This window comes from Rhinatrema bivittatum, chromosome 1 (assembly GCF_901001135.1).
Source record: "Rhinatrema bivittatum chromosome 1, aRhiBiv1.1, whole genome shotgun sequence".
NCBI lineage: Eukaryota > Metazoa > Chordata > Amphibia > Gymnophiona > Rhinatrematidae > Rhinatrema > Rhinatrema bivittatum.
In genome coordinates this window covers 496,002,090-496,578,805 of record NC_042615.1, presented here as the reverse complement: position 1 = coordinate 496,578,805, position 576,716 = coordinate 496,002,090, and the positions used below count along the sequence as shown (strand labels likewise).

Genomic DNA, 576,716 nt, shown 5'->3' with positions numbered 1-576,716 from the left:
GTATGGCTCTCATGGAATTACATTTTAAAATATGTGGCGTTCATGGCTCTCTCAGCCAAAAAGGTTCCTGACCCCTGCTCTAAGGTATCGGATTGGATCTTTGTTACTAGCGATTAGGGGTGTGCATTTGTTTGCAACATATTGGCAATCCGTAACGTATATGCCATATTCGTTGTATTTGTGGGGGTCACGAAACATATGGCGAACCCCCACGAATACAATGTATCACTAATGAATAACCCCCCCCTCCTGACCCCCCCCCCCCCCAAGACTTGCCAAAAGTCCCTGGTGGTCCAGCGGGTGTCCTGCATTAGGGCCGTCGGCTGCTGGTATTCAAAATGGCGCCAATAGCCTTTGCCTTTACTATGTCACAGGGGGTCACGAGGGTGGGGGGGGGGGGGGGTCAGGAGGGTGGGGGGTTGTAGTTAATTAAATTTAAAGGGTTGGGATGGGGGTTTTTTTGGAAATGAATACCTATGTAACTAATGAATGGATCGGGGTTCCCCGAGAACAGATGCAACGGATTTGGGTCCCGACGAATACTAATACCGAATGGGATGAATCCGTCCCTGCTGCACATCCCTACTACCAATGCCAGTCTGTCTGGTTGGGGGGCAGTTTGCCAGCTTCAGTCAGCTCAGGGTGTGTGGTCGCCGGAAGAGCGCTCCTGGGCTATCAAACGCTTGGAGAACAGGGTGGTGTGATTAACATTGCTGGCCTTTCTACCAATGGTCCAAGATAATTCAGTCAGAATTCTGTCGGACAATGCGACGACTATGGCTTATATTAATCGACAAGGTGGTACCAAGAGCCGGATGGTAGCTCAAGAGGCTCAGGAGTTAATGATCTGGGCGGAGGCACACTTGACCCAGATAGCAGCCTCTCATATTGCGGGCAACGAGAATGTCCAGGTAGATTTTCTAAGTCACAGTCTTCTAGATCTGGGCAAATGGGAGCTGTCAGAGTCAGTGATGCAGCTCATTCGCAAGAAATGGGGTTGTCCACATGTAGATCTGATAGCATCTAGCCACAATGCAAAAGTCCCACAATTTTTCTGCCACAGACGAGACTATGGAGCCGAGGGTGTCGACACTCTAGTGATTCCTTGGCCTCAGGGAGTTCTACTTTATGTGTTTCCTCTGATGGCAAGGTTTTGCGCAGAATAGAGAAACATCTGGGGGATGTTGTATTGGTGGCTCCGGAGTGGCCACGTCGCCCGTGGTTTGCGGATCTTGTCAACTTGGCCGTGATGAATGGTCCAATACGGTTTAGTCATCTCTCTCATCTGCTCCATCAAGGTCCCATATTTTTCGATCAGGCAGATCGCTTCTGTCTAGTGGCTTGGCTTTTGAGAGGTGACGTTTAAGGCACAGTGGGTACCCAGAGTCGGTTATTACTACCCCTCTGCATGCAAGGCGCATATCTACCTCATTGTCTTACGTCCGAGTCTGGAAGGTTTTTGAGGCTTGGTGTGTGGCCAAAGGTGTTGCTGCTTTGTGGGCTTCGGTGTCCCAGATTTTATCCTTCCTGCAAGATGGCTTGTGCAAAGGCTTGGCATTTAACTCTCTCCGAGTTCAGTAGCAGCTCTGACCTCTTTGTGAGGGACAATTGTCCTCTCATCCTGATGTTGTACAGTTTCTTCGAGGGCTCAAGAATTTACGTCCTCCGGTACAGAAGGTCTGTCCATTTTGGAAACTTAATCTGGTCCTTCGAGCTTTGTGTGAACCACCTTTTGAGCCTCTTCATAGGATGACTCTTAAGGGTTTGACCTTGAAGGTTGTTTTCCTGGTAGCCATTTGTTCGGCACGGAGAATATCCGAGTTGTGGGCTTTATCTTGTAGGGATCCGTTCCTACAGGTTTCGGATTTGGGGGTGTCCTTATGGATGGTTCCATCTTTCCTTCCCAAGGTGGTCTCAGCTTTTCATGTTAATCAGACGGTCGAACTTCCAGATTTTCCCCAATTTGGATGCTTCTTCTCCTCATGCGAGGGAACTCAGGCATTTGGACTTACGGAGGGCCTTACTGAGATATCTGGAGGTGACCAATGCCTTTTGGAGATCTGATCACCTATTTGTTTTGTGGAGCGGCACAAAGAAAGGGCTCCAGGCTTCCAAAGCTACCATTGCGAGGTGGCTCAAGGAGGCTATTGGGTCAGCCTTTATTCTTAAGGGCTGCCAGCTGTTATGGTTTGTGGGTAAGTGGACTCTTGGCCTGAGATGTGAGTTGTTACCACCTGTGGGGAAGAGCCCCACAGGTCCACTATGTCGGGAGGTGAGGTCAGGGACAGCAGGGAGCTCTGGGTGAGGCTGTGGTGAAGTCCCAAGGAGCCAGGAGGGATTCCCACAGTGGGTAGACAGGTTGGAGATAATACCTGAGCAGAGACCCCGAGGGGGCAGATGCTGGGCAGGCCGCAGAGCGGGAGGTACGAGACTGGCCGTTCAGGAGGTATTCCGGAGAGGCACCCCGAGGGGTGGAGCTGCGCAGCGAAGGAGGTGCTGATACAATGATGTAGACCAACCCGCAGAGTGGGGAAGCCCGCATCAGGTCTACAGTGATGACATATGCTCAACCCAGAGGAGCAGGGAAGTGCTGACAGTCTCTTCTACAGCAGGTAGGCGCAACCCCGAGGAGCGGAGAAGCGCTAAGGTAGAACTCCTGAGTAGCAAAGGCGTTCCAGGGCCATCCCAAGCAGTGGGGAGCCTTGCAGGGTGGGACTTCAGGAGGCACAGGGCCAGCCCGAGGAGCGGGATAGGCCAGGAGACCAGTCCCCATAGAGAGCATACCAGACAGAGTCCAAGTCCATGTAGTCCGATAGAGTAGCCACAGGAACACGGAGACAGGAGCTTTTAGAGGCGTATGGAACTTGTTGCCAAGTTGGCTTGCTGGAGGCGAAGGTGGAGCTTAAGTACCATGGTCCAATGTCATCATCAATCAGGGGTGCCCCCAAGGTTCCCGCCTAAGAGGCTTGAAAGGAGGGCCCAGTTGCGCGCGCGCCTAGGAAGGCCCGAAGTCGACGTGGGTGGCAGCGTCGTCTCGGCCACCACAAGGAGCCATGGAGAACGCGGCAGTAGAGACTAGCCTGCACTGCGAGCAGACCCGGGGAAGGCAGGAGAATGGTGCAGGATGTAAGTAAGCACAGTCACAGCCGTCTGCGACCAATGGGCTAACAGGGGAGGACCCCACCATGGGAAAATCCCTCACATGCTAGAAACTAGGTAAATTTATAGCAGATGCTATACCTGCAACCCACTCAGATTTCCACTGACCTCTGGCCTACAGCTTTCCTGTTGGTAGCACAGGTTTGCTGCCTCCTCCAGAGGCCTGTGCAGGACTGAGAAAACACCACCCTTCTGCTGGCTATATGCATTTATGCCACCTGCAGTTTCCGTTATTATGATTGAGCATATGTATCGCTCTTAAGCATGGCTGCTGTAAAACAACAGCATCCAACTTAGCATGCTTTATACCCTTCTCTCTTCTCAAGGCTTCTTAAAAAAACCTCACTGTGGAAATACAATCAATGGGTGTTACATTGCGCTCCTCTCTAAATTTAATGTCCCTAGAATAGGTACAATAATAGAATCTTCCAGGCCCATAGGGGAATAGAGATTCCTATTGAGAGATTTTTAAAAGTGCTAAGAGAAAGCCTTTGGGGAAGAGATAACAGAAAGAGTTCCTTTGCTCAAATAAAAAAAGTTCTGAGTTCTAGAGGATCAAAAAGAAGAAAATCATCCCATTGTGAATAGAGGGGTTTTCTACAGCAGCGATTCTCAACCGGTATGTCGTCAAGCACCGGCAGGTATGTCACGGCTCCTGGTGTCCCACTGCCCCACTTGTGCTTTTCTTCTCCCCAGGGGCAGGGCCAAACAGCGGAGAAATGCTGCGCACCACCGTCAAAGGCCAGGTCGGCGGGGCCGAAGATCGGAGAGATGCATTGCACCGCTGCCAAAGTCCAGGCCAGCGGGGCCAAAGAGTGAAGAGAACTGTGTGCCACTGCCAGAGGCCAGGCCGGCGGGGCCGAAGAGTGGAGAAACCCTGCGCTCTGCTGGAGGCCAGGCAGCTAGCGGCTGGAGAGATGTTGCGCGCCGCCAGAGGCCAGGCCAGCGGCGGCTGATAAGCGGAGCCCAGGGTTATTGGGCCAATGAGAAGAGGCTCCATGTGAGCTTGTGTGTGTATGAGCGGCAGCTTTGTGTGCCTCTGGTAGAATGGGTGCATGAGTAGCAGCTTTGTGTGTGACTGTGGTAGAATGGATGCCTGGGTGCATGAGTGAGAGATTGTGTGTGTGTGTATGTAAGAATGGGTGCCTGGGTGTGTGAGTGGCAGCTTTGTGTGTGTCTGTGTGTGTGTGTTAGAATGGGTGCCTGGGTGCGTGAGTGGCGTCTTTTTGTGTGTGTGGTAGAATGGGAGCAAGAGCATTTGTGTGTGTGATTGAGAGCTTGTATGTAAGTGAGAGAGCATGTGTGTGATTGAAAGAGAGACTGCTCAGAGGTGATGTGTTTCTGTGAGAGACAGACTGTTCAGAAAGATGACTGGTATGTGTGTATGTGTGAGAGAGAGAGACAGAGACTGCTCAGGGGGGTGACTGGTGCCTGTTTGAGAGAGACAGAGACTGGTCTGCGAGGTGACTGGTGTGTGTGAGTTTGTGAGAGACAGAGACTGGTCAGCGAGGTGACTGGTGTGTGTGAGTTTGTGAGAGACAGAGACTGGTCAGCGAGGTGACTGGTGTGGGTGTGAGAGAGACAGAGACTGGTCAGGGAGGTGACTGGTGTGTGTGTGGGAGAGACAGAGACTGGTCAGGGAAGTGACTGGTGTGTGTGGGAGAGACAGAGATTGGTCAGGGAAGTGACTGGTGTGTGTGTGTGTGAGGGACAGACTGGTCAGGAAGGTGACTGGTGTGTGAGAGAGACAGAGACTGGACAGGGAAGTGACTGGTGTGTGTGTGTGTGAGAGAGAGAGAGACAGACTGGACAGGGAGGTGACTGGTGTGTGTGTGCGAGAGAGACAGAGACTGGTCAGGGAGGTGACTGGTGTGTGTGTATGTGTGTGTGAGAGAGAGATAGAGACTGGACAGGGAGGTGACTGGTCTGTGTGTGAGAGAGACAGAGACTGTACAGGGAGGTGACTGGTGTATGTGTGAGGAAGAGAGACTGGTTAGGGAGGTTACTGGTCTGTGTGAGACAGAGGCTGTGTGTGTGAGTGTCTCGTTGTGGTCCCTAAGGAAGAGGACCGTGAGGACAGAGCTTCAGCAGCCACTGCTGCTTCTGGTGTGTGCTGTTGGCCTGCAAGGGAAAGGATTAGGAGAGTTTCTGGAGAGGGTAAGTAAAGGTGACTTTTAAAGTTTATTTTTCTTGATTGACTGCCATTTTAATTATTGGGTATTATATGATGTGTCTGCTGTTTTGAAATATTTTATTGATATTTGGACTATGTTTAATAATTTTTATGAGTTTTTAATTGTTGGATGTTATTCTGTTCATCAGCTGTTTTGTAACATTTATTAGTATAGTTTTACAATTATTTCTGAGTGGGTATCTATCTATAGCAACTTTGCTTGCTCTGTTTTCCTAAAAGGAGGTGTATTAGTGTTTAGAGCCTGGTTAAATATTTGTAGGGTTGCCTTTTCATAGATAGCATTGTTATGTTTGTTCCATAATACAGGTTTAACTTTGTGCAGATTAGTTTGTGTGCATTATTATGTTAAGTGCTGTTATGACTTGTAGGTATGTGGGCCCTGGGCCGAGGTGAGAGATGATACCACCCACAAGGAGGAGCCCAGTGAGCGTCACTGTTGGTAGGGGTGCAGGAGAAAGAGACAGGTCTGAGAAGGGGAATACCCAAAGAGAATAACTCAGATGTGGTATCCAGTGATGGTCCTCGGAGCGGGATACACCGCGGCAGTCTCTCTGAAGTGAGGAGATGGTAGTGGCCTGCAGCGCAGGGTACACTGCGTTATACTTCACACAGAGATGGTATTCGTAGTAACCGGCAAGGAACCTGTAGTGATGATGTGGCAATGACCTGCAGCACAGGGTACACCGAGGTGGTTCCTTAGTAGAGCTGGCACGGTCCGAGACTCAGAGTATACTGGAGAGGATATTGTAGAAAAGATGTGGCAATGGCCTGCAGCGCAGGGTACACCAAGGTGGTTCCTCACGAGAGTTGGTACGGTAGTGGCCCGAGATATGTGGGGTACACCGGAGAGGATCCCTCAAAGCTTGTTCAATAGATCCATGTAGTCAGGTTAGGTTACTCACATAGTGAAGGTTCCAGGAGCGGTCCCGGGGAACGGGAACAGAGTGCAGTCCAAGGCACAAGGCCCTCCGAGGAGCAGATAGCCAGAGACGAAGAAGGGCCCCCATGGAGCAGGTACCCAGAGCGTCTCACACTGAAGTGCAGGAACTGGAACAGGAAGTCCATACGAGAGAAGCGGATTCAGCAATGAGGGAACTCCTTGCTAACTCGTCAAATGGCAGGGCCAGTTAGCTTAAGTACAGCAGTGTGTAGACGTCATCCGGAAGGGACGCCCCCGTGGTTCCCACCATGACACGTTCAATACTGGCCCATGCGTGCACGCCTAAGTGATCTCAGGAGCAAGATGGCGGTCGGCAGTGACCACACTGTCCCGGGGACACCAGGGAAGTCGGCGATAGCTGGCCGATGCCGCCATTTTCCCCAATGGTGTCAAGGCTGAGAAAAAAGAGGTGAGCATTAGTGGTCACAGCCGTCTGCGACCGACGGGTGTAAAAGTACCCCCCCTTCTTAGGGCTGCTCTCCAGGCGTTTTGGTTTCTGAGGATGTGAAGTATGGAACTATTTGATTAAATCCTTGTTGATGATGTTGGCTGCGGGCTCCCAACTATTCTCCTCGGGGCCAAATCCCTCCTATGAGATAAAGTATTCCCAATGCCTTCCATGCTACCTTTTGTCAAGATTGTCTTCTACCTGCTAGGTGATATCCTCTTCAGCCGAAAGAGGTTGGGGCTCAGGTGGTTTCTTAGAAAACTCCGATAGGATGAGTGGTTTTAAAAAAGAGATATGGAAGGCATTGAGGATCCGAAGAGAAGTAGGTAATTGGAGAGTGTAAGTAACTGGACCCAAGCAGCGAAGCACCAGAAACGGCCCGATGTATATGGGCACAGAGCGAGCTGAGGGTAGTTTTAGGCGGATGAAGTGGGTACTGAGCCACACTTTGTCTCCAGGATTCAACTGTGGAACTGCCCGATGATGAGCATCATAGAACTTCTTGGCCTTTTGACCGGCTTGTTGGAGAAGTTGTTTAGTATACTCCCAAAGTTGGAATTCTTGTGCCGAGGCCTGGGCAGCAGGAGATGATACACACAGAGGCACTGGAAGAGGAGGCAGAGGCTGGCATCCATAGACAATCTGAAAGAGCGACGATCCAGTAGAAGCATACTGGTGAGAGTTTAAAGAAAACTCGGCCCAGGGAAGTAAGTCGGACCAGTCACTTTGCCTTGAGTTTACATATGCCCGGAGAAACTGTTTTAACGTGTGGTTCATCCTCTCTGTCTGTCTATTGGCCTGTGGATGATAGGCTGATGTGAGGTACAGGGCTATGTCAAATTTGTTCCATAATGACCTCCAAAATTTAGCCGTAAATTGTACGCCTCTATTCAAGAGGATATGTCTTGGGAGGCCATGGAAGCGAAAAATGTGGCTGATGAATAGTTTCGCTAATTCGGGAGCTGAAGGTAGACCAGGTAATGCCACAAAATGAGCCATCTTTGAAAAGCGGTTCACGGTGACTCAGATTTATTTATTTAAAATCTTTTATATACCGTCGTTTAGTAATGCACCATCACAACGGATTACATATAGGCACATATATTTAGTTCGGTTACAAAGGTATCTACAAAAGTGCCATTACAATGTCGGTACATGTTTATATAAAATAAGGTATAAGATAGGTGGCATGGATCTAGTCCACATATATGATTAATAGGGTAACCATACAAGAGTTGTGTTTAAACTGGAGTTCTCTAACATAAATATTGAGTTTAAAATGAAAAAATGTGGTGTTGCCACAGGAAAGAGGGAGATCAACAATTAAATCCGTGGCTATGTGTAACCATGGTTCGCTGGGTGCAGGAAGGGTTGAAGAAAACCCCAAGGGCGGCCTGCCGGCAGCTTTTGACAGGCGCAGGTAGGCCACAATTCCACGTAGGCATGGACGTCTTTCTTCATAGTTGGCCACCAGTTGAACCTCTGTAATGTGGAAAGTATTCTAGCTTGTCCGGGGTGACCTGCGAGCAGAGAATCATGCGCCCATCTGAGGATCTTCCTCCGGAGTGGTCGAGGGACCACAGTCTTCCCAGATGGGACCATGTCAGTTGCAGAGAGGAGCACTCTCATAGGGTCAATGATGTGGCATGGCATATCAGGAACATCTTCTGAAGTAAATGATCAGGAGATGCATCGGCTCAAGTATTTTTATCAGCTGGCCAGTATCGCAAGAGGAAATTGAACTGGGTAAAAAATAATGACCAGCGGGCCTGTCTGTGGTTCAGGCGTTGAGCATGATGTAAGTACTCAAGGTTCTTGTGATCGGTGTAAACCGTGATTTTGTGTTGTGCTTCCTTGAGCCATGGATGCCACTCTTCGAAAGCCAATTTAATCGGCAGCAATTCCTTGTCCCCTATTCCGTAATTACGCTCCACAGGAGAGAAGCGTTGAGAAAAGAATGAGCAGGGGTGCAAGGTGTGATTGGCTGAGTGTTGGCTGAGGACAGCACCAATGCCAACGTCCGAAGCGTCCACCTCAACAATGAAGAGTCATCGAGGATCCGGGTGGCATAAACATGGCTCTTGTATGTACTCCATCATTGCTTTGGTCTCCGTCAGAGAAAGTGGGTACACCCTTCTTTTGGGAGGTTCAGTGTTAGGTAGTATGTTTATGGTGCAATCAAAAGAACGAAGGAGTGGTAGAGTGTCTGTCGCCTTTTTGGAGAATACATCGCTGAAAGAGGAATACTGCCAGGGAAGTCCCAGGAGAGATGTGGCAGTCGTCAGACAAGGCAAAGCAGTTACCATCTCTAAGCATCTCCCATGGTAGGATTTGCCCATCTAGACAATTGCAGGGTGGTCCAGTGAAACCGTGTTGTGTGCGTTTGTAACCGTGGCAGTCCAAGCACCACAGAATGTATGGCCTTATCTAAGACCAAAAAAGAAATGGTCTCCGTGTGTAGTGAACTGGTGCAAAGTTGAATTGGTGTAGTGGAGAAAGTAACTTCGTCTGGTAACTGCTCACCGTGAATTGAAGATAGGAGCAAGGGCGTGGGTGTCCGCACGGTGGGGAATCGTAGGTGTTCCATGAGTTGTCTGAGTATAAAGTTCTTACCATCCCCAGAGTCGACCAGAGCTAGGGTATGAAACTCTAAGGCTTCTGAGTTAATGGAGACAGGTAGTGTGAGTAGAGGAGCTAGTGCGGTCAGGCCTAGGAGGACTCCTCCGACGGTTCCTAGGCCAGGGAGTTTCCCGGACAGAGAGGACAGGAGGGTACTGCTTGTCCAGGCTGATGACAATACATGCAAAGACCTGATCTTTGCTGATGGTGCCTTTCTTTCACGGAGAGATGACTGCGGCCCATTTGCATGGGTTCCTCTTCTTCGGTGTTGGGTGAAGGAGTCGTCGTGACGGGAGGTGTAGAGCGAATGCGTGGAGCACTTGATGAAATCCTCTTGGATCCTCTAGCCTCATATAATTGCTCACACAGACGACGATCTATGCGACCGGCCAGGTCAATCAGGGAATCCAATGCCTCAGGTAGTTCATGTGCTGCTAATTTGTCTCTGATGCGTGAACGTAGTCCTTCCAGGAATATGGCACGCAGACAGCCCAGGTGCCAGTGTAATTTGGAGGAAAGAGTTCTAAATTCAATGACATATTCAGTCAGTGACCGGGCTCCTTGATGCAGATGCAGGAGTGCAGATGCAGCGATGGTCCTGCAAGCAGGGTCATCAAAAACAGAGTGAAACAGGGCAATAAAGCCTGGCAGGGAGAGGAAGTGACGTCATCGGGGTTGATGGAAGCCTGAAAAGGTGCTCCTCTCGCCGGCAAGCAAACATCCCAAACCTTCGTAATATTAAGACTGAAATCTTGCTGGAAAATTACCAATACCTTAGATAAAGCACAGCTGATGACAACTAAAAGAAAATCGCTCGGTTTTAGGCAATACTCATACCAGAAAAATGAGCCAATACATGAGGTCCTGGAGAACAAAATGGCGGAACTAGATGAGGAGGATGACCACGGCCCTACTCCCGATCTGGCGAGCGAAGAGACGCTGTCAGCTGCTCTCATACCGACGAGAGATGAATTTAGGGAGTGGTTTTGCGAGTTAAGGCTCGATATTAAGAATCATAAGAGAGACATCAATGAGGTGAAAGAAGAGATGGCGGATATAGGGCGCCAATTAGATGAAACGGAGACCCGGATGGAAGCACAGGCCAAGGATATTAAAATCTTAGAAAACGACATGAAGGGTATGCAGCAAACTTGCGAAGATCTTTCCCTTAAGCTTGAAGATATTGAAACTGGACCAGACGAAGCAATCTCTGGTTCCAGAGGATACCAGAATCGTTGAAAACCAGAACTACACTGAGGTAGTACAACAGATTTGTGCCAGTATACTTCTAGAATCTGGCACCCCATCTACGGAGGAAATGAGCCTAGTCAAAATCGATAGAGCACATAGGGTGCTGGGTCAGCGGCAATCGAGTCAACATTGTGACATTATTGTATTCACAATTATCAGTAAAAAGAGAATATCTACCGTATCATTCATCAATAGCTCTCTATACAGTGGAAGGACCAAACTATCACAGTGTTCATGGACCTGGCAACAATCACTCTCCACAAACAGCAAGAAGTTTGAGCCATTACCACGTGTTAAGGAGGGAAAACCTGAAATATAGATGGCTCTATCCTTTCGGGCTGTAATTCTCGAGACAAGGTGCGACTTACAGAATAAAATCTTTGGCTGAAGTGGCGAAAGTATTGCTGGAAGCTGGTTACTCAGACCAGGACGTTAAAAATTCGACGCCAGTCCCGGCCGCTTGAAGATCAGAGCAACCATGATGGCAGAGAGTGGAAAAAGGGGGGTGTAGACTCAAAAGAAATTCCCCGAGTCCACCAACATCTAAGGACGCTACCTGAGAGCTTAGAGCTGAGACATAGTTCACCCTCAGGTCCTGTTCTGAATGACTAAGCTTTATGGTACTTGCGGGTTGCAGTTTAACCCATGAGTAGGCATAAAAAAGCCTACGGTTATCTCATAGGAGGTGTTCAAGAATATAGAATTAAGCAAGTTGATTCTGTTAAAAGTTACATTTTTGAGTTCGATCGGATGTTCACTTGCTGAGCAGGGGAGGTTATGGCACCCTGTTGATTATCCTCTCATGTCTCCTACTGACCCTCCCTTCGGGGACGGTTGTCTAGTGAGTAAAGGGGAGTTGGATTGGGGAGGGGGGGGGGGTCTTGCTCTATTAAGATAAGCAAGCCACTGGGTTTAATAATGCTTTTCATGCCATATGTTCCCATTTTCTTTTATGCATGCCCTCTGTTCTTGTTTACAATACGGAATCATGGTCGGCTTATGAACTGGGGGTACAATCTCTTCTCAGGGTTAAATTGGCTTATGATACCTGGCCATACTTATAGATGTCTCATTGTACCCAATGGCTGATTTTAAAAAATTATCAATGAACGTTAAAGGGTTAAAGTCCTTTCGAAAGCGAAGACTGTTTTATAATGACTTACAGAAACAGAATGTGGTTATAGCTATGGTTCAAGAGTCTCACCTTACCAGTAGATATGTGAGCTTAATAAGATCATCCCAATACCCTCAACAGTATTGGGCTGCGGCCACCAAAGATTCCAATTACACAGGTGTCGGTATTCTTTTTAGAAAAGATTTTATTTTTGATGAAGTCGATTGCATAAGGGACCCAAAAGGGAGGTACTTGATTTTGGTAATTTCAATTGGGGGATATAAGTACAGTTTAGTCACTGTATATGCTCCCAATACTGACCAGGGTAAATTTTTTCAATCACTATCGGAAGTCTTGCTAAATAGGAGTGAGTGACCACTTATAATTGGGGGAGACTTTAACATGACTCTTAATCCCTCGTTAGATAATTCACAAGGCTCTTCTGTGGTGTCTCTTAAGGACCGTGCGATTCTTAAGGGGGTGATGGCAAGGCTGAATGTGGTGGATGTTTGGAGAACCAGATACCCTAAATCAAAGAATTAGTTTCTACTCACGATCTCATTCCATGTACTCTCAGATTGATCTTTTTTTGGTGGATAAGGGGCTGCTCAATGGTATATCACGCTCTGAAATAGAACACATTACCTGGTCCGATCATGCCCCAATATGGTTTAATATATCTTTCCATTCTCTAGATAGAGGACAGTTATATTGGAAGCTTAATGATTCTCTGCTTGATGACCCTGATTTTGTCACTGCTTTAGATGAGACTACACAACACTATTAATGACAATAGGGAGGTATCACCGGCAGTAGTATGGTAGGGCTTGAAAGCAGTAATCCGGGGACATCTGATAGGCCATGCTTCTTATGTTAAAAAACAGAAAACAAAAGAGAGAACCTTGATGATAAATCAGCTAGGAGCTGCAGAACTGCTCCATAAGCGAACTCCCTCTAAACACAATTGGCGATAGCTTCAAGTCTTACAGGATAAATTGGCCAATATGGATGCAGCATATATAGTCTTTCAATTGGATAAGGCTAACCAAACATTCTTCGAAGGAGGGAACAAGGCAGGCAAACTGTTAATGCAAAAGTTGAAAAAGCTCAGGACACAAAATAATGTGATTAAAATTAAAGATGAAAACGGAAACACAGAGGTCACGTGGGGGTGATGTGCTGACACGGACGGGTTCCCTGTCAGCTCCGGGCATGTGCTCCCAAAATCCACTGGCATCTCCCGATAACGTCATCTTACCTGGCTGCAAATATATGGGCTGCCAGCAGCTTATGTCGATTGTTCATTTCATGCAGCGATCTCCCCAGCCAATGACGTCCAGAACCAGCAAAAAGGAAAAAGAAAACAGGAGAGTTGCCGATACTAAAATGGCAGCGACCACGAGTGAGGCGGTAATGGCTCCCACGACTCCCCTAACAGTAGCGATCCTCAAGGAAACACTTGTGGAGGCATTGGATGAAAAGCTGGCTTCCATATCCTCCCAGCTTTCAGAGGTAAAAGCAGCGATTGACGAATTTCCTCCCCGTATTGAACAGTTAGAGGGAAGGGTGTCAGTTGCAGAGCATGACATCACAGCTGCAGCAGCACACTTCTCTGCACATGATAAAGTCTTGAAAGACTGTCAGGAAAAAATAGATGACTTGAAGAACAGGTCTAGGCGGGAGAACTTACGATTTTTAGGCCTGCCCGAGGGCATAGAAGACCGTAATATGGGTGCTGTTTTGTAGAAGTGGCTCCCTGAAGCAGTAGGCCTGGAAGCCTTGCAGGGCTTGCTATTTACTGAACGGGCCTACCGGCTGGGATCGTGGGGGTCAGCCGATTCCCGCCCGCAAATCACCATTGCAAAAATCCTCAACTACAACCACAAACAACAGATATGGATGGCATACCGTAAAAAACCAGATCTCATGTTCCAAGGACACACAGTTAGAATTACGTAGGACTATTCGGCTAGGGTGACTCAACAACGTCGGGAGTTTTCCCAGATCTGTTCCCAGCTGATTCACAGGCAACAAAAATTTGCTCTTCAATTCCCTGCCATACTTAAAATATGGCGAGAGGGAAAGGTTTTCATGTTTCAGAGCCCGGAGGAAGCTCAGAAGTTTGTGGCGCAACAGCAGGTTAAACGAGAAAATCACTTTCAGACAGATAAGATATGTGCCATTTGCATCAGCAGGGATGGTAGTTTTTTACTGCAGAGGACCAACCCTTTGAGAGGATACAACACAGCAGGATGACCCAACCAGAGTGGGTGATAAGGAAAAAAGACATAAGTTGTTGGACTTGAACTGCGTGTTCTCACTGCTGGTTAGCAATTAACCTCACAAGTTGCTTTATGACCAATACATATTCAGGTTTTCCGTTTCTTGATTGTTTAATGCACTTGTTTCTAGCTCTGCAAAAGGTATATGTTAATATAGGGTATAAAAGGACATATGATCTCTTAATATTTGGGAGCGGGGAGCCTAGTCACCCAGTTTGCAGTGCGTGACCCTACTCTTCTCCAGGATGGAGAAAGAGTTTTTATGCTGTTTTGGGGGGTTCTAAGTCTGTTTTTGGAAATTGGGGACATTTCAGGGGGGGGGGGGAAGAAGGGTAGGGGCTTTGGGAGGGTGGGGAGGGAAAGCATTGATTTACTATTCTCAGTTTAAAGCATTAAGATGTTTGTATATGATATGGTGTTGGTATAAGTGTGAAATTGCTTCTTGTTTCTATTTGGTGGATCCCCTTTACCTACCTTATGCATCTTTACAGGCTTACCGAGTATAGATCTAATGGGTAACATGTGGAGTAGCAGGCCAGGAAGAGAGAAAGGGGGAGGCCAGGCTGGGAGCCTCCTCCTTTAAGGAAACTAGTATTAGCTATAATGATTTGATCTTCCTAGTGAGTAATGGATAAATTAATATCTTGGAATGTAAATGGATTAGGCACTCCAGTGAAGCGAAAAAAAATATTGTCTCATTTAAAGCACTTACATGCCAATGTGGCGTGCATTCAAGAAACCCACTTTACGGACCTTGAGAGTCAAAAAACTTAAATGGGAATGGGTGGGAACCTGTGTATATGCTGCAGCGGCCCACCAAAAGGGGGGGGGGGGGGGGCGATTTTGATCAATAAGTCCACCAACTTTCAAATTCTTAACTCTATACCTGATCCTGAAGGCCGTTACATTATTTTAATAGGTGTGTGTGGAACAACAAACCGATCACCATATGCAATCTTTATGCTCCAAATACATATAATCACACATTTTTTAGACAACTGACCAACCTACTCCATATACTCTCCCAGGGAAATCTTTATGTTTTAGGAGATTTCAACTTTGTCCACTTGATAAAACCCCCTCGCAAAGGCCTACTACTGGGAAAATAAAGAAAGAAATAACTTACCTGTGTCATCATTTAGGCCTTATGGATGTGTGGCGCACTTTACACCCCAATGAAAAAGATTATACTCACGTTTCGAGGGCCCGTGGTTGAATGTCCCGTATCGATTATATCTTAACCTCGCAAGACCAATTTTTTAATATTGCATCTGCAACCATTGAATCCCAGGCTGTCTCAGACCACTCACTGGTTTCCGTCTAACTTAATTCTTTAACACATGCTTCTAAAGCTCGCCTTTGGCGATTCCTGGTTTACCTCAAAGACGATGTTCAATTTAAGGCCTTTCTGTGAGAAAAATGGAAGGATTTTGCCCAAAATAACAGACAACATGTAGATATGCCCCACTTATTCTGGGATACCGGGAAGACGGTGCTTCGGGGTGAAATTCTTGCTTATGTTCACTTTCGTAACAAACAATTAAACAGGGATATACTACATTTAGAAGCAATGTTACACCGAGCGAAAAAGACTCTAATATGGCACAATTCTCCTAGCAATAGAACAGAGTTTTATAGTGTTCTCGGCCATTTGAACACACTTTTAGATCATAGAACACAAGCTTACTTACAGAAAGGGCAGAAAATCTTTTCCAATTTGGAAACAAACCAGGCCGCTTACTGGCAAACCTAACAAAAACACAGAGACAGAAATCTTTCATCCCCACCTTGAAAACAAATTCAGGGGAAGTTACAACTAAGGAACAAAAAATAAGTGAACTCTTTTGTCAATTTTATACCACGCTTTATACAGCTGACTCGAGAGGGGGTCCAGCGGAAGAAGACGCCTTCTTTCAGGATCTACCTCTTCCCACGCTCACAGCTTCCCAACGCACCTTCTTGAATCAGCCCATACAGACATATGAGGTATCCTAAGTCATCACCGCTGCTCAACCCGGAAAATCCCCTGGTCCTGATGGTCTTCCTTATGACTTTTATAAGATACTCCTTTATAGTATCACCACCCCATTGACAAATTACTTTACGGATGGGCTGACTCAAAAATGTTTCCCTGCTTCTTTCAAGGAGGCGCATATCACCGTTTTGCTAAAACCGGGAAAACACCCATTATGCCCATCATCCTACAGGCCCATATCGTTGCTTAACTGTGACTTAAAGATTTTAACAAATGTTTTAGCCAAAAGGTTGAATGTCCTGTTACCACGGCTGATATCCCCTTACCAAGCAGGCATCCTTCGTGGACGAAAACCAAATGCGAATATTATTAAACTTCTCACAGCCATGACCATTTGCCAACACGAAAATATCCCGGCCTTAGCTATTGCACTCGACTCGGAAAAGGCATTTGACCGAGTAGCATGGCCTTATCTCTTTTCGGTCCTACAAAAATTTGGTATTCAAGGCGAATTTCTCCAGTATGTCTCACTGTTATATGATAATCCGACCTCGCGAATTTTAGCAAATAATTGTCTATCAGGGGAAGTCAAGATCCAAAGAGGGGTCCGGCAAGGCTGCCCTCTACCCCCGTCTATGGATATCCTATCCATAGACCCTCTCCTCCAGAAAATTGACGCCTGCAAGGAGGTGAAAGGCTTTGGTGGGCCTGCCCAAATTTTTAAGATAGCTGCATTTGCAGATGTTTTATTGGTTTTTCTTACGCAGCCCATGCAATCACTTCCTGCAGTTTTAGACATTCAGTGCCAATTTGGGCTTTTTGCAGGCCTTAAAATCAACTTTGATAAATCTGAGGCCATAGATATCACGGGACGCCTACACGAAACCTGGCATGGAGTTTTCCCGCTCCGATGGGTATCAGAATCCCAGTCCAAGTGATCAAATTATATAGAGTAAATATACAACCCCTCCTGAATCAAACGATAGCGTTCCTGAGAAGGTGGACGACCTTACCGCTATCATTAATAGGCCGCGTACACCTTTTCAAGATGGTAATGTTGCCCAAGTGGCTATACACCCTTCAGATGGCCCCTCTTTGGATTACCAAAAAGGATCACAGCAATGTTCGTCAGCCCTCTGTTCATTCTTATGGTGAGGAAAACAGGCCCATTTAACCATAGACATACTAACCAGATCAGTAGAGAGGGGCGGGCTAGGTTGCCCAGACTTGGTAGTGTACAACCTAGCTTGCAGCATGTGACATATAAAAGATTGGATTTTTTCCACCTCAACGATTACCCCGTATAAGCATCTTTTAGAATGGTACGGAGTAGCATTCTATAACCCTTTATTGCAACTTGATGCTCCGCTACTCCCTTCCCACATTAAAACCCAAGAGCTCCTTTGTACATGACTGAAAGCCTGGCTCATGTTTTGTAGGAAAGGACATGTGGAAAAACGCATAACCCCCTTGATCACCATTACTGCTCATGACTTATTCCCTCTGGGGAGAGGGAAAGGCAGCTTTCATTGATGGAATCAAATAGGACTTACTTTTATATCTGACTTATATGATAGTGTATCTGGGGCTATACTCCCCTTTCAAACTCTACAACAAAGATTTGCGATACCCTCATCCAACTATTTTGTGTATCTCCAGGTTATTCATTTTATAAAGGCCTTGCAACCTCAGCTGATGGAGACCCCGGATGTCCAAAAATTAAGGGATATTATCCAAATGGGGAAAAACAATAAACCTACTATCTCTTATTACTATAAAGAAGTGTTGAACCTTGAAGACACGCAAATATTGGATTTTGCATATACTAAGTGGACGTCCTGGGCACTCTTTTCACTGACACTTGCTGAATTTAAGAAATGCTTTAAAGAATTACCTGCGATATCAGAGAATGCTCTTTTGTGGGAAATCCAATACAAATTTCTTTGGCAAAGCTATATCACCCCTATCCGAGCCAAACAAATGAAAATTACGCAAACTGCTCTCTGCCCCAAGTGTGCAAGTGCAGATAGCAATTATTTCCACTGTTTCTGGGACTGTGGGGTAATTTCTCAATATTGGAAGCAGCTAAGTTACGCCTGCTCAACCTTTCTACATAAGATTTTACCTCTTAACCCTAATCTTTGGCTGTTTGGCTTAGACATACCACCCCAATTGCACTTAGCTTCTTATGAGGTTTTTATTTCTAAAAAAAAAGCAGGCTTGGTGGGGAAACAGATAATACTAGCTGGCTGGCTGACCTCCAACAGTCCCAACTATGACCATTGGTTTCAGAAAATGCTGAGTCTTTGCTCCATGGAACATGCCCTTTCAACAAAAGCTAAGCCAAAGAGGTTTGTGGATACACCCCTAATCTGGGCTGGCTTTACCGCTCATCTTGCTCCTAAAGTCAGACTCACATGGGATCCTTGGTGCCCTGCAATGGATGTTGACCCCAGCAAGACAAATACCCCTGATGATGCATGATTATCGTTGCTGTGGGAAATACAGCTGTGATCCGCCACAGGACTTAACCAACACCACCTATTGACTTTCTATACTACTATAAACAAGGGGGGGGGGGGGAGAGGGGAGAAGAGGAGGAAAGGAAGGGGGGATTGGTGAGAGAACAAATTACAAACAAACCAAATGAAAATGTAATCATTGTCGTTTGATGCAATGTTATATTTTGTTCATTTGAATAATCATAGTTTCAAAAAAAAAAAAAAAAAAAGAAAACGGAAACACAAAGGACATAAGACAGCAGTTTCTAAATTTTTATGCTTCTTTGTATAGTGCAGAGGCCAATATTGGTGAATCAGACAGATGCATTCTTGTCCACTATAGATCTACCAGTGTTGGCTGATCCAGGATGTCTCTATCTGGACAAGGAAATCACACAACTGGAAGTCCATGCCTCCATTCGGCACTTAAAGTTGGGGAAATCTCCAGGATTAGATGGTTATACCGCAAATTTTTATCAAACTTTTGCAAAGGTAGTGGTTACACCTCTTGCTAATTGTTATAGTTTCAAGGTATTTGGTGGATTCTTAGGGGCAACAGTGTAGTGACTCCCATGGGGTGGAGCCCAGTGGGGAACTGTAGCACCAGGCTAGACTCAGTAGCACAAACACAGAGATTATATCTTTATTATGCAGCTTGTAGAATTCACCAGAGGTGGCAGTAGAGAGTAAGTCCTTGCAGCAACAGTCTGGGATCCTCAGCTGAGGAGACCCATCCCACAATGATGGCATAAGGCTCCAATGCAGGTATTCAGTGAGGAGCTGTAGGTGAGACAGACTGGAAGAAGTTATTACTCACCTCTAGTAGCTGTAAAGGTAGAGTTCCCAGCAGGCAGAAGAATTGGTAGCAGGCACCAGGATAGACAACACAGGCCCTCAAGGAGTGAGTACCTGAATTCAGGATAGGCACCTGAAAATAAGCAAAGGGACCCCGAGGAGCAGGTACCCAGGTTAGTAGAACCTTGGAGGGTGTAGAGAGCTTCCAGCAGCAGCAAGAAGCAGCAGAGAAGGTTAGAACGGACAAATCCAATCCTTGCTAACTCAATGAAGATTAGCAAATGGGCAGGCTAAATAGTTGGAAGCAGTGACGTCACTCGAGGGGGACACCCCCGAGGTTCGCGCCAACATTACAATAAAGACGTGGGGCGCACGTGCATGCCCTAGGAGGCCCTCAGCTAGAACATGGCGGGTAGGGATGTGCAGGCAAAAAGTTTTCGTTGCGTATGCGATACGTATTCGTGGGGGGTCAATTCCGTTTCATGCCGAAGTATGGAGAATTCAATAAGTTGTCGATCTGTAAATAAGTTGCTACTAAATTAACTACAACCCCCCACCCTCCTGACCCCCCCAAGACTTACCAAAACTCCCTGGTGGTCCAGCGGTGGGGTCCAGGAACTCACTCAGACCCTCGGTGCTAGTTTCATCATGGCGCCGATAGCCTTTGTCACAGGGGCTACCGGTGCCATTGGTCAGCCCCTGTCACATGGCTATCGGCGCCATTTTGAGACTCAAAATCGCTGTCCCGCCAATACTCAAAATGGCGCCGATCGCCTTTGCCCTCACTATGATGGCGATCGGCGCCATTTTGAGACTCAAAATCGCCATCCCGCCAATACTCACAATGGCGCCGATCACCATCATAGTGAGGGCAAAGGCGATCGGCGCCATTTTGAGTATTGGGATCGGACGGCCGGCGTGAAAGGAGGTCGATCCCGGACCCCCGCTGGACTTTTGGCAAGTCTTGTGGGGGTCAGGAGGCCCCCCCAAGCTGGCCAAAAGTCCCTATGGGTCCAACGGGGGTCCCGGAGCGACCTGCCGTCCGACACCAGGACTCAAAATGGCGCCGATAGCCTTTGCCCATACTATGTCACAGGGGCTACCGGTGCCATTGGTCAGCCCCTGTCACATGGTAGGAGCACAAGATGGCGCCGATGGCCATGTGACAGGGGCTGACCAATGGCACCGGTAGCCCCTGTGACAAAGGCTATCGGCGCCATGATGAAACTAGCACCGAGGGTCTAGGTGAGTTCCCGGACTCCACCGCTGGACCACCAGGGAATTTTGGTAAGTCTCGGTGGGGTCAGGAGGGTGGGGGGGTTTAAATTTTTATTTAGGCCGAATAAAACAGAAATCTGTTTAATATGTGGGGAGTTGCGATGCGTTTCGCCTCCCCACGTATTTAACATATAGCAAAAAATAAGTTGCGGATTACAAATACGTGGAAAACGGATGCACACCTCTAATGGCAGGACGCCGCGCCATAGCCGGTCTGGGGATCCCGGAGGGTGCGGCAAGCAGACGCTATGGATGCCATTCTCCCGAGGCTGGTGGAGAAAGCAGAAATAGAGGTGAGGCATGTAGGACGAAACCGTCTGAGACCGACGGACGCAACACTAATATGTTTAATTCATTAAGGGAACTAGGATCGATTCCACAAACCTCTACTACAGCTGGAATTACAATTATAGCTAAGCCAGGTCATGACCACACTATGCAGCTCTTACCACCCGATATCCCTCATAAATATAGATCTAAAAATACTAGCCAGAATACTGGCGGATAGGCTGAAGGGAGTGGTAGGGGACTTCATTTTCCCAGATCAATCAATTTCCCAGGATGGCTTCTGATAACATCAGGAAAGCTATTGATTTTATATGGTGGGCACAACATCAGGAGACTCAGGCAGTACTTTTAACTATAGATGCTGAAAAAGCGTTTGACCTGGTTAACTGGCCATATGTGTTTAAACTGTTGAAGCGTATGAAATTTGGGTCTCTATTTGTCCAGTGGATCTCCAAATTGTACGATTCTCCTCTGGCCTGAATAAAAATAAATGGGGGATATTCCACTACATTTGCAGTGCAAAGAGGAACGCACCAAGGTTGCCCCCTTTCTCCATTATTGTTCGTGCTATTTCTAGAGCCCCTTGCTAATCAAATTGTTATAATTCTCAGATAAAAGGTATTGAATTAGGGGGCTTTACATCTAAACTTGCTCTTTTTGCAGACGACATTTTGTTTTCGGTTACTGAACCTCATACCTCTTTGCCAGAGATTGTGGTGGAAATATACGGATTCAGCTCTGTATGTGGATTTAAAATCAACTGGGATAAATCAGAGATCTTTAATATCAATGTCCCTCCCAGACAGGCAGCTGAACTAAGGGTAGTATATAAGTTTAAATGGCCCTCCCAAAAGATAAAATATCTAGGGGTGTATCTTGGCAACACAGATGATTTATTCCACTTGAACCTCACTTCCCTACTAACAAAAATATATAAAAGAACTCTCTTTGTCCAATATACTAGCCATAGGTTCCCACGAGTTATTTTCTGGTCCATAGCCCTCCCATGACAGGTGGCATTCCCAAACTCTGCCTCTCTTCCATACATCAAGTATAGCATCAACTTTGTACTCAATGTCCTCTTCTGCATCAACAGGAGGGGTATCTGGTGTCTTGGTGCTGAATTTGTTGAGAATGAACGGTTTCAGTAATGAGACATGAACGCGTTATGGATCTTCATTGCTGGGGGAAGTCTGAGACTGTAGGAGAGATTGCCCAGACTTCAGAGGATGGAGAATGGTCCGACATAGAGTGGCGCGAAGCGAGCAGATAGCGACTTGAGTCTAAGGTGCTTTATAGACAGCCAGACTTTATCACCAGGCTTAAATTTAGGAGCCTTGCCATGATGAGTGTCATAATCTCTTTTAGCTTGGATTCCAGCTTTGATGAGCATCTCCTTGGTCTTCTTCCAAAGTTGTTGAACCTCTTCGGCAGAAGCTTGTGCTGCCGGGGGCGACACTGACAGCTGAAGTGGCAAAGGTGGTGAAGGTAGTCGTCCATAAACCACTTCGAATGGTGTTGATCCAGTAGATGTAGCTGGATGAGAGTTGATGGAAAACGCGGCCCACAGAAGTAGTTCAGCCCAGTCATTCTGACGTGAAGAGACATAGGCACAGAGGAACTGCTTGAAGTACAGTTAATCCTCTCCATTTGGCCATTAGATTGAGGATGGTAAGATGAAGTGAAGTCGAGAGTGATATCAAATTTCTTGGATAGAGCCTTCCAGAATTTGGCTGTGAATTGTACACCTCTATCTGAGATGATGTGCTTTGGTATTCCATGCAGGCAGAATATGTGGCTGATGAAAAGCTTTGCAAGTTCACTGACAGATGGTAAGCCAGGAAGCGCCACAAAGTGTGCCATCTTTGAGAACCTATCCACGGTTACCCAGATTGTGTTATTGCCTCCTGAGAGTGGGAAGTCCACCTCGAAGTCCATGGCGATGTGAGTCCAGGGCTCATCTGGTACTGGCAAGGGTTGAAGCTGACCCCAAGGATGTTAGGTTGAAGAGCAAAATGGCGGAGGTTTCTGTCTAGCACAGTTGGTACAGGCCGCTACATAATCAAAAGTGTCCTCTTTCATAGACAGCCACCAGTAGTATTTCTGTATCTTCGCCAGGGTTCTCCATTGACCGGGATGTCCAGCCACTTTAGAGTCATGGTCCCATGCTAGTATTTTCTTCTGGAGGTTGTTAGGCACAATAGTTTTGCCTGCAGGCACTGGGTGAGTAGCAGATAGAATGACTCTCTCTGGGTCTATGATGTGTTGCAGAGCGTCAGGCACATCTTCAGATATGAAGGAGTGAGATAGGGCATCCACTCTGATGTTTTTATCTCCAGGTCGGTATTTCAAGACAAAATCAAACCTGTTAAAGAACAGGGACCATCTCGCCTGTCTATGGTTGAGGTTCTGGGCATGATGAAGGTATTCTAGGTTTTTATGGTCTGTAAAAACCGTAATCTGATGTTGAGCACCTTCAAGCCAGGGTCTCCACTCCTTGAAAGCCATCTTTATTGCCAACAATTCTTTATCTCCGATTCCGTAATTCCTTTCTGCTGGTGTGAATCGTCTGGAGAAAAAGGAACATGGCCGCAGGATCTTGGAGTCACTGGTTTGACTTAACATAGCCCCTACGCCAACATCAGAGGTGTCCACCTCTATGATGAAGGGGCGTGCAGAATCTGGGTGATGGAGACATGGCTTACTAGAGAAAGCATCCTTCAGCTTTTGGAAGGCGGTGACAGTTTCTATAGACCAATTGGCAACATTGGCACCTTTCTTTGTCAGAGCTGTTAATGGCACAGTTAGTGAAGAGTAATTCTTAATGAAGGTTCTATAATAATTTGTAAATCACAGAAACCTTCTGAGAGCCTTTAGACCAGCAGGTTGCGATCATCTCTGAATGCTCTCCAGCTTTTGTGGATTCATCTGGAACCGCTTGTTAGACACTATGTACCGCAAGAAAGGTACAGATTCCTTGTGGAATTTGCATTTGGACAGCTTAGCGTAGAGATGGTTCTCCCACAGTCTCTGTAACACTCTCTTGACATCCTCCGTGTGGGTATTCAGATCTTGAGAGAAGATCAGGATGTCATCCAAGTATACAACCACACATTGGTAGAGTAGGTCACGCAGGATGTCGTTCATCATGTTTTGGAAGACAGCAGGGGCATTGCATAAGCCGAAGGGCATCACCAAATACTCAAAGTGCCCGTCCCTGGTGTTAAAAGCTGTCTTCCATTCGTCGCCTGAACAAATACTAACAAGGTTATATGCTCCTTTAAGATCCAGCTTCGAGAAGATCTTGGCCCCCCTCTTTTCGGTCAAACAGCTTTGAAATGAGGGGTAAGGGGTAGCGGTCCTTGAAGGTGATCTTGTTAGACCACGATAATCAATGCGTGGACGTAGGGTTCCGTCCTTCTTCCCCACAAAGAAAAACCCTGCTCCTGCAGGAGACTTGGATGGTCTTATGAAACCTTTTTGAAGATTTTCTTGGATGTATTCAGACATCGCCTTATTTTCTACCACAGAGAGGGGGTAGACCCTTCCCTTGGATGGTTCAGTATTCAGTTTCAAATTGATAGCGCAGTCATAAGATCTATGTGGAGGCAGTATATCAGCAGCTTCTTTAGCAAACACATCTTGAAATGATGTGTATTGAGGTGGCAACCCGGGCATCAACGGAATTGTAGGCATTAGGGATGTGAATCGTTTTTTGTCGATTTAAAATATCGTCCGAAATATTTTAAATCGTCAAAAATCGTTAGAGGCGGGATACAATAGGAATTCCCCCGATTTATCTTCAAAAATCGTAAATCGGGGGAAGGGGGAGGGGAAGGGGGAGGGCGGGAAAACCGGCACACTAAAACAACCCTAAAACCCACCCCGACCCTTTAAAATAAATCCCCCACCCTCCCGAACCCCCCCCCCAAATGTTTTAAATTACCTGGGGTCCAGTGGGGGGGTCCCGGTGTGATCTTCCACTCTCGGGCCACGGGTGCGTTAATAGAAATGGCGCTACATTTGCCCTGTCATATGACAAGGCAAAGGTAGCGCCGGCGCCATTTTGGTTCCTGTCCCCCGACATCACGAGCGCAGGAGATCGCTCCCGGACCCCTGCTGGACCCCCAGGGACTTTTGGCCAGCTTGGGGGGGCCTCCTGACCCCCACAAGACTTGCCAAAAGTCCAGCGGGGGTCCGGGAGCGACCTCCTGCCGTATTGCCGTATTGCAAAATGGCGCCGGCCGTATGGCCGTATGGCCGGCGCCATTTTGCAATACGGCACTACGGCCGGCGCCATTTTGCAATACGGCAATACAGCAGGAGGTCGCTCCCGGACCCCCGCTGGCCAAAAGTCCCGTCGGGGGACCCAAGGGAAGGGTCTACCCCCTCTCTGTGGTAGAAAATAAGGCGATGTCTGAATACATCCAAGAAAATCTTCAAAAAGGTTTCATAAGACCATCCAAGTCTCCTGCAGGAGCAGGGTCCAGCGGGGTCCGGGAGCGATCTCCTGCGCTTGTGACGTCGGGGGACAGGAACCAAAATGGCGCCGGCGCTACCTTTGCCCTGTCATATGACAGGGCAAAGGTAGCGCCGGCGCCATATCTATTAACGCACCCGTGGCCCGAGAGTGGAAGATCACACCGGGACCCCCCCACTGGACCCCAGGTAATTTAAAACATTTGGGGGGGGTTCGGGAGGGTGGGGGATTTATTTTAAAGGGTCAGGGTGGGTTTTAGGGTTGTTTTAGTGTGCCGGTTTTCCCGCCCTCCCCCGATTTACGATTTACACGATTTAAAAAAAAACAAAACCGCGACGATCCGATTCCCTCCCCCCCCAGCCAAAATCGATCGTTAAGCCGATCGATCACATGATTCACATCTCTAGTAGGCAATGAGATACAGGGTAAAGGTGAAACTTCCTTCAGGCACTTGCCATTACAATCTGGACCCCAACGTGAAAGCTCCAGAGTAGCCCAGTTGAATTGAGGCATGTGCTTTTGTAGCCACAGTAATCCGAGTACTAGGGGGTGCATAGCCTTCTCTAGTACAAAGAAGAAAATAGTTTCTGTGTGAAGCACTCCTGTCCTTAAACTTACTGGTTCCATAAGTAGGGTTACTTCACCCGGTAAGGGCTCCCCATGGATAGAGGGTAATAGAAGCGGAGGCTTCATGGTAGTAGCGGGGATCTGCAGATGTTCCACTAGACGACTTAGTATAAAGTTCCCTCCTGCCCCAGAGTCCACTAGGGCAAGAGTCTGGAATTCGAGTGGGCTGCTTATCAAGGAGACTGGAAGAGAAAGTGGAGGAGAAGGTGCAGTTAGACCTAAGAAGAGTCCTCCCACAGGACTTAGGTATGTCCGTTTCCCGGACAGATGGGGCATGTTTGTACCGCATGGCCAGCTTGTCCACAATACATGCAGAGGCCTAATCTTCTCCGCGTTCTTTTCTCTTTAGAAGTCAGGTGACTGCGGCCTAGTTGCATAGATTCTTCTTCACCAGCAACCAAATTAGACTGAATAGGCTTAGGTATAGTTTTGACTTGGATTTCTCCCTGGCTAGATCTCCTGGAGCATTTGACCTCTTGAACTTTATCCCAAAGTCGGTGGTCAATCCTTGTGGATAACTTCATCAGGTCCTCCAAGGTCTCAGGCATTTCTCGAGCTGCCAGTTCGTCTTTCAGCCGGGAGTTCAGGCCTTCAAAGAAAAGGGTCTTCAGGCATCTTGATTCCCAATTTAACTCTGAAGCCAAAGTCTTAAACTCGATGGAAAAGTCTGGTAAAGGTTTATACTTTGCTTCAGGTGAACCATTGTAGATCCTGTGGTTGTGAATCGAGTGGGGTCGTCAAATACGGATTTGAACAGTCCCAAAAACCCGGCAAGATCCTTTAGGATGGTGTCATCACGCTCCCTCAGCAGAGAAGCCCAAGCTAGTGCTCTTCCATCCAGATAAGACAGGATATATGTAGTCTTGGCATAAGCTGTGGGAAAATGGTTAGGTTGAAGAGCAAAATGCATACAGCATTGGTTGATGAATCCTCTACATCTCCAGGCTTCCCCTGAAAAGTGTGTAGGAGTAGAGAGAGGTACAACAGTCTTAACCATAGTATTGGGCAGATGGCAACGTCGATTGCTGCAGTTTTTCTGGGGTGGCAAGCCGCCCCGTGTTTCAAGGAAAATACTGTACTTATCCAAAGGGCAGGGAGGTCTAGGTGTACCCAACCTACATTGGTACCACGTAGCAGCATATTTGCGGGCTATACTAGATTGGCATAAAACCCCGGTGGTTTAGATATGGATAAAAATGGAACAATCACAGTTAATCACAAAAATGTGCAGGAAGAATTCGATGTCCAACAGGATTCAATAATAAGGTCGGGGGACCCGCTTTTGCACCTGAAATTGCTGTAATACACACTGTGGAGTTGCCATCTAAAATGAATACACCTTATTATTGAATCCTGTGTGGACATTGAATTCTTCCTGCACATTTCTGGGATTAACTGTGATTATTCGCATGCAGTAGTGCTCCTATCTGTTGTTTAAAAATGGAACAAGCAATGGTGGGGAATATACCCTTGCAAGCACTTATTTGGCAACCTAAAAAGACCTGGCCAAAGTTTTGGATGATTCCCTCTCCATTACAAGCTACCATGTGGATCTGGGTACAGTGGAGGAAACAATTTATGGGTATAAAAATATTCTCCACATAAACTTATATTTTCTATAATGCAGCCTTCACGCCTGGAATTCCACCTTTAGCCTTTTCTGAATGGAAAAAGTGAGGTATAACGCTTGTCGAATATATTTGGAGTCCCCAGGGGATTATTACCTTTGAAGAGATCTGTGCCAGGTTCAAGTTACCTAATTTTAATAGATATCACTATCTCCAACTCCGACACTTTCTGACCAATTCCCAGATCTCGGAAAGCCTGTTGAAAGGTGTGACGTTCTTTGAAGGGCTTTGCAGAGGGGCAAATAAAATTATGAAAGTTATCTCCAAATTATATGGGTTTTTGAACTCGGATGTTCAAGATAAACCACACTTTGTCAGAGCTTGGGAAGGGGACCTAGACAAGGTATTAGAAAAAGAAGACTGGAGGGCAGTATATAGAGATGTAGGTAAGGGGTTGATAGCATCCTCGATCATTGAAAATTGTTATAAATACCGCTGGCATTATAGCCCAAAGTATTTACATAAAATTTACCGTATGTCATCTAAGAAATGTTGGAAGGTACATTTTTTCACTTATGGTGGACCTGTCCCTACATACAAAAGTTTTGGCAACAGACTCTTCAATGGGTCTCAAAGCTATGCAATACGAGCTCAGTGTATTCAGCCGCACAAGTGCTATTAATGTATCAGGGACTATAGAGGCCCAGCAGGTTCAAAGATTGGCATACTATGTCTTTGTAGCTGCGAGATGTATTCTTGCCAAATACTGGAGGTCGCCCAGAATTCCACAATTGATTGAGGTACAGCAAAAAGTTTCCACTTTATATAGGCTGGGGAAGATTACTGCTTGCAAAAATAAGACCCTTCCTATGTTTATGAAGACCTGGGCACCATACGAAAGCTGGCAACTCTCTGGGTAAGGGAAGGGTAATCTTTCAGATGTTAATATTTTTGTACTAATTGCATTTTATGATACATCATGCATGTTATTTTAGAGGAGGGAAATGACAGAGCTTATAGAAAGACTTATTAATGTGTGCATATATGATACGGGGGTAGAATATTAATGTAGTGGCAAATGAAACCAGTAGAGTGGCTTACTACAGGACGATAGAGCGAGGGGGGTGGAGAGGGGAGAGGATGGGGAGGGTTAAAAATATGGGAGTTATTAATAATAAAGAGACTGATTCCGGCATGATTTATGTTCACTGTTTATTGTCACTAAGAATGTTACATGGCTGTACGATAACATGTGTTATGTACTTGTTGGACATATTTTGCAAGATAACTTGCTGATTGTGTTATGTTATGGCTGTATACTCGGAAGTGATAGTGTTATTTACATTTGCTATACTCCCAATAAACATTAAAATGGAAAAAAAAAAGAAAGCCTGGCAGGTTGTTGAGGATTGGATCCATACGTTCCCAAAGGGTTGATGCCCAGGCCAGGGCTTTTCTGTCCAGGAGGCATAAGATAATATACGTAGTTTTGGACACTACATCAGGAAAATATGCAGGCTGCAAAGAAAAGTGAATGCTGCACTGGTTTAGAAAGCCCCTGCATAGCAAAGGGTCACCGGCAAAACAAGGGGATGCCGGCAAGGGCACAGGAGGCAGAAATGGCGGTGCAGGTGAAGCAGGGCTCGGCTTGGCAGGCATCAAGGCAGAATCCAGCCGAGTGCATAATTGATTGATGGCGTTAGCCAATGTCTCTAGTACCTTTTGCTGTTCCGAGATTCATTGGGCCAGGCCAGGGATGGCCTGAATTGCTGAGACTGTGCTGGGTCCCTGGAGTTTGCAATCTGTTATGACTTGTAGGTGTGTGGGCCCTGGGCCGAGGTGAGAGATGGTACCACCCACAGGGAGCAGCCCAGTGAGCGTCACCGTCGGTAGGCTTGGTCTCAGCGACGTCAGACACAGCTGTGGAATAGAGTCTTTATTATAAGTTAGAAAAGGCACAGCCCTCGGAGCGAGGGGTGCAGGAGAAAGAGACAGGTCTGAGAAGGGGAATACCCAAAGAGAATAGCTCAGACGTGGGTATCTAGTGATGTTCCTCGGAGTGGGATACACCGCAGCAGTCTCTCTGAAGTGAGGAGGCAGTAGTGGCCTCCAGCGTAGGGTACATAGCGGGATACTTCACACAAAGATGATATTCGTAGTAATCCAGGATACGGGTAACCAGCAAGGAGCCTGTAGTGATGAGTGACAATGACCTGCAGCGCAGGGTACACCGAGGTGGTTCCTTAGTAGAGCTGGCATGGTAGTGAGTGTGACCCGAGACCCAGAGTACATTGGAGAGGATATTGTAGCAAAGATGTAGCAATGGCCTGCAGCGCAGGGTACACTGAGGTGGTTCCTCACGAGAGTTGGTACGGTAGTGGCCCGAGGTACGGGGTACACCAGAGAGAATCCCACGAAGCTGGTTCAATAGAAACATAGAAACATAGAAATGACGGCAGAAGAAGACCAAATGGCCCATCCAGTCTGCCCAGCAAGCTTCCCTCATTTCGTGTAGTCAGGTTACTCACAGAGTGAAGGTTCCAGGAGCGGTCCCAGAGAGCGGGAACAGAGTGCAGTCCAAGGCAGAAGGCCCTCCAAGGAGCGGATAGCCAGAGACTAAGAAGGGCCCCCGTGGAGCAGGTACCCAGAGCGTCTCACACCGAAGTGCAGGAACTGGAACAGGAAATCCGTATGAGAGAAGCGGATTCAGCAATGAGGGAACTCCTTGCTAACTCGTCAAAAGGCAGGGCCAGTCAGCTTAAGTACAGCAGTGTGTAGACGTCATCCGGAAGGGACGCCCCCATGGTGCCCGCCAAGACACGTTCAATACTGGCCCATGCGCGCGCGTGCCTAAGTGATCTCAGGAGCAAGATGGCAGTTAGCAGTGCCCACACTGTCCCGGGGACGCCAGGGAGGTCGGCAATAGCTGGCGGAGGCCGCCACTTTCCCCAATGGTGTCAAGGCTGAGAAAAAAGAGGTGAGCATTAGTGGTCACAGCCATCTGTGACCGACGGGTGTAACAAGTGCTATATTTCTCTTTCCATTTCTCTAGGTTTGCAGTGCATACAGAGTGGCTTTTTTGGCTTTCCATTCCAGTTTGCTCCATATTTATAATTTGTGGTCTTTCTGTACTTGGTGAAGGTCAGTTCTGGGTATGTGACAAGTATTTTACTAGCATGAAGGCATTTATATCAATCTTATTTGTTGAGTTTTCTCAATAGGACACACATTAGTAGCAAATTACTGTCTTTTCATAAGGAAGGATATTGTGCCTGTCAGTAAAGCGAATTTGTTTTGCTTTTACTGAGATGTCATCAGAACCAGAATATCTTTTTTTGTATGGTGAGTTGTACATGTAATGCCCTAGTTCTACTCTGCACTCATTGTTGGGGGTCAAGGAGATTCCTGAGGATGCAGAATGTATATTTACATTTTGCATGTTCAGTGTGTCACACATGTGAGAACCATCTGTCAGGTGTGTCCCAGCCGAAAAAAGGTTGAGAACCACTGCTCTACAGGAGATCCAAAGAGTTTCTAGTATCTGAGAGCAACATCCAGTTGTGTACCAATTGTAATCCCCCTTTCGTCTGGGGTCACCTTCCCAGCCCTGGAGAGCTCTAGCTTTGCTGAACCTGTTGCGGAGGTGGACTCCTGACCTGAGGTTGTGTTGGTGCCACCCAGGGGGAAACCCCCACGGGTCCCTACCGTTGGGAGGTGAGGCCAAGCAGGAAGCGAAGGCCGACTGGAGCTTTGCCAATACCAGCCCTCGTTACCCGCAGGTTGAACCCTTGGGTACCGGGGCCAGCTGGACTTAGGTGGGCCTCCATATGGTTGATCACGAAGAAGATGTCCAGAGGCAGAGTGCTGAGTGGCAGCGAAGACTAAGGGTTCCAGTAGAATGAGGCAAGAACCGAGGTCGGGTCCAGGCAGAGGGTCGAGGCCGGTGGCTAAAGGTGAGGTCAGGTCCAAGCAAAGGGTCAAGGACAGGTGGCTGAAGGCGAGGTCAAGTCAGAGCGAAAGGTCAAAGCCAAGGATGTCCATCAGAAGGAAAGCAGGAACAGGAGCTGGAGCAGGAACTGGAGCTGGAACAGGTACTGGAACTGGAACTGGAACTGGGACAGGTACTGAATCAGGAACTGGAACTGGAGCTGCAACAAAGCACACGACAGGGAAGTATGGAGACCTGTTGCCAAGGCAGACTCTGAACGTCTGAGCCTGCCTTAAATAGTGGAGCTGGTTGATGTCATCACCTGGGGTCGAGGGAGGCTTTCCCACTGCGGCCCCTTTAAATCCCAGAGGGGCGCGTGCCCGTGCACCTAAGGCCAACAGGCTGGAGAGGAGGAAGTGGCAACATCTCCCCATGCTGCATGTGGGGAGGTCTGGTTGGCCCCAGAGGAACTCGCAGCAGCATAAGAGGGTCCCAGGAACATGGAGAGAGCAACTGCCCACCACCGCCAAGCAGGTCAGGCCAGCTTCGGGGGTCCAGCATCAGGGCTGAGTGAGCCCAGCCACGGGCCTGCCACGGCCGGGGAGCGCAACAGAACCGGGGTGGGGAATATACACTCTAGGTCCTGTAGATTGGAGACAGCCTATCCTGCTAGGCCAATCAAGCAGAGATTTTCTCGAAAAATAAACACAGTCCACACAGTAGTTGGTGTTCCAAACAAGAAAACATAATCAGTTCAGCAGAAAAAAAATAAATTCAAAGTTCATGGCAGAAACAGCAAGAAAAGATGTTCAGAAACTAAACAAAAATCACAGTTCTAAACTTCTTCCTTCCACTTAATCTCCAAAATTCAGACTTTATACACTCCCAAAGTTAGCTTTCTGCTCCTTTGTCCAAGGCCTTCTGTAGTCCCAGGAAGCCAGTAGAAACGCCTCTCTTAAAAATCACAATTTACTCACAACAGTTGCAGAAATGGCCCTAAGACAACTTCTCTCCTCTCTTAGGTAGATGAAGTTTCCCAGACCCTGCACTGAAGCTCCAAGACAAGATCCAGCCTCTTGCTGTGCTTCTGGCCCCCAGCACAGTTCCTGCTCACTGACTTCGTTCCAGTCTCCTTCAAAGACTTTACTGAATGCCCATGAGAGCACCCAACTCCAAAGATTTTCAAAATCTCCCAATAACTCAAACATTCCTTCAGAACTCCAATCTCATCCCTTCCAGAAACTCCTCCTGAATGCCCCATGTGATGGTTGTAGTCTGTGGGTTGCCCCAGAAGTGAGCAGCTTAGTCCCAGGAGAGTTGAATCCCTGCCACCAATGATAGATGGACTTCTGCCTAGGCCAGCCACCTTCCCTTCAGTTTAAGACGTCCAATGCTGGTAGCAGGGGTGGTTCTATAATGAGGAAGGGTGTTGCAGTGTAAACAGTAGAATGAGTGGTGGTATATTACATCATAGAACACACAAGCACTACTTGTAAAAGCAAATACTTGGTTTACTAAATATGTAAATATTATAGGTATCAGCAAAGGCAAAATAGTATTGCAGCAAACATTGCATAAATCAGTACAGGTAAATATTAGTGCAGTTTTAAAGCTTTGCATAAATATTTGTACAAAGATACTTCCTTCATAGCCTCCCTTGTATAAGTCAATATATCTGGAAATACTGAGAGACAAACAGGCCTGGAGAAATACCATAAGATGGTTAAAGGTGCTGTCTTTCTGAGGAGTTCCCTTATTCTCTCATTTCTGGCTCTAGTCCAGGTTGTGCAAGTTTCAGTTATTCTATTTAGAATTTCAGCATATTTATGCCCTAAGCTGTGGTTTAGCTAAGAGACATCCTATTGATGCATGACTCCCAGACAGACATTAAGAACATAAGAAAATGCCATACTGGGTCAGACCAAGGGTCTATCAAGCCCAGCATCCTGTTTCCAACAGTGGCCAATCCAGGCCAAAAGAACCTGGCAAGTACCCAAAAACTAAGTCTATTCCATGTTACCATTGCTAATGGCAGTGGCTATTCTCTAAGTGAACTTAATAGCAGGTAATGGACTTCTCCTCCAAGAACTTATCCAATCCTTTTTTAAACACAGCTATACTAACTGCACTAACCACATCCTCTGGCAACAAATTCCAGACTTTAATTGTGCGTTGAGTAAAAAAGAACTTTCTCCGATTAGTTTTAAATGTGCCCCATGCTAACTTCATGGAGTGCCCCCTAGTCTTTCTACTATCCGAAAGAGTAAACAACTGATTCACATCTACCCGTTCTAGACCTCTCATGATTTTAAACACCTCTATCATATCCCCCCTCAGTCGTCTCTTCTCCAAGCTGAAAAGTCCTAACCTCTTTAGTCTTTCCTTATAGGGGAGTTGTTCCATTCCCCTTTTCATTTTGGTAGCCCTTCTCTGTACCTTCTCCATCGCAATCATATCTTTTTTGAGATGCGGCGACCAGAATTGTACACAGTATTCAAGGTGCGGTCTAACCATGGAGCGATACAGAGGCATTATGATATTTTCCGTTTTATTCACCATTCCCTTTCTAATAATTCCCAACATTCTGTTTGCTTTTTTGACTGCCGCAGCACACTGAACCGACGATTTCAATGTGTTATCCACTATGACACTTAGATCTCTTTCTTGGGTTGTAGCACCTAATATGGAACCCAACATTGTGTAATTATAGCATGGGTTATTTTTCCCTATAACCATCACCTTGCACTTATCCACATTAAATTTCATCTGCCATTTGGATGCCCAATTTTCCAGTCTCACAAGGTCTTCCTGCAATTTATTACAATCTGCTTGTGATTTAACTACTCTGAAGAATTTTGTGTCATCTGCAAATTTGATTATCTCACTCATCGTATTTCTTTCCAGATCATTTATAAATATATTGTAAAGTAAGGGTCCCAATACAGATCCCTGAGGCACTCCACTGTCCACTCCCTTCCACTGAGAAAATTGTCCATTTAATCCTACTCTCTGTTTCCTGTCTTTTAGCCAGTTTGCAATCTACGAAAGGACATCACCACCTATCCCATGACTTTTTACTTTTCCTAGAAGCCTCTCATGAGGAACTTTGTCAAACGCCTTCTGAAAATCCAAGTATACTATATCTACCGGTTCACCTTTATCCACATGTTTATTAACTCCTTCAAAAAAGTGAAGCAGATTTGTGAGGCAAGACTTGCCCTGGGTAAAGCCATGCTGACTTTGTTCCATTAAACCATGTATTTCTATATGTTCTGTGATTTTGATGTTTAGAACACTTTCCACTATTTTTCCTGGCACTGAAGTCAGGCTAACCGGTCTGTAGTTTCCCGGATCACCCCTGGAGCCCTTTTTAATTATTGGAGTTACATTTGCTATCCTCCAGTCTTCAGGTACAATGGATGATTTTAATGATAAGTTACAAATTTTTACTAATAGGTCTGAAATGTCATTTTTTAGTTCCTTCAGAACTCTGGGGTGTATACCATCTGGTCCGGGTGATTTACTACTCTTCAGTTTGTCAATCAGGCCTACCACATCTTCTAGGTTCACCGTGATTTGATTCAGTCCATCTGAATCATTACCCATGAAAACCTTCTCCATTACGGTACCTCCCCAACATCCTCTTCAGTAAACACCGAAGCAAAGAAATCATTTAATCTTATCAGACTGCCTGAGATTTTGTATGTATGCAAAATGCTCCTATCTCTCAGAGAACGAGTCTGATCTCGGGAGGCTAGAGTGGCAGACCCAGAAAAGCTGAGGCAGACAGAGAGGTATATAGATGAGACCTTCAGGGACATAGTAGCCAAGTCCCAATTCCAGTCTGGCAGCCTTGGTGCTGCCTTGGTGGAGGAAGGACTCTTGGTCGGAAAGCATCAACCTAGTGCAGCAAAAAATGATCTTCTAGCAAGGACCTACTCTCCATGTGATACATTGTCCTCTTGCACCAAGAATACATCTTCCAGGGTTACTGCCCAGGAGGGAAGGAATAGGTCAGCCATCATAGTTGGTGATTTGATTATTAGGAATGTAGACAGCTGGGTGGCTGGTGGGCATGAGGATTGCCTGGTAACATGCCTACCTGGGGTGAAGGTGTCACCTACATAGGATTTTAGACCGTACTGGGGAGGAGCCAGCTGTCATGGTACATGTGGGCACCAAAGGCATAGGAAAATGTGGGAGGGAGGTAATGGAAGCCTAATTGAGGCTCTTGGGTAGAAAGCTGAAATCCAGAATCTCCAGTGTAGCATTTCTCTAAAATGCTCCTTGTTCCACACGCACACTCTTTGCATAGGTAGTTAGTGCACATTGTGATAAAATGTATATTAGCATAAATCATGCCCCTTTTGCTATCACATGCGATACTTATTGCATTTTAGGCCTAAATTAGGAAATTTATATTACCCTTTATTACCTCAAACATTCTGAAAGCATTAGGTAGGAACAGTTAATATTACATTACATTGAACATTTTAACCCTTAAATGAGGTTTACACAGGAGCTGCTTCAGGGATAGACTCTGGCAAGACATTAATTCTATCTTTTATACATTTTTCTAGCTGTTGTGGTTGAAAAAAAGTATAGGTTAAATCTCAAAATTTTATAAGACACTTACAGGGAAGTCTGATAAGACACTTACAGGGAAGTCTTGCCTAACAAATCTGCTTCATTTTTTTGAAGGGGTTAATAAACATGTGGATAAAGGTGAACCGGTAGATGTAGTGTATTTGGATTTTCAGAAGGCGTTTGACAAAGTCCCTCATGAGAGGCTTCTATGAAAACTAAAAAGTCATGGGATAGGAGGCGATGTCCTTTCGTGGTTACAAGCTGGTTAAAAGACAGGAAACAGAGAGTAGGATTAAATGATCAATTTTCTCAGTGGAAAAGGGTAAACAGTGGAGGGCCTCAGGTATCTGTACTGGACCGGTGCTTTTCAATATATATATAAATGATCTGGAAAGGAATACGACGAGTGAGGTTATCAAATTTGCGGATGATACAAAATTATTCAGAGTAATTAAATCACAAGCAGTCTGTGATACATTACAGGAGGACCTTGCAAGACTTGAAGATTGGGCATCCAAATGGCAGATGAAATTTAATGTGGACAAGTGTAAGGTGTTGCATATAGGGAAAAATAACCGTTGCTGTAGTTACACGATGTTAGGTTCCATATTAGGAGCTACCACCCAGGAAAAAGATCTAGGCATCATAGTGGATAATACTTTAAAATCATCAGCTCAGTGTGCTGCAGCAGCCAAAAAAGCAAATAGAATGTTAGGAATTATTAGGAAGGGAATGGTTAATAGAACGGAAAATGTCATAATGCCTCTGTATCACTCCATGGTGAGACCACACCTTGAATACTGTGTACAATTCTGGTCGCCGCATCTCAAAAAAGATATAGTTGCGATGGAGAAGGTACAGAGAAGGGCAACCAAAATGATAAAGGGGATGGAACAGCTCCCCTATAAGGAAAGGCTGAAGAGGTTAGGGCTGTTCAGCTTGGAGAAGAGACGGCTGAGGGGGGATATGATAGAGGTCTTTAAGATCATGAGAGGTCTTGAACGAGTAGATGAGACTCGGTTATTTTCACTTTCGAATAATAGAAGGACTAGGGGGCATTCCATGAAGTTAGCAAGTAGCATATTTAAGACTAATCGGAGAAAATTCTTTTTCACTCAACGCACAATTAAACTCTGGAATTTGTTGCCAGAGGATGTGGTTAGTGCAGTTAGTGTAGCTGGGTTCAAAAAAGGTTTGGATAAGTTCTTGGAGGAGAAGTCTATTAATGACTATTAATCAATTTTACTTAGGGAATAGCCACTGCTATTAATTGCATCAGTAGCATGGGATCTTCTTAGTGTTTGGGTAATTGCCAGATTTTTGTGGCCTGGTTTGGCCTCTGTTGGAAACAGGATGCTGGGCTTGATGGACCCTTGGTCTGACCCAGCATGGCAATTTCTTATGTTCTTATGTTTAAAAAAAATTGGGCTCCCAATTGGACCACCCCCTCTCTTAATTCAAGAAAATTGTTTTCTCCTGGTCTGTTTCTCCTTTGAGTAATCTGGAAAAATTAATACTTTCAATCCACAAAACAATTCCATTTTATTACGAAAATATTGCCTAAGGACTCAGTCCTTGTCTGTGTCTATCAGAAAAGTAATTATTAGTGTTGCTGGCTGGGCTTCTTCCTGCAACGATAACTCCAGAATCGCCGATATATTCAAAGGAGATAGTTGTTGCAATTCTGTTCCTTCTATTTGAGTCTTTTTCCTTGTAGGGAGGTAATATATTTTTGATAATGGGGGTAAAGCTGCTTGAGGTATTTTCAAAGTCTATATAGCAAACTTTGTCCACATTTCTGTTGGTGTTACCGAGATTTTTTTAGGAAAATTAATCATTCTCATATTTTTACTTCTTTGTTGATTTTCCATATTTTCTATTTTCCTCATTATATACAAATAATCTTTAATTATGCCTTGATTTAACTTTTTCATTTCCCCCATTTCAGATTTTAATTGTGAAACTTCCCTTTTATTTTCTGAGATTTTCTCCTTTATTTTTTGCAATTGTAACTCAGACTGTGCAATTTTCCTTACTATAAGTATAAATTGTACATTCATATTATTATTCATTGCTTCAATTGCCATCCATATGGATTCAAGCGAAAAAGTTTCTGGTCTTACCAGTGGTGTTTACACAGGGCTAAGATCCTGCTTATCTTCATCTCTGAGTTCAGGAACTTGCCAAAAAGCTATCTCATCAAGCGCTTGCTTCTCTCCTCCATCAGGTGTTAAACCCTCTGGTCCTGCGGTTCCTGGAAGAGCCATCCTCCTGTAGCTGTCTCTAGCTCCGGCTCTCGGCATCTCCTCCTCACCGGTACAACCCGGAAGAAATTCCGGGTGTTCGAGGGTAGCTGTCTGACTGGCCGCAGGATTTCCGGGGGCTGTTCTTTCGTCCAGGGAGAGAGATAGTAATGAGTCAAGCAGGACGCCGGCTGTATCATCGTCTCCACGGCGTTCCCGCAGCGACTCCTCACCCGGTGTTACCGCTCCTCTAAGGAGGTGAGCGTCCATCGGCCCCTGTATCGCTCCAACAGAAGACTCTAAAATCAGCCTTTCTCTGGTCCTTCTTTTTCGACCAGAGTGGGGCATGAGGAAATTTTTCAGATGCCAAACAAATCGAAACAGGAGAAAGAGATGTTACACATCCTTCCTCTAATGCGCCATCTTGGATCTCCCCAAGTGCCTTCATTTTAATCCACTGTCTCTCGCCTGCAATGGGCCCCAGGCAGTATCAGCCTTGGCGGCACTGTAAATTGTAATCATATACCGTCACACTCATAAAATATTATTTTATTTTTACATTTGAAACAATTTTTTGTAAAAAGACATACTTTATTCCATAAACTACTCACTATCCAAACTAAAAAAACTGCAAAAATACTTAGCTCATGCAATCCAGCGTGCAGTAATTTTGCCATTCAAATAATTCCCATTCCCGGCGTTCAATAAATTTTATTGTTCTGTGGTTGTGAATTACATTTAAAGAGCCATTCAAAATTTAAAAACTGGCATAGCAAAAAGAAAAGTTGAGCGGGAGTCAGGGCTCACCCCCGGCTCAACCTGAGGTCACCACTCAAGGCAGCCCCATTTCCTCAAAGTAACAAAAAAGTTTCTTGTTTATGCACAGCAGTGGCTCCCCCACCCCTAAATTCATTGGGTTTCAGGGTAATCACCCACTCCTTTAGTCAAATAAACTCATTGGGGTATAGTGCACCCCCTCGGACACTCCCCCACTATACTCATTGGGGTATAGTGCACCCCCTCGGACACTCCCCCAAAATGTAATAAAAATGTCATTGGGGTTCAGTTGAGGTACCCCTGTCCATTCCCCCTCCCCCAAATGTATCAAAAAAGTCATTGGGGTTTAGGGCGCCCCCTGCACCCCCCAGCCCCTGACCCCTCCTATACCCCCTAATCTTTAAAATTAGAAGAAGGTCCCTCGATGGGACCAGTACCCCACCCCCTATCACCTGACTCTGCCCTTGTCATGTAACTGGGGCAAGCTCCAGAGATTGGATGTAGGCCACATGGCCGCATGCTCTGCCCCTTCTGTGTGACAGATGTGAGCCCTTGGGCTGTGGGGTGGTTGATGCAACCTAACAGGCGAACCCGCTAGATCCACACTGACAGCTGGTGGACTCACTCTTACTGGGACTGGAGCTGGATCATCAACTGTACCATCCTGTGCTCTGCAGGTTGAACCCTTGGTTTCCAGGGACCATCAGGGCTTAGGAATTGCATTTTTTTATTCTTTATTAATTTTCATTAAAAACATTTTTAACAAAAATTCATGTAATTGAGAAAGCAGAATAAACAGATCTCCTCTTTTACACAATACAAACAAATAATCAAACCATTACTGCTCCCAAAACCCATATATGGGGGAAAATCAGGTAACATATGAAATATGAACATATAAAGTTCCAGACGGAATCTTATTACTGAGGAATGAGGAGAATTATTTACTGTTCTTGGTCATCTATTCTTTCACCTCCCAAGGTCTTATCTACCAAAAATGTCTCTAAATGGATTGGGTCAGAGAAACTATATCGTTTTCCCTGAAAGATTATATAACACATACAAGGGTATTTAAGTAAAAATTTGCCCCCAGGGCCAGTAATCTATCTTTCAGGGAAAGGGATTGACTCCTTCTAGTCTGAGTGGCTCTGGAGACATCTGTGCCCACAAAAAGATACCTCTCTAAACTGAAAATAATTCCTAAAACATTTTTCTTTATCTGTTTCAAGTTGAAAGGAAACAAACGACGTATTTCTGTTCTCAATAATATCTATGGATTCTTCAAGAAATGTGGTTATCCCCATAGTAGTTATTCCATCTACATTTTCACCCTGATTAACATCTCTCCTTACCCTCTTTTTAGGGAAATAAAAAACTTGATATCACTGGTAGATCCTCTTCATTATATAATAAAATTTCCCTCAGATATTTTTTAAACATTTCTATCGGCGATAATAATCTTGTTTGGGGAAAGTAAAGCACTAGAAGATTTTTTATACATATCAAATTTTCAATATTTTCTATTTCTTTATGAATTATTAAATTATCATTAATGTCTGTTACTTCTGTAGCCTGTATTGTTGCGCTCCTCCCATGGCTGGAGCCACGGGAGGCACTTACCTGCACGGCCTGGAAGCCGCAGAAGCCAGGGCCTCGCCTGGAACCATGGACCAGCCTCCCCCCGCAGTATAGCTGCCATCTTGCCGGTGCGGCTCCAGCTGCAGGAGGCTGCCAACATTCCGTGCTCCCTCCAGGGGGAGGGGCCCTCGTCCCCGGTCCTTCCTTCGGCAGGGGAGCCGCTCCCGGAGACCTTGTGGCTTGGACGCCGCCGCTCCCTCGTTGGGCCTGCCCTGAGGCCTGCTCCATCTTCTATCTTCACAGCGGCATCATGGCCGCTGTCCATGGTCCTGCCCCTTCCTTCCTAAGGGGCGGGCCCTTGCCTTCCTTCTACATTTAAAGGGCCAGCCAGGTGTAGTCCATCTGAACTCCTCCCAGGGAGTTGCCTTCTTCCAGCTCTATAAAAGGGCTCTTCAGTCAGTCCGTCTTTTCTTCGGCAAGGGTCTAGTCCTCCCAAGGATTCCAGCTCCTAATCAGGCATCCATATCTTCATCCATGGACTTCCTATATCTTCTTGGTCTCCGTCCTGATGTTCCGTGATGTCCTGATCTTCATGATGATCCGTAATGTCCAAAATTCCGTAATGTATCCGGTCCTAATGCTCCAGGTTCTGTAGGACCCATACCTCTGGAGATTCCCTGCTTTTATCTGAGCTTCCAAGTTCCAAGTTTTATCTTCCAAGTTCCAAGTCCCGACTCCGGAGGATCCAAGGGGTTACTGCATCCTGCACTAAGAGACTTCCTGAGCCTGCCCCGCTCTTCCTCGTGGTCTGCGACCAGCCCTCCGACTATGTAGGGCGCGAAGGGGACAGTGCGGTCAGCGACTATCCCCACGTGCTGTGTAGGGTGCCTGAGGATCTTGCTCATCTCTCTCTATTTCCTGTCTTTGTCTCAGCTTCTCATCAGTGACTTCGTTCCAAGATCCACGTCTACGTTCCAAGCTTCACATCTACGTTCCAAGCTCCACGTCTACGATCCACACTCCTGACTCCCAGACTTGGAAGGTTCACACCACAAGGGCATACCTTCTCCTTGTACCATGCTGGAGAGTTCCCAGTTGCGCTCCGTTCCATCGTCAATGCAACAGGATTGCCAAGCCTTGAGTGTCCTGAGCTCAAGGTTGACGCAAGCTCCAACATGTATCATCTGAACTTTAGATGTCAATACCTCTAGATCTTGTTTAATACTTGTATATTTCTTTACTTGATCATCAATATTCTATTATTATTAACAGTAGTCATTAGAGATGCATTCATTTGAGAGACATTTAAGTCTAATTTTGACATCATTTTCCATAAATCTACTAGAGTGATATTGTTAGGAGGATTGATAGGCATTAATTTTTGCCTATTCATCCCTCCACTACCCAATTCATCTCCCATAACAGACACCTGATTAGTTGTTAATATACCAGTTAAAGAAAAACATTTATCTTTCTCAATATCTACATTGCCTACTGATAAGGGGGCGGATTTTCAGAGCCCTGCTCGCCTAAATCCGCCCAAAACCGGGCGGATTTAGGCGAGCAGGGCCCTGCGCGCCGGGAAGCCTATTTTACATAGGCCTACCGGCGCGCGCAGAGCCCCGGGACTCGCGTAAGTCCCGGGGTTCTCCGAGGGGGGCGTGTCAGGGGCGTGTCGGGAGGCGGTCCCAGTCGTCGCGGCGTTTTCGGGGCATGTCGGCAGCGTTTTGGGGGTGGGTACGGGGGCGTGGCTATGGCCTGGGGCGGTCCGGGGGCGTGGCCGCGCCCTCCGTACCCGCCCCCAGGTCGCGTCCCGGCGCGCAGGAGGCCCGCTGGCGCGCGGGGATTTACGCCTCCCAGAGGGAGGCGTAAATCCCCCAACAAAGGTAAGGGGGGGTGTAGACAGGGCCGGGCGGGTGGGTTAGGTAGAGGAAGGGAGGGGAAGGTGAGGGGAGGGCGTTAGAGGATTCCCTCCGAGGCCGCTCCGATTTCAGAGCGGCCTTGGAGGGAACGGGGGTAGGCTGCGCGGCTCGGCGCGCACCGGCTATACAAAATCCATAGCCTTGCGCGCGCCGATCCAGGTTTTTAGCAGATACGCGCGGCTCCGCACATATCTACTAAAATCCAGCGTACTTTTGTTTGCGCCTGGAGCGCAAACAAAAGTAGGCTATTCGCGCTCCTTTTAAAATCCGCCCCAAGGTGTCTTGTTTCTAATTCTCTACTATTGAAGATGAAGTCAACGGTTGGGGAGGTGATGATGGCCCTTCACCGGGACTCAGGGAAGCAACCAAAGACGCCCCCACACTGTCCTCAATTGGTGATTCCACCATGCATAATACTTGATTGTCCATTGGGCCTCTATACGTTTTTGGTGGGGATAGAATTATCTTAACTTTCCTCTTTCTTCCCATCTATTCCGTAGAGAAAGAGAGAGGCTTGGAAAACTTCTATCATAATTAGTCCAGTCTACCAGTCTCGCTGGTCTAAGCCGGTCAAAGGACTAGGGGGCATTCCATGAAGTTAGCAAGTAACACATTTAAGACTAATCGGAGAAAATTCTTTTTCACTCAACGCACAATAAAGCTCTGGAATTTGTTGCCAGAGAAGGTAGTGAGTGCAGTTAGTGTAGCTGGGTTCAAAAAAGGTTTGGATAAGTTCTTGGAGGAGAAGTCCATTAACGCTATTAATCAAGTTTACTTAGGGAATAGCCACTGCTATTAATTGCATCAGTAGCATGGGATCTTCTTAGTGTTTGGGTAATTGGCAGGTTCTTGTGGTCTGGTTTTTGGCCTCTGTTGGAAACAGGATGCTGGGCTTGATGAACCCTTGGTCTGACCCAGCATGGCAATTTCTTATGTTCTTATGTTCTTATGTTCTTAAAGCTGCGCACCCCTTTGGAGTGCGTGGCTTAGGTTGCGTGCCGGCGGGGGCGGTGTGTCGCACTGCCGCAAGTTTTAAACTGGCAGCCTGTCACTTCTCTCTGACGTCAGTCGGCTCACCTTCGATCTGCTTCAGCTAGATAGGCAGGAACTGCAGATATTGCCACAAGCTGTGCAGGCTCTAGGTAAGCTGGACGGCCCTCCTCTCCTCGTCCTCCTGCTTCCCCCAGGAGTTGCATTTTTTTAATTAAATGTCTTTCTGTACTATCTCGTCTCTTTGGAGGCAAGGGTGATTAATCCATCCTTCCTGCTTCTTGCTTGATTTTTCCTCTTTTTTGGTTAAAGACTATTTTTTGCTCGACTGGAAACTGATGGCCCTTGGCACCTGGGACTCAGTAACCAAACCATTGGGAGAGAGAGGTCTTTCATTCTGAAAGAATCAGAAGTGAGGAGAAATTCATTTGAAGGAAAAGATCCTGTCCAATGGTACTAAGGGAAGGAAACTAGAGGATACAAAGGTGCTGCATAAAGAATTCAAGGGGACCTAGGAAATATATTACACTTGGGACTAAGTTCAGATAAAATATTGGGACTGTATTCTAATTTCTAACCACCTTCAGTGGGAAGAGCTGAGAGAGTAATTGGGGAGACTGAGAGTCAGGAAAGGAATTGGCAAAAAGGATCCATCCCCATTTTCTTTTTCTATGTGCCCTTGGGTTCCAGCTAAAGGATCCATCCTTCCAGATGAATCATGTAAGGGATTCTCAGACTCAGAGGGTATTGAACTTTAAGCTAGTAGCTTAAGAGGATTTGGGGAGTCTAATTATTAGCATGCTATCCTCCAGTGAGCAGACACAGGAGGTAGAAAGTGATACTTCTGGGGCAAAGAGACCCCCCCCCCCTCCGAGGAAGATCAGGTACTGGAGAGTATGAGATGCCTCTCACCTTTTTCCACCTGGTCGACCCTCAGTCACTATGGCCACATTATGGGACTTAATGGTGGGGGTAGCAACCACGGTAAACAATTTGAGTCTGAAAGTAGAGAGTTTGGCGTCCCAAAACGCTCTTACTTCTTATGATGCTCAAAGGAAAATTGAACAGATTACAATGAAAGTGATGACTTTGGAGGAGAAGGAGCGAGAGAACTTAGAATTTAAAGCTGCTGTTGTAAAAGATAAAGAATTTCTTGTCAGAAGAGTGGAAGAGCTTGAAAATGCTTCTAGATATTTAAATATCAGAATCTTAAATTGTCCTTGTGTATTGGGTAAAACTCCCTATGTTTCTTTGAAAAGATATCTTTATGAGGTTCTTGGTTTTGAAAAAATTAATTTACCGGCAATAAATAAATGCTATTTCCTCCCTAAAGCTGTTTCTACAACAAATAGAATTAACCTTCAAGATAACTTGACTGAAATATTAGAAAGTTCAACAAAAGAAGTATTAGAGGTACTCTACTGGTTTCACTTATATCTTTGGCAGATGTTCAAACTATAATGAAAAATTATTTTAGAAAGTTCCCGACCTCTTTTCTCAATGAAAATGTAAACATTTTTCCAGACCTTTCTTCTATAACACAAGAGAGACGCAGGGCCTTCTTAACCCTGCGCCAAGAAACAATTTCGTTGGGGTATTCCTTCAAGTTAAAATTTCCTTGTAAATGTGTATTAAAGAAAGGTGCTGATGTAAATGTATTTTTCACAGTTGAACAATTTAAAACCTTTCTGCAATTAAAAACCCCTATCACTTTATCTCCCATAAATATGTAAAGAATGAGAAATAGCTGACAGATGTGCAGTAATTATCTTTATTTTAAATTTTGATGTTACTTATAAGTATTTCTCTATATTTTCGGATCCAAAGTAAAATATACTATATTGATTTATGGATTAAGAAAAGAAGGAATGTTTAAATTGGTTTACTTTTGGAAAATGTAAGTGAAGAGAAAATTACATCTCCTCTTTCTGTTTTTTTCTGTACTTGCAAAATTTGGGTTTTGTAATGTTAAAAACTGATAAAGAATTTAAAAAAAAATTAGGAGCACACATGCACGTGCTAAGCTTATTTTAAATATTACGTGCGCACTTGTATAGATGTTTTTAAATTTCAGCGTATATGTACTGACGCCCATAGAGGCACTTATGTAGGTGCACATGCGCTTTTAAAGTTACCGTCCCTTTGTGCAGATAATATTTGGACTGGGGGAAATAGTCAGGTACTGACTGGTGACAATGATGCAAACTAAAATCCATGCTCTCTTTTCTCTGTAAATAGTTTCTCTTGATGTAGTTCAAAGTTAAATGGGTACTAATGGATATGTAATACTGCTCTATTCGTATTAGCATTATTTCCAGGACTATTTATCAAATGCTCTCTTCTTCCCTCTCCATTGCTCCAAAGCTTAAATTTGGGCTAGCTGGAAGTTCAGATGAGAAGGGGAGATGAAAGCTTTCTGTAACTTTTTACATTTTACAAAACAAGGCTAAAATTTCTAAACTAATAATACCAAAATAATTCCAAGACGTAGGTTTGGATTGTAACCTTATTCAATGAGACAAACATCCATCCTACTACAGCACCGATGTTGGACCAATTAAGGCTTTTATGATACACAGTTTCAAATCTTCAGAAATATAAATACATTTCCTATAGCAACCCATTTCCACAAAGCGATTTATAAATTATATAAATCAATGTAATGCCAATTAAAAGCATTTGGTACACTAAAGCAACAAAAAAACCTAACAAAGGGCCATATTGTTTTCTAAGATGCTATGATGGATAACAGAAATAATCAAAATAGCTTATTTTTTAAATAGGAATCTAAGAGGCATGAATAATATTGCAGAAACCTGATTGATGCTTTTCAGAGGTTTCTCCTCCTGAAAGGGCACCACCCATGATGGAGATTGGAGAATCCTTGCCCAAGATTGTATGAGGTTGGCATTGATCAGGATCACCGAGTGCAGAGGAGGGTAGGCAGCACTTCCAACTGAAATAATTAACCAATGTCCAGGGGCTTTCATCGGACAACCAATCCATCATATCCATGATTGCACATATGAAATAGAGCAGAAGAAGAAATAAGAAGTCATAACTTTAATAGCGATGAAATGGGCCTCCAGATTGGGGTTAGAGAAAACCATAGTGTTGCCTTTCATTTGCCTGTGTAATTTTTATATACCAGCTTCAATCCACCTGCAGCTATGTTTGGTGAGAGAACTTTGATTGAGTTGTTGGGATGTTTCTTGCACAAATCCCAGGCTAATGTGCAATTGGTGAGAATGCTGCTGTTTGGAGAGAAATCTGTAGTGTAACTGTGTTGGTATTTCCTGCAGAATCCCCAGGCTGTGGGAAAGCTGATGACCAAGGATACCAGTATGGAACCCAGGAGCAGCCAGGGCACTTTCCTGGGATCTTCAGTTTCAGAAAGATGAAGAGAGGATGGCTGAAGTTGGAAATCTTGGTACAATAGAAGACAGAAAGCCAGCATGCAAACCAGAAGCTAGAAAGTTCTAGAAATACCCATGTAAAGAATAATGTGTTAGGAGATTCTGTTTGAGTAGTGAAGTCTGGATAAACTGCAAATATGATCTTCTCCAGCATTATTTCCCATTGAAAGCAGAATCTAGCTGCACCGAGACTGGTCAGAATGATGTCAATTGAATTCAGACGTCTGGTCTTCACCCATTCAGTGCCATTCACAGCCACAATGAAGGCATTGATCACACTCCCTAGCACTGTAAAAGCAGCAATGGTGATCAGTGTGACAGTCTGAATTGGGGGCGACAACTGTCCCCTGATATAATAACTGTCAGTGTCCATAGCTCAGCTTGCAGTGTAATGCCAGAGAAAATAGCCTGGAGGATCCAATCTCAAAGTCCCACTTTCCTACTTGTTTTGGACAGACAGATCCTGCACTCTCTGACTTATTCCTTCTACCCTAGAATCTATAGAGGATGAGCACAGGAATAGGACAGGTGCAAGACGTTTATGTTTTACTCTTAAATAGGAATACGCAAGAACAGGGATGCAAATGTGAAAAAGATTCTATTACCAACTGCTGTATCACAAACAAATCCTGTCATTTTCCTTTTAAAATGGTATTAAACTTTGTACAGGTAGGTGGAAGGGGTGTAATTTTTTTAAAGATTAAAAATAAGGGGGGGACAGTTATTTTCAGACATTTCTACTGGTAAATCAGTTTTACCCATTGAAATGACCTGTTATTAAATTACCTGCCTGACAATACAGGTAAATATACGTGTGTATATCCTATATGTGTGTAAATTTACTCAAAGTCGATGTTTCCAGGTGTGGGGTTGAGGAATTGTTTGTACATACATGCATACTTTAGCATTTTCAAAAATATGTGCATGAAATTTCCTAAAACATTTCCATGTACACATAGAAGGTGTAATTGTGTGTGGGTCGTTTTAGTTGGTTAATTTTCAAAACTAAATTATTAGGGATATGTATTTATTTGAAACGAATGCTAATCTGAAATGAAACAAGCCATTTTCATTTTGCTTTATTTAAAATGAATCAAATGAACAGTAATTCTGAAAATACAAAAAATCTTTCTTGCATTAATTTTCAGATGCTATTAAAGTCTTTGTGACAAGCAAAACTGCAGGGTATTTTTTCTACTCAAGGCAAGCCATTGAAATCAGACAGAATAGAGCTGGGATGGGAAGGGACAAGAAAGGAGCAAGACTAATTGTTAAGATTCTGTAATATCAGTTGGCATGCGATCCGTGGGCCAAAGTGAGAGGTGGTACCTCCCACAGGGAGGAGCCCCATGAGCCTCACTGTCGGGAAGCTAGGTCTCAGTTGAGGATAGACACAGAAGCAGTACAGAGTCTTTATTAGAGAGATAGAAGCACTACCCATGGAAAGGGGGGTGCCAGAGAGAAGGTCACACAGACCCAGAGACACAGAGTCAGTAGAATAGGAAGTGCCCAGAGGGAATACCTCCGTAGCTTTGGTAGAAGTCCGTGGAGCGGGTACACCAAGGAGGTCTCCTGTAGAGATGGTAGTAGCCCGCGGGGCGGGGTACACCAATAGTACCCTGCTAGAGATGATAATAACCCACAGAGCAGGGTGTGCTGGTGGGGGCCTCTGTGAAGAGGCCGCAGAGTGAAGTGCACAGTCGAGGCCCTAGGTGGAAGTGGCAATAGCCCGCAGAGCGGAATACACCGGTGAGGGTCCTTGATAGAGTTGGTAGCGATCTGCAAGGCGGCATGCGCCTGTGATATCCTCGATAGCATGATAACGATCCATAGAGCGGGTATCTCTGAAGGAGTCCTCTGTAGCGATGGAAATGGCCCGCAGCACGGGGTACACCAGAGAGGTGCTTGATACAGCAGAAAGTGATAAGCAGGGTGGAGTACTCACGAAGAGCAGTGTTGGTTCCAGGGAAGACCCAGGGAATGGGAGATACAGAGTTCCAGGCACCAGGCCCTCCGAGGAGCGGATAGCCAGGACGAGAGGGAGCCCCCCGAGGAGAGGGTACCTGAGACATCCATATCGGAACAGGAACTGGAACGCAGGGTCCTCAGGAAGCGAGGCGAAGTTAGCAAGGATGAGACTCTTTGCCAAATCGTCTTAGGGTAGGACCAGCAGGTTTAAATATCCAAAGATGATGACGTCATCTGGAGGGGACACCCCCGAGGTTCCCGCCATGATGTGGATAAGACTGGCCTGTGTGCGCGCGTACCTAGAGGGACCTGATGGCAAGATGGCGGTCAGCAGCGTCCGTGCCAACCCAGGAGGCCTGGGAGCAGTAGGCAGGTCGTCTGTAGCTAGCAGAGGCTGCCAATCTACCCCATGGAGTCAGAGAAGCAAAGAAGGAGGTGAGCAGTAGTGGTCGCAGCCATCTGCAACCAACGAGCGTAATACTAATCAAGATTACTAAGTACTAGGGATAAGCATTTGTTGGGTTTTCTTTTTTAGGCCATTCTTTTCATTTGTTTCAGACCATGTGCACGTATCTTCTGATCGGAACGTACATGCACAAAATCACTGGTATGTACACCTGTGGTGGACTAACCAAATGTGCACGTACAATCAGTTTTGCGCGTGTACCTTCCGATTAGGAGCTGTGCACACAGGGCTGAAAGAAATAAAACAAATGGTCCAATGAATGCACATCCCTACTAACTACAGTGGAGGAGTAGCTTAGTGGTTAAAGCAGCAGACGACAAGTGTGGTGATCCCTTGAGCCTTGTTCCTAAACCTTATATGAGCTAGGAGTAAGAAATAAGTAGTAGAGGGAGTGATGCACTATTTCAGAACAGCATTTCCACAGAGATTATTGGAATGGCTAGACCCTCTGCTGGTATAAAAGTAACTTATGTCATAGCTCTATGCGGCATTTTTAGTTAGCAGTGAAAGGAGAGCTGTTTTTTTCTCACTTGATTTTTTTTTCCCTGTTTTTTGTATGCTAGACCTTGTGGCTTGGATCTTAAACTGAAAACGAAGGGGAAAATTGCCTGACTGGTATACTGCCTGTCCAGTAAAGATGTTCCAAGATGTTTAAGGGATTTTTGGTATTGTTTAGAGAATTGTTTTCTGAGATTGCTTCTACGTGGCCAGGATTAGAATATTTTTGGCAAGTCCTTTTGCATAGGAAGCCCAGGAGTAGAGGATATGCTGCTGCTCTCTATCATACACAATGTGGATGGAAAGGGGTTCCAGTTTTTCCCTTTTTGTGTACATACATTTTGTGTTCTGGGAGGAAGTTTTGCTGCCCTTGAACTGCTGCACCTTTAAGGGTTGACTGAAATGTGACATGATCCTGCTGCTAGGGAAGGGGCCCTGAGACAAATGCGAGAGGGCACATTCCCTCGAGTCTCTCTCCCCCATAGCTACCCTCTGGACTATTCAATTTAATTAAAAGGATTCCTGTATACTCATAGCCAAGTGATGATTTCACTCATACAGGGATCTGGGACTTTTAAGAGAACATCGTAACTGTAAAACCTAACTTTAAATTTTTGTCTGCAAATTTCTATTTCTAGTTTGTGATCCCCTATCTGTATTTGGTGAGGGTCTGTGTTCTGTGTGTGTTACTAAGGTGATTATTCTGTTATCATGTAGGTTCTGTATAGGGATCTGAGCAGCTCACCTTGTTCTGTTTTCCCAAAAGGAGGTGTATTGGCTTTTTAGAACCCAATAAAATATTTGCAGGGCTACCTTTTTAATAGGGTTATTGCTGTTTGAGTTCTGAGGGTTTGTGCTGTTTTGGTATGGTGGGTTTGCTATCTAGGTTCTGACTGCATCTGTTTTCATAGGCATTGGAACGGTGTGGCCCATCCCAGAACTGTCACAGATGCCTCAGAGGAGTAGCAAGAAGACAAGCTGTACAGTTGCTATGACTCTCAGTTGGTACCGGCGGTGATTGAATGGGTGCACACCTGGGGGACTGTATTTGTGTCTGTGAGAGAGAATGGGTGCCTGCCTGAGGGTGCTGACTGGGGGTCTGTCTGTGTGGATGTTTGAGAAAAATGGGTGCCTTCCTGGAGAGTGTGTTTGTGTGTGTGTGTGTGTGTTATTATGAATGGGTGCCTGCCTAGGGTTCTGCCTGTGTGTTTGTATGCATGAGAGAATCGGTGCCTGCGCGCGCGCGTGTGTGTGTGTGTGTGTGTGTATGTGTGTGAGAGAGAGAGAGAGAGAATGGGTGCCTTCCTCCAGGTCTGGGTGTATGTGTCTGTGAGAGAGAATGGGGGTCTGCCTAGGGGTCTACCTGTGTGTGAGAGAACATATGCCTGTCTGGGGTGTTTCTGACTGTGTGTGAAAGAGAATGGATGCCAGCCTTGGGGGGACCTGTCTGTGTGTGTGAAAGCATGGGTGCCTGCATCAGGATCTGTGCATGTGTGTGTGTGATTATGAATGGTTGATTGGATGGCGTCTTTCTGTGTGTGTGTGTGTGTGTGTGTGCGCGCGTGTATGTGAAAATGTGTGCCTGTCTGAGGGTTTCTGTATGTATGTGTGAGGGAATGGGAGCTTGCCTGGGGGTCTGTCTGTGTTTGTGTGAGAATGGGTGCTTGCCTCAGGGTCTGTGCGTGTGTGTGAGTTTGTGTGTGCATGTGATTATGAATGGGTGATTGAATAGCGTGTGTGTGTGTGTGTTAAAATGGGTGCCTCTCTGAGGGTTTGTTTGTGGGTGTGTGGGTGTGACGGTGGGGACCTGCAGGGCTCTTCCCTGCAGGTTGCACCAACTCCTCCTCGGGCCAAGGGGCCAAACCTTCAATACTTCTCCAGTCACCTTCCCAGTCACTTGAAATCCAGGGATGATCTCGAGCTTCTTCCCTTCCCACTAAATCACTGAGCATGTTCCAGGGGATATAATACCCCAGAAGACTTTCCCCCAAAAAGGTAGGGTTATGGCAAGGGGAAGAATTCCCAAATATCAAAAAACCCCTCCCTTGGGGTTTCATTGCTGAAAAAATGACATGGGAGCAAATGTTAGTGACTGGCAAAGCCCAATCAGATATGCACACTATTTTCCATGGAAGAAGAACCCACACCAAATGGGGGTACAAAAATCTTTGAAAATTTGTGCAAAGTTTGCACGTAAAAATTACCCACAGTCCTTCTCCCGACCAGAAGGTTTGAAATAGTTTTCTGACAGGCTACTTTTAAAATGAGCATGCATGAGTCCATACACACGTGTACTGGTGCATGAGCAGAGATAAACTGCAATATTCAATCGTGCACGCACTTCCACATATATTTTAAATTACGCCTCTCACGTGTAAATATGGGCCCCCATCTTAAGAGATTGCTCAAGAAAACATAATTCATGTTTCTTTCCTCGGACATTGCCGGCTTTTATCCACGTACGTAGGCAGATTTTAAAACATGCTTGTGCAAGGGACAACCATTTTGAAAATTAGTCTCCAGTTTGCCCAGTTAATATTGAGGTCTTCAAGACCCCTCTGGTTCTTCATCTTCCAAGCCCCCCCCCCAGTTGACCAAGTTCCCTCATCCTGTCCCATAAGCCCTAAAGCTTGAGGTCTCCAGACAGGTTCCTCCTATTCTGGAGCAGCAGTAAAGTTATGCAGATAACAAGCTGACATGTTTTAAAGTATGGAGTTATGCGCATAACTGTAGGCCCTGCCCCAGAATGCACAGGCTCTGCCCATGCCCCAACCCTTTTATGCCCTCTTATTGTTGATGTGTACATAAGAACATGCCATACTGGGTCAGACCAAGGGTCCATCAAGCCCAGCATCCTCTTTCCAACAGTGGCCAATCCAGGCTATAAGTACCTGGCAAGTAACCAAAAACTAAGTCTATTCCATACTACTTATGCTAGAAATAGCAATGGCTATTTTCTAAGTCAACTTAATTAATAGCAGGTAATGGGCTTCTCCTCCAAGAACTTATCCAATCCTTTTTTAAACAGAGCTACACTAACTGCACTAACAACATCCTCTGGCAACAAATTCCAGAGTTTAATTGTGTGTTGAGTGAAAAAGAACTTTTTCTGATTTGTTTTAAATGTGCTACATGCTAACTTCATGGAATGCCTCCTAGTCCGTCATCCAAAAGAGTAAATAACTGATTCACATCTACCCATTCTAGACCTCTCATGATTTTAAACACCTCTATCATATCCCCCCTCAGCCGTCTCTTCTCCAAGCTGAACAGTCCTAACCTCATGTTTTTCCTCATAGGGGAGCTGTTCCATCCCCTTTATCATTTTGGTTGCCCTTCTCTGTACCTTCTCCATCGTAAAAGAGAGCGGAAACAAGTTTTGATTTCCCCATTTCTGCAGATAAAACTACTTTCATTATAGTCCTTGATAGGTTTAAACTTTCTTGAACTCAACATATATTTTTTTAGGTGCCCCACATCCACACACACAAATACACATGTACAAAATCTAAAAATACTTTAAAGAGAAAATGACAGAATTTGTTTATGATACAGTACTTTGTAACAGAATCCATCTGACATTTGCATCCCTGTTCATGCTTTGTCCCTTCCTGAGTAAAACATAAAAATCTTCCTCCTGTCCTATCGCTGAGCTCACCCTCTGCAGATTCTAAGACTGAAGCAATAAGTCAGAGTGCAGGGTCTGTCTGTCAGTCCAGCACGAGCAAAGCAGTGGGACTTTGACTGCTTCAGGCTGCTTCCTCTGGTATTAATCGGTGAGCTGAATTATGACCAGTGATTCTAGCGGAAGAAGGATGTTATCCATAGTTGAGACTGTCACATTGATCATTGTTGCTGCTTTTACAGCGCTAGGGAGTGTGGTCAATGGATTCATTGTGGCTGTGAATGGCATTGACTGGGTAAAGAGCAGACATCTGAATTCAATTGATGTCATTCTGACCTGCCTTGCTGCAGCTAGATTCTGCTTCCAATGGGGAATAATGCTGGAGAATATCTTATTTGCAGTTTATCCAGACTCATCTAATGAAACAGAATTTTCTAACATTTTATTATTTACCTGGGTATTTCTAGAAATTTCTAGCTTCTGGTTTGCATGCTGTCTTTCCGTCTTCTATTGTACCAAGATTGCCAGTTTCAGCCACCCCCTCTTCACGTTTCTGAAATTGAAGATCCCTGGGATAGTGCGCTGGATGCTCCTGGGCTCCGTGCTGGCATCCATAGTCACCAGCATTCCCACAGCCTGGGAATACTACAAGGAAAACCACAGCAACTCCACCACTGGTCTCTCCCCAAACGACAGCAATCTCATCAATTGTACATTAGTCTGGGATTTATGCAAGGAACATCAATACAATTTCACCAAGAGAATCACACCAAATGCAGGTGGATTGAATGTGGTATTTAATTACAATTATTTGGTTCCCATATTATTTCTTGGATATTCTCTGCCCTTCTTCATATTCTGTGTGGCTGCTCTTCTATTGATTGGATCCCTCTGGAGTCACACCTGGCGAATGAAAAACAGCTCCATGGCTTTCTCTAACCCAAGTCTGGAGGCCCATTTCACTGCCATTAAAGTCATGACTACTTTTTTCCTGTTTAGTACTTTCTGTTTCATATGCAGAATCTTAGATATAATAATGGATCTGTCCACCAAAAACCCATGGACATTGCTTATTTCATTTGGAATTGCTGCCTACCCCTCTCTGCACTCTGTGATCCTGATCCTCAGCAATTCCAAACTCAGAAAATCCTGGGCAAGGATTCTCCATCATGGAAGGTGCCCTTCAGGAAGAGAAACCCCCAAACCATCAATCAGGATTCTGAACAGTGATCACTGCAAAATAATGAATTCCTCTTAGGCTACACTGTTTTATATAATTTATATTTGCTTTGTGTCTGTAGAACATATATTTTATATTTCTTAGTACTGAAATTGCAAATCATGATAATAAAAGTCTGAACTGGTCCATCATCAGTGCTTTAGTAATACATAACATTGTGGGTGTGTATGTCATTGACAGACTGATATAGAATGGTGTGTTCAGTTGAATGCACAGCTTTATGCTTATTTAAATGCACATTTTGAGAGCTTAAAACTTACTACCAATGCAGTAGGTAGTTTTACACTCACAAAATGTGCGTTACAAAATGTGAATACTCCTTAGCGCCCTAACATGGAAATCGCATGCAAATGAGGACATTACACAGTACTCCTCGGTGCAGAGAGGTGCGCTGGGCTTAACTCTGGACAGAGGTCGAGTAAAGTTTCCTGCATTGCTATGCTTGCACTTAAAAACAGAGGGGCAGGCGAAAAAAGAAGTTTATGAAAGCCTGAAAAAAGAAGTTTCAATTTCTAACCATGGCCAAATAGCTAGATAAGGCCATATTTATCCAATTATGTGGCGGTGGATAACCACAGCAAGATAGCTAGATAAGTGCACAGTTTAGCTGGATGTGTAGTTTCTCTCTCCAGTTTTAAGGGACTCCCTCATCCCTTGTGAGGAAACATTTGCGTTCGGCCTTTGCTGAATGCACATTTTCCAGTCAATGATCTTTTTCTAACTCTTGATACATTTGCATAATATTAGCTTACTGCTTCAGGAATTTAAAAATGTTTAATGTGTGTGTTAAATCTGTGCGCTGAAATCTAGCAGATGTTTTCTTATTGCACAAATTATTGAATCGGCTGTGAATGAGGCCATCATCAAAAGTGCATCCCTGGAGTTATTGGTGACTCTACTCTAGACATTTTAGCCTTGTGTCTGTAAAATGTAGAAGTTCACTCAGTTCCAGTGTTCAGACCACGTTTACCTGCATTCACATCCACGCATTCCCCCATGCTGTTCCAGTGTATCACGAAGCTCACCCTTACCCCCACGCACCCTGTTCCAGAGACTCCTTCCAGCCAGATCCCAGCACCACAGACTCCTTCCAGCCAGCACCCGGTATAAGAGACACCTCCAGCAGCACCAGAGATTCCTCTCCAGCCATTGTCAGAGACTTTACTGTGACTCCTGTTCTCTCTATCCTGAGTCACTCCTGCAGGTGGTGTTCACCACACCTGGCAATCGCCCAATCGTAACACCATAATTCTTTTCCGCCAGAAGGAATCGTCTGGAAAAGAAAGAGCAGGGATGTAGAGTCCCAGTGGAAGAGTGCTAACTTAAGACAGCCCCCTCTCCCTTGGAGAAGGTGTCCATCTCCACAATGAAGGGTCTTAGGTGGTCTGGGTGTCAGAGGCAGGGCTCACTGAGGAACGCTGTTTTCAGACGATGGAAGGCCAACCGGGCGGTGGGCGGCCATTTCCTGGGGTTAGCTCCTTTATGAGTCAGGGCCGTCAGGGGTGCCATCAAGGTCGAGTAGTTGGGTATGAAATTTCAATAATAATTGGCGAAGCCTAGGAATCTTTGTAGGGCCTTGAGACCGACCAGCTGGGGCCACTTCAGGATGCTAGAGAGTTTTTCTGGGTCCATTCGGAACCCGTGATGGGAGACAATGTAGCCCAGGAAGGGCAGGCTCTCCCTCTCGAAGGTGCACTTCTCTAGCTTAGCGAATAATTGATGGTCCCGGAGGCACTGAAGGACTCGAAGAACATCCCGGTGATGGGTCTGAAGGTCACGTGAGAAGATCAAAATATCGTCGAGATAAATGACCACGCAGTCATAGAGCATATCTCGGAACACCTCATTCATCATGTTCTGGAAGACGGCGGGCGCATTACAGAGTCCGAAAGGCATGACTAAATACTCGTAATGGCCATCTCTGGTGTTAAAGGCGATTTTCCATTCGTCGCCTTCTTTGATATGGATCAAATTATACGCCCCTCAGAGATCCAGTTTCGAGAATATATGGGCTCCCTGAAGGCGGTCAAAAAGCTCCGAGATGAGGGGCAGCAGGTATCAGTCTGGTCTCTTGTCAGTTCCTCGTCCAAATCTTTGGAGTACTCACCTTGTCCAAGTCTTCAATCAAGTTCGTGATGTTCCTATCTTTGTTTCAAGTTCTGCTTTCCAGCTCCTTTCTCATCATTCCTCCAGGCATGTCAGCATCGTGGTCCGTGACCAATCCATGGGGGGCTGTGTAGGGTGCTTCCTGGCACAAGGCCTGCTTCCAAGTCTAGTGGAGTTTGATAAGCTAGCGAATCTCCTTGTTCCTCATTCCAAGCCATTTTCCTCGTTCCAAGCCATGTTCCTCACTCCAAAGGATGTCTTGGCTACCACCCTCATCTGAGTCTCAGTCCAGAGCCTATCTTGCACTTGGCATGGTCTGTGACCAACATGTGGCAGGTTGTGTAGGGCACGCAGCAGGACAGTGTGGTCCAAGACCAGCCCATGGTGGGCTGTGTAGGGCATGCTATGGTGGAGTGCCCATGGAAGCTGAATTCTAACCCAAACCAGAGCTTTCATCCATGTTCCTCGTCTCCTGAGCCTTCATCCATGTTCCTCATCTGCAGAGCCTTTGTCCAAGCTCCAAGTCTTCATCCAAGTTCCAAGCCTTCAGTGTTTTCATCCATGTTCCTCATCATGCCATGTCCTGTCCTCAGCCTTCATCTCTCCTGACGTTCTCACCATTCCAAGCGGCAGTTCCAAAAGGGCTATCGAGTGGCTGGAGGGCTACTCGTGAGACCAGAATTGCGTTGTTGTGTGTGCATACAGGTTCCGCCCTGAGGTTGTGCCGTGATCCAAGGGCTCACTCTCTCTCAAGCAAGCGACTGCACCCCACGCTTGCAACAAATTCTAAAAGAAAGGAAAGTGTAGTCAAAATATCATAGAACTGTCCACTGTACATAATGGAGGCAAATTACTTTATTTTGAAAAACTGATCTTCAAAACATCAATGACAGAGAAAGATTGCCAGTTGCCACAGGAAATTGAGTCCCAAGCCCAACACGAGCCGTGTTTCACTTTATTGCTGTTTCAAGAGGGCCAAACATCTAGCAATAAACAAAACAATAATATTAACTATAACATCGAAATATAAATGGACAATATATATAGGCATCAAGGGCCCGATATTCAGCTACAGAATAACTAGTTAAGTTAGCCTGACATATCTATCCAGCTAACTTAATGGGGATATTCAGAGGCACAGCTGCACCGCTGAATATCCCCAGCTATCTTAAATTTAGCCGGTTATGGAGGACGTGACATCACATTGCAAAATGGATGTCTGAGCCCTTTCCTCCATCCCCTCCACGCGGTATTTAATGATTAAGTATAACAGCCTTACACAAAACCTACTTCAATCGGCTGAAATCGCTGCATCTCAGCGTACATATCATGTCCGGAAAGAAAAAACCGGTGGACTTAGCTCATTTTTCCTATGATGCCGGGGGATCCCGCTTTGTGGCCCTTGTGGCCGAATCGGGTGCTGGAGGCCTGGTGCAGCAGTCGGCGGTAGGAACAGAGGGAGTTCCGGATTCAGCACTTAATGCAGAAACAGTGACCAAATCCGATTTTATAAACTGGTTTGATGGGCTCCGGGGCAATATTCGATCCCTCCGTGAAGAAATGCAGGCTACCATGGAAGGCCTCCAAGCTGACCTGCGGAACCTCAGGAACCGAGTGGAGGAGGTGGAGGGAGCTATAGAGACCCACATCAGGCAGCTTACCGCACATACCGCCGAATTTGCCAGCATACAGAAGTGGCAAGAGAAAGCAGCCCTTAAAATGGAGGATCTAGAGAATAGATCCAAGCGGGCTAACATCCGGATCCGAGGGCTGCCAGAGACCCCGGAATATGCTGATACAATGGCGGTGGTTCAAAATCTGCAGGACCCTCCTGAGCTCGGAAGATTATTTTTGTATAAATGAGGGGGAGGAGGCCGCACCTGTGTCGCAGTGGGAGGGCATGAAAGTGGTATTCCACAGCCACCTGATAGGCTTAGGCACCTATCATAAAAAACAAATGAATCAAAAGCGGGAGATTGTAATGGCTGATTTAGAGAGATTGGAAAGCAGACATAAACAAAACCCAGGAGCCTGCAGGTGGGGGTTCTGAGTAAGTTGCGGGAGGAGATTGAGAGTTTAGTACTGCGGCAATTGCTTACAGATTGGACCTTCTTAAACAACACTATTATAAATTTGGGGATAAACAGGGCAGGCTCTTAGCATGCAGGCTGCATACCAAATGGCTTAAAGAATTGATATATCATATAAAAGTTAGTTCCGGGGAGATGCTTACTGATCCTGTGGACATCAGACATAGGTTTCAATCATATTATGAGGAACTTTATACTCCGGAGGTCAGGGCAACAGAGGAGGACATTTCCTCCTACCGGCTGGGACCGACCTCCCTCATCTGTCTATCGGTGACCAGGCTGTTTTGGGGAAACCCATTTTGGTGCTAGAAGTGGATTGAGCTATCAAGGCTCTAAAACCTGGGACAGCTCCGGGAGTGGACGGGTTTACCCCCCTTTTCTATAAAAAGTACAGGACTATCATAAGGGGCCCTTTAGTGCAAATGTTTAACTGTCTTAGAGAAGGGGGCATTTGTTACCATATGGAAATGTGGCAGGCATTACCATCCTCCCTATACCAGGGAAAGAACCCACCCAATGTTCTTCCTACAGGACTATATCGTTAATCAATATAGATCTCAAGTTATTGGCCAAAATTTTAGCTTTTCGTCTGCAAGGAAGTATTGGGGAATTAATCCTTGTGGACCAAGCCGGATTCATCCCTGGCCGTACGACAGTGGATAATATCCGGAAATTAATAAATCTGATATATAGTTCACAACAAGCGGGAACACCTGCGGTCTTCTTATTATAGACGCTGAAAAGGCTTTTGACCGCGTCTACTGGCCTTTTCTCTTTGCGGTACTAAACAAGATGGGCCTCGAGGGAACTTTCTCTATGTGGATTAGGGAACTTTATAGAGAACCTTTAGCTTGCCTAAAAATCAATAGCGGCTACACCCAGCATTTCCCAATCCACCGAGGGACAAGGTAGGGGTGCCCTTTATCCCCACTCCTTTTTGCTCTCAGCCTAGAACCCCTAGCAGCGATTGTTCTTCAGGCCCCAGATATTCACGGAATCCCAGTGGGCCCGCATCAATACAAACTTTCCTTATACGCAGATGATATGATTTTCTCCTTATCTCAACCTTTGTCCTCTCTGTAAGGTGCGTGGCATAGACTGGAGACTTATGGATGTCTCTCTGGGTTTCGAGTAAACCCTGATAAATCTGAAATTCTACCTGTCAATTTTACTAGTGACATGGAAACTGAGGGGAAACGTTTGTTTCCCTTCCGTTGGACAAAGGGCCCCATTCGATATTTGGGAATTAATCTGGAGCTGGACCTGGATGATCTAGCTAAACTAAATTATCAACCTTTTGTGAGCAGTCTTCTAGGGGATCTGGATAAATGGACCAGACTACACCTTTCTTGGTTTGGGAGGATTCATACTATAAAAATTAATGTTATGCCACGGTTGGGATACTTTTTTCAGGCTCTTCCGTGTCTACTCCCTACACAGGTTTTGAAGCCGTTACAACGAAAGATGTTTTTCTTTATCTGGAATCAGAGATCGCCTAGGGTAGCCAGGGAGGTATTGTATCGAAGCCGGGGGGATGGGGGGGGTCGGACTGCCCTCTTTAGTACAATACTATGTAGCATCCCAACTTAAGCACGTGATTGACAGTCACAATTTAGACAATACAAAACAATGGGTGGCGATAGAGCAGGCCCTAGCAGGTGGCCCTCCTTTATATACCTTGTTCTGGTTGGGGAGCCTTGCAGTGCGAGACCTTAAGGCCCTTCCGCTCCCCTTCCAAAGTACATATACTATTTGGAAACGTTGGCGAAATTACCTAGTGGAGGGTCGGCAGTACTCAGTCATCACCTCCCTTCGGTATCTTAGAGCATTTGATACAGGGCACTCTAACCCGATATTTCGCCATTGGGAAATGAAAGATCTGGATAACCTGGGGCAGGTATGGCAAAATGGCATGTGCCCTTTGCGCACTTGCAGCGTACTTACGGCCTCCCTGAGATGGACTTTTTAGCCTATGCCCAGTTGAGACATTTTATTGTTAAGAGCAGGGCTGCTTTAGATCTAGCAGGTGGTCGATCTCCATTTGTGGGGTATTGTATATTAGCAGGAACAATACGGAAAACAATTTCTAAGATATATTAGTTATTGGTGAGCCCAGCAAATGCTGCGGCGGCACACTTAACAGCCTGGGAATGAGACCTAGGAGATATTTGTGACAAGGGTAAATGGGAGAAGTTTTTCCATAATCTAGGGCAGACCTCCATGTCAGCGGCTATGATGGATAATCGCTATAAACTTTAGTATCATTAGCACCACTCTCCAGCCCAAATAGTCCGATGGTTGCCGGGTCGTTCTCCCATGTGCTGGCGACAGTGCTCACATATAGGCTCATTTATACACATGTGGTGGCAATGCCCACAGATTCATATATTCTGGAGAGACTGCCAGGAATTGATGAAGAATGTTACAGGGGTACAGGTCCCACCCTTTGCAGAACTTGGTTATTGGGGATCCATTGTGAGGCCCTTACGGACGACTAGCAGTCATTATTTATGTATGTGATCACTGCTGTGCGTTTATTGGTGGCTATCCATTGGAAATCCTCCGTGATCCCGACCCGACAGCAGCTCCTTGCTAAGTTGAATATTATTTATTTGATGGAACACTTGATAGCTGTTTGGAGGGACTCATTCCCCAAATTCCATAGGATCTGGTCTTGCTTAAAGCCACTCCTTCAGAATTAAACTGTCCTAGAGAAGTTATCCCACTTGAGATTGGCATGGGATGCTGGGTAGCGATAGGGGGAAGGGACAAAGTAGGGACGGAAAAGGGGGAGAGGGATAGGCTTCCTGTGCGGGGAGAGAAGCGTTCATGGGGAGGTAGATTCTGGATGTGTAGAATCAATTGTATGTATCTATTAGCATTCTTAATTATGAATACCTGGAATTGGTGCTTCCTCATGTAACAATATGATCAATTGACACTGTTGGTTGAACATGTTTCTTTAATAAAATTTGTCGATAATAAAAAAAAAATAAAAAAAAAAAATTTGCCGGTTATGTTTAACCCACTATTTTTAGGACAGTCCTATGGGCTGACCAGAGTTATCTCCATTGGTTATGTGGCTATTATAACTTTCCTCGGTTCCATGTAAAGCTCCGCCCTCTGTTGAGCAGTTCTTCTTTTTATGTAAACCGGATTGATTTGTAGTCCCTACAAGAACTTCGGTATATAAAAATTAAAAATAAATAAATAAATAAATTATGCGACTAACTCTGGCCTGCCCCAAAATGCCTCCTGCCAGCTCCTGCATAGTCATATAAGTTATAACCAGCTAAGTTTAGACCTGTTGTATGACATGTCTAACTTAGACACATAACTTAGCCATATAACTTATGTGGCTATGACTGAATATTGCTAGTTAGCCACATAACTAATATGGCTAACTCGCCTGATCCACCCACTACACGCCCATAACTTATGCAGCTAAGCGGCAACCATTGAATGTAGGCGCATATTCAGTGGCCGCTACTTAACCGCATAAGCTATATTTATGTGGCTAAATAGCACCAAATGCTTTTTGAATATCAACCTCTGTCTGTGCATGAGCCATAAAATCATCGTGGGAAGAACATAGTTGGCGAAGATGGAAAAACTGACCAACCAGAATATTCGGTCTAATAGACTGAGGATGGGGGGTATCATAATGAAGCAGAGTGTTTTTGTCTGTTGGGTTTTTAAAGATGGAAGTCAAGAAATGGTTATCCTTAATAGAAATCAAAATATCCAAAAAGGAAATTTTAGAAAGGTCATACTGATAAAAAAAAAAATGTAATTGCAGGAATTTCACCATTCAAAAAATAGAAAGAATTGAATAATAGTTCCTGACCATACTAGAAACACATTATTAATTTCTTGACATGTGAAGGAGCATGCCTAAGAAACCTTCCAAAACAGTGTAAAGGACTGGTCCTATCCATCTGGTCCCAGTCCACCTTAAGGCCCACAGAGCCTTATCTGTACTGGGTGGATCTCAGAGCAGGATACATAAACTAGACTCAGGGAAAGCCCAGGGAACCTGAAAGGAAGTCAGTAACTGTGAATAGAAAGGGGAGGCAGCCCCTGGAAAGCAAGAATATTAAATGTCTTTGTTTATCAAATGTTATAGGAAACATTGAAGATTAGAAGCACTGTAAATAAAAGCACTAAGAAAAAATCCTTGACTGCTCATGTGTTGTGCCACATATGGTGCCAGCTTGGGGATTTTCTGTGCTAAACAAGATACAGCCAAAGATCCATGCCTCAGGCATGGAAACCTGGTTGCTCTAAACATTGTACAGAGTAGAGACTGGGCAATGTAGCATCAGAGCAGTACTCAAGCCTCCAAAGGAAGAAGAAAGAAAGAAAGATTTTTTTCCCACTGTTTGGGAACTGTTTTTTCCTAAAGAAGACATAGAGCCTGACTTGTGCAAGGGAGGCACAGAGAGAAGGAAAACAGTAGAGAAAATTTTCCTGGGCCTAGCTGAAGAAGTAGTCTAAAGGTAAATGGTTTCAGGAACAGTTTAATAGGTTTACAAAGTAATAGGCCAAGGAGAATAGCTCTGCCTGAGGGATAAAAAAAAACCAAATAAAAGTAAGTAAGTGTTGGACAAGCAGGTTTTTATTTGTTTTGCCTTTTTCCCTATCTGAAAAAAAGAGCCCTTGAAAGAAGTTTCTTCTCCCAGAGTGTCTCCTAAAAAATGAGAGAAAAGTGGAACTGCACTAGGGTGTGGTCCTTGAAAGAAAGTTTTGCTGCTGGAGTGCCACCTTGAAGGAAAAGGGAAAATTGTGATAGTGAATAAAGGCAGGAATGCCCAGAAAGCCTCTTCCAGGATCCAGGAAGGAATGGAAGCCTGGGGTCAAAATTTGGTAAAGAGGTAACTGCGGCAGCAGTGGCAGCTGGAAAGCCCAGCACTAACAGAAGCAAAAGCTGATCCAGACCCTCGGAGAAGAGCAATGTTATGATTTTGTAAGAATGTGAACCCTGGACCGAGATGAGAGATGTCTCCGCCCACAGGGAGGAGCCCTGTGAGCCTCACCGTCAGCCATTGCCTCAGCCAATGTGTGTAGACTGCTTTCAGCCATCGCGCACTGCACTGAAAAGGCCCTGCCCTTTCTAGCGATAAGTTTTGACGCAGAAAAGACCTTTGACAGGGTAGAATGGCAGTACATGTTTGCAGTTTTACAACATATGCACACATAGACGGCCTCTTTCTCGATAGGGTTCGCCTTCTGTATGCCTCGCCCTTGGCAGCAATATTGATAAATGGTACCACGTCCCAAGATTTTCGAAAACACAGGGGTACACGGCAGGGCTGCTCCCTGTCACCCTTGTTATTTTTATTGGCACTAGAACCACTGCTTTGGTGATCCAGACTTCTGACCAAATACGGGGGTTGCAGATGGGCCACTTTCCTTTCAAATACGCCACATTCGTGGATGACTTGATGATCTTCTTGTGGGACCTGGAACTCTCGTTAACACCCCTGCTACAGCTTATGCAAAAGTATGGGGCTTTGTCTGGCTTCCGTTTGAATAAGGAAAAATCAGAGGCTTTGGCCTTTCCTGATGAGATGAAGGGTAAATGGCAGGGCACCTTCCCCCTCAGATGGACAGAGGGCTCCTTCCGGTACTTAGGGGTGCTAATAATAGCTTTAGATCTAACCAAACTTTACAAGTTGAATGGTAGCACTGCTACTCTGTCATTCTCAAGATAAACTACTTATGTGGAAGCCCTTACCGTTATCTTTGGGAGGGCGCATTAATGCCTATAAGATGATTTTATTCCCCAAGTGGTTGTATCTTTTACAGACATTTCCATTACACCTGAGAATCACAGACCTCCATGCCCTGGATAGAACCCTGTTACCGTACCTGTGGGCTGGGAAAAAAGCTAGAATACCCCTACGCAGATTAAAAGAGCCTCGGGATTGTGGGGGCTTAGGCCTCCCTGATCTGCAACTGTACAATTTGGCCTGTCTTTTACGCATTGTCCGTGATTGGCTTTATAACGGATCCACTTATACTAACAAGGAGTGTGACCGCACTCTTTTTCATAATCTCAATCTTAGATATTTGTTACAGGCAGCATCTCCGGTGCTGCCCTCATGGATGCGCATCCACCCATTGCTAGCGCCTCTACACCAGGCCTGGAGGGTTTTGTTAACTGATCTACGGCTCTCTAGTCACTGTTCTCCTTACTTACCCATCCAAGGGAATTTGGCCTTTACTCCGGGGATTACTTCGAGGGCATTTCGGGAGTGGAGGAGCAAGGGGCAGACCCAATTACAGCAACTATTAACACCCGAGGGCATCATTCTCCCTTTTGCAGTTCTGCAATGACAGTATGACATTGGCACTCTAGATCTGTTTCCATACCTGCAATTGAAGCATTATGTTGCTTCTTTGCCGTGGGAGGCCCTATCCTCACAAATGGTTGATAAGCTAGATGATTTTTTTCAGATGGGGTGCCAACGGCTTTCATTGTCCCACTACAAGAAGACATTGCAGATAATCAGACCGAAATGGGCGCTTGATTCGCTCCTAGCTAGATGGCAGGGGGATGGGTGGATCCCTGTTTCTCTGACGGGGCTATCTAATTGCTTCGAAGAGATTAACTCTGTCTCCTCCCATGGTTATCTCCAGGAGATGCAATATAAATTCCTACACCGTCATATATATCCCAGGTGGTCGTCCATAAGGCCCGCCTGACGGAGGACCCCAATTGCCCCCGATGCCAGGAAGCTAAAGGTACTCTATCCCACTCATTTTGGTTTTGTTCAGTTGTTATTTCATTTTGGCAGCGGGCTAATAATTATATAGGGCAACTGCTTAATTGTTGCCTCCCCTTGCGCCCTGAGCTCTTACTTTTCTATATGGACCTCAAGACTCACATATCGGGGAGGAATCGATGGTGCTTGGCCCGCAAATTGCTAGCTCAGACCAAGCATTCTCTCTTACTGGGTTGAAGATCGAAGGAGTCCCCCTCTTTTTGGCAATGGTGCAATGCGGTTCATGAGATGTTGCAGATGGAAGCATTAGCAGCGTGAAACTCCCCTCACACGAGAACCCACTTCCTCCAAGTGTGGGACCCGTATCTGCACAACCTACCCCATAGAGCACAGAGTCTGATATTAAATACTTTGTAAGCTGTATCACCGATAACCCTTTAGGATTTGGATATAGCGCAGGTCCTGTATTCATATAGAGGGGGGTGGGTGGGAGTAGGGAATATGGGTGAGGGTTTAGAAGTTCATCCAAATTTGGCTATTAGGGGAATAGCATATCAGACAACAACGTCATCTTTGACATGTAGAGATTCTTTTGAATTTTTTGAATTCCATTTTGGACGTCTGTGGGGGGGGGGAGAGGGATGCGGATTGCCTCCCGAATAATACACATAGAAAAAAAAAAAGAAAATCGGATGCAATGTTCTGTTTGCTTTGTATTTTATTGGTTGTTTAATAAACAAATTGTACATAAAGTCAATCTAATTTATCTGCAGGCAAATTTCCTTTTATAATGTAGAACCTTCATACCTCTGTATTGAGGCATTTGTTTGAAAAAAACAACCCCACTGTCCAGGGTCATGCATATGTTGCACAGGAGGTGGACCCTTGGGCCGAGGTGGGGTTGGTGCTACCCGCAGAACAACCATACGGGTCCCCACCGTCGGCAGGCGGAGCTGGCTGACTGACGGAGGCCGGCTGGAGCTTCGCCAATACCAGTCCTCGTTCCCCGCAGGTTGAGCCCTTGGGTATCGGGGCCGGCTGGACTTAGGTTGACCTCCGTCCGAAGTCTTCTCTGGGACGATGAAGTCAGCCAGGGACCAGCAGTGGTAGTAAGAGTTGGTAGTTGGATCTGGAAGTAGCGGAGCCCCGGAGGCCCGGGCACCAAGGAGTACAGGAGGAAGGCAGGGGGTGCTCGAGTAAGAACAGGCCGAAGCCTGAAAAGCCAAGTCCAGAATGAAGATGAGTGCAAGTACCGTGTAGTCATTCTTGATTTCAAATGTTATACACTTCATATATATATATATAGATCTAAGTTGTTATGTTTTTGCATAGATGTTCAGGGTAGGTTCTTGCAATATCTTTTGAATTAATGAAATGATTATGTATGGGATTTCTGTAAGTTGCTACCATTATTTGACAGATAAGCTTTTCCAAAAGATGTTTTTATTTTGCCATGTCCACATACACGTTTTTTTATGTCACTCCTATCATTGAGCTTTTATAAAGTGTTTTTCAAGTTAAACAAATATTATAAATTCAATCGATTGTGCAATATCAGTTAGCTTTTTTATATTTTTTTTTATTGTATATTTTTTGATTGTAAACTCGCTTTTTTAGCTACTTCCAGATGTAATTTTTAAGCTCCTCCCATTATTTGATTGACAAGTTTCTTAAGTGGTTTTTTAATTAATATTAAGTTACACAAACATCACAGTTTTGGCCTTCTATGTTGTTAAAATTCAATCTTTTGTGCCATATTAGTTCTATATTTTTTTTCTCATTGTTAAGCTAATAATCACAATTTTTAGCCACTCCCACGATCTGATTGACAGGCGTTTTCAGCGCGGTTTGTAAGCTATTTAAAAGCCCCACTGATGAAACATTTGTGGTCAATACCTGAGCGGAGACTACGCGTGAAAGCGATTCCATTTGAGTAAGTAACAGAAATGGTTCAGTGTATTACAGTTTATTCTCTACCGGCAAGTGCCGCCATAATTTTTATTCATTAAAGCAAACATATGCGACCTAAATGTTAACAGACTTGAACCAGCATGCGTTTTTTGCCAGCAAGTGCCGTTCTGATTCAGTGCATTATAGCTTATTCTCTACCGGCAAGTGCCGACATAATTTTTATTTATTAAAGCAGATACATGCGACCTAAATGCTAACAGATTCAAACCGGCATGCTGATACTTTGCCGGCAAGTGCCGTTCTGGCGTTTATTCTCTGAAACAATAATATACTAAATTATTGGTTTGTTTTAGCTGTATTTTTTAAGTCTGAGTCTGTGCATTTTTCCGTCGCTGGTAAGTGCCACCATGTTTTTTTAACATGCAGATTCAGGCGGGGTATACAGTTGCCAATTTTAATTCAATCCGTTTAAAAGAGTAAGAAAGCTTTTTCAGATTTTCATTATTATAGTTACTTCGGGCAAGCGCTAGTTTTCTTTAAGAGTGGAATTTTAAACAAGCTTTTTACTTAATGCATCTATTGACTACTTAATATTTTTAGCACATATTTTATGTGCTAATTCTCTCTCATGTAAGAACATCAGTTAAAGAATAATTGGGAATAAGACCGTGATATTTTATACATTGAATTTTAACTACATATATTGGCTTTCATGCTTTACATTTATGGCAATTCAATAGTTTTAGATACTGATAGAATTTTTGGGTGGTATATATATATTTTTATATTGTCCTATATTTTCTATTGTGGTAGCAATTAATCAGATGTTCACATATTCAGAAACATCGCAGAATTTTTTATGACACAGTACTGCACTCCTAGTAGGTGTATATTTTAACAACTAAGGGGGTCATTTTCAAAGGAGTTACCGCGCGCGATACGGCCTTAGCGCATGCGATAAATTTGCAAACCGCGATAAAAACAGTTATCGCGGCTCGCGAATGCAAATTTACAATTAAGTATTCAGGGGGCGGAGTTGGGGCGGGGTAAATGTAAAGTAGGGAGTAGCTATCGCGTACCGCGAAAGGGCAGCGGTGTTAGCGCGGCTCCTAACGCGGCCAATAACTACACCTCTTTCAAATGCAATACACTGTTTCGCAGCGCATAGCACGCACCGCGATAGTATTGCGGTGAACGAAAAATGTGGAAAACCAATCCCCACAGACCTACAAAGGTACAGCTGGCCAATAAAAAGGCCTGTTCTTAGTAGGTCTATCTTCACCATACCATCTACACATTCACAGTGTATGGGGCAGATGCACTCCATGGCTGAGCAGGCCCGACGCAGACGCCGGGATGTCGGTCGCCCTCGCCACGGGTACAGGGAGCGGATCTATCTTCCACGAACCTCATTGCTGGGAATGCCAGAGGATGTTGTGATCACCAGATATCGCCTCAGCAGTCGTGCCATCCTGGAAATATATGAAGACATACGAGGTGCCCTTGAGTCCGAACTCGAAAGAGCCGTGCCGTCCCCGGCCTGACCAAACTCTTGGCCGGCCTGCACTTCCCAGCAAGTGGCTCCTTCCAATCCACGGTAGCTGTTGTGGGTGGGATGTCACAGAGTACCTTTTCCCGGTGTCTGCACCAGGTCATTGAAGCTGTTATGGACCGCATGCCTCGCTACATAGCAGTCCCACGTAACAGACAGGACCTGATGGACCTCAAGCGTGGGTTTTATGACATTGCCCGCTTTCCGAATGTAATCGGAGCTATTGACTGCACTCATGTGGCTATCGTTCCACCCCGTGAGACGGAGGCAGCCTACCGCAACAGGAAGCAGTTCCACTCCCTCAACGTGCAAGTGGTGTGTGATGCTGGAATGCGGATCCTCTCGGTGATGTCCAGCTTTCCGGGATCAGCGCACGATTCCTTCATACTCAGGCAATCAGCTCTGTTCCGCAAATTTGAAGGTGGCCTGTATGGCGATGGTTGGCTTGTAGGTAAGATAGACATTAACATACATCTAACATATTGGGAACGTGCATCTCTGTAATGCCACACAAATGTGATGTAGATGCCTGTCGGGATGGAGCCATATGTCCCCATCACAACAGACCTGAGTGACTCATAGTGTGACCTTAAGTGCTGGAATGGCTCATGCACCCAACCACTTGCTATTGGCTGCCAAGCAGGAGGTACACAGAAGCCCCTGTATGGCTTGTATGTGCCATGGCTTGTTCACCTCACTGCACTAGTGGACAGCCTACACATATTTGGCGTAGCCATGGCTACTGGCAGTGTCCCAGGTGAGTTTAGACCTGTCATGTAAGGGCAGCTCACATCCACAGGTGATTGTGAGGTCCTTACGTTCCTGAGACTGCACATGCTCACTTCCTGACATTTGTGCCACAGAGAGGGGCAGCCTGTGTACACCATGTATGTTATTGGGTATGCATACCTACATAAAAGGTGCAGATGAGCAGATATGTCTGTACAGAATGACTGCAGTGCATGATGCATATGATCTGAACACAGGGATGTGATCTGTAAGGACAGTGATGTAACGCACCGACTGCATACACACTGCTGATAAATACCTCACTGTCTAGGGGCCCTTCTCGTGCTATACCGCCTAATAGACACACACCAGCTGTGTGGCCAAGCAATCCGGAAGCCACACACATAGGGCGTGGGCCAACTGGAATGGGCTGCCTCGTGCCATCCGGTTCTACTGCATGTATTGAGCACATACACCCATGTGACACAAACATCATAATTTGTAATGGTTTGCCTATCTCATTGCTACAGGAGACGCAGCCTATGGATGCAGGCCCTGGCTTATGACCCCAATCCTCCAGCCTGCCACGGCGCGACAGCTGGCCTATAATGCGGCTTTAAGTGCTACACGCTCAGTCATTGAACGTACCTTTGGCCTTTTGAAGAGCCGCTTCCGATGTTTGGACAAGAGTGGGGGAGCGTTACTGTATGCCCCACGCAAGGTTGCTAGGATAATCCTGCTTTGCTGTGTGTTCCATAATGTGGCTCTTCGGCATGGAATTCCTGTGGCTATAGATCCCGACCTCAGACCTGATCCCCCATGTGCACGTGCCCGACGGCATGAAAACACAGTCAGTGGCAGCCAGGTTCGCCAACACCTTATACAGACACACTTTTAAGGTTGGCATGGGACAGAACCATGGCCCAGTAGGGCAGTTTGCCCACTGATGGTGTAGGATATAATGTAATGTGCAGACCTCTTTTTCAGTCTGCTGCGTGCCTCACCTGCTACGTCTGTCTACCCAACAACTGTTTGGGGGTGGTGCCGTACCTCAGAGTGTATAGCCCATAATAGGGTGGCTAAGGGCTGGCTCCCGGCTCTGCTCAGGTGCTGTATGTGTGTTACGTATTTGGTGCCATTGGACTAAGCACTTGCTTCATAATGACATCCCAGCAAGGATGACAGTACTGTACACACTTGTCCCCATGAGACACAACACACTCACACTCCTCCCCTGAATTGCTACCACCATTCAATAATTGTACCTGTAATGGCCCACACCTCTGTCAGTGCATAATGCCATCACGGTAACATGCGTATCGGTGCGTCATTGATGGCCATTGGGAGTAATGAACCCTACCTACGTCACTCTAACCCTGTTTCCCAGTCCTCAATATTCTAGTCATATGCATCTTGTGGCAACTCTAACGACCCTTCAGTAGACAAGTGGTATCAGTGAGGGCCTAGGCAGCAGAGCCTCAATACACAGCAGGGAACACATAGGACCCCTACAACCCCCTGACGCCTCATGAATGGGTGTGTGAGACGACAGCACATCTGGCACTGACCACACTGATCTGAAGGTCCCTTTTCACTGTAGCATCCCACATCAACACACCTCTGGGGTCATTGCAGCTGTCTGAAAGGACAGGCAGCTATCTGGTTGCAGGCACATGGTTGTGGGGGATGTATTCTGGTACAAGGTATCGCAGTGACGGAAAGGAGACGCATGTACAGTTCGCCCCCCCACACAGCTATGGCAGTATGTAGGCCACTGTGCTGTCATGGGCCCACCAATACTGTGTATCTGCCTCCATAAAGGCATGTCGTACAGACATGAAGGATCTGTCACAGTAGTTATAAACACTCAGAATAGCTGAAAAACAGAAACTTTCAAAATACTCAAAGATCCAGCTATATGTGGAACTCAAATATGACTTGCTTTTGCAACCGTCATACGTAGCCTCAGTAGAATAATGGCTTATAGTGTCAAGCCCGTGAAGCACTGGGCTTGAATAATCATAGGTTGCGGCAAGTGTTTGAGAGCAAATACTGTGTAAATACTACAAATATTTGCACTTATCGGTTTCCACCAGAAGGCAGGTAATGATTCACATCCTGAAGTACACGCTCCAACACAGCAGTGTTTCGGAGTGTTCGACTCCTTCCTTCAGCTGGATCTTTGAGTATTTTGAAAGGATCTGTCACAGTGGCAGCTCCCATGGGTCGGTGGTTCAGTTTTACACACACCCTCCACTGGGCTCCCTGTCACTGACTATGCATGTACATGTGTTCTGGCCTACATATCCATGCAGTACCACTTGAAACCTATGGCTGCTCATATCACGTCTCTGGCTGTGAAACCAGTGATGGCGGCTCAATGGGCAGCCGCGCATTGCTGCCACAACAGGGCAGTGTAGGCAGCAAAAGGTGCAGCCACCGTGTGTCTTGTGTAAGGAATGTCAATCCTGAGGTGCTCATGTGCACATTGTGTAATGTACATGTATATGGTCTGTGAATACTAGTACAGTATGGAACGCCCTGGCCATCATGTCCCCATCCACATTATGAACTGCTTAGTCACAGTACAACTACTGATGGAATAGCAGCAGTGCTCAGGGTTGGTGTCCACAGCACACCTGCTGTCCAAGGGGTACCGCGCACCTGTGTCATGCATGATATGGCACACATAATGTGATGCAGTTAGTGATGAACACAGTGTGCCTGACAAGCATGGTAAAAGCCACCTGGCCATGCATGCTCATGGCACGAGCACACACAGGCTGTCAGACTCTTCTTGATATAGCTGTCCCCTGTTGGGACCCACAGCCACCATTTCATGCAGCCCGTACATACCCCTGTCATAACATGTCAGTTTTAAACATTGTCATCAGTGCTGTCTGCACTGAGCTGCTACATGGGGGTACCCACCCACATGTCACATATGTTGCAACAATGGTGACTGTTGGCAGCCACCTTGCAGACAGGACAGCAGCAGCAGCACAGCTGATCGGCCAGGCTGGCAGAGGGAGGATGCATGCATGCGTATACTGCTCCATTGTGTGATCGATGGCCATTACTGAGGGTTCAGTCCTCACAAGAGGACTGACAGGTGGATGTGACAAGGATGCAGTCCCCCTCAATCTGCTGTCAAGTGCCCTTCCAATGTGTATAGGGTGCCGAAAGTAGCAGGCCGCAATGTTTGCAAACATGGAGAAGTGTGCAAAATGCCAAAGAGGCTCCCAGGACAGTAACAGAGTGCCTCTTCGGACATGGCCGCAACAGATGGGCAGCGCAAGCGCCCACAAAAGGGTCACAGCGGCACAAGGCTAGGATCTGGGTGTGGCTGTTACCACGTTAGCCACAGCAGTTGGTTCTATAGCTCAGAAGCCATTTTGTGGACTGTGGACGCACCGCTGACCAGCCATGTGTACCCCTACAGCATGCTCCTGGTGAGCAGACAAACAGTCAATGATGCTCGTGCAAACACAGCCCATCATAACCGTGTTGGCTCTACCAACGCCCTCATCTTAGCAGCCTTACTGCTGAGTAGGATGAGTAACTAATGTCACTATTGACAGATGACCACACAGCAGTCCAGCACAGGTCCAGATGTGCACATAGAGGAAGTAAATACCCACATGCAAACAGTCCATACAGGGCAACCCTTTCGCTGAACCCACATTACCTATGTGTCACCCATATGGAGGTGGCAGACTACTAAAGGAGGCTGCACCGGGTGAAATGTATGCATGAAGGGGGCCAGATATACGGCTAGGCAGGTGATGATGGTGATAGATGTACAGGTCATTCCCGTTTCCTAACATGAGTACTACCCCTGTGTGGCAAGTCACCTGGTTGTGGCATGGGAAGGATCGGTGATCAATGAGCGGGACCAATGAATGTGTGCTAGGTGTCCGAAACAGGTGAATAGACTTTCAGCACACAACCTATGCACACCATATTCCAGAGCTGTTTGGAACACCAGCACATGCATGGGTGTGAGGGATAATCCACTAGCTGACACACATTAGTGTCCTGCAACAGCCGTCTCCTTGCTTGCTACTTGCAGTGATGAGGATGACAGGGGTTCAGACAGGGTGAGGAACTAATATCGGCCTCTATCATATGAGTCCACACATTTTTGGATCGTAATGTATGTAGGATTCACTGCACTGTCACCCTCATACGGTACAGTACAATGGTACGCTGGGCAGGAAGGTGAACAGGTGGGATGATGTCCGGTCTGCACTCTGACCACAACCCTATCTCCACCCAGTCTGCCCACAATACATGCATGCACATGCCACGCAACTAGTGTAAATGGCACGTGTCGGTGTGTGGGTGGCTACTGCACCAGCCCATAGCAGGATGGCATCTCAGTGTACAGGTGGTACCCAGCCTCTGCGTAACACACCCTCCCTCTGCAGCAAACGCTCTCACGTTTGCCCCTCAACCATGATACCATGCAGAATTACACATAGAGCCACCATGTACCGTACCTGATAAGGGTGCCCCCTTCTGGCAGCACGCCACCACGATGCACCCGGAGATGTCCTCCTCACGGATATATAGGGAGGGCCAACGTTGCCATGAGCTGATTCCATGCCCTGCTACAGTGTTGTGAAACCTCACACCTGGCCAAGCACATGTGCATCCTAACAATTATGCTCCAAGCTGCGCCACAGTTCTGTGGTCCAGGAGTTCCACTAACTGGATGGACAGATGTTAAACAGGCTGAACACTACATGCTGTATCCTCACACATGGCTACCTGTCACTCATGAGGTGGAAAGTGGCCGGGAAGCACTATGTGCCTAAGGGTGCTGACAAATAGCATGGCAGTGTTCAGTGTTGCACCTGGCCCGTCAACCACTACATACACAGGCCACACCCTGGTGTGGACATGAAGGCAACACCTTACACCCTGTATGGCAATAGGTCGACGGCTCAGAGCTTCAACATGTCCACCTGCAGGGGCAGCCCATCAGTCAGGGATTCACACCTCCATGGCTGCACAAACCGAGTCATACTTAATTACTGAATTTGGTGTGACACCCAGTGATACATATATTCTTTATATGTTACTGACCTTTACCAGAACCACTATCATTTAGATGCTGCAGAACCTCAATGGAGTCATCTACCTACAGGTGTACTGTTCAGAGGTTTACAGGTAACCACTGTTGCTCACACATCATTGTCACCAGAATATTAGTGTTGGCACATACTGTATGACCTGTGGCAATGCCTGACAGGCCATAGGTGAAGAGGACCCCTTTATCTCGCTGCCCAAGTATGTAGTCCACAAGTGCTGGCGGTCAGTGGTTCTCCCTGTTACAGGGAGCAAAGCAGTGTGCAGGAATAGAGGGAATATGGGCCACTCATGGGCCTACATGGCCCTCCGAGTGACATAGATGCACCCATATCGCTACGTTGGGAGGGTATACGTCCCATCCACATAATGTCCCTGAATAAAGGCTTACATGTACAGGAGGTGCAAGACAGAGTATGTAGACGTACAGGGATGAGGTGGGTATATTACGTGATGGTGACACGTCACACAGTATGTGGAAAAGGACATACCCTGCTGATAATTATGTGAGAGCTACATTGCTTACCTGTAACATTAGCAACTGCATACCTGTCAGGAGGAAAGTCCACAGGGTGTCTGTAGAATGTTACTGATAGTGGTTCTGTGAAGAGTTAGTAACGTATACCAAGTATACCATCAACACTGACAGATACTGGTCACTGGACTGTACTGGTATCCAAAGAACATGCGCCATCAACAATGACAGTTAACCGTGTACAGTGGCATGTATGTGTGTGTGGCGAGGTGAACTATTTTAAGACAGTGTAGGACTGTGACCCACACAGTGTTGGCTGTGAGACAGTGTTCACATGGTGGACGAGCCCCACATTCTAAAGGGTCCATGCACACCCCACAGCTGGGCGATGGCACCGGAGGCATGTGGATCACTACGGATGGTGACGCCTTCCTGCAAACCTTGCGCTCCTCAGACCCCCCTATTTCCCATATGGGTGATTAACGGTGACTGCACACCAGCAGTCACCACATCTGTGTCCACATGGCCACTCGCTAAACACACTTAAGGCCTGTTGAGCATGGCCTACACCGCTTGCACCCTGTAAACAGGTATGACAGATTTGCAATAATATTGTGCCCTCTCCATACGACTAACAGCCCACTTAGCTGGCTGCTGACAGTCTGTGCAACTCTTTTGATACACGGCATGCAGATAGCAACATTAACCTTCCCATGGCTCACGTTTCAGTGGCCCACAACCTTAATGCTAAGAGAGTAACTATTGGACGCCGTCCCTGGCACACAGCCATGCTGCCATGGTGGGGAGGAACACTGTTATCTGAGTTTCACAGGGTACATGCTTAGCATGTACAGCTGGACAGGGCTACACAGTATTGTATGCCAATGGTGCCTGGAAAGTAAGAGTGTGCATGCGCCACCACTATCATGGATGTCGGGCATGGCACGAGAGGTTGGCAACCTCTCGGTCAGTCACCCAGCAGTGGTGGAAGGCATTTTCCGTTTACCTGCACAGGTGAGAGACAAATCTAGGAAGCAGAGTCGGTTAGTACCTTAGCATCAGTTAGCCTCACATACGTGGTGTTTGTCATGCATAGATGTCTACGATACTGAACCCAGGTAGGACATACGTGTCTGGACTCCTCACCGCCAACAGTGCATGACATCAGCACTGCTGTAGCAAAAGACAGCTGCCCACCCCTTCCCCTTTCCACATAGATCAGGAGAGCTGCCATATATCAGCACGCTCCCTTACTGTGCATTCCCTGTACTGAGGAACAATACCTCTTCTACTGTCAGGGGCATGTCAGGTACTCCCCTATGTCTTACACTGTAAGGTATGTGAAAGACAGGTGGAGATGTTGCTATACAGAACCTCAGGCAGGGGCCAGTTTGATAACTCAGCATTGGTGCAATGTGGGATATAGCATGCACAGAGTGTGTGTGTGTGTGGGGGGGGGGGGGGGGGGTGTACACCAAGGGCACCTTAGGAACATAACGAGGACACAAAAGGTGGCAGGTTAAACAGGATTTTTATTTCTGGCAACATTCTGCAGGGTATGGGCAATCATTAGGTCAGCAGTTACAGCGTACATTTCATGTTCCTAGGTATTCATTATCTGCAAGTACTAGATAGCTAATAGATCCAAAGTGGACCAATTCTGGACTACATCACTCCACCATCAGCAGTATATACACATATGCAGGCAGTGGGTGTTATCAGTACTGGCAAACCATGATTACCTAGGAACGGAGAAACAGGAAGTGGCACCCCAATAGCTTGGATTCTGCAATACATAGATTACCGCTGGTCAGTATGCAATGTGTAGACAGGCATAGGCCCCAGGCGGTCCATGTTGAAAGAGTGCACTGAAAGAGGACAGCCTGAGAGGCCAGCCAGCAGACAAGGTATCCAGCGGTTCAGCATGTAGGCAGCAGGCAAAAACATGAAGGGTCTGGCTACAGCAGTGAAGGGTCAGGACCAAACAGCGGCGGCATGGCAGCAGGAGGAGGCCCAGGATGACACAGCAGCTGAAGCAGCAGGAGGAGACCCAGGATGACACAGCAGCAGCAGCAGCAGCAGCAGCAGCAGGAGGAGGCCCAGGATGACACAGCAGCAGCAGGGGGAGGCCCAGGATGACACAGCAGCAGCAGCAGCAGCAGCAGCAGGAGGAGGCCCAGGATGACACAGCAGCAGAAGCAGCAGGAGGAGGCCCAGGATGACACAGCAGCAGAAGCAGCAGGGGGAGGCCCAGGATGACACAGCAGCAGCAGCAGCAGCAGCAGCAGCAGCAGGGGGAGGCCCAGGATGACACAGCAGCAGAAGCAGCAGCAGCAGCAGCAGCAGCAGGGGGAGGCCCAGGATGACACAGCAGCAGCAGCAGCAGCAGCAGCAGGGGGAGGCCCAGGATGACACAGCAGCAGAAGCAGCAGGGGGAGGCCCAGGATGACACAGCAGCAGCAGAAGCAGCAGGAGGAGGCCCAGGATGACACAGCAGCACATGGCTTTTGGAGACATGAGGCACAGAACGCACCACACAACCAGCATTAACAGGCCTTCCGCAGACCAGTCATCCTACAGCACACTGCCAGAATTTGCAGCCCTTGCAACAGAAGGTGGCAGACAGCAGAGTGGTGCAGCGGGTGCCGGTGGCAGACAGCAGAGTGGCGCAGCGGATGGCGGTGAGCCAGGTGAGCAGGTGGGTAGGAGGAGCTTTGCATGGTGCTTCCCCCTCCATCTCGACGGCACTGCCCCTCTGTAGGGAGCAGGCAGCGGGACATCCTCTTCCATCTCGACGGCACTGCCCCTCTGTAGGGAGCAGGCAGCGGGACATCCTCTTCCTTCTCGACGGCACTGCCCCTCTGTAGGGAGCAGGCAGCGGGACATCCTCTTCCATCTCGACGGCACTGCCCCTCTGTGGGGTGTGCATCCCACTGGTGGTTGGGTGTACCTGCCCATACCCCGTTTATGGGGCAAGTTGGTACCCTCAGGGCCCCTTGCCACGTCGCGATGGTCCGCTGGGTGGTGGCAGTTTCTTTGGGGGAAGGCCCCTGCGGCCTCAGGACACTGAGGGACTTGGCTGGGGTGTTGATGTTGCGGATGACGAGGCCTACATGTCTGCCATCTGCTGCAGGATTTGCAGCAAAATGTTGTTGTGCGTGCCTATCCCTGCTGCAATGCTGTTGCCTGCATTTGTGACTGCTGCCGTCAGTAGCTGGAAGTCTCGCCTCTGCAGCCTCCTTGCTCGCCTCAGGGCACGCATTTCCATCAGTACCTGTTGTAACAGTGCGGCAGGCACTGTTTCCGGCTGTGGTTGGACAGGTGGCGCTGCTGGTGGTTCCTCATGTCCTGGGGGATATCCCATGGGCATTGCTGCCCCAGCTGCTGGTGCAGGGCTGCATGGGGACATCACCGGTGTGGCTAGGGTGGGCGGGGTACCCACTAAGCTCCCCGGGGTGCCTGCCCGCAGAGGAGTGGGGGGGGGGGGCCCCACTCAAATTCCTCCAGGGCCTCGGTCAGGGTATAGGGGCTGACTGTGGGTGCCATTGAGGGCCGCACCTCCTCCTCCGAGTCCGACCACTGTGTTGTTGCGTCCATGTGGAATGGCCTGGTCATCATCGGTGGCCGCCTAAGCCCTGGTGGATCCCTGCTCGTGCCTGGGCCCTCCCAGCTGGCATCAGAGGTCTGCTGCCTGGGACCAGATTGCTCTGTGGGGAGATTGGGGAGAAAGAGGATATACTGCATCAGTAACACAGCTTTTCTGTTAAATTAGTGTAACGTCAAACAGGGACAGCTAATGTTTAACCAACATGTCATTCTGCGTTTACAGTACAGTTAGGTCCTTTACATGTTCCTCATGGCATGGGTGGTGGGGCTGAGGGCTGGGCCCAGAAGCCTGGCCTGTGCACAGGCCAGCTCCTAACTGACAGCCCGATCCAGTAAAGTCCGTGGGAGAGCGGACGAACGCCCGCTCTCCCGGCGCGCGCACCGGCCCCTTGCCGGTGCGAGCGATCCAGTATTTAAATGAGGCGACGCGGTGCAAACGAGGAAAAGGAGGCGCTAGGGACACTAGCGCGTCCCTAGCGCCTCCTTTTGGCCTGGAGCGGCGGCTGTCAGCGGGTTTGACAGCCGACGCTCAATTTTGCCGGCGTCGGTTCTCGAGCCCACTGACAGCCACGGGCTCGGAAACCGGACACCGGCAAAATTGAGCGTCCGGTTTTCGGCCCGACAGCCGCGGGCCGAATTCAAAAATTTTTTTTTTTTTTTTTTTACTTTTTTTACTTTTGGGGACCTCCGACTTAATATCGCTATGATATTAAGTCGGAGGGTGCACAGAAAAGCAGTTTTTACTGCTTTTCTGTGCACTTCCCTGGCGCCGGAAGAAATTAGCGCCGACCTTTGGGCGGCGCTAATTTCTTAGAGTAAAATGTGCGGCTTGGCTGCACATTTTACTTACTGGATCGCTCGGGCATACCTAATAGGGCCATCAACATGCATTTGCATGTTGAGGGCGCTATTAGGTGCCGCGGGTGGGCCGCGTGTTTTCCTCCCCTTACTGAATAAGGGGTAAGGGAAAACACGCGTCCAGAGCAGGGTGACAGTGCGCTCCGACGGAGCACACTTTACTGGATCGACCTGTGAGACAGTGAGCTGTTGCCAGCATGCCTTGCACCCTGCTGCCTGCCCCTTGCTGACTGGGGGAGGGGGGGCCACTACTGTTCTGCGGAGCACATGGGGAACAGAAACTTAACACTGTACTACACATTGTGTTACGACCTTTCACAGGACACGGGGGGGGGGGGGGGGGGGGGGGGGGCGAGAGGGCAACTTACCATCTTCGAGGTGGGAAGTATCTAGGCGGGGATCCAATCCCTCAAAGACATCTGGTCCCAGACGCTGCATCAGTTGCCGCTCCATGTTGCTGAACCTGATGGGGCATGGGGACCTTCCTCCTGTGTCCCTCATGTACTGGTTCCTGTCTGCAATCTTCATTTTGAGCTGGGCTTTTATGTCTCGGTAGCGGTGGGCCACCTGCTCCCCGGTCCGAGGGATGTCACTATTCCTCTGTATGTCCCCAGCTATGCTGGACAGATCTCTGCCTTCGCTGCCTTGGTGGTCCTCACAGACAGGTTCCCAAACAGGTGCGCATAGTGACGCAGGACCCCCTGTATCAGCCGGTCATTATCCTGTGCACTGAACCGAATGGCACGCTGCCTGACCCTGGCCTGGCTGCCTGGTTGGGGTGCCACTTCCGGAGGGGTCTCCTCCCTACACTCTCTCTCCAACCCCCCAGGTTCCCCACTCTCTTCCTCCCCCCCCCCCCCCCACCTGACCCTGCACTTCCTGCTCCCTTCCCCTCTGCCCTGCCTGTCTAGCCCTACCTCTTCCCACCATTCTCTCCTGCCTCACCCTCTCCCCCTCCCTCACCCTCCTATCACTTTCCTCCTGCCTATCTCTCCCACTACCTGTCCCTGCTCCTACTCCTCATTCCCCTACCACTAGGTCCCGCTTCCTCCTCCTCCCTCCCCCTCTCCATCCTTCTCCCCCTCCCCATACTCTCAACTCCCCTCTTCTCTCCTCTCCTACCACTCCTCTCACGCTCCATCCTCCTCCTCCTCACCACCACCAACACCACATTCCTCCTCCTCCTCCTCACCACCACCAACACCACACTCCTCCTCCTCCTCACCACCACCAACACCACACTCCTCCTCCTCCACACAGATAGACAAATGGACCCCCAGGACAGGGTTGGGGATCACTGCAGTAGAGGGTATACTAGGATCCCAGAGAGCTTCCAGAGATTTTTTTAAATCTTGGATGACTGAGAGAGCCACCAGGAGTAAGGATGCCTGATGAATCAGAAGATCAGATAGCTTGAAACCTTCATCACCTCATCTTTTCAGGATCCTCAAATGGGAACTATAAGTAGCAGGCATATGAGCATTGGCAATCCTGTGGTGCCAGTGTACATGCTCTAGTGGGACAAGGGAATAGTGTTGTGCAGGGGTAAACAAAAATGTGTTTTGTTTTCAAGAGGGGGTTCTCAAGAATTTTATTTCTTTTAATGTTTGTTTTGTTTCTTTAGTTAAAAAAAAAGAAAGAAAAAGAAAGAAACAGCCTTCAGCCACCACCACCCAAACCTTCCACTCAGAAAAATGAGTACATTGCAAAGCAAGAAACAATCCTCTGCTCCCTAATGCAGCTCCTCCTCTCTTCTTATTTTCTATTCCTCCTTCTGCAGAGAACAGGAAGGAAGGGGTGGGGATACACTAGCATGGATAGCAAAACAAAGAATAATTTCAAGTTTTGTCTGACAGATACAAAAAGGGGTTGAATTAGCACAAATCTGAAACTTGTGAGCAGTGTTACCAATTGTCATGGCTTCAGATTATTCACACATATATGACAGAATTCAAACACTTTTTAAAAAATCTATCTAAAGTGGAGAGTAACAAGAGATACACTTTCGACTAGGGGGCATTCCATGAAGTTAGCAAGTAGCACATTTAAGACTAATCGGAGAAAATTCTTTTTCACTCAATGCACAATAAACTCTGGAATTTGTTGCCAGAGGATGTGGTTAGTGCAGTTAGTGTACCTGGGTTCAAAAAAGGACTGGCTAAGTTCTTGGAGGAGAAGTCCATTAACGGCTAATAATCAAGTTTACTTAGGGAATAGCCACTGCTATTAATTGCAACAGTAGCATGGGATCTTCTTAGTGTTTGGATAATTGCCAGGTTCTTGTGGCATGGTTTGGCCTCTGTTGGAAACAGGATGCTGGGCTTGATGGACCCTTAGTCTGACCCAACATGGTAATTTCTTATGTTCTTATTCACTTACCTCATGTTATGATCATGGATCCCTGGGCCGAGGGGGAGATAGCACTACCTGTGGGGAGGAGCCCCACTGGTCCCCACCTTCGGCTGGCGAGGCCGGGGAGAGCCTGAGACCCTGCTGGGGCTTCACCACTACCAACCCTCGTTCACCGCAGGTTGAGCCCTTGGGTACCAGGGCTAGCTGGATTTACGTGGGGTCTCAGATGTGGAGCGTTTTGAGGTCCTGGCTGTAGCGTGGGTCAGGGCCAGGTGGCGAATCTCGTAGTCCGTGGTCCAGGTGCAGGTCAGGGCAGGTGGTGAATCTCATAATCCGTAGTCCAAGCGTGGGTCAGGGCAGGCGGTGAATCTCGTAATCCGTAGTCCAAGTGTGGGTCAGGGCAGGTGGTGAATCTCGTAATCCGTAGTCCAAGCGTGGGTCAGGGCAGGCGGCAAATCTCATAATCCGTAGTCCAAGCATGAGTCAGGGCAAGCGGCAAATCTTGTAATCCGTAGTCCAAGCTTTGGTCAAGGGTCCAAGCAATGTTCAAGGGTTCAAGCAAGGTTCGAGGATGCAATGGGTCAGGAACTTGGAACTGGAACAGGGCACTCCAAGCAGGAGCAGGATCCAGGAAGCCAAGGCAAGGTCTGGAATCAGGCCTTGCCTAGATATAGGCCAAGCTCAAGGTGGTGGAGCCAGGGCATCTCCTGCCGAGATCCTTTTAAATGGAAATAAGTGGTGCATGTGCACGCACCTAAGGCTGCCAGGAGGCAGCGGAAGCTGGTTGGCCCCGGCCGTGCTGGGAAGGCTGCACCAGTGGCGGAAGTTCGGCGCGGGGCAGGGTGCGTCCGCCGCAGCCAGTAGCCACCACCAGAATCCCTGGACCAACCAGGACACCGGCACAAGGCCGGTGAGTGAAGGGGGCAGGCCGCGGGCCTCCGCGGCTGATTCCCATAACAGTACACCTCCTTTAAGCCCCCTTCCAGAGGGTTGGGGTTTGTCAGGGTGATCCACGTGGAATTGAATGATTAGGCTTTTGTCAAGGATATTGGTCAAGGGCTCTCAGGAATTCTCCTCTGGACCGAATCCTTCCCTCGATAACAAGTATTCCCATCTTCAGCCTCTTCTCCTGACGCTCAAGATTTCACGGATTTGATACGTAGTCTCTTCTTCCACGGAGACTGCAGGAGTCTTGGGCGGCTTCCGGGAGCGCCATGACAACACCAGAGACTTTAGTAGAGATGCATGGAAGGAGTTATGAACTTTCAGAGAGGGTAGTAAGCGAAGCTGGTACGTGACAGGTCCTAATTGTTGGAGAATGGGAAAGGGCCCAATGAAGCACAGAGCCAATTTCATGGACAGAACCCTCAGTCGAATGTGATGGGTGCTGAGCCATATTTTCTCTCCTGGGCGGAACTGTGGTGCCGGTCGGCATTGACAATTGGTGAATTTCTTGGCCAATTGGGTAGCCTCTTGCTGGGTGTGGGTCCAAAGCTTTTTAAATTTTCCCGCCATCATTTGGACAGATGGAGAAGGGACGGCCAGAGGTAGAGGCAAGGTCGGAAGTGGCTGCTTTCCATAGACTATTTGAAAGGGTGAAGCCTCGGTTGTGGTGCAAGGGTGTAAGTTATTTATTTATTTATTTATTTATTTTTAAATTTTTTATACGACATTCATGTGAAAAATTACATATCATATCGGTTTACAGTGGAACACAATATTGCAGACAGCATTACATAGAACAGGGGTTACATAGAACTTGGACCCAGGGGATAAAACTCGGTATAGTATTAGCAGCTGTTAAAATGTGAGACACATGTGGAACGGGGTGTCGATTAAGCAAAAAAACAAAAAACCAAAAGAAACAAATGAGAAAAAAATATATATATACAATAATAAGCCTGTATAAGATAGTAAGATAGTATGTCCAGTCCAGACCAAACCAGATAGAAGTCCAGTCCGAACAAGATAGGGGAACATGTGATCTGTAGAGAGGGAGATCGTACTTCTTTAAGTGTGTAAACAGAATCTTTTAGAGAGCCGAGATAGAACATTCCTGAGTTTGAGGAGGGTTCGTCTGGTTATGGATAAGCTTGTTTGAATAGCCAGGTTTTGAGTTGTTTTTTTTAAAGTAAGTGGGCATGGTTCTTGCCGGAGATCTGGGGGAAAAGCATTCCATTGTGAGGGACCCACGTGGATAGGGCCCATTTCCTTAAGGCTGTCTTTATTGGGGGGGCGTAGCGAGTGCCCTTGTAAGCAGATCTAATAGGTCTGGAGGATTCATAGAGACGAAGAGGTAAGTTAAGATCAAGAGGTGTTAGATTGTGCGTGGCTTTGTGAATTATCGTAAGGACTTTGTAGAGAATTCTGAATTTGATGGGTAGTCAATGTAGGTTACGAAGTATGGGCATGATGTGCTCTCTTCTGTTGGTGTTGGTCAGGATCCTAGCGGCGGAGTTCTGTACCATCTGCAGGGGTCTGATTGTGTTAGCTGGGAGTCCTAGAAGGAGTGAATTGCAGTAGTCAATTTTTGAAAAAATGATGGATTGAAGCACTGTGCGAAAGTCATGGAAATAGAGGAGGGGTCTCAGCTTTTTCAGGACTTGTAATTTGAAGAAACAGTCTTTTGTGGTCGTATTGACACATTTTTTTAGGTTGAACTGGTTGTCAAGAATGAGGCCAAGGTCTCTGACATGTGGGGAGATATTTAATTGAGAAGTGATTGGTATGCTGGTTAGTCCATTATTGTCGTCATGTGAGATGACAAGGATCTCTGTCTTATTGGTGTTAAGGACTAGGTTAAGGCTGGTGAGAAGGTGGTTGATTGATTGAAGGCAATTGTTCCAGAAGCTGAGGGTTTTAGAAAGGGAGTCCTTGATAGGGATGAGTACCTGCACGTCGTCAGCGTAGATGTAGTGGGTTAGCTTAAAATTTGCAAGTAGTAGGGATGTGAATCGTTTTTTGACGATTTAAAATATCGTCTGATATATTTTAAATCGTCAAAAATCGTTAGGGCCACGATACAATACCAATTCCCCCGATTTATCGTCAAAAAATCGTAAATCAGGGGAAGTGGGAGGGCAGGAAAACCGGCACACTAAAACCCCCTAAAACCCACCCCCGACCCTTTAAATTAAATCCCCCACCCTCCCGAACCCCCCCCAAATGCCTTAAATTACCTGGGGGTCCAGCGGCACACTAAAACACGGCACACTAAAACCCCCTAAAACCCACCCCGACCCTTTAAATTAAATCCCCCACCCTCCCGAACCCCCCCCAAAACGCCTTAAATTACCTGGGGGTCCGTAGCGGCGGTCCGTAGCTTAAATTACCTCCGTAGCCTTAAATTACCTCCGTAGCGGCGGTCCGTAGCTAAATCGGGGGAAGGGGGAGAGCAGGAAACCGGCACACTAAATTGTGTAGTCTTCAGCCGGCGCCATTTTGCAAAATGGCCGCCGCAAAATGGCGGCGGCCATAGACCAAAATGATTCGACGCAGGAGGTCGTTCCGGACCCCCGCTGGACTTTTGGCAAGTCTTGTGGGGGTCAGGAGGCCCCCCCAAGCTGGCCAAAAGTTCCTGGGGGTCCAGCAGGGGTCCGGGAGCGATCTCCTGCCACGAATCGTTTTCCGTACGGAAAATGGCGCTGGCAGGAGATCGACTGCAGGAGGTCGTTCAGCGAGGGTTCCGGACCCCCGCTGAACGACCTCCTGCAGTCGATCTCCTGCCGGCGCCATTTTCTGTACGGAAAACGATTCGCGGCAGGAGATCACTCCCGGACCCCCGCTGGACCCCCAGGAACTTTTGGCCAGCTTGGGGGGGCCTCCTGACCCCCCAAGACTTGCCAAAAGTCCAGCGGGGGTCCGGAACGACTTCCTGCGTCGAATCGTTTTGGTCTATGGCCGCCGCCATTTTGCGGTGGCCATTTTGCAAAATGGCGCCGGCTGAAGACTACACGATTTAGTGTGCAGGTTTCCTGCTTTCCCCCTTCCCCCGATTTAGCTACGGACCGCCGCTATGGAGGTAATTTAAGGCTACGGAGGTAATTTAAGCTACGGACCGCCGCTACGGACCCCCAGGTAATTTAAGGCGTTTTGGGGGGGGGTTCGGGAGGGTGGGGGATTTAATTTAAAGGGTCGGGGTGGATTTTAGGGGCTTTTAGTGTGCCGTGTTTTAGTGTGCCGCTGGACCCCCAGGTAATTTAAGGCATTTGGGGGGGGGGTTCGGGAGGGTGGGGGATTTAATTTAAAGGGTCGGGGGTGGGTTTTAGGGTGTTTTAGTGTGCCGGCTCACGATTTTAATGATTTTCACGATACTTTACACACCCAAACGGCAACAATACGATTCCCTCCCCCTCCCAGCTGAAATCGATCGTTAAGACGATCGAGGACACGATTCACATCTCTAGCAAGTAGCTGGCAGAGCGGAAGGAAGAAAATGTTGGAGAGAGAGAAGAACCTTGGGGGACTCCCATGGAGGAGCTGACAGGGTGGGATTCTTTGTTGTTCATTTTGACCTTAAAGCATCTATTACTAAGGAAAGACTTGAACCATCTGTGTGCCGTACCAGTAATACCAACGTCCATGAGACGATCTAATAGTACTGCGTGGTTCACTGTGTCGAATGCCGCGGATAAATCAAGAAGAGCGAGAAGGTATGGTTGGTTTTTTTCTAGGCTGAGGATGATAGAGTCTGAGAGTGAGATTAATAGGGATTCCGTATTTAGTGATTTGCGGAATCCGAACTGAGCTGGGGCTAGTATCTTGTGCAAGACTACGTATTCTGAAAGTTGCTTGTTGACGATTTTTTCCAGTAGTTTCACAATAAACGGTAAGTTAGCTATCGGACGGAAGTTGGTGGGATCAGCTGGTGACAAATTTGTTTTTTTTAGCAGCGGTTTGAGTATCGCGATCTTTAGAGTGTCTGGTACTAGACCTTGTACAAGAGAGCAATTAATGATTTCTGAAATAGGCTTCGCAACGATTTTTGGGATGGAGATGAGGAGATTTGACAGAATTGGATCCGATGGATGAGAGGATGGCTTGAGCTTCTTGAGCAAGATTTCAATCTCCATTGAGAACGTGGGCTCGAAAGTTTCGAGACTGGATTTTTGCTGAGTAGTGGTGTTATAAGGGAGATGTGATTGGTTATTGTTGGAAATAAGCGGCGCTACCAAATTGGAGATTTTTTTATCAAAGTAAGTAGCTAATTCTGTAGCTTTGGTTAAAGCTTGGTCATCGGGAATAGTTGGTGGGGGAGTTTTTGTAAGAGATAAGACATACGAGAACAGGACTTTAGAGTCAAACATGAAGTGATTAATTTTTTGGGCGAAGAAATTTCTCTTTGTTTGGAGGATCATGTTCCTGTAACAGTGCATGGTATCTTTGTAGGCAGCCTGCATCTTTGTGGAAGGGTTTTTACGCCATCTGTGTTCTTTGCTTCTTAGATCTTATTTGAGGGATTTCAATTCTTTTGTGAACCAAGGTTTTCTGTTATCCGTGTTCAGGTGTAGTACTTTAGTAGTTGTAGGGAAGGTAAGATCTGCTACTTTATTGGTTATATTGAACCATGAGGTGGTGGCTGCCTCTGCATCTGAGAGATCAAGATGATCTAATTCTTTGGAGAGGTGGGAGTGAGATTATCTAAGGAGCACTGTTTCCTGAATTGGATTGTGGACTTGGGAGATGGCTGGGGTGTGGTTTTGGTGATATCTAGGATCGTAGTAATCAATTGGTGGACTGACCAAGGGATGGGTGTGCAGATCAGTTTAGAAGATAAGGTAAGGCATTCGTTTAGGAATATTAGGTCCAGCATGTGTCCAGCTTTATGAGTGGGTCTGTCTATTATTTGTTTGAAACCCAAGTATTTAAGTGAGGAGAATAAAGTTTTGCAGTTAGGGGATTGAGGAGAAGCGTCAACGTGTAGGTTGAAGTCTCCCAATATTATAGCTGGGGTATCGTAGTTAATATGTTTGGCGATGCGTTCAATTAGATGGGAGGGGTCTGATTCTAGGAGCTCGGGGGGGGGGGGGGGCATAAATTAGACATATATGAAGCTGGGTGAATTTGAAGACTGCGAATTCCAGATTTGCTACTGATTCTGTGAATTGGAGTGTACATCTTAGATCTTTTTTTGCCATTAGGAGTAGGCCGCTGCCTCTTTTTAGAGTCTAGGGATTGAAAAGATGTCGTACATCTGAGTAGGAAGTTGATTGGTTAGCACTGTGTCAGTGGGTTTCATCCATGTTTCTGTAATTGCGCATATGTCGGGTTTGGCATCCAATAGATAGTCGTTGATGATGTGGGTTTTTTTCGTGAGAGATTGGGCATTGAAAAGGGTTAGTGAGAACAAAGAGAGGCCCAGTGGTTGAGTGAGGGGGGAGATCGTGATGGGGATCAGCCTCTTGAGATGAGTGTAAGGGAAAGTAGTGGGTTTGGTGTTGTATCTGAAGTGGTTGAAGATGATGGGGTTTGGGAAGGTACGCATCTTAGCTGGTGAAGGTCGGTAAGTCTGCTGAGTGAGTCTGCTGAGTGTCCGTCTGCTGAGTGAGTCTGCTGAGTGAGTCCGTTGATTGTCCATCTGCTGAGTGAGTCTGTTGAGTGAGTCTGCTGAGTGAGTCCACTGATTGGCCGTCTGCTGAGTGAGTCAGCTTGAGTGAGTCCACTGGGAGTCTGTCTGATGAGTGAGTCCGCTGAGTGATTCTGCTGAGTGAATCCACTGAGTGTCCGTCTGCTAAGTGAGTCTGCTGAGTGCGTCCGCTGAGTGAGTCTGTTGAGTGAGTTCACTGAGTGAGTCCGCTGAGTGAGTCCGCTGAGTGAGTCTGCTGAGTGCATCTGCTGGGTGAGTCTGCTGAGTGAGTCCGTTGAGTGTCCATCTGCTGAGTGAGTCCGCTAGGTGTCTGTCTGTTGAGTGAGTCTGTTGAATGTCGGTCTACTGAGTGAGGAGGATGGAAGAATGAGGGAAGAGTGTTTGTAGAAGAGATATGGAATTAGTGCCGTCGAGCCCTTTAAAGGGCTCTGGGGTGTCTAGCTGACGTCAGCTCTGAACGCCTGGCTGACGTCGGGCGGGGTGGGTGGGCTTACCGCGCTGATTTTTCTGTTTTCTTAGAATCTTACTGGATCGGGGCGTTCTGGCGTTCAGGCGCATTGTGGTGTGAGGTGGCCGCCTTCCCTGCCTCAGGTCCACCTCCTGAGGAGAATTCTGCCCAGGGGAGCAGCGAGGCCCAATCATCCTGGCGAGCATTGATGTAAACTCTCAAGAATTGTTTCAGATCTCGATTAGTGCGCTTCGCTTGGCCGTTCACTTGGGGATGATATGCGGTAGTGTAGTCAAGGAAGACATGGAACTTCTGCCAATACTTAGCGGTGAACTGAGGTCCATAGTCCGAGGTGATGTGCAGGGGAAGACCATGGAGCCGAGATGTGTTGGACGAACAACTGTGCCAGTTCAACTGCTGAGGGAAGGCCGGCTAGGGCTGTAAAGTGAGCCATTTTGGAAAAACGGTCTACCACTACCCATATGACCGTGTTGCCTCTAGAGGCGGGCAGGTCCACAAGGAAGTCCATAGATACGTGTGTCTACGGTTCTTTGGGCACAGGAAGAGGCTGCAGTAAGCCCCAGGGTTTCCCCACCGGTGCCTTCTTCTGGGCGCAAACGGGGCAGGAGTCCACGTGTGCGTACACGTCTTGGCACATCCCCGGCCACCAGTAATATTGTTGCAGCAAGGACAAGGTCCGGGCCCGTTCAGGGTGTCCCGCAGTTCAGGAGTCATGGCCCCATTTTAGGATCCTGTTAAGGAGTCTTCAAGGGATGATAGTCATGCTGGGAGGTACCGCCTGGGTAGCCACGATGATGACCCGAGCAGGGTCTATGATATGTTGCGGTGGTTCTTTGTGGTCCTATGGGGAGAACAAGTGGGATAGTGCATCCGCTCTGAGGTTTTTAGCCACGGGCCGGTAGCGGAGTTCGAAGTCGAATCGTGTGAAGAACAGGACCCAGCGGACTTGGCGAGGGTTAAGACGCTGGGCTTGCTGTAGGTGCTCGAGGTTCTTGTGGTCTGTGTAGACCATGATTTGATGCTGCGCACCTTCCAGCCACTGGCACCATTTCTTGAAGGACAGTTTTATTGCCAGAAGTTCCTTATCACCGATTGCGTAGTTATGCTGAGCTTGGTTAAACTTCCTGGAGAAGAAGGAGCAAGGATGCAGGGTCCTAGATGAGTCGTGTTGGCTGAGCACCGCCCCTACCCCTTCAGAGGAGACGTCCACCTCGAGTATGAATGGAGCTCTGGGGTCTGGGTGTCGAAGACAGGGCTTGCACAGAAAGGCCTCCTTAAGTGCCCAGAAAGCTTCTAAAGTGTTGACTGGCAAGTCTTGGATGTTGGCCCCTTGCGTGTCAGGGCCGTGAGGGGCGCGGCCAACCTGGAGTCATTTTTGATGAAGCTGCGATAATAGTTTGCGAAGCCCAGGAATCGTTGAAGGGCTCATAACCCCCTGGGTCACGGCCATTTCTGGATGCTACTTAGTTTGGTTGCATCCATGAGGAAGCCCCGCTGGACACAATATAACCGAGAAAGGGAAGAGAGTCCCTTTCAAAGAAGCATTTCTCAGGCTTAGCATAGAGATGGTTCTCGCAAAGTCACTGTAGAACCCGGCACACATTCTGTGGTGAGCCTCTAAGGTCTGGGAGTAAAACAGGATGTCATCTAGGTATATGACCATGCAGCTGTAGAGGAGGTCACGGAAGATCTCGTTCATGAGATTTTGGAAGACAGCAGGTGCATTACTGAGGCCGAAGGGCATTACTAGGTATTCGTAATGGCCATCCCGAGTGCTGAATGCTGTCTTCCATTCATCTCCCTCCTTAATCCGAACAAGGTTGTAGACTCCCCGGAGATCCAATTTGTAAAAGATCTTAGCTCCTTGGAGCCGGTCGAAGAGTTCTGCTACCAATGGAAGTGGGTAGCGGTTCTTCACCATGATGGCATTTAAGCCACGGTAATCGATGCCATCCTTCTTGCCTACAAAGAAAAAGCCGGCTCCAGCCGAGGAGCGGATAAAGCCTTTCTGCAGGTTCTCCCGAATGTATTCAGTCATGGCACGAGTTTCAAGGAGGGATAGAGCATACTTTCTTCCCCAAGGAGGCGTCATGCCAGCTGGCAGATTGATAGAGCAGTCGAACTTCCAATGAGGAGGTAGGGTGTCCGCAGCCTCCTGGGAGAAAACATCTGTGAATTGAGTGTAGTGAGGAGGTACTCCTTTAGGAAGTGTGGAAGTGGAACAGCAGATGGACTTCGTGGTTTTGCTCATACAGGTCTGTGGACACGATGGACCCCAGCGGACGAGCTTCAATGAAGTCCAGTCACATTGGATTGTGCTGTTGCAACCATGGCATTCCAAGGACCATGGGATGAATAGCCATTTGAATCACATAAAATGAGAGGTGTTCATGGTGGTCAGGCTCAACATGGCACAGCAAGGGAACGGTCATGCGTGTAATCCCCCCCGGGAGGGATCTCCATGGATGGAGGAGAGCTGAGTGGAACGGGACAGAAGCATGTGGAAATCAGCAACTGGTCGACTATCTCTTGTAAGAGGAAGTTCCCACTTGCCCCGGAGTCCACAAGGGCAGGTGTGGGGAAGCCACAACCTTCTATGGAGAGGGTTATCGGCAGGGTTAAAGGGGGAGTTGGGGCAGTCAGGCCTAGAGTCACTCCCCCAGTGAGACCTAGGCCCAGGAGTTTACCGGCCGGACTGGGCATTGGGCGATGAGGTGTCTTGCGGCCCCGCAGTAGAGATAGAGACTGCCCCGCCGATGTCTTTGGCACTCCTCGGGAGACAGAGGCCCATGACCCAAGTGCATGGGCTCCTCAGGAGGGCCCTTTGTAGGAGGAGGCGGTTGCGAACCAGGAGAGGCCTGCCGGGGGCATCTGGGCGTGGCTGCACGTCACTTGGAACTGGATAACTCCAGTGTTCTCTCCTGGAGGCGGCGGTCGATCCGGCCCGCTAAGTCGATTAATGCGTCCAGAGAAGCAGGAAGGTCACGGAGGGCCAACTCGTCCTTAATCCTAGGTGAAAGTCCATCCAAAAAAATGAATCTCGGGCAGGGTTCTTCCCAGTGGAGTTCGGTCGCCAGGGTCCTGAACTCAATGGTGTAGTCTAGCAAAGGGCGACCACCCTGACGAATGTGCAGGAGTTCGGTGCTGGTCGTGGCCCATCGTCTGGGGTTCTCGAAAACAGAGCGGAACAGCTGCAGGAAGCCAGGGAGGTCCAGAAGGATAGGGTCTGACCGCTCCCACAAGGGTGACGCCCAGGCCAAGGCCTTACCCTCGAGCAGGTACAGGATGTAGGTCGTCTTAGTGAGGTTGTCCGGAAATAGTGCCGCCTGAAGACAAAAGTGCATATTGCACTGGTTGAGGAACCCGTGACACTGCTGGGGATCACCCGCATAGCTGGGAGGAGCCGGCAGGGAAATGACCGGTCAGGGCAGTGAAGCCATCCCTGAGGCACTCGGGGCGGGTGAAGACGTAGAACCCCTGAGGCGTCTGAGTCCAGGCAGGCATTAAGATGCTCCATGGAGGCGGCAAGCGACTCTAGGACCTTTTGTTGCTCCAGTATCTTTTGTGCTAGTCCAGGTATGGTCTGCAGTGCTGAAGCCTCTAATCCTTGGCTTGCTGTTATGATCTTGGGACCCTGGGCCAAGGGGGAATTGGCGAAGCCAGGGAGAGCCTGAGACCCCGCTGGGGCTTCACAACTACTAGCCTCCATTCCCCGCAGGTTGAGCCCTTGGGTACCAGGGCTGGCTGGACTTACGTGGGGTCTCAGGTGCGGAGCATTTTGTGGTCCCGATGGTAGTGTGGGTCAGGGCCAGGCGGTGAATCTCATAGTCCATGGTCCAGGCATGGGTCAGGGCAGGCGGCGAATCTCGTAATCCGTAGTCCAAGCATGGGTCAGGGCAGGCGGCGAATCTCGTAATCCGTAGTCCAAGCATGAGTCAAGGATCCAAGCAAGGTTCAAGGGTCCAAGAAAGGTTCGAGGATCCAATGGGTCAGGAACTCGGAACTGGAACAGGGCACTCCAAGCAGGAGCAGGATCCAGGAAGCCAAGGCAAGGTCTGGAAGCAGGCCTTGCCTAGATATAGGCCGAAGCAAGGGAGTGGAGCCGGGGTACCTTCCTTTAAATGGAAATGAGTGGCGCGTGCCTAAGGATGCCAGAAGGCAACAGAAGCCGGATGGCCTTGGCCATGCTGGGAATGCCACGCCGGCGGCGGAAGCCCGGCACGGGGCAGGGCACGTCCACCACGGCCCACAGCCGCCACCAGAATCTATGGGCTGACCAGGACGCCGGCGCGAGGCCAGTGAGTGAAGGGAGCTGGCTGTGGGCCTCCACGGCTGGTTCCCATAACACCTCATGCCTGGCTCAGAAATAGCTGGGCAGCATGAAGACTGAAACTTTTAAGGGCAAGGAATGGGTGTAGGAGAAAGAGAGGAATGCAGGGGAAGAGAAAAGGGGGTGCTGAGCAAAGGGTGCAGGAAGAAAAAGAGGGAGATACTGGGCAGGAGGGGAAAGAGAGGGGGTACTTTACTGGAGCAACCTCCACCAGATGGCCAGCCTTGCCTTCGCCACCAAAAGAGACAGAGGTGTGCTGGAGCAGCACTGGTGAAATCCCTGATTCTCCTTCTACTCAGTAGATATTATCAGCTTTGATTCAAGACATTTGAAGCCTCAAGTTTCCTGGAATCAGTCCAGCGGAAACCTGAATCTTTGCTGAGTGCCCCTAGCAGAATCCCCCCTTCTCTCCATCCAGGAATTATAAGACATGCATCTCTGAGGGATCAAACCTTCTCACTGCTTTCTCTGTCCACTCCAACTTTGCTCCCTCCCTTTCACTGCAGAACAAGACAAGGAAGGGGAAGAACAACAGAAGAAAGTTCTGAGGCTGCCAGAGGAGGGGCGAGAGCAGGAACTTGAGAGATCTGAGACTAAAGGCTGGCAGGCACCCTGCAGTTTCTTTCTGAAGACTGAATTAAGAGGTCTGAGTGCTTTTAGGTATGTTGATTCCATGGCAGATTGTAAAATATGCTAATTTATGTGGTTTCACCCACAGCTTCACAATCTGGGAAGACTAGTGGCACTGGCTACAGGCAAGAATAAAATTGTTAATCACCATAAGTTAGAGCACCATGAAAAACTTTTTAGACATTTAAACTTGGTGTTTTTAAACATCTCTAAAATTGCTCAGTGACCCCAGTGGAGGCGTTTAAGAAATATCTGATAGACATTCTTAAAATCTCATTCAAAACTATGCCCCCAGTTAAAAGAATCTTCTAATTGCTAATGGTTAAGTATGGAAGCAATTAAATGGGAGTTTAGGGAGAAGCTCAATTGTGTGAGGACAGTTTGGACTTAACTGGACTTCTGAAGAGGTCAATACAGAAAGAATTGTTAAAGTTATTATACACGTAAAATATGCAAGCTTATGTTTATAAAACTGTTAAAGTCTGCATGTTGTTGAATTACAAATATATGCATGCACTGCAACAGATATATGTATGTTAGGCAGATATGCGTGGTATTTTCTTAAACTGTGCAGCTCCTGCCATACAGTTTATAAAATATTGGCATAAATCTCTGCACATCCACTTATGCTTGTAGAGTACTACGGACAGTTTTGAAAATTGGGCTGTATGTGTTACTTTCCCTGGAAAAATTATCTATACAAAAAGGAGGGGGAAAAGTTTAGAAATGAAAATGCATACATAAATTCTTTTTGAAAATTAATATAATATCCATGGGTAAAAAGTAACTGCAAGTTTTTTCCAGAGTGGACAGTTTGAAAGCTGCCCTTAGCAAGGGTTAAACACCAACCATAACTTCATGCAGTGAGAAAACAACCCCTGCTCTATATACTGGCAAACTGCTAAAAAATCACCGACAGCTTGCTGCCAAGACTTATTAAATGGAAATTCATATCAGCCTGTTGGCTCTCAGCTATCTGATCTGGAGTCTGGGCTCTGTCATCCTGTCAGCCGATACAAGACTCTTACCATTCTACATAAAGAAATTTACAAATGCAACAATTCTTCCCTGGACAATATGATTGCAATTCACAAATCACCCCGTTCTACAAGAACTACTGACAAATTGCAATTAATTATTCCCCCCCTATCATCTGTGAAACTATCCATAACTAGAAACAGAGCCTTCTCAATAGCTGGTCCCAAAGAATGGAACTCTATTCCACTTTACCTAAGTTCTACCAGAGAACCCAAATCATTCAAAAAAGATCTAAAAACATGGTTGTTTAGACAATCATTCCCAGACTAACTGAACTGCCTTAGTCTTTACTTTATATATCATACCTTCCTCACTAAGAATCTCCTAAAATGATTTGTAAATTGTTGTCTGCAAATATGTTATACTCTGCCTTTGCCGAGATGTTAGCTACCACTTAGTTATACTTGAATTATAATATGTTTCATGTATGATGTTGTTTTTTTTCTCTGTAAACCGGGGTGAAGGCACTCAGCTATACTTCAGTATAAAAAAGAATCTAAATAAATAAAATAAAAAAAAATATTGCGTCGAAGTACAGAAAAGCAGCACTTTTTGGGCTCCTCAAAAATGAATGCCTGGTCGTGGCAGGCATTAATTCTGGCAAGTAAAAATATGACTGTTAAGCGCATATTTTGTTTTTGTATTGGGGGAATAGATAATAGCCTCATCGACATGTGGTGAGCACTATTATCTATGCGCGCGATTGGACTTGCTAATCCCCATTTTGCATTGTGGGTTATGGTCGCATATCCAAAATGCGCGTCCAATCGCGCATTGCGGCCAGTGCACGGTATTGCATCGGCCTGTATGTTTGGCAATAATTTTCAGAAGAGCTGGAAGGTGTTGCAACATTTTTTCTCTCTCTTTCCCTTTCCATTGCTTTCAAGCTTAAAGTTTGGCTAGCTGTAAGTGCAGGCAGGGAAGGAGATGGGATCTTACTGTGAACTTCTAAATTTGACAACACAAAGCTAAAATGGCTAGAATAGTGATACCAATAACTCTAGGGATAAGTTTTAGATGATGGCTTCATTCAAAGAGACACCTACCCACAGTGTTATGTATTACTACAGCACTTACAATGAAGCAGTTAAGACTTTTATTAAGATGATGTACAGTTTCAGTACTCAGAAATATAAAATATATTTCATACAACAGCAAAGCAATTATAAATTATATAAATCAGTGTAATGTCAACTGAAAATAATTTTTACAACTGAAGCATCAAAACATCCTAGCAAAGAGTCATATTGTTTTCTCAGATTTTATGATGGATAATAGAAACAATCAAATCAACCTGACATTTATTTAATAGGAATCTGAGAGGAATTAATTATTTTGCAGTGATCAGAAACCTGATTGATGATTTTCGGAGGTTTCTCCTCCTAAAGGACACCTTCCATGATGGAAAATCCTTGCCCAGGATTGTCTGAGCTTGGAATTGCTCAGGATCAGGATCACAGAGTGCAGAGAGGGGAAGGCAGCAGTTCCAATTGAAATAAAAAATGTCCAGGGACTTTCGCTGGACAACCAAAACATTATCTCCAAGATTCTGCATATGAAATAGAAAGCACATAAAAGGAAAAAAGAAGTCATGACTTTAATGGCAGTGAAATGGGCCTCCAGACTGGGGTTAGAGAAAGCCATGGAGTTGCTTTTCATTTGCCAGGTGTGACTCCAGAGGGATCTAATCAATAGAACAGTTGCCAAACAAAATAAGAAGAAGGGCGGGAAGTATCCAAGGCATAATACAAGAATCAAAGAAATGTAATTTTTATATATCACTTCCAGTCTACCTGCATTTGGTGTGATCCTTTTTGTGAAATTGTATTGGTGTTCCTTGCATAAATCCCAGGCTAATGTACAATTAGTGAGATTGCTGTTGTTTGGGGAGAGACCAGTGGTGGAGTTGCTGTGGTATTCCTTGTAGTATCCCCAGGCTGAGGGAATGCTGGTGACTATGGATGCCAGCACGGAGCCCAGGAGCACCCAGGGCACTATCCCAGGGATCTTTAATTTCAGAAACATGAAGAGGGGATGGCTGAAGTTAGCAATCTTGACACAATAGAAGACACAAAGCCAGCAAGAAAACCAAAAGCTTGCAAGTTCTAGACATGCCCAGGTATAGAATAAGGTGTTAGTAGATTTTATATCAGTAATGAAGTCTGGATAAACTGCAAATAAAATCTTGACCAGCATTATTTCCCATTGAAAGCAGAATCTAGCTGCACCGAGACTGATCAGAATGACATCAATTGAATTCAGATGTCTGCTCTTCACCCAGTCAATGCCATTTACAGCCACAATGAATCCATTGACCACACTCCCTAGCGCTGTAAAAGCAGCGAGGATGATCAGTGTGACAGTCTGAACTGTGGGTAACATCCTTCTCCCGCTAGAATCACTGGTTACAATTCAGTCAAAGCAGTCAAAGTTCCACTGCTCTGCTCATGCTGGACTGACAGACAGACCCTGCACTCTCTGACTTATTGCTTCAGTCTTAGAATCTGCAGAGGGTGAGCTCAGCGATAGGACAGGAGGAAGATTTTTATGTTTTACTCAGGAAGGGACAAAGCATGAACAGGGATGCAAATGTCAGATGGATTCTGTTACCAAGTACTGTATCATAAACAAATTTTGTCATTTCCTGTTTAAAGTATTTTTAGACTTTGTTCATGTATTTGGGTTCAGGGTATCTAAAGAAATATTTGTTGAGTTTGAGAAAGATTAACTCTAACGAGAGCTATAATAAAAGTGTTTTACCTGCTGAAATGGGAAAATCAAAACTTGTTTCCACCCCTTTTTACTGCGTGTAAAAGTACCCATGCTGCTCATGGCGTGGGGAGTTTTATCTAGTGCAGAAAAAGGGAAGGGTTAGTTTGGGAGAGAGAAAGTACACATGGGAATTTCTATGCATACTTTCCAGAGATATATTTATACCAGCTGCAAAGCACCTGATTCCCACTGTACTGCATTTTCAAAGGGAAACTCTCTGGGGAGATTCCCTTTGAAAATGTGTTTATAATCCTGCAGATATGATGTGCCCATGGGACAGCAAGCCCTATGTTGTTTATTTCTTGCCCTCTCGCAGGCCGATACAGTAAAGTGCGGCCGCGGTTACCCTGCTTCTAACCCGCTTTCTACTCATAATGTGGCCGCGTTAGCCCAACCTGTTACGGCTATGGCTGCTGTGCAACCGCCTCACCACCAGGGGTCCCTCTAGAGCTGGCTCTCCTGACAGGCCCAGTCTATCTCCCTTCTCCTCTCTATGTTCTGGGCTTGCCCTTATAACCCTGCCTGACAGTTCCCTCAGGGCTTCGGCATCGAGCTCGCCTGGGCTCCCTGCTCTAGCCTGCCTTCCTTGCTTGCTGTGCGTGTGGTCCTTTGACCTTGCTTTGCCTAGCCTTGCGTGGCCTTCGGGCCTTCTACCTTGTCTTGCCTTGCGTGGCCTTCGGGCCTTCTACCTTGTCTTGCCTTGCCTTGCGTGGCCTTTGGGCCTTCTGTCTTGCCTTGCCTTGCCTTGCGCGGCCTTCGGGCCTTCTGTCTTGCCTTGCCTTGCCTTGCGCGGCCTTCGGGCCTTCTGTCTTGCCTTGCCTTGCCTTGCGCGGCCTTCGGGCCTTCTGTCTTGCCTTGCCTTGCTTTGCCTTGCGCGGCCTTCGGGCCTTCTGTCTTGCCTTGCCTTGCCTTGCCTTGCGCGGCCTTCGGGCCTTCTGTCTTGCCTTGCCTTGCCTTGCGCGGCCTTCGGGCCTTCTGTCTTGCCTTGCCTTGCCTTGCGCGGCCTTCGGGCCTTCTGTCTTGCCTTGCCTTGCCTTGCGCGGCCTTCGGGCCTTCTACCTTGTGCTGTGTATGGTCTTCGGACCTTCTGCCCTGCCCTGCCTTGCTTACTGTGCGTGTGGTCCTACGGGCCCTCTGCTCTACTGTCTGTGTGTGTTTGGCCTACGGGCTCTCTGCCCTGCTTACTGTGTGTGGCCTACGGGCCTTCTGACCTGCCTTGCCCCGCTTACGGTGTGTGGCCTACGGGCCTTCTGTGCGTGTGTGGCCTACGGGCCTTCTGACCTGCCTTGCCCCGCTTACGGTGTGTGGCCTACGGGCCTTCTGTGCGTGTGTGGCCTACGGGCCTTCTGACCTGCCTTGCCCCGCTTACGGTGTGTGGCCTACGGGCCTTCTGTGTGTGTGTGGCCTACGGGCCTTCTGACCTGCCTTGCCCCGCTTACGGTGTGTGGCCTACGGGCCTTCTGTGTGTGTGTGGCCTACGGGCCTTCTGACCTGCCCTGCCCCGCTTACGGTGTGTGGCCTACGGGCCTTCTGACCTGCCTTGCCCCGCTTACGGTGTCTGGCCTACGGGCCTTCTGTGTGTGTGTGGCCTACGGGCCTTCTGACCTGCCTTGCTCTGCCTCCTGCCCTGACCCAGCCTGAACCTAGACACTGCTATCTGCCTCCTGCCCTGACCCAGCCTGGACCCAGACCCTGCTAACTGCCGCCTGCCCTGACCCAGCCTAGACCCAGACACTGCTACTTGCTGTCTGCCCTGACCCAGCCGGGCCCCAGACACGGTTTCCATCCATCCCTGTCTCTCTCCACCTGGAGCCACCCTTTTGGGTGGTGTTCACTACCCCTGAACTCAGCCCAAGCGTAACACAACCCGCGATTCACTATCCCTTTTAACCCATCCTTACCGCTTCTTAAAATCAACGGGTACCCCTTTCCGCCCGCGGCATGTATATGAGATGTAAACGATCGGATTAGCTATACCCCCCCATTCAGTAACGCACGCCCCGACTATCGCCTTTTTAACCTGCAGTTTAGCCGCACGTTTAACCTGCTAATTTACTGCTTACCCCTACCCCTGCGTTAGAGGCAGGGGTAAGGGTAGACGGCAAACTTTCCCCCAAAAGAAAACCTAAAAACCCCTCCTCCCTAAGCGACTCGACATGTAAAATATGTAAAACCTAAAATTCCCTCCTCCCGAAGCGACTCGACATGTAAAATATGTGAATAAGTGTAACCAACTTACTTTTTGTTTCTTTTCCAGCCCTTTCATCCTTCTCTGCCATCCTCCGGAGGGGGCAGCCAGTGGCGAAAGTGGCTTCCAGCGGCCCCCGCCGGCGAAGACGGACGAACGCACGCCCGTACTGCACGGGCGCTCAAGCCAGCGAAAGCACATGGACGGGCGTGCGTGACATCACGCACGCCCGTCCATGTGCTTTCGCTGGCTTGAGCGCCTGTCAATATGGGCGCTCTAGCCAGCGAAGCGCATGACGTCACGGCATACGCTTCGCTGGCTAGAGCGCCCAAATTGACGGGTGCTCAAGCCAATGAAAGCACATGAACGCGCATGCGTGACGTCACGGCGTACGTCACGCACGCCCGTCCATGTGCTTTCGCTGTCTTGAACACCCATGCACTACGGGCGTGCGTTCGTCCGTCTTCGCCGGCGGGGGCCGCTGGAAGCTGCTTTCGCCGCCGGCTGCCCCCTCCAGTACCTGTCATTTCAAATGTCATTTGAAATGACAGGTACCAGCGCACCCAGGATACTGTATAGGCGCTGTATAAAGTGCCTATACAGTAAAATGGATTGCGCTTCATGGACGCGCGTTGGACACGTCGGCTTGAATTTCCATTCGATTTTAATACAGTATCGAGCGGTAGGTGAGCCAGACTGTGCGTGCGGCAAACGCGGGTGCGTCCGGCACTAACGCAGCTCTTCCTACCGCTCCTTACTGTACGGCCCGAGAGAGAGCTGTCCGGTTGGCAAAAGTCTGCGCAAATGTTTTACCTGCAAACTTTGCTCCAATTTTCAAAAGGATAATACACATGAACTTCCACTTTAAAATTCATTGTAGGTACAAAGTACCTACAATGAATTTTGTACCCCATTATATGTCCAAAGAAAATAATGTGCATAGATTTGAAAATGCAATCTGTCATGGCATCTGCCATTCACTTTCAGAAGACACTGAAGGCAGTTTTTTTACTGTTAACATCGGTGTTTAACAACTACCTGGCTCTGCAAGTTTCTCCCAGTAATTTCTTTCTTTACGTCCAGGTTCATTCCCTTTCAAGGGAATGAACCTGGACTAAGCAGAGTCAAGGGACTCTGCTTAGTCAAATGGTGATGGAACCCACAAGGGGAGGAATGCTATTGAACCTTGTCTCACAAATGGAGATAGTATCTCTAATGTCCAGGTAGGTGCCCATCTGAGCACCAGTGATCATCAGACAGTATGGTTTGATAAGGCGACTAAGATGGAGAGAAGTCACACGAAGATAAACGTCATAGATTTTAGAAAAACAATCTTGAGGAGCATCTAGAAGGGAAAATGGAATATCAATGGGCTAAATTAAAAGGAGATATAACGAAGATAACAAATCTTTATATAAGAAAAGGGAATAAAAGTAAGAGGAAATGGAAACCGGTTCTCTAAAGAGGTGGCTGAAAAAATAAAGGCAAAAAGATCAGCATTCAAAAAGTACAAAGGAACACAAAAAGAGGCATATAGGGAAGAATATCTGGTGAAGCTGAAAGAGATGAAGAAAGAAATCAAGATGGCAACAGCTCAAGTGAAAGCAAGGATCACCAAAGAGGTAAAGTGAAATGGCAAACATTTTTCCAGGTATATCAAAGAAAGAAGGAAGGCCAGAGGTGGCATTTTACGATTGAAAGGTGACAAGGGTCATTGTGTGGAGAAAGATGAGAAAAAAGCAGGAACATTAAACAAACACTTTATTTTGGTGTTCCTTAAAAAAAGACCACTGCTGGTCTATAAGAGCATGGATGGGAGTGAGGCAGATACCACTCTGTTTATGAGAGAGTTCAGGTGGAACTAGTGAAAATGAAAGTGGACAAAGCCATGGGACCGATGGTATACATCCCAGGATACTGAGGGAGCTCGGAGAGGTGCTGGTGGCTCCGCTGAAAGACCTGTTCAGTAGCTCATTGGAAACAGGACTGGTGCCACAAGACTGGAGAAAGGCACTTGTGATGCCACGTCACAAAAATGGTAACAGGGAGGAGCCTGGAAACTATATGCTGGTTAGCCTTACTTCTGTAGTAGTAAATCTAATGGAGACACTTCTAAAGGAAAGGATAGTGAACTATGCAATGCACTGAGTTGCATGATCCGAGGCAACATGGTTTTACCAGGGGAAGATTGTGCTAGATAAATCTGATTAACTTTTTTGAAGGAAGAACACTTGTTGCGATTTATCTGGATTTCAGCAAAGCTTTTGATATGGACCCCGCATCGGAGGCTCCTGAACAAATTGAAAAACCTGGGAATGGGGCCCATGATGGTGGAATGGATCAGAAATTAGTTGACTGACAGATGACAGTAAGTAGTTGTAAATGTAACCTACTCTGAGGGGGTAGAATGGTAAGTGGAGTGCCTCAGGGATCGGTTCTGTTCATTATATTTGTGAGCGATATTGTAGAAGGGTTAAAAGGAAAAGTTTATCTTTTTGCAGATGACACCAGCATCTACAACTGAGTGGCCATGCCTGAAGGAGTACAGAAACTGAAATGTGATCTAAGAAAACTTGAAGACCGGTGAAATTTTTGGCAGCTGGGATTCAGTACCAAGAAGTGCAGAGTCATGTATTTGGGGTGCAGAAAGTCTGATGTGCATGGACTAGAAGAGAGACCTCAGGGTGATAATGTTTGACAATGGGTAGGTGGGGAAGCAATGTGATAAGGCAGTGGCTAAGGCTAGAAGGATATTGCGCTGCATAGAGATCCATGGGCTGCGCACACATGCATGCCGGATTTTTAAATCCGTGCACACATGTGCGGGCGGTGTGCACGGGGGGAATTTTAGTAAGTTATGTGTGGCGATGCAATCGGGCTTTCCCCCGTTCCTTCCCAGTCCGCTCCAATTAAGCAGTTTGGAACAGAGGCAGTGCAGCTAAGCTTGCACATGAAGCTTGCACATGAAGCACACACAAGTAAAGCAGCTGCAAAATGTCCCCACTCCTCCCCACCCCCTAAACCTGTCCCAGCAACTTACGAGTTTTCGGTTTAACTACTTACTGCTTCCCTGGAGCAGAAGTTTGTGTGCGCTGGCTGACTGCCAGCACACGCTTCCCTGGGACAGCGACTAATGGCCGCTGTCCCGGCCAGTCTCCGTCCCAACCTGCCCCCGTCCCGCCCCTTTTACAGGGCTCGGCAATTGTGCGCATATCAGCACGTATGCGCGTGGCTAGGCTTTTTTGAAAATGCGCGCAGGGCCCAGCCACATGCATAAATGCCGATATTTGTGTGCGTGGCCCTTTTAAAATCCACTCGATATAGTGGCAGTTTGGGGACTTTTTTTCCTCTACACTTGGCATAGAGAGAAACCCAAGTCTCCAGGGGAGGAAAAGAAAGTAGAGAGTGTGGTTGCAAAAGAAGCAGTGTAGCTAAGCTTGCACATGAAGACACACAAGTAAAGTAGCTGCAAAATGTTTCTGTTGGAACACAGAGAGTTGAGCAAGAGGACCTGTGGCTCTAAACAAGGTATAGAGCACAGGAGTGTACAGAGTACTGAGGACTGTTAAAGACTGTGACTCAGGGAGGAGAACAAAGGCAAACAGTTTTAAAATTTTCTTCAATACAGAGAGCTGCATCTTAGGGCCTGAAGGAAAAATAAAAATTTTTAAATGTTTGTTTGTAATTAAGGGGATAAGCTCTGCTTGCCTAGTCAGGGTTATAAGTGAGTTAATGGCTGGAGAACCAGGATTCCCCCCCCCCCCCCCTTTTTTTAATACCTTTACACAGGGCTCGGGAGGAGAGAAAGGACTGTGATCAGAAGAAGGTTTCTCTTCTTGCACCGGGCCCTGTCTAGTACAGGGCCAACGGAGACCAAAACGCTGAACCCTGACCCCGCCCAGTGATGTCAGAGATCGGGGTCCAGAGGGGCTTTAAAAACTGCTCTGCTGCGGCGCGACAGACGCCGCCGGCGCGTTGCCTAAGCTGTGCGTGCCAAAGGGGCATGCGGCTTTGTCCGGAAAAAATTCAATAAGACCTTTGTTAACACCTTAACGGACTCGGAGTATAGATTGACCTCCTACCCAGATCAGCACTTCATCTCATTGGAAAAAGAAGAAAGGAAGGAGAACACGGTGAGCTGCTGTAATTGCTCTGTCCGGGGTAAGACTTTTTGACTATTTCTGTGTTAGATATGCCCCCGAAGAGAAAAGGGAAAGTTAGAGTTTGTCCCTCTTCTCAAACGATCCCTCCAGGACAGCGTACAATTCCACAATACACAGCACTCCAACCACAAATGGAAGGGGCGAATACCCCCATTGATGTGATGGTTGAAGGAGCCTCTGTCTCATCCGAGGAAGTCGCGCTGAGCCCCCCAGCCCTGAGAAAACATTTGTCAACAAACTTGCAAGAATCTTCTGAGGTTGTTTAGCTAACTCATGAGCCAGTGAGCTCTTTTAGCATCTCGGAGGGAACATCAGAGGCTTCGGAGAGTTTAAAATCTGTGACAAATCAAGAGCTTAGGGTCACTGCAGTACATGATGAGATTCCTCAATCTTCAGTTTTCGAAAATCTTTATTCTAAACCACCTGTAGTGACCTTAGACTCCCTATGGGAGCTAATGGTACAACAAGGAATGGAAGTTAAAAAATGTTCCCAGCAAATTTCTGAATGTGCACAAAAAGTGGATATCCATATTCAAGATTCTTAAATTAAAGTAGATGAACAGCAAAAACGTATTCAAGGGCTTGAAGATGGGGCAAAAAAAGGGCTAGAGATACAATCTACAAAAATTCAAGAACAACTAGCATTAAATAGAAAGATTGAATTTATGGAAAATCGTCTGAGACGTCTTATTTATTTATTTATTTATTTATTTAAAATCTTTTCTATACCGTCGTTCAGTATATTACCGTCACAACGGTTTACATATAGACACATGTAGTAAATTGTACATGCAACTGTTCCTATTATTAGTAACGGAGGTGCCTGATGATCTCGGTATCATCGTTTCATAGTATTGGCTAAGGGCCAGATTTTAAAAAGCATTTACATGCGTAAATCTGGGTTTTACGCATGTAAATGCACTTTACTCGAGTAAGTGGGCTTTTGAAAATTGCTACAATATATGCCATTGAATCGTCCATAGGATTTATTCGCATAAGTGCACTTTACGTGAGTAAATGGTTTTTGAAAATTGCTACAATAGTAGTTACATTTATGCGCGTAACTCCTTTGAAAATTACCCCCTAAATGTTCAGTGATTATTAATCTGACCTGTGACTAAGATAAAGACTGTTAAATTATACATTTAATTTAAAAGGTGCAATAGACAAACCATGAAGTACATACATATAATGTGCTAGTGCTGTATGAAGATTTTATGTGTACAGCTTTGAGCGTTTCTCTCTTTCTTGCTCTCTTTGTGGAAAGGCTTCTCTAAAGAGCCATGTCTTTAAGCTCTTTTTGAAAGTCTTGAACTCTCTCTGTAGTCTTATCTCTGTGGGCATGGTGTTCCATATTATCGGCCCGGCCAATGATAGTGCTCTTTCTCTGACTTGTGTTAGTTTTGCAGTTTTTACTGAGGGGATGGTTAGGAGGACTTTGTTGGCAGATCTCAGGTTTCTGTGTGGGACGTGGACGCGGAGTGCTGTGTTTAGCCATTCAGCTTTTTCGTCATGGATTAGTTTATGTATAGTGCAAAGGGTTTTATATTTTATCCTGTATTCAATTGGCAGCCAGTGTAGTTCAGCTAGTGTTTCAGTTATATGATCTCTTTTTCTTTTTCCTGTCAAAACTCTTGCGGCTGAGTTTTGGAGTATTTGGAGTGGTCTTAATGTCGTGTACGGTAATCCTAATAGTAAGGCATTACAGTAGTCAGTGCTGGCAAATATTAAAGCTTGTAGGACAGTTCGGAAGTTAGTTTGATTTAGTAATGGTTTAAGTTTCCTGAGGACCATTAGTTTGGCATATCCTTCTTTGACTTTTAATCTCAGACTCTTGAATTTTCCTAGAATCATAGGGGAACAGGCCAGGGTGACATTAAGGAGATACTTAATAGAGGTCCTGAAGGTACCATTGGATAAATTACCCTCATTTAATAGGGTCTATTTTCTTCCTTTTCGAAATGTGAGAGGTAGAGAAGCTCAAAATTACCAATTGGATTTATAAAATCTTACACAGTTTCTAGAATCTTCCACAATAGAAATTGTGGAGAGAGCTACCCTGTTAGTTTCATTTCTTTATGAAACAGACCTTAGTTTTATAATGCGTATGTATTTTCAGAATCCAAAAGTAAATTTTCATGGCCAATGTATCAAATATTTCCCGATCTTGCCAAAACCACACAGGAGAGAAGGAAAGGCTTCCTGTCTTTACGACAAGAGGCTCAAACATTGGGGGCAACATTCCAATTGAAGTTTCCCTGTAAATGCACTTTGAAATTGAATAATGAGGTGTATGTTTATTTTTTTCCTGAACAATTAAAAATGTTTATAGATTCTCGAAAATGAATGCTCTCTCCCTCCTCTCCTCAAGTAAGCCGTACAACTCAGGCATGAAGAATTACGTTAGAGTTAGCCATCGTAATTGATTGGTTTTAATAATATTTCTTCAAATAGCTCCTATATGTATTAGATTGTTCTTCTGCTTCCACTCCCAGCGTATAGTGGTCTAGGTAAACAATGACTTTATTTCAATTGTAATGGAATAAATTTCTTGAGTATGTTGTTTCTGTTTTTCTGTGCAAAGTCTGTACTTTGTAATTATTTGAGAAAACTGATAAATAAATAAAAATAAAAAAATAAAAACCTTTTCACAGAAAAAAAAGAGAAAAAAAGGTGTGCAGAGAGACTGTGTTTAAAAAGGCCAGGCCCTATAAGTGAAGGTGCCAGAGTTGGCTGTGTGTGTGTGAATACAGCATCTCCTTCCAGCAGCAAGCCTGCTACTCTGCTATAGAGAAAGCATAACTGAGCAAGATATGCAAGCCCCTTTTCAAAGTCTCCAGGAAGAACAGAGGCAGCAGCAAGAAAGTGGCATAAAACACCAGACTGCTTGGGTGTATGCCTGGAAGAAATAGGAAGCAAGAGGTATGCTTTTAACTACCAGCCAGTCAGAAGTAAGCCCAGGCAAGGGCTCACTGCAGCTAGAAGCAGAGAAAGCACGGCAGCTTCAAGAATCACATGACTGGGTCTTTACCCTGCAGATGGACAAAAGTTTAGAGGAAGTTAAAAACAGCAAGGGTGTTAAAGCCAGAGAAAAGTCTGTGGATGGTGTGACAAGGAAACCTGGGATAGAATCAGGGATTGCAGCACTGAAGCAGGTGGCAGAAGAGACTTACAAAGACAGACACAGCTGAGTCCCAGAAAAGAGAATGAGAATCAGTTGACTTAACTTGTAGTGACTGTGACTTGTATGCAGGAGAGCTCATAGTGGAGCTTTAAAGAGTGGCCTGAAGGAGGCAAACCAGATTGCCCTGAAGAAGGTAGTATAGAGTGGCCTGTTGGAAGTCTACAGCTTGTTTCCCCCCACTGCGGCCATCTAGTCTCTACTACTTATCTCTTTCTCCAAACCCTCCTGCAGAGTATGATTAAATAGATCCATGCCAATATCTGACAAATGGACCCCATCCCCACTAAAGAAACCTGCTTCTCCCTGCCACGCTCACGCATGCCTAATCCAAAAAAAACCTTTCCACCCCATCCACTTTCTCATTTGCCTATTTATCTTCTTAACCCTGTTCTTCCAGATGGTCTCCTCGCTATGGCGTAGTCTGATAATAATGTCGGACCACCCAACTTTCACTGAAGGCTACCGTACCATAATTTGGGCAATATCTTTCTTAATGCAGGTCAATAGCTCCCGACAGGTCTTCTTACCCACATCATTACCCCCCAGATGCACAACTAGTATGTCTGGTACTCCCCACATGTCAATTCTGTCGCTCAGGAACGGAAGGAACTCGTCCCACTCCATGCCCCTGCAACTAAACCACGCCAATTGCCACCCTAGGCGCTCCAATTCCAGTTGTTCTCCATAGAGGCGCTTCATGGCTTGGCGTTGCACTCGGTGGATATAGGAATGGCCCACGATCCAGGCGCATCCCTTCGCGCTCCTCCTCCCCCAGGCTTTTGAAAGAAAAGAATGCATTAATATCTGCGTCCAACTACCCCCCTCCCCTCCCTTCCTCCCTCCGAGTTTTCTCCCTTGCACTTTCCCCCTTCTTTTTTTTTTTTTTTTTATTCGGCTCCCGCATCCCTTCGTATGTATTCCTTGAAAATCCTTGACTTCCATCGCCTTATACTTTTAATCCCTGCCTCTGATAAACCCGCCTTGGCCACCGACGTCGCTGCACCTATCTGAAAGGAATGTGCGCTATACCTCGTAACGTCCCTCCCGTCTTCGTATACCACCTTCCTCAGCACCTGAACAAACTGATACTTAGTCAATACCTCCCCACTCTCGTGCACTAGAAATGTCCCTCTGGTCGTCGGCCTTATCCAGCTGTACCGCCATGCAGTGTGAACTGGACAAAACGAAGGTATCTCAGCAGGCTCCAAGTTAATCGCAAAACCCTTGTTTTTTCGATCGGTTTTGGATTTCAGGAGGAAGAGCATCACTAATTGAGGCGGTATTGAAACACATTCTGCTGTAATCCCTGTGTTGCCTTTACTGCAGCTTGACTGAGCCACCAACTTGCTCACTCACATGGCTCCAAAGAATGCCCACGAGAAGGCTACGCTGAACAAAATTACCTCAAACCGCGACCAACAAACCTGCGGCAGCAACCCCGTGAACCTTATCAAGTCCTGATACCGTATTGGCAACCTCTGGTCTCTCTGTTTGCCTGATCATTTCTGTCACCCTCCTAGAACCTTGCGTACTCGAAAACTACTCAAGGGGTTGCCCCAACCTTTTAACTTTTGAAAGAAGGAAAAACCAACTAAATGCAACCTCGCTGTGGCCATCGACCAGCCACTACTCTTGGCCATAAGATAAAGTCCACCAGTCGCTACTCCTCCACGGGCCTTCCCTCCCAACCCCTGAACTTCATAAAATGTGCCACGACTTCATGGCCTTTCGAATATGACGTCCAGGTGCTCGGGGCCACTGAGTCCTGAATGAGGTCCCATTCTTTTTCATGCCTGTCCATTGGGAAAACGTCTTCGTCGGTTCCACGCTGATGGCCCGTGTCATCTGGCAGAAAAACAATGTAACTACCCATGATCTCGCATCTCCGCCCTACATACATACTCGAACCACCTGATCATTGTTAACTTCGTTAAATGTGGCCTATGTCTGTTCCAGCATTGTAACTGTTTTGCTTGGTTTTTTTTTTGTTTTTTTTGCCCTATCTCAGTCACCTCACCCTCCCTTATTAACTCCCTCAACCCACTTTACACCCTCGGGAAGGCCCGCACGGGGGGCCTTGCTCTCCCTCACCTTCTCCCCATTACGTTTTGATGACTTTTGGTATTACCTTACCGCTTGTCTAGGTGCATTTGGAACTTGGGTATGCCCCGTTGCAAGTGTCACATGCGTGCCAAAACTTACATTCGGGTATAGTGGCTCCTTCCTCCATCGCTCTTCACTTTATGAAGTGCCCGGCCTATCCATACTCCTGGGATCTGCAAATGACAACAGACTGGCACCAGTATCTGTCCTGTACATAGCTTGTTGTCCCGTATCCATCACGTCCCTAATCTGTCGCCCTGCTCTCTCCTCTCCCCTGAACGGACTATCACTCACCAACTCTGTCTGGGCTCTACTCCCCTGTCCCATCGCCCAGCTATCTCCCTGTTCGCCCTGCTTCCAAGCTGGCCAGCCTCCGAAGCCTCTCCTCCCACCATCCCCGTATTCCCCACCCACTCTCCCATACCCATGGTTTCCCCGTCGTTCCCACCCCCCGTCCTGTTCCAAACGCATGCGACCGCACTCACCGCACGCGTGCTCATGTCCAAAACCTCTGGCCTCTGTATCGCTCCTGCCGCTTGCTGCCACCGCGCCTCTGGCTCTCATCCGTCCTCGCCCCTCGCCGGAAAGAATTCTCCGCTCCGCCAACGAGACTGGCCTGCCTCCCCTGGTGCCGCTGGGGCTGGGAACCCATCTTCCTCCGACGCTCGGCCTCATCTTTAGGCCTCTCCCTCTGCTGGCGCCCTGATGCGCCTGTCCCCGCGCCTTGACTAATTTTCCGGCCTCCGCAGGGGCTGAGGGCTACTCGTCCTCCGCCCTTCCTTCTGCCTCTTCGACCTGCCCTTTGGGTTCAGCTCTACCTAGGACAGGGCTCATGTGTGGGCTCGGCCTGTCTTTCTGAGCTCCCATCATCACGGGGGAGCTGTGTTGGGAAAGCGGAACGCTCTCCGAGGGAAGGGCTGACACGGGGCGCTCCTCCAGTTCCGCTTTGGGCCCGCTCTCCCCGGAGCTAACTACCACTCGCTCCTGCTCCCTTTGGGGGGGGGGGGGGGGGGAAGGCTCGGGAGGGCTTTAGAGGATTCCTGACTGGCTGCCCTGCGACCCCTTTTAGTGCCTGCCCTTCCGTGACTCATCGGCAGGCTTTTCCATTCTCCACTCCTCCTCATATTTCAAGTTGCTAAAGTGCTACGTACACTATTACTATCCATGCTGCTGACCAGAAACGCAAAGTTCCCCACAAAGTTCTCCGCTCCTACCTCCCTGCTTCCTTCGCCAAACTGACCCGTTGCTCCCCTGATGTCACCCTACTCTATCCAATCCTCTCCCCTTGTTTGAATCTCCTGCACCTTCCACACCCTCCCCCTACCCTGCGCCCTCCTAACTTCCTGCCTCTCTACTTCTACTCTTCCCCTCCCCCTACTCTGGCTGCCAATCCTCGCGCGCTTTCCCCCTGTTACTGCCGCCATGCTGTAAACCAGCACGGCTTGCTTATATAGGTAACCAATTCCGTAACACCCCCCCCCCCCCCCCAGTGCAACCGATATAGAATAATAGGAGTCGAAGGAGTACACAAGTGGGACAGAATAATTGAGATGCAAAATAGGCTTGGTAAGCAGACAATGAGACAATTGAGAATAACATGGATTGAATAAGATGAGCATGGGATTGTGTTTGCATTGCTTACCGTTTGGCTTCTTGTGATTTTCAGTTGTTTTTGTCTGCACATTTCAGTTTATATTTTATGATCTCTTTGTTGTATATTTGGTGAGAGTCTATATGTGTTCTGCTTATGTGACTGAGGCTTTAGGTATTCTGCTAGCATGTAATTTCTGTGTAGGGATTTACAACAACCTGGCTTTAATTTGTTTTCCTAATAGGAGGTGTATTGGTGTTTAGGGCCTGATGTAATATTTGCAGTATGACTTTTTCATAGGTTGAGTGCTGGCAATTATGATATGGAAGGCTTACTATATTGGAATTGTAGTTCAGTTTATTCCTGGCTTTCTGTGGGCCAAGTCCACACCCAGTGTACTTTATCATAGGCCTAATACCATATGGGTTCCAGTAAATCACCTTGATTACTATGAGAAAGGTATTGTATTAAGTCTATTAAACTATTATCATTGAAAGTGTGGTTTGTTTGCACTGTATGCCTATGTAATATATATGTTGTAATATTTTTGCTTTAGAAGATTATAATTTGAATGTCTACTTTCGATATGCAATCTGTCTTTTTAGGATAGGGTGTAACCGTCTCTAAAAGTCAGAAAGGAGGCCCAGACAACTGATCCGTAAAGATAGACTTTTATTGCCAGCAAGATGCAGCTAAGACAATGGCTTAGTACAACTGCATGCCCCTCCCCCTCGGGAGCAGGCTCTTATACATTCTACAATTCTTATCTTTTACACATGCGTTCTGCGCGATGCTGAGCAAGCATATTCCAGCTGAGGATTTCAAGCAGGTGTAGCTTATAATCAGACTATTGTTTCGTCATTTAATTGACGGGATAGGTTAGACATTTTATAGCATCTATCGTATTAATACAATACAAATTATTATTTCAAAATGGAGGTGCGTTCCACTGAATGTCAGTACGTAACTACGTTACTACGTAATGCATGCCATTGCGTTCCAAATGTTAGTACATTCAATATGGCTGTGCGTTTCACTGCTGGCATAGTTAATCAGAAGTTTTCAGTTGTCTCATTCAACGGTCGTCCATAAAATTGAACTCCTTCATTCCCCCCTTTGATACTTCAACTTCCGTAGAAGGCGGAAGTATCACTTTCATCTGTGAGGTAGCTGAAAAGACAAACAATAATTAGTATTACATTCACTTGGTGTGGGCCCTAATATATTTGTTAGGTCGTTGGTTTCTTCACCGGGGTTGAGACGAGGGGTCCCTATTGGAACACCCCCCCCCCCCCTTTGTGGCCAGACTTGACCCTAACAAACATGGTGGCCCGTACGTATTAGTCACATTAATTGCATTAAAGGTTAGTGTCATAGCATTCAGAGTATTCATCTTCTGATTCATCTTCTGAGCCTGATGAGTCATATAAAGGGAATGATGAGATAGAAGCGTACTGGTTCATAATCATGATTTGGGCTGCTGCTCTACGATCAGCAATCTTCTCCATCATGGTAGGCAAATTCCTGAGTAGGAGAGGGAAACATAAAGGAAAGATAGCACAGGAGAGTAGGAAAAACATTAAGGGAAATAAAAGGTCCTTGAGTCCGGGAATAGATGAAATCCAAGAAGGCAGTGAGGCTGTCCAGTCAAGAGCCCCGGACCAGGTCTGCACAGGAACATGTGCTAGGCGTATCATACGATCAGTGATTTCTTCGATGACCTTGCTTTTATCATCGATCTGCAAGCAACAATTGGAAAGATTAAATTTCCCACACACACCACCCTCCTGAGCTAGGAGATAATCCAGGGCTAACCGGTTTTGGTATACAGCAGTGATTAGTTTTGTGTTTTGCTTGGCTAAAATATTAAGAGCCAGTGCAGAATCATTAGTAAGAAATTCAAGTACTGCTTGGAGTCTGATAATACGATTTATCATATAGACTGGTGTTCTGTATCCATATGAACCATCTTCTGCCCAGGTAGCTGGTCCATAATAGTCTATAATACGTTCTGGTGGCCACTCTTGATCAGACCAATCTCCAATTGCAACTGTAGATCCTCTTCGTCGTCTGTTTGGTTTCATGGGGCTGTAAACAGGTACACCTAGAGTTTCGCCTGCTGTAACTGGTAACAGGAAGAAACTAGGGCGTATTGTTGCTAAGAAACATGTGCCATACCACTTAGAAGGTAATTGTTCATAAGCTCGTCGTCTGCATACAAAATAATATCCATCAGGGGCTGTGAATTGGGTCGAAGATTTCCCAACCGCTTTCCAGGTGGCATTCAGACAAGGTTCAGTCCAAAATGTAGCGGGTATAGTCTGATTCTCCGTTTGCCACCATGTATAATTGTTTGGTGTGATGGTAAGGACTCCTGTGCATGGTGAATTTCCAATTGGTACAGTATACAATTTGGAGAATTGTCGGGATATGCATTGTCTTCCAATGACATCAGTCTGGAGAGCCCATTCATAAGGATTGTTCTTTCGGTTATATGTTGTAGTGGTATTCATAGCGTCTAGGTCAGACTGGAAGATTTCTTTAGCTTCCCATGGCCATTGTTCCCCAATGTTTGTACCACCACAGATGAAGCAATTTTTCACCTCTAAAGATAAGGCGATATTCTCGGCTAGATTGACAAACATGTTCTTTGCTTGATGAGAAATGGCATGCTTCTTGAGTTCCTCGTCGAGTTGAGAGATTTCGTCAAAGAATGATTGGTATCCAACTACAGTGGTTTGGTGGATAATTGGGCGTGGTTTATCTCGTCGCTGGGTGATGGTAATATATGTCATGGGATCTCCTCCTGTTCCGTCAATTCCAAACCCCCAAGAATCCTGCCAAGGAGATCCTTCAGCCCTGATTGGCCATTCCAAAGTGACAATATTTCCAGTTCCTTTCTTTAGCCTGCCCACTCCTGGACAGCCTGAGTACCCTCCTCCAGTGTAGTCACACACCAGGTTCCATCCAGAAAGTTTTCTATCTCCGGCACATGGTAGCCAATTGGAGGGGTTATTGGCTCGATCATATGGACAAAGATACTTGTGGTTGAATGTGGACCGACCGCTGCTATTGGTCGGTCTCAGTGACATGGAGAGGGCAAAGGGCCGTCGGCGCCATTTTGTTTACTGGCAGCCGACGGCCCACGCCCAGGAGATCGTTCCTGGACCCCCGCTGGACCACCAGGGACGTTTGGCAGGTCTTGGGGGGGTCAGGAGGGTGGGGGGTTGTAGTAAATTAAGTCGGCAGGTCTTGGGGGGGTCAGGAGGGTGGGGGGTTGTAGTAAATTAAGTCGGCAGGTCTTGGGGGGGGTCAGGAGGGTGGGGGGTTGTAGTAAATTAAGTCGGCAGGTCTTGGGGGGGTCAGGAGGGTGGGGGGTTGTAGTAAATTAAGTCGGCAGGTCTTGGGGGCGTCAGGAGGGTGGGGGGTTGCAGTAAATTAAGTCGGTAAGTCTTGGGGGGGTCAGGAGGGTGGGGGGTTGCAGTAAATTAAGTCGGCAGGTCTTGGGGGGGTCAGGAGGGTGGGGGGTTGTAGTAAATTAAGTCGGCAGGTCTTGGGGGGGTCAGGAGGGTGGGGGTTGTTAATTTAAAGGGTTGGGATGGTGTTTTTTTTGGGGGGGAGGGGTTCCCAGAGAAAGAAAAGTTTTCTGATCTGGGGAGTGGACCGAAATGGCCCTCCCCAGACCCGAAAACAAAATGGGGAGAAAAAAAAAAAACTATGCACTCCCCTAATTTGCTCCATAAGACGCCCAGACGCAGAGCCGGCTTAGCACAAATTTTTTTTTTTTTATTTTCCCCTCTGAATCCTAGGTGCGTCTTATAGTCAGGTGTGTCTTATGGAGCGAAAAATACGGTATGTCACAGTTCCGCCTTTCGTGGTCTTTTTTCAGGGGTCCCCAACCACCGGTCCGAGGACCGGGACCGGGCCGTGGGAGTTTTTTGCCGGTCCGCGGCGCACGCTCCCGGTCTCTCCCGCTGCCGTTGCCGCTGGGCTGTCAGTACATTCAAGCCCAGTGGTAACGGCAGCGGTGTTAGAAGTTGTGGCACCCGTGGCTGGCCTTTTCTTCTTCCCGCGCCTGCACCCCCCCTCCCGTGACCCGGAACAGGAAGTGATACACGGAGCGGTGCGCGGGAAGGAGAAAGAGCCGTGCCGCGTCGGCTGCAGCATCGGTCCCCGAGCAATTGAAGCAGCCGGTAATCGAGAAAGGAGTCAGCAGCATGAGCCTCCTGTGGCCGATGGGATTCTTCTTTCTTGGCCTGCGGGGGCTGCTGCAGCTCCCATTTGTGCTCGGGGGGGGGGGGGGGGGGAAGAGGAAGTGAGTAAGAGAGAGTGAGAAGCAGCCAGCCAGCCTGTGTGTGATTGACTGGTCAGAGAGCTGATGTGTGGTGTGTGTATGTGAGAGACAATGAAAGTGATTGCTCAGGGAGATGACTGATGTGTATGTGAGAGTGTGAGACATTAGTCAGGGAGGTGACTGATGTGTGTGTGTGTGTGAGAGAGAAAAAGCATGGAAGTGAGAAGTCTGGGTATGTGGGAAAGCATGAGCGAAGGAAGCCTGGAGTTGTGGGAGTGAGAAACCTGGGTGAGTGTGCATGCATGAGAGAGAGAGACTGCTTGGTAAGGTGACTGTGTGTGTGAGAGAAAAAGACTGGTGTGTGTGAATGTGAGAGAATGTGATTCAGGGAATGAGAAGCCTGTGCACGTGGAGAGTGAGCATGGAAATGAGAGAGACTGGTGTGTGTGTAACAGAGAGAAAGTGATTATGGGAATGAGAAGCCTGTGCATGTGAAGAGAGTGAGCATGAGAGTGAGAAACCTGGGTGTGTGTGAGACACAGCATGGGAGGGAGAAGCCTGTATATCTGAAAGAGAACTTGGGAGTGGGAAGTCTGTGTGTGTGTGTATGCATGAGTGAGATCAGGTGACTGGTGTGTGTGTGTGTGAGAGAGAGAAATAAAGTGATTATGGGAATGAGAAGCCTGTGCATGTGAAGAGTGAGCATGGGAGTGAGAAACCTGGGTATGAGACACATCATGGGAGGGAGAAGCCTGTATATCTGAAAGAGAACATGGGAGTGAGAGACTGGTGTGTGTGTGAGAGAGAGAAAGAAAGTGATTATGGGAATGAGAAGCCTGTGCATGTGGAGAGAACAAGCATGGGAGTGAGAGACTGGTGAGTGAGTGTGTGTGTGTGAGAGAGAGAGAGAGAGACAGAGAAAGTGATTATGAGAGTGAGAAGACCATATATGTAAGTAGAACACGGGAGTGGGAAGCCTGTGTGTGTGTGTGTGTGTGTATGGCATGAGAGAAACTGTTCAGGAAGGTGACTGGTGTGTGTGTGCCAAAGACTGTTTGGGAGATGATTGGTGTGTGAGAGACAGAAACTGGTCATGGGGGCATGACTAGTATGGTGTGTGTGTGAGAGACATGGGCACTAAGGAAGAGGACCATAAGTATAGAGCTTAGCTTCTACTGCTGCTTCTGGTGTGTGCCACGGCCTGCAGGGAAGGGGAGTAGGAGAGCTGCTGGAGGGGGTCAGTAAAGGTGGCTTTAAGTTTATTTTTCTTGACTGCCATTTTAGTATAAACAATTTTTATTGCGTTTTAGACAGAGAAAAACAAGAACAGGCCCATCAGACAGAGGTACACTGCAGTGTCTGACAGGCAGTAAAACTAAGAAAACGCAGTTACATGCCCCAACAGGAATAAGAACCATAGCTCCCCCTCCCCCCCCCACAAGCATCCCCAACAGTCATACTGTGATGCAAAAGGAAAACATAATGACCCATAATATCGTAGTTCAGAACAGTAGCCTTCAATCATTCAAAATCAAGCTGCGTGCTCGATGTGGTAATTCTTGAATATACGGCTCCCAGATGGTCAAGAATTGACTGCCATTTTAATTGTGTGATGTCTGCTTTTTTGAAATATTTTATTGGTGTTTGGAGAATGTTTAATAGTTTTTATGAGTTTTTAATTGTTGGATGTTATTCTGTTCATAGCTGTTTTGAAACATTTATTCTGCTTATTAGTATAGTTTTACAATTATTTCTGTGTGGGGATCTATAGTGCTTGCTAGTTCTGTTTTCCTAATAAGAGGTGTATTGGTTTTTAGGACCTGATTTAATATTTGTAGTGTTGCCTTTTCATAGATAGGGTTGCTCCTGTTTGAGTGTATTCCATAATACAGGTGTAACTGTGTGCGGATTAGTTTATGTGCATTACTACAGATCCTGGGAGTATGTTAGGTCGGTTCTGTGTCTGTTACCGAGATGAGATATTTTGCTAGCATGTAAGCGTTTGTATCGGTCTTATTTGTTGTGTTTTCTCAGAGGACATGATTGGTGGTAAACTGCTGTCTTTTCATAAGTAGGGCTATTGAGAACTGAGTTAATTATATTACTCCGGCCCTCTAAAACCATCCCAATTTCTCATGCGGCCCCATGGGAAAATTAATTGCCTACCTCTGCTCTAGGGCATCAATACCATTGTATCAGCCCTAAGAGAGAGTGTGTCTCACACATAGACTCCCATCATTCACCAACCTCTCACACTCCTAGGGGGCAGATCCTGGAGAAGGGTGGAAGGCAGGCATTAGGGAATGAAGTTCTATTTCTTGCTCCAGGAGGAGGGGCAGCCAACCACCCCATTAAACATTTCTGTGGTGCCCCCTAATGCAGCAGCCAAAGACTGAGAACAAAATACAATAACTGGCCCAAAAACTGAGTGGTTAGAGCAGTGGGCTGCAAACAAGGGAAGCCAAAGTTCAAATCCTATTCCCATTCCTTGTGACCTTGGGCAAGTCACTTCACCTCCATTGCCTTTCCCCTGCCCTGGCCCTCTGGGCGGGGGAGGCACCATTTCATCCTTTCCCTCAGGCAGCAGATGGCCTTGATCCGCCCCTCTCTATCTCATTCACAGTTCTAAAAGCTCCATTTTATTAAAAAAAGAGTCACCAGATCTAGCTTCGAAATCACTAAACTGGCAAGACCTGGCCCCGCCAACTGCTGTTCCTGCTCGTAAATTTCACTTTCATGCTAATCCGAACTTTTTCTGCGCGCCCTCCTCACACACACTGCACTGCCACCGCCTCTTGGCGGGGTTTGTTTGTTACAGAAACTGGATTTTACGTCATTGTCGCTCGGTCGATTTTTAACTCTCCACTTGGGCTGTTCTTCCAAGCCTCAGCTTCGCGTACGCATGCTCAGGGCGCGCCATTTCATGACGTGAGGTGACGGTGGCGGGGGAGAGAAGTGGGTTCGGATTTTTGGCGGTTGCGGCCGTGTTCTCGGCGAGAGCGCGGATGAGAGGCGCGAGCCGGGTGCGGTGTTCTAATTGATTCGTCCCGGCGCGCGAGGGACGTGAGCGCGGCTGCGTTTGGCAGTTTCCTGGGATGGCGTCCACGGCTTTCCATGCTCGGGTCGACTAGTCGCCAACAGCTGCCGGAGGAGGTGGCGGCAGGATGAGCGGGATGGCGGCGGCCGCAGCCGCTTTCCAGCCGTGGCACAAGGATCATCTCTGGCTGTACTTACAGGCGCTGGGTTTCGAAGCCGGGGCCGTCGCCGCTGCCGCTGGCAAGCTTGTCACCCACATTACGCTGGGAGTGTGAGTGAGAGCCGTCGACACACACAATTTTTCTCTTTCACCATTAGAAACGTTACCAAATTATTGTTTAATAATGTAGTGCAAAGTTGTCTTGCTCCTGGATTCCCCAGGTTTGGATAGGGTACGGTTTTGTTGAACTAGTGTCGAAAAATTATCTCGGCAGGTTTTGATACCACATTGGTCCAGTTCTCCCCTTGGTTTATGGTCTAGAAAGCGTATGTTTTACTTCTGCAACTTTGTAGTTAATAATGGGACAAGTCGGCATGGCGTGTGGGATGAGGGTACCGGGAGTTGTTTTGAGGGCCATTTGCAGCTCGGTTATGGGAAGGAGTTCGTTCAGTTGAAATGTTGCATTGCAACTTTAACAGTACAATGGGGGGGGGATGCCTATTAAAAGCTTCTTAAAACGAGAGCCCTACGCGTTTATAGGGTTGTTGATCACACTAGCCTGGCTTATATCAGGAGAGTATAGTTGCACATAAGCTGTGTATTGTCAGTATTTGCTCGAGATGACAGTATTTTCAATATTTAGAACTTAAAATGTATTAAAATGTTTATGGATTACCGGGTGCTCTGGGTGCTTCACAATAAGAGAGGTACATAATCATGTTAAAAAATCCACAAAAATAACAGTAAATAGACAAAACGAACAAATGCAATCAGCTTGATTTGGATCCCTTTCGAAGTATATTAATTGGGTGACTTGCTGGAAGGTATTAAATCTTTATCATAGTTCTGAAAGGATTAGCCCCACTTTTGTTAAAACTCTGCTGGCCTGCCCTGAAGAAAAATTCATGTAAGCCAATGTATTTCAGTGAAGTGTTAATGGTAAACAAAAATATTTAGGTGCTTTGTCTTTTGGAGGAAAATTAAGATCTTTACCTCATCTCCTTGTTTGGATGATTTTTTTCACTTCTGAGGAGATTGTTTGTTTGAAGTTGCTAAAGATGCTGCCTATTTACAGATTAGCATTCATTTTGATTAGTATATACTAAAAGTATACAGAAACATATGAAGAGGAAAATGAAAAATGTTTTGGCTGTATACCTCTACTACTTAAGTAGATCTACCAGTAATGAATCCAGCTCTCTGGGCCTGATTTTAAATGCTCTGCGCGCGTAAATCCGGCCGGAATTACGCGCGCAGGGCCCTCGCACGCTGGCGCACCTATTTTGCATAGGCCGCCGGCGCGCACAGAGCCCTGGGACGTGCGTAAGTCCCAGGGCTTCGTAAAAGGGGCGTGTCGGGGGCGTTCGTAAATGACGTGGCGTTTCGGGGGCGTGGTCGAGGCCTCCGGACCAGCCCCCGGGTCGGGTGATGGCGCGCCAGCAGCCCGCTGGCACGCGCAGATTTACGTCTGCTTTCAGCAGGTGTAAATCTGCCAACAAAGGTAAAGGGGGGGGGGGGGTTTAGATAGGGCCGGGGGGGGGGGGGGGGTTAGGGAGGGAAAGGTGGGGGGAGGACGAAGGAAAGTTCCCTCGGAATCGGAGCGGCCTCGGAGGGAACAGGCAGCGCGCGCTGGGCTCGGCGCGCGTAGGTTGCACAAATGTGCACCCCCTTGTGCGCGCCGACCCCGGCTTTTATAAGATACGCGCGGCTACACGCGTATGTTAAAATCCAGCGTACTTTTGTTCGTGCTCGCGCAAAATTATAAAATCTACCCGTTTGAGTGCCGCCTTGCTTATTCAGACATCAGAACCTTATTCATGTATCACACCAATACATGAAAAACATAACTAATATGAACAGCTGAAAAGTACACTGAAAGACAAATGTTTTTAAATGGATGTTATAAAAGTTGCATACTTAAAAAGTTGCAGCTGATCTTACTTATTTTTATCAGAGGTAAACACTAAATGCAAGCTCAAGTGATGCTTTGGAGGATATCTAGTGCTACTGCTTTGATATGCACTTCTTTTGCACCACACATGCGTCATGCTGACAGTAATGCTATTTACTGCTACTAAATATTTCTATAGTGCTACTTGACGTATGCAGCACTGTACAAACACAACATTTCTTGCTTGATAGAGCTTGCAGTCTAATCAAGATAGACATACAGGTCACGAGTCAGTGGTTAAAATTTAGTTAATGAGGCTGAGGGTGGACTATCGGGCTTAAGAGTTAAAAGCAGTTTCAAAAAAGTGAGTTTTAGATGAGATTTAAACAAGGTGAGAGATTATGCACCGGTTTAGGAAATCTGTTCCAAGTTCATGGTACAGCCAGGTTGAAAGCACAGAGTCAGGAATTGGTAGAGGAAGGGCCTATAGGAATGACTTGACTAATGAGCAGAGTACCCATAAGCATGCTGATGCAATATCTGTGCGTTAAAGGGATGCTCATGATTGAGTGCCCGCTCTCTTATCGTGTACCAATCCACCTCTTCGGGGTGCCCAATGAAAAATGTGAATGGGCTGCTGCAGTAAAAAGGAAGCGCCAGGAGAAATTGCGTGCCCTTAGTGCCTCTTTGGCAGTGGGTCCCCGAGAGAGGTGGCTGTCAGCTTCTTAACCTGACCGCTGGCACTTTTCTAAAATTTATTTTTTTGGGACATTTCTCATTTTTTAGTTCCTCAGACTTAATATCGCCATGGTATTAAGTTGGAGGAAGTACAGAAAAGCAAAAAACACTTTTTGGGCTTCTCCAAAATTAATGCCTGCTCTGGAGAAGGTGTTAATTTTGGTGAGTAAAAATGTGTGCCTCAGGTGCACTTTTTTTTTTTGCATAGGGGGGAATAGATAATAGCCTCATCAATAGCATGATGAGTGCTATTACCTACGTGTGCGATTGGATGCACATTTTGGATGCGCTAACCCCCATTTTGCATTGGGGGTTATAGCACAATCACGGGATAGACCGTGTGCTGCAGCTGGTGCATGGTATAGCATTTGTCTGAATGGATGTAAAGAGAGAGAAGAGATGAGATAATGAGGAGGAGTAGCAGAGTGAAGGCTCTTGTAGGCAAGAGGAGCATGAACTGTACAGGATAGAGAGCGAAGTAGTGACCTCAGAAGAGGGTGTTATGGGTGTAGCAACTTTGGTGAAAAGTTGTGTAGCTGAATTTGTTAGCTTGTAGTGGAATGAGATGGTTCGTTGGGAGATCTGTGAGGAGCAGCTTCTCTGTTCAGTGTCAGCTGTGCTATGCAAACCTTCCAATTTGCTGGTTCAGTCATGAGATTAATTTGTTTGCAAGGGAGGGTCTTTTTTTCAAATTTTTGATGAATGCAATTCCCTATTTTAAATAAGGGCTATGTCATTTTATCCTATGGTAGTGAATTTAGCTTGGCCTTCAGAGCCACTTTGGAAGATTTTAAGAGTTTTGTTGAAGATATGCTTTTCTTAGAGTTATATATGAGCTAAGTTGTTTCCCTGAATGCCAGGAACAGAGAGAAACTGCTGTAAAATGTAGGTGCTGGAACGTGCATGTGTGATGGATGGAGGGTGATAAGCCTCCACATGCTGGTTGGTTTTAAGGCCTGTAATGCACATTTTGTCCATGTAAACTTCCAAACTAGGCCCATTCTTTACTGAGGATGTTGCATTCATACCCATACCAGAAATATTTTTTTTTCAAATGATGATGACACTGAGTGACTTTTTTTTTTTTTTTAATTTAAAATATTTATTACCCACTTATCAATTCTAGATGGGTTACAAAAAGATCATACTTTTGCAAGCCACTGTATTGTTTTTATGTATTTGTATTTGGCCCTCTAAACAGTCAGCAGATTTGTGTGGATTACAAGTGACATAGATTGTTTTATTGTAAACCATTATGCTCTTAAAGTAAATTTTCAGTCAGTTCATTAATCCTCTGCATTTTTTTTTTGTAAAATAAAATTAAAAACGTAAAAATGCTGCTTGCATAAGTATTCAAGTCCTTCAGACCAGGACTTGGTAGAACCAACTTTTATTTCAAAAATAGCTTTGTCTGTTGGGGTTTTCTACCAGCTTCACACCCTGGAGGTGAGTTTTGCCCATTCTTCCTAGCAGATTTGCTCCAGGTTGGTTGGATGATGCTTATGGACTGCAATTTTCAAATAGTGCCACAGAATCTCGATTGGATTGAGATCTGGACTTTAACTTGGCCATTGTAGAACATTCACCTTTTTTTGTTCAACCACTCCTTTGTTACTTTGGGCATATGCTAGGGATCATTGTCCTGCTGAAAGGTGAACTTTCTCCCAAGTTTTAGTTTTTTAGCAGACCGAAGCACTTGTCTTGCAATATCTCCCTGTATGTTGCTCCATCTATCTATCCTATCAATTGTAACAAGATGCCCAGTCCCCACTGAGGAAAAACATCCCTACATCATAATGCTGCCATTCTCATACTTTACTGTTGGGATGATATTTTCTGAGGAATGGGCAGTGTTAGGTTTGCACTACACACAGCTTTTTGAATTATGGCCAAAAAAGTTCCTTTGTTTTTATCTCAGCTGACCGCAAAACCTTATCCACCATTCTAGTTGGTTCACTCTAATGCTTTCTGGCAAACTCCAGACGTGCCTTGATATAGTTTTTCTTCAGTAATTGCTTTTTTTTCTAGCCACTCTCCCATGCAGTCCGGTTGTATGCAGAGCTCTTGATATGGTTGTCTGGTGCAGTCTGTCACTGAACTCTAGCTCTTTCAAAGTGATTGGCTTCTCTGTGGCTTCCCTCACAAGTCTCTTTGCTCTGACACTGAGTTTTGAGTGGTAGCCTTGTCTAGGCAGTGTCTGGGTGGTATGATGCAGCTTCCATTTTCTCACAATTGATCCAATGGTGCTCACTGGGATATCAAAGCATTTGGATATTATTTTATAGCCTTTTCCTATCTTGAGCATGTTTATAACTTTAATTTTCTTAGAATGCTCTTTGGTCTTCGTTTTCACAGCTGTCCTTCAGATTCTCAGTCTGAACAATGGTACTGGAATTGGGTCTGTTATCCAGAAAAGCTGACCTTTTTAATGATTCACAGGTAGAGGTCAATTGTTACGGCAGTATCTTTCATCTGTGAAACTTGAAACATCCACAGCTCAGGGTTGAATACTTATGCAAGCAGCACGTTCTCTCCTTTTTTTTTTTTTGCAAAAAATGCAAAAAAATGATGAATTGTGTCTTTGAAAGTTTACTTTGGGGCCGACGTAATACAGTGTGCTCAGCTGAGCGTACTGTATAACCCGCAGTTGGACGCGGGTTATATTGGTGCTAATTAATCTCCTTAATTAATAAGGGGATTAGTGCCTCTACAAACTGTGTCTAATGCGGAGTGAATCTAATAGCACTCATCACATGCAAATGCATGTGAATGAGGCTATTAGGCCTTCGCTCCGATGCAAAAAAAAAAGTGCGTCTAGGATGCACAGTTAGCGATCAGAAATTGACGTCACTTCCCATGCTGGTTCACTAAAATGGAGCACCTCGTCTTCCAGGGCTTTTTCTGGGGAAACGGCGCGGCAATCTGAGCACATTGGAACAAGACAGTACGATTTCGGAAGTGGAGCTCACAGGGCACATGGCGCCAAAAAAAAAGACGGTAGATTTCAAGAAATTCTCATATAATAAAGGCAGGGAAGACTCTGACACCGATATGCACAAAATCGTGGCGGAGGAAGAAACAGAGGAGATGGGGAACGAAGGCGGAGATACGAGGAGATCGGATACGGAGCCCCCCTCCCGCGCGGAACTGCGCTCCTGGTTTTTGGAGATACGCCAGGATATAAAATCTTTTAAAGCTGAGATCGCTGCCACTGTACAGGAAATGTGCGATGACCACGCAGAGCCGCAGACTTGATGAAGCAGACAGGCTCGACGAACATGAGGACAGGTGGTCTAAGCAGCAAAAAGATCTGACAACATTGTAATCCACTAAGTCTGACCTAGCTGATAAACTTGAAGATCTGGAGAACAGACCAGATGTTGCAACTTACGCTTTAAAGGCATACCCGAGAGGGAGGAATATACTAACTGCACATTGGTAATTCAGAAAATCTGTAGTATGATATTGGGAGAGACGGATGCTGACAGTGTGGGATCTCAAGCCAATACGTAGATTGAGAGAGCACATGGATCACTGGGACCCAAGACAGAGAATAAGCCCCGTGACATTGTTTGCTTTCTTTCGTTTGCATACAAAGAAAAGATAGCATCTGCAGCGAGACAGCACCGATTAATTGGCGTTGGGAGGAGAACGAAATCACAATCTATGCAGATTTAGCTATTACCACATTGCGAAAATGCCTGGCTTTCAAACCCGTCACCACCACTTTGACATCTGCGAAAGTTTGCTACCGCTGGCTTTTCCCCTTTGGACTGAGGTTCCAGATAGTAGGGAAGTCACACAAGGCCCATACATTGGACGAAGCAGCACAAGCCTTGAAGGAAGCTGGATTATCAGTGGAGATTCCTGCCCCCAGTGTCACCGCTCCTACGGGTTTCAGATCCGAGACACCGTGATGGCAATGCATCACCAAAGGCGATCGTAGACTCCGGAGGAATACCAATGAAGACCTGCGGGATGAAGCTCTCACCTGAACTGCCTTGCATGTCAGGGTTCCTTTCGTGAGCTCCAGGTTTATTTTTCTGATCATGGGAGAAGGTCACAATATGGATCTTGTGAGATTAAGCAGTCAGTAGAAACAGAACATAATCTGTTCTTTGGGTAATCACTAGCAGAGTTTACATCAGTATCCTATGGTAGTTCATTTTTAGCTGCTCCGGGGACGGGAGGTTCAGTCTACTCGCATGGGTTCTTCCTCCAGTAGGTACTGGGAACGATGGAATCTTTCCCAGGTGTTCCAGAGGGATTGGCGGGGGTATCTAGCCTCAACATATGTACACATATTTCAAAAGCGGGGAAATGCTGGAGCACTGTCACATGAGCCAGTTTCTACCATGGGCAACCAGGCCCAGTTACTTGTATAACTGTTGGCTTTGGAGCTTTTATGGTCTACGTCTACTGTGGTGGGCACAACCGATTGAGCATCATGAGCAAAGGCAGGGGTGTTATAAGGTTCATGTCTACAGTTAAATTCGTTTCCCTTAATGTTAAGGGTTTAAATTCGGGCCGCAAAAGAAGGCTTCTGTTTCAAGAGATGGGCCGCTTAAATGCTGATGTGATTTACCTTCAAGAAACACATCTTTGAAAATGCTACGAATATCCACACCAATTTTGGGCATTGTAGTCAAAAACTGCTAAATACTCTGGGATGGGAATTTTAATCCATAAGGATTTGCATTTTGAACTAGTGAGCTCGCATCATGACCCACAGATCCGCTACCTCCTACTGAATGTGAAATTAGGGGGGGGGGGGGGAGTCTTTAACACTTTGTACCGTATATGTCCCAACCTCCCAAAAAGAGGCCTTCTATGCCACCCTTTACATCATCATAGCAGAAAAGGCAGAAGGGAGCGTGATCCTAGGTGGAGATTTTAATGTAACGTTTAACACCCATATTGATAACTTCACGGGGAACAGCTCGGACTCTGCTCTCTCTAGAAAGGCCCTCAAAAACATACTCACACTTATTGCTGGGATAAATATCTGGCGGTCTTGTTTTCCAACATCCAGATGTTATTCATTCTACTCACATCCTCACAATAGTTACTCCCGTTTAGACATGTTTCTGATAGATAAAACAAGAATAAATACGGTTCGTGCGGTGGAAATTGAACCAATAGTTTGGTCAGACTGTGCACCAGTCTGGTTTCAATTACAATTATGAAATTATGATACCGGTCAGCGGTATTGGAGATTTAACGATTCATTGTTGGCGGATAGTGAGTTCCAGAGACAGCCAGGGAAATACATGAATATTTGTGCTTCAATCCAGGGAATATGTGGGACTGTTTGAAAAGCGTGTTGCGGGGATCTTTCATTGCTAGGGGCACCTTTGTTTAAAAAAAAAAAAGAGAGAGAGAGGGAAGGACATCGCCTGTTGACTAACTTACAACAATTAGTGACCGCTCATATGAATACTACTCGACATCACATACGACAGGATATTCAGGAGATAACCTGACAAAATAGTAGCGCTTGACTCGGCGCTAATTGTGCACCAGATGGAGCTAGTGTAGCAAACATTTTTCGAAGGGGGGAATAAAGCTGGGAGGTATTTAGTTCAAGCGTAGGCAAGCACAAGCCACCAACCCTAAAATTAAAAATTCAGAGGGCAACCTCCTAACTGATAATACCTCCATCACACAAAGATTTCATTAGTTTTATGCTCAGCTTTATAGCAGGGACCCAACTATTCAGGCGGGAGCCATTACTGAATACCTGTCAGATATATCACTCCCGGAGCTGACTACTTCCCAGCGGCAAGTTTTAGAAAGATATTACGTTGGGGGAAATCCACGAAGCCATTAAGACACTAAAACCTGGTAAATCTCCGGGCCTCGTTGGATACACACCAAGGTTTTACAAACAATTCTCAAATGTGCTGTCACCAGTACTCTTGAAATTTTTTAATTCTTTGAGAATGGGAACCAACCTATCGCCACAAGATAATACGGCGGGGATCACTATTCTTCTGGTAAAACCAGGTAGGGATCCGGCACTTTGCGGATCATACCGGCCCATATCTCTCCTGAATATCGATGTTAAACTATTGGCGAAAATTCTTGCAAATCGTTTGAATTGTTTTATAGCTGAGTTGGTCCATTCAGACCAGGCGGGATTTATCCCTGGGAGAACAATGGCTGATAATGTCCACAAAATCCTTGACAATATTTGGTATGCAAAAAAACACAATATACCCACTATAGCACTGTCCATCGATGCCGAAAAGGCATTCGATATGGTGCATTGGCCTTACCTTTTTCATACTATGGAAAGGATGGGATTTGGGGCCCCTTATCTCCAATGGCTATGTCAGCTATACAGTGCACCTAAGGTGTGTCTTAAGATTAATGGTGGCTATTCACCTACTTTCACGGTGGGCAGGGGGACTAGGCAGGGTTGCCCCTTATCACCGTTACTGTTTGCCCTCTTCCTCGAACCCTTTGCAATTAACATTCAACGTAACGATGTCACCGGGTTGACCATAGGATAGATCTCCACCAAACTTTACCTGTATGCAGACGATATTTTACTCACGCTTACTAACCCTGAACTCTCCCTTATGCATTTGACTAGGGAAATGGAGGCCTTTAGTAGTGTATCGGGGTTCCGAGTTAACTGGGAGAAATCCAAGATACTTAATATTACCATCCCACCTGAGAAGGATGGTAATAATTTAAGTGGGCAAAAGCGCAGATAAAGTATTTGGGAGTACAGCTCAATGCCACCCAGGACTTGTTCTCCATAAACTATACACCCTTGTGGACTAAATTATCTAAAGACATGGAGGAATGGAGCCGGTACCACATTTCTTGGATGGGTTGAATGGCGGTCTTCAAAATGACAATTCTACCAAAACTTCTATACCTTTTTCAGAAACTACCTGTTAAGATCCCAGCACCACTTTTAACGCAATGGCAGAGGAAATGTATGACCTTTATTTGGGCAGGGCGGAGCCAAGGGTGGCTTGGCGGGTGCTTTTCCAACCTAAAACTCAGGGGGGACTTAATGTTCCAGATTCTACTGGGCTGCCCAATTTAAGAGGCTGGTTGACTGGCACAACACACAGCAGCCCAAACAATGGGTGCAAACAACTCAGGAAATGCTTGGGCATGTTCAACTTTGTAGTCTTTTGTGGCAGCCCAGAGGGACCTGGCTTGTTGAGCCGGGAACCAAACTTCCCCCATCTACCCTCCTTTCTCTAGACTTACGGCATCGGTATGGGACTCGTCTGTTGGGACAGAGGGCATAGCATGCTAGCACCAGTTTGTATGCAAATAAAGCGTTTACACCTGGTTTTGAGAATGTGGCTTTCTAAGTGTGGAAGCAGCAGGGAATTTGGACCTGGGAGCATGTTTGGGGACCACAGAAAATGTCTTTTTTTTTTTTTTTAGACTTACAACCAGCATTTGCATTACCTGAGACAGCAGCTTACCCTTATGCGCAACTAGCCTATTTTGCACGAGCTAGTGTGATTTATAAACACCTCAACTTAGGCATGTCTGAATTTGAAAAGGTTTGTAGAAAAGCAAATAGTTTCAAAAAGGTACTTTCCATGCTATATCAGTTATTGGCATCGTGGGACGAGCCCACACCAGCCTTTCAGAAGGCCTGGGAGAGGGATCTACAGCTAGAATGGTCACCTGGGGAATGGGAAGAGGGTACATTGCCACTTCCCTCTTAGAAAACTCTAACAAACTCTTATACTGCTGGTATTTATGCCCTCTCAAATTACATAAATTCACACCATACGTCTCAGATAAATGTTGGCGGGCTTGTGCAACTGTGGGTACTTTTTTTCCATATGTGGTGGGATTGCCCAATTATTCAAGATGTGTGGCAGGGGATGTTCCAATGGATGGGGGAAATGATTCCGGGGTTGGTCGCACCCACGCCAGCCCAGGCGTTACTAGATATTAAAATCCCAGGGATCACGGTCGATCATAATAGACTAGCTCATTATGGGGTAGATTTTCAGAAAGCGCGATTTGGCGTACTTTTGTTGGCGCATCAGGCGCCAACAAAAGTACGCTGGATTTTAGTAAATACGCGCGTAGCCGCTAAAATCCTGGATCGGCGTGCGCAAGGCTACTGATTCTGTATAGCCGGCGCGCGCCGAGCCGCGCAGCCTACCTCCGTTCCCTCCGAGGCCGCTCCGAAATCGGAGCGGCCTCGGAGGGAATTCTCTAACTCCCTCCCCTCACCTTCCCCTCCCTTCCTCTACCTAACCCACCCGCCCGGCCCTGTCTAAACCCCCCCCCTTACCTTTGTTGGGGGATTTACGCCTCCCGGAGGGAGACGTAAATCCCCGTGCGCCAGCGGACCGCTACCGCGCCGGGACGCAAACTGGCGGCGGGTCCGGAGGGCGCGGCCACGCCCCCGGACCGCCCCGGGCCGTAACCATGCCCCCGGGTCCGCCCTCGAAACGCTCCCGACACGCCCCGAAAACGCTGCACGGATCGGGCCCGCCCCCGACACGCCCCCCTCTGAAAACCCTGGGACTTACGCGAGTCCCGGGGCTCTGCGCGCGCCGGTAGGCCTATGTAAAATAGGCGCACCGGCGCGCAGGGCGCTGCTCGCCTAAATCCGCCTGGATTTAGGCGGATTTAGGTGAGCAGGGCTCTTAAAATCCGCCCCTATATTTTGACAGCTAGCCGCTGTGAAATAGCAAAACACTGGAAGTCTTCGAGGGTACCAATAAAAGCAGTCAAAAGGTGGATAAAATATTTTTTTTATCTAAAATCAAGGCCTACAAACACACAAGTATCCATAAATTTGAAAAGACATGGCAACCTTATTAGCTATGGAAGTCCTCTCAGGACTCATGCACCCCAGCACTGCCGGCAGCCTTAACTAACAATTAGTTTCATTATGCCAGAGGGCTAGGCATATGGTATGGTCCAAGACTCTTAGTTTTCTCCAGTAATTGCTATTTGTAAACAGATATATGTGGTATGTAAGGGAGGCAGGGGGGAGGGGTCGGGGAAACAATAAATTGTTTTGGATAAAGCTTAAGAGAGTGAATCATTACATAGCTTTTGATTCTGCTACTACATGTATAGGTTGATACCCTAATCAAGACGGCTGTTATGTTTCTTTGACATTGTATTGTACTTACTCTGTTGCATCAGTATTGTACCTTGTACGGTTCACTGTTTGACCTGTTTTGACTAATAAAAAAAACTTTAATTACAAAAAAAAAAGAAATTAACGCCTGTCTGGAACAGGCGTTAATAGCAGAGTGCTCTTAAAACTAGTACAGAAAAGCAGAAAAAAACCTGCTTTTCTGTACTGCCTCCTACGTAATATCGTTACGATATTAAGAAGGAGGAAAAACAAAACTAAAAGTAAAAAAAAAACCAAACCAAAAAAAACCCAAAACCAAACAAACAAAAAACAAAACAAAACGGCAGTCGGGTGCAGGAAACGGACGCTCAACTGACAAGCGGTAATAGCAGCCAGGTGTCAGTTAATATTGAGAAATTGGTTGGCCGATGCGACCTCCAAGGCTAACTTTTATGTAGTTGCCCTTTAAAGGCTCGCCCTTGTCTGGGAGCAAGTTGGAGAAAATGGCCAATAAGTGGGGCAAGTTCCTGGTTCCTTGGTTGCCAAAGGATAAGAAGCAGATGCCATGCTTCTTTAGGATGAGAGGTTGTGCTAGGGGTTCCCAGTGTATCCAGGAACACAAGGCTGGATAACTTTAGTCCTGCAGTGAGGCAATCCTAAAGTTGTCCAGATGACTTAGAAACAACTGAAAATTGGCTAAGTTAGACCCACCTGGAATGCTTTTTTTTTTTTTTTTAATCTGTTAGATTTTATTTTATTTTTATGCAATTTAAAAATATATACATACAAGAATCTCTTGCATGGAATAATAAGATATATAGAAATAATAAAAATAAATCATTTACTCATAAAAGATAGAAAAGGATGAAACAAGTACTTCTACCTCCATATAATGTGTAAAAAAAAAAAAAAAAAAGGGGGGGGGGGGGGACGGGACAAGGAAAGGAGCAAGAGCAGGAAACAAAGAGAGAGGAAATACTGAGAAATAAAGCCAGATACTAACTTTGCTGGTACATTCAGGATAGAGAGTCAAGAAGCACCCTTAGTTGAGATTGCTAAAAAAAAAAAAAAAAAAAAAAGGTAATTGACATCAGTTTTTACAGAACATTTATACGGATAACAAAGATATAACCTCTGGATGTAAGGCAGGAAATGTCTTTCGGCAAAGTTGTGACCCTGGTTAAATCAGGGAACATCCACAGCTTCTGACCATAAAACAGCAATGATCGATTATGCAGGAAAAGATGCAAGGTAATATCACGATCTGCAGGAAAAGCAAAGGTCGCCAGTAAAGTTCCACACTGTTTGATCTCCATTGTAAAGAATCTTGAAGAAAATTAGTTAAATCTAATGACAATTCCAAGAATGGATCATCTCTATAACATCTTCAGGTTGAACTTGAGGCAAAAAATATGCCTTAGTAATTACAGGCATTAGTGAACTTGGAACCTTGAGAGTCTGAAAGATGTAATTCAGAAATAATTCTATTGGAGCAATTTTTTTTTACTATGGGAAAATTAAGAACTCTCAAATTAAGTGAGCGCAATCCATTCTCAATGTTCTCAACCTTCTTAGAAGAAATTATTACAAATTGTACTAGTTGTGTTTGTACCTTTTCCATTGTGTCCAAACGAGACTCCAGCTTCAGTATCTTTGACTCTTGTACCAGTATTTTGTTAGAGCTATTCTGGAGACATTTATTAGTGTCCATAACTACGGAGGTTAAACTAATAATCGAAGATTCCAAATTAACCAGTGCATTCCAGAGAACGTCCAGCGTTATAACAGGGGGTCTTATAAGGTGAAATTTACCAACCTGGGTTTTAATGACCTTTCCTCTAGGCACTACTCCACCTGAGCCATCGGAAATGGCCTTTACCAAGGCCGAAGGAAGAGTAACTAACAGCACCAACAGTCTTCCATTTCGGGCACCCTATATGCCCTGGCTGCAACCTCATCTCCCGCATTTCGCGGAGTGAGGGACTCAGCCTCTTCCAGTCGATGTGCTCAGGACTTCATGTAGTTTCTCCGGTCGATCCAACGCATTTGCGAGGCCATAACGAGGAGGAGATGGTGTTGCCGGCACTCCCGGGCTTAGAGAAATCTCGTTGGCCAGCAGTGGAGACTTCCGCTCCACATCTACCGCTGTGACGGCCATCACTGCGGGAGTTAAAACTGGCATCGCACCGAAGAACTCTTCAATCCGCAGTTAGGCCAGGTAAGGGAGAACTGGTTATATTCTCCCTTAGTCTGGCTTTCTGCTTATTGTGGGGCATTTTCCTTAAGGAAATTTTAGCCAGATAAATGCCCCAGTATTCAAAAAGTTGACATTTAGCTGGATAACTTCCGAGTTATCCAGCTAAATGGCTTTGAGTATTAACTCCAGAATGAATAGCATTATATGAGGCTATATACTATGGGCAGTTCAAATATGTGATGGAAGGAGGACAACCAATAAGACACTGATACCAGGGTATACATTTATATTAATGTATTGTAGCTGATCAGATTTGTAGAGGGGCAGCACTATATATATACAAAGGATGGCATAGAATCGCAATTGTTAAAAATCCTGCAGGAAAGAAATTGCACAATGGAATCCTTATGAATAGAAATTCCATTTGTGACGGGCAAGAGTATAGCAATGAGTGTATACTACTGTCCACCTGGCCAAGATTAAGAAGCAGACTATCAATTGCTAGCTGAAATTAGAAAGGCAAATACATTTGGCACACAATAATAGATTTATTACCCCATTAATTGGCTCAATGTCTCATTGGGAAATGCTAGAGAGGTTAAGTTTCTAGATGTCCTAAATGGCTGCTTCATGAAGCAGCTGGTTCTAGAACCAAGGTGAGGGGCAAGTATTTTTGGTGGTGACCTCCATGGAATTCACAACCTGGTGCAGGGAATACTATGGTGGGGCCACTAAGCAATAGTGATCGTAATGCATTCAAATTTGATGACATCACTGGAGGGAGGACATTAACCACTGCTGTAGGATACAACTTTTAAAAAGGGAGATTGATAGAACGAAATTAGAAAAAAACTAAAAATTGGTTGCAAATGTTTGCATGAGGTGTGGGTACTGTTTAAAAATACCACCTTGGAAGCCCAGATAAAATGTATTCCATGCATTAAAAAAGGTTGAAGGGAAGACCAAAGGACTGCTACCACGGTAAGGCCTTTAAAGTCTAAAGAGCATTGTTCAAAAAATGGAAAGTGAACCCACATGGAAAAAACAGGTAAGAACATAAGCACTGGCAAGTTGGATTTTAAACAGTAGTAAGGTAGGCCTAGAGAATGAGAAGAAACTTGTCATAGAAACAAAAACTAATAATAATTGAAGCAAAAAAACCTGTGAGGGAGTCATTTGGACTGCTAGATGACTGGGTAAAAGGGGGTCCTAAGGGAGGATAAGTAAATAGCAGAAAAACTGAATTCTTTCTCTCTCTTTACTGAGGAGGATTTTGGGAACATACCTACACCTGAAACATTCTTTAATGGTGGTGATTCTGAATAACTAAAACCAGTCTGTTATAATGGTGGATGTAATGGATCAAACTGACGAACTAAAGAGTAAACACATCACCCCAGATTTCTGAACATCTCAAACATGAAATTGCAAACTTATTGCTATTAATGTTACCTATCTTCTAATATAGCCACAGTAGCTAAAGTCTGGAAGGTGGTCTATGTGACGCCACTCTTTTTTTTTTTTTTTTTTTTTTAAAAAGGCTTCAGTGAGCCTGACATTGGTGCTGTTTAAAATTTTAGAAGTTCTTTTTAAAATCTAAATCCATGCTCATATCGATACATGAGTTATTGGGGAAGAGTCAACATACTTTTAGCAAATGGAAGTCTTGCCTTACCAAATCTTTTTTTTAGATTTCTTTTTTGAAGGTGTAAATAAGCATAGAGAGAGAAGTAATCCAGTTGATGTATATTTAGATTTTCAGAAGGCATTTGACAAAGTTCCCATGAGGCTTAGGAAATTAAAGTTATGAGATAGGAAACTGCCCTATTGTGGATTGATAACTGGTTAAAAGACAGGACACAGAGAATAACACTAAATGCTCCTTTTCCCAAATGGAGAAAAGTAGGTAGTGGAATACCACAGGGATCGATACCGGGAATTGTGCTGTTTAGCATATTCATAAATTTGGTAAAGGGAAATAAGTGAGGTGATCAGATTTGCAGATATAAAGTTGTTAAAACAGTGGATTGCAAGGATCTGTAGAAGGACCTTGTAAGGCTAGGGTACTTGACATCTGAATGGCAGATGAAATTTAAAAGTGCAAAGTGATGTTCACAGAGAAAAACTCAACTATAGGTATACAATGCTGGGTTTTATATTAGAAGTTGACATCCAGGTAAAAGACCTTGGAGTCCTTATAGACACTTTCCTGTACGTACCCGGATCAGTCCAGACAGTGGGTTGAGCCTCCTTTTCCAGCAGGTGGAGACAGACTAAAACTTGCAGGATGCCCTATATCAGGACAGAGCCTATCCTTTCACCCTTCAGTATTCGTCTGTCTCCCAGCAGGTGCAGCATCTCCCCTTTGGTTCTCTGCTGTATTTTTATTTATTTTATTTAGTGATTTTTTTATATACCGTGGCACGTTAAAAACATCACCTCGGTTTACAATAAACAATAATTCAGCAACAGGTTTTACAGACAAATTGAAATAAAGTGGACATGATATATATCAAAATAACAAAATAAAAACAAATACAATAAACCAATGGTGATCATATTCCCTAGTTAATGGCAAGTCTAATAATAAAAAATGGTAGTTCAGAGGCCAATAAAGTCAAAATTAGCAGTGAGAAGGATAAAATCGGCGTGTAGCAATGATTCAGGGAGAACAGGAAAAGTAATCGGCATTTCAGAAGAGGAGAGGATCATTGAGTGTAAGCTTGTTCGAACAGCCAATGTTTTGAGGTTTTGCTTAAATTTCTTATGGCAGGGTTCGAGACGCAGGTCTGTGGGCATTTTGTTCCAGATGTTGGTCCCGGCAATAGTGAATGTGCAGTCTCTTGTAGCGACGTGCTTGATATGTTTAATTGTAGAAGAGGTGAGTTTGGCTTGGTGCATTTTTCTTATTGGTCTGTTTGGCGGAAAATAAAATGATCGGAGAACCATTGCATATCTTGGTTATGGATCGATTTATGTATGAGGGAGAGAACTTTGAATAAGATTCTAGATGCTACAGGAAGCCAGTGAAGGAACATGAGAACAGGTGTAATGTGTTCATGGCGGTGAGAATTAGTGAGTAGGCGTGCAGCAGCATTTTGTAGCATCTGTAATGGTTGTATTGTGTTTTTGGGGAGACCTAGTAGTATGGCATTACAGTAGTCCAGTTTTGACAATATTGTAGCTTGTAACACTGTCCGGAAGTCATGTGGATGAAGAAGCGGTTTAATTCTTTTTAGAGTATGTAGCTTGAAGAAACCGTTTTTGATTGTGGCCGTGATGAAATTCTTTAAGGAGAAGTGATTATCAATGATAACGCCAAGGCTGCGGACTTGCTGTAAATTGAGGGAGTCCGATGGTGAAGGTAGCGTAGGGTTAGCGGAGATGTTGTTGTGAGGTGAGATGAAGAGGAGCTCTGTCTTCGTAGTGTTGATTGCTAGGAAGTTCTCAGTAAGTAGTTTTTTTATTTCTAGAAGAGCCACATCCCAAATTTTTAGAGCGTTAGATAGGGAATTGTTGATGGGGATGAGGATCTGTACATCATCTGCGTATATGCTGTAGGCTAGTCAGCCTCTTTATTCTCTTTAGGTTCAAGCAAGTGCTTCTTTTGGTTCTTGTTTTTTAAAAATTATAGAAAGTGAATCTCTGAAGGAATTTTTGCCTTCTTTAGTGCCTTTTTGTGTGGGAGACGTCAGTCTCCCAGCTCTTGCCCGGCTCAGGGGGGCTTGTTCCCTTTTGCAGGAGGGGGTTCCCTGCTTAGTCCTGAGTCCGTGTACGCTTCCAGGTGTGGGGACCGACACTCTCTGGGCCTCGTTCCCCCTCTGGCTGCCGAGAGGGTTTTGAACCCAATGCTGCAGATGCCACCCCCTAGAGGGGGATGACCCCAGAGCCCTTCGTCTTTTTCGTAAGGAGGAGCTAGAGCCCCTACTCCCTTTTTGTTTTGGAGGAGCTGGGTCTGGAGAGTCCCTCCGTGGATAATCTCATGGCCTCACTTCCTAAGGATATGAACCCTGTTTTGGGAGGGCTCCGGCCTTGGCCTTTCCCTTCCACCCCATGCTTAAGCTCCTTATCCTACGGGAATAGGAGGCTCCTGAGGGTTCGCTCCGGGTGGGGCGTGCGATGGATAAACTCTATCCCCTCCCGGAAGAGGGCTTGGAGCTGTTGCGATATCCATCAGTGGATTCGTATGTTTCTGCAGTGGCCAAGCACACCACGATCCCGGTGGAAGGTTCCACGGCCCTAAAGGATTCGCAAGATCGTAAGCTGGAGGCTCACCTGAAGCGCATCTTCGACGTCCTGGCCCTCTGGGTTCGGGCGTCTTGCTGTAGCAGCCTCATGATGCGGGCAGGCCTCCAGAGGGTCCAACAGTTATTCTGCACCTGGGAGCTTCCGCCAGATGAGGCAGAACAGGCCGAACGTCTGGAGGCGGTAATCGCTTACGTGTCGACACCCTCTACGATTTGGTCCGTGTCCAGGCAAAGGCGATGGTTTCAGCAGTGGCTGCCCGGAGGCTCCTTTGGCTTCGCCACAGGTCGGCTGATCAGTCCTCGAAGACCCGGCTGGGCACGCTTCCCTTCAAAGGTAAGATGCTCTTTGGCGAGGACCTCGACAAGCTTATGGACTCCTTGGCTGACGACAAGGTCCATAAACTTCCAGAGGACCGCCCTAAGGCTTCTGGGTCCTTCGCGGCCTGTCGCTTTCGCTTCAGGGGTCAGCGTCGCTTCGCTTCTCGAGGGCGGGGCGGTACTCCTAGGGGGTCTCTCGTGCGCAGTCCTGGTCGCAGTCCTTTCGTGGCAGGCAGCCCTTTTGTGAGGGCCAGCCCATGCGTACCACCACTAAACCTGCCACACAATGAAGTTCAGCCGGCCCATCCCTCTGTCCCTTACCTCGGCTGATGCCTCTCCCTGTTTTTCGAGGAATGGGTCAAAATCACTTCGGATCAGTGGGTCCTCGACATTTTCAGAGACGGGTACATTTTCGACCTCGTCAGGGAACTTCCAGATCTCTTTCTGTTCTCACCTTGCGATCGGGCCAAGAGGGACGCGGTGGTCCAGACTCTTTCCAAGCTTCTGGATCTGGGGGCGGTGGTCCCAGTCCCAGAAAGGGAAATTGGCGCCGGCCAGTATTCTATTTACTTCACCGTGCCCAAAAAGGACTGTTCCTTCCGCCCAATCCTGGACCTCGAGGGTCAATCGGGCCCTCAAGATCCCCCACTTTCGCATGGAAACCCTGCGGGCGGTCATTGCGGCGGTCCGTCCAGGAGAGTTCCTTGCTTCTCGCGACCGCTCCTCACACCTTCACGAAGTTAATGGTAGTAGTGGCTGCGGCCTTGCGCCGGGAAGGGATTCTCGTCCATCCCTATCTGGACAATTAGCTCATCAGGGCCAAGTCGGAGACCTCTTGCCGGCGGGGGGTGGATCGAGTCCTGGAACTACTTGCCTCTCTCGGGTGGATAGTGAACTTTTCCAAGAGCAAGCTTTAGCCCTCCCAGGAGTTGGAATTTCTGGGAGCACACTTCGACACCCGAGTAGGCAAGGTTTTCTTACCTCGGGCGTGAGCCCTCAAACTGATCGGTCAGGTTCAGGATTTGATTGCGCTATCTTCACCGACGGCCCGGGATTATCTCCAAGTCCTGGGCTCCATGGCTTCTACCATCGATCTGGTCCCCTGGGCTTTTGCTCATATGCGTCCATTACAGAAAGCTTTGCTGTCTCGTTGGCAACCAGTGTCTGAGCAGTTCCACGTAGTCCTTCCCTTCTTGGAGTCTATTGCCGACGAATTACAGTGGTGGCTGTCCCTTCCTCATCTCCTACCTGGGATGCCTCTTCAAGCTCCACAGTGGACGATGGTAACCACGGACGCCAGCTTGTTGGGCTGGGGTGCGGTCTGCCTATCTCAGTCCACCCAGGGGACATGGTCCCAGACTCAGTCGCGCTGGCACATCAATCGGCTGGAAACTTTGGCGGTCCGCCTGGCCCTTCAGGAGTTCCTTCCTCTGATCCGTGGCAAGGCGGTACGAGTCCTGTCCGACAACTCCACCACAGTCGCCTACATCAATCGCCAAGGGGGCACTCGCAGTCCCCTGGTAGCCTTAGAAGCCAGCCGCCTACTCGCTTGGGCGGAGCGTCACCTACAATGCCTTGTGGCCTCTCACATCGCCGGAAAAGACAATTTTCAAGCCGACTTCCTCAGCTGGCAGTCGCTCGATCCGGGAGAATGGGAACTCATGAATGCGGCCATGGCTCTGATAGTGGACAGGTGGGGTCCTCCTCAACTCGACCTCATGGCGACTCTGCGCAATGCCAAAGCCAATCGGTTCTTCAGCCGCTGGAGGGAACACGGCGCAGAGGGCGTGGACACTCTGGCTCTCCCTCGGCCGGCGGACGTGCTTCTGTAAGTGTTCCCCCCCCCCCCCCCCCCCGTGGCCTCTGGTAGGGAAAGTTCTCAGGAGAATCGAACTCCACCGGGGTCTGGTGATTCTCGTTTCTCCCGAATGGCTGCGAAGGCCGTGGTTCGCGGATCTCATCAATCTAGCGGTGGACGGGCCCCTGTGCCTCAGTCATCTCCCTCGTCTCCTCCGGCAGGGGCCTGTATTTTTTGACCAGGCCGATCGCTTCTGTCTAGTGGCCTGGCTTTTGAACTGCATCGCCTGAGACGCAGAGGTTATAGGGAGGAGGTCATCTCCACCTTGCTGCGAGCCCGGAAGCAGTCGACTTCTCTGGCCTATGTGCGCATCTGAAAGGTCTTTGAGTCCGCATGTACGGAGGCGGGCGTCCCGGCGTGCTCCGCCTCAATTCCTTTGGTTCTTTCTTTCCTTCAGAAGGGTCTCTCTAGGGGTCTCTCCTTCAGTTCCTTACGCGTTCAAGTCTCTGCGCTTGGCTCTCTCCTGGGTCGGGTGGATGGTCATGCCTTGGCTGCTCACCCGGACGTCATTTGTTTCCTGAGGGGCGTTAGACACCTCCGCCCTCCCTCTCGGGCCACGTGTCCATCTTGTAGTCTCAACCTCGTCCTTCTTGGTCTCTGTGCGGCTCCCTTTGAGCCTCTTCGCCACTCTACACTCAAGGATCTTACTCTTAAGACTGGCTTTCTAGTCTCTATCTCCTCTTCTTGTCGTATTTCCGAGCTTCAGGCGCTGTCTTGTTGGGAGCCCTTCTTGCGTTTTTCTGATTCCGGGGTCTCTCTCAGGACGGTTCCTTCCTTCTTGCCTAAGGTTGTCTCCGCTTTTCACGTCAGCCAGTCGGTGGAACGCCCCACGTTCTCTCCGGAGGAGATTGCGGGTACGGCTGGGGGCAACCTCCGTCGACTGGATGTCAAGCGAGGCTTGCTTAGTTATCTTCAAGTCACCAATGACTTTCACGTTTCGGACCATCTCTTCGTCCTTTGGAGTGGTCCCAACCGGGGTAAACAGGCTTCTAAGACCACGATTGCGCGGTGGTTGAAGGAAGCCATTTCCTCGGCATATCTTTGTCAGGGTCGTCCACTTCCTGAGGGTCTGAAAGCCCAATTCTCTGCGTTCTCAGGCTACTTCTTGGGCGGAGAGTCAGTCTGTCTCTCCACAGGAGATTTGCAGGGCTGCCACTTGAACGTCTCTGCACACTTTTGCTCGGCACTACCGTCTGGATGTACACGCTCCGGTGTTCGGTTCCTTTGGGCGGCAAGTGCTTCGAGCGGGACTGTCTCGGTCCCACCCAGTTTAGGGAAGCTTTGGTACATCCCACTGTCTGGACTGATCCAGGTACGTACAGGAAAGGAAAATTAGTTCTTACCTGTTAATTTTCGTTCCTGTAGTACCACGGATCAGGGCAGAAGCCCTTCCCTGTCTGTCTTCTGTCCTCTCGAAGCTTGTTTTCTTGCAGGTCTGCAGATTTCATATTTTCCTTGGTGCAAGATTACTGAGCATTTACACTGGAAGCCTTGGTGGTTATTTTATACCAAGTTTATGCAAGAGCGTATAGGTATACTATGCTTCTACATTATTCTATGGTTGCTCCATTGAGCTTTTGGTTACTTGCTTGATCCTATTCTTGGTTTTATTGTTTTCTGCTTTGACGTACGTTATACTGAAGGGTGAAAGGATAGGCTCTGTCCTGATATAGGTCATCCTGCAAGTTTTAGTCTGTCTCCACCTGCTGGAAAGGAGGCTCAACCCACTATCTGGACTGATCTGTGGTACTACAGGAACAAAAATTAACAGGTAAGAACTAATTTTCCTATTGCAGCCATGTAGTAGAACTGTTGAGGTTTCTTATTTTCAAAACTGGAAGCAGCAATACTGAAAAATCTAAATGCAGTTATTGGTTTAGTGTTTAAATATAGTATGTTACTTGAACACTACTTTTTATTTACAAAAGAGTATCTTTTGAAAATGTTTTTGTCACTGATTCTTATATGTTTAGCAATGTTTTCTTAAACTTTTAGAGTACTTCTGGGTTAAATTGATTGGAAGACCGTATTCTTACTGACTTATTGTTGTATATGTTTCAAAATTAGGAATATGTTTGACAAGCCAAACAAGGATGCTTTCTCCATGATTGCACACTTCTTGTTTTCAAAACTGGATAATTCACGGTGTAAAGAGACTTTCAGGTAAGGACTTATTTGGCAATAAATACTGGTCTGTAACATATGCCCTTTGTTTTAGATATCTAGCACTAAAATATGGTCTGTATAAATTATTCAGCTAATCCTGTATCTTGCTCTGATCCTTGTGATAAATACACATCCTTGTAATAAATAAATTAGCAGTATTGTCTCTTTGATGCTTTCTAGATTCAAGACATTGTATCACCTAGTCTGCATTTTCTTTACTTTTGGGAGAAGAAAGATTTTGAAGGAGATGGCATGTGGTGTAAGAATGGAAATAGCACAATAATTAGCAAATAGAACTGAGTTGCCAAAGGTTGTGGAGGTTTTTATGGGCTTAACTTAAACTAAGATAAACTAAACCTCTTAGTAAAGTTTTCCAGAGATCAAGTTTTAGTATTGCTTGATTTATTTGTAATTGTTAATTTGGATAGTATCTTCATTTCTGAAAGCTTGGTTGAATAGACTAGTTATAGATGATTTGTAAAGTATATTGCTTATTGTGAGCTTGATTTATCTAGAGTATCTTCCCCAATAAATGCCTCTGGGGAAACTTGATCATTTCCCCAGAGGCATTTTCAGAAAGTCAGCCAGTTCTGCTGGCAGGCCTTCTGCCATGGCAGGAACGGTGGCTATTTTGGATGTGCAGGGAAGAATCGGCATGGAGGTGGGGCTTCTCTAGCTTCCTGCAGCAGTAGAAGCTGCATTAAGACTTCAGGCTCAAGTGGTACTGTGATGGGCAAGTTGGGGGAGTGGTTGGTGCTGTGTCCAGAGATTTTAAAATCTCTGCAACAGGCATTTTGTATGGGGTAGACTGCTGACCCTGGAGCCCCTATCTCCTCTTCTGCTCAATTGCCTCCAGCTGGGCACTTGGAGAAGAGACTGAGGAAGTGAGTTTTGGAGGTTGTCTCATGAGGTGAGTTCTCTGATTCTGGAGCTTCAGAATCAGCCTATGGACAGCAAGGAGCATTTGGGGGATTATACTCCTTGAGGAGGAGAGTGACTCACTGATAGTGAGCCTTTTCCATAAAGAGGAATTAGGTTTGATCTCCCAGTCTTTGTGGAGGACAAGAGAAGGAGAGGTACTAGATTTGGAGGAAGATCTGATCATGGAGGGTTTGAGGAAACCCTCCCAATCATTTCTGCTGCACAGGTTCATTAGGTAGTTAATTTCTGGTGAATGGAATTCTCTGGCTAATTTTAAAGAGGTCAAGGCTAATTCTAAACTATACCCCTTAAATGTGCTGGGACGGAGAGGCTGAGTGTGTGAAGGATGATGTGCTTGCTTGTACTGTGATCAGGATGACCCTGATCCCAGTGGATAGAGGTGCATCCCTCAAAGATGGAGAAGACAGTAGGATTGGCTTGGTTCTCAAACATGCTTTTGAAGCTTCTAGTTTTGCTGTTTGTCTGTCTGTAGTGGCGTTCTGGCTAGAGCTGGGTTTTGGCTCAGCACATTCAGGAAGCAGCTCTGGAAGGGGTTGCCATGAAAGATGGAGCCATGGGCGACCTACTTGGCAGATGCTGCTTATGACTTGGTGGGAGCTGCTATACTTGCTCTGTCCTCCATTGTGGTGGCGAGGTGTTTCTTTTGGTTTTGTAATTGGTCTGTGACTCATTTTTTAAGACTTGGTTTATTTTATTTAAATTTCTAAATCACCTATAATGGCACATGCTAAGTGGATTACAAGCATAAAAACAAATAAATTAAACAAAAACAAAGTTATGACATTGCATTCTCTTAAATATTCTCACAAATTACATATTCCAATTTAGTAAACGTTCACACGGTTAATGAGACTCCAACATTGCTCTGTTTCAACGGCAAGAGCAAATGTATATCAATTGTATATAAGACTTCTATCCCATTTCTTTCTCTCATACCCAGCTTTTCTCTTTTCCAATTGTTTTATAAAATTCATTCTATTTATTTATAGACTTATAAATTCAGTGAGATAACAATTTGCTTTGTACCACTATTTATTTTTCCCTTTCATTGTTCCACTGTTCTCTCCCCTCCCCCCCCTTAACAAGTTTATTGTAAAGCACTATTGCATATGTTCGTTCTAGTTGGCACAGCTGCAATGTTTCTGTTAATTGTGAACCGATGTGAGGTATATAAAAACTGCAAATAAATAAATAAAAACTGCAAATAAATGTGGAAAAGAGGATTTGCATCAGGCAACAACCAACATTGCTCTATGCTTCAATGGCAAGAGGAAATGTGGGAAAGAGGATTTGCCTTCAGGCAATAACCAACAAGGTAGCACAGTCTGAGTAAACTAATAAGCATGGGAGTAGCTTGCTTGTTGTGGCAGTTACTACCCCGAACCAATTTAAACCTGTTACTTCACTTTGAATGCATATCCAGCGCAGCTCACTGCTTCAACGGCAGGGGGAATGAAGAAATAGGAGTTACATACAGCGAACATCTAACAAGGCATTGATCTGAGCAGTATGAGTATACAAACATCGGGGTAACTTGCTCGACATGATGGTTGCTACCCTCAAACATTAAGCCTTATACTTCACTTTTGATGCAGCTCCAACACTGCTCTCTGCATCAATGGCGGGGTGGAAGGAAATTACAATCAAAAAGCTACCAATAAGGGCCCTGAACTCAGCGGTCAGAGTAGCAAGCCTTCCCCTAACCTAGGCCTGCTTCAACTATGCCACAGAAGCATATTCTAAGGTCCTGTATTCAGTACACGCCATCGCTGACATTGTAGTTGTTTTTCTATAGTTACCGAGTTACCTTTCTACTTCTGGCTTCTTCGTCTCCCCAGTTCCATTACCCCTGTTTTATTGTAACTTTTTTGCATCTTCGTCTATGTTAAGGTTAATGTTATAACCCCCTGTTCCTTGTAAACTGATATGATATGATCTTTTCCCGTCGATAGCAGGGCTGAATTAGCCATGCTGTCATGGGATCTGTCCATCAGGTCCGGGAGGCGGAGCTTTATAAAGCAGAGGTTGGTTTTTGTATCCTCTGCAGCTGCGCGTGTGTTCCCGCACAGGAAGTATCGATTCTCCTCAGTCTGTTTCTTCCGCGCGCGGAGCCCACTTCTCCTCATGTCTAAGTCAGGATTCAAATGCTGCCGCTGCAATTGGGTGATGTCGGTCACGGTTGGCCATGACCGGTATTACCGTTGCCTCGGTAGCGCACATGATGTCCCAAATTGCGAACACTGTTCAAAAATGTCGCCTAGAGCCAAAAGACAGAGGGCCTACCGTCTGCGTGAGCTACTCAGCACTCCTGAACCGTCGGAGGCCCACTCTTCACCGGGACCGGTGAAGAGGTTAAAATGCTCGGCACCAAAGGCTCTATCAGACAGCCAGGTAACAGGGGAGCAGGGCCCTGCAACCCTAGGTCTCCGAAAATCATCAAGTCAATCCACTTCAAGCCGAGACTTGAGGCGAGGAAGATCGCCTCATCGGTCACATGAACACAAACAGAGTAAGTCGGCACCGTCCGCTGCGCCATACGAGGCGGGACATACAAAACCGCCAAAGGAAAGGTCGCGCCACACGGCGCCAAGACCGCTAGTAACACCGCGCCCTATGCCTCGGGAGTTGGCGGGGCAGGAGCCGCAAGAATTGCGCCATAACGCACCAAAACCACCACACCATACGGCGCTGAAATCGCCGAGCTGTTCGGCGCCGAAACATCATAAGCCGGCGCCGGAACCTCTGCGCCATGTGGCGCCGAAACCAACGAGCCAGTCAGCGCCGGAGCCACTGCATCCCACGGCGCCGCATACTCCACCTCGATCAACATCAGGACCACAGCTGCAGGCAGAGCGGGAAACACCGCGCCATTCGGCCCCGAAAGCACCGCGCCATCCGGCGCCAGACCCCTCGGGCGTGCAAACGTCCAAAAGGAAAATAACACCACATACACAAAAGGAACTACTGCCTACAACAGGTTCATTTGTGACGGTCCCTACGAAGGGAAGTTCAGAGTTATATTCAGTGTCAGGACTGAGAGCTTCAGTCCCACAGGAGGTTAGTCACAAACGCAAGCGAACGGATACCCACAGATCTACTTCACAGACTTCTAAACACAGAAAAACAAGTTCGTCTTCCCACAGTTCTAGGAGAACTCATAGTCCATCCGACTCTCATACTCGTCTCCATAAAAGGAAACAAATTCAAAACCCACACAATGAACCGGCAATTAAACCTCACAAGGCCACGGACATTAGTCCTTCTACGTCTAGGTCAGGGGTCAGGAACCTTTTTGGCTGAGAGAGCCATAAACGCCACATATTTTAAAATGTAATTCCATGAGAGCCATACAATATGTTTAAAACTAAATACAAGTAAATGTGTGCATTTTATGTAAGATCACACTTTTAAAGTACAATAAGTCTCTGAAAATATTACACCAGGCCTTAAGACACCAATACATCTCCTATTAGGAAAACGGACCAAGTCAGTCTGCTATAGAGTCCTACACAGAAACTACACGCCAGCAGAAAACCTCACCTGAATCACGTGCTGTCCCTCACCTAACATAGAATAAAGAGACCAAAACGCATAACAAGAAGCATGCAGACAAAAACTGAATTGGAAACTGCAACAAGCCAGAGTCTCTGTATGCAGTGTAACAAAGGAAAAAAGAAACATCACACATCCTTATAAAACAAATCAAGAAATATAAAATCATCAGCAGTAAAACTGTACTAACAAAAAGAACATATTTCGAAACAGCTGATGAGTGGAATATCCAATAATTAAAAACTCATATAAAACATTTCCAGATACCAACAAAATATTTCAAAATAGCAGACACAAAGATCCAGTAATGAAAAATAATAAGGATACAAAAATTTTTTTGCTCTGCATACCTGGGAACGTTTGATATCCAGGTGTCCTGAGATTGTTCTGAATTAGCAGGAGGTGGGGTGGTTTGCTTGGAACTTTCTCCTCTCTCAGTCACATACAGCGCTCTCTCTCACACTGGCTCTCAATGACACACCTATACACACATGCTCTCAGTCACATATACAAATGTTTTTTCTCTCTCACTTATATAGGCTCTTAATTACACATTTACACACATGCTGTCTATCTTTTCACGCTTACACACACACAGGCTTTCAATCACATAAATACATGCTGTCTTTTTCTCTCACACACAGACTCTCATTCACATGCTTACAAACATGTCCTCTCTTTCTCTCATTTACACACAGGCTCTCAATCACATACTCACATGCTCCCTCACCTAAATCAACTCTCAATCACACACATACACACATGGTCTCTCTCTCTCATTTAAACACAGGCTCTCAATCACATACTCACATGCTCCCTCACCTAAATCAGCTCTCAATCACACAGACACACATGGTCTCTCTCTCTCATTTAAACACAGGCTCTCAATCACATACTCACATGCTCCATCACCTAAACCAGCTGTCAATCAGACACAGACACACATGATCTCTCTCTTACTTATACACACAGGCTCTTAATCATACATACACATGATCTCTCTCACACACAAAGGATCTCAATCATACACACATACTCTTTCAAACAAACAGGTTTTCAATTACAAACTTACACATACAGGTTCCCAATGGTAAACTTACATTCATGCTCTCTCTCTCACAGGCAGGATCTCAATCACAGACATACTCTCTTTCACATATACAGGCTCTCAATCATTCACATACATGCAATCTCTCACTCACACACACAGGATCTCAAACACACATGCTTGCTCGCTCATTCATTCACTCTCTCTCTCCCCCCCGGGAACTCGCGGCAGCAGCAGCCACCTCCCAACGCTAACCTCCTTCATTTTCAGCCCTCGCGGAGGCGAAGGCGGAGTCCCATCGGCCGCGGTTGAAGATTTTCATTTTCCTCCGAGCCGCGCTGCAGTCTTCTTCCCATCGGACACTAGCGTGCCTGCGCGGGTCTTCCCGCGCAGGCACCCGATGCTCTCCACTTCCTCTTCCGGGCCGCGGGAAGAAGGAACCGGACCCCAGAGCTGAAACATTGGGGTTGTTAAAGATTTTTGATGTTCCAGGAGAGCCTACGACACTTCCACCTCACAAATTACTTCACCGTTTACTCTTGAAATCGTGGGAGACTCCTCAAAAAATACAGGCAGTATCCAGGAAATCGGATATCAAGTTTAGAATCAAAAAAGAGACCCCGTATGCATTCCCACAACTACAACATGAATCAGTAGTTGTAGAGTCTGCTATGCAACGGTTTAAGAAAACTAAACTACATGCAACCTATCCACCAAATAAAGACCATAAATTCCTGGATGAGGTAGGAAGGAAAATCTACCAAAATGCTATGCTCACCACACGCATCATGCACCACCAATTTTATATGGTGCAATACCTATATGATTGCATTCAAGCAACTAAAGGCTTGCTTTCTACCACTGGAGAACAACTGCCTCAAACCCTACATGACATGGAAGAGTGCTCCAGGCCCCTCCTCCGCTCCGTCTATGAGGGCATGGAGACCTCCTCAAGAGCTTCCGCGACGGCCATAGCAGCACGCAGGACAGCATGGCACCGTTCCAGTTCCATCAGGGAAGATGTCCATGAAAAACTTGCCAATCTACCCTGTACGGGGGACAACCTGTTTGGAACAAAACTACAGGAAACAGTCGGTAAACTCAAGGATGAGGCATTAGCGGTACAATCATTGCACACACAAGCAACTTACCATCCAACAAAACGATTCTACCCCTACCAGCGTAAATTGTCTTACGGACGACGTCCTTTCAGACCATACCAGGGATACCGCTCTCAGACGTACCAAATGTACCAACCTTATCAAAGACAATAGCCTCACCAACAATCGTCTCATCTCCCTCGAAGGGGCAAACCGCGTTCCCAACGTCAGCAAACGCAACAGCAATCGACTACCCCTAAACCCACACCATCTTTTTGAGCATAAAGCCACCATCACTCCACTTCCCACCGCCAGGGAGAATCCAATCGTGCTTTTCAGTTTGGAAGCAAATAACATCAGATCAATGGGTACTGGACATTGTGAGTCAGGGTTACTGTCTTCAATTTCAAACAAAACCACAACTTCCGCAGTTTCCTTCCATCAGGACTACGCGGGATCATCCGCAACTCCAACAGGAGATCTTACACCTATGTCAGGAGAAAGCCATCGTACAACTAACCACGAAAAACTACAATCGAGGATTTTATTCCCCGTACTTCCTAATTCCCAAGAAATCAGAAGGCCTAAGACCCATTTTAGATCTCAGGGAACTCAACAAATTCCTGATCAAGGAAAAATTCAAGATGGTATCCCTGAAGTCAATCCTACCCTTACTACAACCCAACGACTGGATGTGTTCCATCGACCTGAAGGATGCATATACTCACATTCCAATCCATCCTTCTTCTTGGCGGTACCTTTGCTTTCGCTACAAACACCAACATTACCAGTACAGAGTACTTCCCTTTGGCCTATCAGCGGCACCCAGAGTGTTCACCAAGTGCATGGTAGTGGTGGTGGCTCATCTCAGACAACAGGGAATGACAATCTTCCCTAATCTGGACGACTGGCTAGTTGTGGCTCCATCACAGGATCGCCTTCTCTATCATCTCCATCAAATTCTTCAATGTTTACACCACTTAGGGTTAGTGGTCAACTTCCGGAAGTCTCACCTACAACCGACACAACAGCTGCAATTCATAGGCGCTTTTCTGGATACCACCCAATCCAGGGCATATCTACCACAGGACAGGCGAGCACAAATGCGACGTCTACTGAACGACCTGTTACCGAGACCATCCACGACCGCCAGACAAGTCCTAGTCGTTCTAGGCCACATGGCAGCGGCCAATTTTCTGGTGCCAAATACCAAGTTACACATGAGACGGCTACAGTGGGGACTCAAACGACAATGGAGTCAACATTCCCAACCACTCGCACAATCAATTACCCTCACCGCAGAAATGAAGAAGGACATAGCTTGGTGGCTCCTTCCGTCCACACTGGCGAAAGGAGCCTTATTCAGACAGCCCATGCACAACTCCGTTCTAACAGATGCCTCGCGAAAGGGCTGGGGGGCGCATCTAGAGATTCACGAGACGCAGGGTCTCTGGTCCTTAACAGAGCAAATGATGCAAATCAATTTACTGGAACTTCAAGCAATTCGCAACGCTCTCCAAGCTTTTCAGCAATTTCTAAAAGGACGGAGTCATGGTCTACACGGACAATCAAGTGGCAATGTTCTACATCAACAAGCAAGGGGGATCGGGCTCTTGGACCCTATGCAAGGAAGCATTACTCATATTCCAGTTTGCACATCAACACTGCATACATCTCCAAGCCACTTACTTACCAGGCATAGCAAACACGAGAGCGGACAGATTAAGCCGCATCTTCCATCCCCACGAATGGTCCCTCAATCCGGAGGTGGTACTCAGTATCTTCGCCAGAATGGGAACACCATCGATGGACTTATTTGCGACAGAACTCAATGCACAACTTCCCAAATTCTGTTCCATTCGCCCAAGCAAGTTCCGAACGGCGCAGGATGCCTTCCTCATTCCGTGGTCGTCGGGTCTGCTATACACGTTTCCTCCCATTCCCCTGATCACCAGAACAATTCAGAAATGCATAACGGACAATGCTCAAATGATTCTCATCGCACCAGCCTGGCCACGACAGCCATGGTACAGTTACCTCCTGCATCTCTCCAGCGACACACCAATGCGACTTCCACATTGACCGGATCTCCTGTTGCAGGACCAGGGAGCTCTTTTACATCCACTGCATTCATCCCTCCACTTAACAGCGTGGAGATTGACAGGTGGTTGCTAACAGAACAAAACGTATCCCGTAACGCTCAACGTATCCTACTAGAATTTAGGAAACCCTCCACCCGACGCAATTACCATTACAAATGGAAAAGGTATACCACATGGTGTGTAGCCCAGCACGTATCACCTATAGATTGTTCACCGCAACAATTGTTGGACTATCTTCATACCTTATTCGAAACAGGCTTAGCCACGGCTTCGATTAGAGTTCACCTCTGTGCCATCGCGGCCTACCACAAGCCATATAATCAGGGCACTATTGCAGCTCATCCTTTGCTTGCACGTTTCCTCAAAGGACTACTACACATTAGACCCCCCACTGCCAAACCAGCGGTTCCTTGGAATATCAATAAGGTTTTAGAACAACTCATGCTTTCCCATTTTGAACCGATGGAATCGGCGCATATGAAATTCCTTACATGGAAAGTTGTATTCCTAGTAGCAGTCACCTCAGCTAGACGGGTCAGTGAACTGCAAGCTCTGGTACACTATGAACCATACTTACAATTCTTTCATCAAAAGGTGGTACTTAGAACGCACCCTTCCTTCTTACCGAAGGTCATTTCTCAATTTCACCTTAACCAAACTATAGAACTACCGATGTTTTTTCCAAAACCCCATACAACCCCTAGGGAAGCGTTGCTCCACACCCTGGACTGTAAAAGGGCGCTAGCTTACTACAGAAATAGGACAACCTCTTCAACACGTCCATCGCAACTGTTTCTATCCTTCGATCCTAAGGCACCAGGACTACCAGTCTCGAAACGTACCATATCCAGCTGGATAGTCCAATGTATTCAATTCTGTTACGACAAACAAAATAAGCCTCTCTCGCACAAGCCAAAGGCTCATCAGGTTCGTGCCCTGACGACGTCATGGGCTCACCTCAAGAACATACAACCCATAGACATTTGTAGGGCGGCTACTTGGACTTCCTTACATACATTTACTATGCATTATTGCCTAGATCAACAAACTTCAGCAGATGCAAGTTTAGGTCAAACAGTACTGCAATCTGCAACAGAGCAGACCAAGTGATTGCCACACTCTGTCATCACGTTTATATATAAAAAAAAAAAAAAAAGATTAATAATAATACTAAACGTGATTGGGAGCTTGTGACTCCCATGACAGCATGGCTAATTCAGCCCTGCTATCGACGGGAAAAGACAAGTTTGCTTACCGTAAACGTTGTTTCCGTAGATAGCAGGATGAATTAGCCATGCTGACCCACCCTCCTCCCTGGCAATCACATACTACTTCATACCATTACTGCTTAATCACAGACTGAGGAGAATCGATACTTCCTGCGCGGGAACACCCGCGCAGCCGCAGAGGATACAAAAACCAACCTCTGCTTTATAAAGCTCCGCCTCCCGGACCTGATGGACAGATCCCATGACAGCATGGCTAATTCATCCTGCTATCTACGGAAACAACGTTTACGGTAAGCAAACTTGTCTGTATAAAAAAAGTACTATCACCCCATCTTAAACCTCCCCTTCATCTCAAAAATTCTTGAAAAAACGATCAATAAGCAACTCACTGAATGCATTGAAGACTCGCACCTACTCTCTCCATTTCAGTACGGATTTCAGAAATTCCATAGTACTGAAACCCTCCTCCTTTCCTTGTCAGACCAACTCATTAAAGACCTAGATAAAGGTCAATCATATATTCTAGCCTTCTTATACATATCCTGCGCATTTGACGCAATCAGCCACAATATCCTCCTACAACATCTTCACGAAATTAGAATCACAGGTGCTGCTCATAATTGGTTTAAATCATATCTCAGTAATCGAAACTACAAAGTCAAAATTGGAAACCACGAGTCCAAACCCATACCCCTTGTCCAAGGAGTCCCACAAGGCCCCTCGCTATCCTCCACTCTTTTCAACATTTATCTCCTACCACTCTGTCACCTCCTATCTGACCGCAAACTTCCCCACTATATCTATGCTGATGTTCAGATTCTTATCCCAATATCTGACACCCTTCCTAAAGCTATGAACATCTGGGAATCAACCCTCCTAGCCATTAACCAACTCCTATCCAACATTCACATTGCCCTTAACACGGCAAAAACCGAGATAATGCTCATCTCCCCACAAAATCAGCCTACTAACCTCACCCTACTTCGCCCCCAATCTCTACCATTCCCGTTCTCCCAACAGGTATGAGATCTAGGTGTCATGCTAGACAGCCAATTCAACCTCAAGAAATTCATTAACACCACCCTGAAAGAATGCTTCTTTAAATTACACACCCTAAAGAAACTGAAACCTCTACTCCACCAACCAGACTTTCGTACAGTACTACAAACCACTATATTTTCTAAAATAGATTATTGTAATTTACTTCTCCTAGGCCTACCCAAAAACTCCATACACCCTCTACAAATTCTACAAAACATAGCTGCACGGATACTTACCAACACACACAGAAACGAACACATTTCACCTGTACTTAAAGAACTGCACTGGCTCACCATCGCATCCCAAATCCAGTACAAAACCCTTTCCATCATACACAAGGCACTCCACAACCCTGAAATGAACTGGTTCAACGATTCCTTAGTATTCCATGAACCCTCTAAACCAACCAGGAACCAATATCTTGCTTCCATGCGCATACCCTCCCCTAGAAACAACAACCTGGCATCTACCAGAGCACGTGCTCTCTCCATAGCTGGCCCTGCCCTATGGAACAAAATGCCCGTAGACCTTCGCCAGGAAGACTGCCTAAACATTCCAAAAAAAACCTAAAGACTTGGTTGTTCGCACAAGCGTACACCTAATCCTACACCCCTACACTCCCAGCACGCTTCCCCCGGCTTTAATCATTTAAGATGTCCACATGTTGAATAGCATTGTAATTGATTGTAAATAACCCTACTACTCTGTACATGTTTCCTTTATTTCCAACTACACTGTCCCATACATATATCATTAGACATTTAGGCATGTTCTCTGTTAAGTTCATCTTATTTACCTGTTCTGTTGTTATTTGTCAAGCGCATATTATGTGCAGTTTAACGTTTACTGTAAACCGATGTGATATCCCTGATGAATGTTGGTATATGAAAACCCTAAATAAATAAAATAAAAATAATAAATAACAGATAAGTATGAGAAAATAAATGTGAAAGCTTGCTGGGCAGACTGGATGGGCCTATTGGTCGTCTTCTGCTGTCATTTCTATGTTTCTATGTTGTAACTCTGTGAACAATAAAAATAAAACATTTAAAATAAGTCAATCCATTATAACAGAAAAGGCTTCCTTGGAGAGAACAGCTTTTACATTTTTTTGAAAGGCCTTCGTATTTTATTTATTTTTATTTTTTAAACATTTCTATACCGTTTTACCAGTAATGTTACTGTTCAAAGCGGTTTACAATAATAACATAAAATAGAAGTAAAGTTAAGTAATAATAAAAACCAAAGACCAGAAATCAAAAGTTACGCAAAAATAAAACAAGAATACCATAAAGAATAAAAATTACAATGGGGGAAGTTATCAATATGTATCTTTTATAGACCTGAGTTCATCTGGGAGAGTATTCCATAATTTTGGATCAATTATGGATATAGCATGATCATGAGGTCTTGAACGAGTAGATGTGAATCAGTTATTTACACTTTCGGATAATAGGAAGACTAGGGGGCATTCCATGAAGTTAGCAAGTAGCACATTTAAGACTAATTGGAGAAAATGTTTCACTCAACGCACAAAGCTCTGGATTTGTTGCCAGAGGATGTGGCTAGTGCAGTTAGTGTAGCTGGGTTCAAAAAAGGTTTGGATAAGTTCTTGGCAGAGAAGTCCATTAACGGCTATTAATCAAGTTTAGTTAGGGAATAGCCACTGCTATTAATTGCATCAGTAGCATGGGATCTTCTTAGTGTTTGGGTAATTGCTAGGTTCTTGTGGCCTGGTTTGGCCTCTGTTGGAAACAGGATGCTGGGTTTGATGGACCCTTGGTCTGACCCAGCATGGCAAGATCTTATGTTCTTATGGACTTCTTCTAAATGATCCTCCTTCACACTGGGTAATGTGAGAAGAGATTGAGAAGCCAAATGTAAACAGCGGACCGGAACATATTTCCTAAATAAAGTAGGGGCATTATCTTAAAGATTTCATTATTAGCATAATGACTTTGAACTTTAGCCATTGAGAAATTGGCAACCAATGCAAATTTTGTAAGATGTGGTTATATATATTCAAATTTATTTGTAATCGTAATTAATTGGGTGGCAGAATTTTGAAGATATTGCAAGACTCTGATCCATATTTTAGTTAATATTATGTAAAAGAAATCTATTGTGATTAAAATAAGTTTGTACAACTGTTCTAAAATCATTCTGCTGTAGGAATAGTCTCAAGTGACATTGTTTTAACTGAAAGTATCCTTTAGCTAAAACAGATCTAATTTATGGAATGCAATTCAATTGCTCATCAAGGAGAAAACCTAGGTTACAAACTTGAGTAGCACGTTTCAATTCTGGAGAACTTAAGAGTTAATGCATTGTTAAGACATCCAACTGTCATCTGGCTATATGCTGTTCATTCTTCAAAAAATTGTCATCTACTAAGAAATAAAGCTAGATGTCATCCGCATTGAACTTGGAATAAGAAGCCAAGCCTTCCCAGATCCCTCTGATACTTTTTAGATTAACACCGCCTAAGACTTACGAACTTGGTCCTCATCTTAAGTCCTATACAAGCGCTAGTTTCTACTCAAATTAACTAGTACTAACCATATTATCATGCTGATATTATATTTCTAACTTCCTAGGCCTTTCTTTTTTCTGCTGCCTAAGCCTCCAAGTTTACCACCCCTGTTGAATGTAACTTTGGATTCTTCATGTATATAAAAAGTTTGGTTTCCGTCACAGTTTTTCCCCTGTTTGATGTAAACCGATCTGATATGGTATTTAACCATGAAGGTCGGTATAGAAAAATTCTAAATAAATAAATAAATAAGAACATGCCATACTGGGTCAGACCAAGGGTCCATCATCCTGCTTCCAACAGTAGCAAATCCAGGCCATAAGAACCTGGCAAGTACCCAAAAACTAAGTCTATTCCATGTTACTGTTGCTAGTAATAGCAGTGGCTACTTTCTAAGTCAACTTAATTAATTGCAGGTAATGGACTTCTCCTCCAAGAACTTATCCAGTCCTTTTTTAACACAGCTACACTAACTGTACTAATCACATCCTCTGGCAACAAATTCCAGAGCTTTGTGCGTTGAGTGAAAAATAACTTTCTCCAATTAGTTTTAAATGTGCCACATGCTACCTTCATGGAGTGCCCCCCCCCCTAATCTTTCTATTATCCAAAAGAGTAAATAACCAATTCACATTTACCTGTTCTAGACCTCTCATGATTTTAAACATCTCTATCATATCCCCCCTCAGCCGTCTCTTCTCCAAGCTGAAAAGTCCTAACCTCTTTAGTCTTTCCTCATAGGGGAGCTGTTCCCTCCCCTTTATCATTTTGGTTGCCCTTCTCTGTACCTTCTCCATTGCAACTATATCTTTTTTGAGATGTGGCAACCAGAATTGTACACAGTATTCAAGGTGTGGTCTCACCATGGAGGGATACAGAGGCATTATGACATTTTCCGTTTTATTCACCATTCCCTTTCTAATAATTCCCAACATTCTGTTTGCTTTTTTGACTGCCGCAGCACACTGAACTGATGATTTCAGTGTGTTTTCCACTGATGCCTAGATCTTTCTTGGGTGGTAGCTCCTAATATGGAACCTAACATTCGCTCCATAAGACACACCTAGGATTCAGAGCGGGGAAAATAAAAAAATAATAATAAAAAGGTACGCTAAACCCGCTCTGTTCCCGGGTATCTGTGCGTCTTATGGAGCAAATTAGGGTAGGGCATAAAATGTTTTTTTTGTCCCCATCCCAACCCTTTAAATTTAATTAACTACAACCCCCCCCCCCACCCAAGACTTGCTAAAAGTCCCTGGTGGTCCAGCAGGGGTCCGGAGTGATCTGCACTTGGGCCGTCGGCTGCCAGTATTCAAAATGGTGCCGATGGCCTTTGCCCTTACTATGTCACAGGGGCTACCGGTGCCATTGGTCGGCCCCTGTCGCATGGTAGGAGCACAAGATGGCGCCGGCCGTCCATTGCTTCTTCCATGTGACAGGGGCCAACCAATGGCACCGGTGCTGTACAGGTCAGAGAATTAGTTTGCAATTTTCACTTGTTCGCAGCTTAAAAGATAAGAATCAAACTGTAGCAACACTGTGCCAGATATACAAATGTGGGGTTTTTTTTAACCCCTCAATAGCAGAATTTTGTGGTTGACTAAATCAAAATCGGAAGCTACATCCAATTAAAATGACTATAGCAGCTTTTCCTGTGTCAACAGTACAGAGAAGAAAATCATTCTTAAGAACATAAGACTTGCCAACTGGGTCAGACCAAGGTCCATCAATCCTAATATTCTGTTTCCAACAGTGGTCAAACGAGGTCACAACTGATTCCAAGGTATAGATTGATTCCAAGCTGTTTATCCCAAGAATAAGCAATGGATATCTGCAATTCTATCTTAATGGTTAATGGACTTTTCCTTCAGGAATTTGTCCAAATCTTTTTTTAAATGCAGCTACACTATAGCTTTCATCACATCCTCTGGCAGTGAATTCCAGAGTTTAACTATGCATTCAGTAAAAACAAAAATATTTTCTCTTATTAGTTTTAAATGTATTACCTAATAACTTCATTGTGTGTCCCCTGGTCTTTGTACTTTTCAAGAGTAACTGTTTACTCGTTCTGTTCCACTCATTTTATAGACCTCTATATCTCCCCTCCCTCAGCTGTCTCTTCTTCAAGCTGGAGTACTAAATTCTTTATATTCAAACTTGTTTATTAGTTTTCAAAGCAATGAGATACAACACCAAAGAAAATTTTAGATGCAGAGACTTCTAAAGTAGAATAAGAAACATGGTATATATAGGTAGCCTCCATAAAGAAAACAAGTACATAGAAGTCCCTTAGTTGTACTCAAGGCTTCTTTTCTCCATTTTCTCCCCCCCACACCCCTTACCCTTCATTTAAATCCTTATCCAGTCACAATTCTTGATCTGATTATATTTAACTTGCCTTCACAGAAAATAGAATATTCAGAAGCAAAATGTTTTTTCATTTCAGCTTTTCAAATATTGTCATACGTAATTATAAGTATGTGTGAATACAATATTATAAGTTGAGTATTACATTACATACTGAGGGTGAGAGAGAGTCTTTGAAATTTTGCCATATTTCCATTTTCCCGCAGATAAGCAGGCTGAATTTACCATGCTGTCTGGGATGTCCCTCTGGGGCGGCTAGGCGGAGCTTCTTCAAGATGGCAGAGCTTTGCTCTGTGTGTGGCTGCACGTTCTTTCCTGCGCGGCTCCATTTTCTCCTCAGTCTGTTCTTTCTGCGTTGCAGACTGCACATGGAGATTTTTTTCCTTCTCAGAGAGCACTCTTTTTTTTTCTTTTTTCGTTAAAACGCCTTCAAGACTGTCTGGCTTAAAGTTCTGCCAGTGCAGGAAGATTATGTCCAACACAGATAGGCATAATTATTGTTACCTATGCCTGGGCTTGGACCACGACCAGGCTTCCTGCAGGGACTGTGGCCACATGCCCCCCTGGGCCCAGTACAAAGGCACCACCAAGATCACCCGGCTGCAAGAAGGCAACTTGGGGTCTTATGCCTCCAGCTTGGAGCGCCTGTCTGCCCACTCATCTCTGGGGCCACTCTTGGACCGCCCTAAAAAAAAAAAAAATCCAAAAAGGCCTCCTCCGTGGGACCACTGCACAAGTGGCAGGGACAGGTGGGCTAGTCCCCCTCCATCCCTCAGCACCCCCAACCTACCGAGGTGCGTGGAGTGGAGGAGGATGCTCCGGCTCAACCACCAATGGAATCGGTGGCATCTGGTGTTGAAGCTTCAACGCAGCTGGCCAGAGTGCTGCGCCATACAGACACACTGAGATGTGCCATCAATGCATGCGTCGACAATGAAGCAGGAGTCGCCGCCACTCGACGCATTATTGCCGGGTGTCGTCAGGTTCGACGTGGAAGAGCCCTTTGACGCAGATGCTGAAACAAGGGCACGTTGCGTTGAACACCTCCGCCGTCAGTCACTGGGGAACTGGCTTCAGTCCCTCAGCTGGGAAGTCCTCCCAGAAGCCTCTTCCTGCTATGGGTCTTTGCCCCTGACAAGTTGGTGGAACTCGGATTCTCTGATGTGGAGCCGGCATCTAAATATGCATCCATGGGTCCTCAGTGCGCATCTACTCGGATTTTTCTTCAGTATCCAGACGGAAGAGGTCTTCACGACAATTTCAGGAACCCCTCTGAAAGCAGCACAAGTGTTTTTTTTCTGCAAAGGAATGGTCACAAGTCCAACCCAGAGGTCCCGCCTCTGACATCCTGCTAGTAGTGCTGCCGCCCAAAATTTCTTTGGCGGATAGCTTGTCATCTCATCCTGGCAGTGGGGCTTGGCCTCACAAGCGGTATTGCAAATTTCCAGGATTTTGATTCAGTTCCTGTCCTCAGAGGATCAGGAAGGTAGCAATATTCTCCCTATCCCACAAGAGGACTCCTCCCCCCCCCACGGCAGACCACCTTCGCCTCCACAAGGGGACAATAGTCCGGAGCCTTAGCCCAGCAGCACAGCCCCTCAGCATTCTCCACAACCTGTCTCCTCGCAGTTCTCACCACCTAGGTCACCGGGTTCCTCGATGGGGTACCCATCTGACCCGCCGGAGAAGTAGCCTGAACTGGCCTCATCACCGGAGCACTTCTCCTATTTGAAATTTGTGGAGAAGGTGGGCTCTTGGCTTAACATTGATACATAAAAGATGCCAGTCCTTCATGCTGAGGTGCTGGGGATCCTGAAGTTTTTTTCGAAGCGCCAGCTGAGCCAATCGCTTTGCCATCCCACACCATGCTAGACTCAGTCATGACGAAAGCTTGGGAGTCCCCCTTTTCAGGTCAGGCGACCTCATGGAAGATAGATCTCAAATTCCGGATGCATCAATCTCTGTTCTACAACATGGTCCAACTCCTGCACGCCTCTGTGGTGGTCAAGTCGGCCATGAAGAGAGTCACAAAATCATGCATCCATTCGAATACTCCTCTGGAGCGGGACTGTAGGTACCTGGATGACTTTGGCAGAAGAACATTCCAAGCAGGTATGCTGAATGCAAAGATCCAGCAGTACCAATTCTAAATTACCCAAGTCCTTTGGTAGTTCAAGAACTTTTCCTTCCATACTGCTCTTGACCTGACATCATATCCATTAAAGAGAGGTTGGCCCCTTGCCCCCTCTTCTGTATATAGTATTTATTCTATTTTATTTCATTTTATTTATATATTTATTGCTCCGTTCACCCCTTCTTTATTTTCCTACTCCAAGTTAAGGCTTCCTTGTTATAATGTAACTGTATGCTCCGTATCTCTTGTTGATTGGTTAACTGTATATTCTGCTTAGTTCATTGTAAACCGAATTGATTTGATTTGTATCAAGAAAGTCGGTATATAAAAGCCTTTAATAAATAAAATAAATCATTCCCTTTGGATCAGATATTTGTTTTTCCCACTACTTATTCAGTTTTATTATATATTTACTGTCCGTTCCTCCCCAGGTCTGTCTCTCTAAGGGCAACCTGAAGTCCCTGTCTCCCCGTTTTTTGTACCATAGTTATGTTTATACACATTTGTCCTATGTAATGTGCCTTAGCGAAGTTAAGTTCACTGTTACTCAGACTGTTCTATGTAATGCTCCCATGCGAAGTTATGTTCTCTGTAAACCGGTGTGATTTGTATATTATACAAGAATATTGGTATATAAAAAATTAAAATAATAATAATTACGCAGTACCTATATGAGTGCCTGCAGTTGCTAAAGCCCCACTTTGCCATTGCTACGCCGGATGAGGCCCCACCACAACAATTTCACAACCTAGAGGAGGGCCTAAGACATCCGTTGTGGACAATATATGAAGCCTTCAAGACGTCTGCACATACTACAGCAAGAGCCATAATTGCTCGGAGGATGGCGTGGCTTCGGGCCAGCGCCATTCGGGAAGACATGAAAAATTGGCTGACCTCCTCTGTCTCCCGGTCAACTTCTTTGGAGACAAGCTGTGTGAAACTGTAGCCCAGTTAAAGGAGTAGAACATAGCGGCCTGTCACTGGTGTCTCCCACTGACCAGCAGTCCTCAGGCAAGAAGTATTACCCATTCTACAGGAAGGCCTATTACCTGCAGTGGCTTTACAGGCCATATTCATCCTACCGTCCGTCTCCTTAACCGCAAACTCAGCCACAGTTACCACAGCAACAACAAGTCAGGCAGCAGAACTATAGGGAAGTCTTGCCTAACAAATCTGCTTCATTTTTTTGAAGGGGTTAATAAACATGTGGATAAAGGTGAACCGGTAGATGTAGTGTATTTGGATTTTCAGAAGGCGTTTGACAAAGTCCCTCATGAGAGGCTTCTATGAAAACTAAAAAGTCATGGGATAGGAGGCGATGTCCTTTCGTGGATTACAAACTGGTTAAAAGACAGGAAACAGAGAGTAGGATTAAATGGTCAATATTCTCAGTGGAAAAGGGTAAATAGTGGAGTACCTCAGGGATCTGTATTGGGACCGGTGCTTTTCAATATATATATATAAATGATCTGGAAAGGAATACGACGAGTGAGGTTATCAAATTTGCGGATGATACAAAATTATTCAGAGTAGTTAAATCACAGGCAGACTGTGATACATTACAGGAGGACCTTGCAAGACTGGAAGATTGGACATCCAAATGGCAGATGAAATTTAATGTGGACAAGTGCATGGTGATGCACATAGGGAAAAATAACCCTTGCTGTAGTTACACGGTTAGGTTCCATGTTAGGAGCTACCACCCAGGAAAAAGATCTAGGCATCATAGTGGATAATACTTTAAAATCGTCGGCTCAGTGTGCTGCAGCAGTCAAAAAAGCAAATAGAATGTTAGGAATTATTAGGAAGGGAATGGTTAATAGAACGGAAAATGTCATAATGCCTCTGTATCGCTCCATGGTGAGACCGCACCTTGAATACTGTGTACAATGGTCGCCGTATCTCAAAAAAGATATAGTTGCGATGGAGAAGGTACAGAGAAGGGCAACCAAAATGATAAAGGGGATGGAACAGCTCCCCTATGAGGAAAGGCTGAAGAGGTTAGGGCTGTTCAGCTTGGAGAAGAGACGGCTGAGGGGGGATATGATAGAGGTCTTTAAGTTCATGAGAGGTCTTGAACGAGTAGATGTGACTCTGTTATTTACACTTTCGAATAATAGAAGGACTAGGGGGCATTCCATGAAGTTAGCAAGTAACACATTTAAGACTAATTGGAGAAAATTCTTTTTCACTCAACGCACAATAAAGCTCTGGAATTTGTTGCCAGAGAAGGTAGTTAGTGTAGCTGGGTTCAAAAAAGGTTTGGATAAGTTCTTGGAGGAGAAGTCCATTAATGGCTATTAATCAATTATACTTAGGGAATAGCCACTACTATTAATTGCATCAGTAGCATGGGTTCTTCTTAGTGTTTGGGTAATTGCCATGTTCTTGTGGCCTGGTTTTTGGCCTTTGTTGGAAACAGGATGCTGGGCTTGATGGACCCTTGGTCTGTCCCAGCATGGCAATTTCTTATGTTCTTATAACAACGTCCGCCCCTGAAAAACAGCACCATGTCTCCTCGCATGGTTTTTGAGCTATATAGGCCACCCTTACCGCTAAAAGTATGGGGGAGACTTTCCCTTTTCTACTATTCTTGGGAAGCGATCATCTCCAACTGTTGGGTGCTGAGCATTATTAGAGAGGTGTGTACCCTTTGTGCGCTTGCAATGGCGAGAACATAGAAACATAGAAATGACGGCAGAAGAAGACCAAATGGCCCATCAAGTCTGCCCAGCAAGCTACGCACTTTATCCATTTTTTTTTCCCTTTTTCTCTCTCCCACCTGTTACTATTGGCTTCCAGTACCCTCCAGCCCTAATTCCCCTCCATAACCTGATGGAAAATTCTTAATTGCAGTTCCTTAAGACAAACAGTGTTAGACACCTGAGAAATCGAGGTGTAGCATTCCCTTAGCATGACTTCATAAAATTCCTCCTTAGTATCTGCCCTCCATTTTTGAATAAGCTATTCAGATTGGGCAAGATTTAATTTGTTGCAAAAAAAGCATATAGGAGGCATCAGAGAACCCAGCTTAGGTGCGAACAATGCAGAATAAGAATTGTCCAGGGCTCTTGATTCCGCAGTGTTAATTTTCTGAAAGTGCACCCTAATTTGCCATACAAAAGAAAGTGTCCATTCTGAAGTCCCAATCTATCCTTGCATCCCTCAAAAGAATGTAAGTTCCCAGAGCTGAGGTTTATAAAATCCTGGAAAACCCACTCTGAGAAGGATCGCTGAACCTGTGGCTGGGGCAGCTCTAAGAAGGGAAATCGCGGGTTCCCTCTTAGGGAAATTGATGTGACATACGAATTGCCAAGGATAAAAATTTTCGAACCAAAGCTCAGATACGATGTACAACCGATACTAATCTGAAAACATGCTGTAACCTCTTCAATTCTTCCGATCTGGCATGTAAAACAAATTTAGGGCTTAGAGGAGCGCATAGGGTGGTCACCAAGGAGTAATCAGTATAATGGAACTTTGCAAATATCCAGTCCCTCAGAAATCATAAATTTGCTGCCCAGGCATATAATTTAAAATCCGGACCCCCGAGGCCTCCCTTCGCTTTTGGGGCTATTAAAGTCGCATAAGATAAATGTGGCTTTTTTTTTTTTTTGCCTCGCCAGAGAAATAAGCGTAGCATCTTTTGTAGGGCCTGCTGTTCTCTCAAATGTAAATAACCAGGAATCATCTGAAGAAGGTATAGCAGTTTAGGAGGTATGGTCATTTTTATAACCACTATATGCCCCTGTAACGAGAGTGGGAGCACTTGCCAACTGCTCAATTGCTGGCTCTTCAGTAAGCAGTGGGTTATTGATAGATTATCACTGAGTTGGACTTTGATGTATACGGATGCCCAGGTATTTAATGGAATTTCCCACCCACTTGACCAGGAAGTCTTCCCAGCTCATTTGCAAGGTGCCTGTGACGTCAAACGCCTCCATTTTTTTTTACAAATTTAACTTAAATCCCGAGAAGGCTTGATACTGAGAAAAAAGATGAAGCGCCATCGGGAGTGCCACTTTAGTCTTGGATAATAGCAGAATGTCATCTGCAAACAATAAGGACTTGACATGGAACTTCCCGAATGAAATCCCAGTTACCCCTCTATGCTGGTGCAACTTAAGAACAAGAGGCTGTACCGTCAGAATAAACAGAGGAGATAAGGGGTATTCTTGCCTTGTTCCCTGCCTGAGAGGGAATGCCTCAGACAATTTACCATTAATTAAAATTCTGGTGGATGGATTAGAATATAGTAAGGAAAAATACTGATATTTGGCCCTCAAAGCCAAATTCTTGTAGAACTTGGAAAAGGAACAGCCAAGCAACTCTATTAAAAGCCTTTTCGGGAGACGTGATGACGTCACCAGCGAGGGAGATGTGATGACGTCACCAGCGAGCATGGCGGCTTAAGCGAACGCTCCCGGCTCGACCCTGTACTTTTTTGCCTTAAAACGCGGCGCTCATAACTTTTTCACTTCGCTCTTTGCCGCTCTCGACCCCCCCCCGAGGTTTCGCGATGGCGGGGAAGAGAAAAGCTGTTAATTTAAAGCAATTCTCCTATGAAAAAACGGAGACTGAGGCCGGCGCACCAGCAGAGGAGCAGGCCATTGAGGGGGACATGGCGTCTGAGCCCGACCATGCGCTTCCACAGACGCTTGATGACTTACCCTCGCACTCGGAGCTCCAGGAGTGGTTTGTGGAGCTCCGAGCAGATATGAAACAACACAAACACGAACTGCAGTCCCTCATAACGGATGTTAAAGAGGATTTGGCGGCCCTGGGTCGTCGGGTCGACAATTTGGATAACCGGATGGACAGGCAGGAGGAACTCATGCGGTGCACAGGAGAGAATCTAAAAACTAGCAGCGTGGAGCGGATGAACCTGGAGGAAAAGCTGGAAGACCTAGAAAACAGGTCACGACGCAATAATTTGCGCCTACGGGGCATTCCAGAGACGCCAGAATTTTCTGACTGTAGGGAGGTAGCCACACGCTTGCTTCGCTTTTTCATGCAATCGGCGTCCCCTGCCAGTTCTGAGGGGGAACAATCCTCCTTTACTTATAATATTGAACGAGCACACCGCGTGCAGGGACCCCGCACAGGAGACCGGCCTAGAGATATACTGCTTTGCATGCAAGTCTTCCGGGAGAAGGACAAAATCTATTTAGAGTCCAGGAAACAGCGAGAGTGGGTGTGGGAAGGCCATAAGGTGAGCATTTATGCGGACCTGGCGGCCTCCACCCTTCGTAAGCGGTACGAGCTGAGAGCTGCAACATCAGTGCTGCAGGGGAAGTCGATTCGCTATAGGTGGACTTTTCCCTTTGGGCTTCTCTTTAATGTAGCCGGAGTCTCCTACCGGATCAAGAATCTTGCAGAAGCAAAGGAGGCGTTCACTAAAGCTAACATCTCTAACGATCTTCCTACCAGCCGGCCGGAGGAAATGCCGTTTCGAATGAATGCCACACCGGGATGGCAGAGAGTGGGCAACAACAAGCGCCTGGCGCGACAGAACTCTAATCTCGCTCACCACTCTCGAGAGCCAGTGCCTGACTCATGACTCCACAGTGGCTGGTTACTGCATACTGTCGGATCGATACTGTAAAACCGCGGGAGAGCGGACGAACGCCCGCTCTCCCGGCGCACGCACCGGCCCTTGGCCGGTGCGAGCGATCCAGTATTCAAATGAGGTGACGCGGTGCGAACGGGGAAAAGGAGGCGCTAGGGACACTAGCGCGTCCCTAGCGCCTCCTTTTTGTCAGGAGCGGCGGCTGTCAGCGGGTTTGACAGCCGACGCTCAATTTTGCCGGCGTCGGTTCTCGAGCCCCCTGACAGCCACGGGCTCGGAAACCGGACGCCGGCAAAATTGAGCGTCCGGTTTTCGGCCCGACAGCCGCGGGCCGAATTCAAATTTTATTTTTATTTTTTTTTTACTTTTTTTTACTTTTGGGGACCTCCGACTTAATATCGCTATGATATTAAGTCGGAGGGTGCACAGAAAAGCAGTTTTTACTGCTTTTCTGTGCACTTTCCTGGCGCCGGAAGAAATTAGCGCCGACCTTTGGGTCGGCGCTAATTTCTTAGAGTAAAATGTGCGGCTTGGCTGCACATTTTACTTACTGTATCCCGCGCGCATACCTAATAGGGCCATCAACATGCATTTGCATGTTGAGGGCGCTATTAGGTGCCGCGGGTGGGCCGCGTGTTTTCCTCCCCTTACTGAATAAGGGGTAAGGGAAAACACGCGTCCAGAGCAGGCTGACAGTGCGCTCCGACGGAGCACACTTTACTGTATCGACCTGTGTATTAAGAATATGAGTTGCCTGATTTTTCTTCAGTACAGGTTGTTTTATCTCAGAGCGCATTTACCAGGCTGGCTTTGTTCTGTTACCGATGCCTTTTTTCTTAGCCTAATGTAGGCCCAGCCTGGGCAGTGCGCGAATCTTTGTTCATTACTTAGCCGGATGAGCTTTCTGCTCTATGGTGCGATCACGTTCTCAGCTTACAGGTATCCAGGGAGTGGATACAAATGGTTTGGGGGGATTGGGAAGGGTGGGTTCTTATTCCATGAGTTCACAATGTTCTTTGCTGATTGGAATCCAGGTGCCAGTATCTTGGAGAGATTGGAGGGCACATGCTGTTTTGGCCTGGGGGTGGGGAAGGGAAAATTATGAATGGCTCTGAGGGTATGGTCCCTTAATGTTAAGGGCCTTAATTCTCCCAAAAAGCGACAACTCCTGCAGAGAGATTTACAACAACAAAATGTTTCAGTGGCTCTAATTCAGGAAACTCCTATGCGCAAGCGCCATGAAAGGTTATTACAATTCGCTGGATACCCTCATGTATACCTGGCAGCCAGCACTTGAGGCAGTAAATATGCTGGGGTGGGTATTTTGATTGCCAGGTCCGTCACGTACGACTATATTTCTCATTTCGCAGATCCTGGTGGAAGGTATATTTTGTTAAAGGTAAAGGTGGCCCAGCATATATATACGATTATTAATCTTTATGCACCAAACAAGGATCAGGGGCCTTTCCTCCGATCCCTCGCTGACAAGCTGCATCCCTTTGTTGAAGGGCGGATTAGCTGGGGGGGGGGTGATCATAGCCTGGTGCGCAATGCGCGGCTAGACACTTCCCACCGTACGAAAACTGGAAGCTGGACTGCCTCATCTGAGTTATCTACTATATTGTCTACATGGGGGTTGGTAGATATTTGGAGATCTCGCAATCCCTTCTCCAGAGTGTATACCTTTTTTTCTCACCCCCACACCTCGTATTCGAGGATTGACTTCTTCTTAGTTGATAAGGGATTACAGAACCAGGTCCTGGATGTGGGTATTGGTGATATTACCTGGACAGATCACGCCCCTGTGTGGGTGACAATGACACTCGCCCCTGTAGATAATGGGTTTCGCTTCTGGAGACTTTGAGAGGGGGATGCAGAGCGGTGCAAACTGGTTAATGAATACCTCCGGGAGTACTTTCACCAGAATGAAGGTTCGGTGTCAGACGCCGGATCACTCTGGGAATGCTCTAAGGTGGTCATCCGCGGTAAACTCATAGCGTTAGCTACAGCGGAGAAAAAGCAAAGGGAACACCGTAGAGCAGAACTACTCGGCCAACTGCACCGGCTGGCCCGCCAACATGCACTATCCCTGAATGCTGATACACTAAGACAGTTGGGGGCTGTTCGGACAGAACTTAATCTGCTCGATGCTGCGTGGGTTGCCCATGCTCTGGAACGCACAAACCAGAGATTCTTTGAGGGTTCCAATAAAGCAGGGCGCATTCTAGCTCGGCAGTTAAAGCAACGAGCTCTGCAGAATAACATAGCCCAGATTAAAAACTCAGAGGGGCAGTATGTTACCTCTAATACAGAGATTAGGGAGTGTTTTACTAAATTTTACGAAACCCTCTATAAAAGGGATGACACCATTCAAGATCAATCTGTTGAGCAATACCTTCAGGCTTTGGTGCTCCCTGACCTAACAGTGGACCAACAGGGCATTTTAGATGACCCGATTAATTTGGCAGAGGTTCAGATGGCTATTCGGGACCTAAAGGCCGGTAAAGCACCAGGCCTTGATGGCTTCTCGGGGGCGTACTATAAGAAATGCAGTACAACCCTTCTCACTCCTCTAGTGAATTTTTTTAATAGCTTGCGTGAGGGCGCTCACTTACCACCACACACTAACACAGCGGGCATAACGGTGCTGGCCAAGCCTGGTAGGGACCCCACCCACTGTAGTTCCTACCGCCCAATCTCACTTATTAACCTCGACCTCAAGATACTGGCGCGGGTTCTAGCGGCCTGTCTTAACTTAGTTTTGCCGGGGTTGGTGCACAGGGATCAGGTTGGGTTTATCCCGCAAAGAATGGCGGCTGATAATGTTCGCAAAGTTACTGATATTATGTGGTGGGCCAGGAAGCAGGACATCCCGTTGTTGTTATTGGCCATCGACGCAGAAAAAGCGTTTGACCTTGTGCATTGGGACTTCTTATTCGCTACTCTGCAGAAAATGCATTTCGGGCCCATGTTCATAAAATGGATAAGGGTACTTTACCACCTGCCCGCAGCACGCATAAAGGTCAATGGGGGTTATGGGGGTACGTTCCCAGTGCAGCGGGGAACTAGACAGGGGTGCCTGTTGTCGCCCTTGCTATTTGCCCTTTTCCTGGAGCCTTTTGCGGAGCAAGTGCGTACCTCCACGCAAATTACGGGTGTTCAATTGGGGGATTTACACCTGAAACTCTCGCTTTTTGCGGACGATATACTCATGACTATTACCAACCCCACCACCTCTCTGCGGGCCATTACAACTGAGATTCAATCCTTTAGTGCGGTGTCTGGTTTTAAGATTAACCTTGATAAGTCCGAACTCCTTAATGTATCGGTTGATGCCGGCACAGTCAGGGAGCTACAACAGCTGTATCCGTTTCGCTTAGCTACCACCTCTATTAAATATTTAGGGGTTCACTTAGGGGCCGACATCAATGCCCTCTATAATCTCAACTATATTCCCCTGCTAGGGAAAATAAGGAAGGATTTACAGGTTTGGGATAGAGGTCGGCACTCTTGGATGGGGCGTGTAGCCATTGTAAAAATGAATATTTTGCCCAGATTTTTATACCTGTTCATTACTCTGTCTATATATATCTCAGCTCCGCTCTCTTGAGGTCTTGGCAAAAGATCTTATTCGATTTTATTTGGCGCAAGCGACCCCCGCGAATTTCTCGTCGACTATTATACTTGCCCAGGGATCGGGGAGGCCTTGGAATGCCAAATCTAGAAATGTATTATGTGGCGGCTCAACTTTTGGTTATCCTGGATAGTCACCGGGTGTCCACTGCCAAACAGTGGGTAGCGCTTGCTGACCACGTTTTGGGAGGGATGCCACTATCGGCCCTGTTTTGGCAGCCCCGTTTCACGTGGTTGAAAGCAGACCACCTCACCCCATCCACACATACCACCATGAGATTATGGGCTAAGTGGAAGAAGCTTGTGGTAGGAGCACGCCAATATTTTTACTCTACCCATGTCTCTCATCTGATTAACTTCCCAGCTGGGCATCATACCCCTGCCTTTCGGAATTGGTACACCCGAGGTCTTACCAGGATTGAACACTTTCTAGGGGGTGAAGCGGCTTTAACCTGGCCTCAACTTCAGAGTACGTATCAGTTGCCTGCTACGGACTTCCTAGCCGGCTATCAGATCGCTCACTTCCTAAATAGTGCGACTGTATCTCCCTCCATAGCACAGGGTAAAACTTTAATGGAACACTATTGTGCAGACGTTGATAAAAAGCGGGGAGTGGTTTCCAAGCTATATATTCTTCTATCCGGGGGTGATGCGAGGCCTTTTCCTCACACGCAGGCCTGGGAGAGGGATCTAGCGAGGGTCATTACGGTTGAGGAGTGGCTACAAGTATACACTACTGTCAAAAAATGCTCTATATCTGTGAATGTTCAGAAGAATTGTTTTAAGATGGTTACCAGGTGGTACCTGACCCCTCTTACCTTGCATAAACGTTACCCTAATCTTAGTGCTATGTGTTGGCGTAATTGTGGGTCTCACGGCGACTACCTACATATGTGGTGGACCTGTCCCTTGGTACAATCTCTGTGGTCCCAAGTGGCTCATTGGGTGGAACATATCTTGCAGGTCACGGAGCTCCACAATGCTGGATTCATGTTAATCAATTTACCACACAAAGAACTGACCAAGCCACAAGCTTCATTGTGTCAACAGGTATTTATTGCAACCAGGATGGTACTTGCACAACATTGGAAGCAGTCGATAATTCCTGCCCTTCCACGTATTCAACAAAAGGTTCATTACTTGTGTCGAATGGCGGCGATTACTGCGGAGATTCATCACACTATGTCTACTTTTAAAGCCACATGGACACCGTTCCTGGACTGGGAAAAGACTGTTTCTGATTAGCCTTGATCTACACCGGGACTATGACTCTCTTTTCCTTCTGGCCTTGGCAGACTAAGTCTATCCTTGACTATGGGAGTCCAATCTGTGATAAGTCTTTCTCACTATTCCTAATTACGAACTCATGGAAGAGGGTGGGGATCCAGGGGTAGGGGGATAGGGGGGGAAGAGGTTCTGGGTGACGTTTCTAATGTTTGTAAATGTTGAAAGACAACAGGTCTGCCATTTTGTTGTTATGTTGGTCTTGACTGTTTGTTTTTCTTTCAACTTAATAAAATATAAATTTAAAAAAAAAAAAGCCTTTTCAGTATCAGAGCTAACTGGGAGAGGCTCTTGGACAGAATTGTGGACACACTCCTTGAGTATCACATGTACCTTGTGTATGTTAGTAGTGGAGTGTCTGCCAAAAACAAATACCATTTGATCAGGCGAGATCAAAGTGGGCATAAGATATTTCAAGCAGTTGACCAGGACTTTAGCATATAACTTAATATCTAGATTTAGGAGTGGTATAGGTCTATAAGAAGATGGGGTGGGATACTCAGCTCCTGGCTTAGATATAACCACAATAGTAGCTTCCCTAATTGCAGCAGACATTGTACCTGCATCACACATGGCTTCAAACACCTTACACAAAGGTTCAGGAAGATCATTAATCAAAGATTTGTAGAACAAGGTATCTAAGCCATCAGGTCCTGGAGCTTTCAGGGAAGGAAGGGACTGTACAGCCTCCCGAATTTTCTACATTGCTATGGGTTGATTCAACCTTTGATTCCCCTTCACTAAGCTGAGGGAAGTCCAAGCCTTTTAAGAAATGCAACATCTCCTGTAAAGCATTAAGATCAGCTCCATTTTTGAACAAGCTGTTCAAAGATTGGGCAAGATTTAATTTGTTGCAAAAAAGCATATAGGCGGGGTCAGAGAACAATGCAGAATAAGAATTGTCCAGGGCTCTTGATTTGCAGCGTTAATTTTCTGAAAGTGCACCCTAATTTGCCATACAAAGAAAATATCCATTCTGAAGTCCCAATCTATCCTTGCATCCCTCACAAGAATGTAAGTTGATAGTAATCGCTAAATACTTTAGCTACAGCATAAATTGAGGTCAATACCGTGCCTAACTGTTTTTTGTTTTATAGAGGAAATACATTTAGGTGGGTCTTGGCTTCTTAACAAATTGGCCAATAAGCGCCCCGATTTATTCCCAAACTGAAATAAATGGTATTTCATATATTGTATCGAATCTACAGCCCTGGAATGCAAAGGTGTTCAATGTAGTCTGAGTAGACTTAAATTCATCCAGAAGGGCCGCGGATGAATCATGAAGCAGTTTGGTCTTGTGGGCTCTCAACCTTTTTCTAGGGCTGCGATGTCTGTGTTTTTGCTTTTTGAGTATAGCTAACATAGCTAATTTATGTCTCCTCTAAGGACTGTCTTAGTCTCCCAAAATAATACAGGTTGATCCAGATGTTTCCCATTAAATTCCACAAACTCCTTCCGTTTATGTTGGAGAAAGGGGGGGGGGGGGGGGGGGAAACTCAGGATCTTTCATCAGTTATACAGGATGTGCCACTGACCTGAACCTCTGGAGTCCCCTACCCTTGGGCTCCGTAGAACTGGGCAATGATCAGAAATAAGCAGGTCTTCTATAAACGCCTTAAGAAAATGGGGGAACAAAGGTTCTCACACTAATAGGTAATCAAGCCTGGTTCTAGTGGAGTGGGCCCCAGCAATATGTGTGAAGTCCTGTTCTCCTGGATGTAGGAGGTGCCAAAGAGCAAGTAAATTTACATTTTTACACAGAAATCGGGGCTCTTTGTTTTTGCTAAGAGGATCCCCCCCCTTTAGCTGGCTGCCTGTCAAGATCTGGGTTAATTACACAATTTAAATCTTCCCCCAAGATCACCAGATAGTTACCCAGCTTAGAGATTTGGGCTAAGAGGGTCACAAAGAAAGAATGCTCATGCTTATTTGGGACATATGCGGATACTAGAAGAACAGTGGAGCCCATTAACTTCCCCAATACAGTAATGGACCTGCCTGCAAGATTGACTACACTTTTTAATAATTGAAAGGACACCACTTTATGAACAAGAATAGTGACCCTGCAACTTTTAGTGGTCCCTGCAGCATGAAAAACTTTTGTGCCACCCACTTTTCTAAATTTAGTGGCTTCTGTGGAACTTAAGTGGGTTTCCTGTAAGAGCGCTATTTTGACTTGTAGTTTGTTTAGGCAGCTCAGCACCTTCTTTTGCTTCACCAGGGTACTGAGCTCTGCTATGTTCCAAGTAACTAAATTAATCGCCATGAGAGCAAGAGCAGCCCCAAAAAAAAGTCACATAATGGATACAGACCTCCACACTGGTCCGCTAGGCCAGGCAAGTGCAATACCCCAAAGATGAATGGGCATAAATATTCTCACTACAAGGGAAGGCTCTCTTGAATGAATGTGAAAACCAGAGAGTATAATGCTTCCTTCTCCCCCCCCCCCCCCCACCATAACCCTCCAATAACAAACATAAACTGTGGGAATCCCCCCACCCTCCACCAACACCCCATACCCAATATCTACTCTCCAACGGTCTCTACTAGAGAGACTGGAGGTCACACTAGATGGTAGATGTGCTCAGCCACCACCCCTGCAGTAGATCTACCGTCAGCATAGAAATTTAACAGATCATATGCATCCATTGATATCACAGCAACAGCAAGCTGATTAATAATAATAATAATAAAAAAAAGCATTGAAAATAGGCCCCCATATGGAATGAACTGAGAAAAGTTAAAGAACATTAACAGTGGAGAAATTGGCATACGGTTCCTCTTTATAACGAGGAAACGGGCTGCTTTTTAGACCACCATAAAAACCTGGACAAGCAGTCATTGTTTAAATTCACCCAACTCATGAGCCTGCAGTCATCGGGCTTCAGATGACTGTTGCCTCAGCGGCTGTCAGTTTTCACAAATGCCGCCACCTGTTGCACTTGTTCAAAAAGCTTGGCGCTCCCCTGATGCCACACATACAGCTTTGCAGGGTATATTAAAGAGAACTGCACATTTTTGGAAACCAACGCTGAGCAAACCGAAGTGAATTCCTTCCGGAGATTGGAGACCCTTAATGAGAAGTCCTGAAATACCAAACTCTGTTATCAAATTGCAGTGTTTTGTTTTTCCGGTAATGTTGTAAGATTTCCACTTTCTGTGTATAGTGCCGAAACTTGGAAATGATGACTCGCAGCTTCTGGGTAGCAGCAGGCTTGAGGCCCAACCTGTGAGCATGCTCAATCAGACCTGTAGAAGCAGGCGCAAGAGAGACTACCACTGTGGTCATCCATTTTTCTATAGACTGTGCCAGATCTCGATATGGAATGTTATTAGGTAGGCCTATAAACAGAAGGTTATTTCGGCATGACCGATTCTCCAGGCCGTTTTGTCGTCCCTGATGTGGGCTGCTTTTTTCTAGGGCCTCTGCCTTCCATTCAAGCGTGCCCACATCCTCTTCTAACACTGCGACCCTGCCTTCCACATGGTCCATACGGTTGCTGACCTCTGCAATGGAAGTTTTCATCTCGGCGATTTGCTCTGAAATTTTGGTTCAGCCTGGCATATAGAGCAGACACAACCACCGCAGTAACTTTTCCTTCGAGCCACTCTTCTTCCAGGGCCGCAAGTGAGTTTGGTTTAACGGCGTCTATTTTCAGCTCCAAGGCCTTTGCCCTCTCTGTCTTTTTTTTTTTTTTTTAATTGCCTTGGTAACCATAAAAGGAGCTCTGGTGCTCGTAAGGATCGTGTAAGACGTTCAGGGATGCAGAGCATAAACACTGGCCAGAGATGAGCAGAGTAAATGCAGGTAAAATGCAGACATTTTAGGGTGGTGGCTGGAGTTTGGTCTTCTCATATCTTACCAAGCCCACCACATCACATTTACCTCCTCTCTATTTTTTTTAATACTAAAAAAAAAAAGGAACATTTTGGATTTAAAAGGGTAACTGAGCTCTAAAGGTGTCTTGTTTCTAGGTGGAGACCATAAGGTCCATCATGATAGTGGTGAGGTACTTCTGCTTGGATGCTGCCTGATTCAGGAATTGCTGGAGTGGAGCCTTATGTATATGTTTCCTCTGTGACTGTTGGTGGGCAGAGTGGTACAGAAAATATCTGAGCATCGAGGCCTGGTTTAATTTCTTTAATATCTCATGAGGTACTTTGTCAAGCATTTTCTTAAAATCCTGATACACTATATTAATGGGCTTACTTTTATCCAGATTTGTTCATGCCTTCAGCAATATGTAGCAGATTGACTCAAGACTTCCCTTGGATTAATCAGTTAACTTTTCCCCATTAAACTGACTATATGTTTAGTAATTTTATTCCTTATAATAGTTTAAACCATTTTCCTGGGACTGATATCAGGCTCACAGATCTATAGTTTCCTTAATCACTCCAGAACCCTTTTTAAAAACTGCTGTTGCATTGGCCATCCTCCAATCTTCAGCTACCATAGCTGATTTTAATGGTAGATTACATATACTAATAGTAGGTCTGAAATTTCATTTTTCAGTTGTTTCAGGGCTCTGGGATGTATATCAACTGGTCCAGGTAATTTTCTATGCTTTCGTTTTTCATTTTGCTCTATTACATCTTCCAGATTCACTGAGATTTTAGTTCCTTTGAATATCACTTTTTAAATATTGCTTCTGGCATGGATATCTACTTTACATCTTCCTCAGTAAAGACCAAAGCAAATAACTTTTATTTATGTTGTGGCCCTGTACCCACTTCGTCTTTTTGCTTTGAATGTACCTGATAGTTTTTATTATGAGTTTAAATAATCTGGAAAGGGGAGCGACGAGTAAGGTGATCATATTTGCAGAGACAGAATTATTCAGAGTTGTTAAATCACAAGCAGATTGTGAAAAATTGAAGGAGGATCTTGAGACTGTAAGACTGGGCATCTAAATGGCAGATGAAATTTAAAGTGAACAAGTGCAAGTTTATGCACATGAGGGAAAAGTAACCCACACTGCCCAGGAAATGAACTTGAGTGAAATAGTGGACAATAGTTTGAAATCCTCAGTTCATTGTGTGGTGCCGGTCAAATAAGCAAACAATGTTAGGAATTATTAGGAATGAAGACTGAAATGGTGAATATCATAATGCCTCTGTATCACTCTGTAGTGAGGCTACACCTGAAGTATTGTGTGCAGTTCTGGTCATTATATCACAAAAAATATATAGTTGCTTTAGAAAAAGTGCAGAGAAGCGTGACCAAAATAACAGGGATAGAACAGTTAGAGGTTAGGTCTGTTTACCCTGGAGAAGAAATTGCTGAGGGAGGATTTAATAGAGGTCTATAAAATCATGAGTGGAATAGAATGGGTAAATGTAAATCCAGTTGTTTTTCCCCGTCAATAATCAGGTTAAATTAGCCATACTGTCTAGAGACATCCTCTGGGTGGAGCTTCTATCCAAGAATACAGAGCTTTGACTCTGTACGCCTGTGCGGCTGTCCCATGCGATTGCTTATCCTCCTCTGTTCTTTTTCTTCCGTGCATCTCGTCAGATGTGCGGAACTACTTCTTATTTTCTCATCTCAAGTTTTCTCATACTTCACCTAGATTGAAACCCCCAACAGCACTTTTAAGTCCTACCATGGTGTCCAAGTTACTGGGCTTTCAAGTACTGCCCATGTGGAAAAGTTATGTCCATAACTGGACATAACTATTGCTATATATGCTTGGTCCCTAAGCATAACCAGTCGACCTGTAAGAATTGTGGCAGGATGTTTCCCAGAGATCAGACAGTGGGCCCAAAAAATTGCCAGGTTAAGGAACGAGGATAGCACATCCACGGGTTTGTATGCTCCAACATCAGAGCGTCTACTCTCATTCTTCTTTAGGGCATAAAACCCACCATGCTGCGTAGGTAAAGTGAGCATACTCTTTGGGCCCACATTAGTCATCTAGTGGTCAGAATAAGCAGAGCCAAGTGGGACACGTTCCCAGAGTATTCGAGCTGCACCACGCCTCTAAGAAATAGCAGGTATCAGATCCTAAGTTAGAGGTGTTGGGAGTATTGAAGATCTTCGATGTTCCCTCTGAGGCCACAGACTTGCTATCACACAGTTGTTGATGCTTTATTGAATAAAATCTGGGAGTCCTCCCTTTCTCGGGGCCATCAATGTATCGAAAAACTGACCTCAAATTCTGCATGAGGAAGTTGTCACATTATGGGGCAATGCTTCCCCATGTGTCTGTAGTCATTCAATCAGCGATGAAAAAGTAAGTCATGGCTACATTCTAATACTCCTCCAGGTAAAGATAACAGATACTTGGATGAATTCAGACGCAAGACCTTCCAGGCGGCAATGCTTAATGCAAAAATTCAACACCATCAGTTTTACATCACAATATTTGTATGAGTGTTTGCAATCCCTCAAGCCACACATTTCACTAACAGCAGTAGGCCCACACTCTTCCTCTGTCATTCACAGATTTACAGGAAGGCTTATGCCACCTCCTTTGGACGATTTACAAGACCTTTGAAGCCTCAGCCTGTACGTCAGCTAAATCCGCAAGGTGCCCATTCTGGAGAAGGTTTTCATGGGTAATGATTCAGATGAATTGAACCAAATCACAGTAAACCTAGAAGATATGGTAGACCTGATTGACAAACTGAAGAGTAGTAAATCACCTGGACCGGATGGTATACACCCCAGAGTTCTGAAGGAACTAAAAAATGAAATTTCAGATCTAATAGTAAAAATTTGTAACCTATCATTAAAATCATCCATTGTACCTGAAGACTGGAGGGTGGCTAATGTAACCTCAATATTTAAAAAGGGCTCCAAGGACAATCTGGGAAACTACGGACCAGTTAGCCTGACTTCAATGCCAGGAAAAATAGTGGAAAGTGTTCTAAAGATCAAAATCACAGAACCTATAAAAAGGCATGGTTTAATCGAACAGAGTCAGCATGGCTTTACACAAGGCAAGTCTTGCCTCACAAATCTGCTTCACTTTTTTGAAGGGGTTAGTGAACTGGTAGATGTAGTGTATTTGGATTTTCAGAAGGCATTTGACAAAGTTCCTCTTGAGAGGCTTCTAGGAAAAGTAAAAAAGTCATAGGATAGGTGGCTAAGTCCTTTTGTGGATAGTGAAGTGTCTCAGGGATCTGTACTGGGACTCGTGCTTTTCACTATATTTATAAATGATCTGGAAAGGAATACAAGTGAGGTAATCAGATTTGCAAATGATACAAAATTATTCAGAGTAATTAAATCACAAGCGGATTGTGATAAATTGTAGGAGGGACCTTGTGAGACTGGAAAATTGGGCATCCAAATGGCAGATGAAATTTAATGTGGTTAAGTGCAAGGTGATGCATATAGGGAAAAATAACCCATGCTATAGTTACGATGTTAGGTTTCATATTAGGAGCTACCACCCAGGAAGGAGATTTAGGCATCATAGTGGATAATGCATTGAAATTGTCTGCTCAGTATGCTGCGGCAGTCAAAAAAACAAACAATGTTAGGAATTATGAGGAAGGGAATGGTGAATAAAATGTCATAATGCCTCTTTATTGCTCCATGGTGAGACCGCACCTTGAATACAGTGTACAGTTCTGGTCGCCACATCTCAAAAAAGATATAGTTGCGATGGAGAAGTTACAGAGATGGTTGACCAAAAGGATAAAGGGGATGGAACCGCTCCCCTATGAGGAACGACTAAAGAGGTTAGGACTGTTCCGCTTGAGGGGGGGATATGATAGAGGTGTTTAAAATCATGAGATGTCTAGAACAGGTAAATTTGAATTGGTTATTTACTCTTTTGGATAATAGAAGGACTTGGGGCACTCTGTGAAATTAGCATGTAGCACATTTAAAACTAATCGGAGAAAGTTCTTTTTCACTCAATGCACAATTAAACTCTGGAATTTGTTGCTAGAGGATGTGGTTAGTGTAGCTGGGTTTAAAAAAGGTTTGGATAAGTTCTTGGAGGAGAAGTCCATTCATTACCTGCCTTTAATCAAGTTGACTTAGAAAATAGCCACTGCTATTACTAGCAGCAGTAGCATGAGATAGACTTAATTTTGGGGTACTTGCCAGGTACTTATAACCTGGATTGGCCACTGTTGGAAACAGGATGCTGGACTTGATGGACCCTTGGTTTTGACCCAGTATGGCATGTTCTTATGATTACTCCCATATCCGAATGCACCACTTTTAATGGTGTTACCTGTGTTTCCAGGTCAATGCTCAGCACTAGCAATACAAGGTTCTCCCTTTTGGACTCTCGTCGTCCCTGAGGGTTTTCACAAAGTGTCTAGCAGTAGCTGTGATCCACTTGAGGAGAAATGGAATTCAGGTTTTCCTTATTTGGACGACTAGATTCTAATCTACTCACAAGTGCAGACTCTACAAGCACTTATTAGACACGATAAGTTGTTTGGAGGACACCTGAGCTTCATGAATAATTACAAGAAGTCCAACATTCAGTTCACTCAGGTTTTCCAATTCATAGGAGCAATCCTATGCATGGCCTTTCTTCCCACTGACAGCACCAACATTTCACACTCCCATGGTACAGTTGAAACAGTGTGTGTGCCCCCTCAGCGCGTCAAGTCCTTACCCTGCTGGTATACCTAGTTCCGCGCACTCATTTACGTATGTGCCACCTACAATGAGGTCTCAAGACACAATGGTCCCAATTCATTTAGCCAGTGTCCAAGAAGGTGGCTATCAAAATGATAAGGGGAATGGAACAGCTCCCCTATGAGGAAAGACTAAAGAGGTTAGGACTTTTCAGCTTGGAGAAGAGACGGCTGAGGGGGGATATGATAGAGGTGTTTAAAATCATGAGAGGTCTAGAATGGGTAGATGTGAATCTGTTATTTACTTTGACCCAGTATGGCATTTTCTTATGTTCTTACAAGAAGCACTTATGCTTTCATCCTTTAAGCCAATGGATAATCCCCACATGAAATATGTAACTTGGAAGGTGGTCTTTCTAATCACAGTGAATTCATCAAGACAAGTTCGGTGAGCTTTCAGGCCTCTGTTCACTATCCCCCATTCTTACAGTTTTACCATGACAGCCGCTTTACAAACACATCCGACCTTCCTACCAAAGGTTGTTTCACTTTTCCACCTGAATCGAATGATCACATTACCTACCTTTTTCCCGAAACTGCATAAAAATGAGGGAGCAACTCCTTCACACTTTAGACTGCAAGAGGGCTTTACCCTATTACAAGAGAAGAACTCATGCAGCTAACAGTTTCACAACTTTGTGTCCTCCAAATGCTCCAGATCTGCTAGTAACAAAGAGGACTTTGACTATTTGGATAACTCAGTGCAATCAATTCTGTTATTCGAAACGCTCAACCGAGTTGACCACCTCCGTCAAAGCACATCAGATGAGAGCCATGGCTGCTTCAATTGCACATCTCCACAAAGTACCGTTACTGGATATTTGTAAAGCAGCCACTTGGTTGTTTCTACATACTTTCATGTTGCACTACTGTCTTGACCAGCAAGCAACTTCAGATGCCGCTTTCAGATCAGCAGTGTTACATTATACGACAGGCGCTTGAGACTGTCCATGGAATTTGCGGGTTGAGTACACGACTAACACGTAATTCTGCAATGGTATCGGCATCCCCCTGCCTCAGCATAGCATCAGTGTGCATAAATCAAATCTAAACTGGGTGGGGGGGGGTTCTTTGACAGGGAAGATGGGAAGATCCATTGTGCTGATGAAGACTTGCTTGTGAAGAAGCATATGTCCTACTGATAAACTGATCCATACACCTGTATAATTGTGTTCATGAAAGGATTCCTTTACAATAAACTTATTTCATTGCATATATAACTGTTTTCAAGTTAGAATGTTGATGCATTGATAGAGGGTATTGTGTTTTAGATATCAGGACATGGTTGAAATGCCCCAAGTTTTTTTGTGTATGAATGAATTATGAATGGGGGTTGTTTGGGGGTTTTAGAAAGGAAGTTAGTATGTAATAGGGATGTGCAATCGTTTCTCCTGAATTAGGCAATGGCAACGAAATTGCCTAATTTGGAATGGTTCAGCACAACCGAAAAAAGATTGATTTTTTTTCTGAAATTTCGGAAAAAATTCGTTTTTGAGTTAGTGCGCGCTAACCTGAAAATCGGGACCCCTGAAAAAAAATAATCCTGAACCACGGGAAAAACGAAATTCCCACGGGGGGCCGAAACGAAGCCAGACAATTTTTACCCGAAGCACATACCTAGTATGTAATAGAGTATTTATATATAGATGAGAAATTTTTGTGTAATTACGGTTACTACATGTCATGAGAGTATTACTATGCATTGGGCATTTGAGCATGTTTATGCATTTAGGAGAAATTGTTTCATTTCTCTAAAATTATTGTAATAAAATTGATGTATTTTTGTAATATATTTGTATTTTTCTCTCATTTGTTATGTTCATTTTTTAATTGACATGCAATTTCATCTGCTCATTTTATATACTTTGACAAAAACATTAATCAACTTTTTTTTTTTTTTAATGTTTTTGGAATGTAAAGACATTGTTGGCCTTCACTAGATAAAAAGAGAGATGCTGAATTCAGGAAACTATGCTGCGAGTGGTTAAGAAAAATTTCGGTAAGTATTCTAAGTCATGTTTAGACTGGTGGTTAGATAGCAAGTTTAAAATAAGAATATTTCTTGAAAACATTTCTGTTTCAAGGTTTTCCCTTTCACACAGTCCCCTTTCCCTTCAGTAGTGATTTAAATACAGATCTCATACACCTAACATTCACACATTCACTAGCCCCCCCCCCCCTCCCTAACTCCTAACCTCCCTCCTCCCTTCTCCCCCCCACCCCTATTTCCTTCCCACCCCCTAACCACCCCTTTCCACCTTGCCTAACAATTAGCTTTCTACTGTGCTTCCCGGAAAGCAAATTTATCAAGACAGCTTTCTGTAAATAAGAACATTTTTACTCACAAATGTGTATATATTCCCTGACAACCATTGTATATACAAATTTATACCTCCTACAAATGTTGATATCAATCATATCTAGCAGAATCTCCCTGCCTCTCTTTTGAATAACCACTATCATGTATCCCACTTAGTTAATTATTACTTGTGTAATCTTCCATATTATTCGTATGTTATTGTTTTTGTTGTTGTTGTTATTTCTACTGTTCCTATTATAATCATGTGACAAATGTAAAGCCTGTTGCTAAGTTCTGTTCCCTGTAAACTGATGAGATGTTCCCAACGTTCGTCGGTATATAAAAGATATTAAATAAATAAAATAAGATCACTTATGTTCAAGATGAATTAGATGCTGACTCGACAGCGGCCGTGTTTCGCAGCCTTGCGGCTGCTTCTTCAGGAGTCAAATAATCTTAATGCGAAATCTATTCATAACAGGACATGTAGTCTTGATGAAATCCTATACGACAATGCTGGGCTAGAGACCTCTCAACCCTACCATGTCAAACGGACCATTTTTTGCGATATTGAAAGGACAATGATGATCTATCCTGCTAGAGAATAGTGCTTGAGGCTATTGCACTTTTGGACTATATCACTAGAATTCCTTTGAGAAAGTATGATGTGAATACACAAGTTGTACATACTTACACACAAATGCAAGCAACACCGGAGGGTGTGCAAGCAACACCGGAGGGTGTGTTTTCCAACATACAGGCTGCAAATGATTGAAAAGACCGGACGGCTCTGTGTGGTTTCACTGAGCACGTCGACAATGGCTTGCTGATGCAGTCCTGTTTTCTCTCAAAATATTTATCCGTTTGTTGGACTTCGCTAAGATATTAGTTTGAAAAATATAATTGATTTGGCAAACGGTGACAATTATATATGGTTGTGTTTAGCGATACCTTTTGTGTTTATGCACTCAAATGGAACAACCCTACCTATAAAAAGGCAACATTACAAATATTAAACCAGGTCCTAAACACCAATACACCTCCGATTAGGAAAACAGAAAAAGCTAAGTTGTGTTAGATTCCCACATAGAAATAATTGTAAACTATATGAAAAAATGTTTCAAAACAGCTGATGAACAGAACATCCTCTAACAGTTAAAAACTATTAAAAATTCTTCAAACACCAATAAAATATTTCAAAACAGCAGACACATCACATAATACCCAATAATTAAAATGGCAGTCAATCAAGAAAAATGAACTTAAAAAGCCACCTTTACTTTACCCACTCCAACAGTTCTCCTACTCCTTTCCCTTGCAGGCCACACCAGAAGCAGCAGTAGCTGCTGAAACTGTCCTCACAGTTCTCTTCTTTAGGGGCCACAACCAGTCTTTTCTCTCTCTCTCACACACCACACCACACTGAGGACCAATTTATGTCTCTCACACACTAATCATCTCCCCAATCAGTCTCTGTCTCTGTCTCTCTCTCTCTTTCACGCACCAGCCGTCTCCCCGATCACACTGTCTCTCTCTCTCTCTCTCTCTCACGCACCAGCTGTCTCCCCGATCACACTGTCTCTCTCTCACGCACGCACCAGCCGTCTCCCCGATCACACACTCAATCACACAATGCTCACGCTCTCTCACAGCCAGCTAAAAACATGCTCCAACTCTCTCGCACACACACATTGACACACACAAGTACCCTCCCTGTCTCACGTACACACAATGCATGCGCATGCCCCCTCCCTGTCGCGTACACTCTACGCACACACAAAGGCCCCCAGCTGAACAGCTAGTCTTTGGCAGCAGCAGTCAGTGGCTCCGATCTTCGGCAACACACCGGTTGAGAGTCGCTGCTCTACTTGTTCTGCATTTGTGATAGGGTGCTCTTTGTGAGGATTTGGACCAGTTGGTGAAAAATCTGGGAGACCCTAGTCCCCAATGACTGAGGATAATGGTCTGTCTTTTTATAGGGCTGGCAGGAGTCTGGGGCAGTTTAGAGCTTCCAGGCGTTACACGCCAGATCAGTACCGTATTTTTCGCTCCATAAGACGCACCTAGGATTCAGAGGGGGAAAATTAAAAATAAATAAATAAATTTGTGCTAAACCGGCTCTGGTCTGGGCGTCTTATGGAGCAAATTAGGGGAGTGCATAGCTTTTTTTTTTCTCCCCATTTTGTTTTCGGGTCTGGGGAGGGCCATTTCGGTCCACTCCCCAGATCAGAAAACTTTTCTTTCTCTGGGAACCCCTCCCTCCCCAAAAAAACCCCATCCCCACCCTCCTGACCCCCCCCCCAAGACCTGCCGACTTAATTTACTGCAACCCCCCACCCTCCTGACCCCCCCAAGACCTGCCGACTTAATTTACTGCAACCCCCCACCCTCCTGACCCCCCCAAGACCTGCCGACTCAATTTACTGCAACCCCCCACCCTCCTGACCCCCCCCAAGACCTGCCGATTTAATTTACTGCAACCCCCCACCCTCCTGACCCCCCCAAGACCTGCCGACTTAATTTACTGCAACCCCCCACCCTCCTGACCCCCCCCAAGACCCGAGACCAACCAATAGCAGCGGTCGGTCCCAGTGACATAGTGAGGGCAAAGGGCCGTCGGCGCCATTTTGATTACTGGCAGCCGACGGCCCACGCTCAGGAGATCGTTCCCGGACCGCTCCTGGACCCCCGCTGGACCACCAGGGACGTTTGGCAGGTCTTGGGGGGGTCAGGAGGGTGGGGGGTTGCAGTAAATTAAATCGGCAGGTCTTGGGGGAGTCAGGAGGGTGGGGGTTTGTTAGATTTTTGTGTTTTTTTTTAAATATTCGCTCCATAAGACGCACATACATTTTCCTCCCACCAGCTAAGTTACGGCTCGTCATTTTAAATTTGTCATGTACAGAACAGTTTTACTTCAAAGCAGCTATCACGTAGCAACACTACGCTGATTAGATCAAGTCTATTAGATTGAGAATACATCGGCACTGAAGGCACAATCAATACAATTTTTCCGCATTGATCAAATCAAGTCCTGGTAAAATGAATTGCCCCTGAGGCAGCTCTGTGCAAGGGAGCGAAACTCGGCCAGAGTCGGGCATTTTAATAAAGGGCTTGTTATCATCCGATTCCTATTGTCATCACCATTTTTAGGGGACAGCACATTTTATTTTCAGTTTTGTGACTGTATTAGGGCTTGTTTCATAAGTGTGCATCTAGGAATATAAACTCATAAATGTTTTTTATTTTTAAAGGGAAATAATGGTTGTGTCATTTTGATCAGTTACTTTGTAGAAAGAACATTTAATAAAATAGAATTTCATTTCCATAGGATGAATGTGGAAGCAGCTTTCCTCAGGTTGTTGCCTCTTTGTTTCTTTCTCCTGGTGGTGCCAAGTTTGTTCAACTTATGTACCATTTTGCAAGATATGTTGTGTTACAGCACGTTAAGAGAGATGTAGAAGGTAAGTTGAAATTGAATGTAAATTGAGCATGCCTCTTCTCTAAGATGGACCCCTGAATATTCTCAGTTTGTGGTACTATCAATGACTGCTATTAAATGGAGGAAGAATTCCTTTAGAGTTTTAAATATATTTGAAAAATGATATGCATTTCAAAGTTCTAAACTCGAATTCTCAAACTCCAAAACCACTGCTTTGGGCATTTGCCTTAAGGATTGAAACAACCTGTTGTCAGTGTGTTCAAGGGAGTCACAGTGTGTAAGTCTTTCAAATCTAGGTTGCTGGTTCAAATCCAGCTCAGTTCAGGAGGGACTTAAAACGATGGTCTGTCTGAAATGAGATGGCAGTCTATCTAGTTCCAGGGGCCATAGCAGAAACTTTCAAACCATGGCCTGTGTCAGACTCCTAGGAATCTGAATTGTGATGCATACCTGATCTCTAATTTCAAAAGCAAACCCAAAGAGAAGAAATACGCTTCTTATCTACTAGCATATGGAGATAATCTAAGCAGTGTGTGTGTGTGGGTTTTTTTTTTTTTTTTTTTTTTACACATTTATTTATTTTACTTATTTAAGGTTTTTATATACCGGCATTCATGAAACGATCACATCATGCTGGTTTACATATAAACAGGGGTGCAGTAAATACATCAAAAACAGAAATAATGTGTCGAAGAAAAGCAGTTACAATTAACAAGGGCTATTGAACTGGGAGCAGAGGAAATAAAGTTAGTTTAGTAGAGACTAAATTATATACAAGGAGATGAAGTACAGCTGCTGTGTTGGATATGTTGATGGCGAGGTGCATTAATTTAAGTCCGGGAAAGCTTGGATAAACAGCCAAGTCTTGAGTCTTTCTCTAAAGGTTAGGAGACAGGGCTCCTGTCTGAGATCGGGAGAGATGGAGTTCCATAACGGTGGGCCAGCTGTGGAGAGGGCTCGATCTCTTAAGGTAATGTGTCTAGTGGTTTTAGTAGGGGGTACATGGAGGGATCCTCTGTATGCGTCTCTGGTAGGTCTTGTGGAGTTGTGTAAGCGGAGAGGAAATTGTAGGTCAATTGTGGTGTGGTGATGGATGATTTTGTATATAAAGGAGATGGATTTGTAGATGATTCAGAAGTGGATTGGTAACCAATGAAGGTCTTTTAGAATTGGGGAAATATGGTCTCTTTTCCTGGTGTTTGTTAGTAAATGGGCTGCTGCATTTTGTACCATTTGGAGCGGTTTTGTGTAGGAGGAAGGGAGACCAAGTAAGATAGCGTTGCAGTAATCTAACTTTGAGAAAATAATTGCTTGGAGGATCGTTCTGAAATCTTGGGCGTGGAAGAGAGGCCTTATCCTTTTTAAAACTTGGAGTTTGTGGAAGCAGTCTTTGGTCGTTCTGTTGATGGAGGCTTTGAAGTTCAACCTGTTGTCAATTATCACTCCTAAATCTCTCACTTGAGTGGTTGATGGGTTGGTTAGATAAGAAGCGGTGAGATTGCTGTTCTCTGGAGATATGAGTAGTAGTTCGGTCTTGGAGGAGTTTAGTACTAGATTTAGGCTATTGAGGAGACGTTTGATTTCTTGGTGGCAGGATTCCCAGTAGTCGAGGGTTTTTGAGTATGAGCCTTTGATGGGGATCAGGATCTGGATATCGTCTGCGTAGAGAAAGTGTTTTAGGTTGAGGTTGGTGAGGAGTTGGCAAAGTGGTAGAAGGTAGATGTTAGAGTGTCGGGGATAGAGAGGAGCCTTGTGGGACTCCTACGGATGAGTCATGGCGTGAAGATTCTTTGTTCTGGATTTTGACCTTGTAACCTCTGTTGCTGAGAAACTATTTGAACCAAGATAGAGCAGATCCGGAAATTCCTATGGCAGCTAACTGGGTGATGAGGATGGAGTGGTTGATGGTATCGAAGGCTGACGAAAGGTCCAGAAGGACCAGCAGAAAAGATTGACCTTTGTCGAGACCCAGGATGAGGAAGTCTGTTAGGGAAGTAAGGAGGGATTCTGTGCCTAGGTTTTTACGGAATCCATATTGCGAGGCGGAAAGGAGTTTATTATCTTCAATGTAGTCCGATAGTTGAGAGTTCACAAGCCTTGCCATAATCTTAGCAATGAAGGGGAGATTGGCTATTGGGCGAAAATTGCTAGGATCTTTTGGGCCCAAATTTTGTTTTTTTTAGGAGTGGTTTGAGTGACGCCAGTTTGAGGTCGTCTGGGAAAGAACCGTGGGAGAGAGAGCAGTTAATGATGTCTGCCAGTGTTTTGGAGATAGTCTGGGATTGTGAGAAGAAGTTTCGTGGGGATATGATCCGCCGGGTGAGAGGAGGGTTTCATTCTTCTTAGAACAACTTGAATCTCAGAGGAGGAAATGGGTTCGAAAGCTTCGAGGTGGATATTTTTGATGGGAGGCTGCAAAGCCGATGGTAGGGGGGCGATCTTGGGAGGGTAGTTGGGTAAGAAGGCTGATTTTGTTTTGGAAAAACAATGCGAGTTCTTCGGCTTTGGATTGTGCTTGGTTACTGGGAAATTCTGGGGGGGCGACCTTAGTGAGGCTAGATACATAGGCAAATAGGGCTTTAGCGTCAAAGACCAGGTTATGAATTTTGGACGCATAAAAATCCCTTTTTGATTTGGAGGTGGAGGACGTGTACAGGTGTAGCGTAAATTTGTAGGCGGAGAGCGTGCTAGCGCATGGTGTTTTACGCCACTTGGCTTCTTTCTGTCTTAAACTTTGTTTAAGCCTTCTCAGGTCGTTAGTGAACCAGGGTTGTCTTTTAGAGGCATTTGAGTGGGATTTTTTTATTGCTAGAGGACAGAGCTTGTTAGCTGTGGATTCTGTGATGACATTCCAAGAACGGAGAGCAGTGTTAGGGTCGGTGAGGTATATGGAGGGAAGGTGTGGAACCAAGTGACTGTTGAGGTCTTCAGAGGAGCATGATCTCCTGTAAGGAAAGGAAGGTGAGGGTATGTGAGGGGCGATGGTTTGTTCCAGCGAGAAAGAAGTTGAGATCAGGGAGTGTTCCCTGTACGTACCTGGATCAGTCCAGACAGTGGGTTATATCCCCCGACCAGCAGATGGAGTCAGAACAGAGTTTGAGAGCGTCAGCATATAGAGTAGTGCACCCTCTGCTGGAGCTCAGTATTCTTCTGACTCCAGCAGATGTGAGTGGGGGGATCCACTAGCTCCCCCAGATTGACAGGGTTTCTTCATTTTTGGTTATTTCTTTCTTTTTCTCCACAGTATTTCCCTGTCTTATGTTTCTCTTCATTTTGGATCCTTAAAATTAAAAAAAAAAAAAAAAGACTTCAATTTTTGAGGAGGCGTGTGTCTGTGGCTCTGCCTTCTCTATTCTGTACTCCTTTCCTCTTCCGTTGGGGTAAGTGGAAGTTTTTTGAGTTTCTTTCTCTACAGGTTTGCTTCTTTTTAGTGGTGCCCCGTGGATGCCGGTGGTTCCGGCCGCTCCACGCGTCGTTTGTGGGTCCCGTGTTTCGCAAGCTCCGCCCGCGGGTGTGTGCTCAACTGAAACGGGGGTTTTCCCCCGCAGTTCCTGGACCCCTTCGGCAGGTTGTTAGGGCCATTCCAGGCCCCCCGCGGCACTAGCTCGTTTTTGGCCCCCCCCCCCCGAGGCTTTTTTCCCGGTGCTGACATGCCGCGGTCCTCGAGGTGTGAGGCCTGCGACGAACCGGGGAATCAATTTCTGAGGGAGGGGCTTTGTGAGCGGTGCTTCCCCGACGGGGAAGGCACCCTGCAGTCCTCCGGTGCGATTTCGGACCTGCCTCCTCCTCAGCCCGGGCGGTGCGGGCCAGCCACGACGTCGCCTTTGGCGGGAACGGCGGCCATTTTAGGGGGACAGCGTGAGACGGACTCGCTCCCAGATGCAGACAGGATTGGTTGCACTGGCTCTCAACAGGCTTTGCCCCCGGCGGGGGATTTGCCCGACTGGGGCTCCCAGGACGGTCCCCCCCCAGGGATTCCAATCAGCTCTCCGTTTTTCTCACCTGATTTTATTCTGGCAATGCACATGGCTTATTTGCAGGGTATGGGAGCGCAGGCGCCGAATCCCCTGGGGGCCCCTCCCCCCAAGGTTCCTAAACTTGCTGTTGGTCTCACCGCCTCGCCCGTTATGCCTGGATCCCTGCCGGGTCCCTCTCCCGTGCCACCCCGGCATACCACGGGGGCGGCTTCGCCGGTGAGAGACGACTCCCCGGAACCCCCGGAGACGCATCCGGATGGACATGCGGAGGGGGATGACCCTCGAGCCCTACGGATTTTTCAAAAAGAAGAGCTGGATGAACTCATCCACCATATTATTCAGGAGCTGGACCTCGACCCACCTCCAGATCCGCCGATCCCTGTGGCTCCTGCCGTTGCCACCTCTTCTCGCAAAGGGGATCCAGTACTTGCCACCCTCTGTCCTAGGGCAAGGGCTTTCCCTATCCATGAGTCCTTCCTACAGCTTCTCACCAGGGAGTGGGACATTCCCGAGGTGTCCTTGAAAGTCACACGCGCCATGGAAAAGCTATACCCGCTCCCTGAGGATTTTTTGGATCTTATCAAGGTGCCCAAGGTGGATTCAGCGGTGTCGGCAGTGACCAAGAGGACGACCATCCCGGTCACGGGTGGAACGGCCCTGCGGGATACGCAGGACCGTAAACTAGAAACCTTCCTCAAGAGGGTCTTCGAATTCTCCGCCCTAGGTATGGGCGCCGTGATGTGCAGTTCGCTCGCGCAAAGGGCCAGCTTACTCTGGGTATAGCAGCTTCTCACCTCTCAGGAGTTGCCCCCCGAAGAGGCCGCCCAGGCGGACCGTCTGGAATCTGCCATGGCATACGGGGCGGGCGCCTTGTATGATCTCTTTCGCGTAATGGTTTCGGTTGTAGCAGCCCGACGGCTCTTGTGGCTTCGCAACTGGGCGGCGGATGCTTCCTCCAAGTCTAGCCTTGGCTCCCTCCCCTTTCGGGGGAAGTTTTTATTTGGAGAGGACCTGGATCAGATCATCAAGTCACTGGGGGAAAATTCGGTGCATTGGCTGCCGGAGGATAGACAGCGTTCCTTCAGGACATTTTCTTCCGGTAGAACCAGGGCCAGCCAGGGCACAGCGACGTTATAGGTCTTACCAGCAGTCCGGTTCCCGGACACAGCCGACAAGATCCCAGCCTTGGTCTCGTTCCTTTCGTGGGCGGTGGCCCGTGAGAGAGGGTCCAGGGCAGGGAAATCCGCCCACAAAGTCCTGCCAATGATGCCATAGGAGCCCACTTCTCACCTCCCCGGATCGGAGGCCGCCTCATGGACTTCTACGAGGAGTGGGCAGTTATCTCCACGGACCAGTGGGTGCTGGACACCATAAGAGACTGTTACGCCTTGGAGTTTGTCCGCCCCCCGAGGGACCGGTTCTTCTCCCCCTGCGGTTCGGATCTCAAGAGGATAGCGGTTCAACAAACACTAGACCGACTGCAGGAAATAGGGGCCATCGTTCCCGTCCCCTTCGAGGTGGGCTTGGGCCACTATTCCATTTACTTCATCGTTCCCAAAAAGGACGGTTCCTTTTGGCCCATCCTGGACTTGAAGGAGGTAAACAAGGCCCTCAGGGTCAGCCGGTTCTGCATGGAGACTCTTCGATCAGTGATTGCCTCAGTGCACAAGGGAGAATTCCTCGCTTCACTGGATCTCTCGGAAGCATACTTGCACATTCCCATCCTGCCGGCTCACCGGCGGTATCTTCGCTTCAAGATTCTCGGTCAACACTTTCAGTTCAAGGCGCTTCCCTTTGGTTTGGCGACCGCACCTCGGACCTTCACAAAGATCATGGTAGTGGTGGCGGCGGCCCTCCGCAAGGAGGGTATCCTAGTACATCCGTACCTAGACGACTGGCTGATTCGAGCGAAGTCCTTCTCACATGGTCAGACCTCAGTGGCCAGAGTAGTACAATTCCTACGCTCTCTGGGCTGGGTGGTGAACCTTCCAAAGAGTTCCCTTGTGCCCTCGCAACACCTGGATTTCTTAGGAGCGAGCTTCAATACCCGGCGGGGTATGGTGTTCCTGCGCCAGGACAAGGTGCAAGCCCTGAGGGAGCACGTGTCTCGGTTTTCGGCTTTGGAAGAACCAACCGCCTGGAATTATCTGCAGCTCCTGGGAGTAATGCCCTCCACCATCGACATGGTACCCTGGGCGTTTGCACACCTGCGTCCACTGCAGGCGTCCCTGCTATCCCGTTGGAAACCAGTCTCCCAGGAGTATCAGGTGATCCTGCCGCTTCCACCATTAGCCAGGAAAAGCCTGGATTGGTGGCTTGTCCCCTCGCATCTGGCTCGGGGAGTCTCGCTCGAGGTTCCCAATTGGGTGGTGGTGACCACCAATGCCAGCCTCGCGGGATGGGGTGCCGTCTGCGAAAGAAGCGCCACGCAGGGGACTTGGACGCCAGAGGAGGCAAAGTGGCCGATCAATCGCCTGGAAACGAGAGCCGTGCGTTTCGCTCTCCAGCATTTTCTTCCCCTGGTGCGACACAGAGAGGTGAGGATCCTCTCGGACAACGCCACCACCGTGGCCTACATCAATCGGCCTCTCGCTTTCGCTTCAGGGGTCAGCATCGCTTCACTTCTCGAGGGCGGGGCGGTAATCCTAGGGGGTCTTCTCGTGCGCAGTCCTGGTCGCAGTCCTTTCGTGGCAGGCGGCCCTTTCGCGAGGGCCAGCCCATGCGTACCACCGCTAAACCTGCCACACAATGAAGTTCAGCCGGCCCATCCCTCGGTCCCTTACCTCGGCGGACGCCTCTCCCTGTTTTTCGAGGAATGGGTCAAAATCACTTTGGATCAGTGGGTCCTCGACATTATCAGGGACGGGTACGCTTTCGACCATGTCAGGGAACTTCCAGATGTCTTTCTGTTCTCACCTTGCGGCCGGGCCAAGAGGGACGCGGTGGTCCAGGCTCTCTCCAAGCTTCTGGATCTGGGGGCGGTGGTCCCAGTCCCAGAAAGGGAAATTGGCGCCGGCCAGAATTCTATTTACTTCACCGTGCCCAAAAAGGACTGTTCCTTCCGCCCAATCCTGGACCTCAAGAGGGTCAATCAAGCCCTCAAGATCCCCCACTTTCGCATGGAAACCCTGCGGGCGGTCATTGCGGCGGTCCGTCCAGGAGAGTTCCTTGTTTCCCTCGATCTCGCAGAAGCATATTTTCATATCCCCATCCACCGCAACTACCAGAAGTTTCTCAGATTCCACATTCTCAACCAGGACTTCCAGTTTCGAGCTCTCCCCTTCGGTCTTGCGACCGCTCCTCGCACCTTCACGAAGGTAATGGTAGTAGTGGCTGCGGCCTTGCGCCGGGAAGGGATTCTCGTCCATCCCTATCTGGACGATTGGCTCATCAGGGCCAAGTCGGAGACCTCTTGCCGGCGGGCGGTGGATCAAGTCCTGGAGCTCCTTGCCTCTCTCGGGTGGATAGTGAACTTTTCCAAGAGCAAGCTTCAGCCCTCCCAGGAGATGGATTTTCTTGGAGCACACTTCGACACCCGAGTAGGCAAGGTTTTCTTACCTTGGGCGCGAGCCCTCAAACTGATCGGTCAGGTTCAGGATTTGATTGTGCTCTCTTCACCGACGGCCCGGGATTATCTCCAAGTCCTGGGCTCCATGGCTTCCACCATCGATCTGGTCCCCTGGGCTTTTGCTCATATGCGTCCATTACAGAAAGCTTTGCTGTCTCGGCAACCAGTGTCTGAGCAGTTCCACGTAGTCCTTCCCTTCTTGGAGTCTACTACCGACGAATTACAGTGGTGGCTGTCCCTTCCTCATCTCCTACAAGGGATGCCTCTTCAAGCTCCACAGTGGACGATAGTAACCACGGATGCTAGCTTGTTGGGCTGGGGGTGCGGTCTGCCTATCTCAGTCCACCCAGGGGACATGGTCCCAGACTCAGTCGCGCTGGCACATCAATCGGCTGGAAACTTTGGCGGTCCGCCTGGCCCTTCAGGAGTTCCTTCCTCTGATCCGCGACAAGGCGGTACGAGTCCTGTCCGACAACTCCACCACAGTCGCCTACATCAGTCGCCAAGGGGGCACTCACAGTCCCCTGGTAGCCTTAGAAGCCAGCCGCCTACTCGCTTGGGCGGAGCGTCACCTACAGTGCCTTGCGGCCTCTCACATCGCCAGAAAAGACAATGTTCAAGTCGACTTCCTCAGCCGGCAGTTGCTCGATCCGGGAGAATGGGAACTCTCGGATGCGGCCATGGCTCTGATAGTGGACAGGTGGGGTGGTCCTCATTTCGACCTCATGGCAACTCTTCGCAATGCCAAAGCCAATCAGTTCTTCAGCCGCTGGAGGGAACACGGCGCAGAGGGCGTGGACACTCTGGCTCTCCCTTGGCCGGCGGACGTGCTTCTGTACGTGTTCACCCCTGTGGCCTCTGCTAGGGAAAGTTCTCAGGAGAATCTAAGTCCACCGGGGTCCGGTGATTCTCGTCGCTCCCGAGAGGCCGCGAAGGCCGTGGTTTGCGGATCTCATCAATCTAGTGGTGGACGGGCTCCTGCGCCTCAGTCAATCTCCCTCGTCTCCTCCAGCAGTGGCCTGTATTTTTCGACCAGGCCGATCGCTTCTGTCTAGCGGCCTGGCTTTTGAACGGCGTCGCCCGAGGCGCAAAGGTTATAGGGAGGAGGTCATCTCCACCCTGCTGCGAGCCTGGAAGCAGTCGACTTCTCTGGCCTATGTGCGCATCTGGAAGGTCTTTGAGTCCGCATGTATGGAGGCGGGCGTCCCGGCGCGCTCCGCCTCGATTCCTTTGGTTCTTTCTTTCCTTCAGAAGGGTCTCTTTAAGGGTCTCTCCTTCAGTTCTTTACGCGTTCAAGTCTCTGCGCTTGGCTCTCTCCTGGGTCGGGTGGATGGTCATGCCTTGGCTGCTCACCCGGACATCATTCGTTTCCTGAGGGGCGTTAGACACCTCCGCCCTCCCTCTCGGGCCACGTGTCCATCTTGGAGTCTCAACCTCGTCCTTCGTGCTCTCTGTGCGGCTCCCTTTGAGCCTCTTCGCCACTCTACGCTCAAGGATCTTACTCTTAAGACTGGCTTTCTAGTCTCTATCTCCTCTGCACGTTGTATTTCCAAGCTTCAGGCGCTGTCCTGTCGGGAGCCCTTCTTGCGTTTTTCTGATTCCGGGGTCTCTCTCAGGACGGTTCCTTCCTTCTTGCCTAAGGTTGTCTCCGCTTTTCACGTTAACCAGTTGGTGGAACTCCTCGCGTTCTCTCCGGAGGAGATTGCGGGTACGGCTGGGTGCGACCTCCGTCGACTGGATGTCAAGCGAGTCTTGCTAAGTTATCTTCAAGTCACCAATGACTTTCACGTTTCGGACCATCTCTTCGTCCTTTGGAGTGGTCCCAACCGGGGTAAACAGGCTTCTAAGACCACGATTGCGCGGTGGTTGAAGGAAGCCATTTCCTCGGCATATCTTTGTCAGGGTCGTCCACTTCCTGAGGGTCTGAAAGCCCATTCTCTGCCGTTCTCAGGCTACTTCTTGGGCGGAGAGTCAGTCTGTGTCTCCACAGGAGATTTGCAGGGCTGCCACTTGGACGTCTCTGCACACTTTTGCTCGGCACTACCGTCTGGATGTACACGCTCCAGTGTTCGGTTCTTTTGGGCAGCAAGTGCTTCGAGCGGGACTGTCTCGGTCCCACCCAGTTTAGGGAAGCTTTGGTACATCCCACTGTCTGGACTGATCCGGGTACGTACAGGAAAGGAAAATTAGTTCTTACCTGTTAATTTTCGTTCCTGTAGTACCATGGATCAGTCCAGACGCCCTTCCCTGTCTGTCTTCTGTCCTCTCGAAGCTTGTTTTCTTGCAGGTCTGCAGATTTCATATTTTCCTTGGTGCAAGATTACTGAGCGTTTACACTGGAAGCCTTGGTGGTTATTTTATACCAAGTTTATGCAAGAGCTTATAGGTATGCTATGCTTCTACATTAATCTATGGCTGCTCCGTTGAGCTTTTGGTTTCTTGCTTGATCCTATTCTTGGCTTTATTGTTTTCTGCTTTGACATAAGTTATACTGAAGGGTGAGAGGATAGGCTCTGTCCTGATATAGGGCATCCTGCAAGTTCTAGTCTGTCTCCACCTGCTGGAAAGGAGGCTCAACCCACTGTCTGGACTGATCCGTGGTACTACAGGAATGAAAATTAACAGGTAAGAACTAATTTTCCTTTTTGCTTCAGGTCTGTGGCTTCAGCTATAGCATGGAGATTGTGGCTTAGGCATTGGTTGGCAGATTCTGGGTCCAAAGCCCAGCTTAGCTAGTTTCTCTTTGAGGTTAATTAGTTTTGGATGTTAGTCAAGGGCTTAGGGAAAGCTCAGAAACTTTTAGAGGATAGAGCTCGTTCATTTTCCTGAGCCAGTGGAGGTCATGCTTTATTTTCAAGAGGCCAGAAGGTACAAACCAGGAAAGAAATATGCTTCTCAAGCTAACATGTTTAAGAGTCAGTTTTTTTGGGAGGCCAAAAAGCCAAAGAATCTCTTCCAAGCCCAACCGCACAGCCCAAGGAAGGTCAATGGCTCTCCTCTTTGGTAGTGCCAGTGGGTAGCCAGCTTCAAGGATATTATCAGGTCTGCACACGTTAGTCCAGTGGGTCTTGGATGAGATACAGGTTGACTGTGCTTTGAATTGTGCCTTTTTTCTCTTTTTTTCAACAAGAGGTTTGTGGTAGTCTATTCTGGATGACCTTAGTGGTATTTGTTTCGCCCGAAGGTTATGGTCGGTATTTCTTTTACTTTGTGATTCTATTTAAACTTATTCTCAATCTGAAAGGAGCCAACTGAGACCTTTATATATCCCCTACCTGTATGGAATCTCTGGCCCCTATCTCTACCCGTAAGGAAGAGCAAGTACCACCTTCTCTGGCTATTTTAGAGGCTTATTTTCATATGCCCATCAAGGACGAGCATTAGGGTACCTTCGCTTCTGTATCCTTGGCAAGCTTTTCTGGTTCACTTGGTTCTAGGTGTCTTGTGAAACTTTTTCCTATGTGGTAGTACTGATTGTGACTGGCTTTTGGAAAGAAGATTTATGGTCTCTTTTTGTATCTCGACAATTAGTTGAAAAGGGACTGGTCTTCTGAGAATACCAGATGAAGGGTGGTGCAGGTCTTGGAGGCCTGGGCTGGGTGGTGAAGTTTGCACAAGAACAAGCTTGTTCCTGCTCAGTCCTTCGAGTATCTTCTTGATACCAAATCTAGCTAAGTTCACTTGTTTCAGGGAAGAAGAGCCAAAATATCAATGCAGGTGCAGTCTCTTCTTTCTCAGAACATAAGAAATTGCCATGCTGGGTCAGACCAAGGGTCCATCAAGCCCAGCATCCTGTTTCCAAAAGAGGCCAAACCAGGCCACAAGAACCTGGCAATTATCCAAACACTAAGAAGATCCCATGCTACTGATGCAATTAATAGCAGTGGCTATTTTCTAAGTCAGCTTAATAGCAGGTAATGGACTTATCCAAACCTTTTTTGAACCCAGCTACACTAACTGCACTAATCACATCCTCTGGCAACAAATTCCAGAGCTTAATTGTGCATTGAATGAAAAAGAATGTTCTCAGATTAGGCTTAAATGTGCTACTTGCTAACTTTATGGAGTGCCCTCTAGTCCTTCTGTTATCGGAAAGAGTAAATAACTGATTCACATCTACTCATTCAAGACCTCTCATGATTTTAAAGACCTCTATCATATATCCCCGCTCAGCCATCTCTTCTCCAAGCTGAACAACCCTAACCTCTTCAGCCTTTCCTCATAGGGGAGCTGTTCCATCCCCTTTATCATTTTGGTTGCTCTTCTCTGTACCTTCTCCATTGCAACTATATCTTTTTTGTGATGCGACCAGAATTGTACCCAGTATTTAAGGAGCAGTCTCACCATGGAGCGATACAGAGGTATGACATTTTCCATTTTACTAACCATTCCCTTCCAAATAATTCCTAACATTCTATTTGCTTTTTTGACTGCTGCAGCACACTGAGCTGACGATTACAAAGTATTATCCACTATGATGCCTAGATCTTTTTCCTGGATGGTAGCTCCTAATATGGAACCTAACATCTTGTAACTACTCCCTATAATGCAATACCTTGCACTTGTCCACATTAAATTTCATCTGCCATTTGGATGCCCAATTTTCCAGTCTCTCACAAGGTCCTCCTGTAATGTATCACAATCCGCTTGTGATTTAACTAATCTGAATAATTTTGTATCATCTGCAAATTTGATAACCTCACCCGTCTTATTCCTTTCCAGATCATTTTATAAATATATTAAAAAGCACCGGTCTAAGTACAGATCCCTGAGGCACTCCACTTTTTACCCTTTTCCACTGAGAAAATTGACCATTTAATCCTACTCTCTGTTTCCTGTCTTTTAACCAGTTTGTAATCCACGAAAGGGCATTGCCTCCTATCCCATGACTTTTTAGCTTTCTTAGAAGCCTTTCATTGAGGGACTTTGTCAAACGCCTTCTGAAAATCCAAATATACTACATCTACCAGTTCACCTTTATCCACATGTTTATTATCCCCTTCCAAAAAACTGAAGCAGATTTGTTAGACAAGACTTCCCTTGGGTGACTGTGTTCCATTAAACCATGTCTTTCTACATGCTCTATGATTTTGATCTTCTGAATAGTTTCCGCTATTTTTCCTGGCACTGAAGTCAGGCTCACTGGTCTATAGTTTCCCGGATCGCCCCTGGAGCCCTTTTTAAATATTGGGGTTACATTGGCCACCCTCCAGTCTTCAGGTGCAATGGATGATTTAATGGTAGGTTACAAATTTTAACTAATAGATCAGAAATTTCATTTTTTTAGTTCTTTTAGTACCTTGGGGTGCATACCATCCTGTCCAGGTGATTTGCTATTTTTTAGTTTGCCAATCTGGCCTACTACATCTTCCAGGTTCACAGTGATTTGGTTCAGTTCATCTGACTCATCGCTCTTGAAAACCATCTCTGGAACTGGTATCTCCCCATCATCGTCATTAGTAAACACGTAAGCAAAGAATTCATTTAGTCCCCCAAAAGGGAGACCCCAAAAGCTTGGGATTACTTTCAGTTCCTATGGTCCCTGGCAGCCACCTTTGATTTGGATCTATGGACCAGGGCCTAATTATGGCCAGTGAAGGTGTCTGTCCTGTCTCGCTGATCTCCACCGTCCTCAGGCCGCAAAGTTATTCTTCCCCTTCTGGTATCATTGATAAGAAGCTAGACTTACATAAGACCAGTAAAATTGCCAGAGTGGGTCAGACCAAGGGTCCATCAAGCCCAGTATCCTATTTCCAACAGTGGACAATCCAGGTTACAAGTATCTGGCAGGATCCCAAACAGTATATATAGATCCCATGCTACTTTTCTCAAGTCCATCTGCTTAATAACAGTTTGACTCTCTAAGCACTTGTCCAAACTTTTTTATTTTTTTTTTTTTAAACACAGATATGCCAGCTTATTTTACCACATCTTCCGGTGATGATTTCCAGAGCTTAATTGTGTTTGTTTAAAATCATTTATATCCTCCAGTTGTGTAAGATAGAATTTTCTCTGCTTTTTGTTTTACATTTTGTACTTTCTAACTTCATGAATTGTCCCCTAATTTTTGAATTTGAAAAGTAACATGTATTTACATATACCCATTCTATTTCACTCATGATTTTATGGATCTCTTATCCTCCCTCAGGTCCCTTCTCCAAACTGAACAGCCCTAGCCTCTTTAGCCTGTCCTCATTTAAGGAGCCATTTTCCTAGGACAAGCAGGATGGTAGTCCTCACATGTGGGTGACATCATCTGATGGAGCCCGACACGGAAAACTTTGACTGGCAGACTGAGCATGCCCAGTCTGCTGCTATATGCGTGAGGTCCCCCTTCAGTCTCTTCTTTTCCGCGGTGCAGTAGCCTCAGGGTGTTGGAGCTCCAACTCCTTGAAATTGTTTTCAACCTTTTCGGGGTTTTTTCGCTTCGGGTCCCCCTTTGCGTTTGGTTTTTCCATTCAGTAGGTACTATTAATTTTGCCTTTCATTCTTCGCGGTCGATTCCCGACCTTTTTGCACCATGGTGCCAGTCTGTCGTCTGACTGCGTGCCGGCCTCTCTCTCTCTTTTTTTTTTTTTTTTCCTGTGGCGTCAGGTTTTCGGTGCCCCCATTGCCCACTGTTCCAGAGCGCTATTGGCAGCTCCCGAGCCGCCATCGATGCGACACCAGTCACTGGAGGCCCCATCCTCTGGTGCCCTGGTAGCACAAGGCGTTCCACACCAGCAATGGTGCAGGGTGCCATGCCACCTCGTGATCTTTCAGAGGATGTGCCTGCCACGCCTTGTCCCCCTCCATCAGACCTAACCAGCCAGGACTTTCAGGAGGAGCTGAACCACAGGGTGCAATCGGCGGTGCTAAAAGCACTACAAAGCGTTGGGCTCCTGGTGCTACTGGCCCCCAAACAGTGCCCAAGCCTCCGCCATTGATGCTCGTACCCCTGCTGGAGCCGTCTGGATGTCCTTCTCAGCGCCCTACGATGCAACTGGTGCCGAGAGGCCTTCGATGCCTTTTCGGCCAGCGACGCCCTCCACCAGAGCGAACCCGGGTCCTCAGAGGAGGATGAGGCCTCGCGGACCGGGAACCCTTGCTCGCATTTCCCCGTGGTGCCGGCGGTTTCCCCAGGCGTACCACGGCTGATGCCCCCTCGATGCTGGGGGTTTTCATCGATGCTGTCTGTGCCCCCGAGGCCTTTGGTGCCCTTGGGGTCTAGGCCCCAGTGAGGAGGAGGGTGCTTATGAATCGTGGGGCAATGACTCTTCAAACTCATCATCTGAGTATTCTGATGACCCCCTCTCGGAGCCTTCCCTCCGGAGGAGTGGCATCTGTCCCCACCCGATGACCTGTTATTTGCCAGCTTTGTAAGGGCGATGGCAGAGGCCATTCCCTTCCAGCTTCTGTCTGAGGAGGATACCCATACTAAGATGCTGGAGGTCCTCCAGTTCATTGATGCTCCCAAGGAAATCGAGGCGGTGCCGGTCCATGACATCTTTAAAGAGCTCCTCCTCCACATGTGGGGAACACCCGATTTCCCTGTACGTACCAGGATCAGTCCAGACTGTGGGTTATGCTCCCAGTCCAGCAGGTGGAGTCAGAAGCAAAAGCTTGAGGGGAGGTCCTATATGATTTCACCCCCTGTGCCTCAATCCTCAGTATCTTCTGACTCCAGCAGGTGTGAGCAGGGGACTGACCAGTCCCCAGCACAGGTTTTTAGGGTTTAGGCCTTTTTCCTGTAATTTTGAGGGATCAAGAAAAAAATTTTTTTTTAATATATATATATATATATATATATATATAAAAATTGGTTTCAGACACTTCGGTCTGGGACTGGGTTGAGAGGAACTTGTTGACTGGCTATTTTCTGTTCCTTTCCCCTGTTCTTTATCCCTGTTTCTGTTTATTGGGGTAAGTGTTTCATTTTTACTTACAGCTAACGTCATTTTCACCTCTTGCCGGTTCGTTCGGCACTGGAGGGCGGCGATATTGGTTAAGATTCCTGTCAGGTTTGCTGTCTACTCCCTCCGAACCCCCCCCTCCCGGGCCCGTCGTGGGATACCGACCCGCGGCCCCGCGACGTGCCATTCCCCGGGGCCGCCGGCTTCTGGGAGGTCCTTTCCCTGGCAGCTCTCACGGTCGGTAGGAGGGGGGCGGGTGATTGAGCGTTGTTCACGCAAATCACCATTGGTTTATTGTATTTGTATTTATTTTGTTGTTATTTTGATATATATCATGTCCACGTTATTTCAATTTGTCTGTAAAGCCTGTTGCTGAATTATTTATTGTAAACCGAGGTGATGTTTTTAACGTGCCGCGGTATATAAAAAAATCACTAAATAAATAAATAAATCGCCAGGGCCATTTTCAGGTCTCTGCCACGCCGCCTGGTTCCTGCCTCCCCGAGGGGGGGATCTCCTTCCTCATGTCGCGGGCGTCGACTTGTGCGGCTTGCGGGCGCTTGGGGAGCCGCCTCTCTAGCGAGGGGCTGCGCTCCAGCTGCAGACCTACGGAAAAGGTAGGCGCGCCATCGGGGGACGGCACAGGACACCAAGGGGAGGAGGGTACATCTCGTCAGCGGCAGGCCCCGTTCCTGCTAAGCGCGGGAACGGCGGCCATTTTGTTTTGGGGGGGGGAAGGCTGATGTGCACGGAGCAGGAGAGAGACCTTGGGGTGATGGTGTCTAATGATATGAAGTCTGCGAAACAATGCGACAAGGCGATAGCAAAAGCCAGAAGAATGCTGGGATGCATAGAGAGAGGAATATCGAGTAAGAAAAGGGAAGTGATTATCCCCTTGTACAGATCCTTGGTGAGGCCACACCTGGAGTACTGTGTTCAGTTCTGGAGACCGTATCTACAAAGAGACAAGGACAAGATGGAAGCGGTACAGAGAAGGGTGACCAGGAAGGTGGAGGGTCTTCATAGGATGACATACGAGGAGAGATTGAAGAATCTAAATATGTACTCCCTGGAGGAAAGGAGGAGCAGGGGTGATATGATTCAGACTTTCAGATACTTGAAAAACTTTAATGATCCAAAGACAACGACAAACCTTTTCCGTCAGAAAAAAATCAGCAGAACCAGAGGTCACAAGCTGAGGCTCCAGGGAGGAAGACTAAGAACCAATGTCAGGAAGTATTTCTTCACGGAAAGGGTGGTGGATGCCTGGAATGCCCTTCTGGAGGAAGTGGTGAAGTCTAAAACTGTGAACGACTTCAAAGGGGCGTGGGATAAACACTGTGGATCCATCAAGTCTAGAGGGCGTTAATAAAGTGGAGGCATTCAAACACTGCCCGGAGCGGCAGTAGCCACAGCGGCATTCAAACACTGCACGGAGCGGCAGTAGCCACAGGCATTCACGGAGCGGGATGCCAGTGGCCAGTAGTTGGTGTTCCACCTTCACGGAGCGGAAGGATGGAGGGCTGCTATTTCCAAAAAAAAAAAATAAAACAAAACAAAAAAATAAAAACAGGGGTGGGTAAGAGAATGGGGCAAGGGGGTGGCCTGCTTGTTACAGCGGTCGCTACCCCTAATTGAGCTGGATGTCACTTGGATGCAGATACAGAGCTGCTCTCTAAATTGGGTGGAGGGGAATTAGGGCTGGAGGGTACTGGAAGCCAATAGTAACAGGTGGGAGAGAGAAAAAGGGAAAAAAAATGGATAAAGTGCGTAGCTTGCTGGGCAGACTTGATGGGCCGTTTGGTCTTCTTCTGCCGTCATTTCTATGTTTCTATGTTTCTATGTAAGAAGAGGCTGGCGTTTCAGATTATGAGGAACCGGGGGACCCGATTCCTCGGCAACCTGCCGTTTTGACACCCCCAGTTGTTCAAGGAGAGCAGCTTATAGTCGGGGAACCCCCGGGGGGCCCTCCCCCGGGGCTGCCAGGATTTTCCCCGGAGTTTGTAGTGCTAATGCATCGCACTTTTTTACAGAGCAGCGGCCAGCCTCTGGGATCGCCCTGGGTTCCTTCCCCAGCCAAGATACCACGTCTGGATCCCTCACTAGGGGGACCTTCGACACAAGGCTTGGGCCAGCCCCTAGGTTCGACACAGATGCCCTCCAGGCCTCCCGCGGGCCCGCCACGGGGCTCTCCGGTAATCCCAGAGGGGGATGTGAGTCAGGACCCAGCCGGGGACGATCCTACTCTCTTGGTACAGGTTGAGGGAGACGATCCGAAGGTACTCCGCATCTTCCAAGCGGAGTAGTTGGAGGGTCTCATTCCACATATCCTCCAGGAGATGGACATTGATCCCCCACCCCCCCCGGATCCAACGCCTTCAGATCCCAAGGTGAGAAAGGGAGACCCCCTCCTTGCGGGGCTTCAGCCCTTGGCCAAGGCGTTCCCTACGCACCCCAGTATTTTACAGTTGATTTCGAGGGAATGGGATTCTCCAGAGGCCTCCCTCAGGGTCAGTAGAGCCATGGAGAAACTATATCCTCTTCCGGTGGACTTCCTGGACCTCTTAAAGGTACCGGCAATGGATTCTGTGGTCTCGGCGGTTACTAAGAGCACCACCATCCTGGTCACAGGCGGAACGGCCTTGAAGGACCTACAGGATAGGAAGTTGGAGGTCTATCTGAAGAGAATTTTCGAAGTGTTGGCCCTCGGAGTGCGGGCAGCCATCTGTACCACCCTTGCGCAGAGGGCTGGCTTACGTTGGGTTCAACAACTACTCACCTCGCAAGATCTCCCTACTTACGAGGCTCAACAGGCAGATAGGTTAGAGTCCGTGATGGCCTACGGTGCGGACGCGCTGTATGACCTTCTCAGGGTTCTCTCTCGGTCGATGGTTGCGGCGGTGTCGGCCCGCCGCCTCCTGTGGCTCCGCAACTGGTCGGCGGACTCCTCGTCCAAGACGCGCCTGGGTTCATTGCCTTATAAGGGCAAGTTCCTCTTTGGTGAGGATTTGGACCAGATAATCAAGTCCCTGAATGAGAACGCGGTGCACAAGCTTCCGGAGGACAGGCCTCGCTCAGCTAGATCGTTCAGTTTCTCCAGAAACCGGTCCCGGAACCAGCGGCGCGCTCGGACAAACAGGCAACAACCATCATACCGCTCACAAGGCTGGAATCTGTCCTTTCGTGGACGGCGGGCGGGCAAGGAAGCTACAGCACCTCGCTCAGCCTCTAAACCAGTGCAATGATGCCAGGTTAGCCCACGAGCTGACCCCGCAGGTGGGGGGCCGGCTCACTCTCTTTTACGGGGAGTGGGTCCGAATCACGTCGGACCAGTGGGTCTTGGACATCCTAAGAAAAGGTTACGCATTGGATTTTGTCCGCGCCCCCAGAGACAGATTTCTTTCTCCCCCTGCGGATCTCTTCACAAGCAGCAGGCCGTTCGCCAGACTCTCCAACGGTTGCATGCCTTAGGAGCAATAAGACCGGTCTCCGTCACCGAGCTGGGACGAGGTCACTACTCTATCTACTTTGTGGTACCCAAGAAAGAGGGCACGTTCCGGCCCATTCTGGATCTCAAGACCGTCAACAGGGCGCTCCGGGTACCACGCTTCCGCATGGGAAACGCTCAGGTCGGTGTTAGCGGCGGTCCATCGAGGGGAATTTCTCGCTTCCTTGGACCTGACGGAGGCGTACCTCCATATCCCGATCCATCCGGATTTCCAACGATATCTCCGCTTCAAGATCCTGGGACAGCATTTCCAGTTCAAGGCGCTGCCTTTTGGTCTAGCAACAGCTCCTCGAGTGTTTACGAAAGTAATGGTCGTAGTCGCAGCGGCCCTTCGCCGGGAAGGGATCCTGGTTCACCCATACCTCGACGACTGGCTCATTCGGGCAAAGTCCCGAAGCCAGGGGGTCCATGCTGTGGACTGGGTAGTGTCCCTGCTTCAATCGCTGGGCTGGATAATCAACTACGACAAGAGCCACCTTACGCCCTCCCAGTCGTTGGATTTTCTGGGTACTCACTTCGACATGAGAGAAGGAAAAGTGTTCTTACGTCCAGAGCGAGCGCAGGCATTGAGAGAGCAGGTCCACCGGTTCTCGACACTCCAGGTTCCGACAGCCTGGGATTACTTGCAGGTATTGGGGACTATGGCCTCCACGATCGACCTTGTTCCGTGGGCCTTTGCGCACCTTCGACCCCTACAGAAGGCACTGCTTTCCAGGTGGAAGTCGGTATCACGAGATTACAGTGCGGTCCTGCCAATTCCGCCGGCAGCTCGGCTCAGTCTCCGTTGGTGGTTGGATCCCCGGGGTCTGGCCCAGGGAGTGTCATTGGAGACGCCGGACTGGTTGGTGGTCACCACGGATGCCAGCCTCACAGGATGGGGGGCGATATGCCAGTCGAGCTCCATCCAAGGCATTTGGACGAAGGAACAGAGACAGTGGCCCATCAACCGGTTGGAGACAGGGCAGTCCGCCTCGCTCTCCAGGGGTTCCTTCCGCTGGTTCGTCGAAGAGCGGTCGGGATCCTCTCGGACAACGCAACCACGGTATCGTACATCAACCGGCAGGGAGGCACGAGGAGTCGCCTGGTCGCGTGGGAAGCGGAAAAGCTAATGCAGTGGGCGGAGCGACACTTGCTCCGGTTAGCGGCCTCTCACATAGCAGGTGTAGACAACGTGCAGGCAGATTTTCTCAGCCGACAACGTCTGGATCCGGGAGAGTGGGACTCTCCAGGGAAGCGATGGGTCTGATAGAAAAGCGTTGGGGACTCCCCCACGTGGACCTCATGGCCACAGCCGAAAACGCAAAGGCCCCTCGCTTCTTCAGTCGCAGGCGGGAGCACGGGGCGGAGGGGGTAGATGCCCTGGTCCTCCCGTGGCCCAGGCAGGTCCTTCTGTATGACTTTCCCCCGTGGCCCCTGGTGGGGAAGGTGCTCCGTCGGATAGAGGATCACCCAGGACCGGTAATTCTGGTAGCTCCAGAGTGGCCGAGGAGACCATGGTTCGCGGACCTACTTCATCTAGCTCACGAGGGGCTGATTCGCCTCGGTCACCTTCCTCGACTTCTCAAACAGGGTCCCATATTTTTCGAGGAGGCAGATCGCTTCTGTCTTGCGGCCTGGCTTTTGAGAGGCGCAAGTTGAGACGTCAAGGATATCCGGAAGCAGTTATTTCCACCTTATTGCGGGCTAGAAAGGCATCCACCTCAGTTACGTACGTGAGGGTGTGGAAGGTCTTTGAAGATTGGTGTGTAGTCCGTTCCATTGTGCCGGGTCGCGCCTCGGTGGTTCAGGTCTTAGCTTTCCTACAGGCTGGGCTGGAGATGGGGCTTGCGTATAACTCCCTTCGGGTACAGGTGGAGGCGTTGGGAGCCTTGTTGCAGACTGGGACTCTCTCGCCGCTAGCCTCTCACCCGGATATCCTCCGGTTTCTCAGGGGTGTACGGCAGCTGAAGCCTCCTTCCAGATCACCCTGTCCGTCTTGGAGTCTCAATTTGGTGCTCGAGGCTCTCTGAGGACCTCCGTTTGAGCCCTTACGCGCGGCCACCATCAAAGACCTCACCCTAAAGACTATTTTTCTGGTGGCCATAAGTTCAGCTCGACGTATCTCAGAACTCCAAGCTTTGTCCTGCCGAGAACCTTACCTCCGTTTTTCTGAGGACGGTGTTTCCATACGGACGGTACCCTCCTTTCTCCCAAAGGTGGTTTCTTTCCACTTGAACCAGTCGGTGGAACTCCCTTCCTTCTCGGCGTCAGATCCCAGACATCTCTGGAGTCTGGATGTAAAGAGATGTCTGATGCAGTACTTGGCATCCACCAATGACTTCCGTCTCTCGGATCATCTTTTTGTTCTATGGTCTGGCCCCAGGAGGGGTCACATGGCTTCTAAGACAACCATCGCTCGATGGCTGAAGGGTGCGATTGCTGCTGCATATATAGGGAAGGGGCGCCAACCTCCGCTGGGAGTTAAGGCACACTCCCTTCGGACGCAAGCTGCATCGTGGGCAGAAAGTCCGTTGGTGTCCTCTCAAGAAATTTGCAGAGCGGCCACCTGGAAATCGCTACATACTTTCTCTAGGCACTATCGGTTAGATGTTCGGGCTCCGGTTTTCGGGTCCTTCGGAGATGGTGTTTTGAGATCAGGGCTGTTATCGGCCCACCCGGAGTAGGGAAGCTTTGGTACATCCCACAGTCTGGACTGATCTTGGTACGTACAGGGAAAAGAAAATTATTTCTTACCTGCTAATTTTCGTTCCTGTAGTACCAAGGATCAGTCCAGACACCCTCCCTGGCTATTAGGGATTGTAAGGGGATAAGCCTCTGCTCGTTACGCCTACTCATTTTCTGCTTCTTATAATCTCGCCCTGGGGCTCCAGGGCTCACTGTTTACACAGTTCGGTTTACAAGTTCTGTTGTGAGTTGTTTTTACCAGTTTTAATCTTCGTTCATGATTGTTGAACAGGTTTCATTCTTGATCCCTCCGTCTCTTCTCTTTGGCTTTGTAAGTCTAGTTACTGAGGATTGAGGCACAGGGGGGGTGAGGTCATATAGGACCTCCCCTCAATCTTTTGCTTCTGACTCCACCTGCTGGACTGGGAGCATAACCCACAGTCTGGACTGATCCTTGGTACTACAGGAACGAAAATTAGCAGGTAAGAAATCATTTTCTTGTCTATGTCCCCAGTGAACAGGAAGGCTGATGCTACCTATCTGGTGCAACAGGCCGTGGGCTTTGAACAGCGGCACCTCCCCCACCAGTCGGCAGTTGTGGAGCCCATGCTCAAGAAGGCTAGACGCTCCCAAACACACGCTTCTGCCCCTTCGAGGCACGAACACAGGGATCTCGATGGCATAGGAAGGAAAATGTTCTGGCGTCTATGCTGGTGGCACGCATTGCAGCCCACCAGCTGTACATGACCCAATACAACCACAATCTGTGGAAACAGGTTCAAGATTTTGCGGACAGTTTTCTCCAGCAGCAGCAGGAATCTTTTGTAGCTATTGCCACGTTGGGGCCTTGAGGCGGGTAGACATGAAGTGCGGTCTACCTATGATGTGTTCGAGACCGCAGCCCACCTGGCTGCTGGGGGCGTTGGTGCCAGATGCTTGGCTCCAAGCCTCAGTACTACGGCCAGAAGTCCAAGACAGGCTCGCAGATCTTCCCTGTACAGGCGAGAGCCTGTTTGGGGATAATGTGAAAGAGGTCATGGCGCAGCTGAAAGATCAGCATGATACTCTTCAGCAATTCTCCGCCAGCCCCTCCAAAGGCCCTTCCTCCGCTAGGAAGTCCTCCAGGCCGGGCTTTCGCAAGCCCTTTTATCAGCTGAGGAAATGCTATCCTCCAGCCACCCGTGCCCGCCCGCTTCGGACCAGTCCCAGAGGTCGTGGCCAACAGCAATGGGTTCAGAGGACACAACCAGCCCCCCAGCAGGCCCCTTCTACAGGCTTTTGACTGGTGGCGAGGGGGCACGAACCAAACACCGGTTCCCCTGGCGGTTGATCCCCCGGTCAGTGGCAGGCTCCTTTGCTTAGTCTGCCATTGGGAAACGATCATTGTCCGCCAGGGTTACCGCCTGAATTTCAGCAGGCTCCCAGAGACTGGTCCCTCATGCCCATCGTGGGGGTCATCCTTCAATCTGAACTTTCCGCCCTTCTAGCGGCGGGCGCAGTGGAAACGGTCCCCCGCAAGCAGCGGGGCCATGGCTTCTACTCGAGGTACTTTCTCATTCCAAAGAGGAATGGCGGCTTGAGCCCCATTCTGGACCTTGGGGCGTTAAACAGGTTTCTCATAAGACAGAAATTCAAAATGGTCTTCCTGGGCACGCTGATCCCGCTCCTCCGAAGAGGAGACTGGCTTTGTTCCCTCGACTTAGAGAAGGCTTACTCCCATATTGCAATTGGCCCCGACCACAGGAAGTACCTCCGCTTTCTGGTGGGGACAGCACATTTTCAGCACAAAGTACTGCTCTTTGGGCTGGCATCAGCCCCACGTGTCTTCACAAAATGCTTGGCGGTGGTGGCTGCCTACCTCAGGCGTCACTCAGTCCATGTCTTTCCATACCTGAACGATTGGCTGATCCGCAGCAACTCCCACTCCGGGGCCTTGAATGCACCGGCCCTGACGATTCAGACCTTGCAGACGTTGATTTGTCATAAAATTCCCCAAGTCGCAACTCTGCTCTTCTCCACGGCTGGCTTTATTGGTGCTAGGTTGGACACTGCACAGGCAAAGACTTTCCTGCCCAAGGACCGGGCGATAGCCCTCTCCTCGCTGGCCGCCCTCATTCGCAACAGAACGAAGGTGCTGTTTACTACTCCGCCTGCTGGGCCACATGGCCTCTGTCCACGTGACCCCCTTGGCCCGCCTTCGCATGAGGACCCCTCAGTGGGCCTTGCGGTTCCAATGGCGGCAGGCAACCCAGAACCTGGAGGGTGCCGGTTATCGTCACAGATCTTCTCTGCCTCTCCTTGGTCTGGTGGGAGCCCTTCCCAATTTGGAAACCAGGCTCCCGTTTCAGCCCGCACCACCGCAGATAACCCTCACCACTGATGCCTCCTCTCAGGGGTGGGGGCCCACACGGACAGCCTGCATACCCTGGGCCTTTGGACTGCGGCCGAAGCCTGCTGCCTGATAAACTTTCTGGAGCTTCGGGTGATCTGGTATGCCTTTTGGGCCTTCTAAGACAGGCTGTCCTCCTCATCAGGACGATCAACCAGGTGGCGATGTGGTACATCAACAAGCAGGGCAGCATGGCTCCTTCCTCCTCTACCAGGAGGTGATGCAGGTCTGGGATTGGGCCCTTTCCAGAGGGATGTATCTATGGGTCACCTACCTGCCGGGTCACCTGAACACACTGGCGGACCAACTCAGTCAGTCCTTCCAGTCATACGAATGGTCCCTGAACCCTGTGGTGACAGCCAACTTGTTCCTTCGCTGGAGGACGCCGGACATGGACTTGTTCGGCTCTCCCCACAATCCCAAGGTGAACACGTTCTACTCCCTGATTCCAAGGAAGGGATATCTGGCCTGCGGCGCTTTCTCCCTTCACTGGGGACACAGGGTCTCATGTACGCATACCTGATCCTAGTGGCACCCTCCTGGCCAACGCAGGTGTGGTTTCCTCTTCTCCAGGACCTGTCATGAATGCACAGGTCCCGCTGAGGATGGCTCCCGACCTCATTGCAGAACCAGGGCACCCTGAGCCACCCAAACCTCCGGGCTCTGGCCCTCACGGCGTGAATGTTGAGCGCATGATCTTTCAGCTTTTGCAGTTCTCGGATAGTGTCTCCAGGGTCTTGAGTCCCAGAAATCTTCCACCTTGAAAATCCTACAGTTTGAAGTGGAAGTGTTTCTCCATATGGTGCGGTGGTCACGGACTGGACCCGTTCTCCTGTCCGCTTCCCTGTTTGCTGGCTTATCTCTGGCATCTGTCAGTCTGGCCTCGAAACCAGCTCAGTCCGAGTACACCTCATTGCCCTCAGCGCCTACCACCAGGGTGCTGCTGGGTGCCTGTTTCAGTCCAGCCTCTTGTTGGGCACTTCATGCGGGGACGTGTTCAGTTGAAGCCCCTGCTTCGGCCGCCAGCCACCCTGTAGGATCTCCATGTTGTCCTGGCAAGATTAATGCGGCCTCCGTTCGAGCCTCTCAAGTCCTGTGACCTGAAGTTCCTCACCTGGAAAGTCACGTTCCTGGTGGCAGTCACTTCCTCTCGCAGGGTCAATGAGATTCAATCCCTGGTCATGTACGTTCCCTACACAAAATTCTTCCATGATCGTGTGGTGCTGCGTACACATCCAAAATTTCTGCCTAAGGTGGTGACTGCTTTCCACATCAACCAGTCAATCATCCTTCCCACGTTCTTCCCGCGGCCTCGTTCCCACTCGGCGGAATGTACTCTCCACACCCTGCACTGCAAGCGGGTGCTCGCCTTCTATTTGGATCGGACAGTGACCCATAGGCAGTTCTCCCAGCTCTTCGTGTCATTTGACCCCCAACAGACATTGGGAGTAGTGGTGGGAAAGTAAATCTTATCCAACTGGCTAGTGAGCAGGCAGGCCTTTAGCTGGCTGGAAGGGTGAAAGCTCACTCTGTGCAGGCTATGGCGGTGTCAGTGACCCATCTGCGTGTGGTCCCTGTCGCTGAAATTTGTAGGGCTGCGACCTGGAGTTCTCTCACACGTTCGTGGTTCACTACTATCTTGACAAGGATAGTCGCCAGGACAACGCTTTTGGCCAGTCTGTCCTTCACAATCTATTCCGGTCCTGAACCCAATTGTCTCGTCGTGTGGTCTGTGGGACCAGACCGCCCCTGCTTTCCCCACAGCGCTGCAGTTGTGTTGTGCCCGTTGGCACCTTGTTCGGCTACTGTGGGTCTCTCTCTGGTCTAAAGGGGCAGTCTGGAGCTCTGTAATCACCCACATGTGAGGACTACCATCCTGCTTGTCCTAGGAGAAAGCGCAGTTGCTTACCTGTAACAGGTATTCTCCTAGGACAGCAGTATGTTAGTCCTTAGGAATCCCGGCTGCCTCCCCACGAGGTTGGATTTACTTTCAGTTTGTTGTGGTGTTTTTCTCGCTCGTATTTTTGCTATGTTACAAGACTGAAGGGGGACCACGCGTGAATGTGCAGATAGCAGCAGGCTGCACATGCTCAGTCTGCCAGTCAGTTTCTAGAAACTTTGACAAGTTTTCCGTGCTGGGCTCCATCGGATGATGTCACCCACATGTGAAAACTAACATCCTACTGTCCTAGGAGAACACCTATTACAGGTAAGCAACTGCGCTTTCCATCCCTTTTATCATTTTAGTCACTCTTCTCTGTACCTTTTCCACTTCAGCTGTATCATTTTTGAGATGGTGATCAGAACTGTACTTAGTTCTTGAGGTGTGGTCTCACCATGGAGCGATAGAGGCATTATGACATTCTTTGTTTTATTCTCCATTCTGTTTCTAATAAAACGTGGCCCCATGCCGCTGCCCGGAGCCTGTAGCTAGCTGGGTAAGGTGTGCGTGGTTGCTGCTTTGCTTCCCCCCCCCCCTTTCTACTCTTACTGCATAGATGAGCCTGTCCTTGGTGCTGCCAGGCCTCTTCTCCCTAGTGACGACGGAGGGCGCAATGACACAGCTGCAGGTACATGACTGGAGGGAGGGGAGACGCTTAACTGATGATGTTACCAGGGTGTTTTTAGGCTGCATTGTGGCCTACCAGCCCCCCTTTTTCACCAAGTCAGTATCTGAGCAGCATCATCCGGGCATCGGATGATGCCCGGAGGAAAACATGACTTCATCTTCCTATCTTGCATTGGTGAGTAGTTCAGCGTGGGTACCTGAGCTGGCTGCATTGGCAGCATGTGGCTAGCTGGGTAGTAGACAGGAATCGCTGGTGCAGACGGGGAGAGCAGCAACAACCAGATAATGTTTTGCGCACATGTGGAGGGAAAGCAATCCTGAATTGCGGCAGCCCGAAAATTGGAAGTAGCAACCAGAGAAGCAGCAGCCCAGAACCAATTGGAAGTAGCAACCAGAGAAGCAGCAGCCCAGAACCTCTGCAGCCTGAGGAGTGACAGAAGCGACAGCACCAGACAGCGGCAGGTGAGAGACTGAAGCAGCAGATGGAAAAACAGCCCTGAATTGTGGCAGCTCAGGATTGTAGCACATGCTAACTGTTTAGTACAGTCTGCAGAGACACTTCCTATAGTGGTGGGGGGAGCTTGAATAGGGACAGAACCAGCAACAGGAATCGCAGCAGCCTGAGAGACGGAAGCAGCAACCTGAAGGATATAAAAAAAAAATTACATATGGCTTCCAAGAATCAATCGGGCAGCACCTACACCACATCAAATGGGTAAGATGGGGGAACAATATCAAAGGTGATGTCCAAGCCAAAGCAGGGACGTAAAATAAAGAAACCGCCACAGAAGGGTATGGTCCAATATACACTTCAACCATTGGCCGAAATACAACAGACCATAAGTGAACTGGGACCAGAAGGGTAGCCACATGTGAGGTAGGAGACAAGCGATACATTATTCTAGAGACCCATCCTACCTCCAGCCAAAGGGGATTTGTATAGGGAGGCAGCGAACAAGCAAGCTACAGCCTCAATGATGGGGACTTGGCATCCTATATCCAAGGGGGACTGGTGAGGTGGATGGGACCATGGCATGGGTAGCAGGCGGGCGCCTACTATGGCAGCAAGCAATGGCCAATGGGGCCAGAGTGGGATCTTGGTGGTCTGTCTCAGTGCAACTTCTGCCACCACAAGGGCCTCGGCCATGATCAGCAAGGAGAAGCGGCCTCACGGGCGACTATTGCTCGCTGGATCAAAGAAGTCATCAAGGCGGCCTACGTAGAAGCGGGAAAACCACCACCTCTACGGGTCAAGGCTCATTCTACCAGAGCACTAGCGGCCTCCTGGGCAGAAACTAGGATGCTGTCGCCTGCAGAGATATGTAGAGCGGCAATGTGGTCCTCCATCCATACCTTCTCCAGATTCTACCTTCTGGACGTCCAGGCCAGGGAGGACACAGCATTTGTAAGGGCAATCCTAAACGGACCTCGGGCAGCCTCCCACCCAGTCCGGGAGTAGCTTTTGTACATCCCATTTGTTCTGAGTCCATCTGCTACACGCTGGGAAATGTAGAGATTACTTACCTGATAATCTTGTTTTCCTTAGTGTAGGCAGATGGACTCAACATCCTGCCTGGCTGCCGATATACATGGGGTTTCACCGATTCAAGGTAAGCCATGTTTTCTTACATAGGGCATCCACCCTGCTGGGTGTCGTCGCCTTCCGATTGAGAACACTGGCGGTCTCCAGCTACTATCAATCGGTCAGGTCGATCATGTTCAGTTAATCAATCAGTCAGTCACACATATATCCATAATGCTTTTGCAAGGAAGATTACTGAGCTTCTGCACGTCCTGCAGGGGTATATGTACTACGTGCTGACGTCAGATCTGTCTCCAACTGCTAGCACGAGCACACTATACCCATTTGTTCTGAGTCCATCTGCCTACACTAAGGAAAACGAGATTATCAGGTAAGTAATCTCTACACTATTCCATGTTACCGTTGCTAGTAATAGCAGTGGCTAATTTCTAAGTCAACTTATTTAATAGCAGGTAATGGACTTCTCCTTCAAGAACTTATCCAATCCTTTTTTAAACACAGCTTTTCTAACTGCACTAACCACATCCTCTGGCAACAAATTCCAGAGTTTGTGTGTTGAGTGAAAAAGAACTTTCTCCGATTAGTTTTAAATGTGCCACATGCTAACTTCATGGAGGGTAGGGAGGTTAAACTGAAAGGGTATGATAGAACCATACACACCCTGTTCTTTATACACTTCCTCTCCTTGTAAGTTTTTCTCACATATACATGCAATGGCTGTATTTAGAAATCTATTCATAAGTGTTATAACATTCTATACTTGTATGGGATTAATATGTGTCACTGGTGTGCAGTAACTTATTAAAATCTGCTGAGAAATCCATCATATTATTCCTGGTTTGGTCACAAATGTCCTGTAGTATGTATGGCCCAGGAGAAAAGCAGCTTATCCCAGGACAAGCAGGATGCTAGTCCTCACATATGGGTGACGTCACTCACGGAGCCCTAATGCGGGAAAACTTCTGGCAAAGTTTCTAGAAGCTTTTGACTGGCAGCCTGGGGCTACTGAGCATGCCCGGCATGCCATGATATTCCCTGCCACAGGGGTCTCACTTCAGTCTTCTTTTTTCCGTGCTGCCATTGACATCGCGGTCACAGGAGCCCTGTGAGGTTTTTCCTCACAAGTTGACAAAAAAAGTCAATATTTTCTTAAAACTTTTGCCCCATTTCGGGTCTCATAGTGATTGTCACCGGATGGTGACAAAGAAATTAGCTTCCGCTAATAAATTTAGCATTTTTTCATCGGACGTCGAGTCACGATGGCATCAGGCTTCAAAAAGTGCCCAGCCTGTAACCGAACAATGTCCATAACGGACATGCATGTAGAATGCGTTCGGTGCCTCAGAGGACAGCATGACATCGCTTCCTGTCCAGCATGCCAGGAGATGACTGCAAAAGGCAGAAAACTTCGCCAAGAAAAAATGGCACAGATTTTTCAAATCCAATCGGGGCCTTCACCGATAACTTTCACAAAATCATCGCCGGTAGGCCTAACTAAAAAGATTCTTCTCAAGAAACGACTTCCAGAGGGTTCGGGCGATGCCTCTTCACCAACACCTTTTACTTCATCGACGAGGTCGGTATCTGAACCGAGATTGAAGCATAAGCACTGACGGCATCGATCTATCCCGCTGCTTCCGCCGCCGGATGAACCGAGCGCTAAGAAGCAAAAATAGTCTTCATCTACAGTGACTTCCGTTCCCTCGGTTCCAACATCGATACCATCGACCTTACAGCAGTCATCGACTTCGATTCCTGACTTGACTGTGTTAATCAGGCAAATTGTCACCGATGCCTTAAAGCAACAAATTCCGGCGCCATCGCCGATGCCGACACCCATGTCGATGCCGGCGGGATCGCCGATGTCAGTTTCTTCGATACCGGCTTTACAGCCGATGCCGACGGTTCAGTCTATGCCGGCGTATACGCCGATGCCAGCAGTATCTTCAATGCCTTCGATTCCGCTAATGTCTACCTCGATGCAAATGACAACATCGATGACGGAGCCTGTTCAGGCATTCATCCCATCGATACCACCGGTGCCTTTACCATTCTCGATGCCAACCCGACCTATAACATCGATGATTCCTATCTCAATGTTTTCCTTTACGACATCATCGATGCCATCTGTTACACAGCCGATGTCTCTCTATAAAATGGCACCATCCAAACCTCCTTTGCAAAGGAAAACCACTTCCATGCAAAAGTCATCGGGGAAATTCAAGCATTCTTTGCCAAAACCTTCTACTACAGCTTCAGACACTTCCAATTCTGAAGCAGCATTACACAGCCTGCTCACTAAGAGATATCAGGACCTTCTAGCTTCATTGCCTATTATGCCTGGGCAAGAAGAGGAGGAACAAGAAACTTCACCTGATCCACAAGATCCATTACAAGGCCCTTCTGGGATACCTCCACCTCAAAGGCCTATGCCTGCTCCATATCAAACACCAACTTCTGATACCTGGTCAGATACCGCATCTGAGCCCTCATCAGAAGACTTTGTCTGATCCCTCTCCACCTCAGTCCCAAAAAGTCACCTCCAGAGGACCTTTCATTTTCCTCTTTTATCCAAGAGATGTCTGAGTCCATACCCTTTCAACTACAAGCGGAAAAAGATGAGGCAACAGACACTGGAAATTCTACAGTTTGTAGATCCTCCTAAGCACAATCTGGCCATCCCTATCCATGAAGTGCTACTACAACTCCAGCAGAGGATTTGGGAACACCCCTGTACAACTCCTGCTGTTAATAAAAGGGTAGATTCTACCTATCTCGTTCAATCTGCACCAGGATTTGAGAAAACTCAACTTCCTCACAATTCACTTGTAGTTGAATCTGCTCAAAAGAAATCTCGCAGGACCAGAACTCATGCCTCAATCCCTCCAGGAAAGGACAACAGATTTTTGGATCAGATGGGAAGAAAAATCTATCAAGGGGCCATGCTCAACTCAAAGATTGCAGCATACCAACTTTACATGACTCAACACCAGAGAAATCTCTGGAAACAGATTGAAGAATTTGTACCTTCTCTGCCTCAACACAAAGAGGCAGCTCAAAACATAATTCAAAAAGGCTTGGATGCAGGAAAGCACGAGGTCAGCCGCCTATGATGCTTTTGAAACATCTTCCAGAACAGCAGCATCAGGCATTAGCGCCAGAAGGTGGGCCTGGCTAAAGGCTTCTGATTTACAGCCAGAAGTCCAGGACAAACTGGTGGACCTTCCCTGTCAGGGAGATAATTTATTTGGCACCAAAGTTCAGGGCGCTGTGGCTCAGCTTCGAGAGCACTCGGAGACTCTAAAGCAACTCTCCATGCTACCTCATGACCCTGCAACGCACACAAGTCGCAGACCACTGCGTAGGGAGACAAAACGCCCTTTCTATAGGCCAAAAAGGTACTATCCTCCCACTTCTAGGTCAAGACCTCCAAGGTCTCAACAAAGACCTCAACAGAGACAACAGCGGTCTGCGAGGCCCCAACCAGCTCCTCAAACAGGCCCTGCCTCGGGTTTTTGAAACGAAATTCAGAGAACAAGGCCTATATTCCAATCCCCAAACCACCTTGCCAGTTGGAGGAAGAATAACCCATTTCTACAAGGAGTGGACATCAATAACATCCGATCATTGGGTCCTTTCGATAATTCATCAAGGCTACCGCCTTGACTTCACATCACCTCCTCAGGAGTTTCCACCACACAATTCCCATCTCAATCACAATCACATACTTCAATTACAAACAGAATTATCAGCTCTTCTGCAATCAAGAGCTGTGGAACAAGTACCACACAGTCAGAAGGGCAGAGGATTCTATTCCTGGTATTTCCTCATCCCAAAGAAAACCGGAGGACTACGACCCATTCTAGATCTCAGAAATCTCAACAAATTCTTAAAAAAAGAAAAGTTCAGGATGGTTTCTCTAGGCACCATGCTTCCACTTCTACACAAGGGAGATTGGCTTTGTTCTCTGGATCTTCAAGATGCTTATACACAATTCCTATATTCCCGCTTCATCGCAAGTATCTGCAATTCACAGTAGGCCATCAGCATTTCCAATACCGAGTGTTACCATTCGGCCTGGCTTCAGCTCCCAGAGTATTCACCAAATGCCTAGCAGTGATAGCAGCACACTTACACAAACAAGGTGTTCATGTTTTTCCTTATCTCGACGATTGGCTCATCAAAAGTCAATCACAACAAGGAGCAATAACTTCACTGAATCGCACAATAGCTATACTTCACAGACTGGGATTCCTCATCAATTATCAGAAATCCCACATGAACCCTTCTCATCTACTACAATTCATAGGAGCAGAATTAAACACAGACATTGCACAGGCTTTTCTACCAGAAGATCGTGCAGACACACTGTCCCTGTTGGCGCACTCAATTTCCTTACAACAACAAGCGACAGCCCATCAGTTTCTTACCTTACTAGGCCACATGGCCTCAACTGTTCAAGTCACTCCTATGGCACGACTCGCCATGAGAGTAACCCAATGGACTCTATGATCACAATGGATCCAAGTCATTCAGCCATTACACTATCCAATCCAAGTAACCCACCAACTACGTTCATCACTACGATGGTGGACAACCAAGGACAATTTACGCAAGGGCCTACCCTTCCAGAAACCAGTCCCTCAGATAACATTAACTACAGATTCTTCCACCTTGGGGTGGGGAGCTCACATAAACTCTCTTCAAACTCAAGGAACTTGGACAAAACTCGAAGCCACATATCAGATCAATTTTCTGGAACTTCGAGCTATACATTATGCGCTTCATGCGTTCAAGGACTGCCTTTCACACAAGACTGTTCTGATCCAAACAGACAAATCAGTAGCTATGTGGTACATCAACAAACAGGGAGGTACGGGCTCGTATCTCCTTTGTCAAGAAGCTGCACAAATTTGGGGCTGGGCCTTGAACCACTCAATGTTCCTACAGACCACTTATCTAGCAGGAATTCAGAATGTGCTAGCAGATCGACTCAGTCGTCAGTTCCAACCACACGAATGGTCCCTGAATCCCTCAGTAGCGACCAAGATATTCCAACGTTGGGGACAACCAACAACAGACCTCTTTGTGTCGCATCTGAATCACAAAGTGGACAACTTCTGTTCTCTACACAAACAGAAGAACCAGCCAGCCAAGGACGCTTTTGCTCGCCCTTGGAACTCAGGCCTACTATACGCGTATCCGCCAATACCGCTTATAACGAAAACTCTAGTGAAACTACAGCAAGACAAGGGGACCATGATACTCTTAGCCCCATACTGGTCTCGACAAGTATGGTTTCCCACACTGCTAGACCTTTCAGTCAGGGATCCAATACGCCTGGGAGTTGCTCCCAATCTCATAACTCAGGATCAGGGTCGGCTGCGCCATCCCAACCTTCAATCCCTATCCCTGACGGCATGGATGTTGAAAGCTTAATCTTACAACCACTCAATCTGTCAACAAATGTTTCTCAAGTGCTTATAGCTTCACGCAAACCTTCCACTAGGAAGAATTATTCTTTCAAATGGAAGAGGTTCACTCTGTGGTGCAGACAGAACCATATTGATCCTTTCAGTTGCCCCACTACTTCTCTTTTAGACTATTTATACCATCTTTCAAACTCTGGTCTTCAGACTTCATCTATCAGAGTACATTTGAGTGCAATCTCAGTTTATCATAACAAACTGGGGGATGCACCTTTATCCACACAACCTCTTGTCAGTAGGTTTATGAGAGGTCTAACTCACCTTAAACCACCAATTCGGCCTCCAGTCACAGAATGGGATCTGAATCTGGTTTTAACAGCATTAATGCGTTCTCCTTTTGAACCCATACATTCTTGTGATCTCAAATTTCTCACATTGAAGACTATCTTCCTCATAGCCATCACATCAGCTAGAAGAGTTAGTGAGTTACAAGCACTTGTCACATATGAACCTTATACAAGGTTTCTACATGACAGAGTGGTTCTCCGGACACACCCAAAATTCCTTCCTAAGGTAGTTACGGAATTCCACTTAAATCAAACCATAGTTCTACCCACATTCTTTCCAAGGCCTCACTCTCACCAAGGGGAAAGAGCTTTACACACTTTGGACTGTAAACTTGCATTGTCTTTTTATTTAAATCGCACTACATCCCTCAGAAACTCCAATCAACTTTTTGTTTCTTATGATCCAAATAAGTCAGGTTCAGCAGTGGGCAAACATACTCTATCAAACTGGTTAGCAGATTGCATATAGTTTTGCTATGAAGAAGCAGGCCTTCCTCTTCAAGGGCGAGTAAAAGCACATTCAGTATGAGCAATGTCAACTTCAGTAGCACATTTTCGTTCACTGCCAATCATTGACATATGTAAAGCAGCAACATGGAGTTCTCTTCACACCTTTGCAGCTCATTACTGTCTGGATAAACAAGGACGACAAGATTCAGCCTATGGGCAATCTGTTTTAAAGAACTTGTTTCCAGTTTAATCCCAACTCCTTCTACAACCATTCTGCTATGATCTTCGGCTGACTCATTTTCTCAACAACGCATCACTGCTAACTTCATGGACAATGACTCAGCCTCTATCTTGCTAATCACCCATATGTGAGGACTAGCATCCTGCTTGTCCTGGGATAAAGCAAAATTGCTTACCTTGTAATATGTGTTATCCCAGGACAGCAGGATGTAGTCCTCACAGAACCCACCCGCCACCCTGCGGAGTTGGGCCTCAGACTTTTATTTTATTTTGCTAACGCTTATTGCTACATACGAGACTGAAGTGAGACCCCTGTGGCAGGGAATATCATGGCATGCCGGGCATGCTCAGTAGCCCCAGGCTGCCAGTCAAAAGCTTCTAGAAACTTTGCCAGAAGTTTTCCCGCATTAGGGCTCCGTGAGTGACGTCACCCATATGTGAGGACTACATCCTGCTGTCCTGGGATAACACCCATTACAAGGTAAGCAATTTTGCTTTTTCTTGAGTCAAATGTTTATCAGAAAGTGCCTGGGTTAGGTGATCTGGGCATTTCCAGTAAACTTTTTTTCAAATTAAAAAATCTAATATTTTAAAATTTAAAAATGTATAGTACTAGTAGTGTTTTTTGTTTTGATTCTTGGTGAGAATGAATTATTAAACACGTAACCAAAACACTGCTTAAGTGGCTATCACCAGGCTAGCGAGTCCTCTCTTTCCCCAACCCCTGCCTTGCATAACATTTTTCTATGGGGGAGCTTGTGCAAGAGGAAAAGGTTTGAATTTGTCCCTGGGTATTTTCTTCCTTCTCTAGGGCTAGAAAGGCTATGGCATTACTTTAACTGAAATTGTATGGGATAATTGGACAAAAGCATTTTCAAAACTGAACATAAACAATGTTTTTACCATCTAGTTAAACTAGTCCTATGTTTTGGCAGGTGCCAATTCCTATTTCTATGATTCTTTGAATTCAAAGCCTCAAGATGTGCAGAAGGCACTTACAAGAAATAAGAGAGCGCACAACAGATTTTTGCAGATCATACAAAAAGAAGATATTGTTGTTCAAGAGTATCAGCATAAAGCACAGTAAGTAGCATTTATTGTGGATACTGGAAAAATGGTATTGTGTGAATTACACTTCAAAAATGTCTGTTTAGCATGAAAACTTCATTATTGTGGCATTACAATACCAGGAATGTGTGTAGGCAGTCTGATACCTTTTTATTATCATCTAAGTTCAAATACTTTTTTATAACATTCTGTGTCAATTTTCTTATAAAACACAAGTTAAAAGTGCTTTAATATGCCCCAGTACAGTAGCTTTACCAGTATTACATATCCTTTGAGTACAATATTTGACTGTGATTTGAAAACAAATACTACCTAGATAACTGGATGAATATTGATTGTATTTGGGTGGTAGGGAAGAGGACAAATGAAATGCCCAAAGAAATCCTATAATGCTATTTCTATAACCACCCAGAGACCGGCAAGCAGCCAAGGAAATCTGAAAATTACCCTTAACTTTATTATTATTATTATGTTATACCACATCTCTTTATATTCTCAGTATTTATACTCGGGAAATCAAAATTTTACAAATCATTTAATGAGTACAAATATTGTATTGATTTGTGGTGTTTATGCATTTGGGTTTTCATAATTCTACAATAAATGTTCTCATTGAGTGGGGGGAGGTAGGTTAGATTTTTGGCAGTTGAACTGAGTTGTAGCATCAGCATAAGGTTATCCCAGGACAAGCAGGATGCTAGTCCTCACATATGGGTGACATCACCGACGGAGCCCTGGTGCGGGAAAACTTTCTGTCAAAGTTTCTAGAGACTTTTGACTGGCCCTGTGAGGCCACTGAGCATGCCCAGCATGCTATGATATTCTCTGCCACAGGTGTCTCTCTTCAGTCTTCGTTTTTCTGCGCTGCTACAGGCATCGCAGGACAGGAGCTGTTTTGAGTTTTTCACAACTTCTCTGACTGAAAAGTCATAGTTTTTCGAATATTCTCTCTCATAGAAGTCTCTCGGGGTTTCCTTTCACCGGCTGGTGAGTACCTCGGTCTCTATTTCTCATCTTTGGAAACTTTTTTTTTTTTTCTCACGAGTTCCCATTCTCTTTCGACAGCCGTCGATAACAAAATGGCTAGGGGCTTTAAAAAATGCCCTATATGTAACAGAACCATGTCGATCACCGACCCACATCTTGAATGTGTCCTCTGTCTCGGTGAAAAGCACGACATGAATACTTGTCCTAAATGCGCTGAGATGACAGCGAAAGGGCGAAAGGCTAGGCAGGAAAAAATGGAACATTTGTTCCAACTGCAACTGATTCCTTCCCCTTCAAAATCATGGAAGTCGTCTCTGGCCGGAGTGACTAAGCAAGCATTACTTAAGAAATCTCGTCCGGACGGATCGGGTGATCGTCCGTCCTCGCCATTGTGCACAGCATCGAAGTCGATCGACCAACTTAAATTAAAGCATCGTCATCTGCATTGTCGACTGTCGTTGTCCGCATTGACGTCCCAGGAGGAATCGACAGCAAAGCAGCCACGGACCCAGGAAATAGCGGTCCCCTCAATGCCTGGGCCTTTGCCTCCATCGATGCCAGATCCTCCGCAGACCTCTGCACAGGATGCATCATCGCAGCCTCTGCTACCACTTACAACTGCTCTGGTTCCACAGTTGTACAGCCGGAATTGTCTGATCTCATCAGACAAGCGGTCATTCAGGCTTTAAAGGATCACACCTCCGGTGATCCCGCCGATGCCACCAGCATCGATGCCGGTTGTATTACCGATGCCGGTGTCCTCGTTGGCACCGAGGACAACCATGGAGTCTATTACTACGATACCGAGACTCATCACGTCATCGATGTCCATCTTCGCCCAGATATCATCAGGCTCTTCGATGCCGATCTAGATTCCAACGACGTCGAAGTCTTCGAGAACACTTCTACTGACGACTACATCGATGACAACTACTACATCATCGAGGCAACAATCATCTGAGCCTCCTGAAGTTCAGGATCTCGCATTCTATCAACGTCTTTTACAAAGATATCAAAATGTCATCGACAACCTGCCAACAACAAAGCCTCAGGACACTTCACATTTGTTTTCTTCCGATGATCCACAACCAGGCCCTTCAGGCCTTCATTACCCTCCCAGATCTTCTCCAAGGTCTCTTTATAGAGATGACCCAGATGATTCTTGGGATAACCAGCAGTCTGTTACGTCTTCTGAAGGATTCATGTCTGAACCTTCACCTCCAGACCAGAGAAAAAAATCACCTCCGGAAGATTTATCTTTCTCAACATTCATACAGGACATGGCTGACTCCATTCCTTTCAAACTAACAGCAGAACAAGGTACCAGGCAATAAACTCTAGAAGTTGTACAGTTTGTAGACCCGCCTAAACAAGTGTTGGCTATTCCAATCCATGAGGTTCTCTTGGATCTTCAACGCCGCATCTGGGAGCATCCATCTTCTGTCCCCACAGTAAATAAGCGTGTGGACACAACCTATTTAGTGCAGACAGCTCCAGGATATCAGAAACAACAACTACCACACCAGTCTGTGGTAGTAGAGTCTGCACAGAAAAAGTCTAAATGTACCCGCCCACTCTCATCAACTCCACCTGCTAAAGACCATAGGTTTCTCGATTCATTAGGCAGAAAAGTGTATCAAAGTGCCATCTTGAACACAAAAATCTCTGCTTACCCATTGTATATAACACAATATCAGAGGAACCTGTGGAAGAAATTATTACTTCTTTGCCTACGCAATTCCAGGAACCAGCACAGGCCATAGTCAACAAAGGCCTAGAAGCCAGAAAGCATGAGGTGAGGGCGGTCTATGACAACTTTGAGACTGCTTCCAGAGCAGCAGCAGCTGGAATCACCGCCCGTAGATAGGCATGGCTTAAGGCCTCTGACCTCAGGCCTGAGGTCCAAGAAAAATTTGTGGACCTACCATGTTTCGGAGACAATTTGTTTGGAGAAAAAATCCAAGAAGCAGTACCACAGCTTAAAGACCATACAGAGACTTTACGTCAACTGTCTCAAATACCACAAGATCCCTCTACATAACCTTCTCGTCGCCTACCTCGAAGAGAAATCAGGCGTTCTTACTATAGGCCAAGGAGATACTACCCCCAAACTTCTAGGGGTAGATCAACTAGACCACAACAACGGTTCTAGGCCAGACAGCCTAGGCCTATCCGCCCACAACCTCCTGCACAGACAGGCCCAGCGGCAGGCTTTTGAAATACAGCCCATAGAACAAGTCCATCCCCTAAATCCTCGACCAGACCTGCCAGTGGGAGGAAGAGTATCCTATTTTCACAGACATTGGCTAAACATAACATCAGACCAATCGGTACTCTCCATAGTCTCTCGAGGTTACAAACTAAATTTCCTCAATTCTTCCAGAATCTCCACCAAGTTTCTTCCCACAACAAAATTCTCAACTAATTCAATTACAAGTAGAATTATCCATCCTTCTGAGAGCCAGGGCTGTACAGCCAGTGCCCCGGACTCAGCAGGGCAGAGGAGTCTACTCCCGATATTTCCTCATTCCAAAGAAAACCGGAGGCCTACGTCCCATCCTAGATTTTCCTCAGAAATCTCAACAAATTTCTGAAAAAAGAAAAATTCAGGATGGTTTCTCTAGGCACCATGCTTCCACTACTTCAAACAGGAGATTGGTTTGTTCTCTGGATCTTCAAGACGCTTACGCTCACATTCCCATATTCCCTCCTCATCGCAAATATCTGCGCTTCATGGTGGGCCATCAACATTTCCAATACAGAGTTCTGCCATTCGGACTGGCATCTGCTCCCAGAGTCTTCACCAAATGTCTAGCAGCAATAGCAGGTCACTTGCACAAGGAAAGTGTCCATGTTTTCCCATATCTGGACGACTGACTCCTGCTGAGCCAATCTCAGCAAGGAGTTCTCACTTCACTGACTCGAACAATTGCCCTACTTCACTCCATGGGATTTCTCATCAATTATCAAAAATCCCATCTCACTCCAACTCACCTGCTTCAATTCATAGGAGCAGAATTGAACACCAATCTAGCAAAGGCCATTCTATCTGTAGATCGAGCAAAGACAATTACTCTACTAGGAAGATCCATTTACTTACAGAAACAAACAGCTCATCAGTTTCTAACTTTACTAGGCCATATGGCCTCCACAGTTCATGTCACTCCTATGGCACAGCTCGCCATGAGTTACCCAATGGACTTTAAGATCACAATGGATCCAAGTCATTCAACCACTACATTATCCAATTCAAGTGACCCACCAACTAAGATCATCTCTACTTTGGTGGACAAACATGGACAACTTGCGCAAAGGCCTACCTTTTCAGCAACCAGTCCCACAGATAACTTTAACTACAGATGCATCCACCTTGGGTTGGGGAGCTCACATAGACAATCTCCAAACACAAGGGACTTGGACAAACCTCGAAGCAACATTTCAAATAAATTTCCTAGAGCTTCGAGCTATACGTTATGCGCTACATGCGTTCAAGGACTGCCTTTCACACAAGACTTTTCTAATCCAAACGGACAACACAGTAGCCATGTGGTACATCAACAAACAGGGAGGTATGGGCTCGTATCTCCTTTGTCAAGAAGCTGCACAGATTTGGGCCTGGGCCCTAACACACTCAATGTTTCTCCGGGCCACTTATCTGGCAGGCATTCAAAATGTACTAGTGGATCGCCTCAGTCGTCAATTCCACACGAATGGTCCCTGGATCCCTCAGTAGCGACCAGGATCTTTCAACGTTGGGGTCAACCGACAATAGACCTCTTTGCGTCACATCTGAATCACAAAGTGGACATATTCTGTTTTCTACACAAACAGAAGAACCAGTCAGTCAAGGACGCCTTTGCTCATCCTTGGAACTCAGGCCTTCTATATGCGTATCCTCCAATACCGCTCATAACCCAAACTCTAGTGAAGCTACAACAGGACAAGGGGTCCATGATACTCATAGCCCCATATTGGCCTCGACAAATATGGTTCCCCACACTTCTAGACCTCTCAGTCAGGGTTCCAATTCGTCTGGGAGTAGCTCCCACTCTCATAACTCAGGATCAGGGTCGGTTGCGCCATCCCAACCTTCAATCCCTATCCCTGACTGCATGGATGTTGAAAGCTTGATCTTACAGCTACCAACGTATCTCAAGTGCTTCTAACTTCACGTAAACCTTCCACATGTAAGAACTATTCTTTGAAATGGAAACAGTTTACTTTGTGGGGTAGGCAGAAAAAAATTGACCCTTTTGCTTGCCCCACTACTTCTCTACTAGAGTACTTATACCACCTTTCAGACTCTGGTCTGCAGACTTCATCTGTACGGGTACATTTAAGTGCAATCTCAGCCTACCATAACAAGGTAGGAGATGCACCTATTTCCACACAACCTCTTGTCAGTAGGTTTATGAGAGGTTTAACGCATCTAAAACCACCAATTCGGCCACCAGTCATAGAATGGGACCTGAATCTGGTCTTAACAAGACTCATGCGTTCCCCTTTTGAACCCATAGATTCATGCGATTTTAAATTTCTCACATGGAAAACTATTTTACTCATAGCCATTACATCAGCTAGAAGCGTTAGTGAGTTACAAGTACTTGTCACGTACTCACCCTATACAAAGTTCCTACATGACAGAGTGGTTCTCCGTACTCATCCAAAATTCCTTCCCAAAATAGTTACGGAATTCCACTTGAACCAATCCATAGTTTTACCCACATTCTTTCCAAGGCCCCATTCCCATCCAGGAGAGACAGCCTTACATACCTTGGACTGTAAGCGTGCACTAGCATTTTATATAAACCGCACTGCAGTCCACAGAAAATCCACTCAACTTTTTGTATCTTATGATCCAAACAAACCAGGAAAGGCAGTGGGTAAACATACTATATCCAATTGGCTAGCAGATTGCATACAGTTTTGCTATGAAAAAGCAGGCCTTCCTCTCCAAGGGCGAGTAAAGGCACATTCAGTGAGGGCAATGTCAACCTCAGTAGCACACTATCGTTCAGTGCCAATCCTTGACATATGTAAAGCAGCAACATGGAGTTCTCTTCACACTTTTGCAGCTCATTACTGTTTGGACAAGCAAGGACGACAAGATTCAGCCTATGGACAATCTGTTTTAAAGAACTTGTTTCCAGTTTAATCCCAACTCCTTCTACATCCAATCTGCTGTGATCTTCGGCCGACTCATTTTCAATAACAGTACTTCAGTGCTACTTCATTACAAAATGACTCAGCCTCTAGCTTGCTAATCACCCATATGTGAGGACTAGCATCCTGCTTGTCCTGGGATAAAGCAAAATTGCTTACCTTGTAATAGGTGTTATCCCAGGACAGCAGGATGTAGTCCTCACGAAACCCGCCCGCCACCCCTCGGAGTTGGGTCTCATTCCTTTTCTTATTTTATTTTTTGCTAAAGCTTATTGCTACATACGAGACTGAAGAGAGACACCTGTGGCAGAGAATATCATAGCATGCTGGGCATGCTCAGTGGCCTCACAGGGCCAGTCAAAAGTTTCTAGAAACTTTGACAGTTTTCCCGCACTAGGGCTCCGTCAGTGACGTCACCCATTATGTGAGGACTACATCCTGCTGTCCTGGGATGACATCTATTACAAGGTAAGCAATTTTGCTTTACCTGCAAATGTTAACATTTTTTTTTCTATCCACTGTTTCTGTATAGGTTGATGATTAAACAAATAAGAGACTTGAGATCTGAATATGCAACTCTACAGAACCGTCTCCAAAAGTATGTACCCTTTCCAGCTGTAGCACTGGACTTTGTTACAAACTTTAAGTTAAACTAATTTTCTAATGACTTTTTTGTTACGTTTAACGTCACCTGATTTGATCATGACTGGTTTTGTCTTCTTCCCCCCCCCCCCCCCCCCCCCCCCCCCCCCCCAGGATGGAAGCAAAGGAGGACCAAGTCCAAAGGAGATCAGAGAATATTAAGAAGGTAAGAATATTTTGAAGAGGATTGGCTAATAGTCATCTTCCTATAAGCACACAGTTATAGCTTTGTATCTACAATACTTTAATGTCCTGGTTTGTAGGGTGGCAAATAATATTTAAACATGTTTGAAAATTTCCACACACTCTACATATTTTTCTTTAGACTTCTCTCTTGGTGCTTTTAAATGACACACACAATGCCAGGTTAATGTTTGGTCAATAGAATCAGTGGATTTTAAACTGTATGTGCATTTAAATTCTTTGAGTGAACAGGCATGGCACTGAGATTTTGCTATGCATCCTGTTCTGCACCCTGTTTCCAGCCAGTACCGGTGAGAGCTACATCTCCTACAGCAGCACAAAATTATTGTACTTCTGGTAGTTCTCTGGTATTAAAGGTTTCTATTTTGGGAACTTTGACTCTAGATTGACAACAGGAGCTGCTTGTTGGAAATTATAAAGAATCTTGGTTTCCTTTGTCGCTGCCTTTTGATTGCAATAGATTGGAAAGAGCAGTTGCCAAAAAAATTCTAATTTGCTAGTGTACTGTATAGAGTTGTTATATTCTGGATGATTTTCAGATTAGACTTTGACAGGATTCATTAAGTGGCTCTTCTGAGAGCCACTTCCATTGACGATATGTGCAGAGCTGCTACTTGGTCAATTGTTCACCTTTAGAGTCCACTATTATCTGGCAGTCTGTCTTACAGAGATAGTAACTATGCACAAGCAATTCTGTGCAGCCTACTCACCCAGTAGTCTACTCTCCATCTGGTGGGGTCAGGTTGTCTGAGTAGGTGCTCTGCAATACATCCCAAAGCTTGGTACTCCCCACAAGTTATTGGTGATTTAATCCTGCTGCTTGATGGAGAAAGCAAATTTACTTACCTGTAGACAGGTTAAATTAGACATGTATTTAATATCCACGTACCTTGCTAAAGCTTAAGCTCTGGAAGAGACTGAGGGGTTCATGAGGCAGTGACTATATGCAAGAATTCCTGAGCATACTCTTTTGAGAGCTGGGTCCATGTCATTGTTGTTGGATGACATCAACCCACAAGTTACAGCTGATTTAACCTCCTCTCTGCAGAGACAATATTTACAGGTAAGAAAATTTGCTTTGTTGCAGAGGAACGGAAAGCCCCAGATTTGCCTTAAGTTGGCATGGTTTATGGCTAAGATCTAGCCGCTAAACAAGGAATTCTTTTTTACAGGGGACTTTCCATCTTCATGTGTTACACTTTAGTCATGGCAGTTACCTGAAAGACCATGATTTGTGGTGCTTGGTGGTTAGGACAATGCTTTGCTGGATGCAATAGCTTCTGAACCAGCTTGCAGTGGGTAGCTTGCACTCATCCTTAAGTAATGTGAAATGTAGTCAGGTGTGGCCTTTGTAGTATATTCTCTTTATGATCTAATTAGGGGGCCGCTAATTGTGGTCTCAGCTCACAGGTTACTCTTAGCTGAATCACTGGGAAGCAGATTCTGCCTCCAAGACATGTCTCTGAAAATTGCCTTTTAAGGGCAAATTGTTCAGAGAGAATTTTGAAAAACTGCCAAAACATCTGGGGGAGCCTAAAACACTGAGATTACTGGAGAACAGAAGGAGTGGTTCTTTCAAAGTCTCTTCTTTTAGAGGCCAGTTCAAAGATGCCAATCGCTGCATGTCAGGGAAATCCATGTTCTTCAGTAGACCAGAGGCACAAACAGGGGACATGGCTTTCAGGGAGGTGTTAGAGGGGGTTGGGATGAACGTCTTGTACTGCGCCTGATATTTACTTTTCCCATTGAAGGTAAGAGAATCCACGCTGAGATACCGCTGGTTCATGCTTGTCTTAGGCAGTTCTATCAAGAATGGGCTCACGTTAACTGAGACTGTTGGGTTTTAGAAATGATTCAGTATGTCTGTGCTGTGGAATTCAGCAGACCAGTTTGGCGCTTTTTGTATCATCCTGTGGTCAAACGAGGCAGTAAAATCCATTCTGCATCGGTTGGTCTTGATAGAAGTGGTAGTTCCTGTCACAGAAAATAAGAGGTTGAAGTACTCAATCTGCTTTATTGTGCCAAAGAAGAAAGGCACATTCAGACCAATTTTGGATCTCAAGGTCAACAGCTTTCCGCATGTCCCACACTTCATTACAGAAATATTAAATTCAGTCAGTATGGTGGTTAGGAGAAGGAAATCTTTTTTTTCTCTCTCAATCTGAGGCATATCTTCACATTCCAATCAGAGAAGCTCATCAGATTTCTCTGGTTCCAGGCTTTGAGCAAACACTTCCATTTCCAAGCACTTCCATTCAGTTTTGCCACATCTCCCAGAGCATTTTCCAAAGTAATGAAGGCGGTGGCAGCATTTTTGTGTTCCTTTATATACCCAGAACAATCCAGACAATAAGTGGCTTATGCATCCCTACCAACAGATGGAGGCAGAGAACAAAACCTTGAGGCACTGCTACATAACCGAGAGTGCCACCTGCAGTCCCTCAGTATTTCTCTGTCTCTAGCAGATGGTAAAGGTGATAACCTGCAGTCTGACCAAATTTAATTTGAGAGACAGATCTGGTTTTTCTGAAGGTTCCGAAGGCTCCCTGAGGTGTTGGGCTCCTTTGTGGACCATCCCTCAGGTGGAAAACCTGACTGGTGTTTGTCAACTGCCTGGAGATCCTGATAGCCAGGGGACTGGCTCCCTCAGGGTCACTGATGCCCCCTCCTGAGTCTGCACCAGCCAGTCAGGGAAGTATGCTGTTTGCTAATTAAGCTGTTTAAAAAAAACAGCAGCTGAAGGGCACTTGAGGAGGAGGAGAAGGTTGGGGGGTGTTCTTTCCCTTCTCCCTCGCTCCAGGGGCGGTGAAGAAAGTAGCAGCTTGTTGTCTACAGGATTGCAGGTGCAGTTTCCTTTCTTGTTCCCTGTCAGTCGGGTCCTCGGGCCGGCACTGCCATGTGCCTTTTGCCAGCGGGACCCTCTGCTTTTGCTTCGGGGTTTTCCCATGCGCTGCTCAGACTACCTTTTGTGGGCAGCTGACATTTGCTGTTGCAGCATACGCAGGCTGTTAGGGCTGCTCTGCGCACTTGCGACACACCAGATGAGCCATGTGTGGGGCCTGTACTGCTGCAGGAATGGTGCCAAAACTGGGGCCTGCTGGGCCTGTGGGACTTTGTCTGCTTAACTGAGCAGTAAATCCTTGTGTTCGGCTGCAAAGTGGGTGATGAAGGGACCTTGGGGGGGGGAGTCCCCTGGAGAAGAGGGTCCTTCGGGCAGCCCCAGCTGCAGCCCTGGGGGGATCTCGGGGGCGACTGTTTCCGCTGGAGATTGCGTGCAGAACTCTGCACCCAACAGAGGCTTGCAGGGTTGCCCTCCCCTTCTGTCACCAGTGGTACAGGATGATGATAATAGGAGTCAAGATTCAGAGGCCAGCCTTTCTGATCAGGGGGCTGAGGACCCAGAAGATCTTTCTCCAGAGTTTGTTCTACTCCTTCATAAGGCTTTCCTGGCAATGATGGGAGCGGGGGTAAAGCATACAAAGAAGCCACCCTTGCATGCTTCTAAGAACCCGAAGGTGGTTACTACAGGAGAATCTGGGGACCTGTTGCGACGACTGGGTTTGGGTCGAGCAGGTATGGGGCCTGACCCCAGGGATGGGGAGGACTCTGATGGTATTCTGGAGCAGTGGTTCTCAATTTCTTTTTTGGCCGGGACACACCTGACAGATGGTTCTCACAGGCATGACACGCTGAACATGTCCATCACGGGGCTAAATGTAAACATGCACTCTGCATCCACAGGAATCCCCTCAACCCCCAGCAATGAGTACAGAGCAGATCTAGGGCATTACCCTGTACAACTCGCCATATAAAAAAGATATTCGGGTTCTGATGACATCCCAGTAAAAGCAAAACAAACTCCTTTTACTACCAGGCAAAATAGCCTTCCTTACGAAAAGACAGTAATTTACCACTAATGCATATCCTATTGAGAAAACACAACAAATAAGATTGATACAAATGCCTACATGCTAGTTAAATACTTCACCTCTGTCACACACCCTTCACCAAGTACAGAAAAACTACAAATTATAAATATGGAGACAGAAACTGGAATGGAAAACCGAAAAAGCCACTCTGCATGCAGTGCGAACCTGGAGAAATGGAAAGAGAAATATAGCACCTAACAGACTCTCAGGATTTGCAATAATGCGCACAAAGTTACACCTGTATTATTTAACACACTCAAAAGTAACAATCTTATCTAAGAAATACAAGTATTAAACCAGGCCCTAAACACTAATACATTTCCTATTGGGAAAACAGAATAAGCCCCCACAGAAATAATTGTAAAACTATACTAAAAATGTTACAAAACAGCTGCTGAACAGAATAATATCCAACAATTAAAAACTCATAAAAATTATTAAAACATGTCCAAATATCAATAAAATATTTCAAAACAGCAGACATAGCATAATACCCAATAATTAAAATGGCAGTCAATCAAGAAAAATAAATTTAAAAAGCCACCTTTACTTACCCTCTCCAGCAACTCTCCTACTCCTTTCCCTTCCAGGCCAATAGCACTTACCGGAAGCAGCAAGGGCTGCTGAAGCTCTGTCCTCACAGTCCTCTTCCTTAGCGCCCACAACCAGTCTCAGTCACTCTCGCGCTCTCTCTCTCTCTCACACACACAACCAGTCTCTGTCTTTCTCTCACACCAGTCACCACCCTGACCAGTCTCTGTCTCTCTCTCTCATACAGAAATACATCACCACCCTGACCAGGCTCTCTCACAATCACACTCATGGTCTCTTATGTACAAGCTCTCAATCACACACACATGCTCTCGCACCCATTCACACAAGCTCTCACCCTGGCACCCATTCACACTAGCTCACACCAAAAACTTCTTCCTTCACTGCAGGGATGGGCTCCAGTTCCGCTGTAGCTTTACTCCAGCGGGCCTTCTTTTTTCGCTACCACAGGAATGGGCTCTCATGGTGGCCTTGGTCGGGTTTCCTCTTTGCCGCCATGGGCTGTGGGGGCCTTGCTTGGTCGGGGTCGGGTTTTCCTCTTCACCGCCATGGGAATAGGCTCCCATGGCAGCCTTGCTTCGTCGGAGTTCAACACTTGTATTCCTCCCACCCCACCCCCGGGCATTCTGATGCCTGCCTCACCGGCCAATCAAAGGCTTCCTCCCTTCTTTCTACTCCCACTGATAGGTAGAAGGGAGGAGGCTTCCCATTGGGCAATGGGGGTAGGAAGAGCGGGGGCTGGAAAAAGGGAGAAGGAAAGTAGAAAGGGTTAGTGGGCCATTGGGAGACGTGACACACCTGCCGGTGTTTGGCGAGACACTGGTTGTTGAGAAGCGCTATTCTGGAGGACCCCCTCGATTTACAGGACGCCGACCCGGAAGTGGACTCGGATGCAACCCTGAACGTGGATCCAAATGCGAATAAAGATGATCTGGACCTGGATGAGTTGCCGGTGTTGAAGGGTGATGACCTTCAAGTAGTCTGCTTGTATAAAAATGAGTTGCGTCCCCTCATTCCACAGGTTTACAGGAATTGAGGGTGAAAGTGACTCGGGAGGAGTCGGATAATGAGGACATGAACCCGGTCCTGGATGGTCTGCGGGGGCCCCCTAGTGCCTTTTCTTTGCCATCTCTTCTCCAAGCTGAACAGCCCTAACCTCTTCAGTCTTTCCTCATATGGGAGCTGTTCCATCCCCTTTATCATTTTGGTTGTCCTTCTCTGTACCTTCTCCATCGCAACTATATCGTTTTTTGAGATGCGGCGACCAGAATTGTACACAGATTTCAAGGTGTGGTCTCACCATTGAGCGATTATAGAGGCATTATGACATTTTCCGTTTTTATTAATCATTCCCTTCCTAATAATTCCTATCATTCTGTTTGCTTTTTTGACAGCTGCAGCACACTGAGCAGACTATTTTAAAAGTATTATCCACTATGATGCCTAGATCTTTTTCCTGGTTGGTAGCTCCTAATATGGAACCTAACATCTGTTCTGGCAAGCTCGTCTCCGGGGTGGGGACTAAGTAGTCAGCAGCCCTTTTGAGGAACCCGTAGACCTGCTAGGGATGATGCTTGCTAAGGGGCCGGTGATGGAAAATCTTTGCAATGAAGCTAGCTTAGTCCATAAAGTAGTAGTGGGCAGACTATCCAGCTTTTACGAGGAATGGGCCAGGATTACCTCGGACTGCTGGGTGTTAGAGATGGTTCATGATGGTTACACACTGGAGTTTTCTTGTCCTGTCAGGGAAGCCTTTCTGGAGTTCCAAGTCTTCTCCCAGAAAAAGCGAGAGGCCGTGCAAGGGACTCTGCAGAGGCTGTTGCGCCTCAACGCTATCGTTCCTGTTCCAAAGGAGGAACAGGGGCGAGGAAAGAATTCCGTTTACTTTGTAGTGCCAAATAAGGAAGGCACATATCAGCCCATCCTCGACTTGCAGAAGGAAAGATTTCCCCAGGGTAAATCCATGCCGACTGTGTGCCATTAAACTATTTCTTTCTATATGCTCTGTGATTTTGATCTTTAGAATAGTTTCCACTATTTTTCCCACTTTGGAGAGGCTCCAGAATCTAGAGGCGGTGATTCCTGTGGTAAGTGAGGCAAAAGGCAGGGCCGCTATTCCATTTACTTCATTATTATGAAGAAAAATGTAGCTTTTCATCCCATTCTTGACCTCGAGGAAGTCAATAATGTCTTGAGATTCCCTGTTTCTGCATTGAAATTCTTCTCTGTTGTTGTAGCAGTCAGACATAGGTAGTTTCATTCATCCCTGGACTTCTCTGAGGCTTACCTCCATGTTCCTGTCAGAAAAGATCATAAACAGTTCCTTTGATTTTTTGGCATACTGGGGAAAACATTTTCAGTTCAGATCTCTCCCTTTTGGTCTTGCCATGGTGCCAAGGATTTTTTTTTTATCAAATTGATGGTATTAAGCCTACTTTAACATGTTCAGTATGGGCTTAGCACTCAGAAAGCCATGAGTAAAAATATCGTAAACCTCCCAGTATGCAAACAGTAACAACCCTACCTATGAAAAGGCATCAGTGTTAATATTACACCAGGCCCTGAAACACCAAATACATCTCCTATTAGGGAAATAGAACAAACCAGGCTGCTTTAGACCCCTATACAAACTACATGCTGGAAGAATTCCTCACCTTGGTCGTACATGCAGAATATAGACAGACTATCACCAAATACAGAATAAAATGACCATACGTATAAATAGAAACGTGCAGACAAAAATTGAACTGGAACCTCCAACAAGCCAGGCCCTGTATTTATTATAACAGAAAAACAATAGCCATTCCTCAGAAATATGAAATACGTATTCTTTTTAACAGCTGAAGAACAGGATAACATACAACAATTTTAAACTCATAAAAATGTTCCAAAAAATCCATTAATTAAAATAAATAAGGATAAAAAAAATCCCCTGCTTTCCATGCCTGGGAACTTTGATTGTCGGGTACCTGAGATTGTCTTGGATTAGCAAGAAGAAAGGAGGGGTTTGTTCATAAACTTTCTCCTCTCTCGCTCTCTTATATGCACATACTCTCCCTTGCTCTCACATGCTCAGTCTTACTCGCACAAATATGTGCAGGCTATTTCTCAGTCTGACAGACACACACCCACAGGTTCTCCCTCATATGCTCACCCTCACATGGGCACACACGTTGGCTGTCCCTCACTCACGCATTGAATCTCACACACACGCACACATCCTAGAGGCTTGAGAATATTAAAGGAACCTCTCCTGTTTACTGATAATCCTTCATTCTTACGGCCTTAGAACAAGATCTTAAATAAGTGTTCTCAAGATCTAGTGATCTTAATTGTCAAAACTATTAAGTAAGTTTCTCAAGACCTACACAAGCAAATATCAGCCCATCTGGAAAGCCTTAAAATCAGTCCGGACATTCAAGCATATAATCAGCAAACTGAATTTAAGTGGAATTTAATAATTTCTGCTTTGATTTAAAGTCCCTTAAATTTAAAAAATTTTGGCATGATGTGCTTGACTACACTAAAGGCTTCATGTCCCCATGGATGAATTCATCCCGTCCACCTCCAAAGAAAATCACTTATAATACATTGTCTGACGATTCATCTGGGGATGAAATCTTAACTGTATCTACTTCTACTGGATCCTCCTTCAATATTTAGGAGGCCTTATTCAGTCAAGCGAGAGATACCCCAGGCGCAACGGATGTCGTGTTTACGGACCCAGTATCAACAACTTTTCCATCAAAACTTAGACTTTTGGTAGAGGGCCACCTGTTGATTGCATTTCCCAGCGTGATCCAATTTCCGAGACTTTAACTTCTTCTGATATTGTGTTTACAATTAACTGGCCTATAGGATTACAGAGTGTACTGTATCTCTTATCAAAAATCTTTTACCAACAGAAGAGGCAGTATTGCAAAAAGACCTTTCTTTCGTACCCATAAGTATGATTTGTTTAATGTCAGACTACAATTGCAAAAATATTTTCATAAAATAAAATTGAAGTTTTTTTTTTTTCTCACAACATGAACACACTACATCAGATGGTTCTGTGACGATCCCCAAATCTACTTGGTCACATCCTGGTCCCCCAATTGATTTACATGTTGCCTCTCTTGAATCTGTTCCTATATGTTGTTTTCACAATTTGTCATGTGCAGAACATAAAGCCCTCACTGATCTGTCCTCTGATACATCTGAACAGATTAAACCGGTTGATAAAGAGGGAAGGGTAGTGATACTGAATAGAATTGATTGTGGCCAAGGTTGCCCATCAATTCTGATAGCACATTCTACTCTGAATTATCAGAAGATCCAACTCCTGCTTTACAATCCGAAATACAATCAGGTTTTATTATCCCTTGGGAGGCTGGATGTTTAACAAATAATAATTGAAAAAGTCCCACAATTCTGTTTTTTTTACATTTTACCTAAAATACACAAGTCCCTCTTCCAGCCCCCGGGCCATCCGATTGTATCTAGTATCGGCTTAGTACTTGCCAAATTCATTGACCACCTTTTGAAACACTTGGTCCCACTAATCAGATCTTACGTGAATGATTCTAGCCATTTCATTTGTTTGGTTGAATCTTTACACTTACTGTCTGAACGTCTTCTGCTGGTTACATTAGATATCGAGGTTTTATGTTAAATCTGTTTTTATTATAAATAATGAACATTACCAAAGCATAACATTTGGTACATATTTTCTTAACTCTATCCATATTTTTACCCCTCCTCCCATAACCCTACCTCCCCCCATCCCTCTTTCCCTCCCTGCATCGAAGAAGCACAAGGATCACATATCAAATATCTATACGATTTAAAAAAAGACTTTTAGATTCATGTGGTAAGGTTAGAATAAAGGGAAGCCAGACTGCATTTATTGCTCTTCTAGTCTTGATAGACAGGTGATTAATAGCCAAGGTTTCCATGGTTAGTAGATTTATTATAGAAGAACGCCATAATAATATAGATGGTCCTTCTGAAGTTCTCCAGGCTGTTAGTATGGCTTTGCAAGCTAATAAAAAAACTTTTGTAATCCAGAGAATCGAGACCTTATTTCTTTTGAATGAGTTGGAAAGATTCCAAAAAGTGCCACCAATGAAGAAAATGGAATTTTATAACCCACAACTTTATTTGCAGTATGATAAACTTTCTTCCAAAATATTTGAATTGTTGGACAACTCCAAAAGGAATGACCCAAGTGTGTTGGTCCTCCTTTGCACCTGATACATATATCAGAGTTAGTGAAACCTGCTTTGAATGCTTGATGCTGGGAAATGTACATTCTATAGATAATTTTATATCTAGTTTCCCGCAAGAGTGTATTAATTGTAATTTTACGCGTACTAACAAATGCAGATTTCAATACTGCAATTGATATCGGTTGCTCAAGTTCTAATTGCCATTTAAGTTGCACCTTCTCCAAGGACCAAATCTTATATGAAGACTCTAATTGTTTGTACAAATATGATATAGAACGTTTCTGGGGGTTTTCTGGATCAAACCAGTTACTTAAAAATTGCCAATTAGTGTCCATGAAGGTTGGTGAACCAAGCGATTGTATATAATGTCGAGCTTTAAGGTACTGATAATAGTCAATAGCTGAGAGTTTATAAAAAGAACGAAGTTCTTTAAAAGTAAGAAAAGATCCATCCATATGTATTAATTGTCCAATGCATCTGAGTCCCGCACGGTCCCAAAGTCGAAATCGTGATGCATCCGATCCTAAAAAGAACTTTGGATTACCACAAAATGGAAGAAATGGTGATATGTTGTCAGATAACGAATTCTTCCTCATTAGCCATATCCATGTTCTTCTTAAAGGTTGTAAAAGCAGATCTGATTTGATTGTACGAGATAAAGAAGCGTTAGGAGCATGTAAAGCATAACGAAGCGATATTGGAAGAAGCAATTGTGCTTCAATATAGGTGTCTGAAAAGTATTGTGTGCCCATCAACCAGTCCCCTATGTATCGTAAATTAATCGCATGATTATAGAGTTTCAAATCCGGAAGACCCATACCTCCCATAGATAGTGGTTTCATTAGGATAGATAGTTTAATTCTTGGTTTTTTCCCCTGCCATAAAAATTTTGTCACTACTCTCTGATATTTGCTAATAGTCACATGAGTTAATAGAAGAGGTAGAACACTGAGCACATACAGCCAACGTGGTAATAATGTCATTTTCAATAAGTGTATTCTTCCAATAAGAGAGAGTGGGAAACAGTGCCAAGCATTTAAAAAGCTGTTAGTTTTCTGTTGCATTGGAGATATATTTAAGTCATATAGCTTGGAAAGGCTTTTTGGAATCCAAATACCTAAATATTTTAATTTATCATTTGTCCATTTTAAGGGGAATTTCCCATACCAAGGTATAGATGCATCAGGACCTATTACCATGGCCTCAGATTTATCGAGATTTAAACTAAAACCTGCATAAAGACCATATTCTTCAATCACATGAAGAGCAACTGGAAGAGATTTAGTGGGGTTTATCAAATGCAACAAGAGATCATCCGCAAATGCAGCTAATTTGAATTTTGCCGATCCCATTTTAATCCCTTCTATATTCTTATTATCCTCCAAGATACGTAATAAAGGATCCAAAGATAATACAAATAATAAAGGGGACAAGGGACAACCCTGCCTAGTACCCCGAGACAATGTAAAGTCTGATGAAAGTTCCCCATTTACCCAAATATTAGCTTTTGGCTGATTATATAAATTTTTTAGAAATGAAATAAAGGAGCCTTGAAATCCATAATGGTTCAAGGCTTCAAATAAAAATACCCAGTTCACTCGATCAAAAGCCTTCTCAGCATCAAAGCTCACTATAAGAGAATTCAAATGTAATTTTTCTGAGAAGGCAATAGATGCCAGAACTCTGCGGACATTTGTTACTGCCTGCCTACCTCTGACAAACCCCACTTGAGAAGGAGAAATAAGTTTAGTAATGATCATTGCAAGTCTATCTGCCATTACTTTAGCTATTAATTTAAGATCACAGTTAATAAGGGATATAGGTCTATAAGAACCAGGTAACTCTGGGTTTCGATTAGACTTAGGATGTACTACTATAGTTGCTTTATTCTCCTGCCAAGTTTGTAATTCATCCGAAGAAAGCCTATCATATACTTTTTTAATAGGACTACTAATTAAATCAGACATGACTTTGTAAAACTCATACGTGAATACATTCCTGTTCTCTGTAAGACATTTGCTTGTCACTGTTATTGTTCAAAATGTAAACCGAATTGATCAATAATTCTGTTATTGGAAAGTCGGTATAGAAAAAACTTTAAATAAATAAATAAATCTGGACCTGGAGATTTACCTAAAGCAGAATCCTTAATGATCAATTCCAATTCTGGTTTTCCCATAGGAGCATTAATTAATGATAGGTCCATTTTATTTACCCAGGGGAGTTTTATCTTAGAAAGGTACTTATGAATGTCTGGGTGATAGTCTGTATCCACTGAGTATAATTTTTGATAGTAATCTGTAAATATTTTCCCAATATCTTTAGTGGATGTCTTTATTTGTCCTGTTGAATCCCTTAATACTTTAACATATGATTTTCCTTCCCATGACTTTACTAATCCAGCTAATAATTTCCCTGTCTTATTACCAAATTGAAACAACCGATGCTTATAGTAGAGAAGATTTTTTTGTGTTTTTTGTTGTATAAAATCATGAAGAGTACTTTGGAGAGAGTAAAATTTTATGCGGTTTTCCCTTGTAGGAAAAGAGGTAAAATAGGCTTTAGCTTTCCTTAATTGTTTTTCTAATCGAACTATTGTTGCTGACAATTCCTTATGTTTTTTAGCTGTATATGATATAATCTCTCCCCTCAGGACTGCCTTTGCCGTGTCCCAATATAAAATTGGATCACCTTGATGCTGGTTATTGAAATAGTCGTATTCTTTCCATTTATCTCTTATATATGATTTGAATCCTTCATCATAATATAATTTGGCTGGAAATCTCCAATGTTTACCCCCTCCTGTGCTATTAAATCCCGCAAAATCCACCCAAACAGGGGCATGATCCGAAATAACTAAAGGCCCTATATCTGAACCTGTCACTTTAGAAAAATAAGTGGAGCTAACCAATAAATAGTCCAGTCTAGATTGTGATCCATGAGCTCGTGAAATATGAGTAAAGTTAAGATCATTAGGGTGTAACAATCTCCAAACATCTGCAAGATCTAATAATTTACATATAAATGGAAGACCTCGCCCTTCATCTATCTTGGAAGTTTGGTGTGGCGGTTGTCTATCCATTGTTGGTTCTAATACAGTATTAAAATCACCTCCCAAAATAAGTGGAAGATGTGAATGTTCTTGCAGAATTTGGAAGATATTTTCATAAAATATTGAAGAATATTTGTTAGGTGCATATATATTTCCCAAGAATATTCTTTTCCCATATATCTCAATGTCTAAAAAAATATACCTTCCCTCTGGATCTGCTTTTAAATGATGTAAGTGAAAAGGAATCTTTTTATGTAGAAGTATAGCTACTCCTGCCTTACTTGAGGAGGATGAGGCATAAAAGGATTTCCCCACCCATTGTTTATTTAATTTCTCATGTTCCAAGTCAGTGAGTCTCGTCTCTTGCAATAAAGCAATATGTGTTTTATAACGCTTAAGTGAATGTAAAATTTTATAGCGTTTTATTACTGAGCCTATACCACAGACATTCCAAGTACATATCCGTACCTCAGCCATCTATATAAATAAATGCAAACTTCTTTATGATTTGGTTTACAGTTATTATTATGTGAGTGATTATCCCCCAGCCTAGACTCTCACCCACAATAGCATTGTATAAATTATCCACATATATTAAAAGTACTTTGCATACTATAACCATGTGCCCCTTCGATGCTTTACCCTTTATATATCTTCCCAAAAGGTGTAATAGACCACAGAAGATGAACCAAAATTGGATCATCCCATGCACCCCCACACCTAACATATTAATGAAGGTCACTTAAGAACCCCCTCATAAGGAGAAAAAGAAAAAATAAAAATTTGCCATGAAAAACAGTTTATTTAGCGAGTAACCTTTCTTTTAGTAAAATTTTCTTCATGTGAAAACAACCAAATCTAATGAGTGATCCAAAATTGAAAAATCAATCTATTAATACAATTTTCTTGTAGAGAATTCCTGAAAGTTCTCTCAATGTGAAAACAAACACCAGAGAGATCATTTAATTGAAAACAAACAGCTCCAATGAAAAATTATATCAAGTCACATCTTCTGATATTACATCAATGGAAGTCCTTGAATAAAAGCTTGAGCTTCAGCAGCTTTTGTGAAGACATGAGTTTGATCATTATAATAAATACGCAGTTTTGCAGGAAACATCAGGGTGGCTCTAATTTTTAATTTGGCTAATTGAGAGCATGCTGGAACAAATGCTTTTCTTTGAGCTGCCACAGAGGCTGAATAATCTTGAAAGATGAGCACTTTACTCCCTTCAAAATTTAAATCTGTTATTTTTCTATAGGCTCGCAGTATCTGTACCTTATGTGCAAAATTAAGAAATTTAATTATAACTGCTCTCGGTCTAGTTTGTGAGGACCTGTCTATCTGATAGGGTCCCAACCGATGTGCCCTCTCTATATATAGCTGCCCATGCTGATTATCTAGGTTCAATGTTAGAATTAGCCATGAAGTAAGTTTAGATCCCAAATCAACATCTGTTATGCTTTCAGGTATGCCTATAATACGCAGATTGTTCCTGCCTAATCTATTTTCTAAATCATCAACCTTACTTTGCAGTATTTCCTGGGATTTCTGAAGTTCTCTCAAATCCTTAGCTTGTTCTTCCATCTTATTTTCTACTTCTGAGATTCTGGATTCAGCTTCCTTTAACTGAGTATGAATTCCTGTAATTTGAGAGCTCACACCAGCAATTTGTGTGGAAAGTTGCTGAAACCTCCCCTCTAATGCAGCTATTACCAACCTGCGATGTCAGGCCCCACCCCCGCTACCGAGTCAGTTAACTGTGTAGTGTCTGTATCAGCCATCTTAGGATCAGCAGCCTTCATCTTTTCTCTTTCTTTCCTACCCGATTTTGTTGTCATTTCCACAAAAGAATTCAAAGATCAATCCCCTGAAGTTGTATTTGAAGCTTGTGCTTAATGAAGTAAGTAAATTCAAATATTGTGAGTTATTTTATAACGATTCGCTGCGTTTCCCCTCCTCCAGAGGGTGTTCTCAGAGAGATCAGATCTGCTACTGCTCATCCACAAAAATTTCAAAATTTTTTTTAACTTAAAATAATATTTGGTAGTTTTCCTTTTCAAAATAAGCAATTTTGAAATAAAAATGAGCGATTTTATGTAGATTCGCCGCTTTTTTCCCTGAGGGGGTCCCCGGAGCGATCAGACCCACGTCTGCTCACTCACTCAACATCACGTGACTCCCGATATCGAGGTTTTATACTCAAATATCCCATAACATCAAGCAAAATCTGCAGTATGATGGGCTTTGGACCAGCGGCTTCAACCCATTTGGGTCCTGATTGAATTTTTACTCACCCTCACCCGTTTAGCTTTAACAAAAAATGATTTCAAATTTGATGCCCATCTTTTTTTTTTTTTTTACCATTAAATCAAAGGTAATTCGAAATAAGTTGTTCTGAGTATTAACTTTTTGAAAGCAATTGCAGATACATCCACTAGTTGCAATTCCTTGGTATTTCGTCTGCATATCTTATGACTATTTTAGTGTGATACACTAGAGTTTCATTGACTTTTTTTTTGGCAAGGTACAGAGATCCAATTATTTGTTTCATGATTGGCTCAGTATTCAAGACCCTAATCTTAAATTCACCCATCATGTCAGTACTTCTCATATTTCATTTTTAGATGTACTGGTAATCATCAGTGACAATCATTACTTTCTTTTTTTATAATAAATAAATAAAAAATACAGATAGAAACATTCTTCGCAATAGTATACCGATTATTGGCCAGTTTTTTTTTGTCTCCTGGGTACATGCTCCTCTGCGCAATTTTATTATTCAGGCTGAACATATGTTTAAACAATTTTTGGAATGGGATTATCCCCAACCTATTACATGCTCATAAACGAGCCCTTTATGTCAATAGGGATTTACTTTTTCTACAGCATCCCAAACTAGTATCACCAGGTCTCACATGTTTTCTCCCATTTTCAACCGAAGCAAGTCAAATTTGTAAGGCAATCCACTCTCAGCGGTCTACTCTGGCTCCCTTAAAGTGTTTCAAAGATCTTCCGTGGTTTGCTTTTTATCGTGGTTGCAATCAGATTTGTGACCTTTGATTTCAACACATTTGGGACTCTCTCTCAAGTACCCACGGCCACCAACCCTGTGGAATGTACACAGCATGTGATTTTTCTTCGACTAGCCTCTTTTTAACATCCATCTCTGAAAGCTCGCTATAAGTTACGCCTGTCAACTGAATGTAACTCTGCTTGGGTGATATATTAAGTGTCCCTGTAATTTTGCTTTACGTAGGGAAAACATCTTGTTGAAAACCCTTATTTACGGGCATTGTAGCAATAGTTAGAGACACAATGATAATGCACCCCTGACCCCACACTGATATGAGTTTAATCATTCAGTTGCAGACCTCTGCTTTATTGCTATTTATTTCAGTCCCACCCCAATCACATGGAGGTGATAGGGATCAAGCTCTGCTACAAAAAGAGCAAAGGTGGATTTTTAGACTAGTCTTTACATCCATCCGGTCTTAACCAGGACATAGATTGATCGGTGTTCATGTAATCTGATATCTCTCCCCTGATTGGGTTGTTCGGGCCACATGACTTTTTTGTGGCAATTTTGAGAGCTTTTACCTTGTCATTCTAACTCTGAACAAGCTTACTTCAGTGTTATATGAAAGGCAGTCTCAGGTATGTGTGTTGGTTTCTCTAAAAATTGTTAGTTATAGGGTGCTGTTTTATTTATTTTATCTGATTTTTATATTCCGGTTTTTGGAACTTCAAAGTGGATTACATTCAGGTATTGTAATTTTAATTATCTATTTCATCTAGAATGTTTTTCACTGAATATGCTCTTTTCAGAATACATCTTTTATGTGGCTCTGAATATATATTTTTTGTAATTAATAGCTGAGTCCTTCCCGAAGAAGATGACAGGCAAAACATGGCCATGTTGGGTGACCACAGTGTTTGAAGTTTGGACATGATGCAATGATATCAATGGAAATTTACATGTTGAAATTTCAATAAAGATGCGATATTGAATAGACATTGGAATCTTTGATCATTATATGAGCACCTGGAACTTAATCGATTAGTTTGGGTTTAAAATAATGCTTCATATTCTTGCTATGATAGTTTGGATATCCATGTGAGGTCTTGAGATCCACCTGGTTATTCTGCTACACTGAACTCATGATCATCACAAGGCTAAATGTAAACATATACTCTGCATGTACAGGAATCCCCTGTCCCCTAACGGGTGCAGAGCATAACTAGTTCAACTCATGGTACAAAAAAAAAAGATTGATATCTTCCCAGTAACAGCAACACAAACTCCCTCTGCTACCAGGTGTATTGTAAAATACAAAATCTGAAAAATTTAGCAGCACATGTATAGCAAACCTGCCATATTATAGCAACACTAACTATTTTGATTCAAACAGTAATAGCCCTACCTATGAAAAGGCAGCAGTGCACCACTAACGCAATATCATATTGAGAAAAAGCAACAAATAAGACTGATACAAATCTCTACTTGTTAGTGAAGTACCTCACTTCAGTCACATACAGACAGTCCGACCTTCACCAAATTCAGATTAAAAGACTACAAATAACAAATGTGGAGACAAAACTGGGATGGAAGCCCCTCAACATACAGTGCATAACTAGAGAACTAGAAATATATTTCCTCCTATGCTAAGCAAAGGTAGAAGAAATGCACCTTCCTAAACCTGATATTACAGATCTTGCACCCTGTTGTTCCCCCCTCTGTCCCATCATTTACTTCTCCCCACTATTTACTTTCAATTCCCCCCCCCCCCCCCCCCCCCCCCCCCCCCCAGCATTTTGCAAGTTCCTTAAAGATAAATAATATGGTTTCATAAAAACAGAATCAATAGCTAAAAAGTACTTGTTACCCTATAATATGTGTAAGTCATAAGTCTGGGCTTTTAACTGGAAGAGCAATCATATTGAACTGTCCTGTTTATCCTTTAGGTTCGGGGTATGTGGGCATCAGTCATGGAAACGCTCTCATTTCTGGCAGAAGAAAAGGAAGTTGTGGATTCTGTGCTTCAGGGTCATGTTGACCAGTACATCCTGGATGGAGCTAGTGTTGATTTGAATGTGCCAAGGCTGCTAGTTGACAAAATTGAGAATGAAATATACAAGGTGAGTTACTGCCTTTTCCTTTGTAGCCTATGTTGAGTCTTGAGGTGAAAGGCCCTGCTTTTGTAAAAGATAGAAAAATCTTTTTAAGCAGTAATGTTCCCTAAAAGACCTATCCTTAATTTTTCCCCTCACTTCTTCCAAGGTTTTCTCTTTCATCTGAAAGTTTTCTTCTACATTTTTTTTTATTTTTTAGTTCTTTGGTTCCCTGTACGTACCAGGATCAGTCCAGACAGTGGGTTATCTCCCCCTTCCAGCAGATGGAGTCATAGAGAACTTTGAAGGATGCTTCCTTATAAGGTAGTGCACCCTCTACTAATCCTCAGTATTCTCTTGACTCCAGCAGATGACAGGGGTGGCTTTCGTTCCCCACTGAGATGACTAGAAAGCTATTTTAGGAATTTTCTCTATTTTCCTCAGCTTTCCTTTCTTTTGGATGGATCAAGTCTGATTAAAAAAAAAATCTTTTGAATTTCTGAGGGAATTATTTTGGAGAGCTCTCCTTTCACCTCTGCTCCTGTTTTAGTGGGAGCATTCTAAGCTTGCAGGCAGTACCATTTGCAGCTCTCCCCACCCCCTCCCATCTCTGTTGTCGGGATAAGTTTCTTTTTATTTTCTTTTTGACAGGGTATTTCCTCTCTTCCCCTCTCCAGGGTGCAAGTCTGTGGTGCCGACCTCTCCCCCTGTGGCTGCTATCCAACCCGTTGTTCCTGAGACGCCGTTTTCCTCGGGGCAGCCAGCACAGAGAGGCGTTATTCCTCTGTGCCTCTATCTGTGGGTCGCTGAGGGATAGAGAGAGAGCAGGACTGAAGCGGAGGCTATTACCCGCTTCTTACAGCCATGAACCTGGTGAGCGTGAGGAAGAACAGGCTGCAGCGGAGGTTTTTCGCACTTCCCGCAGCTTTAAGCCCTGCCTGTCTCTCGCGTTGAAATCAGCTGGTTCCCTCGTGGCTCTGTCGAGGATCCCCATGCCTCGTTCGTCCAGGTGCTGAGCTTGTGGAGAGCCTGGGTCGAGGCTCTCCCGCAAGGGGATTTGCACAGCTTGCCTCCCTGGTGGGGAGGGACCCTCTCAGCCACCGGCCCACTCTGGTTCTTGTCTTTTGCCGCGCCTCGACAGACAGGGGCCGGCCCCGATCCCGCTGACCACGGGAGCGGCGGCCATTTTGTCTCCAGACTCTGCTGCCCCTGCGCTAAAAGGAGAAGAGCAGGATGCGCCTATTTCATATCAGCCGCCGGTTTTGACACCCGTTCCACCTCTGGAGCCTTTTCCTCTGTCAGGGAATCTTCCTACTCTTCCTCCATCGGGGCCACCTCCGTTTTCCACGGATTTTGTTCTCCTGCTTCACAATGCTTACCTGGCCAGGATGGGCCAGCGCCAGGAATTTCTGGCGGGACCTCCTCCTCCTAAGGTACCCAGAATGGCTGATTCCACTGAGGTCTTGGGGAGTGCCCAAGGGTCAGCGGTCCCGGGAACAGGTGTGCCTCAGACACCTCAAGCGCTCAGAGGGTCCGTTTGGTACACCCCTCTGCGGGTGGGGATGATGGACGGACTGTTCCTCAGCAGGACCCAGATCCGGATGAATCTTCAACTACGGCTCAATTGGAAGGGGATGAGCTGGACCCCCTCATTCCACATATCCTACAGGAATTGGACATTGAGGCTCCTCAGGACCTGCCTGAGCCTAATTCACCAGCAAAGAAAGGGGGACCCCCTTCTGGCTGGTCTACTTCCGCCATGTAGGTCCTTTCCTTCCCATCCCTCTTTCCTTCAACTGTTATCCAGGGAATGGGATTCTCCGGAGACCTCTCTCAAGGTCGGCAGAGCCATGGATAAGCTATATCCTCTCCCTGATGATTTCCTGGAGCTCCTTAAGGTTCCCAAAGTAGATTCTGCGGTCTCAGTGGTGACGAAAAGAACTACCATTCCAGTAACGGGTGGTGCAGCCTTGCGAGATCTTCAGGATCGAAAGCTGGAAGTTTATCTTAAGAGAGTATTCAAGGTGTCCGCCCAGGGGGTCCGGGCGGCCATTTGTAGTTCCTTCACGCAGCGTGCAGGCCTCCGCTGGTTTCAACAGCTGCTCAGCTCCCAGGAGTTGCCTCCTGAGGAAGCACTTTAGGCAGACCACTTAGAGGCCGTCATAGCATATGGAGCAGACGCTCTTATATGACATTCTGAGAGTCTTGGCCAGATCTATGGTTTCTGCAGTCTCGGCTAAACGCCTCCTCTGGATCCGCAACTGGTCAGTGGATTCTTCTTCCAAGTCGCAGCTGGGATCTCTACCCTTCAAGGGCAAGCTACTATTTGGGGAGGATCTGGACCAGATTATCAAGTCCCTCGGAGAGAATAAGGTACACAAACTGCCAGAGGATCGCCCTAGTTCTTCTAGGTCGTTCAATTCCACTAGAAGCCAATTCAAGAATCAACGTAGTTTCCGCCAGGCAAGGACTGCAGCCCCTAGTCAGCCGTCCTCTCGATCCCAATCCTGGACTCGGTCCTTTCGTGCCAGAAGACAGCCCTGCTCTGGTCCGGCCCAGGGGACGTCCCCCAAGTCTTCACAATAAAGCTATGCCGGCCCACTCCCCGATCTCCAGGATAGGGGGACGTCTCTCTCTTTTCTACGAGGAGTGGGTCAACATCACGTCAGATCAGTGGGTCCTGGATAATCTAAGAAACGGCTACTTGTTAAAATTTGCTCGGCCGCTAAGAGATAGGTTCCTCTTCTTTCCATGTGGCCCAGTCCAGAAACAACTCATAATCCGGCAGACACTCGACAGGCTTCTGGCTCTCTGAGCGATTCGTATGGTCCCCCCCCCCTGGAAGTAGGCCGGGGACATTATTCGGTATACTTCGTAGTCCCCAAGAAGGAAGGTTCCTTCCACCCAATCTTGGATCTCAAGATGGTCAACAGGGCCCTCAAGATTCCCCACTTTCGGATGGAAACCTTGTGCTCCGTGATAGCGGTGGTGCACTCCGGAGAATTTTTGCCCTCCCTGGATCTGAAGGAAGCTTATCTACACATTCCCATCCTCCAGGCGCATCAGCGTTTTCTGCGATTCAAGATTCTGGGGCAACATTTCCTGTTCCGGGCTCTCTACACTTTGGTCTTGCGATCGCTCCTCGAACCTTCATGAAGGTGATGATAGTAGTAGCCGCCGTCCCTTACAGCACGCCCTGCTCTCCCGCTGGAAGCCGGTGTCTCGGGACTTCCAAGCCATCCTCCCTCTCCCACAGGGAGCCAAGGACAGTCTTTTGTGGTGGTTCAACCTCACTCATCTTCTCCAGGGTGTTCCTTTGGACATCCCGAAATGGGTAATCGTCACGATGGACGCCAGTCTCTCTGGCTGGGGAGCGGTGTGTCAGATGAGTTCTGCGCAAGTGAAGTGGACGCCGACCCAAGCAACTTCGCCGATCAATCGCTTGGAGACCAGAGCATTGTGTGTGGCATTGAAATACTTCCTGTCTATCGTCGCGCAGTCCGAATACTCTGACAATGCGACCACTGTGGCGTGGCTTACATCAATCGCCAAGGGGGCACGAGGAGCTGGCATGTCTCTCGGGAGACAGTTTGGCGTGGGCGGAGACTCACCTCTCCCGCCTAGTGGCTTCCCACATCACAGGCGTAGACAACGTTCAAACCGACTTTCTCACTCAACATCTAGATCCCGGAGAGTGGGAACTCTTAGAGGAGGCGGTGAATCTCCTGTTCCACAGATGGGGGACCTCCTACCTGGACCTAATGGCAACCTCCCGGAATGCCAAGTCAGCTTGGTTCTTCAGTCACAGAAGAGAGTATGGCGCAGAGGGTGTGGATGCCTTAGTCCTCCCCTGGCCCCGTCACGTTCTTCTCTATGTGTTTCCCCCTTGGCCTCTGGTGGGCAAGGTCCTCCGGAGAATAGAGTCGCATCAGGGCCTGGTAATTCTGGTGGCGCCAGAATGGCCCAGTCGCCCGTGGTTTGCAGACTTGATCAACCTCGCAGTGGACGGACCTCTTTGTCTGGGTCACCTTCCATGTTTGCTGTGTCAGTGTCTGGTATCTTTAGCCCAGGCCGATCGCTTCTGTCTTGCGGCCTGGCTTTTGAGAGGCACCGGCTGAGAGGGCGTGGATATCCAGAGGCTGTTATCTCGACTCTCCTCAAGGCTAGAAAGACATCTACCGCCATCTCTTATGTCAGGGTTTGGAAGGTTTTTGAGAACTGGTGTACCGCCTCGGTGGCTCAGATCTTTTCTTCAACAGGGACTGGAGAAGGGTCTGGCCTACAACTCGTTGAGAGTGCAAGTCTTTGCCCTAGGCTCTCTACTTCATCAACGAGAGGGAACTTCCCTTTCCTCTCACCCGGATATCATCCGATTCCTCAGGGGGGTGAAGCACGTGAAACATCCGGTCCACACTCTCTATCCCTCGTGGAGTCTCAATCTTGTCCTCCGAATCTTGGTCGGGCGACCCTCAAGGATATCACTCTCAAGACGGTTTTCCTGGTAGCTATCTGTGCTGCCCGCAGAATCTCGAAGCTTCAAGCACTCTCTTGCAGAGAGCCCTACCTTCGTTTCACGGATTCAGGAGTTTCCTTGCGCATTGTGCCTGCTTTTCTGCCCAAGGTGGTTTCCGAGTTTCACTTGAATCAGACGGTAGAGCTTCAGTCCTTCTCAGCGGACACATCGGCGGATCTACGCAAGCTAGATGTCAAGCGTATCCTCATTCGCTATCTGGAAGTCACTAATGATTTTTGCTTTTCGGACCATCTTTTCGTTCTCTGGCATAGTCCGAAGAAGGGGGCCAAGGTGTCAAAAACTACCATTGCTCGCTGGCTGAAAGAGGCGATCTCGGTGGCCTACATTGGGGCCTTGACACCCGCTGGAGTCGATAACCTCCAGCGGGTTTCAAGGCCCATTCTCTTTGAGCTCAAGCTGCTTCCTGGGTGGAGATGCAATCTGTCTCGTTCCAGGAGATTTGTCGAGCTGCAACTTGGAAATCGTTACATACCTTTGCTAGTCATTATCGTCTACACATACAGTCGCCTACTTTTGGCTCCTTTGGCTCTAGGGTCATTCGAGCAGGGCTTTCCGGGGCCCACCCTACGTAGGGAAGCTATGGTATATCCCACTGTCTGGACTGATCCTGGTACGTACAGGGAAAAGAAAATTATTCCTTAAGTGCTAATTTTCGTTCCTGTAGTACAAAGGATCAGTCCAGACGCCCTCCCTGACGGTTTATTGGCAGGCCGATACAGTAAGGACACATAAGAGTGCGGCAGTGCCCGGGCGCACCCTCGTTTGCCGCGCGCACAGTTTGGATCACATACCGCTCAATACAGTATTCAAATGAGATGCAAATGCAAGCCGGGTCCAAAGCGCATCCATGAAGCAGTAGGCGTGCGCAATCCATTTTACTGTATAGAGCAGTATACAGCGCCTATACAGTATCCTGGGTGCGCTGGTACCTGTCATTTCAAATGCCATTCCACCAGAAAAGTGGATGGTTCTCCTACAGACCCCGCGCAAGGGAGAGACGAAATTTCACGGGCAAACTTCCCCCAACCCCCGCTCACCTGCCCTGGCCGCGGCCACGCAAGCCCCCAGCAGCAGCAGCAGAAGGGTGTCCATGGGTGCCGGTCTCCGTGCGGGCGCGCTGACAGCTCTGGAGCAGCCCCAGTCTTCTCCCCTCCTCCCGAGGCGCGCACCGCGGCTCCCCTGCCTCCCGGGGGCAGCCGGCGACGAGAGCGGCTTCAGCAGCCCGGGGCGGATCGGGGTCACGGCGTGCGTTCATGCGCCTGCTGCCTTGAGCTCCCAAATTGGGCTTACAGGCATGCGTTCATGCACCTTCGCTGGCGGGGGCTGCTGGAAGCTGCCTCGCATGGGGAGCGCCCGATCCGACCCGGGGTGCTGAAGCCGCTCTCGCCGCTGGCTGCCCCCGGGAGGCAGGGGAGCCGCGGTGCGCGCCTCTGGGAGGAGGGGAGAGAGGACTGGGGCTGCTCCGGAGCTGTCAGCGCGCCCGCACGGGAGACCGGCACCCATGGACGCCCTTCTGCTGCTGCTGCTGGGGGCTTGCATGGCCGCGGCCAGGGCAGGTGAGCGAGGGCTGGGGGAAAGTTTGCCCGTGAAATTTCGTCTCTCTTGCCTGTCCGAAGGAGGCGGAAAATCGGAGCTGCGCGCACAGGTGCTTTGTCGCGCTCCCTGCCGCCGATCGCCGGCTGCTGGGGCTTGCCTGACGCTTGTCAAGCTGGCAATCCCCGATGCCCGAGCGTAATACAGAAATGATTTTCGCCCTGCGCCTTGCTTTATTTTTTGTAATAATTTTTATCTCTTGTGCGAGAAGCATTTTTTTTCTGTGGATTGGGTTGGTTTGGGACTGGGCGGCTAAGTTCACCACACTAACGCCAGGGTCAGGGTAGGCAGTAAATTTGCAGGTTAAAGACGCGGCAAAATAGCTGGTTAAAAAGGCGATAATCTGTATCAGAGGGAATAGCTAATCCGATCATTAACATATTATATACATGCCGCGGGCGGAAAGGGATACGCGTCTATTTCAAGAAGCGGTAAGGACGCGTAAAACCGGATACTGAATCGCGTGTTAGACATACGCGTCCAAATTGTGCGTACAAAGCGGGTTAGAAACAGGGTAACTGCGGCCGCGCTTTACTGTATCGGCCTGTGGGTTTGGGATTGCCTCTCTGCTTAAATTGTTCTTCAGCGCCTTTTTTCCTTTGGCTGGTTAATGGTTCATTCTGCAAGTTTGTTGTTTGACACTGTTTTGTGCCCATTGCACACTGTTATTTGTTACTTAATTCTGTTCTTGATCCATCCTGGTTTTCCTCTTTGCTTTGATATACTCCATACTGAGGATTAGTAGAGGGTGCACTACCTTATTAAGGAAGCATCCTTCAAAGTTCTCTATGACTCCATCTGCTGGAAGGGGGAGATAACCCACTGTCTGGACTGATCCTACAGGAACTAAAATTAGCAGGTAAGGAATAATTTTCTTTTATTCCTGATAAGACCTGGTATCACCATGCATCTTTCTAGATGTCTACATAATATCTGTAGACTGTTTTCCTCATTCCTGTTTAGCCAGTAGGAACTCACATTCAATGTGAGCTTCAGCTGCAAACTGGAAACCCCTAAGAAGTCTACTGGAGACCATATTTAAATTGGATCCCCAAAGGGTACTATTAAACAATTTTTCTTCTAGTTCTGATGAAACATCTGAGTGAAAAAATTGGCTTGTATTACTTGTTATCCCAGGACAAGCGGGATGATAGGCCTCACATATGGGTGATGTCACTGGACGGAGCCCTATCACAGAAAACTTTGTCAAAGTTTCTAGAAACTTTTGATTGGCACATTGAGCCCACTGAGCATGCCCAGCATGCCATGAATCCTCGAGCCACAGGGGTCTCCCTTCAGTCTTCTTTTTTCCGCACTGCAGTTAGCTTCGCGGTGAAGGAGCCCTATGTGATACTTCACACGTTTTTTCCTCATGGAAAATGTTTGAAAGATTTCTCAAAACTTACTCCCTTTTCTGCTATTTCCTTGTCCTTTCTGAGGAACTCTTGCACCTCTTTGTGATCTAGTGACCCAGCTGATTTCCTATTAAGCTTTCTGTTTCAAATGTAGTTGAAAAAGGTATTAGATTCTTCCTCTGTAGCAAGCTTCACAAATTCTCTTGGCTTCTCTTACTACTGTTTTACATCTAACTTGCCAATTTCTCCTTTTAAACTAGGGATCTTATCTGATATTGCCATAGGCATAAGAGTGAAATATCCTGACTTTGGAACTCCAGCTTGACAAGATATTAGATAACCTCTGGATGAAGCTGAAGCACATCAGGAGAGCCATGCTTTTCCTTGCTGCATCTCTTTCTCTCCTTTTCTAAATGCTAATAGATTTTACAATGAAACATGCAGAAGGATGAGAGCTAGGGTGTGGAAAAGTATGTACTGTTTTAAGTTATACAGTAGTTATTAAAATGTATATTTTATATTTTACTAATCTGGCAATAGGACTGATGTTGATGTACTAGGTGTAGTGAATTGATAACTTATTTTTTTTCTCTTTAGCTACATATTGAGAATGTGTATGAGGCTGGGAAGTTGAACTTTGTAACTATTATTCAGTTACTGAATGAAGCTTTGAAGATTTTGAGGCATGAGCGACGACAGATTGACCACAAAGGGCTGAAATTAGATGTTCAGTACATCAAAGGAAAAATCAAGTTTGAAGCTCAGGTTTTGTCAAGATTGAGACATATGAGGTAAGAACTAAAATTGCACTTTGGCATTGATGTGGTCTTTCTCCATTGAGAAGCAGAATTAAATTAGTCATAGCCAGTAGGTGATGCCATCTGACTGCACTGACACACATCCAGCTATCAGAGCTCAGAAATTATTCTGAGCATGTGCAGGAGTTTCTGCACATGGCCACTGCATGATGGGCTCTTCAGTCTTTTTGTCCAAGCTATTGCATGGATGGATTTTCTTTCTCTGTGTATTTGGCATTTTTGCTCACATTCCGATGGGCAGAGTAAATAGGGGAGTCCTCATGTTTATAGTGGAGGGTGTGCAATCTACCTTATAAATGGGCCATGACCGACGGCCCGCAAATGTGCAGTAGAGCGCAGCTCTACTGCGCATGTGCGGGCAAGGACGTCTGTCTTAGCCAGCGTAAAAAAAAAAAAAGCGGCGGCGCCGAGTGGCGGCGAACGACGACGAGGAGCGGCGGCAGCGCGGCCAGTAGCGAGAGAGGGAGGGAGGGACTGAGTGAGAGGGAGGGAGTGGGAGGGAGGGAGGGACGGAGTGAAAGGGACTGAGTGGGAGGGAGGGAGGGGGAGGGACTGAGTGAGGGAGGGGGAGGGACTGAGAGGGAGGGAGGTAGGGGGTGGGGAAGAGTGAGGGGAGAGGGAGAATGAGGGAGAGGTGAGAGACAGGGATGTGAGTAAGTGGAAGGGTAAGAAGTTGTGGAGCAGAGAAAAAGGGAGTGGAGGAGGGCTGAGGGAGATGGGATTGAGACAGGGTGGGGAGTGACTGAGGGAAGGGGAGAGAGGTGGGAGTGACTGAGGGGAAGGGGAGGGAGGTGAGAGTGAGGGGAAGGAGGCAGTGGGAGACAGAGAGTGAGTAAGACTGAGGGGTGGGAAGGGGGTGAGTGACTGAGGGGAAGGGGGAATGAGGGAGAAAAAGTGTAGGAGGGTGCTGTTTTCGAAAATGGACCGAAAACAAAAATGTAATGTAGCCCGTTGTGACGGGCTTAACGGCTTGTATCATTATAAGGTGTTCACGAGCACCAGAGGAATCTGTGTTCCTTTACCTGGATTTTTTTTCAAGCAGGCATTCTGGAGTCTCTCCACAAAATGATTCCATTTATTTGGTCCTTGAGATTCATTGTCGGTTTTCCAGTCCAACTTAATCCTATCTCAGATGATTCAACTTTTTGAAATGTGGATTGACTTCAGGAGAAAACCTTCCTGCCAATCAAGAAGGCCAAGACTTTAATGGGCCTCACAAAGTTCCCTTGTCCAATGGGACCATATATCAGTAAAGTTGGTCCTTGTCCTCCTGGGTCACATGGCAGCAGCGGTTTATGTACTTTGCTGGCTCACCTTCACAAGAACATAAGATATGCCATACAGGGTTAGACCAAGGGTCCATTAAGCCTAGTATCCTGTTTCCAACAGTGGCCAATCCAAGTCACAAGTACCTGGAAAGTACCCAAACATTAGATAAATCACAAAGTACTATTGGTTATTAATTATTATCATAGCAGTTTATGGATTTATCCTCTAGGAACTTCTCCAAATCTTTTTTAAACCCAGTTACATTAACTGCTGTAACCACATCCTCTGGCAATGAATTCCAGAGCTTAACTATGTGCTGAGTGAGAGAGAATTTTCCCATTACGTACCAGGATCAGTCCAGACTGCTGGGTTATGCCTCCCCTCCAGCAGATGGAGTCAGAGAGAAAACTGAAAGCACCCCCTAGATATACTGGTGTGCCACCTGCCATCCTTCAGTATTTCCTCTGACTCCAGCAGATTGAGAGGCATAACCTGCGGTCCTGTCTGTTCTGACTAAAACAATCTTTCAGGTGTTCTTTATGATTTTTATAACTGTGCTGGCTAGATCAACTGGTTTTATTCTCTTCCTTGCTTAGTGTAAAAAAAAAAAAAAAAAAAAAAAGGTGATATTTTTGTAGCAGTTTGTTGGTTTTGCTAGCGCAGCGTACAGGCAGGCACTGAGAGCTTGGCTCTCATTGTTTTACCCGGATTAGTGTCCCTTTTGGTCTTGGGGGAAAGTTTACCGGTGGGCCGGTCACCCTCCCCCCCAGAAGTACAGTGATTCCAGACTTTGATCTGAAGAGGGCTTTACTTAAAAAAAAAAAAAAAAAAAAGTGAATAAAAAGTGGATGCAGGACACATAAGCCCTGTTGGTAGCAGGCAGTGATCCATTTCCAGCCCTAGCCTGCCATGCTGGTAATTAGCCTGACCAGGGACTCCGGAGGGGGTGGAGGTTTTCACCCGGCGTTAGAGGTGCTTGCACAGGGCTCCTATTTTTGGCGCGCTTTTCTTCTGCCTCCTCGATGCCGCGTTCTTCAGCCTGCACGGCCTGCAGTAGGGCGGGGGTGCGACTCTCCCGGGAGGGTCTCTGCTCCTGCTGCATTCCCGGGGGCGAGGGGGCAGAGCGCAGCCCACAGCGGCGCGGATCCGTCCTCCTCGGCGCGGCTGAGGAGGCTGTCGGCGCCGCGATCCTCGGCCCCGCCTCCACCGCTGGCTTTGAGTCCTCATAGTGGCTCCGAATTTGATGCCCCAAGAGCCCCCCCCCCCCCTCCGGTGCGTCCTGTGGGGGGATCAATTAAAAGGAAGGTGCCTTTCTCCTCCAAGTTTGTGCTGTTGATGCACCAGGCTTTTTTGGAGGCAGAAGTAGGCTGGGAGCCAGACGAGCCTCCCCCTCTAAAAGTGCCTAAGGTGTCCTCGGTGCAGGACAAATCGGGAGACCAGGAAAAGGCTGAAGCTCCGGGCAAATCAGGAGCTTGTTCCCTTGAGGGTGCCGACGATCCGGGGTTCCCGGATCTCACCCAGGGCTCACCGGATGGGGCAGGGGCCGACATCTCTGACGCTCAGGGGTCTCTCGAAGGGGACGACCCCCTGGTTTTACGCCTGTTTGGCAGGGACGAGCTGAACTATTTGATTCTTCATGTTTTGAAGGAGCTGGAGATCCCAGCGCTGCAGCAGGACACGGATACTTCCACTGGGGACGTAGCTATGGGCGGGTCTGAGAGCCCTCCCCGCAAACCTTTCCCTTGCACTCTAAGGTATTACAGATCGTATCTAAGGAATGGGAGGTTGCAGAGGCATCCCTGCGCGTTCGCAGGGCAATGAATAAATTATATCCTCTGCCCTCGGATTCGTTAGAGATTTTTAAGGTCCCTTCGGTGGACTCGGCAGTCACTGCGGTGGTTAAGCATACTACCATTCCCGTCACGGGAGGGGTAGCCTTGAAAGATCTCCAGGACCGGAAGTTAGAGGTCCTATTAAAGCGCATTTTTGAGATAGCGGCTTTAGGAGTTCGGGCTGCGGCTTGTAGCAGTATGGTCCAGAGGGCCACACTGCGCTGGGTGCAACAATTACTAACCACCCAAGAACTCCCGCCGGAAGAGGCGGAGCAGGCCAATTGTGTGGAAGCGGCAGTTGCTTATACAGCGGATGCCCTGTATGATTTGCTAAGGACCTCTGCCCGCACTATGTCCTCGGCTGTTGCGGCCAGACGACTATTGTGGCTCTGTCGTTGGTCGGCAGATGCCTCTTCTAAGTCGCGACTAGCTTCTTTTCCCTTTAAGGGGAAGTTGTTGTTTGGTGAGGAGTTGGATCAACTCATCAAAGACTTGGAAGACAATAAGGTGTATAAGTTGCCGGAGGACAAGCCCCGACAATTGCGGTCTTTCGGAAACACGCGGTCCCGATTTCGAGGGCAATGCCTGTTTCGCACGGGAAGGGGTGGATCTTTTCCCCAAAGGCAGCAGGGCCCCAGGTCTCAGTCTTGGACTCCTTCCTTTCGAGGCAGACGACCACAACGAATGGGTTCCTCGCAGGGTTTGGCCACAGGCAAACCTGCGCAATGAAGGCGCGCAGGCCCATTCCTCCTTCCCACGCATCGGAGGCCGGTTATCCCAGTTTTGGGAGGAATGGGTCAAGATCACTTCAGACCAGTGGGTCCTCGACGTGGTGCGTCACGGTTACGAGTTGGATTTTGCTCGGCCCCTCCGGGATCTTTTTATGATATCTCCTTGCGGTCCTCCGGAAAAGCAACTGGTAATAGCCCAAACCGTGGCCCGGTTACGATCCCTGGGGGCAGTGGTGCCCGTTCCGCCGGACGAGACCAGAACAGGTCGGTATTCCATTTACTTCCTGGTTCCAAAGAAGGAAGGTAAGTTCCGGCCAATTTTGGATTTGAAGAGAGTAAACAGAGCCTTGCGCGTTCCCCGTTTTCGCATGGAAACTCTTCGATCTGTTATTGCGGCCGTCCACAGGGGAGAATTTTTGGCTTCTTTGGATCTGGCCGAGGCGTATCTTCACATTGGGATCATTGAGCGCCACCAGAGGTACCTGAGGTTCATGGTGCTCGGGGAACACTTTCAGTTTTGCGCCCTCCTGTTCGGGTTAGCCACAGCTCCGAGAGTGTTTACCAAGGTTCTCGTCGTAGTCGCAGCCTTCCTGCGCCATCAGGGAGTATTGGTGCATTCCTACCTCGACGATTGGCTTATCCGGGCGAAGTCGGAGGACTTGTGCAAGCGAGCAGTCCAGGTGGTGGTTCAGCAACTGCAGTCGCTAGGTTGGGTAGTCAACTTTGCAAAGAGCCAGCTGGTTCCGAGTCAGTGTTTGGAATTTTTGGGAGCAAGTTTCGATACCTTGGTTGGCAAGGTATACCTGACTCAGCAGAGACTGGAGAACCTGATGCTTCAGGTACAGAACCTACTGGATCTCCCCTTACCTACGGCATGGGATTATTTGCAGGTCATTGGACATATGGTTTCTACTCTGGAAATGGTGCCGTGGGCTTTTGCGCATATGTGTCCTTTGCAAACTGCTCTTCTTTCTCGCTGGGACCAGAAAACCGGGGATTATGGTGCCCAGTTGCCGCTGATGGAACCGGCTCGGTCCAGTCTAGCTTGGTGGTTGATCTCGGACCACCTCTTGCAGGGGGTAGATCTCGATCCTCCTCAGTGGGTGGTAGTGACGACTGATGCCAGTCTAACGGGCTGGGGAGCGGTCTGTCAATCAAGAGCGGTACAGGGAACGTGGTCCCCTCGCCAGGCCTCTTGGTCCATCAACCGTCTGGAGACCAGAGCGGTACGTCTAGCCTTGCGCCACCTTCTGCCCCTGGTACGCGGTCGGGCGGTTCGAGTCCTCTCGGACAACGCAACCACGGTAGCATATATAAATCGCCAGGGCGGTACAAGAAGTCGACCGGTGGCGACCGAAGCAGCGATGTTGATGACCTGGGCGGAGCGTTATCTGTCCCGCATCGCGGCCACCCACATTGCAGGCGTAGACGACGTTCAGGCGGATTATCTCAGTCGACAACACTTGGACCCCGGAGAGTGGGAGCTCTCGGCCGAGGCAATGAGTCTCATCACCCTACGATGGGGGATTCCGCACCTAGACCTGATGGCGACTCGGCACAATGCAAAGGCGGCGCGTTTCTTCAGCCGAAGGCGAGAGCACGGGTCGGAAGGAGTGGATGCACTCGTGCTTCCATGGCCTCGTCACGTCCTCCTCTATGTATTTCCTCCATGGCCTCTGATCGGCAAGGTGTTAAGACGCATAGAATCGCATCGTGGTCGGGTGATTTTAGTGGCCCCGGAGTGGCCAAGAAGACCATGGTTCGCGGATCTGGTTCATCTTGCGACGGACAGACCTTTACGTCTGTCATCTTCCGAACCTCCTTCGGCAAGGGCCGGTATTTTTAGATCTGGCGGATCACTTTTGTCTGGCGGCTTGCCTTATGAAAGGAGACAATTAAGGAAAAAGGGTTATTCTGAGCCTATCATTTCCACACTGCTTCGGGCACGGAGGCCCTCTACTACGCTTACTTATGCTAGAGTGTGGAAGGTGTTTGACTCCTGGTGCGGTGTCTTGAAGATTGCACCACGCCGGGCTTCTGTAGCTCAAATCCTTACGTTTTTGCAGGATGGCTTGAAGAAGGGTTTGGCTTACAGTTCTCTGAGGGTTCAGGTAACAGCTCTGGGGTGTTTGAGAGGAAAGGTTGAAGGGTCCTCTCTCGCCTGTCACCCAGACGTAGCACGCTTTTTACGTGGTGTTCAGAACTTGTGTCCTCTGCTGCGGCCTCCTTGCCCGTCTTGGAATTTGAACTTGGTTCTCAAAGGCCTCAATGTTGGCCCCCTTTGAGCCTCTCAGGCGGGCCTCCTTAAAGGATTTAACTCTCAAGACGGTGTTTCTCGTGGCGATCGCGTCCGCTCGTAGGGTCTCTGAGTTGCAAGCTCTTTCATGTAGAGAACCGTTCTTGCGTATTTCGGACTCAGGTGTGTCGTTGCGTACGGTACCTTCTTTCTTACCTAAGGTGGTATCGGCCTTTCATGTAAATCAGACGGTGGAATTGCCTTCCTTCTCGGCAACAGAACTACAGTCTTCTCAAGGGTCAGATTTGAGACGTTTGGATGTTCGTCAAGTGCTCATGCGATATTTAGAAGTTACCAATGATTTTCGACGGTCTGATCATCTGTTTGTCTTGTGGCATGGCCCCAGGAAGGGGCTTCAGGCGTCCAAAGTAACTATTGCCCGTTGGTTGAAGGGCTCGATCTCTGCCACGTACATTGGTGGCGGTAAGGCTGTTCCTGAGGGGCTCAAGGCCCATTCTCTCCGTTCTCAAGCGACTTCGTGGGCAGAAAGTCACCTGGTTTCGAGCCAAGAGATTTGCAGGGCGGCCACTTGGAAGTCGTTGCATACTTTCGCTCGACATTATCGGGTTTATGTTCGAGGGCCGTCACCTACTTCCTTTGGAAGCAGCGTACTTCGAGCGGGACTCTCGGGGTCCCACCCCATTTAAGTCAGCTCGGGTACATCTCAGCAGTCTGGACTGATCCTGGTACGTACAGGGAAAGGAAAATTAGGTTCTTACCTGATAATTTTCGTTCCTGTAGTACCAAGGATCAGTCCAGACGCCCGCCCAGTAATGGTGTTTCAGGAGAGTCCGCTCATAACAGTATCTTTTCCACTCTTTCAGGTATCGATAACTTGATACGGTAAGTGATTATTCATTTCGTTGCCGTTTGCTTGGTTGGCTCAGTAGTGTTTGAGCGATGTTAATACTTACTTTTGCAGAGTTTTACTACTTGATAGAGCCAGTGGCCATAGTTAATTTTTGGCTATTTTTGGCAGAAGGATGATCCATTTCTTCTGCTTTGATATCAATTATACTGAAGGATAGCAGGTGGCACACCAGTATATCTAGGGGGTGCTTTCAGTTTTCTCTCTGACTCCATCTGCTGGAGGGGAGGCATAACCCAGCAGTCTGGACTGATCCTTGGTACTACAGGAACGAAAATTATCAGGTAAGAACCTAATTTTCCTTTCTTCAATCTGTTTTAAATGAGCTACTTGCTAACTTCATGGAATGCCCCCTGGTCCTTCTATTATCTGAGAGAGTAAATAACCGATTTATATTAACTTGTTCAAGTCTCTTCTCCAAACTGAACAGCCCTATCTTCTTTAGCCTTTCCTCATAGGGCAGCCATTCAATGCCCCTTATTTTGGTCGACCTTCTCTGTACATTCTGCAGTGCAGCGATATCCTTTTTGAAATGCGGTGACCAGAATTGCACACAGTATTTGAGGTGCCTTCTCACCATGGAGCGATACAGAAGCATTATGACATCCATAGTTTTATTTACGATTCCCTTCCTAATAATTCCTGACATTGTTTGCTTTTTTGATTACCACAGCACAGGGCCGTGTGCCGTATTCACTATGATGCCTAGATCTTTCCTGGGTGGTAACTTCTAAGATAGAACCTAACATTGTGTAACTAAAGCAAGGGTTATTTTTCCCTATATGCATCACTTTATACTTGTCCACGTTAAATCACAAGTGGATTGTGATACATTGCAGGAGGACCTTGCAAGACTGGAAGATTGGGCATCCAAATGGCAGATGAAATTTAATGTGGACAAATGCATGGTATTGCATATAGGGGGAAAAAAAACCCTTGCTGTAGTTACACGGTTAGGTTCCATATTAGGAGCTACCACCCAGGAAAAAGATCTAGGCATCATGGTGGATAATACTTTAAAATTGTCGGCTCAGTGTGCTGCAGCAGTCAAAAAAGCAAACAATGTTAGGAATTATTAGGAAGGGAATGGTTAATAAAACGGAAAATGTCATAATGCCTCTGTATCGCTCCATGGAGAGACCGCACCTTGAATACTGTGTATAATTCTGGTCGCCGCATCTCAAAAAAGATATAGTTGCAGTGGAGAAGGTACAGAGAAGAGCAACCAAAATGATAAAGGGGATGGAACAGCTCCCCTATGAGGAAAGACTGAAGAGGTTAGGACTGTTCAGCTTGGAGAAGAGACGGCTGAGGGGGGATATGATAGAGGTCTTTAAGATCATGGGAGGTCTTGAACGAGTAGATGTGAATTGGTTTTTTACACTTTCAAATAATAGAAGGACTAGGGGGCATTGCATGAAGGTAGCAAGTAGCACATTTAAGACTAATTGGAGAAAATTATTTTTCACTCAGCGCATAATTAAGCTCTGGAATTTGTTGCCAGAGGATGTGGTTAGTGCAGTTAGTGTAGCTGGGTTCAAAAAATGTTTGGATAATTTCTTGGAGGAGAAGTTCATTAACTGCTATTAATCAAGTTTACTTAGGGAATAGCCACTGCTATTAATTGCATCAGTAGCATGGGATCTTCTTAGTATTTAGGTACTTGCCAGGTTCTTGTGGCCTGGTTTGACCTCTGTTGGAAATAGGATGGTTCAAGAGGCAGTGGTGCAGGCTCTCCAAGGACTCCTACCACCACCGATGCCGGTGCCCATCCCTGTTCCTGACCCGGTGCCACCGATGCTCGCTCCGTTGCGCGATAGACTGGACGTCCTCATCGGTGCTCTGCCATCGGCATCGAGGAAATCGCTGGTGTCGCACGCTCCATCGACGCCTATACCTCTCTCTTCGGAGGAAGAGGGGCCTTCGATGCCGGAGCCAACTCCAGGGCCGTCTGGAGTGCTTCCGAGGCGTTCAGAGTCCGATGGGTCTATTGCTTCCGATGCCGCATTGACCTTTGCCGGTGCCTCGACCTCCTCCAGCCGGAGAAGATCCTTTTTTTACCGTCTGGAGCACCATTGGATGCTGGGGATCAACCTTACCACCCCTGGTCCGATGACACTTCGGATTCACCTTCGCCACCAGAGGAAAGACGCAGATCCCCTCCGGAGGACTTCTCCTTCATACGTTTTTTTATTAAAGAAATGTCAGAGGCTATACCATTCACCCTCCAGACTGAAAAAGACTCCAGACATAAAATGCTAGAGATCCTTCAGTTTGTTGACACACCTAAGGAGATTATGTCCATCCCAATTCATGATGTTCTCCTGGACCTTCATCAGCGTAATTGGGAGCACCCAGGGACAGTCCCACCTGTCAACTGCAAAACTGACGCCACCTATTTGGTTCAGTCGGTGCCGGGCTTCCAAAAGACTCAACTTTCCCACCAATCAGTGGTGGTCAAATCGGCCCAGAAGAAGGCCAGAAGACCACGGCCTCATTCTTCCGCACCTCTGGAGAAGGAGCAGAAATTTCTTGATACTTTTGGACGTAGAATATTTCATGGCTCTGTTAATTTCTTGTATTGCGGCATATCAGCTTTATATGACACAATACAATACAGTAGAAATTTATTCAAACAGCTACAGGAATTCTCTGTTCCCTGTACGTACCGGATCAGTCCAGACTCCTGGGTTATGCCCCCGCACCAGCAGGTGGAAACAGAGCAAAACTTGTCAGGCTCCACTATATATACCAGGGTGCCGCCCACAGCCTGTTAGTATTTCTCTGTTTCCAGCAGGTGGTTCGGGTGCATAGCTCACTGCCTGGTTTAGGAGTTTTTAGGGTTGAAACCTTTGGGAGGTAGATAGACAGGTTATTTAGGCTGTCTCTCCTTGCTAATTGTTAATTAAGTTTAAAAAAAAAAAAAAAAAAAAAGGGTTTGTTTCTCTTTCTTGCAGCTGCAGGTCGGAGCTCCTAGGAGGTTGCTAGGCCCTGAGAGGGCCATCCCTCCTCGTTGAGCGAGCTGCTGGTGCTTGGGGTCGAGGATCCCACCCGACTTAGCCCAGCCGGGGTGATACCGGGGAGCCCGGCTCACTCACCCCAGACGGCCCGTCCTTCAGGACCCAGTGGGGGACAGCGCCGGTGAGTGCTCCCGTATGTATAAATAAATAAATAAATAAATAAATAAATGTATGTAGCGGAACGCTTCCTTCTTCGCGGCGGCTCCCCGACCCGACTGTTTTGTTGTTTTTCGCCGCTCTTCTTTCGCGTCGCACGGTTCGCAGGGTTTTTTCATCATTATCTTTGATCGGCAAGGCAAGCATGCCACGTGGCGCGGCCTGCACAGCCTGCGGCTCCGTCAGCGCGCGCCTCTCCCGGGATGGGCTGTGCTCGGCCTGCATCCCGGGGGGGGGGGGGGGGAGGGTTCGTCAGGGACGCTTCGGGGGCTCGTGCTTCGGCAGACTTCCATCGCGATCGCGGTGGGGGCGCGCTCCGCGGGGGGTCTCTACCGGGACTAAGGGGAGCGCAGGCGCCACCTCCATTTTGTCCTCTGCTCCCGCGGGGTCCGGCCCTGTTGGGGAGGGATCCAGGGATTCTCCCCCCTCCCTCTCACCGCAACGGCCTGCAGCCAGTCCAGTCCCTCCCACGGGGGGGTGGGTGAGGGGGGGTGGGGGGAGGGACACGACTCCGAATCGGACTCGGCGGGATCAGCTACCTCATTTTCCTCGGAATTTATCTTGGCCATGCACAGGGCCTTTAAGGCCTGCAAGGCCCTTAAGAAGCGCCCGCATTTGCAGGAGCCCCGGGGGACCCCCTCCAGTTGCACCCACAGACCCTCCACGGACGGAGGACCTCCCGGGCCCCCCTAGGGCCAAACGTCCACTGCTGTCTGTCCCACCCAGAGATGACATGGTTACATCGGACTCCTCAGAGGATTCGGAAGATCAGGAGTCCCCGTCCCCGCCCCCGAGGGGGGCAGAGGGTGACGGTACGTCCGCGCAGGAAAAGGCACAACAACCCGAGGGTGCTGCGTCTCTTCCGCAGAGACGAGTTGGCCCCCATCATCCCCGCCATCCTGGGGGAACTGGGAATTCTGGATCCCCCGGGGGAACCCCGGGGGGGGGGGGGCAACATGGACCCGGTCTTGCTGGGCCTCAGCGGACCTCCCACTACCTTCCCTTTTCATTTCTCCTCCACGGATCTGCTCTATAGAGAGTGGGATACCCCGGACCTGGGTCTGAAGGTCTCCAAGGCCATGGATAAACTATATCCCTTGCCGGAAGAAGCGTTGGAGGTACTGAGGGTCCCAACGGTGGACGCGTCTGTTGCAGCGGTGACGAAGCAGACGACCGTCCCGGTCACGGGCGCCACAGCTCTGAAGGACCTTCAGGATCGTAAGTTGGAGATCCAGCTAAAGAAGATTTTCGAAGCCTCTGCACTGGGAGCTCGCACCGCTATCTGCAGTAACTTCGCGCTGCGGGCCGGACTCCGTTGGGTGCAGTAGCTCATGGCCAACGAGGGCCTCTCGGAGAAAGAAGCCAGACATGCCGGGTGGCTGGAAGCGGTAGTGGCTTATAGTGCGGACGCTCTCCATGATCTCCTCAGGACCTCGGCCCGGTCTATGGTCTCCGCTGTCTCAGCCAGACGTCTTCTATGGTTGAGGAACTGGGCAGCGGATGGCGCCTCCAAGTCTTGCCTGGGCTCTCTCCCCTTTAAGGGCTGGCTTTTGTTCGGCAAGGAACTGGACGACATGATTCAGCTTCTGGGTGAGAAGCGCGGTTACCGTCTTCCGGAGGACAGGGCACATTCCAAGGGATCCTACCCTTCGCGCTCCCGCTATCGGAACAGCCGCAAACCCCGGCCCTCGTGTACGGGCTCCTCCGCCTCTCCCTCCTATCGGACTGGAGGCGGTAGACAGCAGTCACAGTCCTTTCGTGGGAGACGTTTTGGCAGACCCTCTTCCTCCTCTACCGCGCCGAGCGGTAAGTCAAACCAATGATGTCCAGCTGGTCCATTCCTCTGTTCCACCGGTAGGGGGCAGGCTGTCCCTATTTCTCGAGGCTTGGACCACAATCATAACGGACCAGTGGGTCCTTTCCGTGATAAAATACGGCTACGCTTTAGATTTTGCTTGCTTTCCCTGGCCAAGATTTTTCCACTCGCCTTGCAGTCACCAGGACAAGAAGGTAGCCGTCCTCCAGATGTTGCTGCAGTTAGAAGAGTTGGGGGCCATTGTTCCAGTCCCAGTCTCGGAGCAATGAAGAGGACATTATTCAATATATTTCGTCGCGTTTCAGCTCATTTGTGCCAGATGGGGGGACACAGGCCATGGATCTGATGGCAACTTTTCGGAATGCCAAGGCTCCGCGCTTTTTCGCTCGCCACAGAGCACCAGGAGCGGAGGGGGTGGATGCTCTGGTCCTGCCCTGGCCAACGTCCATACTCCTTTGTCTTCCCCCCGTGGCCCCTCATAGGCAAGGTCCTACGGCGCATAGAAAGTCATCCCATGGAAGTGATTCTGGTGGCCACGACTGCCTTGGTTTGCCGACCTAGTCAACCTCTCCTCGGAAGCGCCCCTCCGGCTCCCGTCATTGCCAGATCTCCTACATCAGGTCCCCGTCTGTTTCCACCAGGCGGATCGCTTTTGTCTAATGGCATGGCTTTTGAAAGGCCCGACTGAAAAGGAAAGGTTACTCTGACGCGGTTGTCGCCACCCTACTGTGTTCCCGCAAGGTGTCGACGTTGTCCTATATGCGAGTCTGGAAGGTCTTTGAATCTTGGTGCGTTGCCAGGTCGCTCCGACCGACCTGCTCTTCCATTCCCGATATTTTGTCCTTCTTGCAGGAGGGTCTGGCTTAAGGGACTGTCCTGTAGCTCTTTGAGGGTTCAGGTCGCGGCACTTGGCTGCCTTAGAGGTCCGGTGGAGGGTAGGTCTTTGGTCTCCCATCCTGATCTGGTCCGGTTCCTCAAGGGGGCAACACACGGCCCCCAATTGTGTCTCCCTGTCCCTCTTGGAATTTAAATTTGGTTCTTAGGGCCCTGGGTAAGCCCCCCTTTGAACCTCTGAAGAGGGCCACCTTGAAGGATCTCACATTGAAGACGGTCTTTCTAGTCGCGATCACCTCTGCCAGGCAGGTCTCGGAACTGCAGGCCCTCTTGTGCAGGGAACCATTCCTACGAATATCTGAGTCCGGAATCTCTCTTCGGACCGTGCCGTCCTTCCTTCCTAAGGTGGTTTCAGCGTTTCATCTGATCCAGTCTGTGGACCTCCCGGCTTTTCGTCATCTCGATTCCTCTGATTCATCTTCCCAAGAGTTGAAGAAGTTGGACGTGCGCAGGGTCCTCTTGCGCTACCTCGAGGTCACGAATGCCTTCAGAGTTTCAGATCATTTCTTTGTTCTTTGGAATGGTCCCAAGAAGGGTAATATGGCATCGAAGACGTCCATATCGCGATGGCTGAAGGAGGCAATTAATTCAGCATATCTCCTGGCGGGTCGTCCTTTTCCGTTGGGCCTTAAAGCTCACTCTACTCGGGCCCAGGCGGCATCTTGGGCGGAGTGTCAGCAGATCTCACCTTCCGAGATCTGCCGAGCAGCGACTTGGAAGTCTCTGCACACGTTTGTGCGCCATTATCGCTTAGACGTGCAGGTTTCCGGGGCGGGGAACTTTGGGGCCGGCGTTTTGCGAGCGGGCCTCTCCATCTCCCCACCCTAGGTTGCTAGCTCTGGTACATCCCAGGAGTCTGGACTGATCCGGTACGTACAGGGAAAAGAAAATTAGGTCTTACCTCTGTTAATTTTCGTTCCTGTAGTACCAAGGATCAGTCCAGAGGCCCGCCCGTGTTTCTTTGACAGTAGGTTCGGAGAGTCCGCTGCATTGGTTGGAAATGTTTTCTTTGCTTGATTTCTCAAGTCTCTGCCACTTCAATTTGTTACCGGGTCTGGTTCTTCATGGGAGGAAGTGACCCGAGGGTTCCCCGGTTGTTTTTTCTTCATGTATATAGTTAGTTTTATGGGGAACATCCACTGCTCTGACATTGAGTAATACTGACAGGCTGTGGGCGGCACCCTGGTATATATAGTGGAGCCTGACAAGTTTTGCTCTTTCCACCTGCTGGTGCGGGGGCATAACCCAGGAGTCTGGACTGATCCTTGGTACTACAGGAACGGAAAATTAAGAGAGGTAAGACCTAATTTTCTTATGCCCTTCCGGACCATTATCAGGACCACCTCAATTCCATTATAAAGAAAGGTCTTGATGCCGGTAAGCATGAGGTATGGACTGCTTATGATATCTTCGACACAGCGTCCAGAATATCGGCAGCCGGCATAAATTCCAGAAGGTGGGCATGGCTGAAGTCCTCTGATCTCCGTCCAGAGGTGCAGGAACGCCTGGCAGATCTCCCCTGCATGGGGGATAATCTCTTTGACGAGATCCAGGAGACTGTCGCACAACTCAAGGATCATAATGAAACCTTGCGACAGTTCTCAGCTGCGCATGCAGATTTCTCCTCCTTTTCCAAACGGCCATTTAAAAGAGATCCCAAGAGATCCACCTTCAAGGCACGGAGGTACTACCCTCCACTAGCTTGATCTAGTCCGTTCAGACCTTATCAGAAGCCTCCTCCTCGCCAGGCTAGGACTCAGAAGACTCGGCCGCCTGCACAACCTGGCCCTTCTTCGGGGTTTTGACTTCCCGCTAGAGAACGATTGTCGTCTTCCACCACGGCCATCCCTCCCAGTAGGCGGCCGTCTCTGCCACTTTGCCACTAAGTGGCGGACGATCACCACAGATCAGTGGGTGCTTTCAGTCATGGCTCAAGGTTACCATCTGAACTTCCTCTTAGTTCCATCAGACTCTCCACCTCGGCCGGAGTGGAGTTCCTCCGACCACCCTCACCTTCTAGAACTGGAAGTAAGTTCCCTTCTTCAAGCCAACGCCATAGAGCAGGTTCCCCCTCCACAAAGGGGAAAGGGCTTTACTACCGATATTTCTTAATACCAAAAAAGTCGGGAGGCATTCGTTCCATATTAGATCTTCGTGCCTTAAACAGGCATCTACGAAAGGAGAAGTTCAGGATGGTAACCTTAGGCTCTCTACTCCCTCTTCTTCAGCAGGGAGATTGGCTTTGCTCTCTAGACCTACAAGACACTTATATGCATATAACAATAACCCTCGTCTGAAATCAACACTTCCAATTCAGAGTGCTCCCATTTGGTCTAGCATCGGCCCCTTGTGTCTTCACGAAATGCCTGACAGTAGTAGCAGCGTACTTATGTCTATCCCTATCTGGACGACTGGTTATTGAGAGCCCTGTCGACAGAGGAGGTCCTTCAATCCCTCCATCTCACTCTGCAGCTACTACTGTCACTGGGATTTCTGAACAATTACCAAAAATCCAATCTTGTTCCGTCTCAGCTCCTCTTCTATATAGGAGCGGATCTCAGCACTATCCAAGCAAAAGCTTTCCTTCCTAGGTATTGAGCTCATGCCGTCGCTACTCTTGCTCACACGATAAAAACTTGCCGAACCACAATGGCTCGTCATGTTCTCATCCTGTTGGGACACATGCCGTCTTCGGTCCATGTTACCCCCATGGCCCGCATGGCCATGAGGGTCATACAATGGACTTTGAAATCCCAGTGGTCTCAGGCCCACCAGCCAATGTCCAACATTGTCCATGTCACCAGGCAGCTTTGCCTCTCACTAGCTTGGTGGATCCAAGAGTCCATTCTTCTCAGAGGGTTGTCCTTCCAACCTCCAGAGCCCCAAATAACACTAATGACAGATGCCTCCACGTTAGGTTGGGGAGCGCATGTCAACAGCCTGCAAACCCAGGGAACTTGGTCTGCAGCAGAATCTCAACATCAGATAAATGTTTTGGAGCTCAGGGCAATCAGATATGCACTTCTCACCTTCAAGGATTACCTATCCAACAAGTCAATCCTGATCCAAACAGACAATCAGGTAGCGATGTGGTACATCAACAAGCAAGGTGGAACCGGCTCTTACCTGCTGTGTCAGGAAGTAGCTCAAATCTGGGCATCTGTGCTCTCATTCCATGCTTCTGAGAGCTACCTACCTGGCGGGCATGGACAGTTTGCTAGCAGACAAACTCAGTCTCACGTTCCATCCCCACAAATGGTTCCTGGACCCTGGGGTGGCAGACAACATATTCCAGAAGTGGGGGTATCCAACTATAGACCTCTTTGTGTCTGTGCACAACCACAAAGTAGAAAACTTCTGCTCCCTGCATCGCAGTCGCCACAAGCCACAGAGGGAAGCCTTCAGCCTCTCATGGGCAGCGGGTCTCCTGTACGCTTACCCTTCACGTCTACTAGTCAGCAAGACTTACATGAAGTTACAACAGGACAAGGGCCTCATGGTTCTCATTGCCCCTTATTGGCCGCGCCAAGTGTGGTTTCCCATCCTCCGCGACCTCTGTCTATCCGCAGATTCCTCTGGGCACAGATCAGAGTCTGATATCACAGAACAACAGACAACTGAGTCATCCGAACCTCCACGCCCTGTCATTCACAGCCTGGATGTTGAAAGGCTAGTCTTGCAACCATTTAATCTCTCAGACTCGGTATTCTAAGTCCTAGTAGCTTCACAAAAGTCTTCTACTAGAAAATCTTATCATTCCAAATGGAAAATATTCTCCTTGTGGTGCATGTCGAAGAACTTGGATCCCTTCACCTGCCCCACATCAGCTTTCCTGGACTATCTCTGGCAACTCTGTCTGGCTTATACAGACTTCCTCCATAAGAGTACATATCTGTGCGGTAGCCGCTTTCCACAAAGGTATAGGGAATGTCTCAATATCCCTCATGTTATTTGTAAACCGATCTGATATGAATTTCTTTCATGAAGGTCGGTATATAAAAATGTTAAATAAATAAAATAAATAAATATCGACACAACCCTTGGTGGCATGTTTTATGAGAGGTCTGTTATACCTAAAACCCCCGATGCGTCCACTGGCCCCAGCGTGGGACCTCAACGTGATTTTAGCATGGCTCATGAAACCCCCGTTTGAGCCTCTGCATTCCTGCGAGCTGCGTTTTCTCACTTGGAAAGTACTTTCTCCTAGCTATAATATCAGCTCGCAGGGTCAGTGACCTTCAGGTGCTGGTAACATACCCACCTTAGACGAATTTTCTACATGACCGTGTAGTCCTTCTCACGCATCCAAAATTCTTACCAAAGGTAGTCTCTGAATTTCATTTGAATCCATCCATTGTACTCCCTATTTTCTTTCCAAAGCCCCACTCATCCAGATGAGCAGGCTCTGCATTCCTTGGACTGCAAATGTGCGCTAGCCTTTTATTTGGAACACACGAATGTCCATAGGAAGTCCACCCAGCTATTTGTTTCCTTTGATAAAACTAAGCTGGGAAATCCTGTGGGCAAGCAGACCTTGTCCTCCTGGCTGGCGGACTGTATCTTTCTGCTACCAGCAAGCAGGACTTCTGCTCCAGGGATGCATCAAAGCGCACACTGTTAGAGCAATGGGAACATCGGTAGCTCACCTTTGTTCAGTGCCTCTTGCTGACATCTGCAAGGCTGCTACATGGAGTTCTATCCATACCTTTGCAGCTCATTACTGCCTAGACAAGTCTGGCAAACAAGATGCTATCTTTGGCCAGTCTGTCCTGTGCAATTTATTCTCTGCTTAATACCCAACATCCTTCCAACAACCCGCTGAGAATTTCAGGATGCCCTCTTATCCAAAACCACCCCTATTGTTGTACCTGTTGCACGTCTTTGGGTGCTTTTGGTACATTCTTGGGCATCCTCAGCTCGCTATTCACCCATATGTGAGGACTACCATCCTGCTTGTCCTGTGAGAAAGCAGAGTTGCTTACCCTGTAGTAGGTGTTCTCACAGGACAGCAGAATGTTAGCCCTTATGAAACTCGCCCGCCATCCTGCAGAGTTGGGTTCGCTTCCGATTTGTTTTATTTTTCGCAAGTATTTTTACTATACATGAGACTGAAGGGGGGGACCCCTGCTGGATGCAGGGTTGGTGGCATGCTGGGCATGCTCAGTGGTGCCAGTCAAAGTTCTAGAAACTTTGACAAAAGTGTTCCGTGATTGTGCTCCATCCTGATGATGTCACCCATATGTGAGGGCTAACATCCTGCTGTCCTGTGAGTACACCTGTTTCAGGTAAGCAACTCTGCTGTGCATTGAGTGAAAAAATATTTTCTTCAATTAGTTTTAAATGTGCTACTTGCTAACTTCATGGATTGCCCTCTAATCCTTCTATTTCCAAAATGTACTTCTCCAAACTCTCTTCTAAATAGCCATGTTTTTAGATCTTTTTTAAAAGCTTGAAAATTAGTCTGTAGTCTTAGCTCAATTGACAACGAGTTCCATAACTTGGGCCCAGCTATTGATATTGCTCTTTCTCTAACTTTGCTCAATGGGCTGATTTATGTATTAGACAAAGGACTTTTCCTAGCATATAGCCAGATGGACTCAGAACCAATGGGTTATGTGCTCCCCTGCTAGCAGATGGAGACTGATTTGGGTTTCAAAGCTGACGTCACCCTAGATATACCCCTGCAGTGACCTCAGTCATTCAGTATCTCTCTGTCTCCTAGCAGATGTGGATGTTCTTTCCCCGCACCAGCAGCGGTGTTCAGCAGGATTGCAGCACTAGTTTGAAGAAGAAATTCAAATATTCCTTCTAAATTGGAAGAAAGATTGAGCCCCACTCTCCGGTGATACGTAAGGGTCCCTCCCCAGTTGAGAATTCCTGAGGTGATTTCCAAGATCCATCAGAGGTGTGCCTTGGTCCAGTAGCCGGTTCCTGACGTGGACTTTGCTGAAGCAGCTGAAAGACAGCGGGTGCAGGAAGCCAAGTGCGGCGGTGATGGCCTAAGCCCTCTTCCCCCCCCCCCCACCCCCACCCTGCAGCCGGAGACAGTCTCTGTACTCAGCCGGTAAGCACTGAGCACAGGTAAGTAGAGAAGAACTCCTATTCAGAGACTTGGAAGGGCTTTGGTAAGTCTTTCCTCCAGTCTCTTCGCTCAGCGTGGCGTATCAACGTTTCCGATCCTATTAGGGCAAGAGGAAGGGGGTTTCTGAGCGGGTTGAGCGGCCCCCTGATGGGCTAGGCCCCGCTTCAGGCGTGGTGGGCACTCCACGTGGTGGGCTGCGGTCTCTCCATCTTGTGTGCAATTTGTTGAGGCGCCATTTCCCCCCATTGTCCGTTGGTGACCCTTGATGCACATAACTGTGTGCATTAAGCACGCATTCATTAGCGCACAACCGGCCACTTAGACTTACGCGCGTCGAGGCAGGTTTGTGTGCGCTCGAGAGGCGCTAACCGGCTGAACGCACAAGCTACGGAGTACAATGGCCCTGGCAGCAAAGAAGCACAAGTGACGCTCTTTGTGCTGCCTGCCATATTAGGGCTGTGCACAGTCAGACCTGGAATCCTTCCTGTGTCAGCTCTGTGAGGAAGCCCAGGGAGGGCTGGACTCTCAGAACTTTTCCAAGTCCGGCCCCTCCCAGTCGGAGGACGGGTCAGCCACAACATTATATGGTAGCACCCTGGACCAGAGGAATTCCAGGGCTGCATCCTCCCTGGGAGAGGGCAGTTCAGCAGCTTCTACCCCAGTTCCTCCTGGGCTAATTATGGAACTGGCGGCCTTTTCTTGGTTGGAATTCTTTCAGGGCCTACAAGCCTTTGTTCAGACAAGTCAGCTACTGCCCCTGCCCGGTCTGAGCCCTAGCTGGAAAGGCCTTGCCCTCCCAGCCCTATCAGCATGCCTCGCCTCACCAAGGGTATCCCTGACAGGGACCCAGACACCACGGACGACGAAAGGGACAACATTCCTCCAGGCCTGGAGCCATCCTGGACCATGCTTCGATTTTTCCACAGAAATGAATTTACCAGCCCTGGTCTCTCAGACCCTGAAGACTCTGGGAGTTCCTGGCACGGACTCTGTCGGAACCAGAGAAGAATCCCATTCTGGTGTCTCTACAGAATGCCTCTTGCTATTTCCCGATGCTGGAAGCCATCCAGGAGTTCATTGTTCAGGAATAGGAAGCCCCGGAAGCCAGTTTTAAAGGAGGTCGAGCCTTGGAAGCCTTGTACCTTCTGGACTTGGCATTATAAAAATGCCTGCATTTCCCGAAAGTGGACACCCTGGTCTGCAACGTCTTGAAGCGAACAACTATCCGAGTAGAGGGAGGAACGGCCTTGAAGGATGCTCACTATAGGCAGTTGGAATCCATCCTTAAGCAGGCCTTTGATGCGACAGCAGTGACACTGCAGATCACTTCTGTTGTGCCCTGGTGACTCGTTTGTGTGTCTCTCTCTCTCTCTCTCTCTCTCTCTCTCTCTCTCTCTCTCTCTCTCTCTCTCTCTCTCTCTCGAGAGAGAGAGAGAGAGAGAGAGAGAGAGAGAGAGAGAGAGAGAGAGAGAGAGAGAGAGAGAGCGCTCAGGGGCACATACCAGAGAGACTATTGAGCCTGCCACGGCCTTCCTAGAGGATGCAAGCTTGGACCTAGTCCTTATCTTGGCCAGAGGACTAACCTCAGTGGTGGCGGCCAGAAGACAGTTGTGGTTGAGAAATTGGTCAGTGGATGCGAACTCTAAGGCAAACCTCACAAAGATGCCCTTTAAGGGAACCCTCCTATTTGGAAGCAAATTGGAAAAGTTAGCCAGAAAGTGGGGTGAATCTCCAGTGCCTCGGCTACTGGAAAATAAGAAAAAGAGAGGTTGCAGGACCTCTTGCCATGTTGTGTCTGGTCAGGGGCTCCCAGTGCTTCTGGTCCTACAGAAACTCGTCATTTCAGACATCTCTGCCCGATGTTAAGCGCCAAACACGCTTAAAAGCGCTTCTCCCCAAACACAAGGATACCATACTAAATTTAGTAGAAACAAACATCAATTTTTTTATTTCATAACAATAAACAATGCAGGTACCCTTGGAAGGTACAGAGTCACAGCAGTTCTCTCAGGACAAGCAGGATGGTAGTCCTCACGTGGGTGATGTCACTGGACAGAGCCCTGTCACGGAAAACTTTTCTATCAAAGTTTCTAGAAAGCTTTGACACTGGCACACTGAGTGCCCTGAGCATGCCCAGCATGGAGTCCATGCCGCCATCGATGCCCGTGTCTGTGCCAAGGATGCCGTTGATGCCATCGATGGCCATCCATTTCATCGATGCCACATCAATTCCATTGATCCCTTCGTTGATGTTATCTGTGCTTCACCTATGCCAACGATGCCTTCCCCAATGCCCTCGATGCCACCTTCAATGCTGCCATCGATACCGTCACTCTTACCAAAGCACCTAATCAATACCCTCGACTAAACAATAAATGCTCCATACTCTGTGTTCTAAACCAGAGCACCATGTACTTCTTGGGCGATAAACAGTACCAGGAGCAGTACTGGCACGGTGACAGTCTGTCACCGATTGCCATCTGATATAGCAAGGGCATCTTTCTCAGTGCTGGAGATTGACTGGGCCGAGCACTGTACGCATCACCTTACTTGGTGCTGGAGAATGACTGGGCCGAGAACCGTACGAATCATCTATACCTGAGGCGTTCCCCCACCAACATCGGTGCAGGGTACTGAGCCACCACAAATTAATGTGGAAGTGCCAGTAATGCCTAGCCAGTCTTCTCTGTAACCATACCAGCTTACAGAGTTGTCTGATGTTTACGTCCTTCAGTCTGTCCTCGATGCCTCCTGAAACCCAGTGGCACCGCCTCATTGCGACACCTATCAACGACAGCCTAAGTCATCACCATTGACTCATCCTTCTGAGCCTCTGCCATGAAGGGCGATAGCACTTATTTCTGCTTCAGCACCGATCCCATCGAGACCTGGTCGTTAAAATAAGCCAGATATTCTCAAAAGGTTCTAGGTCGTCATATCTTCCAATGACCTTATATGTGTCACATATTGCTATTTACCAGCCATGTTTGACACAATACCAAGGGAACCTCTCTGCCAGCAACATGGGATTGCTTCGAGACGTCCTCCTGTTGCCAGTAACGGGACTCTGTACTTGATAGTAACCTGATTTCCAGCCTCTGATTTGCGGCCTGAAGTCCAGGATAAACTAGCTGATCTGCCATGCAAAAGGTCCAGTAGACAGTGCTTCAATGGCAAGCCCACCGCGAGACTGGCAACAGCTCTCTACGTTTATTGCACAGCAGGGAGAGATGATAGAAAGACCTTTTACCGCTCATCCTCTCGCCTGAGACCAGTGGTCAGACAGGCTCCTAGATTCTTCAACCTTGCCAGGCAACAGAGCAGCCATCCAACTGAGCACCAGGGCTCTGGGCACCATTCCCCGGGCGCGACAAGGTGGAGGATTTTAATCCCGCTATTACCTTCTTTCAACAGAAAGGCAATCTCCGCCCATCCTGCACCTCGGTAATCTCAACATTTTTCTTCAAAAAGAAAAGTTCAGAATCATGTCTCTCGGCACCGTGCTTCCCTTACTACAATAAGTAGGTTGCCTCTATCCTCTGGTCTTTCTATGCGCTTCATAGTGAGTCAAAAGCATTTTCAATACCAAGTTCACTATTCGAGCTAGATTAGCCTACTTGTGTATTTCATCAAATGCCTAGCAGTGATTACCGCTTATCTTCATAGAATAACAGCATTCACACCTTTCCTTGCTTGTTCGACTGCCTAATAATTCAATCCGAGCAACAAGCTAAATTCTCTGAGACTCACTATAAATCTTCTAAATTTGCCTGGGATTTCTGATCACCTACAATAAATCCCATATGGAGCAGTTCAGGGCACTACAGTCGCAACAGACGTCCTGCCCAACAATCGCGCAGACATCCTGTCAAATTCTCCACATGTCTGCGCGCATGCAACATACTCTCACCCCATCAATTCTTTCCTTGCTGGGCTATGGGGGTTTTACTATCCACGTCACTCATATGGCCAGTCTAGCCATGAGTAAGATTCAGTGGATTTTCAAATTTCAGTGGCTCTAAGCAGTTCAACTACTTTCTTCTCTGATCCATATCACCGGTCCAGTACCAAATCCTCAGATTATCTTGGTCACGGTTGCATTCATCTTGGGTTGAGGAGCTCATATCAACACCCTCCAAACCCAAAATGTGTCTACTCCGCTCCATGAACATTTTTACATAAACTTCCTGGAGCTACAAGCCATGCATTCTGCTTTTTATGCCTTAAAATACTTAATCTGACATAAGCCTTTGTGCATACGGACAGCATAATGGCAATGTGGTATTCCATCACACAAACACGCACAGCCTCTTATCTGCTCTGCCAGGACCTCTCAGTGCCTACCTTCATATTCCAGTCCATCAAGACCACCAGCATTTCCTATGCTTTGCGGTACTGGGCCGCCATTATCGGTTCCGGGCATTGCCCTTCGGCCTGGCAATCGCCTCCAGAACATTCTCCAAAATTATGGTGGTTGAGCCGGTTACACTGAGGAAAGAGAGGATCCTGGGGCACCCTTACTTCGACTGGCTGATCCAGGCGAAGTCGTTGGAAGAGAGCCTCCAGGTGACCAGCAGGGTCAGGTCCCTCCTACAGAAACTTGGTTGGGTTGCGAACATGGACAAGCCCTCCCAGTCTTGAGTACCTGGGAGTCCAGTTCGAAACCAAGCAGGGCAAGGTCTTCCTCCCTCACTTCAGGATAAGGAAACTGATGTACCAAGTGTGTCGGTTGACTAACACAATGTGCCACAGGGTGTGGAACTTATCTCCAGGTCCTCGGCCTGATAGCATCAACCCTGGAAGTAGTACCATGGGCGAGGGGAACACGTGGTCACTCCAATGCTCCCTGCTGTCACGTTGAATCCCACTGTCTCAAGACTACTCGGTTCGCCTCCACTTACCGATGGAAGTATGTTCTCGGCTCCAGTGATTGCTACAGGAAGTTCACTTAAGCAAGGGTGTAAGCCTGTCCCCACCAAACTGGATCGTCCTCATGACAGACGCAAGTCTCCGAGGGTGGGGGAACTGACTGCTTCACTTTTTTGAAAGAGTTAATAAACTTGTCACCCCAAGTTACTTGTAAACCAAAGTGATTAGTAACATTGTTACCAGAACTGCGGTATATAAAAAAATGTTAAATAAATAAATAGTATACTTGGATTTTCAGAAGGCGTTTGACAAAGTTCTTCATGAGAGGCTTCTAGGAAAAGTAAAAAGTCATGGGATAGGTGGCGATGTCCTTTCATGGATTGCAAACTGGCTAAAAGACAGGAAACAGAGAGTAGGATTAAATGGGCAATTTTCTCAGTGGAAGGGAGTGGACAGTGGAGTGCCTCAGGGATCTGTATTGGGACCCTTACTGTTCAATATATTTATAAATGATCTGGAAAGAAATACGAGTGAGATAATCAAATTTGCAGATGACACAAAATTGTTCAGGGTAGTTAAATCACAAGCAGATTGTGATAAATTGCAGGAAGACCTTGTGAGACTGGAAAATTGGGCATCCAAATGGCAGATGAAATTTAATGTGGATAAGTGCAAGGTGATGCATATAGGGAAAAATAACCCATGCTATAATTACACAATGTTGGGTTCCATATTAGGTGCTACAACCCAAGAAAGAGATCTAGCTGTCATAGTGGATAACACATTGAAATCGTCGGTGCAGTGTGCTGCAGCAGTCAAAAAAGCAAACAGAATGTTGGGAATTATTAGAAAAGGAATGGTGAATAAAACGGAAAATGTCATAATGCCTCTATCACTCCATGGTGAGACCGCACCTTGAATACTGTGTACAATTCTGGTCTCCGCATCTCAAAAAAGATATAATTGCGATGGAGAAGGTATAGAGAAGGGCTACCAAAATAAGGGGAATGGAACAACTCCCCTATGAGGAAAGACTAAAGAGGTTAGGACTTTTCAGCTTGGAGAAGAGACGACTGAGGGGGGATATGATAGAGGTGTTTAAAATCATGAGAGGTCTAGAACGGGTAGATGTGAATCGGTTATTTACTCTTTCGGATAGTAGAAAGACTAGGGGGCACTCCATGAAGTTAGCATGGGGCACATTTAAAACTAATCGGAGAAAGTTCTTTTTTACTCAATGCACAATTAAACTCTGGAATTTGTTGTCAGAGAATGTGGTTAGTGCAGTTAGTATAGCTGTGTTTAAAAAAGGATTGGATAAGTTCTTGGAGGAGAAGTCCATTACCTGCTATTAAGTTCACTTAGAGAATAGCCACTGCCATTAGCAATGGTTACATGGAATAGACTTAGTTTTTGGGTACTTGCCAGGTTCTTATGGCCTGGATTGGCCACTGTTGGAAACAGGATGCTGGGCTTGATGGACCCTTGGTCTGACCCAGTACAGCATTTTCTTATGTTCTTAAGTCTCTTTTCACCCTTTAGTTTCCAAATTAATGAAGAGATTGTGGCATTCCTGTCCTTAGGTCGGTAAGCTTCCCGTTTCTTGAGACCTCTATGTAGTTCTAGCTCAATTCATGAAACCTCCTTTCAAACCGATCAATTTGATGTGTTTCTCACTTGGAAAGTACTCTTCCTTGTAGCTATTATTTCTGGTCGAAGAATCGGTGAATTGCAGACTTGTCTTCTACTCATACCTGCAGTTTTCCCACAACAGGGTGGTTCTGTGTATTCACATTTAACCAATCTATGGTGCTGTCTGTTTTATTTCTGAAACCACATGCAGCCATAGGAGAAAAGGCTCTTCAATCCTTGCACTGTAAAAAAGCCATGGTGCATTTTAGAAGGACTCCACCTCATCATCAAGCTTCTCAACTATTTCTGTTCTTTGATCCCAATAGACTGGGACTGACAATAGCCAAACAAATTTTGGTTAGCAAACTATTGTGCACTGTTATGTGCTGGCTGGCCTAAAGGTTAGAGACTCTGTAGGCTTAAGTGAGAGCCATGGCTGCTTCAGTAACTCATCTCAGGGCTGCTTCCATTGAAGACATCTGCAAAGCTGCAGTTTGGTCATGAATTCACACATTCATCTCCTGTTACTTGTCTGGATAACATGTCACGGAGATACTATGACTTGGACAAGCAGGTTTGCACAGCTTGTTCACCTTGTGGTCCACTCTTCATTGGCGGGGTCTAGGTTGCTGCTTCTATGATTATTTCACAGTGCAACCCTTGACTTGGGACTCCCCACCTCATGGCTAATTAAGCCTAGCTTGTTGATGGAGAAAGCAAGTTTGTTTAGCTGTAAACAGGGTTCTCCATAGACAGGATGAACTAGCCATGCTTATTGCTTGCCCGCCTCCCTAGAATCAAATATCTTGCTAAAGCTTTAAGCTCTGCAAAAGATTGAGGGGCTCATGAAGCAGCATGACTGCAGAGGAACTCCTGCACATGTTCAGTAAAGCTTATTGAGCTCTGAGAGATGGGTCCATTTGGCACCTCCACATTGTGCTTTCTACAGAGAGCCCTGTTTAAAGATAAGCAAGCTTACTTTTTTTCTTAATTTCTTTGTCTAAAAACATAACATACCAATTACAATAATATAGTTGTTAGATTTTAAGATTGTATACCAGTCATTCTATACGTTGGGCAAGATGAGAAAGGCAGTGTACAAAAATGCTAAATAAAATTAAATTAAATTTCTTGTTGGCTACCCAAGGTCCTAGTTTGGAGGTCATGGAACTAGAAATAATAGAAGCTCTACATCTTTTTCAGAAGAAATATTCTGTTATAAATTAATATTTCATCCAAGTTAGCTAAAACTTAAAAAAAAAAAAAAAAGACACCATTGACAGAGAAGAAGGGGTATGACTTTGGCTGAATTCAAGACAAGGTTACAAAAATAAATGTATTGTTCCATTGGGTCAAAATTTGTGCAGAGAAATACAAAAATTCCATCAAGGTGTCTGTCCTGTTTAGGAATTTTTACTGAAAATGAGCCTGTAGTTTTTATGCTTAAGATTGTGTTGTAGAAGTTTGACAATCAAGGAAATATATTTGGAAAGGAGCTGTCTTAGATTAGGACTGCAAAAGTCTTGGTTCCAAATTACAAGAATATAAAAATAGTTTTGGTTTGATACAGATAAGGATGTACTTAGCATCTGACAAATTTTCAGACTTTTTGTATGCTTGAACTGCCTTTGTGGGACTTAAAGAAATATTGGCCAGAATGAGCTATTCGTTTGGGGAATTTGTGAGGCTGTTTCAAACGTGGTTGCTCCTAGAAGATCAATGTAAAATTGTAATTGATATAAAGTATTCTCTGGCAAGCAGTGCAGTGAAGCCACACATATGGTTCACGTGACTCTGGCTCATGTTGATGCAGAGGATGCTTCCATTATTATATTTTGCCTTTGGTCTACTTTCTGCTTGACAGGTTTTCATCAAAGATCTATCTTTGGTTGCAGCATATTTGCACAATCTGGGAATGCATTACTGATGGAGTTCACATTAGGTACAGAAGAACCAGTCAATGCCAGAAGTCTTCTCAAACGCCAGTTTTATTTTTTGAGGTGCTGAAAGGTGCTATTCTTCACCCTTTAAAATCATTTTTTCTCAATGTTTTTCTCTAGATATAAAATAAGGCGAGAAGATCTTGTATCTGTAAACAAATCAATTGCTGAAAAAGAAAGTGAATGGGATATGAAGTGGGAGATATTTCTTGGCCAGTCTCCCTTTAATCTAATCAAAAGTCTAAATCCAGTAAGTGATGAACATGTCTGTCTTGAATGCTTTGTTCACAGATAATTAAGGAAAAGAGAACTGAAAAATGTATTTGAAGTTATCAGCCAAATGGAATTTCTGGATGTTTTGCTTCACTGTTGCTATGTTAATAAGGAGGCAGATGCAATAATGTGTGGGTTAAAACTATGTGCTGAAACTTAGTACACAGCTTCTTAATAGTAAGGTTAACTTTTTTTTTTTTGTTAACTCCTGATTACATGCTAATACATCGGGAGTTATAGTATACTGAGGGGAAAATATGTGCACAAACCCAAGTTAAAATGTGCGCTCAGGAATGTTAAAGTTTTCAGTTGTGGCTTATGCATATAAAGTTTGTTTTGTTTGCAAAAAAAGACTTTTATGCGCACAAAAATGCTTTCAGCGCAGTAAGCATTTTTTGTTTGCGTAAAACATATTTTCCTAGCGTGTAGCAGATGGACTCAGCATTATTAGCACCATGCTCTATCCTATTTGTAATGAGTCCATCTGTCTACACTAAGGAAAACGAGATTATCAGGTAAGTAATCTCTCCATTATGCACAGAAAGCATACTTTGTGTGCGCAAAGCAAGTTTTCTACACATGAATTCTATTTACAGATCCCAGTGTAAGAATTTCAGCTTTCTTAGCATATGGACAAGTGAATCCAAAACCAGTGGGTTATGCACCTCTACTACCAGATGGAGATTGAGCAAAGCTGACATCACAGCATACATACCCCTGTAGTGACGACAGCCCACCAGTATTCTCAGTCTCCAGCAGATGTCAGCTTTGCTCAGACTCCATCTGCTGGTAGAGGTGCATAACCCACTGGTTTTGGATTCACCTGTCTTTATTAAAGAAAAATAAATTATTCGGTAAGTAGTAATTTCTTCTTCTGCCCATAGAGTGACACACGTGCTGGAAACTTTACTCCACCTCTAATCAAGAGTAGAGTTTCCAGTGCTAAGAAAACCTGCATTAAGCCAGTGCACCTCTCTGCCTTGGTCAATGCCTTCATTTGCATGGGATTTTTATGCAAGGGCTCTAAGCAGAATGCACAGTTTTAAATGCATATTTCTTTGTGCACAAAACTTCTTGCTGCATCAGAAGTTTGCTCGCAAAAAATGGTCATACAATGGAGGGTAAAACTGTACACTCTTGTGAACACATCTTATTGCATCCACCCTAATCGCATCCACCCTAATCTAAGATTAAGGGTATTATGTAATGTAAAGAAGCTTCATGGATTGTAATTGATGGTATAACATACTTTATCCCAGGACAAGCAGGATGCTAGTCCTCACATATGGGTGACGTCATTGATGTAGCCCTATTGCGGAAAACTTTGTCAAAGTTTCTAGAAACTTTTCACTGGCACTCTGAGCCCATGACATTCTCAGCCACAGGGGTCTCCCTTCAGTCTTTGTTTTTCTGCGCTGCTTTTGGCATCGTGGAGCAGGAGCCTGTGTGAGTTTTCTCTCACAATTCTGACTAAAAATCAGATTTAAAATTCATAATTTCTCTCCCATATCGGGGTCTCTCTCGTTACCACCGGCCGGTGAGTAAAATAAAATATTCTCATTCAGACTCATTTGAGTAAATATTTTTTATTCACATTTACATCGACGGCTGTCAACGGTATCATGGCCACGGGATTCAAAAAGTGTCCCAATTGTATTCGGACCATGTTGATTACGGACCCACACTTTGAGTGTGTACCTTGCTTGGGCCAATCGCATGATGTAACATCTTGCCCAAAATGTGCTGAAATGACCACTAAAGGTCGGAAGGCGCGACAAGAAAAGATGGAACACTTGTTCTATCTTCAACTTTTACCTTCTCCATAGACATCCACTCAGTCATCTCCGGCCGGAGTTTCGAAACGACTGATCCTTAAAAAAAAAAAATGTCATCCGGAAGGTTCAGGGGACCGTCGATGCCACGGATGGGGATCGGTGAAAAACGAAGTCAGCGTCGGAACATCGACCGAAACATCAACATCGCCATCCATCGATTCCGGAATCTGCTATCCCCGGAGAAGTCGACCGCCAAGCGGCCTCGCCTGCAGGAAACACCGAAGCCTTCGACACCGAGGCGTTCACCTTCTGTCAAGGTGCCAGCCATAGAACCTCCACAGGGCCCTGTGGTAAGACAGATAGTGCCTCCACCGCTACCATGGGTAGCTGCTCTGCCTGCATCAGCTATCACGGAGGAATTGAGCGGATTTATCCGCCAAGCAGTGCTACAAGCGCTACAGGAACATCGACCGTCAATGCTGATGCCGGTGCCCGCGGCGATGCCAGGACCACCCCCGACGACACCGATACCACTACCTGGGGCTCCAGGTCAACCAGAATTGGCTTTATTCTAACTATTAATGGATAGATTCGACGCCATCGTCTGTGCTCTTCCACCGAAGTCTATCCCAACTAAACCGATTGGGGATGTTCCTGGACACAGATCTGTCGATGATCCTCAGCCAGGGCCTTCAGGACTTTTTCGACCACTGGGATCTTCTCTCACTTCCCCTTCCAGGGAAGAGCCATATGACTCATGGGAAGACAAGCATACTGTTACTTACTCGGAAAGCTTCATGTCTGACCCTTCTCCTCCGGAAGGCAGGAAGAAATCTCCACCAGAGAACTTGTCCTTTACGAATTTCATAAAGGACATGGCAGACACAATACCATTCAACTTAGTGTCTGAGGAAGACACGAGACAGCAGACTTTAGAAGTCTTACAGTTTGTGTATCCTCCAAAAGAGGACTTGGCCGTTCCTGTCCACGAGGTGCTTTTGGAGCTGCAGCATAGACTCTGGGAACATCCATGTTCGGTTCCACCCATTAATAAAAGAGTGGATACTACCTATCTTGTCCAACATCTTCCTGGTTACCAGAAATCACAGTTGCCACATCAGTCTGTTGTGGTTGAGTCTGCTCAAAAGAAGTCCAAAAGAGTACGACCTCATTCCTCCACTCCACCTGGAAAGGACCATAGATTCCTAGACTCCTTAGGCAGAAAAGTATTCCAAGGCGCTATGCTCAATTCAAGGATTGTGTCCTATCAACTTTATATGATGCAATACCAAAGGAATCTATGGAAGCAGATGCAGGAACTTTCCAACTCCCTACCTAAGCAGTACCAGGAGGCAGCTCAGGCTATAATACACAAGGGACTTGAAGCTGGAAAGCATGAGGTCCGGGCCGCCTACGACAACTTTGAAACAGCTTCAAGGGTGGCAGCCTCAGGAATAAGTGCACGTCGCTAGGCATGGTTGAAAGCCTCTGACCTTAGGCCTGAGGTACAAGAAAAGCTGCTGGTTCTACCCTGCGTAGGTGACAACCTCTTTGGGTTGAAAGTTCAGGATGCAGTGGCCCAGCTAAAAGAGCACACGGAGACATTGCGCCAACTGTCGTCAGTTCCGCAAGACTCCTCTTCATCACTGTCTCACCGTCCACCAAGGAAAGAATCTAGAAAACCTTTCTACAGGTAGAGATGATACTATTCACCAGCATCCAGGGGTAGATCTTCTTGTCTGCAACAAAGATCTCAACCCAGGCAGCCTTGGAACAAATCAAACAAAATTGTTTGATTTGTTCCAAGATTTGTTCCATGTAAACTGCCAGCCGGCGGTAGTTATTACTGTTACCTGTGAACCGGAGTGATATGTATTGTATACAGGAACTCCCGGTATATAAAAAACCATAAATAAATAAATAGAGCTGCTAGGCCTCAACTGCCATCGCAGACGGGACCGGCTGCAGGTTTTTAAGGCCATCACCAGAGACCAAAGCCATCTCCACAATCCAAAACTGAACCTGCCAGTAGGAGGCAGTTTCCTCCTCCTACAACCATTGGTTACAGATAACAGACCAATGGGTACTCTCAATAATATTACGAGGTTACCAACTCAATTTCCTCTCAACTCCAAGAGACTCTCCTCCAAAACCTCTTTTGTTAAACGAAAATCACATAATTCATCTACAAGCAGAATTATCCACCCTTCTGAGAGCCAGAGCTGTAGAACCGGTGCCCGGACTCAGCAGGGCAGAGGATTCTACTCCCGTTATTTCCTCATTCCAAAGAAAACCGGAGGCCTACGTCCCATCCTAGACCTCAGAAATCTCAACAAATTTCTAAAGAAAGAAAAGTTCAGGATGGCTTCTTTAGGCACCATGCTTCCACTTCTTCAAACAGGAGATTGGCTTTGTTCTCTGGATCTACAAGACACTTACATTCACATTCCAGTATTACCTCCTCATCGCAAGTATCTGCGTTTCCTGGTGGGTCATCAACATTTCCAGTACAGAGTACTACCATTCGGACTTGTCTCAGCTCCCAAAGTATTCACAAAATGCTTGGCAGTAATAGCACACTTACACAAGAAAAGTGTCCACGTTTTCCCCTATCTAGACGACGTTTGGTCATCAGAAGTCAATCTCAACAAGGAGCACTAACTTCTTCTCAACCGAACAATTACTCTACTTCACTCTCTGGGTTTTCTCATCAATTATCAAAAGTCCCATCTCATTCCGTCTCACCTGCTTCAGTTCATCAGAGCAGAATTGAACACCATCCTCTCAAAAGCCTTTCTACCCGAGGATCGAGCAGAAACACTTTCCCTATTGGTAAACTCGCTACACTCGAAGAAACAAGCAACAGCTCATCAGTTTCTAACCTTACTAGGCCACATGGCCTCCACAGTTCATATCACTCCTATGGCAAGACTAGCCATGAGAATAACCCAATGGACTTTAAGGTCACAATGGATCCAAGCCATTCAACCACTGTCCTCCAATTCAAGTAACCCACCAGCTACGTTCATCTCTACTTTGGTGGGTGAACAAAGACAACTTGCGCAAGGGCCTACCCTTCCAACAACCAGTCCCACAGATAACTTTTACAGATGCATCCACTTTGGGTTGGGGAGCTCACATAGGCAATCTCCAAACCCAGGGTACTTGGACAAAACTCGAAGCAACATTTCAAATCAATTTCCTGGAACGAGCTATACGTTATGCGCTGCATGCGTTCAAAGACTGTCTTTCACACAAGACTGTTCTGATTCAAACGGACAATACAGTAGCCATGTGGTACCTGAACAAACAGGGAGGTATGGATTCGTATCTCCTTTGCCAGGAAGCTGCACAAATTTGGGACTGGGCCCTGACACATTTCATATATCTCTGGGCAACTTATCTAGCGGGCATCCACAACATAGTTGCAGATCGCCTTAGTCGTCAGTTACAACCACACAAGTGGCCCCTGGATCCCTTAGTAGCAGCCAGGATATTCCAGCATTGGGGACAACCAACAATAGACCTCTTTGCATCACACCTGAATCACAAAGTGGACAAGTTCTGTGCTCTGCACAGGCAGAAGCACCAGCCAGCCAAGGACGCCTTTGCTCGCCCTTGGAACCTCAGGCCTTCTATACGTGTATCCTCCAATACCACTCATAACCAAAACTCTAGTGAAGCTACAACAGGACAAGGGGTCCATGATACTCATAGCCCCATATTGGCCTCGGCAAGTATGGTTTCCCATACTTCTAGACCTCTCGATCAGAGAACCAATTCGCCTGGGTGTAGCTCCCACTCTCATAACTCAGGAACCGGGTCGGTTGCGCCATACCAACCTTCAATCTCTATCCCTGACAGCATGGATGTTGAAAGCTTGATTTTACAACCACTCAATCTTTCAACCACTGTCTCTCAAGTGCTTATAGCTTCACGTAAACCTTCAATACGAAAGAACTATTCTTCGAAATGGAAAAGGTTTACTTTGTGGTGCATGCAGAAGAACATAGACCCCTTCTCCTGCCCCACACCTTCTCTGCTAGACTATGCCATCTTTCAGACTCTGGTCTCCAGACCTCATCTGTACGAGTACACTTAAGTGCATCTCGGCTTACCATAACAAGCTGGGAGATGCACCAAATTCCGTACAACCTCTTGACAGTAGATTTGAGAGGTTTAACTCACCTTAAACCACCAATACGGCCACCAGTCACAGAATGGGACCTTAATCTGGTGTTAACAAGGCTCATGCGTTCTCCCTTTGAACCCATGACTTCCTGTGATCTTAAATTTCTCACATGGAACCCTTCTAGCCATTACATCGGCTAGAAGGGTTAGTGAGTTACAAGCACTTGTCACGTACTCACCCTATACAAAATTCCTACGTGACAGAGTGGTTCTCCATATACATCCAAAATTCCTCCCCAAAGTAGTTACGGAATTCCACTTGAACCAACCCATAGTTTGCCCCCATTCGTTCCAAGGCCTCATTCTCACCAAGGGGAACGGGCCTTACATACCTTGGACTGTAAACGTGTGCTAGCATATTACTTAGACCGCACTGCAGTCCACAGGAAATCCACTCAACTCTTTTATATCTTTTGATCCAAACAAGCCGGGCAAACACACTCTCTCCAACTGGCTAGCACATTGCATAGAATTCTGTTATGAAAAAGCAGGCCTTCCTCTCCAAGGGTGAGTAAAGACACATTCAGTAAGAGCAATGTCAACCTCAGTAGCACACTATTGTTCAGTGCCAATTCTTGACATATGTAAAGCGGCAACATGGAGTTCTCTTCACACCTTTGCAGCTCATTACTGTTTGGACAAAGAAGGACGACAAGATTCAGCCTACGGACAATCTGTCTTAAAGAACTTGTGTCCAGTATAACCCCAACTCCTTCAACATCCAGCCTGCCTCATTTTCACCAGCAATACTTCAGTGTTGCTTCACTACAAAATGACTCAGCCTCTAGCTTGCTAATCACCCATATGTGAGGACTAGCATCCTGCTTGTCCTGGGATAAAGCAAAATTGCTTACCTTATAATAGGTGTTATCCCAGGACAGCAGGATGTAGTCCTCACGAAACCCACCCCGCGGAGTTGGGTCCGATACGTTTTATTATTTTATTTTTTGCTAAAGCTTATTGCTACATACGAGACTGAAGGGAGATCCCTGTGGCTGAAAATATCATGGCATGCTTGGCATGCTCAGAGTGCCAGTCAAAGGTTTCTAGAAACTTTGACAAAGTTTTCCGCAATAGGGCTCCATCAGTGACGTCACCCATATGTGAGGACTACATCCTGTTGTTCTGGGATAACACCTATTACAAGATAAGCAATTTTGCTTTCTGTCTATTCCTGCTTCCCATCTCCCACCAGCCCACTAAAAAAAAAAATAGGAACTTATTTTTTGTATTAAAATCTGCCACACTTCTCATGGCCTTATGTGTGCTGTGTTGCGTGCATAGTTTCTACCTGTGAATGCACACATTTTTTGATCATTTGGTTGGTTTGAATGTTTTAAGCATGGTTATGTTGTAATTCGCCTATTATGGTTGATCTAATATAGGTAGAATAGTAGAAATTTTAATTAATTAAATACTGATGTGGCAAGGATTTTTGTTTACAAAGGGTTCAGTGTGATTAAGTAAAGAATACGAATTAAATTTTAGTGCACAATTTCTCTGCTCATGCCCTGCAAAATGAGTTAACTCCCAATGTGGTATGCAAATTTCATTTTTTCATTTTCATTTCATTTATTAAAACTTATTAAATGCCTAACACAAAAAGGTCTAGGTGATTTACAAATACATACATATCATTAAAACAACATGACAAACTTATCAAAAACAAAAATCATCAAGTTTCATAGAATCCATAATCTCAACCATATTATGTAAACACATAATACAAATGTAATCAAACAAAGGTAAATCCTAAATCATACCTAACAAAAAGGTATAAACATCTGTCAAGGTCATAAATTCTAGAAAATACTTAAGACACGATGGAGCAGAAAATCTTTCAAAAGCCTCTTAAATTTCTTTACGTTGTCCAAAGAACACAGCTCAAATGGAATGAGATTCCATAAAGATGGAGCAACAATTGAAAGCGATGTCTCTCTTCTATGGAATAGACGAGCTTGCCGCACAGAAGGAATATCGAGCAAGTTTAGTTGAGAAGATCTTAAACCTCTACTTGGTTTGTAAATACGTAGCAATGCATTTGCCCAGTGAGAATCATCCAGACTGAGAAGCTTAAACACGATCATTACAACTTTAAATTCTGGTCGCCGCATCTCAAAAAAGATATAGTTGCGATAGAGAAGGTACAGAGAAGGGCAACCAAAATGATAAAGGGGATGGAACAGCTCCCCTATGAGGAAAGGCTGAAGAGGTTAGGGCTGTTCAGCTTAGAGAAGAGACGGCTGAGCGGGGATATGATAGAGGTCTTTAAGATCATGAGAGGTCTTGGACGAGTAGATGTGACTCGGTTATTTATACTTTTGAATAATAGAAGGACTAGGGGGCATTCCATGAAGTTAGCAAGTAGCACATTTAAGACTAATCGGAGAAAATTATTTTTCACTCAACGCACAATAAAGCTCTGGAATTTGTTGCCAGAGGATGTGGTTGGTGCAGTTAGTATAGCTGGGTTCAAAAATGGTTTGGATAAGTTCTTGGAAGAGAAGTCCATTAATGGCTATTAATCAATTTTACTTAGGGAGTAGCCACTGCTATTAATTGCATCAGTAGCATGGGATCTTCTTAGTGTTTGGGTAATTGGCAGGTTCTTGTGGCCTGGTTTTGGCCTCTGTTGGAAACAGGATGCTGGGCTTGATGGACCCTTGGTCTGACCCAGCATGGCAATTTCTTATGTTTTTATGTTCTTAATGCGTTCATGCACAGGTAACCAATTCAGTTTCAAAGGATTGGTGAAATATGTTCGGTCCGTTTCGTATGAGAAACCAGCCGAGCAGCAGCATTAAGTAAAAGTTGCATAGGTTGCAGCTTGATCTTACGTAACCCTATAAACAGGCTGTTACAGTAATCTAGATGTGGAAACATTATAGAACAAGCTACTGTCAAAATCATGATCATAGAGAAGATGCCTTAAACCAGCGATCAATCGAAGTTTAAAGAAACCAGTTTTAATAACCGCTCTAACCTGTGATTTGAAAGACAAGGACGCATCGAGCAGAATTCCGACTCTTTAGGAGCTTAGTAATAGAAAATGAGATATTGTCAATCACAATGAACTCTTGAACAGGTTTAACATGAGGAGAATGAATTAACAATATTTCGGTTTTCTTAGTATTTAAAGATAATTTGTTTTGTTTTAACCAATGCTTTATCGAATCAATACACAATTGAAGCAGATCTACAGTTTCTTGCCAAGACTTCTGCACCTTGATATAGAACTGTATATCGTCGGTGTAGTTTATATCCGTCCGTGATAATAGCCAACAGCTTTGTGTTAGGGGCAAGATATACATTGAATAATGTGGCCGACAAAGCTGACCCTTGTGGGACCCCTGTTTTTAACTGTTGTGGGGCAGAAGATTGTTGATTCAGCCTTAACATTGAGAGTTTAAAAATAAAAGCCCGCACAAACAAATGTGCTCTCAGCATTAACACATGAGCTGATATGCACAAAACTTGAGCTGTGCTTCTAAAGGTTGTTTGCATAAAACTGAAAATGAATCCTAAAAAAATATAAAGCGAGAAGTGCTTTTTTGGTACAGATACTTAGCACATTTAATCGTGACTGCAGTGAGAACTGTATTTACAGCTGTCTGTTATGTAAGCTTTCTGGGGAAGGCACTTTTATAGTAACACAGTTGACACCATTGTGTAACTTCTGCTGTATGTTCAATTGTCTATCGCTGTCTCATGTTTCTCCAGTTTTGTCTTGGTGTGTAGCGGTTGGCGGCAGAAGCTGCATTAGAGCAATGTGACAGAACGATGGTGGGTCTTGCACACCAAAATGAGACTAATCAGATAAGCATGAGATGACAGAGTTGGACAATACAGTGAGCGCTGCATAATGACAATTCTGCTGTGAAAACTGCCTTTCTCAATGGACTTACCTAACGTTGGACTGTTGCACATATAACAGTTTTCCATGTCTGGCTCAGGGATCATGGATTTGGGTACCTCAATATAGCCTAGTTTTTTGGTTTTTTTTTTTTGCCACTGGAAATTTAACTCCTGGGTCAGAGGTGGAATAGAGGTTAACTCATATTTCTAGGCCTAATATTAGTCTGTGGTGCTGTGCACCAGTATAGTTCTAAACCTGGGATTCCAAAGTTCAGAGGTCCATCCTGGACCTTGGAGACTCATGTCCAGGACCCCTGCATCAGAGACGACAGGTTCAGGACAATACTGGTGCACAGCACCATAGACTTACACAAGGCTTAGAAATGTGAGTTAACATTTATTCTGCCTCTGACTAAGGAATTAAATTTCCAGTATTGAAAGAAAAAAAAGTTAAGCCCTAAGCACTTTCCTGCATTGGGAAGTAATAGTCGGAGCCCCTGTCATTCTGTGGCAGAATTTTCAAGATCTGCAGCAAGATTTGGCAAACTGTGGCAGACTTTTAAAAAAAACTTTTTATAGCTGATTTGCATAATTTTGTATATATTTGCAATTTAAACCTTTTTTTAACTTTATAAAGTCATTTTCTGATACTTCTGTGGCCAGTTAATTTGTTTTTGTGTACTAAAATCCTTAAATTGAAATTAAAGTAATGTGTACAAAAATGTGCGCACAAATTCGAGTAAATGTGTCAGCCTAGGACACCTTACTACATCGGCCTCTTGGAGCTTTGTTTATAATTTTTCCAATCTCTTAAAAGAATGCTTCATTAACCATTTCTTCTTAGAGATTAATATATTCAAAGCCATTTAGCTGGATAGCTCACAAGGTTTCCTTTGATAAGCAGGCTGAATTAGCCATTACGTATGGGTGATGTCATCTGGTGTCCCTGAATGGATGCATCTCTCCAGATACAAGCACGGATGTGTATTCAGTTTCCCCTCATATTTTTTTTTTTTTTGTAATTATCTGTTTATTGACATATAAACGGTACATATCCATACTAGTGCGCCAGACATGTAGATTAGAACATGGAACTTGTACAGCAGAACAAAAACCTTGAAGTATATGGATTAATACTAATCTCAATACAGAACATTCAGATCAAAAAGAAGAAGAAGCACAGCAGAGCCACTCCTCAGAGATAACACAACAAAGTTCAATGACACCTCTGAGCTAGAGTTCCCCATGGAAATTATCCCCCTGGTTGCCCCCTACTTCCTCCCCCCGCCCCCTCCCCTATTCACATATACCACTGTGATTTCAGGCTGGAACCGAATCAGACCATTGTTTATAGAGCTGCCATGTCTTATGGAGTTTGGCCATCGTATCTCTTCTAGAGGCCGTTAAGTATTCCATATGGTAGATCCACTTCATTCGTTGCTGAACAGCGGCCAAAGAAGGAGCAGTAACCTCCTTCCAGTGCCTAGCAATTTCTCCCCGCACAGCATGCGCCATCGCTCTCAACAGCAGACCATGCTTGTGGGGGGCCTTCTCATCTGTAATATGTAACAGAACTTCCTTCGGGGTAAGATGAACCCGTTCCCCCGTAACCTCAAAGAACCATTGACCCACCTGTGCCCAAAGTTTCTGGAATACCGGACATAACCACCACATATGGTAGAAATCTCCCACCATTCCACAGTTACGCCAGCATAAAGAATTGCTCCGTAGCCCCATCTGCTTCATTTTATGTGGAGTGACATACCAACGGTATAACATTTTATAACCGTTTTCCACCATAGTAGCTGCAATGGAACTGCGCCCGACTGCAGAAAAACAGCTTTCCCATTCATCTTCCGTCAAGGAAGCACCCAAATCCCGTTCCCAGGCTTTAATGTGACTCAAAGGATGGCTCACAGCCCCATTCAGCAAGGCATATAGTTTAGAAATTACCCCTCTCACTGCATGAGCATTATCGCAGTAACCTTCCAATAGGGTTTTCCCCTTTAACAAATCTATCCTCACCGGGGGAGATAACAAAAAATGTCTCAACTGAAAATATCCATATTGGTCTTTGAGGCCCACTGAATAAGAGTCACGGATATCCTCAAACGATTTCCCCCCCCGTAGCAGACCACATATTCCCCAGAGACCCTATGCCCTTATGTTCCCAGTCGCGAAATATTCTATTTTCACCCCCCGCCGGGAAAGCCAGACAATCTTTAATCCGGGTAGAGTAAAAGTAAGTACGATCCCCCACCAGATGTTTCCGCCACCGCTGCCACAGTAGCAATGTCACAGCCGTACACGGAGACCGATGCATTAAGTCCTTGGGCACTTGGTTCTGCCCCCAGAACCAGTCCTCATACGGCATCAGATCTCTCTCCATTTTTACCCATTGCTTAATTTCTTTGGAGTTATGAAAATCAATCACAGCTCTCAATTGAGAAGCTACATAATATTTTAAGAAATTGGGGACTCCCACTCCACCATCTTTTTTAAATTGGTAAAGAACTGCCTTCGCCACCCTCGGAGGCCTACGCTTCCAGATAAAGGAAAATACCTTAACCTGTAGTCTCTTTAAGACCAAAGATGGGATAAGACAGGGTAGCGTTTGAAAAAGGTATGCTATCCTAGGAAGAAAAGTCATTTTAATAGCCGCTATCCTCCCCAACCATGTCAGAGTCAAGCGATCCCAGGCAAGAAGATCCCTGTCCAGTTTTTTGAGTAAGGGCAAGTAGTTTAGATCATACAGAGATTTATAATCCGCCCCCAAATAAACCCCTAAATATTTCACCGTTCCTTTCGCCCATGAGAAGGGGAACTCAGACTTAATTTGTAAAACCTGAGCCGGAGAGAGTACAATTGGCAGGATTTCGGACTTTTCAGTATTCACTTTAAAGCCCGACACCTTTCCATAATTCTCTAATAGGGGGAGTAAGCCGTGCAACGATTGACTAGGGTTCGACAGAGTAAACAGGACATCGTCTGCATAGAGAGCCAATTTATACATTTTATCCCCCATCATGATGCCCTGCACCTCTTCAGACTCTCTGATTATAGTAGCTAATGGTTCTAAGCACAACGCAAATAACAGAGGCGACAATGGGCAGCCCTGGCGAGTCCCCCGCTGCACCTCAAAATTAGCCGAGTAGCTCCCATTAACTTTTATACAAGCCGCGGGCTGCCGGTACAGTACCTGGACCCAGGTTAAAAAACCTCCCCCCAATCCCGCTTTCCTGAGTACTTCAAACAAAAATTGCCAATGAACTCTGTCAAAGGCCTTTTCAGCGTCCACTCCAAATAGGACCGCCGGTACGGAGTGTTGTTTAGCATAGTGAACCAGATTCACCACTTTCCTGATATTGTCGCCTGCCATCCTCCCAGGCATAAATCCTGCCTGATCATCATGAACTAATAATGGGATAACAAATTTTAACCGGTTTGCCAAAATTTTGGCTAATAGTTTTAAATCAATGTTGATTAGGGAAATCGGACGATATGAACTACAGAGCAGGGGATCTTTCCCGGGTTTGGGCAAGATCGTAATGCCCGCCACATTAGCCGCAGGTAATATATGCTCCCCTGCTCGTATCGCATTGAACATGTCCGCCAATGGGCTCACCAACAGGTCTTTAAATTTTTTATAAAAGAGGGGAGTATAGCCATCTAGCCCCGGCGCCTTTCCCGGTCTCAACTCCGCTATGGCCACCAACACTTCTGCTGTAGAGATAGCTTGCCCAACCCCCGCTGCCAGCGACTCCTCCAAACAGGGGAGCCGTAGGCTCGCTAAATAATCCAGGATATCCCCCTCTGTGGCATTCGTCTCACAAGAATAAAGCTCAGCAAAGAACTGATTGAATTGTGCCCTTATTCCCTCCCCATCCGTGATTACCGTCCCCCCCGGGGATTTTATCTTGGTTATTTGGGATTGTGCAATACGGGCTTTCAAAGAATGTGCCAGAAGCTTCCCTGCACGATTCCCGTGTTCATAATACGTTTGACGAGTGAGATCAAGCTGGTGCGCTCTCTCATCTGCATCTAACTGCTGTAGCTGGAATCTAATATCCCCCAATTCCTGCAGGAGAGTCTTAGATGGGTTTACTTTATGAGCTGTTTCCCCCTGCTCCAATCGCACTCGCAGGGCCTGACTTAATTTTAACTTTTCTTTCTTCTTGTGGGATGCTAGAGAAATGAACTTTCCCCGAATGACGGCTTTTAAGCAGTCCCATACTATCAATGGAGATGTCCCCGCTATCTGATTCTGCTGTAAGTATTCCCTGATGGCATGTCGCACCTCCTCTTCTCCCCCTTTATCCTTAATTAGGGAATCGTTTAATCTCCAAAATTTACGACCTGCAGCAGGTCCTGCACACCGAAAAGACCACCAGATGGGGGCATGGTCAGACCACGTAATCTGACTAATATTAGTCTCAACGGTAAGCCCTAGCATAGAATTATCAACGAAGAGATAATCTATTCTGGTATACACATCATGTGCTTTCGAATAATATGAATAATCTCTAACAGAAGGGTGCAGTTCTCTCCACACATCTATCAACTGCCATTTTTTAAGAAACATTTGTAAAGCTCTACGATCCACTGCAGAGTAATGCCCCTTCCCGGAGGAGCAATCCATTTTTGGATCACATACCAGATTGAAATCCCCCCCAATAATCAGTTTACCACATTTAGTCCTAAGCAACTGATCATCAATGCGCTGTAAAGATTCCCGCTGTAGCAGGTTAGGATTATAAACATTGACCATCGTGTATAGCTCCTGGTTGAGGAAGATCGACACTATAAGGAATCGGCCCTCTGGGTCCCGGAACACAGACTCTAATTGGCCCACAAGATCTCTAGAAAATAAGATCCCCACCCCTGTATATTTTGATCTAGGGGTACTGGCTGCCAAGAAAGACAAGGGAAAATTTGCATGCTGCAACAGACCCTCATATTTTTTCCGCATATGGGTTTCCTGAATAAACAGGACATCCACCCGCAAACGCGTCGCCTCCTTAAACAAACTATGCCTCTTTGCTGGGTGATTAAGGCCCTTGACATTCAAGGACACGATTTTAAGAGGCATCAGAAATAAAATACCCTAACCCCAGCCCCCTCCTAATCCAAAGGTACCCTCTCCCTCCCCATAGACCGCAGTAGCCAAAAATACATAACAAACAGAGTTCCCGAAAACATCCCCTTATTCGGTTCCCCCCTCCCCCAATGCTAAAAGCGCTCCCTCCACCCACCCTCCCCCTCCACCCCCCTCCCGTAGAAAACACTCCCGCCTCTGCATCATAGGCAGGTTGGACTCCAGGGTGAAGCAAAGCCCCTCCCGCTCCCCCCCATCCCTATATGTAAACCATTCTCACACAACCATAACCAAAAAACCACACCACATCATGTAACATGTAACCAGCTAGTGTCTCGCCAAACATAAAAAGTCCAAAAGGGCAGGAATCTCTTGCTAGACGGTACCCGTGTCCTAGGGCAGCGGACAGCAGCCCATCCATCCAAGCTGTCCTCATGCCATATCACCATAAAAGAAGACAGTTTTAATTCGCTGCTCGTCAATGCAGGAAGATCAAACCTCCACGTTCAGGTTGCTGCCACGCCGGGGATGCCAGGCTGTTGCTCCTGAGACCCCGTGGAGTTGCGCTGTAGCCGCGATCCCGTGGTCCCCTTCCTCTGCCAACGTGGACGGTCCGCCGCCGCTGGTGTTGGGACTGCTCCAGCCATCTCCGGCAGTATTACTCCCTCCTCCGCCAGGATGTGCGCTGCCTCCGAGGCCATCTTGATGAAACGGGTGCGGCCATCTTTGGTAAATGCAAGGCCTGTAGGGTACACCCATCTGTATCGCAAGTTCTCGAGGCGTAGAAATGAAGTGACTGGTTGAAAATCCCGCCGTTTTTTCAGCGTAGCCGCTGCTAAATCATTATAAATTGTAACGCTTTGTCCTTCCCAAGCGATAGTACCCATTTTGCGGGCTTGTTGCATGATGGCTTCCTTTAAACTGAAACTATGCAGGCAAGCAATAATGTCTCTAGGGACATTGGCCCGAGGAGCCTTTAGAGTTCTGTGTGCCCGATCCAAGACAATATCACCAACAAAAGTGTCTCCCTGCTCCACTCTGCTATCAAGCACTGACCTGCACAGTTTTTTTACCACCTGGGCCACATTTGCAAACTCTGCCGTCTCCGGTACTCCACGCACTCTAATGTTGGCCCGTCGCGATCGATTTTCCAAGTCCTCAATTTTTAACATCAGGTCCTCGTTAGAAGTTTGGAGTGCAGTTACTTCTTTTCGGAGACTCGAGGCTTCCACAGCCTGCCCTTCTACCATGCTCTCCACGTCTTCCACTCTCCGCCCAAAGTCCCCGAGTTCCGTCCTGAACTCCGTCAATGCCACCAGCATATCCGTTTTAATAGATTTAATATCCTTTTGTATTTCACTGAACCAATGTTGGAAATCAATTTTAGTCGGTTCGGTCGGCTCCCGAATCTTATTCGGCCCCTTTCCGTCCACCTCCGCACACGTGGCCTCTGGTGCCGCTTGCAGCCCGTCGCCCGCCATTACAGCATCTCCCAGCTCTTCAGTGAGAGCCGCAAATCTCGAACCCCCAGGTTCATAGGAGAACGCCTTTAAATCTGTAGATTTCTTCCTGGGGTGCATCCTTGAGGTTTCAGCCAACCCCCGAATGCCGTCCAGAAGCAAAAATTCGCCCCACACCCTTGGTGCGAGCTGAAAAAGGGATGAGGGGGAACGGAGCGATCGCCTCAAGCGACCATCTTACAAGGGTGACGTCACTTCCCCCTTCCCCTCATATTTTTGTATAAAATTGTAAATTCAATTTTTTCTCACTGTTCTTGTTTCTTCTTGTCACACTGCCTCTGCGGCATCCAGCGCAACACTGCTTAGTGCTACCAAAAATAAAAGGAAAATCTTTCTTTCAAAGGCTTTGCCGCCTCAGAACCTGTCAGTAAAGTCTACAGAGAGTGAATTCAAAAACTGCATTTGTGGCAAGGTAATGTCTCTAACAAATGGTCATGAGCTGTGCTATCTGTGCCTTGGGCTGGAACATGAGCAAAAGAACTACTACCATTATGGACGGATGTCACCACACTCCCAGGGGTCCAGGGCCATTGTGATTGAGTAGCTTTATAAATTTCTCTGGAGTCACAGCAGATCCTCCTCTTGCAGTGCAGAGTCTTCTACCTCACCAGGGAAAAAATTGAGCAGGAGCTCCTCAAAAACTCCCCCATTGGCTCAGGCCTAAACCCTGGGGTCGAGTAGTATAAGCTGCTCTGCATTGAAGAAGCAGCAGTATCTGTTTTGGAACCATCAGACCCTCCGCTGACTAAACACAAACGCTCGAAGTGCAGTGCATCGTTGCCAATGCAGCAGCCGTCAATGCCCTTGGCGCACCTTGAGGCTTCCTTGCACTGATGGAAAGATGCATCCTTTTCTCTAATACAGGACCCTATGATGCACAGCTCAAGGAAACATGGTGCAATCTTGAAACAGCTAACGCATCGCCACAGCATCCTCTAGTTGCACCGGCTTTCTCGCTACAACTCCACAAAGAGCCTTCAGTGCAGTCAGTCACATTCTTTAGAAGCATCCAGGCATTCCATCTGACAATTTTTTTGGAAAATTCTACAATGGAAGTCATAGGAGTATTCTGCTGGTCTCCTTTATTTCATCTACAGACTTGAGTAATGTAATGCATAATTACTTTAAAAATTGTTCTTCTCTCTTTTATGGTCAGTCTGTTAGGATTTTCCCTGATCTTGCTCAAGCTACTTGAGGAAGGGTTTTCTAGCTTTTAGGCAGGAGATTGTCATTTTGGTTTTCTCTTTTCTACTTTGTATCCCTGTAAATGTATTATTAAGAGAGGTAATGAATGTTTTGGTTTTTTCCTGCCGGAACAATTGTTCTTTATCGAGGCCCTTAGTCCTGCAATTTCTTCCCCACTGTCTTAAGTGATATTGTAATACGATGTTGTAATATAAATTGCTGATTTATTCTGTTAATGCCATTTAAAATTGAAACCTGAAAGAGAGTTATTTTGTGTGCTTTCTAGGACTAAGAATAAAAAAAGAACAGCCAGTCTCCTTAGCCATTGTTAGTGGGGGTGGGGCTAATTGGGTTTGGTTTGCCACAGTCTCATGTGCTGGGGAAACAATCTTTTTGGAGCTGGGATCTTCATGAGCCAAAGCCTTGCTGAAACTAAGTGCAATTTTTATTTTATTTACCTGTGCTTAATGTAATAGGGCTTTGTATTTGCAAAAGTTGTGCCTTGTCTGTTAGAAAAAGACAGATTTGAAATTGAAACCTGAAAGAGAGCTATTGTGTCTGCTTTCTAGGGCTAAGAATTTAAAAAAAAAAAAAAATAGCCAGTCGTCCTAGCCATTGTTTACAAACCTGTACAAAGGTAATAGGGAGGATATAATGTTTTTTTGTACAAAGTTTTTTAAAATTAATAGTGGTTTAATGTAGTTCTTGTTAATGCCTTGATACAGCCAAATGGCGAAACATTAGCTGACATATTTTAGATAAATACTAAAAGAAGAAAAAATATATTTTTGGAAATAATAAAATTGATGAACTGGGTGGTAGGTTTTTCAAGACCTATGATTGAAATGACCTTTCAAAATGCTAATATGTTCTATTTAGAACGGGCATAGAGGTTCTGAGGTCTTTTCCTCCATGATTCAACATTCGTACAGAGCCACAAAGAAACCTTTTTGGAAATGGTACAGATTATGTGAAGTTTTTTTTTGCTTTTTAATTTGCTGTTTTGTTACTTCACTTTTACCAAACTAAAAGGAGCAATTAAAAAAGCAACAAATCTATATGTTAGAAAAGTAAACAAAAGTAAGAGACATAAGAATCCAATCTGGTTCACAAAGGAGGTGGCTGTTGTAATAAAAGCAAAAAAAGTAGCTTTTAAGAAATATAAAGAATCCCAAAAATTAGAACACAGGGAGGATTATCTGGCGAAACTGAGGGAGATTAAAAAAGTAATCAAGAAAGCAAAACGTCAGGCAGAGGAAAGGATTGCCAAGGACATAAAGCGAGGTGAGACAAAATTTTTCAGATATATCAGAGAAAGGTACAAAGTGGTATAGTGAAATTGAAAGGTGATGAGGATCAATGGGTGGAGAGGATGATGAATTAGCAGAAATATTAAACAAATACTTCAGTTCAGTGTTCATTAAAGAAGATCCTGGAGAAGGACAGTCACTTGTTATCAAGACTGTAGAAGAGGGTGGAGTAGATGAAATTCCATTTAAGGAAGATAATGTATGGGAAGACCTAAGAAAGTGGAGAAAGCCATGGGGCATGATGAGGTTCACCCCAGAATACTGAGGGAAATCAGAGATGGGCTGATGGGGTCTACTGTGTGACCTGTTCAATAGATCCCTGGAAAAGGGTGTAGTGCCTAGTGACTGGAGAAGAACGGTGGTGGTCCTTCACAAGAGTAGGAGCAGAGAAGAGGCTGGAAACTACAGGCCAGTTAGCATCACCTCGGTGGTGGGAAAATTAATGGAGACTGCTGAAGGAAAGGATAGTGAACGTCTACAATCCAGTGGGTTGCTCGATCAGAAGCAGCATGGATTTACCAGGGGAAGGTCCTGTCAGATGAATCTAATTGATTTCTTTGATTGGGTGACTAGAGAACTGGATCAGGGAAGAGCGCTCTATGTAATTTACTTGGATTTTTAGTAAAGCTTTTGATACGGTCCCACACAGAAGACTTATCAAGAAAATGGGAAGCTTAGGAGTCAGCTCCAAGGTGTTGACATGGATTACAAACTGGTTGACGGATAGATAACGGGTGATAGTAAATGGAACCTACTTTGAAGAGAGCATGATGTTAAGTGGAGTGCCACAGGGATCGGTGTTGGGTCCAATTCTGTTCAACATCTTCATGAGCGGGATAGAAGGTAAAGCTTGTCTGTGAATGATACTAAGATCTGCAACAGAGTGGACATGCCGGAAGGAGTACAGAGAATGAGATGGGATTTAAGGAAGCTGGAAGAGTGGTCTAAGATATGGCAGCTGGGATTCATTGCCAAGAAATGCAGTGTCATGCATCTAGGGTGTGGTAATCTGAAAGAACTGTATGTTTTGGGGGGTGAAGGGCTGATATGTACAGAGCGAGAGAGAGATCTTGGGGTGATAGTGTCTAACGACCTGAAATCGACAAAGCAGTGTAACACGGCAATAGCCAAAGCCAGAAGAATGCTGGGCTGCATAGAAAGAGGAATATCTAGTAAGCAAAGGGAAGTGATAATCCCCTTGTACAGGTCCTTAGTAAGGCCTCACCTGGAGTACTGTGTTCAGTTCTGGAGACCGTATCTGGAAGACAGACAGGATGGAGGCGGTCCAGAGAAGGGTGACCAAAATGGTGGGTGGTCTCCATTGTGAATGATTTATGAGGGAGGAGAGGTTGAAGAACCTGAATATGTATACCCTGGAGGAGAGGAGGAGCAGGGGTGATACTTGAAAGGTTTTAATGATACATGGTCATCGTCTAACCTTTTCCATTGGAAACAATTTAGTAAAACTAGGAGTCAGGATTTGAAACTCCAGGGAGGAGGACTTAGAACCAATGTTAGAACATTTCTTCACTGAGAGGGTGGTGGATGCCTGGAATGCCCTTCTGGAGGAAGTGGTGAAGACTAAAACTGTGAAGGATTTCAAAGGGGCATGGGACAAATATTGTGGATCCCTAAAGGCTAAAGGATGGGAATCAATAAAACTTAACCGGCACGGAGCAGCAGTAACTACCATGGAAAGCTTGCTGGGCAGACTAGATGGACCATTTTGGTCTTTTTCTGCCATCATTACTATGTTACTATCAGCCCGATACTGTAAAACTGCGGGAGAGCGGACGAACGCCCGCTCTCCCGGCGCACGCACCGGCCCTTTGCCGGTGCGAGCTATCCAGTATGCTCCAGCATGCAAATTAGGCAACGTGATGCAAATGAGGGAAAGGAGGCGCTAGGAACACTAGCGCGTCCCTAGCGCCTCCTTTTGGCCTGGAGCGGCGGCTGTCAGCGGGTTTGACAGCCGACGCTCAATTTTGCTGGCGTCGGTTCTCGAGCCCGCTGACAGCCACGGGCTCGGAAACCGGACGCCGGCAAAATTGAGCGTCCGGTTTTCGGCCCGACAGCCACGGGCCGAATTCAAATTTTATTTATTTATTTATTTATTTTACTTTTTTTTACTTTTGGGGACCTCCGACTTAATATCGCTATGATATTAAGTCGGAGGGTGCACAGAAAAGCAGTTTTTACTGCTTTTCTGTGCACTTTCCTGGCGCCGGAAGAAATTAGCGCCGACCTCTGGGTCGGCGATAATTTCTTAGAGTAAAATGTGCGGCTTGGCTGCACATTTTACTTACTGGATCCCGCGCGCATACCTAATAGGGCCATCAACATGCATTTGCATGTTGAGGGCGCTATTAGGTGCCGCGGGTGGGCCGCGTGTTTTCCTCCCCTTACTGAATAAGGGGTAAGGGAAAACACGCGTCCAGAGCAGGCTGACAGTGCGCTCCGACGGAGCACACTTTACTGTATCGACCTGTATGTTAGTTTCTTCTGTTACTCCCAGACTTCTTTCTTTTCCCTTCTCTTGCTTTTTCTTTGCTTGGAAGTGGGGGGATGGCATTGTATCTTTTTTTTTTTTCCCCTGAATAATGCTTCCTTTATACAATTGTGGTTCAATGCTATGACTCCATGTGTTTCTCCTATGCAAACAAATAATTTTGTAATTTTTGAAAATAAGTAAAAAAAAATAAAAAATCGATCATATTGCCTACTTTTTTTTCCAAGACCTTGGCATTGAAGGCGCAAAAACCCTTCATATCTTAGACTATAAAAGAGCATTAGTTTATCATAAGAGATAAACTCAGCCACAATGCTAGTCTTCTCAGCTATTTGTATCATACGAACAGATTAGGCGTACCAGTCGTAAGCATACTTTGTCCATCTGGATAGCTAAAAGCATTCAACTCTGCTACGCCTTTAGCAGAATTGCCGGTCATAGACTACATAAAAGCCCATCAAGTGAGACCTATGATTTCTTCTATTGCTCAGTTATGAGAAGTGCCTCTCAAAGACATTTGCAAAGATGCCACCTGGTCATCAGTTCACACCCTTACATCCCATTACTGCCTGGACAACCTCTCAAGGATTTGACAGTAAATCAGACAGGCAATTTTGTGAATTCTATTCTTCACATTGGAGTCCAGCTTGCTTATTCAGTAAATGCTTCTCTGCAACCCTCAGCTTGGAACTCCTATATATAATGGCTAATTCAGCCTGCATGTTGAAAGAAAAAGCAAGTTTGCTTAGTGTAAACAGTGTTTTCCATAGATGGCAGGATGAATTGGCTATGGAATGCCCACCTGCCTTCCTCAAGAGTCAACTACCTAGGTAGGATTAGCTCTGTTATAGACTGAGACTCCTGAGGCAACGCCCACTTGGGAACTCCCACACATGCTCAGTAAATTTTAAAGCCTTCTACTAGCTTAGAGAGGTTTGCTTGGTCCCATTTATGTACGCAAACTTGCATTATCTGGCTAAATGGAAACATTTAAAATATTTTGCCATTTATGAAGTTATAATTTAGCTGGATAAAAAGAGGTGTTAAAGCAGGTTTAAGTTTATCAAGCCTTGTGTGGTCGGATAATTTGCTACGTAATGGAATATCTTTAAAATTATCTGGTTAAGTAGTGCTGTCAAAATTTTCATCAAGTCATTTGCAGGGGGTGGTTAAATTCCCACCCCCTTCCCAAATATGTTCAAGTTGGCTCTTACAGATTAAGCAGTAAAAATCTCACCTCACCAGAGTAAATTTGTTTGGGGGAGGGGGGCAGTCAAAGATCACCATACCCACTCCTTCCCTGTAGTGTTAAAATGATACCCTGCTTCCCTTCTAATCTTCTACCCACCTGAAACCAGTACAGGCTTATACCCCCCTGTGGGAATGAACAGTGATTCCCACAGGCCTGGAGACAAACTAATCTGATTCCAGCCTTTTTTTAAAACAGTTATTTATTATCACTTCACAATACACAACAGTAGGCTCTCTTCCCTTGAGAACAGTGTACTTAATTACTCACAGTTAAGGTTTGTCTTAGCTCAGTGTTTGGACAGTGTTGCATTACAGGAGCTGCCTTCTTCCTGGAGTCCTGGGCCTGGTCTGGTTATATCCACTTGGATCCCAGCTCTTATTCCCCAGTCTCTGGTTACGCCCTCTGAGCTTCACCTACTCTGCAGAATTCTGCCCATAGAGCATTCTCTCCTTGGTGGATTTAAGGTGGACCAAGCGTCTAGCCTGGTCATGCACAATTAAATAGGGGAACACTAGGAGCACTGCCTCCTACTTCTCCCTTCAGCTTGGACCCGTCAGGCCAAGTATCCCTTATCCCTCCTGGATCTCATCCAGGAGAGGCCAAGACATCCTATTCCCCTTCCTCTGGTTTTCCACCAGCTAAGCTTGGGAACAGGTACCTGGTGACATGCTCACTCCAACCTTTTAGGGTTACCCTCAACAGCGTCATGGCCACTGCACAATGCTCATTCCCAGTCCTTTAAATACTTTGCTGGATCTGGGTTCGAATTCCACCCTGGACCGACTGGGAAAACACCAGTGTTGGTTCCTCTATAATCAGCTGCACCCGTTTCTTGGCATCTGATATCTCTGATGTAGAGCCCCTCCTTGACTCCTCTGTATCCTCAGTTCCTGTAGTTTCCACAGTGCCATCCTTTGGGCTCTCCAAGGAATCTTCCTCCAAATTCTCAACAGCACCTCTCTCTGCGTTCTCCACAGTTTCCTTGTCTGTAAACTCTGCATTGCCACTCTCTGATCTCTCATAAGAACATAAGAAATTGCCATGCTGGGTCAGACCAAGGGTCATCAAGCCCAGCATCCCGTTTCCAACAGAGGCCAAAAACCAGGCCACAAGAACCTGGCAACCACCCAAACACCAAGAAGAACCCATGCTACCGATGCAATCAATAGCAGTGGCCACTCCCCAAGTACAATTGATTAATAGCCATTAATGGACTTCTCCTCCAAGAACTTATCCAAACCTTTTTTGAACCCAACTGCACTAACTACCTTCTCTGGCAACAAATTCCAGAGCTTTATTGTGTGTTGAGTGAAAAAGAATTTTCTCCGATTAGTCTTAAATGTGTTACTTGCTAACTTCATGGAATGCCCCCTAGTCCTTCTATTATTCGAAAGTGTAAATAACCGAGTCACATCTACTCGTTCAAGACCTCTCATGATCTTAAAGACTTCTATCATATCCCCCTTCAGCCGTCTCTTCTCCAAGCTGAACAGCCTTAACCTCTTCAGCCTTTCCTCATAGGGGAGCTGTTCCATCCCCTTTATCATTTTGGTTGCCCTTCTCTGTACCTTCTCCATCGCAACTATATCTTTTTTGAGATGCGGCGACCAGAATTGTACACAGTATTCAAGGTGGGGTCTCACCATGGAGCGATACAGAGGCATTATGACATTTTCCGTTCTATTAACCATTCCCTTCCTAATAATTCCTAACATTCTATTTGCTTTTTTGACTGCTGCAGCACACTGAGCCGACAATTTTAAAGTATTATCCACTATGATGCCTAGATCTTTTTCCTGGGTGGTAGCTCCTAACATGGAACCTAACATCGTGTAACTACAGCAAGGGTTATTTTTCCCTATGTGCATCACCTTGCACTTGTCCACATTAAATTTCATCTGCCATTTGGATGCCCAATCTTCCAGTCTTGCAAGGTCCTCCTGTAATGTATCACAGTCTGCCTATGATTTAACTACTCTGAATAATTTTGTATCATCCGCAAATTTGATAACCTCACTCGTCGTATTCCTTTCCAGATCATTTATATATATATTGAAAAGCACCGGTCCCAATACAGATTCCTGAGGTACTCCACTGTTTACCCTTTTCCACTGAGAATATTGACCATTTAATCCTACTCTGTTTCCTGTCTTTTAACCAGTTTGTAATCCACGAAAGGACATCGCCTCCTATCCCATGACTTTTTAGTTTTCGTAGAAGCCTCTCATGAGGGACTTTGTCAAACGCCTTCTGAAAATCCAAATACACTACATCTACCGGTTCACCTTTATCCACATGTTTATTAACCCCGTCAAAAAAATGAAGCATATTTGTTAGGCAAGACTTCCCTTGGGTAAATCCATGTTGACTGTGTCCCATTAAATCATGTCTTTCTATATGCTCTACAATTTTGATCTTGAGAATAGTTTCCACTATTTTTCCCGGCACTGAAGTCAGGCTCACTGGTCTATAATTACCCGGATTGCCCCTGGAGCCTTTTTTAAATATAGGGGTTACATTGGCCACCCTCCAGTCTTTAGGTACAATGGATGATTTTAATGATAGGTTACAAATTTTAAGTAATAGATCAGAAATTTCATTTTTGAGTTCCTTCAGAACCCTAGGATGCATACCATCCGGTCCAGGTGATTTGCTACTCTTTAGTTTGTCAATCTGGCCTACTAACATCTTCCAAGTTCACAGCGATTTCGTTCCGTTCGTCTGAGTCATCACCCCTGAAAACCATCTCCGGAACTGGTATCTCCCCAACATCCTCATTAGTAAACACGGAGGCAAAGAATTCATTTAGTCTTTCTGCAATGGCCTTATCTTCCCTAAGAGCCCCTTTAACCCCTCTGTCATCTAATGGTCCAACCGACTCCCTCACAGGTTTCTTGCTTTGGATATATTTAAAAAAGTTTTTATTATGAGTTTTTGCCTCTATGGCCAACTTCATTTCAAATTCTCTCTTCGCCTGTCTTATCAATGTTTTACACTTACCTTGACAATGCTTATGTTTTATCCTATTTTCTTCAGATGGATCCTTCTTCCAATTTTTGAAGGATGTTTTTTTGGCTAAAATAGCCTCTCTGTAGCTTCCACCTTTGTACACTCTCACTGCTGCTCCGCAGCCTCATTCTCTGAGGTCTCTGCAGTGCCTCCCTCTGGGCTCTCCATGGGATCTCTCACTTGCCTTCCCATGCATTCTCTCTGGGCTTCTCACAGTCGGTTCCCGTACCGGGTCTTCCTTGGGAACCGACTTCCAACTTCTCAATACTGCTTCCTCCTGGGCATTCTGTGTTGCCCTTTCTGAGGCTTTCTGTGACTCTTCTCTCAGGGTTCTTCACCGCCCCCCCCCTTCTCAGGACCTATTAACGGAAGGTGTTTCAGGTCTCCTGGTAGTGTTCTGGCACCTTACAGGGTCTTTATTCGGACCATCTGTAGTGCCATCCTCTGGCTTCTCAGTGCTGCCCCTTTCTGGACTCACTGCAGCCTCTCCTCCTAGGGCGCATTGCCAGAGCTCACTGCACTTGGTCAATCACCTTTCTCTTCCACCATCTGCATCCATTCATCTCCCTGCCTGGCCATGGCATCTGGGAGTAGATTGTTTGGCTTCCCAGCCTCTGCTTTCCTCTCAGCCTGAGGCTGGAGGCACGGGTGCTTTTATTTTTTTTTCTGGCATTGGAGAGCTGAGAACTCCTGTTAGCCAGATGTGCATGGCTACACTTCTTGACTGCAGAGTAGCTTGCATGCTGGCAGAGGTCCCCACCCTGTTATAAATTCACTGCATTCACAGCCCACTCTGGCAGCTTTTCCAGGTCCACACGCTATTCAGCACTGCCCTGCTGCACCAGTGTTTGTTCCTCTTTTTTTCAAGGCAAAAAAAAGTATGTAAAAAATATCCTGTATAATCAGCACTGACTAAACCACTTTTTTTTTTATATTTAAACGATTTTTATTAGGAACCATGAAAAAGCAGTACCAGGTAGGAAACATAATACATGGTGAGCAAAATGAAAAACATAATGTGGGTCAAACCTCCAGTAACAGTGGAACAGAAAGAAAAAACATCAATTGGCTCCATGATATACCCCAACATCACAACCCCTCGCCCCCCCATACCCCCCACCCCCCTGACCAATTCCGCAAAAAGCATATTATAGAGGATGTAATACACCACTGTAACACCAAAAAAAAGGAACATAGAAATCAGAGTAACAGAAATATGTGGAAGAAGGGCTCACAGCCAAGGGTACAAAAAGAGAAGATAATGGATTAATGGTGTCACCAGAAAGCATATTTACAAGAGACCACCAAAGGAGACCTTCATGGAACTGAAAATTAACCCGTAATGAACCAGGCAGCTTGACCCAAGCACCTGAGTGTCCTGGGCCCCCATACGGAGGACCCCATGTAATAGCTCAGAAACGCACCACTTATGTCCCGGAGTCACCCAACTGCTCCAACCAGCGAGTATAAGGGTCCCAAATTTTCCGGAAGTGTAGAAGACGGTCCTGATGGAGAGCCGTGAGACGATACAACTGATAATAGGAGTACAGACGCTGCTGGATGGTAGCCAACGATGGAGCGTCCACCCGTTTCCAGTGAAGCGCAATTTCGGATCTCGTGGCAATAAACACTTGTAGTACTAGCCGATGAGTAGAAGGGGGGACATCCGGAAGCGGAGCGCCCAATAGAGCATGCCAGGGTTCAACAGGAAGGCGCACATTGATGAGCTGAGCCACCCAATCAAGCACCGCTCCCCAGCACTTGCGAATCTTATGACATGTCCACCAGATATGGAAGTAAGTGCCTTTATCCAGGCACCCACGCCAGCAAGTGTCAGGTATGTCAGGAGCAAATTTGTGTAGCGCAACCGGAGTAAAATGCCACCTATAAATCATTTTGTAGCAATTTTCCTGTAGACCTGTGGAGATCGAGCACTTATAGGCGGAGGTGTAAATCTGTTCCCACTCCTCGTCGTCCAAAGTCTGATTAAAGTCCAATTCCCACAAAGTCCGGTGCCTTACCCGGTCCAATTTTCTGCCATTGATAAGAGCGTAAATTTTGGAGATCACTCCCCTTATGGAGGACGCATTTTTGCACATTGTGTCAAAGAGAGTACCTCTAGTCCGGATAGATCCCTCTCGCACCCCCTTTCTCAAAAAATGAGATACCTTTGCATAGAGGAGAAAGTCAAGAGGATCCAAAGCATGAGCTTGACGTAAATAGTCCTGTGTTACCACAGCATCCTGCTTATAAACATGCCCCAAAGTACGCACACCAGCCTGAAACCACTGCTGGTGAGCCTTGGAGCAATCCCGAAGAGGCAAAATAAGATTAGAGAATACATGAGTCATCATAGAGAAGTGCTCCCTGCCCACCAACAATGGCCCCCACATCCTCCAGAGGCGCAAAGTGGTGCGTAAGGCAAAGGGTTCGTAAACTATCCCTCCCCATGAGGAACGGGGCTGCCATGGGAGAGCAGAAATAGGGAAGGACCCCAGTAAAGCTTGTTCCAAATGGACCCACTGGGGCACATCCCTAGTACCATGAAACGCCACTAGTGCCCGCAATTGCGCCGCACCATAGTACCACATCAGGTTCGGGAATTGTAGGCCACCTCTAATTTTAGGCTGAAATAGCATAACTCGAGCAATCCTAGGAGGACGCCGTCTCCAAATAAAGTAACCCAACATCTGTTGCCAATTTTTAAGTAATTTGGCTGGTAGAAAAAGAGGTATAGTGGTGAAAAAATACAGAAAACGGGGAAGGACATTCATTTTGACGATGGCCAGCCTGCCCAACCAGGAGTGACTAAGCTCCGCCCATTTGTCTAAATCTGCCTGGATGGTATCCGCAAGAGGTTTATAGTTTAGATCATACAAGGAGTCAGTGCGGGCCCCCAGCCGTACCCCCAAATACTTAAGTGAGTTAGAGGCCCATTTAAATGGAAAATCCGCCTGCAGTGCAGTGGCATCAGGGACAGGGAGGGTGAGGTTGAGTATTTCGGACTTATCAAAATTAATTTTCATACCGGAGAGAGCCGTAAAGCGTCCCAGCTCCTCCATCACCCCCCGAAGGGACCTGCCGGGATCAGTAAGGGTAAAAAGGATATCATCCGCGAAAAGAGATATTTTAAACTGAGTGTGTCCCTTCACCACCCCTTGAACAGTATCTGAATGTCTAATACTTTGCGCCAGGGGTTCCAAAAATAAGGCAAATAAAAGTGGGGACAAAGGACACCCCTGTCTAGTTCCCCTCTGGATCTCGAACGAGGGACCATACCCACCATTAACCTTAACCCTAGCACGAGGGCGGTCATACATCTGGCGAACCCAGGAGATAAAAGAATCCCCAAATCCAATTTTATGAAGCACCTGGAATAGGAACTCCCACCTCACCAGGTCAAACGCCTTTTCGGCGTCCAATGCTAAAAGTATCGCCGGCAAGCCTTCATGGTGCACTAAATCGATAATATCCACGATACGGCGGACATTATCTGCGGCCAAGCGGCCGGGTATGAAGCCCACTTGATCATTATGAATGAGTTCTGGAAGCACCCCATTCAGCCGTGCAGCTAAAACCCTAGCCAATACCTTTAAATCTAAATTAATCAAAGATATAGGCCTATAGGAACTGCATTGTGTGGGATCACGACCCGGTTTGGCGAGCACGGTTATCCCCGCAGTATTAGCGTCAAGGGTGAACTTTGAGCCGTCCAGTAGAGAGTTAAACGCTTGCGTGAGGGGACTGGCTAACGTGGAAGTGAATTTTTTATAATATAACCCCGTAAAGCCATCCAGCCCCGGGGCTTTTCCAGGTTTCATTTTTTTGATAGCCGCCTCAACTTCCATCTGAGTGATGGGCTTGTCCAACAACTGTTGCTGGAGGGAGGACAGATGGGGCAAGTCAGTAGTCTCCAAATAAGCCTGTATGGCCTCTACGGGGGCACTACCACCCTGGGCATATAAATGCGCGTAAAAATCAGTGAAAGCATGCCGGATCTCTTCTGAAGAGGTGACCAGCGTACCACCAGCATTGGTAACTTTAGCAACCACCGTTTGGGCTTGGGCGACCCTCAATTGACGAGCTAAGTATTTGCCCGCCTTGTTACCTCCCTCAAAATGGTTTTGTTTCAAAATGGTTAAGTGATGGCTAATAGCCGCGTCCTCGAGGGACCGTAATTGGCCACGCACGGCAGTTATCTTCTGGTACAATTTCTCCGAGTGGGATCTGCTATGCCGCTGGGTGAGAGAAGTGAGATCTAAAAGCAGTTGGGTTCTGCGGGCCTCTCGCTCCCTATTACAGTAGGCCGCCCTGGAGATACAGACCCCCCGTATGACCGCCTTAGAGCATTCCCATACCGTCAATGGTGACATACCCTCCGTCTGATTTTCAATAAAAAAATCCCGTAAATGCTTGTCAACAATAGAGACAAAAGAAGGATCTTTAAGGAGGGTATCATTGAGTCGCCACGGCCGATGACCCGCACCCGCATCTCCCATACCGTACAGTAGCCAAACTGGCGCATGGTCAGACCAAGTAATGGGGTCTATATCGGCCTTCTGGACCCTGTTTTGCATGGTGGTGGAGATGAAAACATAATCAATGCGTGTATATGAGTGATGTGGGCAGGAGTAGAACGTGTAAGATCTCGAATGTAAATGTCTCTCCCTCCAGATATCAACTAGACACCAGGCTTCCATAAGGCTCCGCCAGGCTTGTCGTGTGGCTGACTGAGTTGTCTTGCCCGAACTAGAGTCCCTAACAGGATCCAGAACAAAATTAAAATCGCCACCTACTATCAAATCCCCCTCCGCATGTGTCTGCAAGAGGGTATGCAGGTGATCTATAAACGGCACCTGATTACTATTGGGAAAATAAACATTTAATAATGTACAAATACGCTTGTCTTGTTTGATTTTAAGCAATAGATATCTACCATTAGGGTCACTCACAACGGAGAGCAGCTCATGAATGCAGGAAGAGGAAATCAGGATTCCAACTCCAGCATATTTATGTGCCGCTGTACTGGCTGCCCAATAAGAAGTGGGATACTGTTGGAATTGGAGAAGGCGCTCATGATGCTTTCGGACATGCGTTTCTTGAACGAAAACAATCCCTGCGGATTGCCGCTGAAGCTCCCTCTTGAGCAAGAGACGCTTTCTGGGAGTGTTAAGGCCCTTAACATTAAGGGACAACAATTTAGACGCCATGGTTAATCAGAAAGAGATGCCAGATACACTCTCCCTCCCATATGCGAGTATACCCGTTGTTCCCGGTCCCATGGTGGCCATAATCCCCATAATATAATGTGGTGTAAGACTTCCATATGTCCTCTTCCCCAGTTACCCCCAATTGGTCAGTCCCCATCCCCTGAAGTCCTACGGTATCCCCAGACTCGCTGTGGGATAATGCTCGCCAGGGAGCACGTGGCTGCCCAATCCGAGACAAGCACATCCGACTTCAACCCCCTTCCCCCCCCCCCCACGGACCCCATGAACATCAGAGAGAGAAAACATGTATGTAAAACCCCCTATGCAACAAGTTATATAACATAGTAAGTGCATGTAAACCATAAACAGTAATATAACACCAAAACTGCATCCAATCAAACTAAGGAGAAATCCTGAAAACCAGGTAATTGCCCTGGAAAGCAATCAGACCCGTCTTGTAAGCCAAGATCAAACCGGGCCATCCCGGCTAAAGTAAGGGGAGCTAAGCGCTGTCTGGATATCAGCCCTGGCCCTGCGCTTGTGGCCTGTTGTCTTCAGTCTGGCGGCGAAGCCTCTTCCCTCCTTTGCCGGCTCTTTCCCATCGAGGTGTCTGATCCCGGAGTGGAGCTGCGGCCACCGCCGGCGTACTGGAGAGAGAAACCGGGATTTGAGCCTTGGCGAGAACTTCCCCAGCCTCGGCCACGGACGTGATCCTATGAGAGACCCCTTGGTGTTGAAACATAAGACCAAAGGGATATGTCCACCGGTACCGAATGTCTTTGGCCCGCAGGGCCGCGGTGACCTCTCGCAGTTCATAGCGTTTTTTTAACGTGGAGGGCGCCAGATCTTGGAAAATAGAAATCTGATGATTTTGCCATAGAATGGATTTCAACTGGCGGGCCCTAGCATATATGCGTTCCTTCACTGGGAAACTGGTGAGGCACAGCACTATGTCCCTAGGGAAATTATCCCTGCGGGGGCCCAGGGCACGATGTGCTCGTTCCAGACTCACTGTTAGTGGTGCCTCCTCCCCTGTAGAGCCGTCCTCACCACCATTTTGTAGGAGAAAACTGCACACTTGCACAGCCACTTGTTTAGCGTCAGTGAATTCAGAGGACTCAGGAACCCCTCTGATTCTTAGATTATTCCTCCTACTTCTATTGTCCATGTCCTCGATTTTGTCCTGCAATGCTTTAATATCTGTATTTGTTGCATCTTGACGAGTCACCAGCGTATTTATCGCGTCCCCATGGGCGTCGATCCTGTTTTCTGCGTCATCAACGCGATTGCCCATGACTGCTAAGTCCTCTCTAAGATCCGCCACAGAGGCCATAATGTCCGCCTTGTATTGTTTCAAATCGCTGCGAAGTTCGCTGAACCAGCGCCGAGCCTCCTCCCTAGTAAGGAGGGGGGCTGCGTCTGGCCCCTCCGAGTTATCCGGCACGGTAATAGCTTCGCCAGCATCCTCTAGGTCGGCCCGCTCCGGGCTCTCTCCAGCGGCGCCATCTTGTTCCCCCTCCAGGGCCGTTTTGCTGTACGAGAACTGGCGAAGATCCGTGGGTTTTCTTTTATTAGCCATAGCCGGACTCACCGCTGTGTAAACGAACGGTAAGGAGGCAATTTACGGCCAAAAACGAGCAAAAAATAGCTGAAATTAGGGGTTGTAGAGTCCGTGGGGAGAGGAGCCGAGTCGCCGCACGTCCGCTCACATTGGTGTCAGGCCACGCCCCTCGACTAAACCACTTTTAATCCCTATCTACCTCCAGCTGGGCTTCTCCCGTTAGCTGGTACAAACCTACCACTTCTTGGCTGTCCCTACAACTAGACCCACTCAGTTTCCTTTCTACCTGAAACTTTTAAACTTTATTTTTCTTCAGTGCACCACCTGATCTACACCCTTTCACAAACTACTGTGCTCTGTGCACCCCTGTGCTCTGTACTTTGTTTTAGAGCAACAGGCCCACTGTGTTCTGTACTATGTTTAGAATCGCAGGTCCTCTTCATTCTTCTCTGTACTTCAGACACTTTCTTGGAGGCTGTGTTTTTTCTTTTCTTTCTCTGTCAAAGCTTTAGAAAAAATCCCGTGCATGACACCATATGTGGGAACGAGTGGTGATTTCCACAGGCCTGGAGACAAACTAGTTTGATTCCAGCTTTTCTTAAAACCATTATCTTTATCACTTCACAATACACAACGGTAGACTGTCTTCCTTTCAGAACAGTGCATTTACAGCTCAGCTTCATTTCAGCTCAGTGTTTGGCTAGCAGTATTGTATAGGAGTTGCCTTCCTCCTGGAGACCTGGCACAGCTCTTATTCCCCAGACTCTGGTTATGCCCTCTGAGTTCCACCTGCCCTGCAGGCTCCCGCCCATAGAGAATACTCTCCTTAGTGGATTTAAGGTGGACCAGGCTAGACCTGGTCTTGCACATGTAAATAGGAGAACACTAGGGACACTGCCTCAAACCTCTTCCCCACCAGGAGCACAAAACCCCTGTTGCTGGCACTTCCAGTGCTGTTCTGAAAGAGAAGCTAGGCAGAGGAAGGGCAGCAAGGTGGCATTTTAACACAAGGAAGGTGGGGATGGAGATGATCTGGAACCCTACCTCCCCTCTCCCCAAACAAATTTTATTCTTTGGAAAATGTGTGTGTGTATGGGGGAGGCATTGCTGATTGTGGCGAATTTTAACATATTGAGGAGGGAGGTGGGAATTGGTCTGCTTGCGCAGTGGTGCTTAACCAGATATCTTTGAAGATATCTGGTTAAGTAAAAAGTTATCCGGCCACACAAAGCTGATTAAATTAAAAGCCTAACTGGCTATATTCACACATAGCAGGTTGGGTTTTTAAGTTATTCAGCTACAAGTAGGCACCTATATTCAGTGGGACATTCATCCCACTGAATATCTGGGACAAATTATCTGGCTACCTTTGTCCATTCTCCAGCTAAGTGAATATTGGCCTCTGGATTTCTTACATACAAGAAAATGGACTCCTACTGGAAATAGGATGCACTAATGTGGTGTTTCATTTTGTTTTGTTTCAAATAAGGTGCTTGATTTGCAACCAGCTGTCACTCAGTTTTCATTTGATCCTGCTACAGAGGAAGCTTTTAGAAGTAGTTTGTTCTGCCAGTATCCAGCATCACTTCCAGGTGGGTTGCTACTTTGTAAACCTGCAAATATCAATGTTTCCTCTAATTTTTTTTCTGGGAGTGTGCTGGTATGCACTATTACAGGGCACATAACTTCAAGTGTGCAAAGGAGGGGAGACAATTTTTTTTTTTACTTTACTAGTATAGCAGTGCAACTGCTAGGGTTCCAAGCACACATTCTCCATTTATTCTCATAAGTCTGTTCTCTCCATTTTTTTATTCTCAGCTTCCATCTTTTCTCTTAATTCCCTGTAACTTTTTCCACATTTTTCCAATCCCTCTCACCTACTTCTCTGTAGTCTTCCTCCTACCTTTTCATTGCTTTCCATTCCCTGTATCACCTTTTATCCCTCTTTCATTTGTTCCCTATAATGCTTACTTCCTGTACATACCCAGATCAGTCCGGACAAATGGGTTTATGCATCCCTACCAGCAGATGGAGGCAGAGAACAAAACTTTGGAACACTACTACATAACTGAGAGTGCCACCTGCAGTCCCTCAGTATTTTTCTGTCTCCAGCAGATGGTAGAAGTACAAAATCTGCAGTCTGACCGAGAGGATGTTTTCGCTCGTTGGAAGTTGCGGCAACTGCTCGAGGTGTTAGGTTCCGTGGTGGGCCATCCCTCAAGTGGAGCTGGGCAAATGGGGGTTGGACACCCCTGGCTGTGCTAGTCCATGGTACCAGAGATTCTGATAGCCAGGGGACTGGCTTCCTCTGATTCTCTGTGTTCTCCTCTTGCCTGCTGCTGCCTCTTCAAAGGGAAGTACCCTTATTTTTCAGTGTTTTCTATTAGTTGTATTTTTAAAAAAACAAACAAAAAGGAACATTTAGAAAAAAAGGAAGATCAGCATTTTCTGCAGCTAGGAACTTTGGGCTTCGGTGCACAGTGGGGCGGTTAAGTAGCCAGGGCTGTCTTTACACCTCAGGGGGACGAGAAGCACGTACCGCGATTTGGTGGCTGATTTCCCCGGTGGGGAAACTTTGGCGGGACGGCTGTATTTTGTTGCAGGCCACGGCTCCGATGTGCGGCATTTATTTTTAGCACACAGGCCCGACTGTTCCCTTGTGGTGCGGCCTTCTTCTGGGAGGCACTATTTTAGCAGTGCAAAAAGCCGACCTCGTTGAGCCATGGCTGCGAAACAGCAGGTGGTGGCATGCAGAGCCTGTGAGTGCTGGTTGGCTCTCCTAGATTCCCGCTCCCTTTGCACCAGATGTGCTTTGGGAGCAGAGGGCTCCTCCGCGGGGAGTTGCAAAAGTTTTCCCGCGCCTCGCCAGCTGTGACTGTAGTGCAGGGGGGACTCTCCCTCCTGGGCCTGCAGAGGATTGCATTCCAGGGATTGTCCCGGGCCGGGATTCCAGCTCCTCTGCTTTCTCCTGCAGTGCAGGTTGCTGAAGCTGACAATGAAGAGGGGAGTGTGTTCTGAGGACAGTCTTCCTCTTCAGGGGGACGATCCATAGGATTTCTTACCAGAACTTATCCTGCTTCTCCACAGGGCCTTCCTGGCTAGGAAGAGAGTTGGAGTTGAGGTCCAGGGGACTGCACTCCTCCTCGCCTAAGTGACAGAGGATGGCTTTGGCGGGCGTTTTAGTGGAGGCCTTGCAGTGCCTGAGGCGTCACCGGTCTGGAGAAAGTGAACTCACCAGAGACATGGATGAGTCAGATGAAACACTGGATCCAGACAAGGAGCCCGAGGAGGGTCAGCTGCTGGATGCTGGTTTGCATAAGGAAGATCTGACCTCAATGAGGCCATTCTGGGAGGAGATGACCCTCGGGTGGTCCGGCTGTTTAAGAAAGAAGAACTGCGCCCTCTCATTCCCCATGTTTTGGAGGTATTGGGGGTGAAATGGACTCGGGAGGAGTCGGACAATGAAGGGGTCAATCCGGTTCTGGATGGACTACGAGGCCCGCCAAAGGCTTGTCCCTTGCTTAAGAAGATACAGAGGTTGATCAGCCAGGAATGGGATTCCCCAGCGACAGGCTTAAAGGTCGGTAGGTCCATGGCGACGCTCTATCCTTGGCTGGAGGAGCATTTGGAATGCTTAAAGACTCCCAAGGTAGATGCGGCGGTGACCATGAAGACCATGATTCCAGTCGCAGGTTCAGCTGCGCTTAAGGATGTGCAGGACCGCAAGTTGGAGGTCCAGTTGAAGCACATGTTCGAGGTGTCTTCCTTGAGCCTCTGGGCCACTGTGTGTGCCAGTATAATGCAGCGAGCCTGTTTGTGCTGGATACAGAAGTCGCAGGAGTGGGAGTCTGGCAAGGACGTTCAGTCCTGTTCAAGTGGCTCAGCTGGAAGCTGGTGTGTCTTATGTGCTGATGCGTTGTACGACTTGGTGCGTACCTCCGCCAGGAGTATGGTCTCGTCAGTGTCGGTGTGCTGGCTTCTTTGGTTGCGCAATTGGTTAGCGGATCTGTCTTCCAAGGTCCAACTGTGTAATCTTCCCTTTAAGGGAAATTTACTCTTTGGGGAAGAGCTGGATCAGCTGATGAAGTCCCTCGGGGAATCTAAGGGAAACCAGCTACCCGAGGATAAGAAGAGTTCTAAGAAGGTTTTTCCTCCCTCGTTCCTGGTTTTGAGAGTCAAGGTGGTTTTGTCCCAGACAAGGGGCCACATCCTCTGTCAAAGCAGGAATCAAGTTGTCAGCAGACCTTTCAGGGTGCCGGCAAGGCCTCACAATGAGGCCAGGCCCGTCCATTCTTCGCTGGAGCCGGTAGGGGCAGGTTGTCCTGCTTTTATGAGGAGTGGACCAGGATCACGAAGGACCAGTGGGTACTGGAGGTCATAAAGTAGGGTTAGCCCTTAGAATTTTTGCTGTGGAACAGACTCTGCAAAGATTGCTAAGCCTAGAGGCCATCTCTCTGGTTCCGCGGATCAAATAGGGACGAGGAAGGTACTCCATTTATTTCAGGGTGCCGAAGAAAGAAGGCACTTTCTGTCCCATTTTGGATTTACAAAAGGTAAATGTAGCCTTACGAGTACCTCTGTTCTGGATGGAGACGCTTCGTATGGTAATAGCTGTGGTCCACAAAGGAGAATTCCTTGCGTTGCACATTCCCATCCAGGAAGACCATCAAGTTTCTCCGTTTTATGGTGCTGGGATGACACTTCCAGTTTTGGGCTCTACACTTTGGTTTGGCTCGGCTCCCCCGAACCTTCACGAAGGTGATGTTAGTCATGGCAGTGGCCCTGAGATGGGAAGGCTTCTGGTACACCCATATCTGGATGATTGGCTTATCTGGGCAAAGACGGAGGAAGAGTGCTGTTGGTCAGTACAGTGCATAATGAACACCCTCAGTTCTCTGGGGTGGGTGATCAAATATGGTGAAGTCACCTGATTCAGACTTTGGAGTATCTAGACGCTCGTTTCGATACCTGTCAAGGCAGGGTGTTCTTGTCAGCAGACAGACTTATGAAGTTGCAAGCGCAGATACAGTGGCTCTTGAGTCTGTCTGTGCCGAAGGTTTGCGACTACCTGCAGGTGCTGGGCTCCATGGCCTCCATGTTGGATTTGGTTCATAAGAACATGCCATACTGGGTCAGACCAAGGGTCTATCAAGCCCATCATCCTGTTTCCAAAAGTGGCCAATCCAGGCCATAAGAACCTGGCAAGTACCAAAAAACTAAGACTATTCCATGTTACTGTTGCTAGTAATAGCAGTGGCTATTTCTAAGTCAACTTAAAATGCAATACAGAAAAGTTATTACTCAAAGATGCAGAGCCTTAAATATTTTGAGCAGAATCCCCCTAGAAATACTGTCCCCCTTCCACATCTCTCCCTACTCCCCTGGCGAGACCTCTTTCACTCTGCCCTTTTAGGCTCCAACTCCTCCACTCTCCACGGTCTTGCACCTCCCCCCTCTATGATCAAGTCCTTCCATTCTATTTCCATCCTGTAGCCCTCCACTCCCACAGTTTGATGCCCATCTCATTCAGACCATCACTAGGCTTCCGCTGTCCCTCTGATAAACACACACCCCTTCACAGAGGCTGCCTCTGTGGACCCCCCCCCCCCCCACACACACACACAGGATACACGATCATAAGCATACTGCTCTCACACAGGCTCACAAGCTTTCTGGCCTCTTACGCTGGGCCTTCTCTGCTGCTGGGCCTATTGATCTTTGCTGCTCTGCTTACGGCAGCTGATCCTCGGGTCTGATCTTCGCCACAAGTGAGGAGCGATTTGCTCATGGCCAGCTGCTGCCCTGAGCCTGATCTCCGCGAGTGGCATAGACTTTACTTGTGGTCAGCTGCTGCCCTGGGCCTGATCTTCGCCGTGAGCAGGACGACTCCGCTTGCTCATGGCCCACAAGGCCTTTCTCTGAAGTTCTGCAGAACTCCCCCAGGATTAGGTCTTCCTACTCGGCAGTAGTGTTTGGCGTCTTCCCGCTCACATCTCTGGAGAGTTTAGAGAGTGTGGAGTCAGTGCAGGTTGAGCAGCCTTTTGGCTAGGCTCTGCTCCCAGGCTAGGTATCTCACACGTTGTGGTAGACCATAGCGGCAGTGTTGCACACTTCTGTTTGTGCCTTCTAAGTACCGCACAGTGCTGGAGTGAAAGTGCACACATGAGCACCTACTTGTGCACGTAAGTCCATGACCTCTATTTGCGTGTATTCTTTCTATAGCTGGCTGCTGAGTATATATTGTGCGCTCCTTCTGCGCGTAGTTGAGTGTGCGTATCTTGTTGAGGTGTGTTACAAGTTGTTAGAACATGGCGCCGGTTTCAATGAAGTCTAAATGCTAAGTGATTTGTGCTGCTTACCATATAAGGGCAATACAGCCAGGGATTTTTGTGAGTCTGTCGGTGCTTCCTGGATGCTCGAAGTGATTTACCTCCTAATGATTTTGTTGATGCTGGTCCATCCCCTCTGTTAGAGGGGAGTGGGACTGAAGACACAACTACAGTGTCCCCTTTTCCTGTTGATCCAGTGACAGAGACATCTTCAGGAGATACTTGCTCAGATGTCAGGTTTGGGTTTATTGTGCCTAGTATGGATTCATTTTCCTTTTCCTCAGTGGAATTTTTCCAGGGACTACAGTTTTTTCTATAGGGGTGCCCTTCAGAGACGGTAATACCTCTTAAACCAGATCACTTTCTCTGGGACCCCACTTGTCCGTCACCACATGCATATGCTGCAGTACAGCAGTCCCTGGTGCTGTTCAGGAAGATGCGGAGCAAGATGACACTGTCAATGAATTGGGCTTCTCTCCTTTTGAGGAAGGGGAAATTTCCCCAGATTTAGAGCCACATAGAACTCTGCTCAGTTTCTTTCATAAAGATGAGTTGCCGGGTCTGTTATCTCAGACTCTGAAGATGCTCGTGGTGGCTGGGAGTGACTCTGCAAGTGCACAGGAGGCGGACCCCATATTGGTTACCCTAGGCAAAGCGTCATGTTTCTTTCCCCTCCTGGATGCAATTCGAGTTGATTGATCTTGAATGGATTGTGCCAGAGGCAAACTTCAAAGCGGGCCAACTTGGCGATTTGTATCCTTTGGATCCGAAGGCAAGAGAGCAGTTGCGTTTCCCAAAGGTGGATGCGCTGGTGTGTTCTGTTACTAAGCAAACCAACATTCTGGTGGAAGGAGGGGCAGCTCTAAAGGATGCTCAGAATAGAAGAATTGAAGCAAGCTTTTGAGGCCATGCCGATGAATTTGCAAATTGCTTCTTGTTGTTTCCTGGTGGCTCAAGCTAGTCTGCGGGAACGGTTTCAGGTGGCAGAGCAGTAATGGAACCGGGAGCTGCCACCTTAGCTGATGTGGGCTGTGACCTTGTGCGCATTTCCGCCAGAGGGATTACTTCCGTGATAGCTAGGCATCAGCTATGCCTGCGAAATTGGTCGGCAGAGACCATTTCCAAGTCCAGTCTCACTAAGTTGCCTTTTAAGGGTAGTGAATTGGAGAAGAATGCAAATAGATGGGGGGAAGCTTAGGTCCCTCGTTGTTTGGAAGATAAGAAGCTGGCTTCATGTTTTTTTTCGGGGAAGTGGCCGCTTTTGAGACTACAGGTAATTTCATCTTTATAGGGAGGCTTCCTCTCAAAGATCTCGTCCTTTCACCCCAGAAGGCCTTGGAAAGTTGTGGGCTTTGGAAGTGGAGCCTCTCTATTTTTTTCAGTGAATGTTTGCAGATTCACCTGCTGGTGCAAAAGATAGGAGTCTCTCACTTTTATGACAGGTGGGCTCAGATCACGTCTGACCAGTGGGTCCTGGAAGTGATTTGGGATGGCTATGCTCTAGAATTCCTTCACATTCTTCCCCTCAGAAGAGGATGGCATCTGAGTCTACCTTAAGGAGGCTATTGGACTTGCGGGAATAGAAATTATGGCCTTCATCACAAGAAAATACAGGCTGCTGTTCCATCTATTTTGTCATACCCAAGAAAGAGGGATTCTTCCAACTCATCCTGGTTTTCAAACGAGTCAATTGTCATTTGATGGTCACTCAGTTCCAAATGGAGATGGTGCATTCCATAATAATGGCAGTACAATTAGGGGAATACCTCGTGTCTCTGGATTTGACAGAAGCATATCTGCATATTCCCATTTGCCGGGAATATAAATGGTTCCTGCGGTTTGCCATTCTGGAACATCATTACCAGTTTCAGGCTCTGCCTTTCGGGCTGGCCACTGCACCCAAGATCTTCTCCAAGGTCATGGCGGTGATAGCGGAAAGCTTGCACAAGGATGGCATCCTAGTTTACCCATATCTGGGTGTCTGGATGATTTCAGCCAAGAGCTTGAAGGAGAGCCTCCAGGCTTCTTGCAGGGTGGTCTCCTTACTGCACGAGCTAGGCTGGGTTTAATGTTCTTCCCCACTGGCCTTCTCGACACTTCTGTAAATAGTTATACTCTTGTAAAAATGATATTGTTAAGCTTCGTATTTTATTCATAAGTCGTGAATCGTTGCATTGTTACCCTATCTATATACTCTCATGTTCTTTGTTGCACTGTAAAGCACTTGTTGCTGATTTTCGTTTTAATGTGAACCGATGATGTTCCCAACGTTCATCAGTATATAAAAACTACTAAATAAATAACTTGGCCAAGAGCAATTTACAGCCATCTGTCACTGGATTATCTCAGCGTTCTTTTCAGTTCGAAATAGGGAAGAGACTTTCTGCCAGAGAATCACATTCAGGAGTTGATTGCTCAAGTTCAAGCCCTGAGAAAGAACTAATTGCCCAACAGTGTGATCTCATCTTCAGGTCCTGAGTTTTTGATGTCTGCCACTTTGGAGATTGTTCTCTGGGTGAGGGTGCATATGCGGCCTTTTCCACGCATATTGCTTTCCTGGTGGAGTCCGCAGTCGCAGGACTATGTGGTGAGACTTCACTTACCATTGGATGTGAGCATCCAATTGCAGTGGTTGTTGCAGGTGGATCATCTCAGGAAGGAAGTTTCCTTGGAAATATCGGATTGGTTAATGCCCATGATGGATGCAAGCCTCCTGGGTTAGGGTGGCTAGCTGTCAAGAGTTACTGGTGCAAGGTTACTGGAATGCTAAGGAATGGCAGTGGAGCATTAATCGATTGGAAGCACGGGCAGTATGGGTGATGTGCTTGCGCATTGCCAAGTGTCCGGAGGCTCAGGCAGACAGGGTAATGTTGAACAATGCAGACTTTGGCCTACATCAATTAGGGCGGATCCAGAAGCTAACAGGTGTTGGAGGAGATAGATGCACTCATGATATGGGCAGAGCAACATCCGCTAGACATATCTATCTCCCACGTTGCTGGAAAAGACAATGTAAGAGCCGACTTTCTAAGCAGGAAGAGCTTGGACCCAGGAAAGTGGGAACAAGTTCACCTTGTTCACCTCCACCATGGAGCATTATCAACTAATCAGACTTCCAGACAGATTTAGTAACCTCTAAGTACCACATCAGATGCCGCTCGACATCCAAGATACACAAAAGACGATACGGTCATCTCTGTCCCAATCCAACATGGGCAGGGAAATAGACTGATTCAAATGATAGTCCAAAACCTTCTGAACAAGGCACCCTTCAATTTTTTTCCCTCCCTTTTCCTGAGCCTTGTTTCTATGCTTTGTTCCTGCATGTTAGTTATATATTAAAAAAAAAAGCAGAATGGTGTGCAGAGGGTCTTCAGGCTGAGGCAGGAGAAGTAAGAGAGGAAGTAATGGCATCTCCTCGGTAACGTGGGAAGCACTCAGTAGTTTGTACTGGGAGGGGGAAGCCTCTGCAAATTTTATGGGGAGGAGAGGGAGAAGAGAGGGCAGCACATGCAGTTGTCTGCCCTAGGGAGAGCTGTGTTGGTAGGATTGTCTGCAGGCCATTCCTGCCAGCATGCTTGTTGCCACTGTTATGAGAATAATGGCTATATTGAAACCATGAGAAGGGCATAGTGTAAACCAGAGGCTTCTGATTCTGGCGTTCTTAGAAGCTGCAGCATTCTGGTCTATGGCTTCTCTAGTTGGAATTCAAGAGGAGCAGCTCTCATTTCTTTAGATGGAGATGTGATTCCTTCCTCTTCCAACAGGATTTGTGAAATGTTTGCATCAGACCATTTTCTCTAGGGCATAATGAAGATCTGGGTTTCTCCTTCATGGGCCCCCTGCTCCCCGTAAACTACTTCTGGGCATGCAGAGCAAAAGAATGAGAAAAGAGGCAGGGTTGGGAGGGGAAAAAGTCCTGCAGTTTCAGATCTATCACCTGTTGACCTTAAGGTTTTAAGGGAAAGTGGCAGTGAGGGAGAATAGAGGAATGCACTCTAGGTGCAAAGAGGAACTTTCTCCCATAGTTTCACAGTTGCTAAAGAATGTTGGACATAGCGAGGGAAAAGAATAGGATAGGAGTCTTAACTCAGAAGACTACCCTATAATGTTGAGTTTAAGGAAAACATTTAGTGTTTCCATAGCATAGATAAGGATATGATCACTGTGTAATGGGTATCCCAGAGTTAAATGTTAAAGGGGGTAAAAACTGGTGAGGCTGTATCCCCTCCTGGCTTAGAAAGAGGAAAAGCTGGCATTTCCTCAAGTGGATGTACTCATTTATGCTGTCACTAGGAGGACCACTATTCCTGTGGAAGGGGGCCTGTCCCTCATGGATGCTCAGGATAGGAATATAGAGGCATAAAAAAAGATATGCCATCCTGGGTTAGACCAAGGATCCATCTAGCTCAGTATCCTGTCTTCAACAGTGGCCAGTCCAAGTCACAAGTACCTGTCAAGTACCCAAACATTAAATAGATCCTATGCTACTAATGCCAGCAACAAGCAGTGGCTATTCCCTATTGATTAATAGCAGTTTGACTTCTCCTCCCGGAACATATCCAAACCTTTTTTTTTAAAACCTATTTATACTAGCTGCCTTAAGCACATCTGCTGACAATGAATTCCAGAGCATACTGTGTGTTGGGTAAAAAAAACTTTTTACGATTTGTTTTAAATGTGCTAATTGCTAACTTCATGGAGTGTTCTCTAGTCCTGGTATTACCCGAAAGAGTAAGTAACTGATTCTCATTATCCGTTCGAGACTTTCATGATTTTGTAGACCTTTATATCCCCCATAGCCAGGCTAAACAGCCCTAACCTCTTTAGCCTTTCCTCATAGGGGAGCCATCACATGCCTTTTATCATTTTGCTTGTCCTTCTCCAGTGCAACTATCTTTTTTGAGATGTGATCAGAATTACATACAGTATTCAAGTTGCGTTCTAACCATTGAGCAATAGAGGCATTATGACATCCTCAGTTTTATTTGCCATTCCCTTCCTAATAATTCCTAACTTTGCTGCTTTGACCATCGCAGCACACTAAGCTGACAATTCCAATGTAATACCAACTGACACCCAAAAGCTGTGCTTAAGTGATCTTTTAAGGCTGCTGGTTTGGTGCTATAGACTGCTGTGCACAGCAGTGTTGCTAGGGCAGGAAAGTGTTTGTTTCAACTCATACAAGAAAGTTCCTTGGAATATTGGGGGGACTGTCTTGGAGGATGCAATTCAGATGGAATAGCAGGTGTCCTTTTTGGCAAATGCCTCGTATGAATTGATCTGGGCTTTGGCTAGGAGTGTGGCCTCCATTTGCTGTGGCTACAGACCTGGTCAGCAGTTTTAATTTCCAAGGAAAGGTGGAACCAAACATTCCTTCTTGGGAAATATTTTTGGAGAAGATTCAGAAAAACTGTGATAGTATAGGGGGAATTGAAAGTCCTCAGATTGCCTGAAGATAAGCCTAAGAGGATTGTCATAACCAGATCTGGCTTTGAGCTGCTTTAGGGATTCCAAGCATGTGAAGCCAGGAAAGTGGTTACATGGCCAGCTGTCTAGACCCTTTTTAGATTCCAGTCCTTTCGCACCTCCAAGAAGGAAGGTTAAAAATGGAGTCTTGGGGTGGTCTGGAAGTTCTTGGACCTTCAGATGAAGGTGTGGTAGACCATTCTCCGGTACAAAGACTAGACAGGAAGTTGTCGGCCACATAAATGTCGTTCTTGTGGCTGCTACCTATAGGGACAGTGGTTCTGATCCTGTACTCTCAATGGAGTCAGTATTTTCTTTGTGCAAAGTAGAGGATACCTTTTTGCCCTATTCTGGACCTGAAACAGCTCAACAAGGCTCTGAATGTGTTCTACTTTAGGAGTGAGACTCTGAAATTGGTTATATTGGCAGTGCAACAAGGAGAATTCTTAATCTCATTAGATCTGATGGAGACGTATCTGCATATTGGGATATCTTTGCCTTGCAGTGATGGGGGGGGGCGCATCTTAAGTTGTTTCAGGTTCTCCTTTTTGGATTGGTTAAGACTCCATGATCTTTTTCCAAGGTTATGGTTATGTGGGAAGTTTAATGATGGAATATTATATACCCTTGTAGTTTATCCCACTTGGAGAATGGATAGCTTGGGTGATGAATATCAACAACAGTGACATCTACTCTGGCTCAAATGTAAAGACCCCGAGATAATGCGTACATGTATGTAATTTATTGAAAGTAAACTTGTACAAGTTTCTTGTTGCTGATTTATATAGATGAATATATATATGAATATATATATTTTTTTTTTCTCAATTTTAGTTTCCCATAACATATGCCAAGCTAGTACCTAACTGCCCAGGTTCTTCCCATTACCCACTTACAAAATGAGGTGTCTCTTACTGTGGCCAGTGATCCAATGCCCTTCAAATGCCTCTCCGATGCTGGGGTCTCGTTCTCTCTTCAGCGTAATCTGCTCCTCTGGTCTTGGACGTTGGGACTGACTGTTTTGCTGCCAAAATGCTAGGCCCAGCCCTAGTCCTTTTATAATGCTTTCCATGTAACGAACAGCAAGATTACATGTCTATTAATTCATTAGTTGGGCCTGAACACAAACCTACACCCCTTTAAATGTCAGGGTGCCCAATTTGTTCCAGGTTATTTGAGTCAAAAGAGACCAAATGGTTCATTGTTACGTTAAATGTATGTTTGATTTCTTCTCAATATGGACTGCATTCGATTGGCCCACTTGCCATTTGATGTCTCTCATTAGAACTGTTTTGCAGCATCACCAGCCGATCAATATCTGGCAATTAATTCATCTCTGATCTCAGCCCAATGGCTGTTTGCCCAGTTCCAAATCTGCTGTATGTTTACCTTTAATAAGTGTCCACTTATAGCAAACAAGTTGCAGTAAAAAACAAACAAACCCTGGAATTATTACAAAATTGTCTTTAAGAATGGAAAGTCCCAAAAATAGTCTTGGTTTTAGAGAGAGGCCATAAAAAAAAAAGTCAGGATTTTAAGGGCTTTTGGTTCATAAATGGGACACCTCAGTGCTTCCTTTTCTTCCTCTCTTTCCTATCAATTATTTAATCTCCCCCTAAAACTTACCATAACAATTATGGTAGCAGCCCTGAACAGAGAAGGTATTCTCACAGGGCAAGCAGGATGATAGTCCTCATATATGGGTGACATCATCAGAATGGAGCCCAATCACGGAACACTTGTCAAAGCTTCTAGAACTTTGACTGGCACCTACTGGGCATGCCCAGCATGGCACTAACCCTGAATCCAGCAGGGGGGGTCCCCCTTTAGTCTTTTTTTTTCTGTGCAGCAGTAGCCACGTGGGTTAAGGAGCTCTCTAGAGATTCCTGACAGGAATTTTCCTCACGGAACTTCTTTCAAAAATTTCAAAACATTTACTCCTTTGGGGTCCCCCTATCGATTCCGTAGTCCACGGTCGTAAGGTAAGGCTTTACCCTCATTTGCGGTCGATTCCCGTTGAGTTTTCCCTTCAGGGCTTACTGGCCATCAACTGCACAGCAGCTAAATTTTTGTCGAAGCCATGGCATCGGGTTTTCGTCGGTGCCCCAATTGTCCTCTGACAATGTCCATCACAGAACCACATAGGGTTTGTGTATTATGTTTGGGGTCTGACCATGACATCCTAACTTGCACCAAATGTGCCCAAATGACACCGAAGGGCCGTAAGGCCCGCTCAGAGAAGATGGAGTTCCTTTTTCAGGCAAAGCCACCGACTCCATCGAGTGCTTCGAAATCGTTGACCTCTCGCCAGCAGCGGGACACCAGTGCTGTCCACCCGGCAACGACCACTCCGAAGGCGTCAACTTCAGCTCCCGAGAAGGACAGAGGAGAGCATCGTGAAAAGCGTAGACTGTCATCGGAAGGCTCAGTCCACTGATCCAGGCAAGCCATCGGCGTCGACAGAGCCACCGACTAAGAAATCCCGTCCAGAGAAGGCCCCATCCTCTGCGACTGGGTCACCGAGGCATTCCCCCACCTTCATTGGTGCTGGGAGCCGCGACTCCACTTTCACCGGTGGACCCTCCGGCCATGCCAATACTGCCTCCTACTCCGGAGCTGGGATTGCACGCCCCAGGCTTCCGTGAGGAATTGGATCGGATGATCCAAGAGGCCATTGGAAAGGCACTGCAGGGCTTCCAACCTCCATCGACGCTGGCACCGATGTCAGTTCCAGTTGCCGACCCGATTCCCATGGAGCTCGCACCGCTACTGGGCAGGCTGGATGTGTTGATAGGTGCCCTTCCACCGGTGGAACCGAGGACACCGGTATGTCCAACGTCTTCCACCCTGATTCCTTTGTCATCGGAGGACGAAGAAACACCGAGATCGGAACCTATGCCCGGGCCGTCTGGGATCCTGCCTCCATCGATGCAGTCGGTGCCTCCATCGATGCCGTCTGTGCCTAGGCCTGATCCTTTGGGGAATTGCACCATTTCTTGCCTCTGGAGATCCTATGAGAGCCAGTGATCAACCTTACGATCCTTGGACCCATGATTCTTCCCAGGATACTGATGACCTGCCTTCTCCCCTGAGGAGAAAAGACATTCTCCTACAGAGGACCTGTCCTTTATTAATTTTATAAAGGAAATGTCTGAAACCATACCATTCCAGCTTCAGACAGAAAAGATTCCAGGCACAAGATGCTGGAAGTACTCCAATTTGTAGATGCACCCAAGGAGATTATGTCCATACCTGTTCATGAAGTCCTTATTGACTTACTAAAGAGGAATTGGAAACATCCAGGCTCTGTACCACCGGTGAATTGAAAAACAGATGTCACCTACCTGGTACAAACAGCCCCTGGTTTTCAAAAACCACAGCTGGATCACCACTCTGTGGTTGTGGAGTCGGCCCAGAAAAAGGCACGTCGTTCTAAGCCTCATTTTTCCATACCTCCAGGGAAGGAACAGAGGTTCCTGGATGCACTTCGCTTATTATTTCTCGCATTGCTTCATACCAGTTATACATGACCCAGTATAACAGAGACCTTTTTAAGAAGATCCAGGATTTCTCTGAGTCTTTACCCGACCAGCTTCAGGATCAACTTCAATGCCCTGGCTCAGAAGAGTCTAGATTCTGGCAAGCATGAGGTCCGAGCTGCGTATGACATTTTTGACACTGCTTCTAGAGTGTCTGCAGCGGGGGGATTAGTGCACGGAGGTGGGCCTGGTTAAAGTCCTCCGTTCTAAGACCAGAGGTACAGAACCGGTTAGCTGACCTGCCCTGTGCTGGATATAATCTCTTCGGGGATAAAATCCAGGAGACCGTAGCACAGCTTAAAGACCACCACGAGACGCTGTGCCAGCTTTCTTCGGTGCCTTCTGAATTCCCGTCCACCTCTAAGATGACATTCAGAAGGGACTCTAAGCGGCCGTCCTTCAAGCCACAGAGATGTTATCCTCCTGCTACTCAATGTCGCCCCTCCAGACCTTACCAGAAAGATCAGGCCAGACAATCCCGGCCTCAGAAGACTCAGCCAGCTCCTCAGCTACTGGATTTTGACTCCTCACTGGAGAGCATATGCCAACCTCCTCTACCATCTGTAGCCATCGGCGGTCGGTTGTGCCACTTCACCAGCATATGGCACACGATCACTTCAGATCAGTGGGTACTCGCTGTAGTGACTCAAGGTTTACCACCTCAACTTCCTGACTGTACCGGTGGACTCCCCACCTCGGCTGACGTGGGGATCTTCCAACCACTCCTCTCTTCTGGAGGAGGAGGTTTCAACCCTCCTCAAATCCGGGGCGATAGAACCAGTGCCCCTCTCTCAGCAGGGGCAGGGGTTCTATTCCCGGTATTTCCTCATTCCAAAAAAGTCAAGTGGTATTTGTCCAATCCTGGACCTACGAGCCTTAAACACAGGTATCACCAAAAGGAAAAGTTCAGGATGGTAACCTTGGGCTCTCTACTTCCTCTTCTACAAAGAGAAGATTGGCTTTGCTCTCTAGATCTTCAGGACGCGTACACACACATCTCAATCACGCTGTCTCATCGCAAGTTCCTTCGATTCCTAGTCGGCCCCTGACACTTCCAGTACCAGGTACTGCCGTTCGGCCTAGCATCCGCACCTCGAGTCTTCACCAAGTGCCTCATAGTGGTCGCGGCCTACCTGAAGTGTCAAGGGGTCCATGTCTACCCTTATCTCGACGATTGGCTGATAAGGGCTCCAACTCAGAGAGATGCATTAGCCTCCTTACGTCTGACTCTCCATACATCGCTGTCTCTCGGGTTTCTGATCAACTATCCCAAATCCAAGTTAGTTCCATCTCAAACCCTATCTTTCATAGGGGCCGACTTGGACACCGTGCAGGTGAAAGCATGCCTCCCTCAAGATCAAGCTCCTACTCTCATGTCCCTAGCGCAAGGCCTCCAGGTTCGAGATTACACAACAGCTCGTCATTTCCTCATTTGCTGGGTCACATGACATCCTCGGAACATGTCACTCCGATGGCACGCCTCGTCATGAGTGATGCAGTGGACCATGAAGTCCCAGTGGGCTCAGGCTTATTGTCCAAGTTACCAAGCAGCTCCGCCTGTCGCTTGCCTGGTGGATGTAACACTCCAATCTCCTTCAAGGTCTTCCTTTTCAGGTTCCAGAGCCTCAAATTACCTTGACAACGGACGCTTCCAATCTAGGGTTGGGGTGTTCATGTCGACAACCTGCAGACTCTGGGAATCTGGTCTCCAGAGGAAGCCAAACATAAGATAAACTTCCTGGAACTTCGGGCGATCAGATATGCCCTCAGCCTTTCAGGATTGCCTCTCAAACAAGGCCATCCTGATCAGACTGACAACCAGGTGGCGATGTGGTACATCAACAAGCAAGGGGGAACAGGCTCCTACCTTCTGTGTCAGGAGGCTGCACAGATATGGGCGTGGGCTCTTTCCCACTCGATGTACCTCAGGGCAACCTACTTGGTGGGTGTGGGCAATGTTCTGGCGGACAAGTTGAGTCTAACCTTTCAACCGCACAAATGGTCTCTCGACCCAACGGTAGCGGACACAATCTTCCAGTGTTGGGGTTATTGCCACATAGACCTCTTCGCGTTCATCCACAACCGCAAAATACAGAACTTCTGCTCACTTGCTCGCAGCCGCCACTCACAGCCGAGGGACGCTTTTGCCCTCTCATGGGCCAGCAGTCTCCTCTACGCGTACCCTCCACTTCCACTCATCTCGAAGACTCTCGTGAAGTTACGGAGGGACAAGGGCTTAATGATTCTGACAGCCCCTCACTGGCCACGCCAGGCCTTGTTTCCAATCCTCCAGGACCTCTCAGTACACCGATGCATCCCTCTGGGGAAGGATCCGCTTCTGATAACTCAGAATGACGGGTGCCTCCGCCACCCCAACCTCCAGTCCTGTCTCTGACGGCCTGGATGTTGAAAGGTTAATACTCCAATCCCTTAACCTTTCTTAGTCTTTGTCCCGAGTCCTTGTAGCTTCACAAAAGCCTTCCACAAGACTATCTTATTGTTCTAAATGGAAGAGGTTTACAGTCTGGTGCATGGCCATGTCCATAGACCCACTGCGAATCTCCTGGACTATCTCTGGCACCTATCAGTCAGGCCTGAAAACATCCTCTGTACCAGGTGCATGTCAGTGCGGTGGCCGCATTCCACAATGGCGTGGGGGATGTTTCTATTTCGACACAACCCTTAGTAGCACGCTTCATGAGAGGCTTACTCCACCTAAAACCTCCACTGTGTCCTCCGGTCCCCGCTTGGGACCTTAACATGGTTTTAGGACGGCTCATGAAACCTCCGTTTGAGCCTCTCCACTCCTGCGATCTCCGCTATCTCACGTGGAAAGTAACCTTTCTTCTCGCTGTCACATCCGCTCGCAGAGTTAGTGAGTTGCAGGCATTAGTCACCTACCAGCCTTACACTAAAATTCTACATGACAGGGTAGTTCTCCGCACCCACCCTAAATTTTTATCAAAGGTGGTGTCGGAATTTCATCTTAATCAATCCATCATCCGACCTACTTTTTTTCCCAGGCCCCATTCAAACCCAGGGGAGCAGGCTCTCTACATTCCTTGGACTGTAAATGTGCCCTAGCTTTCTATCTAGAGCGCATGTCAGCCCACAAGAAATCCACTCAATTATTTGTTTCTTTTGATACTATCAAATTGGGAAATCCAGTGGGAAAACAGACCCTCTCCTCCTGGTTGGCAGACTGTATCTCCTTTTGCTACCAGCAAGCAGGCATTTCGCTACAAGACCGTGTAAAAGCACACTCTATCAGAGCCATGGCGACCCCAGTGGCACACCTCCGTTCGGTGACGCTTACTGACATCTGTAAGGCTGCTACCTGGATCTCTCTCCATACGTTCACAGCCCATTATTGCTTGGACAATTTAGGACATAAAATGTTCCAAAGTTCCATGCTCTTGTCAAGAATTGCCTCATACCAATTGTACATGATGCAATACCAGAGAAATTTGTGGAAGCAGATTCAAGAATTATCAGAAACTCTTCCACAACAGCATCAAGACACCTTCAGTTCCATCATACACAAAGGTCTTGGGAAGCACGAGATACGTGCGGTCTACGACTCATTCAAGACATCCTCCAGAATGGCAGGGACTGGCGTTAGTGCCAGAAGATGGGCATGGTTGAAGGCATCCGACCTCAGGCCTGGGGAACACCGTGATCTGGGTCATCATAGACAGTTTCTCCAAGATCACAAATATGTTAGTTATCAAAGTTTTTCTTCTTTATCTCTCACTGTTCAATTATTGATTATTCCTATCATTTCGCTCTCGTCTACCCTCTCTCCTTCTCGCTGCTCTTTCTCCTACCCCCATCTCACCTTTTTCTTGCCTGCTCCTCCTTACCCCTTCCTGTTCATTGTAATTTTCTGCCTGCTTCAGTTTTTTGTAAACCGGTGTGATGTGTGTCCACAAACATCGGTATAGTAAAAGTTCATAAATAAATAAGATGGCCCGTTTCATACCTTTGCCTAACCTGCCTTCTGCTCCCGAACTGGGGCGCCCCTTCTTAACCCACATCTTTCGCCTCCATGGGCTTCCTCAGGAGATCGTGTCGGTCAGAGGCCCACAATTTGCGGCAAAGTACTGGATGCCGCAAGTTTAACATCACCCTAAACTTAACCTCTGCTTATCACACTCGGGCGAGCAGCCAGTCTGAATGAACAAACCAGTCCCTAAAGGCCTTTCTTTGGTCCTACGTAAACGACCAGCAGGACATCTGGGCAGATCTCCTCCCATGGGCAGAATTTGCGCATAACACCCACGTTGCAGCCGCCACAGGGAGCTCTCCGTTCCACGTCGTCTATGGCCGGCAGCCCCGTCTGCCGCTTCCAGTTCCTCTGAATGTGCCATCTCCGGCAGCTCAAGCAACAACCCAGTCAATTCAGCACCTCTGGGAACAAGTTACACAGAGATTGGGGCAGGCTGCCGAAAGGGCAAGGAAGATTGCTGATGCCCATCACCGCACTGTTCCCACGTTCCTTCCTGGCCAGAAGATATGGCTTAGCACCAAACATATCCAACTTGGTTTACCTTCCCAGAGGTTGGCTCTGAAATATGTGGACCCTTTCCCAGTTTTGTGGCGAGTGGGGGCAGTCACATATCAGCTTCGGCTACCCGCCAGCTTAGGCATTCACAACACGTTCTACATCTCGCTCCTCAAGCCTCTTGTCATAACTTGGCCTTCATGATGACTGCCACCTCCAACCCAAGTCTCCGCAGAACCGGAAGCATGCTTCCAAGTGAAGGAGGTTGTAAATGTCCGTGAAAGGAGAGGGCGCTGGGAGTATCTCCTGTCATGGGAGTGGTTCAGACCCGAAGAAAACTCATGGGAATCTTCTCACAAAATTCTGGACAAGGAGCTTCTGCGAAACTTCTATCAAGCGCACCCTGAGAAGCCTAGGCCGATGAGGGGGAGGGTACTGTTGCGCGCCCCGGCCGCGCTAGGGCTGCGACCGGCCCTGCTCAACTTCCAAACCCAGCCTTGACTGCTCCCCCGGTCTGTCCCGCGGTCGTCCCTAGCCGTCTGTGCCCTCGGGCTCCTAGCTCATCAGCCTCCTCTACTCCGGACTTGGTACCCTCCTGCTCCGGTGCTCTGTGTCCCGCGCGGCGCGGAGAGGCCCGTGCCACACCTTCCTACAGTCGGCCCCTAGGCGCGCACCCATGCACAGGACCGACCTTTAAAGGCGCTGCAGCGGGAAACCGCCCCGTGGCACCCAGCGATAATGTCACCTGAGCCCTGCTTAAAAGGCAGGGTTCAGCCCTCCAGTCCTTGCCTTGGCAAACGGGTTGTCACCTTGTGTGTGCTAGTTGCGTCCTTGTTCCTGAGTTCCTGTGCTTGTTCCAGTGTTCCCGCGTCTGTTCTTGTGTTCCTGTTCTTGTTCCTGTGTTCCAGCGCCTGTTCCTGTGTTCTTCTGTTCCTGAGCTTGTCCCACGTTCTGCAACCCAGGTTGAACCTTCCTGAACTGATACCTGGTACTGATCTCTGCTTTTCTCCGACCACGCTTGGACTAATACCTGGCACTGACCTCTGCTTGCCTGACCACGCTTGGATTGATACCTGGAACTGACCTTTGCTCGCCTCTGACCACGCTTGAACTGATACCTGGAACTGACCCTTGCTTTGGCTGACCATCCTCAGTCAGATATCCTGGCTTTAACCCTTGCGCTACATTCAGACACTCTTTGCTTCTCGTGAGACCACCAGACCCACCAGCCTTGACGCTGTATGCGGCCTTCTTTGAGCTAGACCACTAGATGCTGCCTACTCTGCCCAGAAGAGCTTCAGTTTCCTGCCTTGTACCAGTGGTCTCCAGTACTCTGTTCCGGTCTAGCTCGCCTGTTCGCAGTTAGCTGTGCACTTCTGCTCCTTGTGGGCAGCCCAGGAATCCAAGGGCTCAACCCACGGAGTCCCCGGGCCGTTATTTGTGAGGCTCCAGTTTGCCTCTGTCTTCTTGGGTGCTCCGCCTCCTGGCAGTAGGCGTCCTCTGAGATCTCTCAGAGGGCCGTACCAATCCTGCGCCAGGCCAAGGGTCCACCTCCAGCGCAACATATAGCGAAGATGGCATGGGCACCAAATTAAATAACACTTATGGAATCACAGGAGGACTCAGACTGTGGTTTAAAGGGGCATCTATGGGGCAGAATAACTGTGTCACCATTAAACGATAAAGGACAGGCACTACATTTTCCACAAGGGTAATGTCCCCTCTGGGACATATGTACCAAAGGAGATGACATGGTAGAGTGAACCAGCTGGTCTCTTAGGTTGCGAGCACGGGAAAGAGCAAAGGTAGGACCTTCCTGAAACACTGAATGTAAGATGTTCCAATGTGTCAGTATACTTTTACGTACCTTCCATGTGTCAGGTGTAAAAGATAAAACACATACCAAATTAGACTTCTCGCATGAACACTCTGCAATAAAAGGTCCCGACTGGCCTAGTGGCCCCTCTTAAGGGACTGTTTCAAGACCTTGCTAGGATAGCCCCTGTCTATAAACCTGCTATACATATCGGTCGCCTTGTGGTAATATTCAGTAGTAGAAGAACACAACTTTCTTAATCACATACTGTCCCACAGGAAAATTTTGTTTAAATTTCAAAGGATGGCAACTGTCGAAGTGTAGCAACGTTTTTCAGTCTCCTTTCTAAAGATGGAAAAATGAAAACATTCCTCCTCATATTTTATGGCTGTATCAATGTGTCACTCACAGTGGAGGTAAATTGCAAATTATGGTCCTGAGTGTTCAACCATATTAAAAAAACAATTCAGATCAATAGGACTGCCTGGCCACATTAAAATGTCATCAATATAACACTTCCAAAGAATTATATTATCCCTAAACTGACAATGAATTAATATTTGCTCTTCAAAACAACCCATATAGAGGTTGGCAGTGTCAGGGGCTATTGAAGCCCCCATAGCCACTCCTTTTATTTGTTGAAAAAAAAATCTCCCTAGGGGTGGTTAGAATAACAACTAGATCCCTGCCGGGTACCCACTGATTTTTTGGTCGGCCTCATGACCTTAGCTCAGATAATAGAAGGACCAGGGGGCATTCCATGAAGTTAGCAGATTGCTCATTTAAAACAAATTGAAGAAAATTCTTTTTCACTCCACGCATAGTTAAGCTCTGGAATTCATTGCCAGAGGATGTGGTTACATCATTTAGTTTAACTGAGTTTAAAAAAGGTTTAGATATGTTCCTAGAAGAAATATCCATAAACTGCTATTACGGTAATTAATAAGCAATAGTAGCTTGTGATTTATCTAATGTTTGGGTACTTACCAGGTTTACTTGTGACTTGGATTGGCCACTGTTGGAAACAGGATACTGGGCTTGATGGACCCTTGGTCTGATATGGCTTTTCTTATGTTCTTCCTTTCCCTTCTCCCCTTTCTTGAAACCACTCTCCAACTGAGAGCACAAGGACTGTATATAATGTGTGCAGGTGCCATTCCACCCTACTTCAACAATTCAATTTAGCTAACGAGATAATGAACATGAATATTTTGCCAATAAAACACTGGTAGTATTTCCCTGGTCTGCATATCTTACCAGTGGAGTCTTCCTGGAAAACCATGATTGAGAAAGAGAAAAAAAACCTACTATACAACATTTGTCAAAACATCTGGGTGAGGATTTCTATTCCGCTCAACCCTGAGAATATTTCCATATTTCTCAAATGACTAGTAAGTCCACAGCTAGAGAATTTTAAGTGCTGAATCTCCAATTCAATAGGGCCATCTCCAGTATGACCTACGAGGCTCTAAAACATCTTGCCGCGAGATTCATGTAGTTGGAAAAGTCAGAATCGTACTTGAATCAATCTGGGGCCATCTCCAGCATGACCTTTGGGGGACCCCACTGGAGCAGTAATAGTGTCTGTTGATATCGTCTATTGTATTAAAGTCAACACTGTTCAAATTCTAAGAAACCTTGCAACGCAAGCATCTAAAAAAACCTGTCAGCCTGAATGACAGCCTTCCGATTACCCAAAAACTGCTTGATCTTACAGAAAGACCTTTATAAAGTGTCCAAAAGCCATTTTGCTTTCTCAACATGGTCAAAGATTTGAACGGTGCCATCATGCCAATTCCGAAGATGTGCTGAGTATTGTAATGCAAACCTGATTTATTTCTGTGCCAGTTATATGAACACTGGATTAAACTCTCTGCATTTGGCTGATACTTGAAGTGAGTAATCTTGAAACAATAGGATCTTGATATTTTAACTCTCATCTTTCAAAATTTTTGCATTATCAATTGCTTATGCGCAAAATTTAAAAATTTTCATTAAGGTTACGCATGGAAGGTTTCTCCTTCACGCTTGCTGCCCAAACAGTGCACTCGTTTGATCTGTGTAGTCTTTCAATTCTGGGAGAATCAAAATATCTGGGAGCCAACTTTCTAGAAATGTTGGCAAGTTTTGTTCTGAAAAGCTCTCTGGCAGACTGATAATCGATATTTCGGCAGGAACGATTTTCTAGATCGCCCAGATTTTCCTCCTACTATTTTATCATCTTTTCCATGGCAACAATTCTTCCTTTATGGGCTACTGCCTCATCTTCGATACTTGAAACCCTTCCCTTGACATTCTCAATTCTCAGGTTCAATTCCGAAAGGGACAATTTCAGATCAGCTATCTATTCCAAGATCGAGGAGAGTTTATCGCTTAAAGCCGTTACTACCACCGTATACAACTCTGTGACCATCTCAGAAGCTAAAGCAGTTCCCAGTGAGCTCGGGCCTGCGGTGGCCATTTTTCCATCTCCTGTGCTTGCTTTTTCTTTTTTTTTTTCTTTTTTTCATGGCCATATTTCCTGGCGATCTGTGCATAAATCGATCAGTCAACATAAAGGTGTCTTACCTAATGTAGTTTGGCACTTTACTGCGGAGTATGATGGTAGATTGTCAGTGATACGTGGGGATGGCACCTGGAGCACTGAAAAAAGCTTCTTCCCAGGCTCACCACATCATGTGATCTCTGAAAATTTACTTTGAGCATAATGGTGTGCAATAAACATACTGTCTGGAACATTTTGTGTATCGTTTGTAATCCACCAAAATCTGCTGATGTTTTAGAGGGTCAAATATTTTTGCAAGCAGCTGTATCATGATAAAATAAAATACAAATAAGTAAGAATATAAGAAATTAAGAAATTGCCATGCTGGGTTAGACCAAGGGTCCATCAAGCCCAGCATCCTGTTTCCAACAGAGGCCAAACCGGGCCACAAGAACCTGGCAATTACCCAAACACTAAGAAGATCCCATGCTACTGATGCAATTAATAGCAGTGGCTATTCCTTAAGTAAATTTGATTAATAGCTTTTAATGGACTTCTCCTCCAAGAACTTATCCAAACCTTTTTTAAACCCAGCTACACTAACTGCACTAACCACATCCTCTGGCAACAAATTCCAGAGCTTTATTATGCGTTGAGTGAAAAATAATTTTCTCCGATTAGTCTTAAATGTGCTACTTGCTAACTTCATGGAATGCCCCCTAGTCCTTCTATTATTCAAAAGTGTAAATAACAGAGTCACATCTCCTGTGCTTGCTGTGCTCTCATGATCTTAAAGACCTCTATGATATCCCCCCTCAGCCATCTCTTCTCCAAGCTGAACAACCTTAATCTCTTCATCCTTTCCTCATAGGGGAGCTGTTCCATCCCCTTTATCATTTTGGTTGCTCTTCTCTGTGCCTTCTCCATCGCAACTATATCTTTTGAGATGCGGAGACCAGAGTTGTACACAGTATTCAAGGTGCGGTCTCACCATGGAGCAATATAGAGGCATTAAGACATTTTCCGTTCTATTAACCATTCCCTTCCTAATAATTCCCAAGATTCTGCTTTTTTGACTGCTGCAGAACACTGAGCCGACGATTTTAAAGTATTATCCACTATGATGCCTAGATCTTTTTCCTGGGTGGTAGCTCCTAATATGGAACCTAACATCGTGTAACTACAGCAAGGGTTATTTTTCCCTATATGCAACACCTTGCACTTCTCCACATTAAATTTCATCTGCCATTTGGATGCCCAATCTTCCAGTCTTGCAACTTCACTCTCCCTTTTAGAGTAGTTCTCCTACCATAAAACTAAATACATGGAATTGAGTGGAGGCACAGACCAATGAAAAGGTTTTGCCTTTTCCAGTAAGTTCTGGAAATCTGTCAGTTAAGGACAGAGCACATGTATGACTGAACTATTATGTTCAGAGAATACCTGCTATAGTGTTGCTTTACCTGCAAATGATTGTTTACTTTTACTTTAAAGTTACTTTGTGTATTTTTCTTTTTGCAAAGCAATCCATCTGATTTTGATTTAAAAAAAATCATCTTCAAGATCCTGTAGCCTCTATTTTAATGTATTTAGAAATAAGTAAATTTCTCCAGCTTTTTTTTTTTTAAAGGAATAAAAGCCCAGTGTGGATGATAACTCAGCATTTATAAATCTTTGCATTCCACATGTAAACTCAATGGCTTGTTTGGCTTTTTTTTTTTTTTTTTAATTTGTGCAGGTTGAGTTGGGGGGGGGGGGGGGAACTTAACATATTTTCCCTTAGTCTGGGGTTTAATTATGGAGCCCAAGAGTTGTTTCAAAAAAGTGAAAGATAAACATTGCTAAATGTTCTTTTTGTTCAGACTCGTCTAAGAAGGATTCTCAAGCCAAGGGACTGAGGAGAGATAAAGACGGATCATTAAGAGATGCCACTGAACCAATACCATCTGCTGGAGGAAGGTATGCTATCAACATAAAAAATGTATATTTAAAATGATTCATTTTCCATATTTTACCTTACCTGATTAATTCAGTTCATTTTTATTCAGAAAAGCAAAAAAACTCTCTACAAATTCACATAAGTGAACTTGGAAATGTCTTAGGATAGGAAGTAAGAGATATCCCATGTTTGAGGCAAACTTCTGTTTTAGGAAATCCTGTGCATACATGTGTTTTCAAAGCTAATAAGTAAATTTACCTTCATAATAAGAACAAAATCCTCCCTAATTTTGGCAAATAGTGAAACACAACCTATCACCTCTCTAAACTATATAAAAACATTAGCACAGAAGATATTTTTCTAATTTGAACTATGCAATCTCATAACTAGAGGCAACATTTTGACTCATATGCCAGAGATTTATACTGCCAATGAGACTATTCCCTAGTGTAGCACAAACAAAAAATTGAAATGGTCCTTTGCCCTGGGGAGTAGTGGCTTGACCTCCCTTCTGGGTTGAGGATCCTTGCCGTGTTAGTTGTTCTGTCAGTACAGTTAAGGTGGAAAAAAACGAAAAAAGGAATAGAAATTGAAGTGGCAGTAAGGAGGGGAGGCACAGTCAGTCACTGGGAGTTGTTGAGATGTGGTATCTTCTGCTGAGTGAGTTTTTGACTTCAGTGAGAAGCATGGCAGAGCTGCCAGAGCAAGTAACCTGTTTCTCTTGCAAGATTTACTGAGCAGTAGCAGATAGCAAAGATTTTTGCTGGCAGTGTCGGGAGGAGCGAGTGGCAGGAAACTACTGCTCTAGGGGGTCTTTCAGACTATTCCTGCAAGTGTACATTCAGCTGCAATGGGAACAGTGGCAGCTTTGGAGCTGTGTGCTGGAAATAGGCCACCTCTATTGGTTTTTTATCAGAAGAACTGTTACAGCAGGTACTTTGTTGCCTGGGAGTCCTTTGGGGGCTTCATTGATCTCTGCTCCTGAGGTGGCCCTAACTTTCTAGGCAGTCTTCTCCCTATCCCCAGATTTATTTTGTGGACTGCCCAAGCATTTGCCTGGGGATAAAATGCAGGCAGCATGTCTTTACTCGCCTTCTCAGGCAGGAGGAGAGAGGTTCCATGACCCCTCTGGGAAAGAAGGCTCAGGATCTATTTATTTAAAAATCTTTTATATTATCCCAGGACAAGCAGGATGCTAGTCCTCACATATGGGTGACATCGGTATTGGAGCCCTATGTACGGAAAAACTTATCTAAAAGTTTCCATGAAACTTTTGAATGGCACCGGAGTGCCTACTGAGCATGCCATGATATTCCCTGCCACAGGGGTCTCCCTTCAATCTTCTTTTTTCCGCGAAGCCGTTAGCATCGCGGGCTAATTGGAGTCCTGAGGTGATTTTCACCTATCTGAAAAAATTAATATTTTCGGAAAAAATTTACTCCACCGTAGGGGTTTCCCTTAGTATAACTTTTTCCGTTTTCGATTCCCGGCCGGGAACGATATTTTGGGTCATCGCCGTCGACGGCTGTCCGGCGCCATGGCCTCCGGCTTTAAAAAACTCCCAAATTGTGTGAGGACAATGTCGATAACCGACCCTCACTTTGAGTGTGTTCTTTGCCTAGGCAAAGACCACAATATTCAGTCCTGTAAATCTTGTGCTGAAATGACTACCAAGGGTCGTCGTCTTAGAGCCGAAAAAATGGAGCAGTTATTCAACATTCAGTTGCTTCCAAGGCCTTCGACATCAGCACAATCATTGCCATCTGCTTCAGTTCGTCAAATAATGCTGAAGCAGAAGCGTCCGGAGGCGGGAGATGCCTCAACGCCATCCCCTTCCGTATCATCAAAGGCATCGACCTCGGGTAGCGAGAAGCAAAAAGAGAAACATCGCCACCGCCATCGAAGACGCCAGGCACCGATGACCGAGGATCCATCGTCAGGTACGGCCTCACCTGCAAAGAAACCCCGGACGGGGACTGAGGCTCTGAGGCCTACTGATCCAGTGCGATCCCCACCGATATCGGTGCCGGGCTTCGTACCTCCTCAGGGCTCTGAGGAGGTATCGGCATCGCCAACACCGCCTCCCTCCATAGCTGCTCTGATATCACCAGCTATGAGAGTGGAACTTGACATGTTCGTACGTCAAGCGGTGCAACAGGCTCTGCGCGATGCCATTCCGCCTCAGCCATCAACACCTCCATCGATGCCGATTCCATCACCGAGGGATCCAAACCCATCGATGCCGCTGACACCGAGGTCCCGGGAACCGATGCCTGTTACGGTACCTTCACCGATGCCACAGGTACCTCCACCGACACCTTCACCGGTGCCACCAATACCTACATCGGTGCCCACACCGGTGCCATCGATGCCAACATCGGTTCCAAAAGAAGATGTCTCCATGCTCCATCCAGTGATTACTAAACTGGACACACTCCTGGACATCCTCGCTAATAAATTTCCAGAGGAACCTATTCCAGGCCCATCTGGAGTACCAAGGCCCCCAAGGCCTCGTTCTCCTGTCTTACCACCACGACCTAAGGAGCCAGTCACTCACCACACACCACGTGAGATGCCTGTGGACACCAGTTCTGATTATTCTTCGGATGAAGAAATATTTTCAGAACCGTCTCCACCTGATGACCACAGGAAGTCGCCTCCTGAGGACCTCTCCTTCACAAATTTTGTTAAAGAGATGGCTGAAACCATCCCCTTTCCCATTCAAACAGAGGTGGATGCACGTCAAAAGACCTTGGAGGTCCTGCAGTTTGTGGACCCTCCCAAAGAAATGCTGGCAGTCCCTGTCCATGAAGTTTTCCAGGAGCTGCAATACAGGATTTGGGAGCATCCAGGATCGGTGTCGGCAGTAAACAGGAGAGCAGCGGCAACTTACCTAGTGCAACCTATCCCAGGGTTCCAGAAAACACAGTTGCCTCACCAGTCAGTGGTCGTGGAATCCGCCCAGAAGAAGGCGAAGCGGCAAAAGTCCCACTCCTCTGTACCACCTGGGAAAGAGAGTAGGTTTCTGGATAACCTGGGAAGGAAAATCTTTCAAGGTTCAATGCTGGTTTCTAAGATATCATCTTATCAATTATATATGAACCAGTACCAAAGGAACCTTTGGAAGCAGGTTCAAGAACTCTCTCTCTCTCTTCCTGAACAATATCAGGAGTCACTACAGGATATCATCCACAAAGGCCTCGAATCAGGTAAACATGAGGTCCGAGCCACCTATGACTGTTTTGAGACTGCTGCAAGACTATCAGCATCTGGTATAGCTGCAAGAAGGTGGGCATGGCTCAAGGCCTCTGATCTACGCCCAGAGGTCCAAGAACATTTAGCAGATCTGCCTTGCTTGGGGGATAATCTTTTTGGTGAGAAGATAAAAGAAGCTGTGGCAACCCTGAAGGACCACACTGAAATGTTAAAGCAATTATCTTCTCTACCACAAGAGACTCAGCCTTCTACAAGGAAGTTTCCAAGGCGTGACACTCGACGGCCTTATCGCCCACGTCGATATTACCCCCCAGCAAGTAGGCCCAGAACTGGCCAGCCATCTCAACGCCAGCAGCCTAGACAAAGGCCTGCAAGGGCTCAACCACCACCACCACAAACTGCCACTACATCTGGTTTTTGAAAAGCCCCAGAGAGCAGCAGCCAGATCAACCCATTCCCAAATACGCCAGTAGGAGGTCGGATAAAATACTTCCACAGCATTTGGACCTCCATCACCACCGACCACTGGGTGTTATCCATCACAGCCCATGGTTACAAACTGGATTTCCTGACTGTTCCAAAGGAAAACCCACCACTTCCATCTTGGACAGCAACTCATCATTCCATAATTCTTCAAACAGAATTATCCACCCTTCTGAGAGCCAGGGCCATAGAACCAGCTCCTGGACCTCAAAAGGGCAGAGGATTCTACTCCAGATATTTCCTCATTCCAAAGAAAACAGGAGGCCTTCGTCCCATTCTAGACCTCAGAAATCTCAACAAATTTCTCAAAGAAAAGTTCAGAATGGTGTCTCTAGGCACCATTCTACCTCTTCTTCAAAGGGGAGATTGGCTCTGCTCTCTGGATCTTCAAGATGCCTACGCTCACATTCCCATCTTTCCTCCTCATCGCCAATACCTGCGATTTCAGGTACTGGATCAACACTTTCAATACAAGGTGCTGCCATTTGGCCTTGCATCAGCACCAAGAGTATTCACAAAGTGCATGGCTGCAGCAGTGGCACACCTCCACAAACAAAGAGTGCACGTGTTCCCCTACCTGGACGATTGGCTCATCAAAAGTCAATCAAAAGAAGGAGCTCTCACGTCTCTCAAGCTCACTATCCAAGTGCTTCACTCCTTGGGATTTCTCATCAACTACCAGAAATCCCATCTGTCACCAACTCATCTTATACAGTTCATAGGTGCAGACCTAAACACTACGATAGCAAAAGCTTTTCTTCCAAGAGATCGAGCTCAAACACTTGTCTTTTTGACTCACAATCTTTGAAACCAAATCCAGGTAACAGCTCATCAGTGCCTAATTCTTCTAGGGCACATGACTTCCACAGTTCATGTAACTCCCATGGCCAGATTGACCATGCGACTACTGCAATGGACACTCAAAGCACAGTGGATACAAGCCACTCAACCAATGTCCACGCCCATTCATATCACACCAGAACTCAGATCTGCACTCATCTGGTGGACATCAATGAACAACCTGCTCAAAGGCCTACCTTTCCAGCAACCAGTTCCACAAGTAACCTTGACTACAGATGCATCCACCTTAGGGTGGGGAGCACACATTGGTCATCTAAAGACACAGGGCAAGTGGACGAAGCTCAAAGCCTCTTTTCAAATAAACTTCCTGGAGCTTCGAGCTATACGCTATGCGCTACATGCGTTCAAGGACTGCCTATCACACAAGACTGTTCTGATCCAAACGGACAACACAGTAGCCATGTGGTACATCAACAAACAAGGGGGGACAGGTTCCTACCTCCTTTGTCAAGAAGCAGCACAGATTTGGGACTGGGCCCTAACACACTCAATTCTTCTACGGGCCACCTACCTAGCAGGCATCCACAACACAGTAGCGGATCGCCTCAGTCGTCGGTTCCAACCGCACGAATGGTCCTTGGATCCAGCAATAGCATCCAAGATCTTCCAACGCTGGGGTCAACCGACGATAGATCTCTTTGCATCCCAGCTCAACTACAAAGTGAACAATTACTGCTCTCTCCTCTGGCAGCAGAACAGCCTACCAAAGGACGCATTTGCTCGCCATTGGAATTCAGGCCTGTTATATGCGTATCCACCGATACCTCTCATAACCAAAACACTAGTGAAACTACAACAGGACAAAGGGACTATGATACTCATAGCCCCATATTGGCCTCGACAAGTATGGTTCCCCACACTGCTAGATCTATCAGTCAGGGATCCAATTCACCTGGGAGTAGCTCCCAATCTCATAACTCAGGAACAGGGTCAGTTGCGCCATCCCAACCTTCAATCCCTGTCCCTGACAGCATGGATGTTGAAAGCTTGATCTTGCAACCTCTCAACCTTCCAACCGCTATATCTCAAGTGCTGATAGCTTCCCGTAAACCTTCCACTAGAAAGAATTATTCCTACAAATGGAAACGGTTTACATTGTGGTGCACTCAGAAAGACTTAGATCCTTTCACTTGCCCCACTACCTCGCTACTAGATTACCTTTACCATCTCTCAGACTCTGGTCTTAAGACATCATCTGTAAGGGTACACTTAAGTGCAATCTCAGCTTATCATAACAAGCTGGGAGATGCATCTATCTCCACACAGCCTCTTGTCAGTAAATTCATGAGAGGCCTAACTCACATTAAACCTCCAGTTCATTCCCCAAGCATACAATGGGATCTGAACGTAGTATTAACTAGACTTATGCGTTCTCCATTTGAACTCATAAATACCTGTGACCTTAAATACCTTACTTGGAAAACGGTATTTCTCATAGCCATTACATCAGCCAGAAGGGTCAGTGAATTACAAGCACTAGTCACATACGAACCTTTTACAAAGTTCCTACATGACAGGGTAGTCCTCCGGACACATCCAAAATTCCTTCCTAAGATTGTCACGGAATTTCACTTGAACCAATCAATAGTTTTACCAACATTCTTTCCTAGGCCTCATTCCCACCAGGGTGAAAGAGCCTTACACACTTTGGACTGTAAACGTGCATTATCCTTCTATTTAAACCGCACAACAGCCCAAAGGAAATCCAGTCAGCTGTTTGTATCCTATGATCCAAACAAACCAGGTAAAGCAGTGGGCAAACATACTCTGTCAAACTGGCTAGCAGATTGCATACAATTTTGTTATGAAAAAGCAGGCCTTACTCTTCCAGGGCGAGTAAAAGCACACTCAGTCAGAGCAATGTCAACTTCAGTAGCACACCTTCGCTCTGTACCTATTCTGGACATTTGTAAAGCAGCAACATGGAGTTCTCTTCACACTTTTGCAGCGCACTACTGTTTAGACAAAGAAGGAAGACAAGATTCAGCCTATGGACAATCCGTCTTAAAGAACTTGTTTCCAGTGTAATCCCAACTCCTTCTACATCCAACCTGCTGTGATCTTCGGCTGATTCATTTCAACAACAATACTTCTCTGTTGCTCACCTCAAAATGAATCAGCCTCTAGCTTGCTAATCACCCATATGTGAGGACTAGCATCCTGCTTGTCCTGGGATAAAGCAAAATTGCTTACCTTGTAATAGGTGTTATCCCAGGACAGCAGGATGTAGTCCTCACGAAACCCACCCGCCACCCCGCGGAGTTGGGCCTGATACGTTTTATTATTTTATTTTTGCTAAAGCTTATTGCTACAAAACTAGACTGAAGGGAGACCCCCTGTGGCAGGGAATATCATGGCATGCTGGGCATGCTCAGTAGGCACTCCGGTGCTATTCAAAAGTTTCATGGAAACTTTTAGAGAAGTTTTTCCGTACATAGGGCTCCATTACCGATGTCACCCATATGTGAGGACTACATCCTGCTGTCCTGGGATAACACCTATTACAAGGTAAGCAATTTTGCTTTCTGCAACTTCCAGCAATGTAGTGTTCAGTACAGAGGATGAGGAGGAATGGGATCCATAAGAGGAGATTCTCAAAATCTGGTACTTCCATGAGTCCCATAAGTACCAGCTACAGGAGTAATGGGTGGGGACATGATTTGGAAGAGGAGGGTAATACTTCTTCAAGGAGGGAAACAAATCTGCAGTAATTCTTTTATTCAGGAAGGAAGAACTATCTTCCTTAATTGTGCAAGCTTTGTAGGTATTGAATATTGCAGAAATTAAGGAAGAAGAAGATCCTATCATGGCATGAGGAAACCTGCCAAAGCATTCCCCCTCCATAAGGTGATGAAGGAACTGATATCTTCTGCGTGGAATTCACATGATAGTACTTTTAAGGTAGTATGGTGATGGCGAAACTTTACCTTCTGCTTAAAGAAGAGAGAGAAGTTAAGGGCACCCCAAGTAAATGTCCTCGTTTGTGTAGTCACAAGAAAGACTTATCATATGGAGGGGGACATAGTGCTTAAGGGCACTTAGTATTGGAAGAGGACTTTGAGGCCTCCGGATTGACCTTATGGACTGCAGCACATATGGATTATGATCAGAGATTTTTGTATTTTTTTGCAGCTTCTCTGGGAGGGTTCTATAGAAGACGTTGGAGGAGATGGCTCAGCTGGAGCCGGGCATAGCTTTTGTGGCTGATGCACTATATGGCCTTGGTGCAAAGTATGGCTCTTGTGGTGGCTGCTTGTCACTTGCTTTGATTGAAGAATTGGGCAATGGACTCTGCATCTAAGATCCAGCTGGCTAAGCTTCCTTTTAAGGGGAAACTTTTATTTTTGGAAAAGACCTTGAGAAGTTGGTTAAGAGCTAGGAGAGTCTGTATCCCAAGCTTTCCAAATATAAATCTAAGGGGGCCTCTCAGTGCACTGGCTAGAAGTTATTTTTGGGGTTCTATGCTGTGTAGAACTGCTAAACCTTTGACCTCTCAGCAGTACTGTCCCTTTAGCAGGTTTCAGCTCTTTCGCTGCACCAAAAGAGGTGATAGAGATGGGTGCGTAGGGTCTACTTCTGCTGGTACTCCATGTTCTCCATGAAAGTGTAAGGTCCCAATCTCTAGAATTATTGATAGGTGGGTAGCATTTTAGTGTTTTACTGGAGATGGGTCCAAATAACTAGACTAGTGAGCGCTGGAGGTTGTAAGACTATTGCACTGGAATTTTTCCAGCCTCTCTCAGATACTTTTATGTCGTCTCCCTGTCTTTCCCTGGCATAGAAGGTGACTGTGAGGGTAATGTTAGACCATCTTTGCCATATAGGTGCTGAGATGTCAATTACGGTGTCTCTAAAGATATAGATGGTAACTATTGCCTGTTATGGGGCCATCTTATTGGCAGACCATTGGCCTCTTACCTGGAAGTGTCTCTGTTCCTAAGGGGAGTCGAGTATATTTGGTCACCCAGGAGGGAATTAGTTTCTTCCTGGAATTTAAATTTGTTTTTAAAATCATTGCAGAGTCTACCTTTTGAGCCTCTTAAGCATTTGTTAAGGATCTTATACTGAAGGCATTGTCTCTGGTAGCCATCTGTTCGACCAGATGTATTTTGGAATTGCAGGACTTGTCTTCTAAGGAATCTTTCTTAAAGTTTTGGGGGGGGGGGGGGTTGTGTGTGTTTGTGGTTTTTTTTTTTTTTAGAGGAGTCAATTTCTGTTCTCTCTGTTTTCGTTTCTCTATAAGGTGGTTTTGTACATTCAATTTAATTGAACAGTAATTCTTATTTCCTTTAAGAGGAAGTCCTCTCCGGAAGTTTGTGAGCAGCTTCATTATTTGGATGTACACACAGTTCTTCTCAGATATCCAAAGGTGACCATTATTTTTAGAAAGTCAGATCATATCTTTATTCTGTTCAGTGGAACTAAGAAAGGTGCAGTGGAATTAAAGGCATCTTATGATGGATTAAGGAAGCGATAGGCTCTGTTTATATGACAAAAAATGTCCTGTTGCCCCAGGAACAGAGCTCAGAATGCCAGAGCACAAGTTTTGCTATAGGCAGAGCTCCATTTGGTGTCTCATGTGGAGAGACTGTTTGGCCACAGAGTGGCTATGTTGGCCTCTTTACATTCTTTCCCAAAGCCTTATCAACTCAATGTCCAAGCCAGATAAGAGGTGGCTTTTCACTCAGGTGTCTTGATAGCAGGGCTGGCAGTCTCCCACCTAGATGAGGGATAGCTTGGATATTTCCTGTGTCTGGTCTGATATGACTGGATGATGAAGAGGAAGAAGAAATTTAAACTTACCTGATGATTTCTTTTCCTTGAGTCCAGCCAGACCAGTATAGGATCCTCCAGATTACCAGTGGTGCTCTGATTTTGAATGCAGGTGTTCAGAACAGGCCATTTGCATCGGTTATGTAGAATCTGTATGGTATTGAAGGGCTATGCATATCCCATTTCTATCTGTTGATTCCACATTTTGTCTCCCCTAGTTTAGTGGACTGGCATTCTTTTTTTGGAAGTCCCATGATTAGGATGGCTGTAGGGAATGGTTAAAATTATTAGCTTTTTTTTTATTGAATATTAGTAGGCTAAGGTCAGCACAGGATCCTTATAGGATGATGGCAGCAACCTGTTCTGTCTCCATCTGCTGGTAGGAGCATAAACCCATGTACGTGGATTGGTCTGGCTGGACTCAGTGAAATTAAATTTCTCCTTTCTATGCACAGTGCACACAAACCATGGCTATGCTGTGCTCCTAAAGCATGTTTTATGCACATTACCCATGTCTTGTGTGCACATAAATCATGTATTATAAGTATAAACCATGGTTTGTGCACATTAAATGTGATATTTGGTATTCATTTTTAAACATTTCTAGGTTTAAACAGTTTTTTAAACTCCTGATGCATTAGCATATTAGCTTACTGCATCAGGAGTTAAATTTTTATTTTATTTTTTTTTGTGAGCGCATTAAGAAAATGTGCATGAAATACAGTGCATATTATTTTACTCTGGTCTTACATCAATCTTTTCCTTATCCTACTAGATTAGTCTCGTCACTTCAGTTTATGCCTCCCTGCCAGCAGATGGTGATAAGAGGACCACACGTTTAGTGACATTATCACTGCTGCATGGAGTAGTGTAGATTAGGCATTTATCAGTTTTCTCGGGCTCCAGCAGGTAGTGACACTTGCTGTACTGGTTCAGTGGGATATTTTGCTCCCAGGCCTTTGGTTTCCTGGCCTTCCTGGTAGTGTGAGTCCCATTTCTGCTCCCAGGGCAGCAGTCTTTAGGATGTCTTCCGTTTTAGAGCAGATCTTTTTGGTTCCTAGGGAAAGTTTCTTCTAATTGTTTCTCTACTTGAGCAACTGTTCCACTTATGGATCAGGCTTCCAGGTTTCTTTAGTCGGTTCATAGCAGAACAAGTCCTGATTGGTGGCTCCCTTTACTCCTGGGGGAGTTCTGTGCAAAAATATTGTAAAATTCTGCATACTTTATATTTGTCAAAGTAACATGATATACATGATACATTTTAAATTAATTAAAGACTAATACAGAAAAAATGTATTACTTAAATGCTGAGTTTTAAATGCTTTGAGCAGAATTTCCCTACAAGTTCACTGTGAATCTCTTCCACCCTCTCCCCATACTCCCCAGGAGAGTATCCTTTCACTTTGCCCTCTCAGACCCCAACTGCTCCACCTGCCACTCTCTTGATTCTTATACAATTTCTTAGCACAATAGAGGAGGCCATGATAGAGGATGACAACGGTTGGCGAGACAGGAGGTGAATGCCTGTCAGCCCCATCTCTTCTGCTGCTGCTACTGGGCGAGAAAGTATATATTTAGAAGAAAGTTCACACGTGGGCTTGGCCCCTCCCCAGTACAAATACATGCCTATCCTGTGTCCTGCTCCACCTTCCTTCTCCAAGCCTTCACGCCACAGTTCCGTTTCCTTTATGTCTACAAATTAAGCCCTGATTCTAGGAAGTCATTTCCAGTTTAGAGCCCTGCCTTTTGATCTCACCACAGCACCAAGATCCTTTTGTAAAATGATAGTAGTTGTGGACTGCCTTATGCAAAGAAAGCATCATGGTTCACCCATAATGATACGAGACTCCTCCATGCTAACTAGTTATGAGACCCCCAGCAGTCAGCGTCCAACTTCTTAGAAGGACAAGTGGCATTCAGCCACAGAAGATCAAGCAATAACAGGACTGAGATGCCCTTAACGCGAATGTGGCATTTCTGGGAATGTATTAAAATGGGTTCTTTCTTATCTTCATAACTGGTTGCAACAAGTCAAATATCATAATCTTTTGTCAGTACAGCTTCAATTAAAATCTGGGGTTCCACAAGGATCTGCTTTGTCAGCAGTTCTATTCAACATATATCTTTCTACGATAACCAAACTACTTGCTACAGTTGCCGATGGTTACAAAATATATGCTGATGATATTCAGTTTTATATTCGTTTGCAACCAACATGGGACAAAACTCTCAAACACCTTCACCTCTGTCTTTCTACAGTTAAACAATGGCTTCATCAAAACAAACTTTCTCTTAATATTTCTAAGATTGAATTCCTACTAATTCATCGGCCTATTTCAAATTATCCTCGTCAAACAATTTCATTACTTTTTCAATGTATGTCCCAATCAAAAGTTTAGGCGACTGGTTCGATTCTGTTTTATCATTTTGTCCATACATTAAATCTGTCATTAAAACTGGTTTCTATAAACTTCTCCTTTTGGCTGGTTTACACCATCTCTTGCACTACCATGGTTTCTTACTATCATATGTGCAATCTTTTTCCCCCCACATCAAATATTGCAACAGTCTTCTATTTGGTCTTCAATCTAATTCACTATATGCTTTACAACTTCTTCTCATAAAAAGCCGCTAGACTTATCACAGGTCCCAAATGGTATGAACACATTTCTCCTGTTCTTGAAAAACTAAATTGGCTTCCAATTGATCAAAGAATCCATTACAAAATATGTATAACAATTTTCAAATTGCTCAGTTCATATTCTTGTCCTTGGTCCAATGCACTACTAAAAATTTATAAACCAACGAGGTTTACTTGATATTCCATCTGTTCGCCATGCCAGTCTTGCTGTTACGTGTGAGTCCACCTTTTCAGTTGCTTCATCAACCCTTTGGAACACGCTACCCACTGAACTTCGGTTAGAAGAGTCCCTTAAAAAAAAACCTTAGAATGTACTTAACATTTTCTTCTGAAGCAAGCCTTCCATTAATGCAAAGCCAAAGATTTCCTCTATGCAAATGTCTGTGATTAAAAAATAATTTTTGTTTACTGTAATTGTATTTCATGTTTTTATTTTGTGAATGTAATATGTGTAAATCACTTAGACCAATTTGCTTTAAGCGATTAATACATTTTAATAAATGAAATGATTGGCTGATAAGGGCAAAGTCCTTTCAGGAGAGCCAGATGGCCTCGGCTAGAGCAGTTCAAATCCGGAAGGCTTGGGATGAGTAGTGAATTAAATGAAGAGCAAACTGGTTTCTTTCCAGGCTCTAGAATATGTAAATGTTGCTTCTCCTCTCCTTAGAACCTTGGTGCCTTAATGGTATCTTAATCTGATTTAGTGCTCTGGTGGGTCCTCCTTTGAGCCTATTAGGCAGGGATCTCTCTTTAAAGAGAGAATTTTTAGTGGCCAATTGTTCAGCAAGACACATTTTGGAAAAACAAGCTTTATCTTGCAGAGATCCCTACCTTTGTTTTACTATTGTCATGTTTTATCTGGTGCTGCTGCTCTTACTTAAGGTTGTGTCACCCATTCATTTAAACCAGTCAATTTCTCTTCCTGCAGTCCCAAAGGGAGATTGCCACAGTAAAGATCTCTCTGCTTTTTGGATGTTTGTCAAATCCTCCAGATATCTAAAGGAAACTAATTCCTTTAAGAAGATTGGTAGGCTGTTCTTGTAAGAGGCAGCTCTTGTAAGAGGCAGCATCAAAGTCCTCACTGTCCAGGTAGATCAAAGATGATTTCCTCAGCAAAAATGATTTATTTATGCTGCTTCTTGGGCAATCTAAGGCAGTTATTCCAGAGGACATTTGTAAGGTAGCCATTTGGACTTTTCATTCACTAAACATTACAGATTAGATGTGTAAGCCAAGGGAGATGCAGCATTTGGCGTAGGCATTCTTAGGGCAGCCTTATCTTCCCACACATGTTAGAATGGGCTTGGTAACTTCCCACTTGTTTGGATTGGTGTAGCAGGATGATAAGAATGGAGAAATTGTCTGTCATTTTAATTTCCTTTCCTTAAATCCTGCTAGACCAGACCAGAACCCTCCCAGGTGCCATCGCATCATTTAGTGGGTTACTTTCTCTCTTGGAAGGAGCCAAAAATTGTCTTCTTACACACACACACACCCCTTATCCTTACTGGCATTCTGAGAGGGAATTAGTGTTAGGTTTCTTTTTCAACATTTTTTTTTCATAGTAGTTTGTAGGGGATTTTTCTACTCCTTTGCTTAGACAAGGATACTTGTCTGTACCACTCTTGGTCTAGACTGGTCTAGCAGGATTCAAGGAAAAGAAATTAAGAGAGAAATTAACAGGTAAGACTAAATTTCACCATTGTAAACTATGCCATGGTTTATGTGAACTAAGAAAAGCAGTTATACTTACCATTTTATACTTATTTGGGAGGCTGATACACAACTGGGGCTGAGACTGCTCTACTTGTCACAAAACCTCCCTAGATTATCATTGCCTTCTGATGACCGGGATGAACTGAGGGAAATCGTAACGGACAGATACGGGGCAGACAACCATTTAAGAAAATTATCAAAATTTGCATGGTTTAAAGTAGATATAAAACAGATTTTACAGATTTTGTTTCTTTTTCTCTGTGGACAAACAAAAATTCAGCCACACAAATGAGTGATGTCACCAATAGTGCTAACATGGAACATGTTTTCTCCCAGGACAAGCAGGATGGTAGTCTTCGCAGATGGGTGACATAATCAGATGGAGCCCTGTCACGGAACACTTTTGTCAAAGTTTCTAGAACTTCGACTGGCACACTAAGCATGCCCAGCATGCGATGATCAAGGGGCAGGAGATCGCCCCTCACTGGAATCGGAGTGTTCAAAATATTCAGGGTCATCTTCCTCTGCGCCGAAGGACTGGGCTGAGCATTGAGGGAAGCACCAACTTTCTTCCCTGTCCTGTGCTGTCACAAACACCAGAGTGGCATCTGCCTCTGCCAAACCCGCTCTGAAGAGACCCCGAGGAGAGGAGGCCCTGCCTTCCTTGAAGCCCTGGAGTCCAGAGTGTTCCCCACAGATATCTGTGCTGGGTACTGAGCCTCGACAGACCTCCGTGGAGGTTCCGGTGACACCCAGCCTGCCGCCTCCTCCCGGGTCGGTACTTTCCGCACCCACATTTAGAGAGGAGTTGGACTGCGTGGTTCAACAGGCAGTGCTAAATGCCCTCAGGGCCTCCAGCAGCCACCGAAGCCGGCCCCCAAACATGGAGCGGAACTGGCACCCTCCATGCTAGCGTCCCTGCTGGAAAGGTTGGATATGCTGCTCGGTGCCTTACCGATGCAGCCGGTGCCTCCCCCCCCCCCGTCTTGATCCCGATTCCTGGATCCTCTGAGGAGGAAGAGGCGGTGCGGAGACCGTTTCCACATGCGGTGCCACTGATGCCGGATCCCGTTCCTGGGCCCTCGGGCCTCCAGGTGCCCCAGCGACCGCCGCAGGCTCCGATACTCTCGATGCCGGTGCCACCACTATCAGTTCCACTTTGCCGACTATCGGTGCCTGCATCCTGCGCTTTGGTTCTGGGGTTCGGTGGTGAGGAGGAAGTCCGCTAGGATCCGTGGGGAGACGCATCTTCCGACCTCTCCTCGGAGGCATCTGAGGACATTCTGTCAGAACTTTCTCCCCCGGACGAGAGAAGTCGTTCGCTTCCCAAAGATATACCCTCAAGTTTTGTGCAAGCCATGGCGGAAACCATTCTTCAGCTTTTGACTGAAGAGGACGCTCGCCACAAGATGTTAGAGGTCTTCCAATTTGTGAATGTCCCTAAGGAGGTGATGGCTGTCCCTGAATATGAGGTCCTCTTAGACCTTTACCGGCTCTGGCGACACCCGGGTTCTGTGGCTCCAGTCAACAGACTGACACCACTTATCTAGTACAACAGACCTTAGGCTTCCAAAAGAGCCAGTTGCCACACCAATCAGTGATAGTAGAATCAGCCCAGAATAAAGCCAAGAGGTCCCGGCTACACTCCTCTGCACCTCCAGGGATCCATGCTTATTGCTCGCATAGCAGCATACCAGTTATATATGAACCAGTACAACCGGAATCTCTGGAAACAGATCCAGGAGTTTACTGAGACCCTACCAGAACAATTTCAGGAGGCCTGGAACCCATCCTCCAAAAAGGATTGGAGGCCTGGGAAACACGAAGTGAGAGCGACCTATGATGTCTTTGAGACGGCGTCAAAGGTCTCAGCGGCAGGCATTAGTGCCAGACGCTAGGCCTGGCTAAAAGCCTCCGACCTTTACTCGGAGGTTCAAGACAAACTGGCCGACCTCCCCTGTACGGGAGAAAACCTGTTTGGTGACAAAATCCTGGACGCAGTGGCCTAACTCAAGGACCACCATGAGACCCTGCATCGGTTATCTCCTACCACCTCTGACACCTCTTCAGTGACCCATAGAGGGCCATGTAGGGATTCAAAAAAGAAGTTTTACAGGCAACTGAGATACTAACCTCCAGCCTCCCATGCTCGTCCAGCTCACCCCACCTAGAGTGGCCACCCTCGCCATTAAAGAGCACTTAGGGCTCAGCCAGCGCCCAGCCAAGCTCTGCAACTGGCTTTTGACTGGCCCACAGAGTAGAAACCTATCCCCTTCGCCCGCACTATCCGACCCGCCGTTGAGGGGTCGTCTCTGCCTCTTTGTGAACCACTGGTTCCCAATTACCACTGACCAATGGGTATTATTCATCGTAGAACGGGGTTACTGCCTGAATCTCTGTGTTCCTCCAGACTCCCCACCCTCTCCGGCATGGAGCCTCGTAGAACATGCACCAACCCTCGGTATAGAACTCTTTGCATTGCTACGGTCCAGAGCCGTGGAAGCGGTTCCCCGGGCTCAGCAGGGCTGGGGATTCTACTCCGATATTTTTTCATTCCAAAGAAAACAGGCTGCCTCCGTCCCATCCTCGATCTCCAGGCCTTCAACAGGTTCCTCTGCAGAGAGCGGTTCAAAATGGTGGGTACCCTACTCCCACTTCTACATCAAGGGGATTGGCTCTACTCTCTGGATCTATAAGATGCCTACGTGCACATTGCCATTTTTCCACCTCATCGCAAATATCTGCGATTCATGGTAGGCCACCAGCACTACCAGTACAGGGTTCTTCCCTTCGGACTGGCCTCCGCACCCCGGGTCTTCACAAAGTGCCTGGCAGTGGTGGGAGCACGTTTGCACTGGAAAGGGGTGCATGTGTTCCCATATCTGGACGATTGGCTCATCAAGAGTTCTTTGAGAGAATGAGCCCATCAGTCCGTGAGCGTGACGTTGCAACTCCTCCAATCACTGCGGTTCCTAGTAAACTACCCGAAATCCCAGCTGACTCTGTCCCAGCGACTCAGCTTCATCGGGACGAAACTGGACACCACATTAGCCAAAGCGTTCCTTCCCAGCAAACGCATAGCCACCCTGGAGTCGGCTGGCCAGGTCCATCCATCGCCGGCAGACTGCCTCAGCACACTTGCTCCTGAAGTTGCTGGGTCACATGGCATCGTCAGTGCATATCACTCCAATGGCTCGCCTGGCCATGAGGGGTCACACAATGGACCCTACGGTCCCAATGGCACCAAGCCTCTCAAGAACTCTCCACATTCATCCGGATAACCAAACCACTCCAGCTCTCCCTTGCCTGGTGGGCGCAGAAATCCAATCTCAGCAAGGGACTTCCTTTTCAGCCCCCTGCTGTTCAGGTAATCCTGACCACGGATGCCTCCAACCTAGGCTGGGGGGGCCATTGTCAGTGGCCTCCACATGCAAAGAGTGTGGTCGAAGCCCGTGGCGAGATGCCAGATAAACTTCCTGGAACTCCGAGCGATGCGGTATGCACTCTACACATTCCGGGACTGCCTGACCAACTAGGTCGTCTTGATCCAGTCGGACAATCAAGTGGCCATTTGGTACGTAAACAAACAGGGGTGCAGGCTCTTATCTCCTCTGCCAAGAGGCGGCAAAGATTTGGGCCTGGGCCCTGTCACATTCCATGCTTCTGCAGGCCATCTACCTGGCAGGCACTGAGAATGTGGTGGCAGACCGCCTCAGTCGGACATTCCACCCCCCCACGAGTGGTCCCTCAACCCCTCGGTGGCGGGAAGGATCTTCCGCCAGTGGGGTCAACCAGACGTGGATCTCTTTGCGTCCATGCAGAACCACAAGGTGGATCACTTCTGCTCCCTGCACAAGGAATGACACAGATTAGCTGTGGATGCCTTTGCCCTCTCCTGGACTGTGGATCTCCTGTACGCATACCCTCCGATTCTGCTAATAGGCAAGACTCTTGTGAAGCTACAACAGGCTCTAGGCTCCATGATCCTCATAGCCCCACATTGGCTGCGTCAGGTCTTGTTTCCCATACTCTACAACCTGTTGGTCCAGGAGCCCATTCACCTGGGCACCTTGCCCGACCTCCATAACGCAAGATCAGGGCAGGCTATGCCACCCAAACCTCTGATTATTGGCTGTCACGGCCTTGCTGTTGAAAGGCTAGTACTGCAGTCCCTTCACCTTTCGGACAATGTCTCGCAAGTCCTCGTAGCTTCACATAAGCCTTCCACGCGGAAGTCCTACCAAGCAAAGTGGAGGAGATTCTTTTCCTTGTGCACAGAAGAGGGTCTTGACCTTTCATTTGCCCCACGCCTAGGCTTTTGGACTACCTCTGGAGCCTCTCGGAGTCTGAACTTCAGACTACCTCAATCTGGGTACATCTGAGTGCCATCAGTGCCTACACTGAGGAGTGGGCGACACGCCAATCTTGGTGCAACCCGCTTCATGAGAGGCTTACTTCAACTAAAGCTTCCACTACGTCTTCCTGTTGTGGCCTGGGACCTCAACATAGTACTGGCGTGGCTCATGAGGCCTCTGAGCCCCTGCGCTCCTGCAAGTTAAAGCACCTCACCTGGAAGGTCATCTTCCTAGTGGCAGTTACTTCTGCTCACAGTGTCGGTGAGCTGCAGGCCCTAGTGACCTACCCGCCTTACACAAGGTTCTTCCACGACAGGGTGGTGCTGCGCACTCACCCTAAATTCCTGCCTAAGGTGGTAACTTTCACCTGAATCAGTCCATTGTGTTGCCCACCTTTTTCCCAAGACCACACTCTCATCCAGGTGAGCGGGCTCTGCATAACTTGGACTGCAAGTGTGCTGTCATCTTTTATTTAGAGCACACTGCAGTCCACCCAACTCTGTCTCCTTTGACAAAAATAGACTTGGAGTTGCGGTGGGCAAGCAGACCCTGTCCAGTTGGTTGACGGATTGTATTGCTTTCTGCTACCAGGAAGCAGGCCTCCCGCTTCAGAGCCAAGTGAAAGCACACTCAGTAAGGGCCATGGCAGCGTCAGTAGCACACTTCCAGGCAGTCCCTATTGCCAAAATCTGCAAGGCCGCGACGTGGAGGTCTCTCTACACCTTCGCAGCCCATTACTGTCTGGATATGGTCGGTCGCCAGGACAGTGTCTTTGGCCAGTCTGTCTTCTGTAACCTATTTCCAGTGTGAGAACCCAACTCTCCCTACCCTAGGGCCCAGTATGAGGTTCAGACTGCCCCCATTGTTGCCAACAGCACCCCTGTTGTTGTGCCTGTTGTACGTTATTGGTGCTTGTTGGCCTAGGGTGTTCCGGGGGCAGCCTGCAGCTTGGTATTCACCCATCTGTCAGGACTACCAAGCTGCTTGTCCTGGGAGAAAGCAGAGTTGCTTACCTGTAACTGGTGTTCTTCCAGGACAGCAGGGTGTTAGTCCTCACGAAACCCACCTGCCACCCCACAGAATTGGGTTCACCTACATTCTGTTTTATTTTTCGCTCGTAATTTTTCTGCTTTGAAACGAGACTGAAGGGGGGGGACCTCATGTGGCTACGGGGTTGGTGGCATGCTAGGCATGCTCAGTGTGCCAGTCAAAGTTCTAGAAACTTTGACAAAAATGTTTCGTGACAGGGCTCCATCTGCTGATGTCACCCATCTGTGAGGACTAACATCCTGCTGTCCTGAGAGAACACCTGTTACAGGTAAGCAACTCTTCTATCTAGAGCTCAAAAAGACCTAAGTCTTTCTGAGCATGCATGAGAATTCCCATGCAGCTATCAATGAGCATGACCCCTATGTACATTTCTTCCGCCAAAACGAAAAATCATGTAACTACTTTGTCATTTTAGAATTTTTCTCATGCAGTTTTATATTCATCTTCATTTTTTGTTAATTTTTTCTTGAGCTGCCTGTGCAAAAAAAAAAAAATTCTACTTGTAATGTTTCTTCAATTTTCTCATGCCAGAAAAATGTTCCAGGTTGGTTGACCATTTAAATTATAGATCTAAGATGTCCAGTCTTGCCCTTCTTAATATGTCTCTTCATTGTCTTAACTCCACTCATAGAAAATTGCTCTGCATGCAGTAAAATGTTTCCTTGAGCTCTAGTCCATAGCTTGAAGGTAAAATAATTCTCTCCTTCAAACAAAGAAAGAAAGTCCTCCTTGGATAATCCAGTACCTTATCAAAAAAATCAAAGTCTTCTGGAAACTGAGGCCATGATTCCTCTAGTTCCTGTGCGGAATGTCAAGCATCAAGAAAAAGGTCTCTGTTGGTGTTGCTTTGAAGAGCACCACACTGCAGTATCTTCGGAGCCAAGGTATTTGGCTCCATCCACCTCCAATGCTGATGTATCTGTGCCAAAATCCCTTGGATTGCCAAAACTATTAGTGTTATCCACTTTGGTGCTGAGAATCCTCAAAGCATCAACAGGGCAGATGATCTTTGGCACCGATACAGTTCTTAGACAAGGAAAAATCTTCTCCGGTATCCTCTCCACCTATTCGGGTTCCAAAATTTGGTATCCCCTCTGTAGCATATCAACCAACCTCTTCAGAATGCCACCCTTTTGCAGAGAATATGTGGATGAACTTTGTGCATAGTTACATGAAACACTTTCCAAATAATCTTCCATAGACAATAATACAGCCAATATTGGAAAAATTTGGATTGGAAATGCAAATCAACAGTATAGCAATATCAGAAGCCTCCAATATGCACCATAAGAACCTTGTAGTGAGACGACGTCAAAAAGTAGACAATCTTATCAAGATGCACCAGTTCAAATCTCTGATTCTGAAGATGATACATTTGCATCTTTTGAAATACAATCCTTTGTCTCTTGCAAGTTCTTTGGATATACCATCTAACCCATCCCCAGAGCCAGCCAAATCTACCAAGTCTATCTACTGCTGGTGTTTTGAGGGGCTCTTGCCAGACTTTTCGTTGAAGGCCATGAAGATTCTGTGTGGAGATAGCAATTGACTAAGTGGTTGAATGAATTTCAGAACACCTGGAAATTCATCACTGGACTTTACTTCCAGATAAAATGGGGGATAGTAACTGCCATCTTCTGTATGAAAGCTGAGTATGACATTTCATCTGGTAGAGTTGGTAGGTTTGACCCATCCTGGATTTGAAGGGAGTCAATCGGCATTTGCATGTGATTCACTTCAGGATGGAAACTCTGTGCTCCATAATTATGGCAGTACAAAAAAGGGGAATTTATGGCTTTTGATCTGATGGTGGCCTATTTGCATCATTTCCTATGTTACGCCATTCTAAGACATTATCAATTTCAGGCCCTACCCTTCAGGCTCGCTACTGCACCCAATAACCACCTCCAAGGTCTTGGTGGTATTAGGGGCATCTCTGCACATTGAGAGCATTCTGGTCCATCCGTATTTGGACGACTGGTCGATTCAGGCCAAGAGTGTGGAAGTGTTATTTGCATCTCGCAAGGTGATTTCTTTGCTTCAGGTCCTAGGATGTGTGGTAAACTTAGCAAAGAACAGTTTACAGCTGTCTCAGACCCTAGAGTACTTTGGCGTGCGATCAGCATGGACTGGGGCAGAGTTTTTCTGCCAGAGATTTGCATTCAGAAAATGGTTGCTCAAGTGTAGGCCATAAGATAGTCTGTTTGCCCAACAATGTGGTCTTATCCGTAGGTGCTCGGATTTATGGCGGTCACATTGGAAGTAGTTCCCTGGGCAAGGGTGCACATGAGGTCCCTTCAGTACATGTTGCGCTCCAGGTGGAATCCACAGTCGCAGAGTACCCAGTGAAACTCCTCTTGCAATTGGAAGTGTGCATTCAGCTGCAGTGATGGTTACAAGCGGATCATCTCAGGAAGGGGATGCCCTTGGAGACACCAGACTGGTTGGTACTCATGACAAATGTGAGCCTTCTAGGTAAAAATGCCAAGGAACAGCAGTGAACGATCAATGGTTTGGAAACACGTGCAGTTCGACTGGCATGTTTTTGTTTTGCCAAGTAGCTAGAAGCTCGAGCGGTAAGGATAATGTTGAATAATGCCACAATGGGTGACCTACATCAGTCATCAAGACAGAACCAGAAATCAACAGGTGTCAATGGAGGTAAATGCGCTCATGGTGTGGGCAGAACATCATCATCAGGACATATCCGCCTCCCACATTGCCAGGAAGAACAATGTACGATCCACTTTCGTCAGTAGAAAGGTCTTGGACCCAGAGTAGGAGCTGGCGAATGAAGCCTTTCAACTCATAGTGGAACATTGGAGGTCGGCCATGCCTGGATTGGTTGGTGACGTGAAGGTATCACAGTTCTTTGGTTGCAGAAAAGATCTGAGAGCACTGGGAATCAATGCTTTCATCCAGGTGTGGCTGTGGAGCGGAGTTATATGCCTTTCCGTCTTGGCCAATGAGCGAGAGGATGATTCAAAAGACTGCGAGTCAGACAAAGACCGTACTTCTGGTGGCTCTGGATTGGGCCCGGAGTCCGTGGTATGCTGATCTTCAGCGGCCACTAGTGGACAGTCCTCTCAGAATGCCACTCAAGAAGGATCTATTGCATCAGGGGCCCATTCTTCATGATCTGGGTTAATTTGGTCTTAGTTTGGCCCTTGAGAGGGCTTAGTTGCTAAAGCATAGTTATTCTTCTGTGGTGATTTCCACTTTGCTCCAGGTCAGGAGATTTTCTACATCTCTAGCTTATGTTAGAGTTTGGAGAGTGTTTGAGAGCTGATTTGGGGAGCGAGATTTTCATCCTCTTAAAGTTTAAATTCCACTGATATTGGAATTTTTGAGGAAGGTTTGGTTAAAGGCTTGGCCTTAAACTCTCTGAAGGCGCAGGTAGCAGCTGTCATGGGGGCAGGTCAGTGGTAGACCCTTGTCTTCCTATCCAGATGTGTCCAGGTTCTTCATGGGAGTCAAGCATATTTGTCCTCCCTTGCATCTACCTTTGCCTTTTTGGGTCCTTAATCTCGAATTGCGTTTTCTGGTGGGTTCTACATTTTGGCTGCTGCATGCTCTCTTCTTGTGGCTGCTTATCTTAAAAATGTTTTTTCTGGTGGCAGTATGTTCGGCAAGGTGAATTTTCAAGCTACAGACTTTCTTACCTTGAGCCATTTCTACAAATGACTCCAGGGGGATGATGCAGCTTACGGCTATACCTTCCTTTTTACTGAAAGTGGTTTCGGAGTTTCATTTGAATAAATGTATTTCCCTGCCCACTCTGGACAGGGATAGAGAGATGAGTGGGATTATCATTTGTTGCATACCTTGGATGTCAAGCGGTACTTGAAAGTTATGCTCTCCTTGAGAAAGACTGATCATCTGTTTGTGCTCCATGGTGTAGGTAAACAAGGGGGATCCGGAGACATGGGCAATGATAGCTCTTTTGGGTGAAGGAAGTCATCACAGCTGCCCATGTGGATGCTGATATGTACCATTATCTAGACAGGTCAAGGTGCATTTCACTGAGCTCAGGCAGTCTTGTGGGTGGCAATTTGGTTATTTGTCTCTTGTCGAGATTTGCCAGACAGCAATGTAGTCATCCTTGCATACCTTCTCCAGGCATTACTGCTTGGACGTTTGGGCTCAGGAGGACGTGGCTTTCACATGTACGGTGTTGATGGGACTGCAGGCAGCCTCCCACCCTTTTTGGGAGTAGCTTTGGTACATCCTACTGGTGTGGATTGGCCTGCCTGAGTGCAGAAGAAAGAAAAATTACTACGTACCTGATAATTTCCTTTCCTGTAAGGAAGGCAGACCAATCCACAACCAACCCTGGACTGCCTGTTTGGTTTTAGTTCATCCTTTATATGAGTACAATGCAGAGTGTTTCTTTTGATTTGATTGAAGGCCCGGTAAGAGAAATAATCAGCCCCTAAGATGTTAACATTTTTGCTAAGCTCAGTGATTCTTGGTTGGTTGGGAGCATGAGTGGTTGACAGTTAATAGTCATGTTCAAGAATAATCAGTATGTCTACAGTTTGACTTTTCTAGAGATACTGGCAGACTGATGTCGTGATAGGGCTATATGTCACTGACGTCAGCAAGTTAGTTTTATCCAGTCTTCATCTCCTGGTAGGAGTGCATAACCCATTGGTGTAGATTGGCCTGCCTTCCTTAGAGTAAAGGAAATTATCAGGTAAGTAGTAATTTCTCTTTACCAATTAAAGTAAACTTTTTCTACATGACTCTCAGATTGCATTTCCTTTTTCAATGCAGAATCTGGGAAACAACTCCATACTAAAGTTAAAGCCAATCAAGTAAGAGTGATATCAATAGCACATCTTTGATCTGCTTCAATCCAAATATCTCTAAAGTGGCCACTTGATTCTCTATACATATTTTTACCAAGCAGTATTGTCTCAAAGAACACATTCAGAAAGGATAGTAGTTCTGGCCAAGCAGTGTTAAGAAATCTATTTAAAAACATAACTTCCCCTGTTTCCTTTTTCTTTTTTTTTTTTATTTGATTGCAATTTCTCTATATCCCGCAAAAATTCGATATTTTATTACAGCCCTCAGCTTGGGAATCCTCACTTGTGTGGCTGGTTTTGTCCTGCTTGTCCATGTAGAAAACAGTTGCTTACCTGTAATAAGTGTTCTCCGTGGACAGGACAAACCAGCATTTCCGAGCGTGTAGATAGATGGACTCAGGACCAGTGGGTTTATGCTCCCCTGCCAGCAGATGGAGACGGAGCAAGATGACGTCATAGTATATTCTGCTAGTATTCTGTCTCCAGTAGATGGTGGATGTGCATCTCCTTATGGGGATTGCTTTGAGTTTTTTGAAAGGAGAAGGAAAAAACCCCACTCTCCTGCGGTGATAACTCAGGTGATTTCCGTGATCCGTCAGAGGTGTTCCTTGGTCTGGTAGCTGGGTTTCCTGGCGTGGATTTAGCTGCTAGTTCAGCTGAAAGGTAGCAGGTGCAGGAGGCCAAGCGCGGTAGTGACGGCAGATGCCCCCTCTCCCTTGCAGCTGGAGACTGTCTCTGTACTCAGCCGGTAAGCGCTATGCTCAGGTAAGGTTTTTATTTTTAAAAAAAAAAGTTTTTACCTGAATCACACAGTTACAGGGATTTCAGGACTTCTGTTCTCAGTGCGCCGTGCCGACAATCATTCCCGCTCCTGTTGGGGTTGGGGAACTGGGCAGTCTGGTGGGTTGAGTGGCCCCCGATGGGCTAGGCCCCGCACATAGGATTTTTTCTTGCACACTGCGTGATATGCTGTGGCAGCTGTTTTCGTGCACTCTAGTGCATGTTCTGCCCTCTGTGGGCCGTCTGTTTGCAGTGTCGTCTCTAAGCATACATTGTGCACTCTGTTTTTGGGTGTGTTTTTACGAGCACAAACTTTTTTTCACGCTTAACTTGAACAGGTGTGCCTTGCCATGCTTATTTTTTGGGTGCATTTCAATTTTTTAGCGTGAGCCCTTCCGATGCACGTTTACTGCAGCAATGGTGCCGGTAAGCAAGAAGCCTAAGCGTCTTCCTATTTGTGTTGCCTGTCATATTAGGGCTTCTCAGCCTGACCTGGCTTCTAACCTGTCAGCACTTCTCAGATGCTCAGGGAGAGTTGTTTTCCTCTGATTTTGCTAAGCTTGGCTGTTCCCATTCTGATAATGGGTTGGTCACAGCCTTGACTGGGGGGGGGGCACCAGATCTTGGTTCTCCCTTGACTGGCTCCTCTGCTGGAGAGGGCACTTCTGTTGGACCAGTTCCTTCTGGGCTTGGTCTGGACCCGGCTGCTAAGTGCCGGGGCTCGCGTCTGCTCCCTGCAGGTGTACCCGACAGGAAACCAGATGGCACTGATGAGGTTGATCCTGATTCCCTGAAGATGGGGAAATTCCTCCATGGCTGGAACCATATCGAATCATGTTACGATTCTTTCATAAAGATGAACTGCCAGCCCTGATTTCCCAGACCTTGAAATGGCTGGGTGTTCCTGGTTCGGATGCTATGTCAAAGCCAAAGAAGAATCCCATTTTTGTTTTCTTACGTAAAGCCTCTTGTTTTCTCCCAGTGATGGTGATGGATGCCATCCAGGAATTGATTGATCTGGAATGGGATGCCCCAGAGGCAAATTTTGAAAGGGGTCGGACATTGGAAGGTCTGTACCCCCTGGATCTGGCTGTGAGACAGCGTTTGCATTTATTTTCCCCAAAGTGGATGCTTTGGTATGTGCCGTGTCTAAGCAGACTATCCTCGTAGAGGGAGGAGTGGCCTTGAAGGATGTACATGATAGGATTCAGACTATTCTTAAGCAAGCCTTTGAAGCAGTGGTGATGAATTTACGGATTGCTTCCTGTTACGCCCTAGTGGCGAGATCTTGTCTGCTTCTCTCTCAGGAGGTTGATGAGTCGGGAGGGAATTCCAGAGCAGTTATGGAGCCTGCTGCCACCTTTTTAGCAGAGGCAGGCTGTGATTTGTTCCAGACCTCAGCCAGAGGAGTGGCTTTAGTGATAGCGGCCAGGCGTCAACCCTGGTTGCGAAATTGCTCAGCTCACACAACTTCCACAGCCAATCTTACCAAGATGCCCTTTAAAGGCTTGCTCTTGTTTGGGAGCGAGTTGGAGAAACTGGCCAGTAAGTGGGATGAGTCCTCCAGTGCCTTGGTTGCCAGAGGATAAGAAACAGTTACAGCGCCCCTTTGGTATGATGCGTCATTTCTAGGGTTCCAGGCATTTTTGTTCCTACAGAGGGACGACCTTTCAGTGGACTCGGCCTTTCAGTAGGTTTCAGTCCTTTCGTCCCCGGCAGCCCAAGAGAGGAGTGGTCTTGGGTGGTGGACCTTCCTTAGCTTCCCGATGGAGGTTTGCTGACCCACCTTCCGGAACAGGAAATAAGGGGGTGTGTCTCTCTTTTATCGGAGGTGGGTCGAGATTACGTCTGACCAGGGGGTCCTGGAGGTGTTACGTGAAGGGTATGCACTGGAATTTCGCCGTATTCCTCAGGACGTGTTCATGGTGTTCCCTTGCCACTCCCTGCAGAAGAAGCAAGCAGTGGAGCTCTCGCTTCAAAGGTTCCTCAGACTGAGGGCTGTGGTTCTGGTGCCCACGTCTCACAGTATGTGAGCAGTTATGGAGCCGGATCAGCGTACCTGCCGATCGCCGTCTCCGCTTCCCTCGCTCCCCTCGTACTCGTGGCAATCGGCCCGGGAGACCCATCAGGGTCCGAGTCAGAGCTGAAGCCGTCTCTTACCCGAACACGCCGCAGACTGACGCCAGCAAACCCACCCACCCGGCTGACATCACTTCCTGCCAGTGAAGCCCTTTAAATTCAAGCAGGCAAGCCCATTGTCCTCCTTTTGCGCCGGATCAGCGTACCTGCCGATCGCCGTCTCCGCTTCCCTCGCTCCCCTCGTACTCGTGGCAATCGGCCCGGGAGACCCATTGGGGTCCGAGTCGGAGCTGAAGCCGTCTCCTACCCAAACACACCGCAGACCGCCAGCGAACCCGCCCACCCGGCTGACATCTCTTCCTGCCAGGGAAGCCCTTTAAATTCAAGCAGGCAAGCCCATTGTCCTCCTTTTGCGCCGGATCAGCATACCTGCCGATCGCCGTCTCCGCTCCCCTCGTACTCGTGGCAATCGGCCCGGGAGACCCATCGGGGTCCGAGTCGGAGCTGAAGCAGTCTCCTACCTGAACACGCCGCAGACCGACGCCAGCGAACCCGCCCACCCGGCTGACATCACTTCCTGCCAAGCAAGCCCATAAAACAAATATCCTTCCCCAAGGCGTCTCGCGCATAAGGAGCGTGACAAAGGGGCATGCCCCTTAGTGTGTCCCTTTGTGTTCCCTGTTTGTCTCTGCGTTCATCTCTCTTTACTCTCTCTATACATCCCCCCTGCAACTCCCTAGCACCTCTGCCCCAAGACCCCCGGTTGCATCGTAAACCCCGTCCACGCACACCAAATGGCCTCATTCCCCATACGCAAACTCGTATACAACCGCTACAGACACGCACACCACCACCACCCTCCTGCACACTCGCAACCCAGCACACTCATCCCAATCATGCTCACACCTCTCACACAATTCCTAGGCCTCACAACTCTCACTATGCTCCTGATTAACTCTCAGTCCTTAACCAAGAAAACCCTCATACTAAACGACCTCCTCTTTGAAGAAAAGCCAGACTTCTGTGCTGTAACAGAGACTTGGCTAAAGGACACTGACACGGTACTAATTAACCAACTCCCAAGCCTAGAATATGACTTTTTTTTCCATCCCCAGACCGAAAAAGAGGCGGAGGCCGCCTCCTAGTCGCAAAAAAAACACCTCAAGCTAAAGCAATGCCCAGTCAACCTCCCACCCAAATATGAAGTCGGCCTCTTTAAATCACCTCACCTACAAATATGCCTAATATATACTCCTCCTGGAATCTTAGACTCTGATTTATCACCCATTATTGAATGCTTAGCAACAAACATAACTAATGACATACCCGCCATTGTACTCGGAGACTTCAACCTCCATGTTGACTCCCATCCCCTCTCACACAGTTGTGAATCCCTACTAACTTCCCTCCTAGCAATGGATCTCCATCAAATCATATCCAAACCCACCCACAAAGCTGGACACTCACTCGATCTTATTTTCACAAACTCCCTTCTCCTTCCTAATCCTCCTACCTACAAGCCAGTACCTTGGTCCGACCACTATCTCATCAAAACAACCTGCTCCTTAAAAAACCTCCCTCAACGCTCCAACAGCAAAACTACCATACAATTCAGAAAAGCATGTCCCAGAGACGAACTCATAGACACCCTTACAGATACGCTCAATAAATTAGACCTCAAAGACACTGAAACCGCGGTCACTTCATGGAACCACCTCACTAGTGACACAGCCAACAAACTATGCCCCCTAATAACAAATGAAATACCCGCCGATGCAAAATCTAGACAACCTTGGTACACCCCCGAATTAAAGCTGTTAAAACACAAACTAAGAAGTCTAGAGAAAACATGGCGCAAAGACCCATCCACCTCCAATCTCAACAAATATAAATCCCTGCTCCACACATAGATCAAACACGCTCAAAACCAAACGAAACTTCTACGCCACCAGAATACACAACTATCAGTTCAATCCTAAAGCCCTATTCTCCTTTGTCTCAGGCCTAACAAAAACATCACTTAAGTCCACACCAGATGAAGAAAACGACAGCAAATGCAACGAGCTCGCACAATACTTCCACAACAAAATAACTAACATCGCATCACGCTTTACCACCCCTCCCTCACCCATCAAAACCTCTCTGAAAGCCCCTAACCACCAAATGGATGCCTTCGAGACCACATCCACGTCTGAAATCAGATCTATACTAAATAAAATGAAACCATCCTCCCACCCTTCAGACTCAATCCCCACCAAAACACTATTATCTATCCCAGATTGCATAGCCCAACCCCTAGCCGACCTCATTAACACATCCCTGACCTCTGGCAGCGTTCCCAACCAACTTAAACTAGTCATCGTAAAACCCATTTTAAAAAAACCTGAACTAGATCCCACTGACCTAACCAATCTTCCGTTTCTTGCGAAAGTCCTTGAAAAAACTGTCAACACGCAATTATCCAATTATTTAGACCAGCACCAAATTCTTCTACCATCACAGCATGGCTTTCGCAAACACTTTAGTACCGAAACCCTCCTGACCTCACTCTCTGACTACATCATCAGAGGACTAGACATGGGTCACACATACATCTTAGCCCTATTAGACATATCAGCAGCCTTCGACACCATCAATCACTCCATACTAATTGACAGGCTGACTGAAATTGGCATCTCAGGAACCCCCCTCCTATGGTTCCAAATCCTTCATTAATGACAGACATTTCAAAGTCAAAATCGGAAAGCACGAATCCAAACCCATCAGTATCTCGTGTGGAGTACCCCGAGGCTCCTCCCTATCTTCCACCCTATTTAACATATACCTCTTACCCCTCTGCCACCTCCTTCTGAACCTTGGTCTCCCACATTTTGTTTACGCCGACGACGTTCAAGTCCTCATTCCCATCACAGACTCACTATCCAATGCCCTACTAAAATGGGAAAGTGCCCTCTCCGCCATCAACAGCCTTCTCACACAACTCAATCTAGCGCTAAACACTAATAAAACTGAACTAATGATCATTGCCCCCCAACACCTCAATCCCTTACCCACCCACATCAGCGCTCTGCACCCCCTCCCGGACTTTGCACAATATGTAAGAGATCTTGGTGTAATTCTTGACACCCAATTCAACCTGCAAAAATTCATCACCACTACCCTTAAGGAATGCTACTTCAAACTACACACACTCAAAAAACTAAAACCACTTCTGCATCTTAGCGACTTCAGAACTGTGCTTCAGGCACTCATCCTATCCAAAATAGATTACTCAAATGCCATCCTACTAGGCCTTCCTAAAAATGCCACAACCCCCCTGCAGCTCCTACTAAACGCAGCTGCGCGCATACTAACAGGCACACGCAAAAATGAACATATCACGCCCATCCTCAAACTACTACATTGGCTCCCCATATCCTCAAGAATCCTCTTTAAGACCCTTACTCTCATACATAAAGCCATCCACAATCCAAACATGCTCTGGTTCTCAGACACCCTCCACCTCCGTACTACCTCAAGACCAACCAGATCACCATACTTTGCAACAATACCTACTCCCCCACCCAAACTATCCCACCTCGCATCCACTAAACTACGCTCCATCTCCTTAGCTGGTCCCAAGCTGTGGAACTCAATGCCGACCAGTCTACGCCTCGAGATCTGTCCAAAGAAATTCAGACAGAAACTTAAGACATGGCTTTTCATGCATGCCTACTCATAATCCACCCACCCAGTTCCATTCCTCCTCCTCTACCCCCTCCAACCTCCTCCCCTTCCCCACCCCCTCCAACTTTCCATCCCTCTCTAATCAAGCCCCTCCTTGTCCCCCAAGCTCTTCCCCTCCACCCCCTCGCCTTGTATATAGAATGTACATAATTCCTCCATCTTGTAAATAAACCACCTCCATCCCCTCCTTTGTTCCCTGTATCCACTTAAATTTCCAAATTGCTTCCCTGCCCCCCCTCCCCCCCCCCCCCCCTAGTTATAATATCAGTTGCAATGTAAAGCCCAGTTGGCTGAATTTTCTGTTTTCTGGAAACCGATGTGATGTCTCATGCGAATGTCGGTATAGAAAAATGTTAAATAAATAAAATATTCCATTTTTGTTGTGCCCAAGAAGGTGGGCTCCTTTCATTCCATCTTGGATCTTAAGAGAATCAACCGTCACTTGAAGGTGACTCATTTTCGAATGGAAAACTTATGTTCTGTAATAATGGAGGTGCAGTCGTGGGAATTTCTGACCTCCTTTGATCTGTCAGAGGCTTACCTTCATATTACCATCTGATTGGAACACAGATGCTTTCTACGCTTTGCGGTGTTGAGGCACCATTATCAGTTTCGGGCACTGCCTATTGGTCTAGCCACTGCTTCCAGAACATTTTCCAAGATTATGGTGTGGTAGCGGCGGGCTTGCAAAAAGAAGGAATCCTGGTGCCACCTGTATTTGGATGACTGGCTGATTCGAGCCAAGTCTCAGGAAGAGAGCCGCCTGGTGACACACAAGGTGATCTCCTTATTGCAGGAGCTCGATTGGGAGGTGAACCTGAGGAAGAGCAATCTTCAACCATGCCAGTCTTCGGAGTATCTGGGGGACCGGTTCGGCATGGGACAGGACAGAGTTTTCCTACCGGAAGTTCGAATCCAGAGATTGATGTCTCAAGTGCGTCAGTTGATGAACACCGTAGACCTGACGTTGTGTTCCTACCTACAGGTACTCAGCTTGATGGTAGCTACCCTGGAAGTAGTGCCGTGAGCAAGGGTGCATATGTGTCCTCTTCAGTGCTCTCTTCTATCTCATTGGAACATGCAGTCTCAGGATTATGCAGTTCGGCTCCACTTGACGATGGAAATCTGCTCCCACCGCCAGTTCCATTGTCCTCTCCGGCCTGGTTGGTACTCAAGACAGATGCGAGTCTCCATGGTTGGGGAGCTCACTGTCTGGAGATTTAATGTCCCAGGGGTGCTGGAATGCCGAAGAGTCCCGCTTGGAACATCAATCGTCTGGAGGCCTGGGCAGTACGACTGGCATGCTTGCAGTTCAGCCACAGGCTGAGGAATCAAGCAGTTTGCATGATGTTGGACGGTGCAACAACTGTGACCTATATCAATCACCAGGAGGAACAAAGAGCCAGCAAGTGTTGCAGGAAGTAGACCAGCTGATGGAATGGGTGGAAGGTCATCTGCAGATCTCAGTCTCTCACATTGCAGGAAAAACAATGTAAGAGCGCACTTTCTTAGGGAAATTTTGGACCCAGGAGAGTGGATGTTGTTAGCTGAAGTATTGTAGATTGTAGATTGCTGGGGCCTTCCATTCCTAGACCTGCTGGCGACTTCTCAAAATGCAAAGATTCCTTGCTTCTACAGTCGCAGGAGAGATCTGTGATCCCTGGGAATAGATGCTCTTATACAGGTTTGGCTGGAAGACATTGCTTTTTATGCCTTTCCTCCATGGCCCTTGCTGGGCAGGATAATTGGCAAGATCGAAGGCCAAAGAGGGCTAGTACTCCTGGTGGCGTTGGAATGGCCAGGCGTCAGTGGTATGCAGATTTGCGACAACTCCAGGTGGAGGCTCCCCTTCGTCTTCCGCCGCACATGGATCTGCTTCAGCAGGGATCAGTTCTTCACGAGGTTCAACTCTATTCTGTCTTACGTTTTGGCCCTTGAGAGGGCTTACCTATTAAAGTGTGGTTATACCTCTGTGATGATTACCACCTTATTCTGTGCTTGCAAGTTCTCCACTTCCTTGGCTTATGTGCAAGTTTGGAGAGTTTTTGAGGCCTAGTGTGAGGAGTGGGGTGTTATTTCTCGTTCAGTTAAGATACCTCTCATTCTGGATTTTTTGCAGGATGGATTGAATAAAGGCTTGGCCCTTAATTCCTTGAAGGTGCAGGTTGTGGCTCTTGCCTGTTTAAGAGGCCTGGTGAATGGTGTTTCCTTGTCTCATCCTGATGTGGCCTTTTTTGAAGAGAATGAAGCACCTTAAGCTTCCCTTGAGGTTACTGGTTCCATTGTGGAGTCTTAATTTGGTGCTGGACTTTTTGGCGGGCCCTACATTCCAACCACTGCGTAGCCTTTCCTTGCAATTGTCAACTTTGAAGACACTGTTCCTTGTGACTATATGTACTATGCGTCAGATTTCTGAGCTGCAGGCCTTGCCTTGCTATGAGTCATTTCTTTGGGTGACTCCGGGGGCATTACAGCTGCATACTGTTCCATCCTTCTTGCCCAAGGTAGTCTCGGACTTTCATTTGAGTCAGTCCATCTCCTTGCCATCCCTGGATAAGGTCAGGGATGCGGAGAAGTTTCGCTTTTGTCCTGCTTGGATGTTAAGCATCTTGTGATGCGGTATCTGGAGGTCTCTGAGTCTTTTTGAAAGACCTGTTTGTTCTTCATGGTGGGAGTAAGCAGGGCGCTCCGGCTTTGCAAGCTACCATAGCTCTTTATATTAAGGAGGTGGTCACGGCCGGGTATGTGGATGCTGGAAAGCCGTTGTCTACTCAGGTTAGGGCTCATTCCACTAGTGCTCAGGCAGTGTCATGGGTGGAGGTTAGTCCGTTGTCTGCTGGGCTGTGATGTGGTCCTCCTAACACACTTTTTCCAGGTTTTATTGTCTGGCTGTGCAGGCCCGGGAGGATGCAGCCTTTGCACGTGCGGTGTTGAGTGGACTGCGGACAGCTTCCCACTCTGTTCTGTAGTAGCTTTGGTACTTCCCAGTGATCCAGAGTCCATCTGTCTACATGCTAGGAAAAGGAGAAATAACTTACCTGATAATTTAGTTTTGTTTACTGTAGACAGATGGACTTGGCTTCCCACCCTCGGCTGCCGCATGTGTGTCAGTAGTCCTCCTGGGGCTTTGGGTCCCCAGGGTACCTGGGGGCTTGTGAGTTCAGTGTTTATGGTTGGTTGAGAACAGTTTTGTACAGGTTATCTGTTTTTAATCATCATGTTTTTAATTTTTTTTTTTTTTTTTGCTAGCCTGTCCACAGTTGCTTTTGAAGAGAATACTGGCAGGCTAGGGTCACTGCAGGGTATATATATACTGTGATATCAGCTTGCTCCGGCTCCATCTGCTGGCAGGGGAGCATAAACCCACTGGTCCTGAGTCCATCTGTCTACACTAAGGAAAACAAAAGTATCAGGTAAGTAATTTCTCCAATACAATACCACCCTCCTACCCTGGAGTTGACGCTTGATTAGGGTAGACTGAAGAGGCTTGCACCATGGCAACTGCACAGGTCTTTCTGAGCTCTAGAGTGTATGACTGGTTTGTCCTCTGTCTACAGAGAATACCTGTTGGAACTTTGCTTTATTTATTTTTCTTTTATTTACAGGATTATTTCACCAATCACATCTAATGGAAACTGTCTATTACCTTTAGAGAAGGTAAGCCATATAAATTTGCATTGAATATTTGGAGTCTTCAAAATATTTGATAGCTTTCTTTCCGAACTCTTTGATATTCTGGAAACTATTCTTAATAGTATATAAAACAAAACTGCTGCTGCTCATTTTTCCCCTCAATTAATTTTACATATATTGTTCTGACTAAGGACTTGAAAAGAGAAAAAGATTGAATCCTTCATAAATCATCTGGTTTGTTTAGGTCTTGGTTTAGAAACCTTTTTTGTATTAGCAAAAATATTTTAGTGCTTAATCTTTATCATAAAGTGAGCAAAGAAACTGTAAATAAATCTCTTCACCAATGTATCAGTGTTTTGTTTTCAGTCGTTTGTTTGAAAATGTATTTGACATATTTCTTTTTATTTAATTTATCTCATTCTCACAATCTTCAGTATGGATCACAATAAAAGTATAACACATTGAATACATAAAATTGAGCTGTAAACAGTACAAACAGCAAAACTGGCTGGCAGTAGTACAAACGTACAAATTTTTTGATCCCTCAAACGAATGCCTACTCTAACTTGCATCAGAAGCAGGTTTTCAATGACTTTGTAAAGGTCATTAAATCATTTGTAAGATGCACCACTTGTGGAAATTTATATGATTGCACACCAAGGTCAGATTAACAGCTCTTGGCAGAAGCATCAAACTATTTTCCCCTTGCGAGCACAAGATAGGGGATAGTACAGAATGAATCATTCATCAAATAAGTAGGGCCTATCTCATGTATGACTTTAAGGCTTTGTCATTGGCCTTCAACTTAGCATGCTGAATAATTGGTAACCAGTGAAGATCGGTCACAAAGGGCTTACATGCTCCCTGTATTTTGTGTCTGTCGAAAGCCTGGATGCTGCATTCTTCATGAGTTGAAAACATCTTGTACAGTGGGCCCTTGGGTTACGAACGGCTCAGGTTACGATCAAATTGGCTTACGACCAACATTCAAGGTTTCAGGTTGCGAATAAATTTTGAGTTACGAACACAATTTTCGGTTTCGAGTTACGACCAGATTTCGGGTTATGACCCGTGTGCCACGTGCGTGCAGTTTTTTTTTTCCCCCGGATTGGTTGTAATTGGCCCGGTGTTGCTGCCTATTGCATTTTTTTTGTCTTGGAAGGCGGGATTTAAACAGAGATTGGATGGCTAGTGTTGCACATGGGCAGACCCGGCACGGAAATGCAAACAGCATCGGGGGCAGCAGCGAGGGACAGCACTCAGCTGGCAAGGTACTGAACAGTTTCTGGAGGCCATAGATGTTCTTATAAACATTGGTAGGAAGGGGGAAAAGAGTGTCTGGGGTTGGTGTTGTTTTTGGTTATACTGTACACCTTTCTAGATTTCTTCTTTCTTTTATTTCTTCTCCCTGCAGAACACCAAAGAAGTGTTAAAATGGCCCCAAAGATAAAGAAATCAATAACTATTGAAAAGGAGGAAATTGTGCAGAAATTTGAGTGACGTTCGAGTGACCAATCTCGCTCTCATATACAGCATGTCAAAATCCACCATTTCCACAATCTTACAAAGAAAAGATTTGTACAAGGAAGTTAGTGTGGCTAGAGGTGTCACTCAAATTACCAATCAACAATCAACAGTGATAGATGAAGTAGAAAGCCTATTGCTAGTATGGATAAATGAAAGGCAGATGGCAGGTGATTGCCTATCTGAATGTCTAATCTGTGAAAAAGCTAGGGCTATAAATGCAGATATCGTAAAGGATAAGCCATTACCAAGTGAACATGGTGAAATATTTCGTGCCAGTAAGGGGTGGTTTCACAATTTTAAAGCAAGAACGGGGATTCATAGCATAACTAGGCATGGTGAAGCTGCCAGTTCAGATAAAAAGGCTGCTGAAAACTACATACCCCACTTTGAAGCAATGACACAGAGAAATGGTTTTTCCTGTCAGCAAGTTTTCAACTGTGATGAAACTGGACTATTCTGGAAGAAAATGCCCAAGAGAACATACATTACCCAGGAAGAAAAGAAAATGCCAGGCCACAAGCCAATGAAGGATAGGCTAACCTTATTGCTATGTGCCAATGCAAGTGGTGACCTCAAGATAAAGCCTCTCTTGGTTTATCATTCTGAGACCCCTAGAGTGTTCAGAAAACAGAATGTCATGAAGAATAGGTTAGGGGTCATGTGGAGATCGAACAGAAAAGCATGGGTGACAAGAGTCCTTTTTCTTGAGTGGATAAGGGAGGTTTTCTGTCCTACTGTGCAAAAATATCTGGAGGACAAAGGCTTACCACTCAAGGCTCTTCTCATCATGGACAGTGCTCCAGCTCACCCACGAGACTTGGAAGACTATCTGGCTGAAGAATTCCCATGGCTCACAGTAGAATTCCTCCCACCCAATACAACTCCTCTACTGCAGCCTATGGACCAGCAGGTCATAGCTAACTTTAAGAAGCTATACACCAAGGAACTGTTCCAGAAGTGCTTCCAGATGGTTTCAGATATGGATTTAACCCTTAAAGAATTCTGGAAGGAACACTACAGCATCCTTTCATGTGTGGGGTTAATAGAGAAATCCTGGGCCAATGTCTCTCAAAGGACATTGAGATCTGCGTGGAAGAAAGTGTGGCCTAAAATTATAGAACAGCAAGACCTCGAAGGACAGGAGCCTGAACCTGCAACTGACCCTGTGGTCAATGACATTGTCACTATAGTAGAGTCCATAGGCTTGCAGGTAGACAGTGCTGATGATGAGGAACTGGTGGAGGAACACTCAGAGGAATTGTCTACAGAGGAACTTCAGCAACTTCTGGCTGAGCAACAGAGAATGGCAGTTGAGCTTTCTGAAGAGGAGGAGGAGAAACAATCAGTGCAGCAAATTTCCTCTTCTAGAATCAAGGAAATTCTAAAAAAATGGACAGAGCTACAAACATTTGTAGAGAAGACCCACCCAGACAGAGGAAAAGCCAATCATTGCATTCACTTGCTTAATGATAATGTCATGTCATACTACAAGACAGTGTTGAAAAAAAGACAGAAACAGACAACCTTAGACCAGTTTTTATTTGAGAAAAGCTTGAGACCATGTGAGCCAGAAGCAGGTCATAGTGAGCTTCAGACTCCCCCAAGGAAAGAAAGGACACCAGAGAGCCAGATTTCAGACGTTCTTATGGAATGGGACTCTCCTTCTGAACAATAACCACCTTCCATTTCGTCCCCCGATGCTGTTTGCTTCCCCTTCCTGCAAACCAAAGATGTCAACTTTTAAATAAATAAATAAATAAATAAATAAATAGAAAAATAAACTTGGATTGTTTCTGGTAGGCTAAGCACATTTTATAACCTTTTGGTGAGTGCACTAGGGAAGTATTGGTGTTTCTGGTAATTAACAACCTTATACAACCATTTTTTATGATAGGAATGTTTATTTATTTAAAAACTTTTCTATACCATCGTTTAGTAATGTACCATCACAAAGGTTTACATTTAGGCACGAAATAGGTTTGGTTTATAAGTTATCCATAGTGTGCCAATATTTTACGGTTACATAGTTCAGTAATATACTCTAATTGAGAAGTGGATTGGGGTTGCCATTTATATGATTGTTGGGATAATCATATATGTGTATACTGTTTTTAATTTAATATTTAATTATGAGTAAAATAATCAATTTTTATTTTTATATATATATATATATATATATATATATATATATATATATAGGTGGCTTTCAGCTGTATTCATTTGTTGTTATTCAGCGCCTTCACTGTGAAATGCTTTTTTGAAAAGCCAAGTTTTTAGGCTTTTTTTTTTTTTTTGAAGTTTTAATTCTTTCATTAGTCTTAGTTCAAGTGGTAATGTGTTCCATAATAATGGTCCTGCCAAAGATAGTGCTCTCTCTCTAACTTGGGTCAACTTTGCTGTTTTGACTGAGGGTATGGTTAGCAGTGATTTATTGGCCGACCTGAGATTCCTTTGAGGGACATGTAATCGTAGTGCAGTGTTTAGCCAGTCAGCATTTTCATCATTTATTAGTTTATGAATTGTGCATAGTGTTTTGAATTGCACTCTTTGTTCTATTGGAGCCAGTGTAAATCCACAAGTGTTTGGGTGATATGATCTCTCCTGCCTTTTCCAGTAAGTATTCTGGCAGCTGAGTTCTGTAGTATTTGCAGTGGCCTGATTGTGGTATATGGTAATCCTAGTAAAAGTGTGTTACAGTAGTCTATGCTAGCAAATATTAATGCTTGTAGTACTGTACGAAAGTGTTCTTGAGTTAACAAGGGTTTTAGTCTTCTAAGTACCATTAGTTTGGCATAGCCTTCTCTTACTTTTATTGATATGTGTTGCTTAAGGCTGAGTTCTGTGTCTATAATTACTCCTAGGTTTCTAGCTTTATCCTTTAACTCCACTGATTTATCATTTTCAAGTTTGGGATTTTGAATTTTTACTATGTTTTTCCGTTCAAGGTGTATGAATTCTGTTTTTTCTATGTTAATTACTAGTTCCATTTGGTTTAATAGTTGTTTTATTATGTCTAGATACAACATTGCAAAGTTCAGTGTTTTCTCAATAGATTCCTCGACTGGTTGAATTAGTTGAATGTCGTCAGCATATATGTAGAGCATGATACCTAGCCCTGCCAGTAGGTGGCAGAGGGGGAGCATGTAAATGTTAGTCGCTGAGAGTGCTGAGCCCTGGGGGACTCCTGTTTTTAGGTCGATCTTGTCTGATATTGTGTTTATCTGTACCTGGTACAATCTATTTGAAAGATAGGATGTGAACCATTCAATTGTTTTCTTTTGTAATCCAATTTCATCCCGTCTTTTTAATAGTATGTTATGGTTTACTGTGTCAAATGCTGCGGATAGATCTAGTAGTATCAAGAGGTAGTGTTTTCCGTTATCAAATCCACGTAGTACGTTATCTGTTAAAGAGATTAGTAATGTTTCGGTGCTATAGAATTGTTTTTGTACTGCTTTTTCTATTAATTTTGCGAGCATAGACAAGTTTGAAACAGGTCTATAGTTACTTAAGACGTTTGGGTCACTGTTTCTTTTTTTCAGAACTGGTTTGATTATTTCATTTTTCAGTGAGTCTGGCATTACTCCCTCACTGAGTGATGAGTTAATTATTTTGGTTAGTGTGTAGGAGGTTATATCAGCTAGTTTTTTAATGTCTGTGGTGGGAACGGTGTCTATTTTATGTGGTGCAGGGTTCAACCTTTTTATCATGGATTCTACTTCTGTTTGTGATACTTCGTCAAATGTGGAGAATTGTTTCACATCTTTTTTTTTTTTTTTTTTTTTTTTTTTTTGCATTTTGATTTCCTGTTTAGTTAGGATCGGAATCTTAGCTCTGAGTTTTGTGATTTTGTCTGAGAAATAATGTGCTAATTCATTGCATTTGTTTTCTTGTGGGGTTTGAGGTATCTCTGTTTTATCATTGGTCAGTTTTTTGACTATGTTAAATAGTGTTCTTGGGTTATTTGAGAATTTTTCTATTTTTGAACTAAATTGTTTTTTTGCGTTAAGAATTTCTTTTTTATAATAGGCTAGTTTCCTAAATTTGGTTAATTATCTGCAGATTTGTCTTTTTTCCACCTTTTTTTCTCAGATTTTGTTTGATTTCCTTTATTTTTTTTGTTGAACCAAGGGTTTTTTTGCTTGGGCTCATGTATTTGTATTGTTCTTGTGGGGTTAATTTCGTCTGCCAGTTTGTTTGTGTTTGTTAGCCATTCTGTTGTTGCGTCTATACAATTTTTGTGGTTAAAATTTATTAGATTTTCCTCTAATTTGTTTTTTAGTATGTCATGGTTAAAGGGGGGACGATATTTAAATTCTAAGGGCTCATTTTTCTGTGTTTCCTTTGGTTTCGTGAATTTAATGTCTGACTGGATTAGGAAGTGATCCGAGCATGGAATTTGACTGTAGCTGGTATTGATGTGTTCAAGGAAGCTATGATTGATGTATGTAAGGTCAAGTGAGTGACCTGCTTTGTGTGTGGGTTTATCTGTAATTAAAGTGAAACCCAGTGTTTCCTTCATATCGTTTAGTGTCTGGCATGTATTTGATAATGGAAACACGTCCATGTAAAGGTTAAAATCTCCCATTATGATGGTTGGTTTTGATGTGTTTAGGTTTATTGTTAAGTATTCTATTAATGGGGATACGTTTAGGTCAAGTAAGGTGGGTGGGCAATAGATGACGCATATTTGAGTGTGTTCAGTGTCAAATAGTACAATTTCATGGTTTAAAGGGGGTGTTGTTGGAATCATTCTGCATTTAAATTTTTTTTCGGTAATTAGAGCTATGCTGCCTCCGCGTTCATTTATCCTTGGAATTGAAAATATGTCAGTTTCTGTGTGCTATTTGATTTTTAATGATAATGTCAGATTTTTTAACCATGTTTCGGTGATAGCTATGAAGTTTGGTTTAATGTCATATAGTAGGTCTGTAATTATTGGGAATTTTTTTTTGTTATAGATTGAGCATTTACGAGAATGAAAGTTAAGGTTAATAATCTATTTAGGCTTAGTGTGGTTGGATTTTTGGTTATTTTTACTTTAATGAGATTATTTCGGGTGGTATTTTTGTTATCAAATGATTTGTAATTTTCTTTTAATTTTTGTAAATAGTTTGTTGCTGTACTTATCTTTGTTGGTGCATGTTTCTATAGGTTGAGCTGTTGATCCATCCCATCCTTTCGATGGTTCCATCTTGTCTTGATTTTGGTGCGTGTTTCTAAGGTTTTCTTCTTTGATTTTACTTTAGGCGTACAAAGGGGCATGCCCCTTTGTCGTGCCCCTTTGGCGCACGGCGCCTCCGGTCCCGGGTCCCCTTTTAAATCGCCTCCCAGCGTGCTTCCCGGGTCGGCACGCCGGTCGGGGGGGAGGAGCTTTGATGTCTCTTCCGGTCCGGGGGCAGCGTCTGCAGGGAGAGAGAGAAACAGGAGAAAAAAAGGCAAAAGAAACACCAGTTAGAGTGCAGCAAGTGCAGAGATTCCTTCAGTGAGCCTCTGGATCCTCACGAGGCAGCAGGTAGTCAAAGGGTGCTTTTCGAAGGTTCAGAACACATTATTGGTTTTCCCATTGTTTCCTATGGAAAAAATAGTCTTGACTTACAACCAACTTGGGTTACAACCAGCCCTCTGAAACCAATTAAGTTCGTAACCCAAGGGCCCACCGTATATGGGTGGCTAACTACAATCCTCAAGCCACAAACAGGATCGCTACAATGAATATGCATGAGAGGTTTGCAATCATTACCTTCATTGTATGCAGATATATTTCATGCTTATTCATTATTGATATCCTGAAAACCAGGCCTGTTTGTGGCTCTGGAGGACTGGAAGTGGCCACCTCTGGTATAGTACTTTTCAGTAGCAAGCCTAAGAACAAGATGTTACAGTAGTCTTGAAGTGATGGCATTACATCATCATGATTTTATGCAAAATCTTCCTGGGAGAAAATGTATAAATCCCTTATAACTGTGATAGATAAAAAATGTTTAATGACAGAAGAAACTTGAGGCGGGAATCAGTCTCATTATCTAAACTTCGTACTGTGTTCTTTACTGGGATCATCAAATCAGTTCAGTGGCTGTGGTACTACAGTTTTCCTTATGCAGCCACAACACCTGTCGTCTGAGGATTATTTTTTCTATATTTGGAATTTATTTTTAATTTTGTCATACAACCTAATTGTAGCTAGCCAAATACTCTAGTGCTTTTTTTTTTCAAGTTCTGTATCAAAGAAATCAATTTCCAGCACTGTGGCACATTCCTAACTATGTGTGTTTGGGTGTGATTTGGGAACTGTGAATCCACTCAATTCCTGAGAAGGTAACTGCATGCTGTTTTCTATTGAAAAGTTCATAAATAGCACAAGTATATTTATAACTCTTGTACTACTTCGTCATTTTCTTTTCATTATTTTAGAGCTCACAGTACAACTCATGTTGCTGATGCGTTTAGATGCTGGTAGCATAAGTCTGACTTTGTGTTCCATGAACCTCAAGATGTGGCATTTTAGTTTCTGAATGATTTGAGTACCTTCGTATATTAAAAGCTTTGATTCGGTAGCTCTTCACTTTTATCTATCAAGTCTTTTTTTTAATACCTTAGGGGAGTATCTTGGTACCAAGAACCTTTATGCCGCATTTCTTCATTTGTGTTTGTGCTTAGAAAGGTGCCTGTATACATGCGTATGAGTGTACTTTCCCATTGTAATGTCAGAGCTCTGTTGCTTCAAGGTTCTGATGCCTTTTATTTTTTGTTTGGCCCAGCATTTTCCTCCTCCTCCTTTGGGCTTTCTGCTCTATCATAACTTTTAACTTTTATTTGCAATAGGGTTTTACCCTATTTTATAAACCCAAGCAGTATGATTGCAGTGATAGTCATTGAGCAAGAGAGACGGTGGGTTTTTACAAAATCCAGTAGATGAGCACCCTGATTCTGGCTGCCAGTTGTGTTGTGTAATGGCTGACGAATGTATATGAAGTGGCTGATGTATCTCAGCATTCCCAGCCATCCCTAGAACAGAAGCCAGGCTCAAGAATTGAACCCATATCTTCTGCACAGAAGAGCGATCCACGGGGTGGGCAATGCTGGGTCAGTTTTCCAGGATATCCCTTATGAATATGCATGAGATGTGCACACACACTGCCTTAATTATATGGATATCTGTTTCATGCATATTCATTAGTTATCCTAAAAGCTTGACCTGTTTGAGCTCTCAGGGGACCAGAGTTTGCCCACCCCTGGTTTAAAGCTATTTTTCTCACAGGACAAGCAGTATGGTAGTCCTCACATATGGGTGACATCATCAGGATGGAGCCCAATCACGGAAAACTTCTGTCAAAGTTTCCAGAACTTTGACTGGCCCCTACTGGGCATGCCCAGCATGGCACTAACCCTGCAGCCAGCAGGGGTCCCCCTTCAGTCTTCTTTTTTCCGCGCAGCAGTAGCCTCGCGGTTTAGGAGCTCTGAACACATTCTTGACAGGAATTTTCCTCACAGACTTATTTAAAATTATTTTGCCCCACAGGGGTCCCTCCTCTAACTTTTCTCAGGCCGCGGTACTCCGGTAAGTTTTTCACCGTTTTTCGTCGATTACCGTCTGGTTTGGCCCTCGCGGCCTACTGGCCATTGACTCTACCGTGGCTCAATTTTTTTCTATGGCCATGGCGTCGGGTTTTCGTCGATGCCCAGACTGTACTCACACCATGTCTATCACAGACCCTCATAGAGTCTGTGTAATGTGTTTAGGCCGTGAGCATGATGTCCTGACTTGCACCAAATGTGCCCTCATGATACCAAAAGGTCGCAAAGCCAGAATGGAGAAGATGGGACTTCTTTTCCGTGCTCGCACCCCGACGCCATCCATAGCATCGACGTCATCGGAACCGGCACCGTCGAAGTCGCACCACCATCGACAACCATCCGGTGACCGCCCGCCATCGACGTCTTCACGGCCATCGACTCCCATTTCTCCCCCTCAAGATCGAGGGGATCGAAGGGAGAAACATCAGCATCGTAAGTCTCGGACCGTCGAGGGAGCGAAATCATCGACCTCACCACCGTCCGAGCCACTATCGAAGAAGCCCCGTCCAGGAACGGCACCGACCACTCCTGCGACCGGGACATCGAGGCCACCCTCACCAGATCGAGGTTTGGGAGTCGCGATGCCGCCTGTAAAGGTGGGTCCCTCCGACTGTGCCTCAGCCTCCCTCTTCCGTCACTGAGCCGGAGCTGATTGCCCCAGGTCTCCGGGAAGAACTGGACTGGCTGGTCCAGGAGGGCCATCGACAAGGCGATGCAACGACTCCAGGTCCCTCCGGCACAGACACTGGCACTGAGAGTGGAACCGGTCACCGACCCGATTCCAGCAGCGCTGGCACCGCTGCTATCCCGGATGGAGGCGCTCATGACTGCCCTTCCACCAGTAATTCCCGGGTCTCCGATGCCCCCGGTGCGCTCCCCAATGACAGCTTCATCGGGAGGAGAAACACAGTTTCGCATTCCTCATTCGGGGGTATTGCCTCAGCCATCGATGCCATGTCGTCCCTCATCACAGATTCATTCATCGGGAGTGATACGCACATCTGCGCCATCGATGCCTTTGATGCCGGCACCGATGCCCCCCAGGGCGTCCACGGTGCCCCCGGTGATTCCTTCGATTTTCTCGGAGCCTCAACCGGGCCCTTCGGGTATCCAACCCCCTTCTCGTCCTACAGGTCAGCCTACTGATCCGTATGACACCTGGGGTGATGATACTTCAACAGACACCGATGACTTACCTTCACCTCCCTCTCCTACTGAAAGTAGAAAGCGTTCTCCTCCAGAGGACCTTTCTTTCATTAATTTTGTGAAGAAAATGTCAGAATTGGTCCCTTTCCAGCTTCAGAAGGAGCAAGATGATAGGCACCAGATGATGGAGCTTCTCCAATTCCTGGATGCCCCTAAAGTGATCACTTCTATTCTCATTCATCAAGTTCTTCTTGACTTCCTTAAAAAGAACTGGGAAAACCCTGGATCCATTGCCCCAAGGCTGACACTTATCTGGTACAGTCAGCCCCTGGCTTTCAAAAATCTCAGCTTGACCACCACTCAGTTGTGGTGGAATCGGCTCAAAAGAAAGCAAAAAGGACGAAACCACACTCCTCTACCCCTCCTGTCAAGGAACACAATTCCTCGACAATATTGGTCGTCGAGTGTTCCAAGGGGCCATGCTTATCTCCAGGATTGCTTCTTACCAGCTGTATATGACCCAATACAACAGGGTCACTTTCAAGCAAATACAGGATGTCTCTGAAACCCTGCCTGACCAATTTCAAGAACAAACCCTTGTAAACAAGGGGTTTGAGGCAGGAAAGCATGAGATAAGAACAGCTTACGATATCTTCGACACCTCCACTAGAGTGTCTGCAACTGCCATTTTGGCAAGACGCTGGGCCTGGCTCAAGTCTTCTGACCTTCGCCCAGAAGTACAAGACAGGCTCTCTGACCTGCCCTGTATAGGAGATAATCTGTTCGGTGAACAGATTCAGCAAATAGTGGCTGAATTAAAGGACCATCATGAGAGCCTCAAACAGCTCTCATCGATACCTTCTGACTTCCCTTCTAGACAGCCCTTCAAGAAGGACTCTAAGAAGTCATTCTTCCGCCCAAGGAAGTACTACCCTCCACCAACAAGGTCTCGAGTTACGAGGCCTTATCAGAAATCTCAGCCCTGCCAGCCCCGGAAGCAAAAGCCACAAGCAGCTCCCCAGCCGGGGCCTGCTTCAGGTTTTTGACGTTCCCTTGGAGAGCAGCAGCCTGATCCCTCTGCCAACCATACCAGTGGGAGGTCGATTGTGCCACTTTCACGGCATGTGGCAATCAAGCACAACCGACCAATGGGTGCTAGCAATCATTGCTCAGGGTTACCACCTGAACTTTCTTGCGCTTCCACCGGAATCACCACCTCTACAAGGAGAGTAACAGACCACTCTGTCCCTCTGGAGCAGGAGGTTTCCCTTCTTCTCCAGTTAAGAGCAATAGAACCCGTCCCTCTTTCACAACAAGGCCTAGGGTTCTTTTCCCGGTACTTTTTGATTCCCAAAAAATCCGGGGGACTTCGTCCAGTTCTGGACCTACGTGCCCTCAACAAATACCTCCAGCGGGAAAAGTTCAAGATGGTAACCCTGGGCTCGCTTCTACCTCTTCTACAAAGAGGAGACTGGCTCTGCTCTCTGGACCTCCAGGACGCATACACCCACATTGCGATAGCTCCAGCTCATCGCAAGTATCTCAGGTTTTTAGTAGGCCCAAAGCACTATCAATACCGAGTGCTTCCATTCGGCCTAGCATCGGCACCACGAGTCTTTACCAAATGTCTCGTGGTTGTCGCAGCCTTTCTCAGGAAAGAAGGTGTTCACGTCTACCCCTATCTAGACGACTGGTTAATCAGGGCCTCAACCCAGCAAGCTGCTCGATCGTCCCTGGATTTGACCCTACACACTCTAATTTCTCTAGGATTTCTCATCAATTACGAGAAATCCTATTTAGTCCGATCTCAAACCTTATCGTTCATTGGGACAGACTTGGACACCTTACAGGCAAAAGCCTTTCTACCTAAACAATGAGTGCAAACCCTCATGTCCCTCGCTCATCAGTTGCAGTCTCAGTATACAGCAACAGCTCGACAATTCCTTGTCCTTCTCGGACACATGGCGTCCTCAGTCCACCTCACACCAATGGCCCGCCTGGCCATGAGAGTCATGCATTGGACTCTGAGGTCACAATGGATTCAAGCGACTCAGCCTCTGTCAACCATTGTCCACATTACCAACGCACTCCGTCTGTCTCTCACCTGGTGGAAAGATCAGAGCAATCTCCTCCAGGGCCTTTTCACCTGCCAGATCCTCAACTCATTCTCACCACCAACGCTTCCAACCTCGGCTGGGGAGCTCATGTGAATGATCTGCAGTCACAAGGATTTTGGTCTCCAGAGGAAGCCAAACACCAGATAAATTTCCTGGAGCTTCGAGCGATGCGATATGCTCTCAGAGCTTTTCAGGATTGCCTATCAAATCACGTCATCCTGATTCAGACGGACAACCAGGTGGCCATGTGGTACATTAACCAGCAGGGAGGCACAGGCTCCTTCCTTCTGTGTCAGGAAGCTGCACAGATTTGGGCAGAAGCGCTCTCCCACTCGATGTACCTCAGGGCCACCTACTTGCCGGGAGTGCACAATATCTTGGCAGACAAACTGAGTCGTGTCTTCCAACCGCACGAGTGGTCTCTCAATCCTTTGGTGGCGAACTCCATCTTCCACCAATGGGGTCATCCCCAAATAGACCTCTTTGCGTCCCCTCACAACCGCATTGTCCCTGATAGCAAATGGGAGATGGAGTCAGATTTCAAAGCTGACGTCTCTCTACATATACCCGTGCAGGTAGCTCAGCTCTTCAGTATTTCTCCGTCTCCTAAGCAGATGCTGACACGATCCCACGCTAGAATAGTGTTAGCAATTGCAAAATTACAACAAAGAAGAGAGAGAAGTTTACCTTAAGACGAGCCCTGCTCTCCTGTGGTGATACCTAAGGGTCCCTTCCTCAGTCGAGAATTCCTGAGGTGATTTCTGAGATCCCTCAGAGGCAAGCCTCGGTCCGGTAGCCGGCTCCCGGTATGGACTTAGCCCCCAGGGTGGCTGAGAGGCAGCGGGTGCCGAATCGAGCGTGGAGGTGAAGGTATTTCCCTCTCCCCCCACAGCTGGAGACCACCTGGCATGAGACCGGGAAGCACAGAGACCAGGTAAGGTAGAAACCTTTAAGCCTCCGGTCTCCAAGGCTCGAATAGCCACACAAATTTTTCCTCCCGACAAGGTTTAAAATAGAGTTGAGCAGCTCGGTCCTGAGCTAGGCCCCGATTCTGTGCAAGGGTCCACACACGTGGAGACCCTCCGGTGGGGGGGGGGGGGGGGGTTTGCAATCTTGCCAGTGGGGTTGTCGGCGCCATTTACCCACCCCCCCCCCCCCCCCCCCCGATAGCCATCCTGTCTGCACAACCGAGCCGTGCACACAGCGGTGCGCACAACCGCACACGTAACTAGACCGGGCGTGCGCACAGCAGCACGCACATCGCGACTGGGTGCACAAACTTCGGATCCCGCACACACAACTCTACGCTTTCCGTGCGCATAATTTCAGCACGCCCGGAGCGCACAACTAAGCATTCTGCGTGCATTTCTACACGCACAGCCGAGTCTAAAGCCTCCCACGCGCACAAACCATGGCGCCAAGGGACAAGCCCTCTGCCCAAGGTGCCACCTAAGCCACACAAACTGAACTGGATTCTTGTCTATGCCAGCAGTGCGAAGAGGCCCTGGGGGAACCAAAGCAAGGTCCCCTACAGCCAGGAGAGGGATCCAGATCCACTGATGATTGTACCCCGGACCTCTGTATCTCCAACTCAGCGCCTCCTTAGGAAGGCATCTCGGGAGTCTTAACTATAACCCCACCTGAGATCAACATGGACCCAGGGACCTTTTCATGGGTGGAATTCTTCAAAGGACTATAAACCTTTGTCCAGGCTCACTCAGTCCCAGCTGTACCCCAGTCCCAGCCTCCACCAGAAAGTGCAAGACCTTCCAAGCATCTCTCGGGCCCATCAAGATGTGCCTCCCCTAAACAAGAGCGTCCCTAACAGGAATACAGACACCTCGGATGACGAGTCGGACTCCCTAGAGGAAGGGGAGATCCCCCCAGGAATAGAGCCATACCGAACCATGCTGCGGTTCTTCCACAAAGACGAATTACCAGCCCTCATGTCTCAGACCCTGAAAACGCTGGGCATCCCAGGCATGGACCCCACAGCGGAACCAAAGATGAAACCCATCTTGGTGTCCCTCCATCAGGCCTCATGTTATTTTCCAATGTTGCAAGCCGTCCAGCAGCTGATTAACCTGGAATGGAATTCCCCAGCGGCCGGCCCTAGAAGCCCTATATCCCCTGGAACCCACAGCTAAGGAACTCCTACGGTTCCCAAAAATGGACGCTATGGTCTGCGCAATCTCTTAAGTGCAGACTATTCCTGTCAAGGAGGAGCGGCGTTAAAGGATGCCCAGGACAGACTGGAATCCATCCTTAAGCAGTTCTTTGATGTAGCAGCAATGACTCTTCAGATTGCTTCCTGCTGCGCCTTGGTGGCACGTTCCTGCTTGTTCCTCTCCAGAGACGCAATCAGGCCCGGCAAGACAATGGAACCTGTGGTATCGTTCCTCACGGATGTGACCTTCGATCTGGTGCGCACTTCAGCCAGGGGCGTCGCCTCGGCAGTGACAGCCAGAAGACAACTATGGCTCCGGAATTGGACAGACGAAGCGACCTCCAAAGCGAACCTCATGAGAATGCCCTTTAAAGGATCTCTCTTGTTCGGAAGCGTCTTGGAGAAGCTAGCCAATAAATGGGGCAAATCTCCATTAACTCGTCTACCAGAGGACAGGAACAAAAGAAGTCTGTGCTCCCCCCCCCTCCCCCGAAGAACCAAGGGCAGAGGAGCTCAGTGCTTTAGACTGTACAAAAACCCACACTACCAAGCACCTAGTCCCTTAGGAAGGGCTCAGTCCTTTCAGAACACACACACCAAGAAGGGAGCAGGCTCTGGTACAGACCCTGGCCGCACCCCACAATGAGAATCAGCAGACCCATCCACAGGAAGAAGACATAGGAGGCAGACTTTACCCTCTTCTACCAAAGATGGGTCGAGATAATATCTGACAAGTGGGTCCTAACCATCATTAGAGAGGGATACTCTCTGGTGCAGCATTAGAGAGGGATACTCTCTGGTGCAGCAGGAAAGGATCCTGTAGCAAGGACCTGCTCTCCAGGTGATGCATTGTCCTTTCGCACCAAGGATATCTCCCCAAGGCCTACTGCCCAGGAGGGAAGGGTTAGGTCGGCCGTCATAGCTGGTGATTAGATTATTAGGAATGTAGATAGCTGGGTGGCTGGTGGGTGTGAGGATCACCTGGTGCGAAGTTGGCGGACCTCACGCGTCACCTAGATAGGATTTTAGACAGTGCTAGGGAGGAGCCGGCTGTCGTGGTACATGTGGGCACAAACGACACAGGAAAATGTGGGAGGGAGGTTCTGGAAGCCAAATTTAGGTTCTTAGGTAGAAAGCTTAAATCCAGAACCTCCAGGGTAGTGTTCTCTGAAATGCTCCCTGTTCCACGCGCAGGTCACCAGAGGCAGGCAGAGCTCCAGAGTCTCAATGCGTGGATGAGACGATGGTGCAAGGAAGAGGGATTCAGTTTTGTTAGGAACTGGGGCTGGACTCTCAGAACTTTTCCAAGTCCGGCCCCTCCCAGTTGGAGGACGGGTCAGCCACGACATTATATGGTAGCACCCTGGACCCGAGGAATTCCAGGGCTGCATCCTCCCTGGGAGAGGGCAGTTCAGCAGCTTCTACCCCAGTTCCTCCTGGGCTAATTATGGAACTGGCGGCCTTTTCTTGGTTGGAATTCTTTCAGGGCCTACAAGCCTTTGTTCAGACAAGTCAGCTACTGCCCCTGCCTGGTCTGAGCCCCAGCTGGAAAGGCCTTACCCTCCCAGCCCTATCAGCATGCCTCGCCTCACCAAGGGCATCCCTGACAGGGACCCCAGACACCACGGACGACGAAAGGGACAAAATTCCTCCAGGCCTGGAGCCATCCTGGACCATGCTTCGATTTTTCCACAGAAATGAATTACCAGCCCTGGTCTCCCAGACCCTGAAGACTCTGGGAGTTCCTGGCACTGACTCTGTCGGAACCAAAGAAGAATCCCATCCTGGTGTCTCTACAGAATGCCTCTTGCTATTTCCCGATGCTGGAAGCCATCCAGGAGTTCATTGTTCAGGAATAGGAAGCCCCGGAAGTCAGTTTTAAAGGAGGTCGAGCCTTGGAAGCCTTGTACCTTCTGGATTTGGCGGTATAAAAATGCCTGCATTTCCCGAAAGTGGACACCCTGGTCTGCAACTTCTTGAAGCGAACAACTATCCCAGTAGAGGGAGGAACGGCCTTGAAGGATGCTCACTATAGGCAGTTGGAAATAGAACCAAAGAGCTAAGAGAAACAGATAAGTATGAGAAAAAAAAATGTGTGAAGCTTGCTGGGCAGACTGGATGGGCCGTTTGGTCTTCTTCTGCCGTCATTTCTATGTTTCTATGTTATATGTATGGTGAGACGGACAGTGAAATGCTAAGAGAAATTAGGGAAGCTAACCAAATTGGTAGTGCAGTAATAATGGTAGATTTCAATTACCCCAATATTAACTGGGTAAATGTATCATCGGGACACGCTAGAGAGATAACATAGCTGGATGGAATAAATGATAGCTTTATGGAGCAATTGGTTCAGGAACCGACGAGAGAGGGAGCAATTTTAGATCTAATTCTCAGTGAAGCACAGGATTTGGTGAGAGATGTAACAGTGGTGGGGCCGCTTGACAATAGTGATCATAATATGATCAAATTTGAATTAATGACTGGAAGAGGAACGGTATGCAAATCCACGGCTCTCGAGCTAAACTTTCAAAAGGGAAACTTTGATAAAATGAGAAAAATTGTTAGAAAAAACTGAAAGGAGCAGCTACAAAAGTAAAAAGTGTGCAAGAGGCGTGGTCATTATTAAAAAAAAAAAAAACATTCTAGAAGCACAGTCCAGATGTATTCTACACATTAAGAAAGGTGGAAAGAAGGCAAAATGATTACTGGCATGGTTAAAAGGGGAGGTGAAGCTAATTTAGCCAAAAGATCTTCATTCAAAAATTGGAAGAAGGATCCAACAGAAGAAAACAGGATAATGCATAAACGTTGGCAAGTTAAATGTAAGACATTGATAAGACAGGCTAAGAGAGAATTTGAAAAGAAGTTGGCTATAGAGGCAAAAACTCACAGTAAAAACTTTTTAAAATATTTCTGAAGCAGAAAGCCTGTGAGGGAGTCAGTTGGACCGTTAAATGATCGAGGGTTTAAAGGGGCACTTAGAGAAGATAAGGCCATAGCGGAAAGATTAATTGATTTCTTTGCTTCGGTGTTTACTGAAGAGGATGTTGGGGAGGTACCCGTACTGGAGAAAGTTTTCATGGGTAATGATTCAGATGGACTGAAGCAAATCACAGTGAATCTAGAAGATGTGGTAGACCTGATTGACAAACTGAAGAGTAGTAAATCACGTGGACCGGATGGTATACACCCCAGAATTCTGAAGGAACTAAAAATGAAATTTCAGACCTATTAGTAAAAAATTTGAAACCTATCATTAAAATCATTCATTGTACCTGAAAACTGGAGGATAGCTAATGTAACCCCAATATTTAAAAAGGGCTCCAGGGGCAATCCTGGAAACTACAGACCAGTTAGCCTGACTTCAGTGCCAGGAAAAATAGTGGAAAGTGTTCTAAACATCAAAATCACAGAACATATAGAAAGACATGGTTTAATGGAACAAAGTCAGCATGGCTTTACCCAGGGCAAGTCTTGCCCCACAAATCTGCTTCACTTTTTTGAAGGAGTTAATAAACATGTGGATAAAGGTGAACCAGCAGATGTAGTATACTTGGATTTTCAGAAGGCGTTTGAGAAAGTTCCTCATGAGAGGCTTCTAGGAAAAGTAAAAAGTCATGGGATAGGTGGCGATGTCCTTTCATGGATTGCAAACTGGCTAAAAGACAGGAAACATAAGAACATAAGAAAATGCCATACTGGGTCAGACCAAGGGTCCATCAAGCCCAGCATCCTGTTTCCAACAGTGGCCAATCCAGGCCATAAGAACCTGGCAAGTACCCAAAAACTAAGTCTATTCCATGTTACTGTTGCTAGCAATAGCAGTGGCTATTTTCTAAGTGAACTTAATAGCAGGTAATGGACTTCTCCTCCAAGAACTTATCCAATCCTTTTTTAAACACAGCTATACTAACTGCACGAACCACATTCTCTGGCAACAAATTCCAGAGTTTAATTGTGCGTTGAGTAAAAAAGAACTTTCTCCGATTAGTTTTAAATGTGCCCCATGCTAACTTCATGGAGTGTCCCCTAGTCTTTCTACTATCCGAAAGAGTAAATAACCGATTCACATCTACCCGTTCTAGACCTCTCATGATTTTAAACACCTCTATCATATTCCCCCTCAGTCGTCTCTTCTCCAAGCTAAAAAGTCCTAACCTCTTTAGTCTTTCCTCATAGGGGAGTTGTTCCATTCCCCTTATCATTTTGGTAGCCCTTCTCTGTACCTTCTCCATCGCAATTATATCTTTTTTGAGATGCGGCGACCAGAATTGTACACAGTATTCAAGGTGCGGTCTCACCATGGAGCGATACAGAGGCATTATGACATTTTCAGTTTTATTCATCATTCCTTTTCTAATAATTCCCAACATTCTGTTTGCTTTTTTGACTGCCGCAGCACACTGAACCGACGATTTCAATGTGTTATCCACTATGACACCTAGATCTCTTTCTTGGGTTGTAGCACCTAATATGGAACCCAACATCGTGTAATTATAGCATGGGTTATTTTTCCCTATATGCATCACCTTGCACTTATCCACATTAAATTTCATCTGCCATTTGGATGCCCAATTTTCCAGTCTCACAAGGTCTTCCTGCAATTTATCACAATCTGCTTGTGATTTAACTACTCTGAACAATTTTGTGTCATCTGCAAATTTGATTATCTCACTCGTCGTATTTCTTTCCAGATCATTTATAAATATATTGAACAGTAAGGGTCCCAATACAGATCCCTGAGGCACTCCACTGTCCACTCCCTTCCACTGAGAAAATTGCCCATTTAATCCTACTCTCTGTTTCCTGTCTTTTAGCCAGTTTGCAATCCACGAAAGGACATCGCCACCTATCCCATGACTTTTTACTTTTCCTAGAAGCCTCTCATGAGGAACTTTGTCAAACGCCTTCTGAAAATCCAAGTATACTATATCTACCGGTTCACCTTTATCCACATGTTTATTAACTCCTTCAAAAAAGTGAAGCAGATTTGTGAGGCAAGACTTGCCCTGGGTAAAGCCATGCTGACTTTGTTCCATTAAACCATGTCTTTCTATATGTTCTGTGATTTTGATGTTTAGAACACTTTCTACTATTTTTCCTGGCACTGAAGTCAGGCTAACCGGTCTGTAGTTTCCCGGATCGCCCCTGGAGCCCTTTTTAAATATTGGGGTTACATTTGCTATCCTCCAGTCTTCAGGTACAATGGATGATTTTAATGATAAGTTACAAATTTTTACTAATAGGTCTGAAATTTCATTTTTTAGTTCCTTCAGAACTCTGGGGTGTATACCATCCGGTCCAGGTGATTTACTACTCTTCAGTTTGTCAATCAGGCCTACCACATCTTCTAGGTTCACCGTGATTTGATTCAGTCCATCTGAATCATTACCCATGAAAACCTTCTCCATTACGGGTACCTCCCCAACATCCTCTTCAGTAAACACCAAAGCAAAGAAATCATTTAATCTTTCCGCGATGGCCTTATCTTCTCTAAGTGCCCTTTTAACCCCTCGATCATCTAACGGTCCAACTGACTCCCTCACAGGCTTTCTGCTTCGGATATATTTAAAAAAGTTTTTACTGTGAGTTTTTGCCTCTACAGCCAACTTCTTTTCAAATTCTCTCTTAGCCTGTCTTATCAATGTCTTACATTTAACTTGCCAATGTTTATGCTTTATCCTATTTTCTTCTGTTGGATCCTTCTTCCAATTTTTGAATGAAGATCTTTTGGCTAAAATAGCTTCTTTCACCTCCCCTTTTAACCATGCCGGTAATTGTTTTGCCTTCTTTCCACCTTTCTTAATGTGTGGAATACATCTGGACTGTGCTTCTAGAATGGTATTTTTTAACAATGACCACGCCTCTTGGACATTTTTTACTTTTGTAGCTGCTCCTTTCAGTTTTTTTCTAACAGTTTTTCTCATTTTATCAAAGTTTCCCTTTTGAAAGTTTAGCACGAGAGCCTTGGATTTGCACACTGTTCCTTTTCCAGTCATTAAATCAAATTTGATCATATTATGATCACTATTGCCAAGCGGCCCCACCACCGTTACCTCTCTCACCAAGTCCTGTGCTCCACTGAGAATTAGATCTAAAATTGCTCCCTCTCTGGTTCCTGAACCAATTGCTCCATAAAGCTATCATTTATTCCATCCAGGAACGTTATCTCTCTAGTGTGACCCGATGATACATTTACCCAGTCTATATTGGGGTAATTGAAGTCTCCCATTATTACTGCACTACCAATTTGATTAGCTTCCCTAATTTCTCTTAGCATTTCACTGTCCATCTCACCATCTTGACCAGGTGGACGGTAGTATACCCCTATCACTGTAGTCTTCCCTGATACACAAGGGATTTCTACCCATAAAGATTCAATTTTGTATTTAGTCTCATGCAGGATGTTTATCCTGTTGGACTCTATGCCATCCCGGACATAAAGCGCCACACCTCCTCCCGACTGCTCCTCTCTGTCATTGCGATATAATTTGTACCCCGGTATAGCACTGTCCCATTGGTTATCCTCTTTCCACCATGTCTCTGAGATGCCAATTAAGTCTATGTCATCATTTACTGCTATACATTCTAATTCTCCCATCTTACTTCTTAGACTTCTGGCATTAGCATACAAACATTTCAAAGTTTGTTTTTTGTTTGTATTTTTATTCTGCTTTTTAATTGATAGGGATAAGTTAGAATTTTTTAGCTCAGGTGAGTTTTTAGTTACAGGCACTTGGACTACTTTTCTAATTATTGGAACCTCACTGTCGGGATGCCCTAATTCTAATGCATCATTAGTATCCTTTAAAGATACATCTCTCCGAACCATGCGCTGCTGAGCGACTGTCGGCTTTCCCCTTTGTTCTAGTTTAAAAGCTGCTCTATCTCCTTTTTAAAGGTTAGCGCCAGCAGTCTGGTTCCACCCTGGTTAAGGTGGAGCCCATCCCTTCGGAAGAGACTCCCCCTTCCCCAAAAGGTTCCCCAGTTCCTAACAAAACTGAATCCCTCTTCCTTGCACCATCGTCTCATCCACGCATTGAGACTCCAGAGCTCTGCCTGCCTCTGGTGACCTGCGCGTGGAACAGGGAGCATTTCAGAGAATGCTACCCTGGAGGTTCTGGATTTAATCTTTCTACCTAAGAGCCTAAATTTGGCTTCCAGAACCTCCCTCCCACATTTTCCTATGTCGTTGGTGCCCACGTGTACCACGACAGCCGGCTCCTCCCCAGCACTGTCTAAAATCCTATCTAGGTGACGCGTGAGGTCCGCCACCTTCGCACCAGAGTAGAATTAAATGGACAATTTTCTCAGTGGAAGGGAGTGGGCAGTGGAGTGCCTCAGGGATCTGTATTGGGACCTGTATTGGGACCCTTACTTTTCAATATATTTATAAATGATCTGCAAAGAAATACGATGAGTGAGATAATCAAATTTGCAAATGATACAAAATTGTTCAGAGTAGTTAAATCACAAGCAGATTGTGATAAATTGCAGGAAGACCTTGTGAGACTGGAAAATTGGGCATCAAAATGGCAGATGAAATTTAATGTGGATAAGTGCAAGTGCAAGGTGATACATATAGAGAAATATAACCCATGCTATAGTTACACAATGTTAGGTTCCATATTAGGTGCTTCAACCCAAGAAAGAGATCTAGGCGTCATAGTGGATAACACTATGTTATCCACTATGTTATCCACTTATTCCACTAAGTTCCTCCTTGCGCCTTCATGTTTTCTTTGTTTAACTGTTCAGCAATAATTAATTGTTAATTGTTTAACTGTTCAATGTAAACCGCCATCGAGGCGATAGTTTTTTTTCCTTGTAAACCGGTGTGATATGGATATTATACAGGAACATCCGGTATATAAAATCCAAAAATAAATAAATAAATAAATAACACATTGAAATCGTCGGTTCAGTGTGCTGCGGCAGTCAAAAAAGCAAACAGAATGTTGGGAATTATTAGAAAGGGAATGCTGAATAAAACAGAAAATGTCATAATGCCTCTGTATTGCTCCATGGTGAGACCGCACCTTGAATACTGTGTACAATTCTGGTCGCCACATCTCAAAAAAGATATAATTGCGATGGAGAAGGTAAAGAGAAGGGCTACCAAAATAAGGGGAATGGAACAGCTCTCCTATGAGGAAAGACTAAAGAGGTTAGGACTTTTCAGCTTAGAGAAGAGATGTCTGGGGGGGATATGATAGAGGTGTTTAAAATCATGAGAGGTCTAGAACGGGTAGATGTGATTCGGTTATTTACTCTTTCGGATAATAGAAAGACTAGGGGGCACTCCATGAAGTTAGCATGTGGCACATTTAAAACTAATCTGAGAAAGTTCTTTTTTTACTCAACACACAATTAAATTCTGGAATTTGCCAGAGGATGTGGTTAGTGCAGTTAGTATAGCTGTGTTTAAAAAAGGATTGGATAAGTTCTTGGAGAAGAAGTCCATTACCTGCTATTAATTAAGTTGACTTAGAAAATAGCCACTGCTATTACTGGCAACGGTAACATGGAATAGACTTAGTTTTTGGGTACTTGCCAGGTTCTTATCGCCTGGATTGGCCACTGGGCTTGATGGACCCTTGGTCTGACCCAGTATGTCATGTTCTTATGAATTCCACAGCATCCCTCCAGACAAAATTTTGAGATCGCCATGCCACTCCCACGCCAAGAGGACGGCAGTGGAAACAATGGCAAGACTACTTAGCCTAAAGGCGATAACCCCGGTGCCCAAGCACCAACAAAATACTGGTCACTATTCCATCTATTTTATTGTTCCCAAGAATGAAGGAATGTTCCCGGCACATCCTGGACCTCAAGACCGTCAATCGTTACCTGAGGGTACTACACTTGCGCATGGAAACCCTATGCTTGGTCATATGGGCAATACAGCCGGGAGAATTCTTGATCTCCCTGGACCTATCCGAAGCCTATCTCCACATCCATCGGGGACTATTAGCGCTTCATACGCTTCGCAATTCTGAACCATCATTACCAGTGCCGGACGCTACCCTTCTTGCTATATACCGCCCCCAGAACCTTCACCAAAATCATGGTGGTAGTGGCGGCAACACTGAGGAAAGAAGGAATCCTGGTACATCCTTACCTGGACGATTGGCTGATCAGGGCAAAATCTCCAGAGAAGAGTCACCAGGCGACCACCAGAGTCAAGAATCTACTGCAGGAACTCTAGTGGTTTATCAACACAGCCAAGAGCTGCCTGCAGCCCTCCCAGTCGCTAGAGTCCGGTTCGACATCAAACAAGACAGTCTTCCCACCCCCTCCAAGGAGAAGGAAACTGATGGGGTAACTGCGAAAACTGTTGACCTACGCTCGCCCCAAGGTATGGGACTACCTCCAAGCCCTCGGCCTCATGATGTCGACCCTGGAAGTCATTCCATGGGCAAGGGCCCACATGTGCCCACTACAGCGCTCCCTGTTTCACGATGGAGTCCAGCGTCCCAGAACTACTCTATCCACCTCCAGCTACCAGCAGAGGTTTGAAGCCAGCTCCAATGGTGGCTACTGGAAGACCACCTGAGCAAAGGAGTAAACCTATCCCCACCGAACTGGATCTTGCTCACCACGGATGTGAGCCTGCGAGGGTGGGGAGCCTACTGTCAGGAACTGACGGCACAGGGACAATGGAACAAAGAGGTGGGATGGAGCATAAACTGCCGGGAAGCTCGAGCAGTCAGACTAGCCTGCCTACGATTCAGTGACAGACTCCGGGGCGAGTCTGTTAGTCATGTCAGACAACGCGACAATCGTCACCTACATCAACCGCCAGGGAGGAACCAGAAGCCAAGAGGTGTCTCTTGAGTTAGACCCCTCATGGCCTGGGCGGAACTAAACCTGCAAGGGATTTCAGCATCCCACATCGCGGGAAAAGACAACGTCTCTGCAGACTACCTCAGCAGAGAGCCTAGACCAGGGGAATGGACTCTGTTGTATTAGAAATAGGTGCAATATTTTTGGTGTAATGTGATTGAGCATGTGTGAATGTGGTATGAGTGATAGTGGCGATATTGTTTTAAAATGAGTTTTTGGATTATAAAATTGTATTAAATTAAAAGATTAATAATAAAAAAGTGTTAAATTATATACAGGTATTTACATATTATTTATTCACTAGAATTATACCTGTGGGTTACCCATATGATGTTATATTGACCTGAATATGTTTAGCCCGTCACATCTCCGAACTTCAAGCGCTGTCCTTTTGGGAACCGTTCTTCAGGTTCACACCCGGAGCCATACAGCTGCGCACTGTCCCCTCTTTTCTCATAGGACAAGAAGGATGGCAGTCCTCACATATGAGTGACATCATCTGATGGAGCCAATCATGGAATACTTGTCAAAGTTTCTAGAACTTTGACTGGCACCTACTGGGCATGCCCAGCATGGCAACAACCCTGCATCCAGCAGGGCTCTCCCTTCAGACTCTTTTTTTTTTTTTTTTTTCCGCGCAGCTATAGCCACGTGGATTTTTGGATCTCTTCACAGTTCCTGACTGGAATTTTTTCCTCAGGAAATTCTTTAAAACTTGCAAAAGTTTATACCCCCTTAAGGGTCCCCCTTCTTCGCCGTCGAAAACAGTCGTACGGTAAGTTTACCCCATTTTTCGGTCATTTCCCAGCGGGGACCTCTGTGGGCCTTGTCGGCACCGACCCCTGACCAGCCTAAATTTTTAGACGGCCACGATGGCAACGGGTTTTCGTCGATGTCCTGACTGTCCGAGAACTATGTTGATCACGGACCCTCATCTGGTCTGTGTCTTATGCCTCGGACCGTCGCACGACTTGGAGACATGTACCGATTGTGCCCAAATGACCCCGAAGGGCCGTAAGGCACGATTAGAAAAAATGGCGCTGTTATTTCACCGCCCGTTTCCACAGGCGCCATCGACTCGATCCCCGGCGAAGCATCGACGTCGATCCGAGGCCGAAGATTCCCAATCGCTGTCTCAGTCTTCGGCGTCTACTTCATCGATGCCAGAGTCGGGAAAAGCGGAGTGCCGAGAGAAGCACCGACACAAGCATCGAAGACCGATGCTATAGAACCAGTTCCTCTCTCCCAGAGGGGGCACGGATTCTACTCCCGATACTTTTTAATCCCAAAAAAGACAGGAAGAATTCGCCCGATATTAGACCTACGGGCTTTAAACAAACATCTTCGGAAAGAGAAATTTCAGATAGTAACCTTGGGCTCTTTGCTTCCGCTTCTTCAACAAGGGGATTGGCTTTGCTCTCTCGACCTAAAAGACGCATACATGCATATCGCAATTACCCCGTCTCACAGGAAATACCTCTGCTTCCTGGTCGGGAACCAACATTTCCAGTACAAGGTCCTTCCATTCGGCCTAGGGTCAGCCCTTCGAGTTTTCATGACGTGCCTGGCAGTAGTAGCTGCATACATAAGACAGGGCACTGATGTCTATCCTTACCTGGACGACTTGTTGCTAAGAGCTCAGTCATCAGAAGGAGTTCTTCACTCCCTCCACCTTACAGTATGGCTACTACTATCATTGGGGTTTCTAATCAATTATCAGAAATCCCATCTGCTCACGTCTGTTCCTCTCCTTTATCGGAGCGGATCTAGATACATCCAAGCAAGAGCTTTTCTTCCCAGGGACCGAGCTCACACACTGGCGTCGTTGGCGAGGGACATAACGTCTCGTCAAACCACGTCTGCTTGTCTACTAGTCTTGCTGTGGGGCATATGGCATCTTCGGTTCATGTTACCCCCATGGCTCGTTTAGCCATGCGAGTAACACAGTGGACATTAAAGTCCCAGTGGTCACAGGCACATCGTCCAATGTCCAACCTTGTCCAAATCACCAGGTGACTTCGTCTCTCGCTGGCATGGTGGATCCAGGAATCCCATCTCCTTCAAGGTCTACCCTTCCAAGCTCCAGAACCTCAAATAGTTTTGGCAACCGATGCTTCCATTTTGGGTTGGGGAGCACATGTCAACAACCAGCAGACTCAGGGAACCTGGTCAGCGGAGGAGTCGCAACATCAAATAAACTTTCTGGAGCTCCGAGCAATCAGATAATGCTCTTTCTGTGTTTCGGGACTGTTTGTCCAACAAAACAATCCTGGTCCAAATGGACAACCAGGTAGCAATGTGGTACATCAACAAGCAAGGGGGAACCGGATCCTACCTCCTTTGTCAGGAGGTAGCACAGATTTGGGCTTTTGCTCTATCTCAAACCATGCTTGTCAGAGCAACCTACCTGGCGGGTGTGGACAGTGTTCTGGCAGACTCTCTAAGTCGGGAATTTCAGACCCTTGAATGGTCTCTCAACCCTGTAGTTGCGGACAGTCTATTCTGGAAGTGGGGGCGCCCGACCATCGACCTCTTCGCGTCTCTGCAGAATCGCAAGGTGGACAACTTCTGCTCTCTACATCGCAGTCACCACGTTCCACCTCGGGACGCGTTCGCCCTGTCTTGGAAGGAAGGCCTCCTTTATGCCTACACACCACTTCCTCTCATCAGCAAGACTCTCGTGAAGCTACACACGGACAGGGGTCTAATGATTCTCATAGCCCCCTACTGGCCACGTCAGGCTTGGTTTCCCATCCTTTGGGATCTCTCACTGTGTCCACAGATTCCTCTAGGCTTGGACCAGTCTCTCATATCTCAGAGGAATGGCCAATTGCGCCACTCCAACCTTCAGGCCTTGTCACTGATGGCTTGGATGTTGAAAGGTTGATCCTACAGCCTCTCAATGTTTCGGAATCTGTATCTCAGGTCCTGGTAGCTTCACGAAAGCCTAATACTAGAAGGTCTTATCATTCAAAATGGAAAAGATTTTCATTGTGGTGTACTTCAAAGGAGTTGGATCCTTTTACCTGCCCCACGAATCAGTTTTTAGACTACATCTGGCATCTCTCGGAGTCGGGTTTACAAACCTCCTCCATCAGAGTGTGCATGTCAGTGCGGTGGCCGCCTTCCATAGGGGTACAGGGGATGTCTCTATCCCGACATAGCCCCTAGTGGTGCACTTTATGAAGGGCTTGCTTCACCTGAAGCCTCCTCTCCGTCCACCGGCCCCATCTTGGGACCTTAATGTGGTTTTAGCGCAGCTCATGAAACCTCTGTATGAGCCTCTACATGCCTGCGAGTTGCGGCATATCACTTGGAAGGTCCTTTTCCTTCTGGCGTTGTCTGCTCGCAGGATCAGTGAGCTGCAGGTGCTGGTTACATACCTCCTTACACGAAATTTCTTCATGATCGGGTGGTCCTTTGCACACATCCTACATTTCTACCGAAAGTGGTATCTGAGTTTCATTTAAATCAATCCATAGTGCTGCCTACTTTCTTTCCAAATCCCCACTCACTTCCTACTGAGTGGGCTCTGTATTCCTTGGACTGTAAACATGTGCTTGCCTTTTATTTGGAGCGCACTGCAGGCCATAGGAAATCCACCCAGCTTTTTGTTTCCTTTGATAAGCTTAAGCTGGGAACCCCAGTTGGAAAGCAGACCCTGTCCTCCTGGTGGGCGGACTGCATTTCCTTCTATCAGCAAGCAGGCCTTCCGCTTCAGGATCGAGTTAAAGTGCACTCCATTAGGGCTATGGCAACGTTGGTTGCACACCTTCGTTCTGTACCTCTCATTGATATCTGCAAAGCTGCAACCTGGAGTTCTCTTCATACCTTTGCAGCACACTATTGCATAGACAAGGCTGGTACACAAGATTCTATCTTTGGCCAATCTGTTCTACGCAATCTATTCTAAGCTTAATATCCACCTTCCTTCTACACCCGCTGGGATATTCAGGCTGCCCGTATACCAAAGAATCACCCCTGTTGTTATGCCTGTTGCACATCTTGGGTGTTTTCGGTACATGCGCAGGCATCCTCAGCTTGTTATTCACCCATATGTGAGGACTACCATCCTGCTTGTCCTGTGAGAAAACAGAGTTGCTTACCTGTAACAAGTGTTCTCACAGGACAGCAGGATGTTAGTCCTCACGAAACCCACCCGCCACCCCATGGAGTTGGGTACGCTTGTGATTTATTATGTTATTTTTTGCACTTTTTTTTTTTTTTTTGCTAGACTGAAGGGAGGACCCCTACTGAATGCAGGGTTGTTGCCATGCTGGGCATGCCCAGTGGGTGCCAGTCAAAGTTCTAGAAACTTTGAGAAAAGTGTTCCGTGATTGGCTGCATCAGATGATGTCACCCGTATGGATGTTCAGGCCTGGGAGGACACAGCCTTTGCAATGACAGCACTAAGTGGGCCACAGGCAGCCTCCCGCTCTGTTTGGGAGTAGCTTTTGTACATCCCATTGGTCCTGAGTCCATCTGGCTACACGCTAGGAAATGGAGAAATTAATTACCTGATAATTTCAAATTAAATATGTTCAGCACGGTACGATATTGTCACTTTGGGTATTACTAGTAAATATGATAGTTGAGCGCTTGCAGTAATTAACATACATTATCCGATATCTAGGAATTTTATGTATAATAGCATTTATTTACTCATTTATATAGGTGAATATGCTGAACCACTGGCCCATATGGTATTAACCAGATAGACCATCAGGTTGGTTCCAAAGACTGAGACTTGTAATATGCTTTTTTTCAGGATGCACATTCTGTGGCTTCAAACGTAAAAGTAAAGTGTGTCTCACACAGAGCTTCACTATCTGGAATGGATAAAAGGCATTCGGAAGAGATGGAAAGTCTAGTGGCCCAGAAAAAATTTCAAATTGAACAAAATGATCCTCTTCTTAAAGCATTTGAACAGCTTGCTGAACAGGTCAGGAAGATGTAGCTTCTAATGTTTTACAATCCCATGAAAGTTGAATTTGTGCTTGACATTCTTGAAAATTGATACTTTGTCAGTAAAGATTGATTTGTTAACCATAGAACATAGAATGCATTTATAAAACTTATTCATATCTTTTATCTGTTAATTATCTGCTCCTAACCTGGATACTATAATTCTCTGAAAACAAGCAGGTTCACTGTGCCACTGAAGCGGATCACATGTCTTGAATAGTATTAAGCAGACTGAAATTCTAGAGTTTTCTGTACAAAAGCGTTTTCTGCATTTTGCAGGACTTCCTGTGGTGTGGTGGTCCTGCAGCTTGTGTTTCTCAGTTGTCAAGATTAATAATTCAGCCCTGTTTGACAGAGAAACAAAAGCTGCAGGACCAAGACAGGGGAAGGCTGGTCAATAAGCCTCCAGTGCCTTGGAATCTTAACTACTTTTAAAGTTCCTCACTCAGGAAGTGCTGTTTTTAGTAGTTGGCATGTTGGCTTGAAAGGTTAGTGAATTACAAGCGCTGGTCTCTTATTCACCTTACCTCCAATTCTTCCATGTTAAGTAGTCCTATGTACTCACCTTAAGTTGCTTCCCAAAGTGGTATTATCAATCAATCCATTGCTCTTCATACTTTTTTCCAAGGTCACATGTACATAAAGATGAGAAGGTTCTCCATTTTTTGGACTCTAAGGCCTTAGTGTACTATTTGAGGTGGACTCAGCCTTATCAGGCTTCTCAACTGTTTGGATCTTTTTGATAATCTATACTTATCTTCTACTACCGATTACCCCTGATTCTCTCTATAGCAATATAATGACTGAATAGACAAGGTTCACTATATATTGCACTTTACCACCATTTTATGTATATTATTTCTTTATTTATATTCTTTTCTTCAATATTACAAATTTCTTTGATCCATAAACCTATATAATACCCTCATTTTACAAAAATACCTTAAAAAACCCCTCAAACATTCATTCATCCGGATCACACCACATTCATTCTCACCCCCACCCCTTAAAAATTCACACACTGCTTCTTCATATCTCGAATTCAGAAACCATTCTTATCCTGTTCACATATCACCTATTTAAATACACATTCGTGAACTACAGAGAACTTAGCTGCTTTTATCATTGTCGGGAGATGCCCCGACCCCCCCCCCCCCCCATTGTAAGTAAATAAATGTATTAAATTATTACAAGACAGTTGCAATTTTCTTACACTATTTTTCAAACCACAGTCATAAGGGACATATTTCTTCTTTTGTAGATTTTATATGGAGTCCAAATTCTTTTACTCTTCTTCTCAAATAAATGTGACAGCAGAAAGTCCACTTTCATCTATCCGTGTATAGAAATGGTTTTACTTCTTTTTAGGTAACGAATGGAGTCCATTTTATTTATTTATTTATTTATTTATTTAAAATCTTTTTCTATACCGTCATTCAGTATATTACCATCACAACGGTTTACATAGAGGCACATATAGTCAGTTGTACATGTTTCTGTTCCTAAAATTCGGGTGGTGCCTTATAAGTTCGGTAACATAGTTTCATAATAAAGGCTATATGTTCAGTGTTGTTTAATCTGTCCTGTGATTACAATAAAATACTTATTTATACATTTCAATTAAGGGTGTAGTAAACAAACCATGACGTACATACATATACTGTGCTAGTGCTGTATAAAGATTTTGTGTGTACAGCTTTCAGCGTTTCTCTCTTTCTCGCTCTCCTTGTGAAAAGGCTTCTCTAAAGAGCCATGTTTTTAAGCTCTTTTTGAAAGTCTTGAAGTCTCTCTCTAATCTTACCTCTGTGGGCATGGTGTTCCATAGTATCGGCCCGGCCAATGATAGTGCTCTTTCTCTGACTTGTGTTAGTTTTGCAATTTTTACTGAGGGGATAGTTAGGAGGGCTTTGTTGGCAGATCTGAGGTTCCTGTGTGGGACATGGACTCGGAGAGCTGTGTTTAACCATTCCGCTTTCTCGTCGTGGATTAGCTTATGTATAGTGCAAAGGGTTTTATATTTTATCCACAATTTTCTTCAACAGTGGCCAGCTCTATTAAACCATGCCCATGGTTAAGGGATGGGGATGAGTATGAATGTGGTGTGAATGTGGGGATGAATGAATGTTTGGTTTTTTTAGGTATTTTTGTAAAAGAGGGTATTGTATAGGTTTATGGATCAAAGAAATTTGTAATATTGAATAAAAGAATATAAATAAAAAAATAATATACATAAAATGGTGGTAAAGTGCAATATATAGTGAGCAAACATTAGAACCTTGTCTATTCAGTCATTATATTGGATCTTTTTGATACCAATAGATGGAGTGGCAGTTGCCAAGAGAAGTCTGTAAAATTGGCAGATTACAGATTCTGTCACAGCTCATCAGGAGAGAGCTGTGGCGGCTTCAGTGACTTTCCTTAAAGCTGCTTCCATTGAAGATATTTGCAAAGCTGCGGTTTGATCGTTTGTGCTCACCTTCAAATCTGACTATTGTCTAGACCAGGGGTCGGGAACCCATGGCTCGCGAGCCAGATATGGCTCTTTTGAGGGCTGCATCTGGCTCGCAGACAAGTGTCGCCATACTTCGCGGTTCCCCGCTGACCCAGCTGCTCCCCGGTCCTCCGCCGCCCGGGCTTAAAATGCTGTCAGCCCGGGCGGAACGCGGCAGGACAGCTGGAGTCAGCGGCACCGGCCTGCTCTCTTCTCCTCCCCCCCCCGCGGCCCGGAAGAGGAAGTGGAGAGCATCGGGTGCCTGCGCGGGAAGAAGAGACCACACTAGCGTGGTCTCTTCTTCCGCGCAGGCACCCGATGCTCACCACTTCCTCTTCCGGGCCGCGGGGGGGGGGGAGGAGAAGAGAGCACGCCGACTGGAGTCATCCGGGTGCCTGCGCGGGAGTCATCGGGTGTCAGCCGGGTGCCAGCGCTGGAGTCATCGCGCAGGCACCCGATGCTCTCCACTTCCTCTTCCGGGCCGCGGGAAGAGGAGAGCACGCCGGTGCTCTCTTCTTCCCGCGGCCCGGAAGAGGAAGTGGAGAGCATCGGGTGCCTGCGCGGGAAGAAGACTGCAGCGCGGCTCGGAGGAAAATGAAAATCTTCAACCGCGGACGATGGGACTCCGCCTTCGCCTCCGCGAGGGCTGAAAATGAAGGAGGTTAGCGTTGGGAGGTGGCTGCTGCTGCCGCGAGTTCCCGGGGGGGGGGGGGGGGAGAGTGAATGAGCGAGCAAGCATGTGTGTTTGAGATCCTGTGTGTGTGAGTGAGAGATTGCATGTATGTGAATGATTGATTGAGAGCCTGTATATGTGAAAGAGAGTATGTCTGTGATTGAGATCCTGCCTGTGAGAGAGAGAGCATGAATGTAAGTTTACCATTGGGAACCTGTATGTGTAAGTTTGTAATTGAAAACCTGTTTGTGTGAAAGAGTATGTGTGTATGATTGAGATCCTTTGTGTGTGAGAGAGATCATGTGTATGTATGATTAAGAGCCTGTGTGTATAAGTAAGAGAGAGATCATGTGTGTCTGTGTGTGATTGACAGCTGGTTTAGGTGATGGAGCATTTGAGTATGTGATTGAGAGCCTGTGTGTAAATGAGAGAGAGAGAGCATGTGTGTCTGTGTGTGATTGAGAGCTGATTTAGGTGAGGGAGCATGTGAGTATGTGATTGAGAGCCTGTGTGTAAATGAGAGAAAGAGAGGACATGTTTGTAAGCATGTGAATGAGAGTCTGTGTGTGAGAGAAAAAGACAGCATGTATTTATGTGATTGAAAGCCTGTGTGTGTGTAAGCGTGAAAAGATAGACAGCATGTGTGTAAATGTGTAATTAAGAGCCTATATAAGTGAGAGAGAAAAAACATTTGTATATGTGAGTGACTGAGAGCATGTGTGTATAGGTGTGTCATTGAGAGCCAGTGTGAGAGAGAGCGCCGGTATGTGACTGAGAGAGGAGAAAGTTCCAAGCAAACCACCCCACCTCCTGCTTATTCAGAACAATCTCAGGACACCTGGATATCAAACGTTCCCAGGTATGCAGAGCAAAAAAATTTTTGTATCCTTATTATTTTTCATTACTGGGTCTTTGTGACTGCTATTTTGAAATATTTTGTTGGTATCTGGAAATGTTTTATATGAGTTTTTAATTATTGGATATTCCACTCATCAGCTGTTTCGAAATATGTTCTTTTTGTTAGTACAGTTTTACTGCTGATGATTTTATATTTCTTGATTTGTTTTATAAGGATGTGTGATGTTTCTTTTTTCCTTTGTTACACTGCATACAGAGACTCTGGCTTGTTGCAGTTTCCAGTTCAGTTTTTGTCTGCATGCTTCTTGTTATGCGTTTTGGTCTCTTTATTCTATGTTAGGTGAGGGACAGCACGTGATTCAGGTGAGGTTTTCTGCTGGCGTGTAGTTTCTGTGTAGGACTCTATAGCAGCCTGACTTGGTCCGTTTTCCTAATAGGAGATGTATTGGTGTCTTAAGGCCTGGTGTAATATTTTCAGAGACTTAATGTACTTTAAAAGTGTGATCTTACATAAAATGCACACATTTACTTGTATTTAGTTTTAAACATATTGTATGGCTCTCATGGAATTACATTTTAAAATATGTGGCGTTCATGGCTCTCTCAGCCAAAAAGGTTCCTGACCCCTGGTCTAGACCAATGGTTCTCAACCAGTGTGTCACCAAAAATTTGACATAGCAAGCCTATGCTTTCTATAAAAGCCACATGTGCTTGCTGGTTGAGGAGAGTGCAGAGTAAAGACCTGGTACTTAAAATTCCCCGTCACTGTTCCCTGTTCCTGCTTTTCCCTCAACCCTGGTAATAGAAATGTTGCAGGCATGCTGTATCCTGCCCCCCCTCGGCTTCTTAGAGTTTGTTTTTCTCTGTATGCTTGTTTATAATTTGTTGTTTTAGTGTGTATTAGATAAGGGTCAATCTGCATTTTGCATATTTGAGAGAGGTGAGGGATTCTGTTAACTAGGATATAGATTCTGTGTAGGAATCCAGAGCAGTTTGGCTTTCTTTGTTTTTCCAATAGTAAGTGTACTGTTTTCTATATTTGCAGTCTTGCTTTTTCATATGTAAGATTGTTGCTGTTCAAGTCCTAGGTGTTAGTATTCATGGTATGGCTGGTATGCTATATAATTTCTAAATGTCTTTTTATTTTTTTGTAATTATCTGTTTATTGAATGATAACATATGACAATAAACAAAAGTTTCACATTCACAACCTGTGCACTCCCATACTAAATCTTAACATTACATAATAATAATAAATAATAGTAGTATGGATAGAGATATTGATAATAGAAGCTCTAATTTAACCCCCTCCCCTCCCCTCTTCCTGTCCCTCCCCCTCTTCCTACACCACCCTTGGAGCTATCATTCTTGTCGATCCAAAATTGAAATACATGCCAACTACTAGTAAAGCGTTTTACGTTATCTCTTCGTAATGCAGTGTAAGGTATTCCATGTAATGTGTCCATTTCAGTCTCTGAAGCACTGATGTTAAAGAAGGTACCTTTTCCTGCTTCCAACTTTTTGCAATCTCTCCTCTCACAGCCAATGCAACGGCCCTGAGAAAAGGCTGTTGTACTGAGGATACTTCAGACAAAGGAGCATGTAACAGAGCCCTCCGTACAGTCCAGCAAATATTAGTTTGCAGTAAATCCCTTAACCAAGTTTCCACCTTCTCCCACAATCATCTCCAGCATAAATTATCTTGTTTAAGCCCCATTTTATGTAGATTATATGGTGTTAAATACCATCGAAACAGTATCTTGTAGCTTTGTTCTAGTAACTGAGCGGATAGTGAGCTTTGACTCACCTCCTGGAAGCAGGCATCCCATTCTCCCTCTGTCAATGAGCCTCCCAAATCTGCTTCCCATGCTTTCAGATGTTTCGCTGTAGAAGGCACCGTCCCATTAAGTACTACATAGAGCTTGGATATAGCCCCTTTAAAGAGGTGGGCTTTATCACAGTAGCTTTCCACCAGCGTTTTCCCTTTATTCAAATCCGCTCGCACATCTTTAGAAGTAAGAAAATGTTGTAACTGCAAATAGGCAAAATGATCTTTTACCGTAAGACCAAATTTAGTTCTCAAATTCTCAAAAGGTGTAACACCTTTTGGTCGTGCCAAATCTGACCCAGGGAATGTAAACCCTTTACTTCCCACATTTGGAACCATTTTCCCGAGATCCTTGCGGGAAACGCTTCACACCCTCTAATCGGGGTGGAGTACCAATATCTGTGGGAGCCTATCAGCAGGGACCTACATCCATTCCATAGGCGAATAGTTATCGCCATACATGGTGACATCCGATCCTCCTCAACTCGGACCCTCTCCCCTATCCAAAAGAGCTGCTTGATCGACAAGCCCTGGGCCAGACTATTTTCTATCTGAACCCATTGTTTAGAGTACACCTGATCATGGAAATCTAGCAACACCTTTAGTTGGGATGCCACATAATATTTAAGAAGGTGCGGGACCCCCAAACCCCCGTCTGCTTTAGTTTGATAAAGCACCGACTGCGCAACCCTCGGTGGACGACTCTTCCATATAAATGAAAAGATCTTGGTTTGTAACCCTTTAAGACAATGCGCCGGTACCATACAAGGTAGAGTCTGAAAGAAATATGCCAATTTCGGCAAATAGGTCATTTTAATGGCTGCAATCCTGCCCAACCATGATAACTCCAGTCTGTCCCATGATTGGAGATCTTTCTCTAGCCGTTTAAATAACACATTGAAATCGTCGGTTCAGTGTGCTGCGGCAGTCAAAAAAGCAAACAGAATGTTGGGAATTATTAGAAAGGGAATGGTGAATAAAACGGAAAATGTCATAATGCCTCTGTATCGCTCCATGGTGAGACCACACCTTGAATACTGTGTACAATTCTGGTCACCGCATCTCAAAAAAGATATAATTGCGATGGAGAAGGTACAGAGAAGGGCTACCAAAATAAGGGGAATGGAACAACTTCCCTATGAGGAAAGACTAAAGAGGTTAGGACTTTTCAGCTTGGAGAAGAGACGACTGAGGAGGGATATGATAGAGGTGTTTAAAATCAAGGTCTAGAACGGGTAGATGTGAATCTACCCGTTCTAGACCTCGGATAGTAGAAAGACTAGGGGGCACTCCATGAAGTTAGCATGGGGCACATTTAAAACTAATCGGAGAAAGTTCTTTTTTTACTCAACGCACAGTTAAACTCTGGAATTTGTTACCAGAGGATGTGGTTAATGCAGTTAGTATAGCTGTGTTTAAAAAAGGATTGGCTAAGTTCTTGGAGGAGAAGTCCATTACCTGCTATTAAGTTCACTTAGAGAATAGCCACTGACATTAGCAATGGTAACATGGAATAGACTTAGTTTTTGGGTACTTGCCAGGTTCTTATGGCCTGGATTGGCCACTGTTGGAAACAGGATGCTGGGCTTGATGGACCCTTGGTCTGACCCAGTATGGCATTTTCTTATGTTCTTATGTAAAGGTATATAATTCTGATTGTAAAGATCCCTGTGATCTGAACCTATCTGGACCCCCAAATATCTTACCGTGCGCTTTGCCCACTGGAAAGGGAAGGTCTGTTTCAATTGAGTAATCTGAGACGCGGTCAGGTATATTGGGAGGAATTCCGATTTTTCTTTATTAACTTTAAAGCCGGAGACCCTGCCAAAGTGGTCCAACTCTGTCAATAAGATAGATAAGGATTTCTCTGGTTTGGTCAGAGTGAAAAGCACATCATCGGCATATAGTGAGATCTTGTAATTCCTATCTCGAATCTGGACACCCATGATCTCTCCCGCCGCCCTGATTTTTTCTGCCAATGGTTCTAAGCATATGGCAAACAGCAATGGTGACAATGGGCATCCTTGCCTCGTTCCCCGTTGCACACTGAAATTGTTGGAATATCCTCCATTCACCTTTATGCAAGCAGCAGGCTCTCCATACAGTTCTTGTACCCAGTGAAGAAAACCACCCCCCAATCCAACTTTTCGCATGACCTGCAAAAGAAAGTGCCAATGCACCGTATCAAATGCCTTTTCCGCGTCTACCCCAAATAGCAGGGACGCAATATTGTTCTTCCTAGCGTGATGAATAAGGTTAATCACCTTTCGAATATTATCCCCTGCCATTCTGCCCGGCATAAAGCCTGCTTGATCATCATGAATTATAGATGTAATTACCACTTTCAATCTGGTAGCCAAGATTTTTGCTAATATTTTCAGGTCAATATTGATAAGTGAATTAGGGCGATATGAACTGCACTGTGTGGGATCCTTTCCAGGTTTAGGCAGTATAGTAACACCAGCGACATTTGCAGCACTCAGCAGATGGCCACCACTACTCAGCATATTGAACATGTTAACCAGTGGTACTACTAATAAGTCTTTAAACTTTTTATAGAATAGCGGGGTGTACCCATCGATTCCTGGGGCCTTCCCTGGCTTCAACTCAGTAATCGCTGCTAACACTTCTGCAGAAGTAATAGGCTGACTCATCCCTTCCGATATATCAGGATCTAAACTATGCAGCTGTACTTCATCTAGATATTTAATTATATCCTCCTCAGATACTCCCTCCTCTCGAGTATAAAGTTTAGCAAAAAACTGATTAAATTGAGCTCTAATCCCCTCACCGTCTACAATCAGAGACCCATCGGCCACCCGAATTTTAGTGATCTGTGTTTGTGCTATTCTGGCTTTCAACTTATGCGCTAACAATTTCCCAGCCTTGTTGCCGTGTTCATAATATGTTTGTTTAGCTAAATCTAAAGTATACGCCAGCTCCTCTGCTTCTAGCATGCGGAGTTGGTAGCAGATATCACCCAATTCCTTTAACAATGGCCTCGAGGGAGCCTGTTTATGAGCCAGTTCTGCCTTCGCCAGCTGCTCTCTTAACCTCTCATGTTTTTGAGCTTTCTCTTTCTTTTTGTGAGCAGCTATCGCAATAATCCTTCCCTGTATGACAGCCTTCAAATAGTCCCATAATACCACAGGGGTTGTGTCTGCTGTATCATTAATTGTTAAATATTCTCTAATGGTCGTACGTAGTTGTAGTTCTACCTCTTTATCTTTTATTATGGAATCATTGAGTTTCCAGAACCTACGCCCACTAACTAATCTCAAGCTATTAAATTCCCACCAAACTGGTGCATGATCAGACCATGCTATATTGCCTATACCTACATCTGCGGTGCTGTTCACCAACATGTTATCAAAAGGAAATCAATTCTAGTGTAGGTGTCATGAGCTGCAGAGTAGAATGAGAAATCTCGACCAGCAGGATATCTTTCCCGCCATATGTCCACCATGTTCCACCTGGTAATGAAGCTCTGGAGAGCTCTTCTATCTACTTTAGAGTAATGACCACCCCCTTTAGAGCAATCTAGCGTTGGGTCTCTGACCATGTTAAAATCCCCCCCCCCCCATAATCACAATACCACACTTACATTTTAATAGTATCACATCCATTCTCTGAAAGATCTCCCTCTGTAACGTATTCGGACAATACACATTAACCAATGTGTATAGAACCTTATTAATGTACACAGAAACAATCAAGAACCTCCCCTCTTCATCTCTATAAATAGTGTCAACTTGCACCATTAAGTCTCTAGAGAATAAAATCCCCACTCCGGTGTATTTGTTTAGGTGTACTCACTGCGAACACAGTTTGTGGATAGTGAGAAGAGTTTAACAATCTCTCATACTTTTTTCTCAGGTGAGTTTCCTGCAAAAAGATGATGGAGGCCTTTAAAAAAAGGGCTTCCTTGAACATTAATTTCCTTTTGAGCGGCATATTTAAACCCTTGACATTAAGGGAAACCACTTTAATCGACATCTATATGTCTAAGGTTCACCCTGGCCGCTCTAATACTCCCATACTGTTGCTCTCCCCCTCGTCTACCTGCTTTACCGTTTGGCTGTATTAGGCTCCCTTGTAATACAATGCACTCGAGATTCCCTTTTGCTCCCTCCCTCACCCTCCTCCTGGTTTCCCCCCTCCCTCTCCCACCCTCTCCACCCCTGAAAGCCCACCACTGATTCATCAGTAGTGCTTCTCCGAGAAGCAGTCAACCTCCCTCTCCCCTCACACTTTACCGTTACTGCAAAACAGAATTAGTGAAAATCTTATCAGCGACTACAGTTACTTATACACATGTCAGCGTTGAGCTGTAACGTAAACACAGGAAATGCTGTAAATGTAACATCCAATTTTCCAGGAATCTGTTGGGCGATCACCCAAAAGATAGAGAAATCTGTGCCAAATAAGAGAGTACTCCTCAGGCTTCACTCACCTCCCGCTCTCGTCATGCTCACATCCAGAGATTTGCGGCGGAGTCTGGAGCCCGATTTTCCCACTCTCTGCCATCTTGGACGGTCAGTCCCGGTGGAGTGTGGTGCAGTATTGTCTTCATCCGGCAAAGTTAATCCCGCCTCAGCCAATATGGATTCAGCATCCTCCATCTTTTTAATCCGATGTGTTGCACCGTCCACTGTGAAGGCTAATCCACTGGGATACAACCATCTATATCTGATATTTTCTTTACGAAGAAGTGCAGTCACAGGTTGAAGTTCTCGCCGTTTTTGTAGGGTGGCGGTGGCTAAATCGTTATACAGGGCCATTTGCCCATTTGGCGGGCTTTCTGCATAATCTCTTCTTTTTGCCGGTAATGATGGATACATGCAATGATATCCCGCGGTACGTTGTTTCTCGGGGTTCCCAAGGCCCTGTGCGCCCGGTCCAGCTCAATATCCTCGTCCCTATCCCTTGCACTATCGGATCCAGCTTTAAGCACTGCACGGCACAGTTTTTGAACCACCTCGACTGCATCAGCGTAAGCCTCCGACTCTGGCACTCCCCTTATTCTAATATTAGAGCGCCGAGATCTGTTTTCAATATCTTCTAATTTAAGCAAGATCTCTTCATTTTTACTTTGAAGCGTCGATATTTCAGATTTTAATCGTGAATTTTCCATGACCTGACTTTCTACAATATTTTCCACTTCTTCTACTCTGCATTCAAAGTCCCCCAGCTCCGATCGGAACTCTGCTAATGCTGCCTGCATGTCTGTCTTTATTGATTTGATATCACATTTAATCTCCTGAAACCACAATCGAAAGTCCTCTTTGGTGGGTTCCCCGTTTGTCTCTGGCGTTTCGGTCTCTGTCGCATTGCTAGCCTCATGGAGTTGCAGCCCGCCAGCAGTCTCCATCTTGCCTGCCTCTGAATCCGGTTCTTCGCGCAGGGCCACAAATCGAGATCCGCTGGCCTCGTAAGAAAACTATTTTAAATCAATTGCTTTTTTCCTGGAGGTCATGATAAACCCTGTACTATAGTACTGCTACAGTTTTCAACGCTTCAAGCACCGCGATGCCACTGATTTTTAGTGATTAGATATAGCGTGGAGGGAGCTAACGCTTCAAGCGTCCATACTAGAAGGCTGATGTCAGTTCCTTCCCTAAATGTCTTTTTAGCAGGGTTTTCATGTTATTTCACAAAGTGGCTGGCAGGGAAGAGATTTTGAAGTACTATTACTGAGATACCAAAATTTGAATATATTTTTTTGTATGGTGAGTTGAAAGGGGAAATTTCCTAACTCTGCTCTGTATAAGCTCCAGGAGAGGTCAGAATTTCCTGAGGTTGACAGTGAAATGCATGAGAGTTTGTCTGTATTGAAAAACTGTGCTGCATATGCATATCAGTCCTAGATTCTCACTGATACAGTAAGCAAAGATTACAATTTTTGACTGGTGGCGAGGTAGCGAAAGTCAGTCGAGTGTACCCCTGACGCTGATTCCTCCGGTGGAGGAAGGCTCCTAGGCTTCACCCATCACTGGGAGGATGTCACGACTGACTGCTGGGTCCTTGCCATCATTTGTCAGGGGTATCATCTCAACTTGTCAGCTCACAGAGACCTCTCCCCCATGTCCATTGTGGGGTTCATTCACCCAGCAGGTCATACTTCAAATGGAACTCTCCACCTTCCTTGTAGCGGGCGTGATAGAGCCGGTCCCTCATCCCCAGCCGGGCCGAGGGTTCTATTCGAGGTATTTCCTTATTCTGAAAAGGAATGGCGGCTTGTGCCCCACCCTCAACCTCAGGGCGTTGAACAGGTTTTTCTCAAGAGAAAAGTTCAAGATGATCTTTCTGGGTACGCTCATTCCCCTCAAGAGAAGACTGGCTTTGCTCCCTTGACCTCAAGGAGGCATAAACACACACAGCCATTTTAGCTGACCACAGACAGTATCTCTGCTTTGTGGTAGGAACGCCCATTACCAGTACAAGGTGCTGCCTTTCAGGTTTGCTTCAGTCCCCTGCGTTTTCACCAAATGTCTGAGATCGGGCTGTGCATGTTTTCCCGTACCTAGACAACTGGTTGGTCAAGAGCGATTCCCACACCGGGGCCTTGAGTGCTCTAGCTGTGACAGTGCAGACGCTACAGACCTTGGTTTTATCAACTACCCCAAGTCGCTCCTCTACGCGTCTCCTCAGCTGGACCTCATAGGGGCTAAGCTGGACACTGTGTAGGCAAAAGCGTTCTTGCCCCAGGATTGGGCTCTTGCCCTCGCCTCGCTGGCTACCCTTGTCTGCAGTAGCCGGCATGTATCCGCCTACCTTCTGCTTCGACTGCTAGGCCACATGGCAGCTTCTGTCCATGTTAGCCTCTTGTCCACCTGTGCATGTGGAGGGCTCAATGGACCTTGCAATCACAATGGCGACAGGCCTCCCACAACCTTGACTCAGGTCACAGACACGGACCCTCTGTGCATGTCTGTCCTGGTGGGAAGACCTCTCCAACTTGGAGGGAGGACTTCCCTTCCAAACTGCTCTACCTCAGGTGATCCTCTCCTCAGGGCTGGAGAGCCCATGTGGACGGCATCCACACGCAAGGTCTCTGGACCGCCTCCGAAGCCCACTCTCAAACTTCCTGGAGCTTCGGGCGATCCGTTATGCTTTGTGGCGTTCAGGGACCAGTTGTCGCACAAGGAAGTCCTGATTCGGATGGACAACCAGGTAGCGAAGTGGTATATCAACAAACAGGGGAGGCACAGGCTCGTTCCTCCTCTGTCACAAGGTGGACATGTCTGAATCCTGGGCCCTGTCACATGGGATGTTCATGCTAGCGACATAACTGCTAGGACATCTGAATGTGCTGGCGGACCACTTAAGTTGCTCCTTCCAGCCACACAAGTGGTCCCTCAACCTGGAGGTGGCTGCTGAGCTATTTCACCGGTGGAGTACGCTGGATGTGGACCTCTATGCCTCACCAAACAACTATAAGGTGAGCAAATTTTGCTCAAGTGGTCAGGGGTCGGACATCTAACCTGCGATGCCTTCTCCCTCTACTGGGGAAGGGGGCCTCCTGTATGCGTACCCTCCTCTATCGCTACTCTTGAGGACACTGCTGAAGCTTCAGCAGGACAGAGGGGCCATGATCCTCGTGGCGTCCTTTTGGCCTAGACAGTTTCCACTCCTACAAGACATGTCGATTTGGGCCCCCATCAGGCTGAGGACGGTGCCCAATCTGATCACGCAGAATTAGGGCGCCCTGCGCCATCCCAATCTCCGGTCATTGACCCTGATGGCATGGATGTTGAATGCGTAGTCCTTCAGCCCTTGGCTCTTTCGGACTGTTTCCCAGGTGCCTAGTGCCTTCTAGGAAGCCTTCCACCAGGAAGTCCTACAACTTAAAGTGGAAAATGTTTTCCATCTGGTGTGCGGGGCATGGCTTAGGATCTTTCTCATGTCCCCTTTCCTCAGCTGTTGGACTACCTGTGGCACCTTTCAGAGTGTGGGTTCCAAACCAGCTCGGTCAGGGTTCACCTAAGCACTGTCAGTGCGTACCTTCAGCTTAAGCCCCCTCTTCAGCTTCCTGTTGCATCCTGGGACCTCAATATCATCCTGGCACAACTAATGTGCCCTCCTTTTGATCTGTTGCAGTCATGTGACCTGAAGTTCCTCACCTGGAATGTTATATTCCTGGTGGTGGTTGCTTCAGCTCGTAGAGTAAGTGAGCTTCAGGCCCTGGTTACATACCTGCCATACACGAGGTTCTTCCATGGTCGTGTGGTTTTGCATACACAACCTAAGTTCCTGCATAAGGTTATGACTGATTTCCACCTTAAATCAGTCCATTGTTTTACCCACCTTCTTTCCGAGGCCTCATTCCCATCTGGGGGAACGAGCTCTTCATACCTTGGACTGCAAGAGGGCCTTGACTTTCTATTTAGATTGCATAACTGGCCATAGTCAGTCCACTCAGCTCTTTGTGTTTTTCGATACCAATAGGCTAGGAGTGGCAGTGGGTAAACAGATGTTATCCAACTGGCTGGCGGATTGCATTGCCTTCTGCTATGCGCAAGCAGGTCTTCTGCTTGCCGGCAGAGTAAAGGCTAACTGTGTGGGCCATGGCAACATCTGTGGCTCATTTACGTGCAGTCCCCATTGTCTAAATTTGCCAGGCCGCAACCTGGAGTTCTCTTCACACGTTTGCAGCTCATTACTGCCTGGACAAGGATGGACTTCAGGACAGTGCCTTTGGCCAATCAGTCCCATGCAATCTTTTCCAGACCTGAACCCCCAACTCTTCCTCTTCGTGCCTCTTGTGGAAACCAGAGAGTCCCCGGCTGACCTGCAGCACTGCAGTTGTTGTTGTGCCCGTTGGCACTGTGTTCGGTCGCTGTGGTTGCTCCTGCTGTGGGACAGTCTGGAGCTTGGTATTCACCCACTTGTGAGGACTACCATCCTGCATGTCCTAGGAGAAAACGAGTTGCTTACCTCATTTAAAATCAAAGAAAATTTTTTTCACTCAGCACATAGTTAAGCTCTGGAAATCATTGCCAGAGGATGTGGTTACAGCAGTTAGTGTAACTGGGTTTAAAACAGGTTTGGATAAGTTCCTAGAGGTTAAATCCATAAACTGCTATGACGATAATTAATAAGCAATAGTAGCTTATGATCTATCAAATGTTTAGGTACTTGCCAGGTACTTGTGACTTGGATTGGCCACTGTTGGAAACAGGATACTGGGCTTAATGGACCGTTGGTCAGACCCAGTATGGCATATTTTATGTTCTTATGTTCTAATACATTTGGAGACTGGTCTAGATTAGTGGATTATCAAATACCAATGTTTGAAATTTAATAAAAACAGATTTCAGAATTCAGTTGACCATTAAATTGTAATAGTGCAATCAATATCTAGGTCGCCACTACATGACAGCAGTTTGTGTTTTGTTTTGGTTGTTCTTATGTGCCTATTTCCTTTTGTTTAATTGTTCTATTAAATTGATATCTGAGTTGTTTTTGGTTTTTTTTTTATAAGATGTACATTGCCTTGGGAGGTTTATTGTAATCTGCAAGGCGTTTCATACATGTAACTAAATATATAAAAAGCAAATCTTATAAAAATTTATGAATCACTTTCCCAGCTTTTATAATAAAATCTTTCAAACCAATGTACAAATTTACAAACAAAATACAATATATTCATAAACACATAAATCAAATTTCTAAAATGCATTTTAATAAACTCACCAACCATTCCAAATCTATCCAACACCAGGAATAAATGTTCCCACTCTATGCAATCAAAATCTTTTTCCACATCAAAACTAATCAAGGATGGTATATTTAACCTATGTCTTCTCTCTAGAGCTGCTGAAATTGCTCTAATGTAATAACTGGATAACACTGTCTAACAAAACCAACTTGATTTTCCAAAACTGAGGGTAGTTTGTGGGTCTGTTTATCATGGCTAACAATTTAACATCAAAATTGATAAGTAAAGTTAATTGGTAGAATTCTGGCTGCCTTGGGTTTTTTCCCCACCTTGGGTATTACTATAATCTTAGCAGTATTAGACTTGTAAGGAAAAAAAACTTTCTTTATCAACTGCATATACGGTAGATATATACACACACATGTACGTGTGAAGGGTATTTACAAGTTGGCTCAAAGCCCCCATTTTGTTTCTCTTCACATCGCTGAAAGGAGTAAGCCCCCACATACATGCACACACTGGCACAGACAGGCAGATACCCATACTCAGAGAAACAGATACCCATACAGACATCCCACACCCAGACTGACAGAGCAGATAGATACCAGATAGATACAAAGACCGTATACACACACCCAAACTCAGACAGATACCCCCACACACAGACACCCCAGAGTGAGACACAAACCCAACACCCAAATAGGCACAGAGGCGAACATACCACACTTAGAAAAACACAAATACACACCACTTTCAGCCAGAGGACAGACTGGCAGAGACATAAACACAACACACTCTTAACAGGTAGACGCACCACTCCTGGGCACACAGGCAGACAGACCACATCACATACAGTTGCAGACCACATATACAGACTAAAGTACATCAGACAAACAGGGACACATACTCCACATCTCACCCAGGCACACAAATCATACACCACAATATTAAAGGCTGGAACATTTTTCTAAAAACTTAAGTGCCAGCCAACATTTTTTAGTAGCTGAGAAAAATTCCATCCCATTCTATCCAATTTTTTGCTTATTTTCTGTTTTCTCTCATTTTTCCTATTTTTGTATTTTTCTTAGTTTACTCATCTTTATTTTCTCATGTTTTGATTTGCTTATTTAACTTTTATACACTTTTGCCTTTATTTTTCCTTCCCACCACTCCACTTCCTCATTCTCTCTGACCTCTTTGCTTATTTGCCTCCCTATTTCACTACTTTTTTCCCCCAGTGAGCAACATCTGTGATCTCTCTGCCTAGGTAGGGACCCGGCAACAACAGGAATTCCTCCTGGGCTGTGGCCCAAGGGTGGTAGTTCTTACTGGGTTTTGGAACACTGCAGTAGCTGTTCTCCTGTCTAGTTCTGCCACAGAGTAAACAGCTCCCCAAGTGGACCAGTCACAGTAGAAGCAGCTCCTGTCTCTGGCCCACCAAAAGAGAAGCATGAATAAGCTATGGCATGCTTAAAATGTCACTTATGTTCTGCAACTCCCTTCCTCTTGAGTTTGCAGTTCCTCCACAGCACTAAGACTCTGCAGCAGAGGTAGCGAACTCCGGTCCTCAAGAATATTCATTGTAGATGTCCTGAAAGCCTGGCCTGTTTGTAGCTCTACAGCATAGCCATTTTTTCTTCCCTGATTGGGCAGACAGTGTGCCCCTCATTTAGGATTATTCAAGCACACTTGAGAGCCACTCACCACTGGTCTAGAAGAATGATAAGAAATTCTTACCTGTCAATTTCCTTTCCTTGAATCTTGCTAGACAAGTCCAGTACCCAGTGGCTGCCCTGGGTGTTTCCATTTATTGAAAGCTCAGTTTTTGCAGAAATTTCTGCATTATTCCCTATGGGGAGAACCTGAGATTTTTCATATCTTAATGTTTGTCTTTTGTGTCAATATATTTCCAGCCTTTCATTTACATTTCCAGGGGTTATTTGGGATCAGAATTTATCCTGGGGGGGATTCCCTCCTGTTTCTTGGATATTTAATGATGGTTTCCTAGGGGCAATTTTGTGCTTCCATTGCTTTGATGTAAGGATACTGAACATAAGAACTAAGAACATAAGAAATTACCATGCTGGGTCAGACCAAGGGTCCATCAAGCCCAGCATCCTGTTTCCAGCAGAGGCCGAACCTGGCAATTACCCAAACACCAAGAAGATCCTATGCTACTGATGCAATTAATAGCGATGGCTATTCCCTAAGTCAGAGCTTTCCAAACTGTGTGTCGCGACACATTAGTGTGTTGCCTGCAGGGTGAAGGTGTGTCGCCCGGTCCACATAGCAGCAGGGCTGGCAGAAGCAGGGAACTACAGCAGGAAGATCGCCGGGGCCATGGTGGAGCTTACCTCACCACGGCCTGAAGAAAAGTGTCATGTTCACTCCTCCTCCTTCCTGCCTGCGCAGCCCCGGAAGAAAAACGTTGCTGGAGCTGTGTGGGCAGGAAGGAGGAGGAAAATCTGCCATGTACAGAAGAGCTGTGTTAATGGGCCGCCGCATATCCCACGTTGCGGTGGCCTGAGAAAAGGAGGAAACCCGGTAGTAGGGCCGCTGTGAGAATGAGAACCTGATTGTGTGTTTGAGGGAAGAAGACAGATGGAGAGAAAAGAAATAGAAAAAAAAAAGACCCTGAATAATTTTGTATCGTCCGCAAATTTGATAACCTCACTCGTTGTCATTTAGATATATATATATATATATATATATATATATATAAACAGAGTAGGATTAAATGGTCAATTTATATATATATATATAAATTGACCATTTAATCCTACTCTGTTTCCTGTCTTTTAACCAGTTTGTAATCCACGAAAGAACATCGCCTCCTATCCCATGACTTTTTAGTTTTCTTAAAGTCCCTCATGAGAGGCTTCTGTCAAACACCTTCTGAAAATCCAAATACACTTCATCTACCGGTTCACCTTTATCCACATGTTTATTAACCCCTTCAAAAAAATGAAGCAGATTTGTTAGGCAAGACTTCCCTTGGCTAAATCCATGTTGACTGTGTTCCATTAAACCATGTCTTTCTATATGCTCTACAATTTTGATCTTGAGAATAGTTTCCACTATTTTTCCCAGCACTGAAGTCAGGCTCACTGTTCTATAGGTACCCAGATCACCCCTAGAGCCCTTTTTAAATATTGGGGTTACATTGGCCACCCTCCAGCCTTCAGGTACAATGGATGATTTTAATGATAGGTTACAAATTTTAACTAATAGATCAGAAATTTCATTTTCCTGGCATGTAGCCAGATGGACTCAAAACGAATGGGTATAGTATCCGCGTGCTAGCAGTTGGAGACGGATCTGACGTCAGCACGGGTGTATATATACCCCCACAGGAAGCGTAGCAACTTAGTAATTTCCGTCTCCAAAGCAGTTTGGAGAGCCTGCACGCTCGCTGAGCGTGTTTTCCAAATCTACTTTCTATTTTCTACATTCTACTTTCTTTCAACTACAACTTCTACTACATCGAGCCCCGCACTCCTGCGGTGATACCCTAAGGTCCCTCCCCCAGTAGAGTTTCCCGGGTGATTTCCGTGATCCCCCGGAGGTTTAAGTCCTCGGTCCGGTGGCCGAATTGCAGCAGGGACATAGCCCCAGGGTGAGGTTCGGGTGAGGCATGGACGAGGCAGCGGGTGCATATCCTCAAACGTGGCGGTGAAGGTACTTGCCCTCTCCCCCCGCAGCCGGAGACCGCCCGGGTTCCAGCTGGGAAGCGCCGAGGATCAGGTAGGGCGTACATCTCTTATTTCTGGTCTCCGAGGAACAGAGGATCGGCGGCGTGGCACGCCGTGGAGGGCGCCATTTTGTGGGCCTTGTTCAGGTATTGAGCGCCCGTAATAGGCGCAGCTCTATGACTAAGCACATATTATATTCCTCATTGTGCGTATATTGCCTTATTGCTGAGAGCATATTGCATACCACTGAGCGTGTATTGCTAACCGCCTATTGCTGAGAGCATATTGAATGCCATTGAGCGTGTATTGCTAACCGCCTATTGCTGAGAGCATATTGAATGCCATTGAGCGTGTATTGCTAACCGCATGTTGCTGAGAGCCTATTGAATACCATTGAGCGTGTATTGCTAACCGCATATTGTTGAGAGCCTATTGAATGCCATTGAGCGTGTATTGCTAACCGCTTATTGCTGAGAGCCTATTGAAAGCCATTGAGCGTGTATTACTAACCGCATATTGCTGAGAGCCTATTGAAAACCATTGAGCGTGTATTGCTAACCGCATATTGCTGAGAGCATAGTGCTTATCATTGTGCGTATATTGTGAGCCGCATAGGGCTCGGCGCCTGTGGGCAATATTGCTGCCGCATATTCAGCGCCTGTTCTATTAAGCGTATATAGCTGCCGCATATTGTTATTATTGTTGAGCGCCTGTTGTATTAAGCGCCTATTGCTGCCGCATATTAACATTGTGCGCCTATTGTATTAAGCGCATATTGCTGCAGCATAGGGTTATTGTGCGCCTGTTCTCTTAAGCGTATATTGTGGCCGCTTTTCATTCAGCGCATACTTTTCAATGGAACAGAACGCCTCAGCGTCTTCAGCGGGGGCGCCGCCTGCCTCCGGCATTAAAGCCCTCGGCCTCTTCTCTGCATGCCAGCTTCGAGCCACGCACAGTGAAGAGCCAGACTCCCTATGTGCCCAATGTGAGGAGGCCGTGGGACCCTTGGGCCAGGACCAGTCTCAGCCTCGATTTGCTGACAGTTCCCCAGGGGCTACCCCGGATTTAGCGGGCAGTCTCGACCAATCGGGAATCCCGGGGGATCTTGTACCCCGGCGATTAGAGCCTGCTTCAATTTCCTGGGTGGATCTCTTTAAGGGGATTCATGCCTTTGTACAGATGCAAACGGCTTCCCGTCCAGGCCCTGCTGTTCCCACTGTTCCTGCTGTTCCTGCGGTTTCCGCGGTTCCTGCAGTGGCGGCTGCTGTGGCGGCTCCTGCGGATCCTGTTCCTGGACCCTCACGCCCTTATCGTGAGCGGGACCTCCCGCCGCTGGACAGTCCAGATCAGTCAGACCAGGAGTTTTCACCGGACGAGTCCGAACTCCCGGACGAGGGGGAACTTCCCCCAGGGATTGAGCCATATAGAACCATGAGGCGGTTCTTCCCTAAGGAGGATCTCTCCGACCTGGTGTCTCAGTGTCTGGCGGAGTTGGATATTACAGGTCCCAGTGCTGCGGTACCCTTGGCGCAGAACCCCCTGCTTGAAGGTCTTCGTCCTACAGCCCGCCATTTTCCATTCTTGCAAGCAGCACGACAACTGATAGATTTAGAATGGGCGGCACCAGCGGCTTCCTTCAAAGGGGGCCGGGCCCTGACGGGCATGTACCCATTGGCACCGGCTATCCAGGACCTGCTGGCGTGCCCTCAGGTGGACGCCTTGATTAGCGCTGTGGTCAAGCGCACTACTATTCCAGTTGAAGGGGAGACGGCCCTCAAGGAGCCTCATGACCGGCGACTGGACGCCATTCTGAAACAGACTTTTGAGGTGGCAGCTCTCTCTTTGCGGATTGCAACCTGCTGCACAGTAGTGACGCGTGCCTGCTTGTCACAGGTCAGGAACAACGCTCCTGCAGCAGACATGGAGTCCGCTCTCTCGTTCCTCACGGATGCTGCATCAGACCTAGTCCGAACAACAGCCAAGGGGATCTCATCCTCCTAAGCTGCCAGGAGGCAGCTCTGGATCCGGAAATGGTCAGCTGATGCGCCTTCCAAGACACGCCTCACCAGATTGCCCTTTAAGGGCTCTTTCCTATTTGGCAACGACCTTGATAAACTGGCCAGTACATGGGGCGCCTCTCCAGTGCCTAGACTGCCGGAAGATCGGTTCCGAACCAGCGCGCCTTTCCAAGGCCCTCCAGGGGCAGGAGTTCACAGCGCTTCATTCCTTACAGGAGTCGCTACCAGGCGCCGCGTCCTCAGGCCAGGAATCAGTCCTTTCGGACCAAGCAGTGCAAGAGGGGAGCAGGCCCGGGCTCAGGTCCCGGCCGCGCCTCACAATGAGAATCCGCCGATTCATCTGGGGGGACGGAGCCATAGGGGGCAGGTTAACCCTCTTCTACCCCAGATGGGTCGAGATTACGTCGGACCAGTGGGTCCTCGCCATCATCCGAGAGGGGTATTATCTGGACTTTCATCATCTCCCTCCGGACAAGTTTGTGGAATCTTCATGTCCCATACACAAGAAGGCGGCATTGGAAGCTACCTTGGCGAGGCTCCTGTCCTTGAAAGCCATCATCCCAGTACCTGTCTGGGAAGTGAATTCTGGACACTATTCCATTTATTTCATGGTACCCAAGAAGGGGGGCACATTTCGGCCCGTATTGGACCTCAAGTCAGTCAATCGATACTTAAGGGTCCCGAGGTTTCGCATGGAAACTCTGCGCTCTGTCAAGACCGCAGTACAGCCAGGAGAATTCCTCACGGCATTAGACTTGTCAGAAGCCTACCTGCATATCCCGATCCATCCGGATCATCAGTGCTACCTACGCTTCAAGGTTCTGGGTCACCACTTCCAATTCCGGGCTCTGCCCTTCGGATTGGCCACGTCACCGCGGACCTTCACCAAGGTGGTTGTCGTGGTAGCAGCGGCTCTCAGACGGGAAGGAATTCAGGTCCATCCCTACCTAGACGATTGGCTGATCAGGGCGAAATCACGAGAGGAGAGCCATCGGACAACCGACAGAGTGATCGCCCTTCTGGAAAGCTTGGGCTGGGTGATCAACCTCAGCAAGAGTTGCCTTCAGCCTTCCCAGTCACTGGAATACCTGGGAGTACAGTTCGACACCCAGGCAGACACAGTCAGTCTCACTACCAAGAGAAGGTTGAAACTTCAGACGCGTATCCAGTACTTGATGGGCACCAGTTGGCCCGTAGCTTGGGATTATCTGCAGGTTCTCGGTCTCATGGCATCCACCCTGGAAGTGGTACCTTGGGCAAGGGCCCATATGAGACCTCTACAACACTCCCTGCTCTCTCACTGGAGTCCCCGTCTACGGAACTATTCCACGCACCTACCTCTGCCTGCCAGAGTACGGACCCAGTTACGGTGGTGGTTGCAGTCCAACCACATGAGCAGAGGGTCGAAGATGTCCTCCCCCAAGTGGACTCTGCTCACCACAGATGCCAGCCTGAGCGGCTGGGGTGCACACTGCGAAGACCTCACCGCACAAGGGCGGTGGAACAGAGAAGAGTCCGCATGGAACATCAACCGTCTAGAGGCTCGAGCAGTCCGATTGGCATGCCTTCGATTTGTTCACAGACTGAAGAACAGAGCAGTCAGAGTGATGTCCGACAACGCCACCACGGTGGCATACATCAACCGTCAGGGCGGAACCAGAAGTCGACAAGTATCTCTGGAGATCGCCCCACTGATGGCTTGGGCAGAGGCAAATCTTCAGGACATCTCCGCCGTCCACATTGCCGGGAAGGACAACACCACGGCAGACTTCCTCAGCAGAGAACGCCTAAATCCGGGAGAGTGGCAGCTGTCACCCACAGCCTTCCAGATGATTGTGAATCACTGGGGGATTCCGGACATGGATTTACTGGTGGACAAGTCCAATGCTCAAGTACCCAGATACTTCAGCCGCAAGCGCGATCCGTTCTCCCACAGAATCGATGCCCTGGTGCAGCCATGGCCTCCAGGGACTCTGCTATACGCCTTTCCTCCGTGGCCTCTGCTGGGCGCCATCATCCACAAGATTCAGAAACACCGGGGCTTAGTTCTAGTGGCACCTGGTACGCGGACATGAGAAGACTACTGGCAGGGGAGCCCCTTCCCCTGCCTCCTCTCTGGGACCTTCTGCGTCAAGGTCCCATCCTCCACGAGGATCCAGCTCAATTCTCTCTTACGGTCTGGCCATTGAGAGGGCTAGACTGAAGAAAAGAGGTTACTCGGAGCCCGTGATAGATACACTCCTCCGAGCTCGCAAGTTTTCCACATCCCTCACCTATGTAAGGATCTGGAGAGTATTTGAAGCATGGTGCGATACTCATGGCTCCAATCCACATGCGACCACAATTCCTATTGTTCTGGATTTCCTGCAGGATGGGCTTCAGAAGGGTCTCTCCCTCAGCTCCATCAAAGTGCAAGTGGCTGCACTGTCTTGCTATGGTCCCAGGAGGTAGGGCAAGACCATTGCCACGCATCCAGATGTGTCTCGCTTCCTGAAAGGAGTTAAGCACATTCATCCGCCACTGACGTGGCTAGTGCCTTTGTAGAACCTCAACCTTGTTTTGGATTTCCTCGCGGGATCCACCTTCAGACCCCTTCGGGGCCTGTCTCTCCGTTCTTTAACCTTGAAGATGGTGTTCTTATTGGCAGTCTGTTCAGCACGCCGCGTCTCAGAGCTACAAGCACTGTCCTGCCGTGATCCCTTTCTGAGAATCACTCCAGAGGCTATCCATCTTCGCACGGTTCCCTCCTTTTTACCTAAAGTGGTCTCACAATTTCACCTTAATCAAACTATATCCTTGCCTACCACGGCGGGTTTGAAGAAATCTGAAGAAGGGCGTTTGCTACGCCATCTCGACATAGGCAGATTGCTGCCCAGATATCTGGACATGACAGAGGACGTACGAAAGACAGACCATCTGTTCGTCCTGCACAGCGGGAAACGACAGGGGGAAGCGGCCTCTCGGGCCACCATCGCCCGCTGGATTAAAGAAGTTATCAGAGCAGCTTACGTGGAGGCCGGGAAGTCTCCACCTCTACAGGTCAAGGCTCATTCTACCAGAGCACAAGCGGCATCTTGGGCAGAATCCAGGATGCTGTCACCTGCAGAAATCTGTAAAGCGGTGACGTGGTCCTCCCTCCATACCTTCTCCAGGTTCTACCGTCTGGATGTCCAGGCTAGGGAGGACTCGGCATTTGCGAGGGTGGTACTACATGGTCCTCAGGCAGCCTCCCGCCCAGGCTTTTGTACATCCCATTCGTTCTGAGTCCATCTGGCTACACGCCAGGAAATGTTGAGATTACTTACCTGATAATCTCCTTTTCCTTAGTGTAGACAAATGGACTCAGCATCCCGCCCAGCTGCCTGTGTACATGGGTTTCACCGATTCAAGGTAAGCCATGTCATCTGTTTCCATAAGAGCGTACACTCTACCAGGTGTCAACGCCTTCCGGTTGGGAATGCTGGCGGTCTCCAGCCACTATCAATCGGTCAGGGGAATCCTGTTTCACTTTTCACTGAGCGTCAGTACACACATCCATAACAGCTTTTGCAAGGAAGATTACTAAGTTGCTACGCTTCCTGTGGGGGGTATATATACACCCGTGCTGACGTCAGATCCGTCTCCAACTGCTAGCACGCGGGTACTATACCCATTCGTTCTGAGTCCATCTGTCTACACTAAGGAAAAGGAGATTATCAGGTAAGTAATCTCAACATTTTTAGTTCCTTCAGTACCCTAGGATGCATACCATCTGGTCCAGGTGATTTGCTACTCTTTAGTTTGTCAATCTGGCCTACATCTTCCAGGTTCACAGTGATTTGGTTTAGTTCGTCTGACTCATCGCCCTTGTAAACCATCTCCGGAACTGGTATCACCCCAACATCCTAATTAGTAAACAAGGAAGCAAAGAATTAGTTTAGTCTTTCTACAATGGCATTATCTCCCTAAGATCCCCTTTAACCCCTCGGTCGTCTAACAGTCCAATCAACTCCCTCACAGGTTTCTTGCTTCGGATATATTTTAAAAAGGTTTTATGAGTTTTTGCCTCTATGGCCAACTTCATTTCAAATTCTTTTTTCGCCTGTCTTATCAATGTTTTACACATGTTTCTTCAGATGGATCCTTCTTCCAATTTTTGAAGGATGTTTTTTGGCTAAAATAGCCTCTTTCACCTCACCTTTTAACCATGACAGTAATTGTTTTACCTTCCTTCCACCTTTCTTAATGCGTGGAATACATCTAGACTGCGCCTCTAGGATTGTATTTTTAAACAATGTCCATGCCTGTTGAACACTTTTAACCTTTGCAGCTGCACCTTTCAGTTTTTTTCTAACTATTTTCCTCATTTTATCAGTTTCCCTTTTGAAAGTTTAGTGTTAGAGCTGTAGATTTACTTATTGTCCCCCTTCCAGTTATTAGTTTAAATTTGGTCGTGTTATGATCACTATTGCCACGTGGCCCCACCACTGTTACCTCTCTCACCAAATCTTGTGTTTCACTAAGAATTAAATTTAAAATAGCTCCCTCTCTTGTTGGTTCCTGAACCAATTGCTCCATGAAGCAGTCATTTATTACATCCAGGAACTTTGTCTCTGTCAAGTCCTGATGTTACATTTACCCAGTCAATATTGGGGTAATTGAAATCGTTAACAAGAAAAGGGGCCAAAAAATGTATTCTTCTAACAAAAGCCTAAATGATGGTGTCAGCAAGCCTGGTGAATGATTGAGAAGACCGGTTGGGTTCTTTGCAAAAACCACAACGACAGGCTTGCTGACACAGTCATTTAGCTTTTGTTAGAAGAATACATTTTTGGCCCCTTTTCTTGTTAAAGTTTATACTTGGATTGCCATTTGACTCCTTTTGGTAATTGAAATCTCCCATTATTGCACTGCCAAATTGGTTAGCTTCCCTGATTTCTCTTAGCATTTCATCATCTGTCTGACCATTTTGTCCAGGTGGACGGTAGTATACTCCTATCACTATACTCTTACCCAACACACATGGGATTTCTACCCATACAGATTCTACTGAGGATTTAGTCTCTTGTATGATCTTTATCCTGTTGGACTCTATACCCTCCCGGACATAAAGTGCCACACCCCCACCAACTTGATCTGCACTTAGGGCCTCTGGTCCACCCAGAGTTGAAATGAAGTTGGCCATAGAGGCAAAAACTCATAATAAAACCTTTTTAAAATATATCCGAAGCAAGAAACCTGTGAGGGAGTCGATTGGACTATTAGATGACCGAGAGGTTAAAGGGGCTCTTAGGGAAGATAATGCCATTGCAGAAAGACTAAACTAATTCTTTGCTTCCTTGTTTACTAATATATGATCATGCCATTAAAAGTTTGTTCTGTTTCCATGTGCTGGCAGGGAGGCATAAACCTGTATGTTTGGACTGGTCTAACAGGATTCAAGGAAAGAAAATTAACAGGTAGGGCTAAATTTCTCCAAATCTTCCAGTATTGCAACTGGAACAAACTATTAACATCTATTTTTCGCAAAAGCCTGAGGGTTACTTAAGTTTCAATTTAAATAGGTGGCATCAGGTTTGGTATAACCAAGATTTTAAAAAATTATTTCGGGTGTTAAAAATTGTAGTGATGTTGTGCAGCATTTTTAAAGCTTTTTTTTCTGGTTATGATATAAATGTACGGGTGCTTGTGTAGTAGCATAATAAGATTTGAGCAATTAGCTTTTTGGCATGATTGATAAAAGATTATTCTCTTGGGCACAAAATTGGAGAAATCCCTTTATAAATGAAAGCCTTACCCTTAAAGTAGCTAAGAAACTTTAGCTAATAGTACATGGCTTAAATTTGCACATCTTTCCAAATATACTATGGAGAAAATTTTTAAAAAGATTGTTAAAAAAAAAATCAAAACAACTTTAAAGTATGAGTCTAGTATTGTATAATCTCTGCATTACAAGTAAAGTTTGTATAGGTTCTGGAAGGTGTAAAAAGACATTGGCATATAATTGTCTAATCAATATGATAGGAAAGTTTTGAAAGCGAAAAAGGTTTGGTTTTTTTTTTACTTGGACTATTAAAGCAAAAAGTACTAGAGAAATTTCTGTAGTGAATATTTTGCTGGGGAGGATTTGCTGAAGAATAGTGTGGCTCTGATAACACCTGATTATGCCAAATTTGCTCAATTTTGTTTTCCTGAAGTTTTTAATTTGCAGCCCAGTATGGAGCTGCTGGTTGATCATTCCCCTGTACAATTATAGGATTTGAGGGATAAGTAACTAGTGGCCTTTGAGTCTTATTTTTATTTATATACTGCCAGTACCAAAGTCCTAGGCCAGTGCTTCTCAACCTTTTTTACTTCATGGCACACTCTCAAGTTTGTTTAATCCTCGTGGCACAACAAACCAAATTTTGTGCAGTTGTCACTTTTCACCCTCTTCCCCCCCCCCCCCCCCCCCCCCAATTCCCTTTTCCCACCAGCAGAAGGAAATTAGCACCTTTTACTTGTGTGCCTCATTCTGCCAGCTTCAGTTTGACATCTGAAATTGTGGAACCAGTGGGTCCTGCAAGAGTACAGGGCCACCCACATTTGAACATCAGATTGAAACTGGCAAAGGAGTTTCATACAAGTAAGAAGCACTGCTCTCCTTCTGCCAGTGGGATGGAAGGTAAAGTTACCAGAATTCTGGTGGATGAATCTGGGACACTTGTTCCCTCTAGTGCTAGTAGTGAGCGAGCAGTTTATTTTGGTGGTTGAGGGGAAAGCCTGGTGGACTGTCTCCATGGAAGATTGTACTAATCTAATATCAAAATATATCTAAGGGCATGTTATTTATGTTTTGTAAATACTAAATATTTTTGACCCCAATACAAAAAGCCTCTGTGCTGGTGGGTATGTTCTGAATTCAAGAGAATTAATTATATACCAGAATAAATCAAAATTAGCCAACAAAATCCAGTTATTCCCAACTTGTAAATTCTACCTGTGACATTTCCATTTGAACTAGGTCACAGGATATTCTCCTAGGACAAGCAGGATGGTAGTCCTCACATGAGTGACATCATTGAGTGGAGCCCGGTAGGAAAAACTTATGTCAAAGTTACTGGAACATATGGGGCCCATATCCTGAATAATTTAAAGACGCTTAACTGTTAGTTGGTTTGATATATACGTATTTCCATTTCTTATGCTTTATTTTGTCAGGTGGGGGATTCGGATGTCATTTTTGGATGGATTTCACAATTTGTACCATTTCTTTCAATGACATCCTTTTTCTTGTATGCTGTCTGAGATTTACTTGTCTACTTTTCTTGATGTATGCCTCAAAATTGTTCATAAATAGTTTTTAAAAAAAGGTTTCTCAAAGGCAAGCAGGATGGTAGTCCTTACACATGGGGGACATCATCCGATGGAGCCCAATACACTGCCAACCACGTGGGGTGCCTCTTCAGTCTCTTCCTTTCCGCAGCTGCCTCGCGGTCATGAGCTTGTGCTTCTTTTTCACAGTCTTCCATAAATTTTGCTGTTTTTTCTCTTAACGTCATGTAGGCTCCCTCTTATTTTTTGCCAGTTCCGTTCTCTGCTACCGCAAATTTTCGCGGTCGAATGCAGACTGTTTCATTTCCCGGTGTCTGCCAACCATCGGCGCACTATATAATTTTTCTGATGGCATCGACCAGCTTTTGCCGTTGTCCCCGGACTATGTCCATCACGGATGCCCCACGAGGTCTGCATCCTCTACCTGGGGGCATCCTACGATGTTCGCAGTTGTGATCTCTGTGCCCAGATGATCCCTAAGGGCTGTTGGGCACGTCTTGACAAGATGGAAAAATTATTTGGCTCCATCAGATCGGATCTGTCATCTGCTTCAGGGGCCTCCACCCCACTCGGAAAGGAAGTTCCAACTTTGACCCCATTGGGGTTGCCCCCTCAACAGTTCCCCAAGCACGAGACTTGAGCTGGGGACCAACCACGGTCTTTGTCGTCCCCTTCCCAGTCTGGTTCCTTGCCGTCTCCCTCTGTTCCGGGAAAAGACTCTGGGGATCATTGTGAGCGATCAAAGAAACACAGACATTGGTCATTGTTCTCTAAGCCAGAGCATGGACAGGCATCTGCATCGGTGCCTCCCTGAAGCGGTCTCAGGCAGAGGAAGTGATTCCTTCCGACCCCCCCCCCCCCCCCCCGAAACCTCCAGGCGCCCTCCACCAGCACCTGTGGAGGTCTTGGTTCCCCGGAGGATGTCCTGATTCTGCTGCCATCTCCTCAAGCTGTTTTGTCCTTGGCTGCCTTTGATGAGGAGTTGGAGAGGCACGTGTGGTTGGCGGTCAGCCGGGCTCTGAGGTCGCAGTGGCACCAGGCCACGCAGGGCCTTCAGGATCGCATCAGAGTATCCCTGTCCCTCCAGGTCTCTTTATCCTGGTGGCGGGTACTCTCAGATTTGGAACAGGGAATTTCCTTCTAAAGTACCCCTACCCAAATTCTTAGTCACGGATGCATCCATCCTGGGGTGGGGAGCTCATGAAGAAGGGCTCTGCACTCAGGGCCTCTGGTCCGCCCAGAAAGCACGTTGTCTAATCAATTTCCTGGGGCTCCGGGCGATCAGGTACGCGCTGTGGGCCTTCAGATTGACTATCCGACAAAATTGTCCCTGCTTGTTAACATACCACATAGCTATGTGGTATGTCAACAAGCAGGGAGGCATGGGATTGTACCTCCTGTGTCAGGAAGCAGTCCAGATCTGGATCTGGGCCCTGTCCCACGGGATGGTGCTCAGGTCATGTATCTGGCCAGAAGAGAGAACATGATAGCGGACAGACTGAGTTGTGCCTTTAGATCCCACGGGTAGTCTCTGGACCAGGGTATAGCGAATTGGATCTTCTGCCTCTGGGGGAGCCTAGATGTGGATCTGTTCTTGTCCCTCTGCAACAGAAAGATGACTCAGTTCTCTCTGTACATGACAGACGGCAAACCAGCCTCGGACACCTTTGCCCACTATCTGGGCAAGGGTCTTCTATACACGTATCCTCTTGAAGCTTCATGAGGATAGAGGCCGAGACAGGTCTGGTTTCCCATCCTTTGGGAGTTGTCCTTTCGGAAACCGATCGGTCTGGGGACTTCCCCAGAGTTCATCACACAAGACCAAGGCAAGTTGTGGCTTCCCAACCTCCAGGCTCTATTGCTCACAGCCTGGATGTTGAGAGGTTAATTCTGCAACCGCTCGATCTGAGTCCTTTCTCCCTTCTTCTCCCTCAGTCCCTCCTAGTTTTCACCCCTTTTTCCTCATACTCTACTCTCTCTCTCTCTCTCCCTTCTTATCCCCTCCCCTGATATGCCCCAGCTTGACCTCACAATTCCTTTGCTGCCCCCAGAAGGCAGGAGCAGCAATTCATAATATTGTCAGCACCCTGTGCCCCTCCTCCAGCATTCACCACTTTTTTGCCCTGCCCCACCCAAGCATTGACCCACTTCTCCCCTCACCCCCTTTCAACATTTACCCCTTCCCTTCTCACAAATGATTTTTGCTTGACTGGAGCTAATGGTGGCTCCCTACTCTGCTCGTCAGCTGGGTCTCAGGTCTGTGTGACTCAGACATCTAGGCCCTGGGGCCCTGACTCTCCCAAGTGAGAAGAATTCTGTACTCTAGGAAGCAGATAGGAGTAGGGAGTGGACAAATGGGGAGGGGCTAGAACAGGGAGCAGAGGCTCTTCTCTGCCATTCACTGCTGCAGTACTGGCTCCCTGCCCCTACCCCTCTCTTCCAGTTGTTCTCAGTGCTATGGAGATGGGGCAGAGAACAATACCAAAGCAAAAAAGAGATGACAAACTTAAACAAATGAAAGATGCTAAGAAGGTAGTTAATAAGAATTTAAACAAAATGTAAACACATATATTCCCAGCTTTGCTTTAAATTTTGTTTGCAATGAACAGCAAAGCTGCAGACTGAAACAATATAACTGATTTGTCCTGCTGAACAGTTCTTGATGAGCTGCAACCAAATATTTTTTGGTAATTTTCAGATCTCTGATGCTGTGGCACAGTTAACAAATGCGGACTACTCCCCATTTACCAATTTTTTCAAAGTCCTTTTGATCATATTTTTATGTATTATTAGAAATAAACATTTAAAACTTGTATCTTTCTTACAGGTTGCTGATGAAATTGTGTCAGATTCACCCAGGAATGCTGCAGGGAGAGGAATGGAGTTAGATGATATTATTGGGTTGCTGGCTTCTAATCCTTTCTTAACAAGGAAGCAAATCCCAAGGACGCCGGAAAATTTAAGTACGTCTTGTAATCATACCTAAGTAAGAGATTTAGGACAGCTCATTGTATAGGAAACAATCATAGGAGTTGATTTGTATTATCGTGCAATTACAATATAATAATTCAATGCACTTTAGTAAATAATCCCCATTTGTTGTAATGTAAGTTTATCTTAAAATTATCAACCAAGGATGTGCAGCCAACATTTTTTTTTTGTTTGTTTTGTTAATTTTTAGTACACATTATTTTGATTTACTGCCCACTAACTGAAATGAGCCGTGCCAATATCACATTGAGGTCCCCAGGACACAACAGGAGGCCGGAGGTGGGGGGGTCTTCAGTTGAAACAGACCCCACATAAAGCGCCCCACTATAGGCTGAACAGAGCTGGGCATACCAGCAATACCCTGATGGTAAGTACACTCAGGTGTACTTTGACCAAGGTGGTTTTTAATTCAGCCTCTGAGAGGTGCCACAGATAGTCCAATAACTTCGGAGTGGTACAGGAGAAGGGATTGAAGCCATGCCCCTCGCACCAAATGGAGACGACCTCCATTTTAGCCGGGAAGACTTCCTGGTTGAAGGCTTCCTGGAAGTTACTAACACCTGAGATACATTGTCAGAGACGTCCAGGGGCCGTAGGACTAAGCACTCAACATCCAGGCCATCAGTGCTAATGCTCTGAGGTTTGGATGGTGTACCCTGCCCGGATCCTGCGAGACCAGGTCAGGCGATGTCCCCAGGCGGATGGGCTCCTGACTTACAGGTCCTGAAGGAGTGGGAACCAGACCTGGTGGACCTGTATGGGGACAAGAGCGTCAAGATAGTCTTCATTACAGCGACAGAGGAGCATATGCATACAGGAGACCTTTGCCCCAATGTCGGGCAAAGGCGTCCAAGGCTAGAAGTCCGTCTGTCCTGAACAGGGAGCAGAATCTGCTCACCTTGCAATTGTAGGGGGAGGCACAGCGATCCACGTCCGGAGTTTCCCAATGGCAGAATATCCGGGCCACCATAGCTGGATCCAGCAACCACTCGTGGCGGGAATGCACAACTCAGACGATCCACTACCACATTGTCTGCTCCGGCTAGGTACATCGCCCTCAGGAGCATGCCCTGGGACAGAGCCCAGGACCAAATCTGCACCACCTCTTGACAGAGGAGGAACAAGCCAGTGCCTCCCTGCTTGTTGATGTACCACATTGCTACCTGCTTGTCCATCCAGATCAGGACTGCCTTGTGGGACAAGCAGTCTGAAAATACCCAAAAGGCAAAACGAATCACATAAAGCTCCAGGAAGTTGATCTGACAGAGATTTCTGAGCCATCCACCGATCCTGCTTGTGGAGGTAGTCCACATATGCCCCCCAACCGAGGGGGGATACATCAGTGGTGAATACCACCTGAGACAGGGCAGCCTGGAAAAGGACTCCCTGCTCCAGGTTGGATAGATTCTCCCACCAATACAGAGAGACTTGGAGAGGCGGTGTGATGTAGACACGCGCCTCGAGGTCCTGGAAAGCCTGCTGTCACTGCAACTGCAAGGTCCATTGCACCCTGCGCATGCACAGACGGGCCAGTGGGGTGAAATGGACATACGCAGCCATGTGATCCAAAAGATGAAGCAGCAGATGAGCAGAAACCTGTTGACAGCTGTGGTCCAAGCTCGCCAGTGAGGACAAGGCAAGCACCCAATTGCAGGACAGAAATGCCTTGGCCTGAACCGTGTCTAGTCTGGTACATATGAAGTCCAGATGGCGTGAGGGGCAGAGGTGGAACTTGGGGTAATTGATGACAAACCCTAGAGATTGCATCACCTGGATGGTCAAATGCAAGGAGCGAAGTGCCCCCTGCTGAGAGGCGCTTTTGACCAGCCAGTCGTCCAAGTAGGGAGAAGACATGCACCCCCCTGACGATGAAGGTGCTCTCCCACCACTGTCAGGCACTTGAAGACCCGAGGGGTTGATGCAAGGCTGAATTGTAATACCTGATACTGAAATTGATCCTTTCCCACCACAAAGCGAAGATACTTCCTGTGACCCAGGAAGATCGCAATGTGGGCATAGACATCTTTCAGGTCGAGGGAACAAAGCCAGTCTCCTCTTCTGAGTAGCGCGACCAGGGTGCCCAAAGAGACCGTCTTGAACTTCTCTCTTTGAAGGAATTTGTTCAAGGCTCTCAGATCGAGAATAGGGAGTAGGCCCCTAGTTCTCTTTGGTATTAAAAAATACAGAGAATAGAACCCTTGGCCCTGCTGGAGGGGTGGAACGGGTTCTAACGCTACTGCCATTAGAAGGACAGAGAACTCTGTTAAAAGTATTTCTGGAGGAGCGGACGAAACCCACGATGGACATGGGGGTAAGTCCGCAGAAATGTCCCTGAAATTCAGCCGGTGCCCTCTGCGAACTATTGTGAAAACCCACTGGTTTGACGTAACGAGGGGCCAGCGGTCAGCAAAAAGGCACAGCCTCCCCCCGACTGGAGGGCAGGAAGCAGAGGATACCGCAAACTGACTCATGCTTCCAGTCAAAACCCTGTGGCGGGGCCCAGCTGGGTGGCTGGCTGAAGCCTGGGAGTCCACTGCTGGCGGGATTGACCCCTGGAACCAGCACGGGGCATGCGAGCTTGTGAGGCCGGAAGATAATACTTCCTCGAGCCTTGTCGTGAGGATTTCATGGCTGGCAGGTCGGAAGCACTATCTGACAGCTGTTGAAGGGTCTCATGGTTGTACTTCAACTGGGCCACTGCGTCCCTGACCTTATCCCCAAAGTGATTCTCTCCTGTACAGGACAGGTCTCCCAGCTTTTCCTGGACTTCTGATTCTTGTGGCCTGGTTTGGCCTCTGTTGGAAACAGGATACTGGGCTTGATGGACCCTTGGTCTGATCCAGCATGGCAATTTCTTATGTTCTTAAAGCCAGGCCATCCTGCGGGCGCCAATGCCTGCTGCAGCTACCCTCGCCGCTGTTTCAAAAACATCGAAGGTGGACCTCACCTCGTGTTTTCCTGCCTCCAGACCTTGCTGAACTATCGCTGCGAACGTATCTTGCTGCTGTTGTGGCAGGCATTCTGACATCTCCTGGACCTGCTTCCACAGGCTCCGGCTGTACTGGGTCATATATATAATTGGTAGGAGGCGATATAGGCGATGAGCATAGCGCCCTGATGAATCACCTTCCTACCCAGGGCATCTAATGCCCTGTGATCCCGGCCCGGAGAGCCAGAGGTGTAGGTGTGGGAGCGCTTGGCTTTTTTTGAGAATGGACTCAACTACCACGGACTGGTGTGGGAGATGGCACCTCTCAAAACCCAAAGCCTGTTGGACCAGGTAGATGGCATCTTCCTTTCTGTTAACGGGAGGAACAGACCCAGGATGTTCCCAGATCCTAAGGAGGAGTTCCCTCTAGGACAAGCAGGATGGTAGTCCTCACAGATGGGTGACATCATCAGATGGAGCCTGGCACAGAAATGTTTTGTCAAAGTTTCTAGAAACTTTGGCACACTGAGCATGCCCAGCATGCCACTATCTGCGCGCTCTTGCGGGGTCCCTCTTCAGTCTTTTTTTCTGCAAAGTAATTGCCTTGCGGTGGTGGAGTCCTCTCTTTAGAGTTTAGTTAACCGGGTAAGTGTAGAACTGCCATTTAGCTGTCCTATAGTTAGCCAGATAAACTTATCCAGCTAAATATCATTGAATATCTCGACTAAGTTAGCCGAATAACGGCTGAATATAGAGCCCTAAATTTCTCCGTTGTCATTGCTGATATCCTGAAAACCTGACTGGCTGTGGGGTCCCCAGGATATTTTATTTATTTATTTATTTAACATTTTTTTATATACCGAAGTTCTGGTAACAATGTTACCAATCACTTCGGTTTACATAGAACTTAGAAATGATTTAACACGAATGTCTTACAGAGAACAGGGAAAATATGGAACTTGGATAACATTGAATTGAATAAATAATAACTTATACAATATATACAATTTTAACTAGCAGAATTCCTATAAATTAGGTTAATCATGTAACAAGTGGTTGAAGATTGACAGGAGGGAAATTCAGATTAATTCAAGGATTATTAAGCAATGTGGGATAAAGAGATCATTAACCAGGAAGGTAAAGTGATATAAAAGATCAGTTCAGGTGTAGGCTTGTGTGAAAAGCCAGGTTTTGAGTCTTTTTTTGAATGTGATGGGGCATTGTTCGAGCCTAAGGTCTGCGGGGAGAGAGTTCCATTGGTTAGGACCTGCTGTGGAGAAGGCTCTTTTGTTGGAAGATATTTTGAATGGAGGTATTTTTATCTAACCTTTATGTGCAGATCTCAGTGGACGGGAGGATGAGTGTAGTTGCAAAGGTATCCTGAGGTCAAGGTGTGATGTTTTGTAGATAGATTTATGGATGGTAGAGAGTGTTTTGTAGAGGATTTTATAGGGAGCCAATGGAGATTCTTTAGAATTGGCGTAATGTGGTCCCTTTTTTTGGCTTTAGTTAGAATCTTAGCGGTGGCATTTTGGAGCATTTGTAGAGGTTTGTAGAGGTTTTAGGGCAATAGCTGGGAGCCCAAGTAAAAGAGAATTGCAGTAATCAATTTTTGAGAATATGATTGCTTGCAAAACTGATCTAAAATCTTGGGGGTGGAGTAAGGGTCTGAGTCTTTTTGAAGAAGCATTCTTTCACGGTGTTATTGATGAAGCTTTTGAAATTCATTGGTCATCCATGAAGACTCATAGATTTCTGACCCGGGGAGATAGAGGGGGTGCTGCCTGAAGTTGAGTGTTGGAGAGTTGGTAGTTGCCATCTTGGGTGATTAGGAGGAATTCTGTTTTTTTGGCATTTAGAATTAGGCAGAGATCAGCAAGGAGATTGGAAATGGAGAGGAAGCATGAATTCCAAAAATGAAGGGTTTCTTGGAGAGATTTGGTAATTGGAATGAGGATTTGGACATCGTCCGCATATAGGTAGTGGATTAGATTTAGCTTAGAAAGTAGATTACAGAGAGGGAGCAAGTAAATGTTGAATAAGGTCAGAGATAAGGAGGATCCTTGGGGGACGCCTAGACTTGTACTAATCGGTTGGGATTCTTTGTTGTTGATCTTAACTTTATAGAATCTGTCTTGAAGAAAGGATTTAAACCAGTTGAAGGCGGTGTTTTTGATTCCAATCTCTGCTAGTCGGTCAAGGAGGATTTTGTGGTTGACGGTGTCAAATGCCGCTGATAGATCTAGGAGGATCAGTAGGCATGGTTGTTTTTTCTTGAGGTTGAATAGAATGTTGTCAGTTAGAGAAATTAGAAGTGATTCAGTGCTTCGGGATTTACGGAAGCCGAACTGCGTTGTGGCAAGGATGTTGTTGTCATCTAAGAATTCGCAGAGTTGATGATTGACTATTCTTTCAAGGATTTTAGCTATGAAAGGGTGATTGGCTATTGGCCGAAAGTTGGCTGGATTTTCCGGAGAGAGATTTGGCTTTTTTAGAAGAGGTTTCAGAATAGCGAGTTTGAGAGGGGTTGGTACTAAGCCCTGTATTAGAGAGGCATTGATGATTTGAGCAATTGGTTTAGCAATAGCTTTGGCACAGGCTATGAGAAGATTAGCAGGAATCGAATCAAGTGGGTGGGATGCAGGTTTAAGTTTTTTTAGTATGTTTTCAATCTCTAGCGAGGATGCAAGGTCGAAGTCTTCCAGACTTGAGGTCTGAGATGGAGTTGATACTGGGAGAATAGATTGGGAGGAAGGATTTTTGTGATCCCGAAGAGGATTCAGTAGGTTGGATATTTTCTCCATGAAGAAGGTTGCGAGTTCATCAGCTTTGTTTGCAGCTTTATCCTCCGGAATGACGGTTGGGGGTGGTTTGGTGAGGGATGAGACCAGGGAGAAAAGGGCTTTTGGGTCATAGATGAAGTGGTGGATTTTTCGTGAGTAGAAATCTCTTTTTGTCTGAAGGATGGATATCCTGTATTGGTGCATGCTGGTTTTGAAGGCTGAATTGTTTGCAGAAGTGGGGTTTTTTCGCCAAATGAGTTCTTTGTTTCTCAGTTCCCGCTTTAAGTGTCTGAGTTCTGGGGTATACCAAGGCTTTTTCTTTTCTTTATTAGAGTTGATGGATTTGGAGATGAGGGCATTTCTGATCTGCTACTTTTTTGGTGATAGTGGACCAGGATGCGAGGACAGCGTCAGCGTCTGATGTGTTGATGTGTTTTAGTTCCTCTGAAAGGTGGGTGATGAGGGTTTCATGGTTGCATAATTTTCTGAATTGAACCGATGTTTTCGTTGCGGTAAAAGGGCTTGGGAGGTGAATGGCTAACGATGTGTTGATTAACTTGTGATCAGACCATGGGATTGGCAAGCAGGTTGCTGGAGCCATGAGGGAGAAACCTTGATTAATAAAAATTAGATCGAGGGTATGTCCGGCTTTATGGGTGGGTTCGTTTATTAGCTGATGAAAGCCCATGAGGTTGAGAGTGTTGATGAGAATTTCCCAGTTGGGTGAACGGGAATGAGCATCAACGTGAAGGTTGAGATCTCGGAGCAGTATGGCTGGTGAGTCCGTGTTGATGTGTCTAGCAATATTTTCTATTAGAGGAGAGGGGTCTGTATCGAGACGGCCTGGAGGAGCGTAGATGAGGCCTAGTTGCAGGTGATGTGATTTGAAGACAGCGAATTCAAGAGAGGGGGAGGAGTTAGATGTAAGAAGAGATAAACCTAGAATTTCTTTGGAAGCTAATAACAGACCGCCTCCTCTTTTTTTGGGTCTGGGGATGGAAAAGATATCAAATGTTTGGAGGGGAAGTTGATTGATCAAGGCTGTATCCTCTGGTTTTAGCCAGGATTCAGTAATGGCACATAAATCTGGTTTCTCTTCTTCGAGATAGTCATGGAGTAGGTGGGTTTTTATTGATAGGGATTGAGTGTTCAATAGAGTAATTGAGAATAAAGTAAGACCAAGAAGTTGGTTTAGAGGAGAGAGCATGATTGGTAATAGCCTTTTTTGTCGAGCTTGTAGGTCAATAGGTGCGAATTGTTTATTAGGTATGAATCTCCTGCTTTTATATAAGATAGGAATAGTATTGAGTGTCATGTTTGTTGAAAAAATAAGATGGGTGGGAAGAGGGGAGAGGCGTAATGGAACTTGAATGTAGGGGTGCCGAGCTGTCAATCAGTCAGTTGGAGAGTTGAAACAGCAGTAGGCTCCTTGGGGCTGTAAGGAATGATGAAAGGTAAAAACAATGGTAGGTCTCTTTGATTTAGGGTGAGCCCTGCCTATTGTGGTTTTTTCCTGGTTTTTGCCTGGTTGTTTGTTTGATGTTGGATCTTGGCAATGGGGCTATGTAACACTCCGGTGTTGCTTCGACTGGGAGGTCTCGGTGAACCGCAATGTAGGAGGGTCCGAGGTGGAGAGAGGTTGAAGGAAGGTGAAGATTAAGGGACTAGAAAGAATGTAGAACAGACTGTAGACGAATGGGCTCTGCTCAGGGCTTTCTTCGGGGTTGCACGAAGGGGCGCACAAAGGGGCCAGCCCCTTTGGCGCGTGGCGCCTCAGAGGGCAGCGATTTAAAACCCCTGCAAGGCAAGCTCCAGTTGGAGGAGCTGGCTAGTGGGCGGGGTTATGCTGGTCACGGCGCGGTTTTTCAGATTTTTTCTCTTTTTTTGAATTTTTTCGTTTAGGCCGGCTCGGTCGCGCTATCGGCGTTGAGCTTGTCCGGGTGGGGAGCGTGAGTGAGTTTGGGAAGCTCTGGGTTAGCTTATTAAATACCAAGCAAACACTTGACTTAAACATCTGTTTATTTCTGATTATCTGGTATTATTTGAGTTAGGATGTGTTTAAGGTTATAATCATTGACTAGAAAAATGTAGTACTCTTGAGGATTTTTCATTTGTTAATATTCAAATAAATAAAAACTGGGGAATGATGCCCAGCCTTAATTTACAGGCTTTGCTTTCTATTTTTTTTCAAATCTTGTTATGCAATTTGTAGACACTGATTGGACACAATCTGACCTTTTTTTTTTTTTTTTTTTTTACCTCTCTCAAATGGTTTTATTTTAACAAAAATGCTCATCAGCCACCTGCTATTGTAATTATGTTTTTTAGACCAGGGAAAAATAATTGTGCTTCTCTTTATTCATAGACTTTGATGTTTATATTCAGACACAGTCCGAATAGCAAAGTTAGCCAGATTAACATATCCGGCTAACTTTGGAGGCATATTCAACAGTGCAGCCATACTATTGAATATTGCCGGCTATTTTAATTAGTTAGCCAGCTAACTATAGGATAGCCCTTTGACTCAGCCAGACAGCTTGCTTAAGTCATACGGCTAATTCTGTATATCCTCCTAGTTAAGCATCTGGATCGCCCCTGACGTGTCCAGCTAAATTCTAGCCACGTAACTTATTATTCGGCTAGAATTTAGCCGGATAAAGGCTGAATATAGCTGGGTAAGCTAATTAGATGGATAACTTCTGTTATCCGTCTAAATGTTTTTTTGAATATGGACCTCTTTGTGTTTAGAATCTTTGTGGAATGATGTTTTATCTGGTCCACTCTAATTCTTAGTTTCAGACATCAGAAGCTCATGGAGAAAGGCTATCCAGACTGAGGAACCTTCAGAAATGCAGGAACATGAAGCGAAAGAAGCAACAAAGGAGTCTCCAGTAGAAGTGCAGTCTGCATGTAGTAATCAGATAGATTTAAGCTTGGCCTGCTTTCTATCCACATCTCACATCATAGACCCTAGTGATTCTTTGGAAGGGAAGCCTTCATTAAGCTGGGTGATACCTGTGCCCTGTGAGCCAGGAAAAGCTGCTTACTCTAATGAACTGAAAGTATGTAACTCAGCTGCTAGACTGAAGAGCCATGAAGGGCAGCAAGAATGTGAAAGTGAGGGAACGGTTTATGACAATTATACTAAAGGAAATGAAATAGTGGGAGCTTTTGACTTGCCAGTTGTACATAAAAGCGCATCTGTCATTGACAGTCCAAAAGCAGATGTTAAAATGACTGATAGCATCCTGAAAACCTCTTTGGTGAGACACGCAAATAGCTCCCTCCATACAACTTTATCATGGGATTCGTCTCAGATGATAGGAACTGATGACTTGGACAGTCATGAAGTTATCCAGTTTAGTATCCAGCATGAGACCCTTCCAGAGGAAGTTGGTGACCTAAGTCTTAATAGCTCCAGGAGCCTAGACACTGATGATGAAGGAAAAGAGCAAAGTAAACATAGAGAGAATGAATGCAATTTCCTTGAAAATGCAGCTACAAAAATGCAAGTCTCTCCAAGACCCAGAGTGGATTTACAAGCTATTCGATATAGGTATGAAGCACTGAAAAGGACATTTAAAAATACAGTAAAAGATTATGAGGAAGGCATATATCAGTCTCCTGTCAGGAGATTTGTCAAGCAGAGATCAGAGTCAAGTTTGTCCCAGAAAGTGGATCTAGAAAGCAATAACATGTTCAGTCCTATAGATAAGATGTACACTCTGGATTTTGACTGTTTAAAGACTCCTTCTCGTTTGTCTATGGATGAAAGAAAACTTTCTCTTCCTCAGTTGATCTCATTTTCTCCTGTAGAAGAAGATTTGAGTTCAAAACATGACATTCTGCATAAGTTGGAATCTCCTGGTAAGTTTGTATGTAGATGACAAGAAACCTAAAATTTTACTTTACTGTATCTTTAACTCTTGGGTTCTTTCTGGACTTTCCTGGTTTTAATTCAACCATTCCTCCTTCTTCTTTTCTAGTTCACTAAATGCATTTTGTTTTCCAACTTTCATGAAAAATATGTAAAAATATTTTTCTGCTTTAAGTATTTTATTTTTATTAAAAATGTTTATATACGGCCTTTACAAGTAAGATTGATTAAAACGGTTTACAAAAAACATGAGAAATATAATTACAAATCATAAAAACAAAAATAGAAGAAAAATGTACATAAAAACTAGTTTAAAAAACAAGCATTATTTTACAAAAACAAGAGAAAAAAGTAGTGCCTGTGAATCTGTAGACAAGATTGAAATATACTATGGTTATTTATTCATTGTACCTGGTCGTTTAATGGAATATTGTATGCCATCTGGAAGAGGTATGTCTTTAATGATTTTTTAAATTGATTTCTGTTAGCAATTTGACAGTTTGGTATGGAATTCCAAAGAAATGGACCTGCCACAGAGAAGGCACATTTTCTTGTAATGTGTAGTCTGGCAAGCTTTGGTGAAGGAATTTCCAAGAGGTTTTTTGACATGGATCTTAAATGTCTGTCAGGTTGATAATACAAAGAGAAGAACATAACCAAGTAGATGAAGAATTATATATGAGTGGATTATTGTTAGAATTTTGTATTGTATTCTTGATTTTATGGGAAGCCAATGGAAAGATTGAAGAACAGGAGATATATGATTACGTTGAGAGATACCTGCTAGGAATGCGTGCTGCAGTATTCTGAATCAATTGAAGTGGCTGCAAAGTAGAATCTGGTAAACCTATAAACAGCGCATTACAGTAGTCCAAACAGGAGAAAACTAAAGATTGAAGAACTGTACGGAAGTCGTGTAAGAAAAGCAATGGATGAAATTTTTTTAATAAATGTATTTTGTAGAAGGACTTTTTTGTAAGTGCTGAGAGATGTTGAGTCATGGATAAGTCAGAATTAATTATAACTCCTAGATTAGTGGCTTGATTGGTAATAGGGACAGAGATTCCATTTAAGGAAAGATGGGAAGGTGGAGCAAGTCTAGAATCAGAAATAGACGAAAGATAGACAAGTTCAGTCTTAGATGTGTTCAGTTTGACATTGTGTGAGAGCCATGTATTGATGGTATTGAAGTGTAATGTAACTGTAGATAATGTAGTGGCTTCTTACAAAGAAATAATGTAAGAATGCTCCTGTTTTTGAGATCCCATGTATCTCTCTCCTAATAACTTTGGCTACATTTTTCTAGAAGCTTCACAGAAAATAAGCTTATAATGCAGCAGAGTTTATCATTCATATCGTATGCACAGCTGCCAAAGATTCTCACCTTAAAAAAAACAAACAGAATTTTAAGACATGTAGCACACTGATTGGCCATATAACATTCTGAAAAGTCAGGAGTTCAAGACTTAGAAAATGAATGAGAGAAATCATGTGTGGTGATTGCTTGCTAGATTGTAAACACTGACAAAAGATGCTAACAAACTGCAGATCGGCATTTATATCACAGCTTGTTCAAGCCCCCCTGAGTTTATGACTGAAACAATAAAGCAGACTGTCAAAAGTTAATCATTCTTTAATTTTAAAAATAAAACTGTTTGTGTTAATTCCAGCACATTTTGGGGCCGATGCAACACAGTGCGCTCAGCCGGATGCGGGTTGTGTAGGCACGTCCTAATCCCCTTATACTATAAGGGGATTAGCGCCTCCACAATACGTGTCCAAAGCCCAGGAAACTAATAGTGCTCATCACATGCAAATGCATGTGAATGAGACTAATAGTTATTCACTCCAAATGCAAAAAAAAGTGCGTCCAATACACACATTTTTGCGCTCAGAAATTAACGCCTGCCTAGAGCATGGCAATATTAAGTCGGAGGAATGAAAGATTTAAACATTTTTTTTTAAAGTGCTGGTGGTCAGATTCAGGAAACGGACACTTGGTTACCCAGCATCCATTTTCTGAACCCATGGCTGTGCGCCAGTTAAGAAAATTAGCATCCGTTTTCTAAACCGGCGGACAGCCGATCGCTCGCAGGCACCAGTTGTCAAGGGGGCACGCAATCGACCCTAGCACCTCCTTGACAGCACAACCCCTAATTAAAATATTGCATGGTGCCCCAGGAGAGGTACCTGGGGGCGCTGAAGACTGAGCGCCCGCTTTCAATGCATTTTTATTTTTTTTTTTGCATTGGCCCCTTTGTAACTCAAGAACATACACGTATGTATGCTAAATGACTTTGACATGTTCCTTGAATATTAAGGACACTCAGCCCCTGGGTCATGCTGCTCGTGCATTGTAAATTCTGTAAATAGTACACTGTTCTTGTGTGCTTTTTGTTTCCAAGATGGAGGACAGGGCTGGAAAGAACCTGACTGCCAGATTGCTTGAGCACCTAAAATTTAGGCCCTAGTACCTGCCACTTGGTCCAAGCAAAGGAAACATTGCTGTAGTTGGTCCTGGGCAGAGAAGCTGCTACTGGGGTAGCACCATCAAAGAAAGGGGGTGGTGGGGAAGAGAGAGAGGCTAGTTGGGAAAAGAGAACAAAATGTCAAAACACAGAGAAACACAATTTTAAAAAACATGAAAATAAAAGGTAAAAATGAATAAAGATGCCTTCTTTCTCACAGGACAAGCAGGATGGTAGCCCTCATATGGGTGACATCATCAGGATGGAGCCCAATCACAGAAAACTTCTGTCAAAGTTTCCAGAACTTTGACTAGCCCCTACTGGGCATACCCAGCATGGCTCTAACCCTGCAGCCAGCAAGGATCCCCCTTCAGTCTTCTTTTTTCCGCGCAGCAGTAGCTTCGCGGTTTAGGAGTTCTAAAGTGATTCCTGACAGGAATTTTCCTCACGTAATTATTTAAAGTTAAATTGCTCCACAGGGATCCCTCCTCTAACTTTTCTTTGACTGCGGTACTCCGGTAAGTTTTTCTCCAGTTTTCCGTCGATTACCGTCGAGTTTGGCCCATGCAGCCTACTGGCCATCGACTGTAGCGTGGCTCGATTTTTTTTAATGGCCATGGCATCGGAGTTCCGTCGGTGCCCGGACTGTACTCGCACCATGTCTATCACAGACCCCCATGGAGCCTGTGTAATGTGTTTAGGCCGTGAGCATGATGTCCTGACTTGCACCAAATGTGCCCTTATGACACCAAAAGGTCGCAAAGCCAGAATGGAGAAGATGGAACTCCTCTTCCGTGCTCAGACCCCAACTCCATCCATTGCATCAATGTCATCGGAACCGGCACCGTAGACTTCGCGCCAGCATCGATCACCGACTGGTGACCGATCACCATCGACGTCTTCACGGCAATCGACACCCGATACTCCCCCTCAGGATCGAGGGGATCACAGGGAGAGACATCGTCATCAACATCGCAAGACTCTGACTGTCGAGGGAGCGAAGTCATCGACCGAGCCACCGTCCGAGCCACCGTCAAAGAAACCCCGTTCAGGAAAGGCATCGACCATTCCTGCGACCGGGTCATCAAGGCCACCCTCACCCGATTGGGGTTTGGGAGCCGCGATTCTGCCTGTAAAGGTGGTCCCTCCGGCTGTGCCTCTGCTTCCCTCTTCTGTTCCGGAGCCGGGGCTGCTTGCTCCAGGTCTCCGAGAAGAACTGGACCGGCTGGTTCAGGAGGCCATCGACAAGGCGATGCAACGCCTCCAGGTTCCTCAGACACCGGCACCGATGGTAGAACCTGTCATCGACCCTATTCCGGCAGCACTGGCACCGCTGCTGTCCAGGATGGAGGCGCTGATGGCCGCCCTTCCACCGATGGATCCCGGGTCTCCGATGGTTCCGAGGACGGCTTCATCGGGAGGAGAAGCACCGTTCCACATTCCTCCATCGGGAGTTTTACCTCAGCCATCGATGCCAATACGTCCCTCGCCACCGATTCATCCATTGGTGCTGATAGGTCCATCGATGCCTGCACCAATGCCTTCCATGCCATCATCGGTGCCTCTGGCGATTCCTTCGATTTTTTTCGGAGCTCGCCTGGGGTCTTCAGGTATCCAACCCCCTTCTCGTCCTACAGGACAGTTTGCTGATCCTTATGATACTTGGGGTGATGATACTTCAACAGACACCGATGAAGTACCTTCTCCTACTGAAAGTAGAAAGCGTTCTCCTCCAGAGGACCTCTCATTCATAAATTTTGTGAAGGAAATGTCTGACTTGGTTCCTTTTCAACTTCAGATGGAACAGGATGGACAGGCACCAAATGATGGAGTTACTCCAATTTCTGGATGCCCCCAAGGTAATCACCTCCATTCCCGTTCATCAAGTATTTCTTGATCTTCTCAAAAAGAACTGGGAAAATCCTGGGTCAATTGCTCCAGTTCACAGGAAGGCTGACACTACTTACTTAGTTCAGTCAGCCCCAGGTTTTCAAAAATCCCAGCTTGACCACCACTCAGTTGTGGTAGAGTCTGCTCAGAAAAAGGCGAGAAGGTCAAAACCTCACTCATCCACCCCACCTGCTAAGGAACAAAAGTTCCTAGACAACATTGGTCGACGAGTGTTCCAAGGAGCCATGCTCATCTCCAGAATTGCTGCCTACCAGCTTTATATGACCCAATATAATAGGGTCATCTTTAAATAGATACAGGATCTGAGTCCCTGCCTGAACAATTCCAAGACCAGCTACAAACCCTTGTTAACAAAGGTTTTGAGGCAGGAAAACATGAGATTCAAACATCTTATGACATATTCAACACCTCTACCAGAGTGTCTGCAGCTGCCATTTCAGCAAGACGGTGGGCCTGGCTTAAATCTTCTGACCTTCGCCCAGAAGTGCAAGACCGGTTGTCCAACCTGCCGTGTGAACAGATTCAACGAATGGTGGCTGAATTAAAAGACCACCATGAGACCCTTAAACAGCTCTCTTCGATGCCTTCAGACTTCTCCTCAAGACAGCCCTTCAGGAAGGACTCTAAGAAGTCTTTCTACCGTCCAAGGAAGGCCTACCCACCACCAGCAAGGTCCCATACTACGAGACCTTATCAGAAACCTCAACCTCACCAAGTCTGAAAGCAGAAATCACAAGCAGCTCCCCAGCCAGGTTTTTTACTTCCGCTTGGAGAGCAGCAGCCAGATTCCTCTTCCAAACATACCAGTAGGAGGTCTATTGTGCCACTTTCTCAACATGTGGCAGTCAATCACAACCGACCAATGGGTATTGGCAATCACTGGCTCAGGGTTACCATGTGAACTTTCTCGCCCTGCCACCAGATTCCCCACCTCTGCAGACATGGAGAACGTCCAACCACTCCATTCTTCTGGAACAAGAGGTCTCCCGCCTTCTCCAGTCAAAAGCAATAGAACCCGTTCCGTACTCACAGCAAGGCCTAGGGTTCTATTCCCGGTACTTTCTGATCCCCAAAAAATCGGGGGGTGTTCGTCCAATCCTGGACCTATGTGCTCTCAACAAGTACCTCCAGCGGGAAAAGTTCAAGATGGTTACCTTGGGATCGCTTCTACCTCTTCTACAAAGAGGAGACTGGCTCTGCTCTCTGGACCTCCAAGATGCATACACACACATTGCGATAACTCCAACTCATCGCAAATACCTGAGGTTTTTAGTAGGCCCCAAGCACTATCAATACCGAGTGCTTCCGTTCGGCCTGGCATCTGCACCACGAGTCTTTACCAAATGTCTCATAGTTGTCGCAGCTTTTCTCAGAAAAGGTGTTCACGTCTACCCCTATCTGGACAACTGGTTAATCAGGGCCCCAACCCATCAAGCGGCTCTGTCGTCCCTTGATTTGACTCTACACACTCTCATTTCACTAGGATTTCTCGTCAATTATGGGAAATCCTATTTAGTCCCAGCTCAAACCTTGTCGTTCATTGGGGCAGACTTAGACACCTTGCAGGCAAAAGCTTTTCTACCTAGACAACGAGCGTTAACTCTCGTGTCTCTCGCTTACCAGTTACAGTCTCAAAATACTGCGACTGCATGCCAATTTCTCATCCTCCTAGGTCACATGGCGTCCTCAGTCCATGTCACAATGATGGCCCGCTTGGCCATGAGACTCATGCATTGGACTCTGAAGTCACAATGGATTCAAGCTGTTCAGCCTCTGTTGGCCATTGTCCTCATCACCGACTCACTCAGTCTGCCTCTCACATGGTGGAAGAATCAGAGCAATCTCCCCCAGGGATTTCCCTTTCAAGTGCCAGATACTCGTCATTTTCAGCACCGACGCTTCCAACCTCGGGTGGGGAGCCCATGTGAACGATCTGCAGACGCAAGGATTTTGGTCTCCAGAGGAAGCCAAACACCAGATAAATTTCCTGGAGCTTCGAGCAATGCGATATGCTCTCAGAGCTTTTCAGGATTGCCTTTCCAATCAAGTCATCCTGATTCAGACGGACAACCAGGTGGCCATGTGGTACATCAACAAGCAGGGAGGCACAGGCTCCTTCCTTCTGTGTCAGGAAACTGCGTAGATTTGGGCGGAAGCTCTCTCCCTCTCGATGTACCTCAGGGCCACCTACTTGCCGGGAGTGGACAATGTTCTAGCAGACAATCTGAGTCGTGTCTTCCAGCCGCATGAGGGGTCTCTCAACCCCTCGGTAGCAAACTCCATCTTCCGACAATGGGGTCATCCTCAGACAGACCTCTTTGCGTCCCCTCAAAACCACAAAGTGGACCATTACTGCTCCCTCATTCGCAGCAAAGGCTCTCAGCCCAGAGATGCAGTCTCCCTCTCATGGGCAACTGGTCTGCTTTATGCATTCCCTCCACTTCCTCTTCTCTCGAAGACTCTCGTGACGTTACGTTAGGACAAGGGAACCATGATCCTGATAGCCCCTCACTGGCCACGCCAAGTGTGGTTTCCAATACTACAGGATCTCTCCATCCGCAGGCACATTCCCTTTGGACAGGACCCGCTTCTGATCACTCAAAACAACGGGAGCCTACACCATCCCAATCTTCAGGCCTTGTCCCTGACTGCATGGATGTTGAAAGGTTAATCCTTCAACCACTTAACCTTTCAGACCCAGTTTCCCGTGTCTTGATTGCTTCACGGAAGCCTTCCACAAGAAAATCTTACTCCTATAAATGGAAAAGGTTTACCTCATGGTGTACTTCTCAGTCCCTTGATCCCTTTTCCTGTCCAATGCCACAGTTTTTGGACTATCTCTGGCATCTGTCAGAGTCTGGTCTCAAGATATCTTCCATCAGAATGAATGTAGTGCGGTAGCCGCCTTCCATAAAGGGGTCGGGGATGTCCCTATCTCAGTACAACCCCTTGTAACACGCTTTCTGAAGGGCTTGCACCACATCAAGCCACCTTTTCGTACTCCGGCCTCTTCTTGGGACCTTAACCTGGTTCTTGGTCGGCTCATGAAACCACTACTCGAGCCTCTTCACTCCTGTGATCTAAAATATCTCACATGGAAAATGATTTTCCTTTTGGCTATCACCTCAGCTCGCAGGGTTAGTGAGTTACAGGCTCTAGTTACCTATCCGCCTTACACTAAACTCCTGCAGGACCGGGCAGTACTCCGCACTCACCCTAAATTTTTACTTAAAGTAGTTTCAGAGTTTCACATTAATCAATCCATCATACTACCTACCTTCTTTCCAGGCCCCATTCCAATCCAGGGGAACAGGCTCTGCATACCCTTGACTGCAAATGGGCTCTAGCCTTCTATCTAGACCATATAGCTGCCCACAGGAAAAGCTCTCAATTGTTTGTCTTTCCATTCCATCAAATTGGGGCATCCTGTGGGCAAGCAGACTCTCTCCTCCTGGTTAGCGAACTGCATATCCTTTTGCTATCAGCAAGCAGGCATTCCACTTCAAGACCGTGTTATGGCACTCTCTGTGAGAGTTATGCAGTGGACTCTAAGGTCACAATGGACTCAGTCCGTCCAACCTCTATCAACCACTGTCCACATCACCGACTCACTCTGTCAGTCTCTAGCCTGGTGGAAAAATCAGATCAATCTCCTCCAAGGCCTGTCCTTCCAGGCTCCAGACCCTCAAATAATTCTCACCACCAATGCTTCCAACCTCGGCTGGGGAGCCCATGTGGCCGATTTGCAAACACAAGGAGCTTGTGATTGCTCGAAGCTCCAGGAAATCAATTTCCTGGAGCTTCGAGCAATCAGATATGCTCTCAGGGTATTTCAGGATTGCCTTTCCAATCAGGTCATCCTGATTCAGACAGACAACCAGGTGGCCATTTGGTACATCAACAAGCAGGGAGGGACGGGCTCCTTCCTACTGTGTCAGGAAGCTGCGCAGATTTGGGCGGAGGCCCTCTCCCACTCGATGTTCCTCAGGGCCACCTATTTGCCGGGAGTGGACAATGTGTTGGACAACCTAAGTCGTGCTTTCCATCCGCACGAGTGGTCCCTCAACCCCTCAGTAGCGAACGCAATATTCCAACATTGGGGTCATCCTCGCATAGACCTCTTTGCGTCACCTCAAAACCGCAAGATAGAGAACTTTTGCTCTTTCACTCACAGCCAAGAGATGCGTTCTCCCTCTCATGGGCAACCGATCTCTTATATGCATTCCCTCCACTTCCACTTCTCTCGAAGACTCTCATGAAGTTATGTCAGGACAAGGGACGCATGATCCTGATAGCACCTCACTGGCCTCGCCAAGTGTGGTTTCCAGTACTTCAGGAATACAAAAACATTACTTAAATTGCCTGAACTGCTGCGTCGCGCGCCAAAGGAGCACAACAAAGGGGCTGGCCCCTTTGTGCTCCCCTTCGTGCAGCCACTGAGATTAAGAAGAATTTAAACGAAAAAATACTCAAAAAAAAATGCTCAGAACTCTACATTCACAGTAATATCACCTCATCGGTCACTCTGTACTCTCTCAACTATAGATACAATCCAGCAAGCTTCACTCAAAACTCTTTCAACCACAGACACAATCCAACAAGCTTCACTCAGACCTCTCTCAACCACAGACATACTCCAGCAAGCTTCACTCGGACCTCTCTCAACCACAGACATACTCCAGCAAGCTTCACTCGGACCTCTCTCAACCACAGACATACTCCAGCAAGCTTTCACTCTGACCTCTCTCAACCACAGACATACTCCAGCAAGCTTTCACTTGGACCTCTCTCAACCACAGACATACTCCAGCAAGCTTTCACTTGGACCTCTCTCAACCACAGACATACTCCAGCAAGCTTCACTCGGACCTCTCTCAACCACAGACATTCTCCAGCAAGTTTCACTTTGACCCAAAACCCTCACCTACTGACTAACTTCAGGGCTACTATTTCTTCTCCTTTCTTCAGTGGCTTTCCATATCTGACCTCGCTGCTATCAAAGTCTTCCTGCTCGTCTAGAGACCTTTAAATTCTGGGCCCTCCAGCAATAAAAGAGCTTGCTTCTGCGTCTCGCCCATTCACTCAGTACCATTAAAAAAAAAAAAAAAAAAAACACTTCCATTTTGTTAAACTCAAGATTCCTACAGAATTGCCTGTCACTATGCACCAATCAGAAATTTTCTGTCGCCACATTCCTACTATCAAACACTGGAAGAGTGGTCGAAGATATGGCAGCTGAGATTCAATGCCAAGAAGTGCAAAGTCATGCATATGGGGAGTGGAAACCCGAATGAACTGTATTCGATGGGGGGGGAAAGGCTGATGTGCACGGAGCAGGAGAGGGACCTTGGGGTGATAGTGTCTAATGATATGAAGTCTGCGAAACAATGCGACAAGGCTATAGCAAAAGCCAGAAGAATGCTGGGCTGCATAGAGAGAGGAATATCGAGTAAGAAAAGGGAAATGATTATTCCCTTGTACAGATCCTTGGTGAGGCCTCACCTGGAGTACTGTGCTCAGTTCTGGAGACCGTATCTACAAAAAGACAAAGACAAGATGGAAGCGGTACAGAGAAGGGCGACCAGGAAGGTGGAGGATCTTCATCGGATGACATACGAGGAGAGATTGAAGAATCTAAATATGTACACCCTGGAGGAAAGGAGGAGCAGAGGCGATATGATACAGACTTTCAGATACTTGAAAGGTTTTAATGATCCAAAGACAACAACAAACCTTTTCCGTAGGAAAAAAATCAGCAGAACCAGGGGTCACGATTTGAAGCTCCAGGGAGAAAGATTCAGAACCAATGTTAGGAAGTATTTCTTCACGGAGAGGGTGGTGGATGCCTGGAATGCCCTTCCGGAGGATGTGGTGAAGACCAGAACTGTGAAGGACTTCAAAGGGGCGTGGGATAAACACTGTGGATCCATAAAGTCAAGAGGCCGCCAATGAAGAGTGGGTGACTCACCAGAATGATGGCTACTGCCTGGAGACAATACCCTTATTCAATAAACATACACATGCTTACTGTGACTCCAACATCGTTCTAGCTTCAACAGCAAGAGGAAATGTGGAATAAAGGATCTGCACTCACAAAGGGGGGAGTAGCTGGCTTGTTACGGCGGTTACTACCCCAAACCAAATAAGCCTGTTACTTCTATTTCTATGCATATACAGCATAGTTCTCTGCTTCAACGGCAGGGGAGAAGAAAAAACTGATACTTCACGCATATCCAGCATAGCTCCCTGCTTCAACGGCAGGGGAGAAGAAAAAAGGGTTCACACTCACAAAGCGGGGAGTAGCTGGCTTGTTACGGCGGTTACTACCCCAAACCAAATGTGCCTGATACTTCACTTTCGATGCATATCCAGCATGGGGAGAAGAATAAACTGATACCTCAAGCATATCCAGCATAGCTCCCTGCTTCAACGGCAGGGGAGAAGATAAACAACCAATAAGGGCTGTATAACATAGTCTGAGTAGAACAAATAAGCATGGGTGTAGCTTGCTTATTGCGGCGGTTACTACCCCTACTACCCCTAACTTATCAGCTAGATATTCACTTGGATGCAGCTCCATCACTGCTTTCTACATTAATGGTGGGGGTGGAAAGGAAATAGAACCAAGAGCTAAGAGAAACAGATAAGTATGAGAGAAAAAAGTGTGTGAAGCTTGCTGGGCAGACTGGATGGGCCATTTGGTCTTCTTCTGCCGTCATTTCTATGTTTCTATGTTTCAACGCAAATCATAAACAGACTAGATTTCTCCAACACTCTCCATTAACCAGAACATTAACACCTATTATGGTAGCTCCTATCACTCAAATGTTAGGTCTAATAACTTTCTCCATCCTTCTATTAAATACACAATCTTTACTAAAAAAGATCACCCTACTAAATGATATACTCACAGATGAAAAGCCAGACATATGTGCGATCACTGAATCATGGCTAAAAGACACCAACACAGCCATAATAAATCAACTTCCCACTGACACATACAATGTTTTTTCCATTCCAAGGAACAAAAAGAAAGGTGGAGGTATTCTCCTGGCTGCCAAAAAGAAATTTAACCTTACAGTTCAAACTACTTCCCCTTCCTCCAAAATGGAGACTGGACTTTTTAAATCTAAGGATCTTCAAATTTGCCTGATCTACTCCCCCCCAGCATACTTGAGAATAACCCATCTCTACTAACAGAATTTATTATCAAAAACTTTGATATTCATCTCCCAACAATTATACTCGGGGATTTGAACCTACACTTTGATCGCATCCCGCTAACCCCATCCTGTGAAGCATTACTGACCTCTCTTAATGCTCTAGGCTTTCAACAAGCTGTGACTAACCCGACTCATAAAGCTGGTCATACTCTTGATGTCATTTTTACTAACTCCCATATTGATACAAAACCTCCCCTCTGCACTCCTATTCCTTGGTCAGACCACTTTCGGATTGACACCTGCTGTACAATAAAGCAATTACCAATTAATGTTCACAGCAAAAAAACCATCTACTTCCGAAAACAAGGTCAAACAGATGAAATTAATAATATGATATCAGAAGATCTCAAAAATTTAGATCTCACAGACGCTGAAACAGCTACCTCTTCTTGGTTTAAAATTACTAGTAATATAGCAGAGAATCTCTGTCCCATTCAATCCAAGGAAATCAATTCTGAAAAAATAATAAAAAAAAACCCTTGGTATACTCCCGATCTTAAAGCTATGAAAATGGAGCTACGTAAGACAGAAAAAGAATGGCGCAGAAACCAAAATTCTACGACATTATTAAAATTCAAATCATTGCTACACAAATATCGCCAAACCACCGATAAAACAAAAAAAGATTTCTATGCTTCCAGAATTCACCAATATCAATTCAACTCAAGCACTCTTCCAATATGTCAAAAGCCTTGTTACTGCTCCAGCTTACAACAATCTAAACAACAACGATGATTCAAAACGTGAGGAACTAGCTACGTTCTTTTATAACAAAATACATTCTATTTTAACGCGATTTAAGTCATTTCCAGCTCCTTTACACAACAACCAAACTACATCAGCCGCTCAAGATAAATTTGAAACAAAGCTAACTAATCTTGAGATCACTACTGGTATTGAAGTTGAGTCAATTCTAAAGAAAATGAAACCAGCTTTCCACCCCACAGACATCTTACCCACTAAGACTCTTCTTTCAATACATTCTACAATAGCAAAACCTATTGCAAAGATTCTTAACAAATCCATCACCACAGGCATAGTTCCTTCTATACTTAAGCATGCTATCATAACTCCAATGATAAAAAAATCTAACCTAGATTCATCTGATCCAGCAAACTTTCGACCAGTATCAAACCTACCCTTCCTTTCAAAAATTATGGAAAGAGTCATCAACAAACTACTAACTGATTATTTAGATGATCATCAAATACTCTTCCCATCCCAGTATGGGTTCAGAAAGTACCACAGCACGGAAACACTTTTGATATCACTTTCTGAGGTGCTACTAAAAGCTTTAGATGCTGGCAAATCATACCTCATCGCCCTTCTGGATATATCAGCTGCTTTCGATACGGTAAACCACAACACCCTTATTATCCGCCTCTCTGAAATAGGTATCTCTGGATCGGCTTTACTATGGTTTCAGTCATTCCTGAGCAACAGAACATACAGCATTAGATGTGGACGAAGTGAATCCAAGCCAAGAAACCTCTCTCAAGGAGTCCCCCAAGGTTCATCTCTCTCCTCCACATTATTCAATGTTTACCTTACACCGCTATGCCGGTTACTTTCAAAATTGGGTCTTCAATACTTCATCTACGCAGATGATGTTCAAATACTCATACCTATCACCAGCACAATCACAAATGCCCTGAGTACCTGGAAGGCAGCTCTATTAGAAATTAAAACAATCCTCACAGACAACCAATTGGCTATCAATACCAATAAAACTGAGCTTATCATAATTTCACCTCCAAAAAATACAACAATGATCAACTCTGGTATTTCACAAGACAACGCCACTATTTCACAGCAAGTACGCAGCCTTGGTATCATTGACAGCAATCTCACGTTTAAAAAATTCATCGCGGATACGGTCAAAAATGGTTTCTTTAAGCTACACACGCTTAAATGTATTAAATCTCTTTTACACCAATATGATTTCCGCACAGTCTTACAGGCAACTATTTTGTCAAAGATTGATTACTGCAATGCTCTGCTACTGGGTCTACCTAAAGCCACCATTCAACCTTTGCAAATGCTGCAAAATGCAGCTGCCCGCATTATCACCGACACAAGCCACCATGATCACATCACTCCAGCTCTTCAGTCTTTGCACTGGCTACCCGTGGCTTACAGGATAATCTATAAATCTATGACGCTGATACTTAAAGCCATTCAAAATAGAGATATGCACTGGTTCACAGATCAACTACAATTCAAAATGTCTTCCCGCCCAACGAGATCCCAAAATTTAGCTAAACTAAAGATTCCAGCACCCAATCTGACTAAACTCTCTAGTACAAAAGAACGATCTTTCATCATTGCTGGATCAACAATTTAGAACACTATGCCCTCTGAATTACGCCAAGAACTTTGTCACAAAAAATTTAAACAAAACCTTAAAACCTGGTTGTTTAAAAAAGCCTACTATTAATGAATTGAACCTCAACTACTCTTCCTAATTTCCACAGTCTCTCATATATTGCTTATATTCTATTAATACAAAGTTATACATTGTATTGTATTTGTTCAGTTACTATGTTATATTGTAAAGCGCAATGCTGAATTACTGTTTGAATGTAAACCGAGGTGATGTTACTTACGTACCCCGGTATAGAAAAATCTATAAATAAATAAATAAATAAAATGTGGATAAAGGTGAACCGGTAGATGTAGTGTACTTAGATTTTCAGAAGGCGTTTGACAAAGTTGCCCATGAGAGGCTTCTAGGAAAAGTAAAAAGTCATGAGATAGGTGGCGATATCCTTTCGTAGATTACAAACTGGCTAAAAGACAGGAAACAGAGTAGGATTAAATGGACAATTTTCTCAGTGGAAGGGAGTGGACAGTGGAGTGCCTCAGGGATCTGTATTGGGGCCCTTACTTTTCAATATATTTATAAATGATCTGGAAAGAAATACGACGAGTGAGATAATCAAATTTGCAGATGACACAAAATTGTTCAGAGTAGTTAAATCACAAGCAGATTGTGATAAATTGCAGGAAGACCTTGTGAGATTGGAAAATTGGGCATCCAAATGGCAGATGAAATTTAATGTGGAAAGTGCAAGGTGATGCATATAGGGAAAATAACCCATGCTATAATTACACAATGTGGGGTTCCATATTAGGTGCTACAACCCAAGAAAGAGATCTAGGTGTCATAGTGGATAACACATTGAAATCGTCGGTTCAGTGTGCTGCGGCAGTCAAAAAAGCAAACAGAATGTTGGGAATTATTAGAAGGGAATGGTGAATAAAACAGAAAATGTCATAATGCCTCTGTATCGCTCCATGGTGAGACCGCACCTTGAATACTGTGTACAATTCTGGTCGCCGCATCGCAAAAAAGATATAATTGTGATGGAGAAGGTACAGAGAAGGGCGACCAAAATGATAAGGGGAATGGAACAGCTCCCCTATGAGGAAAGACTAAAGAGGTTAGGACTTTTCAGTTTGGAGAAGAGACGGCTGAGAGGGGATATGATAGAGGTGTTTAAAATCATGAGAGGTCTAGAACGGGTAGATGTGAATCGGTTATTTACTCTTTCGGATAGTAGAAAGACTAGGGGGCACTCCATGCAGTTAGCATGGGGCACATTTAAAACTAATCAGAGAAAGTTCTTTTTTATTCAACGCACAATTAAACTCTGGAATTTGTTGCCAGAGGATGTGGTTAGTGCAGTTAGTATAGCTGTGTTTAAAAAAGGACTGGATAAGTTCTTGGAGAAGTCCCTTACCTGCTATTAAGTTCACTTAGAGAATAGCCACTGCCATTAGCAATGGTAACATGGAATAGATTTAGTTTTTGGGTACTTGCCAGGTTCTTATGGCCTGGATTGGCCACTGTTGGAAACAGGATGCTGGGCTTGATGGACCCTTGGTCTGACCCAGTATGGCATTTTCTTATTTTCTTATGTTATGTTTAAAGCCCTCTTTCCCAGGCTGCCTCCTGGTCTCCTATGATGCTATACTGGATTTAGACTCAAGGGGGTGTCAGAAGTTATCACCCTTCCCTTTCTCACCCTCTGCTGGCTTCATTTCTCTGTTAAGAAAAAAAAAAAGGGAGTTGAAGCACCACTGGTAGATCATGGTGGCTCAGCATGTCAGCCAGGATGCTTTCTGCCTGGTTTGTGAGCCGGCAGATATCAGAATGATGCAATCCATGGAAGGTCTGCATCCTGCCAATAGGAAAACTGGGTGGGTTCCCTACATCAAGCCTTGGCCCCAATGATGGAAGGTAGTGCCACAGTGTACAACTGCATGGCCTAGTCAGCATGCCTGGCAGGATTATCATCCATGTTACTGCTACTTTTAGCCAAAAAAGAAAGTTAATTATATAAATATCAAGCACGCCAGACTCTTTACCTCTGTCTTCCCTCCAGTAGTTGAATGGAGAAGTTCCAGGGGGACTACAGATTAACCCATGGGCACAGTGTATGGTTTTTCCTCTTTAATCTCTCTCCACAGGCTTCTATTTGCATGGCTTTGTGTATCAAGTCCTCCTGTGTTCGGTACAGAGGGAGGCCTTGTGACCTTGTCCGCAGATAGTGATGTACAGATGATGAGGGGCTGGTGTTCAAGCTTTCCTAAAGGGAGGACCATCAGTTCCCTGTCAGATTCACAGCTGGCCCCCATCTTGAACTAACCTTGATCAGACCAGATGGGGAGTCTGACAAATGGAGTTTCCAACATCACTTACCTCTGGATACATGCGACTCACAGCTGTGGAGAGAAATTAAAGAGGAAAAAACAGAAATTGTTTAAGTACAGATTCAATCTTTCTATCATGGGAGTCTTAAAAGATGAAGACAACTGTGCCTCCCCCTTCCCATAATCCAATACCCTACCCTTCTCTTCTCTGGGAGGAGAATGTAGATCCCTCAGTCTTGGTCACTTTAAGGCTGGAATCAGGTCTTACAGTGAGATCATCCCATCTCCAATTATCAGATGTAGTAAAAAGCACTCAGTGGGAATGGAGGGGCCTAGGAGCACCCAAGAATATGGGATAGCTCTACATATTGTCTCCTAGAGCAGAGGAGATCATTCTCTGGAATTAAGGATCAAACAGTTCCAAGGAAGCCATGGTGATAAAGAGCTCTGTCTTATAGATTCAGAAATGTAACGACGAGTATGTTAGTGCCCACTATGAAGGCAGCTGGCCTAACTGTGAACTGTCTGTAGGGATTCTTATTTCTGGGTTAATAATCATGGAGTGAAGTTTTGTGACTGTCAGGTTTTGGTTGTGGTGGTGATTTGGAAACGAAAGCAATTGCCTTCAGTTGTATTAACTTTAACATAGGATACTGAAGAGCTGAAGGCAGCACCAGACTTTATAGGGAGAGTAAAGTCAGTTTTGAGCTTGCTTTTTTTTTTTTTTTTTTTGCCCCATCTGATGGCAGAAAGGCATAATCAATTTGTCTGGAGTGGTCTGGCAGGAATAAAGAAAAGGAAATTAACTGGTAAGTTCAAATTTCACCATTGAAGTGTATCTCATTACATGTTTTAGATGTCTTTATAGTTATGTTTCTTTTTTGTTTGTTCCCCCCCCAGGTGAAGAACAACAGAGTGAAAAGTCATTGGATATAAACAAATGCTTCCCAGAGTTGCAGACTCATGCAGATGAAGCAGAGGAACTTTTAGTAGAATTATGATGCACTTGAATTTAGTTCTGTAAAAATGTGGTGTTGCATTAATTGAAGAAAAACAATTAAAAAAAAACTTTTAGTATTTATGTAGCTTAAAAAAAAAAAATCCTCCCCCTCCTTTTAAATCTTAATATTTCTTTCCTTATTCCTGAACCTTAGTATTTCATGTAAAAATTACAGTTTGGATTAATGTGGGTTAGCCTGATCAGGCTTTGTCTCTGGTGCTGTGATATTCAATTGAACTACAGTAGTAATGCATAGAATCTGAGAGCCACCTTCATTGTCCTCTCTATTTTAACCTTCAAATTGAAGAATTAATGCTTTATTGCATGTTTGTTATAAAACACCCGGGGTGGGGTGTCATATTAAAGCCAAAATGATTTGGTTGTATACTATATATAAACAATCTGCAATATTAATGTCTCTTAAGACACCTGAGGCCTTCCTGGTCTCAGGTTGAATATCACAGCAAGAAATGTTTTATGAACAGCATGGATAGTCCAGTATAAATAGTTTCTCCAGTATGCTAGATAACTACAAGAAATGTTAAAAAGTTGAACATCGTACACTGTTGCCATGAAGAGGCGAGGTGACTTTCCAGTTAGAGAAATTGAGCTCTTTCTCCCACCTCCGATATTTTTTAAGGTGATGATGATTTTGTTTATATTCTGTTGGGCACAGCACAAGTTGAAACAAGGCTTTGCTGCACAATAGGATAGCTATCCATCAACACCTTGTGGGTACTGCTTTATAATGTAGCCAGACTTTGCTATGCATTGTCAAATTGGGGGTCAACTGCATTATGTAGAAATTAAATAGCAGAGGATACCTTTTTGTTGGACTAATATAATACATTGAAACTAGCTTCAAGTATAACTTTTTTGAAAGCTAGCTACAAATCTATTCAATTCATTATAAAGATATCACCTACAACGTTTGACCTTTATTTCTGTCTATCTAAAAGGGACTGGTAGCCACACTATTTTTGCTCTTGGGTTGAAAGATAGCTTCCATGCGTAAAAAGGTAAAATTAGCATTTTCAGAGTGATGGCATTCATAAATTGAGGTATATAGCAAAATGAATGGTGTAAACATATTAGTAGAAAACTAGTTCTGAAAAGAAAAAGTGAGGACTTTCTGGTACATTTTTGTCAGTTTTATATCAAGCAAAGGCCTAATCCAACAGTTCTCAACTCTGATCCTCAAGGGTCACAAATAGGCCTAGTTTTCTGAGGAACTGAAATATGCAAATCAGGTTCTTGAATCCATTGTACGCAAATGTAATCTGATGAATGTTTATTGTGGACAACCTAAAAGTCAGGCCTGTTTGTGATGCTTGAGAACCATAGTTGAGAACTGCTAATTTTTCAGAATTCAGTGTAATTTTCTGCATGTAGTGGGGATAAATTATAATCAAGGCCTCTATTTACAGCAACTTCTGCAGCAAGATTAATGGATTTCTATTGTAGTTTTGCAGCAAAAAAGTGTCCCATGTATTGCTATCTAGATAATGAAATAGTACTGCATGTGAAAGGAAAATATTAGATATTGAAACCTTATTAGCTGCTATATTTACAGATGATGTAATCCCTTTGTTGTCACTGTTTTAGAGGTGGGAAAGGTTATACAATGTACTGTTCAGAAGCAAAGTCTCATTCAGAGCTGGCTGACTTTGGTAATATTCATTTAGTGAAGCCTCGGTGTACATTTATATCATGTTTTTGCTCAGCTTCTTTCAGATTTGTGTGCTAATATTCTGACAGTTTTTATAGAAGCAATATCTTTTTTGCACAGTAGAGCTGCCATGACTGCTTTGTCTGCCCAGTGTGTCTGTGCTAAACCTGCTGAAGCACCCCTTTCTAAAGAGCTTGTTTTTGCTCTAGATAGCATAACATTTTGAGGCATATTTGTTGATTCTTTCAGTCAGTAATGTAAAACTGGTACTTTTTTTTTGTAAGGATGTTAAAAGGGAAACCAACAGCTGTTTGCATCTTAAGAACATTTATTATGATTTCTTGAAATATTAGCTACAACAAAAGTAAAATGTAGCTTTAAATTTTCATATGGTTTATTTGGTTTTGCTAACAGGGGTGGATATCTTCTTGCAGATAAAGGAATAGAACAGAGGCTTATTTGCTTTCCACTAGAGAAAATAAGGTTGCTTGGAAGTGAAACAACTTAGCATGAAAATAGAGAATGGCACAAAGCCATTAATGTTAGAGGTATAGTCCAAACAGTAACAATTAAAAGCATTCACCTAAAAAATTACTGTGCAGAAAATGCAATTGAAGTCTTAAACTTATTTTAGGTGGTTCTGATGCGTTTTGCAAGGTAAGCCAAAAGTTAGCAAGCTTAAATTGAAAGGTTGTGTAGAATTGCTGAAATAACTTATTCTGCTACTGAAAACATGTGGATCTGGTTTCCAGTGTTTTGCCTTCAGCAGAATGAATATATACTTTTTTTATAAGCCCAATCTTTTTTTGCATTAATATGAGCATGTGAGATAATGGTCTCAGCACATATTTTTTCATATTAGAACCACAAGGTATGGTAAATTGAACTGTTCCAACATGAAAAGATGGTAGATCTCTGATAAATGTAAAAGTATCTCATGGATTATATTACAGACACAGTGCAAATAAAAAGCAAAATCTTTTGGAAATGTGCATTTTGATTTTAGCAAGCTATGTTGAATTTCGTTTGTGATATAACAACTGACTCATCAAAATTAGAGGGTTTCAGATATGAGCTGATGGAAAATTTGATTATCTGATGGTTTTATTATGTGAGAAAGTGTAGGAAGAAGAAGCAGGTGCAAAGGAATATAATGAAATGTTAAGAGGGTGAAAATCTAAAAGCATAAAACAAGGTAAAGAAATTGACTAGTTCAGTAAAAATTGGATATATATATGGCGCTTTGTATCCAAACCGGATCCCAATATATTTTGTTGCTTAGTAATTCAGAGACTCACAAGAATCTGTGTTTAGAAAGTTTACTGAAAGTAAAGTGGAGAAAATTTAAAAATATAATTTTTATGAAATATTAACTTAAGGATGTGAATATCTATTTGTAAGGTTTACCTTAATTTATCTGTATATCATTACATAATTTTTCTTATGTCTTTGTCTGTTTAGATCAGTTTAACTTGGCTAAATTCATACAATGCTTTTCTACATAAATAAAAACATTTGTTAAGAATCGAGGTTTTTTTTTGGTTAGGAATTTGGCCACAGATTCTTCCTATATAATGCTGCTGAGTCATATGGTTAAATAAATGTTAGTTAAAGATCTGTCATACTTCCTTTTCAAAATGTTTATCTGTACTTGATATAATTTTAATTGTGGGAAAAATACAATTGCACCACCAAATTATTTCCTTTACTATAGGAAATCATTAAAGCCACTAAAGCTCAGATATCACATAATTCTTAGTGATGGCATTAACACTGGAGCCTTCCTCTCCCCCAACACTTCAAATAAATAAATAGTGACCCAAGCAGGACTGATCACTACCCCCTCCCAAGCGTTTCAAAAAAGTAGTGGCAGAGCGCCCTCCCTCCCTCCACCCTGATGTCAAAATAATGGTCCAAGCAGCCTGATTCCACCCTCTCCCCTAGCAAACAGAATATTTGAGGGGGGAAAATACCCTCACAACCTGAATTGTTCCCCAGTGTAGAACAGGAGGAGTAGTCTTTTTACCTCCTGCTTGCTTAATAAGTAAATGTCAGGAGCTTTGACAGTTGTGGGCACATATGTATTAATATATTCACATTATTCCTTCACATATTAGCCCTTCATTGACAAATGAAGGACTAATAATTCCTGTTCAGAACTCAGTTCTGAATGGAGAGTGGTCCTTCACTGTCAGCAGATAGGTAAACAAAAAAATGTTTCTGAGGAGAAGCATGATAGCAGTCCTCACACATGGATGACATCAGATGTAGCCCAGCACGGAAAACTTATCTCAAAGTTTCTAGAACTTTGAGCCTCTCTGAGCATGCTCAGCATGCCATTATACCACTCTTCCATGCAGGATCCCTTCAGTCTCTTCTTTTCCGCAGAGCCTCATGACTTGCTTGAGTTCTGCAATGAATGTAGCCTCTTTCTTTTTCAATATGATTTGCAAATTTTCACATTTCTACCTCATATTCAACAAGGGTCCCTTCGGTGTCTTTCCCTTATCTTAAGTTTTTTTATGTTTTGAGTAAATTTCTATTCATTTTTTTGCTCCCCTGGGTGGTTGTGCAGTTGGTGTCCACTGGCCATGGACAGTTGCTGCCATTGATTTTGATTTAGTGACCTCTTTATTTCATGGCACCATATCATCTACAGGATTTAAGTAATGCCCCAAGTGTATGAGGACCATGTCTATCATGGATCCCTATGATATATATGTTCTCTGCCTAAGGGCATCACATGATGTCCAAGGTTGCAAAAGATGCCCCCAGATGACCCCTAAAAGGACATCTGGCCCGACTCGAGATGATGAAGTGACTCCTCAGATCAGGCAAGACCGAGCCATCTGCATCGAAGGACCTCAGAGCCGTGCCGGAGACAGGCACTCTCCTAGCTCCTCCAGGTCGACGATGTCTGGTTCATCATCAGCCTCAGCACTGGGAAGGGACTGATCCAAGCATCGAGGAAAGCCAAAGAAGCATCACCAATGCTGTGATTCCCCTTAAGCGACCCTCATGGGGAGGACAGCCAATCCTTCATGATGCCCAAGGGTTCACCATAACCTCTATTGGTCCAGATTTCTGCCATTGATTCTCCTCTCAGGTCTAAAGATGATGTGACCATTTCTCCTGGCTCCCAGTCTATCTTGGCATCAACGATGTTCGTGGAGGAACCGTGTGTAGGTGGCTATGGAGCAGGCAGTTTGCAGTCTTGGCATCAGGGCCAGCACTGACATACCTTGAGGCCCTGCTCATCGGGGTTTTACCATCACAGCCTGTAGTGGTGCTCAGGGCAGCATTGATGCCTGGTGGCACATCGAAGGCACCACCAGCCAATCCAGTGGTCATCCCCAATTGCCCAGAGGGAGAAGCTCTCCCAGAGACATGACAGCTTTGAGGCCCAGGCCGAGATGGCTGGTTTCATCAGTTCCCCATACCACCGGCCAGGGGCCAAGTGCCACAGGGCCTGTCACCTGTCTATAACGGAGACTGCGATGCCACCCTTTGCCCCCCCCCCCCCCCCCCCTCTCCGGGAGTATGACAATTCCGATGCTTCTGAAACTGCATCAGATGGTCTCCCCTTGGACCCATCTCCTCCAGCTGTACATGTACCTGCGATCCAAAGATCTCCTGGCTCTCAGAGAACGAGTCCGATCTCTGGAGGCTAGAGTGGCAGACCTGGAGGAGCTGAGGTACACAGAGAGGTATATAGATCAGACCTTCAGGGACATAGTAGCCAAGTCCCAACTTCAGACTGGCAGCCCTGGTGCTGCCTTGGAGGAAGAAGGTCTAATGATTGGCAAGCATCAACCTGGTGCAGCAGGAAAGGATCCTGTAGCAAGGACCTGCTCTCCAGTTGGTGCATTGTCCTTTCGCGCCGAGGATATCTCCCCAAGGCCTACTGCCCAGGAGGGAAGGGTTAGGTCGGCCGTCATAGTTGGGGATTCGATTATTAGGAATGTAGACAGCTGGGTAGCTGGTGGACGTGAGGATCACCTGGTAACATGCCTACCTGGTGCGAAGGTGGCGGACCTCACGCGTCACCTAGATAGGATTTTAGACAGTTCTGGGGAGGAGCCGGCTCCTGCTTTCAACAAAATTGTCCTGATACAGACTGACAACCAAATTGCAATTTGGCATGTCAAGCAGGGAGCCCCACCGGCTTGTATCTCCTGTGTCAGGAAGTTGTTCTGATCTAGTCATGGACTCAATACCATGGGATGGTGCTCAGAACCTTGTATCTGACGAGCATGGAGAATGCATTAGTAGACAGGATGAGTCACACCTTCAGGCCCCACAAGTGGTCTCTGGATCAGTGTGTGGCGAATCGGCTCCCTCTCTGGGGGAGCCCAGACAGGGTTCTGTTCGCTGTGCCTTGGAACAGGAAGGTTTTCTCCCTGCACAGGACTCATGGCAGGCTAGCCTCAGATGCCTTCGCCCTGCATTGGGGCAAGGGACTTCTGTGTGCATATGCGCCTTCTCCACTGTGGCGGTCTTCGTTGAAGCATTGTGAGGACAGGGGGATTATGATTCTCATAACCTGTCATTGGCCGAGTCTGGTCTGGATTCCACTCCTACAGGAGATGTCCATCCGGAAATTGATCATACTGGGGACTTCCCCAGATCTCATTACAAATAATTGAGGCAGGTTGCATCATCCCAAACTTCAGGCCCTGTCGTTCACAGCCTGAATGTTGAGAGGATGATTCTCCAACCCCTCATTCTTTCAGAGGATGTCTCATGTCCTAGTGGCTTCCAGAAAGCCTTCCACCAGAAACTCGCATGGACTGAAGAGGAGGAGATTCTCTGTGTGGTGTGAGCGCAAAAGGCCTTAGATCCTTTTTCTTGCCCAACACACAACTGCTAGTCTTAAAACCAATTCCATAAGAGTTCTCCTGAGTGCAATTGGCGCATATCACAGTGTAGAGGGTAAGCCCATCTCTGTATAGCCTATAGGTGTTTGGTTTATGTGATGTCTGCTTCAGTTGAAGCCTCCTGCTGTGTCCTGGAACCTTAATGTAGTGCTGGCCCAACTGATGAAAGTTACTTTTGAGCCGCTGTGTTCCTATGACCTGAAGTATCTGACCTGGAACGTCATTTTTTGTAGCAGTCAGAAAGCTCCAGGCCTTAGTGACTTATTCACCTTTTATACTAAGTTTTTTCATGACAGGGTTGTCTTGGGTACGCACCCTAAGTTCCTGCCTAAGTTTATGTTGGACCCCCATCTTAACCAGTCCATCTTGCCAACATTTTTCCCAGGCCCTATTCGCACCAAAGTGAACAAGCCCTGAACAATTTGGACTGCAAAAGAGCCTTAGCCTTTTATCTGAAGCGGAAAGAAGCCCATAGACAGTCCACACAGCTTTTTGTTCCTTTTGACCAGAACAGGCTGGATATTGCTGTTGCCAAGCAGACATGCTCTCCAATTAACTAGCAGACTGCATCTCCTGTTATGCCCAGGCAGGATTGCATTTTGGGGGTCAGGTCAAGGCTCACTCTGTTCAAGACATGGCAGCATTGGTGGCCCACTTGCAAGCAGTTCCCATGAAGACCCCACATCACAGAGCTGTGATGTGGGGTTCTCTCCACACATTCACATAGCATTATTGTCTGAATAGGGATGGCTGACGTGACAGCAGGTTTGGCCAGTCTGCCCTTCAAAACTTGTTTGAGGCTTAGAACCCAATTCTGTTCCCACTTAGTGTCTGTTGTTGTTCTGGCTGCCCCCCTTGTTACCAAAAAAAAACAAAAAACAGTTGTGCTAGTTGGTACTGGTTTTAATGTTTCGTTGGTCCCGTTTTTGTTGGGGGCAACCTGTATCTAGGGATTCATCCATGTGTGAGTACTGCCATCCCGCTTATCCTCGGAGAAAGCAGAGTTGCTTACCTGTAATAGTGTTCTCCGAGGACAAGAGAATGCCATTCCTCATGAAACCCACCCACCTCCCCCTGGAGTTGAGCTTCTACTTCGTCTGTTATTCTTGAATTCTATATTATGAGACTGAAGGGACCCCCGCGGATGCACAGTATAATAGCATGCTGAGCGAGGCTCAGTCAGTTTTAGAAACTTTGACATGTTTTCCATGCCAGGCTCCATCGGATGGCGTCACCCATGCGAGAGGACTGGCATCCTGCTGTCCTCTGAGAACACTTGTTACAGGTAAGCAGTTCTACTTTATATAGGGTAGTGATCTTTGCTGGTTTTTGGATCCATGGGGCTGGATGGGGGAGGGGGGCCCCTTCCAATGTTGTGGTCGATAAATGGAAGGGTGTCCGTTGCTGTGTGCCACCAGTATCAGTCACTCATTCTCAACCCATCTTATCCACAAGTTCCTGTTTCCTTGCTCAGTTTCCCAGTCCCCCATGCTGTTCTTTCCACCTAGGGTTGTTTTTCACTCTTCCTTCCCCATCACTGAGTACATATGCAAACATCCTTCTCCTCCTCCTCCCCCCCCCCCCCTCACATATACATACTAATCTCAAAATTCCAACAGTACCAGTGAGGGTTTTTGCAGGCAAGTGCTTTTGTTGCATATTTAAAAAAAAAAAAGCTTTATTGCTGGTTTTGTGGCACTGCTCCCCCCGCCCCAAGACAGTGCTGCCTGCAGCTCAACTTTCCTGCCTTTAGCCATTTCTAACTGGTGCTCCATTGTCTTGTGGCTTTAGCCAGCCTCCCTCTCTCCCCCACTCCCCCACATACCCTGCCTTGGCAAGAATAAAAAAGCACTCTATTGCTGGTCCCACAGTGGCACTCTGTTTTTGATAGGAGCACTGCTTGCCTTGTAGCCTCAGAGGCCTAAGATAGTGGGACCTGAGCATAAGCAGATCCAGAGTAAGTAAACCAAAAGAAAAGTATGTGGGAGAGACAGGAAGGCCTTCTGGAGCCACAACACTACAGTTGTCCAACCAGAAGATGACAGAGCCCCAGGAAAGGCCAAAGGCAGGAAAGTGAGGCTGCCTGTCACTGACTGGAAATCAGAGTACTGCTGCAGAACCATCAGAGCCTTTTTTAAATTTAATCAAAACACAAATACATTTTAACAGGCTCAACAAGAAACTTTTATGGTAGCAAGGAATGAAAAAGAGGGAAAAGCGAAAAAAAAAAAAACGCACCAATTTCACATAGACCTCAACTGGAGGGAACCATAATCAATAAAAGAAAAAGTATGATTATTTCTAACAGCTCAAAATAGTCTGAATATCCTGTGCTGTTGGTTTAACCTTGGCTTGTAGAAAAAGAATTCAACTGATTGGGGGTCATAAAATATATATACTTTCTAATTTTATCTCAAACTTACAAGAAAACCTTAACACACAGGATACTCTCATGGTAGTCACATCCTGCTTTCTATTGAGGAACAAGTTATGCTCAGCCTGTGTGGCTTTGGATACAGCAGAAAATATTGTAATTCTGTAACAAAAAAAAAACTGTGTTTGGCCTTAAAAGAACATCTTCAAGGTCCAGTTCTTGCATGGTACCAGTGCAAAAACTACCAGCAAAGTGGTCTTAGTTGAAATTTCAAATGGAGAAACCTGCTAAAAAATAGACTAAGGCTATCTTCTGAAAGCTCACTACCTAGTAACACCTCAGTCAAATTTCCCACAGGGTTAGGATACTTGACTATTGGAAGAAAAGATTCCAAATGGACCTTTAATAATTTCAGATAAACTTTTTCAACATAGTGATAGATACCTCAAAAGGAGACGTAGGAAAATGTATTAGATGGAAGGAGTGCTGACTGCAGAACATTTATCTGCTGGTGGCAGGTTGGACATGTTGGGAAAGTGTCTAAAATCTTTAAAAAAAAACAAAAAAAAAAAAAAACCTTAAAGGGTTAAACTATTATTTCCTAGCGTGTAGCAGATGGACTCAGGACCAATGGGTATAGTGTGCTTCTGATAGCAGTTGGAGACTGAGTCAGATTTCAATCTGACGTCACCACCAGTACATATACCCCTGCAGGGAGCTCTGCTCTTCAGTATTGTGCGTCTCCGTAGCGGTTCAGGACTCTATACACGCATGCACAGTGTTAAGAGTATTCAAACCAAAGAAAATTCCAAACAAGAACCTTACCTCTACAGACGAGCCCTGCTCTCCCTCGGTGATACCTACGGGTCCCTCCCCCAGTCGAGAATTCCTGAGGTGATTTCCGAGATCCTCAGAGGTAGGCCTCGGTCCGGCAGCCAGTCCCCAGCGTGGACTTAGCCCCCGGCAATGGGAGAGGCTGAGAGGCAACGGGTGCAACACTAAGCTCGGCGGTGAAGGTACTTTCCCTCTCCCCCTGCAGCTGGAGACCGCCCAGAATGAAACTCGGGGAAACGCCGAGACAAGGTAAGGTAGAAAACTTTCTAAAAGTCTCCGAGGCTCGGAAAGCCGCACAGATAGTCAGTTGGCATCTGTGTTATTGGGTTGATCAGCCCCGTCCGGGCTAGACCCCGATCTGATACGAGGGTCCTCCCACGTGGAGACCCTCCGAGGTGGATGCCATATTGCTCGCGTGGTCACCGGCGCCATTTATCATCGATCGCCATCCTGTCCGCCTAACTGAGCCAGGTGCACAACTTGTGCGCACATTGGCGCGCACATAAGTGCCGTGCGCACGACGGTGCCAGGCGCACAGCCACACGCTCAGCGGTGCTGGGTACATAAGTTAAATCTGCGCATAGCGGCGCATGCATCTTGTGAGCGCACATCTCAGCCTACGCGCACATCTTCGGTGCACCCGGAGCGCATAACTAAGCCTCCCAGCGCACGCATTATACGGGGCTTTCTGCTACCCTACGCGCACAAACCATGGCACCACCAGCCAAAAAGGTCAAAGCACAAGCCCTCTGCCCAGCCTGCCACATAAGAGCTGTGCAGCACAAAGAAGCCACGACCATGTGCCGACAGTGCGAGGAGGGTCTGGGAGAATCAAGTCAAGGCCCTCCCCAGCCAGTACAGGAATGCGGATCCACCAATAGTACACCGGACCTCTCCACCACCAGTGCAAGCCTCCTTCAATCAAACTGGGCTCCCTGGGGACGCAGCGGCTTCCAATCTAGACCCAGGATCCTTTTCCTGGGTAGAATTCTTTAAAGGTCTTCACACCTTCGTCCACATGCAACCGGTGCCACCGATGACACAACCACAGCCTCTCCCAGAGGACCCTAACCTCCCAGGGCCCTTTAGGCCCCACTGAGGTATGCCTCTACCAGTCAAAAGCCTCTCCATAGGGGACGAGGATCAAGAATCCCTGGAGGAAGGGGAAATCCCTTCAGGAACGGAATTTTACCAAACCATGAGGCGTTTCTTCTCCAAAGACGAGCTATCAGACCTCGTGGCTCACAGCCTGAAGGAGCTCGCCATCCCGGGCACTGGTGCCACAGGGGAACCGAAGACGAACCCTCTCTTAGAAGGACTCAGTCAGGCCTCACACCATTTCCCTCTGCTGCAAGTCGTATAACAGCTGATCGACCTGGCTTGGCATGCCCCGGAGGCCTGTTTCAAAGGCGGACGGGCACTAGAATCCCTCTACCCACTAGAACCCTCAGCCAAAGATCTCCTGGCATTCCCCAAAGTGGACGCCATGTTCTGCGCAGTCACAAAGCGCACTACCATCCCAGTTGAGGGAGGAGCGACACTCCAGGATGTCCAGGACAGACGTCTGGAATCCATCCTTAAACATTCGACATATCAGCTATGTCACTACAGATTGCTGCCTGCTGTGCCGTGGTAAACCGCGCCTGCTTATCCATGACCAGGAACGCCGCCACGCCTGTCGAAGCACTAGAACCAGCGGTATCCTTCCTCACGGATGCGACCTCTGACCCTGGTACGCACCTCAGCCAGGGGCGTCTCATCCATAGTGGCAGCCAGAAGGCAACTCTGGCTCCAAAGTTGGTCAGCCGACGCGACTTCCAAGGCGAAACTCACAATAATGCCATTTAAAGGAGCCCTCCTGTTCGGAAGCGAACTGGAGAAGTTAGCCGACAAATGGGGCGAATCCCCAGTACCTCGGCTACCGGAGGACAAGAACAAAAGAAGCCAGTGCCCCTCTCCCTGATTGCCTAGGGGCAGAGGATCACAGCGTTTCAGACCCTACAAAAGTACAAATCAAGCCCCGCAGGCAGGGGCCGGTCCTTTCGGAACAAACACAACAAGAGGAGAGCCAGCTCTGGCACAGGCCCTAGCCGCACCCCACAATGAGAATCAGCCGACCCATCCACAGGAAGAAGCCATAGGGGGCAGGCTTGCCCTATTCTACCAAAGATGGGTCGCGATAACAGCGGACAAGTGGGTCCTAACCATCATTCGAGAGGGATACAATCTGGACTTCCACAACATCCCTCCAGACAAGTTCGTGAAATCTCCTTGCCACGCACCATCCAAGAGGTCGGCAGTGGAAATCACACTGGCCAAATTACTCGCCCTAAAGGCCGTAACGCCGGTGCCCATGCAACAACAAAATACTGGGCACTATTCCATCTATTTTATCGTCCCCAAGAAAGAGGGAACGTTCCGTCCCATCCTGGACCTCAAGTCGGTCAACCGCTACCTGAAGGCACCACACTTCCGCATGGAAACCCTGCGCTCAGTCATAAGGGCGATAGAGCCGGGAGAATTCCTTACATCCTTGGACCTGTCAGAAGCATACCTGCACATCCTAGTCCATCACGAGCATCAGTGCTTACTGCGCTTCGCGATCCTGGACCATCACTACCAGTTCCGAGCGCTACCCTTCAGGCTCGCCAAAGCCCCACGGACGTTCACCAAAATTATGGTGGTAGTAGCGGCGACACTGAGGAAAGAGGGAATCCTCGTACACCCATATCTGGATGATTGGCTGATCAGCGCAAAGTCTCCAGAGGAAAGTCATCAGGCGACCACCAGAGTCAAGGCTGTACTGGAGAACCTCGGGTGGGTTGTCAACGCAAACAAGAGCTGCCCTCAGCCCTCCCAATCACTAGAATACCTGAGATCCGGTTCGACACCAGCAAGACAAGGTCATTCTTCCCCCTATGAGGAGAAGAAAACTGACGAACCAATTGCAAAACCTGCTAACAAGTATTCACCCCAAGGTATGGGACTACCTCTAAGTCCTTGACCTTATGACATCAACCTTGGAATTGGTCCCATGGGCAAGAGCTCACGTGCGACCGCTACAGCACTCCCTACTGTCACGGTGGAACCCAGTGTCCTAGGACGACTCCGTTCGCCTGCAGCTCCCGGAGGAGGTGTGGAACCAGCTCCAATGGTGGCTACAAGAACATCATCTGAGCAAGGGAGTAAGACTATCCCAACCGACCTGCATCTTGCTCACCATAGACAAGAGCCTACGAGGGTGGGGAGCCCACTGCCAGGAACTGACGGCCCAGGGGCAATGGGACAAGGAAGAGTCGGGATGGACATCAACCGACTGGAAGCTCGGATGGTCAGACTAGCCTGCATACGGTTCTGTCACAGACTCCGGGGCAAATCTGTCAGTCATGTTAGACAACGCCATGACAGTTGCCTACATCAACCGCCAGGGAGGAACCAGAAGCCAACAGGTGTCCCTGGAAATAGATCCCCTAATGGCGTGGATGGAAGCAAACCTACAAGGGATCTCAGCAGCCCACATTGTGGGAAAAGACAATGTCACTGCGAACTACCTCAGCATAGAAAGTCTAGACCCAGGGGAATGGAAGCTGTCGACCACAGCCTTCTAGTTGATAGTAAACCGCTGGGGAACCCCAGCCATGGATCTCCAGGCAACCCGATCCAACACCCAAGTCCCCAACTTCTTCAGTCGCAGATGAGAACCACAATCCTAAGGGATCGATGCCCTTGTCCAGACCTGCCCACAGGAAGACCTGCTATATGCCTTCCCCCCCCCCGTGGCCTCTACTGGGCGGGATCATCCGCAAGATAGAGCACCACAGGGGGCTAGTACTTCTAGTGGCCCCGGACTGGCCAAGAAGGCCATGGTATGCAGACATGCGAAGACTTGTGACAGGGAGCCCTCTCCCTCTACCTCCACACAGGGACCTGCTCCAGCAAGGCCCAATCCTCCATGAAGACCCAACTCTATTCTCTCTTACGGTCTGGCCATTGAGAGGACCCGCCTGAAGAAGAGCGGATACTCGAGGGCGGTGATTGGCACCTTGCTCCAAGCACGCAAGTTCTCCATATCACTGACCTACATATGAATATGGAGAATATTCGAAGCTTGGTGCAAAGACCGCAACATCCTTCCGTGAACAGTCAAAATTCCCATGATCCTGGAATTTCTGCAGGATGGATTACAGAAGGGGTTGTCCCTCAACTCCAAGGTTCAGGTGTCGCCCTAGCCTGCTTCGGAGCCAAAGTGGAAGGCACCAGCTTCGTATCTCATCCGGACGTCTCCCGCTTCCTGAGAGGGGTCAAGTAGATTCGACCACCCCTAAAGTGGCCGGTACCCCTATGGAACCTCAATCTAGTACTAGACTTCCTAGAGGGAGCCTCCTTCAGACCTATCCGAGTTCTGCCTCTACGACTCCTAACATTGAAGATGGCATTCCTAGTGGCAATATGTTTGGCCCGTCGTATCTCCGAACTTCAAGCAATATCCTGCCGTTCTTCCTCAGGTTCACAACGGGATCCATACAGCTACGCACAGTCCCCTCCTTCCTCCCAAAAGTTGTTTTTCACTTACATCTAAACCAAGCCATCTTGCTGCCCTTTCCAGATGAGCATAAGGGCTCGGAAGAATCTCATCGTCTTCGCCATCTTAATGTCGGCAGACTCCTAGTCCGATACCTAGAAAGGTCGGAATTCGTATGAAAGACGGACCACCTGTTCATCCTTCACAGTGGGAAGAAACAAGGGGAAGCGGCCTCGCGGGCAACCATAGCCCGCTGGATCAAAGAAGTAATCAAGGCAGCCTACGTAGAGGCAGGCAAGCCTCCACCTCTACAAGTCAAGGCCCATTCCACTAGAGCCCAGGCAGTGTCCTGGGAGGAAACCAAGATGCTGTTACCCACCGAGATCTGTCGGGCAGTGACTTGGTCCTCCATTCACACCTTCTCTAGGTTCTACCGCCTGGATGTTCAGGCTCGGGAGGACAACAGCATTCACAAGGGCAGTACTAAGTGGGCCACGGGCAGCCTCCCACCCGGTTTAGCAGTAGCTTTTGTACATCCCATTGATCTTGAGTCCATCTGCTACACGCTAGGAAATGGAGAAATTACTTACCTGATAATTTTGTTTTCCTTGGAGTAGACAGATGGACTCAGTATCCCGCCCACGGCTGCCTCAGAATACGGAAACCTCGGGTGACAATCCCCGAGAGGAAGACAGCTATGCTTTCCTTGTACGTACCAGGATCAGTCCAGACGGTGGGTTATGTCCCTCGTCCAGCTGATGGAGTCAGAACAAAGGCTCGAGGGGGAGGTCCTATATGACCTCATCCCCTGTACCTCAATCCTCAGTATTTTCTGACTCCAGCAGATGTGAGCAGGGGACTAGCTAGTCCCCAGCACAGGATCTTAGGGTTTTCAGGCCTTTCCTGTTCTTTCGAGGGATCAAGAAAAAAAAAAAATTATTATTTTAGTTGGTTGAAGAGGAGCCCAGTTTCAAACACAGTGGTGTTCGAAACCTGGGGTGAGAGGGACTTGCTGGCTAGCTGTATCTTTGTCTCTTTCCCTCTTTCTTTATCCTATGGTGGGTAAGTGTTATTTTTACTTACAGGTTATCCTGCTTCTCCCTCTTGCCGTTTCTGTCGGCACTGGAGGGCTGCACTACATTTTGAGGGCTCTGTCAGGGTTCCTGACTTTGTCCCTCTGACCCTCCCCCTCCGACCGCGTTGTGCCGGCATCGACCCGCGGCCCCGCGAAGCGCCATTCCCCGGGGCCGCCGACCGCTGGGAGGTCCTCCGGTGTTCTCTCGGGTCGGTGGGAGGGGGGGAAGGCGATTCGAGCGTCGAGGACGCGAATCGCCGGGTTTTTCACTTTGCTGCCGCGCCGCCCGGTTCCTGCCTCCCCGGGGGGGGGGGGATTTTTCCCCTCATGCCGCGAGTGCCGACCTGCGCGGCTTGCGGCCGTCAAGGGAGCTGCCTCTCAGCTGAGGGGAGATGCTCAAGCTGCCTCCCCACGGGGGAGGCCAGCCCGACGCAGGGGGAAGGCACAGGAGACCACGGCGAGGAGGGTGCGATTAGTCAGCGGCAGGCCCCGTTCCCGCTGAGTGCGGGAACGGTGGCCATTTTGTTTTCTGAGGGGGAAGCTGGCGGCTCTGATTTGGAGGAGACGGGAGATATGATTCCGATGCAGCCGGCTGTTTTAGCGCCCCTGGCCCAGAAGGAGGGCAGGCTGCCGGCTGGAGAGATCCCAGGGGTCGTCCCCCCCCCCCCACCCGGGATTGCCCGCGTTTTCCCCGGAGTTCGTGGTCCTTATGCATCAGGCCTTCCTCCAAAGCTCCAGCCAGGCTATGGGTTCGTTCTTGGGCCCCTCTCCCGCCAAACTACTGCGTCTAGATGCCCCTCTGGGGGGCTCTCCAGCACAGGGGTGGGGACAGCCCCTCAAGGTAACTCAGACTCCACCCAGGGCTCCCGCGGGACCACCGCGGGGCCTCCCGGTGCACTGCAGGACCCAGCCGGGGATGACCCCACCCTTTCGGCCCAGATGGAAGGCGACGATCCTAGGGTTCTCCGCATTTTTCAGGCTGAGGAATTGGAGGGTCTCATCCCGCATATCCTTCAGGAGATGGACATTGATCCCCCTCCGGAACCAACGGCCTTAGATCCCAAGATGATAAAGGGAGACCCCCCTCCTAGCGGGACTTCGGCCCCTGGCCAAGGTGTTTCCTACGCATCCCAGCTTCTTGCAGTTGATTTCCAGGGAGTGGGACACACCGGAGGCCTCTCAAGTTTAGCAGGGCCATGGAGAAGCTGTATCCTCTCCCAGTGGAGTTCCTGGAGCTTCTCAAGGTCCTGACGGTGGACTCGGCGGTCTCGGCAGTCACTAAGAGTACTACCATCCTGGTCACGGGCGGAACGGCCCTGAAGGACTTACAGGACAGGAAGCTGGAGGTCTATCTTAAGCGGATCTTTGAGGTCTCAGCGCTTTGAGTCCGAGCGGCCATCTGTACCGCTCTGGCGCAGAGAGCGGGTCTCCGTTGGGTTCAGCAACTACTCACCTCGCAGGATCTCCCGACGACCGAGGCTCAACAAGCGGATAGGTTGGAGTCCGTGTTGGCTTATGGGGCGGACGCTCTGTATGACCTTCTCCGGGTTCTCTCTCTGTCCATGGTGGCGGCAGTGGTGGCTCGTCTTCTCCTGTGGCTCCGCAACTGGTCGGCGGACTCCTCGTCCAAGACACGCCTGGGCTCGTTGCCTTTTAAGGGCAAGTTCCTCTTCAGGGAGGATTTGGACCAGATCATTAAGTTGCTGAACGAGAACGCGGTCCATAAGCTCCCGGAGGACAGGCCTCGTTCCGCCAGATCGTTCAGCTTTTCCAGGAACTGGTCCCGGAATCAGCGTCGCGCTTGAACGAACAGACAGCAGCAAGCTCCACGGACCCCGTCGTATCGCTCTCAGAGCTGGAACCGGTCCTTTCGTGGGCGCCGGCCCGGCAAGGAGACTCCAGGACCCTGCTCTTCCGCGAAACCAGCGCAATGATGCCAGGCTGACCCACGAGCCGACCCCGCGGGTGGGGGGCCGGCTCGCTCTTTTTTTACAAAGAGTGGGCCTGGGTCACGTCGGATCAGTGGGTCCTGGACATCCTAAGGCATGGTTACGCATTGGATTTTGTCCACATCCCCAGGGACAGGTTCCTTTTCTCCCCTTGCGGTTCTCATCACAAGCAGAGGGCCGTCCGACAGACCCTGCAGCGACTGCTTGCCTTAGGGGCGATAAGACCGGTATCTGTCAACGATCTGGGTCGGGGACATTACTCCATCTATTTCGTGGTCCCCTAGAAAGAGGGCACGTTCCGTCCCATACTGGATCTCAAGTCCGTCAACAAGGCGCTTAGGGTCCCTCGCTTCCGTATGGAAACGCTCTGTTCAGTGTTGGCAGCGGTGCATCAAGGGGAGTTCCTCGCCTCACTGGATCTGACTGAGGCGTACCTCCACATCCCGATTCATCCGGATTACCAAAGATATCTTCGTTTCAAGATACTGGGACAACATTTTCAGTTCAGGGCGTTACCTTTTGGGCTAGCAACAGCTCCGCGAGTTTTTACAAAGGTGATGGTCGTGGTCGCGGCGGCTCTCCGCCGGGAAGGAATCCTGGTCCACCCGTACCTGGACGACTGGCTCATACGGGCGAAGTCTCGAGGCCAGGGAGTTCAAGCCGTGAACCGGGTAGTGTCCCTGCTACGGTCGCTCGGCTGGATCATCAACTACGACAAGAGTCACCTCACGCCCTCCCAGTTGTTGGACTACTTGGGCGCTCACTTCGATACGAGGGAAGGCAAGGTGTTCTTACGGCCGGAGCAGGCACAGGCGTTGAGAGCACAAGTGCGGCGGTTCACGTCTCTCCTGGATCCAACCGCCTGGGACTATCTACAAGTTCTGGGGACCATGGCCTCCACGATCGACCTGGTTCCGTGGGCTTTTGCTCATCTTCGTCCCCTGCAGGAGGCATTGCTGTCCCAGTGGAAGCCGGTCACACGGGATTACCGTGCGGTCCTCCCGATCCCGTCGGCGACTCGTCTCAGCCTTCAATGGTGATTGGATCCTCAGAGCCTGGCCCAGGGAGTCTCTTTGGAGACGCCGGACTGGATAGTAGTCACCATGGATGCCAGCCTCACCGGTTGGGGGGGGGCGGTCTGTCAAACGAGTTCCATCCAAGGCACGTGGACGTGGGAACAGAGGCAGTGGCCCATCAATCGCCTGGAGACCAGAGCGGTCCGTCTCGCCCTACAGGGCTTCCTGCCAATAGTCCGTCAGAAAGCAGTCAGAATACTGTTGGACAATGCAACCACAGTATCGTACATCAACCGCCAGGGAGGTACGAGGAGTCGACTGGTCACGTGGGAAGCGGAAAAGCTGATGCAGTGGGCGGAGCGCCACTTGCTTCGATTAGAGGCCTCTCACATAGCAGGCGTGGACAACGTTCAGGTGGACTTCCTCAACCACCAGCGTCTGGACCCCGGAGAGTGGGAACTATCCAGGGACACGATGGGGCTGATAGAACGTCGTTGGGGGAAGCCTCACGTGGATCTCATGGCCACAGCCGGAAACACAAAAGCTCCTCGCTTCTTCAGTCGCAGACGAGAACACGGCGCAGAAGGAGTCAATGCCCTGGTCCTTCCGTGGCCCAGGCAGGTCCTCCTGTATGTCTTCCCCCCCCGTGGCCCCTGGTTGGGAAGGTGCTCCGTCGAATAGAGACTCATCCAGGGCCGTTAATTCTGGTAGCACCGGAGTGGCCGCGGCGCCCATGGTTCGCGGATCTCCTTCACCTCGCACGCGAGGGGCCATTACACCTCGGTCACCTCCCTCGACGTCTCAGACAGGGCCCCATATACTTCAAGGAGGCAGATCGCTTTTGTCTTGCGGCCTGGCTTTTGAGAGGCGCAAGCTGAGACGTCTGGGCTATCCGGAGCCAGTGATTTCCACCTTACTGCGAGCTAGAAAGATGTCTACCTCGTGAGAGTCTGGAAGGTCTTTGAAGATTGGTGTATTGTCCGCTCCATTGTTCCAGGACGCGCCTCGGTGGTTCAGATCTTGAACTTCCTTCAGGCCGGTTGGAGATGGGACTGGCGTATAACTCCATTAGGGTCCAGGTGGCGGCGTTGGGAGCTCTGCTACACAATGGTAAGGACTCATTTCTCTCATCGCATCCGGATATTCTCCGCTTCCTCAAAGGGGTGAGGCAGCTGAAGCCTCCGTCTAGACTGCCCTGTCCGTCTTGGAGTCTCAACTTGGTGCTCCGGGCCCTCGGCGGTTCACCTTTCGAGCCTTTGCGCGCGGCCAACATCAAGGATCTCACCTTTAAGACCATTTTTCTGGTGGCCATTAGCTCAGCGCGCCATATCTCGGAACTCCAGGCTCTGTCCTGTCGAGAACCTTACCTTCGAATCTCTGACGGAGGGGTTTCCTTATGAACAGTACCCTCCTTTCTACCGAAGGTGGTCTCGTCTTTTCATCTAAATCAGTCTGTGGAACTTCCCTCCTTCTCGGTGACGGATCCCAGACACCTCCGGACCCTGGATGTCAGGAGATGCCTGATGCAATACTTGGCAGTCACCAATGAATTCCGTCTCTCGGACCATCTGTTTGTCCTCTGGTCGGGCCCAAGGAGGGGGCACATGGCTTCCAAGACCACCATCGCCCGATGGCTGAAGAGTGCGATTTCTTCAGCATATCTAGGGGTTGGTCGACAGCCACCGATGGGGGTCAAGGCACACTCCTTTCGGGCTCAGGCCGCGTCGTGGGCAGAAAGTTCTTCGGTTTTGGCCCAGGAGATTTGTCGAGCGGCCACCTGGAAGTCGCTTCATACTTTCTCTAGGCACTATCGGTTAGATGTCCGGGCCCCCGTTTTCGGGTCCTTCGGAGATAGTGTTCTACGAGCAGGGTTTTCATCGGCCCACCCGGTGTAGGGAAGCTTTGGTACATCCCACTGTCTGGACTGATCCTGGTACATACAGGGAAAAGAAAATTATTCCTCACCTGCTAATTTTCGTTCCTGTAGTACCAAGAATCAGTCCAGACACCCTCCCTGGTTTTTGGGGGTGGTTGTTGGGATACGCCTCTGCTCGTTACTCCTACTTTTCTGCTTCTTTTAGGCTCGCCCTGGGGCCTCAGGTTTCTCTGCGTTTACAGTTCGGTTTGCAAGTTCCGTTTAGTTTTGTCAAATCAGTTCAAATGTTTTTGATTACAGTTTATTGTGAATGCTCAGTTCTTGATCCCTCCGTCTCTTCTCTTCTTGGCTTTGTAAGTCTAGTTACTGAGGATTGAGGCACAGGGGATTAGGTCATATAGGACCTCCCCCTCAAGCTTTTGTTCTGACTCCATCTGCTGGACGGAGGACATAACCTACTGTCTGGACTGATCCTTGGTACTACAGGAACGAAAATTAGCAGGTGAGGAATAATTTTCTTTTACCTTTAGTTAGGACACCCATAGCCTACCGGGTGTCGGCGTTTCTCGGTTGAGTGCATTGGCACTGTCCAGCTAAAATTCACGTCAACCAGTTCAAGTTAAGCAAGTTAATCAAGTTATTCAAGCACACATATATCCACAATTGCTTTTCGAGGAGAATACTGAAGAGCAGAGCTTCCTGCAGGGGTATATGTAGTGCTGATGTTAGATTGACATCAGACTCTGTCTCCAACTGCTATCAGGAGTACACTATATCCATTGGCCCTGAGTCCATCTGTCTACACTAAGGAAAATGAAATTATCAGGTAAGTAATTTCTCCATTAATTCCACTGTGGAAAAGGTATCCCAGAGAGTATTTCTCTCCCCCCCCCCCCCCCCCCCCCCCCCAAAATATCTCTGGAGAGAGATCTTGAGAAAAAGACAGTCATCTTTTTGATCTTGTTGTTGAAAAAGAGACCAAACTCTTGGGCGCTTAGATTATTTTGACAATCAAAAAAGGAGGACTTCGATCTTAGTTTTGACAATATGAAAAAGTTATGACTGATTTGGGGCAGACTTTATTTGATTTGTAAAGAATTGATGTTTCAGCCGATTTGACTCATTCCTATAAATATTCAATTCATTCAAATAATCGGAACGAACAATTTCAGACTTAGTTGTTCTCTAACGGCATTAAATTGTTCTAAGCTGTCCTTTTTTTAAATTTCTTTTTCAAGACCTCCAGGAGACAGATTCTGTCAAAGGGGCAATCTGATCTAAGGCATCATTCAATGATTTGATCCATAAGGAAACTGCATCTTCAATGTTGTCAAATAATTTTTCCCTCAATTTAGGCATCCAGATTTATTTTAAGGAATCTTCTTCAAATCTTTCTTTTACGAATAACTTGGTTTGGCTTATTTTTAGCTATAGGCCGTTTAATCAATTGAACAAATTTTAATTTAAAAAAATGGTCTGACCAAGGGACAGGCTCACATTTTGCACTAAAAGAAAGAAATGAGCAGATAAAGTTCTAATAAAAACTAAGTATAAGGTATGGCCATGAGAATGGATGGATTGACTGAGTTGAGACCAACCCATAAGAACATGCCATACTGGGTCAGACCAAGGGTCCATCAAGCCCAGCATCCTGTTTCCAACAGTGGCCAATCCAGGCTATAAGTACCTGGCAAGTACCCCAAAACTAAGTCTAACCCATGCTATTGATGCTAGTAATAGCAGTGGCTATTTTCTAAGTCAATTTGATTGATAGCAGGCAATGGGCTCCTCCAAGAACATATTCAAACCTTTTTTAAACCCAGCTACACTTAACTGCACTAAACAAATCCCCTGGCAACAAACTCCAGAGTTTAATTGTGCTTTGAGTGAAAAAGAACTTTTATCTGATTAGTTTTAAATGTGCTACATGCTAATTTCATGGAGTGCCCCCTAGTCCTTCTATTATCCGAAAGAGTAAATAACTGATTCACATTTACCCAATCTAGAGCTCTCATAATTTTAAACACCTCTATCAATATCCCCCCTCAGCCATCTCTTCTCCAAGCTAAGCTGAACAGTCCTAACTTCTTTAGTCTTTCCTCATAGGGGATCTGTTCCATTCCCCTTATCATTTTGGTCGCCCTTCTCTGTACTTTCTCCATTGCAAATATATCTTTCTTGAGATTGTACATAATTTTCTGTACCTAGGGCCAGGCACACAAGAACATTTAGAATCAGTAAATGGTATAAAGTAAATTTTATTTGGCATTAAAAAGTGTTCTTGGGAGATGCTGTATACTGGGTGCCCTTTGTCTTTCAAAATGACCAGCATCTCATTGAATGCAGGAAGTGATCCTTCTTTTATAGTTAAACACATACATAGAACATGCTTGTGAGAAAATCCTTCACTCATTTGTCAAAATCATACTCTATACTTGTCTTTCCTGACAACACCCTCCCACCATAAAAGTTCTTTGATGCACTTTGTTTCTTCTGATCTTCTTTTGATCTTCTGTGTTGTATAAACAGGTAGTAGGTCTGGGTTCTGAATAGACAGTAGGCCTGAATTATGTTGCTGGTGCCAGGACTTTAATTAAAGCTGTAACCTCAGGGAATTTTCATTCACCTGGCTCCTGCAGTTGAGATAGGCATCTGTGAACCATAAGCTTGTATTTTAGTTTCGTGAGAACCCAGCTTTCTTGTATTATGCTGTAAATATTGCCGTTGAATCCCACCTGGCCTTTAATTATAGGCTTTGCAGAGCATACAAGTTTCCCAGATCTTCCACATTCTTGAGTCTGAGAGGGTCAGAAATTCACTATATTTCAACAGTGTCAGTGTGAATCAGCCCGCTGAGGATTCTGGGACTGGCTGAATGAGCCAAAGTTCTGAACCAGAGTTCTGAATTATATCAAGATGCAGCAACCAGAATTATACACAGTATTCAAGATGCTGTCTCACCATGGAGCGATACAGAGGCATTACGACATTTTCCGTTTTGTTCACCATTCCTTTTCTAATAATTCCTAACATTCTGTTTGCTATTTTGACTGCCGCAGCACACTGAGCTGACGATTTCAATGTGTTATCCACTATGATGCCAAGATCTCTTTCCTGGGTGGTAGCTCCTAATATGGAACCTAACATCGTGTAACTATAGCATGGATTATTTTTCCCTATATGCATCACCTTGCGCTTATCCACATTAAATTGCATCTGCCATTTGGATGCCCAATTTTCTAGTCTTACGAGGTCCTCCTGCAATTTATCACAATTTGCTTGTGATTTAACTACTCTGAATAATTTTGTATCATCTGCAAATTTGATTCCCTCACTCGTATTCCTTTCCAGATCATTTATAAATATATTGAAAAGCACGGGTCCCAGTACAGATCCCTGAGGCACTCCACTGTCCATTTAATCCTACTGTTTCCTGACTTTTAACCGGTTTGTAATCTATGAAAGGACATCGCCACCTATCCCATGATTTTTTACTTTTCCTAGAAGCCTCTTAGAGGAACTTTGTCAAATGCCTTCTGAAAATTCAAATATACAACATCTACCGGTTCACCTTTATCTACATGTTTATTAACCCCTTCAAAAATGTGAAGCAGATTTGTGAGGCAAGACTTGCCTTGGGTAAAGCCATGCTGACTTTGTTCCATTAAATCATGCCTTTCTATATGTTCTGTGATTTTGATCTTTAGAACACGTTCCACTATTTTTCCTGGCACTGAAGTCAGACTAACTGGTCTGTAGTTTCCCAGATTGCCCCTGGAGCCCTTTTTAAATATTGGGGTTATATTAGTCACCCTCCAGTCTTCAGGTACAATGGATGATTTTAATGATAGGTTATAAATTTTTACTAATAGATCTGAAATTTCATTTTTGAGCTCCTTCAGAACCCTGGGGTGTATACCATCCAGTCCAGGTGATTTACTACTCTTTAGTTTGTCAATAGTCCTACCACATCTTCTAAGTTTACTGTGATTTGGTTCAGTCCATCTAAATCATTACCCATAAAAACCTTCTCCAGAACGGGTATCTCCCCAACATCTTCAGTAAACACCGAAGCAAAGAAATCATTTAATCTTTCCACGATGGCCTTATCTTCTCTAAGTGCCCCTTTAAACCCTTGATCATCTAACGGTCCAACTGACTTCCTCACAGGCTTTCTGCTTCGGATATATTTTTAAAAGTTTTAACTGAGTTTTTGCCTCTACGGCCAGCTTCTTTTCAAATTAAGGGATGTCAATTAAGCACTGCAGGTTCTCTTCCTTTGTGCTTAATCGACTGAAGTCTGAGAGTGGTAGAACTTCCTTGGTTGTGGAACACTAATGGTGCTCCTATGACCAGTTCTGCCACAAAGTAAGCAACTCCCCACCCGAGTCCACCACAGCAGAAGTAGCTGCTCTCCCTGACCCACTGAAAGAGATGTATAGCTAAGCTGTGGCATACTTAGAATAGTACTGACTGTAAAGGAATCACTCTTGCTGATGTGCAAGAATAACAAATATTTCAATTTTTAATTAGTTTTACAAACAGGAATTCTTTATTAAAATGATTTTATTAGAAAAATATGCAAATACACAAACTACTTTCACGGTTGTCTCGTGTCATCTACAACCACATAAAACAGTTTACTAAATATTTAAACAATTATTTAATAAAATTTGAATCAGATTCATAAGTAAAGATTTCTTACCTGCTCTTATTTCAATGTGTGCCTCTCTGTACTACTGTGAGATTCGAAAGAACATTGCAGCTGTACATTACCATTATCTTTATCTTATGTATACCCACCAATCAAACAACCTCCCCATAGGGCCATGACAGTAATGTGAATGATTGCCATTCCTTTCGGTAGGCCTAAGTTATCTGTCTGAGTTCAGGATATCGGCACGTTATGCTGAGTGTTTAGCAGGTATGCGTTGAGAAGAGGTAAAATTTGTTTAAAAGTTCAATTCAGTGATATTTCAAAGTGCAAATTTATATTAAATCATGGCCATATCATTTGTAGGTATTGATCTAGATGACGGGAGTTGATAAAGGAAACACCAGCATGAAAATAATAGTTGGAGGACAGGGGATTGAAGCACCGGAATGGAATGGTATGAATAGCAACAAGATAGTGCTCCAATACATGATACTTTTTTTTTTTTTTTAGCAATTCCTTTACAGACCCCCTGAAGAAGCCTAGAGCAGGCAAAACAAAGAGGATCCTACTTTGTAGGTATATCTGGAATCTGTAAAAAGATATATTAAAATCTGATAACCTTTATGGAATTGAAATGTTTTAAATAAGATGTGCAAGTGATACAAAAAATTTAGAAAGCTATGACTACTGATGTAGAACGCAGTATATTATATATATGTATTGCTTTTCTATTTGGAGCAAATTGAGACAAGATAGTTTGTGTATGAGTGTGCTGAATAGTATGTGTAGTATACTGTGATACATGTTGGTGTAATTTGTCATTGTCTTGTTAGGAATTGCATTTCTCTATTGCACTTTTGCCGTTTACTGCACATAATAGTTTGTGCATTTTATTGTCCGTCTCATCTTTACCAGGTGGACGGTAATATATTCCTATCACTATACTCTTACCCAACACACACACCAAGTTGACTCTGTCATTTTTATATAATTTGTAGCCAGCTATAGCACTGTCCCATTAGTTATCCTCCTTCCACCAGGTCTCTGAGATGCCAATTATGTCTTGTCTCATCATTCACCGCTATACACACTTTCTACCATCTTACTACGTACTTCTGGCTTTGGCATATAGACATTTCAAAGAGTGTTTTTTTGTTTGTATTAACCTTTTCTGTTAGGGATAATTTGGAATCCTTTAGCTCAGGTGATTCTTTACCTATAGGCACCTAGACTACTTTTGATTTTATTAGAACCTTTCTGTTGGGATGCCCTAACTCTCCTGTTTCATTAGTATCCTTCGAGGATAACTCCTTCTGAACCATGCACTGCATAGCAAATGTCTATTTCCCCCTCTTTGTGGTTTAAAAGTTGCTCTCTCCTTTTTAAAAGTTAGAACCAGCAACCTGGTTCCACTCTGTAGCAAGAGCAAATTAAGAAACTATCTGAAGTCATTGGAAACAGGAACTAAGTTTGGCTCTGGCAGTATTTCCAATGAACAACAACAAACTCTGTCATGATGAGCTTCTGAGTTTGTATTTAAAGTGTGTTGGATTGTGTATCACAGACCACAAAAAGATAGGAAACCCTTGCTGCACCGCTGCTGTATCATGTTCTAGCAGTACAGCTTTGTCATTTTTGCTTCTGTCATGGTCCCAGTAAAATTGAGCAACTAACTTTTTTCCTGATTAGCTAAATCTTTTGATTTTGAGGGACCACAAAGTAAGTACTGCCAGCTGCAAGGCTAGAAGGCACCTCATTCATGCCCAAGTCCCCCAAGAGCTGTGCGAGGTATGCATTTCACAGTGCCGGTGCTCTTGCAGTGTGCTTTCATTTTTTGCCCACTATGATGTCAAAAGAATAGGTGGACTTGGAATGGTGACATCAGCAAGGCTTCCAATGGTTGCCTGGTTCTGTAGAGCATAGGATCCGAAGAAGGGCCGGAAAGTTTCTCTGGAAAGCACCTGGAGTTCAAGTAGGCGGTGGCCAGACCTAAAACGGTCCAGCAGCAGGTTTACCTTACACTAATTTCAAAGATATTTTGGAGCAAACAGCACTTTGGATAGAATCCTCACTGGTTCAGAACAAAGAGCGTGAGGAGAACCGGCACCCACCAGTGACAGGTGGAGCAGAGGCTGAATACGCTTCAGACTGCCAGTGTTTAGGAAATGCGGACTTGAATAAATCAACAAAGAAATCCACTTCTCTTGAGCGATTTCCCCCAAGCGATTCTGCAAAAATGCAGTGTATCTGTGCAATCTGCACTTGTGGGTATGTAATCTAACCATACTGTCTTAGCAAATGGTGTGACATGGGGGGGGGGGGGTGTACGGTGTGGGTGAAAGATGTAGGAACCACACAAGTGTTAGCATTTCTGTTCAAAAACCATGTGGACAGCAGATAGAATGGGCAGGTGCTCTAATAACTGCACATAATCATCCTATTAATACTAATCCAGACTCCTTTTCAAGAGATTTTTTTCTATAAAGGAAAGAAATGGGTTTGTATCTAATATTAAATAGAACTTATATTGTGGGGTTGGTGGTTCTCTGAATATCTTTTTTTTTTTTTTCTTTCCTGCACTCTGACTTTTGAGACAAATCAATTTAATAAGGCAATAGGACAAGTGACGTGAGCAGTGCTGTGGGAAGGCTTGGGTAAGAAAATAGCACAATTTGGTGTATTTTTTTAAATCTATTTTTAAAATAAGTGACAGGGAATTTTGAGAAAAACTAAAGCCAAGCACGTGAAGAGCAGTAGGGACTACATTAGTTTCCAGGCCAATCTGCCAGTTTTCCCTCCAGAAGAAAGATTCGTATATGGGCCAAAATGACTGGCATGTGGTATGGTGAGAACTTTAAAATCTTTTTTATTTTTTGAAATTTCTATTGAATACTTGATTTTTACCTTTGTAACATTTTCTTAGGACTGACAGCTCAGCCAGTAGCTTCTGTTTTGTAGTCCATTTTAATCCTTTTTTTTAATAATTTGTTAAATATAATACTTCTGATAACTACTGTTATGATTTTCCAGTAAAGAACAGGGTCTTCGGTAAAGCACTCTGTTGCAGTCACAGAGGCTTACAAATTGTCTTCTAAGATTCAGGAGTATCCAGTAAGGAAAGTTTCAGATGCAAGGCATCTTGAGGGCAATCACTTACTTATAGAATGTTTCCTCAACTCCTTTGGGCTTCCAGCTCAATTAGAACCAGACTCTTGTGGGCTATTGCATCATGGACCTTCATTGTAGCTACAGAGGTTGGGGGGGTTCCCCTATTTTCTGTACACCCTTCTTCTTCTTCCCCCCCCCCCCCCCCCAGCCAACAGTGTCTGACCCTCATTCCCAAAGACTGTGGACACTGCCTCTGCAGCATCCTCAGCCCCAGTCAGCTAGGGGGAGCAGACTACATGATCTGAAAATCAAACCCAAGTCTTCTAGATGGCAGCTCAAGGTAGCAAGCTGGTCTCAGAAAACAATGGAAGGTGGTTAGAAATCTGTTGCTTATCCATAGTACTTAATTGAAAAGCTCAAACCTATTAAGAGAGCCAAGCCTATATGAGTGGAATATATAAACCCACTTAAAGGTTTAAAATTTGCAAAATTATAGTAAGGTGGGCTGAGTAAATAGCATGAGTAAATGATACTGTTGATGATCTGATAGAACTCATTTGGTCATGCATTCAATCTTCCCACACCAATCAAGACCTCCAAACATTTTTAAATATATTTCAGATTCATAGCTTTTAAGGAGCCAAAATTATATCCTAAATAATATTGGAAGTATACCATAGTCTTGAGACTGTAATAGACAACTCAGTGTCAAATATATCTCTGAATCTGCTGTTTTGATATTCAAATCATTAATGATCTCTGAACTGGAATGCATAATGCATATACCTCTACTCCTAGATTTGAAGGAAGAGCAGGACACCTGATTAATCAAATCTCTTTTCAGTATTACAGGCTATGTAATATGAATTTCCCATAGTAGAGCAATTTGAGCACCCTGATGCTACAAAAAAACAGTAAAGAATTCTTATATTTAAGTAGGGCTATGAGAGGTTTTGTTTTGTTTTTTAAATATGGCAATTTCCTCCTTTCTACTTCCACCTCATTCAAAGCCAGGGCTGGGATCCAGTGCCAGCAGCATTCACAACTAGCTGGGGAAAGTGAATCTAAAAGCAGATATGAAAATATGTAACCAGATGCAAGGTTATTTGAAAAAATGTGAAGAAATGGTCAAGAGTGGCAATTATATTTAAGTCCAAAAACAAATGCTAAACCATGCATTTGGGGTGCAAAAATTTGAAGGCCAAATAGTTTGGCAGGGGAAGAACCAGAAGGCAAGATAGTCAATCTTCAGTTGCAAAGATTAATAGGGCACTTGGGTGCATTAGGGACCAGATATTGTGTATTTATGGGAAAATGCTTAGCAAGAAAGGTATGCATCACTAGATGGAAGAGGGGAAAAGAATTACTTCTGTATAGATATCTAGTGAGAAACTGAATATTGTGTTCAGTTTTGGGTAGAGGTAATTCAAAGAAGCATGCATGATATTTACTATAACCCTTACATGAAGAAATTTAAGGAGCTAAAGACGTGCACCTTAAAAGAGTAGTATTTATTTTTGCATTTATATAGCATCCTGAACCAGACTGCTCTATAACAAATTACATACAGGGATAATGAGTCCTTGTTCCAAAGAGCTTATGCCTAAGTGAGTACCTGAGACAACAGGAGCCATTATAACTTGCAAAAAGTTACGAGAAGTATCAATGTGAGGAACAAGATTTAAATCCTGAGCTGCTGCTTCCTAGCCCATTACTCATGACAGCACACACACCCTCCTAATATAAAGATATCTAGCAGGTTTCCATAGAACCACCAGACTGGTGCATTTTTCATCCAATGAGCAAATATTTGGTTCTAAGTCGTCCTCTCGTGAGGACGACTCAGAACCAATGTCAAATATTTCTTCACGGAGAGAGTGCTGAATGCCTGGAATGCCCTTCTGGAGGAGGTGGTGAAGATGAAAACAAAGAAGGAATTCAAAGGGGCATGGGAGAAACACTGGATCCTTAAAGGCTAGAAGATGAAAATGAAGAGTGAATGGGGGTAACTGGCTGGTGTGGCAGTTGCTACCCTTAACAAGGCTTGATACTGTTTAATGCAACTCCATCATTGCTCTCTGCTTCAAAGGCAGTGGGAAGAGGGCAACTGGATTCAGACAGCAACCAACAAGGGCCCCGACTTTTACGGTGTGGAGAACAAATAAACATGGGGGGAACTTGCTGATGCGACTACTACCCTTAATCACTAAGCCTGATACTTTTGATGCAGTTCCATCATTGCTCTCTGCTTCCACTGCAAGGGTTAAGGGACATTGGATTCAAACGGCATCTGAGGGCCCTGACCTTTACGGTCTGGGAAACTGATAAGCATGGGGGTAACCTGCATAGTGCAGCAGATACTGACACAAGCTTGCTGGGCAGACTGGGTGGATCAGTTGGTCCTTTTCTGCTGTCATGTCTATGATTAATACATTTGAATGTGTAGAAATAAGGGTTATCAAGTTAATTTAAAAAGCAACTATGGTTGGGGTGCAAAAAATCAAGGGCCCCATACCATTTTGGATTGGAAGAAATCAACTCAAATTTTGTTCCTTATTCAAGAATAAGGGATAATTGTGTGAAAATGGAAGGAGGGGAAGAGAAGGAATGTACTAAAAAAGACTGAGCTAGCTGATATCAGGAATAGTCTTTCAGTAGGCACCAAAATGGACAGAATTTTCAAGTATGCTTGGAAAAGGTCACAAGGGGATCTTAACAGCAGGGGAAGTATAGGTTGGTATAAGTGATTAGGATCTGTGGCAGCACAATAGAGATGGATACAGATTGACAGACTGGACCAATTGATATTTTTTTATCAGCTGTCATCCCCTCATTCCTTTGGGAACTAAACTGCATTATGTGTTTTTGCTCTGCATCTAATGGCATATTTGTGAGACACTACTCTAGTCCCATGATGCTGTTACAAAAATGGTTACCAAGCCTTTCCTATTTTGAACCTTGGGAATGAAACCATATAGCTTTGTGGCCTATCAAATTACTTCCATGTTATTTAACTTTCTCAACAAATATTTGAAAAAAAAAAAAGATTTTAGAGCCTTCATATCTGTCTGAAAGGATGAATGGGGACCTTCATTTTCAGTTTTAATTGTATTTTTCTCAGGAATTTCAGTGTTTATTAATGAAAAAAAAGTGAGAGAAAATCAGAGGAGGAAAGTCAATTTTTTTCACTAATTTTTCTCACATTTTTGTTCATTATAATAAACATTGTTAAATTCCCTGGAAAAATCAGAAAAAAAATGAAAATGAAGGTAACTAAGAATGAAGCATACACTGAATATGAAATATAGCCCCTGCTTTGGGATTTTAGCTAAGAAATGCAGAGGTCCTCACCCAGTCTTTAACAGTCCCATGTTCAAATCTCCAAGACCCAGAAAAACCTGTTCTCTGGGTGTGGGGGTGGGTTACTTAGGTGCAGGTGCAGAATGACCCACCTGGACATGCTGACTGTGTTTAAAAAATAACTTTACTATGTCTCAAATTTAAACATCTTGCACCATACACATTTGTTTCTTATGTCCATAACCATAAATTACTTACCTAAACTGTTCCTCTTCTCCATGTCTGTGTCCCTCAGACTGGGACTTGAGAGAGATTTATCCTCCAGGACTTGGACTGGTAAGTAATATAAGTGGGCAGGAGGTGGTTCCCGAACAGTATCTGAGATCCAAGAGTATAACGGTGGTCTTCCAACTTCCACACTCCTTTTCCCCAGGTGGAGACTCCTGTTGGGGGGGAGAGGGGGGTCCTTCAGGTATCCAAAATACTCTTACTCATACTCTCCTTTCAGCTGGCACACTTTCGGTCTGAATCCAGGCAGACGGGGGAGTCTCTGCTCTTTTCCTCTCCACTGGGCAGGGTGATGGGGCAAAAGCTTCTTCCTAAAACCAGTAAAAAAAAATTAACACACTCAAGAAATGGGAGGGGATGTGGTACAGGGAGTGTGGATAGGGTTGTTCTTGAGGTCAGTGCATATAAGTTTGAGGATGTTAATATGCATTTGGGTGTATAAATGTTTGCCTCTTCTAATTAAAAAAAAAAAAAAAAAGCAAATTGGAAAAAAAAAAAAAGTCTACAAAAATATCACCAAGGGATTCTCCTGAAGTGAGTCACTGCTGACCTGCTGTCCATGGGATATCAGATGGAGTCAGCAGATGTTCCAGGGAAAGGCAGAAACCAGAAACTTCAAAAATCTCAAAATCACTATGATAAAAACTCAAAGCTGAAGACAACCCAACCAGATTGTGTACTGGAAGAGATTAAGTGTAGAGGTCATTAGGTCACCACTATCCAGCTAGTCCCTAGCTAGATTCCCAGGCTAAGATTTTGGTAGTGTGTAGACCATCCTGCAGGCACCTCCACAGAGGTTTGTCTGGATTGGTCAGTAGTGAAATATAAAAGCAGGCTATGTACGAGGAGCAGTGTGGTTTTCTGTAGTTTGCTTTTGAGTTGCAGTTTTGGAGATCTCCCCATTTTGGAGTTTGGGAGAGCCGAGTTGGAGGGACAGTGTGGTGGCTGATCCCTATTTTGGGTTTCATAACCTGATCCAAGGGACAAGGCTCTGCTCTGTGCCAGAACCCCATAGTCTGGAAGGAATAATCTTGGATAAGTAAAGAAGATTTTGACTGAAGTGCGAGAAGAGCTATTTCATTTTATTGAGAGTTTGCTTTTAGGATCCTGTACCTTCCTAAGGAGAATTTTCTCCCCTGCCTCCAGTTAAGGGACCTGATAGGGTACACCAAAGAAGAAGTAAGATTTTTGCAGTGAGTTTTGTTCCTGTTTTGGGAGAAATGTTTGCCACTAGTTCCTACCCACAGAGGAGGAGAGAAAGCATTTTGGATTTTGAACTCTTTCATGACTTTCAACTCTCTGAAGTCCAGCTTTAACTGCCAAAGAAAGATAAGGAGATCTCAGTCTTACTATGAGCCCAGGGCTGGCGCAACGAACTGTGCGAACTATGCACTTGCACAGGTCGGTGGTTCAGAGGGGGTGGCAAACTGGGCCACCTGCAGCCAAAATGGAACAGAGCCTGTAGGGTTGCCCAGAGCACTCCACCCCACCAATGGCCAAAGTTTAAAAAAAAAAAAAAAGCCAGCAGACCTCCCACAGCATAGGAGCCACTAAAGGAAGCTTGCCAGCTCAGATTTAGTTATCGGATTGGGAAGAGGTAACCCAAACCTTGTCCGATTCAATGCATCAACACCTAGATCTCCCGTGCCAGCGGCCAGCAGCATTTGAATGCCATCATGTCCTGCTGTCGCAGGACCAGTTTTGCGAGAAAAGCTGCAAGATTGCTGCTTCTCTCATGAGACTGGCCCCACAGCAGTAGGAGGTCATTCAAATGCTGCTGCTCCTGTTGCTGGCTTGCGTGGGAGATCGAGGTGTTGATGCATCAGATCGTGCAGGGGTTTGGGTTACCTCTGCCCAATATGATAGCTAATTCTGAGTTGGCAAGCTTCCTTTAGCGGTTCCTATGCCACGGGTGGTCTGCCGGCCTTTTCTTTACTTCGGCCACTTTGCTGTTCCTGCTGCCTGCTCATGCGGAAAGGAATCCTGACTGTAATAAACTGGGAGGAGGAAGAGCTTGGGGATGGCTAAGAGGCTGGAAGTGACTTGGGGAAGGGCATAGGGAGCAGGCAGGAAGAAAGTAGGAAAAGCATAGAAAGGGGTGAGAAGGGAGGAGGAATGGAGCCTATAGAAAAAGGGAGAGGGAATGAAAGGGGAAAAAAAACTGATAATGTCTCACTAAAGGGGGCGAAGTATCTCTAAAAGAACAGGGATGGGAAAAACTGTGAGAAGGGAATATCTAGAGGGAGAGAAGGGGGATGAAAAGTGGGAGAACAAGCAAGGTAGTGAGGCTGCGGATTATCTGGTAGACCCCCTCCCATCCACTGGTAGCCTAGGCAGAGAAGAGGCTGTAGGCTGCCAGCGGACCTCATCTCACTAGCAGCCAAAATGGAGTGGAGGTCACCTTGTTATTCTAATCTGATGGAGGCCTTAGTGAAGAGGTGGGCCCAAGGCTGCCGGGGGAGCAAGTGGAAGAAAATAAGGTGAAGCCCCCTGTGTGTGAGAGTGGTGTGTGTGTGTATAAGAAAGAGAGTGCATGTGTGTGTGTGACGCAGAAGGAAAATATGAAAGTGTGGGAGTGTGTGAGTGAGAGAGCATCTGTGTGTGAACATGTATATGAGAGGGAGTATGTATGTGTGTGAGCACGTGGGAGAAAAGAACTGTATGCATCTGAGAGAGGAAGCATGAGTGCGTGAGCATGAGATGTATGAAAGAAAGTGTGCACATACATGAGAGATAGGAGAAAGTTTGTGTTCTCTCCCTTCCCCACTAATTCACAACAATCTCAGGGTGACTGGAAACCAAAAGTTCCCAGGTATGAAGAGCAGGATATTTTATTTTTATCCTTATTTTAATTATTGGGTAATGTTTGATGTCTGCCATTGTGAAATATTTTACTGATGCTTGGGAAATTAAAAAAACAAAACAATTTGTATGAATTTTTAATTAGATGTTCAGCTGTCTTGAAATATTTCTTTTCATTATTAATATGGTTTTACTATTTTATATTTCTTGATTTTATAGTTTTATGATTGTGATGATTCTGTTGCACTGTATACAATCTGTGCCTTTTTGCAGTTTCCAGTTCAGTTTTTATCTGCACATTTTTATTTATACTTTATGGTCTCTCTTTATTCTGTGATGGACTGTCTGTGTTCTGCATGTGTGACCAAGATGAGGTATTCTGCTAGCATGTAGCTTCTGTATAGGGATGTATAGCAGCCTGGTTTGTTCTGTTTTCTTAGTAGGAGGTGTATTGGTATTTTAGGAGCTGGTTTATTTGCAGTGCTACTTTTTATAGGTAAAATTGTTATTGTTTGAGTACTGGCAGTTCTCCTAGGACAAGCAGGATCGTAGTCCTCACAGATGGGGGTGACATCATCAGATGGAGCCTGGCACAGCAAATGTTTGTTAAAGTTTCTAGAAGCTTTGACTGACTCACTGGGCATGTCCAGCATGCTGTTATCTATGCGTCCACGCAAAGTTCCCTTTCAGTCTCTTCTTTTCCGCGGTGCATTTGCCTCGCGGTTTTGGAGCACAGCTCTTAAGAGTATTTTTTTTTCTCGTTTTTGTCCATCCCCAGCGGCCACCAATGCCCCCCCTCTGGTACGATTGCCATCATTGGGTCCTCCAAGGAGGAAAATGCCCACCGACTGCCAGGGCTGTCTGGTGCAGTGGTCCTGAAGCCTTCGTTCCCTGAGCCCTTACCTGGGCCATCTGGCCTCCCAAGATCCTCTGTGCCCCCGCTACCACCGGGGCCATGGCTCAATTGGTGCCCTCTGTTCCCTTGAGGTCCTCGATGCCTAGGTCTGGGGATTTGCACAAACCTCACCCACTTAGGCCCCAAGGGGACCTCAGCGAGGAAGAAAGTCCCTATGATCCATGGGGAGATGAGTCTTCCTCCGAGGTATCTGATCCTCTCTCAGAGCCCCCTGGAGGAAAGGCGTCTGTCTCCCCCAGAGGACCTCTCCTTCTTGGGCTTTGTACAGACCATGACTGAGGCCATCCCCTTTCAGCTTCTCATGGAGGAGGATGTGCGGCATAAGAAGTTGGAGGTCCTCCAATTTATCAATGCTCTGAAGGAGATGTGGGAACACCCGATAACCATCGCCCCAGTAAATAGGAAGGCGAATGCCACCTAATTGCTGCAATAGGCCTTGGGCTTTGAGAGGCGCCATCTCCCCCACCAGTCTGTGGTAGTGAAAGTGCATTCTCAAATGGGCCAAACGCTCCCGCACCCATGCCTCAGCCCCTCTGGGGCAAGAGCATAGGGAGCTCAATGCTTTGGGTAGGAAGGTTTTGCAGGGCACCATGCTCATCACTCGGATAGCCTCTTACCAATTGTACATGACCCAGTACAATCAGAACCTATGGAAGCAGGTCCAAGAACTTGCGGAGCGTCTACCACAACAGCAGCAGGATTCATTGTCCGCTATCACACAACAAGGTCTCGAAGCGGGGAAACAGGTGAAATCCACCTACAATGTCTTTGAGACCGCTGCCAGGGTGGCTGCCATGGGCTTCTGTGCCTGTAGGATGGCCTGGCTCTGTTTCTGACCTATGGCCAGAGATCCAGGAGAAGTTGGCTTACTTCCCCTGTACAGGAGAGAATCTTTTTGGGGACAAGGTCAGGGATGCGGTAGCCCAGTTGAACAATCACCATGAAACCCTTCAACAGCTATCTACCAGTGCTTCAGATTCACTGTCCTCTGTATGGAAACCTTACCGACCCAGTTCTAGGAGGTCTTTTTAAAGGCAGCGGAAATTAGGGATGTGAATCGTGTGCCCGATCGTTTTAACGATTGGGTTCGGCTGGAGGGAGAAAAAAATCTGATCGTAGAGATGTGAATCGGAATCTGTTCTGATTCCAATTCACATCGCTAATTTTTTTTAGTGAGGCCCAAGCCGATAAAAAAATAAAAACCCACCCCGAACCTTTAAAATTGACCCCTTAGCTTCCCCCACCCTCCCGAACCCCCCCCCCCCCCCAAACTTTTTACAAATACCTGATGATCTAGCGGAAGTCCCGGGAGCGACCTCCCGTTCTCGGGCAGTCGGCTGCGCTAATAAAAATGGCGCCAATGGCCCTTTGCCCTTACCATGTGACAGGGTATCCGTGCCATTGGCCGGCCCCTGGCACATGGTAGGAGCACTGGATGGCCAGCGCCATCTTTAAAAATGGTGCGGGCCATCCAGTGCTCCTACCATGTGACAGGGGCCGGCCAATGGCACGGATACCCTGTCGCATGGTAAGGGCTATCGGCGCCATTTTTATTAGTGGCAGCCGACGGCCCGAGAACGGGAGATCGCTCCTGGGACCACCACTGGACCACCAGGTAATTTTAAAACGTTTTGGGGGGATCGGGAGGGTGGGGGAAGCTAAGAGGGCGCTTTTAAAGAGGTCGGGTGGGTATTTTTTTTTTTATCAGGCCATCGGCGCCATTTTTATGAGTGGCAGCAGACGGCCCGAGAGTGGGTGATCGGTCCCGGGGCTTCCACTGGACCACCAGGTACATGTAAAAAGGTTTTTGGGGGGGGGGGTTGGGAGGGTGGAGGAAGGTAAGGGATTAGTTTTAAAGGGTCAGGGTGGGTTTAGGGGTTGTTTTGGTGTGCCATTTTCCCACCCTCCCCCCAAATAACTCCCTTTAGTGGACACTATCCCCATTAACGATTTTTTCACGATAAATTGGGAGAATTTCTATTGTCTCGCACTCTTTAACGATTTTTGATGATTTAAAAAATATAGGATGATATTTTAAATCGTCAAAATTATTCACATCCCTAGCGGAAATATCCCCCTTCCTCCTGGACTCGCACACCCCATACTGCTTCCAGGGGCTGCTTCTATCAACAGAGAACTCCTAGACCCCAGTCTGCCCCCCCCCCCCCCCCCCCCCCCCCCCCGCCCAAACAGGCCCTGACAAGGCAGTTTTGACTGGAGGCGAGGGAGCATGAGCCAGCATGTCGTACCCCTGCCACCTAATCCCCCAGTGAGGAGCAGCTTCTCTGCTTAGCCCATCGTTGGTCGATCATCACCTCGGACCGATGGGTCCTCACTATTGTTCATCAGGGGTATCGCCTGAACTTCAGAGACATCCCGGCGAACTCTCCCCCATGTCCATTGTGGGATTCATCCACCCAACAGGATTTACTTCTCGCAGAGCTCTCTGCCTTCCTAACAGCAGGAGCAGTAGAACCATCCCCCATTACCACCAGGGTTGAGGGTTCTATTCAAGGTATTTCCTGATACCCAAGAGAACTGGAGTCTTGCGCCCCATTCTCGATCTCAGGGCTTTGAACAAATTCCTCAGAAAGTTCAAAATGATTTCTCTGCGTACTTTGATCCCCTTGCTCAAAAAGGGGGGACTGGCTATGCTCCCTCGACCTCAAGGATCCCTATGCTCCCATCACAATCTTCCCCAGAGACAGGAAGTAGCTGCACTTTGTGGTGGGGAAGGCGCACTACCAATACAGAGTTCTGCCATTTGTATTGGCCTCAGCCCCTCGCGTGTTCACCAAATGCCTGGCAGTGGTGGCAGTGCACCTCAGACGCCATGCGGTGCACGTCTTTCCTTATCTAGACAACTGGCTGGTCAAAAGTGATTCCCAAGCAGGAGTGCTGGATGCTCTGTCCTTGACCATGCGGATGCTGCAGTTGCTGGGGTTGTTTATCAACAACCCGAAATCTCACCTCTGCCTGTCTCCCCAGCTTGACTTTATAGGAGCCAGGCTGGACATAGCTCAGGCAAAAGCGTTTTTGCCCCGCGATCGGGCCCTTGCCTTATCTTCACTGGTAGCCTTGGTGCGCACCAGTCAGTGCGTGAGTGCTCGCCTACTGCTTCACTTATTGGGCCACATGGCAGCTTCTGTTCATGTTATCCCATTAGCCCACTTCTGCATGTGCAGAGCACAATGGACATTGTGGTCCCAATGGCAGCAGGCATCCTAGAATCTCGAGCCCCGTGTCTCTATTATGCCACCTCTGAGGGTCTCTCTAACCTGGTGGGTGAATCTCTCCAACCTGGAGCAGGGAGTCCCCTTCCAGGCTGCCTCACATCAAATAGTGCTTACGGCCAATGCCTCCCCCCCCCCCCTCTCTAGGGCTGGGGGGCCCATGTGGACAACTTCCACATGCAGGTTCAATGGACTACTCAGGAAGCTCTGTGTCAGATAAACTTCTTGGAGCTTCGGGCAATTCATTTCACACTTTGGGCATTCTGAGACCATTTGTCCCACAAAACGGTTCTGATCTGAACGGACAATCAGGTTGCAATGAGGTACATCAACAAGCAGGGAGGCACGGGGTTATTACCCCTCTGCCAGGAGGCTGTGCAAATCTGGTCCTGGACTCTATCGCAAGGGATGTCTCTACGAACAATGTACCTGCCCGGGACACTGAAAATGCTGGCAGACTGTCTAAGCCGCACTTTTCAACCACATGAGCAGTCACTGGCCCAAAAGTGGCAGCCAGGATTTTCTGCCTGTGGGGGAACTCCGGATGTGGACCTGTTTGCCTCCCTGTTCAACTGCAAGGTGAGCAATTTTTGCTTCCCGTTCAGGTCAGACAACCATCCACCCTCCAATGCCTTGACCTTTCATTGGGACATGGGTCTCCTGTACACATACCCCCCTCTTCCGCTTCTCATGAAAACTCTCCTGAAGCTCCAGCGAGACCAGGGTACCATGATCCTAATAGCGCCGTACTGGCCCAGGCAGGTTTGGTTTCCCCTTCTTCATGACCTGTCGATCAGGGATCTCATCCGCCTGGGGACTGCACCCGATCTGATAACACAGAATCAGGGCACTCTGCGCCATCCAAACCTCCGGGCATTAGCCTTGATAGCTTGGATGTTGAGTGCCTAGTCCTTCAGCCCCTGGATCTCTCAGAAAATGTTGCCCAGGTGCTGGTAGCTTCCAGGAGGCCTTCCACTAGGAAGTTTTATATGTTGAAGTGGAAGAGGTTCTCGGTGTGATGTGAAGGGAATGGATTAGATCCATTTACATGCCCACTTCCCAGATTCTTGGACTACTTGTGGCACCTTTCTGAGGCCGGGCTTAAAACCGCCTCGGTCAGAGTCCATCTGAGCGTCATTAGTGCTTACCCTAGGGGTGTTGCAGGCACACCCACCTCTGACCAGTCTATCGTAGGCTGCTTTATGCGGGGCCTGCTGTAGCTAAAGCCACCTCTGTAGCCTCCCGTGGTTTCCTGGGATCTCTATGTTGTGCTGGCATGGCTCATGCATCCTCCTTTTCAGCCTATGCACACCTGTGAACTGAAATTCCTCACCTGGAAGGTCCTATTCCTGGTGGCAGTTACTTCGGGTCATAGGGTCAGCGAGCTTCAGGCCTTGGTGACATACCCACCTTACACGAAATTCTTTCATGATCGTGTGGTCTTGCGTACGCATCCCAAGTTCCTGCCTAAGGTCATGACTGATTTTCACCTTAATCAGTCCATTGTGTTACCCACCTTTTTTCCGAGGCCATATTCCCATCAGTGGGAACAGGCTTTGCATACTTTGGATTGCAAGCCAGCCCTGGCCTTCTACTTAGAATGCTCAGCAGGTCATAGACAGTCCATCCAGCTGTTTATATCTTTTGATAAGAACAGACTGGGGGTCACGGTGGGTAAACAGACTTTAGCTAACTGGCTAGCTGATTGCATCTCATTCTGCTATGCACAATCTGGTTTTCAGCTAGAAACTCTGGTTAAAGCTCACTCACTGAGGGCTATGGTGGCATCAATTGCCCACTTACAGGTGGGCCCCGTCACCAAAATCTGCAGAGCTGTGGATGTGGAGCTCCCTAAACACGTTCTCAGCCCATTACTGCTTGCACAAGGATAATCGACAAGATGGTAAAATTTGGCCAATCTGTCCTGTACAATCTCTTTCAGACGTAAACCCAACTCTTCCTACCTATGGCGTCCTGCTTGGAACCAGGCTGTCTCCCTACCATGCAACACTACCTCAGCTGTTGGTGTGCCCATTGGCACTTGTTCAGTACGTGTTGCTCTTGACTGTTGCCGGGAACAGCCTGGAGCTTGGTATTCACCCAACTGTGAGGACTACCATCCTGCTTGTGCTAGGAGAAAGCGCAGATGCTTACCTGTAACAGGTGTTTTCCTAGGACAGCAGAATTTTAGTCCTCAGGAAACCCGCCTGCCTCCCCGCAGAGTTGGGTTCTCTTGCATTTTATTTTACTTTTTTCGCTCATATTTTGCTATGTTACGAGACTGAAGGGGGACCTCGCATAGACGCGTGGATAGTGGCATGCTGGGCATGCTCAGTGTGCCAGTCAAAACTTCTAGAAACTTTGATAAAAGTTTTCCATGCCGGGCTTCATCTGACGATGTCACCCATCTGTGAGGAGTAACATCCTGCTGTCCTAGAAGAACACCTATTACAGGTAAGCAATTGCACTTTAGTGCTGATTTAATATGGGAGGTTTACTCAAGGCTTTCTAAGGGTCAAGCCCACATCCAAAACTAATTACAATAGTTCTAATACCATATGGGTATTTTTGCAGGGTTTTCTAGTTGGCACCACAGCAGTGCATGTAAATATAATATACAAGTTGTTGTAAGTGGTGTTTTTACCTCAGAAGACTACTCAGAATTTTATTTTTAATGTAAAATCTGTTTTATAAATGCATAATTTTTAATTGTGCGTGTGTGGATGGGCCTTTAAAGTTTGCCTATGACATCTAATACCCTTGCACTGACCATGGGTTCCAGAGGAGAGTGGGTAAAACTGGGTAGGGAGAAATGTCAGATTTTAAAGTTTAGATTACTGGAGGGAGATGAATAAATTGGGGGTTGGGGGTGGGGGCAACACAGTAATTGTTCGCACAGGGCATCAAAAAAAGCTAGCATCGGCCCTGTAGGAGCTCACACTCTTTTTTTTACCTAGGAGCATGGGGATTTTTTTTTTTAGTGCTTGCCATCCAAAGATACACTGACTTACCTAATAGAACTGAATGAGAAGCATTTTTGGATGGTTTGTTTTTGTGTGAAGATTACCTGGATAATGTTTGTTATAATTTTGAACTGATCTGATAAACCTAAGCATAATAATCTCACCTAGCAATCATATAGCTATTATGAAACTCTGTTCCGTACCTTACAGGCACCTGTCTAGATGTTAAAATAACACAGTTAAGCAACATTATTTTAAGTGCCTTATTAACCGTTGTGACTGCTTCTAGCTTAACGACGGTATAGAAAAGAGTTTAAATTAAAATAAAATAAAATAAACTTGGACTTTCAGTATTTTTGGTTGCAGTAAATTTTTTGTTGAATACCCCAGTGTTCTTCTTCAATGTTAAGAGTGCCCTCAAGCAAGGACATTCCAAGCATGAGTATTATGGGTCAAGAGAGTTTAAAGGAAGTGAGAGACACTGTGGGTCTCCACTCCCATGAGCTTAAAGCCCTGGAGGTTTATCCTCCTTCCTGGTGGAATGAACCCCGGCACTCCAGTGCCCTGCTGTGAACTGTTGGTGTGAACTGAGAGGAGACACCAAATTGGGAGCAGATGTGGCTCGGGGGACTACAGTGAGTCCCTGCATTCCGGGAGGTTGCCAATGGGGGGGGGGGGGGGTACATAGGTCTCCCACCTATTCTTGGGACCCAAAGTGTGAGGCCTGGTCAGAGCCAGCGCAAGGGTATTAGGCACCCTAAGTGATCCCTTTACCTAGGACCCTTACCATACAACAGATTTATATAAAGAAGGACATTCAATATATAATCTTCCAAGGTAAAAATATCACTATGTATATTATATTTACATGCACTGCTGTTGTGCTAACCAGAAAACTCTGCAAGAAAGACACTTGGAACTCATACGATAAGGCCTGTTTTAATGTGCGTTGGGTGTAGGCTTCGCTGTCAGAAAGCCATGAGTAAAGTGCATTACAATTACAATATAATGAACTTCCCATATTAAACAGCACTAAACTGACATTATTCAAACCACAGCAATTCTACCTTTGTAAAGGAAACACTGCAAATATTACACCAGGCCCTAAAACACCAATATACCTCCTATTAAAAAAGCCAAATAAGCCAAGCTGCTATAGATCCCTACACAGAAACTACATGCTAGCAGAATATTTCACCTCAGTCACACATGAAGAAAACACTCTCTCAAACTACAGAATAAAGAGATCATAAAGTATAAATAGAATTATTCAAATAATAAATGATCTGGAAACCGCAAGAAGTCAGACACTGTATGCAGTGAAACCATGAAAAAAAACAAATATTCGTTATAAAACAAACAAAATCAAGAAATAGAAAATAGTAGTAAAACCATACTAATTATAAAGATTTCAAATAGCTGACAGATGAGCATCCAATAACTCAAAATTCATGTAAACATTTTTTTTTAATTTTCCAAATACCATAAAAATATTTTAAGACAGCAGATACATCAAATAGTACCCAATAATTAAAACTAATAGATTTTTTTTAAAATCCCCTGCCCTCCATACCTGGGAGCTTTTGATTTCCAGATGCCCTGAGATTGTCATGGATTAGCAGGAGAGGGAGGGGTGTGTTGTATACAAACTTTCTCCTGTCTCTTTCATACACACACTATAACACGCGTGCTGTTTCACACACACATTTATGCTCTGTCTCTCAGCCAATGGAACTCTTGTTTTCTTCAGCCCCTTGGATCTGACACTGCTCTGATCCAGCCCTTTCTGTTTTCTTCAGCCCAGTAGGCCCAATTCTGCTCTCCTCCTGTCCTCTTGCTTTTTTCACTTCCTCAGGCCCGATGCTGCTCAGTTCCTGATTTCTTTGCTATGTGGGCCCCATGCTACAGCCTGCTCCTTCAGACCTTGTATCTCCTCCTTCCCGCCCGGTGCCATCACTTCAGGGCCTACACAGGTGGAAAGGAGGATGCAGTCATCCCTGCTGCCCTTATAACTGCGGTGCTCTAGGCAGCCGCCTGGTGCTGGGAATAGGGGAAAAGAAAAAAAAATAGCAATTCTCTTAAAAAAAAATGTAAGCTAAAACTGCCTTTCAGCTTTCCCGCTCTTCTGCTTTCATACAGGCTGGAATTGACCAATCCAGCAGGCTCACTGGATGGTACCATTCAGGACTGGTATCCTCCCTCCCCAAACCTCCTAACTTAAAGGCCAATGCAATACCGTGCAGGCGGGCTAACGCACTGCTTAATACGCGATTGGATGTGGGTTCTGGACACACTAAAATAATTCCCAGTGCAATACAGGGATTAGCACGTACAAAATGCCCTGCCCAAACCAGCACATAGTTAATAGCGCTCATCACATGCAAACTGCATGTAAATGAGGCTATTAGCTATTACCCTGCGATTCAAAAAATTGCTGTGCAGCCGACGTACCCATTGTGTAACGCGGCAAGTTTTATGCCAGCCCAGGAGCTGGCGTTAAAGCAAGCCGCGCTCAAGGCTCAACTATTAAAACAAAATTCCTGTTTTCTGTGGGTTCTCCTATTAGTATTGTTGCACAGCTACGTCTCCTGGTGCCGAATTCTTGAGTGCTAGGGACACACATGTTTTACCTAGTGCATCCCTTTTAGCATGGCAGCTCATTAACATATTGCATTGCATGCCCAGAAGAGGTGGATGTGTGTGCTTTTGAAAAAAAAATGTGCACAGCATTGCATTGGCCTATCATGGCTTAAACTAGGGCCATCAAGTGGAGATCCCTGGGTAAGGGGGTCTCTGCAGAAAGAAAATTAAAGTGATCTAGGATTTTCTTTGAAATAGTTTGGTGAAAAGACAGAGCCAGAATTCTGATGGCTGGTGGTGGGGTGAATAGCCAGCAATCCTAGAAAATACTGTCTGTTTCTTGGCTTTTATGCTAACATCAATGTGTGACTTAGGCTTGAAAAACTTAGCATACAGCAAAAGCAAATGGAGACTATCTGAAGTCACTGAAAGCAAGACCTAGGACTGGGCCTATCAGCATTTCCAACCAGCAGCATTAGATTCTGTGTCAGAACAAGATCCAAGTTTTTATTCAAAGTATGTTTGTTTTTCTTTTTATTAATAGGGAAGTTTAATGTATCACAGACTACAAAAGGATAGGAAACACCGTGGTACAAGGCATATCACTGCTTTATCACGCTGTAGTGTTAGAACAATGTCATTTTGGCTTCTTACCTGGTCCCAGTAAAGTTTGGATAACTAATCTTTCCCAGTGAGCTAAACATTTTGATTTTGAAGGATCACAAGACATGGGTTTTAGGCTGTGAGGGTGGATGGGCTGTGTATATTGTGCACGTCTCAGCGCCAGTGCCCTCGCAGTGCGCTTTCATTCTCTACCTACTGTGACGTAAAAAGAACAAGTGGGTCCGGAATGGTGATGTCATAAAGACTCCCCCTGGTTGCCCAGCTCTGCGGAGCGTGAGAGCTGAGAAAACGAAGTCTCTCTGGAAAGCGCCCGATCTCAGGCCATTAGCAGCCCAGACCTAAAACGATTCGGTGCCCGGTTAACTTTAGAATTGCAAAGCTAATCCGAAGCAGCGTATGCTTCAGGTAGGATCCTCACTGGCTCAGAGCAAAGGAGTGAGAGGAGGAACTGCAGCCGGCAGTGGCAGGTGGAGTGGAGGCCGAGCACTTCAGGCTGGCGCTGTGCAGGAAATGTGGACTTGATTAAAGCAAAAGAGAAACTCCCTGCGCCGAGCAATTTCCCCAAAGGATTCTGCAAAAATGCAGTGTATCTGTGAAATCTGCACGTGTGGGTATGTAATCTAACCATGCTGTCAGGGAGAGAAGCCCAGAGCAAGTCAAAGATTTAAGAGCCAGATAACTGTTATTTCTGCTCAAGAACCACATGTATTGAGCAGTTCAGGCACTAGGGGCTCTGCAGATAGAATGGTCTGGTGGTTTAATAACAGCATGCAACCATCCTATTAATAGTATTAATTCAGAGTCTCCTTCAAGAGTTATCTTCTCTGCAGAGGAGAAGTGGTATAGAATCTAATAATAAATGGAATTTATTTTGTGGGGTTGGTGGTTCTCTGTGAATGGATTTTTTTTTTTATCCTATGTGCCAACTTTTGAGACCTGAAATCATACCTACAATTTCGTGGTCAATAGGCTAAGTGAAGTGAGCAGTGCTGTGGACAAGTTTGGGTAAGAAAATAACACATAATTCTGTCCCTTCGTTTAAAACTTTGGGAGAAGTATCGCCCAACAAATGAAGAGCGGCAGGACCATTTCAGTCCCCCAGTCCATGTGTTCTGGTATGTGCTTTTCAGTCCATGGTAGAGATGCTTTATATAATTTGCGATTCAAATGGTGGGGCTCGTAGGTTGTTTTTTTTAGCATGTTTGATAGACTAATGCTGTATTTGTATGTAGAGTAACACTAATCAAAGGTACAAAACTAATCGTGGAATGCCTATGCCTCAGGTGCAGGGTGAAGAGCTGTATTCAGGTGCTTGAGTCCAGGAATCAATTCCTTATGTGGAAATTTATTTTCTTTCTCTGACCAGATTTTACAGACTAGAAGCAAGCAGGGAAAGTCAGCATTTGATAAATTGTTATGTTTCATATATTGGTTCTGTGACTGATTTCCCCCCCCCCCCCCCCCCCCCCTTTTTCAAGCACTGGAAACAAACCATTTAGCTGGAGCGGACTTTTAGTTTGGAGCCAGAGGCAATAAAAGATTGCCTGCTGCAGTTACTAGGAGTAGGAGTGACAGGTCTTGCTCCTGCATGTTAGAGAGAGGGGCAAAAATAGCTGATGCTATTACAGCGCTGCGTATATCTCGTGGTGCTGTATGGTTTGGAGTGGGGTCTTAGAAAGAGGAGGAAGGAGGTCACTTAGCGATTTAGAAGGCTAAGGAAAATTTGAGAGCCTGACAGTGGAAAGACTGGTATGGCTTTAGAGAGAGGAAATTTGGAGGGCCTGAAGAATGCATCCTATAGCTTATAGCTCTCACTGTTAAATCTAACTTTTGGTGTGCTGTATTATTTATTTATTTATTTAAGGTTTTTTTATACCGGCATTCATGAACTCGTTCACATCATGTCGGTTTACAGAAAACAGGGGTGCGAATAATACAACCAAACATAAATAACGTGATGAAGAGAAGCAGTTACAATTAACAAGGGCTAATGAACTGGGAATGTAAGAAATAGAAAGAGATAGAGGAGGTTAATTATATACAAAAGTACAATATAAATATGGCGTCTCATATATACAGTCTCTGAGTAGAGAATTTATTTGTGGTGCATATTAGGTAGAGTTCGGGAAGGCTTGCCTGAAGAGCCATGTCTTGAGTCTTTTCCTAAAGGTTAGGAGACATGGTTCGTTTCTGAGTTCTGGAGGGATGGAGTTCCATAACGGTGGGCCTGCAGTGGAAAGGGCTCGGTCTCTTAAAGTGCTGTGATTAGTGGTTTTCGTGGGTGGAACAATGAGGCATCTTCTGTAGGCTTCCCTGGTCGGTCTTGTGGATTTGTGTACGCGGGGAGGAATTTGTAGATCGATTGTGGTATGTTGGTGAATGATTTTGTATATCAAGGTGATGGATTTATAAATGACTCTGAAATGAATTGGTAACCAGTGGAGGTCTTGTAGCACTGGGAAGATATGGTCTCTTTTCTTAGTGTTTGTCAGTAGACGGGCTGCTGCGTTTTGGATCATTTGGAGCGGTTTTGTGTATGAGGAGGGGAGGCCAAGTAAATTAGAGGAAGAACCAAGATTCTGTAGCCACCAAACGACAGGAATGTTTGTACATGTCTGGATTCTAATGAATGATAGCCTAGAAGCCCAATAATAAAATTATAACCTAGGGAACACTCCCAATTCCTCATTCTCACAATGCCTTTAAAAGGATCATTGTCATCTTAATTTTCTTAAGTGCTACTTCTGCTGCTTCTGAAGGTGTTAAAATGTTGTAACATTTTCAGTTAGGCTAGGTAACATCCCAAAAAACTAATTTTACCTGAATTTATGGCGTTAGTTTTATAAATAGTGTAAAATGTGTACACATATTTATTTCTGTTGGGTTGTAACACAATAAGGTACAAACTCCCTTCCTATGGAAAATTTGTCATCTTTGTTTCCTGTATTTATACAGCAATGGCTAGAACCCCTAGCACTGTGTTCACAAGGACACTAGTTTGTGTTATCTCTGTTCTCTTGGCCACAGCAAATTTTGATTGCCCTAAATAGTTGAAGTGTGCTGATTTGTTTCCTCCCTCATGAAAAAGGTTTACATACGGCTCAAACCCTAGCATGTGGCATGGTGAGAAACTTTAAACCTATTTTATTGTCGAAATCTCTTTTGAGTACTTGATCTTTTCATTTGTAACTTTTTGCAGGATAGCCAGCTCAGCTAGTAGCTTCTGCTCTCTACTAGATTTTATTCCTTTTTTTAAAAAAATACTTCTGAGAACTGCTTTTAGAAATTCCCTGCAAAAAGCAGGATCTTAGACGGCAATGCACTTTTTTTTTTTTTTTTGGCAGGGTTTTATAGATCTAGGATTCAGGAACCTCCAGTAAGTGAGGTTTCAGATTAAGGCATCTGGAGGGGCAAATCATTCACTTACAGAACAAGCATTGGTGCTGGTTTTTTGAGCCGTGCAGTTTCCTACGTCGTCTCCTCCTGTATGGGTTTCCAGCTCAGTTGGAACCAGCCTCTCCTAGATTGTGGTTCCATGAGCCTTCATTTGCAGCTACATGCATTGGGGGAGCGGGTGCTCCCTATTTTAGGTACGTGCAGTTATGGCAGTAACAGTCACTGGCTGGAGACCACAAATGGCAGCTCCTGCTGGACATCAAGTTAGGCCACTAGATGTCACCATTGTATGGTGTCTAAAACTCTCACCCCTAAGGACTGTTGACACTGCCTTGGCAGCATCCCCAGCCCCAGTCGGTCAGAGGAGCAGAAGGCCCTGGCCTGAGCATCAAAGCCAAGTTTTCTACAGGGAAGTGCACAGCACTGCCACCAGGCCACAGAGCTGGTCTCATAAAACAAGTGTTAGATTTCTAACCACCCTTCCACTAACTTATTTGCTTATTCATAGAACTTAATTAAATAGCTCAAACCTATTATCGGAGCCATGCCTGTGTGAGTGAAACGTTTACATCCTATTTAAATGTTTAAGATCTGCTAAACAATAAAAACTTGCAAAATATAGTATGTAGTAAGGCGGGTTGATGAAATGGTATAAGTAATTGATACTGCTGATGATCTGACAGAGTCATGGGGTGAGTTTTGGGTTGTGTGAGGTGGAGAGGCTTGAATGCATGACCAAAGAGTTTTCCATATATTTCACCTTTCAAATCCTAAATAATATTGGGAGTATTCTATATTCTTGAGACTGTAGAAGCCCACTATCAAAGTTTTTTCACTCTGAATCTATTTAGATACCCAAATTGGTAATGATCAATGAACTAGAACATGTATGCCTCCCCTCATAGACTGATGGAAGCCCAGGACATCTGATCAATCCAGTCTGTTTTCAGTTTGACAGGCTCAGTTAAGTTTAAATCTCCTGTAGTAAGGCAATTTGAACATCCTTGGTGCTACAAAACAATTTCTGCCGCCTTCTCTTTTTTTTTTTTTTTTTACTTCCAGTTCATGTGTTAGCAGGGCTGGGGTGTCTAGCTTCACAGCTCCCTGGGGAAAGTGCATCTCTGTGCAGATATGAAAATCTGCACCAGAACAGACTTCAGGGTTATAAATAAGATGAAAGATGACTTGGAAAAATGTGGTGCTTAAGTCCAAAAATGCAAAATTAAGCACCAAGGAGCATTTTGTAGGGGAAGAAGTCATTGAACATGAAAGGAAGCAAAGCTTTCTCATTTTGATCTCAAGGTAGCCAATCAGTACGACAGAGCATTTGAGAAGACTAAAAGCATACGATCATAAGAAATTGCCATGCTGGGTCAGACCAAGGGTCCATCAAGCCCAGCATCCTATTTCCAACAGAGGCTAAACCAGGCCACAAGAACTTGGCAATTACTCAAACACCAAGAAGATCCCATGCTACTGATGCAAATAATAGCAGTGGCTATTCCCTAAGAAACTTGATTAATAGCAGTTAATGGACTTCTCCTCCAAGAACTTATCCAAACCTTTTTTGAACCCGGCTACACTAACTGGTTACATGCATAAAGAGGTATCACTAGTAGAAACAGGAAAGTAATATTACCTCTGTCTAGATGTTTGAGACTTGACTTTATGTACTCTGTTCCATTTTGGAGACCACATCTATAAAAAGACATTGACACATTAGAGGCAATTCATAAGAGGGCACAACAATTGTGTGTGGACTGCACTATGAACCATGGCGAGAAAGATAGAAGAAGTGAAGATGCACTCTCTAGATTAAAGAAGGGAAAGGAGAGAGATGATACAAGTATTCAAATATTTAGCAGGCTTCAATAAAGTGCAGAAGGTAGAATTTTCCATAAAATAAAAAGCTCAAGGACTAGAGATCATCATATGACACAAGGGAGGAAATTTCAGAAGGAATGTAAGAAAACACTTTCGCTGACAGTGCTAAAATAATCATGTAATAAATGCTTGAATAAAGTGTGGTAGATATCTGGAAAAGATTTCTGGCACAATTTATAGGAGCCAAAACAGTGGCAGTATTCTAGCATGCATGAGATAGACACAAAGGGACCGTAATAGAGACAGAGAACCCACATATCAAGTATGACCTTTGACAGCACGGTAGGCAGGTACAAATGGACAAGCTTAATGGACCAAGTAGTCCTTTTCTGCCAACATCTTCTGTGTTTCTATATGATGCAACTAATAGAGCCTGAAGAGAACCAGTCCTAGCTCTGGGTTAGCCCACTGGTCAATTTATCTTTACCAGAATGAACCCCATTGAACACCACTCTCTGTTCTGTTACACAACCAGTTCCTCACCCAATTTTACTTTCCCTCATCCATACTGTCTAGCTCGTTTACCAGTCTCTGCAAAACAGTGTCAACAGCCTTACTGAAGTCCAGCTAATATCTACTATATCTTTAGTCGACTATTTTTGTCACATCATTAAATAAATCAGTTAAGGTTATCTATCAGATAGGATTTTCCCTTTGTGAAACTGTTTTCTGGTGTCCTAAAACCTACATATTTCAAAATGCTGCACTACATTTTTTATTTAGTGTTTCCATGATTTTGTACACTATTGAGGTTAGACTAATGGTTGCCTGCCAACTCCTTGATCCCTCTTATGGGTAGTGTGATTATTTCCACTGTTCTCCAGTCCCTTGTATTATCTGTTGTCAAGGATAAGTTGATCAGTGTTATGAGGGATGCAAATAGCATATTCTTGAACTTTTTCAGCATCTTGGGTGTACATCGTCAGGATCCATGGCCTCATGCACTCATTTCTGTAGGTTCTTCCAATATCTCCTTTCTACATGTGTTTGAAATCATTTCCTAGCGTGTAGCAGATGGACTCAGAACCAATGGGTATAGTGTACTCCTGATAGCAGTTGGAGACGGATCAGGTTTCAATCTGACATCAGCCCTAGTACATATACCCCTGCAGGAAGTGCAGCTCTTCAGTATTTTCCGTCTCGATAGCAGTTAGGAACTCTATGCACGCTAGCACAGCGTTAGAGTAAATTTACTGAAGAAAACCAAATTAAGAAGAAATCTTACCTCTACAGATAAGCCCCGCTTTCCTGCAGTGACACCTGTTGGGACCCTCCCCCAGTTGAGATTCCCGAGGTGATTTCTGCGATCCCTCGGAGGTAAGCCTCGGTCTGGTGGCCGACCTTCTGTGGGGACCTAGCCCCCGACATTGGGTGAGGCTGAGAGGCAGCGGGTGCAACCTCAAGCGCGGCAGTGAAGGTATTTTCTCTCTCCCCCCACAGCCGGAGACCGCCCGGAACGAAACCGGGTAGCACCGAGATGAGGTTAAGTAGAAATCTAATTAAAAGTCTCCGGTCTCCGAAGCTCGAGGAGACGCACAGGTTGTCAGCCGGGACCAGTGCCACTGGGTTGATCTGCCCTAGCAGGGCTAGACCCCGGTCAGATCCAAGGGTCCTCCCATGTGGAGACCCTCCGAGGTGGTCACCATATTGTCCGCGTGGTCACCATCACCATTTTGGCTCTGTTCGCTGCCCTGTCCGCCACTTTGATCCGTGCGCACAGAGGTGAGCTGTGCACACAAATACCTTGTGCGCACAGCCACGTGCTTACTGTGCCGGGCACATAATTTTGACTTGTGCACACAACAGCGCGCACATCTCCCTGCGTGCAACTTTGATGCACACCGGAGCACACAACTGTATTGTACGCGCACAAGCCATGGCACCACCCGAAAATAAACTCATAGCTCAGGGCCTTTGCCCAACATGCCACATTAGAGCTGCGCAGCATGAGGAGGGCCACGGCTCTGTGTATACAGTGTGAAGAGGCCCTAGGGGACCCAACTCATGGCCCTCCCCAGCTGGTACCAGACCCCAGCCTCTCGAGCAGTACACCGGACCTAGCATTACACAGCGGGACCCCCCCCTCAAACGGGGCTCCCCAGGGACACAGCGCCCCCTAGTCTAGACCCAGCATCTATCTCCTGGGTGGAATTCTTCAAAGGTCTGCATACCTTCGTCCATATGTAACCGGGGCCTCCTATAATGGGGTCACAGGCTCCACTGGAGGATCTCAACAGGCCGGGACCCTCTATGCTCAGGGAAGTGATCCCACTGCCCAGAAGCCCCACCTTCGGGGAGACGGACATCTCAGATGAGGAGTCAGAACCCATGGAGGAAGGGGAACTCCGTCTGGGGACAGAACCCCATCGAAGCATGAGACGCTTCTTCACCAAGGACGAGCTTCCAGACCTGGTCTCACACAGCTTTAAAAGAGCTTGCCATCCTGGGCACAAGTGCCTCGAGGAACCTAAGACGAACCCACTATTAGAGGGACTCCGTCAGACCTCCCGCCATTTCCCACTATTACAAGCCGTCCAGCAACTAATTGACCTGGCATGGGACGCCCCAGAAACTACATTCAAAGGGGGCCGGGCTCTGGCAACCATGTACCATCTGAACCCAGCCGCCAAAGATCTCCTGGCATGTCCGAAAGTGGATGCCATGGTCTGAGCGGTCTCGAAACGCACTACTATCCTGGTGGAGGGAGGAGCAGTACTCAAGGATGCTCAAGACAGGCGTCTGGAATCTATCCTCAAACAGTTCTTTGACTTCTCCGCTATGTCTTTACAGATCGCAGCCTGCTGTGCCGTGGTGACACGCGCCTGCTTAGCACAGACCAGGAACAACACTCTTGGGGAGGCCCTGGAACCAGCGTATCATTCCTCACGGACGCCGCTTCGGATCTGGTACGCACAGCATCTAGAGGAGTCTCATCCACCGTGGCAGCCAGAAGACAAAGCTGGCTCCGAAACTGGTCAGCCGACGCATCCTCCAAAACGAGACTCGCAAGGATGCCCTTCAAGGGAACACTCCTGTTCAGAAGTGAACTAGAGAAACTAGCGAACAAATGGGTCGAGTCCCCACTGCCGTGGCTACCGGAGGACAGGAATAAGAGAAACCAGCGATCCTTCCCCCGGACCTCCAGGGGCAGAGGATCACAGCGCTTCAACCCATATAGAAGCTCATATCAAGCGGCCCGCCCCGCAGGCTGGAGCCAGTCCTTTCGGAGCAAGCACAAGAAAAGGGGGAGCCAGCTTGGGCCTAGGCCCCAGCCGCACTCCACAATGAAAATCAGCCGACCCATCCAAAGGAAGCAGCCATAGGGGGCAGACTTGCCCTCTTCTACCAAAGATGGGTCGAGAACTTCGGACAAGTGGGGTCCTATTCATCATTCGAGAGGGATATTACCTGGATTTCCACCACCTCCCTCCAGACAAGTTTGTGGAATCTCCCTGCCACAATCCTTCCAAGAGAATGGCAGTGGAAGCTACACTGACCAGATTACTAGCCCTAGAGGCTATAACACCGGTGCCTCCACAACAAATAAATACTGGCCATTATTCCATCTTATTTTATCGTCCCCAAGAAAGAAGGAACGTTCAGACCTATCCTGGACCTCAAGGCGGTCAACCGTCACCTGAAGATTCCTCACTTCCACATGGAAACCCTACGCTCGGTAATAAGTGCGATACAACCGGGAGAGTTTCTTACCTCCCTAGATCTGTCTGAAGCCTACCTTCACATTCCGATCCATCAAGAGCATCAGCGTTTTCTACGCTTCTCGATCCTGGACCCGTCACTACCAGTTCCGGGCACTACCTTTCGAGTTAGCCACTGCACCCCAGACGTTCGCCAAGATCATAGTGGTGGTGGCAGCAACACTGAGGAAGGAAGGAATCCGCGTGCACCCTTATCTAGACGATTGGCTGATCAGAGCGAAATCCCCAGAGGAAAGCCACCAGGCAACCAACAGAATCAAAACTCTACTGGAGAGCTTCGGGTGGGTGGTCAACACAAACAAGAGCTGCCTGCAGCCTTCCCAATCTCTAGAATACTTGGGAGTCCGGTTCGACACCAAACAAGACAAGGTCATCCTGACACCGACAAGGAGATCAAAACTGATGACCCAGTTATGAACCCTGTTGAGCGAACTTCGCCCCACAGCATGGGATTACCTACAAGTTCTCGGCCTCATGGCATCCATACTGGAAGTAGTCCCATGGGCAAGAGCTCACATGAGACCCCTACAACGCTCACTACTATCACGATGGAATCCACTGTCCCAGAACTACCCTGTACAGCTTCAGCTCCCAGACAGAGTTCGGGCACAACTACGAAAGTGGCTACAAGAAACCCATCTGAGCCAGGGAACGAGACTATCCTCACCAACCTGGATCCTACTCACCACGGATGCCAGCCTATGAGGATGGGGAGTGCACTGCCAGGTGATAACCGCCCAAGGGCAATGGAACGAAGAAGAGTCGGGCTGGAACATCAATCACCTAGAAGCCCGGGCAGTCAGACTAGCCTGCCTACGTTTCGATCACAGACACCGAGACAAATCTGTCAGAGTAATGTCTGACAACGCCACAACAGTGGCCTACATCAACCATCAGGGAGGAACTAAAAGCCAACAAGTGTCTCTGGAAATAGACCTCCTAATGTCATGGGCGGAAGTGAATCTTCAAGAGATCTTGGCCGTCCACATTGCCGGGAAAGACAACGTCGCAGCGGACTATCTCAGCAGAGAAAGTCTAGATCCAGGAGAATGGAAGCTGTCGACCACAGCATTCCAATTGATAGTAAACCGTTGGGGAACACCAACCATGGACCTCCTGGCAAACAGGTCCAACGCCCAAGTACCCAGTTACTTCAGCCGCAGACGGGAACCCCAGTCCCAGGGAATCGATATCCTGGTACAGACCTGGCCACAGGAGAGACTGTTATATGCCTTCCCGCTGTGGCCCCTATTGGGCGCGATCATCCACAAGATAGAACACTACAGGGGACCAGTACTTCTAGTGGCTCCGGACTGGCCAAGAAGACCGTGGTACGCAGACATGCGAAGACTACTGACAGGGAAACCCCTGCCGCTACCTCCACACAGAGATCTGCTCCAACAGGGTCCGATCCTGCACGAGGATCCAGCTCGATTCTCTCTTACGGTCTGGCTATTGAGAGGACTCGCCTAAGGAGGAGCGGATACTCGGGGGTAGTAATTGACACCCTATTCCGAGCACGCAAGTTCTCCACATCCCTAACATACATAAGGATTTGGAGAATATTCGTATACCACGCTCGGTCAAAATTCCTACGATTTTGGAATTCCTGCAGAACGGCCTACAGAAGGGATTGTCCCTCAACTCCATCAAGGTTCAGGTGGCCGCATTGTCATGCTACGGAACCAAGAGCGAGAGTGGCAGCATAGCCTCTCACCTGGATGTCTCCCGTTTCCAGAAAGGAGTCAAGCACATCCGACCACCCCTGAAGTGGCCGGTGCCTCTTTGGAACCTCAACCTGGTCCTAGATTTCCTAGCAGGAACCTCCTTCAGACCTCTCCGTGGCCTGTCTCTCCGACTATTAACATTGAAGACAGCCTTCCTGCTGGCAGTCTGTTCAGCCCGTCGTGTATCCGAGCTACAAGCACTGTCCTGCCGAGAGCCATTCCTCAGACTCACCTCGGGAACCATCCAGTTACGCACAGTTCTGTCGTTCCTCCCCAAAGTGGTGTCTCACTTCATCTCAACCAAACCATCTCGCTACCATCGCCAGATGAGCATAATAATTCAGAAGAGGCTCGAAGTCTACACCATCTCAACATTGGCAGACTCCTAGTCTGATACCTGGAAAAGTCGGAATCCGTACGAAAGACAGACCATCTGTTCGTCCTTCACAGCAGGAAGAAGCAAGGGGAAGCGGCCTCGCGAGCAACCATAGCCTGCTGGATCAAAGAAGTCATCAAGGCAGCCTATGTAGAAACAGGCAAGCCACCGCCTTTACAAGTCAAGACCATTCTACTAGAGCCCGGGCAGTGTCCTGGGTGGAAACCAAGATGCTGTCACCCGCCAAGATCTGCAGGGCTGCGACATGGTCCTCCATCCACAACTTCTCCAGGTTTTACCGCCTGGATGTTCAGGCTCGGGAAGACACAGCATTTGCAAGGGCAGTACTAAGTGGGTCACGGGCAGCCTCACACCCGGTTCGGGAGTAGCTTTTATACATCCCATTGGTTCTGAGTCCATCTGCTACACGCTAGGAAATGGAGAAATTACTTACCTGATAATTTTGTTTTCCTTAGTGTAGACAGATGGACTCAGCATCCCACCCACGGCTGCCGTTACTCATGGAATTCTCGGGGCACATCCCCAGGAGCGAGTGTTTCACGGGTAAGCCATGCTTTCCTTCATCTAGGACACCTACCCTACCGGGTGTCGACGTTTCTCGGTTGAGGGCATTGGCGGTCTCCAGCTATAGCCAATTCAACCAGTTCAAATTAATCAAGTTAACCAAGTTATAAAGTTTATAACTTGGATAACATGAATAAGTTAATCAAGTTATTCAAATTATTCAGTCATACATATATCCACAATGCTTTTTGAGGAGAATACTGAAGGAACTGCACTTCCTGCAGGGGTATATGTACTAGGGCTGACGTTGGATTGAAATCTGATCTGTCTCCAACTGCTATCAGGAGTACACTATACCCATTGGTTCTGAGTCCCATCTGTCTACACTAAGGAAAACGAAATTATCAGGTAAGTAATTTCTCCATTTCACATTTATTAATATCTAATATTTCCTATCTTAGTTCTATCACCTTCCCCTCCTATAAATGCTAAGAAAAAGAACTTAAGATTTCTGCCTTCTGCCAGTGATCCTCTTTGGAAATTCTCCCTTTGTGTTTAGTACCTACAGACTAACAGTTTTCACCTTTCTTTGTATGCAACAGTCCCAAAAGGTTTATGGTACTTTATGCTGAAAGAATGCTGAATTAGATTGCTGTAATATTTTTTTAAGTCCAGAATTACTGAGCAACTTCTGAACAGGCTGGCTGTTTGGATGGTACAATATGAGGAATAGAAGTGAGAACGTTTCCAGTGATTCTTATTTAATAAGACATGCCATAGAAAGTGGTAGAATGTGAACTCACTGTGATGCAAATGCTTCTACAAGTGTTATGTTCTGTAGAACTAGCTGCTATCGATGGTGGTCAAAATGCTCAGCCAGCCAAAGGCTTATGGAAGAAGAATCTTTCTCTGAACGTGAACCCCTTCAACAGTGCTCTTCACTGTAGCTCAAACTATGTAGTGCAGTTGCCTATTCTGCTTTTCCTTTTTTGTCAAGTCTTGGATGTATTTCCTAATACTACATTGATGAATACCACTTTATACCCTTTAAAATTAGATTTTAATTCTTATCGTTGTAACAGGATTGTGGGAACAAGCTGTGATTCCCATAGGCCTGGAGACATAAATTCAGTCTGATGCCAGCCTTTCTTAAAACACAATAGTGTTATCACAGCTTCACACATACACAACAGTAGACTGTCTTCCCTTCAGAACAGTGTAATCAATTACTCACAGTTTCAGTACTGCTTCCCTTAGTACTTGCAGTTCTGCTTTGGCACAGCTCTGTGTTTGGGCAGTGTTACTTTACAGGAGCTGCCTTCCTCCTGGAGACCTGGGCTTGCTGACTAACCCTCCTGGGTCCCAGCTCTTATTCCTCCCCTATTGGGCCCCCCCCCCCCCTACAGAGTCCTCTCTCATTAGGGGAATTAAAGGGGGACCAGACACCTAGGGGGGGAGTGAGAGGGAACACAGGGGCACTGCCTCACAAAGATATAGAATTACCAACTCCCTTTTCTGGATCTTGCAGCTGGGTGCCACGTGATTTGGTTAGAAGGTCTGTATACAGAAAGACACAAGGTAGCACAACTCATCCGCTGGAAACTGTGTAAAGGCTAAAACTTTGCAATACCAGAGAAGACACTTTCTCTTTTTTGGAATCTAAAAACAAAGTACCATTTTCATCTTTCCACTTTAAGCATCTTTTCACTAAGCAAAGTACCATTTCCACTTTCCTCCAAGTCATGTATTAAATAATGGATGTTTGATTTCTTCCCCTGCTTCATTTTTTTTTTAGATAAATGGGATATGTTTACGAGTTCAATATTACCCCTAATTCTCCATGCCAGTTCACTAGCAGCATTTCTAAGTGTTCATTCTCCTTTCTGCCTGGTAGATAAAAATGTTGGAATTTACTCTTTTGCATCAAAGAAATTGGTTTCAAGATGCATAGATGAGAGAGAGCAGATGTGCCATAATCCTCTATCATTTCTAATAATTGATACGCTGATGAAGACCAGATGGGGGCCACAATGCTAGTTTATTGTTTGACCCATAGCACACAAAACCACAAGATGTGAAGCACGAGTCTAACAATGTGATTTTGGAAAGCTTTATTTAAAAACCAAATAAAGTAAGATTGATCACACAAGATCATAAATGAGTCATGCCCTGAGAAGAGAATGTGCTTGGGTCTGTGTGCGTTTCAGCCAGCCTGTACCCAGCAATGTGAACAGAAGGGCAAAGGTGCCTGAACAGAAAGTGCAATGGGAATTGCAGGTCTTTGGTTCCCCAATGTGTGCATTCAGCATAATTAAGCATGAGCAATAGAATTAAAATATGCAATCCCTTTTAATACTAAAATCTCGTTAAGGTGTGTGCCATTAAAAAAAAAAAAAGATGGGGCATTCCCGGGAGAGAGGTTAGACATCCTATTTCTTCTAAAGAAGCTTTCCTTCCTTTCACCCCCTCCCCAGAATCGTCTTTCGTCTTTTCTTGCCAGGACTGCCTTTAGAAAAGATTTATCAGGAATGTATTCCTTCTCCTCAATCTAGCAGAGAGCCCAAGAATTGAAAGAAAGGTGTGGTAACACAGAGGAAAAATCTGAAAGTCCATTCAGTTCAAGGAATTTTGCGAGTGGGATCCCAAAATTTACATACAAAAGGTAAATGGCACCACAGGTGGGGAGGAGTTGCCCCCAATACTCTATACCATGACTTTAATGTGAAATCTTCATTGATAATCCAGATAAATCTACATTTTGTTAAGAGCCAGGAAGCTAGTTTAAGTCTTCCCAAAGCACAATAAATGCTGCATGATCTACAGTATGCTGGTGCTGAAAGACCTAATCAAATTTACCAGGCCACACCTTCAAGGATGTCTTGGTAAAATAGCATCATAATAAAAAGAAAGTCACCTGCCCTACACATTCAATTTGTGGATCAGGGATGACCTTGAATTCCAGTCCTGAGCTATTCTGTTCATGGAGGCCTTGATTCTGTAAAATATGAAGATATCCAGAAATCATGCACAGGAGTAAATCTCAATGGGGTAGGACAGGCTCAAATATCTTTTTTTCCAGCATCAGAAAATATGGCTAAAATTATATTCTGTAGTATTTTGCCTTGTATGACCAGAAGATGGCACTGTCCTACCAACAAAACCACCTGTGGCACTGTTTTATAATGTATCATAGGCTAATTTTCAAACGGCTTTTGCAGATAAAATTGTTTTAGACACTGTGGCTTTTTACAAAATTGCCTACCTATGTGGGTAAACTTATGCACATACGTCATGTTTGGAGGCAAGGGGTGAACTTGGGGAGAGGTTTGCATTTATGTGTGCACTTTCACATTTTCAAAAGTATGCATGGAAAATTTCCACAAAAAAAGTCTGTGCACAATTAGCAAATGGAATTGTGTGCAGGTAGTGTCATTGGAATAATTTTCAATAGGGAGAGTACGTGTGTATGCCTACCTCCACAGTGTACTCTGGCCTAGATGGACCCATCAGACAGGAGAGAGAATTATTTATTTATTTTTTTTAGAAAGATGAAATGCCACAGGCTATAGATTTGTTAATAAACAATTTTCAGATTCGGTTATGTTTACCTCCTCTTGTGGGAAGGCTGTCAGTATCTCACAAAGTAGGGTAGCAAGGTCTGTTAGCATAAGTAGACCCTACTTGAGCAGCGGTAGCAGAAAAATATTGTTTCCTTTAGAGATGAGCAAAGTAAGCTGTTTTTGCAAGAAAACCAGAAATTGCTTATTAGCAGAAAACACATTTGGCTGAGCAAACATGCACGTGGAGATAGTGTTAAAAATGACCATAAACCTTATTGGTTAGCAAGATTAAAGTGGATGTCTTGCAGGCTAACTAGAAGTATGTTTTTTCGTATATAATCTGGACTTTCCTATCAAGAAGACATACTGGGTGTCAGAGTCTACACCAAAAGCACTATGTAAAGAAACGTAAAGGTAGGATGTATTAAGCATTGTCCCCATAGATACAAAATGGTAAAAGCCCATTAGTATATGCGGCCCTAGGACCTAACTATGCATGCCCTAGAGAAAGGGAATATGATAGAACCATTGAAATCAAAGCTATAAATAGTATACAAGGAGCAAACATTTTCTCAGTGTAAAGCAAGTTCTAGAACATTTGACACTCAATGGGGTTAGATTCAGGAGTAACACTGAGAGCTATTTCTTCGTGGAACAGGTGATGGATGAATGCAATCTGCCTCCCAGGAAGAGCAATGGAGGCAAAAACAATAACAGAATTCAAGAAGGCACGAATGAGATGCGCAGGATCCTTAGTTGTACAGACGTGAAAGAAAACCTGGAAATCGAGTGGGGTTTTACAGTTTAGCAACAGGAAAGGAATTGGGCAGACCAGGCCCTTACGTTTCTTGTCGTCTTAGGAATTATGATTTGTTCCCCTTGTTTAGGAATGCTAAGAGTATAACTTTCAGCCATCACTCCCTTTCTCCCACCAGAATGACTTTAAGAACTTCATGCTGAGCTTTTTTTTTTTTGTTTTTTTTTTTGAGAAGGGGGTGGCAGTGCAGGACTTTCTTGTGCTATTAGATTCTAGTTACGTGTACTTTAGGAGATCCTATTGAAACAGAACTGAATATTTCAGAATATGCTAGGATGAAAAGTTTTGAAACCTGGCTTGGAATACAATGCGTTACTTAACATCTAGGTAACTGGTAAGTGAGAGCCAAATAAATATACTGATAGCCGGTACCATAAAAGGCTGAGCTTTCGCAGGCTTTCTTTAGAATTTTAAGCAAAACGAAAGAACATGGAGGCGGATGAACAAAACTCTGGTTGGCTGCCACTACGTACTGTATGTTAATTGTTGTCGCATTATTTCGTGGACTACTTTTTCCATGCTAAGAAAACTTTGTAAAGAGTATAAAAATAAAACACTCTGGTTAGCCTTGCAGTAATGGATCAGCATGCTGAGAAATTTTTCTTAAGATAACCAGCCCATTTACATAATATGCAAATGAATCTGTTGGGATTATTTTTTATGTGAAGTATGGGCAAATTCATGAGTTTTATTGCAAAACAAAAAACCTCAAAATACACCTCCCTGAGCTATAATTGTTTCATGTTAAATCTCTGCTTTGCGTGATTTCCCTCCCCCCCCCCCCCGGGCAAAAATTTATTTGCTCCATCTTTATCTCTAAGACCACAAGCAAAGTCAGTGGTAAAGAATCCCTTATACAAACTGCATGCTGCGACATTGGAAATCTGCCTTAAACCCTCAGTCTTTCAAAGCTAATGCATGCTTTGGTAACTTCTTCCTTAGATTACTGTAGCTCACTTTATATAGGACTTCCATTGACTATGATTAAGGCATTAATCTCAGTCCAGAATGCTGCCGCTCAGTGAGTGGTAGGTGCTCATGTTTTTGATCATATTACTCTGATACTGTTTAAATTACACTGGTTGCCCATCATGTTGGCTTTTAAGGCCATTAACAGCCTGGCACCCAGATGTTTAACTCAATTTTAAACAACATTAGAAGTTGCCATACTGGCTCAGACTGAGGGCCCATCAAGCCCAGCATCCTGTTTCCAACAGTGGCCAATCCAGGCTACAAGTACCTGGCAAGTACCCAAATATTAAATGGATCCCATGCTACTAATGCTGGTAATAAGCAGTGGCTGCTCCCTAAAAGGTGAATTTTAATAAGCCCAACGTGCTTCAATTAGGGGATGTGCAAATATGTTGGCCCAACGCGCGCCGAGAAGATTTTAAAAGCTGCCGGGATAATGCGTGTGCGTGCAGCTGCCTGCACAAATAAGTTTCCAAAAAGGGGAGGGGCGTGGGTGAGGAATGGGCATTCCTGGATTTAAACTTGTAATCTGCACATAAATATACACAATTGCACAGGGCGGGTTCCCCTGCCATGTAAATTTACTTCTGCTATGGATGGTATGTCTTTTTGCGGATGACACTAAGATCTGCAACAGAGTGGACACGTCGGAAGGAGTGGAGAGAATGAGACGGGATTTAAGGAAGATGGAAGAGTGGTCGAAGACATGGCAGCTGACATTCAATGCCAAGAAGTGCAAAGTCATGCATATGGGGAGTGGAAATCCGAATGAACTGTATTCGATGGGGGGAGAAAGGCTGATGTGCACGGAGCAGGAGAGAGACCTTGGGGTGATGGTGTCTAATGATCTGAAGTCGGCGAAACAATGTGACAAGGCGATAGCTAAAGCCAGAAGAATGCTGGGCTGCATAGAGAGAGGAATATCGAGTAAGAAAAGGGAAGTGATTATCCCCTTGTACAGGTCCTTGGTGAGACCTCACCTGGAGTATTGTGTTCAGTTCTGGAGACCGTATCTCCGAAGAGACAGAGACAAGATGGAGGCGGTCCAGAGAAGGGTGACCAAAAAGGTGGAAGGTCTTCATCAAATGACTTATGAGGAGAGATTGAAGAATCTAAATATGTACACCCTGGAGGAAAGGAGGAGCAGAGGTGATATGATACAGACTTTCAGATACTTGAAAGGTTTTAATGATCCAATGACAACGACAAACCTTTTCCATAGGAAAAAAATCAGCAGAACCAGGGGTCACGATTTGAAGCTCCAGGGAGGAAGATTCAGAACCAATGTCAGGAAGTATTTCTTCACGGAGAGGGTGGTGGATGCCTGGAATGCCCTTCCGAAGGAAGTGGTGAAGACCAGAACTGTGAAGGACTTCAAAGGGGCGTGGGATAAACACTGTGGATCCATAAAATCAAGAGGCCGTCAATAAAGAGTGGGTGGCTCGCCAGAATGACGGCTACTGCCTGGAGATAATACCCTTATTCAATAAACATACACATGGTTACTGTGACTCCAACATCACTCTAAGCTACAACAGCAAGAGGAAATGTGGAAAAAAGGATTCGCACTCACAAAGTGGGGAGTAGCTGGCTTGTTACGGCGGTTACTACCCCAAACCAAATAAGCCTGATACTTCACTTTCAATACATATCCAGCATAGCTCTCTGCTTCAACGGCAGGGGAGAAGAAAAACTGATACTTCACGCATAGCTCTCTGCTTCAACGGCAGGGGAGAAGAAAAACTGATACTTCACGCATATCCAGCATAGCTCTCTGCTTCAACGGCAGGGGAGAAGAAAAAAGGATTCGCACTCACAAAGCGGGGAGTAGCTGGCTTGTTACGGAGGTTACTACCCCAAACCAAATAAGCCTGATACTTCACTTTCAATACATATCCAGCATAGCTCTCTGCTTCAACGGCAGGGGAGAAGAAAAACTGATACTTCACGCATAGCTCTCTGCTTCAACGGCAGGGGAGAAGAAAAACTGATACTTCACGCATATCCAGCATAGCTCTCTGCTTCAACGGCAGGGGAGAAGAAAAAAGGATTCGCACTCACAAAGCGGGGAGTAGCTGGCTTGTTACGGAGGTTACTACCCCAAACCAAATAAGCCTGATACTTCACTTTCAATGCATATCCTGCTTCAACCGCAGGGGAGAAGAAAAACTAATACTTCACGCATATCCAGCATAGCTCTATACTTCAACGGCAGGGGAGAAGAAAAACTGATACTACACGCATATCCAGCATAGCTCCCTGCTTCAACGGCAGGGGAGAAGAAAAACAACCAATAAGGGCTGAATAACACAGTCTGGGTAAAACAAATAAACATGGGTGTAGCTTGCTTATTGCGGCGGTTACTACCCCTACTACCCCTAACTAATCAAGCTTGATATTTCACTTGGTTGCAGCTCCATCACTGCTCTCTACATTAATGGTGGGGGTGGAAGGGAAATAGAACCAAAGAGCTAAGAGAAACAGATAAGTATGAGAAAAAAATGTGAAGCTTGCTGGGCAGACTGGATGGGCCGTTTGGTCTTCTTCTGCCGTCATTTCTATGTTTCTATGTTTCTATGGTATGTAATAGCGGGGTTTTAAAAGTAGGAGTTATTAAACTAGGGGGATTTGAAGTCCTATCCCCTAACTGGGCAGACTGGGAACAAACTAGGAAAACAGCAAATGGTGTCGGCACATGTGGCTTTTAAAATTCCCCCAATTATGTTATAGAAGTGGCATTTGCACGCACAGGCGTGTGTCCACTTGAAATTGCGTGCATGCGTGCGCGGTCAAACTTTTTTATGATATGCGTGCATATATGCATGTATTCTATAAAATGGCTGCATCCCTAGGTGCAGGTCGACAAACGCACACACATGCGCCACTATAAATGTTACTATCTAAGGCCACTTGATTAATAGCAGTTTATGGACTTCTCCAGGAATTTAACATAAGAACATGCCATACTGGGTCAGACCAAGGGTCCATCAAGCCCAGCATCCTGTTTCCAACAGTGGCCAATCCAGGCCATAAGAACCTGGCAAGTACCCAAAAACTGTCTATTCCATGTTACCGTTGCTAGTAATAGCAGTGGCTATTTTCTAAGTCAACTCAATTAATAGCAGGTAATGGAGTTCTTCTCCAAGGACTTATCCAATCCTTTTTTAAACACAGCTATACTAACTGCACTAACCACATCCTCTGGCAACAAATTCAAGAGTTTAATTGTGCGTTGAGTGAAAAAGAACTTTCTCTGATTAGTTTTAAATGTGCCACATGCTAACTTCATGGAGTGCCCCCTAGTCTTTCTATTATCTGAAAGAGTAAATAATCGATTCACATCTACCTGATCTAGACCTCTCATGATTTTAAACATCTCTATCATATCCCCCCTCAGCCGTCTCTTCTCCAAGCTGAAAAGTCCTAACCTCTTTAGTCTTTCTTCATAGGGGAGTTGTTCCATTCCCCTTATCATTTTGATCGCCCTTCTCTGTACCTTCTCCATCGCAACTATATTTTTTTTAGATGCGGCAACCAGAATTGTACACATTATTCAAGGTGCGGTCTCACCATGGAGTGATACAGAGGCATTGTGACATTTTCTGTTTTATTCACCATTTCATTTCTAAAAATTCCCAACATTGTTTGCTTTTTTGACTGCTGCAGCATACTGAACCGACGATTTCAATGTGTTATCCAATATGACGCCTAGATCTCTTTCTTGGGTGGTAGCACCTAGGGATGTGAATCGTTTTAGGACGATTAAAATTATCGTCCGATAATTTTAATATCGTCTTAAACCGTTATGGAACACAATACAATACAGATTCTAACGATTTATCGTTATAAATCGTTAGAATCGTGAGCCGGCACACTAAAACCCCCTAAAACCCACCCCCGACCCTTTAAATTAAATCCCCCACCCTCCCGAACCCCCCCCCAAATAACTTAAATAACCTGCGGGTCCAGCGGCGGTCCGGAACGGCAGCGGTCCGGAACGGGCTCCTGCTCTGAATCTTGTCGTCTTCAGCCGGCGCCATTTTCCAAAATGGCGCCGAAAATGGCGGCGGCCATAGACGAAAAAGATTGGACGGCAGGAGGTCCTTCCGGACCCCCGCTGGACTTTTGGCAAGTCTCGTGGGGGTCAGGAGGCCCCCCACAAGCTGGCCAAAAGTTCCTGGAGGTCCAGCGGGGGTCAGGGAGCGATTTCCCGCCGCGAATCATTTTCGTACGGAAAATGGCGCCGGCAGGAGATCGACTGCAGGAGGTCGTTCAGCGAGGGTTCCGGCGCCTCGCTGAACGACCTCCTGCAGTCGATCTCCTGCCGGCGCCATTTTCCGTACGAAAACGATTCGCGGCGGGAAATCGCTCCCTGACCCCCGCTGGACCTCCAGGAACTTTTGGCCAGCTTGTGGGGGGCCTCCTGACCCCCAGGAGACTTGCCAAAAGTCCAGCGGGGGTCCGGAAGGACCTCCTGCCGTCCAATCTTTTTCGTCTATGGCCGCCGCCATTTTCGGCGCCATTTTGGAAAATGGCGCCGGCTGAAGACGACAAGATTCAGAGCAGGAGCCCGTTCCGGACCGCTGCCGTTCCGGACCGCCGCTGGACCCACAGGTTATTTAAGTTATTTGGTGGGGGATTTAATTTAAAGGGTCGGGGGTGGGTTTTAGGGGGTTTTAATGTGCCGGTTTTTCGATTTTTCGATATTTTTCGATTTTTAACGATTTTTCACGATATTTTACCCCCCCAAACGGCAACAATACGATTCCCTCCCCCTCCCAGCCGAAATCGATCGTTAAGACGATCGAGGACACGATTCACATCCCTAGTAGCACCTAATATGGAACCTAACATTGTGTAACTATAGCATGGGTTATTTTTCCCTATATGCATCACCTTGCACTTGTCCACATTAAATTTCATCTGCCATTTCAATGCCCAATTTTCCAGTCTCACAAGATCTTCCTGCAATTTATCACAATCTGTTTGTGATTTAACTACTCTGAACAATTTGTATCATCTGCAAATTTGATTACCTCACTCGTCGTATTTCTTTCCAGATCATTTATAAATATATTGAAAAGTAAGGGACCTAATACAGATCCCTGAGGCACTCCACTGCCCACTCCTTTCCACTGAGAAAACTGTCCATCTAATCCTACTCTGTTTCCTATCTTTTAGCCAGTTTGTAATCCACGAAAGGACATCGCCACATATCCCATGACTTTTTACTTTTCCTAGAAGCCTCTCATGAGGAACTTTGTCAAATGCCTTCTGAAAATCCAAGTGCACTACATCTATTGGTTCACCTTTATCCACATGTTTATTAACTCCTTCAAAAAAGTGAAGTAGATTTGTAGGCAAGACTTGCCTTGGGTAAAGCCATGCTGACTTTGTTCCATTAAACCATGTCTGTCTTTATGTTCTGTGAATTTCCACTATTTTTCCTGGCACTGAAGTCAGGCTAACCGGTCTGTAGTTTCCCGGATTGCCCCTGGAGCCCTTTTTAAATATTGGGGTTACATTAGCTAGCTATCCTCTAGCCTTCAGGTACAATGGATGATTTTAAAGATAGGTTACAAATTTTTACTAATAGGTCTGAAATTTCATTTTTTAGTTCCTTCAGAATTCTAGGATGTCTACCATCCAGTCCAGATGATTTTCTGTTCTTCAGTTTGTCAGTCAGGCCTACCACATCTTCTAGGTTCAGCGTGATTTGGTTCAGTCCATCTGATTCATTACCCATGAGTACGGGTACCTCCCCAACATCCTCTTCAGTAACCACCGAAGCAAAGAAATCATTTAATCTTTCCGCGATGGCCTTATCTCCTCTAAGTGCCCCTTTAACCCCTCGATCATCTAACTGTCCAACTGACTCCCTCACAGGCTTTGTGCTTCGGATATATTTTAAAAAGATTTTACTATTTTTGTCTCTATGGCCAACTTCTTTTCAAATTCTGTCTTAGCCTGTCTTATCAATGTCTTACATTTAACTTGCCAACACTTATGCATTATCCTATTTTCTTCTGTTGGATCCTTCTTCCAATTTTTGAATGAAGATAGTTTGGCTAAAATGGCTACTTTCACCTCCCCTTTTAACCATGCCGGTAATCGTTTTGCTTTCTTTCCACCGTTTTTAATGTGTGAAATACATCTGGACTGTGCTTCTAGGATGGTATTTTTTAACAATGACCACGCCTCTTGCACACTTTTTACCTTTGTAGCTGCGCATTTCAGTTTTTTTCTAACAATTTTTCTCATTTTATCAAAGTTTCCCTTTTGAAAGTTTAGCACGAGAGCCATGGATTTGCTTACTGTCCCCCTTCCAGTCATTAATTCAAATTTGATCATATTATGATCACTATTGCCAAGCAGCCCAACCACCGTTACCTCTCTCACCAAATCCTGTGCTCCACTGAGAATTAGATCTAAAATTGCTCCCTCTCGTCGGTTCCTGAACAAATTGCTCCATAAAAATGTCATCTATTCCATCCAGGAACTTTATATCTCTAGCATGTACCGATGATGCATTTACCCAGTCAATATTGGGGTAATTGAAATCTCCAATTATTACCGCACTACCAATTTGGTTAGCTTCCCTAATATCTCTTAGCATTTCACTGTCAGTCTCACCATCTTGACCAGGTGGATGGTAGTATACTCCTACCACTATAGTCTTCCCTGACACACAAGGGATTTCTTCCCATAAAGATTCAATTGTGCATTTAGTCTCATGCTGGATGTTTATCCTGTTGGACTCTATGCCATCCTGGACATAAAACACTACACCACCTCCAGGGTGCTCTTCTTTGTCATTGCGATATAATTTTTACCCCGATAATAGCATTGTCCCATTGGTTGTCCTCCTTCCACCATGTCTCTGAGATGCCAATTAAGTCTGTCGTCATTCACTGCCATACATTCTAATTCTCCCAACTTACTTCTTAGACTTCTCACATTAGCATACAAACATTTCAAAGTTTGTTTTTTGTTTGTAATTTCCTTCTGCTTTTTAATTGATAGGGATAAGTTAGAATTTTTTAGCTCAGGTGAGTTTTTAATTACAGGCACTTGGACTACTTTTCTTATTATTAGAACCTCACTGTTGGGATGCCCTAATTCTAATGCATGATTAGTATCCTTTGAAGATACCTCTCTCCGAACCATGTGCTGCTGAGCGATTGTCGGCTTTCCACTTTATTGTAGTTTAAAAGCTGCTCTATCTCCTTTTTAAAGGTTAGCGCCAGCAGTCTGATTCCATCCAAAGGGATGGGCTCCACCCATCCAAAGGGATGGGTGGAGCCCATCCCTTTGGAAGAGACTCCCCCCTTCCCCAAAAGGTTCCCCAGTTCCTAACAAAACTGAATCCCTCTTCCTTGCACCATCGTCTCATCCACGCATTGAGACTCCGGAGCTCTGCCTGCCTCTGGGGACTTGTACGTGGAACAGGGAGCATTTCAGAGAATGCTACCCTGGCGGCTCTGAACTTAAGCTTTCTACCTAAGAGCCTAAATTTGGTTTCCAGAACCTCCCTCCCACATTTTCCTATGCTGTTGGTGCCCACATGTACCACGACTGCCGGCTCCTCCCCAGCACTGACTAAAGTCCTATCTAGGTGACACGTGAGGTCTGCCACCTTCCAACCAGGTAGGCATGTTATCAGGTGAGCTTCATGCCCACTAGCCACCCTGCTATAACTACTTTTACTACATCCTCTGATAATGAATTCCAGAGCTTAACTGTGCATTGACTGAAAAATACTTTTTCCTGTTTTTTTTTTATGGGAAAAATGGAGTACCCTCTAGTCCTTGTATTATCTGAAAGAATAAATAACAGATTCACATTTACCTGATCTAGCCCTCTCATGATTTTATAAACTTCTATCATATCTTCAACCATCTCAAACTCTACGATCTTCTTATTGTATTCTTTTGAATATCCTCCTCTTTAAAACAAGTTAGATTAGCTGAGCCTTGGGATCGTCAGTTCACAGTTGTAGGTCCTTCCTTCTGGAATGCTCTGCTTGAAAGTTTGAAGATGGAGACCTCTATTACCAGTTTTAGGAAACATCCAAAGGCCTTATTTGCCCAGGCATTTGGGATATAGAGTGGTAGTTGCTGTGATTTTATTCATATTTTATGCTTGCAGGGGATTTTAAGTTGAGATCTTTTGTTATAAGTGCTTAATTGGCTTTAAGCGGAAACAATTATGTTGCTGAGTTTTACTTTAAGGGGTGCTTTTTTTTTATGTCTATTTTTCTATGATTCTGAATGTGATGTGAACTGCCAAGAACTTGTGATTGAGCAGGATATACATTTTGTAAATAAAAGTATGCCAACATTACTAATGAGCTGTTTTGCATTTCAGCTTATTAGTGATGTTGCATAATTTGTGCAAACAGGGAACGCAAACTTTCACATGGGAAAATAGTAAATAGCATGCATTAAAATGTGCAAACAATTATGCTTGCTGTTTGCCATTCTTCATGCATTGTCATATTTGTGAAACCAACCACAGTTTAGTACAATGGCCTCTTGGTGGGTAGTGGTCGAGGTATTCACCTTGCAATTTATTTCCACAAGGTGGCAATGTACACTTGAGAAAGCAAAAGGAAAGTTTGTAGTTAAAAGCAGATTCAATCTTGTTTACCTAAATCAAGGCAGTGCACACCCATTCCATCTAATGTGTAAAATGTAGAGTCCATTTTTGCATGTTTATTCAACTCTAACCAGTGTGGAACTTGCTAAATATATTTTGCAAATAGGAGATACCAGTCAGAAACTAAGAGACAGGAACATCATGATGTGCTGCTCTGAGTGAAAGTGAAAAAAACGCAATATAGGGAGCCCGTGCCCATCTGTTCATCCTCGCATGTTTGCCAGCTTGCCCGTCTACATACTAAAGGATGACGAGGCAGATGAAACAGAACACAAGACACAAAGAATACATTTGAATCTTCTGTGAACTCAAAAAGGAGTACATATTTCCAAACTTTTTAGTTTTCTCTATTGTTGACAGTGCCTGCAAATGGAAGCAGTAAATAGATACGGGATAGATCTGAGCTTTAAGATGATAGGTTTGTGCCAACATAAAAAAAAGAATTGCACAGCGTACCTTTCCCCTTGTAGACGCTAATGCATCATCTGAAAATTCCAGTATGTCCCATTTTGCATATTACTGATTTGGGCAAGCTCTCTTATCTTGCCCAATGAATAGCAAACATTCTAAGCAGTTAGGTTTGCAGTTTGGGGATGGGAAGCCAATAAAGGTGGGGGGTTTTTTGTGTGTGAATTTGTGAACTTGTTTTTGCAGCTAATTGAATTGCAGAATAGGTAAAACAGGAAAAAGAGTAGACAATTTCTTTGGATTTTCTGCACACTTTGCTGATCAATGTGTTTCATTATATTTTCATATTCATACCTTTCAGTCCTTTTGGAGATAAAATAAGATGTAACATTATTATAAAGCAATTATTTGAATGAGTATATTATTAAAAACAAAGTATGAAAATTGCTCTATAGAAGACCCGCATTGGCTTCCGAGTAGTTTCATTTTAAAATTTTAATTCTAGTCTTTAAAAATTTAGAGAGCTCTGGCCCAATTTACCTAAAGAATCATTTAGTGCCACATATTTTTGCATTCTCCCTACATTTGGCCAGTGAGGCTCTGTTAGCTGGGCCATCGTTGTCCAAGGTGAAATTAACCAAAATGCAGGAAAGGGCCTTCTCTTATATTGTGCCCAGGCTTTGGAATGATATTTATAGTTAGTTCATGCCTTTTCTCTGATAGCTCAAAGTGAGTTCTATTCAGGTACTGCAGGTATTTCCCTGTCCCCAGAAGGCTCCCAATCTAAGGGGCCGATGCAATAAAGGAACGCAGAAAATGGGCACTCAGTGTGAGCACCCGCTTTCCTAACGCGCACCCGGACACCTCTCCTGGGTTCACGATGCAATATTTAAATGAGGGGGTCACGCTGCCCAGGGGGTGCTAGGACAAGTGTGTGCTCCTAGTTCTCCTTAGTTGTGGGCACCCAGGAGAAGTGGCTGCCAGCGGGTTAGGAAAACGAACGCTTGTTAGTTAAGCGTCTGTTTCCCTAACTGACTGCCAGCACTTTAAAAAAAAAAAAAAAAAAAGTTTTTTTAATCTTTTGGTTTCTCCGACTTAATATCGCCACGATATTAAGTTGGAGGATGTACAGAAAAGCAGTATTTTGTGCTTTTCTGTACATATTTTTGGGCTGCTCAGAAATTAACGCCTGCTCTGGACAGGCGTTAATTTCTGAGTGTAAAAATGTGCAGGTCGAGCGCACATTTTTTTTTTTAGATCTGGGGAGAATAACTAATAGCCTCATCAACGTGCATTTGCATGTGATGAGCGCTATTAATTTCGCTGGGGGGTTGGATGCACATTTTGGAAGCGCTAATCTCCTTATAGTATAAGGGGTTGTGGATGTGTGTCCAAAATGTGCATCCAACCACAGGTTAAACAGTATGCACAGCCCCTTTGTGCCTTATTTACTAAGCGTTATTCCCATGGAGATAAAATGAGAGAAAACAGTAAACAGCCTCCTTAATTTGTATCTGAGGCAATAGAAGGTGAAGTAACCTGCCCAAGGTCACAAGGAGTGTTGATGGGATTTGAATCCTGGCTTCTCTGGTTCTCTGTGGACAAGTAAGATAGTCAGCTATATAAGTGGGTAAAATCATTTTACAGGGCTGAAATGGAAAAAGCACTTTCAGAGCTCAGCTTGAGAAGGTCTTTGAGTATGAGTGGACCTTCCCATACAGCTCCCCACTGTGCATATCTCCTCAGTCTTTTTTTCTTCCACTTCTGCAAACTGATGACATTTATGCTCTCTCATTACTTGTTAAATGTTTTCCTTATTTTCTCATGTTCTTGTTTTCTTGTTTTATTTCTTTTCTGTCACAAGTCTAAGAAAAAAAAAAGAGAATAGCTAAGTTAAAACTTGTAGGGCCCGATATTTAAAGCACATTCAGCGCTCAATAGCCAGATAAGTTGGGCTTATCCGGCTATCTCTTAGCCGGTGTGATAATGGGCGGTGCTACTTAGCCGGATAACTTATCTGGCTAAGTATCGATATTTAGCCTTAACTGGATAAGTTATGCAGGTAAGTTAAAGCTGCCAATGAGTGGTTTGTATGGGGAAATTCAGCGGCATAGCCATGCCGCTAAATATCCCTTGTAATTTAGCCAGACAAGTCATATCCAGCTAAGATACTTACACGGCCATCTTTCAATTTTGGACTTTTAGTTTTCAAAATTGAGTTTGACCTAACTTCTGTCCTCTTCAATATGTCAGAAAAAGCAGGCTTCAAGAGATGTCCTCACTGCACCTGAAAAATGTCAAAAGACCAACATGGCTGGTGTGCCAGGTGCCTGGGCCCTGCTCAAGATGTGCCAGATAGCACTGACTGTGCTCACATGTCCTCCAGGTCAGAAAGTTGAAAGTTTCCAGACTTTTTGAGCCTCCTCGGGCTTCTACCTCTGGGATGAAAGGAGACTACTTTTGGCTGAGGGACTTTTGCCAAAGTTAAAACAGGCAGAGTTCTCTCAAGCTCAGCACCATGACTCAGTGCACTCTCGTATAGGTGCCTTTTGGACCCAGTAGCTACTACAAAAGTTCTGAAAGAGGTATTATAGATGTCATAGGCCGATGTAATTATGCTTCTTGAAGTACTAGAATAAAGAGGTCCAACTTATCTATTGCAAGTGCTTTTGCCATAGACTGCAGTTTTTGCAGGGAGAAATGCATATATTGAACCTACAGAATTATTACCATATAAAATCAACAAAACCAAATTGTTCCCTCTAGCCTCAAATACATCCATCAAAAATTGTTAAATGGAACCCACTATATTAATTTCCTTCTTAAACCTTCTAAACATAAGGGTTCCACTTTTCTCCATTTAAAAAAAACAAAAAAAAACAGTACTTATTAAAAAGCCATGTCTTTCTTTCAGAACAGCCCATAATTGCATTCAAGGATTGCTTCTAATAGAATAACATTCCATAAGGTAGATGCTTGGTAGTAAAGAGAGTGCATTTGTTCTTTCCAACTTAATCTCTAACTGTGAATGAACTATAAGCAACTCGTGCTGTGAGGTTTGTAGGGGACTACAGTAGTTGCCAGATATTGTGAAAGCCCTCTCTCAGAGCTATAAAAGTCAGACCCAAAATTGTAAACCCGCCTGTTGTCCCTACTTGGAGCCAGTAAGATTCCTTTAGTAAGGGAGTGACATCATAAAAATCTTCCTGGTTATGGTGCTTTGGAAGAGTTGTAAATGTCTAAGTGTTGTCACAGTCATCCCTATAATAATCCAAGCATGACAAAACCAAAGATTGAACTAAGGTAATTAAATCTGACTTCTCCAAAAATGATTTTAAACAACAAATAAACTGAAAATATTGCTAAGTAGTTTTTGTCACATGTGTGATTTGCTTTACCATTATAAGATTACTATCTAATCTCATCCTTAAAACTGTAACAGTCAGCTTCAAGAGGATCTCATTCCATCCCATTATAGGGATTAGATTTAACACATGACTATCTTTTCCTAATCTAGATGGCCTCTGACTTTTGTGGGTTGGCTTTCAGTTTAAACTTGCTTAGCCATTTTGCTATTTGGGTCAAACAGTGGTTATATTTCTTTATCTCTTCACAAGGTTCAGAATTAAAATAGGCAAGAATTTATATATCCCAAAATCCAGCATGAAGCCATCTCATATTGTAGACTTCATAGAAGCTCGCCTGGATACAACACAGGGAAAAGCATTTCTGCCTCCTCAGAGAGCAGAGAACGTATCAAAATTAAATCTAAAGATCACAAACCAGAGACAAGTCTCAACCCACCTCTAATATGGGGATCAAGGACCTAGTCATCTCCCAGCACTCATCATCTCACAATCAATAACAAACAAGGCAATAACAAACAAAGACTTAGGCAATAAGTGGGGATCAAACAAGCCGTAGTTTTATTAAACCACAATCAGGTGCCTGAGCCAGTAATTTACATAGGCCTCAATTTGCACCCGCCACCCACCAGCAAGGTGTGTAGATCCTGGCCATTCCAACTTTGAACCATTAACATTCGAAATATACACACCCATGATCCCTGCCACCATCCAGCAAGGAGTCGTGACTACCAGCTCCCGCCACTCTCCAGCAAGGAACCTCCCACGGACAACTGCACCCAATTGTCCCGTCATAATTCCGACCTGACACCTGTCACGTCATTTCACTGTTAAGCACCACATTGCATCTCTTATCGGCTCAAGCAACCCGCCACAGACACAGGATGAACCCATCCTGTGACACCCCCCCCCCCCCCCCCCAAGATGCGGCCTAGATCCTTAATGCAGTAAATCTTCCAAAGCCTCCTGAAATGTATTTAGGAACAATTCCAGTCCTATAAAGGATAGATGTACCCTATCAGGGTGAAAGAGCCCTTTTTTGCAGTCCCATGACCACTCATAATGATTGTGACGTCCCCGAATAATGTTAGCCAAGAACCAATTTAACTGTTTGCCTTAGACCGGCAATGCTGCCAAATCTTTCTATCCATTTCAGCAGATCTTGGAATGATGTTGGGCCAACAAATTACAGCAGCAGGTAGCAGCACTGTGGCAGATATCAAGTCCTTCTGCACTATACTGATGAATTTGCGTCCAGATATTGAACCCCAATCATTACCACCCAGATGAATAGTCAGAATATGCGGTTGCCCAAAGCGCACTACACTCCTTTGAAGGCAAAGAATTAATTCGACCCACCGCATGCCCCTGCATCCCAACCACGAAATGGTCGCGTTATGTTGTGTGAAGTCCAAGTGAACCCCGTAGGGACACTCCTGGGTGTGTTTGAAAGTCCACGTGATGAAGAAGTGTCCCACGATCTAGACTCGCTTCCCACGACTTTCAGGACCTGAAAAGAGAGTAGTGTTAGTATGCTATATGAGTTATTGATGACCCGGGCGTATGTACCCCTTGAAAGCACCCGACTTTCATCACCCGATCCTCTGAATTACGCCTCCTGACAATCCGGCGTGAGCGGCAGAGGTGGCCGTGCCGATTCGGAAGGAATGTGTTTCGGTGGGACAGGTCCAACCCGAGGGCTGTTAAACACAAACATAGAACAGCTTCAAATTGAAATCTGGTGAGCGGACAGCTGTCAGAGTGTACCAAAAATCTGGATCCCTAAGAAGGGCGAAGCTCTACAAAGCTATGTAATTAGCCACAGGACAAGCCCTGCAGTCAGGGATGACTCGTAATACTAAGGATGCGCCTTTTCCCATCTGGTCTGTTTTGGAATGGGGTATAAACAAAATGATGGAATCTGCCACCTGAGTGACATGCTGGGTGAGCAACTCGGAAGACTCCCAGCCTTTGGCGGTCCTAGCCACTAGCTCGTACCATGCAGAGCTCGTGAGTGATGAATTCATTGACTGATCTGCCCTCCAGGAAGGACAAATTGTAAATGAGCCTAAACTTTCCTGTCTTTTTTTTGGGATCATTGCTTGGGGGGGGGATAAGACAAATCATGGAAAAGGTGGCTCATTGAATGGCCTTGCGATGCGACGTAACTCAATTTCGGATGCCAGTTTATCCTTGACAATCTTAGACATGCTACGCACAGAGGAACAATTTACTCCGCCCCCGACTCCCGAGGGGCCTATAAATGGAATAATAAAACCTTCTGAAAACCCTCTTAACAAGAACAACGACGTCTCCGTGTTTGGGTACCTTAGCAACCACAGCTTTAATGCCTCGACTTGCACCAGTGTAGGCGCTAAGCCAAGGTTCTCATTTCTGGGCATCTTTTGGTGCTCCTCCCAAGGTGGACCCAGCACCTGCACCCCCTTCTCCCAATCGCTTTCCGCATTTGGAAGCTGGATGACCTGCTCCACAGTTGGAACAGCTATGACAGAATTTACAGTCAGGAAAGTTGCACGCCGAACGGTTGAACCGCCATCAGACATCCGACAAACCTGCTCCAGCTCATCCGCTCCCTCCAGACCCGGCACTGGTGCAAAAGGAACGTCCACCCATCCCCGAGGATGAACCCGTTGAACCACTTGCCGCATGCGAAGGAATCTTCGCATTCATCTATGTAAGCCACAATCTGATGTCCCTCGTGCCCCAGGATATATATTTATTCTCCTCCATATGGTCTCGGAAATGCTCATCATAATTCAGCCAGGACCAGCCTTCGTATTGCTTGCTGGCTGCCAAGATCGCATCTGCGTACGCGAACATCGGGCCATACAGGGAACTATCGTGATGCCCTATCACACTTGCGAGTCTCAGGAAGGAATGGATCCAATTTAAGACGTTCCTAGCTACCTTCTTTTGTGTGCCGGGGAAGCACTCTAGTAGTTGGAATAGGTCAATATATTTCCTTTGCCGGAGTTTCTTGCACAGAGCCTTGGGCACATCCTCCCAAAGTTTGGAAAATGTGACTCGCGCTGGTGCACCTCTGTCTAGACCCTTGTCCTCTTTTTCTGTCTCTTCCATAGAAGAAGATCCGGAAGAGCTTGAACAAGCTTAGCCTTGTCCTGCCTCCTGGTTTTCCCTCCCTCCTTTGTCCTGGCTGCATTCGTGGCCTGCATTATCCTCTCTGTACTCCCCTCAGGCTGAGCGGTACCTATAAGTGGTAAATTCGTACTAACATTATCGACCCCAGACCCAGCTCCCATCTCACCTGAGTTTGCAGGCTCACCTTTTCAGATGCCAGCTGACAGAGCCAATGGTCTGGTGACACCTGCCGCTGCTGTACACGAGTCATTCCGCCCATCTTCAACACCTGAGGGATCTGGTCCTTCCGCCGTGGCTTGACAACCTGGCATCTGTGAAGAGAAAGAGACCGCAGACACAGAACCTGGCATGTGTGACGTATGAATAATGCACACATCTGATCGAGCAGCATCTGTATAGGGACCAAAACCTGGCAGTGATCCTGGGGGTGTCTCCCTGCTCCCGGGATCAGGTAACCATAAGGGAAGCCGCCCTTGGACCTAGAAGGCCCAAGAGCTGGTAGGACCACCTCAACCATTAATCTGGGAAGGCAATCCGCCCTGAAGGCTGGTGTTGGTCCATGGCCCTGCGCCAGGCCAAGGTCCAGTATAATTCTCCATCGAGAAATAAGGACCCTGCTCTCCCAGGTCCCTGCCCGCAAATGGACCCCACTCACCTGTGTGGCCTGTGGCCAAAACACTGGCCCTGCTCAGTCATTGTCTCTCCTGGCTGCCGGCTGGGAATCTGGATCAACCAGCATCCTCAGTCACTGTCACAGGCCTGCAGTCTTCACCCGATGCTCCGTCCTGCATGGCACCGGCTACTCCTGGAGAGGAAGCCTCGCTTGGGAAGATTCCTACTGTAACTGTTGCTGCTGTCTTAGGGCCAGCCTGCCCGGGAATGTGATCGAAGAATGCACCTACGGTCTCTGCGTCTTCCCTCCTTGACGTGTCTGTGGCGGCCGCTGTCGTGTGGAATCCTCTCCCCAGTGCTTCTGAACCACAAGGCGGGCCCGGCACAGGGCCCGTGTTGGAAGGTGTGGGTGACAGCCCGGGATTGGTCTGTCCGCAAGCATGACGGCGCCCTCTTTTAGAGCCTGGCGGTCCCGGGATGGTTGGTGCTGTGGATGGCACGGCTCTCCCCTCTGATGACAGGTGGACTGGCCTGTGGCGGCCTGATCTCGTCGAGCTCCCATTCCCTAACATCTCCCACGCAAATCTAGACTGACCGAGAACATCGCAGTTTGCTTCGCATGCCTTACCTAGTGCCATTGTAGCCTCCTCTGACTCCATGTCTCACTGGGGATGCCTCGCTGCCACGTGGGACGTGTTGTGGGGGTGCCTTGCTGCCATGTGGGAGGTAGCATACTAGATCACTGGGCTTCAGGCAGTATTTTTTTTTTAAATTGTTTATGCGAAAATTGCCCGTTCCTACTCACTCCGATCAGTACCACCCTCTTTCTCAGAGAGGTTACCATCCACTGACCCGGTGTGGTTGCCGGCTCCCAATCCTAGGGCCTGCGAGGCTAATTGCAATTTTTTTTTCTCAATATCCGCGGCTGGGAACCAGGATCGCTGCGGCAATTTTTTTTTTTTTTTTTTAATATTGCGGCCAGCCCGGATCGTGGCAGCAGGAGAACTTTAAAACCCACAACGTGTTCAGGGAGCGTCGGCAGGCAAAGAGGAAGCTGCCGAGGCTCCCGGGTAACCAAATCGGCTGGGATCCAGCCGATTGGCTACCCTGACACCAAGGGAACCAATGGGTTCCTGGCCCGCCCCCCCCCCCCCCCCCCCCCCCCGAGGATTGGATTCGTCCTCTAGGACGGTGGCCAATGGGCGAGCACGCCGGCGTGGGCATGCGTGCCCGGCGGTCAGCCCTACCCCCTCCCCACGGGTGCCGGCACGGGTTGAGCCTGGCACCCACATTACGCCTGGGCACCCCGATACCTTATCGGGGTGCCCTTCTCTTCATGAAGTTGTTAGATTGTATGGCAGCACTGATCCATGTCCATTCCCTTTGTATGTCTTCACATGAGACAGGTTCAGTGGCAACTAAACTTTCAATGGAACCAGCATCTTCAACCATTATCACTCAAAATGAAAATATCCAACTCTCATTGAATCTGACATGGCAGTAGACTGTTCATATCTTGTAAAAGGTCAGTTTTTTTCACCAACCACAGTTTCAAGACACTTATAGGAGCTGATCTGAGAAACCTCTGCGCTCAAGAAACCTGGTCGCAAGAAGTCGCTGCATAAAAAGAAGTTAGAACTGAGAGCAATCTTCAAAGTCCTCAACGTATTCATTCCATGGTTGAAGTACAAGGTGGTGTTGATCCAGACAATTGGTATGTTCAAAACATGCTCTTTCAATATTTGCCAAGAGGCCTCCAGGATTTGGAAATGGGCATTTTCCCAACTGGCTTTTCTTCAAGCTTTCATCCAGGAAGCCAGAATCAGATAGCAGTCAGCTTAAGTCAACTACAACCACATGATTGGTCGCTACCTAATTAGATTTTCTCGGAAGTTTTCCCTACTTTGGGGCACTCTACAAATAGACCTCTTCACAATGCCCCTGAGCAACAAACTTCCCACATACTGCTCCAGGAGACCGACAAGTGACAGAGTGGCCGTGGATGCTTTCTCAATTCCATAGAATAGAGAATTTCTGTATGAGTTTCACTCAATTAACTTTTATATACAAAACACTTCAAAAGCTAATGGGGTGGGGGGGGGGGGGAAATAATTTTTATAACTGCCTTTTGGCCTTGTCAAATTTGGATTCCATGGCTTCGATGCTTATTGGTTCAACAACCAATAACATTAGAGATTCCAATCTTTCATCACACAGTGCAATAGGAATCTTCTGCATGCCAAATTTTAGTCTTTAGATTTGAGGGTGTGGATGTTGAAAACCAGCCAGTATCATTTATGCCAGTAGTTCCCAACCTTTTTTGGGTTACAGCACACCTGGCATTGGGCTCACTTCATCATGGCACACCAGCACCTTCCCTATTCACCTCCCCCTGGCATCATTCTCTTTTCTTCTTCCCCACAACCCCTGGCATCATCACCTTCCCTTTACTCTCCCCCCAACCCCCTGCATCATCACCTTTTCTCTTCCCTCTCCCACCCACTCACATCATCACAATCTTTTCTCTTCCCTCTCCTTTCACTCCACTGCAATCCTCATCTTCTCTCCACCACCCTTGGCAACATCTTCTCTTCCTTTCCCTCCCCCACCACTGGTATCATCATCACCTCCTTCCGTCTCCCATCCCCCAGCATCATCCCTTTCTCTCTACCCCCTGACATCAACATCTTCTCTTCCCTTTTTTCTCTCCTCTACCCCCTGCATCATCACCTTCTCTTCCCTTTCTCTCTACCCCTTGGCATCAACGTCTTCTCTTCCCTTTCTTCTCCCCTCTACCCCCTGCACCATCACCTTCTCTTCCTTTTCTCTCTACCCCTTGGCATCAATGTCTTCTCTTCCCTTTTTTCTCCCCTCTACCCCCTGCATCATCACCTTCTCTTCCCTTTCTCTCTACCCCTTGGCATCAACGTCTTCTCTTCCCTTTTTTCTCCCCTCTACCCCCTGCATCATCACCTTCTCTTCCCTTTCTCTCTACCCCTTGGCATCAACGTCTTCTCTTCCCTTTTCTCTCCCCTCTACCCTTGCATCATCACCTTCTCTTCCCTTTCTCTCTACCCCTTGGCATCGTCTTCTCTTCCCTTTTTTCTCCCTTCTACCCCTGCAGCACTTTCTCTTACCTTTTCTCTCCCATCACCCCCTGGTATTTATCACCTTCCCCTCCCTTCTCTTTCCCTCCACTCTGCTGGATTCCTCACTATCACCTTCCCTTCCCTGCTTTCTCCCTCCTGTCGTTGTCGTCATCACCATCACCTTCCCCTTCCTACCCTCTCCCTCCATCCCACATGACATCTCCATCACGATTCCTTTCCTACCCTCTCCTTCCACCCCTCTCCCAATATAATCTCCATCAACCTCTCACTCCACTCCACCCCTCCCCCTGCCTATCACCTTCCATTTCCTACCCTCTCCCCTCCTTGCCATCAGTACTTTCTCTTTCCTTCCCTTCTCTCTCCCCCAACATCCCCAGCTTCCTAACAAATTCAGCTGCCTCTTCCGGCAGCACTTACGTGGTACTGATTCTTTTTTTTTCTATGCCTGTTTCCCTCTGTAATGGAACTGCATGCGGCCAGCAGGACGTATGAGACTACAGGGTCCCTCATGCCGGGTCAATTGCAGAGGACAGGAAAGCCTGCAGAGGGGAAAACAGAAGCTGCAGCAACAGATAAAGGGTGCTGTCTGACTCCCCCTGCTGGCGGGAGGATATCCTACAGGCCAGCTGTTGGAGAAAGAGAAACTAAAGACTGTCAGGGCATGCTACAGCTTTGGCATACTAGTGTGCCGCGGCACACTGGATGGGAAACGCTGCTCTAGGCCATCTGTTTCTTGCAGACATCTTTCTGTTCATCATCTGTCTCACTTTCATTGTCCTTTCTTTTGCAAAAAGTGTATCTAAAGACAGCTGCTTTTAATGCTTCTGGAAACTTTAAGGTTAAGTTTTGGAATCATTGTCCAAAAATCTGCAAACCTACCTCAAAGTGTGTAATGGCTTTGAACAGTTGATCTGTGTTCAACTGATGTGAGATGGGTGGAAATGTTGTTATGTTCTCCTTCTCTGCAGCTCGCTCTTGCTCCAGCTATATCAGATCCTTATTGGACAGGTCCTTTCTATGTAGCATTTGACTACAACTGATTCTACAATGTCAAATTGAGGATCACTGTTCAGTTGTATCTGTGGAATAATAATTGCTTCTTATTAATTCTGGATAGTGTGAACATGATCTGGCCATATCTTCTTCCACACTTCATTCAAAGTTAATGCTTTAAAGACTCAGCAATGTTGTCAGTGGTGTTCATTGTATTGTTGTTTTGCCAGAGCTGACTAATTGTTGGCTTATCTTCCCCATTAGATCCTTTTATGAGTTGTCAAAAGGTTCCCCACAGTTAATAAACTTTGAATGTGACTATTTCTTTTTGACCCATGACTTGGATCAATGCTTTTGCGTTTTTGGGGAGATGCTTGACATTCCTATTGTCAGACAGAATGTCTAGGTTGACTGAGTGGCATAGAGCATTATCTGAGGCGCAGTGCTTTGTTGGCAAGATGTGGCTTGCAATCAAACACTACTCTTCTAGGAATAAATAAGTTGTGAACCACTTCTGAAAAATACTCAATCACCCAAGCCTTCCTGTTTGATCTCCAAATCACTGGTTCTTTTGGCTTTGTGAAGGCCCTCCTGAATCTTGGATTTTCGGAATGGCACAGCAGCAGGGGCTTCAATTTAAAATCACCCTTAGCATTACCTCCCAGGAAAAGTGTTATGTGATCTTTGGTAGCTGAAAAACCTAATGCTATCTTTTTTTCTTCCTAAGCAATAAAGGTTCTGTCAGGCACTTGCTTCCAGAAAAGACCTGTTTTGTCAACACTGAAAGCTTGTTCTGGTTTGTACCCCTCTCCCTTCCCCTCCCCTTTGATTGTCTTCAGTTGCTCAGGGTTATCATGAACAGTGTCTGTCAGCACTGGCGTTTTTGCCACTTCTCTTGATGTTATGCAAATTGACATCTTTTACGTCCCTCAAACCACCCTTTACTGGTAGTAAAGGTTTCCATTTCAGATATCTCCCCCATGCTCACAATGCAAGTTTTTAAACAGACTGCATGCCATCTCCTGGATTATCACTGTTTATGGGTATATTACTGTACGTTGGCGCTGATCTTTGATCCACACTTTCAGTAATCTTTCTGTGTTTTCTATGACATTACTCCTATGATGAGACAGCCTAGCTTCTTGCAAAATTATATTGTCTATTGTCATGGATTGTTCCCACTGTGGATGTTGCAAACTGTAATTCCTTTAGGGGTAGATTTTCAGACGAGCGCGAACAGCCTACTTTTGTTTGCGCTCCAGGCGCAAACAAAAGTACGCTGGATTTTAGTAGATACGCGCGTAGTCGCGCGTATCGGCTAAAATCCTGGATCGCGCGCGCAAGGCTATCGATTTCGTATAGCCTGCGCGCGCCGAGCCGCGCAGCCTACCCCCGTTCCCTCCTAGGCCGCTCCGAAATCGGAGCGGCCTAGAAGGGAACTTTCCTTTGCCCTCCCCTCACCTTCCCCTCCCTTCCCCTACCTAACCCACCCGCCCGGCCCTGTCTAAACCCCCATCCTACCTTTGTCGGGGGATTTACGCCTCCCAGAGGGAGGCGTAAATCCCCGCGCGCCAGCGGGCCTCCTGCGCGCCGGGCCGCGACCTGGGGGCGGGTACGGAGGGCGCGGCCACGCCCCCGGGCCGTAGCCACGCCCCCGTACCCGCCCCCAAAACGCTGCCGACACGCCCCCGAAACGCCGCGACGACCGGGCCCGCCCCCCGACACGCCCCCGACACGCCCCCCTCGGAGAACCCCGGGACTTACGCGAGTCCCGGGGCTCTGCGCGCGCCGGGAGGCCTATGTAAAATAGGCTTCCCGGCGCGCAGGGCCCTGCTCGCGTAAATCCGCCCGGTTTTGGGCGGATTTACGCGAGCAGGGCTCTGAAAATCCGCCCCTTAATATTTGGATAAGTTTTCCACCTGTCATAAATCAGTTCCGTGATCCCATCTATCCTGATTCTATACATGTCCTGTCTTGCGTCCTACATGCCTTACTCTAGAACTGACTTTTCCATATGCTGAAAGTAATTTTGTTCTCTTATTCTTGCTGTTATCTCTTGGCTTATCTGACACCAGAATTCTTCCCTTTCTTACAACAAACTCCACTGGATGCCTTTCGTTTGGATTACTGTAGTGGTTTCTTGGTGGTTTTTCCTTCTGTTCCTCCTCAGCAATGTGTCCAGAATTTAGTAATTTATTTCATCCTCAAGTCCTCTCTTGCTCACATTGTTCCAGTTTCTTTGGTTAATTTCCCTGTCTTCTCCAATACAATATTATTTTGTCATTTATTATATGCCTGCTTATTAAAACTGCAGAAAGTGAGTTTCATAATGTGGTCTTGATCAGAGATAACAGTGCAGTCTGCTTTCTCTCAGCTGTAGGTCTCCACTTTGTTTCCAAGATACACAAATATAACCAATGCCTGTGGAGTCTGGTTGGCTTTCAAGCTCAGAAATCTTTTGTTTCGCTGTCGTATGTGGATCTTACTCAGCCTTTACCAAGACCTGGGGCATCTAGGCTAAAAAGGCCACACATTCTTCATAAAGCAACATTAGAAGGCACTGCTGGTGATCCCTACCAATGGTCTGCTCATTAACATATCCTAAAGCTCAATTGCCTTGATGCTGAAAAGTCAGAAATCTTATACCCAGTGCATGACCAATTATCTAATAATTTCATGCCAAAGTGAAAAAGAATGTTTTAGACCTGTGTCAGTGCCCCTGAGTAAATGGTTAATTTCCTCTGAATCTAGAGTCAGGTTTCTATTAGACAGTTGAGTAAATATGGTGTTTTCCTATGGCCTGACTCTGATCACTGATAGACAGGCAAGGGTTTATCTGACCTTTATAGTCAGAATTAGCTTTAGTGTTGCTGGATTGCAAAACCTTTTTGCCTTTGTTCCTTTTGAGCTAATCTGACATCAGCTAACAGTATCTGATTTCATCAGTTTCTTTCTTCTACTTTATGCTTTCAGCTCCGTCAGAACCAGCACTGGGATTTGGCTCCCTGAGTCATCAACTAAGTCCAGCCATTGCAGTAACAGTCCTTGGCCCAGGGGCTACAAACAATGGCTAACATGGATCCTAAATCCATCCATTAGGTGTCAGCATTGAGTAAAGGCTGAGTCCCTTCCCCCAGGGGCTGTGAATGCTGTGTCTGTAGCATCGTCGACCCTGACTGGCACAGAGACCAGAGGCTGGGCTTGGGGATCCAATCTGGATCTTTTGCATGGCAGTGCAGAGTAGAGCCACTAGGGCAACCCCTGTACCTAATTATCAAATGAAGCTTTTGGTGGGAATGGCATATTTTGCCATGAAATAATTTATAAATAACTTTTAATGAACTTCATAGGTTAAAAGGTGTCCTGTGAAGTTCATTAAAAGTTATTTATAAATTATTTCATGGCTGATGTGAGTTTCCTCCATTTTTTTTTAAAACTAAACTGGCTCAGTGGCCAGCTTCATGGGAAGGTGCCCTGGGGATTTCTCTGGTTTGCCTGTGTATATTAAATTATTTGTTTAATTGGATACTCCATTTTAAGGTAAAATGCAAACAAAAGATTGAATTAGGATATGGTAGAGTCAGTGGTCGAATCTGTCCAAAGAAGGTGGCTGGAACCCAAAGTCAGAGTTCCCAGGTCTTCAAGGAAAGAAATCTTGGGGATCAAGAGAATGACTTCCTGAAAATTTGTATGAAGATAAGTAGTAGTCTTAAGGAAGACTTTGGTATGTTAGGATCATCACTATAACTTGTCTAAATTGTTCTCAATCCTTCCTTGAGAAGAGAAAAATCGAGTACTGGTGGGGTCCACTTTATCCGCCCCTGTAAAAGTTTGGATAGGATTCAAGTCTCTGGTTCTTTTTAACATCTGTCTACTGTCTCTGGCAAAGAGTATTAGAGTGCTTGGGCAGAAGGCTTTTAGTTATGCCGATAACGTAAAAGATAGGGTAGGTGAAATCGAGGACTGGAGACTATTGTTATCTGGCTGTGGAGGAACAAACTTAAAATCAATCCCTCCAATTAGGATAAATTATTCCTCTCCGGCAGCACAACTTCTTATTAATGATGGTGTTGTCTGACCATTTATTTCTGCAGGGGGCACACATCAAGGGTGCCCCTTATCGCCATTATTATATTCTTACCATTGAACCCCTGGTCCATAAGGTAAGATTAGATAGCTCCATTCCAGGCTTCATTTTGGGAAAAAGCAAATATAAAGTATGTTTATTTGCAGATGATATGCTCCTCTTTCTGCTCGACCCTGTCTTTTCTTTGGGGAGAACTTTGTACCTGCTTAAGCAGTTTGGGGGTTTGCAGGTTTGAAGATTAATTTTTCTAAATCTGAGGCCTTACCAGTTCAGGATACGGTCCGACAGAACTGGAAAGAGGACATTCCATTGGCATGGTCTGCTGGCACCTTGAAATATCTTGGGGTTTGGATACCCCGGAATCTAAATCTTCTGTATTCTTTGAATATTAATAAACTGATAGAGTTCATGGATGAACAAATGTGTCTTTGGAAAGACTTGCCCATTTCATTTTTGGGGAGATGTGTTCTGTTTAAAATGTCTTTGCTTCCCAATACATATACATATTGCAGATGATTCCTATATGGTTGAAATCCAAGGATATTGGTCATTTACAGTCCTCAGTCATACAATTTATTTGGAGGGGGGAAAGTAGCAAAGATAAGCTATAAGACTCTTATGCTCTCTAAAGCTTATGGGGGTCTTCGGCTCCCTCACTTTCGTTTCTACAATGTTGCATGCCAACTGCAGTTTAGTTGGGAGTGGTATAAGCAATGTTTCAAGTTCGAAGACCCTAAATTAGTTAAAGAAATTCTTTATCCGATGAAACCGATTAATGTTCTCCATCTAGCAGACAGGGATATGGATGTTCAGATTTTTCGGCATGTGCTTCTAAGACCAGTGATACTAGCTTGGAGATTTATGTGTAAATGGGGGGGAGATAATCCCTATGCAACAGATTTAGGAGAGTTTGTGGGGAAACCCTGCGTTTATACCTGGTATACAAAATCAGTTATTTCAGGTATGGTATAGGAAGGGTGTTATAAACTTGGGGAATCTTTACTCATCTGAGCAACAGGGGGCTAGTGTCATTCACACAACTACAACATCGCTGCAGTATTCCACACTCACAGTTTTATATGTATTTACAAGCAAGGCATTACCTTCAACAGCTTCAGACCAGAATAGTCTGGCACCCCATAGCATTTTCCTTTTTCTCTTTATTAAAAAAAAGTGACCAGATCCTCCAACACACTGGCCTTTTGGCACAATTGTCGGTTTGGAGGGAGGGGGTGCTCTTTTCACTTGCACATAAATGGTCATTGGAGTTAGGTGAAGAGGTGTCTGTAGAGACCTTAGGTAAATATTTTGTATTAGCTATCACAACAACTATTGAGGCTAAACTGCAGGAACAGCAGTTTAAGGTCTTACATATGGCACAGATAGACAAGGCTTGGGGACTCTGACAAATGTGATAAGTGTAAAATTCACCGAAGTACTTTTATACATTATTTAGCACTGTGTCCTGCTTTTGTTTTCTTTTTGGGGAGTGGTATTGTCCTTTCTTGAGATTATTTTGTGCCAAAAACCTCCATTCCTGGGATCCTTTGTGGTGCTCGGTTCGATGTCATGTTTACATGATACATCTAAAGTTAGAGTTAAATATGTTCACATTATGGTTCTGCTGGCTAAAACTACTATCCTTGCCCACTGGATTCAAAGTAAAAGTCCTAGTGTGGTTGACTGGTATTACAAAGTAGCAGATTGGATGCAGGTAAAACGTTTGGATGCTCTCCTTACCAATAGACGTATCTCCAGTGAGTATGTTCAGTCAAGGCAACACACTTTTAGAGCACTGCCAGATAATATACATAAAACACTTATTTTAGGGAGCTATTCCCGCACTTAACTTAATGTGCTTATTTTTCTTTTTGGTTTCATCTTGCTCCATATCTTGTTTGCAGGGCATAGTGTTAAGTATCTCTTATTGAGTTTCCAAATGGGGCTGTCCATGTAGAGGAAACTGTCCTGTATGTTTGCTTGGGCATGAGTTTTTGGTGTGAGTGTGAATGAAGTGATTGAGTGATAGTGGGTCTGTCTCATTTGAGATTTTCATTTTGTGAATTTTTTTTTTCTTGAGGGTTTAAGATATAACCTATGGGAGGACACATGGGATGGTGTTAGGTCATGGATCTGGGAGTGGGTCTACCTGGGTTAATGTTGGAGAATTGAGATTCTTGTACTTTCTTTTCTATTGTATTGAGCATCGCATTATCCGCTTAGAATGTGCCATTGTGAACATGATCATTGTATGTTAATCCGCTGTTATTTTTCCTGTTTCTGTATACACCGCCTCATGTTTATGCTCCATATATATAAATAAATATTTGAAAAAAAAATCAATCAATCCCTCCAGGTCAGAACTGCTGTTGATGAGGAGGTTGTCTTTTGTGTTTTCGATGCCAGTAGTTAAACTATGTGCTGCTGTCATGCCAGTTTCAGATGTTCACCTGTTGAGCATTCATATTGATGTATCGCTGAATTTGGAAGCACATGTGGCTTCTATGATTTGAAGCAGCCATTATCAACTTTCAGAAACTGACACAATATCCAAAACAGTTTAGCAGTAGATGATTTCAGAACAATCATGCATGCATTAGAACTGTCCAAAATAGATTACTTTTAATGCCCTCTAGGTAGTGCTTCCTAAGAGAGTGTGCTGCATGCCTAATTGTGGGAACAAAACAAAAGTGAGCATATTACTCCAACTTTAATGGCCTTGCATTGGCTACCCATTCCTGCTCATGTGCATTTTAAACTTTTAGTTCTGGTTTTTAAGGCCTTGCATGGCCTTGCTCCAGTCCATTTGAGTAACAAGCTAATTGCATAAGAGTCTTTAAGAACTACTCGGTCCTTATAATCCGCTCAGCTGGAAATTCCATCAGCAAAATCGATTTAAGTTTCAGAGCACACAAAATTGTGCCTTTTTTCTGTCGGCCCCAGACTTTAGAACGACATGACTAAGGAGAAAAGGGTAATTAACGACTGATTTAATGACATTTCTTAAAGCTATTACATCAGTTTTATTTAAGACGATGTTTAGAGTGTAGGAAGTCAGGTGTGACAATATAGAAGTCAAGAGATTTAAGGTTATAGCTGGGCTAAATTGGAGAGTTTTGGGGGAGCATGTTTTTAAGAGGTGATGTCCCTGATGATAACAAAGTTCTAATATTCTGTGTGGTATGAGCTATTGGGGATCTGTAAGGTTGAGGGAGGTCTGTCTGGAGGGAAGCACAGTGGTGATTTTGTCTGTTTTTGTGTGTTGTATATTTTTGTGTATTTTATTGTAAACTGCTCTGAGTATACTTTATGAATGAAGTGGAATACAAATGTTAATAAATAAGTAGTCCATATTCCTTATCTGTCCAAGAAGTATTTGGAGGAATTTGGAGAAAAAGAGAGAATTAGCCTTTGGTGGGATTTCAGAAAGGAAACTGACTGCCTAGCTGAGGAAGGTCCTGCAGAGTTGCTGACTGACACAAGGAATCAGCTGTAGACTTATCTGAGGTTAAGAGATGATAGAAGTTACACAGAGAGAGAGGAGGAGAGCTGCATCCAAACACAGGTACCTGGGAAGGGCTAAGAGAGGAGGGTTCCTTCCCCAGAGAGCAGTGTGCAGCGCTGAGATTTTTGGATTTTATTTGCTGAACTGTTTGGTACACTAGACACAAAGGTGTGCTGTCTGGCTTTTCTTTGCCTGCCATCAGAGGCCAGTAAAGGATTTTATTTTTTGAGCAGCCTATCTATGCAGTCTGGTTTCTGACTGCCTGGTATCGGGACTAGAATGCAGAAGAAGTCCCATAAGACAGAGGGACTTGAAAAGAGGCCCCCCAGCCTCAACTCCCTCTGTAGGAAAGACCCAAGAGGCATGGATGCTCTCAAGGCCCATGTCCAACCCAGTGAGCCCTTGTGCATGTATCCAGATCAGGGCAGGACCTACGCTGCCGTCACAGGTCTACCCGATGGCTCAGACCGCAGTGCCGTGTGCTACGGGGCAGGAGACGCGAGTTTGATTCTCCTGTCTGATGGGGGGGCCAGCTGGGGTCAGGAGATTGGTGGAGCTGATGTGGTTGATCTCTGGGAAGAGAGGGAAGACGGGTTTACTGCTGCACTTCCCTGCTAGCTGAAGGATCAGCACTGTAAGTAAAGTCTCAGAGGAGGCTTTACTTTGTGTTGGCCTTCTGTGCCATCAATGGGGGAGGGGGGGGGGGAGTGAAACGGTTTACATACAGGGGGAAAAATGGCAATATAGAAAAAAGAAATCACACATGGCACTAATTAGTAGCTTTGTTGGAAGAGTAAGCTGAGAAATCAGTGATTGAATCTGGTTAGAATTATCCTTACTTTGCCTAGAGGTTATCTCTCCAGAACAGTTGAATTCGCGTTGAATAATATTGGAATGGCAGCTTTGGGAAGCGTTATCACTGTGCTGCTTGTTCTGTGGATAAATGGAGGACTCTGGTTTCCGTGGCAGTCACGGTAACTTACACAAGCACTAAATTCACAAGGAAAAAAACCATACAATTTGACTTTACAACCACGTTGGTAGGTGTGGGGGTCAGGCATGTTAGCAATCAGAAATATTTTGATGTGAGACTCTGAATTCACAAGGGACTGAACTATTAATGCATTTTACATTTATTCTTAGGCTGCTGGGTATTATGCATAAACAATTCTTCCAGCATTTGCTGCTGATTTTGCTGTGCTAAATGATACCATCTGGAAGGAAAATGTCCAAATAGCTCTGCACTTTTCTTAGGCATGGGGTGTCTGTCTCTTTAGAGATCTGTGCAAGTATGTAATTAAGTTTCTGGAGATGAGATATTTAAGAAAATCGGCGTGGTCAGACATACTTCTCAGTTTGGTTCAGTTTTCCTAAAGATTTTGCAGTTTCATTAGCAGGGTTTCATTTTACCAACCTCTCTAGAAAGAAATGTTGAGGACTGTAGAAGCATGCGAACAAAATCTGCTGTAAGTTTAGGACTAAACTTTAGTTATTGCATTAAGAATCTTGTCCTTGGATTTCATTCCTTTTAACTGTGCACTTAGAACTGATGGTCATTTGTCAAATTTGTTTGAGAGCAAACCTGTTTAATCTGTTTTATATACTTTATATAGGATATAGATTTCTTTTTGCTGGTAGACTTTCTTGTTTAATGATAGCACTTTTTTTTGTTCTTCTGCTTTTGCTGTTTCTAATGTAGTGTTTCCTAACCCTCTCCTGGAGGTCACCTACCCTGTTGAGTTTTATTTATTTATTTATTTATTTATTTATTTATTTATTTATGGTTTTTATATACCGATCTTCTTACATTATATGTAAATCAAATCGGTTTACAGAGAACAGTTGAATAAGCTTGCTTGTGGGCAATTACATATAACAAAGAACTTTTTTGAGTAACATATTGTATAACTTTTTGAGTAACATTTAAACATAAGAGCAAAAAATACATGGCTAAACATAAACATAAGAACAAAATAAACATGGCACAACAAAGTCTTATATGTCTATAAGTTTTCAGGATTGACACACTGAATGAATATGCATGAAAGAGATTTGCATACTTTAGAGACCTGGTGTATACAAATGTATCTCATGCATATTTGTTTGGGCATTTCTGAAAATCCATCTGGCTAGGTGTGCCTCCAATGAAGGAAACCACCACACTCCCTATTCATTGTTTTGGTAATAGAAAACCCTTTAAGATATTTAAGCTATTTAATGATCCTGTATCTCTGAGTCTCTGGCAACATATCCATATAAATCCATATGGGCAGGAACAAGCATCCTGCCGTGAGAATGGATATTAGGTAGGAAGGTACAGCAGAAATGAGTGAGTGTAGCATGTGGCACTAGCACAGATGCTGAACACTTTCTCCATGGATAAACTGCTGATTGAAGATTGAAAAAAATGGCTAAAAGGGAAGAGGTTTTATCACCATGTTAGTAGTGAAAGATGTGTATTATATCAATGTGTTGAGTAAACTTCAGTATCATACTTTTATGATTTAAGAAAGTTCAAGATTTATGCATTATTCTGTGTCTCGGCTATTCGGTTTGGCCTGTTGAGAAGCAAGGGGCACTCAACAGGAATGAAGAAGCATTCTTAGTGGAAGAGATTCACTCAGGGCGCAGGTCCCTTACTGAACATGCCTCTGCATATTAATAAACCTATCTAAATTTGTATCACTTTCTTCACCTTGGGCCTGATTGACTTAAGCGGTCAATTATTCAACAGTGGAAGAGCAGGCAAGGTTAACTGGTTAATTTTGTCTGGATATTCAACTGCATTTACGTAATTGGTTGTGTGCAGCTGACTATCTGGTTAAATGTAATTTATTTATTGATTGATTGATTTTTATATACCGCCGCTCATCAGAGATATCGCGTCGGTGTACAGAGAACAAAAACATACGCCGGAGCGTTATATATTGAACATGATAATAATAGATGAAGTCTTTTACATAAAGCAAATAAAATAAACATGGCGATTTAACTTAAATAAAGTTAAATGTACAATGTTGTGCAAAATGTACAAAAGTTGTGCGATTAGATTTAGGACAACCTTTTGTACATTAAAAGATTTAACTTTTAATGTACAAAAGTTGTGCGATTAGATTTAGGACAACCATTTGTGCAGATAGTTTTCTGCACACAAACTATATTTGCACAATTGAGGGGAATATTTAACTGGTTAGATGTCTGTAGTTAAAAGCCAGTATTAATTGCATAAATCTTTTAAATATCGACCCCCAAGCTTTTTTTGCAAACTGTTGTATTATGCTTGGATGCGAGTATAACTCCTGTCTAGATCCGTTCTAAGACACACTTGATACAGGGACTGAGTCCTGCATTATTTTTGCCAACCCTAGTACAGTTTCTCTGGAGAGGCAGGCAAGGCCCAAGCAGTTTATTGACTCCTTAATGTGTTTATTCCAGTAATAAGGCTGCCCACAGGTATGGTGATCCAGCGTAACAAACTTTAATGAGGTATTTCTTCAATTGTAAGAACTTCACATCTCATGCAGTTTGTTGGCATGGCATTCACGCTACATAACTGAAACATTTAATAGGTGAATCTATATTTCCCTGGATCAGTGAGGGGTCCCATTTGCTTCCTCATAGATTTTAAGACTCCCCCCGCCTCCCCCGCTGGGCAAATATTAAGGTTCCTCCTGTTTTTATTAAGGCTTCTCCTTGCTACCTGGAATCTCTTGCTTGATTTCTGTTGGTTTTCTTCTCTTCTCCTCAAAGTATTGTCTTGGTATCACCTCTGCTGGGTGAGTATTGGATGTGTAGCTTTATTTTCCTCTCCTTCCAAGTGGCATTAACTTGGGCACTCACTCATCGTAAAAATTTGACATCAAAATACTGTATCTCTGACTGTGTGACAGAGGGGTGCACGGCAAGGTCCCCGAAACCACAGAGCAACCTCCAGCCAGGAAAAAACGCCTTGCTTCCAAAAATACAACCAGGCTATTTCCCGCAAGGGACAGGAATTAACAGAAACTGAGGATTCCATCCAGGTCTCCTCTTTCCCTAGGGAGGAAACAGGCAAAACAAAATTCTTTCCAAAAAAAAAGTATCAAAAAGGGAAGCCACTCGTTTCTGTCTGTTTGAGCCTAGGAATACAGAGGGTTCTAGGTGAGTGAGACCCCCAGAAATTAAGACATCTAGTTGTAGGAGGAAGAAATGTAAATAATTGTTGCTTGTAATGTTTGGCCACTCAATGGCATTTCTTGATAAGTGAGCATTGGATGATCTGATGTAATGTGTTTGGGGGAAAAATGTGTGTCTTCCTTTAATGTTTCCTATTGGATCTCGAGTTTGAAGTGGAAGATATAAAAGTGGGAATTTGGTGGGTTTTTGCCCTTTCCTTCTCTGCCCCCTCTTGTAGAGGGTGGGAAGCAGTGACCTTCAGTTTGTGACCGCATTGGAGTACCCAGCCTATAGGCCGAGAGGCCCGAGGACCCTCCAGGTGGAGTGGGATCTTGCATAGGCTCCCCTCCTCAAGGGGAGAGGCCTGAGGCCAAAATGTCTTTTAACCTTCAGGGTTAGACCGGAAGCCAAGATGTAGCAGAGTGGCCAGGAATTGGGCTTCTTCCCTCCGAAAGGAGCTGCCATAAATCAAGAGTGTAGTCTTCCTTATGTGTGGGGGGTCCAGGGGACCCTAGCACAGATGGAAAGGAGAGGTGTCCTCTTTACCCTCAGCAGTTTGCCATGGTGGTGAAGCTGAGAGGCCAGTGTCCAGTGTGCAGAACGGTGCTGGCCGAGGATTTACCCGAAAAGATGCAGAGCAGGATGCTCCAAGAGGGAAGAAACTGTTCGAGAGAGGAGAAATTGTACTGAGCATTGTCTCAAGAAGTCCTTACTGTACTGTTTCCAGGTAAAGCCAGCCTGGAAGGACGGCAATGGGAGATTTGTATACATAAGAACATGCCATGCTGGGTCAGACCAAGGGTCCATCAAGCCCAGCATCCTGTTTCCAACAGTGGCCAATCCAGGCCATAAGAACCTGGCAATTACCCAAACACTAAAAAGATCTCATGCTACTGATGCAATTAATAGCAGTGGCTATTCCCTAAGTAAACTTGATTAATAGCCATTAATGGACTTCTCCTCCAAGAACTTATCCAAACCTAGGTCTAGGTCTAGGACTGCTGTGGGGTGTGAACAGTGCCCTGGTAACAGTGACGGTGCGTTGTATGGTCATGGAGTTTTGTGCTCATGTATTTGTGTGCCTGTTGGATGAGAGTTTTGGTATGGGTATGCCTGAAGGAAAAAAACCAACCAGCCCTCTCACAGGGCTGAAGGAGAGAAAAGGTAGTGAAGAGGATAACATGGTGACCCCCTGAGCTCAGCAGTAGTTGCAATACTTACACCATATGGAAGCCTATGATTTTCTGAAAGTGCTAGGTATTTTGCAAAAAAACCCCTTCTCATTCATGAAATAGTTCTAGTCTCGCTGGGTATGTCAGAAAATGAAGTTGCAAGTTGTTTTTGGAAGTCAGTGTCCATAACTGATCCAGCCTGATCTTCTGGATGTAATTAGAGATCATGGAGGAGAGAGTGAGGGGATGTCCTATCTGCACAGTGAAGACCAAAGGATAATGGTGTTTGAAGCATGCTGTCTCCATCAGACTGACTTCACCAGCTGCATGACCTGCTTTGAAGAACTCAAACAAAAGATGGAAAGGATGACGCTTCGACAATAGGGAATTCCATCCTCCCCCCCCCCCCCCCCCAACCCCGACCATCATTTTATGTACCCATCAGGAGGTTACAGGGAGAACTAGCACACCAGTCCCTAGCTGTGGATCAATAGCTATGCTTTAAAGCAGTATTGCTCAGTCATTCATCCATTTACCAGCAGTCCCTGATAACATTTTTGCCAGTCCGCAGAGTGGCAGTCATTGCTGGAGGAAGCAGTTGCCCTCTGCAGTCACACAGGTACCAGCTCCCACCCAGTCACCTACAGTCGTGAGTGGGACCTTCCTTATTATGTCCCTAGACCACCAGGTTCACAGCTCTGCACTGCTGATCCCAGGTTCAGGGACAGTCCTTCCTCCACTCTCCAGCTCTCCACTACTGCTGGCACTGAACTGCTGATTGGGTCGTCAGGCTAAATATGAATGCTGGGCTCAGCTGAACCCAGACTGTTTTAACTCCTGCTCTGTAAATAAAACTAAATCCAACGGTTTATTGGTTATGGAGGCACCAGGCTCCTTAAAGGGGCAGCTTCTACCCCCATTGCTACCAATGTAAGTATTTTTAGCCTCGGGCTACACAATCCTCTGAAATGAGGAGACCTGATTTTTTTCTCTCTCTCGCTCTGGGTGCAAGAAGCACAGTTCCTTTGTCATAATTCTTTAATTAAAAAATGATGGAGTGGTTGGGTTGATATTCCTGAAGGAGGGTGGTGGGAGTGTGTGTACTCCCTCTGCATTTTAGGCACAGAATGGATCCCCATGCTTTTCAGCCATAATAAGGAACTCCTTGCCCCCTCTTCAGGAGTCTTCCCCAACTCTACCAGGCAGCTGGTCCAGGTCAGTTTAGGTGGTCAGGCAGCCAGTTCCTGGCATCAAAAAGGTTGAGAAACATTGCTCTAAACTGGAACACCAAGGATCAAATACCAAGATAGTTGGCCTGCAAAATATAAAGCAGGGGAAGAGGAGATAAAAAGGAGTTAAAAAGCACCTGCACTTTAAAACTGCAACAAAAACAAAACCACTCCTACAAACATTAGGTGCCACTTGCTAAGAGAAGGATGGGACCATTACAGCAACCTCCAGTGGGGGTTCTGTGGACAGATGGCACACGCTCTGGCCTATGGGTGCAGGTCTGACCCTTTTACAGGGACACACTACTTAGTAAGATGCCCAGTGGGACCATTCACAGGGCATATGTACATAAGATGTTGGTTAATTAAGAATCCACAAAAAACAGCCAATCCAAGAATTAGAAAAAAAAGCCAAAGAAAACATCCCTTTGTCTGTCTTCTCGCACTCTCTACAAGCTTTCCAGACCCATAGAGCCATTCTCTGTATTAAAAGGAAAGATTTTTCAACTTTTTTGTTGAAAATTAATTTGTCGTATGAGAAAATATGGCATATGTTCTGGGATATTGGGATAACAGATCTGCTTGAGAGATTTTCTGTAAAGATGTGAGTGGGTTTAATCCTAATGTGCAGTTACTATATGTTTTGCATGGTATGGGGGACTGATTTGCAGTGAATATTTTATTTTTAAGGGCTGTGAAATCGGGAGGAAGATGATATGCTGTTTAATAGCGCTGATATTGTGTATATCGGAGTGACACCCGTGTGGCACCCTACTGGGTTTGGCCACCAGATGTCGCTGTCCCTGTCATTAGAACACATAAGCCATCCCTACCCCTCAGTTCCTCCCACCTGGAGGCTCTGGATTGTTAATGCACCGTGGTTTCAGTTTGAAGAAGCAGTCAGAGAGTAAGGATGCATTTTTTCCACACTCTGGTAGGGCCTCCCAGCCTTGCCCTGAGGACGTGTTTGGTTTTTTTATTTGTAAGAAGAGATACCTCATCTTTCTTTCCCTGCCAGAGGGTCCTTCTCACTTTGTTACAGAGAGGTAGATTGTTTACGCCTGATACCTTTTAGGGGCAAAAGGGCTCTCACCAGGGGACCAAAGACCTGTGAGCCTTCTCTAAACCCTAAGGGGTAGATTTTACAAAAGCACGCGGGATTTTATAAGATACGCGTGTAGCCACGCGTATCTTATAAAATCCGGGGTCGGTGCACGCAAGGCGGTGCACATTTGTGCACCTTGCGCGCGCCGAGCCTTGCGCACGCTGCCCGTTCCCTTCGAGGCCACTCTGAAATCAGAGAGGCCTTGGAGGGAACTTTCCATTCACCCCCCTGCACCTTTCCCTCCCTTCCCCTCCCTACCCCCCCCCCCCCGCCCTATCTAAACCCCCTCCCTACCTTTATCTTAAAAGTTACTACTGCCTCCCGGCAGTAGTAACTTACGCGCGCCGGCGCAGCAGGCCCCGATACAGGCCACTGTGTCGGGGCACTCGGCCACGCCCCCAAAATGCCCGCGAGCCGGAAACTCGCCCCGAAAACGCCGCGTCACTCCCGACGCCCCCCCAGGCAAGCCCTGGGACTTACGCGCATCCCGGGGCTTGCACGCGCCGCCGAGCCTATGCAAAATAGGCTCGGCGCGCGCAGGGGTTTTTTAAAAGGGTTACGCGCGTACCTTATGCGCGTAACCCTTTTAAAATCCGGCCCTAAGTGTGCAAGCAGCAGTGATGGATCCTGCTGAGGGAGGCAGTGAAGGCTAGAGGAGTCCTGTTTTAGAAAGGGACTGTGGTTCGCCCTGTTTCTTTGGGGATATTTTTTTCTCAGGGTCAAGGAGCAAGAGCAGGAAGGGAAATGAATAAAAGAAGAATGGACAAAGAAACCAACTGCTTTTTATTGATCATTGTATGTATGTGATTCTTATTTTTGTAATCTTGGCTTGGATCCTCTTAGGTTAAAGTAAAGACTGTCTTTTATTTGAACACCGACTACGGACTCCGGTATATTTTTCTTTTGAGTTTACACATGTGTGGAGTTACTAGGGGATGGATGGGAACCTATTGTGACTTCTGGTATCTCCCTGTTTTAATTTTGGCTTTGCTGCTCTTATTTTTCACCATCTGGCACCACCTGGAAATATTTGATTTGGGATTGACCAAGCCAGGGTCCCCGGAAGGGAAATCCTCCCTGTTCAGACTTGAACCCGGATCCGCTTCATCCTTAGTTTTGGATAAAGCACCAAAACGAGGCACCACACTATGTACATGTATATGTGTGTGACACTTCTGTATATATATATATATATATATATATATATATATATATATATATATTTTACAGAAAAGTTCTCAGGAGTTAAAGCATGTAAATTTAAAAATCTGCCACGTAAAATGTAAAAGAAGAAAAAACCCCTACAAAATGAAAATGTGGACTGTGTCCTTGCTTCTGATACCTGCCTTTACTCCTGGGTTACTGAAATGCAGAAGGCCAAATAAAGGAACAGACTAGCTGCCTGATATACAATAAATCAGTTTTTATTTGAAGATCCATTATCTAGAAAAAATTGTGCTCGCCAGGCCATGTTCCTTTAACTGGAAAAATTTCTATATAGGAAAAAACAGGGGCCAAATTCTAGCTTTCTCCTCTAGTCTCTCCAGGGCTTCCTGGCTGCAGTTGTCTTTCTCTTTCTCCACCTGTCCTCCATGCTGCTTCTCAAATCTGCTTCTTCAGCGCCTCTCCCTCCTTTGTAGTTCAGAATCACAGCTCAGCTGTTTTGACCTGCACAGTGCTCCATAGAGGCACTAAAGGAATGGGTTTGAGAAGCGAGGATAGGGGTGGTCTGGTTGGGCTGGAAGGAGAAGTCAGGTAGAGCTTCAGAGGTTACCCCTACCCCCCCCCCCCCCCCCCCCCCCCCCCCCCACTATCCAGAAAAAAAAAACATATCTGGAATGACCTTGATTCCAACCGTTCTGGATTAAAAAAAAAAAAAAGTGCGCTACTGTAATTCTAAACTGGATCATCCTCATTTAGGTCAGTGAAAACCCCCAAAGCAATACCCTTTACACAGAAAAGATAGTGCCTCAGATCTAATAAGAGCAATTCTACAAAATAGTAGATTAGTGGAGCCTTACCTTTCTGGGAAACTAGAGCAGAGATTGAACCCCTGTTCAATATGTGCCTGTGAGGTATGAATAGAAGGAAGAGGAAATGAAATGAAACAGCTCTAGCTGAAAAGGAAGAACCACACCTAGAGATGAGACTTCTATTGGATTTGATAAGGATAAAGTTCGTGAACCTAATATGTTCCAAGATCTTCATAGTTCATAAATGTAGTAGGTTATATAAATATGTACCAATATGTCACTGTGCGGCTGTCCTTGTGATATCTACAAAGTGTCGGTGGCTGACAACAAATGCATTATTATAATAATTTACCTTAGTAATATTTTTCAAAAAACTCTTGTTTTTTTAAATATGCATATAAAACTTTAACTAGTTCAAGCAAAAAATGATTCTCCTCTGTCAGTTGCTATATCCTTATACACTTATTGCTTAAAGTCAGAAATAAAAAAACCCAAAACAGCCAATTAGCTCTGGTGATGAAACTGCCATATTAGGCCGGTATGTGATGTCCAACATCGCCAGTGTTTTAGAACACCATGTGCCTGTCTTGGGGGCTTGCATGTGTCTTAGCTGCAACTAGAATGAAACATAAAATTCACATTAACAGACGATAGCGCTTCAGTGTTACTAACAATTAGGACATGAAACCTAATTTCCAACACATTTAACTGGAAGGGATGTGCATTTATTTGGAATGAATAGGTAATCTGAACTGGAAAAAAAAAAAAGCCATTTTTGGTTTGGTTTGTTTCAGATGAAATGAATGGAGTGGGAGCTCCATAAATTACAAAAATTTTCATTTGTATTTGTTTTCAGATCTTATTCAAGTTTATGGAGCAAGCATAACCGCACTTGTTTTGCAAGTACGATAAGGTCAGAACAGGGGCGGGAGGACACATCTTGTATTGTTTTGTTTCCTCCTGCTCCTTTGGGTTTCCAGCTCAATTGGACTCAGTATGGGGATTCTGGCACCATGAGCTTTATAAAAATGTATGGCCTGCTCTGTCTACAATTCTAGGTGGACTGCAAAATTACATACAAATTACAACTTATAACTATCAAAAGATTCACAAACAAGACAAAAATATTTATACATCATACATCAAATACTATTCACCTTATTTAAATTAGTTAGGTTTCTAATGTTGGAAAAATGAGCATGGAAAATAACTGTATCTGTATCTTATGGATAGATCAGAAGATTCAATATCATCAGACGTATCCAATGTACCTAATCTAAGAGGCTGGGAAACTGCCCAAGAAGTTTCTCTTTGAAAATCTGGGGGCTTAGACAGAACTATAGGTCCTTGCACACCCACAGACTTTGCACCTGCTATCATAAAGCATATGCAGGAATTTCAAAATTAAATCCCAGCATGTTGCTTGCCGGTTCCACCCTCCCCCTTAAAGCCTTGAGCTCTACACCAGTCACACCTTCCTTACAGAGAATTAATAATTATGCATTTAGAATACATGAAAAAGAACATTCAAAGTACAGTCTTCTGAGGCAAAAACATCACTTACAACATGTATATTATATTTACACTCTCTGCTGCAAAAAAGACTCTTGGAACCCAAGAAGATTCTTAAGCCTATCATAATGGGTGTTGGGTATGGGCTTGGCCCTGAGAACGCTGTGAGTAAACAGAACTACAATTAGAATACAGTAAACCTACTATACCAAAACAGCACTAACTGCTAGCACTCAAAAAGTATCAACCCTACCTGTGAAAAGACAAAATTGCAAAATATTACACCAAGTCCTGGAACACCAATGCACCTTCTATTAGAAAAATAGAACCAGCCAAGATTCTAGAGATCCTACACAGAAACAAAAAGCTAGAAGAATCCATCACATCTGGCATATATACAGAACACAGAGACTCTCAAATACAGAATAAAAGGACCATAAAATATAAATAGAAACATGCAGACAAAAAATAAACTGGAAACCACAACAAGTTAGACTCTGTATGTAGTATGTAATATATGTATGTATGTAATAGAAAAAAAGAAAAATCACTATTCATCATAAAGAAATTGCCATGCTGGGTCAGACCAAGGGTCCATCAAGCTCAGCATCCTGTTTCCAATAGAGGCCAAACTAGGTCACAAGAACCTGGCAATTACCCAAACACCAAGAAGATCCCAGGCTACTGATGCAATTAATAGCAGTGTCTATTCCCTAAGAGGTAGATCTTCAAAAGCTACGCGAGCGCGTACTTTTGTTCACGCAGCAGGTGCGAACAAAAGTACGCTGGATTTTATAAGATAAGGGCGTAGCTGCGCGTATCTTATAAAATCCGGGGTCGGCGCGCGCAAGGCTGCACAAAATCAGCAACCTGCACGCGCCGAGCCACGCAGCCTGCCTCGGAGGGAACTTTCCTTCGCCCTCCCTTCCCCTACCTAAGCCACTCCCCCGGCCCTATCTAAAACCCCCCCCCCCCCCTTAACGTTGCGCGCGTTGGCTGGCAGCCCCGCTCCGTCCTCCGGTCCCGGGGGCTGGTCCGGAGGCCTCGACCACACCCCCGGGCCGGCGCCACGCCCCCGGGCCCGCCCCCAAAACGCCGCAGCACACCCCCGAAACGCCGCGTTGTTTCGGGAATGCCCCCGGACACGCCCCCTCCCACCCCTATTCGAAAGCCCCGGGACTTACGCTCGCCAGCGCGCAGGCCTTTTAAAATCCGCCCCTAAGTAAACTTGATTAATAGAAGTTAATTGACTTCTCCAAGAACTTATCCAAACCTTTTTTGAACCCGGCTACACTAACTACACTAACCACATCCTCTGGCAACAAATTCCAGAGCTTAATTGTGCGTTGAGTGAAAAAGAATTTTCTCCGATTAGTCTTAAATGTGCTACTTGCTAACTTCATGGAATACCCTCTAGTCCTTCTATTATCTGAAAGTGTAAATAATCGATTCAAATCTACTCATTCAAGACATCTCATGATCTTAAAGACTTCTATCATATCCCCTTTCAGCCGTCTCTTCTCCAAGCTGAACAGCCCTAACCTCTTCAGCCTTTCCTCATAGGGGAGCTGTTCCATCCCCTTTATCATTTTGGTTGCCCTTCTCTATACCTTCTCCATCACAACTATATCTTTTTTGAGATGTGGTGAACAGAATTGTACACTATTCAATGTGTGGTCTCACTATGGATCGATACAGAGGCATTATGACATTTTCCATTTTATTAACCATTCCCTTGCTAATGATTCCTAACAATCTGTTTGCTTTTTTGACTGCTGCAGCACTCTGAGCTGACAATTTTAAAGTATTATCTACTATGATGCCTAGATCTTTTTTCTGGGTGGTAGTTCCTACTATAGAACACCTAACTACAGCAAGGGTTATTTTTCCCTATGTGCAACATCTTGCACTAATCCACATTAATTTTCATCTGCCATTTGGATGCCCAATCTTCCAATCTTGAAAGGTCCTCCTGTAATGTAGTATCACAATCCGCTTGTGATTTAACTATGAATAATTTTGTATCGTCCGCAAATTTGATAACTTCACTCGTCGTATTCCTTTCCAGATCATTTATATATATATATATATATATATATATATTGAAAAGCACTGGTCCAAGTACAGATCCCTGAGGCACTCTACCTTTTACCCTTTTCCAATGAGAAAATTGACCATTTAATCCTACTCTGTTTTCTGTCTTTTAACCAGTTTATAACCCATGAAAGGACATCACCTCGTATCCCATGAATTTTAGTTTTCTTAGAAGCCTCTCATGAGGGACTTTGTCAAAAGTCTTCTGAAAATCCAAATGCACTACATCTACCGGTTCACCTTTATCCATATGTTTATTAACCCTTTCCAAAAATAAAGCAGGTTCCGGGTAAATCCATGCTTACTGTGTTCCATTAAACCATGCCTTTCTATATGCTCTGTGATTTTGACCTTTAGAATAGTTTCCACTATTTTTCCCAGCATCAAAGTCAGGCTCACTAGTATATCGTTTCCCAGATCACCCCTGGCGTCCTTTTTAAATATTGGCGTTACATTGGCCACCCTCCAGTCTTCAGGTACAATGGATGATTTTAATGATAGGTTACAAATTTTAACTAATAGATCAGAAATTTCATTTTTTAGTTCCTTTAGAACCTTGGGGGCAAATCATCTGGTCCAGGAGGTTTGCTACTCTTTAGTTTGTCAATCTGGCCTACTACATCTTCCAGGTTCACAGTGATTTGGTTCATATCATCTGATTCATCATCCTTGAAACCCATCTCCAGAACCGGTATCACCCCCAAATCCTCATTAGTAAACACAGATGCAAAGAATTCATTTAGTCTTACTGCAAAGGCCTTACCTTCCCTAAGAGCCCCTTTAACCCCTCAGTCATTTAACAATCAGTCATCTAATGGTCCAACCAACTTCCTGACAGGTTTCTTGCTTCGGATATATTATTAAAAGTTTTATGAGTTTTTGCATCTACGACCAACTTTATTTCAAATTCTCTCTTAACCTGCCTTATCAATGTTTTACACTTAACTTGACAATGCTTATGCTTTTTCCTATTTTCTTCTTCAGAAGGATCCACCTTCCAGTTTTTGAAGTATGATTTTTTTGGCTTGAATAGCCTCTTTTACCTCACCTTTTAACCATGCCAGTAATCGTTTTGCCTTCCTTCCACCTTTCTGTCAAGAAGTGCAGAGCCATGCATATGGGATGTGGAAATCCAAAAGATCGGTATTTGATGGGGGGTGAAGGGCTGATGTGCACGGAGCAGGAGAGAGACCTTGGGGTGATAGTGTCTAATGATCTGAAGTCGGCGAAACAATGTGACAAGGCGATAGCTAAAGCCAGAAGAATCCTGGGCTGCATAGAGAGAGGAATATCTAGTAAGAGAAAGGAAGAGATGATTCCCTTGTACAGGGCCTTGGTGAGGCCTCACCTGGAGTACTGTGTTCATTTCTGGAGACCGTATCTCCAAAGGGACAGAGACAGGATGGAGGCGGTCCAGAGAAGGGCTACCAAAACGGTAGATGGTCTTCATAAAATGACTTAGGAGGAGAGATTGAAGAACCTAAATATGTACACCCTGGAGGAGAGAAGGAACAGGGATGATATGATACAGACTTTCAGATACTTGAAAGGTTTTAATGATCCATGGTCAACAACAAACCTTTTCCATTGCAAAAAAATTAGTAGAACCAAGGGGTCATGATTTGAAGCTCCAGGGAGGAAGACTCAGAACCAATGTCAGGAAGTATTTCTTCACGGAGAGGGTAGTGAATGCCTGGAATGCTCTTCCGGAGGAAGTGGTGAAGACTAAAACTGTGAAGGATTTCAAAGTGGCATGGTATAAACTCTGTGGATCCATAAAGGCTAGAGCAGGGGTGGGCAATTCCAGTCCTCGAGGGCCACAAACCCGTCGAGGTTTTAGGATATCCTAATGAATATGCATGACATAGATTTGCATACAACTGAGGCAGAGTGCATGCAAATATCTCTCATGCATATTCATTAGGGATATCCTGAAAACCAGACTGGTTTGTGGCCCTCGAGGACCGGAAGTGCCCACCCCTGGGCTAGAGGATGAGAATGAAGAGAAGAGCCATGGAGGTAGAGTACTGGAGTGTAGGCTACTACCTGATGATTACTACCCTTACTCAATAAGCCTTCGCAACTCCAACATTGCTCTCTGCTTCAACGGCAAGGGGAAATGTGGAAAAGCGGATTTGCATTCAGATAACAACCAACAAGGACTGAACTTCACAATCTGGGTAAAGGGTAGCTTGCTTATTATGTCAGTTACTACCCTAAACCAATTAAGCCTGACATCACTTTGAATGCATATACAGAGTCGCTCTTTGCTTTTAAGGCATGGGGAAATGTGGAAAACAGGATTTGCATTCAGACAACCACCAACAAGGACTGAACTTTACAATCTGGGTAAACAAATAAGCGTGGGGGTAGCTTGCTTATTATGGCAGTTACTACCCTAAACCAATTAAGCCTGATACATCACTTTGAATACATATACACCACTGCTCTTTGCTTCAATGGTAGAGTGAAATGTGGAAAACAGGCATTGATCTGTGCAATCTGGGTAACCAAGCATCAGGGTAACTTGCTTGATGCGGCGGTTACTACCCTTAACCATTAAGCCTTATGCTCACCTTTTGATGCAACTCCAACATTACTCTCTGCATCAATGAGGATGGCAGGAAATTTGAATCAGTTACCAACAAGGGCCCTGAACTTGGTGGTTGATGAAACAGATAAGTATGGGAAAATAAGTGTGGGAGCTTACTGGGCAGACCAAAAGCAATGATCTCCAACGAAGCACCTCCTAAGGTTCCTTCACCACTTGTCTGCGCTGGTGGTAGCTGGATGTTAGGGCTAAGGGAAGCCTCTTCTGCAGGCGCGCGGGCTGTCCTCCCAAACTGCCCGGCACATCAGAGTCCTCGGTGCCCATAATTCTTTGTATAGGTGAAAGCATAAAACGGCGTATCTCCTGTTGTATAGGTGAAGGTAATGGTAGGGAAGGATACACTCTCACCTTCCCCTTACGTTTTGCAGGCATATCAGATTATTACTATAATATAGGTTTTAGCCTAAACAATAGGGGTAGGTCCGTATTAGCCCCAAACTATGCAATTATTATTGCCATACCATATCTCTGTTGACTTTTGGAGAAGGAAGTTGAGAAAAGATGAATAAACCTCTAAAAAGTAATGTAAAGTTTCCAATTAAGTAGAGAAATCTTTACGAAAGTTGAAGAGAATCCAAAATCCGGACGAAATCCGGGCAAAGCTGCGCGCTCATTAGGCGTGCACGGCTTTTGCGGCACACCTGTGTCTGCTGCGTGCCACGTGCAGCCCGATGATAAGGGCTGACTTCCGGGTCCCACCTCCAGGTCCTGCCCCCGACGTCTGCAATCTCAGCTGCTATGAGTTACTGTCGGGACAAGCAGGATGACTCACCCCGACTCAAGCAGCTTGTATCAGGTAAAAAGGATTTCAAAGAATTCTCCGCAGGCCCATTTCTATGTTTCTATGTTTCTTAGTGCGTGGAATACATCTGGACTGAGCTTCTAAGATTGTATTTTTAAACAATGTCCAAGCCTGTTGTACACTTTTAACCTTTGCAGCTGACTGATTTTTTTGATTGGGTGACTAAAGAATTGGATCAAGGAAGAGCACTCAATGTAATCTACTTGGATTTCAGCAAAACATTTGATATGGTCCTGCACAGGAGGCTTATGAATAAAATGAGAAGCTTGGGAGTGTGCGCCAAGGTGTTGGAGTGGATTACAAACTGGTTGACAGATAGAAGGCAGCATGTGATGGTAAATGGAATCAATCTACTCTGAGAGAACGATGTTAAGCGGAGTGCCACCGGGATCAGTGTTGGGACTGGTTCTGTTCAATATCTTTGTGAGCAACATTGTGGAAGGGATAGAAGATAAAGTTTGTCTATTTGCGGATGATACTTAGATCTGCAATAGAGTGGACACACTGAAAGGAGTAGAGAGAATGAGATGTGATGTTTTAAATAATTTTATCTTTATTGAATTTTTACACAATAACACAAGTATTACTTGTACCAGTAATTTAAGACTAAATTTGCAATATGAAAACAATGAAAAAATTCCCCCTCAAACATTGTCTTATTAGGAAATAGGGGAGAACAAAATTTAACAAGAGCGATTATTTCAAGTAATATAGTCATATAATATAAATCCTGATCTACCCCCCACCCCCCCCCAAACAAAATTATACTGAGAATACTTGAGGAACATTAGGAATGGAAGTCCAGAAAAACCCTTAACTGGGAAGGTTAAAAAAATAAGTAATTTACAAGGAAATCTCAGGTCAGATTTTGCACCTTTACTTAAAACTTCAGGTTTCATAGTAAGAAAATGAGATGTGATTTAAGGAAGCTTGAACTTTGATCGAATATGTAGCAGTTGGGATTCAATGCCAAAAAGTGCAAAGTCATGCATCTGTGGTGTGGGAATCCAAAAGAGCTGTATGTGATGGAGGATGAAGGGCTGATGTGCACGGAGCAAGAGAGGGACTTTGGGGTGTAGTGTCTAGTGATCTGAAGATGGCAAAGCAATGTGACAAGGCGATAATTAAAGCCAGAAGAATGCTGGGCTGTCTAGAGCAGAGCTTTCCAAACTTTTCATGTTGGTGACACACTTTTTAGACAAACATAATTTCGTGACACAGTAATTCAGTCTACTAGCAAACCAGAGGTTAAAGGTTAAACGAACAAAATGTATTTCAACAATTTATGTATGTTTCCTTAAATATATACATAAATAAAATGTTTCACAACACAACCTATCTCATAATAAATATTTGCAGGCTTCCACTTCCTCCATGCTGATCTCGTACATTGTGAGATCTGCATAGAGAAAGTGCTACTCTTGCACATTCCCAAAGATTACATGTGCCAATCACTAAAAAGTAATTTTTTTTTTTTACCTTTGCTGTCTGATCTTAGTTTTCTAATCGGTTGGTCACAGGCTTTTTTTTGCACCTTTCCTTTCTTGTTTTTTTGCCAATTCCTTTTACAGGGTCTTTTTTTCTATTTCTTTTCTCTCCATCTGTCTTCCCTCAAACACACAATCAGGTTCTCATTCTCACATGCTATCTCACACATTCTCACACACACAGGCTCTCACTCACATGCAATCTCACACATCCACAGCTCTCACTCTCACATGCCTCTCTCTCATTCATACATACATACATACATACTGTCTCTCTCGTGCACATGCTGTCTCACTCTCACACACACAGGCTCTCTCACTCCTACATGCTCTCTTGCTCAAGCACAGGCTCTCACTGGCACATGCTGTCCCTTTGCACGGGTTGCCAAAGGATGGGCTCTTCAGAGGCCCTGATCTTCCCTGGCCGTGACATGGGATCTGCAGCGGCCCTGCTATCGGGTTTCCTCCTCTTCTCGGGCCGTCGCGACGTGGGATCCGCAACGGCCCATTAATGCTGCTCTTCTTCTGTACGCAGCAGATGCTCCTCCTCCTTCCTGCCCACGCGGCTCCGGCAACGTTTTTCTTCCAGGGCTGCACAGGCAGGAAGGAGGAGGAGTGAACGTGACCCTTTCCTTCGGCCCGTGGTGATGTAAGCTCCACCACTGCCCGCTGATCTTCCTGCTATAGTTCCCTGCTTCCGCCGGCCCTGTGGACCGGGCGACACACCTCCACACTACAGGCGACACACTAATGTGTCCCGACACACACTTTGGAAAGCTCTGGTCTAGAGAGAGGAATAACCAGTAAGAAAAAGCAGGTGATAATGCCCTTGTACAAGTCTTTGGTGAGGTCTCACCTAGAGTATTGTGTTCAGTTCTGGAGACTGTATCTCAAGAGGGGCAGAGACAGTATGGAGGGAGTCCGGGAAAGGGCAATAAAAATGGTGGGGAGTCTCCATCAAATGACTCATGAGGAGAGGTTGAAGTACCTAAATATGTACACCCTGGAGGTCAGGAGGTGCAGGGGGAGATATGATACAGACTTTAGGATACCTGAAAGGTTTTAATGATGCAAAATCAATAAACCTTCTCTGTTTGAAAGAAATTAGTAGAATTAGGGGTCACAAAATGAAACTCCAAGGAGGAAGACTCAGAAGCAACATCAGGAAATATTTCTTCACAGAGAGAGTGGTGGATGCCTGGAATGCCCTTCCAGAGGAGGTGGTGAAGACAAAAACGGTGAAAGATTTCAAAGGGGCATGGGATAAACACTGTGGATCCCTAAAGACTAGAGGATGGAAATGAAGAAAAGAATGCATGGGGATAACTTGCTGGTGTGGCAGTTATTACTCTTAACCAATAAGCCTTCATACTGTTGATGCAACTCCTGTACTGCTCTCTTCTCCAATATTGCTCTCTGCTTTAACGGTAGGGGGAAAAGAAAAAAAGGGGAATCAGATTCAGAGAGCAACCAACAAGGACACTACATTTTAAGGTCTGGGAAAACAAATAAGCATGGGGGTAACTTGCTGATGCAGCTGTTACTACCCTTAACCAATAAGCCTGATACCTTTGATGCTACCATAAGTTTGCTGGGCAGACTGGATGGACCATTTGGTCCTTTTCTGCCATCATTTCTCTGTTTCTCCTTTCAATTTATTTCTATTTTCCTCATTTTACCAAAGTTTCCCTTTTGAAAATTTAGTTTTAAAGCTGTAGATTTACATTATTGTCCTCCTTCCAGTTATTAGTTCAAATTTGATCATGTTATGATCACTGTTGCCAAGTGGCCCCACCACCGTTACCTCTCTTACCAAATCCTACATTCCACTAAGAATTAAATCTAAAATAGCTCCCTCTCTCCTTGGTTCCTGTTTGAATTGCTCCATGAAGCAGTTATTTATTCCATCCAGGAACTTTGTTTCTAGCATGTCCTGATGTTATAGTTACCCAGTCAATATTGGGGTAATTGAAATCTTCCATTATTATTGCACTGCTAAATTGGTTAGCTTCCCGGATTTCTCTTAGCATTTCATTATCTGTCTGATCATTTTGTCCAGGTGGACGGTAGTATACTCCTATCACTATACTCTTATCCAACGCACGTGGGATTTCTACCCATAGAGATTCTACTGAGCATTTAGTCTCTTGTATGATCTTTACCCTGTTGGACTCTATACCCTCCCGGACATAAAGTGCCTCACCCCCACCAAGTTGTTCCTCCCTATCATTGCGATATAATTTGTACCCTGATATAGCACTGTCCCATTGGTTATCCTCCTTCCACCAGGTCTCTGTGATGCCAATTCTGTCTATCTCATCATTCACTGCTATACACTCTAACTCTCCCATCTTACTTCTTAGGCTTTTGGCGTTGGCATACAGACATTTCAAAGTGTGTTTTTTGTTTGTATTAACAACCTGCTTTTCAGTTGATAGGGATAATTTGGAATTCTTTAGCTCAGGTGATTCTTTACTTATAGGCACATAGGCTAAGTTTGCATTTATTGGAACCTCTCTGTTGGGATGCCCTAACTGTCATGTTTCATTAGTATCCTTCAAAGATACATTTCTTCGAACCATGCACTGCTAAGTGACTGTTGGCTTTCCTCCTTGTTCTAGTTTAAAAGCTGCTCTATTTCCTTTTTAAAAGTTAGCACCAGCAGCCTGTTTCCACACTGGTTAAGGTGGAGCCCATTCTTTCAGAAAAGTCTCCCCCTTCCTCAAAAGGTTGTTCAGTTCCTTACAAAACTGAATCCCTGTTCCCTGCACCATCGTCTCATCCATGCATTGAGACTCCGGAGCTCTGCCTGCCTCTGGGGACCTGCACGTGGAACAGGAAGCATTTCAGAGAATGCCACCCTGGAGGTTCTGGATTTCAGCTTCCTACCTAAAATCCTAAATTTGGCTTCCAGAACCTATCTCCCACATTTTCCTATGACATTGGTGCCCACATGTACCATGACCGCCGGCTCCTTCCCAGCACTGTCTCTAATCCTATCTAGTACACGTGTGAGGTCCGCCACCTTCACACCAGGCAGGCAAGTTACCAGGTGGTTCTCACATTTCTGTCTTCTGGAGAAGGAAAATTGATGGCTCACATTCTAAGGAAATGGAGGGGCAGCCGTTCTTGCCTCAGGAGAGGATTTTTCTAGGATCCTTATTAATCTTTTGGTTCCTAAATTTTTATTGGGGGGAATTTTGTGTCACCATTCCTGCCCAGGAGGAGAGGTTGAGAAGAATCTTGTTTTTTCTGTTATGGGTCTCGGCACCTGAGAGGTGCCTGGGAAACACCAGGGGAAGACAGGAGAACCCAGTATCCATCACTAGGGGCTCATCTTCCACCCCTTAGAAGAAAGGGATTTCCCTGGTGTCTACCAACAAAAGGACACTTATTCAGGGGAGCAGGCCTAAGACAGAAAGAACACTTGTATTTTTTTGAAGATCAATTGAAAACTGTCTGCTGATTGTTTTTGAAGACTTTTGATTACAGTTCATTTTTATGTTGGAATACCCCCACCAGAGTGTCTAATGTGTTACTGAGTGGCGAATTTGATCCTAAATCCAGGTTATCCAACAGCGAGTATACCATTGGGAGAAGAAGAGTAAGAGACATGACTTCCTGTGTGCCTTGGGCCCTGAAGGTTAAAATCTACCTCACCCCCCCCCTTGCTGGAAAGAATCTGGCCACCCAGAGCTAGTGAATGGAAAGGGAGAGTTGTGTCTGTGCTACCCAGTGAACCCTTACATTCCGGGCTCTCACTTAAAAGGAGGTTGCATCGGCATATAAAAAACTTGTTTTCCAAAAAAGTACTAAGATAAAAGATTATAATAGTGCATTTGCTGTCTCAGCCATTGGCACTTAGCAGATATCACATGTATAACTAATTCCTTATCAGAAGGATTAAATCAAAATATCTGTGGAGGTACAGAGTATTTACTGATTAGGGGTTGGGATTTGGGCTCCCCATATGCTAGAAACAGATGGGTTGTTTGTAGTCTTTATAAACCCCAACCACCGTCTCTCAGCATGGATTTTAGACAGCACCATCTGTGCAACCCCCCTCTTTTGATTACTGTGTTGAGAAAATGATTCTGAGGATCTTGCTTATAGAGACTTCCCTCTACTCCCTCCACTTGATGTATGTAAACCATTTGTCCATATGACTGACTCTCTTGTAAATATATTGTACAATATTTCTCAATTATTATTAATTTGTTTACTTTTATCTGTTGTAATACCTGTTTAATTTTTAATTTTAGTTTCTGTTCCATGAAAAGGCACCGCCTGTTAGTTCTGAGTTAAATGTACACCGATACGATGTGCAAACGGCTGTCGGTATATAAAAAATGTTAAATAAATAAATTAAATAAATAAAGGAGAGTTGGAACAGAATGCCTTGACCCTATTCATTGGTCCAGAGTTTTGGAGACCTTTTTGTTACTGGAGAAGGAAGTTTTATCACCCTTCCATAAAATTTTTCAGTCTGTGTTTTTATGAAGACTCTAGAGCCCAAGGACTCAGATTTTTGTGAATCCAGAGGAGGGGGGGGGGGGGGTGCCTTTTGCCTAGAAAAGAGTCTGAGGAACAGCGGTGTCATAAGGAAGGAATGAATTCACATCCGTTATGTGAGAGATGGAATTATGAAAGCATGATGTAAGAGTATTTTTACTACTGACCCAGGCATGCTAGACTTGGGACGAGAGTGCCAACTTGGTACTGCCAGAAGGGAAATCAAGAGAAGTGGGAAGACTACAGGAGAGGTATGAGAACTGGGACTTTTCATTTTGCTAAATAATTAGGACTAAAATTCTAACCATTCCACAGTGAGAAGGATCTGCAAGTGAAATTGAGATAGAAAGTTTACATTTTCTTCAATCTGATTTAACTAAAAAGGGGAAGAATATCAATGATTAGGAAACTGCCTTTCATAAATTCTAAAGACTTTGGCGGGAAGATGGTCACAGATTTATTAAATTTCAATCAGTAAATCGACTGGAAATAACATCAAGAGTTGTAAAGAACTACAACTGCTGCATTTTACATTTTATCAATAAATTTAAGTTAGAAACCACACAACTTTCGGAGTGATTATTGTTGCTATAGACTCTTGGAGATTATCAGTTCAGTTTAGAGAGTGACTGGAAGGGGGCAGTGTAATAGCTGTGCAACATAAACGGGCCTTGAAGTTAAGCTTTGCCCCTTCAGGGACTTGTATTTGAATTGCCACCTTTGGAGAACTTTGCAAGTAAGATCAAAACTGACATGTGAGCCCTTGGGTCCATTATCCAGGTTTTTCCTCCCAGTATCTATCTATCTATCTATCTCTCTCTATATATGATTCTACAAAATGATTGAACTACACGGATATTGGAAATACAAGGTTCACTTTTTGTTTGTGAAATACATGTTGTGACTGGATTATAAAGCTTCTCTTGATATTCTTTAGCTAAAGTGAACAACAATATGAACTTTTGACTGAAAACAGAGTAAAAAAACCAAAAAAAGTTCCAAAATTTTGTGAGTACAACTAGACTAATAGTGACAATCCCTGGCACATGCCCCATGTAGTAACACGCAAATGCTATCTTCCAGGCATGCTGCTCTCTCAGAAGTGCTGGCACTTTGGACATTTTGAAAATTAGTGTTGGCTGAGCTAATCTTGCAACGCCCCACATTAGTGTCGCCAGGCCGCAAATTTTTAAAAAATGCTCTCAAGGCCAGAATTTCCAAGTAAGTGGGGGCGCTGGTTGAGCGGGGATGCTAGATGCTTAGGCAGGAAGCAGCAGCATTGCTAAGTCTGAACTTCAGCCTGATCTCATCGCCGGCTGTCCCCTCCCCCTCAGAAAGCTTTGTTCTGCAGGGACCTTCTCTCTCTCAGACACCTGAATATCACCGAGGGGAACCCCTGAGGCACCTGTATAGCTGTATTTTCGTGAGGAGGACTCTCTCTCCCGTTGTGAGGGCCGTCCTTCCCCTTCAGAGCTCAGCAACATTGTGAACAGTGATGTTGATGCTTTTTCCTTACTTGACCATAAAAGGTTGCAGATTCCTGGACTAGACTAATTTGATTATGAAGGAGATGCCAGATATGCATAGACTCCTGTTGAATGTTGCCCTTTGGGGCTTTATAAATGTGGAAATCTTTCACTAATGGAAGAGCCACAAAAATGGATATGTTCCCTGGGACCCTGCATTTATCCACCATCTAGAGCAGAGCTTTCCAAACTTTTCATGTTGGTGACACACTTTTTAGACAAACATAATTTCACGACACGGTAATTCAGTCTACTAGTAAACCAGAGGTTAAAGGTTAAACGAATGAAACATATTTCGACAATTTATGTATGTTTCCTTAAATATATACATAAATAAAATGTTTCACGACACAACCTATCTCATGAAAACCTTAAATTTATATTAAAAATATATATTCCAAGATTCATGTTATTGTTATAATTTATGAGAAACAATAATAAAACAAATTGTCTGTCCCCCACACCCTCATCTCTCTCCTCCCCCCAGCACATGTCTGGCCCCCACACACTCATATCTCTCCCCCTCAAGCACATGTCTGTCCCCCCCAGCACGTTTGCCCCCCACTCACTCATCTCTCTCTCCCCAGCACATGTCTGGCCCCCACACTCATGTACCTCGTCTTTTTGATTGTTGCCAGTTAAGTGCTTCACTCTCTTCCATGATCACCAGACACTGCTGCTTGCAGTCAGTACTCCTCATGGCCAGGCCTCATCGGCAGCAGCAGCCAATGCAAGGATGGCTGGGCTCGTTCCACCCACCAAGCCCCCCCCCCCCCCCCAAAAAACGCGATTGACAGCAAAAATCACCCAATAATAAGCAACCCATAAACTGAAAAAAAAAGTGAATCTCTAGAAAAAAAAAGCCCAAACTCGCATCAGAGTTGACCGGGCTTGCGCGACACACCTGCACACTGCAGGCGACACACTAACGTGTCCCGACACACAGTTTGGAAAGCTCTGATCTAGAGTAAGGTGGTTGTCAATTTAATTCACTGAGATACATAGAAATAAAGCTTAAGAAGCAAGCTGTTTGTGATATACCCTTTTATTGGATCAACTCAAAACTCCCTTGAACAAGTAAATGCAAAATGAATTCTTGATGCAGGGAGCATAGCTCTTGAAAGCTGCTCACAAATATATTTAGTCTTCTTAAAAATGTTCTCACTTAAACTTGTTTCTAGGCTTTTAATTCTATGCACTGTCTGAAGAAACACCGTATTTTCAAAGGACCACTTACAAATCTTTACCAGTGTATTTGCTCTTTCATTAGCCTGAAATTTTATTAATAGTGACATCACATTCCCAAGTAACTTACTTGCTAAGAAGAAAAAAGAAAAACCCTGCATTTTAATGAGCGGTGGAGGGCATCAAAGAAAAGGGTTACTAAAGAGAATAACCGTCTGCCCTGGGTTTGCTCGCTGGGAAAATACAGTGAGATTATTGTGGACTTTTTTCTGACCCTGCAAACACTTGGCAAAGTAGACGACCTTGTGTTAACTTCTGTTCCCCAGCTCTGCAATTGAGGAGGGCAAATTACAATGGACTCTAGCAGCATGCTGCAACTCTAGTACTTCATGAAAGATATCGACCTCATTCCCAATTAACAGAGCATTCCAAATTTACTGATAAATTGAAAGAGAGAGAGCCTGTTGTGGCATTTAGAGCACATCAAAGATGAAGGTCCAGCCTTTTGTGTCCCTTGCAATGAGAGCATAGAGAAAAGGCCACGTTTTATTTTTGGCAGACTCCTTTGTGCATGCTGGCTACTTGTGAAATAGAATAGCTTTACTGTAAGCCTCCCCCTTCATTGTTTTTGCGTATTTCTGACCCATAGGTTTTAATATTTTGAATGCGTGTGCTCCAAAAGCCAGGCTCGTCTTCCACAGTGTAACATTACAGCTGCGACATATGGAGAGTGGAGCTTTCTGAGCTTTGTAGGGCTTACAATCAACCTACTAAAGGTTTCAGATGAAAGTCTTTTGTACGACTACCGTCACAGATGCTT

At 45.9% G+C, this 576,716-nt stretch overlaps 3 protein-coding genes and 1 non-coding gene across 4 annotated transcripts; 3 read left to right on the top strand and 1 right to left on the bottom strand.

Annotated features, from left to right (window-relative positions):
- The first annotated feature begins 53,707 nt into the window (after nt 1-53,707).
- LOC115098071 (taste receptor type 2 member 40-like) lies at nt 53,708-54,775 on the top strand. The gene has a single exon (XM_029614377.1). It carries the CDS (start codon nt 53,708-53,710, stop codon nt 54,773-54,775), a length of 1,068 nt encoding a protein of 355 aa, XP_029470237.1.
- Nucleotides 54,776-96,655: 41,880 nt separating this feature from the next.
- LOC115098064 (taste receptor type 2 member 40-like) lies at nt 96,656-97,693 on the bottom strand. The gene has a single exon (XM_029614365.1). It carries the CDS (start codon nt 97,691-97,693, stop codon nt 96,656-96,658), a length of 1,038 nt encoding a protein of 345 aa, XP_029470225.1.
- A 20,808-nt stretch (nt 97,694-118,501) lies between these two features.
- Nucleotides 118,502-464,327, top strand: HAUS6 (HAUS augmin like complex subunit 6). The gene is made up of 17 exons (XM_029608783.1): nt 118,502-118,913; nt 141,207-141,302; nt 180,370-180,448; nt 184,077-184,209; nt 219,699-219,846; nt 226,514-226,579; nt 226,738-226,789; nt 244,537-244,710; nt 252,763-252,956; nt 280,509-280,638; nt 314,623-314,725; nt 339,138-339,234; nt 373,311-373,362; nt 402,488-402,661; nt 434,026-434,161; nt 442,695-443,768; nt 460,937-464,327. The coding sequence occupies exons 1-17, from the start codon at nt 118,771-118,773 to the stop codon at nt 461,035-461,037; spliced, it is 2,952 nt and encodes a 983-aa protein (XP_029464643.1). The 5' UTR covers nt 118,502-118,770; the 3' UTR covers nt 461,038-464,327.
- Nucleotides 352,957-353,086, top strand: LOC115082798. Its single transcript, XR_003854287.1, has one exon.
- Nucleotides 464,328-576,716: the final 112,389 nt, after the last annotated feature.

What these genes read in the sequence shown, in the direction of transcription:
- LOC115098071 (XM_029614377.1), top strand. Translation starts at nt 53,708, where the DNA reads ATGTTATCCATAGTTGAGACTGTCACATTGATCATTGTTGCTGCTTTT.
- LOC115098064 (XM_029614365.1), bottom strand. Translation starts at nt 97,693, where the DNA reads ATGTTACCCACAGTTCAGACTGTCACACTGATCATCCTCGCTGCTTTT.
- HAUS6 (XM_029608783.1), top strand. Translation starts at nt 118,771, where the DNA reads ATGAGCGGGATGGCGGCGGCCGCAGCCGCTTTCCAGCCGTGGCACAAG. An exon ending in GAGTATCAGCATAAAGCACA is followed by an intron (nt 219,847 to 226,513) that starts GTAAGTAGCATT and finishes GTTTCTGTATAG; the next exon opens with GTTGATGATTAAACAAATAA. An exon ending in TAATCAAAAGTCTAAATCCA is followed by an intron (nt 280,639 to 314,622) that starts GTAAGTGATGAA and finishes GTTTCAAATAAG; the next exon opens with GTGCTTGATTTGCAACCAGC.